This window comes from Salminus brasiliensis, chromosome 16 (genome assembly GCF_030463535.1).
Source record: "Salminus brasiliensis chromosome 16, fSalBra1.hap2, whole genome shotgun sequence".
NCBI lineage: Eukaryota > Metazoa > Chordata > Actinopteri > Characiformes > Bryconidae > Salminus > Salminus brasiliensis.
Genome location: NC_132893.1, coordinates 30,018,045 through 30,594,760, shown reverse-complemented (window position 1 = coordinate 30,594,760; position 576,716 = coordinate 30,018,045). Strand labels below are relative to the sequence as shown.

General features: G+C 42.4%; 21 protein-coding genes across 31 annotated transcripts in view; 11 read left to right on the top strand and 10 right to left on the bottom strand.

The window, feature by feature from the left end:
- Positions 1 to 3,138: 3,138 nt before the first annotated feature.
- On the bottom strand, positions 3,139 to 96,069 carry ptbp3 (polypyrimidine tract binding protein 3). 3 transcript variants are annotated; one of them, XM_072659340.1, is made up of 14 exons: positions 96,022 to 96,069; positions 55,278 to 55,353; positions 39,576 to 39,745; positions 34,261 to 34,407; positions 32,617 to 32,778; positions 31,591 to 31,701; positions 27,668 to 27,842; positions 20,520 to 20,597; positions 16,695 to 16,834; positions 15,424 to 15,457; positions 14,361 to 14,453; positions 13,779 to 13,995; positions 13,406 to 13,483; positions 3,139 to 12,252 (listed from the first exon to the last, which is right to left on the bottom strand). In XM_072659340.1, the coding sequence occupies exons 2-14, from the start codon at positions 55,300 to 55,302 to the stop codon at positions 12,120 to 12,122; spliced, it is 1,563 nt and encodes a 520-aa protein (XP_072515441.1). In that variant the 5' UTR covers positions 55,303 to 55,353; positions 96,022 to 96,069; the 3' UTR covers positions 3,139 to 12,119. The 3 variants fall into 3 exon arrangements, with proteins under 3 accessions (XP_072515441.1, XP_072515439.1, XP_072515440.1); XM_072659338.1 differs by lacking the exon at positions 96,022 to 96,069 and adding an exon at positions 95,711 to 95,937; XM_072659339.1 differs by lacking the exon at positions 96,022 to 96,069 and adding an exon at positions 68,873 to 69,185.
- Positions 96,070 to 100,687: 4,618 nt separating this feature from the next.
- Positions 100,688 to 108,969, top strand: LOC140536442 (hydroxysteroid dehydrogenase-like protein 2). Its single transcript, XM_072658240.1, has 11 exons — positions 100,688 to 100,936; positions 102,202 to 102,365; positions 103,580 to 103,678; positions 104,572 to 104,686; positions 105,609 to 105,712; positions 105,817 to 105,915; positions 106,032 to 106,226; positions 106,865 to 106,936; positions 107,037 to 107,183; positions 107,293 to 107,421; positions 108,342 to 108,969. Exons 1-11 carry the CDS (start codon positions 100,920 to 100,922, stop codon positions 108,455 to 108,457), a joined length of 1,257 nt encoding a protein of 418 aa, XP_072514341.1. The 5' UTR covers positions 100,688 to 100,919; the 3' UTR covers positions 108,458 to 108,969.
- Positions 108,970 to 111,249: 2,280 nt separating this feature from the next.
- LOC140536551 (hydroxysteroid dehydrogenase-like protein 2) lies at positions 111,250 to 119,041 on the top strand. Its single transcript, XM_072658427.1, has 11 exons — positions 111,250 to 111,404; positions 111,869 to 112,032; positions 113,205 to 113,303; positions 113,472 to 113,586; positions 115,059 to 115,162; positions 115,259 to 115,357; positions 115,472 to 115,663; positions 116,731 to 116,784; positions 116,964 to 117,110; positions 117,220 to 117,348; positions 118,507 to 119,041. Exons 1-11 carry the CDS (start codon positions 111,388 to 111,390, stop codon positions 118,617 to 118,619), a joined length of 1,233 nt encoding a protein of 410 aa, XP_072514528.1. The 5' UTR covers positions 111,250 to 111,387; the 3' UTR covers positions 118,620 to 119,041.
- An 827-nt stretch (positions 119,042 to 119,868) lies between these two features.
- Positions 119,869 to 136,104, top strand: LOC140536527 (uncharacterized). Of its 4 annotated transcripts, none has more exons than XM_072658388.1 (5): positions 119,869 to 119,948; positions 120,821 to 121,841; positions 130,598 to 130,777; positions 131,552 to 131,758; positions 131,945 to 136,104. In XM_072658388.1, the coding sequence occupies exons 2-5, from the start codon at positions 120,836 to 120,838 to the stop codon at positions 132,250 to 132,252; spliced, it is 1,701 nt and encodes a 566-aa protein (XP_072514489.1). In that variant the 5' UTR covers positions 119,869 to 119,948; positions 120,821 to 120,835; the 3' UTR covers positions 132,253 to 136,104. The 4 variants fall into 4 exon arrangements, with proteins under 4 accessions (XP_072514489.1, XP_072514492.1, XP_072514491.1 ...); XM_072658391.1 differs by lacking the exons at positions 130,598 to 130,777; positions 131,552 to 131,758; positions 131,945 to 136,104 and adding exons at positions 125,438 to 125,563; positions 126,300 to 126,617; positions 126,738 to 129,021; XM_072658390.1 differs by having other exon boundaries at positions 119,884 to 119,962.
- Positions 135,867 to 139,726, bottom strand: inip (ints3 and nabp interacting protein). The gene is made up of 4 exons (XM_072658392.1): positions 139,555 to 139,726; positions 137,982 to 138,078; positions 136,884 to 136,974; positions 135,867 to 136,143 (listed from the first exon to the last, which is right to left on the bottom strand). Exons 1-4 carry the CDS (start codon positions 139,577 to 139,579, stop codon positions 136,048 to 136,050), a joined length of 309 nt encoding a protein of 102 aa, XP_072514493.1. The 5' UTR covers positions 139,580 to 139,726; the 3' UTR covers positions 135,867 to 136,047.
- Positions 139,727 to 143,596: 3,870 nt separating this feature from the next.
- Positions 143,597 to 163,118, bottom strand: lin54 (lin-54 DREAM MuvB core complex component). 2 transcript variants are annotated; one of them, XM_072659324.1, is made up of 14 exons: positions 162,908 to 163,118; positions 157,596 to 158,312; positions 155,663 to 155,783; positions 155,374 to 155,510; positions 153,762 to 153,917; positions 153,141 to 153,351; positions 152,202 to 152,275; positions 151,503 to 151,691; positions 151,129 to 151,220; positions 150,239 to 150,310; positions 150,029 to 150,131; positions 149,750 to 149,887; positions 148,934 to 149,136; positions 143,597 to 148,052 (listed from the first exon to the last, which is right to left on the bottom strand). In XM_072659324.1, the coding sequence occupies exons 2-14, from the start codon at positions 158,289 to 158,291 to the stop codon at positions 147,854 to 147,856; spliced, it is 2,391 nt and encodes a 796-aa protein (XP_072515425.1). In that variant the 5' UTR covers positions 158,292 to 158,312; positions 162,908 to 163,118; the 3' UTR covers positions 143,597 to 147,853. The 2 variants fall into 2 exon arrangements, with proteins under 2 accessions (XP_072515425.1, XP_072515426.1); XM_072659325.1 differs by lacking the exon at positions 162,908 to 163,118 and adding an exon at positions 159,566 to 159,581.
- Positions 163,119 to 168,111: 4,993 nt separating this feature from the next.
- On the top strand, positions 168,112 to 174,455 carry cops4 (COP9 constitutive photomorphogenic homolog subunit 4 (Arabidopsis)). The gene is made up of 10 exons (XM_072658396.1): positions 168,112 to 168,240; positions 168,957 to 169,036; positions 169,307 to 169,458; positions 169,604 to 169,707; positions 171,011 to 171,164; positions 171,255 to 171,405; positions 171,938 to 172,108; positions 172,243 to 172,358; positions 172,758 to 172,842; positions 174,062 to 174,455. The coding sequence occupies exons 1-10, from the start codon at positions 168,167 to 168,169 to the stop codon at positions 174,193 to 174,195; spliced, it is 1,221 nt and encodes a 406-aa protein (XP_072514497.1). The 5' UTR covers positions 168,112 to 168,166; the 3' UTR covers positions 174,196 to 174,455.
- A 2,825-nt stretch (positions 174,456 to 177,280) lies between these two features.
- On the bottom strand, positions 177,281 to 179,302 carry plac8.2 (placenta associated 8, tandem duplicate 2). The gene is made up of 3 exons (XM_072659326.1): positions 179,218 to 179,302; positions 178,948 to 179,072; positions 177,281 to 177,385 (listed from the first exon to the last, which is right to left on the bottom strand). The coding sequence occupies exons 1-3, from the start codon at positions 179,300 to 179,302 to the stop codon at positions 177,281 to 177,283; spliced, it is 315 nt and encodes a 104-aa protein (XP_072515427.1).
- Positions 179,303 to 184,724: 5,422 nt separating this feature from the next.
- LOC140537311 (protein shisa-like-2B) lies at positions 184,725 to 188,738 on the top strand. The gene is made up of 3 exons (XM_072659673.1): positions 184,725 to 184,912; positions 186,385 to 186,539; positions 188,713 to 188,738. The coding sequence occupies exons 1-3, from the start codon at positions 184,725 to 184,727 to the stop codon at positions 188,736 to 188,738; spliced, it is 369 nt and encodes a 122-aa protein (XP_072515774.1).
- A 3,003-nt stretch (positions 188,739 to 191,741) lies between these two features.
- srek1ip1 (SREK1-interacting protein 1) lies at positions 191,742 to 199,548 on the bottom strand. The gene is made up of 5 exons (XM_072658907.1): positions 199,458 to 199,548; positions 196,035 to 196,082; positions 195,741 to 195,893; positions 194,213 to 194,288; positions 191,742 to 192,240 (listed from the first exon to the last, which is right to left on the bottom strand). Exons 1-5 carry the CDS (start codon positions 199,468 to 199,470, stop codon positions 192,051 to 192,053), a joined length of 480 nt encoding a protein of 159 aa, XP_072515008.1. The 5' UTR covers positions 199,471 to 199,548; the 3' UTR covers positions 191,742 to 192,050.
- A 1,109-nt stretch (positions 199,549 to 200,657) lies between these two features.
- cwc27 (CWC27 spliceosome associated cyclophilin) lies at positions 200,658 to 258,255 on the top strand. Its single transcript, XM_072658993.1, has 14 exons — positions 200,658 to 200,843; positions 201,317 to 201,413; positions 202,385 to 202,497; positions 202,613 to 202,756; positions 203,712 to 203,810; positions 203,904 to 204,004; positions 205,898 to 205,967; positions 206,296 to 206,375; positions 206,526 to 206,559; positions 207,167 to 207,336; positions 231,026 to 231,126; positions 244,706 to 244,815; positions 245,049 to 245,158; positions 257,793 to 258,255. The coding sequence occupies exons 1-14, from the start codon at positions 200,802 to 200,804 to the stop codon at positions 257,953 to 257,955; spliced, it is 1,434 nt and encodes a 477-aa protein (XP_072515094.1). The 5' UTR covers positions 200,658 to 200,801; the 3' UTR covers positions 257,956 to 258,255.
- A 20,922-nt stretch (positions 258,256 to 279,177) lies between these two features.
- Positions 279,178 to 351,694, bottom strand: adamts6 (ADAM metallopeptidase with thrombospondin type 1 motif, 6). The gene is made up of 25 exons (XM_072658828.1): positions 351,269 to 351,694; positions 348,963 to 349,370; positions 348,276 to 348,640; positions 343,374 to 343,551; positions 341,868 to 342,085; positions 341,653 to 341,736; positions 339,935 to 340,080; positions 334,272 to 334,315; positions 330,534 to 330,639; positions 327,878 to 328,024; positions 323,317 to 323,458; positions 317,817 to 317,924; positions 313,401 to 313,546; positions 309,619 to 309,682; positions 305,263 to 305,365; positions 303,086 to 303,219; positions 301,109 to 301,232; positions 299,036 to 299,116; positions 297,372 to 297,535; positions 295,852 to 295,990; positions 292,266 to 292,395; positions 289,834 to 290,038; positions 289,362 to 289,538; positions 285,268 to 285,424; positions 279,178 to 283,000 (listed from the first exon to the last, which is right to left on the bottom strand). The coding sequence occupies exons 2-25, from the start codon at positions 349,048 to 349,050 to the stop codon at positions 282,891 to 282,893; spliced, it is 3,360 nt and encodes a 1,119-aa protein (XP_072514929.1). The 5' UTR covers positions 349,051 to 349,370; positions 351,269 to 351,694; the 3' UTR covers positions 279,178 to 282,890.
- Positions 351,695 to 357,912: 6,218 nt separating this feature from the next.
- Positions 357,913 to 366,088, top strand: ppwd1 (peptidylprolyl isomerase domain and WD repeat containing 1). Its single transcript, XM_072658122.1, has 11 exons — positions 357,913 to 358,061; positions 360,127 to 360,229; positions 360,656 to 360,759; positions 361,601 to 361,721; positions 362,548 to 362,995; positions 363,198 to 363,388; positions 363,555 to 363,744; positions 364,149 to 364,330; positions 364,421 to 364,502; positions 364,787 to 364,969; positions 365,879 to 366,088. The coding sequence occupies exons 1-11, from the start codon at positions 357,938 to 357,940 to the stop codon at positions 366,020 to 366,022; spliced, it is 1,872 nt and encodes a 623-aa protein (XP_072514223.1). The 5' UTR covers positions 357,913 to 357,937; the 3' UTR covers positions 366,023 to 366,088.
- Positions 366,089 to 366,117: 29 nt separating this feature from the next.
- trim23 (tripartite motif containing 23) lies at positions 366,118 to 375,017 on the bottom strand. The gene is made up of 11 exons (XM_072658123.1): positions 374,919 to 375,017; positions 373,285 to 373,447; positions 372,967 to 373,088; positions 372,498 to 372,776; positions 371,643 to 371,825; positions 370,784 to 370,999; positions 370,450 to 370,584; positions 369,566 to 369,695; positions 369,370 to 369,480; positions 369,001 to 369,125; positions 366,118 to 368,030 (listed from the first exon to the last, which is right to left on the bottom strand). The coding sequence occupies exons 1-11, from the start codon at positions 375,006 to 375,008 to the stop codon at positions 367,851 to 367,853; spliced, it is 1,734 nt and encodes a 577-aa protein (XP_072514224.1). The 5' UTR covers positions 375,009 to 375,017; the 3' UTR covers positions 366,118 to 367,850.
- Positions 375,018 to 376,890: 1,873 nt separating this feature from the next.
- On the top strand, positions 376,891 to 392,450 carry trappc13 (trafficking protein particle complex subunit 13). Of its 2 annotated transcripts, XM_072658300.1 has the most exons (13): positions 376,891 to 376,976; positions 380,235 to 380,303; positions 381,534 to 381,633; positions 383,094 to 383,178; positions 384,609 to 384,736; positions 384,984 to 385,056; positions 386,332 to 386,376; positions 386,798 to 386,815; positions 388,757 to 388,890; positions 390,075 to 390,276; positions 390,363 to 390,463; positions 390,559 to 390,706; positions 391,771 to 392,450. In XM_072658300.1, exons 1-13 carry the CDS (start codon positions 376,892 to 376,894, stop codon positions 391,876 to 391,878), a joined length of 1,296 nt encoding a protein of 431 aa, XP_072514401.1. In that variant the 5' UTR covers position 376,891; the 3' UTR covers positions 391,879 to 392,450. The 2 variants fall into 2 exon arrangements, with proteins under 2 accessions (XP_072514401.1, XP_072514402.1); XM_072658301.1 differs by lacking the exon at positions 386,798 to 386,815.
- Positions 392,258 to 404,341, bottom strand: sgtb (small glutamine rich tetratricopeptide repeat co-chaperone beta). Its single transcript, XM_072658302.1, has 12 exons — positions 404,274 to 404,341; positions 402,796 to 402,910; positions 401,598 to 401,701; positions 400,743 to 400,818; positions 400,463 to 400,562; positions 400,190 to 400,294; positions 399,911 to 400,049; positions 399,092 to 399,154; positions 398,006 to 398,043; positions 396,560 to 396,643; positions 395,385 to 395,507; positions 392,258 to 394,394 (listed from the first exon to the last, which is right to left on the bottom strand). The coding sequence occupies exons 2-11, from the start codon at positions 402,893 to 402,895 to the stop codon at positions 395,396 to 395,398; spliced, it is 921 nt and encodes a 306-aa protein (XP_072514403.1). The 5' UTR covers positions 402,896 to 402,910; positions 404,274 to 404,341; the 3' UTR covers positions 392,258 to 394,394; positions 395,385 to 395,395.
- A 1,226-nt stretch (positions 404,342 to 405,567) lies between these two features.
- On the top strand, positions 405,568 to 419,749 carry nln (neurolysin (metallopeptidase M3 family)). Its single transcript, XM_072658760.1, has 13 exons — positions 405,568 to 405,623; positions 407,551 to 407,807; positions 410,511 to 410,659; positions 411,783 to 411,887; positions 412,682 to 412,784; positions 412,882 to 413,042; positions 414,167 to 414,302; positions 414,991 to 415,357; positions 416,270 to 416,471; positions 416,816 to 417,002; positions 417,381 to 417,509; positions 418,344 to 418,480; positions 419,420 to 419,749. Exons 1-13 carry the CDS (start codon positions 405,580 to 405,582, stop codon positions 419,570 to 419,572), a joined length of 2,130 nt encoding a protein of 709 aa, XP_072514861.1. The 5' UTR covers positions 405,568 to 405,579; the 3' UTR covers positions 419,573 to 419,749.
- A 3,023-nt stretch (positions 419,750 to 422,772) lies between these two features.
- Positions 422,773 to 534,122, top strand: erbin (erbb2 interacting protein). 4 transcript variants are annotated; one of them, XM_072658854.1, is made up of 27 exons: positions 422,773 to 423,191; positions 442,060 to 442,139; positions 478,108 to 478,381; positions 480,317 to 480,434; positions 484,229 to 484,307; positions 485,686 to 485,775; positions 488,193 to 488,249; positions 493,812 to 493,875; positions 494,810 to 494,884; positions 496,559 to 496,703; positions 498,652 to 498,724; positions 501,461 to 501,590; positions 503,117 to 503,232; positions 506,080 to 506,149; positions 510,319 to 510,418; positions 512,312 to 512,433; positions 515,949 to 516,107; positions 516,866 to 517,051; positions 517,369 to 517,486; positions 517,935 to 518,118; positions 518,782 to 520,240; positions 522,470 to 522,568; positions 524,597 to 524,653; positions 529,199 to 529,375; positions 529,535 to 529,627; positions 530,093 to 530,167; positions 530,270 to 534,122. In XM_072658854.1, exons 3-27 carry the CDS (start codon positions 478,193 to 478,195, stop codon positions 530,375 to 530,377), a joined length of 4,143 nt encoding a protein of 1,380 aa, XP_072514955.1. In that variant the 5' UTR covers positions 422,773 to 423,191; positions 442,060 to 442,139; positions 478,108 to 478,192; the 3' UTR covers positions 530,378 to 534,122. The 4 variants fall into 4 exon arrangements, with proteins under 4 accessions (XP_072514955.1, XP_072514954.1, XP_072514958.1 ...); XM_072658853.1 differs by having other exon boundaries at positions 422,773 to 423,384; XM_072658857.1 differs by lacking the exon at positions 522,470 to 522,568 and having other exon boundaries at positions 422,773 to 423,384.
- A 4,760-nt stretch (positions 534,123 to 538,882) lies between these two features.
- On the top strand, positions 538,883 to 547,025 carry zfand5b (zinc finger, AN1-type domain 5b). The gene is made up of 5 exons (XM_072658380.1): positions 538,883 to 539,027; positions 543,444 to 543,602; positions 543,796 to 543,996; positions 544,935 to 545,063; positions 545,190 to 547,025. Exons 2-5 carry the CDS (start codon positions 543,452 to 543,454, stop codon positions 545,336 to 545,338), a joined length of 630 nt encoding a protein of 209 aa, XP_072514481.1. The 5' UTR covers positions 538,883 to 539,027; positions 543,444 to 543,451; the 3' UTR covers positions 545,339 to 547,025.
- An 832-nt stretch (positions 547,026 to 547,857) lies between these two features.
- smc5 (structural maintenance of chromosomes 5) lies at positions 547,858 to 563,610 on the bottom strand. The gene is made up of 24 exons (XM_072659240.1): positions 563,351 to 563,610; positions 562,452 to 562,593; positions 560,421 to 560,473; positions 559,824 to 559,986; positions 559,474 to 559,608; positions 559,106 to 559,246; positions 558,780 to 558,941; positions 557,537 to 557,608; positions 556,596 to 556,851; positions 556,166 to 556,320; positions 555,972 to 556,085; positions 555,773 to 555,867; positions 554,879 to 555,011; positions 554,293 to 554,466; positions 553,342 to 553,511; positions 553,087 to 553,210; positions 552,862 to 552,984; positions 552,580 to 552,708; positions 552,365 to 552,460; positions 550,991 to 551,095; positions 550,784 to 550,903; positions 549,118 to 549,297; positions 548,314 to 548,409; positions 547,858 to 548,220 (listed from the first exon to the last, which is right to left on the bottom strand). Exons 1-24 carry the CDS (start codon positions 563,584 to 563,586, stop codon positions 548,089 to 548,091), a joined length of 3,306 nt encoding a protein of 1,101 aa, XP_072515341.1. The 5' UTR covers positions 563,587 to 563,610; the 3' UTR covers positions 547,858 to 548,088.
- Positions 563,611 to 564,890: 1,280 nt separating this feature from the next.
- The window catches only part of mamdc2b (MAM domain containing 2b), a 15,665-nt gene continuing 3,839 nt past the window's right edge, over positions 564,891 to 576,716 (bottom strand). Inside the window, exons 3-14 of the mRNA XM_072658336.1 lie at positions 575,972 to 576,228; positions 575,812 to 575,896; positions 573,435 to 573,548; positions 572,910 to 573,193; positions 570,932 to 571,025; positions 570,694 to 570,840; positions 569,200 to 569,465; positions 567,655 to 567,751; positions 566,768 to 566,920; positions 566,235 to 566,494; positions 566,048 to 566,132; positions 564,891 to 565,279 (exon numbers count right to left, since the gene is read on the bottom strand). Of these exons, the coding sequence (XP_072514437.1) occupies positions 565,236 to 565,279; positions 566,048 to 566,132; positions 566,235 to 566,494; positions 566,768 to 566,920; positions 567,655 to 567,751; positions 569,200 to 569,465; positions 570,694 to 570,840; positions 570,932 to 571,025; positions 572,910 to 573,193; positions 573,435 to 573,548; positions 575,812 to 575,896; positions 575,972 to 576,228 (1,886 nt within the window). The 3' untranslated portion in view covers positions 564,891 to 565,235. The remainder of the gene's footprint in view (positions 565,280 to 566,047; positions 566,133 to 566,234; positions 566,495 to 566,767; positions 566,921 to 567,654; positions 567,752 to 569,199; positions 569,466 to 570,693; positions 570,841 to 570,931; positions 571,026 to 572,909; positions 573,194 to 573,434; positions 573,549 to 575,811; positions 575,897 to 575,971; positions 576,229 to 576,716) is intronic.

Here is a 576,716-nt window from a genome sequence, read left to right as displayed (position 1 = left end):
CCAATAAAAACACCAAGATCAAGAAACAAATCAAGAAAGTCATTAAAGTGAAAACTAAAAGAACATCAAAGCCCTATTATTATTATAATTATAATAGACATAATTTAAACCACGCATTTTGCCCATGGTGATGGTTTTGCACTTTGCTACAGCTGACTGGTGTGCTCGCTTATTTATACATGCAGCAAACCCTGTCGTCACAGGACATCTGACGTCCCAGGCCAAGTTTATTTCAAACCAGGGGTGGTCATGATATTCTGATAGGATGTGTGACAGTGGGGGAAATCGCTAACTTCATGGGATGTTGTGAAGGTATAGCGAGAGTGGACTTCTTAAACACTGGGTGCCTCCCAACAGCATAATAGTGACTTTCCTCGGGCCACTGATGCCAGAGAGGAATGCCGACTCCGGCAAGTGTTATAAACTAATCAGCGCCGACTGGAGCAGCTAACATCTGTAATCTCAGAACCTCCGCCACAATACACTAATACACAGATTCCTCAGTCTACTGAGGAGACTCAGGCAGAGGGGAGTGATAACTGAAGTGTAATGTTGATGTATTTGTAGGGGTAGATGTTTGTAAGGAGGATGGTGAGTTCAAGCCACCCGGTATTAGAATCCCTTCTCGGTCATCAGCAACCTGCTATTATAAACAACAAACCTCCGAAAAGCTTCACACATCCAAGGCAACTAGATGTGGGTGGAATTCTGCACTTTCAGTGATTTACATTCAATTTAATTTAAACACCAGAGCCGAATATAGAACTGTATAGATGCAGTACTTAGGCTTTTGTATCTTTTACTGCACCTCTTTTACATGAGTATGTGTTTAGACTACTCTACCCACCTCTGTGTTGTTGGTTACGGGGTCAAACCCCAGAGTAAATGATGCTCAGAAACACTAACGATGTGAGCAGATCAGGGTGAGGGAACTGAGGCTCTGCTGTTGCTGATCAGGCCTGTGTGTGTGTTTGTAGCTCAGAAAGCCAGAGATGTGCTCAGCAGACTGGTGCACACAGCAGAAGCAGGCAGAGCGGCCGGGCAGAGAGTTAGAGCGGGGAGGCCAGTGTGAGCGCTGGAGAGCTGCAGTGCTGGACACTTCAGCACTCTCCCTGTTCGTGTCCCACATTAAAGCGATAATTTGGCCAAAAATCTAATTTTGTTCTCCTCTTATCCCCCAATGCAGTGGATCAGCGAGGACATGTCTGGTGTGAAAAGCTTCGCTCTGGAGCTACGAGCACAGAGTAATCACTACTAATAAATGCCTACAGTGTGGCATAAATGGGGCAGTGAGTGCTGGCCACTAAATACTCATCACCTTGTTTGTTCTAAGACCTCCCCCTGATTGTTATTGGTCCTAATCACCCTGCAATTAGTCCCAATTACCATGTCTTTTAGCCTGAAACCTCCCTCTGGCTGTGATTGGTCCTAAGCATTCCCCATGTCTGCTCTGAGACCTCCACCTGGCTGTGATTGGTCCTAAGCATTCTCCATGTCTGCTCTGAGACCTCCACCTGGCTGTGATTGGTCCTTAGCATTCCCCATGTCTGCTCTGAGACCTCCACCTGGCTGTGATTGGTCCTTAGCATTCCCCATGTCTGCTCTGAGACCTCCTAACTCACATGCTGTTTGTTTCGAGACCTCCCCCTGACTGTGACTGGTTCTAGTCCCCACCTTGTTTGTTCCGAGACCTCCCCCTGACTGTGACTGGTTCTAGTCCCCACCTTGTTTGTTCCGAGACCTCCCCCTGACTGTGATTGGCCCTATTCCCAACCTTGTTTGTTCTGAGACCTCCCCCTGACTGTAACTGGTTCTAGTCCCCACCTTGTTTGTTCCGACACCTCCCCCTGACTGTGATTGGTCTTAGTCCCCACCTTGTTTGTTCTGAGACATCCCCCTGACTGTGACTGGCCCTATTCCCAACCTGTTTGTTCTGAGACCCCCTTACTATGATTGGTCCTAAGCATCACCTTGTTTGTTCTAAGGCCTCATCCTGATTCAATTTGGCCTCAATTTGGTCCTAATCCCCCCTGACTGATTGGTCCCAATACCACATTGATTGTTCTGAGACCTCCCTCCTGACTGTGATTGGTCCTAATCATCACCTCATTTGTCCTGGGACCTTCCCCTTACTGTAACACCCATACAAATGTTCTGTGGTGGTCCTATCTTGTGTAGTTCTTGCCTCAGACCGCGGTGAGAAGTTTAGTAGTCATCTTAAATAGACGAGTACGAGGCCGCCTGAACATCACTGTACCGGTTTGTTTGTAAAGAACAGTGAGTCAAACAGTATCGGAAACTACATACGGACATCCATCAGACATCCCTGAACAACTCCGCGTGGTTTGAGGCAAGCGTGTGATGATTTAGGCTAATTGATGATAAGGCTACAAGCTGCAATCAATCGTTAGCTCCTTTAGCTTTGTAGCTTCAGAAAATACAAAATAAGCAAACTTTACACACCAAACACATCTTGGCTGATTGACTACATTTGATTTGAGGGACAAATTGTGCAAATTAGAATTTTTTAGATTTGCATCATCAGATATGAGAGAGCAGGGAAAGTGTTGACCAGTGCCGTGGCTCTCCAGGCCTGAGACTGGCCGGTTGCTGTGCGTTAGAGGCTATAGCAGTTAGAGAGAAGGCAGGAGGAAGACAAGGTTACAGTTAGAGCCTGGACTGCACACTCCAATACTGCTGATTAGCACTGCTCTCAGAACACACTGCATGGGTAAAGAGGACTTAGTTTAGGGTGTTTAGGGTGGTTATATTGACCCAGTCTGTTCCAGAATCAGCGGTGCAGTATTAGATGTGGTTCCAGGCCTAGAGCATCTGACACAAACCCAAAGGGAAAGAGATGAAGAGACAGAGGACTGAGGAAAGTACAGATGTCATGACATTTATTCAAGGCATGCTACAATTAAAGTTTGATTAGGAAAAAAGTCAGCAGAGACTCTGGCTTGATAATAATAATAATAATAATGATAATAATAATGATGATAATAATAGCTGTAATAATAACTCTACTAATGATTATGCATAATAGTAATAAGCAGTTTAGGAACAGAAAAAAGAAACGCTTCCTACAAAATACAAAACAAAACCAAAAAACTTCCAATCAACCATGCACTGCAAAACTTAGAAAATATGTTTCTTTAATAGTTATCTTCTATTTGCATTTTATTACATCAAACTCATAAACTGAATCCGCTCGTCTCTCTCCCAGTTTCCCCACAACGTCACATAAACGGCTTTACAAATGAAAGCTGGTACTGGTATGATATCAAAATACAGAAGACAAATTGTGGTTTTTTTTTCTGTTGATTTTCATAAATATAAAAACCAGTTCATTTATCGGTGTGTTTGTTTGTGATCTTGTTCCCCAAAACCTTTTTTTTTTTTCTTTCTTTTTTCTTTTTTTTTTGGCCAGGTTAAATAATTACAAAACAAAGGGAACACATTATTTACAGCACTTGTTTCCTTTTGGTAGTGGAACATTCATACAAGCTATAAATTAGGTATATCAAGGCGTGTGTCAAGCATTCTGAGGTCCATGCAGGCACTTCTGTATGTGCGCTGTGCCTGAGCTCCACCTCGATCAGCTCACTGAGTTTAGTCCCTCCCTTTATGCAAATTCAAAATTCAATTAGGTTATCGTAGCCCGGATCGTTTAGACGTGAAAAGAGAAAATAGAAAAGTCAAGATGGCTTAAATTTTTTGAAAAGTTCAGAAGTACACCTCAACTCCGAAGGCTTAAAGTAGGAGTGCAACGGAAGTTACTCTGTATGCGGTTTGTGTGCGTTTGGTCACGGCCCAGGTAGCCAATGGAAAGTTACGTCAGTTATGGTGGGTCTCTAATGAACTAACAAAGTGGGCGTAACATTAGTTACATCATGCTACAAACACACGTTCCATTGTTACGTGGTTACTTAGGTTACTTACGTTACTTGCGCTACATTACCACCAATACGTGACCTAGGAACTTTGTAAGTTATGTTACTTATGTAACTCATAGTACGATACAACGTAACCTGATCTTAGTGTTACATTAAGTACGTTATGCTGCTAACGTAGCTTACAGCGCACATTACCACCATGTAATGATTTGGATAAATCTGGATTAGCATTAAGCTTGTTACATAACATTACTAACGTAACTTGATCTAGGTTAGCATTACGCTTGTTACATTAGGTTACTATGGTAACATGATCTAGGTCAATATTCCATTAGTTACGTTACTAATGTAACTTACGCTATGTTACAATGTCACTTGAACAAAAAAGGCTTGTTACCAGCTTAACATAACCTAGGTCAGCATTACTTGAGTTACCTTAAGCTACTAATATAACTCACGTTGTCTTGGACTGTAACTTGATCTTGGTTAGCATTACGTCTGTTGTATTACATTAGTGATCTAGGCCTGTTACGTTAGTTGCACAAGTAATGTAACATACACTACATTGTAATGTTAAGATCAGGGTTACCGCTTCCACTGTTACATTATGCTACTAACGTAACTTGATTTAGGTTGCCATTATGTTAGTTACGTTAGTTTAACTCGATGTAGGTTAGCTAGACGTTAAGCAACCTGCTTAGTCAAATAAATCGTGTAATGCATAGAAATTCATCATGTTTGGAGAGAATCAAACTTGCTCATAACTGCCAGTCATCCTTACTGGCTTGTTTTCTATAACTGAGCGACAGATGACCTGATCTCACTCTATGCAGCATTACAGCAGATGACCTTACTTAATCTCCCACAGACTAAACCCGGATAACCAGCAGTTTTAATAAAATAGAAGAAAAACAAAGTCAGCCATTGCACCCGTACTTTAATAATTCATGAGTTTCGACTTCTCTGTTTTTAAAGCGATACAGTGATAATTTCAGCTAACAGCTAAGTAGAGCCCCACTAATCCAATCTTTTATGTCCAATTCCTTTGGTTTTGTTTAGAAGTGAATCGCTCTGTCTTGCACGTTTGATATAAAGCTTTCTTAACTGAATTTGTATAAAGACGAGATGAGATCTAATCTGGTTGTGATGCTTTCGAATGCGTTTTGCATTACAAACCTGGCTGCTTGAGCCGTCAATGAAAAATATACAGCGTAGCTTTCATGCAAGGTCATTCTTCAAACAGATCAATAAGGGCAGAGAACAAACATTCAATATCATAAGAGTAGCCGGTTAGTGGGGCAGATGATATGGCTTGACCTTCTGTTTTAGGGGAAACAAACCAATAACATAAGACACATTCGCTTCAGTGGAAACCAGACTTTGTAACAACAATGCAAAAAGAAAAAAAAACAACAACAAACAAACAAACAAACACAAAAGAAGAGAAAAGGTTGTCGTTCTGATATCTGAAATACATCCAGGAAGAAAAGTTACAAATAAGCTAGATGAAAGGCACATAAACTTTGGTCCTGCGTTATTTGTGAGTTTCTCAGTATAAAACCCTTAAAAAAAAAGAAAGAAAGAAAGAAACCTTGAAAGTAGACGTGTCAAACCATTTTGAGTGACAGGCTGATATCAACAGGAAATTGTCTTACGTCATGGCGGGACAATGTTGCCTGAGTCGAGACAGGATCGAGAAATGATTTAGTCGTGGAGAAAAAAAAAAACCATAATAAATGAAAGGACAGAATGAGAAAATCAACGAATCAGAGGCTCGAGATGCAGTCTGATGGTATGAAGGAACGTTATCAGGGTGAACTGCTTTAGTGCCGTGTGTTTATATGAAGTCTGGCTTTTTCTCCTGTTTGTAAAATGAAAAGCTTTAGAGCTAAAGCAGACAATGGTACCCGCACCCAGCCAGCGGAGGAGCGTGAGCGCGCCACTCCGCCACTTTAACAGCATTCAATACACACCGACACAGACATACACATACAGACACACACACACACACTCTCCAAATCACACCAGCACTAAAGTTTAGTGATCAGAACAGAGCTCTTTCTCACAGTCTCTCACTCACAGTCTCTCTCTCTCTCGCTCTTTCGCTGGTGGAGAACAGCTGGCTCTGCCGGTGCAGACAGACTGACAGACAGACAGACAGACTGACAACCACCCTTTAACCAGTTTTCACATCCTTATAAAACAAGAAACAAAGGAAATAAATCACTACAGAGCACAAAACAGGCCAAACCCGCTAAAATGAATCCAATATAAGATACAGTAAATAAGGTAAAACTCCAAAAACCACACAAACAGACAGACAGACAGACAGACAGACAGACAGACAGACAGACAGACAGACACACACACACACACACACACACACACACAAAGAGGGGAGGTCTCAGACAGCTATGCTCAGAAACAGCACTCCTGAAGGCAAACCTGAAAAGCTGCATGCCTGGATGCTGTGCTGTGGGTTTCGTCCCTTTACATCATCTCATTTTCACATCACTCTTCGAAATACAGCTGGAACAAAGGGTTCTGTGAGCGAGGTCACACAAGAACCAGTTCTGGGTCCATAACGAAGCATTTTTGTTAAAGAGATGAGAGTGTGAAGAACCTTTAAGTTACAGATGGAGAACTTTTACTAAAACGTCTTTAAACCTTTATAAATCTCGTTTTTCCAAAATCGGTTCTTCATGGAACCAAAAGAACCCTTGGTAGCACCTTCCTTTTTTTAGGGGTGTATCTGGACTCTGTAAGTGGATTTGGAATGGCTGGATTTGGGTTTAGTGGCTGATTAGTTAACCCTTAAAAGCCAGAATCTGCTAATACTGATAACATCACTGGGCAGCTCAACACGCTTGGAGGAGAACACTAGCGGCCGCACTGTTATGCCAGCTAACACAAAAGAACCCAATTCCAATGATCTGAGGCCAATTATCTCTCCTGGATTCCCAATTATGTATAGCTGGGGCATCACTGTGGACTGAATCAGTGTACTGTACCTTTGTATTAATTATACTTCATTATTTGCTGTACTTGTAAGTAAGAAAGAGGTAAGAGGTCCGCTTGCCCTGTGAGTTCGGTTGGGTCAAGTGTGAAGCTGGTTTCTAGCCTGGGAGCGGTCCAGATAACTGATCTCTGGTCCTCCTGAAACTGGTGGTCTGGGGTTTGTTCAAGCGGACTCTAGAGTGGACGGCTGCACATGTGGAAAACCATCCACTCTCGGCGCCATGACTCCAGAGAACGCTGTTCTTCACTGCGTGTTTGTTTCCAAGGAAAATAAGGAAAAAGTGATAAACTGACGGTTCGAATGGAATTCTAATGAGCACCTCTCCCAACCGAGCCTGAAAAGCCCCTTTATATGATCCTTTTTTTTAAGTGTTTACATTTAAATCAATTTTTAATCAATCAGTCAATTTAATAAGTGTAAATTAAACGTAAAGTCAGTGCAAAACAAATGAATATTGACATTTAAATTAAGTGCAGACAAACACACTAGCAATAGCTCTAGACTTCTCAGGGTTAAGCTGCAGGTTTTAGGAAATACAGACACCAGCAACCCAGACGAATTGCTGGAGAGTTGCTCATTAAACATAAAGAACACTTTTATATTAATGCGTGTTGCGCAGATGTTAAAGCTTTGTAATAACAGGCTTTAGTGTATTAGAAACTAATCTCACGGCTGGGCCAATCAGAGCTCATATAAAAGGGCAGCTTAATGCTACTCTAATCAAGTGACATGCTGCTAACCTTCCCAAGAGCAAATGGGAATGTTTTTATGAAATAAATATGTGAAAATAATCACCACTGAGTCACCTAATGGGCTTCTGCTCATCAGTACAATCATGCTGATATGAATCCGAATGCTGGAGTAACATTAAACCAGATCAATCAGCCGTAACTGCAGCAGATACGGGGCCGAGTGCGGAGTGAACTGAACAGGTCATTAAAAACAGGGGGGTTTGTTACCAGTGTCCACTCATCAACAACAGAAAGCTCTCTTACAGCGACCGGTAGGCGATTTCAGCCTCGTAAGATCTCACCATCTTCATTTCACAGCATTTCGTCATCTCAAGCCAGCAGTCCAAAGTATCCTCTATGACCTCCTCAGGCTAGAACTTTGTTCTGGAGACAGAATGAGAGTTTTAAAGACTCTTACCATCCCACAGCAGGCGAGAGACAGAGACCCACAGCACACACTGAGCTTTTCAGATCAGACCCTTCAGTTCTCCAACGTGCATTCAAAGCACCAAACATTAACTTAAGATTCGAATAAAGACCACACAGTACTGAGTCCCCACAAAAATGCACATCTAAAAAAACAACAATAAAAACCCTACGAGAAAATAACAGATCAAATTAAAATCAACCCTCTCACCAATCCCACAAAATAGTACTTAAGATATCTTAGGTAATATTTCTAAAACCTATTTGATTATAAACACATTATAAGGCACATAATAAGAAAAATTAAGTAAATACACAGTAAATATGATTTTTTTTTTTCACCATGATTTTTTTGAATGATTATAGTGGTACAAAAACCCGATGAGGTTTCAAATTTGTTTTTTTCTGTTTCTCTCCATAAAAAAGAACAAATTACCAAAAATAAGTAACTTCTTTTTTTCCAAAAATTCTTGACAATCCTTAAGATATATAGACCTGAATAGTTTTGCTTTATTTAAGACTGTAAACTTCAAAAAAATTATTTAAATTTTTTTTGAGAAGTGTTAGCGAAAAGTGGAATCGCTTCCGGTAAAATTAGCAGAAGGAAAAAGAGAAGAAAAAAATAAAGACACTGTCCCCTGCCTTGCACTTCTGTATCTTTTTTTTTTTTAATGTTTGTGTTGCTTCGTCTTGTTTGTTATTTTTTCTGAATACGGGACTCAAACAGGCACGACATTGAGTCAGGAACAGGAGCAGCGTCCTCTAGAGTTTTTCAGTGGGCCCACAACGACCCTCCTTGGAATGTTAAGGCTAGACCTTGGCAGCACGAGACAGCACCTTGCCTGTTTGCACAAAGTTACGCACTAGAGAGACAGAGTGGCAAAACTGCTGCTGAAGAGCTACAGAATCACCTGCTGCTTAACTCAATCCCTACCAGAGCTGGAGTACTCATAACCGGGGAGGTTCTGTCATTTAAGGAAATACTGATCAGATTTGTGATTTTAACCTGTTGTATAAATCTGCTGTGTATGCGGTTTTTATATAGTGTCAAAGCAATAACAAGGGGAGATTTTAATCCAGTATGAATTTTTGTGTGTGTGTAGTTTTTTACTATCTGAAAGCAATAATTGTGGAGTGATTTTAATCCAGTATGAATTTGCAGTGTGTATAGTTTTTATATAGTAAAGGAATAATGTGGGTTGATTGGAATCCAGTATGAATCTAGAGTTTGTTTTATTTGTACAATCTGAGAGCAGTAATTGTGGAAAATTTTAATCCAGTGTAAATCTGCTGTGTGTGTAGATTTTTACTGTCTGAAAGTAGTAAGTGTGGGGGGATTTTAATCCAGTATGCATTTTATTGTACAATTTGAGAGCAGTAACTGTGGATAACTTTAAATTCAGTATGAATTTGCAGTGTGTGCAGTTTTCTTTATAGTAAAGGAATAATGTGGGGTGATTTTAATCCAGTATGAATGTAGAGTGTGTTTTATTTGTACGATTTGAGAGCAGTAATTGTGAAAAAAATAAAGTATCCAGTGTAAATCTACTGTGTGTGTAGATTTTTACTGTCTGAAAGCAGTAATTGTGTGTGTGTGTGTGTGGGTAACTGTAACAGTAACTGTAATCCGGTATGAATCTGTAGTGTGTGGGTTTGTACAATTTGCAAACAAATAAATGTAGGGTGATTTTATCCAGTATGAATCTGCAGGGTGTGTAGTTTTACAGTGCTCTTTTGTGTAACAGGATATCACTTTGGGGAAATTACATAAATTTGTTATCCGCTGTGAATTGGCCTGTCGTCTCCCACAAATGACATTGCAGAACCTCCTCTGGAAGTACTAAGGCAGCTCAAATGGTTCTTTACTCACCCGATCCAGTTCAACATGATCTTCAAGAGCATAGGGATATCAGAAGTAGGTGGGCGTGTTAGATCAGGGTACGAACTGAAGTCTGCAGGCAGGCAGCTCTCTGGCAGCAGGATTAGGCACCCCTGTCCTAGAGTCCTGATGTTCTACAGATTTCAGCCACTTGAACAGCCCTGCGCGCGCGCGCACACACACACACACACACACACGTGCGCACACTCTCACACACACATAAAAACACACATACTGGATCTCGGAGCTAATGCTCGTCATCCCTAATGAAGCCGTGTCTCAATGTAATGCATCATAATTATGTTGCAGCACGTTTTCGACACAATGCGTAGCTGTAAAGACTTCAGCAAGGACAGCGCCTAGTGCTGCCCTGACACACCTTCTCTCTCTCTCTCTCTCTCTCTCTCTCTCTCCCAGTCTCTCTCAGTCTCTCTCCCTTGCTATTTTTCTTTTTTACATTTTTTGGTCTTGTTCAGAGGTGGAGGCATTTTGTGTGGGACAGCAAGGCAAAGTGAGAGAGTGGCTGCTGTACAGAGAGCCCTCACTGCTGCAGAATACCTTCAAGAAGACAAGAAGGGCAACCAGCCGAGGAGGGAGAGGAAATCATAGAAACCGAGTCAGTAGAACAGAATTTCCCCAAGGAGTTCCATCCTACTCAGTCTGGTTCTACGGAAGAGACCCGGCAAACTCGCTGCTAGAGGTCACTTGCCAACATGTCGGAAAAAAGAGAGAAGAAAAGAAACTTTAGGTTAAAAGGAAAAGCGTTTGGTTCTGAGAATCGAATCGGGCTAAACCGGGGAACCGAATGGAGCATTAATCAATTCCCAACCAGAAAGCATCGTCAAGGGGGGGGGCTACATCATTCACATTCGAAAATTCCACTGAAGAGGAGGCGGGGCCTCCTGACAGCTGGGCACTGCTGATTGGAGTGTTCCAGTAAGATTGACAACAGCTGGCCATGCTTTCCTGGAATGGTCGTGCAGGACTTTTTCTGTTTTTTTGTTTTTTTTATTCCTGTTTAGTAAAAACGGTTCTCTCCAATTCACTGGACCCGGCTCAGCCACTGACAGTCACGGCCAGCATCCCACGCAGTCAGACATGTCCGTGCGAATGCATTGAGACGGCGGTCCAGGTGAGGTGAGCCCATAACAGCCTTGAAAGAGAGAAAAACAAAAAAAAACAAAACAAAACAAAAAATTCCCCCCAACTTCACAGGCGAACATAAAGGCGAGCACACCATTCACCAGCTATTCACAGATCCATACTGTCCGGTCCAACAGTAAACACACACAAAAGGTCAAAAAGTGTTCCCCACGTTGCCTGTCTTCAGTTAAAATCGAACCCGAAGGTTGTTAAAGTCGAGCTGAACCAGCTGCGCGTTTGAGTCTGGAACGGGAGCCGCTCGTGTCGTCACTGCGTCCATCGCACCCATGGTTTTTGTTTTCACTGCTACTCAAAATGTTAGGGACAGCCCGTTGGTGAGGAATGTCGCTACAGGGTTTCAGACCCAGCAGCACCTTGTGATGGCAACAGAGACATTCAAAGAGGCGTGTCTGGATTGGGTGTTTTTTTTATACGTCAGCCAACAGAAATGGTTGATAGTGCCAGTGGTTGAATGCAACAAGGCAGCTGGGCTACTTGAGTGGTCCATCTCCAACCTTCCTTTAGGAAAGTCAGTCGGTGCAGCAAAGAGACCGTTCTCAGCACTTGCTCGAACTGGTCAGGAAATGTTCTTCCTGCACAAGTCTGCCGCGACAGGTTTGCCGCGATGCCAGTCCAAAGATGTCTGTGCTGTAATGGCTGTAAAGAAGAACAGAGGAACCAGCTTCCTTGCTATGGAAGCTCCCGCATCTCCAGCCCTGAATTCAGGACGAGTCTTAAAAAATAACAAAAACAAAAAACACCTTCGGTCTCTAGCTGAAGGTTTTACAGTAGTCTCTAGCTTCTTTTTTTTAGCCTAAAAATGTCTAAACCTACCCGATTATGATTCTTTTTTTTGTTGTTTTGTTTTTTTATTGTCTTTTAGGTTCATAGTTCATCGGTCAGGTGTCGTCACTCGTCAATAAACCAGGCGCCGGCAGCGTCTGGTCGCTGCAGGAACATCAGGAGCCTGCAGGAGCCTGTGCTCGGAGGGGGTGGGGTGGGGGATGTGGGAATGGGGAAGGTTGTTAGATGGTGGATTTGGAGAAGGACACTCGGAGATGGTGGTTCTCGCCCAGGTCGTGGTTGTGGAGGTCGATCAGCGCCTGAATGGCCTCCTCCACTGAGCCCAGCTGGATCAGTGCCATCTTACGGTCCTTCCTGTTAGCAGTGAGGAAACTGCATTATTATGTGCGGTCCCTTCTGGTCTGACTGAAGTACTGTTAGTTCAGACAGGGCTAGTTTAACATGGGGGGTAATGGGAATGCAATGCAGGGAAATATTCCTTCTTATTCAGTTTTTAGAATTTTGATGAGGCCCCTGAAGTCGTACGTACTTGTAGTATCTGCAGCCCAAATCAATCCCCTGCATCCGTCCTTCTACCTCAAATGCACCGCTAGTTTTATGCAGTAATGTCGACTGTAAATTCCCTAATTTACCTAATGACGCTGCTTTCACTTAAGCCAGTTAGTTAGATGGTTAGGTACTATAATGTACATTAAGTGCTGTTCGCTTGTGAGCAGCCAAACATATTAGGAATGGAGCTTTTCTTTATTGCTATAACAATACACTATATGGACAAAAGTATTGGGACACATGCGCATTCATCGTTTCTTCTGAAATTAAGGGCATTAAAAAAAGGGTTCATCCTGCTTTTGTTGGAGAAACTGTCTCTATTGCACAGAGAAGAAGGCTTTCTACTAAATTACTAATATTCTAAATTTAAGAGTATTGCTGTGAGGATTTGATTGTTGTCAGCGACAAGAGGGCTCGCGAGGTCAGAATGCTGGATGCAATGGTCAATTGTATAAGTTTACTACTGCCACCTACATATGCTGCAAGTGAACTACACTGCACACTGGAAGGAACTAGGAAGTAATAAAAGGTTTGGTTTTGTATCCTTGTTGTTTTGCAGTCTGTACTGTAAAGGCCATGGAAGCCCCTGCAGGTAGCGTGTACAGAAAGCTGCGTGTACATGGCTAAAAGGCCACACAAGGATGTGTGAAGCCAAGTGGAGCTACCTGAACTATTAAAATATCAGATATATACACACACCACTTTCAAGGTAAAGGTGTTCCCCATGCTGTAGAAGAGCCATTATTGGTTCCATAAAGAACCATGTTTGAAACTGAATCAGTTCCAAAAATGGTTCTCCTACGGTTCTCTTCTATGGTTCTTCTATCGTTTCGCTGCACCTTTACCTTTCAGAATGTGTGCACGGTATCTGGAAAACTTCCACTACCTGGCTAGACGTGAGTAACAGCTTGCAGAAAGAGTGGCCAGTAACAAACAGCTAGTGCAGAAGAGAACTTACTGGAAAAACTTAAATGCTTTGACTGTGTATCCCGCACTCGAGAACAGGTCCTTCAGCATGTCATCCGCGATGGAGGGCCTGGGCAAGAGGACAGAGAAAAACACCAAAAACCATTTGCTGAATGTAAACAGCTTAAGCACAACTGAAAGCAAACACTCTGAATAAGATGAGGATGTTTGGCAGGACTCTCTTATAAAGCAATGAGCCACGGGAGGCTGTGTAATGTTGGCACAACATGAAGCACAGTGCCTAAAACTTGCTTCCCAGTAACACACATAATATATATATACATACACACACACACAACATAAATAAATATACTGTATATTGTGCATAAAGACAATATGTGTGTGTGTGTGTGTGTGACACTTACGGGATGTTGGAGAGGTGCAGGGTGGCTGAGGGTGGGAATATGTTCTGGAAGTTTTTGGAGCCAGGTTTTTTGAAGCGGTGTAGTGGACTGCCGCTGAAATCCTTGGTCAACCCCTGATCCTCCTGACCCTCTCTGGGCAGCTGGACTGTCTGGTGCTTGGAGATGGTCACCCTGATCACCCTGCCGTGCAGCCGCTGACCATTCAGGTGGCTCATAGCTTAAATAAATACGAAACAAAAATAATTTATTTCTCCACAAAGAGCTGTAGCATATCTAAAACCTCCTGAACAGTAAAACTACAGGAGGAGGAAAAACCGTTTAACTTTCAGTGAAGGTCAAGTGTCCTGAACATTTTCTATAAAATAAAGAACAACTGCCAGATCTCAATCATGTTACAAATGGCAAGTTCTGGATGAGATACATAGTGCACTCGTTTTGTAAAGCTGCTGCTGCTGTGTGAGATGTTAACAGGCCGTCAGAGTCAGACAGCAGCTTCATTAGACACAGAAAACAGATCGATAGTGGAAGCTGATCAAAGGATCCAGCAAAAGCAGCACGTTCAGCTAAAAACATCCCACATACCGAGCTGGGCCTGCGTGGCATCTGCCATCTGTACCAAAGCATTCTCCTTCTTGTTGAACAGAATCTTAACTCTGTGGACATCCCCGTACACCCCTACAGAGAGAGAGAGAGAGAGAGAGAAAGAGAGACAGAGAGAGAGAGAGACAGAGAGAGGAATGAAAGAGTACAACAGGAGAGAAAGCGAGAGAGTGTGCACGAGAGAGCGAGCAAGAGAGGGAATACAGTGATAGAGAGCAAGAGAGAGAGAGGGAATACAGTGACATAGAAAGCGAGAGAGAGAGAGAGAGAGAGAGAGAGAGAGAGAGAGAGAGAGAGAGAGAGAGAGAGGGAATACAGTGATATACAAAGCGGGAGAGTGCGAGAGAGAGCAAGAGAGGTCGAGCAAGAGAGAGGGAATACAAAAAAATAATAATCATAATAATAATCACACACATTATGTATTGCTATATTTGTGAGGACTTTATCAGACTCTGATATCTGTCAAATAAAATAATTTATTCAGTTTAGGAGAATAAACTTCACAAGTCTGTACGTTCCTTAACTTGTGAGAACATTCAGGACACACACACAGACACACAGACACACAGACACAGACACAGACACAGACACACACACAGACACACACACACACACACACACACACACACACAAATTCATACAAAAAAACAAACAAAGGCACTTTTGTCTGCAGTGTTTCTCTGCGTTCACAGTGACTCAAACGACACAGAAAACAGCCTCTCTCAGTCTATCAGGAACATCATTCACACGAAGGTCTGGCTAGTTCAGCTGCTGACAGTTATTAAATCGTGAGGACAATAACAGGAGCACACAACTCTGTGTGTGTGTGTGTGTGTGTGTGTGTGTGTGTGTGTGTGCACACCAGTATGTAACTTTCATATGATGGAAGGTTCCATTCTGTATCTGTGAGTGATCTCCTGTACCGTGTTTGTGAGGAAATAGCCTCATCTCTCCTCCCTGTTCTGCCCTGCCTTGGCTCTGCTCGGCCTTCATAAAAACAACCTCCTGCAAATCTAATTTAGGAGAGTAATAAAAGAGCCCTTACCGAACAGGATGAACAGGCCATGCGGTGAGATACTCTGCATAGGGGAGAGAATTACACTTATTATCTGCTCCAGAGACGATGATTGAAGTTTAGAGAAGAGGAGTGAAGGGTTTGTTAGAGTATAAACACTGTGAGTGACCGCATGTAGTAGAATCGGCTGTTAGATAAACACATATACTGTACATGTACACAACACTGTACCTGGACAAGATTAATAAAAAGCAAAAATAAGAACATCCAGATATCACGGCCACCTTCAGCGCTCCACAAAAACGCATCCGCGTTCGCGTACCCGTCCTCAGCCTAGATCCGGTTTTAATTCTGTTGAGCCGAACCACCTTTAAAGTGGTGGCAAAATGTTAAATACTAAAGTTTAATGCTTTTGAGGTGGAGCTACAGTTGGGCTGTTTGCCATGATGCTTCATCCAAACACATAAAAATGGGGCTTTTGACCTGCACACCCCACCCATTTCCAATCTACACTTACAGGGAAATGTATTTTATTAATAATTATAATATATATATATATATATATATATATATAAAATTATTTTATTGTAGTTATACAACATAGAACAAACTGTTATACTATCTTTAATAAAAAAAAAAAAACATACACACAGTATAACACTGCTAATACATTTAGCATAGCCGTAAATTAAGCTAATTCCCCCCCTATGTCTTCATGAATGTACAAAACATCAGGAACACAAACTGAGGGTAAAGGTTACCCCCCCAAAAAAATCTAATTTGGGTGATGACAAATATAAATATTTAATATAAATATTTGATGTAACTAAAGGAACAAGGTGGTAGCAGAAGAACGTATTCACCAGTGCTGGCGAATGTGAGCGGTGGAACAATGGTAACACAGTGGTAATACTGCAGGTCACACGGCTGATCAAAACCCACTCAAAAATGCTAATGTGGCCGACAATGTTAAAGAGCCGGTGGGAGCCAGTTAGCATGGACTCACCTGCACTCTTAAAAATAAAGGTGCTACCAACGATTCTTGGAGCAAAGCTATAAAAGAAGCGCTTTTGGCTCCAAAAGGGGTCAAATTTCAGCTCATCAGCCACATTTGTCGTAACCCTTTATCATTTGAGGGGTAAAAATGAGCCTGTTTTGCAGTATTAGTTTTGTTTGCTTTTTTTTTTTTTTTTTTTTTTGGGGGGGGGGGGGGGGGGGGGAGAGAGAGACAAGAAAGGGATGTTATTTGGTTGGGGGTGTGTGTGTGTGGTCACAGGGAGGGTGAGGGGAGGGTCACTCACGTCAGGGTTGAGGTTGGAGACGAGGAGAACAGAGTGGAGGGCAGTGGGGGCCATGCCATGGATGGCCATCCGTCCAGCTACAGCCGAGGGGGGGATGGTGAGGGGTCCCAGAGCGCCAGGCATAGCCTGCATGGAGAGACCTGAGGCCACCGGGGACCAGAGGTGTGACAATGTGAGCGACAGGAAGGGGAAGGCTGCAGAAACAAACTTCTCCGTTTTTTAAGCAGTTTTGCAATTAAAGGTAAATTATAACATGCTGATTTAAAGACATTTATATGATACATGATATGAGGATTATTTTTGATGATTATAAATAAATACATAAAAATAGACAAAAATGCACCAAAAAAACTGTAGTAACATTTAAATGTAACAATATATATTTTTGTTATTGAACATATAAACTATTTATACCAGGTGGTAAATAATAAAATAAAATGAATAAAATATAATAACAAAAATACTGAGCTGATATTCAGTCAGCTACTTGTTACTACACGGTTTATGCAGTGACTATACACTGGTTGTTGTGGTTTACTGGTTCTCTCTCTGCAACTATCTTTATGCATCATATCATCTGATTTCCAGCCCAAATATGCCACTGGCCCATAATTTAGCCAATCCTGAGAGCTGGTCAGGTCATATGCTCCATGCAAGTTGCTGCAGTTCTGAGCAAGGTCACAAGGTGCTGCAGTTACTCAGTCAACCCCTAGATGGCAATATGGACCTCACTCTCTGCTTCAGAACCCCATTAAAGCCCAAGTTGACGTTTAAAGTGCTCAAAGTGGCACTACTTTTTTTTTTTTTTTTTGGGTGGGGGGGAGGGGGGAGGGGTTGTTGACTGTTGATTTGACAGACAACCAAGAAGGTTGATTCCAAGAAGCACAGAAGTACATTTCATCTTGAGAGACAGTTCAGGAACATTACAGAAGCAAGTAATGCCTGGAAAAGTTAATGTAGCATCCAGCCCTGCCCTCGATCTATCGTATCGACAGCTGTTTGATCGCACTGAATGACAATTGGCAATGGCCTCAAAAACACTGAACGGTCCTTATACCTAGAAATGTAGTGGTAAAACCTTTGATACAGAATTTTAATAACTGCAGTGCTTCTCTAATAACTTCATCTGAGATTAGAGAGAGTAGTTCTGCAGTTTGCCACTGTGCTCTATCCTATCCTAACAGATCAAAATCTTGGCCTTTTTTAAATATATGGGTTAGCCAGCTACGTGGACGTGTATTAAGGAGCCTGGGTTTGGGATGTCTGGAAGCCTGGAAGGCAGAGTCGATGTAGAGAAAATGGAGCCTCGTTTTGGGAGGAAAGATTAAGAGAGAGGATGAAAATTGTCCTCAAGAAGAGGAGAAATGTCTCTGTGGGCCGTTGGAGGATTTCCTACTCTCTATATATTCTTTTTTAAATATATGGGTTAGTCAGCTAAATGGAGGTGTATTAAGACTTGCCTGTGTGACCAAACATGTTTAAAAACATAGAAAAGCTATTTAATCCATTCAGATCTTACAGGAAATGTACCATCTGACTACTTCATGTGGTATTTTGTTGCGTGACAGGGTGGTGTTATGAATCACTAATGCTTTTGGCAAATAAGGAAAACAGGTGGTAGGCCAGATGTCACACAAGTGTCATATAGGAATAAGCAAACGTGTTAATCTGGTGATTGGACTGACTAAAATATGAGTCTGCTACTTGTTACTATGTGGTTTATGCAGTGACTTTTTTACTGGCACTCTTTAACTGCTCTAAATCAGGCTTTAAATATATACAGATATTTAGTATTCTAGTTTATGCAATTGACATTATGATGGTATGGTCACCCCATTTGTGATTTTGCAATGCTATCAAAAAACTGGGCTCCATTCTTAAATGTTCTGTCAAATCAGCAAATATGAGTTTCAGCTGCTGCTTTCAAATGCTGACTGTTGCATTTCAAACCCTGCGCAGGATCGGATACATGGGGGAAATGAGAGAGAGAGAGAGAGAGAGAAAGAGAGAAAGAGAGAGAGAAAGAGAGAGAGAAAGAGAGAGAGTAAGAGAGGGCTGGGAGGCAGAGCCCACGCCGTGAAAACGGAGCCTGGTTTTGGGAGGAAAGATTAAGAGAGGATGAAAAGGAAGAAGATGAGGAATGTCTCAGAGGACCTTTGGCGGATTTCCTACACTCTTCCACAGAGACGTGTCTCATAGAGAAATCATAACCCAACAGGCAGTGCTGCTCTGGAACAAGTGATGCATTGACCGAAAGTGGCCAAAGGTTTGTGGACACCTGCTCATCCAATGTTCCCTCCAAGATCAACAGTATTAAAAAGGAATCTTTAAACTGATGAAGAACCTTTATGTCAAATGAAGGTTCTTTAGATCTTCAAATGGTTCTTCACAGTCGCACACAGTCTCTTCAAAAGTGGTTCTTCTATTGCACTGCTCAAAGAACCCTTTGAAACTCCTTTATTTTTAACATCAAGGAATTATCAGGGAGGGCTCTCCAATAGATTTTGAATAGATTTGAAGATTTGACTGCATTTAACCACAACAGCATTGGGATGGTCTGGTACTGATTTTAGAATTCTGGACTCGAACACTAACACACAGTCCCAACACATCCCAGAGGTACTGGACGGAGCTCTATTACTCCAGACAATGCAGTTGCACTGCTTCACAGACCAAAGCTGGGGGCTTGTCTGGTACCTTTAGAGAAGTACTGCCAATAGAATAGGACTCTCTGAAACAGATCAAAATGAACCCATTGGCTCCATGCTGCCTAATGCCAGGCGTGGGCTAGAGGAGGTATAACCCCCCCTCCAAGCATTGAGCTGTGGAGCACTGGAGGAACTGTGTTCTCTGGAATGGGGAAGAGGTGGGGTGGTGATCATCCAACATCCTGAGCTCACTAATGCTCTTGTCGCTGAATGCAGTCAAATCCTCACAGCAATGCTGTTCCAAAATCCATCAGAAAACCTTCTTCCCTGGACAGTAGAGACAGTTACTGACTGAAACAATGTAAGTGAATTAAAGCTAACAGTGAACTGGTGTATTTTATTCATGTGGAAATTATGTAAATTATTTACTCTGCAAAAAATCCTGTCTTTTTAATTTAATGTCTGAATATCTAATAATTCTCATTTAAAGATGTTTGTAGTAATATTATAAGATTATTCAGGTTAATTCTAATTTATTTATTACATTTGTTTTAACATTATTTAATTTAATTAAGTGTAATTCAAGAAATAACAGATAATTCAGCTACTTGTCAAATATAATGCCGAAATTTCCGTAAGTAAATAAAATGTAACATTGATTTATTTATAATATTCTTAAAACTGAAAAAATAAATCTGATATTTAGCCCAGATGAGGATTTCACTTGTCAAAATATTCAGGTTGCAAGCTATTCAGGAGCAATCCCTGCAGCACTACACCAAAAGAACTACCACTGATATGTGCAGCCATATTGCTTGGTTACTAATCAATAGCCAAATCTATAGAGTTATTGATCTTATGCCTGTAATGGGGACCGTTGTTGTGAAAAGGGCAGTCAGTATTGGCTGACATGGACAATGCTATTTGGTTTAACTTGCGATGCCACATTTAACATGAAGGCATGTCATGTGAATGGCTCTGGACATTACCCATTAATATCTCCAATCATTAACCCTAAATAGAGGCGTGAGTCATGAGCCATAGCCTTCATTACCAGGCTCGTGCGTGCATATGTGAGGGAGAGAGGGAGAGCGAGAGAGAGATTATGTGTATGCCAGTTTGCATGTGTCTGTGTGAATGAGCGTGAGTGCATTTGTGAGTGTGCAAGCCACCTTACCTGCAGCCTGAGGGAAACCGACAGCAGGAGCGAAACCAGCCGCTCCAGCATATGGAGAAGAGATGATTCCAGGAGCGCCTGCACACACATCCACCCACCCACCCACACCCACACACACACACACACACACACACACACACAGTTACTAACAGCAATCAGATTTCCACCCAAGTGTACAAGAGGGTCAAGTATGGCTGTCAAAGTGACCACTTATCAAACTGGTCATTTGGCAGAAGCTAGGAGATAGGAACAGACAGGAGCCTCCTAAAGTGTTTTTGCTTTGTTTATTTGTTATTTAGGTTTAAGATAAAACTTAATAAAAACATTTTATTAATACTTTTACTCAATAGCATATCAGTGTGCAAAATCTCATATCTCCAAAAAAGTAAATGTCCAGTAGAAGCAAAAAACTTTCAGTGGAAGTCAATGTAAAAATATATTCATTTTGGAGCATTTCTATAGGTCCATTTATCATGGAAACCTTTGGAAACAATGTAAAGAACTGTACAGCCATATTCAAATGTCTAATGGAATATATACACATATAAACACACTATATGGACAAAAGTATTGGGACATTGGCTCAGTCATCGCTTTTTCCTAAATTGAGGGTATAAGAATTGATCCTGCTTTTGTTTGGAGTAAATGTCCCCACTGTCCAGGGAAGGTCACTAGATCTACTAGATTTTGGAGCATTGCTGTGAGGATTTGATAGCATTCAGCAACAAAAGTGTTAATGATGTCAAGATGTTAGGCTTGGACATTTACCACCCCACCTCTTCCCCATCTCCCAATTCCTCCCAAAAGTATTGGATGGAGCACGGTCATTGCAGAGAACACAGTTCTTGGCATTAGGCAGGCGTGTAGGGCACTGACAGTGCTTCTCTACAGGGGCTAGACAAGTTGTGTGTGTGTGTGAGGGCAGCTTAAAGCATTTATTAGAAGTGTTGTCCACAAACTTTTAGACATGCAGTGCGTACATATACACCCACAGCAACATATTCCACTAGTGTTCCCATCATTTTGCACAAAGACCGTATATGTACAGTCGCTCCAGCATATGTAAAATGATGGTAGTGGTATAAATAAATGTGGAGGGTGTGCGAGTATTCACGGGTGGTGTTGGTTTCACAAAATATTAATCTAACACTATTTATATAAAGATTTTGGAGGTTTCTGGACTGCCAGAGGGCCGAGCACTAACAGCGAAAGCAGTCTGACGACCCAAAGTTCTGCCCTCCACAGGAAATGAGAAAGCCTAGACCTAAATAAGCAAAGCTCCCGCTCACGCCAAACATATCAGGCATAGCAAAGAGCAGCAGATTTGGGGGAAGTGTGGAGCATCTCAGCAGGCATCTCAGCCAGCCTGATTACACAGCACACATACAGACACACACACATACTGCACCCACAATTACAGACCAACACTGGCATCCACTTCTTACGCCTAGTCACCGCTGCCAGTTTTACCAACTGCATTCAACACTGATGTTGACTTTTAACACTGAGGTACCCTTGCAGTTATTTTCTGAACAATAGGCTGAAGAGAAAATGACACCAGTGGTGGGCAGTATGGTCTACATATCACTTAGACACTTTCACAATCCATGCTACAAGCCTTGTTGATGCAGACACAGCTCACCAACAATGCCACATTCAAAACATGCTATCAAAGCCTACAACTACCACTACGGAGAACAATGACTGTTTTTATATTCAGTGTTTCATCACAGCCAATTAAACCAGACCAGATCATTCTCTACTGCAGTGGTCAACCAAACCCTGGTCCGGGAGGACCCTTCCCATTTCAGTACGCTACACAGACAGACTTATTGGGACGCCTGTGCATTAACTGTCTCTTCCTAAATCAAGGGTGTATATATATATATATATAAAGTTCATCCTTTATCCTTGTTGGAGTAACTCTGCAGTTCAGGGAAGACAGAGTGCACTGCTGTGAGGATTTGATTGCATTCAGCAACAGGAGCGCTGTCAGGCATTTAAATGATCATCACCTCACCTAATTCCTAAGTCATCCCAAACTTATTGGATGGAGCACCATCCATTATTCCAGAGAACACAGTTCTTCCACTGCTCCACATCTCCCTCTAACCCACGCCTAGACAAGCTGTGTCAGCAATAGGTGAAACTTAAAGTATCTGAAGGCCTTCATTAGAAGCGGGCGTCCACAAACATTCGGACACAGTGTATCTTCAACTCAGGTAAGGCTTGTTAATTAGCTGTTTAGCTGGACCAGGTGTGTTGGAGGGAGGGTAAACCCATGTGCAGGGGGGCTTCTTGTAGATGGATCGTCGTATCATCATCATTTTGGGTGGGAGAAAGGTAAACACCAAAATGTCCAGGGGGGCAGGGGGTCTTCCAGGACCAGGGTTGGTCAGGATATTGCAATCTCCCGACAATATCTTGTAGCTGGATCTTCATATTTTTTCAAGCCTGGGTTGGACCATGGAGTCCACCAGTCCCCAGGAACAGCTTATGCTGCAAGATCCCCCAAGGTCCCTAGAAGCCAGATGCCCCTGGGCACTGGCCTGGTCAGTAATCTATTCCTGAGCTGGTTCTTCTCATAAAACGCCCAAAATAGGACCAGCTTCAGTTTGGGTATTTGTTCATGGATTTGGTGGAGGATCCGTTGATTTGTTTTCTGCGCTGTCTCTCAAAGGTCTTGGCCAGCTCCAGCTTTCAAAAGCGTCAATAAGTTTTTCTTTCCTGCTTTTCTTATGGTCCAGCTTTCCCGCCCACACAGACCTACAGAGAGGACCAGAGCCCGGACTATTCTAATCTTCGGATCTGTGTTGCATGAAGATCTTTTCAAGCTCCTTCAGCCTTGCTCTCCTGAGTGGCAATCTGGGTTGTAGTTCCTGGCTGCTGGATTCCTTGTTCTTAAAAATAGATCCAAGCAGCCGAAAGGGTCACCATTAGGCTCATTTATTCTCCTGTTACACAATAGGAAACATTAATACGTCCATTTCAAACGATGTAACCGTCATTGCCCACATACTTCTATGTATCCTTCATGGGTAGACTTTCTGGTTTCTGGTTGCGATGAATGTACTGACAACAAAAAAGAGGAAGGCTCTATCCGTATCTGTATTTAACATTGAGCCTTAAGATATTTGATGATTTTAACCTTCGTTTTCTACAGATTTAGTGTTCTTTAAAGGGACCCTAGAATGTCAAACTGTATGTTAAATAATAAGCTCAGTACATGGATCTGACAAACCATGAACCTTAAACACTGCTGTTCCACCTTCAAAAGAAAATCTGGCATAATTATGACTGGAAGAGCTGGATAACAGGCCAATTTCAAAACCCCAAAATTGTTACATCACAGTCTTGACTCGTTATATTGAAACACCAAAATGTACATAAACCCCGCCCACGTCTTACAGCTCCAGTCAAATTACTTCATAAGCATGACTTCAGAAGTACATGGTGTTGTTGATACTGAAGGGCAGATAATCACCTCACCTAATCAGACTCTGCTAGTTATGGGAATATGGGCCGCTACACTAACCAGGCCTCGTGACCATGGCTTTGCCGGTGCCAGTGTGGAAGTAAAGAGGAGCTCAAAGTCAGCAGAGTAAAAGCCTTTGGTAGCAAACTGGGATCTGAGCTAGGCTAAAATTTAATGCTAGTCGACTCTAGCATGTGACATTTCTTCAGCGTCCGCTCCCTTGAAAAAATAAACAGGACTGCCTTAGCTGAACCCAACTGGGGCTAAACACACATCAAAACGGAAAGCACTGTTTTTTGGGTTTTATTTTTTTACTAGTAAGACTCGAGAAAGCCAAACCTGGGGAAGCAAGTGTGGGCTAGGTTAAAAAAGGCAAAGCTAACCAGGCTACAATCTCTTTAGCTTACTAACTGCACACGGCGCTGAGAGGACATAAGGAGAGGACAGCAGCGCTATCTGTAAGACTCTGGAATAATTGCAGTTACAGTGTTATAACTATGTTAAAATATGTGGGAACTGTGAGGCGTTGCTGGTGCTGTAAACCAGCCAATCAGAGAAATGTTTTTTTTTCCCCCCATGAAACTTTCATAAAAGGAAAATCTGTATTTCTGAGCCAATATAACAGGGTGGTAAACAGGCTTGTTAAACTGCATCAGAGCAATCTTTGCCTCAACCAAGGTCACACGCTTACTATTTCTACATTAAATAACAACAACAATACTCAAGAAACGCTGAGTATTGGTGTGGTTGGTGTGGCACAACAGATAAAACCACTAGTTGCCTGTGAACTATTACACCATGTGGGAGACCAGGGTTCGATTCCCAGTCTGTAGGGTTCGATTCCCAGACCGTATGCTGCGCCACACCAATAAGAGTCCCTGGGCAAGACTCCTAACACTACATTGGCCCACCTCTTGTAAGTCGCTCTGGATAAGAGCGTCAGCTAAATGCTGTAAATGTAAATGTAAAATGCTTTCTACGGCAACTTTAAGAGCTGGGAACATCACAATAACCTCATATTATGCCATAATTTATGATAAACTCATATCATCTGTCTCCCAGCCCTGAAACAAACCATACAGTTTGTATGGAAGAGCTGATCTTCTCACTGAACTAAAAAAATGACAACAAACAGCATTCTACAGTCTACTATGCAGAAATACATGCTAATCCTAGCTTTGCTGCATTAGGATATAGCGTTTACAGCACATCGTAGTGAACAACATGGTGGAGAACGCTGTGAAGAACGTGGTGGAGAACCCAGCGGCCGGACCAGGCTGGAGGAAATGGCGCCTATAATAAAAAACCACCATCTTAACACCTTTTACTGCGTTTGCTGGAGTCTGGCAGTCGGACGTCACACACAGCCGCCGACGCTCCTGACTGCACTGCACACAGGGCCGATTCGTCAGCCCAGATTTACAAGCCAACACACACTCAAACACACACACACACACACACAGCTTATCAGTAGCCGCAGTGCCTTTCCCTCTAGACAGCAGTCATGATTTACAGGGCCTTGGACAACAAGATGGGTGAATGGGCTGGCCGAGGCATCTACAATAAAACACACACACACACACACACACCAAAATGCACACACAATAAATCTAGGCCTTAGAAGCTGTTGTCCAGCACACTCACAACATACTGTGTTTGAATGTGTACATTTACGTGTGTTTGAGAAAGATAAGGCCCAGTCGCTGCTCTGTGATAGTATATGTGTATGTGTGTGTGTGTGTGTGGGTGGGGGTGTGTGTGAGTGTAACAAACTGATTACATTCAAATCAAAGACACTGACACACAGATTTGGCATTAAGAAGGAACATTTCTATCGCTGCCACATGGAGGTGGAACCCGAACGCTACTCTAATCTGGGGGTGGGCGACGCAAACTCAAACGAAGATCACTACATTTTTCGCTGCTTACAATTACTGATATCACCATAATCATCAACCATAACCATCAACAACACAACAGCAGATACTCAAGAACATAGAGCGGTGGAAGAATGGTGTTCTCTGTAACGATGGACGGTGAACATCCTGACCTCACTAACGCTCTTGTTGCTGAATACAATCAAATCCTCACATCATTGCTCCTCCAAAATCTAGCAGGAAGGCTTCTTCCAGTAGAGACAGTAGAGATAGTTACTCCAACAGAAGCAGATCAACTCTTATTAATACCCTTGATTTCAGAAGAAACAATAATTGAGCATTGAGAATGAGTGTCCCAATACTTTTGCCCAGATGGTGTATTTTTAAAAGATTTGATTTTCACTGGAACGACTTTGAGAGAAGTAATTTCACCTCATTCATGTCTTTTTAATCATGTCTTTTTAAGACTAAGGCCAGGACTTCTGTTATGAGGATGTTTTTAAGTAGTAATACATGTGGAGATGTCCTAACTTTTCCCTCGCTGCATTTTTATTAATTACTAACTAAATTAAATGCAATTAAAAAAGACATTTCTACAGTTTTATTGGTTTAGCTATATTTATAGGGGAGAGCACTAACGAGTGGGTGGGGTAATTGGCTATCTTAAATGGGAGGAAAATCCCAGCATGCTAGTATTCGCTTTAATTCCAGTATGAATCTAATACTGAAGCCTAAACTCAGACGCAAGGCTTTTAAAATAGCATTTTGTTCATGTTCAGATCTGCATTCTAATGATGAGAAACTGTGTGATTGTGGAGTGCTGTGAGCGCGTCCCCATGAAACAGTGGAAAAATAAATGTAACTTGTTAAACTGGCTGGAGGGGATTTCTTTTTTTTGCCAGTTCAGGGCCGGCATGACCTGTGCTCAGGAAAAGCGCAAGAATATTACAAAACCAGCCGTAGAACCGGCACTTCTGAGTGTCTGTAATAGAAAGGTCCTGGCATGGTCTCCCTCATGTATACATGCGAGAGAGGGCGCGATTGAGCGAAAGTGAGCGAGAGCGAGGAAGAGAAACAGAAAGTGAACGGGCAGGCAAGTGTGCTTGTTTGCTAATCATAGCAAATATAATCATACAGCACTGAAATATCCTGTGTCCACTCAACACAGGATGTGAACATGGCGTTCCAGCTGAACACTTCATATGTAATTATGTATCTGTGTGTTCGTGTACAAGAGTGGGAACGGGTTAGAGAACGTACATAGAGAAAGAAGGAGCCTGTGTGTTTATTATGTGTATTTTTATATAAGCCTATTTATTAAGGGTGAGTGAGTAACATTAACACCACAAACACTGATTATCTTCATCTTCAGTGGCATCAGTAAAGGGCTGGGATCTCCATATTCGGCAGCAAGTGAGCAGTCGGTTCCTGACGGCGATGTGGTAAAAGCAGGACAGATGGGCAAGCGTAAGAACCTGAGACACTGGCAAAGAGTCAGACTACGATGGCTAGAGGACTGGGTCGGAAAACCAAAAACATCAGCTTCTTGCCATAACTTGAAAACTAAAGTTGCTCTTAGTATCATTTTAAAATGTCTTGATAAACAGGCCAACAGAAATGGGCCAAAATTACCCAGAAAGCAATCTTGCCTCAATGACTTCCTCTACGAGTGTTTTTTGCTTCTCCCGTAAAGTTAGTGTTTCAGAAATAACTGGTTTTATTCAGTAGTGATGTGTGTGTGTGTGTGTGTGTGATGGCAAAATATCATGGTGCATGTGTATATGCACGTGTGTTACCGAATGCAGCAGTCATGCCTGGGTCCAGTGTGGGCTGGCCGTCTCCCGAGGGCAGGTCTAGCCGGGTGAAGTCTCGGCTCTTGTCGTTGTTGTATTTCACATTCAGGCTGGTCAGTTTGGAGAATTCGATACGCAGAGTACAGCAGGCATTGTAGATGTTCTGACCATCCAAAGTCTGATACAGAAAAGACACAAATCACAGGGGTCACTCTGACCTTCACGTTACAAAAGAAGAACACAACAACAGCAGAGGAGCCCTGTTTTCTGGCCATTAGTGCGGACAGCACCCGGTAACCACTGAAGTCCTCCTATAGCAGTACTAGAAGTTCTCAGCTGGGGCTGGGTAGGGTTTTTTTAAGGGAATTTGGGGCGATCAATTTTTGGGGGCGTTACCTTTATCCTGTAACCCTTCCCCTGTCACACTTCAAAGCCAAGTGTATCATATTTGATACATACACTCATCAGCCATAACATTAACATGCAAAAAACACTGATTATCTTCATCCACAGCGGCATCTGTCAGGGTGTTACAAGCAGGAAAAATGAGCAAGAACCAAATTGTGGGTCAGAACATCTCCAAAACATCAGGCAGGTCATGTGGGGTTTTTCTTTTTTGGTATATAGTAATTAGTATCTACCAAAAGTTGTTCAAGGGAGGAAAGCCTGAGTTATGGGTGTCCAAGGTTCATTGATGTGATTAATGCAGGATTTACAGGACTTGCTTGTAAGGATCTGCTGTTAATGTCTTGGTCCTGTGGAGTCCATTTCTCGGTTTGGCAGCACATGGGGGACGAACTTACTATAGGACTGCTACTAATGGTACTAATGTAATGGCTGATCTGCGTATTCGAGTTTTTAAGACCTCTGCAACATCGGTGTGTTTAATTAAACATGGAATTCACCTGAATAATGATGAAATGATTTAAATAAATGACTATTTATGATATAAATGAGACATGAATGAGTTTTCTGCCCCCGATGGATCATTTGTGCACTGCAGGCACCAGAAAAATACATACAAATTTATTTTGTTTTATTTTAAAGGCTAACATTTTCAGGCTGTATCAAACCTGCGACATAAAAGTCCTGTATTTCCTATATGTGTGTTATTTAATTATTTGACACACACACACACACACACACACACACAAAGTCACACATTCAAGGCTTCACATTTCCAACTACAACAGAAGTCATTATGGCAAGACAAACGACTTTCCCCGCTCAGTTTTTCCTCCTGATCCCCATTTAGGCGCGGCCTGCGTTGTGTACGGGAATGAAATATGACCCAATAATTACTGCCCACAGCGAGCCACTTCACTGCAAGATGGAAGAAACCCAGGCCCATATTTATCACAATGAACGCTGCCTCCTGCTCCGACCTGACGACCCCCCCTGGATGGCTTAATAGTGGGAGTGGGCTATGGATTGGCAGGGGTAGGGATGGGAGGGCACAACTTGCCACAAGGGGCCTGTTCATTAGAATAAACCCTGATGACAAACTGTTGAAAAACCTAATCCGGAGAGCGCAAACGGAGCGGCACTGGATTCACACGCGGCTAAGACCCAGAAAACAACAAAAAAAAAAGAGGGGAAGGAAATGAATCAGGTGGATTTTCTGTTTTGTAAGGAGAGGAGTGAAAGTTGCTCCTCCTCCTGCTGCTAGCTTTTTGTTTCCACCAAGACACGGAGAACACAGCGAGGGAGATTGTTTTTCTGTTCTCCTGTCTCTCCCCAGTAATTTAGGGAAGGAGGATTTGGGAGAGAGAGCCCCACCTCCTACTCCAACACTAACAAATGCTTCCTTTGTGAAGGGAGGCGATGCAACATGGCAGCAGCACAATAGATAACACCCGCGGACCAGGGGAGTAATTACTCGCTGGCTTTTTTTCCCTCTCGCAGCTTCAATGGCGTTCATTAGATATCCTCAGCAGTGACAAATTAATCACAGGGAGGGTGGAGGGGGGGGGAGGCTGGGTGCGTGATTTGTGCAGGCTGTTTTTTAAAGTCAGGAAAGGGGAAGAAACGGACATCGCCACTGACAAAATTTCCTCCCTGAAAAACAATGGCTCGCCCTACGAGCTCTGAGACGGAAGATAAGGGGCGCTCCGAAAGTGGCACCTCCGACAGGAGTGTTATGGAAGAGCGGGTGTTAATCAGGTCTGCAATGATTAACCAATAAAGCTGGTTTGCAGTCAATGACACCAATTACTTAAAAAATAAGCTGCTATTATCTAAATATGGACAAAAGTATTGGGACACCTGCTTATTTATTGGTCATTCCAAAATTGAGGGAATTAAAAATGAATTTGTTGGAGTAACTGTCTCTACTGTCCAGGGAAGAAGGCTTTCTACGAGATTTTCAAGCACTGATGTGAGGATTTGACTGCAATCAGCAAGAAGAGTGTGAGTGAGGTCAGGATGTTGGATGATCCCCACCCCAATTCCTAAAAGTATCAGTTAGAGCACCATCCAGAGAACACAGCTCAATGCTGGGGGGCTTTATAGACCTCTAGTCCACGCGGTTATTAGACATGGTGCCAACAGGTTCATGTTTATCTGCTCCAGAGAGTCCTAATCTATTGGCAGTACTTCTCTACAGGGACTAGAAGCTGTGAATGTGTGCATTTGCACATTTGTGTCAGCAGTGAATAAAAGTAGCTGAATGCATTTGTTAGAAAGGAGTATCCTCAAACATTTGGACTTAGCGTAATGTTCGTAAGATACTTCTGTACATTCTGACAGATTGCAATACACTACAGGAACTGGAGGGGGCGCTATGGCTTATACTGTTTTACGCAAATAATAGTAAACAAATTCACTATAATGGTTCATTAGACCTGAAAGCCATAGGATACATATATACTACAGCACAGCAATTTCCTCCCCATATGGAAACTTAATATATTATCAAATATATAAGTTTTTAAGTGTTATGTATTTATTTATTTTAAATATATTGAATAAAATATATTAATTGGCTAATTTCACATATGCAAAATAAAATTGTTATTCTTTATATACAAATATATTAACTCATTTATTAGCCTTTTTATACACTGCAAAAAATAGATACTTTAACATTTATATATTTTTTCTATACAGGTATACGGAGGCTGCATACACAGTCAGTCTAGAGGCTGCATTACCATCCATACAGCTGTACAACAGACACGTGCTAGCCAGCATGCTAACTGCTAAGTTAGCTCCTCAGGTGAGCGCAGCTGAACTTCACTGCACCCAAGGACCCCCCATCCCCCCAGGCACGGCAGTGTGCTTCCCTATACCGTCGCAAGTGTATCATTATCTAAGATAATTACTTTCACTTTCACTCACAGTTTTACTATTTCTGGTGGCTGTGTGTTAGCCAGCCTGCTAATTAGTGCGTTAGCTAGCTCTTCAGCTAAGCAAAGCTCCACATCAGCTCTACTCTTATTTTGCTACGACTGAATATCCAGCACGGTGCTCTCGCGCATGTGTGTGTAAGTCAAATTTCACAATGGTTGCGAACTGCAGACTCTAGACTTACGGCCTATGAACCATCACCCATGGTCACTCACACTCACACACACAAATATCGTCAACGCAATCAAAGTTCAGATCAGACAACAAAAAAAAGCAAAAAAAAAAAAAAAAACTCGCTTTTTTTAACGTCCTCTAACATGATGATAGCTGTACTGTCTGATGATGCTCTGATTAAAGGCAGGGTCCAGACAGACAGCAGTGGGGTATGGGCACAACTAAGGAATGACCACAACTGGATGCAGCACATCAACCCACAGATAGCCTCTAGCAAATGTCCAGATGTTTCCAGGTCAGCCATCTTCCCATCTTGACTTAACTACAGTACCACTATTATCAGTCAAATGCTACGTGACAAGAAAATAAGAGGAGGAGAATGTGACTCTAAACCCAGGACTGACCACTTTGGCGTGATGTGCGTTCATGGGATCTGCATATTGAAGCAAGGCCTGAAACTGGTTATTCTTGGTGAAGGTAATGATCTTCAGGACTGTTCCGAACTTGGAGAAGATCTGGAGTTGGGTGAAAGAGGGACAAAAGGTTCATGTAAGGTAAGTTTATGTATAAAGACACCGGTCCTCTGCATATAGGCATGGTTTATTTTCTGAGAGGGGGTCATATTTTTAAAACGGTTATATGGAATAACACAGCTGGACCAGGAGCAAGTCTAGAAATATGTTCAATATTTTTATAATATTCTTACAATAATCTGAAAATGAGGAATACTATTACATTACTGACTACATACATCATCACTGTCATGCAAAAACCTTGTATCTCTATTTTTGCCAGAATGTGAATCTGGCAGTTGTTCTTTACATTGTATCAGAATTTCATGATGAATGGATCAATAGATATGATCCAAAATTACCTGGAATAACATCTTTTTTTCTCTCTCTCTTTCTCACACACACACACACACACACACACACACACACACACACACAACGTACTAAATACTAAACTAAATATACACACATTGCATTGTGATTCTCTTAAGAATGATTCTACATTTTAATTTATACTTTTTATACAATTATTTACATAAATAAATAATTGTAAATATTATTTTACAGCATTTCAGCATTCTTTATGAAATTCTGAAGGTAAAGAACAACTGCCAGCTTACACATTATGGCAAATTTCTACTTGTAAAGACAAGCAAATATGAGGAAAAACATGAAAATGCCTAAATGTAGACTTTAACCATCCACTTATATCAAAATCAATTTATTTTAGAACTGCATCTTGCAGAAATTGAGACTGAACCATAATGTGTCCCAAAGTTAATTTTCATAATTTCCTCCTCAGTTCATAAACTCCTTCATAAATTCATGTCCCCACCCTCAGGGACAACCGATCCACAGCACATGGTAACAGACAATCTACTTCAGAAGAGGACGAGATTCTGGGAAACACAGTCCTACCTGGTGAAGCACTTCCAGAGAAACAGGGTAGAAGAGATTTTCCACAATAATGCGCAGTACAGGACTCTGCCCAGGCATCATGCTGCTGTCGCTGGCCGACGCCGAGTGCGTCATGTTCCCAGAATGCACTGCGTTCACAGCCTGCAGGGCTGCCTGTGTTCTCTGTGGGACATTTCACTACACTGTAATTTTTAGCAGATTTCCTGAAGCTTCACGTTCACTCTCTTTTTCTCACACACACAAACATTTCACACCACGCATTTTCCCTGAGGCACAACTGGTGCCGAGAGCAGCACTGCTTTAACAGTGTTGCCTGGAAAAATGAGGATGGCACAGGTATGAAAAAGTAAATACATCAATAAATGAGGATCTGTCAGGCCCAGGATCTGGCTATTTACTAAATCATGCATTACCTTCACGCCATCATCAGACTAATCATTGTTTTTAAGCGGGTAAGTGAGGGGAATCCAGTGTGAAGGTGCCGCAGGATGAATTCTTTGAGTATTTTAAGTTATTTCATATGTATAAATAGCAAGTTTGTAACTTTGTTTGGGACAAAAACGCTCGGATTTAGTTGTGCAAGCCTATTTACCACCCTGTTACTTTGGCTTCGAATGAAACATGCAGATTCTCCTTCTACAGAGGGCTTTAAAAAACCCTGATCTGCTCCTATAATATGCTTTTATTGGCTGATTTATGGCCCCGACGACGACTCACAGAACACCCTTATTACTGCGCAGGCTTAACACGGTTCCCAAAAGCACTGTAATTATTTCCGAGTCTTGGCGGATGGTGCTGCTGTCCCTTTCGTTGCGAGGTCTCAGAGCAATGCTATTGCTGTTTGCAAGCTGAGGAGATTGTACACAGCTTGCTTTTAATCTTGCTCTTACTTGCTTCCCCGGGTTTGACTTTCTCAGGTCTTACCCGTAAATAAATAAGCTCCCCTTCTGATGTGTGTTTAGCTATAGTTTGGTGTAGCGGAGGGAGTCCAGTTTTCGAGGGAGTGGACCTTGGAGAAAAAGCTAGCGTCAGATTTAGCCTAGCTTGGCTCCCAATTTGCTCTCCTAAGCTTTTGCCTCGTCACTTTCCGAGAACATTGGCAAAGGACATGCCACGGACATGAGATCTGGTTGTCGTAGCAACCCATATTGCCATAAGTAGCATGGAGGGTGATGAACTGCCCTCCAGCATCAACAACGGCATCGCATTTTACAGTTTCACCAGCTATGGCTAGGGCTTTCACTAGTGGGCGGGGTTTATGTTATGTTAAGTTAAGGGGTTCTGGAATTGACCCGTTTCCGAGGTTTACTGAGGTTCACGGTTTGTCACTTCCATGCAAAATACAGTTTTTCATTCTAGGGCACCTTTAAATGGTAATAGTGACAGCTACGCTCTCTACACTGGAGAAGAAAGCAGCCGCGAATCAGCAGCAGCAGGACAACACGCTCAGTCAACCGAAACCCATTGTTCATGGGTCACACATAGATTTATGCAAATGTAGTCAGCATCGTGTCGGCCAATCAGACTGCCTAATTGAAGAGGTTCGGTGTAACCATAGTTACTTGAAGATCTCGTTACCATGGAGGCCATCTGCAGAGGTTAAAGGTAAAGCCTGAGTATGCCTGCCTATGTGTCCTCACTCACCCCTTGGTTGGGCAGGTTGTCGGTCTTCAGCTCGCGGTGATTAGAATACTGGATGTAGACGGGCTGGTTGCGGACGTGGGGTGTGGCAGTGGTGTAGTAGTTTACCATGGTGATGGCTGCTTCTTCAGAAGCCATTTCTATGAAAGCCTGAAGCGAAGAGAGGAGACAAAAAAAGCCATCATCAGTATACGTTAAGGATCAAGACAGACCCCTCAGAGAAGCCGGAGACACGTCTCACAGTTCAGGATGAACGGACCAATAGAAACGCTCCAATGTCAGTTTACCTCAGGGGTGGGAAAATACTTCTCCAATGAAAGACTCAAATCAATCAAATCTAATCAAAGTTTTGTGTCAGATGCAAGATCAAACACAGTACAACTAGCAGTGGAATGCTTTGATGTCTGCTTATCAAAGCAAATCAAGATAAAACACAGGATGGATACAAATATGAGTGAAAATAAATTGAATTAAAAATATAAAATAAGATTAAACTAAACTTACACAAAATCTATAAACAGAAACATTTAAGACACATTTAAATACCAACTTTTGCATTATTATATTTATGACATTTTATTTCAGTGCCAAATATTTACAAACATTATATCATCACTGTCACATAAATTCTTCAATTTGTCAACTTAAAAAAAAAAAAGAAAAAGAAAAAAGAAAAGACAAAAAACGTCTTTCAATGGAAGAAAAAAGGTAAAAGTATTTTGGAGCATTTCTATTGGTCCATGAAGAACAATTACCAGATTCAGAAGTGTGTGTGTGACGATACCATAATTCAAAATTCAACCAATTTTTTGAATATATATTTTTATTGTTAACTTTCAACAGAACTCAGTGTTAAACGATTTTATTCTATTTCGAATAAACGAATTTCTATTTAGTAGTGTCTAAGATAAGGTGTGTTTTGGATCCTAGTCTATACAAACTAGCTAAGGGTATTTTCTTACTAAACAGTGAAGCACTTTTGTAAGTCGCTCTGGAGAAGAGTGTCTGCTAATCGTCTTCAATGTCCATTTATCATGAAATTCTGACATGATGGAGCAGTAAAGCACATCTGCCAGAGTCACATTATGTCAAAAAAAAGTGAAACATACAAGGTTTTTCAGTCACAGTGACAATAACAGATATATGCACTATATTGACAAAAGTATTGGGACATTCATTGCTCATTCATTGTTTCATTTAAAATGTAGGGTATGAAGAGAGTCTATCCTGCTTTAGTTGGAGTAACTGTCTCTAGTGTCCAGAGAAGGGTTTCTATTGGATTTTGCAGGGGCATTGTTTTGAGGATTTGATTGCATTCAGCGACAAGAGCATTAGTGAGGTCAGGATGTTGATCCTTCTTAACTTATCTTAAAAGTACTGGATGGAGCACCAACCATCATTCCAGAGAACACAGTTCAATGCTGGGGGGCTTCATACCCCTCTAGCTCACAGCTGGCATTAGGCATGGTGCCAATAGGTTTATGTTTATCTACTATCGGCAATACTTCTCAACATTAGAAGGGGTGCCCTTGTGCATACCAGTGCAGGCCTACAAGCTAATTACTAGTAATGTGTATCTGTAAAGCAGAAGTAAAAATCTAGATGGAGGCTCAAAACATTTGTTTGGCAATTTGAAACAGCCAGGTGGTCTTCACACTATGTCCACATTTCACTATGTCCACATATCCCTCCCAAACTTTTGAATGTGACAGCATACACTGAAGCGCATCTCTACAACAAACAACAGCGACACTAAACAGAGATAAATCTGTCTCCGCACCGAACCTGAAAGGTCAGAATTTCATCTCTGCAAATAAAAGAGCATCATCTGAACACAGCGAGGGGGGGTTTGGATTTGCCCATCACAGTAAAATCTCTCAGAACTCATCTCCACGCCCGCACAAAGGGGAATTATTCCAACTTGCTCAAGCAAGGTGTGAGAGAGTGATGGATGCAGAGGTCCACAATAAGCGGGCTCTTTTGAAGCCCAATCAAACCGTGGAGCATGACCAAATTTATGCATCAGCAGCAGCAATAAGGGAAAAACCTGTCCATCTTTTCAGGTCTAAATACGCCCGCTTCCATTTGAATATGAAGGGCCACTCCAGTTCTTGCCAGGCTTCTTATGAGGGTCTCTTTTTCTGAACACGCCTTGATGTGTTTCAAAGAATGCACACTTCACTCCCTTCCCTCTGGCATTGCTAATGAAGTGTAAATAGATGGTAGAACATTAAGCCCCCAAAAAGCTCATGTTTTCTCTGCTCTGCACTTTACTGTCTAATAATATATATATCTCCATCATACATATCTTCCATCTTCATCTCCAGAGCCCTTAGATAGTCTTTAGATATGCAAAATATGCAAAATAAATAAATAAATAAATAAATAAATAAATAAATAACAGCTTGTTGAGTTGAAGGAATCCCCCTCAGCCCCCTCAGACTGTAACTAACTGAACCACCGTCCTCAAAAACAGGGGAGCTAAAAGAGTAAAGACGCACTTATTTGGGAGCACCTTAAATGATCAGACTCCAACTCGGCTCATCGTGGACCTGCTCCAGGTGTCCTAATCATCTGTTTTTTCTTTTCTTTCTAAGTAATTTTAGAGCAGATTTAATCTTTCAAGGCACAAACAGCAAATCTGTGCACGACAACAAAAGGTTTGTACCACGGTCTGTGTGACTGAGGAGAGGCCTGCTGGACTGCTGCGGAAAGTGAGCATCCGGCACTCCAACTGCAGGCACATCTTACAGCAACTAGATCACCAACCAACACATCTTAAAGCAGCCGGCACCCAAACCGGCACATCTTACAGCAACTAGATCACCAACCAACACATCTTAAAGCAGCCGGCACCCAAACCGGCACATCTTACAGCAACTAGATCACCGACCAACACATCTTAAAGCAGCCGGCACCCAAACCGGCACATCTTACAGCAACTGGCACACCAACAAACATTTGAAAGCTTTTAACATACCAGCCAGTGCATATCTTAACAGATGTGTGCCACACAAAGCAGGCGGCACACCAACCGGCACATCTTAAAGCAGCCGGAACATCAACTGGCACATCTCACAGCAACTAGAAAACCAACCGGCACATCGAAAAGCAGCCGGCACACCAGCCAGCACATCTGAAAGCTTTTAACACACCAGCCAGTGCATATCTTAACAGATGTGTGCCAGACAAAGCAGGCAGCACACCAACTGGCACATCTTGCAGCAACTAGAACACCAACCAGCACATCTTAAAGCAGCTGGCACACCACCTGGCACATCAACTGGCACATCTTACAGCAACTAGAACACCAACCAGCACATCTTAAAGCAGCTGGCACACCACCTGGCACATCAACTGGCACATCTTACAGCAACTAGAACACCAACCAGCATATCTTAAAGCAGCTGGCACACCACCTGGCACATCAACTGGCACATCTTACAGCAACTAGAACACCAACCAGCACATCTTAAAGCAGCTGGCACACCAACTGGCACATCTTACAGCAAATAGAACACCAACCAGCACATCTTAAAGCAGCTGGCACACCACCTGGCACATCAACTGGCACATCTTACAGCAACTAGAACACCAACCAGCACATCTTAAAGCAGCTGGTACCCAAACGGGCACATCTTACAGCAACTAGCACACCACCTGGCACATCAACTGGCACATCTTACAGCAACTAGTACACCAACCAGCACATCTTAAAGCAGCTGGCACACCAACTGGTACATCTTACAGCAACTAAAACACCAACCAACACATCTTAAAGCAGCCGGTACCCAAACCGGCACGTCTTACAGCAACTAGCACACCACCTGGCACATCCTTAAGCAGCCGGCACACCAGCCAGCACATCTGAAAGCTTTCAACACACCAGCCAGTGCATATCTTAACATATGTGTGCCACACAAAGCAGGCGGCACCCCAACCGGCACATCTTACAGCAACTGGCACACCAACCGGCATTTCTAGTCCTTCTCGTCTTGTTTTAAGATGGAAACACTAGTCCTTTTATAAGGTGCAGCATTTACAGTCTAATTTAATTTAACATCATTTCAGGTGTTCAAAGCCTGTAAGATGCCATTTTGTCCCACAGTTGATAGTATTTAACTATATTCACAGATCATCTACAGTCTGTTCAAGTAAACATTTCTCAGATCTTCAGCTCATCCATAAAGTCTATTTAATCTAGAAAGCCGGCTACTGCACTAGGATGAACAGATGATGCTGGGATTTGTAGGGGTGCACCAACAAGAAGAAGAATAAAAAAAGGCATCTATAAAACCGAGAGAGGTCGGATTGGACATAAAGGAGAATCGACTGAGTGTATTTCATACTAATTGTGCATCTTTATCTCCTTGGCTCTTTTCTTTATGTTGTAGCTCCACTGTCTGAGGAGGATAGGAGGTAGAAGATAAGCTAACGTGTAAAGGTAGAGGAACAAATGACAACATGTCCTCAATCACTCACAGGTGTCAATTTCAATCAATATATCACTGGCTGGTGACTTGTTTAAATGCTAATACACTATTAAAACATCAGTGGAAACATCTACACCGCATTGGCATGTGTAGATCACATGCGCAGGTGTTGAGATCTTTCAGTCTACACAAAATTTCAACTCCTGTCCAGAATGTCCAGCTCCTTTTCAGCAGAGCTGTCCAGGCAGCTGGAACAAAATCCTGGGGAGGAATTTTTTACTGGCTAGTCCTGAATTCACCACCATAGCTTCGCCACCAACTGACCTTTCACTTGGGCCTGCCTTGATGAAATTCATTAGCTATGTTTACAGTCACACATTACCCCAAGTCTAAGAAACGGGACCAAATCACAGTGTTTACAAGACCTATATAAAAGGCTGGACCACTGATAACCTTGTTTACAGACTTCAGAACCATCTGATTATAATGTGAAACACCCCCTTCATCCCATCTTATAGTCCATACTGCTGGACTCCAATACTACCAATATCGGCCTGTATGGCGCTTTAACTGGGCTACGCTTAGGTTAACTAGGCCCTGAGTGGGACCAATTTCAAGGTGCAAGTAAATTAGTCAGCAGTCACTGACCACGGCCATCATTTCGCAGTACCATTCAATTACCTGCACTAACTGATCCCTCTGAGTGTAGTTAAAGAACTGATACACCACAGCATGGAGAACTGCAATCAATTTCCAGGTCTCAGGCTGGAGGATATAGAAGCAGGAAACTGGAAGGAAGCATCAACTGACTCCAGTCGATTCTAATTGAACCCTCCTTGATGAGATTCGCCAAGAGGAGACCCCCAACAGAACAAGAGCACATACCTGGTTTTTCCCTTTGAGCATCAACAAGTTGGTAACTTTTCCAAATGGGATTCCTAATGAGATGACCTCGGCCTCTGAGACCTCGATGGGAACTTTGCGCACGTGAAGGACGCGAGAGGGGCCGCAGGGGGATCGGTCTCCTTTGTACTTTTTACTCTCGTTGCCATTAGCTGCAAAAGAGAAAGAAAAACAGATAAGCTACGAACAGATTAAAACAGGAAAATGTCCAAATGTTTGTGGACACCTCTTCTAATGATTGCAGTTACAGATACTTTAAGTTGCACCCATTGCTGACACAGATCTGGAGAACCTATTGGCACCATACCTAATGCCAGGTGTGGGCTAGGGGGTATACCGCCCCCCAGCATTGAGCTGTGGAGCAGTGGAACAGTGTTCTGTGGAATGATGGACAGTGCTCCATCCAATACTTTTAAGAGGAGTTGAGGATGAGGTGGTGGGGTGATCATCAACATCCTGACCTTATTAATGCTCTTGTTGCTGAATGCAATAATATTCTCACAGAAATGCTAGACAGACAACCTTCTGACCCCTGGACAGTAGAGTTTTTTTTTTTTTAAAATACCCTTGATTTCAGAAGAAACAATGAGCAGGTGTCCCAATACTTTTGCCCATATTGTGTATTGTGTATGAACTTCCAAAAGGCCTATTTGGTCAGTGTAATTTGGAGTGTTTTGTCTTCAGTTCTACCAATGGAGTCCTAACAATTATTTCAAGGTTGAAATAAGCAAAAACTAAAATGACAAAAGAGGCTGAATTATGAATTTTAATATCATCAATGTCTCCCAAAAACTGTATCATCTTTTTTTGTTATCACTTTTCTAATAAATTTTATTCATGATGATGAATTAATTAAATAAATGAATTAAATGATTTTCCTCCATTTCCTCCCCCTTTTGGACCATCAATTACCCAACCCCCGTCACCAGTGAGGGCGGACTAGCAAGCGCCCCCTCAGACGTGTGCGCAGTCAAGCCGCTCAAGTTTTCCAAACTGCCGCTGATGCAACATTGCCGGGCAATCAACGCACCAGCCTGCAGATGCCAGTGACGGCCAGCACCACAACGAAGCGATGTGGGGAGATCGTGCCATCTACCCACCCTGGAGAGAGCCAGGCCGATTGTGCTCTCCCTGTTCTTCACTTTTTGACACCTGCCAGTGTTTATTTTACAGAATTGTATGATGAACAGACCAATAGAAAAGCTCCAAAATGACTTGGAGTAAAATCTTTTTACATTAACTTCCATTTAAAATATTTCAGATGGTGCTGATGTGACTTCTCTTCCAAGACTCTTGGAAGATCTGCCATCTCAATACTGTCTCAATCGGCTTAAGAGAAGATCTTACAGTGATTCGAACGTGTGACACTTCCACAGGATCAACCGTATTACATCAACACAGATGAAGTCAGAGCCAACAGCGCTAACGTAAATGATGCCACTTTCAAATCTATATATGTATAAAGCTAAAGAAAGACTCATGTAAACAGACAGAGGGAGGGGAAACACACCGGCACATGCCACACCCAGTGGGCAGCGTCCGCAATGCCCACCAAAACAATAAGACAAGCTTCTTACAGGATTATCAGGCTTATGTAGTCTGGCAGACTGCAAACGGTGCCCGCTGTGGGACGCTTGGCAAAGAACCATCTCTAGGGGCACATCACAGACCAGCGACAGGTTTTCTTCAGACAGAATGGCAGACAGACAGACAGACAGGCTGGCAGACACACACACACACACACACACACACACACTGAAGCAGTGCTTTCACTGTGTCTGCAGTCGGCATGTAGGGCAACACTGTTATTCCCAGGAGTTTAGTTCTTACATTCCTAGACTGCAATACCTGCCTGAATGTAAAGTGCAGGCGACGCACAGAAAGCCCTTCAACCCATTTAAGCATCCGAATGGTTCTTTGCATTCTCATGGTTGCATAAAGAACCCCTGAACTATTTTTTAAAGGCGTACTAACATAAGTAAAGATGAGCAATGCATGACGCCAGTATGTATATTCTAGCAGGGCTGCCTTTCTTTTCATCTGTTTCAGGGCTAGCGTTTGATACTGCGGATGCTCCACCACCCCCCCCGCCCATCGTTACGCCCTCCAGGTATTTTACAGTCCTGGGAGTTAACCGACAACAGCAACAAACAGTAAAGTTTAGAGATAATTAGGTCAAAACAGTACAAAAAAAACACTGCTTTCCTTCCTTCCTGAAAAGTTACAGCGTGGGTGTCCTGGGCAGGGGGATTTTCCTACAACAGCAGGAATATTTCTTTATTTATCTGGATTTCAGGAACAAACTGCTAAATAATGCCTTGGTAAATGACCTTAAATCTACTTAATATATTCATTTAACATTTCGTTGAACATACTGTTCAAACGTTCTATTAATATGATATTTAATATAATATATACACTGATCTGTCTTATTTCTACACTCACTGCCCATTATATCAGCTCCACTTCCCATACAGGAGCACTGTGTAGTTCTATAAGTCCAGACTGTGTCCATCTGTTTCTCTGCAGACTCTGTTATTACCCTCCTTTCACCCTGTTCTTCAATGCCCAGGACCCCACAGGACTGACCACCACAGAGCAGTTAGTATTTCGGTGGCGGGTCATTCTCAGCAGTGACACAGACAGTGTGTGTGTGTGTTGCACTGGTGGTGTGCTTCTGCTGGACTGAGGATAGCATCCTATCCTATGGGCATCGTCCTGCGACCAGTGCTAAAGGACCAGACGAGGACCTACACAAACTGTGCAGCAACATATGAGCTTCTGTTGTCTAACAGAGTCTGGAGTTTAGAACTACACAGTGCTCCTATAGGGGAAGTGGAGTGGACAGAACGGGCAGTGCTCATTTTAAACCAGGGGTGGTCATAATGTTCTGATATGACTGTGTATGATATAATTAGTCTAATAATGTAAGGAATTCTGTGAAGTGAGATTAATATTAGCTGTTGCAGATACTACGTTTCCCATAATCCCTTTGGAGCTAGAGGTCAGGTTGTGTGTGTGGGCGTGTGCTGAGTAACAGGGTAACACTCACAATGTCCCAGTCCGTGAGTAAGAGCGGGTGATATCACACACACACACAGACACACACACACACACACACACACACACACACACACACACACACACACACACACACTCCACAGTTAATCCCGTCAGCCGAGGAGTGGAGGCCAAGAGGAACAGCGGCACACAAAAGAAAGTGCTGCGGTCAGCAGGATGCCGCACCGCAGCGGCTCAGAGGGAGCGGACACGCATCACTCAGCACGGCTAACACTCTCTCCACTCCTCCTCTTTTCCTCCCTCTCCCACCTCTTCTCCTTTTCTCCTGCAGACCCGCATGCACTGAAACTCCAGACAGGCTCGGCCGGCTTCCTCCTTCTCGGGCTCGTAGTCGGCGGGGGTCAGTCATATGAGGCAGAGGGAAGTTCAGCAGCACGGCTTGATGCTTCTGCTTAGCAGCTTAGGGGCTAGAACGTCCAGAACATCCAGGACAGTCTGGAACTCTTCTTATCAACAACTCTTCACATAACGTACTACAGAACACCACCATGCATATTCCATATGTCCAAAAGTTTGTGGACACCCCTCCTAACGAATGCACTGAGCTACTTTAACTTGCACCCATGGCTGACACGGACAGACGCACACACACACACACACACACACACACACACACACACACACACACACACACACAGCTGGTCTAGTCCCTGTTGACAAATACTGCCAATTGAATAGGACTCTACACGCAGATAAACACGAACCTACTGGCACCGTGCTGCCTAATGCCAGGCACGGGCTAGAGGAGGCATTGAGCTGTGGAGCCGTGTAAGAACTGTGTTCTCGGGAGTGATGGATGGTTGGTGCTCCATCTAGTAGTTTTGGGAGGATTTGGGGAATTGGGGATGATGAGGTGGGGGTTGGTGATCATCCAACATCCAGACCTCACAAACGCTCTCGTCGCTAAACGCAATCAAATCCTCACAGCAATGCTCCTCCAAAATCTAGTAGAAAGTCTTCTTCCCTGGACAGTAGAGAGAGTTACTCCAACAAAAGCAGGATCCAATTTTTTTAATTCCCTTGACTGCAGGTGTCCCAATACTTTTGTCCATATAATGTATTAGATATGTGTACCTACCTGTTGCCTTCTGAATGTGGTATTAAACAGCCGACTGCGCTCTCTCAGACACCGAGTGCTGATGGCAAAGCTCGGGATTCACCACAGCGGCAGAACATTAGACTGTTGAGCCACTCGGAGCCTGAAGAATGCTTCCTTTTAGCTTGTTATGGAAAACCGTCAAATAGATTGATGCATGGTGATGTATGAATCTGAAGGTAGCGATTCAACTGCATAAATTCCAATCATTTTCATTAAGATCTTTCATTGCGGTTAGTGCACTCATTTCTATTTATTATTATTATTATTAGTAGTATTAATAATAATAAAATCACACCCAAAAATATGTCCCACTACGGTGCAAGTCTTTATTCAGACCAAGTCTATATTCTTATTTTAGTTATGATTGTAGTTTTCATGAATAAATATGAAGGTAAACACTGACAAAAATGTGGTGTGCAGTGTATCGCAGTCTGTGAGGTACAGTGAACTTTCTGTCTTTCGTCGCTGAGCTACAGACAGCAGTGAAACTGAGCTTCATGAAGCGGTGTGTGTGAAACGGGACACAACACGTAGTCCTCGTCTGTTACAAAGACTCACATCTGGAGTCTCTGAAAAGGTGCTTCAGGGGGACAGTGGGTGCCCGTCCGCTCAGGGGCTTTTGCATCAGACAAAAAGGAAAATTCTGCTAAAGAGATGCAAATCCACAGAAGAGCGAGACTCTGTCCTTCCATGACATCACAGCAGAGCCAACGATGGGGGCAGTGTGTTTTAGAAACACACATAAATGAGAGCAGGTGTGTTTTACAAGCCCCCCGGCCCCACACACACATACACACACACATATATACACACACACACACACACATACACACACACACACATTAGGGCTGTCACAATGGCAGACAAAGGAAACTAGCAAACTGAGCACAGAAAAAAAAGAAAGGCATTTTTACAGCTTAATTAATAAGTGATTTTCTTTATAAAATAAAGGAAAATCTCTTCAAATGTTAGGTAGTAATCACGAGCCTCACTGCTGAATCAACTTAGCTTGAGTTCCAACAGGTTGTTTGTTAATTCATAAGGGACCATCAAAATAAAGTGTGGCCATAATTCTCTTAAAGAGTGATGGGTTTAAAAGTTCTTCAGGGAAGCGAGGGCTGCTCTTTCTGGCGCTACTTATAAACGTTTTATTCAGCAGCTTTATTTCTAAATTCTACATTTTTAAATTAAAAGATGCATTTTTCAAACACAATACTGAAGGTATAAATAGTACTGGACTGCCACCATGTAGAGGTCTTGAACACTCACAATAAACTGTGTAACTAACGTTTTTTTTTTTTTTTTTTTTTTTTTTTTTTTGTGAACAACACCCATAACCAGACTACTGCTGTCCAGATAACCCTGCACTTCCTCAGAGGGCAATTAATGACAAAGTTGACAATGTCGACTAGACAGCTCATTCCGGTCTGATTCTGATCGTAGCGTCACACGACCTAAACACAACCAGCTTTACATAAAACATATAATAGGAGATTCTGGCTATGACGTCGAAAATATATACCATCATGCCTATTAAAGTAAAAATATAACGTTAAATGGCCAAGCTAAATATGACGTCAGAATGACCTGAAATGACACTGGCGAACAACCGCTGCAGGGACTTCGCATGGACATCTAAAGTACAATAAATAAATAAATAAATAAATAAAAAAGTTCCAAATTCAACCTAATTTTGATCGTACGCTGACGTCAGGATAACACGCCTTCTCATCTGACCTGTGTCCTCTTAGCCCCACCTCCTTATTTTTTGGTTTATTTTTATATTGTTATTTTTTCTTAAAAGAACCGAACCCACCAGGCACCAGGCGTCACTTTGGCGTCTGAAGGTCCTGAACGACTCAAATGACGTTACAGTTTAGGAAATGAATGAGTCACATGTCCTTCAAAACCAACACAGCCTCAAGCTCCAATGTCAGGCGGACGTTGAGTTTTGGTTACTTAACGTCATGACTTAAAACCAACGTTTTATGTTAGAATTTCACATTGTGTGGACACTGACTGTATGAAGTTTAGCGGACGTTGGGGATTTTGCGTTAGTGTGATGTTAGCGTGGGAAGTTCAGAAGATTTTGGTGACTTAACCTCACAAAACATCTACGCCTGCCGACGTCACTATTCAACGTCAAATTGATGTTGGCATTAGGTTCTGTTCTGACGTAGAATTTTGATCCCCTGATGTTACAACCTGCAATCAACCGTCTGTCGACACTGGTGGCCAGCTGGGAAGAGAAACAGTGCAAAATTATTTTGACTAAAAACGCAAAGAACTTTTTTCCCTTCTCCTATAAAGTCGCCATTCTGACAGTGACTATGCACACAAGCGCACAAATACAGACAGATACAGACATTCACACAGGTATGAACACACACACACACACACAAACACACTCAAATGTCAGGCTTAGAAACAGTAACAGTGAAAGCAAAGAAAAGCCATGTCCAAAAATACCCCCGGCCACAATCAGACTGCTAGTTTAAATTCCCTCTGCCTTTTCTTACTTCTTCTCTTCAAGGCCGGTCAAACTAATCAGGTCTGGATTTTTCCTTTGCAGCAAACGTCAACATTGCAAGGGTGGTGGTGGGGTGGTGGGGTGGTGGAGCAGATATTTTAACAACAAACAAGTGTATGCACCCATGAAGCTTCTTCTGCCTCCAGCACAGAAGAGATGATCATTAAAGCGGGGAGCTAACGAGAACGTTCCAGAATAACAAGGGGACGTAGGACGAGGCAGAAGCCTACCACATGCGGAGAGAAAACAGGCAGAGGAAAGAAACTAGACTCTTCTGCACAAAGAGCGAGAGCGCGAGAGAGCGCGAGAGAGCGCGAGAGACAGTGAAATGCGAAAGAGAGAGAGAGATTTTATTGGTTAAATACACACACAGCTCATGGCCTCTGCTGATTAATGGGTAGTATGAGGTTGATTGGTTTGCAGACAGACGCAGACAAACAAACACAGAAATAACCAAACAGAAAAAAGAGCTCAATGACAGGGCTTAAAAAAAAACAGACACACACACACACACACACACTACTGCATTTCATTTCAAATGTTATGCGAAGTGAGTCATTTTCCGTGACAGTCCGGACCCCTCGCTGCTCTCGGAGACAGCCGTCCTGACACACAGCAGCAGGCGGCCAGGGAACCGTCGACGACTGTCCCCCTTTTTTTTTTATCTGACGACCAACCATCCCTCCCGCCCTTTGCGACCCTGCGTTACCATGGCGACCATACACATGACCTATCAAGACATCTGGCTCCGGCACGGCAATTCGTCTCGTTTGTGCCGTTAACAAATGTTATTGTGTGCTTTAACGCGATTAGAGCGTCCATCCCTTTGGACTCAGATACACCACCGGCTTTACAGAGAGCTTTAAAAGCAAAGTTCAATCCAGAATGCACTAATGCTGCTAACTAAGCAAAACAATACTGAAAACCTACCCCTTTACACAAGCTTTGTGTTTACTGTCCATTCTAGGCTGCTGCTGTTGTAATCTGGTTTGCATACCACCGCTGTTCCTTACTATAGGTACTGATAACTGATACTACTGCTGTAGTCTCTTTACAGGACATCCACCAGGCTGTTTGTACTCCTAAACCCCTTCCATTTTCCCTCCTTCTCCCTCTCCCATGTCCTGAGCTGCCTTTTGCTGTCTGCTTAATGCTGGTGCGAATCTGCTTGTGAGTGCTGCTGCCTGCCTGCCTTCTGGACCAGTTTTCTGCCTTTCTGTTTGCGTCATAACCCTACCTTCTCCTTCCTGCTTCTCTCCAATGTATGAACATGCATATACACAGATGTAGATTCACTGACTGTAATAACCATGGTATCATGAGTCAATCATAAGTTTAACCCAGTATGAATCTACAGTGTGTGTAGTTTCTACAGTCTGACTGTAATAACTGTGGTGTGAGTTTAATCCAGTATGAATCTGCAGGGCGTGTCATTTAGCAGTCTGACTGTAGTAAACATGGTGCAAGTTTTTTTTATCCAGTATGAATTAAGAAATGAAACGGATTGACCACCAGCTAGCTTTACCGTATGTACTTGATCTATTCCTAGGCAGTGTACATTTCCACTAGAACAGCCCAGCAGCTCCTCAATTATGAGCATCCAGACCCGTCTTTAACAAACACAGAAGCATGTGAACTTGGACTACGCAAACAACACCACAAACGTTTATGGTCGCTCTGGGTTTACAGTGTGGCCTGGCAAATACTGTGGTTAGCTTTTAGCAACAGGCGCCCGGGCAGCGTTGCAGCAAGAGGAAGCTGTAAGAAAACAAGCCTGTTCCAAAGCCACTTCAGCCGGGACGGGAAAATAAAGACTAATGCTGAGGCTAAATTTACATTACAAGTAGAAATGGCATGTCTGCAGCGGCGGGTATCAGGGAGTTATCAGCAAAAAAAAGGAAGGAGGAAAATAAATAACCAATCCATTCAGTCCTGTAACAAATCTATCCTGAACTAGCACACACTCACACTGAGCTGGGTGTTTCTGAACACGACAGCCTACTTTTACATGCTCATGTTAAGTGAAATGCTTTATTTAAATTTATTCATTTTAATGAACTCTTTTAAAACTTTGTTGTTTCTACCAAGGAAATATCTGATCTGTCTGCCTTGACGGTTTATATTCACGTGTGCAAGTGTGGTGTATCTGACATCTGAAGCATCTGGCCCTGTTTACACCTGGCACTAACATCCAGACACCATGATCGGATCACGATCCAATCAAGATTCAGAATGTTTACACTTAGCCTTGTCTTGTGTAGCTTCTGATCTGATCTGACTTCCTTTTCAGAAATTATAAAAGAACTATTTCTATTATATTAAAATAACTGTAATAATTGGTGCCGTTTTTTTTATCCAGTAAGAATCGTTTAGTTTTTGTAGTCTAACTGTAATAATTGTGGTGTGATTTTAATCCAGTCTGCATTTGCAGGTTGTAGGTTTTACAGTCTGACAATAATAATAATCCTGGTGTGATTTAATCCAGTATGAATCTGCAGTGTGTTCAGTTTTTACAGTCTGACTGTTGTAATCATTGCACAATTTTACTCCGGTATGAATCAGCAGTGTGTGTGTTTTCCACAGTCTGACAATAATAATAATAGTTTTTATATAGTATGATTATAATAATTGTGGTCTGATTTTACTCCAGTATGAATCTGCAGTGTGTAGTTTTCATAGTCTAACAGTCATGGTGCGAGTTTAATCCAGTATGAATTTGCAGTTTGTAGGTTTTACAGTCTAACAATAATTCTGGTGTGATTTTATCCAGTATTAATCTGCGGTGTGCTTAGTTTTCACAGTCTGTCTGTTGTAATCAGGGTGTGATTTCAATACAGCATGGTTCCATGAGCAGGATTTTTACAGTCTGACTGTTGTGATCACTGCACGATCTTATTCCAGTATGAATCTGGTGTGTGTCCAGTGGCGTGATACTGACATGAACATCCAGGCTATGGCCTTTAATCCCAGCTAACAATAATAGTGTTGTGATTTTAATCCAGTATGAATCTGGTGTGTGTTTCGTTTTTACAGTCTGTCTGTTGTGATCGTTGTGCGATTTTAATCCAGTATGAATCTGGTGTGTGTTTCGTTTTTACAGTCTGACTGTTGTGATCTTTGTGCAATTTTAATCCAGTATGAATCTGGTGTGTGTTTCGTTTTTACAGTCTGACTGTTGTGATCTTTGTGCAATTTTAGTCCAGTATGAATCTGGTGTGCGTTTAGTTTTTACAGTCTGACTGTTGTGATCGTTGTGGGATTTTAATCCAGTATGAATCTGGTGTGTGTTTCGTTTTTACAGTCTGACTGTTGTGATCTTTGTGCAATTTTAGTCCAGTATGAATCTGGTGTGCGTTTAGTTTTTACAGTCTGACTGTTGTGATCGTTGTGCGATTTTAATCCAGTATGAATCTGGTGTGTGTTTCGTTTTTACAGTCTGACTGTTGTGATCGTTGTGCGAATTTAATCCAGTATGAATCTGGTGTGTGTCCAGTGGCGTGATACTGACTTGAACATCCAGGCTATGCCCTTTAATCCAAGCTATCTTGTGGACATATTCTTACACATGTTCTTTATGAATTAACGAGTCAAATCTCACACATTACATCACACCACCACTCCTGGCAAAACTCATGCTCATTTTAAGTAGTGTTTTTAAAAAGCTCTTCAGAACCAAACAGTTGTACTCCAAGTCTCGGAGGATCACCGAGCGACACTTGGCTGTAGCTGCAGTGCTGCTGGTTAGACCGTTGCTAGGACACTTGGGAATCCACGGCTTGCTGTCGACATGGCCTCAGTTTATTACAAGGCATCAGCAATCTTTATATCATTCATTCTTCAAACACCAGCCTTTCCTGAGAGAATTCCCTCTTCATACCGCCTGCTTTTATCACCAGCACACGGCCCAAAGTCAAACATGTCCAATCAGCCTTTAGCTCCCAATACAGCTGGGGTTTGCCCCCACCCCACCCCTCAGGATGAGGAGGTAGGGAGGAGGGGGTTGGCTGTCATCCTCGCTTGAGGAAGTTTAGAGCATGTCGGGTTTGACAGGGCAGAAAACATCTTGTACGGATCTGGAAGAGTGGTCCCTCCAGACTGAGCTGAAGTGTGTATGCGTGTGTGTGTGTGTGTGTGTGTGTGTGTGTGTGTGTGATCGCCAAGGTGGATCGACATCACAAAGTTGATGTGGCTGAGACCACACTGTGGCAGGCAACCAGTACTAAATATATATAAGAGGACATGAAGAGGCTTCTGATCCATGGAGGTAGTACAGGAGGACCTGGAGAGAGTCATTAGCATTGGTCTATGTTATACATCTATTCGCCTCAGTGGAATTTAATGGGGCAGTCCGGCCTAAAGCCGTAGTTTAATGTCTCTTTGCTTTTGTTCATCCATGTTCTCGAACCTCCCTCTTTTCAAAAAAGGGTTCTTCAAAAGGTTCTTGGAGAAAAGCAATGGTTATCCGGAACAGGACAACTCAAACCGATTTGTTTAAATGGTACTTTGTCTGGTTTATTTGATACAGAACTGATACACACGCTAAACGGACAAAAGTATTGGGACACCTGCTCATTCACTTCTGAAATTAAGGTTATTTATAAAAAAAAGAAAAGAAAAAAAGGTTTATCCGGTTGGATTATTATCCCCACTGTCCACGGAAGACTTTGAACAATTGCTGTGAGAATTTGATTGCGTTCAAAGACAAGAGCATTAATGAGTCACTAGATTGTAACTGTCCCTGTAGAGATGTGCTGCCAATAGAATAGGACCCTCCGGAGCAGATAAACATGAACCTATTTGCATCTTGCCTAATGCCAGGCATGGGCTTTAAGGGTATAAAGTAGTGGAACTGTGTTCTCTGGAATGATGGTGCTCTAAAGCGGTGTGTGGAGTTGGGAATAAGGTGAGGTGGTGATCATCCAACATCCTGCCCTCACTAACGCTTTTGTCGCTCCAAAATCTAGTAAAAAGTCTTAATTCCTAGACAGTAGAGACAGGCACTCAAACAAAAGCAGGACAATCTTCTTTTAATACCCTTGATTTTGGAAAAAAACTGTGAATGAGCAGGTGTCCCAATACTTTTGTCCATGTAGCGAATATTAAATATATATGTTCTATGGACATATAAGAGGTCTATTAGCTCCAATCTCGCCAAAACATGCGGTCATACACTTCCTTTCAACAGCCAGACCCTAAACCCCACCACATAAAAACGGCCCCACTTGCCTCGTATCTAACTGCAGCACGATCCGTGTGTCTAGACGAGCTGGCTGGATAAAAGGACGGACGCCTGCTATCAAAATTATTATCGCTACTGCTTCCACCTGCTAGAGCCAGCTATCAACCTCATATTGTCATCTTCAGAGACCATGACCTTAGCTTTTTTTTTTTTTTTTTGGGTGTGATGAACTAGCTTTGTCTGGCTCCTGTCTCAAGGTCGGCCCCGGCGAGGCCTTCTCAGCCTCCAGGCTCTGTAAATACGGGGGACTGTTTTAGCAATATTGCTAAGCGGCAGCAGCCGTGCAGTTATGTGAAGTCATTAGGCTGCTATATGGAGGAGAAGCCCATTCCATCGCCTACCCTGAACACTGATCTACAGGAACAGAGATTCATACTGGATGAAGAGACCCCGTCAGTAGTCAGAACGTGCTGTTTGTTTAATTACTAAAGTGATGCTTCAGCACAACCCCATCTGCTCAGCCGTGTCTGTATCCGTGCAGCAAAATATTAGTTTTCTGTTTGACGGGATAACGGCCGAGAGGGCCAAGACTGAATTAACTGTGGAGTCTAAATGAACACAAACAGATCAACTTCTAAATATAGAAATCGTCTGAGCGCTACGAACGGTCATCCACTGAGCTGCAGGCTAGGGGAAATAATAGAGACTGTGTTTCTGCTTCAAAAACATTACAGACTGTTGTTTACTGCTGTTACACTGAGACAAACACAGCCCAGAGAGAGAGAGAGAGAGAGAGAGAGAGAGCGAGAGAGAGAGAGAGAGAGAAGGGGGGGGGCTTGGTCCAGTCTATAAATCCGATCTTTGCATCCGCTCGCCCCGGGGAGCCGCTCAACCCCCACTTGAAATGGACACTGGGTTTAAAGCATGGCCTGGGGGGGCCGAGGGGCTGGTGAGTGTTAACCCAAGGTTACTATGGACTGATTGGTCAGACCAGCTCGTCTTCGAATGATAACAGGTTGGTCAGATACAAACCAGCATGAACTTCACCCTGAACTGAACTGCAGTGTTTCCTTTTCTAACACCAGTCAAACCCTTAATAATGAGAGAGAGACAGACAGACAGACACAGACAGAGAGAGAGAGAGAGAGAGAGAGAAACAAAGATAGAGAGAGAGAGATAGAGAGAGAGAGAGAGAGAGAGAGAGAGAGAAACAAAGATAGAGAGAGAGATAGAGAGAGAAACAAAGGTAGAGAAAGAGAAACAAAGGTAGAGAGAGAGAGAGACAGACAGACAGAGAGAGAAAAACAAAGGTAGAGAGAGAGTGAGAAAGAGAAACAAAGGTAGAGAGAGAGAGAGAGAGAGAAAGAGAAACAAAGGTAGAGAGAGAGAGAGAGAGAAAGAGAAACAAAGGTAGAGAGAGAGAGAGAAAGAGAAACAAAGGTAGAGAGAGAGAGACAGACAGACAGAGAGAGAAAAACAAAGGTCGAGAGAGAGAGAGAGACAGACAGACAGAGAGAGAAAAACAAAGGTAGAGAGAGAGAGAGAAACAAAGGTAGAGAAAGAGAAACAAAGGTAGAGAGAGAGTGAGAAAATGTAAGAGTGAGAGAGAACATTTCACACACAGGTTTAAACAGCCAAACTACCAAACACTTACAGAACTGGAAAAATTAGGGCGAATTCTGGGAGAGGGGCACACCGCCGCCCCCCTCGTCGCCCAGTATATTGCAGCATGCCACTGCCTGAGAGACAGTGGGTAACACCTCCCTCACTGTTCACTTTAACAGTCATTACTGCAGCTCTTCTTCTCTCAGTTTTTATTATCAGTACAGTTTTGTGTGTATAGATATTAGTATGTATATAAAGTATATGAACATATTTTATATATATATATATGTGTGTGTGTCCTTTTGTAAAAGGAGTCTTATTTTAATTACTGCTCTCTTTATTTAACACTGCTGTCACTTATTCTGTAATTATTGTTAATTTTATTGTTCTGTAATTTGGTTGTTATTATTGTAATGTGTAATGCTTTGGCAATATTGTGGTCATTACAGTCCTGCCAATAAAGCTTCTTTAAATCTAGCTAAAGAGAGAGAACGAGTGAGAGATATAAAGAGAGAGATAAAGAGAGAGAGAGAGAGTGTGTGTAAGTGTGAGTGAGTGTGAGAGAGAGAGCTCATTTCTGACACTCGAGCGCAGGCGTTGGGGTCAGCTCATCTTGCCCTCCATCTCAGCTTTCATTCAACTCTTCAAATAAGCAAACCCACCAGCCAGAGCAGCTCGTACACACACACACACACACACACACACACACACACACACACACACACACACACACACACACACACACACACACACACACACACACAGCCAATCCCACTACGGCTCACACACACTTCCACGCACATTTACAATGAACAGAACAGGCCAGAGCTTTTACACAGCAGCTTTCTTCAGAATTAACCCTGAACCCCGACACACTGAACATCGCCAGTGATCAGACCAGCAGAGAATAAAACACACACTTCTGTTCAGCTGTTTTCCTGCTTGAATGATCATCTGTGACTCAAAAATAAACCCAAATCTACACACTTCTACACGCTTCCAGCTTTCTCCGATCACTTTCGCGACATATCAAATAAACAGCTCTGAGAAATCTCTCATAAAGGGATTACATGGAAAAGGCCAGGCTTTTGAGTCGGGCCTAAAGGGGTTAAGCACACACTAGAGCTGTGCATGGCAAGGGGTAACATCTGGTACAGTATCCAGTGTCCAGTGCAGGACGCACCACTGTCCTTTACAGCTCTACCAACTCCTGGTGATTAGCTGACGACTGGAGGGGAGTGTTTTACAGCAAGGAGGACAGCAAACCTGGGCCATCACTACTAATAATAAGAGTAATTGTGTAATCTACCGATTTACTGATGACTTTAACCCGGTCTTCTTAAATCCGCCTTTAAAGGCACTTGCATATTAAATAATACCCATGTGTTTTATATCAAACTGTTCAGAACAGTCTCAGCTCTGTCTATAATGAGACCACATGTGAGCTCGAGCTCCATGTGAAGAGATAATCTGAACCTAAACCTGAAAAATTGAAGTCAGATTTTAGAAATTCTTTATTTTTTCGTGAAAATAACTCCTTACTCGTGTGGACGAATTGTCTTGGTGCGCAAAATGGGTTCACCAAAGTCTCATCTTCACAACAGCAGTTAAATTTATCAGTAAAATAGTTTATAAACGTCCACATGGAGAAAAATTTCCATTGGTCAGCTTCACACAAAACAGACAATCCGCCAATTACAGATAAGACGCGGCGAGAAGCAAAAGAAGAGTACGTCAACTCGACGAGTATGTCTTCACAGCCTCGTAACTCTAGATGTGAGTCACAGAAAACAAACGGGCAATAAGACTAACCCTCTGGAGTCCGTGAGTGCGCTGACGCATCAGCTGAGATGTTTCTCAATGTTCCTCTTAAAATCTCTGTGTTAATACAGCGCAGATATGCAGGTCCTGAATCTGTAGACTCCGCCCCTTTCCATTGCATCTTCTTGCCAGATTGACGTGACTCATACCAGGAGTTTAAAATATGCTCTACATTCATGCAAATAGAAAAACTAGTCATTTTTAATCCAGTTACCTGATTACGTTTTTAATCAAGTAACTGAGACTCCAGACTGCAGCTGGGGAACACACACCTACTGTATGTTTAAGCAAGCTAAAATAAAGCTAACCTGGTTTTCTCCCTTCGTGCGTGACGATGTGTCGAGTGGGGTGTGATTACACTGACAGTACCTGTGGATGGAGTAGAATTGCTCATGGTAGTACGGCCAGACGTGAACGCAGAAGCGGGAGGCTCTTCAGATGCCCACTGAAACAGAAAATGAAGAGAGTGACCGTTACTGTGCTGATCTCTCAAAGTTATTAAGTCCCTGCTCTGATAAAAAATGTGTGTTGTCAACATTTGGGCAATAAGACCGTTCTACTACCATCTAATTAATGCATTTAATAATTCAACAAGGTACCAGATCCAATGAATCTAATGAATCTAATTAAAGCCCCCCAGCATTGAGCTGTGCAGCAGTAAAACTGTGCTCTCTGAAGTGATGGCGCTCCATCTAATACTTTTGGGATGAGGTGGGGATGGGGTGGGGTAGTGATCATTAGGGATGCACAGATCTGATACTAGGATCGGATATCAGTCCCAATACTAAAAAAATTAGCTGGATCATTTTTACAGACACCGATTCTCACATCGCCGATATTCTAGGCATCATCTCTCAGCGAGTAATCCAGCTCGTCTGTCCTATAAGAAGAACCGGGGAGGGAGGAGCTGCTAGCTCCTCTTTAGTCTTACAGACTTGAGCCCAGACAACACTGAGAGGTCTGGACACAGAAGTCCAGCACAATTATTTATTTTAGTGACCAATAAAGAGAAATTGGGTTTTTTTGAAACTGTGTTTATTTGTTATAGTTAGAAATCTCTCCCATATGGTAAAAAATATTATTTATGAATTCAACAATGGTATCGGATCAAAATTTTGTATTGTCGAAATGCAAAATTCATGAATCAGTATCTGTATCAGAACAGAAAAGGATGGATCGGGGCGTCCCTAGTGATCATCCAACATCCTGACATCAGTATAGCTCTTGTCGCTGAATGCAATCAAATCCTCACAGCACAGGACAGTTACTCCAGCAAAAGCAGGATAAACTCTTTTTTATTCCCTTGATTTCAGAAGAAACTGAATGAATAAGCAGGTGTCCCAATACTTTTACTGATATGATGTATTTCTTCATATCATCACAGTCACACAAACACCTCCATGTCCAAAATGACAAAATATGAGACAGGAGAAGGGGAAAAACCACTTACATATTCAAGTCATCAAAAATAAATAATGGAGCATTTCTATTGGTCCATTCATGCTGACACTTTAACACAATGCCAGATCTAACTTCATAAGTCAAAAAGTGAAAAATGCCAAAGAGAGACGCATTTGTTGACACACAAATAAAGAAATAAACAAAAACCAGCTATTCCTGGAATATTCCCCAAACAATAAAGATACTCAACACCTTCAACACTGATCTGAGAGCATATTTCTTGTCATTTCCCGCACAGGTTAAAGAAACTCCGCCCTTAAAAGTGTTCATGCGGCTAAAAGAGGATGGCAGCTATGTGGAACTAAGTGAGGTTATGCAATAACTCCTACAAATTCTACCTTGTTTTTTCACGTGTCTACGACAAGTCTGCGCAACCCTCCACCACCCCGTCACCTCCCTTTCATTTAACCCCCTCCTCTCTCATCCCTGGCTCCACTTATCATGGGAGGCAGAAAGCAGAAGCCACCCGAACTCCAGGCCAAAGTCCTCCGAGCTCTTCCCCCTCTGAAGGCATGGTCCGAACTTTCACGTACTTTCGCGCAGCTACCTTGAAGACGTCCTGCAGCTCTAGCGTCTGTGTGTGTGTGTGTGTAATGATGTTCTCCACAAGCCGTTTCTACTCTCTAACCAGATGAAGAGCAAATGTAAAAGTAATTCAGCGTGAAATGCAATCACTCCTTTTCTGTTTACTGCACTGATGAAAGGTTTCACGCCGAAAATCAGCCAAACCGGAAAGGCCACGGACCATCAGAGCCTAAACAGGAGCAGGAGGCAAAACCAGTAATACCTCATGTATCGCATTAAGGAACAGTTTCGGGCGTTTCAGCGGCACGTTAATTCCTCGAGGAGAGCAGCTAACAAGCATGCAGATGCAGCCATTAGCAGCAGATCATTCAGAAGGTGTGCGCTACAAGATGGCTGGCACATGACGGCTGCACCCAGCGGACAGCGGAGGAGAAGGTTGCCGGTCCATGTGTTTCTTCCTCAAACAGGAGGAGGGAGTACCTTATCAGTCGATGACCTCCACTGCTCCTAATATTAGACGGGCTTCTTCTCCACAGAGCAGGAGGAAAAGCAGTGGGAGAGACGCTAATGGTAAAGGGAAATGGGTGACTGTGCCGGTAAATATTTGTTGTGTTCAGATAATGAGCGCAAGCGGAGAGGCTCTTCAGTGCATCTGGTGTGGAGAAGGCAGCTCAGCGAGGAGGGCAAACATTAATGGAACGATCCGATCTGAGTTTTTCAAGCTAATGTTTATCTGCTGCAACTGTTGCGTGCAATCAATTACCCCACACTGAAAGATCTGTAGTACTTCTGAAACAGTCCAAAGCAAATCGGACTTCAGATCAGATCAGAATTCTTTTTTTTTTAGATGGTCTAAGGTGGTCTTGATGGTTAAGGTGGTTAAAAAGCAAAAAGCATACATCCTACACTGGTAAACAAGCTGGTTATATAACCATGCTGATGGACCAGCGTGGTCATATTGGTCAACCAGGTTGGTCATGCTGGTCGACCAGAGCAAATCATATTGGTCAACCATGTTGGTCATTTTTGCCCTTCTGTGTGAATGAAGCCTAACAGAACTCAATGGGAAGACGCTTTAACATCTCAAATGGCCCAGAAGTCAGGCCCCAGTTCTGGCTCACATCTGGATGCAGGAACACAGCTGGCTACAGCTGGTCCAGTTTCATCCCAAAACAGAAACGCTGTACTAAGATACAACATGGTTGGTTGCAAGTGGGCCACAAGTAGTCCAGGGTCGGAATCCCACCACAAACCTTATTTGTGGCTGCTCTACAGCTGGGGCAGACCCAAATTTTTGCCATAACTAGGCCTTAACTGGGCCGTATTTTGCCCAGAATCCCCTTCTCTTCTGTACATTTACTAAGTCAAGCGAAATCGGCCAGAATTGTCTTTTTAAACATGTTCCTGTGCTTACAAAAGAATCTACTACCCCTGCGAAACATCCTTTTAACAGCAGCCGGGCTCCATGACACTGCCAATATGATAGTCAGAGAGAGCACAATCGGCCTCGCTCTCTCCTGATAGGTAGATGCCTCACTCTCTTCCTGCATTACTTCAGTGGGACGCTGGCCATCACGGGGGTCTGCTAGCCGATACCCGGAGGATGGATCCGTAGGTGGATCCATGGGTGTCTGCTTGTGTCGGTCCTCTCATTTTCGGGGTCATCAGCATTACATGTGATGGGGGAGAGGGCTAACGAGTGGGTTGGATAATTGGCTAAATAACCCAAAAATTTGAGAGAAAAACTGGGTAAACAAACAAAAAAGCAAAAAGAAAAGCAGTCTTCAGCATCACTGAAGCCCTTTGGCTTCTATTAAAAATGTGTTTGGAGTCAACTGCCTTTCTGTTCCTTCAAAGTGCAGGGAAACATGTCGAAACGACCGTCTGTGGTAATCATGTGGTATGAGTACCCCACATACGCTGCATACAGACACTAGACTGAACACCACTAGGAGTTTTCCTTTAGGCCAAACCTGTGTGTGTACGTCTACTCTCCAAACAGAAGCCTAATCAAACATTCAGTGCATTTACCACATAGAATGAATAGCAGCGGCTGCAGCATTTGCACATCTGAAGCAACGTCGCCTCTTCCAGCTATTGTTCAAGAACCTAAAGGCCTGAAACAATACAGCCAAACAGCCCCTATTTAAATATTTAAAGCTGAGCTATACTGAGAGAAGCTATTCAGGGTAATGATGGAAATTTTGGTAAGGCAAACCCATATGTAAATTATTCTCTTTGATAACATGAAGACCTTGCCATTTCAGTCGATCAACACAAAGAGGATCGATACATGAAAAAAAAGGGGGGGCAAGCAAACAAATCAACAAAGCCGCAAACCAATAATGCAAAGCGTAAACCGGGCGGCTGGGCCGCAGCCGTGAAGCTGTTTAGATCTCTGAAGGTTCGGCGCGAGGCACGGAGAGCACGCATGAATCACGGAAAGAGACAGCTGGTGCTCCTTATTAATGTCAGGCCGGCGTTATTACTATGCACGGTGGCGCTTAACGTCAGGCACATACGATAGGTGCAGCAACCAGGGCAGAAGGGTGGGGGTGTGAGGGGGCAGCGGGTAAGCCTTTTGCCTCATAACTATGGATTTCGCTTCACCAGGTGATGTTCAAAAGGAACTCTCTGTCTCTCCTAAAGGGACAAAAGACACCACACCCCAAGGTAGACCGTCCTGGATGCTTTCGTAGATTTTCAGGCTAATGTTGGCTAATGTTGATGCTAATAATGGTGTCCTGTGGTATCTGGCAGCCAGACATTAGCAGCAGGTCCTTTAAGTCCTGCAAGTTGTGAGGTGGGGCCTCCACGGACTGAATCAATATGATTAGTGTACATTTTGGAGATTTCAGGATGGAAATCTCCAAAATGCTCTCCATCTCCAGTTTGCTCCAGGGCTCCCCCTACAGTTGCAAAGTGTAAACTGTCACATCACGATTGTAAATGTAATGCACGACTGTACACATGCATTTGTGGACAAGCTGAGAGCTAATAGAGTAATATTACAGGATTTGACCCAAATATGACTCGAGTTACGCAGCGCTACGCAGCGCTACGCAGTGCTGGAGAGGGATGGCAATGACAGAGACGCCATTCTCTCTATTCCAGTCAGTGGAGCAATGCTGGTCATGATCCTGAAGCTGCTTCATAACGCGGCTTTAATGTGGTGCTGAGTCTACGTCCCACCCAACCCATCCTCCATCTCTTCTCCAACAGGCAAGAACAGAGAGCTTATCTTCTGCTCCTTTTTTTTTGGTGATATTCAAATCAGCCTGGGCAGCAAATGAATATGCAAAGGGCAAAAAAGAAAACAGGCCGTCGCAGATCGGATCTCTTTACCCTTTGCAGCTAAACCCTTTTCTGATGCCATTGACATTTCCTGCAGCTAGGCAGAAAGCGTACGGAGCGCAGAGATCCTGCTCTGACCCGTGCTGCTCCGAGGGTAATGAAAACGCACACACACACACACACACACACACACACAGTCAGCATGGTAACCACCGTATCTCTAAACACCCTCCCTGGGGGACAGACAGGGTCGCATGTTTAAGGCTACAGCAATTGTCCCCTCCTACAGTGGCATTAACGCTAACGGCAGTGGCGAGGCCGGTCATGCCCTTCTCCCTCTCCTCCATCCTCATTATCATTATCATTAAGCGTCTTTAATTAGTGAGCGAGAGACAGAGAGGCCGAGAGAAAGAGAGAGACTCAACAGACTCTACTCAAAAATACGCTGCATTAGTGATTAGTGATCAGGGGCATGGATTTTGACTAGAGACGTCCCAATCAAATTGTTTTGCCCCCTGATCCAATCAGAGTACCCTAGTACTGACTTTCAGTCGATACGAACACAATCTGATCTTTGCATTTTTATAAAGAATTAATAAATACATATAATAAATAAATATAACCATAAATAAACAATGTAGGTGAGACATGACTTTATTAAACACCAGTAAAATCACTGTATTTATAGTCAACAGTTTCTATAATCAGACATTCTAAACTTTTTAAATGACTGCTTTAAACTCTACAGTGCTTTTAACATCTTACAGTCCAGTCTGACTGACCTACCTGACCATTTAGCTCCCAGCTCCTTTACAACTCCGCAGTCAAATCACTCTGTGTGAGTGTGAATGTATATTAGTACTAGGGCTGGACAATATTACTATAATTTATTGTATCATGATTTTAAATTTGCAGATTTTGTTATCGTGATACATAATATGCTTTTCTAAGTGTAAAAAGGTTATTGTTAGTGCTTAATAAACACTGACCAGCAAATTTCATTATAAACAATGTAATTAGACTGGTTTAATTAGATGAAGAGCAGCAGATGTTGAATAAAAATCACTGTATTCAGTACAGGAGAGTCTCTGAATAGTAGTTTTTAAGAATCTGTCATATCGTGAAAACAATATTTGAATATCGTGAAACAGTACTTTTACCATATCGTCCAGCCCTAAGAGGTACACACTTTAACCTGATAGCCGCTGCTGTATGTCGATTAATCATGTCCAGCTGAATGAGCTATGATTAGCTTTTCTCGCAAATCAGGCAGGTCTTGCAGAGTGTTCCCTGCATGCCGTGGTCAGAACCTACCCAAAGTGCTCCAGGAAAGGTACTTTGATGAGATCCACGGAGGCCCCACCTCACAACTTACAGGACTTTAAAGGATCTGCTGCTGCAAACAACTGCTGGCGCCAGAAACCCCAGGATACCTTCAGAGGCCTTGTGGAGTCCATGCCAGGACGGGTCAGAGCTGTTCTGACAGAATCCTTCAGACAAAGCATGTTAGTCTTTATAGACGAGAAGGCTCAGCTTTCCAAGCCCATATAAACTGATTTTCCTGAAATATTGGACGCCAAGAGTAAAAAAAAAAAATAAAAACACTACAAAATGTATTGATTTCACTGATTGATCAGTAGTGACTGATGCTAACTGGCAACGCCATCACTGGGAGAGAATGACAGAGGTGAGGGTGTCACCCAGTTGCCAAGCAACGTATCCCCCAAAAGGGTGACTGATACTCCACCGGTAGAGTGATGGTGTCCCCCGCCCATCTCTGCCTTAATGGCGATGCACTGAGCCATGCTGGAGTTGGAAAAGATGAGGTGGTGGCCTTTACACAGCAATCACGTACATCCTTCACCTCAGGCTGGCCGAACATCAGGGGAAGCATCCATGCATCAGGCAGAACCTGGAGCTGGCTATTCAACTGTCTAATGTTCTGGAATGTCAGAATTGATTATGCTGTATTGATTACACCGATTAGCCATAACATTAACAACATAACATTAACATTACTGTGTGGATCCCCCTTGTGCCACCACAACAGATCTGACCATTTGAGGCATCGACTCCACACGACCTCTGAAGGTGTCCTGTGCTGTCTGGCACCAAGACGTTAGCAGCAGATCCTTTAAAGTCCAGTAAGTTGTGATATGGGGCCTCCATGGATCGCATCAGTGAGTCCATCAGCTGTGACCCTGTTGCCAGTTGAACAGCTGTCCTTTTTTGGAGCACTTAAGTAGGTAGGTACTGACCACTGCATACCGGACTAACACCTGCAACAAGACCTGCCTGATGTTTTGGAGATGTTCTGACTCAGTCGTCTAGACATCACGTGTTTCCATGGCGTTTGGATTCACAAAATACCATTGTTACCATTGTTGTCAACTGGTATTCACTAACAATGACAATCAATTATAAGTAATATGACCCCAGAGGACCGATCCGACAGACAGAGAGAGAGAGTAGCTCAGGAGAAAGTACCTCAGAGGATAATTCTCTCTCATGTAAAAGTGAAATTATGCCAAAAGGAATCAAACAGACAAGCTGCTACAACCTGTTGTTCTCCTGGTCTTGTCTGTAATTTTGCCCTCGTCTCGGTTAGTCTACATTCAGAGCCCTTACGACGTAATTCCATCACACAATAGAGCGCAGAACAAAAATGATCAAGGCTTTAAGTTCAGTTAATAGTAATAATATCATTTCATACTTTGACTGGAGGATGTTCTTTAATTAACACCAGCCGAGAAAATGAAATCAGGTTGTCAGAAATGCCGCAGCTAATAACATCAATCTGCACCGTTCATTAAACTCAAGGCCATATTGCCTGAGGGATTGAGCCTAGCAGTAACAGCAAATTGCTCCACACCCCAGGTGTGAAATACAGGGGGTGGCTCAGGCAGCTGAACGCCGGCTTTCCAACTGTAACTTTCCAACTCCATCACCTGTTCAACCCAATCATAATCCAAGATATGTGGCCAGGATGGCTAGCTAAGCAAACCGCTTACAAAATACTGGATGGAAATCAACGGGTTGAATGTTTTTACTGGTTTAAATAAGGATGTTCTGCTGCACATGCTAAAATAGATAACTGCTGTATAAACTATGCACAAGGCTCTTGTTCTTGTTCTTGTTGGATGCGCTGTGTTTTTTTTTTTTTGTTTTTTACAAATATCATTATATCGCAATTCACTTGTTCTGGAGTTCACTAGTTTCTGACACTAACAAAATAAAAGTCAATATGAAATGGCAGCTTTGCTAGATCCCATTAGTTAGAAATCACACTATTAACAAATAATTAGATTAAGATTAGAAATTAAATTAAGATTAATATTAATCATGAAAATGACTAACTAAATAAAAGGTCCAGAAGGTTAAATCAATATTAAAAAGCTGTGTGTTGGCAACATAGCACTACAATATGTATCACGATACAGGAGTTATCATTCAATATATTGTGATACTGTATGCCAAGCAATATATTAATTTAAAAAATAATAATAATTTTAGAAATTTTTAGAAAAAAAAATATATGAGTATTGACCACATTCATGAAGTTTGAAGGGGCGGGGGGGTGAACTCAGAAAGCTATAGGCTGGAGTACTGAGATACTGAGGGAAGGAAATGAGGTGGTGGTGGTGGGTGTGACCATTACCACAAAGATGATGAGAGGGGAAGGTTTATTTAGAGTTAGGGCATGGTCCATCTCCCAAAATTAAGTTATGTCATAACTCCATTTTATAAAAGCAATCAATCATCTGCATAAAATCGGAGTTGGACTTTTTATCCAATCAGAACAGCCGGATCTGGAAGTTGGGGTTTAAACACTACAACAAATGTGCCAGTCTGCCCCCAATCTTTCCATATAAACTATTCATTAATATCAATACTGAGTTTAAGAACTTGTACAGTACTAACAGACAGAATATCACAATACTTCGATATGTTGATTTTTTTATCGTTACCCTACCATTAAAGAGCAAAACCTGAGGATGACTGAGGATCATGGATAACTACAGCCTTCGCCCCAAGCCTGAAAGCTGCAAATACCCACATGAGCTGACCAGCACTGAAAAAACTATGGCCTGCCTGGAAAGGCACAAAATCGGTCAAGCCGACAGCTTTATAAAAAATAAAAATAAATAAAAAATCAATACATGGAGCCTGTAGCCATTCAGCTCCCTGGTTATTACTACTGCGTGTAGCTGGGTCAAATTGCCTGCTTACCACGGTATTGTCAGACCATAACATTTTTCCATCAGGCGAAATTGAAAAGTGAATTTGTGTGGCAGCATGTGCTCTTTGTCGGTTTCGGAAAGGGAAGAAGGGTCTGGATGCTGGCCAGGCAGAAGAGATCTTTTAGCCTTATCAGTCTCCTCGAGGGTCTCCTCATCTGAGAGAATATAAAACAAAACAAAGCCGGGCAGAGAGACGTTAATGCCCGGCCGCCGCCAGGTCGAAGTTTACGGGCGGAGGTGAAGGCCGCTCCTGCGGAGAGAGGAGAAGAGCAGAGCAACAAACCAAAAGCCTCCCTCCCCGCTTTAGATGTTACGCAACACGCAGAACAAAGCCTGGGCCTTCAGATGTTTTCGAACGCCTTGTTTTTGTTTGCTCTCGTCACTCATTCCAAAGTTATTGCATCCACAGATCAGGCAGCGTGCTGCGGCAGGTTCAGAAAGCACAACTTCTGAGATCTGCCTGAGCAAAGGCAGCACGGGGTGCTCCCAACATCGAAAGCAAATATCTGGACGTTTAGGGCGAAGCAGAAGATTGCGCAGGGTTGTTTTGAAGGAACGACATTATGGAGTCGTATTGTGTTGGTGACCCTCAGTCACAGTGTCCATCAACTGCCCATCAACTGTTATGAACCCTAGAAAGAAGCGGCCCTTTCATGCTGATCCAGGATGAGCAGTAATCAGCCAAACAACCCAGACCATGATGTAACAACTGGTTTTAGATCAGCAGAACTGGGAAATTCAACCCTAAATAATGTAGACTGAACAATACCATATTAGTTCATTAATTCAGTATGAATCACTCAGAATGGTCACTGAAAACATCATAGTAGATACTGAATCATTCATAATAGTTACTGAATAATTCATAGTGTTACTGAAAGATTGATCGTAGATACTGAATATTTCATAGTGGCTGCTGAATAATTCAGTGGCTCCTAAATAATTCATAGTGGTTACTGAATAATTGATCGCAGACATTGAATAATAATCTACAGAGGCTTCTAAATAATTCATAGTGGTTACTAAATAATTGATCGTAGACATTGAATAATTCACAGTGGCTCCTAAATAATTCACAGTGGCTACTAAATAATTGATCGTAGACATTGAATAATTCACAGTGGCTCCTAAATAATTCATAGTGGTTACTAAATAATTGATCATAGATACTGACTTATTCATAGTGGCTGCTGAATAAGTCACAGTGTTTAATGAATAATCTATAATAACTTGCCTGTAGTTCAAGCAATTAACTTTACTAGAGCAATAAAGGTCAAAGCAGTTTTAAAATAAAAGTCCCCCAAGAAGAAAAACAAATTAATAAAAACATTATTTCCAATGTATAATTATTATTAATTTCCCCTCACAAGCGTACAATTTAGCAATCGATTATTTACCACATCTGTCATTCGGCTTTGACCTAAGGATGTCTTTGTGTGTGTCTGTGTCTGTGTGTGTGTGTGTGTGTGTGTGTGTGTGTGTGTGTGTGTGGCGCGTGTGAACATGTGTTTATCGTTTATCCTGCAGTCAACTTTCTCTTTACTCAACGTCGGCCTCCAACATGGCTGGTATTGTTTTTCTCTTAATTAACCCTGGAATTCTTCCACAAAATGACAGTAAAAAGCAATAAACCATCTTCACAGATGAGGTCATTTGGGTGCGTTTTTACACAATTTGAACGAGAAAGTGAAAAGGAAGATTCACACCGCTCCCACGGCTTCGGCCTGGGCCCATCAGAATTGCAAATAAATATTCTAGCTCTGAGGTTAATCACTAAAAGACGAGAAGGTTTTAAGAAGAGAAAAATCAATGGACTGTTGAGGTTTGGGAGCTGAGAGTCAGGCGGATATTCTTCAGCTATCAGCAATCGCGTAGACAGCAATGCTCTACTCTGCCACCAGTTATAGAGGGTGTAGCATAAGCTGGGACTACTCCTGCTTTGCGTCGTTGGTAAGCAGAGAGAGATACTGGACTGACACACATTCAAACCAGACTGCAGATCAGCCAGTGTGCATAGGGACTTCCCTTCACTAACAGATGGAGTCAACAGAGCAACAAAGCACATAAAGAGCTTCGTTAGGCTGAGTAACCCCAGCAAGCTATGGTGTAATTACGGTGGTAAATGATTATCTGTGTGTGTGTATATATATATATATATACATACATATACATACACACACACACACACACACACACACATATAGACACACACATATATATGTATATACATATATACATACACACATCTAATCTATGCTCAATATCTGCTTCACTGCGTCTAATAAAACTACTTTAATTACCCTGTTAGAAACGAAACCTGAAACCTGCAGCTGATCAGTGTTTGAGCACTGACGATGTCCTCAATTTGCTAAGTATATTTTTTATCTAAATAACAAAATTGATCACGATACCATAAAATATACTCATATTTTCCAGCCCTATAGATATAGTTGTATAGATATGTACACATAGATTATACATGAGAAAAAGTGACACAAACTGAAAATAGAAAAATAGGTCCACATCATTACACACACACACACACACACACACACACACACACACACACACACACACACACACACACACACACACACAGAACTACGTGGCTCAGTTTAGCTTCAATAACTGGGTTCATATTTTAATAGTGTACACATCTGAATCAAGTGAATCCAATTCAGTGCCTTTTCTTCCAGTGCAAGACGGTTAAACTGATGGTTACACTGGTTTCTAGCATTTCTACGTCTCTGTATTTCAGAGGTTCAGATGTAAACAGAGTCATTCAGAGTGGGGGTTTGGTGAGAAACCTACTGACTGATGCCTTTACAGTAGTGCTGACAGAAACCAGCTCTCATGACTACAACACAGAGGCTCAAATAAATGTGCTTTCGTTTGCTTTATAACCCCTGCAAGTTTTATTGTATGTGAACAATAATACATATAATGGCCTTATTTGTTTTGTAGTCATGAGCCCTGGTTCCTCTGATCCGCACAGTACAGAAATCAGTCAGTAGGTTTCTCTATAATGAGCTGTTTCACACCAAACCCCCCTCTGAAAGACTCTGCTACACACACATACATACATACACCCACACACCTCCACACACACACCATTATATTAATATTAAACATATTTTGCTAACACGTTTGTTTAAAGTTGCCTGATACGATCACATGTTTGTGGTGTGGGTTTTTTGGGTGATTTTAAAGGGAAGCCCCATCAGCTTGCACACTTTCTGTATAATGAAGTGACTACGACGTAAACAAAGGCATTCAGAGCGGGTTTGGTGTGAGACGCTCCGTTCTAGGGAAACTTGCCCAGTCAGAATTGTTTACAGTGGTTTTAAATGGAACCAGACGTCTTAAGACGTTAATGCAGAACAGGAAGCCAATTAATATGGAATGATTATTAATACACAGCCTAAATCTAGTGTAAAACAGTGTCTCGGGTCTCTCGGGATTCAGGATGTGCAGTGGATAGCTAGACACCTTGAGACGTCTGGTTCTATTTACTAGCACCGTAAACAATTCTGACTGAACAAAGTGTTTTACAGCCAACCCACACTGAATGCCTTTGTTTACATCTCAGTTTATGAAATACAATATTTTTCTGAAAAATAACCACAACCACCACACCAAAAAAACAATGAACTTTTGCTAACATTTGCGAAAAAAAAAGATTAATTAAAATCTAAATAGATAAAATTTATCTAAAATACTTCATTATATAATATTATTTTATATAACATTATTTTATTATCTCTACAACTTACTGACTGATGTCTTGACAGTGCTAAAACTACTGTAACACCATGTCTCGGGTCTCTCAGGCTTCAGGCTGTATGTATAACCTCTTAATGTTGATAGCTAGACGCCTGAAGACGTCTGGTTCCATTCACCACCACTGTAAACAATTCTGACTGAGTAAATTTCTCTAGAACGGAGCATCTCACACCCAACCCATTCTGAATGCCTTTGTTTACATCTTAGTCACTTCATTATACAGAAACTTTAAAAGCTGGTGGGGTTTCCCTTTAACAGCACAAACCCACAGCACAAAATTTGACCATTTCAGTCAACTTCAGCGAAAAATTCAGAACAAGATCTGATGATCCAGTTCTAATTAAATTGCTGTTAGGTGCTCTAGCCGCTGTGACGAGTGTATCGCGGCACAGTTCATCACATTAGTGATGCCGTATGGTCAGACTGGCCACCCTGACCACAAGCGAACAAAGAAAAACAGGCAGAAAGACCACGCTGGCACTCTGCTGTGACTCCCCCGGTCAAGCCTTCAGCGCTGGCTTTCAGCAGCTCAAATGAAGCAGTGGGAGCGCAGGAGCAGCGCTGCCAGCTGTTCCACTCCTAACACGTCACAAACCGCCAACACGAGAGCGAGCAGAAACAAAGCCGGAGAGAGAGAGAGCAAACAGCACAGAGCCGTACCTGCAGCGTACCGGCAGCATGGCAGACACGTTCTCTGGGTCAGAACCAGTGACGGAACGGAGCGGACTGAGGAAGGGGAGAGAGAGAGAGAGAGAGAGAGAGAGAGAGAGAGAGAGAGAGAGGGACAGAGAGAGGGGTAGGAAGAGGATGAGAGTGAGAGTGAGAGAGGGCGAGAGCGTGAGAGTGAGAGAGAATGAAAAAGAGTGAGAGAGAAGGGGAGAGAGAGAAAAGCTTGTTCAGGACTGAGAGAGGAGTGAGAGAGAGAGCAAGAGAGGAGTGAAAGGAGCTGAGCCTACAGCAATGAGCGAGGGAGGGGAGAGAGGGAGCGCGAGAGGGAGGAGAGAGAGAAAGAGACAAGCGAACGGAAAGGGAGATAAGGGAGGGGTGGGCGTGTGTGTGTGTGTGTGTGTGTGTGTGTGTATACGCACATTAACACTGGTCTCAGTGTGATTGTAAAGCTGAATGCAGCTCAATGTGAACAAGGGGGGGGGAGAGAGAGAGAAAGAAAGAGAAAGAGGAGAGAGAGAGAGAGAGAGAGAGAGAGAGAGAAATGAGAAAGACAAATGAAAGAGAGAGATGGAGAGAGGGAGGGAGAGCGAGAGAGAGGAGAGAGGGAGAGAGGGAGAGAGAGAGAGAGAGGGAGAGAGAGAGAGTAAAGAAAAAGAGAGAAATGAGAAAGACAAATGAAAGAGAGAGAGATGGAGAGAGGGAGGGAGAGCGAGAGAGAGGAGAGAGGGAGAGAGAGAGAGAGAGAGAGAGGTGGGAGAGAGAGAGAGAGAGAGAGAGAGAGAGAGAGAGAGAGAGAGAGAGAGAGAGAGAGAGAGAGAGGGAGGGAGGGAGAGAGGTGGGAGACGAAGAAAGCATATAGATATAGATGGAGAAGAGGGGGCAGTGAGAGGTAAGGGGAGAGGAGTGAAGTGAGCAAGAGGAGAAAAGTAAGAAAGAGAGAAAAGAGAAAAGAGAGAAAAGGGCGAGAGAGAAAGAGTAAAGAAAAGAGAGAAAAGAGAGAGAAGGAAAGGCAGCAAAGATGAAGAAGACAGAAAGGAGGGTTGAGAGAGGGAGATACAGATGGAGGAGAGACAGAAAGAAAGACAGGACGAGAGACAGTAAGAGGAAAGAAGAGAGGCGTGGAGAGAGCGAGAGAGCGCGCGAGAGAGCGAGAGAAAGAGAGCGAGAGAAAGAGAGCGCAACAGGTTGATAAGCAATCTCCCTAGAAACAGAGGCGGTGTGGTGCACAGGGGAAACAGCTGTTCAGTAAGCTTGCGCTTACACACCAGCTGAGGTTGTGTGTGTGTGTGTGTGTGTGTGTGTGTGTGTGTGTGCGCCGGCTCTATTGTCTGTGATATCTATTATTGAGGCTGGTCCCCTTCATCAGTAACCGGATACGACTGGACAAACACAGCCAGCAGCTCCCTCCCTCCCTCCCTCCCATTACAGCAGCACTGCTGACAGTCAGGCTAATGCTAACGCTAACGCTAACACAAGGCGCCAGCAGGAAAGAAGAGATAAGAGACGGATGCTCCGCCGCTGTTCTGCAGTTCACAATCACTCAAACTAATCTGTTATTGATTTCTATAATAATCAGCCATAACATTAGTACCATCCGCCTTATACCGAGTAGATCTGAGCATTCGACGCATGGACTCCGCAAGACCTTTGGAGGTGTCCTGTGATATTTGGCACCAAGACATTAGCAGCAGATCCGGAGATGGACCGTCAGAAACTGGGATTAGCATTACAGAGAAATAGAAATAAGAAAATCCTGTGTATGGAGATTTCACTTTCAGGCTCTCACAGGTGGCACAGCTGTCTAAGCGCTGGCCTCATCACTCATGGACCAATAACGTAGTAACAGGTTACATTAGCGGCAGTTTGAGAAATGGCTGGCTTGTGGGGAAGTCTGGCCCATGTGATCCTTCATCCTCCAGGCACTGGTAGCAGTGTGTGATGGGGAAGTCTGAGCTAGTGGCAGATTCTGATCTACTGAACTACTTCACACGACACCGAACACACAGCACACCAGGTCCATGAGAAGCCTACAGGAACACAGACTCTACAGTCTCCACACACACACACACACACACACACACACACACACACACACACACACACACACACACACACACACTGCAGCAGCAATTAGATTAGGCCTGCCCTGCACTTTCCCTAGTGTAGAATTTCCCCCTTCCCTTTCTGTCCGTCCATCCGCCCACCCGTCTGTCCGTCCACCCTTCTCCCGCTCGCTTTCACTCTACCCATGCTGTCTCATCCGTCCTTTCTCATGGGTCTTATTCTAACCATTCCATTATTAACATATAATTTAATATAAATGTACATGTTTATTACAGTAAGCATCAATCTGAAGCTGCTGGAACATCAGAAATGATTGATAATGAATTCAAATTTACATATTGTAATTTATATTATTAATAAACCATGTTCTAAAAGCTTGAGTTGGGATGCATGTATTATTTACATACCACAGAACACACACACATTATTTGCCCATGTGGACACCCCTTCTAATGAATGCATTTAGCTACTTTAAGTTGCACCTATTGCTGACACAGATGTGCAAATGCACACACAGACAGAGCTTGTCCACTCTCTGTACTGCCAATAGAATAGGACTCTCTGGAGCAGATCAACATGAACCTACTGGCAGGTTTGGGCTAGAGAGTATAAAGCCCCTCAGCATTGAGCTGTGGAGCAGTGGAACGATGGTGCGTTAGTCAATACTTTTGAGATGAGTAGTAGATGAGGTGGGGTGGCGATCATCCAACATCCTGACCTCACTGACGCTGTTGTCACTAAAGACGATCAAATCCTCACAGCAATGCTCCAAAGACTAATAGGAAGCCTTCATGCCTGGACAGTAGAGACAGGTACTCCAACAAAAGCAGGGTCAACTCTTTTTATTACTCTTAATTTCAGAAGAAACCATGACTAAGCAGGTGTCCCATTACTTTTGTCCAGTCTCTCTTATTCGTGGCCTGTCTACAGCGTGTGAGAGATGACGTCACCCCGGACAGCCATGCTCCTCTCGTTCCTAAGTGCAAGTGGAAGAGTGTCACACTGCCTCAGCATGCAGGGCGGGCAAAAACACAGTTCTGCTGCCCACGAGGAGGAAGGAGGCCAAGGTTCCACATTTACCCCACTCTCATACACACACACCTAACCAGAAAGACAAACACCCAAAGCAAACAGCTCAACTGCCACAGATGCAGGCTTAGATGCCACTGTTTAAAGAATGGGAAGGAAGCTGAGGGACAGTTGGCGCTGATCAGGTCTTCCTTGTGTGGAGTGGTGAGTTTAGTCAGTTTATGGACGATTATCTGCTCCGCATCACACCTCAGATGTTGACAGAACACCACGATCCTCAAGCGCGAAGGCAGCCCTGCCGTTCAGACAAAACTTGGCAAGAACAGACAACACATGAGGAGAAAGCACTTAGTCAAGATACAAGGAGCACCATTGCCAACTCACAGCAACACTACAGAGCAACCATCGCGAGTTATGTTGAAGCTCCAGTGACTGGGACAGGGAGAGCCGCGTCTCCGTCACGGTCACTCCGGGCTGAAACGCTGGAGACCTCCCTCAAGAACTGCTGCGTAACCAGAGTCATATTAGTGTAAAACCCTGTAGTGTTACTCTACCGCCTCAGTCCACATGCTTCTCTACCTTCAGACGCTGCTTCTGGATCTCAGCTTGTCCAGAAATCAGCGTGTACAGCTGACCATGAGGGGGAGCGCAAAGAGTGATTTATATTTACAGCAGTGGAGTAAAAGTGCATTATACTCCCCAACTGTAGGTAGGTCTCAAAATATTGCTTTTAAGTGATTATTTTAGTCTAATTAAATTTGCTACAAAAAAGCTAGCCATTAGGGAATTTAGGGATGTCCCAATTATCCCAGGTTATTTTACCCCCGATCCAATCAGAGTCCCTTAATGCGTAGTATCAGCCGATACCGATCCGATCCTTGTGTTTGTATAAATAATCCAATCCGTAAAATCCTTTTATTTTTAGTATCAGTTTCTATAATCTAATTTATACTGTTTAATATATTATAATCCAGTCTGACTCTCCTCCCTGACCAATCAGCTCCCAGCTCCTTTACAACACTGCAGTCTGATCACTTCCTGTGTGTGTGTGTGTGTGTGGTGGTACACACTCTGGACTGATTTTAATGGTTGTTGGTTTTAACTGGTATGTAATAACTGGTTTATAGTGGGTGAATGTGCTGAGTGTGGGTCTCTATAGCATATGTGTGTGTACTAGCATTAGCATTAGCCTTCCCTTGGTTCTGAATGGGTTCTTCAGGGCTGGTTTATAAACCGAGAAAGGCGAGCGAGTGGTTCTCCGGTTCTCCCGCTGGTAAAACAGAGAATTTCAGTGAGAGTTTTATAAAGGGTCAGAAATTAGCTCCACACTGCAGAACCTCAACTCCTTTATTTACCTTCTGAGAACGTCCACACTGCTGTAGCCGGCCGGGCTGTAATGTTAAGGTTATGGTGCTCTGAACATCATGGTCAAAACAAAGACTCAGGACTGGAGCAGGATTTAAACAGCAGATACCTGATCCATTAAAATATGCCTGGTCCACTGGATCAGATCGGGACATCCCTAGTAAATCCATTATTCATTATATAGCATATTAAATAACAAAGCATACTCATAAAGGCTGTAAAATAAGGGGGTAGAAACATATCGATATATTGAATTATCATGATATTAAGTTTTGCAATACTGATTATTGATTCTTAAAAATTCAGTATTGATTTTTAATAAATAGTTTATATGTAAAGATTGATGGCAGACAGTGGTTCATTTAGTGTTAAGGGTTTAAATAGCAGTGAACAGATCCCACTGTTCTGATTGGATAAAAGACTTTCCTTTACCCAATTTTCCTTTTATGCAGATCATGGCCTGTTTTTTATACTATCCCTAAAAATTTGATGTATAAAAATATATATATATATATATATATCATAATATACCTTGCTTATAGTATCGCAATCCATTGAGTCGTAACTCCTGTATCGCGATGTGCATCTTATCACCAGGTTCTTGCCAAAACACAGCTCTACTGTGAATGTACACACGACAACACAAATCCAACATCCATCCAAATCACAATAAAACATCTCCTCCTCTTCTCACAAGCACAAAGCTCATATAGATCAATAGTCTACAACCTGCACTTTCTACACAGCCTCTCCGCTCTTCTCAGCCAGCTACGCCTGAGAAATTATCCAGCTCAAATTACACCCAGCTTTTGTTATGACCAGCGATAGCTGCAGCTTCTACAGGTTAAAGCAGCTCAGCTACACTAACGATGCTACATAAATCACATATACGCAAAACCACTCCACCCACGTAGTGCAAAAGTCCCGCAGCCGCACGGTCCCTGTCTGTAAATATTGTAAATATTAATGAAAGACAGCGCGGGAGGCCGCTCCTGACCTGCTGGAAGCCCCAGTGAGTAGCCGCCTGACAGAGGAGGAACAGGAACTGCTCGCTCATGTTACTGCGCTCCGCCTGAGAGCGGCCACAGCCGGGTGTCCGTTTCCCTTTTAATATTGTAGGAGAGTAATGAAGCCTGGGGAACTGAAACCCAGCTGACAGCCAGGCCAGGTAGGAGCGGCCATATGATCCACCACCAGCAGCCGGGCCTTTTACCCACGCTGCATTGTGCTGTACGGGGGGAGAAACGGAGAAGGCCACACAGCCACGGAGGGGCTTCACGCTGCTGTCAGTCAGTCAGGGCCTCCGTCCGGAATTACGTACTACTGTACTATAGTGCACACCAACTTCCTCTGAAATCAAGCGTTTACTCTTCACTGGAGATATATTCAGTTAACACTGCTGTGAGGGTTTGATTGTATTCGGCTATGTGAGCATTAGTGAGGTGTTGGTCTATTCATTATGACATTTTGACATAATGTAAAGAACATCATCTAGAAGTCAAAAATGTGCAAACACACACACACACACACACACACACACACACACACACACACACACACACACACTCATCTGGCCTGGTCTCAGTAAAGAAATAGAGCCAATAGAATAGAACTCTCTGGAGCAGATAAGCATGACCCTATCGGCACCATGCTGCCTAATGCCAGGCGTGGGCTAGAGGGATATAAAGCCCCCCAGTATTGAGCTGTAGAGCAGTGGAAAGATGATGAGTCATCCAGTACTTTTGGGATGAGGTGAGGTGGTGAATATCCAACATCCTGAGCTCACTCGCGGAATGCCATCAAATCCTCACAGCAAATCCTCCGTTCCAAAAATGTAGTAGAAAGCCTTTTTCCCTGGACAGTAGAGACAGTTACTCCAACAAAAGCAGAATCAACTCTTTTTAATAGCCTTGATTGTATAAGAAACAATGAATGAGCAGGTGTCCCAATACTTTTGGCCATGTAGTGTATTTACAATTTATGTAAGGTTAAAAAAAAATTTAAAAAAATAAAAACGGCACATCGATCTTAATGGGCACTGAACTGATCAGTAGAAAATGCTGTTTTGGATGCTATCCTATAATAACACACTCCTACACTGTGTGATATGACGTTAGCTGTGTGTGTGTGTGTTTGCGTGTCTTCCTGCGAGAGTGTTTGAGCAGGTTGAGCATGACCGCCCACTTTTGGATGCTCATCTTCAGTGAAGTGCTTCAGCTAAAACCAGCTCATATTAGATTATTAACACGACAACGGCATCCAATTAGCATCAGGTATTAATACTCAGTCAGTCATTATGGTCGTTAGACAAATATGCCACTGCTCCATATTAAAGATTCTTGATTCAGTCCTGGTCCTGGGTCTCCCAGATGGCACAGTTCAGCCGTTTCCCTTCTATTACAGACTTATTTCAGCTCTTCTGCTAATTACAAAGTCCTTCACTGGCTGAATGAGCTGCCTAAGAATAGTACATGTTGCGTTGTCCCAGCGTAGGAAGGCCCAGGACTGATGTAAGAGGAAAGACAGCATCCAAATCCAGGCAGGATCTCCAGTAGGCCTAGAGCTGGGCGATATGATACTCAAATCAGTATCACGATTAATTCAACACTTTACATCGATTATGATTAATGAACGATTATAAAAGCTGCTCGAGTTGCTCAGCTGGCTCGGTAGTTGAGGTCTCCTTCATGTTCAAGGGGGACAGTACACGGACACAAGCGGTGGGGAACGTACTAACAGATTTGGGTTTTTTTTTCCATTATTACTATTTCATTATTTAAAAAAAATCTAAATAATAAACATTGGTAAGATTACATCAATTAGAGGTTCTGAATGTCAGCCTTTGTTTTTAATTTTATTGGCTGGTGGGGTAAGTGAGACAAAAAGAGGGCACAGCAGTGAGGGAGCCAGGTCCATCCAGGCCACTGCATTGTTCTCATTCCTCACAGATGAGAAGCGAGGAGATGGGCGGGGAGGTTCTTTTGGGCCTAAATGCGGTAGTACAGTAGAACAATGGCCTTCACAGCCAGGCTCCTATCCCTGCTAGCCAAAACAAGGCCGGCCAGCGAACGAACCAGTGCCAGCAGAGCGCCAACACCACTCAGCAGTCAAAATAAGAGAGAAATACTCTCTGAGAACAACATGGCAGAAAGACACAGTCCACTCACAGTAGAAAGGTATTTAGAGGCCTACAGTTTGTGAGAGAGTGTGTGTGTTCATGTCGGCCTTGGTCTTGCATGTCAATGGACGTGACAGTCGGCGCTTCGTTGCCGCTTCTTCTACAGGAATCTCAAGCATTTGAGAGGTCAAAGCGTAGTGAGAAACCATAATAGATGGGGTACAATGGGCAATGGACCTATTCTATTGGCAATACTTCTCTACAGGGACTAGATGAGCTGTGTGTGTGTGTGCATTTGCACATCTGTGTCACCAATGGATTCATTAGAAGCGGTGTCCACAAACATTTGGACATGTAGTTTGGGAGCGGTTTGTCTTTCTGGCAATTTGTACTGCTAGTCAAAAGTCGGAGTCAGAGAGAGCACAACTGGCCTTGCTGTCTCTGGGGTGGGTTGATGGCACTTCCTCCCGACATCACCCCTAGCGTTATGCTGGTCAGCACAGACGTCTATTAGCCGTTGTATCGGAGCGAGGGGAGCCATGCTTTTCTTAAAGCATCCTGGCTACCTAGCGGTTCTGGCTACCCAGCATAACAGTGACGTCCCACGGGCCATTCATGCCAGAGGGGAACAGCGACTCCTCCAAGTCCATCACCTAATACACAACGTCCATGCCACAACGTCTTGCTACGGTCATCCGAAGCCAAGGGTGGTTATCAAACCATTAGGTAGGTGGTCAGAATATTCGGATAGGACTGTCAAATATTTGGGAAAGATCACGATACTGAATTGTATCAACACTGCCCAGCCTTACAGACTGAAACCGCAGCCATGAGCCGATGATATAAATCTCCCAAAGAAAGCAAGGCCATAAAATGAGCGCCTGTGTCATTACTACAGTTATAGCAGAGTCCAAACACTGTGGGAACTTGGCATCGATGGCCTATGAAGGGTAAAAGCAATAACAGGATTTTAGAGTCACATGATTGCGGCATTCTTCACAGAATTAAGGCAATGCAAAAGAAAAATGGGCCGAGGAGAGAAACGTCCCTTAGAAGCAGAATAAGGAAAATGCAGTGTTTGGCTTGTGGGGCCTTCAGACGTCTTCCAGACGGCAAGTGGCTTTTTTCAGTTCATCAGATACACTGTGCTACCGGTTCAATCTCCAGGCTACATCGTCTAAGTCAGTCTGCTTGTGTCAGCACAGTAACAACGACGCTGCGGTTTAAAGGACTCCCGGGTGACAGCAATAAACCATCTCACTTAATGGCACGGTTTCCAGGCAAATGCTGCAGAATGTGGTCATAAATGGAGGAAAATGGGATTTTCTTTCCTGTATCACAAAAGCAAAGAACCCAGACATTTTACCAGGCGGACACTTTAGAAGCAGCACTTGTGAGTGTTCATGAGTCAAAGACGGCTTCTCTGACCACATATAGAAGAGCCTAACCCATAACAGAGGGTCAAAATCAAGCATAGATATCGCTTTTCCACCAGAAATGAGCTGGACCTCAGCCAGAGCTGGCCACTGGGAACCCATAGCTCTTTATGAACTGGACCCCTACACCACTAGCCAGTACCATGTCCAATCTTTTTTTATACTAGGGCTGCCCCCTGAAATCATCAGTTAGAGACCAGTCAGTCGACTGAGATTCTGTAGGTCAAGCAGTCGAGAAGGTTTCTTTTAATAAAAACAGACTTACATTTTAATGAAGAATTATAAATAATGAAAAATGTCCAATGAAAACCATGTATCTCCAAAATGACAACTTTACTGTCCTGTTTAACTTTCTTAGTTAATTTAGTGTATTAAACTAAGTGTATTTTATTTACTAGGTTTTACTGTGTGTATACTCTCTCTCTCTCTCTCTCTCTATATATATATATATATATATATATATATATATATATATATATATATATATATATATATATATATATATATATATATATATATATATAAAATTTAAAAATATATAATTTAAATAATTTAAAATTTTATTTATTGACTTACATTAAAAACAAAATATATTTTTTTATTGACACATTAAAATGTTTTTTGTGTTACTGTAAAGATTCATGATTCAAGAGTTTGTCATGTGCACAGTAGAAACAAGCAGTTACACTGTACAATGAAATTCTTACTTTGCTGTTCCTCCATTTACCAACATAATCTTATAAATATCAATATAAAAAGACAAACAGAATAAGTAATAAACACATACAAATATTCCATTCTGGATGAATGGACCAATAGAAATGCTCTAAATGCTCTGTGTGTATGTGTATGTGTAATATATATATATATATATATATATATATATATATATATATATATATATATATATATACACACACATACACACACACACACACACACACACACACACACACATACACACACACTTATATGACATAAGTCAATGTACTCCAAGTAATTTTAGAGCATTTCTATTGGTCCATTCATCCAGAATTCTTCACACAATATACAGAGCAGATACAGGATTCAATTGATGGTGAAACCCAAAAACAGACAAAAATGGAGATACAGGTGTTTTATTGGACAGCAGCAAAATTCTAGTGGGTCTAAATATCAGACGTGCTTCCTAATAAATTTTCTACAGCTCGGCATGCAACGGCGGTTCACTGTTGTGGCAAGCTAAAGCGGAGGTGGAGGCGGTGGTAAGTTAGGCTACCAATGACGACGTGTCATAAAAGGTCTAAAGTATGGAGGCATTTGTGAAGGACAATCCAAACAACCTTAAATGTGAGCTCTGCCTGCAAGAATCCACTCATCATTCAACAGCACCGCACACGGCCAACCACTTGAAAACAAAGGTGCCATTGGCGGACATTCTCCCGTTATCTGGGCAGACTGAATGCAGGCAGTGAGCTTATGAGGCTAATTCAGGGCCCGTCACAACACATGCATCTGCCTCGTTATTTATACAGACCAGGTCAAAATTCAACCAAACAACGCAATGGATTCTGGGTATTCCACATCCGTTTAGTGTAGATTGTCTGTACACTATATATTACGGTGCATTGTGGAATAGTTACAGTGCACTGAAAATCGGACCCCCAAAAGAAGTGCAGTTTCGGCCACAGCTAGCGCTTCAGCGCAGTAACACACACCATCAATTTTTAATTCCACAAGCGGAGAAGAGGGCGTAACAGGAGAACCCGTTCGACTGTGGGCACATGATGCGTCCAGCTAGAAAGTGGTATCTCTCTGGGCTGAGCCAGGAGGGGTGTGTGTGGGGGTGTGTGTGGGGGTGGTGTGTGTGTCTGGTTTGGTCTTAAACTCCAGTCCCTGTAATTTCCACCAAGGCAACCAAATATATTCACCGCATACATGAACTCGAGCGCCAATCCAGGCCGACGCTGGGCCTTCTCCCCCTCCTGCCACCCAAAAACACTCGGGTGGGGCGTCGTTCTGATTGGGTTCTTCAGCTCGAGTGGGGAAAAAGCAGGCTATTCATTGCGTAACGTGGAACAGATGGGAGAGCGAGCAGTTATTTCTCAGTGCTGGCTGAGGGGTGGCCTTTAACTGCACCGACCGCTACAGCAGACACACTTCCGGCAGGGGGTCTCGGCCCATTCAGCTTCATAATAAAGGTGACAAAAAGGGTTGGCTGGAGCGATGCCATAGAACAACCACTTTTGGAAGCATGTGTGCGAGTGTGAAGAACCTTCATGCAATTTAAATAACCGTTAAGGAACCAGAACTTTGAGGGTATTTTGGGTCAGAAAATCAGAAGAATTTCAGAACCACTGGTTTCAGAGGCGATTTTCTTTCCGGTCGTAAAAATGTGAAGAACAAAGCCCCACATTTCAGACATTTACTGGGGAGAGTCTTTAAAACCTGCACCTGCACTAAATCCAGTAAAGCCTAATCCAGGAGTGTCCGGTTTCAGTCCTGGAGAGCCAGGGTCCAGCACAATTTGGCAGGGATGAGGGATGTCCCAGTCCAGGTTTTGACTCCAGATTCATGTGCTTTAATAATGGACATTAGCTGATTAGCATAGTCTCTTCCCATCTTTGATCATAACGAACACCAATTAGATTTAGGAAAGATACACTACATGTCCAAATGTTTGTGGACACCCCTTCTAATAAATGCATTCAGCTACTTTGAGCTGCACCTATTGCTCACACAAATGTGCAAACGCACACACAGATTGTCTAGGCCCTGTAGAAAAGTACTGCCAATAGAATATGACTATCTGGAGTAGATAAACATCATGCACCTATTGGCACCATGCCTAACGCCAGGCGTCAGGGGGCTATATAAAGGAATATAAAGCCTCCCAGCATTGAGCTGTGGAGCAGTGGAACTGTCCACCCATTAATTCTGGGATGAGGTGTGGTGATGATCATCCAGCATCCTGACCTCACTTATGTCCCGGATACTGGATGCAAACAAATCCTCAATAGGATGTCAGAATTTCTGAGGTTCAGGTCCAAGTTGACTCCAAAAGTCAGGAGAGCCTCACCAACCCAAAATCCATGACGGCCACAACGTACATCACAGTAGTAAAGCCAGTTGTATCATAACGTTTATCAGCACTTCGACGTGTTTCCATGGTGTTTTCGTGGTTTGCACCAACACAGTGCTAACAGTGCTAACCTGGGGACATATTTTGGTTGGATTCACCATAAAACACCAGTAAAAAATTGTCCGAAACCAAAAACTCTGAAGTCTTCTGTGAAAATATTTTGAAAGTGTATGATCATCATATTATTAATTATTATTATATTATTAATTTAACAATTAACCAAATTGGTCAACTCAGGTGTGATGTCATTCCAGTCCGACTTCCAAGGTAAATGGAGCACAACATTGATCTGACACCTCCTAATCAATTTATCAGTGATCATGAGCGTATATTAATAAGTCTGTGGTCAGCACTCCGGAAGTCACCTTTCACCTGCATGTGAAACCATGAATAAACTCACCAAGAGCGATCTGGGAAACTGCCTCACTTCCTACCTTCTATACCAAACTGGCAGAGCTATAAACAGCACATTACCTCACTTAAAAACACACACACACAACACACACAGTTCCGGTGTTAGTGTGCATGTGTATGGGGTGGGGATGGAGGTGGGGGTGAAGGTGAAGCGGGGGAGGTGGAACCGATGAATGACAGGAAGAAGGACGAAGCCAGACATCACCCCCCTGGCTGGAGAGTAAGAAGGCAGTCTACAAAATGGCAGCAGCTTGATAAAGAAGACAAAGACCTTCCTGGGTGTATCATGAGCATCATCAGGCCCTGAACAACCGCATGTCTCAAAATAATGAATAAATTGATGAGTATCCACCGATATCAGCTGGAGGGGATATTGGAGGAAAAAATGAATGAATCAGATCGTAGGACAAATGTAGCCTGAAACACACACACACACACACACACACACTTACAGAGAGCCTAGAGACAATAAACACACCAACATCCAGTGTGTAGTAGCTGCACAAACTGCATAACAACAAGTAGGTGACCAGCCCAATGCATTTACACTATACGGACAAAAGTATTGGGACACCTGCTCACACTCCCAAAGTCATCCCGGTCATACTGAATGGAGCACCTGCCACCATTCCAGAGAACACAGGTCCACTGCTCCACAGCTCAGTACCCCTCCAGCCCACGCCTGGCATTATGTATGGTGCCAGTGGTGAATGTGTTCATTAGAAGAGGTGTCCACAAACATTTGGACACGGTTTATTTTTAACAAATTACAATTAACATTATTTTTAACAATTACTCTTCCATTTTTCCCCCTCTCTTAGATTATGTATAGTTTTTTGGAGGTGTCATCACTGCATTGCTGGTGTGTTTAGGCCCTTCTAACCTGTTCACAAATGTCAGAAAAATCTAATCAGTTATATACAATCATATAGGATCACTTTCTGACATGGCAGCTGTTCCAGACACCGGCAGCTGTTCCAGACACCATCAAAATGTCATGATGAACGGGAAATGCTAATATAATGCCAATAAGAACGCTGACACTTTGGAGATTTTCCCCAAACAAGGTTCCTGAAACGTGATCAGGCCTTCGAGTTACATATTCCACATTCCTCCTGAGCTGCTCACCTGAGCGGACTCTGCAGAACGAGTCAGAAGAAGCATGTGGGACACCTGTTGTGTGCAGCTGTCCACCCACAGCGAGGACCAGAAAGCCCTCTCCTGAGCTTCTTTTTTTTTTTTTGTGTGTGTGTGTGTGTGTGTGTGTGTGTGGATCTGGCCCAGTAAACAGCGCGGCTTCTGCTGCACTGAGGAGAGCTTTCCGAGAACCCTTGTGAGAAAAGTCTCAGAAAATAACAAACAACATGTGAAGCAAGAGGCAGAAGAGAGGCAGAGAGTAAACCTCCCGTACCGCCCAAACCAACCTTCATTTCCCTTCAGTCAAACCTTGCACAAGCTCTGAAAATCAGCAGCTTTAGTCCACCAGCAAACCAAAGCAGAAGCAGCTCCGGCTTTGCTCAGTAGGCACGAAAACCGTACACTAAAGGAACCGTCGTGAAAACTTAAAAGTGGGACATAAGGAAAGTGAAAAAGGGAAATTCACCAGTCTCATTTTAGTTTAAATCCTCCCCAACCCAAAAAAATAATAAAAAATCCTTGGGAGAGCGATGGCGAGTTCCACAAACAGTTGAAAGAGATATTCAGGAAAGTGGAAAGAATGAGTCACTCGCTTGGAGAGACAAATTCCAGATACTCTCGCGCCCCTGTGCTCACCAGGAAGTGAAATGGTGGAAAACAAGGAAACAGTCGACAGTTTCCTCTGCCGTGCAGTGGAGAGCCGTGGGCACGCATCAGCACCATAACACAAACATCCCTTAATCAGCACAGCTGGAGAGCCTCGTTCCATGTAACCAGATTCAGCACATTTACCCCCACTGCCAGTAGATGTTCGGTTAGAGCCGGCCTCCACAACCTCCACAAGTGGCAGGAGTCACCGCAGGCTGGACGGGAACCAAAATCCCGGCCCTTTGACCCCTGAATTAGAGATTATAAATTAAATAAACATTGGCAGTCAACAAAAAGGATTGCTCAGAAGCGCCTACAGTGCTGTGCAAAAGCCTTGGATACAGTACCCGACGTTTAAAGCCCGGTAAACTACCGGGTCTCTTTCAGGGACATTTCCCCCTGAATTGTGCAGAGTTTACAAAAATGTCCATCACACGCTAAACGACAAGGGATCGTCCACTACACGACTTCAATCTGTTGCTGGACCGAACTGAACACGCCTCAAAACATGCGTGCCTTGCGTTGCCTAGGAGATGCAGATTCTTGCCGGCATTTGCACCGCTGACCTAAATCAAGAGAAACGGAGTGAGCATGGTCCGTACATACTGCAGAAGGAGCTGGAGGTGAGCAGCACGGCACATATTGAAGGCTACCCGACGTACAAGCAGATAAATTAATAAATAAATAAATAAATAAATAAATAAAAAGTCCACCTTAAATTCTGCCGCAGTATAGGATATGTCCTAGCACCAGAATCCAACTGCTGCATCATTTAAGGTGGAACGTAAAATGAAAATAAGAGGCTGCCTAAAAACTGCACTTCTTTTCATGCTCAGTTTTCATTGGCTACTGGCAGGACTAGATTGAGTCACCGACCAGTATACGCTATAGAATTACGCTCAGGTGCGGACTGCAGACATCCACACAGCTTTGCTACCTTTTGAATAATGCCCGTAAATCGCTCCTCTTCCACAGCAGTAAAAACAAAGGATCGGAACTCGTCCAGGCTCAAAGTAGCAGATCCTCGATTCAATGAGCTATTCCTGAATCCACAGCTCAAATCCCGAGTCATGCTGCTTCGCCATCAGTGGACGGAGTCAGAGAGAGCACAACCGGCTCTGGGGTGGGTAGCTGGATGGCGCTCTCACTCACGTTGGCCAGCACAGCATCTGCTAGCTGGTGCAGTGGAGATTGGGACCAGCATTTTTTGCTGTCTGGTTTAAAAAGAGGTGATGGAGCTGGCTTTCCGTATTGCAGTGGACAAGTCCTTACCCTCCTAGTGTCGGGAGCATTGCTAGTGCTAGGGGGAGCTACGAACGGGTGGGTTAACGGGTGGGTTCTTCCAAACTGGAAGAAAAAAGTAAATAAATAAATAAATAAATATAAATGCCTCAGTCTCACTGCTGACCCACTGGACCAGACCGGGACATCCCTCTGGAATGCTGGAAAACACTGTTAGTTGTCTGTTTTGTGTCTTTCTGTTTAACTGTTGGTGTCTAACAGTGCCCATTTTAAATAATCAGAGACAGGCAGAGTCACATACTCTACCCAGCACCACCAGGGAACTTGGTGGTGCCAAACTCTACGCTTATCTACACTTCCACTCCATTTGAGAGGAAATCCACCAAAATTCCTGGGAACAAAGCTGCAGATAGTTTGCTAGGATGTCAGGAGGTCTCGCCGAGCCATCCCCCTTGTTTGTATCGCTATCTGCAGCCACACAGGACTGCGGCGGAACATGAAAGGAATTCTACGGCCTTCTTAGAAACACAAACGCTGGCCGGCTCAAAGGCATGTGATCAAGCGGCGACAATTAGCGGAACGGCGGGGCGAAACACACGGGTGTTCGGACGTGGTGGAGTTTATAAGGGAAACGAGGAGTGCATGTTTGGGGAAGGCAGCCATGTGCTCCACATATGTGGGGCCAAAAAAACAAGCTGCCTTCTTCGCCGGCTTTGAAAATGTCACAAATCTGACGGACTGTGGACAAAAGTATTGGGACGCCTGCTTATTCATTCAGGGTATTTATATAAATACCTGTCTCTACTTTCCAGGGAAGGCTTTCTACTAGATTTTAGAGCACTGCTGTATGAATGGGACAGTTACAGAGGTCAGGATGTTAGATGATCACCACCCCACCTCATCTCCAACTGCCCAACTCATCCCAAAAATATCAAATGGAGCACCAAGCAGCATTCCAGAGAACACCGTTCCACATCTCAATCCTGGGGGCTTTATAACCCTCTAGCCCATGACAGGCATTAGGCAGTATGGTGCCAATAGCTTCCAGTTTATCTGCTCCAGAGAGTGCTATTCTATTGGCTACACTAGATCAGACAAGTTGTGTTGTGCATTCGCACATCTGTGTCCGAAATATGTGCAAGTAGCTGAAGTTGCATTCACTAGAAGGGGTGTCCACAAATATCTGGACATGTAGTGTATGTGACTCATGCAGAATGGCACTCCCAACCTTTTTTTTTTTTTCTTTTTTTTTTTAGGATATCTTTGCATGTCCTAACATTAGGAGAAGGAAATTGCACACTGTTCTCATGCAGCAATCTCCCGCAACACTTCCGCAAAAGGAGTTTCTGAAAGAGCACAACATGACCAGCAGCTGATGTCAAGGTTTCTTCCACTGGGTTTCAAACATGGGGAGAAAAGACATAAAACACAAAAGAGCTGGCAAATAAAACTGCAGGGAAAGGGGGGGGGCAGCAACTGGTGGATGCAGCTTCAAAGGAGCAAGCAACAATCAGAAGAGCTGCAGTGACCATGGGGCGTGAACAACAGCCTCCAGCAGAGCTGAAAGAAGTCAGCCTGAAGACATGCATGCAAACAAAGGCCGCAAACAAGCCCAAACCAAACATCCACTCCGCTTTCACATCGATTCACAGAAGCTTTATTACTGCATGTATACTAGGACTATGGGCAAGAACCTGCCGATACGATGCACACCACGATACAGGGGTTACGATTCAGTATACTGAGGTATACTGATACTGTAAACAATGCGATATTCCAATTTTTGTTTTTTATTGAATAATTTATGTCTAATTTTACCCATTTTTCTACACCAATTCCCAAATCCCCAAACAGCTAACAGACGCCTGTGCTGACCAACATCACACTAGGAGCCATCAACCCACCCCTGAGAGAGCAAGGCCAACTGAAGCACTGCTGTGAGGATTTGATTTGAGTGCTGGTGAGGTCAGTATTATTGGATGACCACCACCCCACCTCATCCCATCCCATCCCCAACTCATCCCAATAAAATTATTGGATCGAGCACCAACCATCATTCCAGGGAACACAGTTCCACTGGCATTAGGCAGCATGGTGCCAACAGGGTCATGTTTATCTGCTCCAGGGAGTCCTATTCTATTGGCAGTGCTTCTCTACAGGGACTAGACAAGCTGTGTGTGTGGATTTGCACATCTATATCAGCAATGGGTGCAACTTAAAGTAGCTGAATGCATTCATTACAAGTGGTGTCCACAAACATTTGGACATATTGTGTACATATTAGGCGGCACGTAAACCATGAAAAAGTGGGAAAGGACGAGGATCTGAGCCACTTCGGGGCCAAACTGTGAATTGAAGAGACTGGCTTCATATGAAGTGAAGTGCTCTTGCACTGCATCCTGTGTTGACCCGGCCATGCAGGGCAGCACCACCACGTGAGACCTCTCTCTCCTCTAGCCCAGGGCCTTAATAAAACTGAGGCTCGCACAGAGAAAAGTGCATTTCCTGTCTGTCTCGCGACCCGGCGCAGTGCACTCGTGCTCAACTCACCCCACTGGACTGTCTCTACGGCATTCTGCTGAAGCTCTCCAGGCCTCTTGCGCTAAACTCAGAACTTTGGTAGAACAAGCACATATACCTGCTCAATTAAAAGTGGCCTATGCTTTATTTAAACTCATTAGTAAATACGGACAAAAGTATTAGGACACTTACTTATTCATTGTTTCTTCTGAAATCAAGGGTGTGCATTAGTCGGACTGAGTGGCAAAACACTCTGCAACGCGGCTGCAGCAATTGTCTGCTAAAGCTAAAGGCAGCTGGACTCAACAGCGATCCAACCAAATTACCAAAGAAATAGTCCATGGATGGTCATGTGTAGCCAGAAACATCCAGCTAACTGAGGCTCAAATCAGACCGGTTTAGAGGATAAAGCCTCATATCTGAGAGCACAGAGTTGAGTGAATGGTCTTAGGAGTGTTTTCCACTGTTTTCAGGCTCATTTAATGGACTGGCTCATCCAGGTTTGCTTGCTTTCCCCTTTAATCTGACTTAGCATGTCACTAAATAAGCATTAGCTTCATTATCTTCTAAAGCTTTCGGCAGTCTGTAAAAGAAGAGCTCCAAATTCCTGCTCGATCTGTTTGTACAGTCAGTCGCACAACAGCTTTCCCACTTTAGCGGCATTCACTGCCCCTCGTTGAGTACAGTGGGCGTGCCACAGTAACTCTTGCCACCTGGGACATTGACAAGGGCACACCCTCTATTAATAAATAAATAAATAAGTGTATCCTGCTTTTGTTGGAGTAACTCTACAGTCTCTACAGTCCAGGGAAGAGGATTTCTATTAGATTTTGAAGGACCATTGTTGTGAGGATTTGATTGCGTTCAGCAACAAGAGTGTTAGTGAGGTTGGGATGTTGAATGAGGTATTTTTTACTTTTGTATTTTGACACATCTATGAGGGTCTCTAAGCTATATTATTTTTAAAAAGGGTTCTCCGAGAGCTCTTTAGAAAAGGCAATGGGAAGATGGGTCTCCCAAAAACCATGCAAGACCTGGTAGATCCTCAAAACAGCACCAATCAGATAACATTTTCAAATGGTTCTTTGCCTTGAAGACATTTTGGAAACACCTTTTGTAGAGGACTCTAGCTGCAAAAAGGGTTCCACTATCATTATGAGTCAGAGAACCCATTTTTAGTACCTCAGAGAACCATAGGAGTACGGCTGATCTTCATCTTTCAATGATGGGTGGAGGTGGACATGGCATAATCAAAAGTCAGTAGATGTTCTAAAGGAGACAAAGGTCCTTCCAATTAGATGAAAACTAGACTTTTGTCTTTTAAGCCATTTAATGAGCATGGTTTAAAAAGTCCAACCTAAGTCCACTTCGATTTAAAGCTTTAGATAATGGACCACCGTGGGCAGCCAGGCTGAGCTACAGATGACGACCAGCATCCAAAGCCAGAAAGAAAAGCTAGAAAGCTCCACAGGGTCACTCCTGAAAGAGAACATGGTGGATTCACGCTTGGTGCCCGAACTCTGCATCCTTATCTGACATTCCTTTCCATCTGGGAGGAAAGACACCAACATGTGTGGGAGCAAAGCTACAGATCGAATGCCAGGATGTCAGGAGGTCTTAAAGAGGCAGCTTCCTTTTGCATTATTACCTTTGGCCCCGCAGGACCGAAGCTGTGGAGGAATATGAAAGGAATTTCACGGTTCTACTCGTAACATTTAGAACATTTATCATCATCATATATCTAACTTCGTCAGAATGTTATTTGGATCCTGATAGGGATGTGCACAGGTACTGGGTAGATACCGCTTAGGTATCCAAGGTGCCAACATTCAAATACTGACTCACTGTTCTGATTTGTGCTGCGTTTTAGGTCAATAATTTAGTGATTCAGTGACTGTTTTGCTCTTGTATGTGAGTAGGTATTCTAAAAACGTAAAAAGGTCTATATTCTAAAAGTGTCTCCTCCATGGCATCATTCAAAATACCCTTTTAAGCACCGCTGGGCTTCAAAAGCTTCTTCTATGGCATCACTCAAAGCACTGGGTGCTTCACAAGCTTCAAAAGCTCCAAAGGTGCTTCATATGGTTCTTCTATGGCATCACTGAGGGAACCATTTGAAGCACCTTTTGTTTCAAATGTTATTTTATGGCATCATTTTAAAAACCATTTGAAGCTCCACTGTGCTTCAAAAGCTTCAAATGCTTTAAAAGTGGTTCTTTTTTTTCAATGGCATCTCATGGTTCTTCCTTGTGCTTCAAAAGCTTCAGATGTTTCAAATGTACTTCAAAGGTGCTTCATGTGGTTTTTCTATGGCATAATTTAAGGAACCATTTAAAGCACATTTATGCTTCAAAAGCTTCAAAGGTTTCAAGTCTTATTTTATGACCTCATTTAAAAAAACATTTGAAGCTCCTTGGTGCTTCACAAGCTTCAGATTCTCCAAAAAGGGTTTCATATGGTTCTTCTATGGCATCACACAGGAAACCAATTGAAGCATCTTTGTGCTTCAAAAGCTTCAAATGTTTCAAATGTTATTTTATGGCATCGTTTCAAGAACCATTTGAAGCTCCTGGGTGCTTCAAAAGCTTCAAGGGTGCTTCAATTGGTTCTTCTATGGCATCTAATGGTTCTCCCTTGTGCTTCAAAAGCTTGAGATGTTTTAAGGGTACTTCAAAGGGGTTTCATATGGTTCTTCAAAGAATCATTGGAAGTAACTTGGTGCTTCACAAGTTTCAAAACACCTTGGTTCTTCTATGGCATCACTTCACAAATCATTTGAAGCACCTTTGTTTTTAAGAGCGTTCTGCTGCTGTCAGCTTCTACCAACCAGCTTTTCGGTGTGATTTCTATAATTATGCGGCCTGGGCCATTTCCTTTACACCATGCCCCGAAAGCTGCCTTTGAAACAACAGCGATAAAATGACAATCTTTTTTTGGAACCTCATCCGTGTTGACTTGTACAACAGATACGTATCAAGGAAACATGGTCTGCATTAATAGTACAGTGAGCGCACCACAGAACCAGTCGTGTGCCAAGATTAGTACAACAGTGACTAAGGAGGACATTGTTGCTGCTGAAGCATGAAACTCTGTCATTTTCAAAACAGGTTATTCCACCAGATCAACACATAATTTCCTTCCAGTCGACGCTGTGTGTATTCCGACATGTTCACACATGGAAGAGACACTTCCGAACCAAAACAAGCTTCAAAAAGGCCACAATCTGCTTTACATGTCTTTGTGCAGTAGCAGCCTTGCATCTCATGCATAATGCCGAGGATACAAGTGTTTGAGCTTTTCGGTGAAAGGCTACATTTCCGCCTTTGGCTTGGCAGGAAGTGCAGCTCTGAAGCTCGATGATGTAATTCTCTGCGAGCTGAGCTGAGCTGAACTGTCGCTTATCCAAAGAGAAACTTCCCAAAGTCTACAAACCAGACGATTTGGGACACCCTACACTGCGTCGGGCAACAACCCCACCCCAACCACCTCAATTATCCGATACCCACATAAAGTGTCAAAATAACGGAAACCACACAATAGAAAAGCATCCCAGTGCCTCTCATTTCGTCCTCAAAGCATCGGAGTTAAATAGGATACACTGAACACAGAGCAGAGGCTGCCACATGATGAGCACAAGCCTGACTTCGCTCTGGCTGTTATTGGGTTACAGCACTTGATAATTGTGTGTGTGGGCAAGTCATTGTTAATTCATGCTACTCAGCCAGGCTGGGGCTGAATGGCTATGGAACGTCATACAGCAAACTTTTCCCTCCACTTGAGAGGTTGGGCTGCCCTTGATACAATGCAATCTTTCGACCAGAACCTTAAAACCACCTGCCTAATATTCTGCAGGCCGCCCTCATGTTGCCAATTCAGCTCTGACTCAACACGGCATGGCGTCCTGTGGTATCTGGAACCAAGACGTTAGCAGCAGATCCTTTAAGTCCTGTAAGTTGGGATGTGGGGCCTCCATGGATTACATCAATGAAGGTTGGCTTGCCTGAAGCACCTTTGGTAGGTGCTGACCACTGCACTCGTGATATTTTGGAGATGTTCTGATCCAGTCGTCTAACCATCACAGTTTGGTTCTTATCAGAGTACTTTCCTGCTTTGATCACCTAACCTTCAAGACCTCACTGTTCACTCGCTGCCTAAAATGTAGACCACACTTCTTGACAAGTCATTTAGAGGCAAGGTATTGAAGAATGGGCCAGTGTACAGGCCTTTAAAGGGTTCATTAAAAGTTCGCCAGTAGAACTTTGAGTAGTTTCACTTCCTGCCACGAAACAGACCCCAAAACACAACCCCCAATCTAACCCAGTCTCTGTACAACACCGGCCCTTGCCCTCACTGCCCACTTTAATCCAATGACATGCACCCAGTATGCCTTGTTGACAGTAGTTTCTATAAGAAGACTGCAAGAGAGAGACCCTACTAGTGTTTTGGCCTTCTTACTTATACCTAACTCACTCCCCTGCTATTCCATCTCCTCCCACCCAAACCTCACCCCATAGTCTGCATACCTGTGTTTTCCAGGGTCCTTATTAAAAGACAAGGTAGTACAAGTGTGACCAAGGTTTGTTTTGTAAGGCATGTAAGGCCGCCATAACAAATCTGACCGTTCAAGGCATGGACTCCTCAAGACCTCAGGAGGTGCTCTGTTTTGTCTGGTGCCAAGACGTTAGCAGCAGATCTTCCAAGTCCCATAAGTTGTGAGGTGGGGCCTCCATGGATCGCATCAATTGGCTTTAGGTGCCCATGATCCCGTCACCAGTTGTTTGTGTTTTTGGAACACTACTGGTAGGAACTGACCACTGCATATAGTTTGACCCTTTGACCCCCCCCAGAGTGTCTCAGATTCTTATGCTTCTTATTCTTACCTTCAAGAACTGACTGTTCACTTGCTGCCTAATATGTAAACCCCACACCTTAATAGATGCTGCTGTAGATCACTTCACTGGTACTAATGTTATGGCTGATCAGTCTCTCTCATTCATTCATATACACACACACACACACATTTATATATATACACACACTTCAATAGAATATCTGGTCTTCGGAAAGCACGATTGGGTGTTTTCTGGCCCTCCGACAGTATTCCTGAAGTTAACCTGTCACCTTGTTTGCGAGCGGAGGTCATGAGACCTGCTGAGGACAGGTTGGGCCAGTTTGTGAGTTGAGTGAGCACAGCTTCCCTCAGGTGCGCCTCGGCCGCAATTTCCATATAACCTAGCAGTCAAACATGGTGAGCGAGGGCAAGACTCTTGCTAGTGGTATTAACAGCGTCTTTTCATTTTTTATTCAGACAGCCTCTTAAGGAAACGCTGGAAAGTACACATTACATCCATTACACCAGATCTCATTAAACATGCAACAAGCAGCAATTTCACTTCTCGCTTGACCGTCACACATTACTGGCTCACTCTGGGTCACGAGGGTTACCACGCGGCTTATGAAGCCTTTTTCAGTGTCATTTTCGCCCTCCAAAAACAAAACAAGCACCAAAACAAATGGCACCTCCAACCACATGACCCATGATCTAGCGAAGGGTCTGTGGACACCCCTTCTAATGAACGCATTCAGCTGCTTTGGGCTGCAGTCATTGCTGCAAATGCACACATGCATTAAAATTGGAGCAGATAAACACTAACCTATTGGCACCCTGCCTAATGTCAGGTGTGGGCTAGAGGAGCATAAAGCCCCCCAGCATTGAGCTGTGGAGCAGTAGAACGTTTGAATGTTCTCTGGAATGATGGCTGGTGCTCCATCCAGTACTTTTGGGATGCGCTGTGGAGTTGGGGATGCATGAGGTGAGGTGGTGCTCATCCAACATCCTGACATCACTAACGCAGTCTGTCAGTCTGTCGCTAAATGCAATCAAATCCTCAGAGCAATGCTCCTCCAAAATCTAGCAGAAAGCATTTTTCCCTGGACAGTAGAGACTGCAATAAAAGCAGGATAAAGTCTTTTTTTAATTCCCTTGATTTCAAAAGAAACAATAAACAAATGAGCAGGTGTCCCAATACTTTTGTCCATAGTGTATGACTCTTCAGTCAGGCTACTACAGCTATGCCTACCTATAGCCAGTGGTCATATAAACATAACTATGCTAGTCTTTGTGTTCAGGTTGGAAGCAGTCGCCTGTTAAGTAAGCACATTCTTACACAGCTCAATGCTCATTAATGGGAGGCTGGCGTTGGAGATTTTTTTTGGCCTTGGAAATCCCCCCGAGAGTGAGAGAAAGCACAATAATCTGAAGCTTTCGATTCTGCCACTGCGGTGTTATGTAGTGGGTTAGGCTACTAACACCAGCTATAATAAGCTCTCTAAAAGAAAGGCCTTGTTTTTAACAGGTTACTTCCTAATATACACTAATCAGCCATAACATTAGCACCACTGAGAGGTGACGTGAATAACACTGGTTATCTACAGCAGCATCCGTCAAGGAGTGGGATCTTCATAGCAGGCAGCAAGTGAACAGCCAGCTTGACTGGTTCTGATCCATCATCAGGCGGGTCTTGGGAGTGTTCCTCATATGCGGTGGCCAGGACCTACCAAAAGTGTTCCAAGGCAGGACAACTGGTGAACCAGCAACAGGGTCACGGCCACTGATGGACTCACTGATGCGATCCATGGAGGCCCTACCTCCCAACCTCCAGGACTTAAGATTTCCGTCTTGTGGAATCCTTGCCTCGACAGTGCATGTAGTGTTAAACTATATGGACAAAAGTATTGGGACACATGCTCATTCGTTGTTTGTTATTAAAAAGAGCTTATCCTGATTTTTATTTTTTTTTGGGCATAACTTTCTCTACTGTCCAGGGAGAAAGGCTTTCAATTAGAATTCGAGGGAGCACTGCTGTGAGGATTTGATTGCAGTGACCAGCCCACTAGGGATGGTGCCAACAGGTTCATGTTTTCCTATACTATTGGCAGTACTTTGCTACAGGGACTCAACAAGCTGTGTGTGTGTGTGTGTGTGTGTGTGTGTGGATTTACACATCTGTGTCAGCAATAGGTGCAACTTAAAGTAGATGAATGCATTAATTAGAAAGGGTGTCCACAAATATTTGGACATACTGTGTATATTGCAGAGCAATTATATGCTTATTCTATTAGGGTCTCGTCTGAATTTCATCAGCTTCATCATCAGGGATCAGCTTTTGTCATTTCTCTGACTAAGGGGACAGGACCCGTCCAAACAGGGCTCTCGCTATACCCCACATCTGGCGTGAGCCCTTGTGAAAATCCTTGCCACGACAAGGATGTGGCGTTACACTATACGGACAAAAGTATTGGGACACGTGCTCTTTCAATGTTTGTTATTAAAAAGAGCTTATCCGATTCTTTTTCTTCTGTCCAGGGAGAAAGGCTTTCAATTAGAATTCGAGGGAGCACTGCTGTGAGGATTTGATTGCAGTGACCAGCCCACTAGGGATGGTGCCAACAGGTTCATGTTTTCCTATACTACTGGCAGTACTTTGCTACAGGGACTCAACAAGCTGTGTGTGTGGATTTGCACATCTGTGTCAGCAATAGGTGCAACTTAAAGTAGATGAATGCATTAATTAGAAAGGGTGTCCACAAATATTTGGACATATATGTATATATATATATAACAGAGTAATTATGTGCTTATTCTATTAGGGGGATGGATGGCAGGTTTTTTCCAAGGGGGGTCAACTTTTGGGGACAAGGGGACAGGACAGGGCTCCCGCCATACCCCACATCTTCCGTCTCCTAGGAGACTTCCATAAATCACCCAGCCAGGCTGGTTGCAATTAACCATGCAAATGCGGTGGACTGAAGGCAGTGTCCGCGGACGGGGTGAGGATTAGAGTATTGTGTAGATTAATTTAATTATGAAGATTAATAACCTGTTAGCATCGCCAGAAAGCACAAAAATTGCTTTAAAAAAATTAAATAAATAAATAAATAAAAACACTGGAGCGGCTGCGCCACAGAGCCGCCCCCCCCTCCCCGCCCACACCGCCCTGCTCTTCCCACGCACGCGGGCTGTAAACAATCAGCTCTAAAAATATGGAATCGTGAGCGCGCTCGCTAGCATTGTCCGATAAAACCTCCCCAAACGACGCTCTCTCACACACATCCGGACGAAAACGCGGGTGTTGTTCAATTGAAGGGAATTCTCTGTTCGCCACAGGCTCGCTTTTTCCCACAGAAACGCCCCTTAATGGTTTTAAAATGGCAGACCTTAGTATTAGCACTTAGCAGGGGAAATATTGCTGAGTGGCGCGCGCCGAGTAAACAATCATAACACACAAACAGCAGCAGCGTTCAAGTGTTAGCTGGCTTTTAACGAGCTGAATCGCTGGGAAATGCATCTTTTTCATACCCTAACACCTTATGCACGCTCAGGCTACTTCCTTAAACCCAACTTTAATGCTGAGAGAGCCTTTCCCCCCACACTAGACGTGTATTTCCTATGCAGAATTAGACAAATTACTAATAATGCAGCATTAAAACCTAGATGCATTGGTTTGCACGCTCACTTTTTGCTCATTTCACAACCTACCGACGTGTACCTACATATTCTCACATGCAAGTCCCTAAAAGAGTCCAGATCTAGCTACACACATCTGACACGTTTTAACTCCATGCAGGGCTCTCTCCTGCCCGACCATTGTGTGCAAACACATCCCAACAGAAAGGAATAGGTCCGAAGTCGCATGCAAGAAGAAGGGGGTAATGAAAATAGAATAGACACATACCCATCCATTGCACAGCAGAAACAGTGGCGAGGTAAAACACACTGTGAGCACAGGAAGGGTAAGGAAAATAAAGAAAAGGAGCTCGTGGGGGGGTGTTGTGGTGCTGCTAGTACAGCTTCGACTCCCCAACACAATTTCACTCGGCTAAGCAACAAAGGCACACTCTCTCTCTCACACACACACACACTCCCTCACTCTCATACACACTTCCTGCTCCTGACGTGAGCACAGAAAACACACACACACACACACACAGAGGCATGCACAGGCGCCTCTTTACAAAATGGCTTCCCTTTCATAAACTGACACACCTTTTTTGAAGAAGTGCAGGACGCTCACATGTGTCTGCTGGAGACAGAGCTGCTGGAGACAGAGCTGCTGGAGACACTGTGTGCTGTCTTTGTGTGGCTTTGGGTGTTCTATATTTTTAGACCAGGAGAAAGAAATGTCCCTTTAAAGCCCAAATGCAGTGAGATAACCTTTTATTTCACTACATAATAAACTTTATTCTCATAATAGCTGCATTTTTGCATTTTTGCATTTTCATATATGCCTCTTGGACATGCTCCTCTACAGCCATGTGCACAACTTAGGGCGACCCTGGTCAGATTTACCTCAATCCTCCACACAGAACACACGCCTGCGCATTGTAATACATGGTTACTGCTCATTTGCTTGATTTAATATTGTACAGAGGTGGCGTAGTGTAGTGGATAACAGCACTGTCCTCCCTGTAGGAGAATAGGGGGGCGTCCCAATTACATTTACAGCTACTGATTACTACTAATACTACTACTGCGCATTGTAATACATGGTTACTGCTCATTTGCTTGATTTAATATTGTACAGAGGTGGCGTAGTGTAGTGGATAACAGCACAGTCTTCCCTGTAGGAGAATAGGGGGGCGTCCCAATTACATTTACAGCTACTGATTACTACTACTGCACACTGTAATACACGGTTACTGTTCATTTGCTTGATTTAATATTGTACAGAGGTGGCGTAGTGTAGTGGATAACAGCACTGTCCTCCCTGTAGGAGAATAGGGGGGCGTCCCAATTACATTTACAGCTACTGATTACTACTACTACTACTAAGTAGTTCTTGAGTATGATGAAGGTCAGATAGATGGAAGTGTCAAAGTTATATCCTACAGATCTCCATGCTTATCTGGTAGGCACAACCTTCCGATGAGCTCTCGAATGCAGCATTAGTGTGTAGTACGCGATTGGGACGCAGCCTAGGGTGAGATTTCCCAGGCCGGGCAAGCACACCTTCCAAGACAAGACTCCTAACACCTATATAACCCCTTTATTTGACTGATTTGTGTGACCTGATTCAAAGGTAAGTAGAGCGTCAGACAAATGTTATAGACATTTAGTGTGTTTGATCTTTTTTTCCAATATTATGTCAAATCAGTGGAAAAACCAGCAGGAAATTTTGCTTTTACTTAGAAAACCAACAAAACAGGGTGCCAAAACTTTTGCCGGCAGAACTCTCCAAGGCTTTCAGGCCTGTATCATGTCCAACCCAACTTTCTCAAAATTTAATGAAACAAACCATTTAGACTTTATTGTTTTTGTGATGTCACAAAAACCAACCTATTAAATTACAGCACATCCATCCACTCCAGGTTTAGTGGTTTAGCTCCGCCCATTCCTATTCAAGTAATGAGGAGTGTTTCAGCCCAAAGTGTTGTTTAAATGACGCACAATAAAGGGCAGCCAATCAGAACAGAGCTCTTAAATATACATCAGTCTTAAAGACACAGTAACAAAAATATTGAAAATAATGATCATGTTAATTAATAATTAAACAGATTTCTGTTTTCAGAAATAAAACAAGTAGTACCAAAACTACAGTGGATAATTTGGTTACAAGAACTGAAGTGAGCTGTAATTACAATTTAACCAATTTATAACCAAAATTAATGTCATTTATTTTTATATATCTATAAGTGTTGTCTGAAGTTCTGCACAACGAATCAGCTACTGTATAAAACCCAGTAAAAACAGGTACACAGGTACCCAGTGCAGTGTGTACTCAAACAGGTACCCAGTAATGAGGGTAATCCAAAATCCTGTGGGTTTACTGGAGCAGCCTTTCCATCTCTTTCAGGCACAGCTGTTTTAGTAGATATAATAATAACTGGTTGACAGTATTCTTGCAGTGTCAGAGGATCTGGCAGAGATGTTATCTTCTCAGGTCCTGAAAACATGTGGAAACTTGTTGCACTAGTTGGACTGGATTTACTGCAGTCTTGTACACACAGGCAGTGTGTGCAGATCTACAGGAAAGTGCTCTGTCCCCCTCCAGGAGCAATCAAACACAGTTCATGTAGAAAAAAGAATTCTGGTAAATATGTGTTACTGCCTTCTAAAATCTGTGTGTGTATATATATATATATATATATATATATATATATATATATACACACACACACACACACAGATGTACAGGCACAAATACAGTAGAAAGTAGTGAGATCTTGTCAGTGAGCTAGTCTGAAGAACAGAGCTTGGTTCCTCCAGGTTTCTCCTGGAAGCCCCCCAGTCCAGCCAGCACAGTGTGGAGGATGTGTTCAACTCCATCAGCAGCAGCAGCTCACCTGATTTACCATCATTAAGCCCTGATTTACCACCAAACCAGGTGTTGATCTGAGAAGAACTCAGATAATACTAGACTCCATGAGGAGATGTTCTAATGATGAACACAGTCATGAAAAACCACCACCACTTTCTGTAGGACTGTTATTAGAATAAATATTAATATTACAGTGTGTGCAGAATTATTAGGCAAGTTGTATTTGAGAGGATTCCTTTTTATTATTGAACAACTATGTTCTCAATCATAGTTAAATATCAAAGCTTAATATTTTTGGAAGTTGGAGTGGGTTTTTTTAGATTTGGCTATTTTGGGAGGATATCAGTTTGTGCAGATAATTACTGTGCAGAATTATTAGGCAACTTAATAAAAACAAATGTATTCCCATCTCACTTGTTTATTTTCACCAGGTAAACCAAAACAAAACCAAAAACAAATCAGTGACCAATAGAGCCAACTTTCTTTACCATGACACTCAAAAGCCTTCCATCCAGAGATTCTGTCAGTTGCTTGATCTGTTTCTGATCAGCATTGCGTGCAGCAGACGCCACAGCCTCCCAGACACTGTTCAGAGAGGTGTCCTGTTTCCCTCCCTGTAGATCTCACATTTTATGAGGGACCACAGGTTCTCTATGGTGTTCAGATCAGGTGAACAAGGGGGCCATGTCATCATTTTTTCTTCTTTTAAAAAGGTAAAGGTGCACGTATTTTAGACCCTTACTGGCCAGCCACACTGTGGAGTATTTGGATGCATGTGATGGAGCACTGTCCTGCATGAAAATCATGGTTTTCTTGAACGATACCGACTTCCAGAAACTGGCAGTACGTCTGGGAGTTGAGCTTCACTCCATCCTCAACCCGAAAAGGTCCCACAAGTTCATCTTTGATGATACCAGCCCATACCAGTACCCCACCTCCACCTTGCTGGCGTCTGAGTCGGAGTGGAGCTCTCTGCCCTTTACTGATCCAGCCTCGGGCCCATCCATCTGGCCCATCAGGAGTCATTCGCATTTCATCAGTCCATAAAACCTTAGAAATATCAGTCTTAAGATATTTCTTGGCCCAGTCTGACGTTTTATCTTACGTTTCTTGTTTAAAGGTGGTCGTTTTTCAGCCTTCCTTACCTTGGCCATGTCCCTCAGTATCGCACACCTTGTGCTTTTTGATACTCCAGTAACGTTGCAGCTCTGAAATATGGCAAAACTGGTGGCAAATGGCATCTTGGCAGCTTCACGCCTGATTTTCCTCAATTCATGGGCAGTTATTTTGCCCCTTCCCCCCCCCCAACACATTTCTTGCAACCCTGTTGGCTATTTGCCATGAAACGCTTGATTGTTCGGTGATCATGCTTCAAAAGTTTGGCAATTTCAAGACTGCTGCATCCCTCTGCAAGACATCTCACAATTTTTGACTTTTCAGAGTCCGTCAAATCTCTCTTCTGACCCATTTTACCAAAGGAAAGGAAAGGAAGTTGCCTAATAATTAAGCACACCTTATATAGGGTGTTGATGTCATTAGACCACACCCCTTCTCATTACAGAGATGCACATCACCTGATTTACTTGATTGGTAGTTGGCTTTCAAGCCTACAGAGCTTGGAGTAGGACAACATGTATAAAAAGGATGATGTGATCAAAATACTCATTTGCCAAATAATTCTGAAGTATAAATTGAAGTATAACCAGATAATACCCTGTATTGCATCGTTCATTATGAGCTTCTCGCACTTTCAGCTTTCTGAAAGAAAAGGTATTCAATTTAATGCTGATTATATTACATGATGGGTTCTAAAATTCAACAAGCAAGCCCACAAAGCAGACAGGCCATATGTGAGACTCTGAACACAGTCATGTCTTCTTCATTTTAATCAGGAATACTCCATATTATATTAATATTCCATATATATATAAATATTCCAATAAAAACACTGATAATGCTGTTACCTTTTTTTTTTTTTAAGAAAGTGTCTTAAAGAACAGAAATGCTTGGTTGTGATTATGTGGAAACTGTGGGAACTGAGCAATATTGCTTGTGAGTTAATGAAGAGTGGTCAGAATGAACACTACTGGGGCTCTAGGCTTTAGGTAACTGGTCAGTGGTTGTAGTCGATCAACCCCTTTACTGTAATATTGCCCCTGTACAGGAGAGGGCGACAGAGAGGCATCGCCCAAAATAGGCGTTTAAGTGAGGGAGTCACTTGCTGACTTATTTATTTATTTACAAAAATATTATTAGAATGCATGAATATAATGAATATAATATTTTATGATATATTATTATGATATATTATTATTATTATTATTATATAATAATAATAATAACAATAATAACCGTGACTTTTATCTTAGTAATGGTGCACAGGAAGTGCTCTCGAGGGTGCGCTCTTGCTAGTAAATATCTTTAACGAGGATAAAGGGCGAATCACTCCTACCCTTACACACACTCACACACACTCACACACACTCTCTCTCTCTCTCACACACACACACACACACACACACACACACACACACGTTACTGAGCTGTACCTCTCTAGAGCTGTACTGTAACACCGTCTCTTTCACCGGAAGCTCGGCTGAAGTGCCACTTGCTGCTACAGGGCAGAATGCTGCAGAACACGGGGTGAGTGTGTTTTTATGGAGAAAAGCTGAAATATCTCTGTGTTTTTTAACCTATTATTCATCCTGTGCTGTGGAAAGTGCAGCAAACCCTCAGTCTGTAAGTTAAAAAAGCCTAAATGAAGTTAAACAGCCTTCAGTGCTGTGAACGCATCTCCTGAAGCTCTGCAGGCTGTTCCTGACCATCGGTCATTGATGCTGGTCGCTGGAAAACTCCTTAAAACCCAGCAAGACATTTCCCTCCTTATTAAACCCAAACTCTCTCATTAAACCTACTAGAACTTCATAATGTGAAGGAATGACATCCTGACCCTGTGCTTTTATTATGCCATGACCTTTCCCCTATATTGGGGGGCGAAGACTTCTGTGTCAGTCATAGAGGGTCACACTATCCCAGCTGCTCGTTTTAAAGGGCCAGGTCATATTATGCACCATGCATTAGAGTGAGTTTATGTACCAAACCAGCCTCAAGTCATTCTGTCATTTATCACAGCCAACTAACAACAGGCTCATAACTGTGCTTATATAATGGATGTACTGACAAAAGACAAAAGTATTGGGACACCTGCTCATTCAATGTTTCTTCTGACATCAAGGCTATTAAAATAGTTTCTCCTGCTTTTGTTGGAGTAACTGTCTCTACCGCCAGGGAAGAAGGCTTTCTGCTAGATTCTGGAGCATTGCTGTACGGATTTGATTGCATTTAGCAACAAGAGGGTTTAGTGAGGTCAGGATGCTGGATGAGCACCACCCCACCTCATCCCCACCTCATCCCCACCTCATCCCCAACTCCTCAACCCATCCGAAAAGTTTCGGAGAACACAGTTCTTCCACTGCTCCGCAGCTCAATGCTGGGGGGGCTTTATACCCCTCGACTAGCCCATGTCTGCAGCAATGGCAGCAATGGGTCAATGGGTTCATGTTCATCTGCTCCTGCAGAGAGTCCTATTCTATTGGCAGTACTTCTCTACAGAGACTGGCCAAGCTGTGTGTCAGCAATGGGTGCAACTCAAAATAGCTGAATGCATTCATTACAAGGGGTGTCCACAAATATTTGGATGTAGTGTGTATGTAAACATATCTATCTGATTTGAGCCTCATTCATAAGCGATCCAGGCTGGAATTCAGAAATAGGCTGTTTGATGCAGCTTGTGGACGGTTGTGATTTTATCAGTGAATTTAGAAAGTGAGGAATGATGTGGCCTCATTAAGTGTGAATGTATTTTAACAAAGTTTTGAGCTTTTATTTTCCTCATGTCTTTACCACAGAAAGCTGGCCGGACGCACTCTGTTCATCACAGGTGCAAGTAGAGGAATCGGCAAGGCCATCGCTCTCAAAGCTGCCCGGGACGGTGCCAATGTGGTCATAGCGGCCAAAACTGCAGAGGCCCACCCCAAGCTGCCGGGCACCATCTACACAGCTGCTGAAGAGAGTAAGACTCAGGGCAGTGTTGTGATGTGAGAACGTACATATCTATAGTAGTATGCTGCGATATTGACACTTTAATGCTATGTAGGGCTCTTTACTCACGGTACAGAGGACTGTAGAGGTATCTCCAGTGTGTGTAATCTGCTGGCCGAGACAGGTGGTTTTAAAAAGCAGTCTAAAAATCAGAAATATCTGTAATAGAACAGTATTTACATTTATTCATGAGTCGAAATCTAAAATCATGGTATCCGCACGAGATGCTGTAGTTTTATGACTTATGTAATTCACTATATAGAGAGTATGGAGTGTTTTTAAATAGCTCAGTTTTCAGTGACCAGAACTAGCATTTGTTTTGAGTGGGCCGGATGACAAAACACTGGAATACATAGTACATAAAAAAATCTGGAGTACATAGTAGGTAGTGTATTTTCTGTCTGATTTAATATTTACAGTTCTGTTAAGCTGAATGTACAGTGTGTACCAGACCGTCTAATAAAAGGCAGACCTGAGTTTCACAGGTTAGCAGCATGATTACAGAATTACAGAATACCAATATGATGATTTGGGGACGAGGTGGGATGGAGATCATCCAACATCCTGACCTCACTAATGCTTGTGTTGCTGAATGCAATCAAATCCTCACAGCAATGCTTAAAAATCTAGTAGAAAGCCTTCTTCCTTGGACAGTAGAGACAATCACTCCAACAAAAGCAGGATCAACTCTTTTTCATTGCCTTGATTTCAAAAGAAACAATAAAAAAAAATCAACAGGTGTCTAAATACTTTTGTCCATATAGTGTATGTTGACTATTCATTATAATATTTGAAAGTAAGACACTCCTGTGCTGATGAGTACTAAACACAAGAGTACACAAAAAAACCCAGTGTCATAAGAGCTGTATTGGGTGAATGTATACATACTGTCTGCTGTTCTGCTGATGAGCACCACCATAGCATGTCTAGTTGTGCCGGCTTTGATGGTCTTGGAGCTTCTGCCAGAGGGAAGTGGTTGGAAGAGGTGATGTCCAGGCCAGGAAGGGTCAGCTGTAATCTTGCCTGCGTCCTGCCGTTATCTATGACCTGAAGCACTAGCAGAACGACACCTGATGTTCCTCCGCTGTCCTGATAATATCAAACCGTGCTTCATGTAAGTGCAGGATTGTGTGAATTACTGGGTTTGGAGGATGTGTCTGGAGCTGTTCTTTGTCTGTCTGGCAGTTGAAGCAGCAGGCGGGAAGGCCTTGCCGTGTATCGTGGACATCCGTGATGAGAAGCAGATCAGCGATGCGGTGGAAAGTGCAGTAAAAAAATTTGGAGGTGAGTCCGAGACATAAAACAGATCAGGTCTGACTCGGAGCCTGTTTACACCTGGCATTAGTGTGCAGTTTTATATCCGGATAGTATCTGGACCTGCGTCGATTAGGTTGTGTTTACGCTTGTCCCTAAAATGTGTCCCCAGTGTGGCGATACGATTTTACCTTCTAATTGACACATGCTTAATACCAGATCTGTCAGAAAAGACAAAGGACTGTGATCCTGCCAGCATTTGCTGATAAAAACACACACACACACACACACACACAGCCAGACAGAGTAAAGCGTTTCAGTCTGACTTATACTTTAATAGCTAGCATTGATTAATGCTCCACAACAAGCTCCACATGTGCCACCAATGTGAGACGCACCACCTTATATGGTACTGTATAACAGCACAACGCTGATTCTGAAGTGGTCGAGCGAGCATCACCCTAAACACTCTCTCTCATAGTTGAGCTGAATGTAATGCTAGGATGCTTTTGGAAAACTGGGACCAGATTCTGTTTACACTTGTATTGAATATGGACGAGATCCATTATTGACCGCCTGTGGACAAGTGGTCCGATGTAAATTTTTTTTAGGTGTAAACAGGCTCAGTGAGACTGAGCTGAATGGTGTATGGTTTGTCCATCATTATTTGCAATAATTAATTAATAATTGATTTTCAAAACCAATAACAATATCAAATATTCTAAAACATCTAAAGAGACTCATTTACTGGATCAAGCAGTTCATGCATATCTCAGTTTGGTCAGAATGATGCAGGCTGATCTTTAGCCTCATATTAAGGTGTTTGTAATGTATTGTAGCTTATAGCAGTGGTGTGTTTGTGTTATGCAGCTCTGTGAGGTGTGGAAGAAAGTGTAACCGTCAGCTTGTGTTTATCACCACAGGAATCGACATTTTGGTCAACAATGCCAGTGCAATCAGCTTAACTGGGACTCTGGAAACACCCATGAAGAAAGTGGATCTTATGCTGGGAATCAATCTCAGAGGAACATATTTGACGTGAGTATGGCTGTCATGTCTTACCTACTTGTCACTGTCCTGCAAAACCCGTATCTTTTATTTTTACTTTCACTTTATGACATAATGTGAATTCGGCAGTTGTTATTTTATATTGTGTTGAAATTTTATGATGAATGGATGAATAGAAATGCTCCAAAATGACTAAGTAAAATATTTCTACATTCTGACTTTTCCTTCTCCTGCAAAGTTGCTCTTTTGGAGATGTTTTTCTATGGTGAGATTTCTAACCAACACTTGTTGCTAATTTTGAAAGTGTTGCTTAAACATTGAATGGAAAAGACTGAAATGAGGACATTTCCCAAGACTGTGTTTATGTTTATTGTTTTAATTTATCTAATTACACTGTAATGCATTTCTGCTGTATGCAATGTCCGTCATGCTAAAAAAAAAGTACAGCACTAAATTGACTTGATTGAAATTTTTACATAAATAACATTTGTTATATTGTCGCAGTTATGGCCAATCGTAATTGAAATAGCGTAGTTATGGCCAATCATAATTTTAATAGTGTAGTTGTGGCCAATCTCAAGTAAAAAATAGCGTAGTTGTGGCCAATCATAAGTAAAATAAATAAATAAATAGTGTAGTTGTGGCCAGTCGTAATTAAAATAGTGCAGCCTATACCCTGAAATAAGTCTGATGCATATGAGATAAACATAGCATTCACTCCTCTGTAAATGCAGTTCATTGACGGAGTTGCAAAAACAAGGGATATAAATATGTATTATGATTGTTTTGGTAGAGAAATCTGAAACCTCAGGGGGAAACTTACTCAAAACAAATAGAATGCTCTTTAAAATCTTTACTGCTGTATGAGTAACACTTAAATCTCCAACTACTGTAAAGAAACCTTAGGTCATATTTTTGTCTGTACTAATCCTATCATATTCTCATCGATTAGGTCTAAATTGTGTATTCCACACCTCTTGAAGAGTCAGAATCCTCACATTCTCAACCTCAGCCCACCCCTGAACCTTAACCCCATCTGGTTTAAGAACCACACAGGTAAGCATGCAGAGGCCTGAGTGTATTTGAAACTTAAGCGTTATTGTAAATGGTTTATAATTAGAGTCTGGGCTTTTTCTCACACACATGCTAACTGTGTACAGCATACACCATGGCAAAATATGGCATGTCCATGTGCGTCCTTGGAATGGCTGAGGAATTCAGGGGCTCCATTGCTGTTAATGCCTTATGGCCCAGGACAGGTGAGTTCTACTGCATACCATTACCACTGTGTTCTCCTGCATACTCTATGACTCCGTGACAGTGATGACACCTCGACTGCTTGCTAGCATTGATATTTTTTCCTGTGTTGTAAAAGCTGTTCAGACGGCTGCTATGGACATGCTGGGAGGAGCTGGGATAGCGAAACAGTGCAGAAAAGCAGAAATTATGGCTGACGCTGCCTACGCCATCCTCAGTAAACCTGTCAGCTATACAGGACAGTTTGCCATTGATGACGAGATCCTCAGCGAGGAGGGCATTGCAGATTTTGATGTCTATGCAGTCGCACCAGGTAAGATTATGATTATTTCATGATTGATCACTGACCCCAGATGTAGTTGGTCTACCAAGACATGTTTGATATCTAATGTGTCCGTCTTTAGTCCAGGATGGGAGATACTAGGCTAATGTTGCTAACAAACACTAGACTCGACTGTCACCAACCTCAACTCTATAAATACAGAAATGTCTCAGTGTATATATATATATACACATATATCTTTCAGATATCTTCCAGAATTTGTTTAATATAACAATTCATAAATTCAGTATACAAGATATAAGATATAAGATATGGTATGATCTCAGATTAGATTTTTCCCATTTAGTACATTTTTATAAGTGTCTGGAAAATCTGCTTTATGTTACTTAGCATATAATTATGATTTTGACCAAAGTGAGATTGGTGACAGTCTAAGTCCAGGGTTTGGTAGCAACTTTATTCTAGAATTTCCAAAGAAGCACACATCAGAACACATAAGATATCCAATTTATCACAGCTGATTGACATCTGGGGTAAATGAGGAATCATGTTAATGATGAACTGTTCCAGTAACCTTTCCTCTATATATTGTTGTAATTTAGTAAGGCACAGTGTCTCATCATGATGATGTCAAGCACATGTTCATCAGTGTGGTCTATTTTACTTAGGTCACCCATTGCTTCCTGACTTCTTCTTGGATGCAGAGCCAGATAAACTTCAAAGGTTTATGGAGGATCATGGTGAGTATTGTTATTACATTGACAGTTTATTATTCTCACAGGTTAATATTTTGAGGTATTATTAGATTAACTACTTTTATATGGCTTCTGTTTGGTCCAGGTGCCAGTCCTGCTTTTAAAGGTGGGAAAACCAGCACGGATGCAGCTCCCAGTGGACCCATTGCTGACACATTCAATTTGGTCAGGAGAATTCTCAGCCCAGATCTGGTCAAAACCACGCAGGGAGTTTACCAGTTTGACCTGTCCGGTGTGTCCTTGTGGTATCTTAACTAGCCTTGTTTGGTTCTCTACTCTACGACCATGTAGACTTTGAATAAAGCAGCAAAGTGAGGCTTTGTTTTGCGTGTGTTTTGCAGGGGAGCACGCTGGAGTTTGGTACGTTGACCTGAAGAACGGTGCCGGCAGCGCAGGCATCGGAGAGCCATCAACCAAAGCCGATGTGGTAATGAGCCTGGACAGTGACGACTTTGTCAAGATGTTTGCAGGTGAGAGAAATAAATTTATCTATAGTTTTCTTTCATATAAAAATGCACAATATTCCAAAATACAGTGGGGCCCAGAAAAACCTGCAGGTCATTGTTCAGTTATTAAACGTCTGATTTAGTAGTTACTCAGTAACTGTTATGAAGCTATTTTTCAGGGTCAGTGTGGACATGAAGCTTAAACTTCACAGAGACCCAGTCAAATCACACACTCCCACTTTGTACAGTGTTCTGAACTGCAGTCGTCCAAGTTAAAGAAGTGAACAAATCTTTTACAGAAAGTGTAAATTAATAAATAAATAAATGATAAAATGGAAAATTAATAAATACATTTAAATTCTGTAGAAAAATACCATTGTTACGATTGCTTCAGCAGAACATGTCATTTTACCATGGGCGTTCAAACGTTTGCATACAACTGGACCAGTAGGAAGCTCCCCAGTAGAACTATCATTAGGAGATTGTCAGTTTGATCCCCCGGTGATGCCACATCCATTCATGGCAGGGAGTCCATAGCTGTCCAGTGATGTTGGAACAGCATCAGTACAAAATGTAGTGGGTAGCTGACTTCATGTGACTAGCCTTCACCTTCCCAGCACTGGTAGGCATTGTGTGATTGGTGCGTTTAAATAGTGGGTGGCTATTCTATATTTCTTCAAAACAGCCTTTGTTGCACCTTTATTAGTAAGGCCGGACATTTGGACATTCTTCTCTGACGTGAGTCTGAGTCTTACGATTGTGATTTATTTGTGCTGTCGAGTTTTAAAGTTACTCTAAATCTGTAGAATCACCAAAGAAAAGGAGAAAAATAGGGCTGAGATTCCTGCCAGAAGCAGGTACTTGGTCAGAGGAAGTGTGAACTGGCTGTAGGGTCACTTACATTGACACACGGCACTGATTTGTTGTTTGCTGACTGTCTGCAGGAAGCTTAAAACCAACCATGGCCTTCATGTCCGGCAAGCTGAAGATCAAGGGGGACATGTCCCTGGCTTTAAAAATGGAGAAGATGATGGCCATGATGAACAAGTCCAAGCTATAACCTGAACCATACTGTGTTCTGCATTAATTAGTGCACACCATTTCACAGTGTCTTTTTATTAAACCATGAAGCTCATTCCAATGCAGATCTCATGTTTATCACTACAGTATATACAAGAAAGGATATTCCACTGGTCGCTGATGGGCAGATGTTGTGAAAGCCATTTACTGATGAACTGATGACTTGATTAGACACACTGAGTGCATTATTTTAACCTTTTATTTGTTGGTGCATCATTATGATCCAGATTAGTTTTCATGAAGTTTGTGGTCAACAAGTTTAATATACATGTATTTCATTAAGTTAGACAAACACAACAGCTGTTTGACCTGAACTCATCCGACCTTACCATTTATATTTTCATCAAGGGCTTTTTTCAAAATCTGCTGTTCAGTAGTGAGAATTGCACTTCTTATCCGGTGCATCTGATGTTTTCCTTCTCTTTTAATTGATCATAATTGTTCAGATTTGCCTTAAAGTTATAATAAACATATTTTTGGAACATGATTAAATTCAGACTGGATCGTGCTCTTTTGCAATGTGTATTTTTTAGCATTTGCCAAACCAAACTTTGGCCTGGCTTACATTTACGTTGAAATTTAAGGCATTTAGCAGATGCCCTTCTCCAGAGCGACTTACAAAAGTGCTTCACTGTTTACTCTGAAAATCCCTTAGCTAGTTTGCAAAGCCTAGGATCCAACACATACCTCTAAGCTTAGATACGGCTAAATACAAAAGCCAGTATGGAGACCACAATACACTACATGCACTACGCCCAAGTATTCTTAGAAGAGCTGGGTCTTCAGTCTGCTTTCATAGACAGTGAGCGACTCTGCCGTACGGACACCCAGGGGAAGTTCCACTGCTGGGAGGCTGAAGACCAGTGACTTGAGTCACATGAAGATATCCACCTCGTCTTTTCAGACTGCCACTAATGCAAAATCGTTGGACATCTGAACATGTCTGGAGGAGCATGTTAACTTCCAGTGCTGTTATGGGAGCCAACAGCTGCCTGTTATGGTTAACATCATGCTGAGTGTTGGGGAAAGAGAGGGAATTGGCCCTTGAAGAAAACAAGGCCTCCGATGGCTGTGGCATTACTGGGGATTGCACCAGCAATCGCCCCATGACAGGGCCATGACGCCAGGAGCTCCCACCATTTCCATACCTGATCTCTTTTTTTAATGTTATTTTTTCTATGCGTCCAGTAAACACTTTCAGTAATCACGCTCGGCATCACCTTGTCCTCATACAGTGGTTCCAGTTTCTCTGCTGGCTTTAAATGCAGTGATTTGACTTGGAATAACGCATTGATCAATCAGCTGTTTAGTTGTTATTCACTCGGGTAAAGTAGTTGCCAGAATACAATTGCAGCTGCTAATGGTGGTCTCTCCGGGCAGGCGTGTGATGTACTGACCTTTGCCAGTACAATTCAACAGCAGTAATCTGTGATTATGAAATTCAAAACCATCTATTCATAATGCCTCTGCTGAATGGGTTACATGGGAACAGAATGGATGACCTGAACCTGATGCAGAAATCAGAGGCAGAAATAGCCACAACACAAGCCTTCAACATCAGTAGCGTGCATTTACTTCAACACAGTACAAAACAAGTGCAGAATTAGTGCAGAGTGAGTTCAGGGTTTTAATGGTTGCAGTGGGACAATATGTGTGTGTCTGTTTAGGTAAAAAACATATCACCTGCACACCATGCAGGAGGCCTATTAGTTTATTTATTATCTAGTTTATTATTAGAGAAGTTTATTCCAGTAGGCCTCTGATCTGTAGCATTTAAAAATTCCAACATCATACTTTAAAAAAATATTAAAATTATATACAATTTATATATTTCTGCATTTTTAAACAGAATATTTACAGAAAGTTACATAAGACTTAAGTTCTAAAGAGAAATCCGACAGTAGCACCACCACTAATATTGAGTAAGTCCCCTTTGCCACCATAACAGATCTGACCATTCAAAGCATGGACTCCACAAGACCTCTGAAGGCGTCCTGTGGTATCTGGCACCAAGAAATTAGCTGCAGATCCTTTAATTCCTGTAAGTTGTGAGGTAGGGCCTGCATGGATCGCTTCAGTGAGCCTTAGGCCCAGTGACCCTGTCGTCAGTTCACAGGTGGTTTCTTTCTTGATCCACTATGGTAGGTTCTGACCACTGTTAAAGCACAAAGGAGACCACGATACACAATATTTGGCAGGTGGTAGTAATGTTATGGCTGATCGGAGTGATCCTTGTCGATTAAAGGAAAGCTTGGATGCGACGTCTAACCGATCTGCAGGTTGTTTAAAAAGGCCGGGGTCAGCCCACCTGAGGGTTGGAGTGCAGGCGCTTTTTCCAGGCTGTGGACACTTGTGGGCTGTGGATACTTTCCCACATCCAGACTGACCACCATGCACCAGGAGTCCAGACAGGACAGCATGAGACTCCTTTCACCTCCTGTTCCAACACTTCTTCAGTGAGGAAGACCTTGTGTGCAGTACTTCTTTAGGGAAATGCTTGTATTTGTAATTGATGTGATCCATGTACAGGAGAGGGCGACATCACCTGCTGATATTTATTTATTTATTTATTTACGAAGCAATATTTTTAGAATTTAGTGGGAATGAATGAATGAATGAATGAATGAATGAATGAATAAATAAATAAATAAATAAATAACCTTTTATCTTGTAAAAGTAATGGTGCACAGGAAGTGCTCTCGAGGGTGCCCTCTTGCTAGTAAATATCTTTAACGAGGCTAAAGGGCGAATCACTCCTACCCTTACACACACTCACACACACTCTCTCTCACACACACACACTCACACACACACACACGTTACTGAGCTGTACCTCTCTAGAGCTGTACTGTAACACCGTCTCTTTCACCGGAAGCTCGGCTGAAGTGCCACTTGCTGCTACAGGGCAGAATGCTGCAGAACACGGGGTGAGTGTGTTTTTATGGAGAAAAGCTGAAATATCTCTGTGTTTATTAACCTATTATTCATCCTGTGCTGTGGAAAGTGCAGCAAACCCTCAGTCTGTAAGTTAAAAAAGCCTAAATGAAGTTAAACAGCCTTCAGTGCTGTGAACGCATCTCCTGAAGCTCTGCAGGCTGTTCCTGACCATCGGTCATTGATGCTGGTCGCTGGAAAACTCCCTAAAACCCAGCAAGACATTTCCCCCCTTATTAAACCCAAACTCTCTCATTAAACCTACTAGAACTTCATAATGTGAAGGAATGACACCCTGACCCTGTGCTTTTATTATGCCATGACCTTTCCCCTATATTGGGGGGCGAAGACTTCTGTGTCAGTCATAGAGGGTCACACTATCCCAGCTGCTCGTTTTAAAGGGCCAGGTCATATTATGCACCATGCATTAGAGTGTTTCCTCATGTCTTTACCACAGAAAGCTGGCCGGACGCACTCTGTTCATCACAGGTGCAAGTAGAGGAATCGGCAAGGCCATCGCTCTCAAAGCTGCCCGGGACGGTGCCAATGTGGTCATAGCGGCCAAAACTGCAGAGGCCCACCCCAAGCTGCCGGGCACCATCTACACAGCTGCTGAAGAGAGTAAGACTCAGGGCAGTGTTGTGATGTGAGAACGTACATATCTATAGTAGTATGCTGCGATATTGACACTTTAATGCTATGTAGGGCTCTTTACTCACGGTACAGAGGACTGTAGAGGTATCTCCAGTGTGTGTAATCTGCTGGGTGAGACAGGTGGTTTTAAAAAGCAGTCTAAAAAACAGAAAGCTATTAGCCTGTCAGCACACATCTGGATATTTTTAAAAACTGAGATTTCACTCTCTTCCTTCAAACAGAGAGAAACACACTTGAGCATACCAAGTGACCCATACACCACAAATAAGGACGTTTCATCCCAAATTATGTAGTTCACTGTATAGGGAGTAGGGAGTGTTTTCAAAAAGCTCTGTTTTCAGTGACCAAGTGTGGACGGGAGGCCGAAACAGGCCAGATTCTGATGTGGACAGGGCCTAATTACACTTTTACATAGTGTGTTTTCTGTCTGATTAAAAATGTACAGTACTAATTAAGATTCACTGGGGGAAATAAACCAAAAACAAACCACTCCAATTGAAGTTCCTCTCTTAAAATTGTGATTCAGACTGTCTAATAAAAGGCGGACCTGAGTTTCACCGTTTGGAAGCATAATTACAGAATTACAGAATACCAATATTCTGGGGATGAGGTGGGGTAGTGATCATCTGACATCTTGACCTCACTAATGTGTAACTTGTGTTAAATGCAATCAAATCCACACAGCAATGCTTCTACAGAATTTAATAGAAAGCCTCTTTTCCTGGATAGTAGAGACAGATACCCCAACAATAGCAGGAGAAACTCTTTCTTTTTAATATTCTTGATTTCAGAAGAAACAATGAATGAGCAGGTGTCCCAATACTTTTGCCCATATAGTGTATGAATATAAACACACTGTCTGCTGTTCTGCTGATGAGCACCACCATAGCATGTCTAGTTGTGCCGGCTTTGATGGTCTTGGAGCTTCTACCAGAGGGAAGTGGTTGGAAGAGGTGATGTCCAGGCCAGGAAGGGTCAGCTGTAATCTTGCCTGCGCCCTGCAGTTATCTATGACCTGAAGCACTAGCAGAACGACACTCGATGTCAAACCGTGCTTCATGTAGAGCAGCAAGTGCAGGATTGTGTGAGTTACTGGGTTTGGAGGATGTGTCTGGAGCTGTTCTTTGTCTGTCTGGCAGTTGAAGCAGCAGGCGGGAAGGCCTTGCCGTGTATCGTGGACGTGCGTGATGAGAAGCAGATCAGCGATGCGGTGGAAAGTGGGGTAAGGAAATTCGGAGGTGAGTCAGAGCATGTCGCAGTTTGGTCAGAATGATGCAGGCTGATCTTTAGCCTCATATTAAGGTGTTTGTAATGTATTGTAGCTTACAGCAGTGGTGTGTTTGTGTTCTGCAGCTCTGTGAGGTGTGGAAGAAAGTGTAACCGTCAGCTTGTGTTTATCACCACAGGAATCGACATTTTGGTCAACAATGCCAGTGCAATCAGCCTAACTGGGACTCTGGAAACACCCATGAAGAAAGTGGATCTTATGCTGGGAATCAATCTCAGAGGAACATATTTGACGTGAGTATGGCTGTCATGTCTGATCTACTTGTCACTGTCCTGCAAAAAACATATCTTATATTTTTGCTGTTTTTCACTTTTTTTTTTACATAATTCAGCAGTTGTTCTTTTATATTGCGTTAAAATATAAGGATGAATGGACCAATGGAAATGCTGAAAGTTAAGAGGGTTTTCTCCTTTTTATGTAAAGTTGCTCTTTTGGAGATGTTTTTATGGTGAGATTTCCAACCAACACTTTTTTTTTTAAAGTGTTTCTAAAAAAATACTGAATGGAGAAGTTCAGTTTCCTAAAGGATTTACTTTTGGATATGTTGCTACTTCAGCAGCAGGTCTTTTTTTTTTTTTTTTTTTTTTTTTAATGCATTGTTTTGGCCCAGATGAAATTGATGAGTGTCTACATCCAGTGTTTGTTAGCTGTTGTAGCCTAGCCTTTTTTCTAGTGTATATTTTTTAGGGAGGCACCCTAAAAAAAACTTTTAGGGATGCACCCCTTAAATACTTGAGAGATTGCTAAAATCCATAATATTGATTGAAAAATTATATATTATCCCAAATAAGTTTGAAAGAACAGGTACACGCCTCTATGTGAAAAGGTACTAAACTTTAGTATGTGGCCTTTAAACAACCTTAAACTCAGCTTTTGGTTTCAGAACCAAAAAAAAGCCCACTTGTAAAAGTTTGATTAAATGTCTGTTTAATGATAACTTCATGTCTGGCTTTTGCTGGTTGTTTAAACAAAGTATGCAAACAAAAATGAACTATGTAAAAACTAAAAATAATGTAGGGTGTCCGTAAGCTTTATGCTATTGGTGATCTCTATTGCCAATGCTGATACTGTGTGTAGGTGCCAGTATTACATTTCAGGGTATAGACTCTTTAAGCAGAACACAATTTTATGTCAACACCATTTTAATTACAATTGGCCTTACTGCACTATTTTAATTACAGTTGGCCAACACAATCTCTTTTAAATAGATTCATGTCTTATATTGTTAATATATTTATTGTATTTGGGGTATCTGTCTAATTACACTCTTAATGCGTTTCTGCTGTATGCAATGCCCATCATGCTAAAAACGTACAGCATTGAATTGACTTGATTGAAATTCTTACATGAATAACATGTTTTATTTTTGCAGTTATGGCTAATCGTAATTAAAATAGTATAGTTATGGCCAATTGTAATTAATATTGTGCAGCCTAAACCCTGAAACAAGTTTGATGCAGTATTGCAAAAACACTGACTTGCAAAAACAAACGATATAAATATGAATTAAGATTGTTTTGGCGCAGAAATATGAAACCTTGGGGGAAACTTACACAAAATGAATACAATGGAGGCTCTTTAATATCTTTACTGCTATATGAGGAATGCCTAAACTCACCTCCAGCTACTGTAAAGAAACCTTAGGTTATATTTATGTATTACATTTTACAGCATGTACTAATCCTATCGTTTTCTCATCGATTAGGTCTAAATTGTGTATTCCACACCTCTGGAAGAGTCCGAATCCTCACATTCTCAACCTCGGTCCACCCCTGAACCTTAACCCCATCTGGTTTAAGAACAATGTAGGTAAGCATGCAGAGGCCTGAGTGTATTTGAAACTATTGTAAATGGTTTATAATTAGAGTCTGGGCTTTTTCTCACACACATGCTAACTGTGTACAGCATACACTATGGCAAAATACGGCATGTCCATGTGCGTCCTTGGAATGGCTGAGGAATTCAGGGGCTCCGTTGCTGTTAATGCCTTATGGCCCAGGACAGGTGAGTTCTACTGCATACCATTACCACTGTGTTCGCCTGCATACTCTATGACTCCGTGACAGTGATGACACCTCGACTGCTTGCTAGCATTGATATTTTTTTTCTGTGTTAAAGTTATTCACACAGCTTTGGAAATGGTGGGAAGTTCTGAACTAGCGAAACAGTGCAGGAAGGTAGACATTGTAGCTGATGCTGCCTACGCCATTTTCGGTAAACCTGTCAGCTATACAGGACAGTTTGTCATTGATGACGAGATCCTCAGCGAGGAGGGCATTTCAGATTTTGATGGCTATGCAGTTGAACCAGGTAAGATTATTTTTAGTGAAACATCTAATTAACATGATTGATCACTGACCGCAGATGTAGTTGATCTACCAAGACATGTTTGATATCTAATGTGTCCGTCTTTAGTCCAGGATGGGAGATACTAGGCTAATGTTGCTAACAAACACTAGACTCGACTGTCACAAACCTCAACTCTATAAATACAGAATATGGTCTTTTAGATCTTCATTGATGTGGTTGACAGCATGGCATGTCTTACTTTCAGCTATAGAAACAAACTTTCCCATATATGAGCACTGCTTGCTCTGTTACTTTCCTATCACCCTATTCACCAATACTCAGGATCCCACTGGACTGACCACCACAGAGCAGGTAGTATTTGGGTGTATTCTCAGAACTACAGTGACACCCACTGACATGGTGGTGGTGAGTGTGTTAGCAGTGTGTGTTGCACTGGTGGTACGAGTGGATCAGACACAGCAGTGCTGCTGGAGTGCTCAAACACGGTGTCTGTCCACTCACTGTCCACTGTATTAGACACTCCTACCTGGTTGGTCCACCTTGTAGATGAGACAGAAGCTCAGTATCTGTTGCTGCACAGTTTGTGATGATCATCCTCTGGTCATTCATCAATGCTCACAGGACGCTGTCGGCTGGATATTTCTGGTTGGTCGACTGTGACACTGTGCTGTGTCTGATCCACTGCAGTGCTGAGAATGACCCACCACCCAAATACTACCTGCTCTGTGGTGGTCAGTCCTCTGGGGTCCTGACCATTGAAGAACTAACAGAGTATGCAGAAAAACAGATAGACCACTATATGTTACTTATCATATAGTTATGATTTTGACCTAAATAAGACTGGTGACTGTCTAAGTCCAGTGTTTGTTAGCAATGTTAGCCTGTCCTCTAGATACTTTTAGTTTAGTTTGGTTTAGTTTGGAGGCTAAATCATTAAAATCATTAAAAACTTTTTTTTAATTATGGAAGTATAATGCATTTAATACATAAAATTCATTCATTAATGCATATTGAAACACAGTATGTGATTACACTTATAAGGTACATCAGTGTGATTTGTTTTTTAGGTCATTCATTGCTTCCTGACTTCTTCTTGGATGCAAAGTCAGATGAACTTCACGGTGAGTACTGGTATTACAGTAAATTATGGTTGCACTAGTAGTTATTCTTATATTAATGAACTGCACACTGTAAACATTATCTTTATGAAGTGAATCTCTGTAAATCACAGGTTTATCATTTGAGATATGTGGTTAACTACTTAAATTAACTACTTTTGTATGGCTTCTGTTTGGTTCAGGTGCCGGTCCTGCTTCCAAAACTGGGAAAGCCAGCACAGATGTAGCTCCCAGGGGAACCATTGCTGAGACCTTTAACGTGATCAAGGGAATTCTCAGCCCAGATCTGGTCAAAACCATGCAGGGAGTTTACCAGTTTGACCTGTCCGGTGTGTCCTTGTGGTATCTTAACTAATCTTGTTTGGTTCTCTACTCTACGACCATGTAGACTTTGAATAAAGCAGCAAAGTGAGGCTTTGTTTTGTGTGTGTTTTGCAGGGGAGCACGCTGGAGTTTGGTACATTGACCTGAAGAACGGTGCCGGCAGCGCAGGCACCGGAGAGCCATCGACCAAAGCCGATGTGGTAATGAGCCTGGACAGTGACGACTTTGTCAAGATGTTTGCAGGTGAGAGATATCAATTGAGAGAGAGTGTGTGTATGTGTGTATGTGTGTATGTGTGTATGTGTGTGTGTGTGTGTGTGTGTGTATAATACAGTGGCACCCAGAAAAACCTGCAGGCCATTGTTCAGTTATTAAACGTCTGATTTAGTAGTTACTCAGTAACTGTTATGAAGCTATTTTTCAGGGTCAGTGTGGACATGAAGCTTAAACTTCATAGAGACCCAGTCCAATCACACACTCCCACTTTGTACAGTGTTCTAAACTACAGTCGTCCAAGTGTTGTTGATTTTCTAAGTGAAAGAAGTGAACAAATCCTCTATAAAGAGTGCACCTCTGCACTAGTACTGTTTAGTGTCTTATTTGAACACCAAAAATAGTTTGGGCAAATTTGATATATATTGATATTGGTATATTAATAAATAAATTGATATTCTGCAGAAAAACAAAGTTTTAAGATTGCTCCAACAAAACTTGTAATTTAACCACGGGCATTCAAACCTACATACAACTGTACAAGTAGAAAGGCCCCAGTAGAACTATCATTAGGAGATCGTCAGTTCAATCCCCTGGTGATGCCACAGCCATTCATGGCTGCTAGTCCACATCTGTTCAGTGACACTGGGCCTGCATTAGTACAAAAAATAGTAAAATTATTAATATAAATTATATATATTTTTTCTGCTCTAAAACTGTATAATTACAAAAGAAAATGAGAAAAATAGGGTTGGTATTCCTGCCAGAAGCAGTTACTTGGTCAAAGGAAGTGTGAACTGGATGCAAGGTCCCCTACCTCGACACACGACACTGATTTGTTGTAAATTCAACATGTATCTGGAATGAATTGCTGCTTAGCCACAATTGCAAATTAGTCACAATCACACAAAACACCTTGCATCTCAATAAATGCTCCAAACTTCCCTGTAATTAAGTCATTTTACATTGAATTCCATTGAAAGATGTTTTTTGGAGATATATTTTTTAAAGCCTGGACCAAAGAGAATGAGCAACATTAGCATTATTTAACTGCACTGTTTCTTTAGGGTGTTCATTTGGGGTAAATGCATGACGGAGGCAAATTATGTAATGGGGAAAATAATCACAATGTAATCGCCTAGTAACTGGATAAAAAGTGGACTGAGCGCTAATGTTGACTGTCTGCAGGAAGCCTAAAACCAATGAATGCCTTCATGTCTGGCAAGCTGAAGATCAAGGGGGACATGGCCTTGGCCATCAAAATGGAGAAGATGATGGCCATGATGAGAAAGTCCAAGTAGAACGATTCTGTCTTCTGCAATAATTAGTGCACACCTTTTCACAGTGTCTCTAACAAACTGTCTCAAAGCCATTTACTGATGAACTGAAGACCTGATTACACACACTAAGTGCATTATTTTAACCTTTCATTTGTTCATCTGCTCATCATTGTGATCCAGTGTAGATTTCCTGAAGTACGCCGTCCACAAGCTCAATATACATGTATTTCATTAAGTCAAACAAACAAAACAACAGCTGTTGATCTGAACTCACTAAACTCGAGACATCCGACCTTATCAGTTAAATTTCACTGGAGCAAAAGAAAGGAATGCTGTTGTCCATCAAGGGCGTTTTTCTAAGTCTGCTGTTACAGAGTGAGAATTGCACTTCTTGTCTGGTGCATCTCATATTTATATTTATATATTTGTTCAGATTTGCCTTAATGTTGTAATAAACATATTTTTTGAAACATTCTCGCGTCCAGACTGGATCCTGCTCATTTGCAGTGTGTATTTATTTATTTTTTTATTTGTATTTGCCAAACCAAACTATGGCCTGGCTTCTTTCTTTCTTTCCTCCTCATCCAACATTTCTTACAACATTTAAGGTTGTTTAATAATAGGGATTTTTTTCCTCCCTCTTCTTCTTCTTCTTCTTTCAACGCTGATGTATAAATTTGATTGCATTCCACCACAAAAGCCATCTCTCTTGTTCCACGACCCGAAGCTGAGGGGTGTTGTACCCCTCTAGCCAACACTTGGCACTGGGAATGGTGACCTTTTGACCTACATGCCTTTGTCCCATTCTATTCTCCGTGCTTTTCTATGGTGGTGACACCTAGGTCAGCATAATCGTCGTCTGAATATTTTCGGATATGTTATGTATGTATCTAGTCCTAGATCTCCTCACAGGTTCTCCTCACTGGCATGTTATCAGAGCTGGAGAGTATTTGACCCTTTGGCCCTCTTAATCCTGCTATTAGTTATAGTCCCCTGTCTATTAGCTGCAGTTTTCTGACCCAGGGCAGATAAGACTGCTGTTCATTGCTTTCAGGCTCACTTTAATATGATAAAACTATACAATAAACACTGGTAAATGTGAAGGTTTAGCTGTATAAGGGAATAGATTCCCTCTAAATGGATATGCTTGGCTCTGCTGAAAAGCCTCCAGCCTTCATAGTGACACGTAAGAGGACATGACGTCCAGTAAAGCCGTGCTTTCTAAAAGTCCCCTCATAAAGAAAGAGAATCCATTTTATTTTGGAAATAAACTGCTGTCCTTTTCAAGAACACCAGCAACTGGCAACTGGGTGGTGTTTAATACTGAAGGAACCCGTACAAACACCCTATGTAAGCTCTTATCGGTGCGGATTCTCCTGGGCGAAGGTATCCTAGCTAGCTAACAGTGCTGGCATCTCCGGCTACGGCTCTTTGTTGTGTTATGGGGCTAGCTGGCTAGCTGGCTAGCTGGCTAGCTAACGGTTGGAGATAGCTGGCTACACAGCTAGCCTTATTTTCTGCACACAACCCAGCTACTATATTATATATGTAGATATTTCTCTAATGTACTGTTTGTGAGGTATCTGGGTTCATGCTGTCCGGTCAAACAGACAGCTAATCTTAGCTAGCTAACTAGCTGGCTAGCTATCTAAGCTAAGCTATGCACCCCCCAGGCTGGCGATAAAGGTCCGCTTTCGCTTTCTTGTCGGTTCCTCATTACATGCTTTGCTATGTGATAAGCCAGACGTGTGATTTTGGCTTTTCGATGTCTTAATATTTTACCAGAGTCGCCAAAGAGTCGTGTAATTCTTGTTAGCTTCAGTTAGCAGTCTGAATAGACAGCATGGAGGTGCTAGCAAGCTAGCTAGCTAATTGAAAACAATGCACATGAGCTGATGGCATCAACTTGTTGAAGGCTGTGTTGATGTCGACCTGGACCTGGACCTGGTCCTGGACCTGGACCTGGACCTGGACCTGGTCTTGGACCTGGACCTGGACCTGGACCTGGTCCTGGTCCTGGCCAGGTCAGGTCACCTCTGGCTGTCATCATCATCATCATCAGATGAGATCATTAGATGATGATGATCATGTTTGTTCAAAAGCATCGTGAAAATATATTGATTTATTGATTATTTGATTGCTTCAAATTGTAGTATCCTATCTTGAAGATCTGCCTCGTCTTTCATAGTAAGGATTTTAAACCTGTCTCTGCATCTTCTCAGGAGGCGACGCTTAACATGGACGACTGTCTGCACACCTCCACGGACAGCCTATCGAAACTAGTAAAGTGGGCCCACAGCCATGGGACTATCTGCACACTCATCCCAAGTCTGAAGCACCTGCTTACGGAAGGCGCCCACGGCAGTCTGACCGCGCTCTGGGGTTGCAGTGCTGGCCATGCGTACCACTGGCCCTTGATGAGCTCCTGCAAAACAGCCCACAAGGAGCGGATGTGTTTCCAGAGCAGCAGCCGAGGCATCAGCTCGGACACTCTCATACAGGGTGCCTCAGCCATGCAGAGCGGTCCGTCGGAAAGGTTTCTGGGCAGCGGGGCCAAGAACAAAGGTGGCGATTCCAACCAGACCCGAGACTCTTGTGACTTCTCCAACTGCAGTGAGCCGTCAGAAATGGACGACAACGCGGAGGAGTACAACAACCACCTGTTTGACATTGTCTGCGAGTCGTCTGCCACAGACGAAGAGGGAGACTCCGAGCCAAGAGCTGCTCAAAGGAAAAGAGTTACGAAAGGGCCACAGGACTGTGGAGACCCTGAGGCAAAGAAGATCAAGCAAGAGAGGGCTGAAGACTATTACACTGTGGCTAACTCCCAAATTCCAGGTGGCTCGGAGGGTCCTCATCCGAGTGCTGGGTTGTCCCAGTTACCCAGGCCCAATTCTCAGACTAGACCCTCTTCCAGATCATCGGCCCATCAAAGGCCGTCCTCTATTGACGGGGATTCAGTAGGTGTGTCCTTGTCGCCGTTGAATAACTCCTCGCCGTCTGTGTCCAAACCCATGCGCACCCCTGGAAGCAGTTCCCACAGCAAAACGCACATGAACTCAACACCAGTGGCCAGTCACAGTGCAGCAGCCTCAAACCGACCCGGAAAGAGTGACCTGATCGAAAGCCTTCCCAACGGAGACTTTGACGTGGCTTTTGGAGATGCATCAGTCACAGTTAACCCTGAGATGGACATTCTAGCAGAACAGGCTCTCGGTGCAGATGCTAAAGGGGAAGGCACAGGTAAAGTCTTTTTATTTTTAGTATTATTTTATTAATGTATTTCCTTTTCAAAACAGGTTTACAAACTGCATTCACAGGTACATTTAAAAGGGGGGAAGGGTGTTTGCAATTTTCAGTGTCCAGGGTCATAGTACTGGTTCTAAGACTGACTCTCCTTATTGTTTTGTTCACATTTCTACACTAATTCACACAGTTCACGTTCACAACTGATTGTAACTGTTTTATAAATGTCAACTAAAGGTGACACAGTAACACTTTTTCTTTTGTTGCTCTTCGAAATATCGAAATATTACATATTTGACTGATAGATATTGATTAAATTAAATTATAAAAAAAAATAAAACTTTATTCCCCTCAATTTATCTCCCAATTTTAGTAATTTCCGGTACCAACCAGAGATGGACTGGTCAGTGTTTTTGAGGCCGATACTGATCACCAATTGTCATTACAACTGAGGGCAGGGCTAGATACCACATTAATCTTTCCAGGCAAACTTAGTAACGCATCACCATGCAGGGCTTCTGTATTGTTCAGTCGATTGTCTCTCAAGATGAAATACACGTTGCTTTTTGAAATCAACCACATTTAAAACGCTGTCGAACTCCGAGCACCAGCAGCAAGAGCTGTGATTTCCCCAGTAGATATGCACTGTGGAGCGCTGTGTCAGTAGTGGTGTTTTCTAGCTCTGCTGATACTGTACTGGGCTGAGTGATGTCCTCTCACAAGATGTAAAACACAGCTCATATGATGTAATAATTTCTCAGGATCGGCTAAATTACGCATTACCAATACATAGCTGATTGATCCCTCCATCTCTAGTTCCCACCCAATAGTTAAGGCTCCCCATATCACACAATGCAACCACTGCTGGGAGGCTGAAGTCACATGAAGGTAGCCACCTCGTCTTTTCAGACTGCCACTAATGCAAAATCGTTGGACATCTGAACATGTCTGGAGGAGCATGTTAACTTCCAGTGCTGTTATGGGAGCCAACAGCTGCCTGTCATGGTTAACATCATGCTGAGTGTTGGGGAAAGAGAGGGAATTGGCCCTTGAAGAAAACAAGGCCTCCGATGGCTGTGGCATTACTGGGGATTGCACCAGCGATCGCCCCATGACAGGGCCATGACGCCAGGAGCTCCCACCATTTCCATGCCTGATCTCTTTTTTTAATGTTATTTTTTCTATGCGTCCAGTAAACACTTTCAGTAATCACGCTCGGCATCACCTTGTCCTCATACAGCGGTTCCAGTTTCTCTGCTGGCTTTAAATGCAGTGATTTGACTTGGAATAACGCATTGATCAATCAGCTGTTTAGTTGTTATTCACTCGGGTAAAGTAGTTGCCAGAATACAGTTGCAGCTGCTAATGGTGGTCTCTCCGGGCAGGCGTGTGATGTACTGACCTTTGCCAGTACAATTCAACAGCAGTAATCTGTGATTATGAAATTCAAAACCATCTATTCATAATGCCTCTGCTGAATGGGTTACATGGGAACAGAATGGATGACCTGAACCTGATGCAGAAATCAGAGGCAGAAATAGCCACAATACAAGCCTTCAACATCAGTAGCGTGCATTTACTTCAACACAGTACAAAACAAGTGCAGAATTAGTGCAGAGTGAGTTCAGAGTTTTAATAGTTGCAGTGGGACAATATGTGTGTGTCTGTTTAGGTAAAAAACATATCACCTGCACACCATGCAGGAGGCCTATTAGTTTATTTATTATCTAGTTTATTATTAAAGGAGTTTTGGGTTTTGTAAAGTTTATTTCAGTAGGCCTCTGATATGTAGCATTTAAAAGTTCTAACATGAATGTTTTTTAAATATATATTTCAATATATATTTTTGCATTCATAAACAGAATATTTACAGAAAGTTACATAAGACTTAAGTTCTTAAGAGAAATCCGACAGAAGATACACCAATCAGCCATAACACTAGCACCACCACTAATATTGAGTAAGTCCCCTTTGCCACCATAACAGATCTGACCATTCAAGGCATGGACTCCACAAGACCTCTAAAGGCGTCCTGTGGTAGCACTAGATCCTTTAACTCCTGTAAGTTGTGATGTGGGGCCTCCATGGATCACATCAGTGAGATTTAGGTGCTGGCGCCTAACTCTGACTCTGTCGCCAGTTTAAAGGTAGTTTCATTTTTGATCCACTTTGGTAGGTACTGACCACAGCATACAAGGAAAAAACCTACAAGACCCATCAAAGGGGCTCAGATTCTTACAACGGCTCAAAGGTGACCTACATGAATGATATTAATGTTATGGCCGATCGGTGTACTTTCACAGTGAACTTTAAGTAAGTAGAGTGATGCTTATCGTTTACACGAAAGCTTGAATACGAAGCTTAATCGATCTGCGGGTCGCTTAAAAAGGCCGGACTCAGTTCCTACTCCTCGTTCCTACTCTGACATAAAGGACTAACCTTTTCTCAAGATGAGCTGTGGATATTTGAAATTTCTGTCAAGATGAAACATGGACGATGCCCATTATAACACCCAGTGAAAATAACACAAGGTGAGTGTATTTTAGACCGTTTCTGTTTGTACCTAGAGACAATCTCACCATTTATGTAATACATATAATGAAATATGGTTGTGAAGTGTGGTTGGTGTGGCGCAACAGATAACACCACCACCTACCATTGCGTTACAACAACACCATGTGGGAGACCAGGGTTCGATTCCCGGTCTGGGTGACTATGCTGCGCTACACCAATAAGAGTCCTTGGGCAAGACTCCTAACACTACATTGGCCCTCCTCTGTAATACCAGTAACCTTGTCAGTCGCTCTGGATAAGAGCGTCTGCTAAATGCCGTAAATGTAAATGTAATGTAAATATTTGATTTGCATGGGAGAAATCTAATCTAAATAAATGCAGAATATTCAGTAGATTTCCGATGTACCATGTGGATAAAATATCTTTTGATCATATTTACAGGTGGCCTTGAAAAGAAGATGGAAAAAACGTTGTGAATGCCTTCCATGGTTAGTTATTTGTGCAAGAATTTTGTTACATCTTCACTGTATTCTCATCTTGCTGTTAACGTTGAAGTATTTTATCATTAGCTAACATGGAACATCATAATTTTGTATTTCAGGTGCATGTCCTTGAATGAGGCAAATGAATTTGGAGGACTTTGCATAATTGCAAATAAAACAATTCCAATTTCTTTGTTGAAAATGCTTTTTTTGTTTTGTTTTTAACTCTGTCGACCGCCCGACGTTGTAAATGCACCATTTCTGTTTGCGATTTGTAGCGGTCCTCTACTAATTTCCGTTGGTCAGAAACTGTAAATGTAAATTAAAACAGGGCTGAAGAAACTGTCTTTTCTGTCATTTTAACTGCCTGATGTCTACTTTTTTCACTCGTAATTTATGATGCTAAAACATATTCAGTAAGTAACTACTAAGGTTATGTAGCTCTGAGAGTGAGGAACTGAAGTGTGGGCTCTTGCAGTTAAAGGGTGTTACGTTGAGAAGTTGTGCTGTTTTAATATTAAAGTTAATTTCTATAATTCTCTCAGCTCTTACAGTGAAGCAAATCTGTGTTAAACTTGCTCACTGGGTGTGTTACAGACTGCCTTGCGCCATCCACTCTGAATTCAGAGGAACACTTCTGGCCTTCTGCATCAGAGTTTTCACCGAGTGCTGAGCGGCAGACTGAAGACAGAAAAGAGCTTGAGGATTTCATCACAACTATTGGTGAGATTTGCACCCGTCACTGACAAAGAAACCCAGTTCTGTACTTGACCGGTTTGTCTTCATTAGACTGTAAGCCGAATGGCAAATCAAGAGTTCAGATAGTAGCAAGAGTTTATTTAATATTTTTTGGTATATTGACATGTTGCAGATGCCATTTTAATGTCATTTTCTGTCAGTTTTGACAGATTGTTGATTTGCTGATTGATGACATTTATTTTTTTAATTATTATTAGTTTTCAAAATTGACATTTCGCCTATGCAAAATGGCAATGTAAATATTGATTCATTTTTTGTCAGTAGATTGTTGATTTAAACTTTGAAAAACATGGCAGTGTTATTAATTAAGTTTGCTTAAAAGTTTGCTAATAATACATTGATTTAAATTTTGACAAATATTGTCATTACAATTAATTACAGTTCATTTAAAATTCTGATAGATTTTGACAATAATACATTGTTCATTCAAATATTTTCAGACTTTACCCATTACAGTGTTAATTAAAATTTTTGACAAATCTTGCTGATGTTAATTTAAATTGACCAAGACTAGTTTTGTCAAATTACAATGATGTCATTTAAAATTTTGACAAATTTGGCTAATATTAAATTGTTGCTTTACATTTTGAAATCTTTTGTCCATGACAATCTTGTCAGTTTAAATTTGGACCAATTTTTGCTAACACCAGTGATTTATATTTTAACAGATATTAAGAAATTTGACTTTTTCTGCTTGCAGATCCTATAACGTTACAAAACCTGCAGGCAGTCATTTCCCGGGTCCTCGTGATTCATGAGAGAACTCGAGTCCCTGAGGTCAGCCCCCCGAGGGTTGGAGTGCAGGAGCTTTTTCCAGGCTGTGGACTCTACCTTCCCACGTCCAGACTGACCACCATGCACCAGGAGTCCAGACAGGACAGCATGAGACTCTTTCACCTCCTGTTCGAACACTTCTTCAGTGAGGAAGACCTTATTGGGGCTGTAGCTTTTGGAAAGAGGGGCAAAGTGCCAGACGGGAAAAAAATCTTAGATCGAAGAACTGTTGATGGAATAATTGGTGAGTGATTTATTACAGTATAAATATTCATTTAACCCATTGCTGCCATCCATGGCATAAATGAGTTTGGTTTGATCTCTGGAACATTTTGAAGTGAAAATGGATTTCATTTTTTTACAGCTTACGTCCTACATTGCTCGAGTTTGGATGGATGGACAGCTGTGGAACCAGCCAAGCTGAAGAAAGCCTGTATCAACAAGTGCAGATTAAGAATTGGTCAAAGGAAAAAGCTAGCACAAGAGTCATATCTTTTCCACAGTCCACAGAAGTCGGGGCCTTCCTATATGTGAAACTATCTGGAGATTCTCCTCCCAGTTCACTCACATCTCTCCATTGTATTCGTGTGATCAGTGTTATTACTGTTCATGTTTTGTAAATGCACAGGGACCAAAAAGAGTACTTACTTTATTTTTACTAGTCGCTAGACTAGCCTAGGTCCTCATTTGCTGCCTTTTAAAGATGCAGTCTGAAAGATTTTTGAAGACATTTAGGTAACACTGAGAAAAAACTGAGAAGACAAATATCTGACATCAAAAACCCTCAATTTTCAAGTGGTCTTTTCAGAACTCCCACCATTACCAGGTCACAGTTACAGAAATTAAGAATTGCAAATGTAGAACACACAAGCTTTTTCTGTTGCAGAAATATAGCAGAGCAACACCTTACAATGTCCCTGCTGTATCTAGTCACCAGTGGTCCTTTTCTATTGATGATGAAAAGGCTGCAGGTACACTTGTATGGTAGGTGTTAATGATAAAATGGCCAATTAACATAGGCTGAAGGTAATTCTGTGGAGATCAGTAATCTCTTTCTAAGTAGGTTTGGATTCAGCGAGTCATAATTAGGGCTGGGTGACATCAAATATTTAACATTTATTGTTCTTTTCTATTATGTTTGGAGATACAAAATGAGGAAGCAGTGTGAACTTTGAGTTTTAACAGACCTTGATTATTTCAATACAATTTTTAGTGCATTTTTGATTGTGCATTTTGATTGAACATTTGTGGACACGTTAGTTTCCATTCAGGGTTTCCATATCTCTTTCCATTTAGTAATATAAATTAAAACTAAATAGTAATAACTTTTATTTAGAACTGATTTGGCCAAATTCTGGTTCCTCTAATTGAAAAATCTCATTTTAAGCTATTCTGGAGTGAGTGTATGATCACTGAGATGATCATTTTTGCCTGTTACAAGGTTGTCAATCTAAATTGTGACAAATTTTATTCAAATTCTTGATTTAAAATTTCACAAATGTTGCTAATTACAATGTTGTCAATTCAAAATTTGACAAATTTTATATATGATAAATTGTAGATTTTAGTAAAAATTAGTAAGAACTGTTTAAGAACTGAAAAATGCTGGTTCCTTTGATTGAAAAATCACATTTAGAAGCCATTTTGGAGATAATATATAATCATTGATATGTACAGCAGTGTGCAAAACAGTCTTAGTCTTCTGAGAAGCTGGTTGGGTTTCTGGACAGTGGGTGTTTATTTGTTAAAAAAATGACACTAACAATAGAATAAATGCAAATAATCAAAATGATTAGATTTGGAGGGTGTTGGCTTGACCATTTCCAGACCTTTCCTAAAGAAATTCCAGAATGTACCTAGACCATTCAATATCTAACATCCTTTATAGTATCCTTGGTTAAATTAAATCAAATGAGCTGCTGGCAGAACTAAACAAATCCATACAGACTTGTGCACTGTGCTGTTTATCACTGATCAAAACCAGGCAGAAAACGTTTGAGATTATTCTATTTGTAACCAAAGCACCCAGCCTTAAGTTTGCATTTTGTTTTTGGCACTATACAAAAACAGAGGAGCTTGTATCTGTACGTGTCCATATCACTGTCCATCCTGCAGCATCCTGACACTGTCTGAGATGGATTGATGGACCTTGGAGTTTTTCCTTTTTTTTTAATTTTTTTGTTTATTTATTGCTGTGTTATTTATTTCTGCTTTAGATAAACCTCTTTAGAGACTTTTAAAGCTTTTTAATGGTTTAGATGCATTGTGTGAACTCTACTCCAGTGTTGCATTGCATAGCCAGGTCAGGTCATAGGTTGTCAGCTGCATCAGTTACACATTTTTAGCTGTACATAAGTGTGTATATATATCATTTGCTCCGAGAAATGTGAGGTTGAGCAGCTGTAGACTCAACGGGACATTGGTAAGTGCGTCTGAAAAGACTGAATACTCAAGACTGTGTTATACTAATAGACCAGTATTGCAGAATATGTGAAAAAACTACTTCACTTTTAGCCCATGTATGAAAAAGAGTGAACTTCCTCCATATCGCAATCTCTCTTCGATCTGGATGTGTAAATAATTGGTTTTTATGAGTGGTCTAATGTTATTTTCTAACAAGGATTGTAATAAAAATATTATAGAACATGTGTGCATTGTTTGTAATGATTTTATTTTTTTATTTTAATTTTTATTTAATTGTTTGGTTTCATTTGTCCTTAAAGAGGCACTCTGGCCAAAATGAACAATTTACCCATCACTTTGTCTGATGTAAATAAGCGTGCTCTTCTGCTACAGTGGTCTTGCTGTATTCTCTACAGCAAAATGATTCAGTTCATGGATTAGGAAAACCCCTTCTGATTATGCAATTTGAAGGTGGGAAGAAACTGGAGCTTTGGCATGGATTTTTATGGGTTTGTGCAGCTACTTCCCACTTGTGAAGTCTGAATTATGAACATGTCATGTTGAAGTGCTTTGTCCTCGAAGTGACATGAAAAATGGGGGCTAATGTAACGTTAATAACTTGCACTGTGTTCGCAGAGTATCTAATTTGCTATGTAAATAGCTCTGTTCTACAGCAAGGTAAACACAGTCAGGTTATAGGTTAAAATAATAAGCACAAGAATACAGAGTTATGTACCATCCAGTACTGATTCTGTCTTGAAAGGTTGAAACTCAGGAACTCTGGCATCCCACTAGAAATGACCATTTGAGGGGGTGTTCCTGTGCAACTTCCAAAGGCTGGGACTCTTACCCTTTACCATATCTTCAATATCATGTAAAGGCAGAATAACGTCTGTATTTATTGGCCTCTATGTCAGTGTAATGCATGCTGGGTATTGTAGTTAAGGTTAATAATGTGGTAAACATAAAAAAAATTATACAAAAGTGTGAATTTGGTTAAAAATGATGCTGAGGGATTCAATGTTGCGCTGTGGAATATTAGATTCGATAAATAATTCATGTATATTACTTTTAAATGAATTTTAATAAATTGTTTAACGTGTTCTTTCTAGATCACATTAAGTTGCTGTTTGTAAACAGATTAAGGGCATTTTAAGATTTTATTTATGTGAACAGGATTCAGTAAGATGTTCTCCAATGTTCAGTGATTAATTATTAATAACTGTTGGTGTTTGTGACAAATGTTTGCTTTTTCTTTCATATTTTAATGGCAAAAGGCAACGGTGTATGTCCAAAAGTATTCAGACACATCACATACTTTGTGCACCCATTACTGACGCTGCTTATATATATATATATATAAAATCTCCATAGAAAAACATTGCCTATAGTGTGCTCTAGGGCAGCCACCCATAAGCTTAAGGTCACCCTGCCCACTGCTCCCATGGCTGAATGGATCCAAATCCACACAGTAATGTAAAACATCAAGTGTGAAGACTTTTCAGAACAGTAGAGCCTATTACTGCAACAATCTCCCAGTGAACTCTTGATTTTAGAAGAAACACTGAAACACTGTGTCCACAAACTTTTAGACGTATAGTGTAGGTAATCAGGTAATCATTGTGATTCTGTGAATTGATGCTTTTAATTACATGAATTTCTTGAGACTCGGTTTTACAACAAATCACATATTTCAGTTATGCTTAATTACATGTAATCATAATTGAACATCTTAAATGCTGGGTAGTGTTTGGTCCTTTCCATTTAGTTTTTCTTGTTAAATCAATAATTTTTCTCTGTTCTTACCTTTTTCTTATCCAGTGCCTCCGGCTTTATATGAGATAGAGAAGCTGAAGGCTCTTCTCCAGGCTGAGAGGACTAAAAGTATGATGTTGGGCGAAACCATCAGCAGCCTTAAACAGGACAAAGAGCTGCTGCAGCAGGAACTCACCAAAAAGGCAGAGCTCATCTGCGAATTCCTCCAAGACCAGCTCCGGCCAGGTAAGCACCTGGACCCCTATGTTGCACCCAAACATGCCAATATACATACAAATAGCTAATGATGCACCAGTCATTAAGACTGTTCATTTAGAAAGTTCTTCAAAAATAAACCCTGTGAATTCCAGATTTCCACCTGCGACTACATCAGTTTAGCGTGAACAATTACAAATTACACCTCATAGGGAATAGAACTACTGAATAATTATTAGGACCTGATAAATAATTTATTGTAGTTACTAAATAAATCATAGTAATTCAAAATCAGAAATACTTTATTAATTCCAGGAAGGAAATTGCAGAAATTACTGAATACTTTGTAGTAGTTAAATAAATCATAGTAATTACTGGATACTTTATAGTAGTTACTAAATAATGCATAGTAGTTACTGAATGCTTTATAGTAGTTACTGAATAATTATTAGGACCTACTAAAGTAGTTACTAAATAATTAATAGTAATTATGAATATGTTATAGTAGTTACTGAATAAGTAATAGTAAATACTAAATAATACTTAATAGCTACTGAAATAAATCTTATTAGCTACTTAATACTAGTTAAGTATTTAGTAACTAGTAATAATAGTTACTAAATAATTCATAGTTGTAACTGAATACTTTATAGTAGTTACTGAATAATTATTAGTAGATACTGAATGTAGCAGTTACTGAATAATTCAGTAAATCAATCAGCCTGCAGTTTTTAATGGGTTAAAGAAAAAGATGAAGTCTGTGCTTGAGGAATGGTAACCATTGCTGTTTTGTGTGTCTGGCAGAAAAGAGACGAGTTCATCCTTCTAGTCAAATGGAAGCAGGGACCTCCCATCAGCTGATTGGTTCTTTCCCAGAAGAGACTGCTCCCTTTGAGCCCCCAGCTCTCTTTGACTCCTTTGAAGAGGTGGAGTTACATCCATTAGAACGACAGCGGACCATCAAGGTTTCTTCCAAGAGAAGCAGGGATGGAGAGAACACTCGAGTCAGAAGTAAGTGATGGGTTCAGTCGGAGTAGTGATGGCACCAGTAATGTTGAGATCGCAGTTAGTTAAATTCATAATTTAAAAGGTATATTTCACATAAGTCACATTTAATCATTGTATTTACTTTTAATACTGCTATTGTTTATTTATTACCACCACATCTTTTTATTGACCACATCTCCTTCTCCGCAGTGAAAAACGTTGTTGGGGTGATCGCACGATACATGACAGCTCTGCAGGAATTCCGCCGAAGCGTCTCCATGAAAGTAGCCTTTGACCGGGTCGGAGTGGACCGCAACACCATCTCCAGGACGGCGGCCATCGCAGAGCTCAGCCTGGCCGCTCCAGAAGTCTTCCACGCTTTGCCACCATGGGACGAGAAAGAAGAGACGCTGGCCCACTATGCGGTCAGGTGCAAGCAGGCCATGGACGACAGCATCAAGGCCAAGATCAAAGCCATGAAAGCAAAGGGGGAGCTTCTACCTATCGTCAGTAAATGAAGCCCAGTTATGAACTTCTGTGTAGCTTCATCGTATGTGAGACATTTTATAATACTTAATATGAAAAGTATGAAAGCTTAATGTAGCACACGGTACTAAAACAAGGACCTCGGATGTTTTTTTCGTAGCCTTGCTGGTCTTAAACACTACCTACTGTCAAAAGAACAAAACCTATAAGCGTTCATCTCTCCATTCAAACCCATTAACACTCATACACTCCTAATGTGCCATGTTTTACCTTGCATTTTTCGGCACTGCCAGCAATTCTGTGGTATTTCAGACCACATTTGTGACAGAATCAGAACAGATTCACGCTTCTACTAATTACTGGTTCAATACTGACAACAAAGCCTGTGGTAATCAGGCCTCACAGAATCACTTCAAGCAACTGCACTAAAGGTTTGCTGTTGACTAAACGTAGCCAACACTCGAACTACACAGATGGCCATAGAGGACATGAGGATGAACTCAATGATGGCTGTGTATAAATGGCTCATTAGGGCTTGTGGCAGGTTGTGTTTCTGTAGCTGACAAAGACAACCACAATCACCATTAGTGTTGGACATCAATCAGCCATCAATGCAGTGAGCACATACATACACACTAGTGAGCAAACACACACAGTGAGACAGCGGGCACATGTGCTCTTAGTGGTGGGCAGCCTTCATGCTGGTGCCAGGCAAGCAGTAAAGGTTCCTGGCCTTGCTCAAGGGCCCAACAGTGGCAGCTCGACAAGCCTATGCCTAATGTACCGGGTTTATTTAAAAACATCATGAACAGCTGGCTCGCATCACCACCAACTAACCAACTTCTTGTTGCTTGTTTTTTTTTTTACTTAAAGCAACACCATGTAGCATTTCAACCTTAAAACAGCAGCTACAAAATCATTGTGAGGCTCCACTGACCTGTACCAGGGACAATAGCATCACTGTCGTTGCTATTCTGGGCTAACTGCACCCTGTAAGCGGGCAGGATGACTACGCTCATGACCTATAGTCATATTGGTGTAAAATCCAGTAATATTACTATACTGCCTCAATCCGCATGCTTCTGTTACTTTCAGTGATGGTTCTGTATCTCTCAGCTCGTCCCGAAAAACGTGTCTTTTATTGGTTGCTCAAAGCGCAATCGTGTTCAGCCTTGCAAGGCTTTCTCTAGTGGGCTGGGTGTATGTAAATTTGGGGGGCGTAAATAAATGTAAAAAATAAAGTCAAGACTGTGAGGTAACAGTTTAGAGGTTTTGGAATTGGCCTGTTTTCCAGCTCTGTTGTGGTTAGGATAGATTTTCTTTTATTTGAAGAGACAGCAGTGCTTGAGGTTCACGGTTTGTCACTTCTACATACTGCACTTTCATTATTTAACGTTGCCAATATAATTACAGTTCTGTTCCATTCTAGGGCTGCTTCAATGCTTATTATGGCTTATTGATTAAACAACGACCTAGAAAACTCTTTCTAAACTTCAAAAGTTCAGATTTTTCTAAAAAATTAAGCTGTTAATCTGTTTGCTCATGATGGGTTTTAATGGAGAGAACATTACTAATGCTAATGTTATCTTTGCTGTTTTGCCAGTCGTCAGTAAGATTTAGTACATTATGCTACATTAAGCTTTTGTCGTGTTGAGTCCCTTTATGTGTTGCCCTTTCCTCTCAAATGACTTCCCTTACTTTTTCCAGGACACTTTAACACGTTTCTCCTGTTTCCTTTGCCTTAGTGGGTCATTTTCAGATGAGAAGCTTTAGGTGGTTGAAGAAAACAAACAAAAAAAAACACTACAGATGTGGTTCACTGTCCCGGTGTCCAGCTTGGTTGGTTGTTAACTGTATGAATCTCCACACTACAGTATATGAAGTTCTCATTTTATGTGTCTTGTATTAACTTGACTACGACTGCTATGACCAGTATTGACCTCAGTGTCAGACACTCTTCTTCGATTAACAGAAGCACTTTTATCGGTCCGTCTTTTGTTTTTTGTTTTGTTTGAATAATGCATGCTCACTTGTCACAAATGGCAAACTCTGTGGCCATGGCACCTCACCTTCCCCCCACCATCTAACCTTCAAAGTAGTTTCACATAGTATTATCACAAGGTGATGATTATCACCTCCACACACATCATAGCTGGTGGTTTTACTGGCTGCCAAAAATAAACGAAACTTCTTGCGTGTGCTTCCAGTCAAAATACTTTCATTATTTGAATGTTGGAGAAATGAAATACTGCCTAAGTAATTACAGAATTTTATCAGTTATACAAACATTTTAGAAGATCTGTGAACAGTGCGGGGCAAGAATGAAGCAGACTCAGGTTTTCTTTCACGTTCCAGCAGGCTTAAGGCCAGCATATCATTTTTTGCATAATAAACAACACTGTTCTCCCTTCCAAAATAGACCAGCCGTCATTTTCCAAGTGCAGTCCATTACTGTAGAATGAGGAGCAACTCTAAGGATGTACGAATTCTGTAAGGGAGGCCTTACAGAGACTTTGGGCAGCTTCAGCTTTAGACCAAAAGGCCAGATTTGCCTGTGAACTGACCAATACGAGATAATAGGAGATAGCTACCCATCGATCTATGTTTTCTGTTAAAATTCTGTGAGCCAAATCTCTGGACGTTCTAAGGAAGTACATTGTGGACTGCATAGAGGCCACAAACAACGACCAGGTCACATCCCCAGCGACCTCCATTTCTCCTGCTTCTATGCGTGCAGCCCATGCACATAGACTTTGTGTGTCACAAATCCAATCCGATCGCTTACAAATAACAGTGCGGACAGTCATCTCACCAGACCTGATTTGACAAACAAATCTGATTTGCCTGCAGTCTGAACGTAGCCTAAGTGAACCAAATCCTATCAGACTTGCTTCACCTTAACCCCTCAAACAGCCTAGAACTAGAGCTGGGCAATATGACAACATTTTATCATATTGTGATCAATTTTGTTATCATGGTACACAATATACGTTTCTGAGTGTATCGTGGATATCGTCAGTTTCAGTGTAATCAGTCTTAATTGAATGGAATGCAGCATATTTTGAGCAAAAATCACAGTACTCAGTCTGGGTATTTGGATAGCATTTTTTTTATTTTATGCTGTTGTTTTTGCAATAAATATTGTAAAAAATGCCTTTAAATATCGTGAATACATTTAGTATTCACTTCAATTTGAGTCATTTCAGCCTGGTAATGTAAATGTAGATCTTTGAGATCCAGACTCTGATGGGACAGGGGTATGAAAAAAAGAGAAACACTTCTGCAGGATCCAGATTAAACTTCCAAACTGTTCTGGAGCTCTTCTTTTTGTGTCTGATGATAATACAGGAATGGTAATACAGGAATGTGCTCCACTTCAGGGGGTGTGGTATGATGTGTATAATGTAAAGTTTGTGATTGTATGGCTGGACATGGCTGGAGGTGAGAGCTACAGGTGTGGACAGTTGCTGTTCTTATAAGAGGCAGGTGAGCCCAGAGTCAACCAGAAAACAGACTAAAGACAAAGTAACAAAGAAAATAAGCTCAACACGAAGGCCCCAAAAGGTATGAATTAGGTGTAACTCAAGATTTGCTTGGTATGTTCTCCTGAAGCTCTCAAACCTCCACTTTAAGAAAAGTCCCAAAATAAGAATTAAAAAGTGTTTTATTTTATGTGAAATACAAAAAAAGTCATTGTACAATCAATATATACCACAGTCTGTTGAGCAACATGGATTTAGTGGAGGATGTTATTTGCTGTTAAAGCCTTAGAGTCTTTACTAGAGAAGACAAAAGGTCCACGTAAAGCATGGCATTTCATTTCTTCATCACTCTGGATCAAGCCTAGGCAGGACGGGAAGAATGAGGTTTCCAAAGGAGGAATCCTGAGTGATGAAGAAGCCTGACGAGTGTGCATGTGCGTGCTGAAACAAAACACAGAAAACAGGTTGAATCTTCTGAAAATACAAGGACCATGACTGAAATGGATCCCTACTCCCTCTTTAGATTTGCACAATATAGGAAAGTTCACCAAGTGGCGGTGGAAACCAACGAATTCCGACACTCCCTCAACATCTACATGCATTGGGGCCGGACACATAAACACGCGTGATTGGCTGAGCTGTGTTTAAATCTTCATACACACACAATCTTGAATTAAAGTCAGTAAAGCATTGAGCTGTCCATGGTATAATCTCTGACTGTTGTGTTGCTGAGCAACCTATACCAACTGTTAATGAACTACATGGGAAGATATCTGCAATTCATGGCATCCAGTGGCTTCTAACCATCACTTGCTTATATGAGTAAATGTTGTCGGCTCAGTTTTGATCTACAGTCTGTTGCTTGGTAACAAAGAGACTTGCAATGCATTTTGGTCCACATTTGGGTCATGTAGTGACCTATGCCGGTTATTAGAAATTACCAGTGCATTAAGGGAGATTGTAGTGCCCTCAAAATCACAATCCGATTCCACTTTACAAGACTCAGGAGCGCCATCAGACACTCAGTACTGCCCCCAAATGTAAAGAGGGTCCCATTTCAGTTACAGCCGAGGCATTCGGTTTGTGTGCAAATCCCCAATGACCAATGCAGTATCACTGGGACATCCTCAGTGGCACACCACCTAACACTCCATTCACACCATCAGTCACAAAATGCTGACCTGTAAAGCTGCTTTCTGCTGGGCAGCAATGTGCTGTTGCTCTGCATGGTCCCGGAAATCTTTGTTCACTGCCGGTCTTGAGAGTGGGATACTGTGGGGCAGAAAGGAAACGAAAGAATTCTAAATGCAAATCAGACTGATCAGATTTTACATTTTCACTGGTCTGCAACTGCTGAGCATAATTCTTTAACGTTAAAAAATTTATTCAATTATTAAATTCAGTTGTAGTCAAAATAGACAACAAAATAACAGATCCAAATTCAATTATAGAAAATATGAATATGAATATGAATGCCAATTAGCCCACCCGTTTGTAGCTCTCCCTATCACTAGCAAAGCTTTAGACACTAGCAGGGGTAGGACCCAACACGTCTCCTCCGATACATACATTTGATACCAGCCACCACCTTATTTCGAACTGTTGCCGATGCGGCACCCCCAGGCAGGGGGTGACATGCTCGACGAAAAGCGCTGGATCCCCAGTCCTCCACACCAGCTAACAGATGCCTGTGCTGGCCAACATCGCTTAAGCATAATGAGGGGAGAGAGAGCTCCATCTACCCACCCTGAGACAATTGTGCTCTCTTCCGGCCGCTGATGGCAAAGTGGCATTTAGATGGCTCGGGATTCAAAATCGTGACTCTCGGGCAATAGTGATGTTGCATTAGTCCACTGAGCCATTCGGAAGTATGTAAATGAATGGTAATCAAAAATGGGTAATCATAAGGGCTCATCATTATGTGTTGGTGTGGCGCAACAGATAACACCACTACCTGCCAGTGAGCTATCACACCATGCGGGAGACTGGGGTTCGAATCCCAGTCTGACTATGCTGGGCTACACCAATAAGAGTCCTTGGGCAAGACTCCTAACATTACATTGGCCAGCCTCTGTAATACGAGTAACCTTGTAAGAGTGTCAGCTAAATGCCATAACCTTAGTTTACTCTGGTCCTGGAGGGTCACAGCACGGTGCTGCCTTAGTGTACAGTATCAGTGTTGGTGTTTAGGGTATATTGCAGTACAGTGCTGTGCACACCTGTGGCACGTCAGGTTCAGATCTGCTTAGCCAATGTAAAGTGTGTTGGAGTTGCTGTACCTCGCTCCTGGGTTGTTCATAGACTGGCTCTGTATCAGGCGTCTCTTCTCCTTGTCCAGTTCAGCTAGAATGGCCACCCTGTTTTTATTCTGAAATCCTGTCAGAAGAATATGATGGACAAGATGCATTTTTACTTAAAAAAAAAAGGGTAGTTGTTGATATATTTAAATGGACTTTACTAATAAAGACTTGATTATAGATGCAAGAAAATGAGATTCTGTGTAAATCAATGGTAACATGACTAGTCAGAACTGAGATACTGAGACAGACTTTATGGTCATTCATGTTTACACTGTGCAGTGCGCATAGGAACGAAATCTCATTGCATTGGTTTGAGGTAGTTATGGAAATCAACAGCAGTAGTAATGTAGTGTAAAGTGTAGTAAAATATAAATATATGCTATAAAATAAGTATACACATCTCAACTAGAGCTGGGTGATATGCAAACATTTTATATCATGATATTTAAAAGACATTTTTTATGGTATACGATATTTATCACATTTCGTCATGTAGACAAAATGCACCAACAGTGTACAATTTTTAAAAACTGCTATCCAAATACTCCGTACTGCAATTTATCTCAAAATAAGACTGATTACACTCTTTGTAATCAGCTCTCTAAGCACTGACATTTACATTACATTTACATGTACGGCATTTAGCAGACGCTCTTATCCAGAGCGACTTACAAGGTTACTCGTATTACAGAGGAGGGCCAATGTAGTGTTAGGAGTCTTGCCCAAGGACTCTTATTGGTGTAGCGCAGCATAGTCACCCAGACTGGGAATCGAACCCTGGTCTCCCACATGGTGTTGTTGTAACTCAGTGGCAGGTGGTGGTGTTATCTGTTGCGCCATACCAAACGACTGACAATATCCATGATACACTATTAAGCATATTGTGAACCCTGATAGCAAATTTATCACAATATGATAACACAGTCATATTGCCAAGCTGCAATATCAACAATAATTGATGATAATAATAATAAGAATAACAAAATAATAATAAGAATAATGCACCTTTACCTTTATAATTTACAGTATTTTGCACTGGAGGTCCTAGGTATGGAGTGATCAACATCTAACACTCAAATATTTCATAGTTAAGATCTAAAATTACAATTTACACTAGTAAAAACTGCATTACAGAGCTTTTAGGCTAAATTGAGAGCCTCTCTCTCTCTCTTTATACCATAATTATAGCATAATTTGGAAGCAGGGCAGTTTTTGCAGTAGTGAGACTGACCATATCGTCAGTATCAGTATCGACCGACAATATCGTCAGTATCAGTATCGACCGATGCTCGAGACGGTAGCATCGGTATCGTGGCACCTACAGCTTATCAGGGCAGGATGCACTGCTGTAAATACAGGCTTAACTATAACATATATATAAAAAACAGACTCCGCGTGAACACCACGACGGTCTACATTAATGAAGGAGCTTAATCCTCTACAGTACAGTCCTGTTTCGTCTGAAATGGTTTGATAAAGTGAAGAAACAGCTGCTCGCAGCCTCCCAGCCCTGCTAACCAGCTCCATACTGAACTGCCGTCTCTACCGTTACCTTGTCCGGGCGGGTTTGAAGCCATCGCTGCGAGCTTCAGCCTGCAGGTAGGAGCTGGAAAAGCACTAATAACTAAACTGCAGATAATAAACGAGTGTGTTTATATCAGAAACATGCTTTACTGGAAACTCGGCGAGTTTGTGTTAGTCTTCCTCTACGGCTTCCTCTCCCACTGCTGCCACACTGCCCTCTACAGCACAGGGAGACCATAGCAAGCCTGTAGCGCTTCTGGTCATAGGTGCTAAAGCTGGCTGCTGGTGGTGGTGCTGGGGGGGGGGGGGGGGGGGGGGAGTACTTTACAAATGCATCCAGTTACAGATTATTATATGATCACCTGTTAATTGTATTGGAACCTAATCTAAATGACTGCTTGTCTTTTAAAGCCATTAATTCACTGTATAAAGTAAAGGTAAATAAGGTAAATTGGTTTGAGGTAGTTATTGAAATCAACAGCAGTAGTAATGCAGTACAAAGTGTGGTAAAATATAAATATATGCATTAAAATAAGTATACACATCTCAACTAGAGCTGGGTGATATGGAAACATTTTATATCATAGGTATACGATATTTATCACATTTCGTCATGTAGACAAAATGCACCAACAGTGTACAATTTTGAAAAACTGCTATCCAAATACTCCGTACTGCAATTTTATCTCAAAATAAGACTGATTACACTCTTTGTAATCAGTTCACTGTATAAAGTAAAGGTAAATAAGGTAAAGGTGTCTGTGAATGCACACAGGCCTGGAGCAGCGGGCAGCCAACTCCAGTGGCTGGGGAGCAGAAAGGGTAAAGGGCCTTGATCAAGGCCCAAAGCCTGGGTATTGAACCCACAACTGAACCCCTGTTATCACTATCCCAGCGCTCTAACCACTGAGCCACCACTGCCCCTTAGCATAGAAGCAATGTAACAAAAAGTCATGTAACAAAAACTAAAAAGTTCAAGCTCCTAAACTCTGAAGTCTGAAGCCTGTCAGATACTTTAAAGGCCGTGTGACATGCCCTGACCTTTTCTAAAAAGTCCACCTACCTAGAAACATTGCACCTCATTCTCTAGGATCTTCCTAATAGTTTTCTTAGATTTGCTCCCTTGTTTTCCCTTCGTCTCCCAGTTTGTCACTGCTAATTAACCCTCCTTTTCATAGCTCCCCTAACACTAGCAATGCTCCAGACACTAGGAGGCTGCTAACTTGGAGCATCTCCAGCCACCACCTCCACTGCAGCACTGCTGGGCAGCTGACACGCTCGAGGAAAGTGCTGGGTCCCCAGCTCCCCAGATGGCTCGGGATTCGAACACATGACCCCAGTGCCGTAGTGTAGTGCATTAGACTGCTGAGCCAGTCTGAGCCCCCAGGAGGAATGTTATGGTCGCAGAATAGTTCGCAGCTCTGGTGGATCTCATTGTAATCGCAAGCTGAACAAATCCCTGGCAGAATCTTAAATAGGTGGGCCAGTTGGTGGGCCAACTGATCTTAAAAATGGGACCTATGCTCATATTCAGTAAAGCGGTCAGTAATTGAGTTTCTGTTTAAACATATGAATAAGAGAAGAGCTAAGGGTCATTCCTATTGGATCCTCAACTTTGAGCTTACGGTATCTGTCTAGGACTACTTAACAGCTGTAGAAGTGATCTTTTCATCGTTGCGGCCAAATCTCAACTAGATCAGGCCACAGGACTTGACTTCCCAACATATCAGGCTTGTTTAGATGGTCCTTTGAAAACCTCTGAAGCAGAGTCATCTGTGAAGGTCATGTTAGTGCAGGTGTCGCTGCACAGTAGAAGAGTGCACCACCACCCCAGAATCTGCTAACTCTTCCTGAAGGGGTTTTGATTTTCCTAGCAATGAAAGCAATCCTACAAGCACTTCTCTCAGAAGGTTTTCTCGGTCCTCCAAACTTCAACTCAACCTCAATCATTCCTGTTAACTCTCAAGTCTTTAATTACAGTAGAAACTGAGGACGTTCTAGAAACTCTAGGTCATCAGAGAACTACCTACTGTCAGAAGACATAGTCCCCGTATTCCTGAACACAGGCTTGGGCTGCTAGTGTAACCTTGCCATTTGTATCATTCTCCAGTGAACTATATGGATGTTGTAGGACAGTTGGTGTTTGTTTAAGGCACTTTTCGGGACAGGGTGTCTTTCTCATTGGGCTTGTTGAGTTTCACACTACAACACCTTAGTGTATCAAATTGTACATGTAGTTATGTGGATGTTTATAGACACTGGACAATTGCAAGTGTTTCCTCAGTTTTCTCAATTAGTGCCTGGCTTCTCATGAGCCTGTCATAGTATACATTCCTAATCCGTCCCTCACATGTGCTCTTTCCAAAATGTACAACCCTAACCTTCACAAAAACTAGAGATACCTAATCTGATCTCATCAGCAAAGGGCTGGTGTAACTGCAGGTGTTCATTCCAGCCACGCAGGAGCTCACCCTCATGCCTGAATGCTGAGACCAACTGATTAAAGCAGTGGAAGCTGTTGTGCTTCTGCTTGATTGGAGTAAAACACCTGCAGCCTCACCAGCTCTAAAGCTCAAACCCATCCTTCCAAAAATATTTCCCAACGGAGAGCGAGGAGTTTCTGTGAAAAAGCCAACGTCAAAACAGGTAGATTATACAGACAGATAAGGTGAGATGTTGGTAGAAGGGAAGAAAAGCATGCTCTGATGGTGCATGCTCTCGTTTGGTGGAATACCACAGAGCAGTGTGCCGAATTAGAGTTCACCTGGAAGCAGACCATGGCCTGCTGTTTATGGTGGACCATAGTTCAGTTGTTTAGTGCACATCGGAGTGTAGGTGGAGCGTTCACACCTGTAATAAGACTGATTAGCATTAAAACGCTTTAATGATGCACCAAACAGGAGGGAAGTCTAAGGCTATAATTCACACAGCAAGTCAAAGTGGTCCAAATCGGATCTTTTCAATCTTATGTGATACAGATGTGTTCTGTGTGGGGGTGTGAGCGGCGAAAAACACACCGAATCTGATACCGTCTGATCCGATTTGAGACACTTTCATACGTAGTATTGAAATCCAATATCCAGCGGCGAGATGGAGAGGTAACAGAAATCAAATATTTGGGGGTTTGAGGTCTTGGTTCTTAAAAGGCACATATTACAAAGAAATGGCTGAACCCAGCCTGAGGAGGGCGCTGCTACAGCAGCAAAGAAATAACAATAAAAAGCTTAAAAGCAAAGTTTAACGAAACCAAGAACACAAACCAGAGAAGTGATCATGACTGAACAACGAGTCCTTTATAAAGTGAGCTTAAAGACTTTCTTGGTGATCAGCCCAGCCCCTTCTGTGATGCTGGTGGAGATGAAACCGAAAACGTTACGTAAAGCATTGTTCTTTCACGGATGGGCGTCGGTTTAGGAGTATGAACTGTTCAGACGACTCTCATATTAAAGAGATCAGTCTAAAAACCACACACACACAATCAGATGTGGTGAGAAAACTGGATTGGGGGCACTTTAACTGCTGTGTAAAGGAAGCCTACCTACAGCCTCCTTTGGTGTGGACCACCATTAAGAAGCAAACTGACCCAGGGTTTACTTGAAAGTGGTTTAGTAGTTTAGTAGAGTACGGCTGGAGTTTTCACACCTGTAATAATAAAACCAAGTGGTTGGTGTGGTGCAACAGATAATACCACTACCTGCTAGTGAGCCACCTCACTACGTGGGAGACTGGGGTTCGATTCCCAGTCTGGGTGACTTTGCTGTGCTACACCAATAAGAGTCCTTGGGCAAGACTCCTAACACTATATTGGCCCACCTTTGTAATATGAGTAACCTTGTAAGTCGCTCTGGATAAGAGCGTCAGCTAAATGCCGTAAATGTAAATGTAAAACTGGATTAGATTAAAAATGCTTGAATGATGCACCAAACAAGCCAAGAATAAAAGCACCAAATAGTCCAAGTATTTCCATACACCTAGATCTCAGAATCTAGCCCTGGGTAGAGGGGGAAAGAAAATAAATAAATAACACAATAAATGTAAAAAGGCCCAGCCACAGCTTGATTGACTGCTCGCTCAACTCTTAAAGCACGGTATGAATTTAATTGGTTTGTAGTGTGTACACAATACACTGAATATAAATCTAACTTTCCAAAATACTTTTAGGAATTTTAATTCTGAGCGATACTTGGTGTTATCATATTAAGGAGATTTAAAAAGGAGATAAATTAAATAATTAGACAGGGAAAAAAAGGTTTACAACAATGACAGCATGTGGGGGAGAAAACAAAATATATACTGTATAAAAAAAACACAAAACCAAAAAACCCAAAACACTTGATTTGATGTGTAAAGAAATACAGCCAATGATTTTGCCAACACATACAGTAAAGAAAAACAAATAAACAAACAGTAGAGCTGATTAAGATTTTTCTTACAAATCTGTAAATAATAATAATAATAGCATATATTAGTTAAGGTTGTCTAATTTGTGGAAAACGAGGTTTGGTATCGCAATTTTACAAAGGAGCACTACAGATCTTTTCATTTACATTTATACATTTCTATAAGGTTACATGGTCAGATCACTCGGAAACCAGGTGAGAAATCTCCTGAAGAATCTATCCTCCCCATCAAGAAGCCAAATCTAAAATCATGTGTGCAACGTTAGTCTGTAAAACCACAAATATGTCCAAGAGGTTTTGACTGTGGGATCTGTCCGCAGCTCTGTGAACAAAAGCTAACCTCCACAATCCACAAAACAAAAGACAAAGACTACCCCTAAATGCAAGCGCAGGATGGCACAGGTGATGTTCTGTGGAAATTTCGATTTACAGAAGCTCACAGTGATTTAAATCAGAAGGATATTTGACCAGAACAAGGTCCTCCATGAGTCAGTACACTAGCATCTGGCAATGAGCTGCAGATGATCTGCAAGGTGGTGATCACTACGGTCTTATAATGAACCTATAAAGGAGTAAAGCAGGTTGAAAGTAAAAAGTTGCTGTTAAAAAGTGGACATACAGTTTGGACTAGGGGCAAATCACTTCAACAACACAGGCCATCGCCATCATCCCAGCAAACGAACAGCTGGTCTGACTGGTTATACTATCGAAGCACACTACAGAATATAAGCAAACCCTGAGCACTGAGGTGGCAATTAAGGCAGACCAGAATACACCAATTACACAATTCTTACATCCCTCATTATTAGGGAGAACCCAGACAGACTGTTTTGTGTTTCTGGACATTCAGGGACATTGTAGTAAGTGGGATGTGTCAAACTTCCTAACAAATTTTACATAGAACCAGAACTGAATGTTGAGTGGTGATCTAGGACCGATTCTAGTCAGTAAGATCCTTCTGCATCCCTAGACATCAGAACCATATTGGTACCAGCGCTTCATCAGCAGCACTGAACAAATGTTCAGATTTGACAGATTTATTGAACTACTGCACCAAAATGTCTCACTATTTACTCTATATGTCCAAACGTTTGTGGACACTGTTTCTAATGAGGTTCTTCAGCTACATTAAGTTGCTTAACCACTGCTGACAGATGTGCAAATGCACATGCACAGCTTGTCCACTCTCTGTAGAGTAGTGCTGCCAGTAAAACAGGACTCTCTGGAGCAGATAAACATAAAGATACTGGCACCATGCCTAATGCAATGTGTGTCTTAGAGGGGTATAAAGCCCCCCAGCATTGAGCTGTGTTCTCTGGATTGATGGTGGCTACTTTGGGGGCGAGTTGAGGATGCGCTAAAGTGGAGATCAAACATCTTGACCTCACTAACGCTATATGAATGCAGTCAAATCCTCATAGAAATGCTTCAAAATCTAGTAGAAAGCCTTCGGAGACAGTTACTCCAGCAAAAGCAGGGTAAACTCTTCTAAGACCCTTGATTTCAGATGGAATACAATATCAGTCCAAATACGTCTGTCCATCTATGTGATGTTGATCCAGGTAGATAAAGTCCAAACTTTTAGTCCAAACATTATAGGTAGATATTTTTTGTTTATATGTCAGTATTAGCAGATATGTACATGAAAAATCAGATCAGACCACAACTCCCATTTCGGGGCATCCTAGCAAGTAAAATCTGATCCCAAATCAGCATTCCTACTCTGAGAAAGCTCTACGGATACGGGCCTTGACAGTTCCATTATTGCCCCAAAATGGGGAAAGTTTTACAATTAGGTAGGTCATGCTTAGTCACGAATTATACACGTTCAATATGATCAACCTTTTCCATTCTGGTCCCAGTTGGACCAGCAAGACCAATACAGTTTTAAAAGGGTTTAAATTCCTCACCAATCTGAAGCACCCAAATCACTTTAGTTAAAATTAGACTTCATTAAAAACGATGGGCCCACATTCTTAAAGCTCTTCAGAACAGGAGAACCAAAACAACAACAAAAAAAAAAAATAATAAAAAAAAACCCACATCATCAGCACCCGACTCTGAGAAGATCTGGGAACAGACACTTGGTACATCCATTTGAAGAAACCACAGTGAACAAGAATTTAACCTGTGACTTGTAAAGGCACTCTGGAACGGAACACGTACTACAAGGAAGTGGTTTTAAGATACTTCACAGGGTACGAGTTTATTCTCATTGTCAAACCACTAAGCCCTCACACTTCTTCTTCATCTAAAGCTTCATTTGATGACCAGTTGAAGCTTTGCACACCAATGTACTGACCACCTGTGCCAACTGAATCATGACCAACCAATTCGAACATGTCCAGGTACGCATAATTTCTGTCCCCATCCGTTTCTCCTTACAGAATTTGTTTTGGTATATCAAACTGCAACAGAAATAAAACGTTGTGACCAAACAAGAAAGACCCTGAAATCCCCATACAGTCGCGTTCAGCATATTTGCATATTTAAATAAGTGGGCTTTGAGAAAAATCACTAAAACTGGCCAGAAAAAAAAGAAAAGAAAGCCTAAAGACTCAGCAAGCCTTTCAAAACGGATCCAGATTTGCATCTCTTCACACAGTGGAGATTTTAAACAGTCGACTCACATCCCTATTGGTTCACATGTATATTGCATGAATATGAATGACTGCGTGAAGATGTGGGTCAAACTTTCACCAGTTTATTTTTTGGCCTTGAGTGTGTCTGTGTGCTCCTAATCTCTGTAATCTCTACAGCGCTGGTCCTCAGGTCACCAGACCTGAGCCTCCATGCACCGTGCAGTGTAGATGATTTCTCCTTTCACTTCAACTCATCAGCTAATGCCCAAGCCCTGCAGGACTTTAAACAGGCAAGAGCCGGCCTAATAGTATGTAAACCCACTAGTGCAAGGGGTTTGGGACAGAATTGGAAGCAAAAAGCACCATTTTCTGACATTAGAGAAGAGAAACAGAATAAATCAGGTTACCGAAACTTATGGAATTGTGAAATAATGGCGTGACCTTCCTTCACATCAACAGGAACCTGTTGATGCAACCAAATAAGAAACTACTGTGCGAATCTGGGACTCTGACACAGTGAGCTTCTTTGGGGAGTTTCTGCAGACCAGGGAAAAAAAGCAAAAAAATATTGAGAACACATATTGAGGCTACAGTATAGGCTACTTACTGTATACAAATCATGATTATTGATCTGAGGTTATTGGCGGTAAATAAGACAGAAAACTGACAGGACAAATGGAGAGAAAAAAAAAGAAAGAAAAAAAATAATAAAAAAACACAACACAGAGTGATCGGTATGAATGAAATTCCCATTAAAAGAGTAGGAAAAATGCCATGATTGCAGGTTTAAAAAAAAAAGGAAAAAAGAATGAAAGTTTGCATTGGGACAAGAAAAGAAACTAAAAAAAAAACAAAACCTTAAAAATCTCCAAATAAGCGAACTGTGCAAGCCCAAACACAAAGGCTACTGTGATGCAGGCGAGGCTGATGGCCAGCCCCTATGCAGTCCTCTCCTCCTCTCCACTGTACAGTGTATAGCTCGTCTTGCCTAGAACGTCCCTTCCCCACAACCCAGAGGCATCCTTTGGGAAGCACCGGAATTCGCAGAGTCCTTCTCTGCATCCAGCATAGCCCACATAATCCCTGCATCCATTGATCCCTATGTAGAATCAACCAAGAAGCCCCTCGAAGTCTTCAGCGGACCTACTGCCTTTTATGCAAGTCAAGAAGCATGAAATACATCCAGGAAACTCTTGCAGCTGGTGAGGAGCATGAGGAGTTCGGCCAAGCTCTGATCTGGGACCAGCCACCTTAGGACTAAACAATAGCTGAAGCCTTGGCTTGGCCCAGCTCAGCGTAACCCAGGTCCCTGTGGTGCAGTCTAGCCATATCTGGTGGGTCAGTCCTAGCAGTTGATGGAGCAGTCTGTCTTTGCTTTGCTGGCAAAGCTGATGATTCTGCGGAGGCAGCGGCCAAACTCCTCCAGGATGAGCCTCTCGGCCAGAGCCTGCGACTGGTTTGTCAGCTCAGCTTTTTCAGCCTGCTCCAGCAGGCAGTCACATGTCGCCTCTGCTACTTCCTTTGTTACGAAAGTGTACGGCAACCTGTGTGAGACACAGAAGACAGGTAAGGAACATCTTATCAAGGCGAGGGATGGCACCTGTTTATTCACTGTTCTTCTGAATTCAAAAATTATTATTTATTATTATTATTATTTTTATTTTTTTTTTAAATAAAGTTTTCCGAAAGTACTGGATGGAGCACCGACCATCATTCCAGAGAACACAGTTGCACTGATCCACAGGTCTAAGTCCACCTCTAGGTCAAACCTGGCCCAAACCTTTATTCTATTGGCAATACTTCTCTACAATGACTAGCTAAGCTGGGGGTGTGCATTTGCACGTCTGTGTCAGCACCTTAAAGTAGCTGAATGCATTATTTAAAAGGGGTGTCCACAAACATTTGGACATTGTGCATGTTGGTCTCAATTCATAATTTTCAATACAGCAAGTGGTTAAAATGTCCCATGTAAATGAATATTTCAGCCCCCACCCCCACCTAACCTCTACGTGCAGCCTCAGCAGCACACTGACAAATTGATGATGCATTTTTCTCTAATTAATATAAGAAAGGCCAGAAAACCTGTTGACAAATTCACTAACAATGAATGTTTTCGGTTCTTTTTCATGCACAGAGAAATTAAAAAGAAATTCTCTGTGGTATAAAACTATATAATACATATTCTGACAGATAGCTGAAGTATTTCTTTAATATAAAAGACTAATGTCCCAAATAAACTGGCAAAAGCGGTTCTGCTTTGGTGCTCATGTTTTAATTTGCAAATATTTTACTGGAATATTAGTGACAATTAAGCTTTGCCATGTTTTTTTCTTTTAATATAAACATCAGCACGTCTGAATCAAGATTAAGGTAAGGATTCTCAACCCAGCAAAGTGGAGTGTGAAACCAAAAAGGCAGGCCTTACTTCCCGCCTCCGCTGGTGACGGCTGGTGTAGTTCTGGTGAGCAGGTCTGATATCTGAGAGGACAGCTTAGTCTTCGCTGCAGTCTGTTGCTGCACTCGCACCTCTGCGGCATCAGCCAAATGCATCAGAGTCTTCCTCTCTGGACTCTCCTCAAAGTTCTTACAGCCCACACACTTACAGATTGACGAGCACATGATCTTTGCCTAAAAACAGAAGATTCTTTTAAAATATTCATATTAAACAAATATAACCCATATATTATTGTGATATATAAAAAAAATTAATTCACCCCAATTCCCTCCCAGTCGACTAGAACTCCCTTATCAAACACCACCACAAGTGCTGGGAAGGTGAAGGCTAGCATGTGCTTACTCTGAGTCACATGAAGCAAACCTACCACTTCTTTTTAAACTGCCTCTAAAGCAACGTCACTAGACAGCTGAACAAGCCAGGAGGAGAACACTAACTGCCGGATCGGTTACATCACCTAACAGACGGACGCCCACACTGGCTAAAATTACACTGAGTGAAAGGAGGGAGTGGCGGAGGGCCATCCTACCCACCCAGGGAGAGCAAGGTCAATTGTGCTCTCTGGGACTCCTGGCCACAAATGGCATCACCAGGGATTGAACCAACAATCTGCAGATGATGACACCAACACTTAAGACAGCTGTCCCACTCGGGAGTGAACAGTTGTCTGTGTAAGGCCTTAATAACAGAGAATTTATCTGTTTGATAATTTATCTATGAAACAAACAAACAAACAAAACAACACACAAAACCACACCAATGACCGGGTCCGAAGAGCCAGCTCACCTCATAGCACTCGCAATAGTTCTTCAGACAGCCAGACTTCTTGCAGTTGCAGCCTTTGCTGTGCCTTCTGTCTGATTCTCCCTCTTTTCCTTTGCCAATCTTGGGTTTGAAGGCCACTGGGTTTCTGTCCAAACAAGCCTACGGCACAAAAATCAACATCTCATGGATGGCCAGAATCCTGTTCAGTTTTCTTTTTCTAAATTGTTCAAATGAACTACAAGAGACAGAAAGGAAGTGTAATAAAAATAGGAACTCGTATGAACTACTGATCCTTGGTACCTTAATTGCTTTAAGCCGCTCACTCTCATGGTCAAGGTTGTTGAAGCAATTTACACAGTTGCAGTTATTACAAAACTCCCCATTGGCAAAGCAGTCACAATACCTGCAAGTAGACACATCTTTTATTCATCGTTTAAAACCGCAGATAAAGTCTGCTATGCACATGTTCTGGAAACGGATATTGATGAACAGAAGTAAAGCCACACTTACAGCTTCAAGCACTGTGACTTGGTGCAGTTGCAAGGCTTTCGTGGTCTTGAGGTTGTATCTGATGCTGATAAACTGCAATAAGACCAAAAAAATATTAATTTAACAAAGTAAAGAACTGAATCAAACAAATGGTGAGTTTACATACACAGATGAGACAAAGCATTATGACCATTCAAAGATCAAGAGCAAGGTCAGGGGTACAAGTTAGAAATTGTGAATTTCCCCACTGCGGGACTAATAAAGGACTCTCTTATCTTATCTTAGAGTGAGTTAGAGAAGGTCCAAATCGTTAGAGCAAGACGACTAGGTTGGAGCACCTCAGAAATGGCAAGGCTTGTGCGGTGGTCAGCCGTGGTGAGTACCAACTGACCACAAATCACAACAAATCAGCAGCAGGGTGTTGGCTGTCAAGGCTGAATGACGCACAATGACAATGACTGCTATTTAGTCTGACTGAACAGACCGAAGGGGGAAATGTGTCATGACACACTGTGCATTGCAATCTGCTACATATGGGGCTGTGTATCCGCTGGACTTTCTGGCAATGGAAGAATGTTGTCAGCTCCATCTCACAACATACAGGACTTTTAAAGAATATGCAAATAATGTCTTCGTGCCAGATACCACAGGACACTTTCGGAGGTCTTGTAGAGTGAGCCGTTTCGGTGTCACATTAGAATTTATAATGGTCATAATGTTTTGGCTCGTCAGTGCTTCTTAAACGAGGCAGATGCTCTGATCAGATTAATACAATTAGTCAATAATCCAGAGAGAAAGGCCAGTTTTCAAAAACGAGAGGATTACGGTGTTGGACTGCTGAAGCATGCTGTTGCATTTATTAATTACATCATAGTGCAAAAAGCAGACTCCGTGCATGATGGTTCATTTACCCGTTGAGAGGAAGCCTGGCTTGGGTCTGAATGGAGGCAGGGGCGGAAAAACCAGAGCTGCTGGCCAAAGTCACAAATGCAGACTGTGGAAGCTACAGGAGCAAGCAGAGACAATTAGATGCACACACTGGGTCCACAATTCTATTCACGCAAGCTCTGAGAGTACTTTATGCACCCACCAACAGGCAAGTGATTCTGTCCACAGCACACTGTTACATCGAATATACGATAAGAAATTCCACCATATAAGGTTTCTGTGTCAGTATGAAAATCTAAAGTCTTCAGGAATGGCCTTCACATCATCTCATGTGCCATTTTCCAGCTAACTGAGAAACTGCAACCCAGACACATCCAGGTTGCGCATACAAACACACCTGTGTGACATATTGGGCCGGCAGCACAGCATAGCCCATGTTTCCAGCACCAGGGGCAGGAGCGAGCACAGTGCCAGGGGGCAGGTTGGTGAGGTTGGGCTGGATTTGAGGCAGTGGGGTGGCTGGCATGATGAGTCGCTGCTGTGCCTGGCTGGTGGTCACCACCTGGGCTGTTGGCTTTGGTACCACCTGAGAAGGCAATGAAGAACAATGCAGAAGTAAGGCTGAACGGCATCTCTGAGAATACAAAATCAACCCCACACCACAACTGGTCTTCTGCTCATGGCTGAAAACTCCCACAATTAAAAGCAGCACCAAATAAAAGCTGTATAAGGGAATTGAAACTGAAACTGTCTTTTTCTGAGTTCAGTAGATACTCTGTGCCACATGTTAACTTCCACATCCAAGCAGATTAAAGAGCTAAACGCAATTTTTTGAATGACTAAACTTTAATATTAGTCAAAGCCATAAACAGTAGGCCCTGATAGGCTAAATGAAGATGAGGTTCCTCAGACAGAGTGAAACAATATACCGATACATACAATATACACACAGCTCTCCATATACGGTGGGATTTTGGTGCAGTCAGTCAACAGCACCACAAAACAGTGCTGGATCCCGTTTTCTTACATGCAAATGCTTCACATAATTGGCACTGACAATCTCTTTGTTAAGGATGAGAAGGGAGTGTGCAGTTACCTGTTTGACAGTCTGTGCTGGGACAATGGGAACAGACATCCTCACCGCAGTGGTGTTCATCATCATGGGTTTACCTGCAAAAAGAGAAAGGCAATCAAATATTACAATCTCTATCTCTCAAACACACTTTCGACAAGTGCAAACTCTCTAAAGCAAGATTTCTTCAGAGTGGAATCTGATTGGAACCCGCAGGAGCCATTATCCACAATCAGATCCACACTATTCAATTTTAAAGTAACATGATCACGTCACCAGATGTTCAAGATGAACTCAAGACTTGTTACTCCTAAGCCAGAATGTGTGCCCCTCATTACAAGCTGTGAACATCCCACTCTTACCAATGAGCAATGAGGTGGGTTTGGAGAGAACCTCTTTTTCTTTCTTTTATTAAACTATTTTGTCAAATCTCTTTCTCCCGATTTGGTACGGCCAAACCCGCCCATACATAGCCCTCCCCATGTTCCAGAGAGCAGGAGGATAAGGACTTAACATGTCTCCTCCAATACATGCAAAGCCAGCCACCACCACTTTTCAAACTGCAGCCAACACGCTCGGAGGAAAGCTTTGGGTCCCCACCTCCAATGCACCAGCTAACAGACGCCTGTGCTTGCCAACATCGCTCAAGCGTGATGGGGAGGGGAGAGTGTGCCGTTCTCAGACTTTCAAAATCACTACTTTTCACTTTCTGAACTGAAGTCACTTTTTTTTAACCTTTAAACCTATGGATATCTGATCTTTTGAACAATACTGAGAAATGGATGCAATATAAAAAGCATATATACAACTAAAGACATGCTTGTTAATTATAATTTGCAAAATGTAATTAATGAAATGAAAGATTTATGACAAAAAAAAAAGAAAAGAACACACACTACATATTGGACATCATGTTCAAACGGACACTGTACAAATACAAGCATGTGTGTTGAAGCCCAGTACCTGGCTGGATGGCAGGGTTGGTGTTCGTGCTGGGACTGGCCGTCTGTGGGGTATTTCCCCCCGTTGTAGCTGTGACCAGACGCACGTAGTGGAAACGGCTGCCTGGCACCTGTATCTGCTGCACGTTGGGAGGCGTAGCCAGGGGGATGATTGTTTTAAACTGAGGTGTGCCAACTCCACCTACTGTCACCGTCTGCACTGGCTTAACTGTCTGAGAGTACAGCAGAGGTAAAACCTGTTACTTCATTTAGACTCCACATACATTCAAACTTCAGCAAAATACAACGAGTGCTCAGTAACACCATGCATGCATCTGCAACTGCAACTTCTCAATAGTACAACTTTTGATCAAATGATTAAGACTTGGTCTGCTTTGATCGCTACACATATAGAAAAAAAGGCTGGCAATATCATTTTCCCTAAATGTTTCAATGTCTATTCAATACTCTCACAGCATCAGCCACTTTAGGCACCCGAAGGAAGGCCTTGAAAAAGGAGGTGAGCTGAAAGGTTGACAGAGCTGAAGGCTGACATGATAAAATATTAACACTGTATCCAAAGCCTGAGGAGAGACTTGTGCTTGGTAAGTGCCTTGAAAGATAGTGATAGTGAGTGAGGCACCTGGGCAGTGGATTGGCTAGTTCCTGCTTTAACTGGTGAGGTTGTGGAAGTCTGCTGCACAGTGAGGATCTGTTGGCCCAGAGCCACATTCAGGGGCAGCGCCACAGATTTCTGAGGAGAGTTAGGAGGCTGGCTGGCCACTGAAACCACAGTCAGCTATATGTTGGTCAGAAAAAAAGAGACACAAGATTATTTCATTAAAAGACCAAGTGGATTCCAAAAAACAGCGATTCCCCTACCCTCAGTCCTACACATTTCAGTGTGTCTAACACTATCTTCAGCTCAGAAAGGGCTTGTCACATAGCTGTTTTCATGACCTACTTTCTTTATTGTCCTAGCTCTCTGATAAAAGAACAATGGTTAATTATACACAGTAATTAAAAGTGGATTTCACATTATTCACAATATCGTATTGTGAAATTTTGTTAGCGTGATAAACAATATGCTTTTCTACGCATATTGAGGACATTGTTCGTGCTTAAAAAAAAAAACAACAACAACAACACTGATCAACTGCATGTTTCATTACTAACAGTGTAATTAGACTGGTTTTATTAGATGAAGTTCAGTGGATGTTTCATTTAAAAAGAAACTACTGTGTTCAGTACAGGAGAGTATCTAGATTGTAGTTTATACAAATCTGTTGCTACTGATGTTTTTTTCTGTGATTACATGTCTAGTGATAATATTGTGAAAAATGTCTTTTAATATCATGATATAGTACCTTTACCATAATCGCCCAACCCTCATTTCACACATCTGTATAATTCAATTGTAAAAGAAAGGATATGATTTGATTTCAAATGGCCATAGAGAAACTAGTCTAGAGAAACTAGTCTAGAGAAACTAGTGGTAGGAATTAGACACCTGAAATTCTTCATGTCTGTAAAAGCTACAACACATAAACCCTATTATACAACATGGCAAAGCATATGCTGCCTGATGCCAAGAACATTTTATCACAAATAGAGCTGGGCAATATGACAATATTTAATCGTTTCGTGATAAATGTTTGTTATTGTGATAAAATTATGCTTTTCTAAACATATGGAGGAGACTGTTAGTGCTTAATAAACACTGATCAGCTGCACGTTTTGTCAGAAACAGTGTAATTAGACTGGTTTAATTAGATGAAGTGCAGCAGATGATGTATGGGAGAGTATCTGAAAATCACTTTTTAAGAATCTGTTGCTACTGATGTATTTAGTCTGTGATTACATGTATCGTGAAAAATGTCTTTAAATATCTTGATATAATATTTTTACCCTATTGCGCAGCCCTACTTACAAAAGTTATGTTTTTTTTGGCTTAAAATTATAAATACCCATAAATACTCTTAATCTATCCGGTAAGACTTGAGAATAATTGCAGTGTGTTTGTTACACTGTTAAAACCGTGCTATAATATGTGGGTTCTGCAAGCAGTCACCGGTGCTCTAAGGCACCTAAGGTAAAATTACAGGGTGGTAAGTAGGTTTGTTAAGTTATATTTTTTTGCCCCAAACAAAAAAAAATATCCTAAAATACTGAATACATACATTCTTTGGATAATTGATCATTTTCTTAAACAAACAAACAAAAAGCTTCATTCAGGTGCTCTCCAATAAACGCACCTTGCTGGGAGATTTGAGGGGGGATATGGCCACTTTGCTGCTGCTGCTGGAGATGTTCTGTGGCGTTGTGCTGACAGCTTCCCCAACAGCAATGCTCCGCGGAGGGGTCACTGGTGTGCCTTGTGAAAGGACCCTCCCTGATGAAAAAAAATACAAAAATATTTCACACTACAAACTTTAATAAGATGAGAATAATAAGAATAATTGTCAGTCTTTACATACTTCTTCTAACTAACAAGGTGCATTATATCACTGCAGATCACTGCATAAAGAAAAACAGGAAAATCACCTGTGACCATGGGAGCCTGCACGGCGGTTTGACCCGTCAGGGCCTTGCTGTTCAAGGCTTTTGTGATGATCAGCTTAGTTATCATGGGCCCTGCTGTGGAGACTGGTGTTTTCTTTGTTATCTGTCAAAAGATGGACATCAAATAAAAGCTTAAAACAATACACATGCACAATTCTGATGACTGAAGCGCTTAAAAAAAACATCAACAAGTGGCATAACATAAAACGTGGCTCGGTTCGGATCAGTTTTGAGTCATGCATCAGATCAGGAAAAAGCTGACTTTTCTGCATCCAGATTGGGTGAATTATCACCGTAAAAAGTAACAGTTGCAGTAAAACACTTATGTTTCCACACTGTTATGGTTAAACTTGGGGAACAGTTCACGCATGCCCCGAACCGTGGGGCGATAGACTACCATCAACTACTACGAATGTCTTCGTCTAAATGAGAGTAAATGAGATGACTACATTGCAGACGGCAAGATTAAACACTCCTGCTTTGAAAATACACAGTAATTCATAAATTGAACATCCTAATTGGTCCACTGTTGCCTGACTGGCCATCATGACATATTAATGTAATGTTCAAACAGGGAGTTTTCAAATCCCTAGAGCCAAATTATTAGGCCCGAATAATAGACTACATTTTTCAACCTTCGTGACGCTGTTTGCTTATTGCAATGCTTTATGTTTCTGGATAGATACTGATCTAACTTTGGAAAAAAAGTGACTGAGCCTTAAACAAATGGTCCTATCTTTTTTTCACTCTCCTAATCCTGCATAACCTGTTGATCAAGGGGGGAAGCTCCTCATATATTTACATAAATAACAGACATTGTGACGCCAGGTACCAGGCCATAATTCTCAAGCTAACTAGAAATCCAAAATAGTGTCCAATGACTAATTTGGTGCTAAGAGCTCCTGTCCATATAGAACAACACTGTAAACTAGGCAATATGATAAAGTGAGTGTAAATAGCCCTGTTTTACTAAATTTAGTAGTGAGGGTTGTATGAAATGTTGAATAATACAAATATTTGTACTTCATTTTTGCATATGATCAAACTTCAGAAAAATATTGTTTCACACAGTGTGTCTCGAGAAGTATTGAGATATTACATTCCCCCCCCCCCCCCATATCGGGCAGACCTCTGGTCAACCTTTCTGATGCTCACCTTAATACGAACTATTAAGATAAAATCTAAAACTCAATGCTTTTTTAATCAGAAAACCAGAAAAATGTTAGTCCTACATACAAACAAATGATTAGAGAATTAATAAGAGCTGCACAACATTATTTTTTTTCAGCAATACATATTAAATATAAAATAAATAGATCACCAGATTAAAGTAAAGTGACTGATATCAGGCAGATATCACCCACTTCTGGTAGATAGGTCTTTAAAAATGAGAGCAGGGTGAATTTTTCTTTTGCATCAAGCAACAAAACGTCATCCCGTTTAATTCAATGTGCCGTACAGGACACTGCAGGTGCTCTTATGTGACTATTGGGCATACACACACTGCGATGCTGAAACTATATATTGTGCAGCCCTGGTTTTAATGATGTACAATGGAAGAAACCCCTCTGTAATGGACTGGGGGTAAATGTCTTGTGCCCAAAGATTCGGGATAGGCTCCAGACCAATTGTGACACTGACTAAACAAACTAGGTTTGACGGAATAAACCCCAGTCAATCAAATCATTAAAAAATAACCATGTAATTTTCAATAACCATGCATGATGTTTAAACAGTTACATAGGAAGTAAATGGCCTACAGATACAGGATCAGATCCGATATCATGACAGGGCTTTTATATATATATATATATATATATATATATATATATATATATATATATATATATATATATATATATATATATATATATATATATTAATGCTGACCCATCCCTAGTGCATGCATACACACCTGAACAGCTTTGAGCTGCTGGGCCTGCAATGGTGTAGAGGACCCCAGAAGCTGGCTGGCCGAGCTCACGGCCTGAACTCCGATGACAGGCTTCGCCCCTGCAGTCACCACTTTAAACTGCGTCGGCTGAGCCTTGCCGTCCCCTGTGCCCTGAGATGTGGCTGGCTTGCTCCACGTGTGAGGCAAAGCCAGCACGAGGGGCTGCCCAGTTTTACTGAGACCAGTGACCAAGAGTTTCTGGCCTTCCTGCTTGAGGACAGCGGTGGCTGGAGGCTTGCCATCTGCAGCCACTTTGTTAAGAATCAGCTGGTGGTTGGCCGGGAGCGTTAAAGGGGCAGAGAGCTTGGGAAGGCCCTGGCCCACCACAGGACTGGACTGGGTGGTGGAGGTGGTGACTGGCTTAAGGCCAGAAGAGGAGGTCACGAGAAGCTGCGTCCCAGAGCTGATGCTGCACAAAGTGGAGTCTGTGGTGGTGGATGTGGTCAGAGCTTGCGTCTTCTGTGTCGGCATGGCAGCAGGACACAAGCTGATGATTTCAGGCACCTCTGTTTCCATAGGAACCTGAGCTGGCTCAGGCTCTGACTGGGTGGATGGTGCAGGAGGTTCACTGGGGGGGTCCTCCTCCATGGCAATGGCCTCAGTGTCCATGATCTCATCAGGGAGGAGACTGTTCATATCTGGCGACACCACGTCCATCCTCTCACAAGCACTCAGTCACTGAAACAAAGACACACATTATTAAGATCAGCGAGGAGAACGCTAGTCACACAAGTGTTACAGGGTACATCATCAGTTGGGTCCTCGACATCGCACCAAACGTAGGCCGCATTGCTAGGCTGTGAACGAAGGGTCCTTCACATAGAAACAGCGTTCTATGACGTAGTGGCCAAGAAATGCAGTCCAGCCAACATGCTCATGCATGGCTCACATGGGTGAAACAGAGGCTAGGCAGGTTCCAGGTGGGCATGGGCTCTGAGTGAGTTTGTACATGTGCTTTTATTGGGACCCCGTTGTTCTCCCCATCATTACAGCTCACTTTAATCTCATATGAATCCCATCCAGGCCCTGTATGCAGTGTACAACCCAGATGGGGCCAATGTTTAACCCCTTCTGGTCCCATCATTGACCATGGTGGGCATCCATATGTGGGACAAACGTGGAACAAAGCTTTAATATAAATATAAATATATAAAAGTTACTACATGAGACACTGTTTTAAGAAGGTTTTTGTCCTAAAAGCCTAATTAAAAAAATAAATAAATAAAATTTACTACATTAAATTAACCCCTTATTTCTATTTAGACTTTTTACCACTATACTACATTTATAAGTATCACATAAAAATCACGCAGGTTGACAGGTGTTCTTGGATGTCTAACAAAATGGCTAAAATCGGACCACCCCCCCACCCCCCGACCTCAACAAACAAATAAGGCAGAAATGTTAAAAAATTGGTGGAATTCCCCTTTGAACAAAAGCCTCAATTTAAAATGCTAATGTGGCTAAAAACAAACAGATGCTAACTTGGCTCATCATGGTAGGTTATCAGAAATGGTGCCTGGGCCTTCCTTCCTTTCACAGCTATAAATAGTTGCATGTTCAAATAAAGAATACTTTCAAGCTGCTTAAACCCAGAAACCATTGTAATTATAATAACGGACATTTAATTAATAATTATAATTTCTCGTTATGTTGATCAGAAGTCGCAGATGTTCCTTAATTTGACGTGAAGCCTTGGATATTAACAAAAATTATCAGTAATGCTAGCACCAATAATTTCATCACAAGAGGTACATTTGTAAATAAATGTCCATAAAGGTTGGTAATAGTATCAATACAAGTATTGGAAAGACATGAGATGTTTTGAGACAATAAATATATAAAAATAATGAAACAGCTGAACGTAAACATTACAAAACGTCTCTCTTTCCTAAGATTATCTGTGATGTGTAAGTGATGTGTAAATATACCAGTGATATTCCAGTTTAATGATGAGGCCTAGACTCTAAAACAGAAAAATGCATGTGTTAATTTCATAAAGTAAATTCATATCCGATCTACAAGATGAGTCAACAGCGTGAAGTGAACAGCTAGTAAGTACATGAAGACTGGATTAACAGGAGCCTTACATTAACAAATACATTAACTGTTTTAGGCCAAAAATTAACATTAAAAACACTACATTCTCTCTTTAGTGGTTAAATAATAGCCTACATCAGTGACACGTAAAAAAAAAAAAAGATACAGTAAATAACTGATAGATTTCTGTCTAATAATGCAGTCTAGTGTAGTTGCTCAAAAACAGCAGGATGCATGTTAAATCCATAAAGTAATTTAGAAATATACCAACAATAAAAAACAAGAAAACGCAGGCAATAACTGTGTAAACAGCATTAGTGTAAAAGTAAAGATATTTAAGTTACATAGAGAAATATCAGCGGCCTTATTTAGAGCGAAAAGCTAGTTAGTACATAAAGACTAAAGGCTGGGGAGCCAACTGTCCTGGACCACAACATTTTTAGGCCAAAAGTGAACATTAAAAACACTAGATTTACTCCTTAGTGCTTAAATAACAGCTTATATCAGTGATATGACAATAATACAGTTAATAACAGATTTCTGTCTGTCTAATAAGCCAGTGTCAACAACAGCAGGATGCATATTAAACCCATACATATATTTATACATTTAGGAACAATTAATTCACCTAAATATTTAATTAAAAGGGAGAAAACGCAGACAATAACTGTGTAAACAGTATTAGTGTAAAAAAAAACATAATATTTTGAAGTTATGAAGAGAAAGTCAGAAATATCAGCGGCCTTATTCGAAGCAGCAAGTGAAAAGCTAGTTAGTACATAAAGACTAAAGGCTGGGGAGCCAACTGTCCTGGACCACAACATTTTTAGGCCAAAAATGAACATTAAAAACACTAGATTTACTCCTTAGTGCTTAAATAACAGCTTATATCAGTTATATGACAATAATACAGTTAATAACTGAGATTTCTGTCTGTCTAATAAGCCAGTCTAATGTGGTCACTCAACAACAGCAGGATGCATATGAAATCCATAAATACATTTAGGAACAATTAATTCGCCTAAATATTTAATTAAAAAGAGAGAAAACGCAGACAATAACTGTGTAAGCAGCATTAGTGTAAAAGTAAAGATATTTAAGTTAAATAGAGAAATATCAGCGGCCTTATTTAGAGCGAAAAGCTAGTTAGTACATAAAGACTAAAGGCTGAGGAGCCAACTGTCCTGGACCACAACATTTTTAGGCCAAAAATGAAGATTAAAAACACTAAATTTACTCCTTAGTTCTTAAATAACAGCTTATATCAGTGATATGACAATAATACAGTTAATAACAGATTTCTGTCTGTCTAATAAGCCAGTGTCAACAACAGGAGGATGCATATTAAACCCATACATATATTTATACATTTAGGAACAATTAATTCGACTAAATATTTAATTAAAAAGAGAGAAAACGCAGACAATAACTGTGTAAGCAGCATTAGTGTAAAAGTAAAGATATTTAAGTTAAATAGAGAAATATCAGCGGCCTTATTTAGAGCGAAAAGCTAGTTAGTACATAAAGACTAAAGGCTGAGGAGCCAACTGTCCTGGACCACAACATTTTTAGGCCAAAAATGAAGATTAAAAACACTAAATTTACTCCTTAGTTCTTAAATAACAGCTTATATCAGTGATATGACAATAATACAGTTAATAACAGATTTCTGTCTGTCTAATAAGCCAGTGTCAACAACAGGAGGATGCATATTAAACCCATACATATATTTATACATTTAGGAACAATTAATTCGACTAAATATTTAATTAAAAAGAGAGAAAACGCAGACAATAACTGTGTAAACAGCATTAGTGTAAAAGTAAAGATATTTAAGTTAAATAGAGAAATATCAGCGGCCTTATTTAGAGCGAAAAGCTAGTTAGTACATAAAGACTAAAGGCTGAGGAGCCAACTGTCCTGGGCCACAACATTTTTAGGCCAAAAATGAACATTAAAAACACTAAATTTACTCCTTAGTTCTTAAATAACAGCTTATATCAGTGATATGACAATAATACAGTTAATAACTGAGATTTCTCTCTGTCTAATAAGCCAGTGTCAACAACAGGAGGATGCATATTAAACCCATACATATATTTATACATTTAGGAACAATTAATTCACCTAAATATTTAATTAAAAAGAGAGAAAACACAGACAATAACTGTGTAAACAGTATTAGTGTAAAAAAACATAATATTTTGAAGTTATGAAGAGAAAGTCAGAAATATCAGCGGCCTTATTCGAAGCAGCAAGTGAAAAGCTAGTTAGTACATAAAGACTAAAGGCTGAAGAGCCAACTGTCCTGGACCACAACATTTTTAGGCCAAAAATGAACATTAAAAACACTAGATTTTTTATTTAGTGCTTAAATAACAGCTTATATCAGTTATATGACAATAATACAGTTAATAACTGAGATTTCTCTCTGTCTAATAAGCCAGTCTAATGTGGTCACTCAACAACAGCAGGATGCATATGAAATCCATAAATACATTTAGGAACAATTAATTCGCCTAAATATTTAATTAAAAAGAGAGAAAACACAGACAATAACTGTGTAAGCAGCATTAGTGTAAAAAAAACATAATATTTTGAAGTTATGAAGAGAAAGTCAGAAAGAACAGCGGCCTTATTCGAAGCAGCAAGTGAAAAGCTAGTTAGTACATAAAGACTAAAGGCTGGGGAGCCTAAACTAGCTCACACTAACTGTACTTTCACCTCAAATGAGCAAATATATAAAGATTTAAGCCAGAAAGCGAGCCGTGGTGCGAGGAGCGGTTGGGCGGTTGGCGCGCTATTCGAACAGACCGTGTTTTCGACCGCTTGGCTTAGCTTAGCAAGCGAGCTAGCTGGGCATGAACCCGGCTGTGAGGAGGAGGGGGCGAGCTGTCATGGCTAATATTCGTGCGGATAGCAGGGCTAGAGGTCCCGAAACACTGACAGCTTTGGTCAAGCCCTGAAACCCGAGATCACACCTATCTATATAGCTGATAACTACACAAGCCTCAGACTCCTCAGCCATGATGATGGTGGTGTTGATGAGGTTGATGAGGTTGATGAGGTTGCGGGCTTTGTTGTTTAGGGCTGTTTGGGCTTAGAAATATGGATCTGGGAAGAGGTATAGATATATAGTAAAGTAAAGTGCTAGATAGATAGATGGCTAAATAAATAAAAGGTGCTGTGAGGCCTCTTTTAACATCCCAGAGAAATAACACTCGTTGTCCTACCTCTGTGTGATGGTCAGAGAGGCGAGCCGAGCCGAGCCGAGCCGAGCCAGCTTAGGGGCTTTTCACCAGCGTTGGTCGATTTTTATCAACCATTGCTTTGCAGTTTGTAAATGAACCTGGGTCGCAATGACAGATCGATCCAGGCTGGAAAGAGTGAGGTGTGGCGATGAGGAGTCCTGCGGGAAGCGGGCAGCCGAGCTGCGTTTCTATTTCAGGCCCGGGTTGGATTTCGAAAGATCCGCCATTTTCAACTCGTCATCGGTTCATTTTCAGACACGAGAAAAACAACAGCGGAGAGGGGGTTTACTGGGTCTGCCGGCTTTGGCAGGCGCTAAAAGGCAGATGCAAACGTGCAAAAAAAAATTATTTACCGTCTATAAGCATATAAGCATGCATAACCATCGTTTCCCTCATTATTTAATAAACTGCACCAGGTCTCTTTCGCACGGGGCACCAACAGGAACTTCCACGCGCACTGCAACACCGCCTGGGTTTGTATACAACCACCCTCCAGCCCAAATTCAGACATTAATAATTTATTTTAACTAATTTTAACCTTATCCTCGCAGTCTTTCAGTTGTTCAATTGCACATATAAAAAAAAATAATAATAATAATAAATATTTAACTATATCTGCGCGCAATGGATGCCCGATTAGCCAACTTATTAATGTAACCGTAATAAATCCTGAGCAGACAATTAGCTAGTTACACAAATAAAAAGAAAACATAAGCAAAGCGACCATACCACAGACATCAATTAGTAATAATAATAATAAATGCACTAGTGCTATATAAAAATGTGTAAACTGGCGATGTTTTGTACAATAGCCTACTTTATTGAGCTCATAAATGCAATGAAAAAAATATATAGCTACTCAAAATATATCTACTTATAATATCTAGCTAGATAATCACTAGAAAGGCTGCTGTCATTGCTGTCAACTTTACTTGTCGATTAAATAAGACAAACGTTGTTAGCTAGATATAGCTATACACTCTTATAGATAAGCTCCTAAATTAAACTGAGGTGCCATACAGTCTTTTCAGCTACTTTTATTTTGGGTGTTGTGGAGCAAACCCCCATAGAAACAGAAAGTCCGCCCTGCTGAGTCGAGCAGGGAATATATCAGCTGTTAGCTCGGCGGCTAAACCCCGCTATCGGCCAGAGGCTAACCGGCTAACCGGCTAACGCAAGCAGCTAAGATCATCCTGCCCGCAGCGACCAGCACCGAGCAGCACCGAGCAGCACCGAGCAGCGGGACCAGCACCGAGCAGCGCAGGGTTTCTTACGTTTCTGTCACGGCGGCTTCCCTGGGAATGTGGACGCTTGTCGCTGCGTTCGTGCACGTCCGGGTCCAGTTGGGTCCCGCACCGTTTTTCGCTTCGCTACGTTTCCCGAAACAGATCCGATTGTTTAAAATACCGCGCCGAGCGCCATTTCACCTCTAACATCCCATAATGAGGCTCCGCCTCCATGGGAACCCGCGTGTTACGTATACGCGGAACGCCCGCGCGCACGGGTTGTCCGCTTTTAGCGTCTTATCTTGAACCCTACACCCTACACCCTACACCCTACAGCCTGCACACTAGACCCTACACCCTACACCCTACAGCCTGCACACTAGACCCTACACCCTGCAGCCTGCACACTAGACCCTACACCCTACAGCCTGCACACTAGACCCTACACCCTACACCCTACAGCCTGCACACTAGACCCTACAGCCTGCACACTAGACCCTACACCCTACAGCCTACACCCTACAGCCTGCACACTACAGCCTGCACACTACAGCCTGCACACTACAGACTGTACACTGCAAACTAGTCAACAACCTAGGCAGTACACACTACACACTAGACCCTACACCCTACAGCCTGCACACTACAGACTGTACACTGCAAACTAGTCAACAACCTAGGCAGTACACACTACACACTAGACCCTACACCCTACAGCCTGCACACTACAGACTGTACACTGCAAACTAGTCAACAACCTAGGCAGTACACACTACACACTAGACCCTACACCCTACAGCCTGCACACTACAGACTACAGACTGTACACTGCAAACTAGACAACAACCTACACTTTATACACTACAGCCTATGCACTATACACTACACCCTACACCCTACAGCCTGCACACTACAGCCTGCACACTACAGACTACAGACTGTACACTGCAAACTAGACAACAACCTACACTTTATACACTACAGCCTATGCACTACACACTACACCCTAGACCCTAAACACTACACCCTACAGCCTGCACACTACAGACTACAAACTGTACACTGCAAACTAGACAACAACCTGCACTTTATACACTACAGCCTATGCACTACACACTACACACTAGACCCAAAACACTACACACTATACCCTACATACTACAACCGATAACCTACATGCTATACACCGCCCCCTATACCCTACAACCTATACACTGCAAACTAGTCAACAACCTACACTTTATACACTACAGCCTAGGCAGTACACACTACACACTAGACTACCCTACACACACCCTACACATTACATCCTAAACCCTGTACTCTACACACTATACACTACATCCTAAACCCTATACTCCACACCTTACACACTAAATCCTAAACCCTATACTCTACACCCTACACACTACATCCTAAACCCTATACACTACACCCTACAAACTACAATCTAAACCCTATACACTACACCCTACACACTACATTCTAAACCCTATACTCCACACCCTACACACTACATCCAAAACCCTATACACTACACCCTACACCCTACATCCAAAACCCTATACACCACACCCTACACACTACATCCTAAACCTTATACTCCACACCCTACAAACTACAGTCTAAACCCTATACACTACACCCTACACACTACAGCCTAAACCCTATACTCCACACCCTACACACTACATCCTAAACCCTATACACTACACCCTACACACTACAGCCTAAACCCTATACTCTACACTCTACACACTACATCCTAAACCCTATATACTACACCCTACACACTACAGCCTAAACCCTATACTCTATACCTTACACACTACATCCTAAACCCTATATACTACACCCTACACACTACATCCTAAACCTTATACTCTACACCCTACACACTACATCCTAAACCCTATACTCCATACCTTACACACTAAATCCTAAACCCTATACTCTACACTCTACAAACTACATCCTAAACCCTATATACTACACCCTACACACTACATCCTAAACCCTATACCCCACACCCTACACACTACATCCTAAACCCTATACTCCACACCCTACACACTACATCCTAAACCCTATACTCCATACCTTACACACTAAATCCTAAACCCTATACTCTACAAACTACATCCTAAACCCTATACACTACACCCTACATCCTAAACCCTATACTCCACACCCTACACACTACATCCTAAACCCTATACTCCATACCTTACACACTAAATCCTAAACCCTATACTCCACACCCTACACACTACATCCTAAACCCTATACACTACACCCTACATCCTAAACCCTATACTCCACACCCTACACACTACATCCTAAACCCTATACACTACACCCTACACACTACATCCTAAACCCTATACTCTACACCCTACATCCTAAACCCTATACTCTACACCCTACACACTACATCCTAAACCCTATACTCCACACCCTACACACTACATCCTAAACCTTATACTCTACACCCTACACACTACAGCCTAAACCCTATACACCACACCCTACACATTACATCCTAAACCCTATACTCCACACTCTACAAACTACATCCTAAACCCTATATACTACACCCTACACACTACATCCTAAACCCTATACTCCACACCCTACACACTACATCCTAAACCCTATATCCATACCTTACACAGTAAATCCTAAACCCTATACTCTACAAACTACATCCTAAACCCTATACACTACACCCTACATCCTAAACCCTATACTCCACACCCTACACACTACATCCTAAACCCTATACTCCATACCTTACACACTAAATCCTAAACCCTATACTCTACAAACTACATCCTAAACCCTATACACTACACCCTACATCCTAAACCCTATACACTACACCCTACACCCTACATCCAAAACCCTATACACCACACCCTACACACTACATCCTAAACCCTATACACTACACCCTACACACTACATCCTAAACCCTATACTCCACACCCTACACCCTACATCCAAAACCCTATACACTACACCCTACACACTACATCCTAAACCCTATACTCCACACCCTACACACTACATCCTAAACCCTATACTCCACACCCTACACACTACATCCAAAACCCTATACTCCATACCTTACACACTAAATCCTAAACCCTATACTCTACAAACTACATCCTAAACCCTATACTCCACACCCTACATCCTAAACCCTATACTCCACACCCTACACCCTACATCCAAAACCCTATACTCCACACCCTACACCCTACATCCAAAACCCTATACACTACACCCTACACACTACATCCTAAACCCTATACTCCACACCCTACACCCTACATCCAAAACCCTATACACTACACCCTACACACTACATCCTAAACCCTATACTCCATACCTTACACACTAAATCCTAAACCCTATACTCTACAAACTACATCCTAAACCCTATACACTACATCCTACATCCTAAACCCTATACACTACACCCTACACACTACATCCTAAACCCTATACTCCACACCCTACACCCTACATCCAAAACCCTATACTCCACACCCTACACCCTACATCCAAAACCCTATACACTACACCCTACACCCTACATCCTAAACCCTATACACAATATTATGGCCATTTCAGACTTCTCTATACCATCCCACAGCAGATGCAGTTCTTTAAATGTATGTAAGTATGTAAGTATGTAGATCAGGGGAGCTTTCTGAGTCTTTAATCTCACAGTGAAAAGTATGTGTTTATTTTGGTCCCCATTAAAGCCACAAAGAGAGGTTGGTAAATGGCAACGTAGCTAATCAATTCAAACCACACGATGGGGGCATTTTAAGGGGTGAATGAAATAGGCCTACATGAAAACATGCAAGATAGGGGTCTTTAATGTACCACCAGGGCTTGGAGGACTGGCCAGTGATGGGTTTTACCCCGTGCAGTAAGCTGGGAGACTCTACTGCCCTCCGGACTGTCAGTAGTCTGCGCTGCTGCTTGTTGTGAATTGGGGAAAATGGCGTCCGGTGTTCGGCAGGAGCTGGCCCAGCTCATGAACTCCAGTGGATCTCACAAAGACCTCGCTGGAAAGTACGCATTTCTACAGCTGCTTTTGTTTATTATCCCCCAACCTATTATTCCAGTCGACCCGCTTTGTTGGGGAGGGTTTCATTTCATCGAGACAGGGACGCAGAAAGTGCGGCTACAAGCTACTTAGCTAATGTTGCTAGCTACCTAGCTATAATGCTAATGCTAGCTACCTATATGCAGTTACGCTGCTTTTCCAGAGAACTCACACTTTACTAGCTATAATAACCACTGAAATTATAGCTGGAGTGTTTAATAACTGTTATACCAGTGTGCTCTTTATATTTACACTATATCTGCACTTCATTGACGTTAGGCGAGTCTGCATGGTAGCCAGCTAGCTAGCTTCGTTGATGCTAATGTTGGCTAACGTGCAGCAGTGCTGTCTAAGTGTGTAGCTGGCAGTCGTGCTCTGCAGAAATCAGGTACTTTTCTGCAGCTGACAAAGCTTTACTGAGGTTTAACAGTGGCTTACTGACTTATTTAGCTAATAATCGACGTGGTTTGTGTGTCTACTACTGTATGAGACAGTGTGTGGGCTATTAGTGCTGCATGCAGTGCAGCAAGGAGGGCTGCAGTGAGTGTAAATAAACACATGGCAGATATGCTGGCAGATATGCTGTCAGATTATCAGCTGGTTTTGGCCAAATTTGGTATTTACTGTATGTAAAATACTACAGACGTCTTTGACCGTGTTCTCTAACTGTGCATGGTTCTAGATATCGTCAGATTCTGGAGAAGGCTATACAGTTTACAGATGCAGAACAGCTGGAGGCACTGAAAGCATTTGTTGAAGCCAGTAAGTTCTCATCATCAATACATCACATCACATTAGAGTATTTCATCACTGTCGCACAAAAATCTTGTATCTCCAAAATGGTAAAAAGAAAGTAAAGTAAATGCAAAAGGATTTCTATTCATCATAAAACTGTGAGCTGCCAGATTGAAAGTATGAATTTTATGATTTTTGCAGGACAGTGATGATATGTAAGCTGTTTAAGTGTCTATGGTGTATAAAGTTTATATATTGTTGTCTGTAAGACGTTTCTGTGGCTTTCTTCCTCTGCAGTGGTCAATGAAAATGTCAGTCTAGTGATATCCAGGCAGCTACTGACCGACTTTTGCACACACCTTCCAAGTTTACCCGACAGCACAGCTAAAGCTGTCTACCACTTCACCCTGGAGAAGATTCAACCAAGAGTCATCTCCTTTGAAGAGCAGGTGCGTTCGGGTTAAAAAGCTCCTTAGTACCGTACACACACTTTCCTCATGTTGTTTTCCCTAGTAAGTAATTCATGCCTTGTTTAGTGAGAGTGCTACAGACAGAGTGAGTATATACTTTAAAATTAAATGTATATCCTTGCAGGTGGCCTCAATAAGACAGCATCTAGCCACTATATATGAGAAGGAAGAGGACTGGAGAAACGCTGCCCAGGTTTTAGTGGGTATACCACTGGAGACAGGACAGAAGTAAGTCAGTCTGCTTTGAACTAGCTATTTATTTATTTATTTATTTATTTATGTATTATTTAATTTTTTTCTTTACCTTAAGGTTCACTTGACCTGCTTGTGACTTGAAAGACAGAGAACAGTTCTAGTTAGTTTTTTGCATGAGCTTTTTCAAACCTGTTTCGAGAGATTGAAGCGAATAAAATAGCTTATTCGGAAAAGGGTTCGAGCTTGCGAAACGTCCGAAATGTCGCAGCACAGTGACATCTGGTGGCCAATTAGTGGTTAAAACGACAGTCTCCGTCTTATAATAATAATAAGCAAATAACAATAAAGAAATGGTCTGATTCCATAGAAACTACTTACATGCAGAAGCATTACATTCTTGCACCTCTGTTAAAACGTGAGGGTGTAGCAGTGTTGCTATTAGTCATGTTGACCACAGTCTCAGTTCTGAGAAGATTTCAGAGATTTTATCGAGATCTAAATTTGTAAGACTCTCATTTAGAAACATTTTGTGTCTAAATATTATGAACACTTGAGCACTTCCTTAGGTGCATACTGAATTGAGAGGGGGGGGGGGGGGGCGTTTGACATTTTTGTTTAGATACAGACTTTTTACAGACAGATTAATGTGTCAACGAGAAGGTTAAGAAGCTGCTAATCTGGGCAGTAAGTGTTTATTTCCTCAGTGAAACACTACATTTACATTTACATTTACGGCATTTAGCAGACGCTCTTATCCAGAGCGACTTACAAAGTGCTTTGCTATTTACCCAAGAAAACCTCAGCTAGTTAGAATAGACTAATACAAAAGATACCTCCAAGCTTAGACATTACTAAACACAATACAATAAATACTAATACTAAATACTAATACTACCACTGTGTTCATTAAAACAACTCCAAGCTCTCCTTATGGAGTCTAGTCTAGTTCTGCTCAGATCAACATCTGGTTTGGTGGTAAATCAGGGCTTAATGATGGTAAATCAGGTAAGCTGATGCTGCTGATGCTGCTGATGCTGCTGATGCTGATGGAGTTGGACACATTCACGCTGTGCTGGCTGGACTGGGGGGCATCCAGGAGAAACCTGGAACTGAGCTCTGTTCTTCAGCTAGCTCACAAGATCTCACCTACTTTCTACAGAATGAGAAGATCTTGCTCCTTTTTACTGGATTAATGCTGACCTTTATCTCGTCTTACTGGTTTTAAATAATGTGATTAGGTGCTTAAAACACCTGATTGGCTGCCCTGTAAAAGCAGCCCAGGCTGAAATACTCAGTAGGTAGAAATATAAAACTCTCCTGTGTGGTTGTTTTTCAGACAGTACAATGTCGACTACAAGTTAGACACTTATCTGAAGATTGCCCGCCTTTATCTGGAGGATGACGATCCTGTTCAGGCTGAGGCCTACATCAACCGCGCGTCTTTACTCCAGAATGAGTCAACCAATGAACAGCTGCAGATCCACTACAAGGTGCAGAAGAGGACTGGAGTTTTATTATGGCCCGTCATTGTCGCTAGATGCTCTAGAAAAGATTTCATTGTGCATTCTGTATCTTTACAGGTTTGCTACGCTAGAGTGCTGGACTATCGAAGGAAGTTTATTGAAGCTGCCCAGCGCTACAATGAGCTTTCGTACAAATCCATCGTCCATGAGAGCGAACGTCTGGAGGCCTTGAAACATGCTCTCCACTGCACTATTCTGGCCTCTGCAGGTATGTAGGTGTTCATTCATCATTCATTTCGAAATCAAGGATATTTAAATATAGTTTGTCCTGCTTTTGCTGAAGTACCTGAGGATTTGATTGTATTTAGCGACAGAAGCGTTAATGGGGTCAGGCTGTTGGATGATCACCACCCCAACTCCTAAAGCTGGGACTTTATATCCCTCTAGCCCACACTTTGCATTAGGCATGGTGCCATAGGTTCATGTTTATCTGCTCCAGAGAGTCCTATTCTATTGGCAGTACTTCTCTACAAGGACTAGACAGGCTGTGTGTGTTCACATCTGTGTCAGCAATGGGTATAACTTAAAGCAGCTGAATGCATTCATTAGAAGGGGTGTCCACAAACATTTGGACATATATAAAGCGTGGTCTATTCGTCTTTTGATACAATGTAAAGAACAACTGCCAGCTTATTATCATGATATGACAATGAACAGTGTATTAAAATTTGAAGTATTCAGAGTCATCCTTTTGAATTCATACTAAAACTAAGCCCATGCCAACTGTGATGGGTCCTTAGGGCAGCAGCGCTCCCGTATGCTGGCCACACTGTTTAAGGATGAACGATGCCAGCAGCTGGCTGCCTACGGCATCCTAGAGAAGATGTACTTGGATCGAATTATCCGGGGGAACCAGCTGCAGGAATTTGCGGCAATGCTGATGCCCCACCAGAAGGCCACCACAGCAGATGGTAAGTCTTGTCTTCATGTCTCGATTCCAGACAGTCAATGAGTTTTGTAAAGGCCAGTACCGTTTCTTTTGCAGTGTCACTGTTGAGTTAAGGCAAGTGGAATAAATTTGAGTACTTTTGTATCTTTTCTTCAGGGTCAAGTATCTTGGATCGAGCAGTTATTGAACACAACCTTCTCTCCGCTAGCAAGCTGTACAATAACATAACATTTGAAGAATTAGGAGCGCTTTTAGAGATCCCACCTGCAAAGGTAAGAAACAGCATTTTTAAGCATTAAGCCCAATTAAAGTGGGAACTGTGAGAATTATCTTATCTCTATATATCTATATTGCATATTATATTGCATCTTATCTCTATATATCTATATCTATATTTACATCATAGCTCTAGTAGGGAGTCAGAGTGGTCAGGGCACTTTCTCACTTTTGATATTTTAAAAGTGCTGAGACTTTTCATATCAGCATTTTTTATATATTAATATGCCTTGCTTAGTATTCAGATGTTCCTTAATAACTTAATTAACAGGCTCCAAATGAAACTCTGACTTTTAAAATATATTCTTGAGGAGAGGTCTTCAGCCTTGATTTAAGCTTGGAGTTATAAGCCATCCCTGTCTACATTATTTGTTTGTTTGTTTGTTTCTTTGCAGGCAGAAAAGATTGCCTCCCAGATGATAACAGAGGGTCGTATGAATGGCTTCATTGACCAAATAGATGGCATTGTCCACTTTGAGAGTAAGTTGGGTCTTCTGCAACGTACATCACTTGTATCAGAGCCAGTGAAATGCAGGGGAGGTACTGTACCATCAAAAATCGTGGGACAGTTTCTTTTGTTTAAAAAAAAAAAAAACCCTAAGACTAAAGCTGGGTTTACAATTTCTTTTTTGTTTCCTGATTTCTTACTGTATTACAAATAATATTATATTCTGTATAGTAGATCATAGTGTGCAGCACCCATTGAAGCATCACTATAGAGCAGTGCTTTTAAAAAAGCGCCCAGTTCCTTTACAACTCTGCAGTCCAGTCACTTAGTGTGTGTGCGCATTAGTCAAGTCAAGTCAAGTCAAATTTATTTGTATAGCGCTTTTTACAACTGTTGTCGTCACAAAGCAGCTTTACATAATTAGTACTTAGCATTAGCCTCCTCCTCGGTTATGAATGCCTGGATTGACCCCCGATCCCGAGTCATTGGATCGGATCGGGACATCGCCATCTAAAAATCAACGTTTCATTATTTTTCAGGACAAATCAGCAGTTCGCTGCTATAACTCATGGTTTTGTATGTGTATATGTTCCCATGAGTCTTCCTGTGACTTGAGCTGAGTTTGGCAGTGATCTCAGCTTTGTATTATGTGATAAAAATAGTAATCGTGGAATCTAAGAGGCCTTTAGCTGAAATGTGCATTTATTGGTTCTGCTGCTGCGGTTGACTGGACAGACAAAAAAAGTTTGTGCAGGTTTTGTTCAAAATATGTTTTTGAAATGGACCTTCAGTTTATTTTCAGAGTATTTTGGCCTCTCCTTATTCATAGAGATAGTAACTTGAATGACTAGAAATGACTTCCAGGCAGCGTTGCAAAGATGGTTGCAGAGTGAATAGACTTACCTATATCTATGTGCCTTTGCTGAAATTGAGATTGTGATTAGTTCTGCTGCTGGGTTTGACCAGCCCATAGCTGAAGTGCAAATTTTGGTTGGTTTTGCCACTGAGGACAACGATTTTGATTGGTTTTCACTTGCCCTATAGCTTTAATTGGCTCTACCAATGAGTTTGACCAGTTTGCACCCATTTAAAGTGGTGTGGCACTGACCCGATACCTTGAAAGTGGTGGGTCAAATGCTGGATCGCCCCCATAGTTCTGGCCAACACGATAAAGGGTTTAAAAAAGCTCTTATTGCTATGAAAGTGTTACACGTCTTAAAGAAGTCCTTCTCTTTTTCCCCCCCTTTTTAGCACGAGAGCCACTCCCCACCTGGGACAAACAGATCCAGTCACTCTGCTTCCAGGTCAACAACCTTCTGGAGAAAATTAGTCAGGCAGCACCAGAGTGGACAGCGCAAGCTATGGAGGCCCAGATGTCCCAATAAACCTTTCTGCCATGCCATTGCACCACCTCTAGATCAAAAATTGCAGAGACACTTTCCAAAGACTCCTTCTCAAAAGGCCAGCTGTGAGCAGGCCGCCTGAGTACTCTGTTAAGATGTTGCTTTGTAAGCAGTTGGATCAGCTGCAGCACGTGCGTGACGACATATTCACAGTGACTGTTTTAGGTTTTGAGGCACACGTCATATTAACATGGACGTAGTATGTGAAGATGTCTTAATAAACCTTTGTGTAAATCTACAAACCTCAAGCGTACCTACTTTGTAAACATATAGATACTTACAATAGGCATACAATTGCTGAGTCTCAATGGAAAAGGACACTGCTGACCAGCACAGCAGTGGTAGTAGCATGTTGGTGTGTATCTCGGTGTCTCTGTTGGGTGGAAAACTGGACAGTAAGTGGCTCTGTGGTTAGGAACTGACCATCGATGAAGGGCTAGAGGACAAATTGGGCAGTTATAAGGATCTATAGTATAGGATCTGTGGATGGAGATCTATAGTATCTGACTGTTCACCAGAAAGGTGTATCTACTGTTTGGGGGGTGTCTAATTGACTGGTGAACAGAGACCGGGTTTAAAAAAAAACAAACATGCACAGCGCTGTGCCTGGTACACTTGATCTAGCATGATACACATTACCATAGATGTTCATGTCAGGTTCAACATCCAAATAGACATCGTGCAACATTGGGTGGGTTTCAGTAAGTAACTGTCTGCATGCACATGTATAGTACATAGATATCCATGTACAGCTTGTCTAGTCCCAGTAGACAAGTACTGTCAAAAGAATAGGACTCTCTGGAGCAGATAAGCATAAACCTGCTGGCATGTAATGATGGTTGGTGCTCCATCCAATACTTTTGGGTTGAGTTGGGTTCATAGCAATGCTCCAAAATCAAGTAGAAAGCTTTTCCTGGACACAGTTAATCCAACCATAGTAGGATGAAAGTAGTATTTTTGGAAGAAACAATAAATGAGCAGGTGTCCCAATACTTTTGTCTATATAGTGGAACTGACAATGCAGTGTATACGCACACATGAAGTACGTAGGCTGCTGTTTTACACATGTCTGCGAGGACCACAATGCTAAAGGATGTCCCGTTTCACATGCTGTGAGTGCCTGTATTGCAGTCCTCAGCTAAGAGCCCAGCATTACTGAATGGCTCAGCTGTTTGAGATTGTATTGCGCTTGTGTAGCTAAGCAAATTAGCCCATTTAGTCTGTCCTGAAAACACACTTTTAAACAGCCCTTTTTGTCTACGCTCATGCATTGATGACAGCACCTTCGTGTGGCCTTGGAGGACTGCAGGGTTTTGGAGGCCATCTGGACCAGGGCTGAAGCCTGGAACTCCCCATGCCTCACCCCTCCCTCCCCATCTATCTTCCTGAATATTTCCATGTCTCTCTTCTGTTTCCTGTGACCGCGTTATCTGTCAGGCGTCTGGTCTTCAAGTCTAAAGCTGAAGCTGCCCAGAATCCACCCCACATTCCCAGAATTCCCTCCCCTTTTACAACCCTGTAATAAACAGCTCACACTACAGCTGTAGACTGAAGGCGTGGTGATTACACTGTGATCATCTGAGCAGTAAGAACCTGATATGTTATGGCACAAGTGTTTACGTGACAAAAGTAGTAGTTCACTGTGATATCGTATAACGGTTTAAGAGGAGATAGCACGTTAATCATTCACTGTGCGGTACGTGTGTATAAAGTGTGTTTATGAAGAACATTGGAAACTATACAGGGCTCTTAATTAACACAGCTGAGCTGAGCCCTGTGTTTGTAATAATAAGGAATTATGATTAATGACAGATTTATAGCTGTATGGGTACATCTGGACTTAATAGCACACGGGCGATGGATGGGAATACATCAAGGAAGGCCTCAAAGGATCCTAATGCACCTTCCATGGGCTCAGTTGTCTAATGTGCTTCCACTCTGGCCTGAAGGTCATGAGTTCAAATCCCGAGCTGAGTCGCTTTGCCATCAGCAGCCAGAATCTGAGAGAGCACAATATACACCCTTGCTTTCTCTCGGTGAGTAGATGGCGCTCTCTCCTCTCATCACTATTAAGGGATGTTGGCCGGCACATGCATAGCTAGCACCTAGCTAGTGCGGTGGAGCTGGGGACCCGGTACTTTCCTCCGAGCGTGTCGGCTTTTTATATATATATATATAAAAAAACAGGACCTTCCAATATAGTATGTGCCAAAATTTTGTCTAATTCTCAATTAAATATTTAATACTTTGACCAGTTAAGTGGATAATTACAGTATTTTCAATAATGTCTTGCTTCCATCATTTTTCATTTTTTAAACAGTTCAGTGTTTAAACCTTGCGTTGTATATAAAATAAAATAAAAACATTAATGTAAAAAATAATTCTTAACATTTAAATAGTTTAATTACAGTCTGTGGTCACCTCTGGTCAAGTGAAGTCACATCTACAGAAACACACTTTTACACACCATAAAACATGATTACTGTTTATTTGACATTATAAGGAAAAAATATGAAATATGGTGTGTGTAAAAGTAATGGCACATTAAATGCCTTTTGCTTAAATATTTTCCAATATATTATTGAATTTGGAAAAATACATTAAAAATAAAATTAATTCTGTTGTTTAAACTGTAGAGGAGTTCTTTACTTATTGTCATTTAGAACATCAACAAAATGTGTCAATTTTTCAAGGATACCCAAAAGTTAGCAAGATACATTTTTACATTTTGACATAATGTGAATTTTGGAGATACAAGGTTTTGGACTGAAAGTGTATACATAATAAAGACGCTGTATTGTCTCAGTAAACAGTCATTATAGTCACTCACAGTCACACAGATGCACATAAAAACACTGTGGGTGAAGGGTCTGTTTTATTGAGGTTCATGTTGAGCAGATTTTGTACACGGTACAGTTCCATTAGCCAAGTGCCAAAACAGTGTCAGGGACTTCCTTCAGGGGCAGGAGGGACTCTGCTGGTTGAGCTGAGGTGAAAACACTCGCTGAACCAGTGTCATGTGAGTGTGAGGGTGTGTTTTACTGTGTGTGCTGTCGTGTTGTCCATCTCAGAAAATCCCCTGCTGCTTCCTCCTGTCAATGTCTCTCTTTATCTGACAGGTAGAGCAGGGCAGGCAGAACTGGCTGACACAGAAGTCGTTGCACATGGATCCCTGCAGATCAGAGCAAACAGTAGAGGGCGCTACTCACTCACTTGTGCATTATTTCATACACACATCTGCTCACACACATCTGCTACCACCACCAAGTGCACAGAGTTCAGTACATTTACTCTAATCTAAGCCCTAAACCCTGAGGGCCCAGGTTTCAAGTCCTCACTCTATAACTGCACCACTGCTATATGAGTCTTATAGAAGTTACTGAATCATTTAAAGAAATGACTAAATCTTTACTGAATTACTAAAGTACTAAAGTATTTACTGAATTATTTATAGTAGTAACTTAATCGTTCATATTTATTTCTGAATATAAAAGATGCTGAATCATTTATAGTAGTTTCTAAATACTTTTCAGTAATTACAGAATTGTTTTAGCAGTTACTGAATCATTTGCAGTAGTTACTGAATTAATTACAGTAGTTACTGAATCATTCATAATAATTACTTAATAATTTTTAGTAGTTAATCATTTATTTATAACAATTAGCAAATCATTTACATAGGTACTGAATCATTTATAGCAGTTACTAATATATTTATATTCATTCCTGAATCATTTATATAGTTACTGAATCATTTATAGTAGTGACTAAATCAATTATAGTAGTTACTAAATAATTTATAGTAGTAACTTAATCATTCATATCTATGACTGAATCATATAATAAATGATGAATAATTTATAGTAATTGCTGAACAATTCATAGTAATTACTGAGTCATTTATATAGTTCCTGAATCATTTGTAGTAGTAGCTGAATCATTGATAGTAGTTACTTATTTATTTAAATTAATTCCTGAATCATTTATAGTAATTACTGAATCATTGATAGTAATGACTAAATATTTAATATATTTACTAAATCATTTATAGTAATTACTGAATCATTGATAGTAATTACTGAATCATTTATAGTAGTTACTAATTTATTGAAATTAATTCCTGAATCATTTATATAGTTACTGAATCTTTTATATATTTACTAAATTATTTATAGTAATTACGGAATCATTTATAGTAATTATTGAATCTTTTATATATTTACTGAATTATTTATAGTAATTACTGAATCAATTCTAGTAGTTATTAATAGTAGTATATTAGTATATTAATAATTTATATTAGTAACTTAATCATTCATATTTATGAACTGAATCATATAATAAGTGATGAATGCTTTTTAGTAGGCGCTGAACAATTCATAGTAATTACTGAATCATTTACAGTGGTTAGGGTCATTTTTAGTAGTTACTAATTCATTAATTTTAATTACTTAATAATTTATATTAGTTACATAATAAATAATGAATTACTGAATCATGTATAATAGTTACTGATTCATTTATATAAATGATTATAACATTTATAGTAGTTTACTAATTCACTGAATCACTACTTATACTTCCTCAATGACAATAAAGTTGAATCTAATGTAATATAATGTAAGTAATTGTAATAATCTTTAAAATAAATCACACTAATCCTGTGTATTGTCAGAGCATCAACAATCTCTAAGAGCATGTTTAGTGTCATCAGTGTGTGTTCTGCTGACTGACCTGAATGTTGTATTTGGTTCGGTACACGCTGCGCATTGGCATGCCTAGACCACACAGGCAGCATTCTCCCATGTCACTGGCAATGGTACAGCCCAGGCAAGGCAGACAGAAGCATCCATACATGCCTGGAAAGGAAAAACACAGTAAATGTTAAATCCACCAACATTCAAACATTTCATCTGCATTTACAGAGGTAAGCTCTTACACATCTGCCTCACTCCACCAGGGGAAATCAGAGAGGCAGAATTGTGAGGTGTAGCTGAGGCTTACATGTGCAGCAGTCGTCACAGCATTCAAACATCCCAGTCTGAAAATCTGTGCGTGCGAATGGTCCAGGCTGGGTCGTTACCTCCATAATCGTCTGTGCATTAAACACATACAGAATGGGTGATTTTCAACACACACACATATGTCTATATATAGTCATATACATACATATATATGTATATGTATGTGTGTGTGTATATATATATATATATATATATATATATATATATATATATATATATATATATATATATATATACACATGAAAGTAATATCACACATTTATATATGTATACATGATGTAATATATGACGTTTATATATATATATATATATATATATATATATATATATATATATATATATATATATATACCATTGGCTTGTTCTTTCTCAGTCACAATAACTAAACTAATCATTATTCATAAACTAATCATTATACATATAATGTAATGTAATATGTAATAATAATGTGTATATATATATATATATGTACATTTTTCATACTTTACATACATTTGAATTGACTATATAAACAATGAATAATTACTAACATTAAAAACATTAGTAATGCATAAAGGACCTTATTAAGCAATGGCTACAACATACCATTATAAATGGAAAATAATAATAACAATAATATTGATATTCTAATAAACAATGAATAATTACTAACATTAATAACATTGAAAACACTAATAATGCATAAAGGACCTTATTAAGTAATAGCTATAACAAACCATTGTAAACAGCTTACAAACACACCATTACAAATGGAAAATAATACAATAATATTAATATTCTGAGAAAACAGATTGAAGAGTGAGATTCTTACCTGCTTGTAGATTCTCCTCCTTCAAGTATCCACTGCAGTGTCCACATGTCCACTAACAGCGTGAGAGGTCTTTATATGAGAACTCACCGGCTGTAATCTTTACAACTTAGTTACCCCAAACAGACAAAAGTCCACTACCTGGAGAGTCGACCGCTTCAGGAGGCTTGCAACACCGCCCAGTTCTACCAGTTATAACCCCACCCAAGCCGAATTGCTATTTTATGGTTAGATCTAAGGGCATGATTTATAGCTCTGCATGTGACATGTGTTACAATGATTATAAACATATTTTCCTTCTTTCATCAGATTACACCTTTAATGTGCAATTTAACCACTGATTCAGTCTCATGCTCTGCTTACTGCCGTAATCTTAAAACGTCAACGTGACTGAAATGTTCTTCTGCTCAGTTCTGATACGGTCTCTTCTGTCCTCATGTCGTTACACTGTCAGACAGACAGACATGCTCAAACACTGTACTGACATAAATGACGGTACTAGATAGTCTAGTAACTCCTCCTCTGGCCTCACATAAAGGCCTTAAGGTGCTGCTTTTTATACACACATTGGTTTCACTGCCAGGTCAAGAGTGGGTTTACAACGGCTTAGGAACTGACCACTGATGATTGACTAGACGATGGCAAACACAAACTGAGCATCAAGAGATGAGCTACGGTCTCTAACACCTGTAAGAAGAGCTATAAGGGACTGTTTTTTGTGTGGACATCATTATCAGTGTCATTGTCAGTATCAGTCATCGTCACTGCTCTACTGGAAATCATAACTGGTCTAAATTGCCCCTGTGGTGTAAGAATGACCAGTGATAACTGGGGGGGACAGTGGCCTACAACAGACGGTAACTATAAACCTATAAGGCAGGTAGGCCTCACAGATGCAATGCCACAGTTACGTAATACTGTGGTAGTGTACGTGCATCTAAGCAATTCATTTTGATTCATTTTGATTGCCAATATATGATGTAATTTAAATGTACCAGCATTTATATTCCAGGCCCTGGAAGGCCACAGACATTCACAGTTTATTGCTTCTCTGTTCTGATACCTCCACACAGCAAAATGCCCAGAGCTGAACGGACAACCACAGTGTCACATTCACTGGACCCCTTTATTCTCAGCTTAAAACGTTCCCATTAATGAGGAAGAAAATACCACAGAGCTTGTTCTGAGGGGTCTAAAGTGATGACATGTAATATACTCACACCTTGGTTTGACTCCTAACAGGATCTATTAAAACACTTTTGATTACGTGTAATTTATACCAGTAGCCCCAATGTAAGAAAAAAGATTTTAAAAATGCAAAGTGATAAAATTCACGATATTTAATAATTCGATTTATTTAAAAACAAATCTTACAAAAGAATTTATAAACTGGCAAGATTAAAGAAAATATAAACTAATAAGACATTTTAAAAATTAATATGGGTCAATTCATAAAAAAAATCATCACAAAAAAGTACCACTTGCTTTAAATATAGACCTTTTTTATTTAAGCTAAAACAGGGTTGGTTATTGTTGGTTTTATACACTAAATTGAAGTCTTATGTTTTCCAAATCGGCTTAATCGAACAACAAACAAACTAAAATCTGAATATCCATGGTCGGTGGATTGGATTGAGACAGGTCCAAGTCTGAACTTGTGAACTTGGTAGTACTGACTTGACAAGTTTGACTCACGAGTCCACAGGAACACAAGTACTGACAAGAACGCAGATTGAAAATCAGCCATATTTGAATAGATCCAGAATCAGCAATGTTAATCCCGGTCCAAAAAATACAGACCATAATATCTGATCCTTTATAAAACTATCACTGAAACGCTCTGGTTTACCGGTTGGAGAACTGCTCGCCTTGCTCTGTTTTTAACCCAGCACTGAAGAGCCCATTCAGAACCGAGTGGACCGAGTTAATGTTAATACACACTCATACACTATAGAAACCCAAATCACACTCAGCACATTCACCCACTGTACACCAGATATTACACACCAGAAGACCAACAACCACAGATACAGTCCACATGCTGAGTACCACATGTACCACAAAGGTTGAAGGACACCTTAACTGGGGAACCTGAGTATCAGAATTACTGTACTTTCAAGTCAAGTCAAGTCAGATTTATTTGTATAGCTTTTTAACTGTTGTCGTCACAAAGCAGCTTTACATAATTAGTAATTAGTAAAAGACAGAAAAAATAAGAAATAACATAAGACATGAAGGATCAGCCAACGGCAACAGTGGCAAGGAGAACCTCCCTCAAAGCTGGAGGAAGAAAAACTGGGAGGAACCAAGACTCACAAGGGGGACCCGACCCGTCCTCCTCTGATCAGAACTATTAATAAATTATTGATAAAAGTTACCAAACCATCGATACTGTTGAACTGCTCTGATCATAATCATAATATATTAATCATGGTGTAGATAGTTAATAGTGGTGATATTAATAGTGGCAGATAGTTACGAGTCCACTTAGGTTTTAACATGGTCATTAGACAGGTAGCAGTGGTAGGAGGGTGTGCTGCTGGTCTGGTATGGGTGGTGGTGGGTGGGGGGCCTGATGGTCGGACTCGTAGGTGGCAGCTGGTCTGACGCAGGTAGAGGGGACTTCAGCGGGCAATCTTCCAGCAGGTCAGGCTGGGTGACCATTTAAACTAATTAAGTATGGGAAGTATATATATATATATATATATATATATAATGTGGTCACCCAACAAACATGCAAACTTCAAAAGACCCTCAGATGGGGTCAAAATTTACTAACTTTACTAATTTCCAATCACTCAGTGTGATCATACATAACATTTTAGAATGACTGTATTTCCAAGTTTAATGTTGTGCCCCCAAATAGCACTCAGCGAACGACTCGTATAGGTCATTTTCTGTTAAACAGTAAAACACTGCTGTGCGGTTAGCCATTACTATGCAACCATGGCACTAATGGTCAGCAGACAAACCACGCGCCCCCACACCCAGCCTGGCCCATCCTACTCTTATCTCACTACGACAAAAAAAATGGTACCTGAAAAATAAAGTACCTGGCAGGTCAGGTCATGCCAGACAATGTCCTGCATGTAATGTCTTGAAACTAGAAATGTTGAGTTGTTTTAAATAAGCCTGTGGGCAACTGCAATAATGCATTTTACTGTGAGTTGTGAAAGCGGTAAAAGTTATTATACCATAAAGCCTTAATCTGAACCTTGATAAGACCATGAACACACCTTAAAAAGACCTCATAAAAACATTCATTCTGGCCCCCATGCTGACGTCTTTTAAATGTCAGGCAAAAATGTTAAAAGTTTGTCAGTTGGACAGGTCTTTGCTCACTGGGCTGGTACTGATGTTAGTTCTGGATCACAAATAAAACTACAACTCACCTGGTTGTAACCTGCACACATAAATGTGGTTAATCCCTTAACACTCCAGGGGCCCTATTTTAGCAACCTTTAGGCAAGCCATCAACGGTGCACTGTGTAGCTTGATTTAGGGGTGTTTATGTTTTTGCTATCATAGCGACGGAAAAAAGTACACCTTGTGCGGCTCGAAACGGCCAAAAGGCATGAAACATGTACCAATAAACCAATCAGCTTGCCACTTGCCATTACCTTTAAGAGCCAGGTGCGGTCTGACTTTGGCGGATTGCTATTTCAGTGGCGCACCACGCACGGCCTGGGAAGGTGTGCTGAAGCGGTGGAGCGCCTCACCTCCAGAGTAATGTTCTTTTATTTCGTTCCTGTTTATTATTGATGTAGAGGTTTGGTATGGGGTTGTGCACTGCTGAGTGTCCATGTGTGAGTAACAAGTGGGGGTGTGCATGCGCTGGGCTGCACGCGTCTGTGCTGACAATTAACTGCCAAGATAGCAACGATCGTCTGACTGTTGACGTCTGCCAAGGTTGTTTTCAGTCCGTGGAAATCCTGTGTTCTCCATTTCCAAGACAGCGATACGCCAGAAATTTACGAGACCACCACACCCATCGGCGTAGATATATTTACATGCTCCGTTGTTATTTGAACAATGCAGTCGGAAGGCATGAAAATAGTTGGCGGTGTGCAAGATAGCAACGAGCATCGCAAGAACATACCAATAATAACCATAACCAATAATAATGCACCAAGCAAGAACAGACCCTTTGCTGTTAAACTAGCTGGATTTTTCAGCAAGGATTGGACCACTCCAGCGTATTGTCTAGTTACCTGCTTGTACAACCTGCACCATTAATTATGAACTAATATATTTATGGGCGGAAAATGGACAGAGAATTAATAGCATTAATAGGCCTAAAGAGTCTGACTGGACATGCATGGCCCTCTTTATCCCCCCCATAATAGGGTCTTGCTGTGTCTACGTAAAACATGAGCACTAAGTGATTCTGAAGTGTGCTCTTGTCCACAGACTGTTGCTATTTGTTGATTGTACTGAAATAACGCACACATGCCCCAATCCCGAGGACGCTATCTGCACAACCGTATTACCCCGCTATAAGGTCATCCTTCAAATCAGAAAGTGCACTTAGCACTGACAGCACAGCACTCAGCCCTTTAGAAGAAGAAAAAAACACAGGGTGGCATCAGAAAAGAAAGAAAATTCAAGCACAGACCAGAGAGAGGGACAATTCTCATTTACTGCTTCATCCATACACACTGCTCCACACGCCAGCTGCAATGGCTGATGTCCACACATGTGAGGGCTATTTTAAAGAGGGGGCCGGTTTTGTGGAGAGCTTCATGTGCCCCCAAGATCCAGAGAGCCCGGAACTGGAGTACTGCTGCGGCTTTGAGGATATGAAGTACTGCTGCAGTGAGCCTGGAAACTACTACCCGTACAAACACGCCTACATGTGGACCCTGAGGTAAGAAGGTGAATATTTTATACAGCAGGATCAGCTTAGTTAGCCAGATAATCCAGGAGGAGAACACTTAAAGGTTCTTTGGGACAAAGCAATTGCCAAAACCACTTTGGATTCTTTAAAGGGTCCATATCCTTCCACATTGTCCTGGTATTTTTTGTACTTCCATGGGTTTTTAGTGCCAAAAGCAGTTTACATGGCCGTTTTCTAGCCTTTCTAAAGTACTTAAAATTAAAACAGGCTGTTTTTCTTACTGTAGCTTCATGTCTAACATACAGGCATGTGAAATCAATAGGACAGCCCACATTTAGTCTGGTTTGCTCTTGATTGTCTGAAAGTGGGGGTAACAAGATCTCAGAACTATTAGAAATCAGCAGCTCCACTGTCCGCTAAATCAATTGAAAGTGAAACAACTGACAACATGGCCAGGTCAGGCCGTCCCAGCAAGTTCAGCCCAAACAGCAGACCACAAGATGCTTAAAGAAGTCTCCAACAAGCCTAAAATGTCGTCACTGGATCTAGGGGTAGCTCTCGTCACAGTTGATGTCAAAGGATAGCATCTACCATCAGAAATAGACCAGACACGTTTAATTTTCGTAGAAGTCAAGTCAGATTTATTTGTATAGCTTTTTACAAATGTTGTCATCACAAAGCAGCTTTACATAATTAGTAATTAATAATTAATAAAAGACAGAGACAAAAAGAAGAAATAAAAATATGAAATAACGTAAGACATGAAGGATCAAAGACCCCCAGTGAGCAGCCAACGGCGACAGTGGCAAGGAGAAACTCCCTCAGAGCTGGAGGAAGAAACCTTGGGAGGAACCAAGACTCACAAGGGGGACCCGACCCGTCCTCCTCTGGTCAGAACTATTTAAACATTAATGATAAAAATGACCAAAGCAGGTATAACAGATAGTTAATAGTGGTGATATTAATAGTGGCAGATGGTTAAGAGTCCATTTAGGTTTGAACATGGTCATTAAACAGGTAGCAGTGGTAGGAGGGTGTGCTGACGGTCTGGTATGGGTGGTGGTGGGTGGGGGGTCTGATGGTCGGATTGGTAGGTGGCAGCTGGTCTGACACAGGTAGAGGGGACCTCAGCGGGCAATCTTCCAGCAGGTCGGGCTGCGTGGCCATTTTACTCGGAAGGTGCGCAAGGAGGTCAAAATGAAGACCTGGTCTTTGTCTAGGTGTTCTCTGGTGAACTATGATGGGCAACTATGATGGCTAGATGATTGGGTCAGAGCATCTCCAAAACATCAAGCAGGTCTTGTGGGCTGTTCCCGGTATGTAGTGGTCAGTACCTGCCAAAAATGCTCCATGGACAAGGACAAGCATGAACCAGTGACAGGGTCTTGGGCCTCCAAGGCTCACCGATGTGAAGGCTCGCAGGACTTAAAGGATCTACTGTTAACATCTTGGTTCCAGTGCTCTACTTACTCTCTCTCACCCTCTCTTTTCTCTCTCTGCAGTGCTGGACTGCTGGTAGGACTCAGTATAGCTGCTCTGGTTCTGCTGGCGTTCCTCACCAGTGTGCTGGTGCTCTGCATCCTGTTTCTCCGCACCAAACCCCAGCAGGCCGACACAGGGCTCAAAATGCGCAGCCATACCAGCAGCCATGAAGCAGGTACTCGTTTAAAGAACCACAACATTGCACAGCAGCACTGATTAGGATACAGTACTGTACTTTTCTGGATGATAGAATAGTGAGGCATCTGAAAGGTGCAAATGTCAAAATCAGAACTTAAATATTAATAAAACATGGATTTGCTGGTCCTTGACTGTAGTTTTAATAATTCTTCTGAAAATCGTTACACCATTTAGCACAGGGAAGCCCAAGCCTGCAGCCATGAGCATGTTTGATTTGGCCCAACAGAAAGTTACACTAACCCCACCCTGACATGTTTTATGATGTATACCTATATATCCTGTGTGGGGCACCACTGGGACAAAACAGACAAAAATGGACTCTATGGAACCTGGAATATACAGTTATGGGAAATGTTTGGTTGCTGTTGTTGAAGTAAATGGTAGCACCAGTATTAATGGTGTTAATGGTTGTTTTGGGTTTCCTTGTGTATTCCTTGTCTTATATTTTATATGTCTTATAATTATGATCTATATTACAAATACTTTCACATGGTGTTTAACTTAGTAAATTATATTTTCTTTTAAATTTGCATTTTTAAAAATGATTTTAGTAACAAAATATTACATACAAACAAAAACTTCAAGTGTAACATCTTGAACAACTCTTGAAACGTACCTACTTAGTGTATTTGTGTATCGCCTAATTTTGGCTGTTTGGCTCAAAACAAACATTGCACTTTTAAATTAGAATAGATAAAAATGCGTTTTTCACTTTTTAAAATATTTTAAATCTGACCAGGGTCAAAAAGTCACATTAAATGGATCAACAGAAATGCTCCAGAATGACTCACAATCAATCAAATGTTGTTGTCACAAAGCAGATTTACACAATCGGTAATTAGTAAAAGACAGAAAAAAAAGAAAAAATAATAACATGAAGGATCAAAGACCCCCAGTGAGCAGCCAGCGGCAACAGTGGCCAGGAAAAACTTCCTCAGAGCTGGAGGAAGAAACCTTGGGAGGAACCAAGATTCACAAGGGGGACCCGACCCGTCCTCCTCTGATCAGAACTATTTAAACATTAATGATAAAAATGACCAAACCTATACTGTTGAATTGCTCATGTGTGCAACATTTCAATAATAATAATATAATAATCATGGTGCAGAATAACTTAATATAGTCGTGGCAGTGATGGTCAGAGTAATGAGAGTAATGATAGTTAAGAGTTCTGTAAAGTTTCCGTTTTGGAAATAAGAGTTTTGCGTGACTTTGATGATGTGTGTTCAAACGCCTCATAGTATTGATGTAATATATCATCACTGTCAACCTTCAGTCATCATTTTGCCACTTTTCACATTTTTGGACATAATGTGCATCTGACAGTTCCTCTTTATCATTTTTCATTGTGTAAACATTTCATGGACCAAAATTAATTAGAGGGGTGTCCTGATACTTTGGCTCAAATGTCACATAGGGTGAACTTTCCATTTAAATCCACTAATTAAAGGTGTGTCCAAATACTTTTGCTTTATAACAGTTCACTAAAGATGTCCAGATACTTCGGCTCAAAAAAAACCGTCTTGCTTTCATGCTAAAGCCTTGTATCTCCATTTCTCCATGTCATTTTTCCATTTTTTGACATAATGTGAATCTGGCCGTTGTTCTTTATATTGTGGCAGAATTTCCTGATGAATGGACCAATAGAAAAGATCCAAAATTACATATAGTACAACCCATGGAAAGGGTTTTTTCTTCTCCTGTGATGTTGACATTCTGGAGATACGAGGTGTTCATCTGTTCAATGATGACCTACAGGTACAAGGGATGAACTGCACTGCACCAATGTACTGTAACAGAAATAGCAGCAATAAGGAGAAAACACTAATCAGCCACTGAAAAGCATTAGCTGCACTTGGCTTCTACTCGATAAGCACCTGTTTGAGTAAGTGTGGCTTACTTAATTCTAAACTAGCCCTTTACGGATTAGATAACACACACACGGTTCCACACCCTGGTCTTCATACACCCCCACTGACACACAATCAGCTTTTCCACCTGAGCTATAAACAGCATCATCACACATCATCACGCCTACACTTCTGGACTCTGTGCCTAACCCAAGTTATTCACTATGTGAACATAGACAGAAATGTGCTCTGCATCACCTGAACGGCAGCTGAATTTTCCTTTCTCCTATAAACCCTCAGATCCCAGAGAGGCTTCAATGAAATGAGGGAGCAGAAGAGGCTTACAGCTGGAAGCCAAAGCAACACACACAAATATAGTAAATGTAAGCACTCCGATCTGACCCTCGTCTCGAGCTGCTGATTCTGAAGGCCGAAGTACAGCTCAGTTCCAGGAAGATGACGGATGTATCCTGGTGGAAAGACATATCTGCATCTTCGGACTTTCAACCCTTTTTTATTTGTGGTTCTTATTTGCAGTTTTTTTGTGTTTTTACATTTTTAAATTTAAGATTTTAAATTATTATAAATAATAATTTATTTTTTTATCATTAATTATTATTTTTATATTATTATTATTATTATTATTATTTATTATTATTAATAATAGTTATTAAAATTATTATTTTTTTAATCAATTATTATTAATATGCCATTTTTTAAAATAGTTTTTGTGAGTTTTGGTGAATTTACTTCTTTAAAAAAGGGTGCTTCAAAGGGGGTCTTTAAGCAATGCCATAAAAGAACCACTTACGGTTATAGTTTTTCATCCCATTACATCAAAACTTCTTACAACATACAGTAGAGGCATCCGTACAATCCACCCCCCCCACAACATTCCCACCCCCCTCAACATTCCCACCCCCCTCCACCCAGAAAATAAACAAATACATAAAGGGTCTCACAGAGCAGGTCTAACAGAGACAGGGAAGCACAGCTACCCAAATATGATAATAATAATAATAATAATAATAATAATAATAAATGTAATATTTTCTCTGGGGGGACACAGGAAGACACTTTTCTTTTATCCACATTGATTTTACACATACACATTGTTTTTATAAAGTAAAGGTTCTTCACATGCACACATCTCTATTATAAAAATGGCTCCTTATGAAACATGCGTGGTTCTTTCATTGCAATATCTAAAGATCCCTCTACAGCACCTTTATTTTGTTGCTGAGTTTGCTGCTGTCTGTGTGCCTCTCTGAAGTAGTTGAAAAATGTGACATGTATTTAATCCATATTTATTTATTAAGAGTTTAATAATGTGTGGACAAAAGTATTGGGACAGCTGCTCATTGATTGTTTCTTTTAAAATCAAGGGTATTAAAAAGAGTTGATCCTTTTGTTGGAGTAACTGTCTCTACTGTCCAGGGAAGAAGACTTTCTACAAGAGTCTGGAGCAAAATTGCTGTGAGGATTTTACTGCATTCAGTAAAGCCATTCATGTTTGTGAGGTCAGGATGTTGGGTGATCACCACCCCAACTCATCCCCAACTCCCAAACACATCCCAACAGTATTGGATGGAGAACCACCATCATTCCAGACAGTACAGTTCTACTGCTCCACAGCTCAGTGTGTGTGTTGGGGGGGCTTTACACCCCTTTAGTATAAATCCACCCTGACAATGATAATTTTAGGATAATTTGTTTGACTGACTGGTTTGTCCAGAGGTCTCCATATCAGATATAACACAGATAAACTGCCTGGCCAAAAAAAGGTCACCACCTGGATTGAACTAAGTAAATAGATAAGAGCCTCCCATTGGGGGGATGCAGATGGGTAGATTTTCATTTGTTATTTCAGTTGTTTCATAGGGTCATATTATTGGCTTGCATCAAGCAGAGACAAAAACAAAGGACATTATTGAAACTACTAACATGGGGTTAAGATGTTTATTAGGGATGTGTTTATTAGTAAAAATAAGAGCATTTCCACATGCACAATGTGAAGAGATTGAGAAAAACACTAGTCAGTGAGGCTAACCCGCATCAATTTGCTAGGGAGCATAGATTAGAGATTAGACTCTGGAGCAGTGGAAGAAGGTCATGTGGTCTGATGAGAGCCTGTTCCAGAGCGAGGGGTGCATCAGGGTAAGAAGAGAGGTGGCTAAAGTGATGCATCCATCATGCCTACAGTACACCCCTGTGGGGGCAGTGCTTTGATATTGGGGTTGCTGCAGTTGGTCAGGTCTAGGTTATGTGCCCAAAGAGTGAGGTCAGCTGACTACCTGAATATACTGAACGACCAGGTTATTCCTGCAAACCCACCCCCTCCCCACTCATGTAGTGTCAAAAGTAAGTCTAGAAAAATAAAATAGAAAATAAACAAATACATAAAGGGTCTCACAGAGCAGGTCTAACAGAGACAGGGAAGCACAGCTATCCAAAGATAAGAAAATAATACTAATACTAATAAAACTAATAATAGTAATGAGAATTTGAGAATTTCCCCACTGCGGGACTAATAAAGGATTATCTTATCTTATCTTATCTAATAATACTTAAACAGTCCTGAATTTGAGGTACATTTTCCACAGTGTTTCTCAAACATTATTTTTTAATTAAATAGTATTTTCTCTGGGGGGACACAGGAAGACACGTCTTTAATCAACATTGAAAATAGTGTGATTTTTTCTTCCCTGATGGCGCAGACGATGTGACAATGCCAGGATTCATCGGGTCAAAATGAGAAAGGGTGGTTCAGGGAGCACGAGACATCGTTTTTACACATGAATTGTGAAACACCACTGAGTCCAGATCTGAACCCCATTGAAAATGTTTGGGATGTGCTGGAGAAGACTTTGCACAGTGGTCCAAATCTTCCATCATTAATACAAGATCATTAATACAAGTCAGAAATAAATGCTGTGACATTGCAGCCATCACCACCACCACTGTGAACAACTCTGACTCAACTCCAGATCTGAACCCCATTGAAAATCTTTGGGATGTGCTGGAGAAGACTTTGCACAGTGTGCCTAAATCTCCCATCATCAATACAAGATTTTAGAGAGAAATGAAAGCAACCCTGGACAGAAATAAACGCTGACACTGCAGAAGCTTGTGGAAGGAAAAAAGCTACAATAAACTAAATATTACAGTAATTTTGTATGCAGCGTTGGTGGTAGTGAATAAGTGGAAGAGTTTATATGCATTAAAGTGTGGCTCTATTCACCACCACTGTGAACTAACCCTAACCCCTCTGAATGGCTTTGTTTAAATGGTAAAGGTTTAATAACCACAAAAATACAATTTCACACACATTCTATAAAAGTAACAGCCATGTGTTTTTTTTATTTATTTAATTTCTGTACAAAATCAAAACAGCATGAAAAATATGGTGAGAAAGGATTAAGATTACTTCCCAACCAGCACAGAACTCTACTACCTACTAGAACACAGCTACCAAGGTTCAGGAGAAAGATTTATGGCTTAAACATTAAAGCCTCAGGTTTTTGGATTCATTAGATCGTAATGTTTTATGAGTAACAATCCTCTGCAAACATCCGTCGTGTTCCTAAGAGACGCTGGTCCTTCGTAAGCAGACATCCAAATAACCCAACCTTCCCTCTTCAGTCTGTGTCTGAGGTTTTACTGGAGCTGTCGGATGAGGAAGTCTGCGTGTGTTTCTTCTTGGGCTTTTTCATCCGTCGTTTCTCTTTCTCCTTCTTTTCCTTTTTGCCTTTCTTCTTTTGGCTCTTGTGCTTTTTCTTTTTCTTGCCCTCTTCCTCCCCCTCTTCATCATCACTAGACGAATAAGACCTGAATTGAAGTGAATGAAACAGAACTATAACCATGAGAGGGAAAAAATATCCAAAAACAAAAACATTTATATAGTTTGTAGTTTATATCTTTATTTTTCTCTTTTTTCAATTTCCTGATGAATGGACCAATAGAAATGCTCCAATATGACCTGGCATAAAAGCTTTCAACATTGACGTCCATTGAAAGATGAGAAGGTTTTTACCTTCTCCTGCAAAGCTGACATTTTGGAGCTGCAAGGCATGACAGCGATGATGGAAATATACTAAATGTCCAAATGTTTGTGGACACCCCTTCTAATGAATGCATTCAGCTCCTTTAAGTGGCACCCATTGCTGACACAAATGTGCAAATGCACACAGCTCGTCTAGCCCCTGTAGAGAAGTACTGCCAATAGACTAGGACTCTCTGGGGAAGATAAACAGCATGAATCTATTGGCACCATGCTGCCTAATGCCAGGTGTGGGCTAGCAGAGGGGTATAAAGCCCCCAATATTGAGCAGTGGAACTCTGTCCAGTGTTCTCTGGAATGATGGCTGGTGCTCCATTCAATACTTTGGAGATGTCCAACATCCTGACCTCACTAACTCTTGCTGCTGAATGCAATTAAATCCTCACAGCAGTGCTCCTCCAAAATCTAGTACAACTCCTTCTGCTCTGGACAGTAGTGACAGTTACTCCAACAAAAGCAGGATCGACTCTTTTTAATGCTCTTGATTTCAGAAGAACCATTGAATGAGAAGGTGTCCCAATACTTTTGTCTACACATTGTTAAATGCATAATAAATAAATAAATAAATGGCACATATATTTCACCACTAGTCCTAATATCACTTCTTTGTGAACAAACAGTTGTATAGCTAAAACACTTGAGGTCAGCTCAAGGTCGACTTCAGAGAGGCACCCCGACTGGCCACTTAAGATAATAGGTTATCCATTTTGACCATTAACAGTTAAGCTCTGCCTCATGCAGGGCTCTGCTTCCAACGTCAACAACATCCTAAACAACTTAGCAGGTACAGACAGTGCTTGTGGAGAGTTCAACAAGAGGACAAATCTGTAGAGTTACACTTATTCATTCCATCCTTGATACAATCTACACCATCACAAATTAGCCAAATATTAGCCAAATGCTACAAACTATTTAACCCACACAGCAACTCACGCTAGCGGTTTCACACTTTTTTGGAAATGTTAATTTAAATAGCTGGATTTTTAACAATGCTCTAGGCCAAAACCAAGTGTAAAACACTACGTCTCAGACGTAGACTTCAGACATAATCACGTGTGGATAAAACCCATGTAATCATTTAAAAATATATATATAAATAAATAAAGTAAAAAAAAAAATTGAAAATAAAATCAAGAAGTTGAGTTGAGGCCCAGGTCATCTTTTTTGAATGCCTGAGTCCATTCACTATTAGGGCTGCAAATTGGCAAGAACCTGGCAACACGATACACATCATGATACAGGGGTTAGGGTTCAGTATATTGTGATACTGTAAGCAAAATGATGCAATTTTTACAGGAATTTAACAGTATAAAAGCACACCACCATCTGCATAAATCTGAGTCAAAATTAAGTAAATAAGTAAAAGAAAGCCAAACCAGAACAGTGGGATCTCCAGACAGTACAACACTGCCATCTAGTGGCTGGTGTCTAAACACTACTGTCTGCCAACAATCTTTACATGTAAACTATTAATTAGAATCAATGCTGTGTTTGAGAATCGATACTGCAAAACATAATATTATATCACAATACTTCAATATATTGATCTTTTCCTACACCCCTATTCACTACCACTGACCAATTTCCATTTACAGAACAACTGATCAAGTCTCATTTTCCTCTGTTGCATATTAGTAATGCCTTCCAGCTGTAGAGCATACTGTAACAGTTATGCCATTCTCAGTAATAATAAAAAAAGAAAGCTCTTATTTGTTCATAAAGTCATTTCCAATGCTGTACCTCTTTTTTGCTTTTCGGTGGGACCGTTCTTTACTTCTCTTTCTGCGTTTCTCCTTTTTTGAGTCCTCTTGGGAACCTGCAGAGGGAGCACAAATCAAACTCTGATTAATCTCAGCATCCAAACCTATACAAACGAGACGTCCCAGCAGCACTGAACAGAAAGCGTTGATCTTGATGCAAGTACTGACTTTTGCATTTAATAGCATCTAAGCTTAAAGGGATCTATTGGATCCTAGTCTATACAAACTAGCTAAGAGTATTTTTTGAGTAAACAGTGAAGCACTTTTGAGAAGAGCGTCTGCTAAATACCTTAAATGTAAACGTAAATGTAACATGTATTTTTCATGCACAGCACAGCAACATCCCTAAGGTTTCTAATAGCAGGGTGACAGTGCTGAGAGTCTTGGTACATACTAACTGTGTTAACAGGACATATAACTTAACATGTACAAGTAGGCTGAAACGTAGAACAATGCACAATTATTTCAGTTGGAGAATTACATTGTTAAGCCAACATTTCATACTGCAATGGGGAATAAAGTACTATTGTAAAAATGACTGAATTTTGTAATATTAAAAATGACTGACCTCAAAATAAACATTTCTGCCCCTGAAATTAATCAATACATTTTCTGCTATATGTATCGTCCAAAACATCAACTTTACAGAAGGACCTTCTTAACTTAATACACTAAAGTATATGTGTAGACATAAGTGTTGGGACACGCATCTTAATTACTGAATTCAGGTGTTTGAATCAATCCCAGTATAAAATCCAGCCCCAAGCCATGCAGAGTGTCTTTCCACACATTAGTGAAAGAACTGAAGGTTCTGAAGAGCTCACTGAACTCCAGCGTGGTTCTGTATGTAATAGGAGACACCGCTGCACCAACAACAAGTCAGCTGCTGAAATTTCCTCCCTCCTAGATCTTCCTCCATCAGCTGTGAGTGGTGTTATTGGATAGTGGAAGCGTTTAGGAGGAACCACAGAGAGCAGCTCAGCCACCAAGTGTCTGTCAGACCATGTAAAATTACAGAGCGGGGTGGTCAGGACCGAGTGCTGAGCTCAGAGCAGAGTGCGGAAAAGCTTCCAACTGACTCAGTAACTGCAGCAGAGCTCCAGACCTGCTGCTGTTAGAGCTGCAAAAGGGGGACCGACTCCATATTAATGCCTATGGGGTTAGAATGGTATGTCATAAAAGCTCTTGTTGGTGTAACGGGTAGGTGTCCCAATACTTTTTTTTTTTTTTTTTACATGTAGTATAGTATAGTGTGTGTAATATATATATATATATATATATACATATATATATATATATATATATATATATATATATATATAAAACCTATGTAACTGACTATAATTTATAATGGTCAATGCTAATCTGTAATCTAGATATTTTAATTTACACAATGTCTAAACTACATTTTACATCAAATAACTACTTTGAAGTTATTTGAAGTTTGAAGTACAGACTGTCAGCTTTCTCACAAGTATTTCAAACTAAACATTCAATGATACACAAACCTTTAGAGTGGCTCCCAAAGATCTTCTCCTTGCTGACAGCTTCCTGCTCTTCTTCTTCACTCTCTTCACTGCTCGTACTGCTCACATCCAAAACAATATCCTTCCTGGGGTCCACCCGCACAAAATTACGACACTCAAACGTCAGGTGACCCGCTGGAGAAGAAAGAAAATAACTGTTTACTTTTTTACTGTTGACTGTTAACTTGCTAAAAATCAGGAATTTCACTGACATTGCTGATGCAGAACTTTGTAAGTTTGTAAATTTGATGGACATGGAGCACATCCCATACTTACGATAGCCACATCTTTTGCATCCAGCTCGAATATTGTCCTTATTTACACCTGTTGAAAGACAATGATTCGAAGTGTGAGTATAAAAACATGACGCATCATGTCAGTGCAATATAAAAGTACCATCTGTAACTCACACTGAGATCAGTTTCCAGCTCAAAGCAGCCGACTGCAACTTTCCCATCACACCCCAGCCTATAGCAACAGCTCTCATGATAAACACAATAAAACTAACACTCCACTACCAATATAAAATGCAGATAGCAAGACGGTAGGCCTCAGGTCTTTAAATCTGAACCCTGTCTGGATTTTGTTCTTGCTGAAAGTTAAGAGAACATCAAATCCAGGACTGGAAACGGGATACAGCTGTTTGCCTGCCTGCCTTCTGGACCAGTTTCTACTGCATTGTGAATTCTTCTGTGTTTGCTGTGACTCTTCTGACCCCTTTACTTTTTCAGTTTAATCAAAAGCCAATTAAAAGTAAATCAATTTAGTATCTTTAGAGTCTTAAAGATATACTACGGAAAGCAGTCTCAGATTCTGAGAAGTTGAAGATGGTCAGTGTAAACGACTATTGTAGCGTAAAAGGCCACACAAACAGTAAGGAAGCTCAGGGAAAAAACACAGCACAAAAAAGTAAGACCTGGGAAAACACAATCCTGCTTGGTCATGCCAGCTCAAAAAGGACAAGACCGGCATGGCCCAACAAGACCAACAAGACCAGCATGACCCAGCATGACCCAACAAGACCAGCATGACCCAACAAGACCAGCATGACCCAGCATGACCCAACAAGACCAGCATGGCCCAACAAGACCCAGCAGGGCCCAGCAGGGCCCAGCATGACCCAGCAGGGCCCAGCATGACCCAACAAGACCCAGCATGACCAGCATGACCAGCATGACCAACAAGACCCAACAAGACCAGCATGACCCAACTCAACATACACTATGCTAGCCAACCAGCTATCTTATCAGTCTGGGGGTGTTTTCACCTGGATGACCAGCTTCTAAACCACCCTGACCACCAGAAACCAGCATCACCTGGCCTTTATTTCAGCAGGTAACACCAGAAACCAGCATCACCCGACCTTTATTTCAGCAGGTAACACCAGAAACCAGCATCACCCGACCTTTATTTCAGCAGGTAACACCAGAAACCAGCATCACCCGACCTTTATTTCAGCAGGTAACACCAGAAACCAGCATCACCCGGCCTTTATTTCAGCAGGTAACACCAGAAACCAGCATCACCTGGCCTTTATTTCAGCAGGTAACACCAGAAACCAGCATCACCCGACCTTTATTTCAGCAGGTAACACCAGAAACCAGCATCACCCGGCCTTTATTTCAGCAGGTAACACCAGAAACCAGCATCACCCGACCTTTATTTCAGCAGGTAACACCAGAAACCAGCATCACCCGACCTTTATTTCAGCAGGTAACACCAGAAACCAGCATCACCCGACCTTTATTTCAGCAGGTAACACCAGAAACCAGCATCACCCGACCTTTATTTCAGCAGGTAACACCAGAAACCAGCATCACCCGACCTTTATTTCAGCAGGTAACACCAGAAACCAGCATCACCCGACCTTTATTTCAGCAGGTAACACCAGAAACCAGCATCACCTGACCTTTATGTCAGCAGGTAACACCAGAAACCAGCATCACCCGACCTTTATGTCAGCAGGTAACACCAGAAACCAGCATCACCTGACCTTTATTTCAGCAGGTAACACCAGAAACCAGCATCACCTGACCTTTATTTCAGCAGGTAACACCAGAAACCAGCATCACCTGGCCTTTATGTCAGCAGGTAACACCAGAAACCAGCATCACCTGACCTTTATGTCAGCAGGTAACACCAGAAACCAGCATCACCTGGCCTTTATTTCAGCAGGTAACACCAGAAACCAGCATCACCTGGCCTTTATGTCAGCAGGTAACACCAGAAACCAGCATCACCTGACCTTTATGTCAGCAGGTAACACCAGAAACCAGCATCACCTGGCCTTTATGTCAGCAGGTAACACCAGAAACCAGCATCACCCGACCTTTATGTCAGCAGGTAACACCAGAAACCAGCATCACCTGACCTTTATGTCAGCAGGTAACACCAGAAACCAGCATCACCTGACCTTTATTTCAGCAGGTAACACCAGAAACCAGCATCACCTGGCCTTTATGTCAGCAGGTAACACCAGAAACCAGCATCACCTGACCTTTATTTCAGCAGGTAACACCAGAAACCAGCATCACCTGACCTTTATTTCAGCAGGTAACACCAGAAACCAGCATCACCTGACCTTTATGTCAGCAGGTAACACCAGAAACCAGCATCACCTGACCTTTATGTCAGCAGGTAACACCAGAAACCAGCATCACCTGACCTTTATGTCAGCAGGTAACACCAGAAACCAGCATCACCTGACCTTTATGTCAGCAGGTAACACCAGAAACCAGCATCACCTGGCCTTTATGTCAGCAGGTAACACCAGAAACCAGCGTCACCTGACCTTTATGTCAGCAGGTAACACCAGAAACCAGCATCACCTGACCTTTATTTCAGCAGGTAACACCAGAAACCAGCGTCACCTGACCTTTATGTCAGCAGGTAACACCAGAAACCAGCATCACCTGACCTTTATGTCAGCAGGTAACACCAGAAACCAGCATCACCTGACCTTTATTTCAGCAGGTAACACCAGAAACCAGCATCACCTGACCTTTATTTCAGCAGGTAACACCAGAAACCAGCGTCACCTGACCTTTATGTCAGCAGGTAACACCAGAAACCAGCGTCACCTGACCTTTATGTCAGCAGGTAACACCAGAAACCAGCATCACCTGACCTTTATTTCAGCAGGTAACACCAGAAACCAGCATCACCTGACCTTTATGTCAGCAGGTAACACCAGAAACCAGCATCACCTGACCTTTATGTCAGCAGGTAACACCAGAAACCAGCATCACCTGACCTTTATTTCAGCAGGTAACACCAGAAACCAGCATCACCCGACCTTTATTTCAGCAGGTAACACCAGAAACCAGCATCACCTGACCTTTATGTCAGCAGGTAACACCAGAAACCAGCGTCACCTGACCTTTATGTCAGCAGGTAACACCAGAAACCAGCATCACCTGACCTTTATGTCAGCAGGTAACACCGCAGGCCTGCTGTACTGTGGGAGTCACACACTGGGTTCTGGTGAAATGAAGGTTCTCCTCAGGGTGGAACTCTGCTCTGTGAGATTTTAGGAGTATAAATAATCAATATGGCTGAACATCATCAGCCTTGGTTAGCGAGCTGCAGACGTCTGAGAGACGTGTGTGGGCTACAGCAGAGACTCTAGCGAACCTCAGTGTTCACGAAGAATGTTAGCTAGCACTAGATAAGTGGGTTCTGTAGGTTCTAGCTACATACCTGGTAGAGCCATTTTCCGAAATCACAGAGTTGTTGATGGAAGAAAGCAGCTCGAGCCTGCAGCAACACACCGGAGAGGGCCTCTCCTTCGTCTTCTTCCGCGAAGATATGGCGAGCGTTACCGCCACCTACTGGAGGGCAGAGCGGTTACATGACATGGACAAAAGTATTGGGACACCTGCTCATTCATCGTTTCTTCAGAAATCATGGGCATTAAAAAAGAGTTGATCCTGCTTTTGTTGGAGTAACTGTCTCTACTGTAAAGGGGAAGCTTTATGGACCATTTTTTATCATCTATTAACTCTGAATTTAACTGAACCAAACTGGGTTTAACTGAAACACAGTACTGCTACATAACATGCGAAACATTTGCACCATGGTTATTTGCACAGCTGTACAGATGTTAACTTTCTGGAAATGTTTATATCCTCTATAACCTTTTGTACATAATAGTTATGCATATAGCTATCTATCTATCTATCTATACATACATATATATATATATATATATATATATATATATATATATATACACACACATATATATATATGTTTACTCAGGCTACATATATATATATATATATATATATATATATATATATATATATATATATATATATATATGTAGTATTCATACTTGTATGAGTACTTTATTACTTCTCTACTTGTCTCAGTGTAATACTTGTATGTGTAACATACTTGAAATAAAGAGATCCTGATTCTGCTGTGAGGACCAGTACAAAAGCTTTGGTAAGGTCAGGATATTGGATGATCACCACCCCACCATCCCAAAAGTATTAGATGAAGCACCACCCTTTATTCCAAAAAACACCGCTCTTCCACTGCCCCACAGCTCAATGCTGGGGGGCTTTATACCCCTCTAGCCCACACCTGGCATTAGGCAGCATGGTGCCAGTTGGGTGATGTTTATCTGCTCCAGAGCTTTTTGGATTTATATTGCACCAGTTTAACCAGCTTGCATACCAGCATGTTTCCACGTGGATAACCAACTTCCCAATCACCCAAACAACATCAAAACTCAGCTTAGACCACCTAAAACCAGCAGGGTCCTGCAGGACCTGTGTGGACTATTAAGTTATGCAGGGTGAAATAACAGCTATGCCCTATGCAGTGCAGCCTCTGGACTGTAGGTGGCAGCATAACGACGAGCAGCGTCCACCTCGCAGTGAAGCTGCGGTAGAAGAAGAAGTCTAAGCTGGCGGCGGTGGAGAGGACTTGTTAGAGTGATATTTTATTTAGATGCGAGTTTTTGAACCGTTTACTGTCCTTTTCTTGTCAGTACGGTAATTCTGAGGAAAACGGCGAGCTAAAACTGCTTGAAACATGAGCAACATTTACATCCAGGAGCCGCCAACAGATGGCAAGGTGCGTAGCCAGAGAGCTAGCTAGCTAAATGCAGTCTCATTACACTGGCTTTTGTTCGTAAGATGTAAACAAATGAAGAATATGCCGAATAAACATTGATCTTTTCAAAAGCCTTGGTCTTCGTGTATGCTTCTGACCGACTGTCACATTAAACCTAGCTAGCTTTGCTGCAAAAGTCGCTGCTAGCAAATCCAGGTCCGGAAAGCCGGAATCCACCCCGGGATTTTCTTCCAACTGCCTGACTGGCGCTGCAATGGCTGAGCGGCAGCGGAGCTGTTCACGCAGTTGGAACAAAAACCTGGGGTGGATTCCGACTTTCCGGACCTGGATTTACTGCTTTTTGCTTAACTTTGCTGTAGCTGGCAAAACATCATCATTTAGGTTAAAACACGTAGCTGAGCTACAATCTGTTGTGGCCTAAAAGCAGCTAGAGGTGTTTAAACTGATGTACTCCCTCTTTATTCTCCTTAAAGGTTTTAATTAAGACCTCTGCAGGCGATATTGATGTGGAGCTGTGGTCCAAAGAAGCTCCCAAAGCCTGCAGAAACTTCGTCCAGCTGTGCATGGAAGGTAAACAGCTGCACAACTAGCTACTGCTTTTATCTTCGTGTAATAAAACATGTCCTTAATAGTAGATGTTTTCATTTGAGCTTGATGGACTATCAGCATGAGCCACTGTGGGGCATGCTGGGTTACGAGTTTGGTCAGGCTGGTCATGCTGGTCATGCTGGTCAGCCGACAGAGCCATGATACTCATGTGCTTTTGAGTATTTTGGAGATCTGTAAGTGTGACCAACCTGAACAAGGTAATCGGTCCACCAGTATGACCACCATGGCTATCTTGACTATCTTGCTGCCTGACCATCATGACCAGCCCGACCACACTGGTCTACCAGTATGACCAGCTTAACCCAAACTGGCCAACCAGCTTTGCTTAATACTTTGCTTAATGCAGTGAGGATTTGCTTGCACTCTGCCCAACCCGATCTAGCTCAATACCAGCTTTTGCTGGTTGTTGATTTCAGATGACATAAGCTGTTCTTTGATGGTCAGGCTGGTTTAAAAAGTTGGTAATCCAGTTGGAAACAGACCCTGTGCTGGTAAGCCAGCTGGTCAGGGTGGTTACACAGCTTGAGCTGGACAGGCTGTTCAAGTCAAGTAGGGAGGTCAGGTACTGACTTTTCATGATTAGTGCTGTATGTCAAATGCCACTCACAAAAGCACTGGAAGGAGCTCCATCACTCTGGAGAACACAGTTCCACTGGGTTTATAGCCCTCTTGCCAGTTCTTGACATTGGGCATGGTGACCTTAGGCTAATGTCTGGTTGCTCCACAGCTTCCTATTCTACTGGCAGTGCTTTTCTATGAGGATTAAACAAGCTCAGAATACGCGCTTGTATGCATGTCAGCAACGACTACACCTTAATGTAGCCAAACCCACTAATTAAAGGGGTTGTCTGCAAACATTTGGATATGTTGTGTAACAATAACTATGTCAATATCTTGTCTGTTTGTGTTACTGTTGCTTACTTTGTTGGCAGGTTACTACAATGGTACAATATTCCATCGAGTGGTACCAGAATTCATCATCCAGGGGGGTGATCCCACGGGGACTGGAGCTGGAGGGGAGTCCATCTTTGGTCGTCCTTTCAAGGTGAGACGGTTTGCCTGAATTGCTTCACAAATTGAGTGTATGAAATCGAAGGAATGAACGGCTGGTGCTGAGCTGCCGGCTTTCGTATGGCTTATGTTTGGTTTTCATGTTTCAGGACGAGTTTCACTCCAGATTACGGTTCAACCGGAGAGGTTTGGTGGCCATGGCAAACGCAGGGCCACATGATAATGGGAGCCAGTTCTTCTTCACGCTGGGGCGGGCCGATGAGCTCAATAAAAAGCACACCATTTTTGGAAAGGTGATTTATTTATTTATTTTTTGTTTGTTTATTTATTTTTTTGCACTTAAAAGTTTCTCTGACATTCATTTTCATCGTGAGAAAGGGTGGACAATGTGACAAAAATGTCCTGATATTTTGATTTGTTTTTTTGAAGTTTGTGAACAAGTTGGAACAGACAATGCACTGAAAAATGGCACATTTGGGGTAAAAAGCTGTGAAAACTATGAAGTGCCAATGTGGGAATAATCGCTAGTGTTGATATGTGTAAATTTTTGTGTACATATCTGTTAATGCTGAAGCGCTGTACAAAAAAGTACAAAAATTAATTATTTAAGAGGAAACTGCAAGATACAAACTTATGTCTGATGATAATACATTCATAAAGTAAGATAATGGCATAATGTAAACACATACAATCACCTACTTGTTATTAGGAAGTGTGTACAGTTACTTGTTGCTCATTACAGGCTCTCTATTGACCAAATAAAAATGTTTAGATAACTTTCAATGCAAGTCAATATGAAAAGATTGAAAAGTAGCAGGATTAAATTTTGCTATCGTGGTACAAAAAATGGCGTTATGGGCGTATCCTAAAGAGCACTGATTAGTGTAATCAGTCTTATTTAATTCAATGGAGTGAAGCATATTTTTTTTTGCAGCAAAATATTAAATCATATCTTATATTGGAAAAAATATATAATTATCATGATTTTAATGTTTCATATCGCCCAACTTTTCTCTTTGCCCGTTCATTATGCGGGTTAGTCTCAATTGACTAAAACAGCTGCCAGATTTACTTTGTTAAAATAGAAAATTAGTGTAATATACAAGGTTTTTACTTGACAGTGGCAATATGTAACACCTGCAGGTTCTAGAAATACTGACATTACCCACGATACACTGAGGAAAAACTGACTCACGATAAGATGAGCTCGACTCGACTCTAGAACACTTGCTCTGCTCTTGGTTCCAGGTCACAGGCGACACAGTGTACAACATGTTAAGGTTAGCGGAGGTGGAGTGTGATGGTAACGAGCGGCCACTGAACCCACACAAAATCCGGGCTACAGAGGTATGGCCAGTTCTTCTAAAAGATTATGATTATGATTGAACTGTTGACTTTTTGTATTGCTGCCGCTATAAGCGTCTGATTTGTCTTTCACAGGTTTTACATTCTCCCTTTGATGACATTGAGCCCCGTGAAATAAAAGTCAAGAAAGAGAAATCCAAAGAGGACTCGAAGAAGTCTCAGTCTAAGGCCACAAAGTAAGACGGTGCTGTATTAGGTACTGCGGATGTTGTATTTTATGATGAATTGCATCATTACTAGTGTCAGAAATGAATTAGAAAAGGATTTATTAAGGTGCAAGTTCTCCCACTTAAAAAGATGAGGCCTGTAATTGACATCATAGGTAGACCTCAACTATGAGAGACAAAATTAGAAAACAAATCTGAAAATCACACTGTCTGATTCTTAAAGAATTTATATGCAAATAATGGTGGAAAATAAGTATTTGGTCACCTACAAACAAGCAAGATTTCTGGCTGTCACAGACCTGTAACTTCTTTAAGAGGCTTCTCTGTCCTCCACTCATTACCTGTATTAATGGCACCTGTTTGAACTTGTTAACAGTATAAAAGACACCTGCCCACAACCTTAAACAGTCACACTCCAAACTCCAATATTGTGAAGACCAAAGAGCTGTCGAAGGACACCAGAAACAAAACTGTAGACCTGCACCAGGCTGGGAAGACTGAATCTGCAATAGGCAAGCAGCTTGGTGTGAAGAAACATATCCGGGCGTGTCTGAAGTTTGCTAGAGAGCATTTGGATGTTCCGGAAGAGTATTGGGAGAATGTCTTATGGTCAGATGAAACCAAAGTAGAACTGTTGTGTTTGGAGGAGAGTGAATGCTGAGTTGCATCCAAAGAACACCATACCAACTGTGAAGCATGGGTGTGGCAACATCATGCTTTGGGGCTGTTTCTCTGCAAAGGGACTAGGACGACTGGTCTGTGTACATGAAAGAATGAATAGGGCCATGTATTGTGAGATTTTGAGTGCAAACCTCCTTCCATCAGCAAGGGCATTGAAGATGAAACGTGGCTGGGTCTTTCAGCATGACAATGATCCCAAGCACGCTGCCAGGGCAACAAAGGAGTGTCTTCGTAAGAAGCATTTCAAGGTCCTGGAGTGGCCTAGCCAGTCTCCAGATCTCAACCCCATAGAAAACCTTGGAGGGAGTTAAAAGTCTGTGTTGCCCGCCGAAAGCCCCAAAACATCACTGCTCTAGAGGAGATCTGCATGGAGGAATGGGCCAACATACCAGCAACAGTGTGTGCCAACCTTGTGAAGAATTACAGAAAACGTTTGACCTCTGTCATTGCCAACAAAGGATATATAACAAAGTATTGAGATGAACTTTTGTTATTGACCAAATACTTATTTTCCACCATTATTTGCAAATAAATTCTTTAAAAATCAGACAATGTGATTTTCAGATTTTTTTTTCTGATTTTGTCTCTATTAGGTCTACCTATTAGGACAGTTACAGGCCTCTCTCATCTTTTTAAGTGGGAGAACCTGCACAATTGGTGACTAAATACTTTTTTTCCACCACTGTAACCCTGAATTAGACTTTTCTAAATGATTTATTCTCTATGCCTTAAGCTTTAGTTATTATTAGTATATTAGTGCATAATTGGAGGTCTGATATGTGGTTAATATGACCAATATTAATGCATTATTGGTTGTATACAGTAACACGTTACCACCCTGTTATTATTTAGTGCTGTTTAGGCTTTGCCTAGAACCCACAAATATTAAAATGCTGCCCTTGCACACTAAAAAATTTACATTTAGGTAATTGTTTAATTTGCATAACAGGGTGGTAGCAGTGTGTATTTTGCCAAATTACAACTTATGATGGATCTTTGCATAACAGACCTAGTTATGTCCTAGTAAAGATCATAACACAGAAAATTAGAGGTTAACAAAAGCTTTGTGTGTTCCTTAAAATAGTGTTGCTTATTTATTTATTTAATTATTTTACGGAAGTAAAAAATACTGTTTCTGAAAGGCAGTGAGGTCCCTGTATTTGATGCTTGTCAAATTTGCCGGCGTGGCTCAACAGTAGTATTCTTTTTCTTTCTAATCAGAAATTTCAGCTTGCTCTCATTTGGCGAGGAGGCAGAAGAGGAGGAGGAAATGGTCAATCAAGTTAGCCAGGTAGTCTTTAAAAAGTTTAATACTAATATTGTATTATATATATATATATATATCACTGAAATATACAGTATGTCACAGTCAAGCAGCTTTAGTAACAAATGTTTTGTACACACACATATATATATATATATATATATATATATATATATATATATATATATATATATATGTGTATGTGTGTGTGTGTGTGTGTGTGTACAAAACATTTGTTACTAAAGCTGCTTGACTGTGACATACTGTATTTTTAAGGCAGTTTAATTCAGTGATCCAGTTTTTGCAAAATGAAATGAGTATTACATCAGTGACTCTGTGTCCATCTCTCTCCCAGACAATGAAAGGGAAAAGCAAAAGCAGTCATGACCTGCTAAAGGACGATCCAAAGTTAAGCTCAGTACCGGTTGTTGACAGGTAATCAAACTTCAGCCTCTGAAATAAGTTCATTTCTAATTGATTTGGTAGAGGGTGGTTTAGAGAATAGATCATTTTGTAGTGCTTTTGCTTTGAGGATGGAAAGTTGATGAGTGTCTGTGAATTTGGAACTGTTCTACTTTGTTGCAGAAAGAGAAGTCATGGTGCAGGAGATTTTTCTGAGGTTTGTATTATTAATTTGTCTTAAATTCCTTTTCTATGCAAATATTGTTTACCACAATATCTGCCTTTTCCTTGTAATTTGACATTCATTTTTGTTGCTTTGTTTTTTGCTAAAAAAATGCGAGAGAAGAGAGGCTTTATACCCCTCTAGCCCATGCCTGGCATTAGGCAGCATGGTGCCATGATGGAGGTTCATCATGTCGATCTGCTCCACATAGTCCTATTCTATTGGCAGTACTTCTCCACAGGGACTTGACAAGCTGTGTATGTGCGAGTGTGCTGTGTCAGCAAGGAGTACAGCTTGAAGTACCTGAATGAATTCAGTAAAAGGGGTGTCCACAAACATTTGGACATGTAGTGTATTTTGAATTTACTTAAATTACACATTTTATTAAATTTCTAAATGAACAAAAATGTGTTTTTAATTTTTCATCTTAAATTCAGTAAATAAGCAGTGATGCTTTAGAACGTGAAGAAGTGTGTTCGCTGTAGAGGATGTGAACTTATTGGGACCATGGGGGTCCCAAACCTTTGCACACGACTGTATGAGAATCTTGAGTCACATCTCTCTCTGTTTTGCTGTACCTCTTGGCTGTCATCCTGTTTAGGGAGATGAAGAAACAGAGGACAGAGATGACAATGACGACGATGATGATGAGGATGCTGATTTGAGGAGGAAGGAAATGAGAGACCGCATCTCAAACAAACTGAAGAAAGGAAAAGTGGAGGAGGAGAAAGCTGAGGTTAGCGAGGAGAGAGGAAAGAAGATCAGTCGTAGGTAAGTCTCGCACTCTCTCTCTCGCATTTCTCCATACTCACTTGACCACAGTTGGAAAAACCTATGAAGAATGTTACAATATCTTGTTGGAGGACTAACATGACCAGTGACCAGCAGGTGGCAGTGTTGTAATGAGCAGTAAACTGTATACTCCAACACTGTTAATTGACTTAAATTTTTTTGTTGTCCTGTGTTTGCCCTAAAACTATAGGCCTTGTGAGGCACTGTTAGGTTAATAATATCACTGTATGTGTTGTTTAACGGGTTTACCAGAAGGAGGCGGTGTTGTCCTTTTGTAGCTCTTCATTTACATTGACCATCTGATGACATCATTAATTACCCAATCGTCTTACAGATGCTTTAGATGTCAGAAAAGCCAGTCATTGCTGTTTGTGCTAGCCCGGTTGTCACCCTGCTCACATTTTCTCTATACATAGGTTTTGTAATGAGCAGGTGATGTGTGGGACCCCTACAGGGTTATTAGGCCTGAAAATTTCTTTTTATTTTTTAATGGTGTCTCTCAGACAGAGCTGTGATGAAGTTCCATATTCTGGTCATATCGCTACATACACTATGTCCAAATGTTTGTGGACACCCCTTTTACTAAATGCATTTAGCTGTTTTATTTTTAAGTTGCACCCATTGCTGATGGATGTGCAAATGCATAGACACACAGCTTTTCTAGTTACTCTAGAGAAGTATTGGCAATAGAATAGGACTCTCTGAACCAGATAAACATGACTCTGTTGGCACCATGCTGCCTAATGCCAGGCGAGGGCTAGAGGGGTATAAAGCCCCCTGCATTGAGCTGTGGAACTGTGTTCTCTAGAATGATTGATGGTGCTCCATCCGATGCTTTTAGTTGGGGATGAGGTGGGGTGGTGATCATCAAACATCCTGACCTCACTAATGCTCTTGTAGCTGAATGCAATCAAATCCTTAATGCAATGCTCCTCCAAAATGTAGTAGAAAGCCTTCCTTTTACAAGATAGTTACTCCAACAAGCTCAATGATTGAGCAGGTGTCCCAATACTTGTAGTATATTTCACTTAAATTAACAGAATGATTATAGTTGTTAAAATGCCAAAAGCCAAAAGTTAATTAAGTTAAAAATATTTACGTGTGCTGATTCATGCGAGTTTGCTGATTCACTCAAACACCCATGGAAACTTACGTAGCATGCCTTTGATTACTAAGATGCTGATGTCAGTATTACAAAGGCCAGTCTTATGATTATGATTAACAAACGCAATAATCTGAAGCCTTTGTCTGTTTCTTCTTACTTCTGTTTAGGATTTGGCCTTATTAGGGCAACCTGGTCCTGGGATATGAGAATCCTCTACCCCATTTAACCCCCCAGGGATGCAGTATGTCAAAAAAAAACTCCACATTCATTCCATTCCCAATGACAGGTTCAGCTAAATAAATCACTTCAAGCAGCTGAGCTCTGTTAGGGCCTGTTTACAGTGAAAGGCTTTATGCCTCTGGTCAGTGCACGCTCTATAGGGACTGGATTAATGATGGTATTTGCCATAGATCAAAGATCACCCATTGCTTTGTCTCGCTCAGAGGTGTTAATGAGGACTAACGACACTTTAAAGTCCAGCTGAACAGCAGCCCGGCTGCTTCTGATGTGTACGCCAGGGCCTTGCTCTGCTCTGCTCTGCTCTGCTCTGGGCTGGGCCGGGCCGAGCCGGGCCGGGCCAGGCCAGGTCCTGCAAGGTAAAAGAGAAATACTGGCACCAAACTCAAATCAGTCTGCCATTGAGAGGGGCAAACAGCACCCCGCTGCCAAGCTGGCAGCTCCTGCACTACTGCTGTGAAGCTGGAGTGCGTAATTTTGTCTTTTCGCAGAAAGTAATTATGAATAGGCTTTTGTAAATTTTTTTTTAAATGCTGTCGGGCATTACAGTGTGTTCTTACACACCGTCTATTTTCGACTTTGTTAAATGGCCAAATATTGGTTGTACTCAATCAGAAAGGGAAGGAGTGTGACTGATGGTTTTGGGTTTTTTCTTGCACCACAGAGCTGTGTGTCCAAACATGACAGAGTGCCTAAACCTAAAACAAGCCGAAATCATACCTGTTGGGTTGCTTTTAATGAGTAATGGCTCAAGTAATAATATTCTGTGTCGAGTAAGAGTGTGTACATTGACGTTTACATTTTGGCATTTAGCTGATGCTCTTATCCAGAGCGACTTACAAAAGTGCTTTGATATTTACCTCAGCTAGTTTGAATAGACTAAAAACTTAAGTTAAAAAAAGTTTAGACTCTACTAAACACAAGTCAATAAGAAGACCACTCTCCTATTCGCCCAAGTACTCTCAGAAGAGGAGGGTCTTCAGTCTGCGTTTGAAGACAGCGAGTGACTCTGCTGTTTGGACACCCAGAGGAAGCTCGTTCCACCACTTTGGTGCCAGGACAGAAAAAAGTCTGGACGCTTGTCTTCCATGGATTTTGAGGGATGGCGGGTCGAGCTGAGCCGTACTTGAAGCTGGAAGGGATCTTGGTGTGGATCGGCTTTTGACCGTTGCCATCAAGTACGGAGTGGCTGGCTGGTCCATTCTGGGCTTTGTAGGCCAGCGTCAGGGTTTTGAATCTGATGCGGGAAGCAGCTACAGGAAGCCAGTGAAGAGAACGCAGCAGTGGAGTAACATGCCTGAATTTAGGAACGTTGAAGACGACCCGTGCTGCTGCATCTATATTACAGAGGTGGGCCAATGCAATGTGTTGGGAGACTTGCCCATGGTCTCATACTGGTGTAGCGCAGCACATTAATCCAGACTGGGAATCCAACCCCGGTCTCCCACATGGTGTAATAGCTCACTGGCAGGTAGTGGGTAGTTTTCTGTTGCGCCACACCAACAACAGGGGAACACATGCTGCTCCTGCATGGAGCCATCCAAACAACAATTAGGCAAAAAGGCATTTTGCTGTTGAGATTTTTATCTGGTAGAGAAAGTGTTCAGAGTGATGCTCGCTCGACCATTTGATTCAGCTCTGGTAGATCACAGTAGGCTCTACAGCTCCAATCTGGAATGACATTAAATGTAGTGCTTGTTTTCGACTTTCTGCAGCAGTGACCGCTCTGACCTGTCTGAAGGCGTCCTGTGGTGTCTGGCACCGAGATGTTAGCAGCAGGTCCTTTAAGCCACATCCCCCGTGGATCGCGTCAATATTAGTTCACCGGTTGTCCTTTCCTGGAGCACTTTTGGTAGGTGCTGATCACTGCGTACCAGGAACACCCCACAGGACCTGCCTGATGGGAGACGTTCAGACCTGGTCGTCACAATTCTTGTCAAAATGTCTCAGATTCTTATGCTTGATTCTTAAGCATTTTTCCTGCTTCCAACACCAACATCACCTTCATTTGCTGCCTAATACATAGATCCCACCTTGATAGGTGCCACTGGAACCAGATAATCAGTATTACTCAAGCCATTATTCAAGTTTTAATGTTATGGCTGATCTGTGATTTTTTTTTATTTTTTATTTTATATTTATTTATTTTTTGATAACACCATATTTATGGTAATAGATTTATATTCAAATGAGTAAACAGTGGCCTGTTGTTACCAAATGATAATAGCATATGTCCATTAGAGGTCAGTTTTTACATCTCACTGACACTTTCCTGGACATTGGGCTGTTCCTGTGAATTTAAAGGGTCAGAATTACGCCAGTCTGAGCCTCATGTGGACAGCAAATCAAATAGCAACCATTACGCTAGGAGCTCCAAAATCACACGCTGTACCTTCACATGTGGACAAATCCCCTCCTCTGGGAAGCATCGTTGCGAATCCGCCGATCAGCTGTTGTCTGTCTGGATAATTTTGTAATCATAATAAACTCGTTCTTTGACTTGTTTTGCGTAATGAAGTAACGAGCAGACCCTCAGTGCCCTGCTGTTTTGATTGACAGCAGGCAAAATGCAGTCAGACTGTAGTATATTAAACACAAGCGTAGTGTTTGGCTACAAGTACTGTAACCCAACACAGTGGTTTGTCTTGGCTGGGAATCAAAGGCTTGGCTGGTAGGTACAGTGTTGGTGTGGGACAAAGGGGGAATTGTTGCTGCGGAGCGAGCCGCTTCCCACTGAAGCTTTCAGGAGCTTTTAGGTGCGGCATGCGTGCTTTGGTGGCCAGTCACCTGGAGAGGAAGCGCGGGCTGCGGGGAGGATCTAACGGAGGCTGGAGGAGATGGTCTGTGTGGCCTAGGATGGATTTACTGCTCCATGACTGTTGTTTTTTGTTCTCAGGCTGTCTCTGTCCTGCTCAGCTTCTCTCGTGAGGAAGTTCCCTTCATTGAACACCAATGTATGCAGTCATATGACAACACAGTTCTTTTTTCAGGGTCTAGAAGCTGACAGATTTAAAGATGACTGTGTTGAATAATATGTAAAACAGATCTTCCTGCTTTTGGTGGGTTTGATTTCAGATTTCAGATTATTCTGTAAAAAAATGCAAGTCCAGCAGAAGCTACTGTATGATAACTAAAGTCAAGCCAGGATTGGTGTCGGGCAGCACTGGAATAACCACCTAGATTGAGAAGTATAGCTAGATTTGTGTAAAAGTTGTCAATGATTATTGAGCCACAGTTAAAGTTCTGTCTCATGGCATGGCGGGCACAGGTGCCGCTGGAACCAGAAAATTATTTGGGAGGAGGAACATGCCTGAAGCCTTCCTCCCAAAATACCATCTCTATTTTATATTCAATTTTTTGTCAAAAAATGTTGAACTGCCAATTAACCCACTAGGAGGCTAAGGACTTTCAGACTACCACCAATGCGGCAATCACCAGGTAGCCTGCACGCTCAGAGGAAACCGGCAAGTCCCTAGCTAAAAGACGGCTGTGCTGGACATCACCACTTTAAGAATGATTGGGGAGAGTGCAGGGCCGCTGTGCTCTCTCTGACTCCGGCTGCTGATGGCAAAGCAGTTCACAAGTCTGACAAAGTCTTTGCAACCCTCCACCACCCGGCCTACTCCCTTTTAACTCCATCATCTCTCAGGTGGAACTGGCTTCCTGAACCACCTGAACTCTAGTCCAAAGTTCTCTCTCCTCTCTTCAGTCTCTTCCCAAGTCATCATATGCTGATGGCATGGTCGGACCATGGGAAAAGGAATGTGCTTCAAGGTGTAAGTTTGAAAATTTGGACACAATTCTGCTTGTAATTCTGATCCATTGGGGATGAAAACGGTCCGCGTTCTTTCTGATGTGTTATGAAGTTGATCGTAGCACTGAGCTAGAAGGCCGATTCTGGAGGGAGGAAAAAGTTGAAAGGTTTTCTGTACACTGCCCAACTTTGAAGTCTGGAAATGTGGCATGAGGAGTCCTTAAATTACATTTTTATGGCCCGCTCGCATGTTGATCACATTTAGCTTAATTGCGAGCATTACCGAAAAGAGGTAAACACTTAATAACCGTTTAATGTCGTTGTCAGTATCACTCTGTTGAAGGAGTCAGGGGTCTTTTTTTGTGGGGAATTAATGAAAAAACAACATGTTAGAGGGAGTCCCGGAGCAGTGTATGTGGTAGCCGCCACTTTTGTTAAACCCGACGGGGCATGACTGAGGAAGCAAAATGCTTCCATATGGGTTTGGGACATGGCGTTTACTGCTTTTGCCAGCAGGCCGTGCGCTCTTCATAATTCCTTATGCTTTACATGTGGGATTTACCGACAGTATGACCGGAGAAACGACAGTGTTTTAGATTATATAGTCGGGTTTGGTTCTTGCATCATGTCTGCGTGCTCCGAAGGTAAATTTGATCAACAAACAAATCTGTGCAGACTGTAGTCTGTTGCAGGCAGTCTGAGTCACCACTGTTCTGCTGACCTTTAAGAGGAACTTTATGAGCACAAAACAAAGATGGTATAAAGGTCACAGGAATCCGTTTCACGTATACTTTATGTCCAAAAGTTTGCACACATGCTCATCCAGCGTTTCTTCTGAAATTAAGGCTATTAATTGGGTGTTTATTCCTCCTTTGCTGCCGTTATTTTACACTAGATGCTGGAACATCTGCTGTAAATAAAAAATGTTAATTGCAGCCCTGAGAGCATCAGCGAGTTTAGGTACTGATGTTGAACAACTGGATCACAATTTGCACCACTACAACTAATGCCGAAGGTCCTTCATGGGAAGTTTCACTGCTCCACAGTCCAATACTGATGGCTTTATACTGCTTAGTCCATCTCCGCAGGACAATAGACAGATTTGCACTGTTCAGTATTCTACATGGATTAGCATGGATTGCAACTGTAGTATTTGGCATGCCTGCTTCAGGGTCCATGAGTTAATGCTGCATCATTTAAAATGTGTTGGACGTGTAGATATATTATATGTCCAAATCTTTGTGGACACCCCTTCTAATGCACACATTCTGGCAGACACCGGTGTAACTGTCTCTACTGTCCAGGAAAGGCTTTCTACTAGATTTTGGAGACTTGCTGTGAGGTTTTGATTGCGTTCAGTGAGAAGAGCATTAGTGAGGTCAGGTTGTTGGATAATCACCCACCTCCTCATCCCCAACTCACTCACTCATCCCAAAAGTATTGGATTAAGCACCATCCATCATTCCAGAAAATATAGTTCCACTGCTCTACAGCTCAATGCTGGGGGTTTTATACTCAAGCCCACGCTTGACATTCACTCTCTAGGCTCCAGAGAGTCCTATTGTATTGTCAGTACTTCTCTACAGGGAGTAGACTGGATGGGTGCGGGCATTTGCACATCTGTGTCAGCAGTGCTTTTATTTGAAGGGGTGTCCACAAACATTTGGACACGTCTGATTTGCATGTTTAGAATGAGACTCATACAGCATTAATGGTCCATCATGGACCCTGAAGCCAGCCTGGTGAATCCTGTACTATTCTTTGCATGGTTATGGTCCATGGTCCATGGTCCATGGTTTGGACCAGTAGACCCAGGTTAGGCCTGAAATTAAATTCTACGGAAAATTAGATCTTCGGGGGCAGGCATGGACACCCTTGCTTTCCAGTCTGCCTGAATCAACTGCAATGGTATACAGAGACTTATTCTCTGTATACACCCTTTTGGAACCATTTAGAGGGCCAGATTCACAGATCACATGTTCCTTATTGCTGTCTTAATTAATGCTATAGTTCTCGTGTCATTGTGACCACCAAGAAGACTTGCACCAAAGACCTGGACTTAGGGTGAACTGGTTTCAATAAGCTTGGTAATCTCAAGAAGACCTCTTTCTTTGTAAGCCTCCCTTTAGTTCACAATGCTAGTCTGCCCTGCTTTTTTCTTTATTCACCCCCCCCCCCCCTTTTTTTTTTTTCAAGTGAAATTCCTGCAGCTTCTGGACAATGAAAACGTCTCCCTAGTGGCAACCCAAACACCCAATTACTCTCCTCAAGTCGCCTTCCTCTGGACCCGGTGTCACAGCTGCTAATTGGCTGCACCTGTCACTTGTCATCTGTCATAATCCGGTGCTTCCCTGACCTCTCAGGGAAAGGTGGCCTGGATCAAGAAAGCACTGCCCCCCTCCTTTTTTGTCTTAGTGTGTATATGGAAGACCACAAGAGTCTAGTAATCCAGTTCTTGGCAGCTGTGCTGTGTGTGTTTTGGACCTGCCAGGTTTACGGATCTCTGGCCGGCTGTAGCATGTCTGCCCTGTATGGGGCATGCTCGGGAAACGGCTCCAGGTTGCGGCGTGTCGGACTCTTTAGCGTTCGGCAGAGCAGAGCTAAGGCGCTGTTGGTCGTCTCTTAATCCAGCCTCTGTGAAAATTGTATGCTGTAGATTTGTCCAGCATATTAATTACTTTGCAAATCGTTCATAAAATCGATGTTATCATTTGTTGTCCTTTATATTGTTTATATTTCCAGGCCCTGAGTAAATAAGAATGACAGCAACAGGGAACACTGCTAAATCGTGTAGCAAGGCATATCATGTAGGTCCCCCTGGTGCCCCCAAAACAGCTCTGACGTGTAAAGGCATGGACTGCACAAGATATAGCCACTGTAGCTCTACAGTGCTCTTCTGTGGAATTGCACCAGATGGGAATAAGCTTTGGGTGCCCATGACCCTATCACTGGTTCCTCGGTCAGCCTTCCTTGGAGCACCTTTGGTAGGTACTGGCCACTGCACAACAGGAACAACCCAGAAGATGGGCCTGATGTTTTGGACATGCTCTGGTCCAGTCGTCTAGCTCTCACAGTTGGGTTCTTGTCAAAGTGGCTCAGATTCTTATTCTTGACCATTTTCCTGCTTCCAGCACATCGCCTTCAAGAACTGACAGTTTACTTGCTGCCTGATTTGCACCGTTCAGTGTTCTCCATGGATTAGCATAGATGAGCAGTGCTGTGGATTTGCAACTATAGGATTTGGCATGCCTGCTTCAGGGCCCATGAGTTAATGCTGTATCAGTCTCATTTAAAATGTGTTGGACGTGTAGATATATTATATGTCCAAATCTTTGTGGACACCCCTTCTAATGTACACATTCTGGCAGACACCGGTTCATTTATGCTGATTTTGTTGGTGTATTTGTCTCTACTGTCCAGGGAAGGCTTTCTACTAGATTTTGGAGACTTGCTGTGAGGTTTTGATTGTGTTTAGCGAGAAGAGCATTAGTGAGGTCAGGATGTTGGATAATCACCACACCTCCTCATCCCCAACTCACTCACAGGAACAACCTAGAAGATGGGCCTGATGTTTTGGACATGCTCTGGTCAAGTCGTCTAGCTCTCACAGTTTGGTTCTTGTCAAAGTGGCTCAGATTCTTATTCTTGACCATTTTCCTGCTTCCAGCACATCGCCTTCAAGAACTGACTGTTTACTTGCTGCCTGATGGGCAAATCCTAACCCTGGACAGCCACTGTAACCAGACAATCAGTGTTATTCACTTCAGTGGTATTAATCTGATATTGCTTGATCATGAATTTAACTTTGCATAGAGGCTGTTATTGTGCGTGTGAGTTAAAGCTAAAGCATGTGTAGTGCATAATCCTCTTTATTAGCTAATATGAAAATAGGCTGTGGGGGTAAAGAGATGTTTAGCTGTGGAGGACCAAGAGATGGCTTTGTTTTAATTGTTATAAAAAATGTCTTCGTTCTACACTGGAAAGAAGTTGGTGCCTAAAAAATTGATTTGGCTCTGAACTTTTTTTGGTTTAAGAGCTAATGGCTTTGAAGGCCATTTTTTAGTCTGGAGCCATGGATAATTGTTAGGTTATAGTGTACTCTAAGAAGAAAGATCACACAATGATGGATTTCCAAACAAACCCTTGTTCTATTCCGTTCTTATAGGAGTTGAGTATGGTCTGGATTTATTTTGCCATTAAATCACATTTACCATGCTCACTTATGAATTGATGGATGTGGAAAAATATGCCACCTGGTCAAAGCAGCAGTGTAAAGTTTCAAAAGCAGCACCATGGCTGGCCCACGACTAGCTTTTTCACTAAAGGTGGGATTACAGAGCATGAAATGGCTTACCTGATTTACCTGGAAAATATAGTACCTTAGCAGAAATAACGAGGCATGATCTGTTACTGGACTGAAATAAAGACTCCAGTGCTTTAATTACAGGATAAGTTGCTGCACTTTATCGAGGTTCAGATCTGTATATTTGAGTCGCTATGCTCAAAAGTACAATCCTCGTTTGGTTCTGTTTTTCCAGGAGTATACTTTGAAGACCTCCTTTGTTTTATTGGTGAATGGACTCAGACTGTGCAGTAATATGTGGGGCTGCCTATGGCTTATTCACATTTTGCCTTTTTAGAGAGACTATCAATTAGGTTCAGTTAATTTGCACCATCATCTACTGTTTTATCATGTGGGGTGCCTCAAGGCTCAATTTTGGGCCGTATTCTTTCTTTTTTTTCTTTTTTTATCCCTCTGTGTAATCAGGAACTTTTGGGTGTATATGTCCAAAATATCCAGAAACACTTTCTAATTAGTAAACTCTTCATTGCTCATGCTCATTCATTGACACAGGCGACCACTTATGCACATGTGTATAACTTATATAACATGATCTCCATAGAGAAGCACCGATAGTAGAAAGCAGCTCTTATGCTTGTTTATAAGAAAACTCAGCCTAAAATCTCCATGCCCGTGCAATATTTGGGCTAGAGTAGGGTACAACTGTCTCTGATATTAGTATCTCTTTTACTCTCTTATACAAATTGAACAGTGGTCTTCTTTGTCTCCTCACTTTGGGATTGTTGAAGAAACCAGATTTGCGCTGTGTTGTCTTTGGTTGGCCGAGAACGCTTATGCAAGCCTTACAGTTACATGTCCACGTGGCTTCTCTGCATAGTTAAGTTGACGTAAGGCTTCCAATCTTCTGCATCAGTAGATCAAGCTTTAGCAGTATATGGCTGAAATGCTTTGTTTATGTAATATATACTCTTAACAATTCAATATTAAAATCCAAGGGATTCCTGTGAATATACTCTTTCTTGTCTTTTACTGGTTCAAGAGTTTTAGACTTCGCAAGATTTATATGAACGGTACTGCATGCATTAATTGCTTACACTCTTAAAAAATAAAGACGCTGCAAACGGTTCCTCAGGCAGTGCCATAGATCACTTTTTGTGAGGGTAAGGAACCTTTTAAAGGCTGTTAACAAATGTAAAAATTTTTTTAAATAATACGTCTCAATTACAAACATGGTTCCCTATGCCAGTGGTTCTCAACCCTGGTCCTTTTAGTGTTTACTCTGCTCCCAACAGCCCTGATCCAGATAATCTACTAAGATCGATCTGAGTTGAAGATGGTATGGAGTATAAAATGTGCAGGGCAGGGGTCCACAAGGGCCAGAGTCGGGATCTGGATTGTATCCTGATTAAGATGCTAGCCACATGCATTTACACTTGTAGTCAAATGTGTCTTTGGTTAGTCAGACTGAAATCCGATTGCTGTGTGGGATGGAACATGCAGATGCTCTCGTTGTGCAGCAAGTATATGACTGGTGATTCGGTTGAACTTAGACTTCACTGCTGTAACGTGGCTATGAGTTAAATGCGGGTCAGACCTGTATGACAGACAGGGGTATGTGGATTAAATGCATCTTGGGTGTGTTTACACTTGCAGTTTTTATGTGCTTTGGCCTTTCCAGATATAATCCTGATACTCAAGACGCATGAAGTAACCGGGTGTAAACTAGGGTTGGGTACCAAAGGCTGAACTTTTAAGGGTAGCTAGCAAATTTGGTATACTAGGTGTGTGCCAGTTCTGGGGATGCATCCTTAAAATGCTGGATTTGGTGTTTGCATCACAGCACTGCTGTTCCTGCCTGTACCCAGTTTGGATGTCACTGATTGTAATGTGTATATATAATATGTTTTATATATGTGTGTATATATAATGATAACAATTGACAACAAATTTCAGCAAAAGTGTGTTTATTGACATCCTCACTGGCACGCAATAAATCTCTGGATATGTTGGCTGGTGAAGATTCCACCGGTCAGATCCTCCGTTACTGTGGAAAAGAAGGAAACATTACTCGGCTGCGTATGAAGGAGCCTTTGAAATGGGACAGAATAGTCACGCCACTGTGACACAATCTGCCTTTCAATACGGCCTCCGAAAGTTGCAGCCCCTGAATTGGGACTGACTGATTCAAATCCGTCCTGCGGTCTTGTTTACTGTGATTCCAGAACCAAATTTAGCGCTGCCTAAACTATATTTGCTGCTACGACTTCAAAGCCAATTTTCAGTCTTGTGTTCTTGTCTGTACTTGTGTTCCTGTGGACTTGTGGAACATCATCAGTTGCAGCCCAAGTACTGCTCCATTCAAAAGTTCATATCTAGCCAAGTACTGTCCAAATACCCGGTTGCGTTCTTGTCCCGGCCGTGTGTGGAGGATGCATCAGGATGTGACATGTGTGGACTCATATCTCAGAATGCATTACACACCATGCTGCTGTACCAATTGCAGAATTACCATATAGCATCCCTCAATCATCTGAAGATTGTTCTTGCGAGTAGAACTTGCCAAGTCAGTACTACCAAGTTCACAAGTCCGGACTTGCCATACTTTGTATTGAGAATCCCCTCCAGACTTTGGGCACGATCACACATGCGAGTCCTCACACATAACGGTGTGCTCACGCTCTGCCCTGGTGACAGATTGGAGGTTGTGGGGGTGGTTTGTGGTTTGTGTGGTGTGTAGAGTGTTTTAAATAAATAGTAAAATGTTGAAATTGAGACATTTGTTACAGCTGAGGGATATTTTTAATACTTTTAATTTTGTAGATAGAACAAAGTACCGGCTGTATGATACCAGTATCGGTACCCAACCCTGGTGTGAACGGGGTCTAGTTGTATTGAAGGCCTTTAGATGAAGCTCATATTGCTTGCTCAGTTGACCCATGGTTCCAAGTAGTGCTTGCTTTGAGCTTGTGCTCAGGCCTCCCTGCCATGCTATTAATTCCAAGATGATGACTTCACCAAGACAAATGATTTCATTTTGTTTATGGAGGGCGCTTAGATAACGGAGCAGCTCAGTGTTTCAACATTTGTAGCGCAGTTTCATCGCTCCACTGACTTTTATCTGATAAATTTTTACTCATTACTCTGCTTTCCAGGATGGATATCCCAGGGGACCAATACGGTACTGCTCTTGCCCACAAATCTTTATCATGGAACTTTGCATTATTCAATTATTCAGTCTCCTGTCTATCAGTGGTTGTAGACTGCGCTTGTGGGTCGTGGGGGGAAACCTGGAAAACTAATATTCTTAACTATCCTCCTTGAAACGTGATATCATGTTATTATATACACGCTCTGCTTTTGCAATCCATTTCGGGACCTTGACGAAGTGTCCCCTCTGTCTGCTATGCTGTAATTATATTACGACAATAAAACTTTTAACCTTGTGTAAAGGCTAGAAAGTCATTCATTGCGAGGGACGGCAGAAAGGAGGCCGACTGTCCACAGCGGCAAAATGTGATGAGCTGATCTGTTTAAGGGCCACGGGGACATGGGAAGGACAGACGTGAAATGACCTCATCAAGGAGAACGAAGTAAAAAGTAAGCGACCGAGCAAGAGCGGCAGAAAAGGCGAGAGGGGAATCTTCGGACTGCTGCACCGGTCCGCGCCGGCTGAGCGAGAGTTAAACCGCTCACGTCCTGATTCATGAGAGAGATTGGTCGGCGGCCAGTCACTTTGTGTGCTTTCTTTATGAAAAGTAAATCATCCAGAGCTCCCTGGGTTTCGCTTATTTGAATTGTCTGAATGAGCGACAATCGTTGGCAGGCCCAGAGAGCTGCGAGTGACGAAAAGCTTTTCCTCTGCTAAGAGGATTCTAAATGTATACGTCGGGCCCCATCCAGCACCTCATGACTATATCCAAAGACGACCCCCCACCCCCACCCCACCCTTCAACACCACCATCACCATCTCACCTCCTCCCTTTCTGCCTGCTATCCCTGCTGGCAGCTGGAGAGCCGTGTTGAATGGCAGTCATTGTAGCGCTGGAAGGGGCTGTGTGTGCCCCTTTGGCTGAGGGAAGCTCAAGACAGTGGGCACAGTCTGGCTCCTCTTCAAAGCTTTTGCTCATTAATGACCCCTCAAAGCCTCATCTCTCCCTCAGCACAAGGACACTTTATTCTCACTGCTGGTTTCTTTCCTTCTGCTAACAAATACTTCACTTTCTCTCTCACGTTTTCACTGTTACTTGGATTGCCGCCCTGTCCTCTCCACTCTCTCTCCCGGTCCCTTCCAGTCCAGTAAGCTCACAGTTGTGCTATTTCTGAACCGTCCGCCACATCTGAACTCAGAGGTTGTCGTCATTAGTATTAGTGTAAATGTTCTTCCACTTCTTGGTTCTTTTCACCAGTTACACTTGCCTGCAGATCTTTTGTTTACAGCGGGTACAGTTTCAAATTTTTGCTAGGTCGAGAACTTTTCTCAGAGTCAAGTTCAGAGAATTTTGTTGGCTACAGCTGTATTCAGACAGAATTGAGTCTGGCTGCACTTAGATTGAGGCAGATCTTTTGGCTACAGTTGGATTCAGACAAAATTTTGTTGGCCTACAGTTGGGTTCAGGTAAAATGTTTGTTACGTTGGGACAGATCTTTTGAGTTTTGGGCTACAGTCTGGTTCAGGCTGAATTTAGTCTGGCTTCAGTCAGATTGAGGCAAATTTCTTTGTCTACAGTCGGGTTCAGACAGAATTGAGTCTGGCTGCACTCGGATTGAGGCAAATTTTTTGGCTACAGTCGGTTTCAGGTGGATATTTGTCAGACTACAGTAAAGCTCAGGTGGAATTTTTGTCATGCTACAGATGGAAATTTGTCGGACTACTGTCTGGTTCAGGTAGAATATTTGTTAGGTTGAGCCAGATCTTTTGAGATCAGGTAATTGAGGTAGATTGAGAATTCAGATGGAATTTTGTTAGGCTATAGTCAGGTTGAGACAGATTTTGGTCTGGTTACAGTTGGGTTTAGGTCAAATTTTTGTTACGTTGAGACAGATCTTTTGAGTTTTGTTGGGCTACAGTCGGGTTCAGACTGAATTTAGTCTGGCTTCCCTCAGATTGAGGGTCATTTCTTTGTCTACAATCGAGTTCAGACTGAATTTTGTCAGCCCACAGTCAGGTTCAGACAGATTTGTTGGCTAACAGTCATGTCAAGGTGGAATTTTGTCGGCCTACAGTTGGGTTCAGGTAAAATGTTTGTTACGTTGGGACAGATCTTTTGAGTTTTGGGCTACAGTCTGGTTCAGACTAAATTTAGTCTGGCTTCACTCGGATTGAGGCAAATGTTTTGGCTACAGTTGGATTCAGACAAAATTTTGTTGGCCTACAATCGGGTTCAGATAGAATTTTGTCTGGCTTCACTCGGATTGAGGCTAATTCTTTGGCTACAGTTGGATTTAGGCAAAATGTTGCCGACCTACAGTCGGTTTCAGATGGATATTTGTCAGCCTATAGTCACATCAAGGTGGAATTTTTGTCAGACTACAGTAAAGCTCAGGTGGAATTTTTGTCATGCTACAGATGGAAATTTGTCGGACCACTGTCGGGTTCAGGTAGAATATTTGTTAGGTTGAGCCAGATCTTTTGAGATCAGATAATTGAGTTGGATTGAGAATTCAGATGGAATTTTGTTAGGTTACAGTTGGGTTCAGGTGGGATTTTGTTGGCCTACAGTTTATTGTTTAACACCCATATAAGCCAACTTTAGTCACAGCCTATAAAGAAATCAAAGGTTACTGACACTTTTGACATGTTCTATTTTAACAGTGTAAATAAAGGGATCTAGGGATGCTATGCTAAATTCACACTGTGTTTATTGTTATAGCGCTTTGTCGAAGAATGCCTTGCACCAGCCAGCCCTGGTAATGGTCTTCTGCAACTTGCTTTCTGGGAAGTACCTTTCTTGAAGACGGAGTGGCAGTTATCACCTGACACTCTTGACTGCACTTTTGATTTTGCAGCTTTGAGACTTTGGTGGGACTGATGAGCACATTTTTGTTGATTAAACTGATTTCTGGAATTTGCAACCTTTACTATTCCTATGTAAAGGCGAACCAGTTCTGACTCCTGCACTCACGACGGGGTGGGGAGATTGACTTCATCTGAGGAACAAAAGGATACTTCATGAAGGGATGATCATGTCTGTGGAGAAGTATGCCAAACGCCAAGGACAGAATTAGCAGATGTTCTCCTGTGCTTCCACCTCCCTCACTGGCCGTTCTTGCTTATATTGGCATCGAAGTCTGGGTACCCATTGTTTTGTCGTTGCCAAGGATATACCTGTCTTGTTTTGTGAATGGTAACGTGTCAGAGCAAGCAAAATTATCACTTCGTTTGAGGTGCTTCCCCAGAGAACACATCCATACACACCTCTGCAAGCATACGGTCACTTCCTCTTGGGTGTTATATTTATCTTCTTGGCTTAGTCCCTTTTTCATTGTTCTGACACAGGAGTCATCACAACTATATCTGAGGTGTGTAATGAAGGATTTGTTGTTGATCCCCTTACATCATGGCTATAAAACAGAATAGGCAATGTTTTTCACGGTGCACACAAATACTAAAGGTGAGATGAATGGCTGCACTGAAAGATGGTGGCAGAAGTATACTGTAGGTGTAAATTCAGCCTTGGCAGTAAGTTTACTGCTTGTGTGACAGACTGTTGGTAATAGGTCAGCCTGACTTGCATGTTTTAGCTCGCCTTTTAAGTCGGTCTCAGTTCGAGAATCAGTTCTGTAGATCTCTGTTTGGAAAGGGTTTGGCAAAACTGTAGGGCACCTGACCCAGCAGAGCGGACCTGACCTGCTCGCCGTCTCCGTCACCTCCACACTCCCTCTCCAAACAAACGTGTCTAGGGCAGGAAATGAAATTGTCAGCTTGAAACAAGATGGAAGACTCGGCCATCAGGCATTTCCAGAGGTTTTAGCAGTGGCATGGCTACAGTTAAGCCGGACCCATTTGTCCTTCACGGCCGGTCTTCACATCAGGGTGTGTTTGGGGACACCATCATTTTTAATACTCTGGGCTTGGATCGCGTTCAAACTTCAGGTCTTTCCTAGCCCATCTCCCACCTCAGATTTTGGCTTGTATTTAACTCTGGTTTAGTTAAAGTGGGGTTTTATGGGGGTTCCTAAATTATTTTCTCTCAAATTTAGTAATTTCTAGTACTCACCCTCAAGAACTCCTCCGTTACATGATGCTACCAGTGCTGGGAGGGTGAGGGCTATGACCAGCTATACCCTCTGGAAATCCTGGCCATGGGTGCCTGCAGCATCACCAGTGATCGAAACTCCAGTGTCCTAATGAAGAATTTTGTTGGGTTCAGATGGAATTTCATCGGGCCTCAGCCGAATTTAGACAGAATGTTGCCGGTCTACAGTTGGGTTCAGACGGAATTGCGCTGGTCTACAGTTGGGTTCAGACGGAATTGCGCTGGTCTACAGTTGGGTTCAGACGGAATTGCGCTGGTCTACAGTTGGGTTCAGACGGAATTTTTCCGGACTACAGTTGGGTTCAGACGGGATTGCGCTGGTCTACAGTTGGGTTCAGACGGAATTTTTCCGGACTACAGTTGGGTTCAGACGGGATTGCGCTGGACTACAGTTGGGTTCAGACGGAATTGCGCTGGTCTGCAGTTGGGTTCAGACGGGATTGCGCTGGACTACAGTTGGGTTCAGACGGAATTGCGCTGGACTACAGTTGGGTTCAGACGGAATTGCGCTGGTCTACAGTTGGGTTCAGACGGAATTGCGCTGGTCTACAGTTGGGTTCAGACGGAATTTTTCCGGACTACAGTTGGGTTCAGACGGAATTTTTCCGGACAACAGTTGGGTTCAGACAGAATTGCGCTGGTCTACAGTTGGATTCAGACAGAATTTTTCCGGACTACAGTTGGGTTCAGACGGGATTGCGCTGGTCTACAGTTGGGTTCAGACGGAATTTTTCCGGACTACAGTTGGGTTCAGACGGGATTGCGCTGGTCTACAGTTGGGTTCAGACGGAATTTTTCCGGACTACAGTTGGGTTCAGACGGGATTGCGCTGGACTACAGTTGGGTTCAGACGGGATTGCGCTGGACTACAGTTGGGTTCAGACGGAATTGCGCTGGTCTGCAGTTGGGTTCAGACGGGATTGCGCTGGACTACAGTTGGGTTCAGACGGAATTGCGCTGGACTACAGTTGGGTTCAGACGGAATTGCGCTGGACTACAGTTGGGTTCAGACGGAATTGCGCTGGTCTACAGTTGGGTTCAGACGGAATTTTTCCGGACTACAGTTGGGTTCAGACGGAATTTTTCCGGACAACAGTTGGGTTCAGACAGAATTGCGCTGGTCTACAGTTGGATTCAGACAGAATTTTTCCGGACTACAGTTGGGTTCAGACGGGATTGCGCTGGACTACAGTTGGGTTCAGACGGAATTGCGCTGGACTACAGTTGGGTTCAGACGGAATTGCGCTGGACTACAGTTGGGTTCAGACGGAATTGCGCTGGACTACAGTTGGGTTCAGACGGAATTGCGCTGGTCTACAGTTGGGTTCAGACGGAATTGCGCTGGACTACAGTTGGGTTCAGACGGAATTGCGCTGGACTACAGTTGGGTTCAGACGGAATTTTTCCGGACTACAGTTGGGTTCAGACGGAATTCCGCCATGCACAATCTGCACAGGTTCTGTACTGCACAGGCTGCAGTACAGACTGCTAAGAATTGGCTAAAAACTGAATTTAGTCAGAATACACTACTTCATCAGAGTTCAGAGGAAATTATTTTATTCTATTCTATTTAGATAAAAAAAATTTGATTCATCAGGCGGATTCAGTCCGAATTTTGTCAGACTACTGTTGAGACTGATTTTTTTAAGGCTATAGTTCAAGTTCAGACTTGTTCAGGATTTTGTCGGCCTGTGCTCAGGTTTGGATTTGGATCTTGGAAGTGGGCGAGTCGGCTCTTCCTCAGAACATTCTTGCTGGTGTTCTCTGCTTGGATTCAAAGTTCCCGGCTTGTTTAAAGCTTTAACCTACAGTTCTGTCTCAGGATATGAGGGAGAGGAGTTGTCCATAGGGTTTAGGGATGCATGCGGGAGGACAGACGCACGGTGGCCTTCTCTGGACTGTGATGCTGCTCCTCCTCACCACTTTAGCAGTGGGGAGGCCGACCGCTACAGACAGGAGATGAAGTCACTCAGTAATTACCTTTTACTGAGGGCCTCTGAAGGTCGCCCTGTTAAGCGCCCGTTGCCCCGATGCCTCACTTTTTCCCCCCTGAGGCTGTTCGAAGCTGGAGACTGGGCGGTCAGGGTCCAGCAAACTTCAGGAGAAGAAATATCAAAGGGCTGCGGGAGAGTGTGTGTGCATGTGTGCATGTGTCGGCTCAGAAGAAGCAGATGTGACGAACAAAGGCGGCCATTGTTACAGCGCTGGGTTTGCCTCACGTGTTTCTGGGCTGGGGGCCCACGCTCAGCGGCTTACCTGTGCTCTGTGGCCATGTTTCAGCCTGGCACCAAAGCGGAGCTGTCAGTTCCTATGAAAACATTATTATTTCCCAATACAAGATACCTGCTCTGCAGCTGGCAGTGCTTTCAATCATCTTAACCCTTAACAGGCTCTTCGACTGAATGCTCAATTTAGATTACATAATTAATTACATTTAATTACATAATTATTAAGTTGTGTATCGAGCATTTACACATGTACACTGTATTTCATGTTACATTATTGCAATACTTTTATTATTGCCAGGACTTTTAAGCTCTTAAACACTTCCAGATTGTCCTTTCCAATTCCAACAAGCTCACTATGTGAAATTCTGGAATTTGATGAATAATAATAATAATAATAATAATAATAAGAAGAAGAAGAAGAAGAAGAACAACAACAATTATTATTATTATTATTATTATTATTAGAGGTTATTAGAGATTGTAATTGTACACAAAGGTTGCAGATGGGTTCAGCCTAGCATGGCAACTTGCTAACTTGCTAATGGCTTACATATTAAGGCAGGAGTTCCCAAGCTTGTTCATAACAACACCCACCTGTGTCCACTTTTACTCAGTGCATTTTTTTTAAACCGTTTTTCTGGAATTTGGAAGGCCAGTTCCCAATCCAGTCATCATCAGCCTCTTTTTGAACTGCCGCTGATCCAGCATCGCTAAGTAGCCGGCATGCTCAGTGAAAAGCGCTGTTCCCCAGCTTCTAAATACAACAGCTAACAGAGGCCGGTGTTGACCGGCTATGATGTGATGTGGGGAGGATGTGCCATCAACCCATCCCTCAGAAAGCAAGGCCAGTTGTGCTCTCTTTGACCCTGGCTGCTGATGGCAAGCAGCATGACCCGGGGTTCGAATCAGCGATCCTGGGATCATAGTGGCAGCACCTAACAATCCATTTTTCAGGGAAAATAATAATGACTCATTTGTTCTGTATTCAGATCAGTTCAGCTCTAATTTTCAGTGTGAACTGATGAAACGGTAAAGCGAGCATCACATTAAACACTAAGATTAACTTAGTACTGTGAAGCTGTGGCGAAACTAAGATTTCCCATGCCAGCAACTGCATGTCCCTTCGGCCCTCTCCTGTGTGACACTTCATGCACTCCTCTCGCATGTGACTGTGCTTACAGGACAGTGTGATGAACTGGTTTTCGAGTGAAACTCATTAAATGCATCTCATTTCTCTCATTAAATCTCATCTCATTTGTCTTGTAAACACTATTTGGACAAAAGTATTGGGACACCTGCTCATTCATTGTTTTTTTCTGAAATTAAAGGCATTTAAAAAATGAGTTTATCCTGTGTTTGTTGGTGTCACTGTCTGTACTGTCCAGGGAAGGGTCTGTACTAGATGTAGGGCGAGCGTTGCTGTAAGGATTTGATTGCATTCAGTGAGCGTTAGTGAGGTCAGTATATTGGATGATCACCACTCCATCTCATCCCCAACCCCTCAGCTCATCCCCAACCCCTCAGCTCATCCCACAAGTATTGGATAGAGCACTGACCATCATTCCAAAGAAAAATACAGTTCCACAGCTCAGTGCTGGGGGGCTTTGTACCCCTCTAGCCCATGTCTGGCATTCACTCTCTAGACTCCAAAAAGTCCTATTCCATTGGGAGTGCTTCTCTAGAGGGACATTTGCACATCTGTGTCAGCAATGGGTGCAGCTAAAAGTAGCTGAATACATTCTTTAGAAGGGGTGTCCACAAACATTTGGACATATAGTGGACCTGTAGGCTATGTGTAGCGTGTATTCTCCGAACGACTAGCTAAACTTAAAAGTAAAAGAGTTAAAGGGGAATCGGGGCTGTTGGCACTGTATGCCCGCTTCCTCCAGCGTCCCTGCAGCCTTAGACTCGGCACTGGTCCAGCGAGGACCTCACACCCAGGAAGTGTGTATCTGCCTCCGCCTGCTCTTATCAGCTGTTTAGTGGTTTCGTCTGGGAAGCTGCCAGTCACATCTGCCTGGCTTCTTTCATCTGGTGCCATGAGAAGACAAGCAGCTCTTTGAACACAATGAAAGTAGTGAGCTGTCATAGTTTCTTTTGGTTTTATTACCCTAAGTGCAAAGCAGCTGAAAGCGAGTTTGATTAAGTGTTATTTGTTATTATAGTCCATATATCACCATTGTAACAATATTGTTATTGTGTCAGGACAGATAGTGGTGGTGGACTGGGGATCTGCTGAATGCTCACCTGTGAGCCTTGTAGACTCGTATGCTTCTCTAATTTATATTCTGTTGTGTATCTGTACGTATCAGAAGTCCACTGCTGTTATATCAGTACCTTTTACTCCTTACTTACTGTAGGCTTACACTCTGTCAGATTTGTCAGCTAATTTGACTTAAACTTGCAGAGCTCATTAGACATTTACACTGATCAGCCATAACATTAATACCACCTGCCTAATACTGAGTATAAGGCACACAAGACTCCACAAGACCTCTGCAGGTATCCTGTGGCACCAAGACGTTAACAGCCGATCCTGTAACAGTCCTGTATGTTTTGAGGTGGGGCCTCCAGGAACCGCATCAATGAGCATTAGGTGTCCATGACCCATGTTGCCCATTCACCGGCTGTTCTTTCTGGGCCTCTTTTGGTAGGTGCTATCCACTGCACCCTGGGAACACCCTATAAGACCTGCAAGTTCTGATGTTTCAGAGATGCTCTGACTCAGTCGTTGCTCACATGCTTGTTGGATTTTTCCTCTTTTGCTTCTTTGCAGAAGGCTTTTACTCCTGAGCTGTTCTCGGCTCATCCTGCTACACAGCTTGTTGATGATTTTTCCACAAATGCTCTGTGGTGTTTAGTACATGTATCGTGATAAATATTGTGTATCGCAAAAAAAAAAAAGTCTTTAAATATCGTGATCTAGTGTTTTTACCATATCGGCCAGCCAGCCTAGTTGCAGTATCTTAAACGGTCTCTTCAGGCAGTACATGGTGGATTTGGAGGTATGTTTTGGATTGATATCCTATTGCAGAAGACTTCCTCTATTCAACATGGTCACAGATGCTTTTCCATTTGCATCCTGGATTTGCTGGTATTTTAAGAAAGTCATTCTTTTCTTCACCAGTGCAACACAACTCTGAGGTATGAAGGGTCCGCCCCCATGCTTCACAGTTGGCAGGGTATATTTTTTCATGAAATGCACTTCCTGTTTGCACAGTTTTCCAGAACTCATCCGGCTTTTCTACAGGTTTTGTAGCTCGGTGCTTTCTTATGACTCAATAAGATTTTGTGCTAGCAATGATGCACAGTGGACTGGTGCACCACACTTTTGGCTCAGCTGAACTTTTCATGCAGGTTCTTGGTAGTCATGTCAGGGTTCGATTTGCCTGTCTTGCCAACATATGAACGGTTCTACCAGAAGACTCCAGAGGTGCCGTACGAGAGGAAAAACCTTTAATAAGTATTATCAGTCGGATGGGAACAATGTCTTTGGGGTAGGCCGCATCGCTGGCCCAGATCTTGTAATTCTTGCTGTACAAGAGCTAATCCTTTGGGCAACTGGGTGGGACCAAACTGGTGGCAGTGGAGAGAGGACTGAGGGAAAATATGCAACGTCAGCAAATAGACGTGTAAGTCAAGGTCTTTTAAAGACAGGTGGCGGCTGGTGATTGGTTGAGGTCTTCTAGTAGAACTTTCACAGCTCTTCTTTTCACAGATCTTGTCTTCTCTTCTTAATTTCTATGTTTTCGGACTCTTTTGCTCTTCTTCTGCATCCTTTTGTTTTTTTCTTCGCTCTTTTTTCGGCTCTGTTCTTCTACTTCTTGTTTTGTTTATCTAGTCTCTCCAAACTTCTCCCTTCAGCTCTCCCCTACTTTCTTCTTTTGTCTCCCTCTCTCCACCTCTTGTCTCAGTTGCCAGATCCACCATCACTTTGGGAAGAACCAGTGCTTTGTTGCTCAGAAAGATATGAGGCGTTCTCGGCTGGGGTTTTATGGGTTAGCCGTGCGCCGGCTTAGCCGCAGCATCCCTTCTAGCGGTGCCAGAACCCCAGCCTGCCTGGAAGCCACGCTGAACACTCACTCTAATAAGGCGCCACTCGATTTATTAGACCAAATCATACTTTTAATGTACATATTTGCTTCTGACACGTGTGGGGAGCCTCTGCCTGAGGTGATTGTTCAGTTTTATGCACGTTTTATGTGAACACGCAATAAGCGTGTTAATTGCCGTACGCGAGGCTTAGCCGTCTGGAACGTCGCTGAGTTCAGCTGTGGAGATGTTGGCATACCGTCTTCGACTCTGCTGACTTTCTGATTCACAGCTAAACTGTTTTGAGATGAATAAAACCTACTACTCACCATCGGTGCCACATTCCTTTCCTTTGTGTGCTCTTTTACCATCTATGGGCAAACGCAGTGAAATGAGTAAAGATTTGCTCAGTTGCTCTGCACCTCTTAATATCCCACTTCCAGACAGTGTGCACAAAGGGGGTCTGAGTGCAGTTCTGTTATGCTCTTATTGCTCTGGGTAGTTTTGTCTACTGTCCTTTTCCCTCCTCATGGTAAAAGTCATTTCACAGGAGGTAATTTATTTGTCGACCCTTGTCCAAACATTTTAGTCGGCCGTCTTTCACACAATATCCTTTGTTCCATATATCAGGAAGGTGACTTGCCCGGATATGTCAAGGGCTTGTTTTTTGTTTTGGGAATTTTGCAAGGATCACTGGACATCATTGCACAATTTGATGCTTTACTAACCATCTGCTTTATCTCTCGTTCACAGTGACGAACTCCGAAAAGAGGCACGCCAGTTGAAGAAAGAGTTACTCGCAATCAAGCAGCGAAAAGAAGAGAGCGTGAAACCGGATGAGGTCGACAGTGCTGGTATGCGTCACTCTGCAATATCTTCAGTGATTTATACCCTCTTTAACCCTTTTGCAAGTGTAGTCCCACCATTGGGATTTGCCACGACTGGTCCCTGGCCAGCACCGTCCCACCCGTGCGGTTTGAAGGTTCACTGTAAACATTCAGCTTCAAACGTGGTGCAGCGGTCAACTTAAAGTTTAGACTATCTGTCTGTTAAGAGTGAACAGCATATCCTTAGAACAGTGCCTAAACATGGCATCAGCTGTAATCTGTGTAAACGGACACATATAGTCCTATCATATCATAATGTGTTTTTTGAAAACATGGTCAAAATACACTTGTATACACCTTCCACCACCCCGTCACATAACCTCTTTGTAACATTTTTGCTTTTTAATGATGATTTGAGCTGAAGTTATTCACCAGCTTCTTACTGGAATTGTCCATTCCACCCTAAAGGGCCATCAGTCAAGATTTAAGAAATGCAACCTGTAGTGGTTAGGAGGCGATGAACACAACACTGGAGTGATTTTTTTTTTCTGTAGATCTGCATTTCATTCCCAGCCATCATCACAAACAGGTGGAGCAATGAGGCGCTGAGGGGATGCATGGTGGAGAAATGGGGCATTATGGTGATGCAGGGGGGAGTAATGGGGCGTTGAGGGGATGCGTGGTGGAGCAATGAGGCGTTGAGGGCATGCGGGGTGGAGAAATGGGGCGTTGAGGGGAAGAGCGGTGGAGTAATGGGTCATTGAGGGGATGCGGGGTGGAGCAATGAGGTACTGAGGGGATGCGTGGTGGAGAAATGGGGCATTATGGGGATGCAGGGGGGAGTAATGGGGCGTTGAGGGGATGCGTGGTGGAGCAATGAGGCGCTGAGGGGATGCATGGTGGAGAAATGGGGCGCTGAGGGGAGGATGCGTGGTGGAGAAATGGGGCGTTATGGGGAAGCGGGGTGGAGTAATAGGGCGTTGAAAGGATGTGGGGTGGAGCAGTGGGCCATTGAGGGGATGCGAAATGGAGCAATGGGGCGTTGCGGAGTGGAGCAATGGGGCATTATGGGGATGCGGGGTGGAGTAATAGGGCATTGAGGGCATGCGGGGTGGAGAAATGGGGCGTTGAGGGGAAGAGCAGTGGAGTAATGGGTCGTTGAGGGGATGCGTGGTGGAGAAATGGGGCGTTATGGTGATGCAGGGGGGAGTAATGGGGCGTTGAGGGGATGCGGGGTGGAGTAATGGGGCGTTGAGGGGATGCATGGTGGAGTAATGGGTCATTGAGGGGATGCGGGGTGGAGCAATGGGGTGCTGAGGGGATGCGTGGTGGAGAAATGGGGCATTATGGGGATGCAGGGGGGAGTAATGGGGCGTTGAGGGGATGCGTGGTGGAGTAATGGGGCGTTGAGGGGATGCGGGGTGGAGTAATGGGGCGTTGAGGGGATGCGGGGTGGAGCAATGGGGCGTTGAGGGGATGCGGGGTGGAGCAATGGGGCGTTATGGGGATGCGGGGTGGAGTAATGGGGCGTTGAGGGGATGCGGGGTGGAGCAATGGGGCGTTGAGGGGATGCGGGGTGGAGTAATGGAGCGTTATGGGGATGCGGGGTGGAGTAATGGGGCGTTGAGGGGATGCGGGGTGGAGTAATGGGGCGTTGAGGGAATGCGGGGTGGAGCAATGGGGCGTTGAGGGGATGCGGGGTGGAGCAATGGGGCGTTGAGGGGATGCGGGGTGGAGCAATGGGGCGTTGAGGGGATGCGGGGTGGAGCAATGGGGCGTTATGGGGATGCGGGGTGGAGCAATATTTATATCAGTCAGTTGCTGTGAAAACGAGGTAAAGCTGCGTCACCTCTTTATTCAAACAGGTTAAAACCGATTCCACAGGATTGCTGATCTGCAGTTCTTGGCCTCTGATTCCCACCACTGTTCTGTAGATGACGTACAGCTGAGTTGCTGCACTGCGATCACTCACTGGTGCGCTTGTACTTTAAGAACTCGCTCTGGGCAGACTGTTACAGACAGCCAGAACTCAGTTGCGAAAGGGTTCAGATTTACAGCAGACAGTTAATATGGTAGACATGAGTAACAAACCAGTGGATCACTGTTTTTCTGCTCCAGTCTCTGTGTTTTTGGGTCAGAAATAGCCAAAATTGCTTGAGTGTGTTTGAAGCTCAGCCAGACTAAATGTGGCATTCTAACTATGTCTACTGTGACCAGGCATTTTTCTTCTCCACATTATCTCTTGCTTCATAGAGTTCAGGCTCTGGTGTTTGTCAGTGCACCAAGTGATGATGAAACATAGTTTTGGTCAGTCGCTTCAACCACATAAACAGAGACAGTTGAAGTCAGATATTCTCCCTTGCAACCAAACAAACCCATTTATCAAATCTGTGGTTCTCCGAGTGCTTTAAAAATAATCACAAATTTCCCATGTGTGATTTCCTACAGCTGTACGCTCCAGACTGGCTGCCCAACGCAGTCTACCGAGTGTGAAGTGAAGCAGACCTGTATGAGGACTGTGCAGTACTGGGTACAGAAGCAGTGCAGTGTGATGGTGCAGAGTCACTTTAGGAGAGCCGAGGAGAGCTTTTGCGTTTACATATTTGTCCTTACTTGAACTGTTTTGGCAGACGCATGATATGAAATACTACAGTGACCGCTCCCCATTTGGACTGGGTCTGCGCTGGGGGGTGTAACTACGCACATATTTCCAGATTAATGTGCTAATGTTTTTTTGATTCTGAGGTCAAGATTTGATTTTGATATTTTATGTATTGATGTTTCTGCAGAGCTCTAATTATATACCATACAGATTAGTTTGGCTTACGTAAGTAAACGTTCCCGATGCCTGCCAAGCCTGTGTGCAAAATACGGTCCAAAAATCACATCCCCTACAATTTTTAATAAGCGATTTCATTTGAGCACATACAAGGTCACTTGTGTTGCAGAATCCGCTATCCCCTCCACGCACTCTTTTGTCTAGAAATAAAAAAAAAAAATGTAATAGAAATTAAAGGAAGGAATATAGAAAATGTCCATTGATATTTAAATCTACCTCTGGTGGGATATGTTTTGAACCAGGAGTTATGTAACATTATCACACTGGGTGGTCCAGCAGACCAGGCGCTTTGATCAGAGGATCCCTGCTTCGAATCCCGGTCATGCTGCTAGCTTACCTTGCTCTCTTCAGGGTCGGTAGATGACGGTAGCTCTCCTGCCCCATTGCGACGCTGCGGTGCTGGCCGTCACTGGCGGCTGCAGGCTGGTGCGTTATTATTTACTGTAATAATGAATTTTTAATGTAAAAATTTGCGGCTACATTTGCAGCAACATGTTCATAACGATATGACTATAATTATTTGCATAAAGGTGCCAGAAGTGACCCATCTCTGAGTTTGCTCGTCTTCTGAATTTGAGTATTATAAGTCTGCACACTGCTACTGAACTATGGAACTTCGGTGGAGCTGCACAGGATTTCTCTAAAGAACTGCTGAGTGACGCTGCATATCCCCAGTAATAAAGAGTGATTTGTATTCGCTGCAGTGAATTAAAACAGTATACCCCACAACTGTAGGGGGTGCTCATGAGCAATCACCAGTTATTTCGTAATGCTGCTTTAATTTCCAAAAAGCCTGATTATCTCTGAGAGGTTGCACCTCAATAAGAAACATTTAGAGGTGCTTCGCCGCTGTCTCTGATTTTGACTCTTTTTTTAAAATGTATTTATTTAAATAGTTTTATTTTCGGGAGAGTGTTTTTTCTTTCTTTCTTTCCTTCTTAATTTCTTCTTCTTCTTCAATGCTGTATTGAAATCGTGGCAGTCTCAGTCATCATTAGGCCCGAGATATGCTTTTATTCCCAGATAACCTTTTCGTCTACTTCAAAAGTGTAAATGAACTGGTTCTAATAACACTGTTCCTAAAAGAGCTTAACAACCTTCCGCTGTATTTGCGTTAGTAACACTGTGCAGTGTTGGCCTTTCTCACCAGTACATTAGATTTCAATAAAGCCCAGTAGATTACATCAACATAAAAAAGCCCCAGTGAGGCATGCCTTCCACCGAAGCACTGTACAGTCCCCCCCCCCCCCCCCTGCTTAGTGAGGAGGTTATTCAGTGAACCTTAATGTGTGTCTCGGCCAGTTCAGCTGAGGGCAAGAGACTCTTTGAAGGTTGCTCTCATTACACGAACGTGTGGGATGGGGGAAGTTTTGCTCGCAGGGCCGCGGCACTCTGATCTGTCAGTGGACGCCACGGGGAGGCTGGTGATCCGCTGTAACGATAGGGTACTGGAGTGTGTGTGTGTGTGTGTGTGTGTGTGTGTGTGTTTGTCAGGTGAAAAGGACAGCTTAATTTCACTGCAATGGGTGAGAGAGAGACTGAGGAACAATGAGACCAATAATTAAAGGCTGATTGAGTGCGAGAGAGAGAGAGAGAGAGAGAGAGAGAGAAAGAGAGAGAGGTACTCTTACAATCCGGTTAAAGCAGACGAGCTCAGGTCTTTATCTGTTGCTCCTGGGCTGAAAGGCGGACCTGGGAACGCTGCGCTTCTGCCTCAACTTTCTTTGAGGATTAGTGCAGGCCGAAGCTTTGCATAGCTTGACCTTTGGCCTTTTTTAAGCTTTGTGTGGCGGCCCTGTTGTATATCACTGTCTCCACATTTCACATTTTGTGAGGTGCGTCACCCTGACCCTCTGCAATCTTACACACACACACACACACACACGCACTTATTTATCCTTTTTAAAGCTAAAGCTCAGCCTGGAATATGCCAGGTCCAGGCAGAGCTTCAGATGGTGAGGGAATTAGCTCAGATAGCATTGAGTTGATATGTCAGTGTGTACTTTCAGATATTTTTACACTTTATGGGACGAGATCTTGTGATGAATCGAGATCTTGTGATGAATCCATAATTGTAGTGTTGTTCCTTGTTTTAGGAAGCCCCCCCCCAAAACAGTGTCTCTAAGAATGTGTTTACACCCGGCATTAAGAGTGTGTTCAGGGGTCTGTTTAGATTTCACTTGTCTGCATTAAAGCCAGGTGAAGATGCACTGGGATCATGTTACGATCGAATCGCTCAGATGACATTTTACAAGTGTAAATATCGTTGTTGGGAAACCGAGTTCATATGAGTAATAATTCTGTGGAATAGAAGTGCAACAACAAGTTTGGTGAAAAAAGAGTAACCATAGTTTCTTAATCGTGTGTTACTGCATTAACGCTGACCGCACTTGTCTTAATAATAATTTAAAAAGAGGTAACTGTGTAGACACTGGACAGATGAATAAATTTAATAATAAGAGAAAAGTGTTCAGTTTTTGTAGTTCTCCCATAAAGTCATCAGGCAGACTCCTCCAAAGTACAGTAACAGAGTACAGTTACTCTAGTGTATTCCACACAGCCAACTGCCAGTGTTGAATCAGCGCTATGCTCCGCCCCCATGTTGTCCTGCAAATCTGCCACAAGCATTTCTTTTCTTCACTTTTACTCCATCCATTTCTTAACCTCACCCATTTATTCCGACACTGCAGTTTCTTTTCAACACTCGACCGGACCCTTACGCCAACATGCTGTTGACATTCTTCTAATTCCTGTGGGAAAAGTGGCGCTTTTTAACATTCAGAAGATCTTTAGGAGAAATAAATCAAATGGAAGCGTCTCGACCACGTCATGTTGACTGAGGCTACGATGTGTTTAGAGTCCTATCGTTCAGGGATGAAGGATGAAACGGACCCCCGTCCAATCCTCCGGTCACCACCGAAAGATCCGATTTATATATTTATTTCATTATTGAGGAGAATGAAATTACAGCAGGAGGAATTTGCGTCCGGCGTGTGCTCGTGTTTTGGTTGGACGCCGTCCCCTCCCCTGCCGCCGGACCAGAAGAGGTCACGGGCCGCTTGGAATAGGCATGTTCACCGTGTGCTTGGCAACCTCTGAGAAAATACCAGGGCTAAAACCAAGAGTGTGGGGTGTAAGGGGGGTGGGACTGCTGCTGCTGCTGTTGCTGCTGCTGCTTCAAGAAGAATTTCAATTCAGTCTGTGATATCTTTGCTTATCGAGCGATCTGAAACACAGGGCGGAAAAGGCATCGACTGGGAATGATAAAGCAAAACAGTGAGAAAGAGGCGCTGTTTTGAATGTGCCGTTTTTTTATGGTTATTAGCTCACATTGGTGGTTCTCTTCTGGCATATCCATCACTCTTACATTTTCAACAAAGGAAGAGGACTGGAAGCCCAGACTGTTTTCCATCCAACCACAATCATTTTATTTGAAAGCGACTGGAATAGCTCGGAGCTTCCAGCTCTCGCTTCACTCTAAAAGCGAAAGTTGGCCTCCTCCACAAGCCTATCTCGTCCCTCCCCCTGATCTCAGTGTTTGGTTTTCGAGCCCAGCTTGAAGTCGGCTCTTTCCGCTGCTTGTGTGTACACGGCGTGCGAGTCCAGCTTTGTGTTAGGTCACAAAAGCAAACAGATTCTTGCTCCATACGCTATTAATGGTAACCCGCTTCTTTGGCAACAGTTGCCTTGTTTTAGGAAGAAGCCAATTGTCTCCGCAGTCCTATGTTTACCGTCCCGGCTAAAAGAGACATTTGTACCCTTTTTCTATTTTCTATTTTTTTTTCTCTTTTTTTTCTCGAGTTATTATTTTCGACAGACATCTCTTCAATTTTCAGGACATAAATTATAGTATGTTCGTCTGGTCTGGTTTTCTCTTTCTTGGCATGGCTGTCATGTGTAAGAGCCAAAAATAAGAGACATGCTAAAAATGCTATCCGTTTTTACCCACCCTAAATGATGTGGCAACATTCTTTTTACCACTCAGAGTTATTTATATGGGTTATGCCTCTGTGCATGGGGTGTTTTATTTCAATGGCGCCTTGTCAGTCAAAGCCGTTGATGTGGAAGAAAAATTGTGAAAGACTAATCTTTGAAAAGCATTTGTAAGTGATGCTTTATAAAAAAAAAAAAGAAAAGAAAAGGAAGAAAAAAAAAATCAAGGCAGTTCAGCATATCTGAAGTGTTTGTGTGGGTTCACAGGATTTGTATGCCACTGAGGATTAGCATCTCAATGAAGAGCCTTTTTCCAAAGGGCCTGAAATCAAACTCTTTGCAGTGTGCCAAACCACCATATCTGCTTTTATTTCCTGAAATGATGCTATTATACTTGTCCTGTTATGTCAGTTTTGCGCCCAGCGCTGCGGTTGTTCACCAATACTTGCTATTTTAAATAATATTTATTATTATTATTGTATTGCTATTTTCCTCCATTAATCCAAAACCATTTTGGGATTCAGTATTTGAGGTACTCGGAGTGGCTCAGCGGTCTAATGCGCTACCACGATGGCCTGGGGGTCGCAAGTTCGATTTTGCCATCAGCAGCCGAAGTCCGAGAGAGCACAATGTGCCGTGCTCTCTTCGGGTGGGTAGACAACGATCTCTCCCCTCGTCTTCTTTAAAGCAATGTTGGATGGCACAGTCATCTGTTAGCTGGTGCAATGGAGCTGGGGACCAGATGCTTTCCTCTGAGCGCTTAGGCTGCCTGCCGCTTAGGCTGAAAAGATGGTGGTGACTGGCTTCACATGTATTAGAGAAGACACATGTTGAATTCTTGCCCTCCTTTAGTGGGGAGGCCAACCTCATCCCCAACTCCCCAATACATACCAAAAGTATTGGATGCAGCACCAACCATCATTCCAGAGAACACTTCCACTGCTCCACAGCTCAATGCTGGAGGCTTTATATCCCTCTAGCCCACACCTGGCATTAGGCAGCATGGTGCCATCAGGTTCATGTTTATCTGCTCCAGACAGTCCTATTCTATTTACAGTACTTCTCTACAGGGTGTAGAGTGCATTTGCACATCAGTGTCATCAATAGGTGCAATGTAAAGTAGCTGAATGCATTCTTTAGAAGGGGCGTCCACAAACTAAAACATTTTTATCTCTTTAAAATGAGTATTTAATGTATTTAATTTAATTTATCTAATTTAAGCCTACTCCTTCAAGTTGGGCGTTTACCTTAATCATAGATGACAGCTGGGACTCAGCTCTCATCTATTCTCTTCAAACAGTAGTAATGGCTCAGGCCAACAGGTGTCAACCTCCAGCAGTGGATCTGAGAAGCATTCAGTGCTGGTGCTGATCGATGGGAAGCAGTTAATGCAGCTTTTGATGCTTCAGGGCTCTTTGAAATCTTGCCCTCTTTTTAGAGTCTTTCAGGGAAAAAAAAATGCAGCGATGATTGGCAAGTGGGAAAAAAATAATCCTCCTTCCAAACGATGAGGCGTTTGTCATCCACAACAACCCCCCCGGTTGCCACAACATGAGGTGGTGATTTGTAGCTTTCTCGGGAGCAAGTGACAGGAGAAGGGAGGAATGTTGTTAGAATGGCCGTCAAACTCAAAGATAGTACTTAGCGACAACAGCTGGAGCAGCGGAGGCGAGCTTTTCCTGCAGTATCCTGGGGGCGTCGTCACTCAGCGGCCTGCGAGTCCTGGACACATCGCTTTTTCGCTCCCATAAATCACAGAGAAAAGCCGTTGCACCAGTGTCAAACTTCCTCACAAAAGTGCCCCTCTCGCTCCGCTTAACCCTGTGAGGCTGATCGCAATCACTGCTCAGGAGTTTAGGACCTTTAAAGACTGAACGCCTTGTTAAATAAATAATTGCGCGGTTTCCTGGAGTCTAATGACAGCCATTCAGCCAAGTAACAGCCAAATAACCTGTTTGACTCTTGACTTTTGTTACTTAGTTAAGTTCCATTTAAGTGAAGTCAAGGCTGTTCATTGCAGAATCTGGTAGTACTAGGAAGTACTCTGGCATATGATGCTGTGTGTGTGTGTGTGTGTGTGTGTGTGTATATATAGGTGTGATATATATATATATATATATATATATATATATATATATATATATATATATATATATATATTTTTTTTTTTTTTTTTTTTTTTTTTTTTTTTTTTTTTTGAAAACTGCAAAATACATATAAATTTGATGTTCAGACCCTCACAAAATATAAAAACTGGAAAAAAATAAATAAATGTGTGTGTGTTTTCAAGTTTGTCATCTGACATTTATGCATTGAAATGCTTGTGGTGAGGCTCAGGTTTATGCTCTACAGGAGGACAAACTGTATACATACTAAACATATTAAAAATAGTTATATAAAAAAGTATATTAAATAAATACAAAATAAACACAAAATACTGAATATACAAAGACAGAAGGGATTTGGAGAAATTCATTGATATGTACATTTATGAGACAGGTATGTCTGAGAGTGGAGCTAAATATAAATATGTATGTTTATGTCTTCCTGTTGTATAAAGTGTGTGTGTGTGTGTGTGTGTGTGTGTGTATGTATATATATATATATATATATATATATATATATATATAAATTGAATACTGTAAAAATTATAATAATAATAATACTGAAAAATACATATAAATTTGATGTTCAGACCCTCACAAAATTAAAAAACTGGGGGGGGAAACAATATATATATATTGTTTTTTAATTTTGTGAGGGTCTGAACATCAAATTTATATGTATTTTGTAGTTTTCCATTTTTTTTACAGTATTCAAACCCTTTGTTATGAAACTAAATTTACCTCTGGGAGGCCTTTCATTTCATCATCTTCGAGATAAACTTGATTGGGCATGATGAACCAGAACCAGAACTCTTCCTAGAGCTTTGAAGCATGGTGGTGGCTGCGTTATGCTGTGGGGTGTTTTTCAGCAGGGAGGCAGGGCTGGGTTGGAAAAAAAAAGCTGAATGGAGCAAAATACAGAGATGTTCTTAATGAAAACCTGATCCAGAGCGCTCGTGACCTCAGAATGGGCAAACAAGACACTGACCCTAAGCACACAGCCAAGACAACATAGGAGAGGGTTAGAGACAACTCTGTGAATGTCCTTGAGAGGCCCAGCCAGAGCCCTGACCTGAACCCAACCTATGAATTTCTCATTCAGTAGAAAGTAGGTGAGATCTTGTGAGCTAGTCTGAAGAACACAGCTTGGTTCCAGGTTTCTCCTGGACGCCCCCCAGTCCAGCCAGCACAGCGTGGATGTGCTCAACACCATCAGCAGCAGCAGCGGCTCACCTGACCACCTTAATTACCATCATTAGGCACTGATTTACCACCAAACCAGGTGTTGATCTGAGCAGAACTCTACATAATGCTAGATTCCATGAGGAGAACTTTGGAGATGTTCTAATGAACACAGTGATGAAAAAAAACACGACTTTCTATAGGAATGAATTTGATAAAACGCTAAAATTTAGTGTCTGGGTGCTGGGACAGATGAAAGGTCCCAACGCTGCGCCATAGCCGGGGAGATCCACTGCTCACCCGTACCCTGCCCCGCCACAGGAGAGGCGATGGACACCCGGGACTCAAGCTTGTATCTATACTTGGGCTGGTAACTCGTTTCCAGATATCGGAACCTCAATAAACCCTTAAGATCGGTGAAATCACAACCGTAACTCCGTAACTAAGTAAAAAGCTAACAAAACACAGCATATCGGTCGCTGCCACGGCAACGTAAGCAAATTCTGTTTGCCAGTGATTGAGGGCTGTCAGTCATGCATGTTTATTAGTGTTTTAAGACCACGCCCAGGCCGTTCTCGGAGAGGCCTGATGAGTACGTTCTGCCGATTTTGAGGCTTGTATTATCAGATTTCTGCTTTGAGTTTTAAACACAAGTTCCCAGGGGCTTTTTTGGGGGAAAAGAAGGGTTCTTTAAAAACAATGTTCCTTGTGTAAGCTCAGTTCAGCTTGTTCGGCAGCAGTTCTATAGTTTGTTTAGTTCAGCCACCGTTTGATTGTAGTGTACTGGCGGCTTTACTGTGTAGGCGCTGCCGCAGTGCTCTTCGTTACCATTGCTGATGCTCTTTAGTTAGCACTTTCTCTAAACACTCCTTAAATAGATCACACAAACAGACGGCGATCTCATCGCGAGACGTCGTCTTTCAAAATCTGGCCCAAAGCCGCGATAAACATGCTAGGTGCACGGCTTTCTATAGATTTAAAAGGCAGTGCAGTTTTCAGTCCGTATGGATGTGTTTTAGAAGTCTTCAGCTCATTACTTTTTCTGCTGTCTGTCTATTTTTCTATTAGCTCAGGCCTCAGACTAAACATTTTCAAACACAGCCAACTCCAGCCAGTGGCTTTCAGACTAACACATTCTCTCAATGTTCTCTCTCTCTCTCTCTTTCGCTCTCTCTCTCTTTATGTCTGAGTCTGTCTCGCTCGCTCTCTGCATTGCTGAAAAACAAATTTCCAGCATCTCCTCAGTGTGGTTTTCAGCGTGACATAAATACGAAGAACAAACAAATGTTCCATTTGAGGGAAGTAAGGGGTGGGGGTGGCAGAGCTAGAGCGAAATAAATCAGCCATGCCTGGAGGCTTCAGTGCGTGATGTAGTTTGTTTTGTTCCACCTTGAACGCTTTTGGCTTTGGCTTGGTTCTGTCAAAGTCTCCGTGACCTGGGCGTCCAGGTGAGGCCATTTGGTGCAGGTTAGATGAGAAGCGTAGTGGAAAAAACAGGCAGAAGAGAGAATACTGGGCACGCTCTGTCCAGCCAGTTTGTGACATCAGTGCCAGGGCCGTCTGCATTTGGAGGTTTTTGCACCAGTGCATTAATGCTTCCAGACAGCGGTGTCAACAGAGCTGCCCCGCCATTCCCGACTCTTCCAATTCCAAAAACGAAGCATGTGTAGAATGCACGGTGTTTACATTTCGGGCCCTGTTTTTAAACGCTAAGGTCAGTGCTTCTGGGAGCGAATCTGAGAAGATTTGATATATAAGCATCACCACCTTGATACATACCGAGACTTCTAGAGAGAGGCCCAAGATGGAACCAGAGCTCAAGGACTTGCTGAGTTTGTTATGGCTGCCACTTCTCAGCACTTAATAGAATTAGTTCACTCTGGCCTTGAGTTAAATATTAAAAAATAAATAAATAAAAAAGGAGACCGTGCAGAGGTTGCATCATTTTGGGTCTGATAAAACAGCCTGCTTCTCATTTGTAGCCTCCTAAAATACTGCATCCTGTCAGGCCATGCTTCGTCCCTCACGGCCTGAGCCAGGTTTTATTTGTCTGCAGTGGTTCTGACAGTAACTTGGTCATTTGTTCCGTCTGTTTTCCACTCTCTCTGATCTGGTTTTGATATGTCCCGCCGTAGGATGCTTCTGATATTCCTTAACAGCGCCAATCAGCAGTCTGCTTCTTTTCGTCCAATCCCCAAAGCTGTGCGAGTTGCTTTTCCATTTAAGACCTTCTGCCCAGAGGTATCGTTTCCAAGAGCTCGTGTTTAGCTTCAAGGCTACACCGAAGAATCCGGCACAGGGTTTTTTGGGGGTTTTTTCCCTCGTGTTTTCAAGAAGAGCTTTACATTATTTTGGAAGTCAGCAAGCATTTTCAAGGCACTCCTGAGCCAGTTCTTCTGCAGACCCACAGCCTGCATTCTAGCTGATTTCACTTAGTCAGTAGGCCTGTGCCATTGTATCGCTCCTCATTACAGCAACACTGGCTTTTGTGGAAGTGTACATTCTGCAAATGAGCCAATCGCTAAATGTTCCATTGTGTGCTGTTGGCTTTCTGACCAATTACAGATGTTTGGTCAGTGTGGGGATGAATCAGAGCCTTTACATAATCTATCATAAATATTGTGGGCCAGTCTTTATCCACGTCCAATACATCGATTATGGGAATTGTGGCTAATGCTGATGTCCAATGTTTTTGTACATATCTGCTGATGCATGAACCTTAGAAATTCAAATGTTTGTGGACACCCCTTCTAATGAATGTTTTCAGCTACCCTAAGTTACACCCATTGCTGACTGTAAAGTTCTTCCAATAGAATAAGACTGGAGCAGATCAGCATGAACCTGTTGGCACCATGACTTATGCCAGGTATGGGCTAGAGGGAGCACCCAGTATGGAGCAGTGTAGCTGACGTGAAATTTTGGTGCTCCTGTCAGATAGATGTAGTGAGCAAGTGTCCAGGCTAAGCTTTACATTTGCAGGAAGTCATTTGGGCTTGGACGCATACATTTTGTCTCTAGCACTGATGAGGGTCTCCGGGCCTAACGTTTTGGCAGTGACAAAGAGGTTATTCTTGGACTAAAGCAGCCCACTGGAGCGGTCTTCTTCATTAAAGTATATTGTAACAGACTTTTAATGTATTTCATTGCAATGTTCTTATGATGGCAGTATATCAAGCTGTGGAATGTTTTTGCTGTATTTGCATTGGAATTCTTTGTTATGGTCAGTTTGGTAAAGAGTTCAGGTTCATGGTCCATGGATTCATGCTGTTGGCACCAAATTCAGACCCCACCATCTGTAAACGTCAGCATTAATCAAGGTTCATTAGACCTGGTTCTGTAACTCCGGTCTTGAACTGTCCGGTGTTGATGAGCTTTTGTCCACTGCAGCCTCAGCTTTTTCTTCTTGGCTGATGGGAATAAGACTTGACGCTTTGGTAGCTCATCTGCCTCATGGTTGGACATATTGTTGAGCATTCCTGGAGGGTTTTCTACTCATCAAAGTTGTACAAAGTTTCTTAATGTCTAATGTTTTGCTTTTGTGTTAAAGGTGAGAAAAAGCCAGCCAATGAGGCTGTGGCCGAGTACATGGAGGGCAAGAAGAAGTATGAAGAAATGAGGAAGCAGAAACTGAAGAAAGGCTCCAATCGTGAGGCACAGGTCAGTCATTTAAAACGTATTTGTTCATTTTATAGTAGACTGATGCACTAGCCTCAGACTGTTCTAGCACTATTGTCCCCAGTTACCTTCTTACTACAGTGGAAACAGCATCTCTGACACTGTTCTGGTCCACTGTTTTCTATAAACGTGGACCAGAAATCCTGTGCCTGTTAAAGCGCTGATGCCTAAACTGTGTGACCAACCATGTGATCTCCATCTCTTCTGTTTTGAAGACACTCGCTCTTCTGGACCGCTTTAAATCCAAGCTGTCGTCGGCCATCTCTGAGGCCCCCGAGACCCCTGAAGACATGGAGGAACTGGGAGAAGATGATGATAAAGGATGGTGAGCAACTTCTATTTGACTTTCATTTGTTTGCTTATTTCGTCCAGGGATTGTGTTGTTAAGACTGAAGCTTAGTTTCCAGGAGAGGCCTGTTAACACAGTGCTCACACAGTCCAAATGTGCAGCCCGACTACAAAGCTCATCCACAGTCATCCAGAGTTAACCCTTAAGAGTAGAGTTCAAACTTTTATTAAAGTAACCTGCTTTATTGTTGTCATCATACTTCTACACTTGTACAGTACAATGAAATTCGGTGCCCCTGAAGCAAGAGAAACGATTAAAGTCCTTGCTCAAATGCCCAGCAGTTGCAGCTTACCTGCGACCAATAAGTGATCCCAGTGCTCCAACTACTGAGCACTATCCCCAGGGCTCAAGTGGCTCAGCAGTCTAATGCACTGCCGCTATTCGCCGCTGGGAGTCGCAAGTTTGAATCCCTACCCATGCCATTTTGCTATCAGCGGCCAGAGTCCGAAAAAAGCACAATTGGCCATGCTCTCTTCTGGTGGGTAAATGTCACTCTCTCCTCTGATCACTCCTAAGTGGTGTTGGCTGGCACAGGCACCTGTTCGTTGTTGCGGTGAGGCTGGGGACCCAACACTTTCCTCAGAGTGTTGGTGGCAGTTCGGAAAGAGGTGGCTGGCTTCAAATGTATTGGAGGAGACATGTTAAGTCTCTCCTAGTGTCAGGAGCATGGCTAGTGCTAGGGGGAGCTACAAATGGGTGGGTTAATTTGCCGTGACAAATTGGGAGAAAAAGGGAAAAATGAAATTTGAAAAAAAGTTTTTGATAAAAATGGGAATCAAATCCAGGCCACACCGGTAAAAGCACAGTATGTAGTATGTAATTGTATAATTGTTATTTATGTATGTAATTATTCATTTAATTATTTAGTAATTGAATATGTATTTTATGATTATGCATCAACTAGGGCTATGTATAGGCAGGAATGTGGCGATGATGCGTATCACAATACAGGGGTTACAGTTCAGTATATTGTGATGCTGTAAGTAAGACAGTTAATCATGATTTTTAAACCAAATAAAAAAAACTGTCAGTATAAAGAATATCATCATGGGCAAAAAATCTATAAGAGTTAAAGAACTTTGTATCCAGTCAGAGCCGTGGGATCTGAAGCCAGAGTACTACACTGCTATCTAGCGGCCTGGGTTTAAGCACAGCACTAAATGAGCCACTGTCTCGATCTTTGCCACCTATCTTTGCATATAAACTATTAATAAAACATGTATACTGAGTTTTTAAGAATCAGTAAATTATTACAAAACATAATATTGGAATATAATACTTTGATATAGTGATATTTTCTAATGTCTTTGAGTCATCACTGACAAACTGTGACCACTAACGGTTCAATTTCCAAAACACAGAGGCCATACAGTGGCCCTACAGTACATTTCACACTATTGAAATGTAACGGATTCATGAATTTGCAATTGTCTGTGATAAAAATGTATATTCAATAATTCATGCCTCATGGATTTCTGCTGCTACACGGCTACTGTTCCACGCGAGGTTGTAATATCTATTTATTTGGACTAGCATGGTGAAATGCTCTCATTTCAACTCGATCCACACCGGGCCCAGCTGCATGTCTTAAGCTTGCCTATTCCTACCCCCCCTCTCTCTCCGTTTCTGTCTCTCTCACTCATTCTCTCTCTCGCTCTCTCTCCCTCTCTCTCCCTCTCTCTCCCTCTCTCTCCCTCTCTCTCCCTCTCTCTCCCTCTCTCTCTCTCTTTCTCTCTCTTTCTCTCTCTTTCTCTCGCCAAGTAGCTGGTTTGGCTCCAGGCAGCACTGACACCATTTAAACAGTATGTGCTGTTTGTTTTTGCTGTGCACTTGTGGAGAAGTCGTTCTCTCAGCTGACTTAACTGAGTAAATAGGCGGGCAGCAGACCGAGGGTCCAGATGGAGCGCGTCACACCCAGAGTGGCCCGGTCCGAGTGTCTGCAGTAGTATGTGTGCGTGTGTGTCTGTGTGAACCTGATGCTGCCTACTCTCGCTCGCTCGCTCTCACTCATTTATTGTCTTTCTCTCTTAGTGTCTCTCCTTCTCTCTTTCAGGCTCTCTTTCTGTAGGGCCCTCGCTCTCTCTCTCTCCCTCTCCCTCTCCCTCTCCCTCTCTCTCACTCATTTTTGTCCCGTAGTCTCTCTCGCTTTCAGTTGCTTGCTGTCCCTGCTTCTGTAGGAATGTTGCTAACTTTCTCTCTCCTTATGCCTCTCTGTCTCTCTCACTCCTTATGCCTCTCTGTCTCTCTCACTCCCTATATCTGTCTCTCTCTCACTCCTTATGCCTCTCTGTCTCTCTCACTCCTTATGCCTCTCTGTCTCTCTCTCTGTCTCTCACTCCTTATGCCTCTCTGTCTCTCTCACTCCCTATATCTGTCTCTCTCTCACTCCTTATGCCTCTCTGTCTCTCTCTCTGTCTCTCACTCCTTATGCCTCTCTGTCTCTCTCACTCCCTATATCTGTCTCTCTCTCACTCCTTATGCCTCTCTGTCGCTCTCTCTCACTCCTTATGCCTCTCTGTCTCTCTCTCTCACTCCTTATGCCTCTTTGTCTCTCTCACTCCCTATATCGGTCTCTCTCTCACTCCTTATGCCTCTCTGTCTCTCTCACTCCCTATATCGGTCTCTCTCTCACTCCTTATGCCTCTCTGTCTCTCTCACTCCCTATATCTGTCTCTCTCTCACTCCTTATGCCTCTCTGTCTCTCTCACACTCCTTATGCCTCTCTGTCTCTCTCTCACTCCTTATGCCTCTTTGTCTCTCTCACTCCCTATATCGGTCTCTCTCTCACTCCTTATGCCTCTCTGTCTCTCTCACTCCCTATATCGGTCTCTCTCTCACTCCTTATGCCTCTCTGTCTCTCTCACTCCCTATATCTGTCTCTCTCTCACTCCTTATGCCTCTCTGTCTCTCTCACTCCCTATATCTGTGAGTCTCGCTCACTAATTGTGTTTCTCTCTCCCAATATCTCTCTCACTCAGCCTCTCTCACTCAGCCTCTGTCTCTCTGCCCGTCTTGTTCATCTCTCTCATTCATGTCTTTTTCTCTCTCTCTCTCTCTCTCTCTCTCTCGCACTCCCTATATTTCTCTTCCTCTGTCTTTCTCTTATTTTCTGGTCTCCCTTTCTCTCTCTCTCTCTCTCTCTCTCTCTCTCTCTCTCTCTCTCTCTCTCTCTCACACTCACGCACACACACACACACACACACACACACACACACACACATTTCATGTCTGTCAGTCTCTCTGTGCATGCGTTCAACCACCCCTTCCATTTTTTTTTTCGCTCTCTCTCCCCCTCTCTCAACCCCCCCCCCTCTCTTTAACAGACACGTGCTGGTTTGACTGGCGCAGTGCTAATGAACTTCCACACTGTTTGTTTTCATAGTATCACCTACTCCTGTGGCTGCTGCGCGTCCTGTCTGACTGTGTGTGTGTGTGTGTGTGTATGTGTATGTTGAGCGGCAGAGAGCAGCCGTCTCTCTCTACTCTCTCCTGCATACCTTCCCGTCCCTCCGCCTGCTACTACACAGGACGACAAAGACAAAAATGAAATAATTACTGTGTCAGAGCAGCAAGAGGACAGTAAATCACATCCACACACACACACTCTCTCTCATACACACACACTCATACACACGCTGAGCAAATATTGAGTCTGCTGGGTCTCATTTCACACTTGGTTAAATATTAAGACTAAATACTGCATATGTTTTGCTGTTCTAGAGCCGCTCTGATGCGAGGGGATAGAGTTTCAGCGAAAGGAGGTGGGAAGGGAAAAGTAGCTAAATGCTGAAGTAGAAACAAAGCTAAACAACATGTACTGAACTGCTCCTGCACAGTAGACTGAAGCTGATGCACTGCGTCCAAATGTTTGTGGACACCCCTTCTAATGAATGCATTCAGCTACTTAAAGTTACACCCATTGCTGACACAGATGCAAGCACACACACACACACAGCTTGTCTAGTATCTGTAGAGAAGTACTGCCAATAGAATAGGACTTTCTGGAGCAGATAAACATGAACCTATTGGCACCATGCTGCCTAATGCCAGGCGTGGGCTAGTGGGGTATAAAGCCCCCCAGCATTGAGCTGAAATGATGGTTGGTGCTCCATCCAGTACTTTTGGGATGAGTTGGGGAGTTGGAAAGGATAAGGTAGGTTGGTGATCATCCAACATCCTGACCTCACTAACACAATCAAATTCTCACAGTAGTGCTTCAGAAACTAGTAGAATGCCTTCTTCCCAGCAGAGACAGTTACTCCAGTCATCATCTCAGGCCTTTGCTATCTTAAATTAGGACTATGGACAGTTTTACGTATAAAGAACAGAAAACTGTTCTCTTCCAAGCACTTAGATAAGTTAGCTAGCAGGCTAAACACCCCAGCACAGGCCGTATTCTAGCTGAATGAGGCTCAAATCACACGGTTTAGAGGATTAAGCCTATCTGAGAGCGCAAAGTCAAGTGAATGGTCTAAGGAGTGCTTTTTGACTTCAGTTGTTTTCAGGCTGTCTGAGTACACCGGTTCATCCAGGTTTGCTTGTCTTTCATTCAAACTTGTGTTTTTTTGTTTTTTCACCACCTGTTTTCAGCATTGAGCACCCTATGCAGCTTCATGTCTCTGTATGCAGAGCTTTTAGAAGGCAGCAGGTTATAGAAAGGTTTGCGCGCACACACACACACACAGTGTGTCTACAGTATCAAAGGCATTTTTTTAATTTGATTAACTCCTCAGCTGTCTCACAAACAGCCGTTTCCGAGAGTCGCCGGTTTATTTCCAAAGCCGCGCTGAGCCCAGTGCCTCTCTCAGAACCCTCCTGGTATTTCCAGAAGATTACGGGAAGCAGGCTGGCAAATCATTCCTGCGTTGTCAGTCGCAGTTAAAACATATAGCTTTCGTGGTTGGACTGGCTTGCTTTTCTGAGTCCTGCCTAACTATATGGCCAATCCATAGATACAGTCCATTGAACGTCCTGGCTATCTTCTAAACCAGTGGAAGTATTTGAAGTAGCTTTGCGGCTTAGAGTTTGGATTGAAGTCCATTTATGTGCGTAGTGCAATGGCTTCTGGGCTGTTTGGAAGAAGTCTGCTTTTGTCATTTCTCCTTAAAGAGAAACAAACAGAGGCCACTTTATGTTTTCCTTGTTTTCCTTGTTTTTAATGTGTTTATATGTTTTTAATGGAAGCTAACATTTTAATTTACTCGGATAAGTCTCATTTGAACTCTTTCAAGACTGTTTTATCTCAGTAGTGGCAACACCTTGAATTGCCGTTAAACACTGAATGAATTGCCACAATGAATCAACCCAGAGTGTAAATGCTTGATTGTTCCTGTAAAAGTCCTCTTAAAGCAACACTATGCAATATCTACCTTAAAATAACAGCTTCAAAATCGTTGTGATGCTCCAATGACCTGTGATGGGGAGAGTGAAATATTATACTCTTAACACGAGATGAATAATATACAGTACTTATACAATCAACTTTCACATTTCAGCTACAAATCAGAATTCCAGCCTCTGCGCTCATTGCATTCACTTTTGGCCAAATTGTCAGAAATGTGAAGTAAAGAGGTTAAATACACTATATGTCCATGTTAGTTGATACCTCTTCTAATAAATGCATTCAGCTACTTTAAGTAGCTCTCATTGCTGACACAGATGTGCAAATGCACACGCACTGTAGATAGGAGACTATTCTGTAGAATAGGACTCTGGAGCCGATAACCATGAACCTGATGGCACCAGGTGTGGGCTATAAATCCCCCAGCATTGAGCTGTGGAGCAGTGGAACTGTGTTCTCTGGAAGGATGGGTGGTGCTCCATTCAATACTTTTGTTGGGATGAGCTGGGGAGTTTGGGATGAGGTGGTGTGGTGATCATCCAACATCCTGACCTCACAAACACTCTTGTTGCTAAATGCAATCAGAGCAAGCAATGCTCCAGAACCTAATGGAAACTAAGGGTTTCAGAAGAGACTATTGATAAGGTGTCCCAATAATTTTGTCCTTTTAGTTTATTATTAAAAATGTTTTTTTTTTTTTTACTTGGAACAACAGTAGGATGTTTTAAGGTTTCTATAAAGAACCATCTAAAAGAGTTTTTCTATCGTAGAGGAGAACCATTTAACCAGTCAATGGACTGTAAGTGTCCCGATGGTTGGTTTGGGTTTATGTAGAACTAAAAACACCCTGAACCCCTATTTAAGAGTTTAGGACTGTACAATATTTTGTATATTGAGAATTGGCATTATGTTGATAATGATCAAGATCACTGAATATCTTTATTTGTATATTTTATTGTAAGCTGAGAGCTCCCCAACTGGTCTCCATCCTTCCAGACGGGATTTGTGTGTGTTGATAATTAAGGCATTCAGGGATCAAATAATAGAGCCGGATTTAGTCGTCCATCGCCATCCTTCCCCAGCGTCTACAGTGCAAACCACAGCAGGGAAATGAACCTTGACACTATGAGCGTTTGCCTCACATTCTCCTTGGCATCAAAGAACCTCAAACCTCGGCCTAAAATATACCCACTCTGGCTCTCAAACCAGCACCATGTGTGTGTGCAAGAGAGAGAGAGTCTGGAAGAGAGCGAGAGAGAGAAAAAAACCCCTCAGTGTCTGAGTGCACTTTTTAGAATAACAAAACCTGTGCTTTCTATCACTTACTTCATCCTGGAGGTAGACCGGCGGCGCAGTCTCAAGGCCCCCAGTCTCAGGGGTGGTGGTGGTGGTGGACCCCCTCACCAGGGAGACAGTTTTGAGGGCTCGGGGGGATAGTGGAGACGGGGGCCCCCCTGGAGCAGAGCAGGGGAGAAAAAACAGCAAGAGGGAAGTCTGTACCACTCTCTGAACGCCTGGTGCACCCCATGAACGGAACATGGGTTACAACAGGTCAGACACTGGAAGTCAAGTCTGGGCCAGAAGTGTAAACTATTCCATCTGTGTCTGTATCTACAAACCGCCCCCCACCCCACACCCCCCCTCCCTTTCACCCAGGAGTCGAGGCCCCCTCCTGCCTCTCTCGTCTTTCTTTTTCTTTTTGCGAAAGCACAAGGCAAATAAATCCAGGAAAAAGGCTTCCGAAGGTCTGTGCATCATGCCTCTCCGATAAGCACCCCCCTCCTTTAAAAAAAAAAAAAAAAAACATACGAAGAATGGGATTCCTGCACAGGCCATAACTCCAGGCGAGGAGGCTGGCGGGCTGTCATCACTGAGACTGCTAGACAAATTATCAGAGCCGTCCGCCTCGCGCCACAGGAGTCCTTCTGGGCCTTCCAGATAATAGCCATGACATTCTAGATGAGCTGACACAGATCCTATACGTTTCAAATGGATGCGAAAGCATTGCACATGCATATATATATATATATATATATATATATATATATATATATATATATATATATATATATTAAAATTGATGATCTTAGTGAATCAGCAGTTTAGACTGTCCTGCCACTCTCACTTACAGTGAGAAACGAGGCCTGATGGGCACAGCCTTTTATATGCATTTTTTACCACATGGTGTTTTTATATGCAGTCCTGTGCAAAAGTCCCAGGCAGTCGTAAAAATTACTGATCTCAGTTTATCTCAGCAGTAGATGTGTTTGCCTGTAAAACGCAGAATAACTGAACTCCAGCCACTGTATGATCTGCTCAGTTCCACCGGCAGCTCACCTGATTGACTTTACTGAAGCACTGATTAGATAAGCAAGCACTCTAAGCAAAAATACTTCTGTTTATTTCTGAAAGGGTTTTTTTGACAATAGTGGAACACTATTCACTGTTAATAATAACGGTGCTGTATAATAAAGGGTTCTTTGAGCGATTGCATAGAAGAACCATCTTTGTAACTGAATGTAAAGGGTCTTCATCTTTATTACAGACATAGAACCATAGAACCAAGAGTTGATACATCCAGAGCCTAGTTTACCTAGTCCCTCATTATTCTATGGTATTGCTCAATAAAAAAAAATATATATATATAAAATATAAAAATATAAAAAATATATATTTTTATTTTTAAAAGAACTAGTTTCTTTTTTTAAAGAACTATTAAAACTTTTTTTTTATTGAAGCTTAATAGAGAGGAAGATGTATGGTTCTGTACACTCATAAAAGTAATGCTTCAAAGGGTTCTTTGAGCTTTTGGTTCCATAAAGTAGGATTGTTTATCTCTGTTACAAACATGGTTCTTTATGAAACCAAATGTGGTTCTTCTATATATCAATAAGATTAATGGAGCCATTTTTAAAGTGTCAACAAAGAACCATCTATAAGAGATTTTCTATCACAGAACTTTTCAACTAGCAAAAGGGCCATTCAAGCATCCAGATGTCTTTCGGAGTTGTCAGAGTTCTATGTATAACTGAAGAAGAACCTCTTTTCTAAGAGTGTAGGACTGCTCAATATGTTGTTTATTGTTATTGTTATGATGGTGATGATGATGGTCAATATCACTGAACACTAAGCAATCCGTACATGTGTTGATTGTAAGCCTTGAGCATCCTAGCTGTAACTGCAGCCACTGTACGGAGTTGTTCAGTTCCACCAGCAGCTCACCTGATTTACTTTAATGGAGGACTGATTAGATAGACTAGGTGTTGGATGGAAACTGGGGATACTGGCCTACCTCCAGGAGAGCTTTGGAAATGGTTATGCTAAAAGATTTGCAGATGCTTCTTTGAGTGATGCCATGTTAAGAACCTTTAAATTGGTAAAGACTATTAAAAAGGGGTTCAGGGGTTCTTTAGTACTATGTAGAACCATGAAATGCTTCTTCGGTTGGTTAAATGGTTCTTTTCTTTGCTGCAAGAACGTATATAGATTGTTCTAGATAGTTTTTTCATAGACTCGTATAGTTGGTTCTTTATTGAAACTTAAATGGTTCTGTATAATAAAGGTGCTGCAAATTGTTTTTGAGCAATGTTGTAGAAGAACCGCTTTTGTTCCCATAAAGAACCATGTTTGTAATAGAGTTGTGTAAGTGAAGGCTTCCTAGTTTCTCTTCATCCCATAGTTAGTCCTTTTGAATCTGAACGAACAATACAAATGGTTCTATGAGAAAAGGTTCGATACACTCTTATAGATGTATGAAAGAACCACTTTTGGTTCCATTAAGTAAAAAAAAAAACTTTTTGGTCCTATAAACTCTCTGATTGCTTAATTCCAGTGCATTACGTAATTACTAATCTAAAAGTGACAGCTATAATAAGTACATAGGCAAAGCATGCATGCGCTCCAAATGACCAACAGCCCTCAGACACCCTCACTGTGTGCAAAAGGCTTGCACATATTTGCAGACACACTAATGTATGTTTTTTTTTTTTTTTGGCTGATTCCAGAGGGTTCTGTGATTGCTCAAAAAGAACTATATGTTGGATTACTCACCAATGAGAGACAGGCTCCTAAACCTGCTTCGGTTCTCAGCCCCCTTCACGTGTTTTTCTTAAGTCAGACAACCGGACCCAATTTAAAAATCCTCCAGCAGCTGCTTCGGTTACCTCTGACACACTTCTGTGCAACCACCAAGACCAAAGCAGCACCATAGTATATGAATGCTCAAAAGTGTTATGAATTGCATGGTTGGAGCTACTTTGACTGAAACATAACGTCACATCTGGTGCCTGCAGACCTGCAGACATCTTTTCTGTGTTACCTGGTGTAGACTTGCATTCTTTAAAGGAGCTCATCATCAGAATGGCTGTAGCAAGTAGCAAGATACTGCAGTTTCACTGGAGGGGGATTATAATGGCAGCTGCAGTTGAATGTGAAACTTTGAGCACCCTTGGCCAAATTATATAGTAGAAAGTGTCTGTAGCTAATCAGACATACAATAATGATGCTTTTCAGCAAACCCTAATGTGCAGTTGCTCGGTCTTTCATAACATACAACCACTAATTAACATCAGCAATGCTCCGATCCCCCCCCCATCTGGTCTGTTCACACCAAGTACGAAAAAATGGGTGCACTATTTAACATAAGCACTTTGTAAACTGGTAGAAACTCCATAGGTGTTGTCTCGCACCGATGCCATTTTTCTAACTGACGCCGATGCAACATCATGCCCGCACCGCATACCCGGCTCCAACACACCAACCCACAGACGCCAGTGACGGCCAGCACCACAGCGAAGCGATGTGGAGAGAGAGCAAGACTCTCTCTGTGTGCTCTCTCGGGGCCTCAGCTGCCGATGGCTAGCAGCATGACCGGGATTCGAACCAGCGATCATCTGATCATAGTGACAGCGCCTTAGTCCGCTGGACCACTCGGGGCCCCAAAACTCCATAGGTCTTAAATTTCTATTCTTTCTCTGCTCCCTGTCCGCCTCTGCCCTCTTTAATTTCCCTCCTCCACACAAGTGCTCATTAGCGAGGGAAGCTACAGTTTGTGGTTCTTTGTGGGCATAAACAAATTTTACAAAACAGCTACTTAAAGTGTCTGTAAACTGCTCACCATCATTCTCTCTGCTCCACCATATATTTCCTTTAACCTCCATATTTATATAGTCAGCGTGTTGCTGATCATCATATATGCTTTTAAGGTTCTGCTAGGAACAAGATGGGCTCCACTGCCGACGTCTTGATGCTCATTTGTTTGGTCTGCAACCATGACCATGGACCTCTGATTGGTCAGCATGGTTTCAACCCATTTGTAAAACTCCGAAAATAGAGCAGGCTCTCACTGAAAATGTCCGCAGCATCACAGTCTGTCAGTTTCGGACTTGTGTGAAAGACCAAAATACGGGTGTTCATTTTTAAAACTTGACATGAATGTAATGTTTTTTTTAATCACAAACTCTGGTGCTGCGTTATCCGGACAGTTGTCGCGGTTTCTGGGCCTTTTCCAAAATGTCATATGTTGCACACACACAGCTGTGGGTGACCGAAGGTCTCAAAGTCTGGTGTCCTTTGATTTCTGAGAAACAAACTGTGACACATTCAGTCACATTCAAAGCATCCCACAGACAAGACAGCATTCAGTGACTTAAGAGCAGAGAAATGAAGCCTTTCCATGGCGGCATCCTTGGCTTTGAGACGCAGCTTCAGAGAGGACCTTCATTTTCAGAATGGTAGGAATATTTGACAGATGTGTCTGCAGAGAGCCACTGACACACTGGCTCGACTCCACTGCACTTACCTTCACTTGTCTGCTTTGCCTGGTATTTGTTTTTTTTTTTGTTTGTGTGTGAGACCATGCCTGGACTGTGTCTTGTTTTGGCTTTTGCATTATGGGTAAATTATCTATAGGAAGCATTTTTCATGTGTTTTTCTCAACACGAGTCCGTATGAAGCACCAGTGGCCTCTTTGTGGTGCTTGGTTGGAAGAATGTAAATCTCTGCATTTTTTTTTTCCAGTGGCTCTGTATTGTCCTCCTGGCCGTGGAATGCCAGACCTGTGAATAAGAGAGGGTTATCTGGGAAATGAAAGACAGATGAGCATCTGTTGTCTGACTGAGGCTCCAGTCGGGGTCACCCTACTGCCTCCGTCCTGCAGAAGGAAACAGCAAAAACTCCTTTTAGCCAACCAAAGCAGTGCTTTCCTGGACTGCGGCTGCATGGGCAGTATAGGCTGTATGCTCAAAAACATACCTGTATAATTTAGAAATCCAATATTCCGGGATTTGAGGTTGGAGATGACTTGAATAGTGACTTGTTGCTTTTTTACTGGCTGAGTCATGTTGAGTACATTTCTGATGTGCGTTTACTTCATTTCTTTGAAGAGATGCTTTTGAAGAACCTCTTTTAGTTTCAGAAACGGCCTTTAAGTAGGGATGTCGCAGTGCTATTTTGAGCATCAGCCGATATCGACATTTCTGATATTTCATCTTTAAACACTACTAAGCTTTAATGGTGTAGAATTTATGAACAGTTTAGTGCAAATGCACACACAGCTTGTCTAGAGTCTGTAGAGAGGTACTGCCAATAGATTAGGACTCTCTGGAGCAGATAAATATGAACCTGTTGGCCCCATGTCTAATGTCAGACCTCGGCTAGAGGGGTATAAAGCCCCCAGCATTGAGTTGTGAAGCAGTAGAACGGTGTTCTCTGGAATGATGGTGCTCCAGACAATACTTTAAAGATGAGTTGTGGATGATGGGGTGGTGATCATCCAACATTATGATCTCACTAGCACTTTTGTTGCTGAATACAATCAAATTCTCCCAGCAATGCTCCAAATTCTAGTAGAAGGCCTTCCCTGGACAGTCAAAAAGCAGGACAGACCTAGGATGATACCTATGATTTTGGAAGAACCATTGAATGGGCAGGTTTCTGTACAGTGTACATCTAGGTTAAGGAACCTTTATTAATAGGAATGCCCCAACTTAGTCCACTGTTTGAGGAATGGCAAATAGAGGGATAATGAATGTACATTAGTCCTGCATGAAAATCTAAGCAAATTTGAATGGACTAAACACTCGTGTTTACCTGTACTCTGCATAAATGAACCAGCTGGTATTTATGGAGATTTTTTACATGAAGTTCTGCTCTAAACCATTCCAGACGAAAATCCTTGTACTGATAACTCAAAGCCTGGTGATTTAGCGGGCTGGGTGCAGCATGTTGCTGTTCTTTTGAACTGGGCTCTGTTTCCTCGTTTTGATTTAGGATGGCCCATGTACTGCAGTTTGATGAGCAAACCAGAAAGGTGAAGGATGCCAACATGCAGGACGAAGACACGTTTGAGATCTATGACCCACGCAACCCCGTCAACAAGCGCAGACGAGAGGAAAGCAAGAAGCTGCTGAAGGAGAAGAAGGCCAAGAGGTGAGGCCGAAGCTAGAGCTTTGTTCCTCTGTCTCAGTGACTGTCTCTCGCCAGTGATCATCTCCTGCTGCCTTAACCTGGCTCTCCGTCTCTTTGGGATGAACTGCGACTCTGGATCTTGCTTAGCATCAAGGACACGTCTTTGGGTAAGAAATGACTAATGTGAAGTGTTTCAAACAGGAGGGCCTGTGAACAGCCTTTCTTAAGACATGTTGTACAGGAGAGTCCTCTCTAAGTGAGAATCTAAGTCAGTCGCACCAATAAAGGTTAATAATGCTGTTAATAAATGACACTTTTTTAATGACTGCATCTCTGTTGAGGTTGTATCATTTTGTGAAGTCTGTACCATGGTAAAATCAATGCTTCTAAAATGTAAAACAAGACCAAAAACAAAGGAGAACACAGCTTGCCCTCGCACTCTAAAAGGAGGGTCAGACATCCTGATTAACTGGGTATGAACATGCATGTAGGAATCGGAAGAACTTTTAATAAGTATCCCTTTGTAAACTGTGTCTTTAGCACTCTCTTTCAGTTCTGTTAATGACAGGCCTCATGGTAAATATCACTGCTGTCCAATGAAAAATATGTCTCCATTTTTGTCAGTTTTTACTTTTCTCCATCCTTTAAACCCTGTAGCTGCTCTGTACACTTTGTAAATAATTCTGAATGAATGGACCAATAAAAATGCTCTACAATTAACTGGAATAAGATCTTTTTACGTTGACTTCCCTTGAAAAGTTCTGAAGCTTTTTTCCTTTCTCCTGTAAAGTTGCTGTTTTGGAGATACAAGGTTTTACATTGGACAGCAATGATATGGTAACTTGGTCTCCTCAGACGTGGTAGTATGCCATACACCTGCATATCGTCACTGTCAATTTCCAATATGGTGAACTTTACAGGCGATGCAATATACCTACTAAACTTTAAGTCATTTTGGAGCATTTCTATTGGTCTATTCATCTTGAATTTTTTACACAACTACCAGATTAAATTTGTAAACAATTTTGTTCCTGACAGTGATTTCATGCTAAGGTTTTTACAACACAATCAGCCCATAGTTGGACTTTCTGTTGGGATTTAGAATGTTTTAATGTTTAATAATTTTTCTTTATCAAATGTGAATAAGCTAAAATAATGACTGTTCATTAGCCAGATTAGGAGGTGTGTAACATGAGTGATCATTCTGCAGTAGGTTGTTGATTGGGGTCTGGTTGGCAAACTGAGTTCAAACAATCATTCAATCATGCTACACTGACTGTAATGGGGAGAATGGCGTCTGTCAGTGCCACTCCAGGCCAGAACACTTGTAATACATTATGGAGCTGCATGAGACCTTTCTCCAGAACTGTGTAACACTGCGTCATATTAGTGTAAAATCCTGTGATATTACTCTGCTGCCTCAGTCCACATGCTTCTTTACTGTCACTCCATCAGCGTGTCAACAGATCAATGACGGGGTGCTCAAAGTGCAGTTTATATTTAGAACAGTGGCGCAAAACTGAATTACCCTCCATGACTGTAGGGGGAGCCCTGGAGCAAATAATACCAATTGTCACATAATGCTGCTTTAATTAAAGAGAAGGTGGACTGCTCTGGACTGTTGGTTTAAAAAAATATAGAAGACGACTTCCAGGCCTCTGACTTTGTTCAGGGGGCAAAGCTGAGAGAGCCTAGTGAGCCTCCTGATGTGTGACCAGGAGCACATAAAAATATATACACTACCTGGAAGACGACATCGGATTGTCTTATTGGTGAGACCAGATTGTAAAAGTTTAACCTTCAGAAACAAATGCTCATAATATGAAAAGGACCCACATGAAAGCACCCATATCAAGACTGTAGTAGAATTTCTCCCAAAAGGCTTCAGTCCTGTGCTTGGAGAGTGCATTAGGCCTGTAGGATGAGGCCCATCTGAGGCTCATTGACGGTCTGAGCCCATGAATTCCTTGAGCCATGGTGAGGTTTTGAGGAAGAGGGGGAGGCTGGTGCTGCTGTAGAGTTTCACACAACTCGATAAAACAGCCGTGCTGCATAAAAAAGCCCTCTAAGATCTCCTCTGCAGAAACTGCAAAAGCAACGGGTATTAAAGCTGGATCCACTCCCTCGCCATCTGCCTCGAACCTGGAAAATGAAACAGTATGAGTCTCAAAGTTCAGCTTGACTGGCGTCGAGCGGCCAAAATGATGTAAGGCACACGTCTGTGGTGAAATCGGACAGATACAGAGTTCGCGGCAACTGCTGCAACTGTACACCCATGGGCTTTCTGCTGTCTGGATTGGGTGCAGTTTAAATGACCCTGTGCTTCTTCTGGAAGAGGAAGGAAGGAAAAAAGCCCTTCAGTGGGCCCAAACAGTGGCAAGATTATTAAGCATCCCCATCGTTTTCGATCGGCCTCTGACTTTGTTCAGGGGGGCAAGGCCGAGAGAGCCTAGTGAGCCTCCCGATGGTGCCGGCCGAATGTGGTTTAGACTAAATGATCTACCACGAGTATGTGTGACCAGGAGCACGGCTTGGCCAGCACGCAGCCTTTTACTGCTCCCCTGGGATCACGCTTAAATTTTCATATGGAACAGGAAGGAGAGTTAATGTTACACTATGAGAGCCGCACAGCCAGAGCTGCTGCAAATTCAAACCAGGTGAGATGCGCCGAAGCCAGTTCGGCTACTGGCGTCCTCTGCTTAGTCCATTCCACTGAAGTCACAAGGGGGCCATTTGCAAACCATGGGGGTTCTTCGGCTTTCAGCATGTTATAACTGCGTTTACGTATCTGGGGTAGTTACTTAAACGGAATATGTGTACATTGACTTGACTGTGTTGATGATGAATGGCGTGGGAGTTACAGATGGGATCGTTCGGACTTGTTCTACATGACTCCTGGCCTGCTCACCTTGAGGGAGATGTCCTGGATGATGACATAATGAGCTTCTAATGTTAGCTCATACTACCACTGCCACCTATTCCTAACAGAAAGAGCTGCTGTTTTTTCTGGCAGGGTTTGCTGCTAGGGTCGTTTCTCATGCTGGCTGTTAATAATAATACGGATCCTGATGAAATGGATGCCGATGATACACAAGTCAAAAGTGGTCGTTGTGTTCTTTTCCACAAATTGTGATTGGCTGTTAGGATTACAAGGACTCAGGCGAGCATCAGAATGGAGTGAGCTCCATATAATGGTAATGATGCAAAGTGAACTTCTGCAGCATGCCAGGAGACTGTATAATAGTCGTTTGCTACAGCACACTTGAGCCAGGTAATCAGGGGCTGCAGAACCTGGCTTGGGTTTACGTGAAACTGGAGCAGAACGCGTACCAAACTGATTGGAAGTCCTTGAGGACTGCACTGAGAAGCTCTGAGCTCCAGTGTCTGGTTTGTACGCAGAATTCATGCAGCTGGCTGCCTCTTTTATATTCATTTTAAGCACTGGTTTACAGTTTGCTAAGTACCAGAAAGGACTATTGAAGGCAAAAGATCTCCTGCAGCTCACGATTCTGAGCAGCGATCAATGAAAGCCAGTGGGGCACTCTGGCGCAGTGCTGGGCTGCTCCGACGGTTTGTGTGAATTTTTACACTTTAATAGCTTTGGGACTGAAAAGGCCCAAATTAGATTTTAAAAGTGCAGCAGACGGACCACACGCACACTTTTGACTTTTCGACTTTGCTGTGGCGAGAAACATGAATCGTAGCGCTCCAATCGCAGCGAAGTCTGAGGTGGGAGCAGACAAGACAATGTCACTCCTGTTCAGCAACACCCTGCTAACACTTAACATTCTTACTGACCAGCCAAGGCAGGAAATACCCACGGTTACCGCTGGTCACATGACCAGCAGGAGATGAAATGGACCAGTAATGGCATTATCTCGCTCTCTGACCACTATCTTCTCCAGTCCTCGTGAATGAAGACTAAAAATAACCGTCTTAATCCTTCCACAAAGTCCCCTGAGGCTCTAGCTTCTTTGGCCTGTTTGACGTGATTCATTCTGGAAAGTGCACACCCAGACCATTATACAGTATAGCCACCAAAAATATCAAGAGTCAAAGATGTTACACAGGCCAAAAAAAAAAAGAGTTGCTTTTGAACATATCAGTGGTTTGCTCCCACTTGACAGTGTTTAGTCACCTCACTGAGAGCACACCCTGTGTTTCGGGTCCTCCCTTTCGTGTGGCTTGTCCAGGACTATATTTTTTTCCACGCAGTTCTGCTTAAGTGGAGCTTAACTTCTAAAGCCGCAGCCCATTGAAATCCTGGCCACGTCACAAGGGTAACTCAGCAGTGTTCTGTTTAAAGTCACACTGGCTTGTATTTTTGCATCTCGCATTTTAAATTAAATGTCATGTTACTGACTAAATATCGGCGGTGGAAGAGCTCATTTAGTCCGTTCATGCTTGTCTGGACTAACCTGGTAAGAGTTGATCTGGAATGATGAGGCTGGCACCAGAAAAAGAGGGGAAAGGGGGTTTCCACACCATGTAGGGAGGAAAAACATACACTCTTAAAAGACTCCTAAAAATAAAGGTGCCAGGCTCTGAGTGACCCAGGGGACTAAGGTTCTGCCACTGTGACCCGAGGAACGTTGTTTCAAATCCTGGGTCATGCTGCCTGCCATCAGCAGCTGGAGCCCGAGAGAAAACAGTTGGCCTTGCTGTCTCCGGGGGGTGGATGTTTCTCTCTCTTTCTCTCCCAACATCACTCCCTCCAGCTGATGCATCAGAGCTGGGTACCCGGTGCTTTCATTGGCGTTGCTTTGGTGGCAGTTGGAAAAGGGGTGATGGCTGGTTGCTCATGGGTCGGAAGAGGCATATGTCAGTCCTCACCCTCTTAGTATCAAAGCATATTAAATTGGGGAGGAAGATTGAGTAAATAATAATACAACAAAGGTGACAAAAGGGTCCTTAAAGCATTGCCCTAGAAGAATCCTGATTGTAAATGAGGGTTGTACCCTTTTTAAAGTTTAAAGCAAAGCACTGCTTGATGACCCCTGGACAGTCTAGTAGGGATCCCAGTGGAATGCTTTGGGGGAAAAATATGGATTTTATTCTTCATACTCCCAAGTCTCCTTTTTAAACATGGTCCTGTTTTAATCTAAGGTTTCATGTCTTTGTGGCATTTAAACAACTGTTAATTGAATATTCCATTAATTCTATAATGCTCATTTACAAGATGGGCCAGGGATCTTCTTCAGATAAATACTCAACATTTGAGTTATCTTGAGTTCACCAGTTGCTCTTTTTTCTTGGAACACCGGGCAGCTTTTGATGGGTTCAGACCATTGCATTCCAGGAACACCCCACAGGACCTGTCTGATGTTTTGGAGATGTTCTGACATAGTCATGTAGCCATCACAGTTTGGCTCTTGTCTAAATACTGAAATAAACTAAATAAACACTATGGGCCAGTTTCCCAGACATGGATTAGGCCTAGTCCTGGACTACACAGCATTTGTAATGGGGGATTTCTATTGAAAGGACTGACTGGTCCCTGACTAGGCTCAATCCCTGTCTGGAAAACCGACTTTATGACGAACAAAGAAACAAACAAGGACCTGTCCTCGAACGTTTGAGCTAAAACACTGTAAAGAGACTTTATATACACTGATCACAGATCAAGTGAAAACCATTTGATCATCTTCATCTACAGTGGCATTTCTCAAGAGGTTTATCTACATATTAGACAGCAAGTGAACAGTAAGTTCTTGAAGGTAGATGATGTAAAAGGCAGGAAAAATGGACAAGCATATGAATCTGAGACACTTTAACCAAACTGACGGCTAGACTGCTGGGTCAGAACATCTCCAAAACACCAGGCACGTCTTATGGGGTGTTCCTGGTATGCAGTGGACAGTGCCTACCCAAAGTGGCCTAAGAAAAGACAACCAGTGGACTGGTGTCCGGGGTATGGGCAACTAAAGCTCATTAATGCAATCCATGGAAGCCCCACCTCCCAACTTGCAGGACTTGGGATCTGCTCTGGGATTAAAGGATCTGCTGCTAACGTCTTGGTGGCAGAAACCACAGGACGCGTACAGAAGGCTTGTGGAGTCCATGCCTTGAATGGTGGGATCTGTTGTGGAAGCACAGATGAACCTACTTAATATTAAGCATGTGGTATTAATGTTATGGCTAATCAGGGTCTTTCTTTCTCCTTTTTTCACACCTTGGTGTGAATCTTCGTGATGGAGGACTACCCAAAAATGCATTGCCTATGACTATGATCCCTTTAATTCTAGAAGAGTCCCACGAAAAAACAAAAGCCATTTTCATACTCTAGTAACCCCTCTCCACAGAGAACCCTCATTAGACACTTGATACCCCCTCTGGCAGCCCTGTCTGCACTGAACCTACTCTGAATACATCTTCTTTACTGTGATATTTTGATGCTGAGCTATATTGTTCCACCCCTAATGAGAGCCTCAACTCAGCGGCAGTTCTCTCCTGGTTCTAAAGCGGCGGGAAGGTGATGTGTGTGTGTGTGTGTGTGTGTGTGTGTGTGTGTGTGTGTGTGCGCGCAAAAGAAGAGGCAGCTGTTGGAGGACATGTTGAGTGAGGCACGTGGCTGACCTCCAACCTTGCGCCATGAAAAAGCTCACTCGTCAGACAGCTCCCCACACGTGTGATGCTCAACACAGACGGGTTGCCATGGTTCCTTTCTCCGTCCGAGCCTGTTGATATGAAAAAAGAATTAAGAGAGAAAGAGAGAGAGCGAGACAGCACGCACACACACACACACACACACACACACACACACACACACACACACACACACATACAGCCGGCCTTCTCATCGCTCTGAGGTGGAGTTTGAAAGATCCACTTGCGCAAAGTCGAGGAGCAAGATGAACAAACGCAGTCAATCACCTTCTGCTGACAGTAATTATTTCACAGACCCGTCCACGCTCTCCTGCCTCTCGTCCAAGCTCCAACTGGGAGTCTAATAACAATCATGTTGAGGGCCCTCTTAATCATGTGCTGCTTGATAGAACCGAGGCGTTTCTGCGTCTGCTGGACGAATTCATCACTCAGTCATAAGAGGTGCTTTACGTAAAGGTCTCTACGTAAAGGACTACAGAATGCTGTTGTATTGTTCAGCAGCCTGACCTTGGCAAATCCCCTTTGTGTGCTGGTTCTGCACTCTGCATCAGGTTGGAATTGAATTATCTGCAGGCTTTGCCAGCAAAACCCAGTGATCTCAGAGTCGATGTGACCTGCACAGTCACGATTCTGAGCGCTGTAGCTCTGCACCAAAGGCATGGCTTCTCTATTAGGCCCGAATATGAACCAATTATTGGAACTAAGACTCCAAAGAAGGAACTCCCTAAGAGTAAGGGGAAGAACTACTGAGAGGAGCCTGGGCTCAAAAAGACATTCATGAAGAAGAATGAGTGAAAGGAATCAAGGCTCAAAAGGAAAAAGTACTTAAGAACATGGAATTCAATTCCCTAAGAGCACGAGGAAGAACTCTTAATGTTTAAAAAGATAAACTCTTTAGGAGTTCCATCAGGAAGGATCAGTGAGAGGAACCAATGCTCAGAGAGACTCCCTGTGAGTTTAATGAGGAAGAATCTGTAACAAGACAAGAAAATGCCCTTCAGAGCTCTGAGGAAAAAAGTCTCCAAGAGTTTAATGATGAAAAACCACTGCGAGGAACAGCGACGCTAAAAGAGAAACTCCCTGTGAGTTTAATAAGGAAGAATCAGCGAGAGGAACCAAACCTCAAATTGGAACATACTAGCCTCTGGGTTGCAGTGGACACAGGTAGGAGAAGCAGAATTGGGGTAATCTCTACAAGTGAGATTACATGGAGGCATTTTCTCTGGTCAGAAGATGCGAGATCTTTGCTTACTGTGCTCTCAGTTTGTAAACTCACAGCTAGACCCAGGACCCAGGGCAGCTGATGTACTGTTGGAGCAATTTCCAACAGGGCTTCAAAAAAGGATCACGAGACGGTGGACTCCAAAGCTGGGCTTTAGTAAGTGTAACCTGTATAAATGTCCATGAATGGAAGCTTGGTTGAGATTTATTCCTCCTCCAGTCTTTATATGTTTTGTAAACATGCTTCATGCATTCCTGTGGAGGCTCAGCCTCTCTCTCTCTCTCTCTGACCGTTTATGGGGGCAGATGTTGCTCTTTCTTTGCATTCTCCAGAGTATAGCCTTGAGGGCCTGTGCCAGTTGTCCAAATCAAAGATGGCTGCCACAGCAACATCCTGTTGGCACCTCATTAGGGATGTGCTGCTGGAGGGGAAACTGTCAGGAGCCAAAGAGCTGCCAACACGAGGAGCACGGAGGGAAGAGGGAATATGATCCTGCACAATAATACCGGTTCGAAGGGGGGTATTGGACCATTAAGAAAAACACATTCATTTCTCCTTCCCTTGCCAGAGTTTTGGATTCACGCTAGACTGCTCATGAAAACCTTGGTACCAGAGGAATTGGACGAGACTGATGTGGAATGAATAGCATTTCCCCAAATTTTTAAAGCATTGAAAGGAACCAGTCAAAACAATAAATTAAGCCCAAGTCTACAACCAAGACCAAGGTTAAACTCTAAAAAGGAAACCTCAAAAATATTTTACCTCGGACCGGGCGAACCTCTTGCATTAAATTACACTCTGGATGGTTGTTATCTAACCTTGCAGTTGGAGACTGGAATAATATTTCCATTTAAGGCTTGCCTGAATGTATTCCATACTATGGGAGACACATCAGGAAAAGCGCTGTCAGAGAAAATATGTACGTTTGTAAGTACAGCGCAAGCCTGCGTGTCACTCTCAACGAGTGCTTAATTAATCACGAGCTCTGCTGAATGTGTATGTGTCAGATTCTCTTAAGATACTACTCACCACTGACTCACAGTCATAATAACACTCAAATAAACCATATGAGCGCTCCGTCAATAATTAATCACCAGCATTACTAGCGAACCTCAGACTCTGGTTTGACCTCCTGACCATCAAAATATTTTCGTGGGCTGATACATTCACTTGCAGTGTGATGGCAGTGAAAAAGAGCTGCTCAGATGTACGTGTTCCTCACTGATGTTCGGCAAACGGTTCGGATGTGTTTGTTAAGCCCTGTCTCCTCTTTTTTTTTCTCTTTGGTGGAAAACCACAAAAAAATGACTTAATCTGCCAACAAGACGATGCAAGATGCCCCACGGCTCACAGAGAGATGGAGTGGATTGAAGAGTGAGATGTTAAGATGATGTCATGGACCATACAGTCACCACACTTGAACACCATTGAAAGCTTGTTGGACTGTGCTGGGAAATGTGCGGAGAAGAAAAATCTGATAACTTTGAAAACTTGAGAAAATGCTTTCCGTCAGTGCTGAGCTAAATGTCCTCACAAAAAGACTATGATGTAGTTTGCAAACTTTGTTAAAGTTGTAAAGCTCTAAGACAGAGGTCACTGATGGGCCGACCACAGTCCAGGAACGGACGTAGATGCTATCCTCTCTGGACCTGGACCTATGACTGATCAACTATTAAGAACTGTTTAATTTTGACGGAGTGTTTATTTTAACGGCGTAACTTTTTTAGGAAACTCATTGTAAGTATTGGACATGACGCAACTCTGCCAATCAGAGTGCTGCAACTCGAGTGGGTGTGTGCAGTCAGAGAAGAAAACAAGTCAGAGGAAAGTTCATTTACATGGCGGCTCTAAAAAGAGAGAATTGGAGCAAAAACTGAGCTTTTAATAAAGAACGGACAGACTCGTACAGGTCTTCCCACAGCAGTTCCAGACCTGTGTGTCTCATATGTTCTGAGACTGTGGCGATTATTAAAAGCAGTAATGTCGAGCAGAACTACAAGACTTAATTATTATTTTACATAATGTGCACATTTGTTTCAATAGTATTCTGTTAAGTTTGAAATTTGACTCAGAATGAGAATAGAACATTTATTTAGAGCATTTGATTTGACTTTAACGATTGTTAAAATCTGCTGAATTATACTGTACTGTAATTTGAGTGGACAGTCAGTTGTTGATTACATAAATGTTAAGATAGTTACTAGACTGCTTCAGAATAAGGAATACAGCATTGAATCATGATGCAAGTTACACTTTATGGTGTTCCTGACCTTGGCTTGACAGAATATTCTGGGCCATACTGAGTTTGAATTAAATACCCCTGGTCTAAAGTCTCCAGCAGCAAATCTCTGTCCACACTACAACTTGATAACCTCCTAAAATGTTTGTGTAAGCATGCCAGCCCAGCAGAAGGCACTTACACCTTACAAAGTTTGTTGTCCAGTTCTTCAGAAAGCAGCATAACGGCCAAAACAGACCTAAATAAGCTCGACTCTGTAGCTCGTTTTTTAAGAATAACAAAGATTTTCTCACTGTGGTTCGAACAGCAGTTCTCCAGAACTCCAGAAGTAGCTAGTTGCTGTGCTAACTTCCAGACACAATTCTTTTTTCACACTACCGGATATAGAGTCGCCGACTCTAAATCTAGATATTTTTTAGGGACTTGCAAGGCATTGGAGATCACTCTGTGGGCTCTTGGATTGCATCTTTCAGTAGTCCACAAATAATGGCCAAGCAAGTCATGAGCAAATGCTGATTTGCCCACCAGAGGCTTTTGATAGTGACTTCAAAATCAGGGTGTGAATATGGCATTAGCAAGTTGAGAATGAGCACACAGAGTGGGGATTAGTGAGGCACTGGCAGGGTAGAAAGTAGCCAATCAGAGGCTTTTCTGCTTCAGGCATAAACACAGTGAGCCTTAGGACGCAGACGCATACAGACGCAGCAGAGCTGAATGTTCAACCTCTAGGAGGCGCAGTTTGGACCGGCGACATTTTTATTTATTGTCATAAAATGTCATGTAAATACAAAGATGTATGTAAATGACCTCTGTCCAGGCTAGTCTAGACAGCTAGTCTACGCTGAAACAATCAGCGTGTCCCAATCGCATACAACACACTAACACTATAAGGTACATAGACTATATACACATTAGTGGTGGTTTGGCAGGTTAGTAGACAAAATATTAATGTATTACCTGTTTTGTACTAACATGAAGTGATAAAGCATTGCTATGCCAACATGCTTCACCATTGCCGCTGCACTTGCATTGCTATCCACCATTTTTCCCATTTCGCATTGCATTGTGGGATAATCGTCCATCGTAACGACACTCAAAACACAACGATTTCTCAGTATGTATCTTGGATGTTTGAGTATCCTCAGCTTTGACTCTGTCTGTATTAAATACTTTATACTTAGAAACTAGTCAGAATTAGTCATTAGTACACAATTGGGACGCAGCCACAGTCAATACAAGAAACTGTAGATGAGGGTGTGTATGTGAGGTGGTCGTCAGGGTCAGTGGAGGACATTACATTAGATCTGTCTTTTTTTGACAGTCTGTGTATTAGCATATTGCACAAGCAGTTTAGAGCTGTGCTACATACAGACAGCTGGAGGGACGTCCACGTCTGCTTCTGATTTTTGTCCTCTCTCAAGAAAAATGTCTCTCCGCTGCCTCAGAGGAAATGTTTAAAGAAGATTCAAATTAATTAGCATTTTGTTTCCTGACAGTTTCATCCAGGCTTTTGTGCAGCAGATAGAGGGTGTTGAGTGGATGGCTGAGTGTTTTCAGGGGGACAGCCGGCCTGGACGGTCAACCAGAAACCTGCAGCTGATTTGTAGGCTACTGGATGATGGGTTTTGGTGTGTCGAGAGGCAGACAGAGACGTTCCTGAGTGGATGTCTGCTGTTGAAGGAGCTCAGGAAGCCGCAGAGACAGGGAGCCTTAAATCAGCTAATATAGTATTTTATCATGGCGATAGTTGAAAGGTGGTGACAGGATTTTTGTGCTTTCGTGGCGAATAAAGCGCTCGGCCGAGTGATAAATTGCTACATGAGCAGACTGGGGTTTTTTTTCCACTCAGATGTTCCTGAATAAGAACATTTTCTGATATATGTTTAGAAAAACATCAGCCATGACTAAGAGAGAGTCCTAAGCCCAGTATGTTAATCACTTGAGAATCTACTAGACATCTTGACCCGACCAAAGAGAATTGATCAGCTATTTTGGGTTCATCATTTTTACTGCATGTGGTTTAAATGCTCCTTGCTCTTGATGGTGTTCTTCAGCTTCTTAATGGTCCATATCTCACATTCTTCTCGTATTTAATTTTTGCTCCTTGGAGACCTCCTATTATAACTGTCTGGATTTATAAGTATGGTCATCATTCATTTTACATGACCATTTTATGTCCCATAGAATTAATCAAGCTTTTTTTTATTTTGGGTGTATTTAAGACTGATATACACTATATGGACAAAAGTATTGGGACACACCTCTTAGTCATTACATTTAGGTGTTTCATTCTGTCCCATTGCCACAGGTGCATAAAATTAAGCCCCTTGCCATGCTGTCTCCCTTCAAGGACTTCAGTGTACAACTGTTCATTTAGGCCCTGTTTACACCTGTTTTTTCCATACGTCTTGAAGATGCTGTTATTGGATGTGTATTATGCCTTCAGTTGAAGGACAAAAGACTGTTGATTAGGAAAGAAGCTGCTCCTTGTCTGTAAGCTCATGTTCCTCCAGAAAGTTTTGTTCTTGATCAGTTAGGTAAACAACCAACAGGCTGTTTCTGTCAGCCTGCGGCCTGCTTAAGTTTTCCACAGTCCGGGAGCCCCGCACAGTTTAGTACTTGCTCATCGCAGGCTGGGTAATTAGCTCACTGCTGTATTGGAGTAGAGAAAGCTCTGAATGGGGCAGTGCTGAGAAGTTTCACCGCTTTTCCGTCTTCATTGGTTCAGTAGCGTGGGAGGTGTATCCATTAAGCCTCTGTTCCTCTGTTTTGTGAACTAAATACTGGTATAGCATAAGCAGGTCCTCACTGAAGAGACTAAGAGGTAAGCATCTCAGAGATTCTGGTATTGTTATATTGATCTGAAAAACTGATCTGATTTCAGGCTTCAATGAAACATCCTGTTCTTTTCTCTTTTATTATGCACTCGGGGGGCGGTGGGGTGAGGAGGGGGGGAGCACAAGAGATAAAGGAAGAACAGACAATGTCAATCAGTGATGGGTTTGCCAGAATCTGTACCTGCCAATGTGATTTAGTTCCTGTCCATTTTATTCCCATATTTACACCCACATGACAGTCCAACCATTCCAACCTCCACCCCTGGAATAGTTCAGCTTAAATGTTTTCCAATCTAAGGGAGAAACTCGGGCTCGTTGCATCTTTGCCTCAGTTAAAAGTGTGGCATTTAATCAATATGTCCATCTTCTCAGATCCATATCTCATTCTCCATGAGCTTCATGGGTCCCCAGTGATTTACTGGTGCTCCCGCTTTTGGTACATATTGAACCTCAGCAGAGAACAAATGTAGCTTTTATCATAATAGAGCTTGACATTATTAGCCCTTGATGCCTTTTTATGCTTGGGTATCGAGAGCATGTCTTGCATGCTAAGGATGATGTAGGTCATTATGATTCATTCTTGATGGAGACTAGAGAGGTGCTGGCCAAGATGCAGCTGTCCACCCCCCCCAGTCTGACCTTGCTTGCTGTGCCAGCTTGGCGGGCCTACAAGAGAAGTTAGCTCGAAGGACTGCTCCGTAAGTGATTGACTATTGATTTGCTGTGCGCTTAATTCATTTATCTTCAGGCCATCTGAATGACAGAAGAGGATTTGATGGGAACAGCATAACCCCAGAGTGGCATACAGTTACTGTGGACTGTGGTCAGAGTCACAGTGGGACCAGAGCCTACCTGTAGTTATTGGGCACAGTGCAGGAATATCCCCTGGATTTTGCACCAGTCTATTGCAGGGGACCGCGCACACCCATTTATTCAAACCTAGGAGCAATTTAGCATAGCTAATCCACCCACCATGTGTTTTGGGAGGTGAGAGGAAACCCACATGGACAACACACCAAACTCTGTATAGGCAGTGACCAGAGCAAGGGTCGAACCCACAACCCCAGGCCCCAGGAACTGTGCCTGTACTTCCTACACCACTGCTTTCATCTAGATATGGATATATGGATGGTGTGATACACTCATCAGCCATAACATTAGCACCACTGACCGGTGATTATCTTGAAAAACCTTGATTATCTTCATCTACAGTGGCATCTAATAAGGGATGGGATCTATATTAGGCAGCAAGTGAACAGTCAGTTCTTGAAGGTGATAAAGGTGTTGAGCAAGAATACAAAGCAGAGAGACTTTGACATGGGTCAAATTGTGACCCCTAGATCACTAGGTCAGATCATCTCCAAAACATCATGCAGGTCTTGTGAGGTGTTCCCGGAATGCAGTGGGTCAGTACCTACCAAAAGTGGTCCAAGAAAGGACAACCACGCAAAGTCTCACTGATGTGACCCATAAAGGATCTGCTGCTGAAGTCTTGGTGCCAGGAAAGCGTTCGAGTCTTGTGGAGTCCATGGCTTGAATTGTCAGAACTGTTCTGGTGGCACAAGGGGGACCTACTCCGTATTAGGCAGGTCAGTTAATGATATTGCTGATTGGTGTATATAATCCGCAGGCTGTACAGTCATCACAGTCTCTCATTGCTCTACTTCAGGCCCATGTGAGGCCTTCCCCATATCTCCAATCTCTCCAGTCATCTGATAAGGACATCAAGCTAGAAACAGCCAGAACCAGAATGTATGCATGCAGGTTAGACGGCCAGAACGCTGCTGTCACAACACAATGTACAGCAATGCCCAAACCACACACCCTTCAAAAAGTGCAGCGAGTGGCTCAATTGGAGCCTGCACAAAAATCTAAATGATGAACACAAGGCTGCAAAGCTCCTAGGGCTGGTGCATGGTCTGGTCTCTGGTGTGTCATTTCAACATCTGTTTCATACTGAGTAAAACAAAGAACAATGCTTAGAAGACCACACTTGTTAGAGCCAGCAGCAGCATTACCAGCTGTCAGATGATGGTAGAATCCTGGTGCTGGCCTTTTTGTTTTGCTTCCATGCTGGGCCACCAACCGAAAACCAAGCTATAGTTTCTGGCCTAATGTAACCTGGGGGCTCATATGTCGGAGTCCGAGTTCTTCTGCGCTCCACTCAGCAACCAAAACTGCAACTGAACATAGCTTAAGATCTGCTGTTCAACCCCAAAGTCTTCAAATAAGCATTTAAACTAGAGACCAGCCAACTCCAGCAAGTACTTTAGTAGTTTAGCAGTAAGCCAGCTAGGGCTGGACCACAGTCTATCAGACTCGTTTATTATGAGCTTAATCAGAAGAGCCGATCATAGCTTGGCAATCCAGCAAAATCACCAAAGTTCACTGAACGTGTCCACTGTTCACTTCCCAACCAATCAAACCCGCATTCTCTTGACGTCGAAGGCATGACGTTCCATTACATACACGAAGTGTTCAAATGTTTGTGGACACCACTTCTAACGAATGCATTTAGCTACTTCAAGTTGTACCCATTGCTGACACAGATGTGAGCAGATAAACATGAACCTATTGGCACCATGCTGCGTAATGCCAGGCGTGGGCTAGAGGGGTATAAAGCCCCCAGCATTGAGCTGTGGAGCAGTGGAAGAACTGTGAAATGCTCCAAAATCTGTATTTTTATTTTAATACCTTTGATTTCAGAAGAAACAATGAATCAGCAGGTGTCCCAATACTGTTGTCCATACAGTAGAACATTTACACAGCAATACGGGCGTCTTTTCACGTCCGTGTCTGTTTGGCACTGTCTAGTGTAATTCATACAGTGCAGTGGTGTCCTGTGTGCTTAGAGAACAGTGATAGCGAGCTTTCCAGGCACAGAAAACCTTAACAAGCCAACACCACTTACGCATATCGGACATGGCTTTGATAAGAGAGGGATGGGAACCACAGCTGTGCCACAGTGAAGAGAGTCTTCAAGTTTAAATCAAACCGTTACGGAAACTGAGACCAACGTTTGTTAATTAGTTCTGCCAAACTGCTGGACATTATTCCAAATTGATGTGGGTCCCGAGGCCAGACATCAATCAAGGGACTCAAGGAGGACTGCTCATCAAAGAGTTTGGTTAGCTCCTTAAATCCCGACTTGCGCACACAAGCACAGGAGAACACACACAGTGTGCTTCAGAGAATCCTGGTTGGAGACATGCCACCGTTTTCCAGATAAGATGCAGGAGCCTGGTTTTGATCTCTAGCACTGAAAGTCCAGGGCTGCAGTGGCCTGCTCCTCTGAAATGATACAGGGTCAGATAGCCGGTAAAGAATGCCATCTGCGACGTCTGCAGAAAGGCAAGCCATAGCCCTGCACTCCGTGGATCCTCGGGCACTAGTAAAACAAGAAGAGGGGTCTGCTTAACACTCTGGACAGCCTCAAATTGCGATATCTAGAGGTGTGAGGATTAACTGTAATGACATACATCTCTTCACCAGAGGACCAACGCGCCACCCGAGTATTCCAATCATAGCTCTGTGATATTCCCAGCCGTTGCCGTTGAGTGCTCTTTAAGTATTTCGCCAGGGCTTGGTTTGAACAAAGGCAAGCTCAGCAGGCTTGGTTTGAGCCAGCAATTCAGATGGTGTTGCTGGAGACAGGACACCCACGCAGAAGGCATGACAGGGAGGAATGTTGGCCTAAGGTCAGAGGGTTAGGCCACCAGCACCTATCTGCTCAGCTTGCTCTGTAGGTTCTTTTAGATTCAACTCTCAGGCATGTCCTCCTAGCCCAAACCCATAGTCCCATAGTGCACCACTCGAAATGTCCATGATAGGACCTTACCCTGCCATTACAGCCTCAGAGCTAAAGCTACTACATTTGCCGTTCATTTGAACTCAAAAGTAGTAAGACAAAAGTATTGGGACACTTTGGGTGTTTCATTCTGTCCCATTGCCACAGGTGTCTAAAATCAAGCACCTAGTCTGCCTTTCCACACATTAGTGAAAGAACTGGAGGTTCTGAAGAGCTCGCTGAACTTCAGCGTGGTTCTGTATGTAATAGGATTCACCACTGCAGCAACAACAAGTCAGCTGGTGAAATTTCTTATCTCCTAAATCTTCCACCATCAGCTGTGAGCGTTATTATTGAAAAGTGGAAGCTCTTAAGAACCACAGACCACGTAAGGTTACACAGCGGGGGTCTGGGCCGAGTGCTGAGCTCAGAGCATAGTGCAGAAAAGTCTCTGCTGACTTAATAACTGCAGAGCTCCACATCTGCTGTAAGCGCTGCTCCATATTAATGCCTATGGCTATAAATGTTCATTAAGGTGTAATGTGTAGGTGTCCCAATACTTTTGGCCATATAGTGTAATCTGCAGCTGCCTGGAATTTTTCAAATGTCAAACCAATAACAGCCTGTATGGTAGTCTCCTCAGCTGAGAGGATAATGCAGATAGTGAACGCACAAGCATAGCCAGACAAGAGAGATACAGGCCAGGCAAAGAAGCGCTCACCAGATTTCAAACTTCACAACCTAGACCTCAAAACACCATCAGGCAGCTGGGTTCTGACTTTGCCACACTGCTGACTGTCAGGATAGGAACCCACTGTTCCTCTAGTCTAATCCGCAACACCTGGCAGTATGGTCTTTTACAGCAGGAAAGAGAGAGCATGCACTGTCTACATTTAAAGAAGATGAGGCTGAGTGCTGTCTTCAACTTCAGGAACCTTTGTGTTCATACCATGGTCTCTCAACAGCACGGCCCTGTGAAGAAAGCACAACAGTGTCTCTACTGTTGTGTTGGGACACTGAAAAGAATCCACTTACCGAACATCTTCTACTGAACTTTAAACCCTACAACCATTAAACCAATACAAACATTTGAGGCATGGACTCCACAAGATCTCTAAAGTTGTCCTGGGGTATCTGGAACCAAGACACTACCAGCAGATCCTTTAAGTCCTGTAAGTTGCGGGGTGGAACCTCCAGGGATCACATTAATGAGCCTCAGGAGCCTGTGACTCAGTCGCCGGATCACATTGCCCTTGTCTTAAACCGATCTTGGTAGGACCTGATCACTGCATACCAGAAACACCCAACCCAAAAGACCCTCCTGGTGTTTTGGAGATATGCTGACCCAGTCGTCTAGTCTTCACAGTTTGGTCCTTGATCCAAGTGGACCTTGGTCAAAGTGTCTCAGATTCTTATGCTTTCAACACATCACTTATCTTGCTGCCTAATTTGTAGATCCCACTACTTGGCAGATGCCACTCTAGATAATCAATGTTTTTCCACTTCACCTGACAGTGGTGCTAATGTCAAGGCTGGTGAGTGTATCACACCATCCATATATCCATATCTAGATGAAAGCAGTGGTGTAGGAAGTACAGGCACAGTTCCTGGGGCCTGGGGTTGTGGGTTCGACCCTTGCTCTGGTCACTGCCTATACAGAGTTTGGTGTGTTGTCCATGTGGGTTTCCTCTCACCTCCCAAAACACATGGTGGGTGGATTAGCTATGCTAAATTGCTCCTAGGTTTGAATAAATGGGTGTGCGCTGTCCCCTGCAATAGACTGGTGCAATATCCAGGGGGTATTCCTGCACTGTGCCCAATAACTACAAGAAGAAGCTGGAACTGTTCTGGGAACTAGGCATCAGCATGAGCTCAGTATAACACAGCTAAGGTCAATATGAGCTGTTGTGCTTGTAGACACAGTCCACAGTATACTAATGTTATGGCTGATTGTTAGACCTTCAAGGAACCCTGGGTGTCCTGACAATTAAAGACTATTGCGTACTTTCTGGTTCTGGAGGTCTGGTGTCCAGCAGGGTTTGGTGATTTTCTTGGTCAAACATGCATGACTCAACTCATCTGTTTATTGTCAGATTTAGCAAGTGCGTCTGCAGCAGTACTGGACGTGCTACAGCAAGTAGAAAAATATATACACCCCCCACAGCAACACTGTACCAAGAGTTTTGTTTATTTTCTTTTTCATTTTTCTGTGGGACAATTTTCCTCTCTTCAGTAAGTTCTCCCTGACTGTAGTAGGGCTGGAACTGGCAGTTATGTCTATGATCAGCCAGTTGACTGAAAATAGCAGGTACAGGTCAGCAGCTTCAGGTAATGTTCATATCAACCACCAGAACGCAGAGATAATGTGATCATTGTTGGTGTGAGATGGGCTGGCTTGAGTATCTCCTGGGATTTTCAGCCCAGTGAGTGGCAGTTCTGCAGACCACGGCTGTGTGTGAAACTGAAGGTAGCTCGCTGACTTGATGCCTTGCTGTCCACGCTATCTCAGAAGGCAGTGTAGTGATGAAGGTCTCTGTAACCGAATCACCGCAACAGGCAACAAACCATCCTGATATTATAATATATCCACAGCTTACTGCTAGATATGAGCGTTTAGCTGAGTTGTCATTATCCATTAGCATTTTTACCAGGAAATAGCAAATGGAAGGCTGGATTACTAAACTGGGTGCCTTCCTGGCTCTGAGTTGACAGCATTTCTTATGTTTCAGACAGCCTAAACTGCCTTGCTGGTGACAGAGGGTCAACCCAGATGGTCAGACTGTGACAGAAAGTCCACAGTAAGTCAAATAACCAACCATGAAATGGATGGGCCACAACAGCAGAAGACCACACTGGGTTCAGCTTCTGTCTGCCAAGAGTCCATGGACCCAAACTGCCTTGTGCCGACAGTCCAGGCTGGTGGAGGTGGTGTAATGGTATGGGGGAATGTTTTTTGGCACAGTCACATTGGGCCTCTTAATTCCCAGGGCCACAAACTGGACAGTTAAAGACTGTAGAAAAGTTGCCTGGTCAGATGAATCTCAATTTTGGCTGAGGTTTACAGATGGTTGGGTCAGAATCTGGTGCCATCAGCCTGTCCAGACTGGTGGAGGTGGTGTAATGGTGTGGAGGATGCTTTTTGGCTCACTTTGGGCCCATCAATACCAATCACTCACCAATCTTCACTGTAGTACCACTGCCTATTTGAGGATCGTCGCTGACCTTGTGCATCCCTTCCTACCATCACGTTTTTAGGTTGCTGCTCGCTCCGTTTTCAGTAAGTGTGCTCTTTGTTCATTGTCTACGTCTGAGATAAACATCTTTTCGAGTACAAAACACAAGCTTAATCTCGCCACAGGCGAGCCTTTGATCACTACTGCCCCATGAGATACCATCCATATACCAGCACGCAGCCCGAAACCTCGCTACCACTATGGACATGTTCCTTCTGATGTTAGTGGAGACACCATCATACCGTCGCTGTGCGTGTGGAACAAGCTGAAGGCGGTTTACAAAAGTAAGCTGAGGACAGCAAATCTGCTGACATCTGTTTACACAAGCATAGCATGAATAGCTTTAGCATGACTTCACAAAACACAGGAAGGCTTACCCCAGCACACTGTACACATTACATAGCCTCGTTATTTCTTCTCACATCAGAGTGGATCCCTATAGTTTACAGAGAGATAAAGCGTGGAGTTGGTTCGGGCCGAGTACTTGGAGTGCCTCAGCTATCTTGCTTGGTCTTTATTGTGGCTGTGCTCGAAGCTGACATGTAAACAGAGGAATTGTAGCTGACAGTTGGAGCCCAGCTGCTGAGGCATTGTGAACCCTCTCACCTTCTTCTTTCTGTTTCACTCCATCTTTCACTCCTCTCTGTCTTTCTCACCCTATTCTGTTCCATTTTTCACTCTCTTTCACTCCTCTCTGTCTCTGTTTCGCTTCTCTTTCCCTCCACTATTTTCATAGTCTGAGACAGAGGACAGAGGCTAGGCCAGACGCTCAGGTATTCTAAACCGGTATCTTTAGACAAAACGGGTCTCGAACAGCATGACCGTAACCCAGAGCTCCTCATCAGAATTTCTGCTCCGCTAACCTGAGCCAAGTGGGGTAGATTGTGTTTATTTTGAATAAATTACCCTGGAGTTGGAACAAAAGCTTTGTTTGAGGCTGGAGAGCATTCAGCTTTTGAGAGGCCTCCTAATCGTGCTCTTGCTCACGTAAACATTATTCGCTTTTGCCTGACGTCAGAAACAAATGTTTGAGTTGACTTTACAAGGAAACGTCTCCCTGTTTACCATTTATGACATTCATGTACATTTATGTACGGATTTGTTACAGCTAGAGGTTCAGAGTAGTTTTAGAGTCTGTGCCTCTAAGAATTACGATTGAATGGCCCTTTGTCTTTCTCTGTGGTTAAAAAAAAAGAAAGAAAAAGTGTTCAGGTACTGTATCATCATTAGGTGCCATGGTCTCCTTGCCAAGTAAGCCATTTGAGTGAAACTGCAGCCAAAGCTTTCAGGGAAAGAACATCCTCAGTAACACTGACCCTTTAAATTCTCTTTATTCAGGATCCATTACATACTGTAGGATTCACCAATAATAGTGTACAAGCCAAAGGATTGAGACTGTTAAGGTTACTGTGGGAGTTTTTTTCTCTTTTTCATTTCTTACCATCCGAAACCATTAACTAATTATTTTTCTTTTCATTTTCTCTGGCCCTCTTTTGGACAATACATAACAATGCCATACCAGCACATGCGCACACGCATTCACGCAATCTTAAGGACACCAATTATCTGGACATACTTTGAAAGAAATGGTTGATCTGGTAGTACATTAAGACCCATGGAAGTTCATGAGTTCCTGTTCTTCTCTAGACTTGCTGATGAGAATAATTTCACTGCTTAGTTTTTTTAACCCCCCATTAGGCTACATTTCAGTTTGCATGCCTTAAAACATATGTACGACAAGTGACACATGGAAATAAATTAGCATATAATTTACAATTGGAAAAAAAAAATTAGTAACAGTGTACCAACATTAATACTGAATATAAAATATAACTAATCGGCAAAAAATGCAAAAACGCAAAAACAAAAACAACGCTCACTTCTATAGGTACAGGTTAAGCAATGCGACATTCAAAGACAAGTTCACAGCGATGAGTACCACTTTCATTGTGTGTCCTGTTCGAGAATCTTCCGTAGCCTCCTTGTCCCAAAGCCTGTAAACTTGTACTTCAAGCCTCAGGATTTCGATGCCCGGCACGTTTTGGGCCTTACAGTTCGGCTGTTTATAGAGTTCTCTGCCGTTTAAGTCCCAGTTCAAAGAGTTTATAACCCAAAAAAACAGAAAAGAACATAACTGATTAACATTGTATAGGTGGCTACAACAGAGTAGCAGCAGCAAAAAGTAGCACGTTTGATCAGAAATGATTTGAGACAGCTGTGATCTGGAACGATTAATCCCGATACTCCTCTGAGCTTCTTCACAATACGTCCGTCCTCAGCCTACGTCTCAAATGTTGAATGAGGTCTCATGTTTGGGCAGCTGAAACCTTCCAGGTGTGACGTTCTTCCCTTTGCTTAGGCTTGGTTGTGGTTGACGGAACACTGCTGTGTACAGAGAATTGGCTGAATGCTTATGGAAGCTGCATTATCAGCTCAACCTAGTGTGAGGTAAACCAACAAACCACATTCACTGAAAGGAAAAAAGGGAAGTACAAAAGAGTGTCCTTTTTATTTCCTGTTGTGTGCTAGCATGTGCTAGCATGACAGCCCACCGGAGCAGTGAAACAAAATTCCCGCTCCAGAAGGTGAGCAGCAGAAGGAGGGCAGTGGAACAGTCCTCCACTGGAGGAAGAAAAGCACCATTGAGCTTTGAGGGCTGTGCGGAGTGTGTTTACAGAGAGGGCTGGGAAAGTAGGGGGGTGGAGGGACTTGGGGCGGGGGGATGACTCTGGAGGTAGTCGGTGGCAGACCGGATGTGTGTTTGCTCTGGTGTCTCGTCCAGACGCTGGCCCTTCGCTTAACTCCTGCCAGGGATGAATGGGAGACGTAGCACTGGAGTTCCATGACTGATCAGTCCACATACTGACCCAATCCTCTGGTATGGGGGGGTGGGTGTTGAGGGTATGGGGGTCAGCGCTGTTGTTTCTGAATGTTTGATGGTTGCTTCCTACAAAATGGATTTGGGGTTTGTAGAATGTGTTGCCTTGTCATAGAACAACACAAAAATGCCTGACCCAGATCAGACCCAGAGCATTTAAACAACAAAAAACAAAAAAAAACAAACAAAAAAAAACTACACAGTACGATGGAATAACAGTGAATAGTATAATGTTTTAACATTCACAAAAAGAATAGCTCTACTAAACCACAAATGGATATCCTTTGTTTGAGTTAGTCAAGTTGGAAGTCGTGGCTGGCCCAACAGGCCCTCCTTTGCTGTTCTAATGTGATTTTCAGGCCTTGTTCAAGTGTCACAAACAATGGTGGAATTCTTTGGCCTGTGGTCATGTGACTCGGCTAAGCAAAACAGGTGGCTTACGCTGCTGGAACATCTGGAATCTCCAGCTCACACTGATTTCCCCTGCTCAAGACACAACGTTTAAACTAGCACCAAGAGCACCTAGCTGAGCACCGAGCAGCCTTTGCATCTTACTGGTTTTACTACCCCTGCCATATGTTGAGTTATGTGGTTGATTTAGCAGGGAAACGTCTATCATTCCAATTCATCAGTTGATGGAAACCACTAAGAAGTGTTATATTGGACCAATGTAGAGTTAATAATGCAGGAATCTGCATGTAAATGGGGCCTCCCATTTATTGATCGAATGTTGGGCTGTACTACAGGAGGTGGACAGAATAACAAACACCACATGGGGGAAAAAAAGGACTTGGAAGTAATGAAATCACAATTGTGAAGGCACATGTGAATCGTATTAGGTTAAATCGAATGCCATTTAGAAGAATGTGTTGGCTGTAAGAGGTCTGACAATCAGGACAGTGATACGAGCTTTCAAAGTAACACGAAGCAACTAACTGAGTTCCAAAGAGGCCAGTGCACAATGATGCATAAACTGGGTTGTGGAGAACAAAACTTGGAGGCCTGCTCAAATGTAAAAACTGCTATAGTCTGAAGTGTCATCTTTCACTCTTTCTCCTACATCTGGACGTGTTTATGTTTGGAGAATGCCAAAGGATGCTTGCAAACCACAATGTCTGTCTAACTATTAAAGATGCCGGAGGATTTGTAATGCTACGGGAAGCCTTGCAGGAGTCATTAGGTCTGCTGATTGCTCTGCATAGTTGTATAAAGGAGAAAGAATATGAGGCCATTTTACAGGACCAGGTGCACCTTATAGTGCCCCCAAACACAGTGCTAAACAAGTTCAAGGTGGGAGGTTCATGCATATTATGTACCGGGTTCTTCACCCCTCAAAGAACTTGGAGATTTTCCTTCTTGGAGAAGGAGCCAGCATTTCTTCTATGGCAATGTTTTGAGACTGACTGAGGCTTTTCTGAAGACAAAGGCTGATCCCTTTTTGTTTTTAGGGCCTCATTGTTTGGTGTTTCTGATATTTTGTCCACTCGCTGTATCTGCAGACGTTAAAGCCTAGAATGTACAAGGATTAATAATTTACTTTAATGGGTAAAATGAAATCATTTGGGCAGAACGTGGGGATTTGTTTCTACACTACTGCAGTGGAGCCCAGCTGCAAGTGTGTGTGTGTGTGTGTGTGTGTGTGTGTGTGTGTGTGTGTGTGTGTGTGTGTGTGTGAGAGACTTTTCCCAGCTTTCTGGTTGGGATATTATGAACCTATTCTCAGCTGTGCCACCTCTGCAAAGGATGTGTCCAGCACTTTGGATTGCAAAACAGATAGACATCAATAACAATAACAACAATAATAATAACAACAATTATTATTATTATAATAAAATAACAATAATGATCATATTCTTAAGTTCCAACTTCACAGAAGTGAAAATAAAGCAAAATGTGTGTCAGCATGTTGCTGACCAGTGGTATGGGTTCCACAGGTCTAAAAAAAGCAGGAGTGTGTATGTGTGTGTCACAGAGAGAGAAAGAGAGTAAGAGAGAGAGAGAAAGGGAGGGGGAGAGGCAGCCATTCTTTGCCCCCATGCTGCTCTTCTTGCCCACAACCGCTTTTCTTTGTATCCGTTCAAGCACGCTTCCCTTTCCTCTGCGTCGCTCTCGCACTCCTCTTTTCTCCCTCGCTCTCTCGTTCTCTCTCTCCGTAGGATCAGTGTCCTTGGCAAGTCTTGCAGCACATCTGTCTGAAGTAGGCACGGCTGCAGAACTTGAACTTCAGCACCAGTGGGCAATATGCCACCTTGTTTACATCTTTGCACTCTAAGGGGAGGAAAGAAGAAAGAGGAGGAGGGAGGGAAAAATATGAGTGAAGGGATAAATAAAGTGGTCAAAACAAGTATGCCATGGGGAATGGAAAGGTGACCCCGACTGTAGAGGAGAGCCTGTGTGGATGGCACAGTGACACAAGCATGACTTTGATACAGAATCCAGAGGCTGCAGGGTTTGTCTCTTACCCTGTGACCTGCACTCTATATTTTCCAGATTATACAGCACTATTTATATTATTATTTATTATTATTTCATATTATATAAGTTATTGTATAATTTTACAGATCATTCATTTATATATATATATATATATATATATATATATATATATATATATATATATATATATATATATATATATACACACACACACACACACACACACACACGCTTGGTCTTTTAAAGTAACGGTTTGGCCAAAAATCAAATGTACAATTTTCCTTCTTACCCCAAATGTAGTCGGTCAGCCAAGGCATTTTTGGGTCACTGGAGCTATGAGCTTGACTCTAACTGCATGCCTAAATGATCACACACTTTTTGATCACACACAGTTGTTAAGCGTCCAAATAAGCTTGTGTGGTTTCTGAGCACTCTATACGACATACTGCACAAAAGTGAGCTGAACAGCCTACAGCTGAAGATGCCTACAGCATAGGCTGTCTATAGCAGATTGATATTGCCAGTCTGCAGATTATGCCTTATATTTCAGGGGTGTTGGAATCCAGACAGTAATCACTGCATGGGCAGTGGTCCATTTTTCATTCACCGGTACTGAAGATTCTCTGCAAAGACTCTGAATCCTCTTCATTTCAAATGCTATCCTACAGCTCAGACAGTAATTACCGGCTCCGATAAATCTTACCTGCCTGTCCCCTTGTGATCTTATAGAGTTTGTTTTACCATTTGACTCAAGCCAACTTTCATTCTTCTGTCTCTCACAGGGCTGATAGGATCTTTGTACATTAGAGCAAGTATTACTTCGAACAAAAGTTCAATCTAGGTGCTTTTGTATAACGGACCACAGGTGTTAAATGCTGGGAGGAAAAAAAAGCAGGCTCTTTTTTTTCTAAGGCTGTTCTGTTTTTAGGAAGCTAAGCACACTATTTGAAATGATTTCTCTCAGCAATAAGCGAGTTTTTACTGTAGAAACAACTCTAGATCCCATTAGAACAAATAAAGGTAAACATAAATGTTTAAAACAGTAAAGATAAACAAGAATTTCTCATTTGGAAATTAGTAGTAGAGATCTTGTGAGCTAATCTTTTGAAAAAATTGGGTTTCTCCTGGACGCCCCCAGCCAGCACAGCGTGGATGTGTTCAATTCCATCAGCATCTCACCAGATTTACCATCATTAAGCCCTGACGTACCAAACCAGGTGTTGGAGGAGCACTCTAAATAATACTAGACTCCCATGAGGAGAACTTTGGAGATGTTTTAATGAACACAGTGCTGGAAAATCACGACTGTTTCTAATTCTATAAAACCAAAAGTCAACACAAGCCTTTTTGATAAGACTTTTGTATTTATTAAAGCCTAATTCCAGACACAAGCAACGCTGAACACCTACTAGACCACCATTATATAAAGCACAGTGCTCTGATTCCTCCCTCAAAGGAGGACTCGAGCACAGGGCCTGCAGATAAGCCTCTCAGAGTAATCACACCATCTTTACAGACAGAGACAGAGGGAGAGAGACAGAGAGAGCAAGCGAGGGAGAGGGGAGAGGGACCCCAGCCTGATTCGCAGCCCAGGCAGGCTGCCATCTGTGCAGCCAAGCACCAAGGGCCCTAACTGCCTTATCACGATGAGAGTGTCTTCCCTTATTAGGCTCCTTAAATAGCTCGGGGAGAGCAGAGGAAAAGCAGACATTCCGTCACTGCTGTCCGTTAAGGCACAATTAAGTGCAAGATAATTCCATTAGGATCCATTTGGACGGCTTGTGTAATGCTGTTTCCCCAATGCAGGAAATCTTAATACCGATCCATCATAGGGAAGTATAGCTGTGGTCAGAGGCTCCAGAATGGCCTTAACGGAGGGTATAGGGTTTCACAGTCAATTTTCTCAACAGGGCTATGTGATTATTTAGGAAAAATACTAAGGATTGAGAAAGACATCCTAGCACTGATATGCAGATGGAGGAGACGGGAATTATCTACAGTGTAACCCTCAATGCTGTAATCAATGAAAAACAGAAACTGTGAAATCTTCATTAAGCATTCTGTGCTACTATCTCTGATGTGATTGGCAGAGGACTCACCGTCACCGTTGGAGATGGGGGTAGCATCACACTTGCTCTCACACTGCTGCATAGTGCTGAGACGCAGCGACTCAGGACATTCGTTGGAGGACTGCCCTGTGTATGACAGACATTGCACTGTCCGAATCTGCTGTCCCAGCCCACACTGTGCCGAACACTGGAGATACACACACACACACACACACACACACACAAAATGTCAGAACATCATACGTCATGCAAACACCAATCAGCCATTACATTAAAAAGGTTAAAAAAAAGGTTAAGTTAATAACACTAAATATAACCTTACAATGGCATCTGTAAAAGGGTGGGCTCTACATGGTCTATGTAGACAGAAGTATTGGGACACCTGGCCATTTATTGTTTCTTCTGAAATTAAGGGTAAAAAAAAGTGTATCCTACCTTTTTGGACCAACTCTCCCTACATTAAGCACCAATGCATTCATTAGAAGGGGTGTTCAGAAACATTATTATGTGTGATTAGGACAGTATATTAGGCAGCAAGTGAACAGTCAGTTCTTAAAGGTGATGTGTTGGAAACAGGAAACATGGACAAGAGTCGACTCTATCTGCAGGACTTTTGATGACTAGACGACAAACATCAGGCAAGTCTTGTTGGGTGTTCCTAGTATGCAGTGGTCAGTACCTACCAAAACTGCTCCATGAACAACTACCTGTGCTTACAGGTGACAGGGTCGTAGGCACCGGTAATAAGGCTCATCAATGTAAACCATGGGGGCCTAACCTTAAAAACTTACCAGTCCAATTACAGGGTGGTTAAAAACAGTAGTTTATACAATAAAAAACACCCATATAACCTAGAGCAAATCTGATAGGGGAAAATTCAAACCCAGGCAGTGAGCAAAGCTGGTAGAAACATAACTCCAACAGACTTGAAGCTCTTATGTCAAAAAAAGGCAGACCTAAAGGAGATGAATGCTTATGCAAGCAAATTGTTCTTATTTAATTTTTGACAATTTTTACTTTGGGGCAAATTGTTTTGCAGCAACAATACTGTTTGGAATATTCTGTATAAGGCACTGTAACTGTGTTGTTTTAATGAAAATGAACTATTTTGTTGATCCCGACTATAGTCTATTAGCTCTGTTTTTCTTTGATCTTCTTACCAAGTGTACAAACACATACAATTAGCCTCTAGTCCGCCTAGTCCACAGTTTACAACCCTCAGTTCAGTAAAACAGCTGGCTGTATGTGAGTGTGATTAGGCTTTACTGGATTTCTGTATTTGTGCACTATGAGTTAATAGCTTGCCTGGAGTCAGTGCAGGGGTTAGCGTGAGTCTGCGCTTTCCTCGCATCCCTGTTTAGTACCTGCACATGTCCATTTCTGTTCTGTCACGCTAAAAAGCTGAGCCAATTACAGGTGGGTAAAGACTGCCCTCCCCCCTCTTTGAACTGGTCCTTTATTTATCCTGTTACCCTACAGTAATCTGGCCTTGTAAATGTGTCCTCAAAAGCTTGACAAACTGTCCAGGCAAAAGTTGGACTATATAGTTCTAATATGCAGGCTCATCACTGGTCTGGTAATCGGGCCATGTGCCCTAGGTCAATCTCTAGAGAATTGCAGGCTTGGAACTATAGGCCACAACTACACACGGCTACTGGTGGAATGTCATTGTAATAGTTTAATTGGATCTTGGATTACTGTCAGCTGTTGTGTATTAGAGACACGACGTTGGGGGGAGACTGTCTGAAGTTAAAGACTTTCGGTTTTCCACGAGTCTCCTCACACTGTGATCCAATGGAAAAACGAGCCGTTGCTTAGCTACCCAATACAATACACAATTTACCTCATTACTCACTCATTCGGTCGGTAAGGTAATACGTGCACTTTTAGAAATGCTGACGTTCAGCGATTGGCTTGAAAAGGCATGTGTGTGTGTCAAAGAGAGCAAGGCATGATGGGAGATCAGCTGTCTGCACTGGAGGACTCTATCTGCAGGACTTTCCAGCAGCCTGAGCCTCACACATTTCATCCCTTCCAAATTAACAGGACGTTATTAGAGCTGTGCCTCCTGACAGATGGCATACGTCAGTGGCTGTCTTAAGTGGGATTTGAACCGGTGACCTTTTGGCCCACAGGTCTCCACAACAAGCTTCCCTTTCTGAGAGTCTAAACTGTTGGTAGTAATTAGAGGCAGATGTACCGATACTATGTGTCCTAATGTTTGTGGACACTCCTTCTAATGACACACAAAATCCTTGTAGAGAAGTATTGCAAATAAACCTGGACTGGAGCGGATAAACATGGACCTATTGGCACCATGTCTAATGCCATGTGTGGGCTACAGGGTATTAAGCCCCCCCCCAGCATTGAGCTGTGGAGCAGTAGTACTGTGTTCTCTGGAATGATGGTGAGTTAGGGTGGTGATCATCCAAAATCCTGACCTCACTAATGTTCTTGATGTTCTAAAAATCTTGTAGAAAGCCTTCTTCCCTGAACAGTAGAGACAGTTACTTTAACAAAAGCAGGATGAACTCTTTTTTTATACATATGATACCGGGTGAAACTATGAGCGAGCAGGTGTCCCAATACTTTTGTCCACATAATGTATTTCCTAATGTTGCTTTATGCCAAAAGTGGAGTTTAGACATTAAACGTTTGCATCAAATGTGTTTTGTAATTTGTTGGCTGCTTTACTGCACTATTCCAACAGACTACAAATTACTACACTACTTTCAGAAGCAAAATAACATGTACTTCCATGACTGTCAAGCAATAAAAACAACAAAATTCTCATATTTCACTGGAGTTTAACCATTTTGATTTATAAAAATTATAAAAGAAATAGTAATATTTTTATTGTAAATCTGCTTAAATCCAGCAGATTTACACATTTGCTGGAATCATTTAACTCAAAGTCAAAAAAAGATGTTTTTTATCCTGTCATTATTCCTCTCTCCCTTCCTCAAATAAAAGTTTTATGTTTCAGTTTTAAAAAAGGGGGGACTGTCGTTTTTGGTTTGCAGTACTGAAATTCTCTTGACCAAAACCCCATCCCTGCTTTGCTGACTGCACAGTTTTGGAACGTGTCCTGTGCTGCATAGGGAAGCAGTCACAGGACTAATCTAAGCGCATTATCTTTTGTCTCCTTTTCAAAACATGTTCTTGGCATTGACAGAGATGCCTTGTCTACAGTGGAGATAAACTTCAAACAACATAGACGATATTTTTACCACTTCCACACTTTTGGCCTGTTTGGCTCTCTTTCACTCACAGACACGCGCGTCACTGGCTCCCTAGAGCCCCCAGTTTATCATCTGAGTGTAAATTCTTCTGACTGTTGACTAAAACACATGCTCTTTTACACACCATGTGGAAACAGCCCATACTCTGTCTGTGTCCTCTAGAATGATGCACTGACACCGATGCCTCGTCTAGATACGCTGAACTGTTCTTTTAGATCATTATATGTGTTCCACCCTAAGCTTGAACGTTTATATATCGCTAAATCACATCAGCCAGCATATCGCTGTATGTTTATGCTTATTCTTTTTGTGTCTTTTTGTGCATTTCTGCTGTAACCTTAACATATTTCCACTATCCAATCAGCTTCCAAGTCTCTAACGTGCAGCTGTACCAAAGGATGCTCTGCATACTTGGCATATACACTGTATGTCCAAAATGTTTGTGGACACCCCTTCTAATGAAAGCATTTGGCTCCTTGATATTGCACCTATTGCTAACACATATGTCCAAATGAACACACATAGAAGTATGACCAATAGGAAAGGAGTCTCTGGAGCAGATACACATGAACCTATTGGCACCATGCCTAATGTCAGGCGTGGGCTTGAGCAGTATGAAGCCCTCCAGCATTAAGCTGTGGTGCAGTGAAACTGTGCACTCTGTAATGACCCCAGTGTCCCAATTATTTTGTCCATATAGTATACTTAATCTAAGACTGAGGTCTGACACTGTTTAGTCCAAAATGCTCTGTGATAATGCAGCCAAGCGTAGTAGGCTGATGGCGCACAACCCATCTTAGATTGGATCTGAGCTGGACCACTGCTATGAGGAAAGCAATGTACATTAGTAGTCTTTTTATGAAAGCATGCAGGTGTACCTACCTGTCCCCACTCTCCAGGGACCCAGCGTGGGGGTGGACAGCGGACTGAATTGCAGCGGATTCGCACTAGGGGTTTGTTATGGTCTGAACAGAGGGATTGTGGAAAGGTCTTGGACAGGTCACTACTCTTGCACAAAACATTGCGGTGTTTGAAGCCGGGGCCGCACTTTGGGGTACACTGGAGAAACACAAGGAGAAGAAAGGCATGTTTTATTAAACAACACTTTATAGGATTGCAAAAGTGTGTATTAAAAAAGACTTGAATGCAGGGAAAAACTGAATTTACACACAGAAAAGTTTCCCAAATGTGCACTACTGTTAGTCATCTAATGACTGGATCGTAATCTCTATTGTCTAATGACAATCTTTAAGCTGTGAAATAAGACGGAATTCCACCCAGGTCCCATAACCCTCCAAATGACCATGGTGCAGTTTGTTATCACACAATAATGATATTTAATGTTTCCTCTCACTTCTGACCAATCCAGGGTCACCCACTGAGGAGGGCAGGACTGATTGTTGCAGGATTCACGTTCGATGGGTCGATGGGTCAGGCAGTGACTATCCTCGAGGTTCTCCTCCTCTGCTGGGCCGATTTTACGGATGCAGAGAACGGTGCGTGTTCGCATGCCTCCATCGCACGTTTTACTGCATTCCAACCAGTCGCCGATAAACCATCTGGAAAACCAAAAAAACACTGTTATTTGCTGTTCATTTTCTACCAAATTCTCTGAAATCTTTAACTAATTAGCTTAGGTAATTGTGTTTTGGGCGTATTTAGTCCCAAGCCTTTTAATATAACACTTTAAAAAACATTTGTCTGGAAAAAAAGAGAATGGCTCCAAAGTACACAATATGTCCAAATGTTTGTAGACAGCCCCTCCAAAAAATGCATACAGCTACTTTAAGTTGCACCCATTGCTGAAACAGATGTGCAAATGCACACAAATAGAAAGCTTGTCTAGGCCCTGTAGAGATGTACTGCCAATATAATAGGACTCTCTGGAGCAGATGAACCTATTGGCACTATGTCTAATGCCAGGTGTGGGTTAGAGGGGTAAAAAGACCCCCAGCACTGAGCTATGGAGCAGTGGAACTGTGTCTGGAATGACGGTGTTCCATCCAGTCCAATACTGGGATGAGTTGGGGAGTTGGGGTGGGGTGGGGTGTTAATCATCAACTTTCTGACCTTCCTAATTATCAGGTCACTGAATGCAATCAAATTCTCACAGCAATGCTCCAAAATCAAGTAGAAAGCATTCTTCTCTGGACAGTAGAAACATTTTTAATACCCTTGATTTCAGAAGAAACAACGAGCAAGTGTCCTTATACTTTTGTCCACAGAGTGTATATCAGATGAATCATAAATAACAATCACATCAGCTCTAAAGAAAATTTGAAAATTATCTCCAAGAACTCTAAGCTTTGTGGAGAGTCAAAAAATGTTTTTTTAGCATCAAGTGAAGCTGGAAGTTGGCCTTAGATTGGCGTTAGTAGTGATGCCCATCTGCTAGTTCAGGTTGACTTATACTTCCACTGGCAGTAAGGTAGAGCTGAGATGCCAAAAACACTTCATCCAGGCTTTTTTTTGGTCTGATTTAAACTTCACACACCTGACTGAACTCTGTTTGACTACTCGCCCCATTGAAAACGAGAGGCTAAATGTTTTTGGCCCCTGCCACACATGCATTTTCCACGCATGTATGGATATTGTCCCTCGAGGGTTCATAAACTTGACTGGCCAATACAATAAAACGCAGGTGGTCACTCACCCCCCTCCCTTTCCAACACTGGGGTTTTTGGCCGGAATATACTTTCAAAATAGTTCACACATGAAGAAATAAATCATGCTGCTTGGTTTTAAACATTTTCGGCAAAGCAGGTGAAGTGTGAATGGTTCTGAACTCAGCCATAAAGCTAAATCAAATGTCACAGATGGTAATATTTAAATAAATACTGTTTGAAAATAAATATGTTGTTTTTATTTCCAAACATGCTGGCAGAGCCATTTAAGCAGGTTCATTTCACTGTTATGCTGAGAAACTATGCTATAACTGAGAAACTGACAGGATGATTGTAACTAGTCATGGGCTAAAATTGCTCAAAGGACATGAGCTACTAAGAAGTCCAGCAAATACATACATTGTCCAAATGTTTGTGGACACCCTGTATAACAATTGCATTCAGCTACTTTTAAGTATAAATTTAGTGAGCTTGTCTAGGCCCTGTGGCGAAGTACTGCCGGTAGAATAGGACTCTCTGGAGCAGATGAACATGAACCTACTGGCACAATGCCTAATGCCAGGTGTGGGCTAGAGGGGTATAAAGCCCCCCAGCATGGAGCTGTGGAGCATTTCATTTCATTTCATTTACGGCATTTAGCAGACGCTTTTATCCAGAGCGACTTACAAAGTGCTTTGCTATTTACCCAAGAAAGAAACCTTAGCTAGTTAGAATAGACTAATAATTCAAAGATACCTCTAAGCGAGGTCAAGATGTTTGATTATTGCCAGTAGTGAAACTGTGTTCTCTGGAATGATGGTGCTTTGTCCAATACAAATACATTTGGGGTAGCTGGGGGAGACAGAGGAGTGGTGATAATCAAACATCTTGACCTCACTCTTGACCAACACTCATGTGTCTGAAAGCAATCAAAATCTAGTAGAAAGCCTTTCCTGGACAATAGAGGCAAGTACTCCAACTAAAGCAGGATATATTCTTTTTTAATACCCTTGATCTGAAGAAACGACAAATGAACAGGTGTCTCAACACTTTTTTTTATCCACATAGTGTATGTTTTGTTGCATAACAAGCTGACGATGAGCTACATGATGCACAAAATGCTACAAAGAACCTCTCCTAAAGTCAGTAGCTTCTCTGGTAGACATACTGCTATTGTACTTACTCAGGTGGGCAAGGTTCTGTGTTGCAAGGCCTTTGATTCTCAGGTGGTTTGCTGTCAAGGTCGCAGTAGCTGTTCTGGACCACCGAGTTGTCGTCTAGCCTCTTGCAAACCACCTCCTGCTTCTGAGAACCTGCAAACAGACAGTGAAACATCACTTCATTTCTCTCACTCCGTGTCCTGCCCTTGGAGGCCTGCTGCTGACACTTCAGCAGCTGGCGTGTAAAACGGCGTGTGGTCAGCGTGGGGGTGTGTACGGTAAAACAAGCTCTCTCCGGCTCCTCCAGAGGGCCACTCGCTGACAGAGCGCTCTGTGCAGGGGGAAGGATGGGTGCTGGATAATGTTCCCCTCAGCGGTATTTCTAGGTGTGTAAATGCCTCGGTTTTAAGTGAGTGTCTTGGTGAATGACTTTTACAGAGAAGCCCTTCTTTTCTTTGGCTCTTGATTGCGAAAAGTGGGAGTTAGAACAGAGCGGGTATGAGCCAGCTCCGCAGTGTGTGTACTCAGCACCAGAAGCCGTCAGAGCTGCGGCCACACAGGGCCCCTGCAGGAACTAGAAGACTAGAGTTAACCCAGTCTCATGCCAAGCCGGGCCAGCTGGTGAGGCCACCTTTTGAGGCCAGCTTTTGAGGCTCAGCTACACCTCCACCAGTACAGCCATCTTAAAACGTAGGTGCATTTCTCTCAACCTTAAGGGAGAACAATAGCTTATTTTTTTTTGTGTCAAGCTGCTTAAATACAATGCGAGGGCTCGGTAGATTGTGTGGCCTCTTCACACAGAAATATGCCATTTTTTGTCCTCCACAAAATGTTCTTTGATTGACAGTTATAGTACAAGTCTATAATCCAAGTCAATTAGAGTTGCCTTCTTCCTCTGTGTGTGGTGAGAGCAGCCAGTCAGAAAGCTGTACAGTTAAACTGAATCCAGGCCTCAAAGGAGAACTCTTGATAGTTGGAGCTGATAGTTTGAGACTGCCCACTGTGTACCCCAGACCCCAAGCCATAATGCAATAAAAAGATTCTTTCTGACATCAATTTGTGGTTTAGGACTATTATGAATATTATACTAAATAAGCCTTTAAATAAACCCTTTGTCAGACTTACACCGATGAAATCTGATGGTGGTGTGAAAAGAGCGAAGCAAAGAAAAGCCAAGCATCTGGAGCAGTGAAAATCCGACGTAATTCCTAATAAGAATATTCCAGAACTTTATGGCTTTAAACATCAAGAAAGTCAGCGGGACTTACATCCTTACTCCGAAGCCTGCCAGGAGAAGGGTTTCATCGCCGCCAATAAGGAACATTAACAACAAAACATTTTGTAAATGACATAAGTGTTGCTCTGGGGTATTTTCATATTAGCTGAAATGTGTGCACATGAACAGGGCGGCAAATGAGGTCGGCTTTATGGCATGCTTCATGCTGCCCATGGTGGCGAAACCCCCCACAGCAGACCATTCTGCGATGTTTGCATTTTTGCCTGAATATCGCAAGAATTGCAAATGTTTTCAGTGGCCGCAGCTTCAGAAAAAAGCGAGGAGGAAAACTATTTGTTGTTGTAAGAAAGCCATTTGATTTTGGCCAGGCGAAGCAGTCTGGTCATATTTGAGGTGAGGGCTCACATTAATGTGTGGTTCTGGCATTCGGATCTGGAAATCGGAGGCAGGCCTTTGCTCGCAGCACAATTTGTACAATAGCAGTGCAAGCAAAGCACCACAGAAGAAAGTCATCCACCATCCGTATCATTGTGTGTCCAACAATGTACGCAGCATGCCGTATCATATGTGTCAGAGTGAGATGGCTGAGGGATAGGTGTTTCTTTTGTTATCAGGCTCAGATTTCTTGCATTGTTGAACAGGTCTCAAGCTCTGCTGGAGCTGGATTAGTTTAACCTGGCAGGACACTTGATTTAGGTGATTACTGACAAGATTTGTGATTTGTAACCAATACGAATCTGCAGTGTGTGCACATTTTACAGTTTGAGTAACAGCTGCAGAGTGAATGTGTAATTGTCTAACCAATATCCAAGCAAGTTATGATACTGATACAAAATTATGTATACAATGAGTGAAGTGAGACTACATCTACCTGGAGTATCATTATAAAGATATATTTATTTATAGACCGATTAGAAAACAGTACAATTAATAAAATGCAGGTATTCTAGTGCAGTAACCCAAATATCTGTGCAATATTTATTTGAAATATTAATAATTTAAAAGTTTTTTTTAAGTTTTCTTTTTGTTGTTGCATAATCTGAATCTGGTAGTTTTTCACATTGTGTCAAAATGTCATAATGAATGGACCAATAGAAATGCTCAAAATAATTTGGGATAAAATTGTTTTATATTGACTTCTATTTAAAGATTTGGTCTATTTAAAGATTTTTGCTGGACAGCCCGAAATATATATTTACAATTATATTTACATTATACAATTATCTGCCAATATTCAAAGGATCACATCATCAATGTACTTCGCTGGCTGTAGCTTTTCAATATAAGCTATTTGATTGTTATTTGATTTGATAACATGGGGATGTTACAAAGATTAATTATCCACAGATCATTTATTACATTACAGAACAGTGGTGACGTTACAGAAACCTTTCTACAATTCAGCTGAAATGTCTGACTTGTGCAGATGGTGCTCCAGTAGTGGTGGGCGATATGACCTTAAATTAATATCACAATTATTTGAACCTTTTACTTCAATTATAATTAATAAAAGATTATAGCCACCTTATCTGCCACACCCACTTTAAAGAGTTTACTTCTTCTACTTTTGTGTTAGAATTTCCGGTCATTTCGTATCAAAGGGTTTATGGTTGCATTGTATTTAAAGTGAATGCAGAGCTATTTAGAGCAGAGCTGACTAGGTTTCCAACACAACAGATCAATTTAGCTAAGTTTAAAACGTCCACCCAAGTGTCCATACATCTGCTCTTACCATTTTGTGGTAAACTTAATAACCAAGCCATTTCTCTGGGTAAGGATGTTCTGGCGTGGGTTTCCCCTCCACAAAATGGAAAGAGAAGGCATACAGACGTTTGGGTGGACGTTCTAAATGTAGGGCCTTCACCAATAGATGCAGGTCCTCTTCTTTGGAAGCCGATGAATAGTTATATGGAGCCCCACAGCACTACAATCTTTTTGTGTTTTTTTGTAACAAAATTTGCCTTTTCTTCCAATTATTGTGACGTCCTCTAACGTAGCACATTGTACTACTCACTGTATGTTTATTATCTCTGTGGTTGTACTCTATTTCAACAGATTCGCTGTCTGACTGGAAGTTCTACACACACTAAACACAGATGGCCCCCCACTGCTTGCTGGAAAATAACGTGAATAAGCTGCTCGAGTTGCTGAGTTGTCTCCATGTTTCAGTTCTCGTTAATCTTGTTTCTAATGCAGTAGTATGCTTTTAGGGGACAGTACTGTGTGAACACACACAGAGGGTAACGTACTAACAGAATTAATAAACATCTAAATAATCGAAATAAGTAGACGTTCTGAATGTTGGTTGCGATTATTTTCGCGATTATTTGCTCATCCCTATGCTCCAGTGTTATTGCTTGTAAATGGCTTACCTCCAGCGCAGGTGGCGGAGCACTCGGACCACGGCAGGTGGTGCCAGGAGAAGCCCACCTCATTATCACCGCTACCAGTGCGCTGTATTGGCACGTTGAACTTGTAGTGGATGCCCTGGTTATGCTCTTGTAGTAGCACCTGGAGACAGACAGTAGAGAAGCTCTGTGTAACTGGCAGCTCTGAATGTGCTGCTACATTTGTAAGTAAACAAAGGAGAATGGTTTATAATAGCGTTCAGTAGAAATGCTATCCAAACCAGACAGAATTGTTTCAAAATGTTTATTTTGTGAATGTGTGTGTGCTAGTTATTCAAAGAAGAGCCATGCTAATGAATCCAGACCACAGAGGAAAGGCTTGTGGTGGACTGACCACTTGTATGTTTTGTAGTTGTGCTGGTATTTCCAGCACGTTTGTCCAGGCAAAAAATCTGAAGGAGCAGGACTTTTCAGCATGAAAAGCATGCACACACACACACACACACACACACACACACACACACACACACTTTGAATCATGCTCATGAGTGTTCACATTTGGCCAGACAGGGTTTTCTGTGCACACATATATAGCTGTTAACTTAAAACCACCAGACAGAGTTCAAGTGAGGTTTGTGCACAGATGTGGACTTTATTTAGAGTGAGCCAGACAATTTCAAACAGAGTGCATTCAAAACACCCTGCTCCTCCCTTGGCATCCGCGTGTTTGTGCGCGTTTCTGGATGTACATAGTTTGCGAAATCCTCTGGCAAATTGGGTCCTAAACTGTGATTAAACACCCCCCCCACACACACAGCCGCCCCTTTGAGTTCAGCTCTAACAAACAGCCTATATATTTAGTAAAAGCCCTCCAAAATCTCAAAACTCAATGTAAAATGAATTAATTGTCAGATTCAAATTATGTCAAAAGGCAAAAGCAAGTTTTTTGATTGAGAGCGACTGCCTAATGTCAAATTTTTGTGGACACCCCTTCTAATGAATGCTTCTAAATTCCACCCATTGCACACACAGCTTGTCTAGTCCCTTTAGAGAAGTACTGCCAACAGAATAGGTCTCTCTGGAGCAGATAAACATGAACCTGCTGGCAACATGCCTAATGCCAGACATGGCCTACAGGGGTATAAAACTGAGCTGTGGGACTGTGTTCTCCGAGTTAATAGGTGGTGCACCATCCAGTACTTTTGGAATAAGTTGGAGAGTTGGGGATGAGGTGGGGTGGTGATCATACAACATCCTGACCTCACTAACGCTCTTGTTACTGAATGCTGTCAAATCCTCACAGCAATGCTCCAAAATGTGTATAAAGCCTTCCCTGGACAGTAGGGACAGTTATTCCAACAAAGGCAGGATGAACTTTTTTAAAATACTCTTGATTTCAGAAGAATGAATGAATGAGTTGGTGTCCCGATACTTTTTTTTTTGTCCATATAGTGTGTATTTAAAACTGATTGCATGACATACATTTTTTTTTAATTAAGCATGAGTCAGCAGTTCACAGGATTAAACACAATTCATCCACATACCATAACAACCAGGTTTTCAGTGGTGGCTCCTTGTGCTTCCAGAGACTCGGGTTCATCTGCAGCTCTCTTGTAGTGAAACGCTGTCCCTGCGATGTCAAACTTGCGAGGCCAGTCAATGGTCCATGCACCGTTGATGTAGTAGTCATCGCCCTCAGATTTCAAAGCTGTGGAGAGTGGAGAAAACACTGTGTTCAGTTTGGACAGTCCTAAAGTGAAAATATGAATCTGTATTTTTAAAAATATGTTGTGGCTAAAATTCAACTTGTAGCTAAAGTGTGTGCATTCAGGTCTTTCCAGGGCACAGGTGTGTTCACACTTATGCCAGATATGGTCATTAATGTGAACTGTCAAAGCAGAAGCTGTAATCTTAATGAGCAATGTTTGTATGTGTACAGGCCGGTAATGTGCACTTAACAAGACACACAGAGAGAGAATGATTATAGGTTAACAGTCTGACAAGAGCAAGCTGCTGCTTGGCAACAGCTGCCACGGCGAGTGTTGTGGGTGTGATGTCATTGGCATCATTCATCACCATGAAGCGCGATACCCTGCCAACGGGCTTCACGCTGTCCTTGAGTAGCTTTCACTTGCCTGTTCGGCCCAATAAACTATCTTATTCGAAAGCGAGAAAGAACGAAAGAAAGACGAGGAAGAGAGGAAAAAACACGTTCAGGTGAAAGTCTGGAACGAACCCCGTGAATACCATTCCAGCACGGTCGTCAAAGCAAAGGTCCCGTCTCCAGGAACAACACACATCTCCAAATATTCACTTTTCTCCTGATTGGGAAGGAGCCAAATTGCGGACGAGTGATTCAGACGTCCTCTCTGTGCGGCCAGTCTGAAGTTTCGAGGATGAAGTAGGACTAGCTTTGGTACCTGCTGGTCATTCTATTTTAGTGTCAGTGGTTTCATGACGTAGCAGCCGAAGCAAACATTTGGGCCTCATGCAGGTTTGGTACTTGGTAATAATCAATTTGACAAGTATCACTGCTTACCCAAGACTTTTGTATCTTTTGTAGTCTTTCAATTTATGCTGAGGGTTTTTCACATTCTTTTATGCAAAAAGCTTCTAGTTATGTGGGATTCATAAGATGTCTTGCTCTTTTGAGGTCTGTCCACAGATTTTCAATGATGTTTAGGTCGAGGGACTGAGGTCTCAGCTTGCACATTTTTGCAGGCCATAGCCCAAACAAGCTGATTAAGATCTGAGACATAGGTGAAAGTTATCTGAGAGCTCAGATAACAACAAATATGTCTTGGAGTGCTGCATGTTATATTACACAAAATTGTACATTAACATTAATACACTAATCTTGATTCTCAGAAGACAGCATCTTGTCTTAGCATCAGAAGTGCATCAATATGATGGGACGACTAACCATAACATGCTGTCACACATGTTTGTGTTCCAAGCAACCTAATTGGAACCTCCTTGTTTGATTGTTTTAATTTGTGACGTGACTGTGAACTGTGAATTCAGGTTGTGGCCAAGAGAAAAAGTAAGCAATAATTGGAAGGCTGTGAATGCAGGAGGGAAGGTGGCTGTCACAGAGATTCTTACTCTTGTGAAATGGAAGCAATAGTGTTGTGTGTATGTGTGTGCACTAAACCACTTCACAGCCTTGGCTTTCTGATGACCAACTTGTGGAGTGTGAAGCACTCACCGATATAGTTCTTAGACATGGCCACCTCCTTGATCTCAATGTGGACTGAACCTCTGGGGATCTGGACCACCTCCATGTAGCCTAGCAAAGAGGAAAAAAGCTCAGACTGTGAGAAGAGTTTAATTGCCTGAAACATAAAACTTAAAAAATTGTTGTCATAAAGACTCAACATCAGTCAGAAGTCATGCTGTCATAGGAAATGACATCCAACAAATAAAGATGAATGTATTGGCTATTTTAGACACCCCACTGGGCTCTTCCCTTAGGTTTTCCAAGTGCAAGCAAAGGTCTTGCATTCAGCTACAATGAGATGTCCAGTGACTATTTGTTTATTGAAACTGGACTGAAAGGTGAAATGCAGATAGGAATGAAATTAGTCATTTAGAGCGTGCTCACAGAAGGCCTGCAATAACTAAGAAACAGCAAATCCATAACAAGAGAAGGATCTACGCCCAGAGAACCCCTCATTCCCTCTCAAAGATTTCAGATGATTTACTAGCTATACCTTAAAAGGAGAAAATGGTCTCCCTCTATAGAGACAGTCCTTGGACTCCAACCCACAACACGCATGCGATATTAGAAGTTTTACTCATTCCCTCAGTGGATGATGCAATTAATACTCGTATATTGTGTTACCACTTCTATTTTGACAACTTGTTTCTTGACCCAAAAACATAAGCTTTATCACTGGGTGACAACACAAAAAAAAAATCCCACAGCATTTCCATGAAAAATGTAGCGTTTGGCAGCGGTGCTCATCTGGACCTGTGACAACAGCCCGATGCCAAAAAAACAGTCCGTTCCCCGCTCACTCGCACAGCACTCTCTTCAGCAGGGACGTCTCTTGCGGAAAGCGATTAAAAACTTGTCGCGTTTGGCAGGCGTGTGGAAGGCTTGGTCTGATGGGGTTCTGGGGAGCTCTCTCTTTCTCTTTCACTCGCTCGCTCTCGCTGTGTCTTTTTCTCTCCGGTTCTGCTTACTGCTTCATTCCACATCCTTGCTCGGCAGAGGCTTTCACGCATGGCCGGTTTCTGCACGCTGTATTTTACACACTTAATAGCCTTATAGGGGCCGCCTCAAACGGGCCGCCACAGCCACGAGCCCGAGCTGTAGACGCGCAGGCCAAAGCACCACACTGTTATAACTCACCGCTTGGAAATGGTTATGACATCACAGCATGTGCTTCAAGAGAAGAGTTAGTCTTGGCTTAGCTGCGTCGTTTGGCTAGGGAGCCGGTTCTTTTGCTGTTGTGATGGGTTCCTGTTAGAGTTGTGAATCTCGGACGTCACGATTCAATTTGATTATGATTCATTAGGAAACGTGTCTTAAATTTCATCATGATTCATTTAGATTCCTTGGGTGTGCGATTCCATCTCCTTCCCCCAATTTTCTCCCAACTTTAGTCAAAAAATGGTGCAACCAGAGCTGCAAGGTTGAAGGCCAGCATGTGCTTTCTGCGCATCCCATAAAGCTTGTTTTTTTCTATTTGCCCCTGATACAACGTTACTGGAAAGCTGGACATGTCTGGAGGAGAGCACTATCACTTCGGGTACATCAGCAAACATAATTCCACTATTTACCATACACTGAATAGACAAATATTACTGGTGGAAGTAACAGCAGTGTGATATCAACAATATAAACAACACACTAAGCACTAACCCAAGAACTACTTAAAGCAGCATTATGCAGGAATTGCCAGCTCTTGCTCCTGGACTCCTCCTATAGTCTGCAAGTGTAATTTGTGCACTGAGCCACCACTAAAGGACACGGTTTACACATGCATTCCTAGACAAGGCTTAGACATACAGAACCGTCACTGAAAGTGGGAGAAGCATGTGGACTGAGGTTGTAAAGTAATATTGCAGAATGTTACACAAATCGAGTTACACAGTTCTGGCGAGTGTTCTCCTGCCCAAAGTGACCAAGTGTGGCATGAGACGCCATTCTCCCTATTACGGTCAGTGCAGCATCAACATGATTTTAAAGCTGCAGAAAGCTACATTACGTTGCTTTGTAGTTTTTTACTTCCATATCATGCAGATTGTGAGGTTAGGGTTAGGGAGCACTGACCTCCTCTGGGCAGCGAGTTATTGAACAAGCCTTCAGTAGCTTCACACGTGCTGCCATCTCCTCCACAAACACGACATCTGTCTTCCTTGGCATCCGATCCAAGGATGTTGTCGCAGCCCACATGCTGAAATGACACACACACATACATACACACATCATAAGAGCGGCTTTAATGCTAGACAAATACACAAGTGTTCTGAGGAATGGCACACTGGGTAAAATGCCAATTATTCTGCAGTGATTTGTGCTTTAGCTTAATTGTCTGGCTAGTTTTATACTGTTAAATCCTCTTAATTATACTGTTATTGATAGTTGTTGAGTATTCAAGGCCAGGAACAAACACCATAAAAACCAATGTTAAGGATAAAACAGAACAAGGAGGCTCACACAGACCGCAGAACAAAAGAAAAAGACCATCCGGAAGGCCTCCAGTACGACTCTATGGAGACGGTGTTCCTGAGATTTATTCATTTTGTATGGACAATAACTTATGAACATAACGTGACACAATGGGAAGCTCCAGTGTGAGTAGTAACATGTGTCTGCCTCTCTTGTCTGAGCTGAAACTCTTGCTCTTTTGAATTCTCCCACTGTAACTCTGGCTTTTTTCTCTGGCTTTGCGAGGCTCATTAAGGTGCTGTTCCAGAGATCTACACACTTTTACATGCAATGCAGCACGCCTCCATTCCCTGTAAAAAAACAACAGTTTGTGTGTGCGTCTTCCAAACGTGTATGTAGAGTCGCCACAAATAGGCTTCACCATCGTATTCCATTCTTCCTGTCGACTCATTCTTAATGTTTTCCTAATGTGCACAAAGCTCCACACCACAGCCAATTCATTTATTAAACAAATAATATTGTAACTGAATTGTGTATCCTATTAAATTTGGCATGTCTGGCTAACAAAACGTCCAAAAATACAATTAGATCCAGAAGTGTTTTGCTCTGATAAGAACCTCACAGCCTTTTGTTCCACAAAATTCAACTCTTTTTTTTAAGGTTTCATTGTTCTGTAGGTTTGCAGGCTGTCAGTCAGAAAATGTTAGTATCTGGTAAACAGAGATAATGTACTTTACCAGTACAGTGCCCACACTGCGCCCTCAAAAAGAGTCTGAAGTAAGAGACTTAGAGACCACATGGAGTGAAGACTGGGCAACTGCCATGCTGTAGTTTGACTAGTGGTTCCCAATTGTATCCATAAAGGGCTGGTGTGGGTCCAAGCTTTTGTTACTACCACTTCAGGCAGCTGGCAGGCCAAGCGATTCAGAATCATATATCAGCAACTTTGACTTTAATAAGCTGAACTAAGTGTTAGTGATTGAATGATTGATTGATGGTGTTCACTGGTTGTCCATTGAATACAATGTTGAAAATGTTATGAGTTCAAAATGTGTATTTATTTGCTATTGAGATAAGGTTGCCAGTTCCACACTCTGGGAAACTTGCAGTCAAAGTCTTAAAACAATCGTTTATAAATTTATACAGTCAGTTTATAATAACAATATGTCATGAAGAATCAGAAACCATGTGTTTTGTGGTAAAAGCATCCACATTGTTGCTGGCATGCAAAAACCTTGTATCACCAAAGTTTTTCACTTTTAGATATAATGTGTATTAGGCAGCTGTTATTTACATTGTGGCAAGATTCCACGACAGCCATGGACCAACTGAAATGCTCCAAAATTAATTAAATATTTCTTGACCTTCTATTGAAAGTTAAGAAGGTCTATCCTCCTCTTGTAAAAGTTGCTCTTTTGAAGATATGCGACTTTAGTGTGACGATATGTTAATTAGCTACATTAGCCTTGTAGTTCCAGTGCATAACTAAAGCAGCTTAAATAACTTCAGACACCAAGCTTATCCTGGCTGCTCTTGTGCATTTGTTGGTACTGAAAAAAACTGTATATTTGACATCTTGCCAAACTATTCCTTTAATCAGATTCATTTCAAGTTGTGTTCAGGGAAAGAGCTTCTCACCTTACACTCTCCGTTGATGCAGATATCTAGAGAGTCAGCCTGGCAGCGCGTGCCGTCGATGACAGCAGGAGAGCGCTCCGTGTAAAAGTTGTATCCCTCGGCCAGGCAGTTCAGAGCACAGGGCTTCACGCCACCTGCAAAACAAGCCGAGTGTGCTGTGAAGCCTCTGATGTCACCCTCCTTAAAAGACTTCTTTTTTTATCAGCTCAAGTATAGGTCCCAGGACTCTCAGTTCACATGTAACACAACCTGTTCATGCCACAGTGTCTCTATGGCCCACTGCTCTTGAAGCCATGTTACATAGGAACAGCTCATTCATTTACTAGCTTTATTGGTATTTGGATTGGTCAGGACTGCATAAACTGTTGTCTTTTACGATCGTCACAATTTGGACACGCCAGAGGCCGAGCTTGTCCCCCTTTGCCTTGGTCGAGTCGGGTCGGAGCCCCGTGTACTGCAAGAGAGGCATTACTCATAGCAAGAACCGAACATTCAGCCTGACATCATAATTGCGCCGACACGAGGAGAGATTAACCAAGCTGCCAACAAACAGACAGAGGTTATCTCTCTCTCGCTCTCTCAACGAGGACATTTGTGATCCAAATGGTTTCTCAGAGCCAAACAATTGGTAATTGCCATGATTACTACAGGGCAGGACAATAAGCAGATGATTGAGGCGTTGAACTTCCCTTCATAACCAGTCTGACTCGGTTTTCAGTCTTGGCAAGATTTTCTTTGTTTACTGGCCCCTCGCCCTCTCGCTGTAAATAAGAAATCTTTCTTTTTTTCTGTGAGGTTTAACCATTAGAAACTAAAGTCAACATGCTAACAACACCATGGTTTGACTGTATATTTAATTCTACTGAACGCAAAAAAAAAAACAAAAAAAAAAACATTTTCCCATTTGAAAGCAGCATTATTTTAGTAGTTTTTCTAATACCAGCAGATAGAAAACACATCATTAATACATTATAAGGACAAAAATATTGGGACACCTTATTCATGGTTTCTTCTGAAATCAAGGGTATTAAAAAGTTTATCCTGCTTTTGTTGGAGTAACTGTCTCTACTGTCCAGGCAAGAAGGCTAATAGATTTTGCAGTATTGCTCTGATGACTTAAATGAATTGAGCATCAAGAACATTAGTGAAGTCAGGTTCTTGGATGATCATCACCCCTCTACATCCCTAACTCACCATCCAAAAGCACTGGATGGAGCACCAACCATCATTCCAGAGAACACAGTTCCACAGCTCCACAGCTTAATGCCAGGGACTTTATACCCCTCTAGCCCACGCCTGGCATTAGGCATTAGTCATGGAGCCAACAGGTTCATGTTTATCTACTCTAGGGTATCCTATTCTATTGGTAAGACTCCTCTAAAGGTACTAGACAAACTGTGTGTGCGTGGATTTGTACATCTGTGTCTGCAATAGATGCAACTTAAAGTACCTACATTTCAAGGGGTGTCCACAAACATTTGGACATATAGTGTATTTTTGTCATGTTATCACCATTTTGAACACAAAAATAAAATGGTAAGAAGTTGGAAGTGCCGACCTAAAATGGTCAATACGGAATTGAAATAAAATGTATTAAATACCATGTAATTAATTATGCAATTACTTTTCAATAATACTGGAAAATGACCAAAAGGGTCAGGTTAGTTTAAGGGAGGGGTTAGTATTTGGTTGAAAACTGATTAAGAGCCTTGAGTAGAGCCTGTCTATGCTGTGGGCTATGGCCATGATGACAGTGGTGGCAAACTGTTCCAATATGCTACCACTGCACTCAATGAGTGCTGAAGGCAACCAGGGACACACACACACACACATTCAGAGGGCCTTCAAAGACATGGCGCTCAGGAATCCCAGGAATTTTCAGACCATCAAAGAGACTTCCACATTGTTGGTGTTAGCAGGGTACACAGAGCTGGCTGATATGTATACTGTCACTGGAGCGCTGACTCTGGGAAGGCTTCATGGGAGAGTGTGGTCTGTTAGTGACCACCACACTGCACATTTGCTCTGTGTGTATATGTGTGTGTCCACATGCCCTAAGCCCTACCAATGCTATGGCAGGAGATTTGAAGAGTTTCCCAGCCATGTCATCCACAGCCACAACCCACAGCACTGTCCTGCTTTCTTTGCCTGTTGTTCTTTGCATGCTTGTAACATACCTCCAGTGTAAGGCTTCCAGTTGTAGTACTTCCCACGGAAAGGCATGCTGTCAAAGTCGGCACACTGCTTCTCCCGAAAGTCACGTGACCCTGCTGGACAGGCCTGCAGGCGGACAAAGAAGTAATATGTCAGTTAATCATTTAATCAACCTAGAACTGATTATATGGCCCAGCTGTAATTCAGATGGCCTCTGGATCTCAAGATACACTATATGTCCAAATGTTGGGGGACACCTATTCTAATGATTGCATTCAGCTACTGTATGTTGCACCCATTGCTTACACATGGGCAAATGCACACACACAGCTTGTCTAATCTCTGTAGAGAAGTATTACCAATAGAACAGGACTCTGAAGTTTATCTGAAGCAGATAAACGTGAACCTATTGGCACCAATGCATGCTGGCATGGGCTAGAGGCTATAAAGCCCCCCAGCATTAAGCTGTGGAGCAGTGGAACTGTATTCTCTGGAGTGGTGATGCTCCATTCGATCCATCTGACTTTTGGGATGGGTTTGGGATGAGGTGAGGTAGAGCTCTTGTCACTGAATACAATCAAATCCTCACAGCAATGCTCAAAGAAGTAGAAAATCTTCCCTGGACAGCGGAGACAGCTATTCCAATAAAGCAGGATAAATCATTTTTAATACTCTTGATTTCAGAAGAACAATGAATAAGCAGGTGTCCCAATACTTTTGTCCATATAGTGCATCTGCATTACATGTTAAAGGGGAAGTATTTACTTGTTAAAAAGGGAACTATTTATGCCAAGACCCCATGACTTGTGCTTATGCAGGTAAGGAAGAAGATTTCTCTAGGCTGATTAATGCTGATGAGGCTAAAGCTAAGAAGACAATAGATGGCACCAAAGAGATTCAGTTCAGCCTGAGCCCTGGTTTTCTGCACTGAATCACACATACAGGGTTTCTGACTATCTGACAAGAAAACAAGTTCAATGTAACCAATACATGTCATTTCTAAAGCAAAGAAATATGGAATATTAAATATAAAACTACTCCTCACTGGTCTATATTAATTGAAAGTTCCTGGACTCCACAATTACGACCTGAATAGCCCTGTATGTAGCTTTTGATGCCCCAGTCCCGATTGCTGACAGTCACCTTCCATAGTGCCTCCACTATCACCCCATGGTCATGATGTCAGTGGCCAGATCACAGAAATCGAATGCACTCAGCAGAGGGAGAGGGAAGGGAGCGCGATAGCCAGGGAGGAGGGGGCAGGAGAGATTAGCTCATTGTTGTGAGAAGCAGAACAAGCTGACTTTTGCTCTGGGCCGAACAATAGCCACGGGGGGCCACATCCTCCATGACTTAAGTCATAATAAATTCAGGCACTGGACAGAAACACCCCAAAACAGCCCCCGAGTCCAGTCTAAAGAGGAGCGGCCTTCGCCCTAGTGCTATTTCCTCAGAGATCTTCAATTGGATTCCAGAGGGTCATGAGGCTAATCATGTCAAGGCCTTGTGTTGCTAGCATTGTTTTTCACTGCCCTGCGTCATGCCTGAGCCTGCTGTCTGCAGTCTGGGGCTGTTCTAGACCCGACCTAATGTCACAGGCAAATCCTAGGCCATGCATGATCCGTTTGTTTTGGACGCAGGGCCTATGGGAGGATGAAATAGTGATTTGGGGCATGGTGTTTGTTTTCCAGATTAAACATTCACTGCTTGCTCTGAGCTGTTATTTTTAAGATTTGTGGTAGAATAGCCCCGAGGCCCCCTAACGGCCTCAATTTTCACCTTAAGAAAAACAGGCCACCTTGAAATAGATGGGGAGGGGAAATGCACATTTCCAGACTCACAAATATTTGCTCTCTCTACTTCATATTTTAACCATTAAAAAAAGACTTGAGTCTATGGATCACACAGTTAAAGCTGAGTGATGCTAAATATAACACAAAAGGATTTTCTGAGGCATGGTCTATGCTTTATGCCTCAAATAACAGACAGTAACAAAATCAATCAATGTACATTTCAAAACCCAAGACAATACGCACTTCAGTTGATTAAGGGCCCTGAAGCACTAGATCTTCTCCTTTCATAAATTCAAAAAGCACTCGCAGCCTTCCTATTCATCTGTATCTGAACTCTGCAAGTCTGACAACTCTCGGGTGATGCAGCAAAGCCCATCTGGCAATGAATAACTTTAATAACTGGGGTAGAAACAGGCCACAGATAGAGAGAGCAACCATGTGCGCATGTAAAACAAACCCCCTTATTTAGACAGCACAATGCTATCAGCAAGCTTGCATTAAAACACCAGCTGCAGCAGTGGCTGTATCCCTTCTGCTCTGGGTCCATCTCCTCCTGTTCATACCAATTTTTAACATTCTCTCACTACCAAAACCCAATGTAAACTGCACCGAAACTGATCTCAGATCAGAGCTGAAAAACACAATTTAACACCAAGTGCCATGCGTTTTTTTTTTTGTCAAAACACTGAAATCGCGGGAAGACGCTGGTGAAGGTAGAAGAGATGGATTCCTCGAGTAGCAACAGCAGCAGCAGTGGTGACGGTCATTTTACTTGCTGCACCTAAACATCACACAAACTGGGTTCACCCCATTCACCCCAAGACAACAACATGGAGAGTTCACCACCTCATTTAAGAATTTAAGCTGTATAACCAACTATTCAGGGGGTATTTCCATACGTCAATGGGGGAGTTTGAGGCTCTGCTTCTGCGTGTTGCCTCTGTCATTAAAAAGGAGCGAACGAACTACAGGGAACCTATCGACCCGGAACAGCGTATAGCTGTTTAAGGTTCTTTGTTGACATGAACAGACCAGGATGCAGCTAGACCAACTTAAAGGAAGTCTCTATAAATTCCCAAAATTCGTCAACTACGCTTCGCCACTGATTTTCTTTAACCACTTAACAAAGCAAGGCTTATTACACAGTAAGTAACTACAGGGACTTCTGTACAAACAGGTTGGGCTATTCTTTGGTAATAGAAGTTAGGCTTTTAAGGGGTTAACCTCTTCATTTCCGTAATCAGCAACTTGCTTGTCCGGCAAGCTTTTGTGTTCTGGTAGAAGCAGGGTGATCTGTTCTGTCCATATCTTCATGCTCATTTGTTTGGTGTTCAACAATGACAATGGAGTTCCGATTGGTCAGTCTGATTTTTAATGCATCCGATAATGCAAAAAATCAAGCAAGCCCCATATGACGCACACTGACGCAGCGTTACAGTCCATCAGTTTCGGACACCATTTCTGTATGTGTTCGTTTTTAAAACATGCATTTTTCCGTCAGTGTGAAAGGGCCTTCAGTGTTGGAGTCAGGTTAAGTAAAGTCCTCAGCATTAAACAGAGTTTCCATCACTAAAGTCATGAAAATGTGATTTAACACTTTTTCAGTACATCTAAACCTACACTGATCAGCCATATCATTAGCACTGGGACCCCTTGCGCTATAACAACAGATGTGATCATTTGAGGCATGGACTCTTAAGACCTCTGAATGTGTCCTGTGGTTTGTTCAGATGCAACATTGTGAACTTAAGCTGTGCTGCCATGTTCTGTTTTAAAAAGAAGAGGCTTTCTCCTGACAACCTTCCAAATAAGCCATACTTGTTCAACATGCTAACCGAGGCCTGTAGAGTCTGAGATGTAGCTCTTGGGTTCTTGGGCTCTCTACTTCTTTGAGCTTTGCACAGTGACCTTGGTTTGAAGTGGCTGTGACGTCCAGCCCTGGGAAGATTTTGAATGTCTTCCACTTGTGAATAATCTTCCTCACTGTACAACGATGGACTACACATTGTTTGGAATGTGCCCTTATGACCCTTCCCAGATTGAGGGGCAGTAACAGTTGCTTCTCTAAGGTCACTGCAGATGTCCTTTCTTCTTGGCACTGTCATAACACACACCTGAATGCTCCAAAAATGCACTTTTTGATGATCAATTAATCAAGGGCATTTGATTAGCAGGACCTGACTGCTACTTCCCCTCTTAATTCCTATGAAAGCTGTAAGGGTCTACTTTATTTTTCACACACTGTCTCTGCATTTTGGCCTAGTTTTCGTTGAATCAATAATGACATGGTGGAATCTGAGGTTGTAGTTACCTCATTTTAAGACCTTCTAAGAACCAGATGTTTTTAATTATGTCCAGACAGGTAAAGCCATAGAATCCAAAAAGGGGGTAATTTGTTTTCCACATGATTGTATGTTTGAATATGTAAAAAAAAAAAACAGTTTTTAATTGGGTGTCCTAATTTTTTCAAATTACTATATTTGTGTTTAGCTTGTTCAAATATAAACCTTTTACCAAAGACATTTGAGGAAACGCTTCCCTTTATATGAAGCAGCAAAAGAGAGACAGCAGAGAGAAGCAACTCACATCAGTGTTGCACGACCTGTAGCGCTTCCTCTCCCCAAGACAGTACTTCCCTCCACCAGACGGCCTGGAAAAAATCAGAACGAAACAGACTCATCAGGATCAGCAATCTCTTGACTTTGTCAGCACCCCTCAGCCTGCTGAAGGCCATGGAATTAAAAAAAATTAAACACACACACACACAATACCAACACACACAAGTTCCAGTCAACACCAGTGACCATCTGCAATGCATTTGCATGGGCTTAGTGGGCCAAACACACTAGTCACTTCAGTATCAACATGGCATACGCACACACACGCACACAAACTTACTCACACACCCCCAGGAAGCACCTAAAAGGCTCTGGGCAGCATGAGGGGGGAGGCTAGTAATCATTCAACTCAGTCCCCACCAGCTGGGTTTGAGATAACATCTGAGTGGAGATGGATGAGTGCGGGGATGCTCCTCCAGGGAGGGGAAGGTGGCACAAATGAAAGCCTTCCGCAGGCTACCCTCCTGGGGGAAGGAGCGGGGTCAGGCTTGGGTGCTGGAGACTTTTATTACTGTCGAAAAGCAGGTTATCAGATCCCACAGATTCAGCCATCTGTTATCTGTGGGGTTAAGTTGCCCTTTCACGCCACCTCAGCATCAACAAACACCTCCCCAACCTCTGACCTTAACCCATCGCTCCTTAACCCCAAGCCTATGGGTTGCCGAGTTTTCCCCTCTGCAGCGCACCTAATGATTTAACTCATAAAGTGGTTAACCATTAAATCATGGGTCAAATTAGTGTGGAGAAGCGTCAGATGCTGAGGACCATGTAGAACTAGGACTAACAAACAGCCTTGTCTCATTATCCTAAATGTAAGGACATGCTTGGCACTGGAGCTATGAGAATTTTAAACTAACAAGTAATGGATAACCTTACAGTCACTTAATTAGCACTGTGCAAACTGCATTGCTAAGTAATCTCAAACAGACTAGCTTATGTGGATTCAGATACTGTGTTTGGAGTGATTCACTCATTAACTCATGCAGTATTCACAGCTATGACTGAACTGGGTGTCTATTTATATTTTAGAGAGCACTATTGAGTAGCTCAGCCATTTTGCTCTGAGATTTCTAATCATTAAGTGGCATTCAAGTGAGATTTTGAGAATACTACACACACTACATGAGCTGAATGTGGATCAAAACACATTGTAAGTCTCTCTGTTACTAAGCAAAAGTCACAGCAGAACAAAAAGGAGCACAATGGAGTCCGCTCATTTAAGCAAGTACTAGTTAAGAGCCACTGGATGCCATCAATGTCACAAACTTCCCCATGCACTTCATTAACAGTTGGTTTAGGTTGCTCAGCAACTTAAAAGTCAAATTTTATTCCATGGACAGCTTTTACTGACTTTAATTCAAAATTTAAACGCATGTTGATGATTAATCTCAATGGTCACTCCTTATGTAGTGCAAAACTAACAAAGAAACAGGGATCCATTTCCGGTCACAGCCACTATATAGTGTTTGCTATATAGTGATCTGGCTGGAAGATTTATTGTTAAGACAGCACTGCAGAATGGCTAATACACTATACACTGATCAGTTATAACATTAGCACCCATTGTGCTGCCACGACAGATCTGACAAATCGAGGCATGGACTTTACAAAACCTCTGAAAGTTTCCGAGGTATCTGGCACCAAGACATTGGCAGCTGATCCTTTAAGTCTTGTTGGATGTTGGATGGATCGTATCAGTAAGCTTTAGGTGCTCACGACCCTGTCGCTGGTTTACTTGTTGTTCTGTCCTGGACGACTTTTGGACTACTGTATACTGAAAAAACACCCCATAAGACCTGCCTGATGTTTTGGAGATGTTCTGATCCCGTCGTCTAGTCGTCAGAATTTGGTTCTAGTCTAGTTCTGTCTGTCTTTCCTGCTTCTAACACATCACCTTCAAGAACTGACTTGCTGCCTAATATGTAGATTCCCCCCTTGACAGATGCCATTGTAGAGGAAGATAATCAATGTTATTCACCCCACTTGTCAGTGGTGTTAATGTTATGGCCAAAAAAGATGGTCCAAAGAGTTTTTGGTGCCAAATACAGACCACTAAAAACTTGTTCATGAATCATCTTCTCACTGGTATAAGGCTCTGCTTCAGTACCATACATGAGCATTTAGAGAAGTGCTCTGTTCCGCAAGCAAGTTTCCAGTTACTGTTGTTTGACAGGGAATCCCAAATGGTTCAGCGTGTGTTCAGGTTGCCGTGACCAGCAGGGCAGCGTGTACCGCTGTGAGCTTCTATATCTTGCCAGTCCAGCAGAAAAACTCTGGACTGACCCACAAGCCAACACTGACTGGACTGATTTCAGGTGTTCTCTCTTTTTTCCTTTCTCTTCTCCATCTCTTTTCTCTCCCCCCACCCCATTCTCCTGTTCTCTCTCTCTCTCTTTCTCTCTCTCTCTTCCCTCTTTTGGACAGAAGCCTGACTGTGCTCTTTCTAAAGACCCACTCCTTAATGAATGCTTTCCAGGCCAGCTCTGCTCTAAGTCTCTGGTTTCCTCTCCCCACGCCTTTCAGGTACCCAGCCCGATCACCTTACACAGGTGTTACAGATTACGCGGGCCACACTCCCCACCACAGTCTGTCGGGAGAGTGTGAGGACAGACATTTCCGCAAGCACGTGGAACGAAACCCAAAACTCTGTCTGCAGCCGGCCCAGTTCCGAGCTCCTGTGGCCACAACAGAAAAGGTTGGAGAAGGAAAGGAAAAAAAATCGGGAAAAGCCTTGTTTCACGACCAAGAAACATTCAACACAACAGGAACAGCAGTGTAATCATTTTTTGTCCAGAAGGACAAATCAAACTGTAGAAGAGAACAATAGAAGGCTGGCTGCAATCCGCTCCCAGAACCTGAAATCAGATTTTTTTTTAACACTCTGCACTATAAGCAGATGATGAGAACCTAATTGAGAGATTGTACAGTACTGGGCATATGTTTTAGGTACCTAAGCACAAATTTAAAAGGGGTTTATCTCAGCAATAAGAGAGTTTTTAGTAGGTGAGATCTTGTGAGCAAGTCTGAAGAACAGAGCTTGGATCCTCCAGGTTTCTCCTGGAAGCCCCCCAGTCCAGCCAGCACAGCGTGGATGTGTTCAATTCCATCATCATCAGCAGCAGCAGCACCAGCAGATCACCTGATTTACCATCATTAAGCCCTGATTTACCAAACCAGGTGTTAATGGAGTACTATAAATAATACTAGACTCCATGAGGAGAGCTTTGAAGATACTTTAACGAACAACAGTGATGGAAAAGCGTGCCTTTCTGTAGGAATGTCATAGTGTTTATTCTAATATCAGTGTTTTACTGAGGAAATAAACAGCTACTGCCCAGATAAGAAGCTTTTTCATTCGAATTTTTACATGGTACTAAAACTTTTGCACAGTACTGCAGATTGCTTATTCCAGTCAGTATCGGGACTTTGCACTTTGTGTTTTTTAAGTAGCAGAGGAAATATTTACTAACAAAGACTTACATGTCATGAAGTTCTAACTGGGAATACTGTGTTGCTTTAAAAAAAATCCTTAAAGTTTCACCTTTCTTTTGCCATTTCTGGCATTGTGTAAATGATTCAATAATCATGCAATTAATTATATAATTTTGTAATTTTAGAGCAAAAGGACAATAAAAGCATTGACCAGGTTTACAGATTAAACAGTCAGCATAGTCTCAGAGTCCATTTTGTGACTTGTGTGGGCTGAGCTATAGTACGGGGGGCCTCGTCAGGCTTACTTTGCCTACTTACGCTGGGCTGTCACAGTGGCGCATTGATGAGGATACTCCGCCGCCACACGTCCGGCTGCACTCGCCCCAAATGGACCAGGGACCCCAACCACCATCCACGCTCTGCGGCCACGTCCCAAATGTCACACACTCGCCCTGGTAGCACCACTTATACACAAACACATAAAAAGACATAGTGTTAGTGAATTAATCCGTTTAAAGGACAGAATGGAGAGTGAATGTAGGGGTGGGTCATATGGTAAAAATATATTATTTTTTTAAATAGACATTTTCACGATACACAATATTTATCACAATACATGTGATTGCAGATAAAATGCACTAGTAGCCACAGATTCTTAAAAAAATACTTTTTTAATATTCTCACATACTGAGTACAGTACTTCCATCCAATTCAATCTGACTGATTTTACTGTTTGTAATGAAAAGTGTAGTTGATCAGTGATCTTTAAGCACTGACAATATCCTCAATATGCTAGGGAAAGCATACTGTTTATCACAATAACAACAATTATATGATACAATATTGCAACATTTCCCATCCCTACATGAATGTAAATAGCATGGAAAACATTACATTATTCACTGCAGTCTTAAATAAACCTTGCAACCTTTTTTTTTTTTACATTTTTACATCATTTGAAAAGGCCAATGGAGACACATGAATGGTCCAAAATTACATGTAATATAAACTGATTATATTAATTAATTTTGTTCCATTATTATGCGATTGATCCGCAGAATAAAACCAAACTCAAACCCCACATTTGTGCTAAATCACTCTGTAAAGCTGTGTTTCTCTGCGTAACCACGACGCATCCACCAAGTGTCCCTAATCCAAACCCACATTGTTAAAAGAATACAGCTCCTTGGCACCCGGAACCTGCTCTCTGTAAAAGTTCTAGACTGAATGGAATCTTCTTTCTCCAAACAAGCCTGCATAATCCAGCCTTTGTCTGCAGAACCATCAGGCCTGCGAGCGGAGACAGTGGAGACGGTTTGTCCTCACTGCACAACTGTGTCAGTAGGTTAAGTTCTCTCTTTATCTATCTATCTATCTCTCTCTTTGCCTGGTCCTCCCTCCCTCTCTCTGTCTCTCTCTCTCTCTCTCTCTCTCTCACCACCAACAGGGAAGTACTTGGCAAGGAGCAAAGCTGTGTCCTCAGTTGCTATCACCTGAAATGAGGGTAATGTGCTAAGACACAGCATAAACAAGATTACCAACGAGAAGAGAGCGCTGGAAGACATATAAGAGAGGGTGAAACAATGGGAGAGAGAAAGTGAGACAGACGGACAGAGAAAGCCAGAAATAACCCATTTAAGAATGTCTTATCTGGAAAGGTCTGACATAGCTTCAGCAGCCCCTATCGGTCTTCCACGCAAGACCTAGTGATGCTCACTGTCTTTACACAGAGATGATCTGCTCAGACAAAACATGAGGACAGGAATTTGGTATAGTCTTTCATCATGGATGGATTAGACCAGGGATTTGCAGTTCTGTGAAAGCAAAGATCTACTCGGAACTACTAGTGCATGAAAATAACTGGCAAATAATGCATAAACTAAACTGAAGTGACCCATTTACACCTGGTCACTTCATGTGACTAGTATCTGGATTGTATCCTGAACAGATTTTAGCTACATGTGTTTACACTTGATAGTCAAATGCATCGCCGGTTAGTCAGACTGCAATCCGATTGCTGTGTGGGACAGAATATGCAAATTCGCTCATTGTGCAGCAATTATTACTGGTGTTTTAGTAATAATTATTACTGGGTTTTACTGGCAGGGGTTTTGGTTTTGAATGAGTCTTGGAGAGAGGCGGCTGCGTTTACACTGCTATAACATGTGGCTGAAATGCGTCTCAGACCACCTCCTGAAGTGGTTTGAGTGTTTGTGTCTGGTTTGAAAGCGTATTGGTTGCGTTTACACCTGCATTTTTTTTATGTGGCTTTACCTTGTCCAGATATAATCCTGATACTCAAGACACATGAAGTGACCAGGTTTGGGCCACTTTCATATGTGGTACTGAAATCCGGTACATGTTTGATACGCAGCAATGTGACTCAGTCTGAACAGCCAGATCGGAATTCATGCAACCTTTACCACAATACAACTCGACATTCCTCATTAATGTGTGACGAGGAGAAGAGAAAGGATCGAAAGCGGAAAACAGAAGAAAACAGATCATGTGAAGCACTGCTCTTCTGTGCATGTGTGTCAGTTTAGGAGTGTGAACTGTTCGGACGGATGTTGGATATGTCATGTTAACAATAATTGGTCAGATCATCAAATTTGAGCCACTTTACCTGCTGTGTGAACAAACCTAGGAGCATGAAACACTGACCTCATAACAATTCGATTTGATTATGAATCTTTAGGAACTGATTCAATGCATCATAAAAAAATCAGCATTCACCACATTGAATTTAAATACATTTGAAATGATCAACTATTTACACAAAATGTAGACAATAAACAAATCCACTGGCAATCCATGTCAAAATCTGTTGACCAAATAAATAAATACACATTTTTTATATTTTTACTATAGATGAATCAATTTGATTAATCAATCTCACAACGGATGCAGCTCAATCACCACATTCAGACTGACAACGGATGCATCTTTACAACTCATTTGGTTAATTTTCATTCTTGGTCTCATTCTTAGAAATAAACCCTATTACAAATACTAAAAATAAAAGTGCTTCAAATGGTTTCAGTAAAAGTTTTACTTTTGGGTAAATAAATAAGTGTTGGTAATAGAGATGTGTGAGGGTGAACACTCACACATCTCTATTACAAACAATTCTTTATGAAACCAAAAGTGATCTTTTACTAAAACCATTTGTAGCACCTTTATTTTTTAGAGTGTAGTCGACAAGGAGCAAGACTAGAGTGGATAAATACTTGGTGGTGAACTCTCACAACTCTCAGAAAGCACGTGTGGTACCTTCTCTCACCCACCCCGCCACAATCCATGCTGTTCCAAGCCCCAGCTACGTTACACGCTGGGTGAGAAATGGCTGACATTCATATTCCTTTGATGCCAGGCTGGCCAGGGGCAGACATAAGTATGCCACTCGCTGAAAAAAACACAGCGGCTCAACCTGGGGCCCGCTGGTTGTCCAGGACGACGCACACGGGCTTGGCAGTGAATGGCTCCAGTGAGCTAACGGTAACGAAGGACGACAGCCTGTGGTCCTCTCTCATTCTTCCCCTTTAGCCATCGTACGAGCGGCGACAATGGCGGCCGTAATCTTTGTTAAAACTGTCTCCCTAACCTGGCCCGGCAGCAGCGTGAACTGGTGACCCAAACGCTGCGTGCATGAGCGAGCGCGGGGAATGGCTCTTCTTATTCCCAGATCTGGTACAATGAGCAGGGGGCTGAATAATCACAGCTGGCCCCGAGCACCACACCCCATGCCTTTCTCTCCCCTAATCTGGCAGGGGGCTCTTTCCCACTGGCCGGGATGCCTACCTGGCATTTCAAAACATTCCCACTAGACCAACTCAGAGTAACTGGGAGTGGGGGAGGCGTTTGTGAGCGTTTGCGCATTTGTGTATGAGCAGGTCCCAAGAATAGCCAATAATTAAAGAACCATTTGTTGCAGAATGGTAGCACTAATACACACTGTATGGACAAAAGTATTGGGACACCTGCTCATTCATTGGTACTCCAGAAAAATCAAGGGTGTTATAAAAACATTTATCCTGCTTTTGTTGAAGGAATATTCTCTACTGTCCAGGAGATGCCTTCTGCTAGATTTTGAAGCATTGCTGTGAGGATTTGATTGCATTCAGCAACAATAATGTTAGTGAAGTCAGGATTTTGGATGATCACCACCCCACCTCATCCTCAAAGTATCTTAATCATCTCATCTATAATTACCAGATGTACTAGCTATGTTTGGTCAGAAAGAAAAACGTCTGGTGTGGTTCCCCAGCGAGAAGTTGGGCACCTCTGCTGTTTGAAAGAACTGCTTTAGAATGGATACCCATATGAGAGAGTTACGTTACTTAAGGTAACTTATATATTTATATTTATGGCATTTAGCAGACGCTCTTATCCAGAGCGACTTACAGGGTTACTCGTATTACAGAGGAGGGCCAATGTAGTGTTAGGAGTCTTGTCCAAGGACTCTTATTGGTGTAGCACAGGATAGTCACCCAGACCGGGAATCGAACCCTGGTCTCCCACATGGTGTTGTTGTAACGCAATGGTAGGTGGTGGTGTTATCTGTTGCGCCACACCAACCACAATTATATATATATAGTGTTTAGTCTGAGGTCTACCAACTGTTTACCTGTAAACTGGACTGTTTAGTATAGTATAAGTCAGACATCAGCTAATACTCCAGCATTTCAAGTCAACACTAGTGATTGATTTGTGTGGATATAGAAGATGACTTACCCCTTTCTCAATGCTGCCAGTCTGGCAGAGTGTTCCCTCTGCGGCTGGGATACTATTGGTGACACAGCGGTTACTTTTGCTAAGGCACCAGAGCTCTCTACACACTTCCTAGGAAAGAAGGCAAAAGCAAGTTGGTCAGAATATGTCAACTCATGCCAGAGAGGAAAAAAGTTCATGCCAAATCATGCCAAAATGGAGTTCGAGCACCATTTCTGTGCTAGCATATGTGCTTCTTCAAAAAAGACATGGTCTGTGGTCTAAACAGTGCAACTGTAGACTAAATTCCAGAATTTGGGCCACAGAGAAACAAAGACGATATCTCCTCCACCAGTGAAAACACTGAGGAACCGCTAGCCTCACTGAACGAGTGCTAGACATAACAAAAACTCTTTATCTTCTTAGCATTTGTAAACAAGTCACCTCACTTTCAGCCTTGTTTTCTTTCTAAGTCTTAAAATCTACCGCCGAACCGTGTGCCATGGTCTGAGGGGAGGAGCTCGGATCTCGTAGAGCTTTACGAAGGAATAAAGACTTAAATGTGGACATACGTTACAAGGCCAGCTCTGCACAACTTCTTATAACGAGCGCTTGGCCCTTTTTAAAGCCCAGACTTCAAAGGATTTACAGGACAACTGTGTATGAAAGAGGAGCGGCCCTCATGAAAAAGACTTACGGGACGAAGCACAAGCTCTGACCTCTACTCAGTAAATGTGAGTCAGCGGCACAAGCCGCCCAGCCCATCCAGATGAAATAAAGCAGCAAACTGCCTCTCTCTAGTTATGGCCGCCGCATCTCTGCGCCTGCTTTCAATAAGGCTTCCTGCTGGCCTGCGCTGTACCCCTGGAACCGGAGGTCACAGGCCTGGGCAGGACAGCCATGGCCAGGGCACTGGTGGATTTAAGAGTGGATTTAAGAGCAGAGTGGGGTCATGATGTAGCAGGGCTGCCTCTACTGCATGCTATGTGGCAAAAGCTCGTAGACTCCATCAATACTCATAAAGAGAGGTGGAAAATCAGGTCTGAAAGTAAATGTCCAGCTCTGGACTTTCCTTTTCTTTCCCTTCCAAATGCTTGTGCACTTCTGCTGAAGCTGGTTAAAGCTAATTACAGGTACCATGCATTTGGAACAAAGTCCTAGGGAGGCTCTTTATTTCCTGAACCTGATTTGTCTACCTCTGCTCCCAAGATACATACACTATCTGTCCAAATGCATGAGAAGGTGTCCCAATACTTTCTACTTTATTTTAGTAGTCATAAATGTGTCTTGGTTTTCAGTACTGGAGGTAAAAACACACCTACTAAGCCTGGAGGAACTAACTCAAGCCATCCAGGACTGGTATTGATGATCCTTCCTCTATACAAGAACATAACTTCAAGGTACATTGATGGAAAGCGCTCACTTCAGAGTAACAGTAACAGAGTCACAATACTTCTAATAATGATTTGGCCACTTATTTAATGTTTCTTTTTTCAAATTTTCTGTGGTGAATTTGATCCTTTTTTCATTTAAATGTTTATTTGACAAGACATGCAATTAACACTGACTCTGTCTGCTCCAGAATGTCTTTAAAAATGGGAACATAACTTTTCTCCACTTCACAAGGAACTGTCGGTCAATGTCGGTCAAGGTTTCTCAATGAAACTGCAGCTCACAAGCTAAACAAATCTACGCCAGCTTATGTTACCCTTTAATTAAACTTGCTAATTAAAGGAACAGTACAAAAGCATGACGTCTACTTTCAGCCTAGAGACCTCAATGGTTGGACCTAACAGAAAAGGTCTCAATGACCACTGCACCATTTGTCTGGCTTCCTAAATCAGCTCATTATGTCAATGGCTGCAAAACCGCTGCCTGTTCCACTTAGCACAACAAGACGGAGGTGAGGTTCTGTTCTATTTCGGGGTCTGGGAGACAGATAGATTGAGCTGGTCCCACCCTCGCCAAATCAGAACGACTAAGGAGTGCGACTGCACTCGGCAGAACTCTCTTGCGAGCTGTCACTGCTCATTGCTGTGCTCCCACTAAGCCAGGCGTCTCTTGCTACAGCAAAACCACAGCATCCGTCTCAACTGCACACACTGCTGGTCATTAGCGTACACCAGTATGAGCGCTGTTAAGTATCTCTGCAGTTAGGACTGTCTTCCAAAGGTCAATTAGCTTGATTTTTTTTTTTTTTTGGAAAAATACGTGCATTACTCCATAATGGCATTTCCAAACCAAATCCTGGTCCATCGCTGTGGTCGCAATTCTCCGAAGGCTCGTGTTAAACAGATGGCTGGCTCAAAAAAGATGAGATTGTCAGAATCCACTAACACTACATGCTGTAATAAAGCTGAGCCAGGGGAATGCTGCGCCTTTTTTTTTTTTTCAAATGACTGTCTTTCATTCTGATCTATACCACAGTTATGAGCTTAAGAGAAAAATTACAGGGTTCTCTTTTTGGCATACGAGCATCCGCTGTCAGATATTTCTCTCAATGAAACTAAATAACTCGGTAATCTCTTGTAATTTAATTCTTTTTCTGGTGCAGAATGGATAGTCACATAGCCATACTAGGCCATGCACTCTCCCTTATTATTCATTAATTCTCTTGGCTTCGTTCAGCCTCTCCCTTTTTTTGTGGGTTTGTTGCTCCCCCCCCCCCCGCCCGCCCCCCTCCATGTCAGTTTATTTGCTCAAGTTCGTTATTCTTTGGAGAAAATCATTATCATTTCAAGAAGGATGAGGATTAAGTTGGCAAAGTCAGAAACCCCAATTTGGCGCTCTCTGAAAGACATGAGAAGATGTGTGCACAGAACATCAAACGGCTCTCGGCTAAGCCTGTCCCAGGTGCTAATAAAGCAATTATCCTTTATTATGACAAAGTCCATACTGTCGTTTGATCTCCCTTGGGGGAATGTCAACACGGCAATCTCTGCTCTAATCCCAGAGGGAAGAGAAAATAATCTGAGTCACTGGATATGAGACCACCGCTCCCTGTTCTCACACACAGGGCTTGTTTCAGTAGAAGCATGGCTACGTCACCACCCAGAGCAAGCTTTCAGATGGAATAGACGTCGTTAAAGGGGTCTAAACTAGAGCTGTATGAAGAAACCAAATTAATAACCCAAATAAATTACTAAACGGATATACATCACATGTCCAAATGTTTGTGGACACGCCTCCTAATGAATGCATTCAGCTATTTAAAGTTAAGTTGCACCAATTGCTGACACAGATATGCAAATGCACACACATACACAGAGCTTGTCTAGTCCCTGTAGAGAAGTACTGCCAATAGAAAAGGACTCTCTGGAGCAGATGAACAGGAACCCATTGGCACTAGCATATAGTCTTTGTTTGTAAGACAATGAGCGAGCTACACCAGTGAACTGCGAACACCTCACATTTTAGAGTAAGGGCAAACACGCTTATCCCCTTAAACAACCTAAATCCCTCCAGCGGGCCAAAAGTGTTACTACAAACTTCTACTACCAAAGAATTGCCCCACCAGCTTGTACAGACGTCCCTGTAGGTCCTGAGTAACACACCTTAGTGTGTAATTAACCTTTCTGCATTAAGGGAAAGTATACAATAGGCACATATCAATAATTAGACTTAATTAGATAATTAGACTACAATAAAACATGCATTTTCAAGCATTTAGAGCAAACCCCAGCTATCAGACAGACACAATCTTGCTCATGGTAAAATTATAACAGATCCAGATGTCTGGGATCTGGACTATTCCAAGATCAGCTTCATGTAACATCTGTTCTGGAGAGGACTTGACCACTTGAACCTGTACTGATATTTCTTAATGAACATGATGTATTTTTTATAAGAGCCTCCATCCCTTTCATTTGACAAGCTTTTTTTTGTTTGTTATGAGTCAAACACTGAGTTGCTAGACTCCCAAACAGGTTTTTCACTCATTGCTCAGGAGGAGAGCATCAGAACAGAGTTCTTCCGCTGCAGACCCTCCTGCAGAACAGATCACGCTCCTTTGGCCAGTCTCTTCTGGGTCAGTGGTAAAAATAATAGCTTGACCTCCGGCACTGCGTCTCCTCCGAGCTCTTTAACCATCCGCCTGGTTCTCCCGAGTCCAAACCACGTTCTGAATCAGCCATTGTTATAAAAATCCTTCTTCAAAAAACACACATATGTATATACACTGTACCTACACACCAGGCTCCACAGCTAAAGGTAGAGCAAAAAGAGAAACACTAATATGTGAGGTCTGAAATGACTCCGTCCTTGTGGTACTCATGTATGGTTTCCTCATGTGTGATAATAAAAGGGGCATTGTGTTGAAACCCTATGGTGAGATTCGGATTCAGGTTTGATCAGGCAACCAAATATTTTACTGTGAAATACCATACATTTTTGTGGTTAGACAGAAGTCATGTGTCTTTTGGCTACATATGCTAGTGCTGACTATTGTTGCAGTGCACCGTTTTCACAGTTACTTAAGACAGGGTTTTGTAATCCATTAATTAAAAAATAAAGTTATTCTTCAAGTTCTGGGATGGAAGACCAACACACTAAACATCTCTATGGCCACATTCACTCAGCAGGTAAAAGTGGCCCAACTCTGATCTTTTTGGTCATTTGTGACAGTTTCAGTTCCGATTTGAGCCACTTTCATATGTGTGTCCGATACCTGGCAATGTGACACAGTCTGAGAAGAGGGGAAAATGGACAACAGAAGTGAGGGAGGTTTTCAGTGGTGGGTTTGCAAGGTAACAGACCTCATAAATATTTAGGTTTCTGTTCTAGCTATATAAGAAGGCACATATCGCAACTGCTCCGTGTTCCACAGCAGGGGCCACAGGAGGGCGCTGTCAACGGAAAATAAAAAGCATAATAACAAAGTTTAAAGAAACCAAGGGCGCAAACCAAAGAAGTGTCCGTGGCTGAATAACGAGCTTTTTTTTAAAGCCCGAACTTCATGTGAAGCACAAACTGTTCAGACGAATGTTGAATATAGGTCAGTTAAAAAATATAGTGTGAACAGCCTAAAAAAACCTTTGGATTTGGACCACTTTACCTGCTGTGTGAACCTAGCCTAAGACACTTTAAACTGCCTAAGACAATTCCCAGATCCCACTGTTCAGATTTTGAACTTTTCTTTTAGGGAGAGTTTATGCACGTGATGGTGTTATTTATACTATGACAGTTCTTCCTTAAATTTAATCCATGATGATCGCAACATATTATCTTGCTTACAGTATCACAGTATATCTCCATATACTGCATCGTAACCCCTGTATCGTAATATGCATTATATCGCCAGATTCTTGCTGACACACAGCCCTATTTAACTACAGGGACGAAAAATACACTATGTCCAGCAGTATCCCTGCAGAAGTGTCACAGCATGACGACAAACATTTCCTACACAGCTAGCACAGTCACAGCTTTACCTAAGTGCATGCAGACTGCATTTGAGGAATACAGTCACTCCATACAAGGACTACATTCCCAGAGCATGAGTGAGTGTGCATTGCATCCTTCTTACCCCATATTTGCACTGTCTGGAGGAGGCGCCGTACTGGAAACGACACTGCTCGTCCGCGTCGTACACCTGCCCCGGAGCCACTGTGGGGTACAGGAAGTCTCGTTTCAGAGGCTCATTGTCCAGACACGTTCCCCGACCTGAGCTGTCAAAAAAAAAAAAAAAGCAAACCTACAATGGCTCTGGCTCTACAGTGCGTGTCCCTCTTCCATTCACTTAAGGAAGGAACATTCATTTTAGCTGTCTTTAGCTGATGGGAGGATTTATTTATTTCATTTATTGACTTTCCCCCCTCTGTGCTGGATACAGTGAACCCCCTGAACCCTAGGCTTATTATTATTTATTAATCTTAACCCTTATTACTGAATAACTACTGTAAATTATTTAGTAACTACGAAAGCCTTGTAGCTACGGGAGTGAGGAACCCAAGCAGAACCATGCTGTTTTGCTGTAAAGGCTTAGCAAGCTAAAGACACATAAATAGGCCTATAGCATGTATAGTGACAGTGCGTGAGAAAGGACAGGGAAGAAGAATGACAGACAGTGTCCTAAAAACACAGAGATTTGGACTTATATGGTGCTCTTGGCCTCCTATGGAATCCTTTGAAGCACCAGTAAAGTGAGAAAAAGGGAGTGAAAGAGAGGAGGTAAAAAAAAAGAGAGAGAGAAAAATGCTGACAAGACCAGGGGTCATGTGGCCAGAGTAAAATCCATGTTTAGTCTGTTTTAGTCAGATAGAAATATGGACACTCTCAAGAAACCCTCTAAAAAAGGGCGGGGGCACTGCTGTGTCTGCTGCTCAGACCCAGAGACACAGCACAAAAATAAAGCTTTGAGGAAGAGAAGGCCAGAAGGCAGACAGGGCATGTTTTGCTGGGCTCTATTTATTCTGGGTTCAGATCTCAAGCTTTTCTGTTCTTCTCATCATTCCCCTGCCTGACTTGTGTCAGAAAGATGCCTACTTCATGCAACAGGACCGTCCGTCCATAGCAACAATTATACGTCCAAAGCCAAATATCATAAAGACCAGGCCCATATTTAGTTAGACGTTTCTCAGAGTAAAAGCACAGATCTATCAGGTCTGATCTATCAGTTCACAAGGCTCCAAGTGATCCAGTAGACTAAGGCGCTGCCACCATGATCTAAGGATCGCTGATTCGAATCCCAGGTCATGCTGCTTGCCATCGGCAGCCAGAGTCAGAGAGAGCACAACTAGCTTTGTTCACTCAGGGGTGGGTTGATGGCACTTCCTCCCCACATCCCTCCTCCTGGCATCTGTTAGCTGTTGTATCAGAGCAGAGGAGCTGCGATTTCATCCTAGCCCACTGGCTACCTATCAATGCTGCATCAGTGGCCGTTAAAATAGGGCAGGGGCTGGCTTTACAGGCAGGGGCTGGAGTTCACATCAACAGGGACTTGGTCATTTGTCTTCCAAATTGGGTAGAAAATGGGGTACTAGAAATAAATTATAAAAACAAAAAGCAAAGTTTGATAAATGTATGGCCATAACCACTTTGCACCCTGAAACAATAACGGGCTTTCCAACAATACTAAAACTAACATTTCATAGCAGATCAGGTGGACAATGGTCTGGTCACCACCCTGATGCCCTTTTCTGCTCATTTATGAACAAACTGAACAGACATTACCTCTGCAGTAATGCACACATCACATTGACAATGTGAGAAAAATCCCATGGGTGACTGAAGCAAGGAAATCCAAGAAGCCAAATATGACAGCAAAAAACAACAACACAGCCCCAGGGATCTGGTTTCTGTTCAGCATGCTAGAGGAAGCATTAGCTGAAACAGGGATCTCTAGCTTCCCACCAGAATATTGGAAGTCTAATCTAATTGAAAACTAAACCAAATACATCAGAAAGGAAAGAAACACACAAGTGTTTGCCCAGAGGGAGAACGACCAATGCCGTATTCAGTTACATCCCTTCAATTTTCCTTTTTTTTCTTTGTTGTTTGGTGGAATAATCCTTTTCTTTGGCTTCCACAAGATCCCCTCTGCTGAGAGAAAGACAAACCTGGCCCGGTCCCCTTGGAGTCTTAATGTACCAACACAGACCTCTCTGTTTATTGCTTTAGAGAAAGACAAAATAGTCATTTTAAAAATAGAAATGATTATTTGACATGTCAACAAATCTTCCTCCAAGTGTGGCATGGCCAAATTCATTACAGCCAGTGGCTCGCTGTGTGATACAAAGAGGGCTTGAGCTATAAGTGTCTACTGTACAGACAGAAAACATGTGATTATGTACTGTAGGAAGACGTCCAGTACTGGTCATTCCAATAACAATGTCCATCTGTACATTTGTAAACTACACTTTATGTCTAAAGGTTTGTGGACACCCCTTGTAAGGAATGCATTCTGCAGCTATTGCTGACACAAATGTGCAAATGCACACACACAGCTTGTCTAGTGTCTGTAGAGAGTACTGCCAATAGAATAGGACTATCTGGAGCAGATTATTATGAACTAATGCCTAATGTCAGACGTGTGCTAGAGGGGTTCTCTCTTCCAATATTTTTAGAACTAGAAAATCCACTCCACTCCACTAACTCTTAATCAAATCCTGACAGCAATGCTCCAAAATCTAGTAGAAAGCCTTCTTCCCTGGACAGTAGAGCAGATGTTCCAATACGTTTGTCCATGTAGTGTACAACTGAATTGTATGTGTTAATAATGTATTTCACAAAAGCTACTCTCTCTTAAGCAAGCTGCACACACTGCTTGAGCAAATCCACTGAATTTAGGCCAGCTCCACAAGCAAAGCTGTTTACTTGGCAAGGAGGAACAGCAACACATCCCAAATCTGATAGACGGGACTGAGAGAGAGCGAGTAGGGAGAGATGTTCAGATCGTGGATGAGTATTATCTTAACAATGTAAGAGCTGTAAATTAAGATTATACAACTGCAAAATGTACTGCCAGAGAGTTGATCTTGTGCAAGATTATCAGTGGAAATTCATTAGCAGCTCTTTCGGCTCAACAAGTTAAAAAAAAAAGAGGCTAATATTTTAGAAAGCTTACAGTCATGCTCTAAGACAGTCACAGATAATACTGTGTTTAAATATACAACAACAAACAGCTCCCAAAACCAACGGAAAAGCTGGCCTTTTGTGTTTATGTGGGAAGCTGGCACATGGAGCTTTGGTTTTTTTATGCCTCCGATGGAAGGGAAGCTAACTCTCTTCCATGAGGTCATTCACCAGCAAACCCTGTCTGACAACCATAACAACCACCTTTTTTTCCTGTCTACACCCTTGCATCATGCACAGCGGATGGCTTAAAATGTAGGATAGCACTTCCAATAGCCCACGCCAAAAGAAACTTTAGAAAAAAAGAAACTTATGCATCTGCACGTAGGACAGAGAGACAGGCGATACTGATATGTTTGCAGGAAGGCCTTTCTGAATATGTATCTTCCAGTAAAGTCTGTACACGAGGAGGTGAATCCCCCTTGTGTGAACCAAAGACTTAATCGAGTTAGTGCTGCTCTAGATGTCTGACTGAGGCCTCTGTTGCCTGAGTCAGTCTTACTGGAGAAGGATAGCGGAGGTATGTGAACAAACCTTAGATTAGCAGCATGAAAAAGCTAAAGTAGGCCTTTTTCAAGGTCACTGGATTCAGTTCAGCAGACAGTCAATTCACAACACTCACATCACCCACTATAGATGTCTGTGAGCAGTGGATCTCCTTAATGTTGACTGATGGTGTTTTTTAATGTCACACAATCGCCCAACCCATTGTTAGAAGCACATAATGAGAATCTTTATGTGCCCAAAGAATTCTGAAGAGTGATAACAGTAAATGTATAAAATAGAAGGCTTTTAGCATTTTACTTAAAACAGTGCATTTAACATCTGTTACTTCAGTTTGGCAATTTTTTAATACACTATATGAACAAAATATTGGGACACCTGCTCAAAAAAGCTATACAAATAGCTTATCCTAACTCTGTAGGAGTAAATGTCTCCGCTGTCCAGGGAAGGCTTTCTAATACATTTTGGAGCCTTGCTGAGGCGATTTGATTGCATTCAGCAACAAGATGGGTTGGGATGTTGGATGATCACCACCCCAGCACATCCTCAACTCCTCAACTCATCCCCAAATGTATTGGATGGAGCACCAACCATCATTCTAGAGAATACAGTTCCACTGCTCCACAGCTCAATGCTGGGGGCTTTATACCCCTTTAGCACACATCTGGCATTAGGCATGATGTCAATAGGTTCATGTTTTCTATTTTATTGGAAATACTTCTCTACAGGGACTAGACAAGATATGTGTCTGCTTTTGCACATCTGTGTCAGCCATGGGTGTTACTTAAAGTAGTTACTTAGAGTGAGTTCAATGGGAGAGGTGTCCACAAACATTTGGACACATAGTGTATGTCTGTGTTAAAAACACTGAAAAACTACATGTCCCCAAACTTTTAGCAGGCAGTGCGTACCAGTGATTGCCCCCTGCTCTCGGTGTGTCCTGCTAACACCTCACAGTTTACAAGTTCCCTGCAGATAATGAGAACGAGGGAGGAGGTTGTTGAACTTACTCCAGGAAGCTGGTGATGTAGTCTTTGCTGCAGGTGGACCAGGAGAAGGGGTTGGTATTGGCCGTAATGTGCGCCGCCATCAGTTTGGCCGTTTCATGGCCTTTGGTCCCGCAGGCGTTCCCAATTCCGTCGTGATTCATTCCGAAGCTGTGAGACAGGGAAACGCACAAGGGGGCGAGGTCATAAGCCGGGCCCACTCACACCAATCAAATCTCCCCTCCCCCTTCAACCTTAAAGTGACAACAAGCTTGGGCAGCTCTGGACGGCCGTGAAATGTTTCAGTGGCAACAGACGACGTCTCCCTTGGCTAAGTTGTAAAGAAAGGGCTTTTTCTGACTGTGAAACAGCTGTATGCATAGGCCAGCGGGGTCAAAGGCCAGGAGCTGTCTGGAGCTCTGAAGGAACGAGAAAGTCCTAATCACTACCCTGATGCCTGCCTGTCAATCAATAATTACATGTTTGAACAAGGCTCAATCCGGGAGCCACAGACGAGAGGGGAAAGGTGACCAGCACCGTAATGGCTGTAGCCCGGCCTGCTGGGGCCTGCTGCACAAACCCCCTCTACCTGCTCAACGCTCAGCTGTAGTAAAGGCTGCTGAAGCATTCAGCAGCATTCCAAGTCGGCAACGCCGCAAATACATCATTTTAGCGATGCTTTCTTTCTTCCTTTTACATATCTGTCTGGATATTGTATAAAAAAATAAGATCAACTTACACCAGGAGCGTTTTACTTTTTCTCCCCCCCCACCCCTATTTTTTACCAGGATCTGTCCAAAAGCACAAATCAGGTCTAATGCATATAGCAAACCCGACCACATCACACAATTCCTCTGTGTTTTTCTAAGGCTCACGTTTATGACATTTTACTCTACTCTGGATTTAAATCAGCACAGGAGAAGCCTTGGTACTGTGTTTTTTTTTTCCTTGAAAAAGCTGGGAGTATTTTTACAACTGCCCCCACAACAGAAGCAGACACGAAACATAATAGAGGAAATTGCCATCTCTGTGAACTCTGCCGAGCCCCTACATAGACCGATAGATCACTGTTATTTTTCCAAGCATTCAGCAGGGGACCAATGAAGGGGGCACGTTTTTGCAGAACGACATTTGCATACAGCGAAATGTGCGCTCGGGCTAACTGAGCTTGGCCTAGTCCCTCGGCAGCAAATTACTATATCTTTAGCATCAGTTAGCTCTCAAGGGAAGGCACAATTTAGAGAGTTTAGTGACCACCATGAAACATATTAAAAAAAGACCCCACGAGTGGTGAAAGCAGCCTGAGTAGACTAATGAGGAGTTTGTGAGCCCCAGGGGCTCTAATACAACCTTGACCAAATCATTAAAAACAACATTCACCACGAAGACAAATGACTGTAAAGAATCCTAAGACTGCTGAGTCCTATTTACAATGCTCAGCAGGAGGGCCTATATTAAAAAGTGTAATACAGAATGTCAAATACAGTGAGGGAGACTAGAATTTATACGCTGTTGTTGATCACAGAGTGACATAGAGCGCTGTGTTTCAAAGTAAAATGCTAAGAATGTGGCTTATTTGTGGGGTCAAGTGTTGAGTTTTCCAAACACCAAGTTTTGGTGACGACATCTCAAACTGTGAAGAAGCTAATAAGCATCGTAAGCTTAAACCAGTAAGGCTCGTGCAGACTGCATAGCTACATAACAGTCAAATAGACAATGTTATATAATTTATGACAAAACTGTATGTTGCATACTGTTGGGCGGTATGACGGTTCATTCAATTTGTCCTATGGTCTACATTTCTTACATACTGTAATACCGCTATGCAACAAAAAGCGCAGAATGAAATTTAGAGCTGTGTAATTTAAATGCTTCAAAACAGCTCAAATGCTTAGCACTGTGTTGCTAGCTACAGTGGACTAGCACACACACACCCGTGTTTCCCCGGGTAGTTTTCACGTTAGAAGTTCTATATGTACTTTGGGAGACATCGTCAGCCAGCAGAGTCTGTGAGACACTTCAGCCACAACCACATAGTACACTAACAGGGATTTATCTAACAACTCTAGCACTCTCTGCTGACATGTCCCTCTCTATCTCTCATAAACTCTTCATAAACTTTCTAAAGATGCGTTTTAAAGAGACTGTAGTCATTACAAGTTTACCTGAGTGTTGTTTAGTTCATTTATTTGTTTTGCACAATATAAATATTGTAGAATTAAACTTGTTGTTAAATATGTGTAAGCCACTGTTAACCCCTGAAGACAGACTTTAAGAAGGAGTCAATTTTCAAAATGTCATATACTGGGATTCTGATTTCTAATTGCAATTATTTAATGTAAACTGATTCCTTTATATATATATTTATTTTGGACCAAGCAATCCCTATAGAACTCAAAGCAATCTTTACATCCAGGTTGAAGTTATATGGTTGTTTTATAGTCTATGTACTCTTGAAAACAGAATAAGCTATAAACCTCCCTAAAATATCTAAATATACCTAATTATATGAATAAATAAAAATATGCTGATATACCATGAAAATTCTTTAAAAAATACTGTAATACACATTGTGGGTCATATTGCCCAGGCCTAATGTCAAAAAACTAAACCAGCAGTAGTAAACTCTGCACTCTGGTCGTGGACGTCTGTGGCTGAAGGGATCGCAGAGGTCACTCACTTGTGTCCGATCTCATGTGCGATGGTGAAAGCAGAGCCCAGTCCTATGTCTTCGTTAATGCTGCAGCTCCTTTCTGGTTCACACATTCCAGCTACAGACGCCAGGCCTGGCCACACACACACAGACGCACACACACACGCACACAGACAAACACGTGTGGGGTCAGGTCAAGGTGTAGAACTCCAGAATCATAAAAGTAAGATTTTTCACATTGACCTAGTCAGTGTGGAGGGAAGAGCTGGCAAACGTTTTTACTCAGAACCCCATTTCTGGAGCCACCAGAGGGAGATCAGCATTGTCGACTAGACGTTCACTTTGCTTTTCTTTTTTTTTCTCTCTAACTGAAGTCGGAGCTGGAAAATGTCTAGACAAGGGGTTAGATTTATACATTCTACTTCTGGTAACAAGGGACCACCTAGCAATGCAAGCCAGAGTTGGAAATTTAAGAAAACATTCCCCCTTTTGCCCCCCAAATATATAGATGTTTTCACCATTGCAAAACTGCCAAGAGACAGACGCAAACCGTTTTAACTTAACGTTGTTTTTTGCAAATGGATTTTATGGGAATCATTTATGTGAGGAGTCCAGGAGAAGAGAAGTAATGAGCAAGTGAAAATCTACAGCTGACAGTGCGCTCGTCTGCGAGGATTACTCATGAACTAATGTGCTGAAAGGCCTTGCTTTGCTGAAACTTTACTTTTCTTCGTATTCTTTGCTATAAATAAACTGTTTTTAATCTGGGAGGAATTAAGACAACAATAAATCTCTCTACTGCTTTTGTTCTCTGCTTGTAATACGCTACACTGGCATGCCACACTTTACTGAGCCCACAATGGGAGAGTGGGACAAGAAGAATGAGAAAATAAGGAAAACACACTTCATGTCCAAATGTTTGTGGACACCCCTTCTAATGAATGCATTCATCTACTTTACTTTGCACCCATTGCTGACAAAGAGGGGCAAATTCACAGACACAGTGTTGCCAAAAAATTAGGATTCTCTGGAGCAGACAACATTAACCTATTGGCTAATGCCTAATGACAGGTGTGGGCTAGGGGGCTATAAAGCCCCCAGCATTTAGCTGTAGAGCGGTGAAAGAACTGTGTTCTCTGGAATGATGGATGGTTGATTATTCCAATACTTTTGGAATGGGTTGGGTGAGTTGGGGATGAGGTGGGGTGGTGATCATCCAACATCCTGACCTCACTAAGGCTCTTGTCACTGAATGCAATCAAATCCTTACAGCAATGCTTCTCCTAGTCTAGTAGTCCTAGTCCTGGTAGTAGTAGTCCTAGTAGTAAAATTGAGTAAAAAAGTCTTCTTCTCTAGGCAGTAGAGATAGCAGGATAAATTCTTTTTTAATAGCCTTGGTTTTGGAAGAAACAATGAATGAGCAGATGTCCCAATACTTTTGTCCATATAGTGTAAGTATGACAGAGAAAGAGAGAAAGTGTTTAAGTACATGACTGAAGAGAGAGCGACAGTGAGTGGGGGATGTGTGACAGAGAGAGAGAGAGAGAGTGTGTGTCTGTGTAAGACTGGGTAAGAGAGATAGGGCTGTGATTAGTTCAGCTCAGCAGCAGTGAAGGGGGAGCTTTTTCAAAATCCAGGTGTTTCTGTCTCTCCTCCCCTCAGCTCCTTTAGAGTGGACAGCATTGCTTTCCAGATTACATCTACAGGTGTGTGTGTCTGGGGGGGGTTGGAAGGAAAAGCAAGTTCTTAAGCTAGGGCCCTGCACAAAGCGGGCTTGGCGGCTGGAACCTAGATCAAATATGTGCTTGCTTGTTTATTTTGCAAACTAAAGGCCCCCCAACCCCCCTATTTTATCCTGTGTATGTGAGTCCTTTTAATTTAGCATCGCCAGCTCAACACCACGACCTGAAAAGGTCAAAGAGTGACCAGCTCAGTGCTGAAAAGGCCATGAGAGATACTGGGCATGAGAGTACGGAACGGAGAGGGGTGTGTTCATTCATCACCCATGACTCCAACTTCTGGCCTCTTTATCCTCTTCTTAGATTGAGCCAGACAATGGCAGGCTCACAAATCAAATGGTACTGAGACCCTAGCTCGAGGCATGAGGGGAAATTGGAGATGTTGAGTAGTGAAAGAAACTTGGGAGGCTTTCTGGTTGACCTGAAAGCGCTGTTGGTGTTGCATCTGACACTGCTTTTTAACACAACAGGTAGCTAGCACAAAAGGTCCCAGCTCCTCATGCTGTAAGGAAGACTTTCCGTTTGAGTTTTGACACCAGTCACTAGTTCACTAGTAATTAAGGTCTTGTCAGTCTTGGTTCCTCAGTGTTGGGAGTTTTTTTCATTTGAGGAATATTAACCTGTGTTTATGCCAGTGGAAATTTGAAATACACTATGCATGTACACACTCTATATTGACAAAAGTATTGGGACACCTGATCGTTTGTTTTTTCCTCCAAAATCTAGGGTATTAAAAAATTGTTGATCCTGCTTTTGTTGGAGCAACTGTCTCTGCTGTCCAAGAAAGAAGGCTTTCTACAAGAATTTGGAACATTGCTGTGAGGATCTGATTGTATCCCCCCCAACTCATTATCCCAACTCCCCAACTCATCTTAAAAGTATTGGATGGAACAACACCCATCATTCCAGAAGACACAGTTCCACTGCTGCACAGCTCAATGCTGGGGGCTTTATACCCCTCTAGCCCACACCTGACATTAGGCAGCATGGTGCCAATAGGTTCAGGTTTTTTGCTCCAGAGAGTCCTATTCTATTGGCAATACTTCTCTACAAGGACTAGACAAGCTGTGTGTGTGTGCATTTGCACATCTGTGTCAGTGCTTCCACAACATTTGGACATATTTTAGGTGTATATTGAATGTAACTGAATTGTTGGTGGGGCTATTTTCTTCTAAGTGGAGTGTTGTAGAGGTATTATCTCCCCTCTGCCATTACCCAGTGACCCCCAGAGGCCAACAGGCTGACCTGGGACGCTGATCCCTCCAGTCCCTGCGGGTGGTGTGGTAGAGAGGGGGGCAGGAGGTGCATGAGGAGAAAGGGGAAGGGCTGTGGGAGAGGGAGGGTGCAGTGAGGAAGCCAAGCAGATGCCAGGGCAATTAAAGGCACTGGGGGAATGTGACGAATGCGGTCAATCTGTCAAAGCGCCCTGCAGTCACCACATTACTCCCAAGATATACTGTTGTGCCTGGAGGGGCCTAGAAGAGATAAGATGGGGATCTGACACTCCCCTGCGGTTCATTTACGTAAAAAAAAAAAAAAAACCTGCAGATTGCTCACCCTCTCTTCCCCTCTCTTTCCTTCTACCTCGCTCCGACTTCCTCCCTTATTCATTCTGTTTCTCTTGCTTTCTCTTTTACTTTCTAGCTCTCCTTCCCTCTTTTTTTCGCTCCCCTCCTTGTCTTTCTGCAAACCCATGGGAGGGGTAAACACCTCCGGCTCGAAGCAGACAGAAGGGGGAATATTTTGAGGCGAAACAGGAGACAGAAGTGTGTGTAGAAAGAGGCAGGCTGAGTGCCATGTTTGGGCCAAAACTTGGCCAAGCCAGCGAGCTGCTACACAGAAGAGACTCTGCAAGCCCTTTCCTAATCACTTTACAAGAGTGTTTCATTTGTACAGTGTGCAAAAGCACAGCTCTTTCATACACCAATAGGCAATACTGCATTTGGAATTTCACTCAGCAATATCTGGATCAATACAGCACGTAACAATGAACTGGTCAGAGTCAGAAAAGGTTTAAGAGACTTACCAAGTGTACCGCAGGGCTTGTTTTTGTAGGTGCAGATGTCGTACCTGTAGAGAAGACAAACGTCTCTCAGACAAGCCATCTTTATTAAGATTACATCACATTCAACTTCCTTTTATTTTCCTCATAAGGGAGCAAATCTGATCTGTTACATTTAGACTATTTTAACAGAAATCTAAGTGCATTTAAGTACCTATTTTAATAGGGTTCTTACAGTAGAAACTCCAGACCTCATTAGAACAGATGCAGGTAAACATGAATACAGTAAAAAAAAAGGAACAAGACTTTTTAAATAATACTAATACTCCTATGAGGATGTTTTCTCCCATGTATTCATTGTAATACTAGTGTTTTACTGAGGAAATAAACACCTACTGCACAGTAGGGTTGGGTGGTATCCACTTTTTCATACCATTATGAACCATTATATTACCAATTTAAAACAAGCCAGCCTTTGCTTAACTAGCTCGGATACAGCTCCACTGAGTACCAGACAGCCCAGTGCAGCTGCTGCTGACTAACTGCTGAGCTACCGACACAAGTGTTTAGAAAGCAAAGTTGAGCAACTGGTGTTGGGAGTGACAGAAAGCTGAAAAGAGACTCTGCTGTGTTTGAAATAAGTGAGCTAGCTAGCTAAAGACCACAGCACAGGCCATGTTCCAGCTAACTGAGGCTCAAATCACACGCGTTTAGAGAATAAAGCCTCATATCATCGCCTCATGTTGCTTTCAGAGCGTGACCAATCACCAATCAGTGAGCACCCACAGCACCCCTCTCTTTAACGCACGTGGGGGAACGAGCTTTGGCCATGCACTAGACAGACGCAGGACAAAAATTTGACATGTCATAACTGAAATACCGTCAACATTTCTAAATACTGCGGATACTGCATCACTGTTATACAGCCAGAGCCTACTGCCCAGATAAGCAGCTTTTACATTCAAAATATGAACTGAAATATGAAAAAACATGTTTCCCCATAAGCAGCAAACTGTATAGTAGCAATAACCTTATCAAATCCTTATCGTCCAGTTGATGGATAGCACACAAAACCTAGGCAAGGCATTCAAACATTATTCCACTGATTTCATCAGCATTTGTCAGCATCCACTATATCTTACTGGCTCTTTGGACCTCATGCTTGGGGCCACTTTTTATTTTGTTATACAAACCAGTCAGCTTTTTTCAACTGGACCTGTCATCGGTTTGGCAGGCGGCAGGGCCGTACAAAAGTATGCCAAATATTTTTTCATTCCCCAAACGGGGCATTTAACACCTCCTAAGAAGCGCCTCGGCCTGTTGCAGTTGCTGAGACCAGCCAAAGGCACACAGCCAGGCTTTGTTTGACATTGTCTGCGATGCGGAGTAAAGACACAGGGACTGATCTGGAACGGATTAAAGAATCCAAGACTCTCTGTGCTCTGTGTTTCATAACGAGGAGTCAGGAGCACGCTGTAGGTGTTATGGACATATTCAATCAGAGGGACATCTCATCTGCAGTGTCCCTGGCTGTATCACAGATAATCTGAGGATCCGAATCCAAGCACAGTGTTTAACATAGGGAAGCTGTGGAACAAAAGTAGCTGAACCTGTAAAATCACACTATAATACAACCAAGAATCACTGTCTTCTCTGAGAAGGCAATACAGGAGGTTATAGTTTTATGATCGATGGTGCAAATTAACAAAATTGAGTGACTAAATCAACACAGGATCTTAGACCAGGCACTTGTAGTACATTTAGTGAGACTGTCAAAACAATGTAACTACTAGTAGAGATATGCATGAAATGATTGGCCTGTGCTTTTGCCTAAACCAGACACAACATAGCCAAGAATGCAAAGCCTAATCCTCAAACCTCGCATATGTGGTCTAGCTTCCTGCCAAGCTGTCTAAATAATGTATATACTGTACTGATAATCCGATAAAAAAGAAACAGCAGGCACAGACACACTAAGAAATGAAAGACAAGGACTCTGCCTTAAAAACACACACATTTATTTTTAATGGCAATGTGCGATCCAATCATATCAGGGCTTTTAATGTATTAGAAAACCAAGGACAGTGGAAATTGAATTTCAGGCTTTCTCTCTCAGTCTCTCTCTCTATCTATCCCTCTCTCTCCTCCTCATGGAAGGCATCCAAAAGCCTGAGGTACAGTCTCAGGGACGACTATAGAGAAGTCTGCCTCATTTGGACATCTATTTATTTTTATTCAGTTCCTTTAATTTCCCCTCTGCTCTCGCTGTGGTTCACGTTCCAAACAAAGGCACTGCATCCCTCCTGCCATTCTACAGCCATACTAAATTGACCAGACATGACCAGAGGGGTCAGACCAAGACTCTGTTTCAGGATGTTGTGACAGAACACCCTGCCTCATACAACCTATTGCATTGCATTACAAGTGGATCAGACACAGCAGTGCTGCTGGAGTGTTTAAACACTGTGTCTGTCCACTCACTGTGCACTCTATTAGACACTCCTACCTAGTTGGTCCATCTTCTTAGTTCCATAAAGTCAGAGACAGAAGCTCTGATTTGTTGCTGCACAGTTTGTGTTGGTCATCCTCTAGTTTTTCATCTGTGGTCACAGGACGCTGCCCACAGGACGCTGTTGGCTGGATATTTCTGGCTGGTGGACTATTCTTGTTGGTGGTGGACTAGGTCCTGTGGGGTCCTGACCATTGAAGAACAGGGTGAAATGAGGCTAACAGAGTGTGCAGAGAAACAGATGGACTACAGTCTGGAATTTCAGAACTCCTATATGGGAAGTGGAGCTGATAGAATGGACAGTGAGTGTAGATGTATGTGTGAAGAACAGTACAATAAAGTTTTATTCACACTCACAGCTTCTTTAGAAAAATGCTTCATTAAGGAACTAACAGCAGTTCTTCTTTATTATCACCCAAACAACCTTTTGTAGAACCTTTTTGGAGAACTTTTTCTATCCCCAAAATGGCAACTTTACAAGAGAAGGGCCTGTCAAAAGCCTTCTTAACTTTCAATAAAAGCCAATGAAAAAATATTTTATTTTGATTCATTTCTATTGGTCCATTCATCATATAATTTGTCACAATGTAAAGAACAACTGCCAGATGTCCAAAAAGTGAAAAACATCAAGACCCAGATTCCCAGAAAATTCAAAATGCCAGAGGTTCCTAACCCAGATCATGAGGACTCACAGTTCAGGTGTTTAGAAACAAAAAGAACCCAACACACACTTGCTGGTGGATCTCAAGGAGTCTACTGCAGCTCCCTTTCTTTCCCAATTGTTTGCCAGTGGGCTTTAAGCCAAAGACTGGGTCAAAATACTACTATAATTAGGCCTATCACCTTAATGTGTTTGAGGAATCCATGTATAAATGCTTTTCAACACATAGACATGTACAAATAATTACGATTAGTTATGGTCTACTCACAAGAGACAATCTACGGCATGCCAGAGCGTTCACTCAACAAAGCTGTCTTGACACGAAAGACCTTTCTGAACTGAACCAGCCTTCTTACAAAGTTTCATTGCTTATAAAAGAAATAGCCCCATATAAACGTCTCTAAGCTAAGTGTTGCTAAAACAAGCATTTGTTAGAAATCACAGATGCGGCGGAGGTATCTTCCTCCTGAAGGATTTCACAATGGTCTTACCAGACACGATGGTTAATCAGTGCTTCCTGGGCCCTGCGTCAGCACTGAACAAAAAAAAACACATATAGCATCTCCAGACTGAACCTTCCTCTAATTCATGAGATTATTCTTGGCCTAAGCTTGTCCACTATCTTACGTGAACCTTAGCTCGTTTGTTTGAGTGCAGCCTCAAGCAAGCGGAACATATTTCATCCACTGCAATAGCTGCTAATCCAAAGAATACATGTCTGTGGGGCTGTAAAAGTCGATAACAGAAAAAAAGTGTGTGTTGAGTATCCACAGCACTCCAGAACTGGAAGCTGGAGAACAGTACTTCAGAAATTTTACAAAGCGATGAATAAGACAGGAGACCATATCTGCAATATTTTCTATATTCTAGTCTATTCACCTTTATGCTGTGAATTCTCTTTATTGAAATGGTGAGCATTAAAGCCCAAGACTCAGCCCTCACTAATCCTTCAGCAAAGAAGAACTAGTATTTGTCTGCCAGCATAGAAACCACTCTGCCAGAAATTAGAAACACAACAGCCAGTTGTTTACAACGTAGCTAATTTTGGCAAATGTGTATCTGTTTTGAAGTAAATCTTCAGTAGTCTGGCTTCAGACATGGAGTATGTCTCTTATTCTTAGGCTGCAGAGGTGTTTAAACTTTCTGATTGTTTTGAGGAACTCAAAAAAGCCAAAACTACCTATCTAGAAGAAGTTGTGGGATCATGAACAGAAACGACCATAAGGAGGCGAGTCTCAATTATCACTGGACTGTAGGCATGTGTCAGTCCTCACCTTCCCAATGTTGGATGCATTACAAGTGATACGGGAAGCATACAAAAGAGTGGGTTGGGTTATTGGCAAACCAAGAGAAATATATTTATGTGTAATATTAGTCTGTGTTCACTGTGAAATCTGAAGAATTCAACCCAAGCCAAAAACACACCTAGGTTCCAGGTTCAAGAAGAAAAGTAAACCTAGGGGGAAAAAGTCTGCAGAAGTCAGTAAAGGCGTTTTACGTGGTGTCAGTCAAAAAAATGACAATCTATAAATGAACCAAGCTCCAGGTTTATGTTTCAGTTGCTAGGGTTCTGCGGCCAAAACAGCTAACAGCAAGGATAAAGGCAATTCCAGGTGATGACAGTGTTTTGCAACAACATGGTTACCACCCATAAATTGCAGAATGACTGGTACGCCTGAAGCCGATCATTTACGCATCCTCAGCACTTTTAAGGCCTATAGGCACCTGTCTGGTGGTCAGATACTATTGGATAAGTGACTAACCTCATGCAGGTCAACTGTGCATGCAGTGTAATTATCTGATATTATCAGCTTGATGAAGTAATGACAATGTTAAATGATTGCTCGAGTGTTCAGTGGAAGACACAATGTATCATTCTGGACAGCTGAACTGTTAGCTTCCAAGAAGCATCCTGTTCAGCTTCTACTCTCAGCTTCTACTCTCAGTAATCATGGGGAATAACTCACTCCAGTTTGGCTTAAAGAGGAGCTGAGATTACATGGAAAATCACAATGCATCAGCATTGACTTAGTCTAGACAAAAAGTGGTAGCAGACGTTCAAATTCTGGTTCTGGTTCGTATTCAATTTCATTTAATTCAAAACCTCCTTCAGATCAAGATGAAGGAACCAAGACCCTAAAGGGGAACCAAATCTCCTCTGCACAATTTGAGGTGGCACAATTTTCAGGATGCGCTGTATGTCGTGGAAAGATTAATCAGTGGACAGATTTGATGAATCAGTAGAACTAGAGCTGAGTGTTACGTCACAGGTGGTACCGTACATGCGAAAGGGCTAAAGGTTCCTCACACTCGAATCTCTACTATAAACATGGTTCTTCATTGAACCGAAATTGGTTACTCTATGGCATCGCTCAAAAAACTATTTCTACAGTTGCCTGCCAAGTCCTGGCAGCCATCATTCTCAATCAGATACCACTCTACTCAATCCAAAATTGAGATTTTCTGTCACCACCAGACCTGGCACGATTCAAGGTGTCTGGTACAGAGTCTACTCACCTTGTGATGAGAACAGCATTGTCGTGGTGAGCTATGCCATTTTCCGGGATACTGTTTCCATCTCCCTGATGAGAAAGGAGGGATTTCTGCCACTTGCAGAAACTATCCAGGGACTTGTCTGCATGGTGGTTAATCTCCAAGTTGGGCTGTAACACAGAACGCTCATTTATCCTGCCTAGTTAGACACCAGTATGTTCAACATTATTTTAAATAATTCCTAAAACATATGCAAAGCTAGGTTACGCATATCCATATTCTTCCCATCTGATCAAAAAAGAATCTGATAAAATGTTGTTATTTTACATGATATGAATAATAATGTAGGAGGTTGGCTGCTGTGACATCCTCTTAGAGGTAGTCTGATATTTCCCCTGTGTTTGGTCCCTCAGAAAGAAAGAACACTAGACGGACATGCCGGTACTCTCATCATATACATATACACACACACATATATGTATATGTATATATATATACACACACACATATGTACATGTAAAAATCCTTTACAAAGTTGCCCTGGGGAACAAAGTCTAGGCCTATCTGTTTGAACTGCTTTCATCTTTAGTGGCAGTGGCCATATGGTAGGATGCTTCTGTCTGTCTCATCCAGACCAATCGTATAAAACACAGTAGTCGACAGTAAGAAATGTCCCAGTGTTTCTTAAAATAGGCCCTGGTCAGCCCGCTTTGATGATGCTACAACCGACCCAGACAGGATCATTGAGCAAAATATGCTCAAACGTATAGGGCACTATAAAGAGAATTAAAGGTCCCCGAAAATTACCATGTTGACTTTGTAATTACCAGTTAAAAGCCAGACGTTACTGTGTTATTACTGCTGCAAAATCATATACATGAGTCATGTGACAGTGGTAATAAGACAGATACACAATATTCTAATATGTGGATGGACTTTCTGGGATAACAAAAAAAAAACACAAATGCCTTGCAAAGTTGCAGTGGTATGCAAAGGTTTGGGCACCCCTGATCAAAATGTCTGCTACTGTAAATAGCTGAGTGACTAAAAGCTATTCAAAATTTGTTTTGTACCCACACCATGTACAATTTTTGGTACCACGTAAAAAAAAAAGTCAGTGTTAGGCATATGGCTTATTCACAGTCATTGTCAGGAAAGACCAGATTATGCAAATTTCAGTGGTTTGTAAATACTCTGCAAACCTTGTCTCAGCAATCAGCAGCTATGGGCTCATCTAAGCAGATGCCTAGTGCTCTGATAATGCAATAAATGATGCCCACAAAGCAGGAGAAGGCTATAGGAAGATAGCACAGTGTTTTCAGGTGTTAAAGAATTTACGAAAGTTAACAGGAACTGTGGAGGTCAAGTTGAGAGAAGACCCAAGCAAATTCCAAGAGAACTGCTCAGAGGATTGCTAGAAAGACAGTTCCTGAAATCCTTGTATGACAGCAAAAGACCTTCAGGAAGATTTAGGAGACTCTGGAGAGGTGCTGCACGGTTCTACTTGAACAGGGGTGCCCAAATAGTTGCATGCCACTGTATTATTACTGTCCTGTAAGTTTTAAAAGAGTAGAGGTCGACAACATTCTGCTTCCAAAGTCTTCCAAACAGCACTGCATTTCTAAACATAATTTCTAAGGCTAACACCATGAAACAATGAGTGTTCAGACATTTCAACAAGAATTTGCATTATAATAAGTTGTTATAGGTGCTTAGCCAGAGTGTTAATACTGTAAACTTACCTGGTCTTCTGTTAGAACAATCAGTCTGGTTACAATAATGTTCACAACGTTTCCTAGACTGGCATCACGGTAAAGTTTGGCAACCTGACCTCCAGAAAAGAAGAAAAGACACAAAGTCAGACAAATGATGTCAACATGTCACCCCTTTCAGATTATGTGGCGGTGTAATGATGCCAAAAATCATGCGTGCATTAGAAAAGCAGGATCAAACTTACAATATTCATGACAGACAGGATGTAGTGCTCGATGTCCTTTCGGCCGTGGTAGCCCACCATCATTTTGTCAGCCACCACCAGAGTTTCTACAAAACGCTCAGAGCTGACAGAGCGCCGCTGCCGGTGTGCATTGCTGGAGCTGCCATTATTTCGCAGAGGAGACGAGGACAATGGGACAGGACTGGTTTGCGTAAATGGTGGCTGGCTTAATGTGAGGTCTGTAAATAAAAAAATAAAACAATATTATGCATAATATCATTATCTAGTTATGGTTTTAGCCACCCAATAAATCATATAAGCAGGTCTATACATTAACTATACAGCTCTGACTGAGACATTCAGGAGTAAGCATTCACTATATGTCCAAATGTTTGTGGATACCCCATCTAATGAATGATTTCAGCTACTTTAAGTTGTACTCATTGTTGATACAGATGTGCAAATGTGCACACACACCTAGCTTGTCATTCCCTGTAGAGAAGTGCTGCCAATAGAATAGGACTCTCTGAAGCAGATAAACATCAACCTATTGCCACCAAATGCAAATAGGCATGGTGCTGTGTTCTCTGGAATGATGGTATTGGTGCTCCATCTAATACTTCTGAGATGAGTTGGGGATGAGGTAGGGTGGTGATCATCCAACATCCTGATCTCACTATCACTCTTGTCGCTGAATGCATTCAAATGTTCACAAAAATGCTCTTCAAAATGTATGAATGAGAGTCCCAATACTTTTGACCATATAGTGTATTTAAATGGCACACTTAATTACTTGCATATTTGTAAGATACCTGCACAGTAATCTCTTGACACCAGGGCTACTACGGGGTTATTACTACAAATGACTTGCTACTATGAAACTAATGTGTACGTTATGTAGTCAGGACAGTGAGGAAGTGTGGACCTACATACAGGCCTCTTAAAATGGTAAAAATGGTCCATAGAATTAATTTTGAGTTTACATAGCGCTTGTCAGATAGATATCACACTGGCTTTCATGTCTGCTGGCACACACTGAGGGCCTTTGAACCTCTGCACTGCTGCAGCATGAGCATTTATGACCCAGATGCTGGAGGAAAAGCCATTAGATAATGCCTGTTCGGGCTTGCTGGCTTCCTCATGATGACAGCCTTCACAGTGACCTACAGCACTGTAGCCTAAATACCTCAACCTCTATGAGATGGAAGACTTCTCACACAAGGGTAGATCACAAAAAGAGTGAGGGATTTTTTGGGGGAATCACATCCAACTGGTCATTAATACCTCTCAGAGTAGACCCTCTACAATGAGAAAGAAGGAGGAGAAAGAAAGAGCTGTGAGAGGGGTTCAGGTTTAGCAGAGCTAAGCGCCTGCTTGCCTGCTTGTGACAGGTCTGGAGGTGCATGCGTTGCTCTGCTGGCAACATCCAGTCCAACCTGAGCCACACGCCACCGCTTCCTCTGCTGCTATCTATAGCTGTTCCTTTACGTCAGCCACACAGCAGCCAGATGGAGAAGGCTCACCAACCTGAGACACCACAGCTGAACTCCTCGCTGTGCTGCTGTGGCGAAGGGATGGAGGACTTTTTATAAATAACATGCGGCTGCCCCTCTCCTGTGAGCCGGAAATCACTGGAGTTTCTGGAGGTTATGTCTTTTAACGGCTCAATTAAATACTGCTCTTCTTCAGTGGAGATGACGCCATGCTGGAGGAGAAACGACACAGAAAAAACAAAGAAGAATATTGAAGGTTAATTTGTTTGAAAACTTGGGAAGTTAGTTTTAATGACATTGCTGACATTCAGGATTGAAGATTGACAAGATAACACATTCTAATGACATGTTACTATTATCACTAACCAAAGTCTAGACAAGGAATTCAAACTCAAATCCTGGAGCATTGCAAGGCTTAGTATTACCCCTCACATTGCACACCAACTCGGTAATTAACTGATGAGCTAAATCTGGTATGTTGAAGCAGGTAAAACGCTAAACTGTGCATTACTGCAACTGTCCAGGTCTGGAGTTGAAGGACTCTGGTCTAGACTGTACGTGGTTTAAATACATGGTACAAGCAGATAACTACCGTACACCCTCTGACTCAGGTTGAGGCATATGTAATTCTCTTTGCGTTGCACTCGAATGCAAAAAAACACCACTCAATCCATATCAATAAGATAAATCACACTAAAACCACCAATTACATAAAGAACAACACCATAATTACTGGGACGCAAACCAAAGTACACAATCCTGTGCCCTTGAAAAGCCTCACCGCAACATAAATTGTACAAGTACTCCAGAGATGTGTTTATAAAAAACACTGGCACGTTCCCCAAGTCTGTAAAAGCCACAATGAAACCAATTAAACTTCTTTGCAAAGAAATAATAAACTGGGGCACATGCAAAACAAAGTGCCCTCAACGCAGCAAGTTTTCTGGTGTGCAATGCACCGCAAGAAAAGTGCTGAGGCATTCGGGGGACTGAAGGACTGTTTTCCATTTTTGGTTCCCATAAAATGACTGAGACAGAGAAGACCTGTGCAATATCAGTTTATGAAGTATGCTGAGCCAGTGCTTTTGGCTGCAAAATAACAATAATATTACTATGTTTCTTTAACATTACTGCAACTGGAGCAGCCTGTATTTTGAATGATGGAGATTCAGGGGGATGAAAATAATCCTCAGAGAAAAATCTGCCACTTGGTGACTGTGGATAACATGGACGCTGTGGTTCTGTTCCCTTCCGTTCTATAGAAATTAAGCCTAAACTGTCCACCATGCTATCAAATTTGCAACCAGAGTCTGAGCAGTAGAGACCAGAAGCGGAGGCAGATTCGCATACTCATTCGGTAGACCCGTCCCCTTCTCCCAGACCAAGCGTGTCTCAGACCGCCTTCATTGAGCTCCATTAAGCAGATTTTTCCCCTGGATTTTGTCCGGTAAGTGTAACTTATGTAAGTTCCACTACAACTTAGCTACTCAGTGTAATGAACAAAAAGGGTTGCTCTCTTCCAACCAAGGCTGTCAATCACTTTACTCCTAAGTGTAACCCTGTCTACTTAAAGGTTTAAAAACAAGCTTTCTGTATTAGCACAGGGAGAATTAACTGTGGAATTAGAAGTAGACCTTGGATATGGATAGACAGCTTAAAGGAGAAAAACAAGATGGAAAATGGGCTGTTTTGTCACTGAAACTGACACACTGGTTGCCTCACTTTTGAGAGACATTGCGCTGTCCATGTTCTCTACAGTCACTGGTCCATTCCAACCTACAACCTGAAACCTCTCGTGCATGCATTAGCAACATGTTGTAAATGGTTAACGGTTTGGAGCATCACTTTACAGCCTTGAGTTCATTGTGCCTGTCAGACCGTGCTAACCTTGTTATGTGCTTTGTTAGCCTTTGTTATACATTACATGAATGCAGCTGTAAAGCTAAATAGAGATGGTCACAACGAAAATAAAAGAGGCTATACAGGCTATAGCGCCACCCTCTGTTTGAGAATTCAGATTTGTTGATTGCTAAACAAGTAAAGCAATATTCTTCAGGTCTCAAGAGAAATCATTTGCACCCTCCACTGCAAAATTATCAATCAAGGTCAATACTGTCATTGAGTGAAAAGTGAAGGTGGAAGTATAGTGCAGTATGTGCCATCACAGAGCGCTCCTGAAACTACAGGTTTCCTTAGTGCTCCTCTACGAGCGCAGACACAGTGGCTGCAGGAAATCCCTCCAGGCCAGTGCGGCCTCTCTAAATTCCCACAGATTTATGAGAATGCGCCTCTGATACCAGGGAGGAATCCAATATGGAGTCCTGTCCTCCCACGTGTCCGCCCTGTCAGAGAGGTAAGTGGGCAGGAGCAGCTCCTTTGGGAATTTTCCGCCCTCACTCACTCTCCTAGAGAGGCAGAAAACTGTGCCTCATGATGACATGCGTGTAGGAAAATCGTAATGCAGAGGGGCACTGGTGTCAAAGACTACTCAAATCCATTGCCCTGTGCATCTAGTAAGAACCGTATCTGGGTCTGCTATTGACATTACAGACAATTACTATGTACAATAACTAGGTGCCCTATTTTTGATGGTGGACACGATGGTGCAGAATGTCACTGAGTCCGTTTACACCTGGTCACCTCATGCATCTTGAGTATCAGGATTATTTCTGGATTAGGCCAAACCATATAAAAACTGCAGGTGTAAACACACCCACAACGCATTTAATCCACAATGAAATCCCATCACTCCCCCACTTCAGGAGGTGGTCTGAGACAAATTTGAGCCACGTTATAGCAGTGTAAATGCAGCCGCCTCTCTCCATGACACATTTCACAACCAAAGCCCCTCCCAGTACAACCCAAACACCAGTAATAATTTCCCCGCAATCTGCATATTCAATCCCACACAGCGGATTTCACCGACTAACCGAAAACGTATTTGGCTTCCAAGTGTAAACGCATGTGGCTAAAATCTTATCAGGATACAATCCAGATACTAGTCACATGAAGGGACCAGGTGTAAACGGGGTCATTGTAAGATTTGCTACGAACATTTTAAGTAGAAGCACTAAAGACTTCCAGTACTAATCAAATTAGTCATTTAAAAAATCTTCCTTCTCATGATCTACAGTAATGAGCAGATGTTTTAAGGCACCTGAACCATGTCTCTCAGCAATTTGAGTGTTTTTGATTGCAAAAACTCCAGATCACTTCAGAACAGATGCAGATAAACATTAATCCAGTAAAAAGGAGCAAGAGCTTCTCATTCTGAGGAAAGTAGTGAGATCTTGTGAGCTAGTTTAAAGACCAGAGCTCGGTTCCAGGTTTCTCCTGGACGCCCCCCAGTCCAGCCAGCACAGCGTGGAGGATGTGTTCAATTCCATCATCATCATCAGCAGCAGCAGCAGCTCACCTGATTTACCATCGTTAAGCCCTGATTTACCACCAAACCAGGTGTTGATATGAGGAGAACTCTAAATAATACTAGACTCCATGAAGAGAGTTTTGGAGAGTGATGGAAAACAACAACTTTCTGTAGGAATGTTATTAGTATTTATTCTAATATTAGTGTTTTACTGAGGGGTTAACCACTTGCCCACTGCATACATTTTTCAGTTTACTTCTCACAGGTGCCTAAAACTTTTGCACAGTATTGTAACTTAATAAGCGTTTCACATCAAACCCAAAACTAACACTTTGTTAAGTTAATCAAGTCATTTCTCAGATTTTAAGTCCATTCCGCTGTTCTTCATCTTCATTATATCAATTACAATCAAAATAATTAGAATTTGAAAAAAGTGTTTGCAAACTACTGGTTATTGTTATTCATCAGGAAATTCCTGACACACCCACAAAACCCTTTTTAATTTCATGCATGAGCATACCCTGCCCTTAATAACCTCACAGCCTGAAAAGCACAGACTGCCCTAACAGTGCCATAGGGGCTGGGACCATCTCCTGATGGAGCCTTCGCCTGATGAAACACAGTGGGAGATAGAAATCAGCTGGCAGCTGTGAATGGACCTGCAGGTGCAGAACGGATCCAAGCCTGATGCGGAGACATGCAGCTAAGCTAATATTTTGCTGTCACTCACCAATCATTTTAACACAAAGCAGGAGCAGTGGTGTGCACACTGGCTGGAGCTCAGATAAGATGTCTGGGAGGAACACAAACGAAAGGCGTTTAGGCCTTTCTCTGTTCTACTACCATTAAGTATCTCATTAGTATCCTGCCCAGCACTTTTGTTCACTATTCTAAACATTTCATATTTTTCTCAAGCACTTTTAAGCATTTTTATCATTAATCCAGATGGTCTGGTTTGGTCCTGGATGTTCTGGATGTCCTGGACTGCACTGGAGTAGAGTCAGACTACTGGGCAAATCAGTGTGATAGAAGATAAAGATGCTTGAAATTTGAACACAAAATAATTACGTAATAAACATTTTAAAAGGCCTAAAATCATAGTAATTTGTGCAGCTTTTGAGAATCCATTGTTTTAAAACGTAATGAAGAACAGCTGCCAGATTCACATTATGTTGAAAAGTCCAAAAGCAGCAAAAATAGAGATTCTGCAGTTTTTTGCAGGACAGCAACTATATGTACGCCATAAAAATGGCGGATATTCCATACAGCCAGAGCTTCTTGCCCAGCACTACTTCCTTCCTTAAACTCCTTATTGATTGTCTAAGTATTCCTACTGTTTCCTACTGCTTTAACAATCGTTTCCCACTGTCTACATGAAGTCCTTCATGAAGATCAACTCCAAGACGGTACTGGAAATTTGCCCAATAAACAAAACACTTATTCAATGGGTCTCTTTTCTTAGTGAAGCACATCCAAAGCATCAGAGCTTAAACCTAGCTGCCAAACGTGATGTTTTTACCTACCCAAAAGCAACCAAAACACGAGGAATTGCCAGTTTTCTCTACTCACCAAGCCTCTGCAGTTACTCAGTGCCACTCCTGTAGTGCTGTAGTGATCCAGTAGGTATCCAACATAATGGCAATCATCCACCGTGGAGTGCCGCCACTCCTGCCCGTCCTTGCCCCAGTACTCTACAGTGAAATGTTTCGAAACCAGGTTGGGGTTGAGCGTCAGGTTCAGGTGAAAGTGCTTGCCATAAGCTGAGAGGCGGTAAAAGAGCCTGGTTTCCGCGGGCTCCGGTCCAGCGTGGTCCAGGCCTCGTCTCCGTCGGCCGGGCCGGTGCTGTTTCACAGTGTAACTCATGAACTCGCCCTTCTCGTTCAGCCGAACGGGCACCGTGAGCTGGTAGTCCTCCAAGTGGGACAGGAACTCCTCTGTTATTTTAAAGGGGAGAGGACAAACGTAAACAACTGTACATGTATAAACAAGCAGAGCTTTCCCTTTATGATGATCTCTGATGTTCTAGGGTCATAAATATCTGCTTATCTGTTTAATTCTATGCCGATAAGATCTCATGGATTGGTATGATGATAGCGTTCCGTAAGCCTATACGTCTGAAAGCTAAAAGCTTATTGTTCAATCATCAAACATTAGATATTTATTCATTATTAGACATTATTTGTTACTGAAAGTAATGAAATTTGAAGCATGAGCCCACATCCAGCTGAACAGTGTGGCTTTTCCAAGCAGCCTTACCTTGAGAACTGTACGAAAGGCTCTGAGGATCAGCAGCGGCCAAGAGCAGGCTCAATATCCAAGTCAGCGTCTTCCACAAAATTTCCATAATTTAGAGAAGATCTGACATGGGATGGGGGAGGGGGTGGGGGAGCTACACGAGGATTAAAACACTTCAGTCAATCCAGCCTTGTACCATAACACGTCCATGACGAAGAGCATCCTTGATATCGGTGATTTTCAAGCCCGTGAGTCATCCAGGGTTCAAAAGTCTTCGGAAAGTCTGCGCCTCCAGACTTGACTTGCATCTGCATCCGAACTTGTGTCAGCCATGAGCGGTGCAAGAATCCATACGAGCAAATTACTTCAAGTAATTCCAAAGCAGCAGATCTATACCGGGGGGCTGTCTTGCACTATCCATTTGGGGGCCTGGAAACGGATCAGAAGATATTGGCACATGGGGAAAAAGAAGCCTGCACCATTGAGAAAAATCACACCAGCTTTGATCTCCCACAACCATTTCAAAGTAGACTACTTCAGGGTTGCCTCCAGCACATCTAACAGCAACACCTGGAGTGAAGACCACTGGAGTGATACCACTCCACCGCTTCATGATCGCACAGGAGCTAACAGTGAGCTCATATGTGATGAGTGGGATGTCAGATGTGGCTTCAGGTGATCATCTCCACACCTGCGATACGACAAGTTCAAACCACATGGCTAAACACCAACCCATCCCACCCCGCCCCAGTGTATGCGAGGAACTTTCGGCATTTGGTCGACCTCGTACACGAAGCAGACCCAACCACACTCACCCTCTGATCGCCAAAGTGTATATGTGTGTGTATATGTATATGTGTGTGTGTGTGTGTGTGTCCTTTGAAAGCAAAGCAAGCTATGTGATGCATTTTCTGCAATATCAGCTAAAGTAGACCTTAACCTCACACGAAAAGGGCTGGTAACTCACCAGATGAGCAGCAATGATGATGGGTCGAAATGCCAGCCAGCCAGCCAGCCAGCCAACCAACCAGCCAACCAACCAGCCAACCAACCAGCCAGCAGGAGAGAAGAAGGTCTGAGCTTAACCCAAGCTACTCTGTCAAAGTCATGAAGCCTGCGTGAACGTTAAGGCTGCAGAGCTAGCTCCCTTTCACCGCCTCTGAAAGAAATGAACCACAACCCCAGACGGCAGAGTTGAGTAGTTGAGTCTGGCTGGGTGTCTGAAACGTGTCTGACCCAGACAGCTGGCAACCGGCCCAAGTGCATTACACCGGCCCCTTAAATACTCCCAAAAACTCAGGAGAAACTCCCAACCCCGGCATAACGTTACTGCGCGCTTTGCGTCCCTACACTACATGGACAAAAGTATTGGGACACCTGCTCATCAGCTGTTTATCAGTCTATTAAACTCCGCCTCTCCTGCTTCTCCGCAGGGGAGGCTTTCCACTGGCCGAGACCCAGCACTAGCGAGGATTTGATTGCATCCAGCGACTGACCAACTTGGTGAGCGCTGGTGAGGTCAGGACCCCACCTCACCCCCTCCAAACTCCTGTACCCGTCCCCCAAAAAAAGTAGCTAGCCTGCTCTTATTCTATTGGCGATAACACTTCTCATCTGCAACGACTGGACATGAATGAGTTCAATGGAAGCGGTGTCCACAAACATTTGGACATACAGCGCCAGCTTAGCGAACCTCAGACTTCACCTCAGAAATGAACAAAAACGTAAACAAATTACAACAAAATGCGGTTTAAACGCTTTTAATCTTTACCAGAAATATATTTATCGTGTGTTATATTCATGTTTTGTCGTAAAACGAGCCAAAACGTCCACAAATCAATAAAAGCGACCAATTTCACTGGAACAGCCTTCTGGTCGCGCGAGCAGCGACCACTTGCTCCATTAAGCCCTATCACTGATAGTAGGTGCTAGCTAAGTACGTCAACGTACTAGATAGCAGACCTGGGTCACTTCTAACTGGGACACTTCGAGGTGCCCAACTAGCTTAACTAACCTGGATATGAGTGCCTTGCCATGTAGGCTAAGTTGTGCATTGCATTGTTGTGGTTTTTGCTCGTGCATTTCCATTAAGCAACATGCACGAGCTGATGTTAAGTAAATGCACTAGCTATCTTAGACAACACATTTGCACATGCACTACAAACCGTTAGCACGATGACTAACGTTAGAAACCTAGACGAAGTCATCTTGTCATGCAGGTTAGCAAATGCAAGTGTTGCATTGTTGATTAGGCGAGCAATAAAGAGCAATGCTGCACACCATGCATTGCATTCCTGCACGAGAGAGTGTAAGAAAGCAGTAGTTACCGTCTTCATCTCCATTGACTGTAGAGGATGCAGACAATGGGTTTGAGTTCAGTGCAATCTTCTTCTGCAGTCCTCCCTTCTTTGACTTTCATGCCGACAAGACGAGAATAAAGCTAGCTAGTCGTCCCGGTGCAGGAAGAGAAGCAGATCGCGGGTGCACGGGGTGCACCGACTTGGCCCCCCAAAAAAGTCAAGCTCCATTAATGATCCATGAAGTTCACCTCCCAGACTGTGGAACAAAGTTGCTTCATTAGCACGTGTGCAGCTGTGTTGTTCACTTTGTTGTTGTTGTTGTTGTTGTTGTTTAGGTGTTTTCCAGGCTGTTGTGTGTTGTCTGTTTGCTTGTGTTGTTTGTTAGCTCGTGGCTGCTGCAGGCTCGTGGTAACAGCAGCGAGATGAAGCTACAGGGGAGCTGAAGGCAGGCCGGTGCAGCTGCCCGCCGGTCTCTCCGCTCCGCTTTAAGCACGAGCCGCGCAGCGCCGGGAGGTTCGCCGTGACGTCAGCGCAGCTGTGCAGAGCGCATGTTCCGCTGCAGCGGCGCTGTGCGGCGCTCGGGGGCGCTGTGCTAATGAGGGGGAGCTGGGGAGAGGGGCACTGTTAATTAGCTTCAGCTGAAAAACTCCTGGTTTTTCGCCCTGTTGACGATTTAACTCGTTTCTGGTCGTTTCTGAAACGGTAAATGTAGTTTAATCCAGGGATTCTCAGATAAGCAAATCACTATTGATAACTATTGGGCTAAATGAGTAAATCTGCAAATCTGCATTGCTGTAGTAAAACTATTGTGGTAACCTGGAACTACTGATTTTATTGGACCATTTTGGAATAAAACAACAGAAAATCATTATCTGATCATTAATGGAAGCAATAAGAAACGCAAATTAATCAAATTCAGATGCTATCAGATGTTTTTCCAAGGTGTATCTATACAAAGATGCCAACGTCTTACTAAATGGCACTGCTACATAATACCTAGACCTTTCATGACCACTGTAAACTTTTTTACAATTTACACGTTAATAAAGACTAACTATACAATTTGTTTTTTAATAAACTGTGAAATACTTTACATTTATTTAATGTAACATGCATTTTATTTAAGTATTTTGTGTTTTAAAGTAATAACTGTTTGAATATTTAATGAAAGTTTGTAGTTATTTTATTGTTTTAACATAAAAAACTAATGAATGCTGTCTAAATATCACTGACCCATTGATAATTATTAATGTGTTATCAAGCAGCTGCTAAAGGCACTGTAGGTGATTAGTAAGTAGTAAGTGCTGCTAAGTGGTTGCTAAGGTATCCATGGTGATGGCTAAGTTGCTAATACATGATTACTATGATGTCTCAAGTGATGCAAGGTGTTACAAAGTGGTTGTTAATATGTTGCTAGATGGATACTATGGTATCCCAGGTGGTTGCTATAGTGTTGGTACAAGGTTGTGAATACATTTGCTAGGGAGTTACTATGTTGCTCTGATGTTGCTTGGTGGTTGCTAGGCGATAGCTATTATGGGTTTGCCCGGTATTTGCTTATGGTAAGTGTTACTAGATAGTTGCTATTATAACACCTGAGCCTTTTATGACAACGGAAATATATATTTTATGTCATTGTGCACTTCAGCAAGTGGTAATAAGCCAGCAGTTGTTTATGGGTTTAAATCAGTTGTGTTAAAATGATTATGCAGGTGTGAAGCAGCCCTTATGACTGCAGGCCTTCAGTAGACAGTTTGATCGCTGTGGACCAATCAGAAACACCAGCTCTGTGTCATTTTCCTTGCCATTTAGTTGTTGGACTAGTTATTTGCTTATTTTTTGTATTTGTGTGTTTTTGTTTACTTGTTTATACATGTTTTTGTTTATTTGTTTGTTTGTAAATACTTTTATTTGTTTATTTATTTATTTGCACATTTATTCATGTGTTTGTTTATTTATCTATTAAGTGAGGTGACGTATTTTGGCTTGATGTACTGTTACAAAGTGCATACAGATGAGACAGTAAACATAAAAGTAAGCATTAAACATTTACACACCTCTGGCTGCTAATGACCTGTTTTGTAACATGGGACATGTTCTGAGATTCTGAAGGATGAGTCGGGCTGCTGACCCTGCATACCCTGACCCTGATACTTTGCATTGACCAACTTTCGAATATTTCTAAATATTTCGAATGTGTTTTTTTTTTTTTGCTAATAAATCAAAACCACATTCTTTATCTTCATCTTCTTCTCTTATTTTACTCATCCTGTTTAAGCCTCATTAAAATCTCAACAGGCTCTGCAGCATCTTAAAAAACCTTCATATTCCTCACACACAGCTGCACCACTGGATAGTTAGTAACGTAGCAGCGACATCTAGTGGTAAGTTAGTTATAATGCATTTTGCAGCCTTATACAATTATTTAATAATACAGTTATTGAACACATTTATTCACACTGAGTTAACAGCCAAAAAAGGTAGTTAGACAGCTAGTTAGCCAGCTAATAAGCAAAATGTGGTTCTATCTAAAGCTTGGTCTGGATCTGCTGTAAAACATTTCACAGCTGGAGCTCTCTTAACTGGTTAGTAAACATAAATGTAGTGTGGTCAGAAAATAATGATCCCAATAGAGTCTTGCTAATTAGCAGACTACTGGAACTACACGGGATGATTAGTCAAGTCAAGTCAAGTGGGTTTTATTGTCATTTCAGCTTCATACAGAGTACACAGTGAAACGAAACAACGTTCCTCCAGGACCATGGTGCAACATAGACAGTGCATACAAAACACAAGTGCAACACAAACAAGTGCGGACAGACAACACAACACAGTACAGACAGAGAATAATAAATAATTGGCGGTAGTGTGCAAATTCTGCAGTGTGTAATAAATATTGAGTCCAGTGAGGTAGTAAGGTTATTAGTGCAAAATGCTTTGTGCAAAAAAATGCTTTCCATTTTATCTGGGGTAAATGGTTGGAGAGAGAGAGAGAGAGAGAGGGAGCATGTAGCAGAAAAGACATCAGTTCAGAAGTTGAGTGGAGTTGAGAAGTCTGATGGCTTGGGGGAAGAAGCTGTTGCAGAGTCTGGTCATGTTGGACCGGATGCTGCGGACTGCAGAACAGTCTGTGTGAACGGGGGGGTGGAGTCATCCACAATGCTGGTTGCTTTGTGGATGCAGCGGGCAGTGTAAATGTCCATGACGGAGTGGAGAGAGACTCCGATGATCCTCTCAGCTGTCCTCACAATGCGTTGGAGGGTCTTGTGGTCAGAGGCTGTGCAGGTCCCAAAGCAGGCAGTGATGCAGCTGCTTAGGATGCTCTCTATGGTCCCTCTATAGAAGAGGGTGAGGATGGGTGGAGGGAGACGGGCCTTTCTTAGCTTCCGGAGGAAGGAATGTAGTACAGGGCATGTCAGCTCAACTAGAAACCAGAAAGTTTTGTCCACAGGTGTCACGATGGCCCCTCATATGGATGCCAGTAATGGGACCAGGAGGGGTTCAAAGTGGGTTCCATAGGTTCCTACAGTTTTGCTTAGCTGTAGATGAGCCCAGTACATTTTGACTAACCATGTTGCAGACTTTTGCTTAGCTGTATCTGAGCCCAGTACAATTTGACACCTGGGTGAATCTCTAAAGGTCCAAAAAGAGGGGCTGAGGGTAAAACACAGTGCCCCAGCAGACTGAACGACTTACTACTTCACAATCCGTGTTTGGTTTTGAGAGATACCAACTCCAAAACTAAGCCTATAGGTGTAGAAGCCAAACAGGCCTGCATATTGCTGATCAGTTATTTATCTCAGTGTGTTACTGAGCTCTACTAAAGCCTGAGTAGACTGATAAATCACTGTGCTGATCAGTTATTAATCTCAGTGTTACTGAGCTCTACTAAAGCCTGAGTAGACTGATAAATCACTGTGCTGATCAGTTATTTATCTCAGTGTGTTAGTGAACTCTGCTAAAGCCTGAGTAGACTGATAAATCACTGAGCTGATCAGTTATTTATCTCAGTGTTACTGAGCTCTACTAAAGCCTGAGTAGACTGATAAATCACTGAGCTGATCAGTTATTAATCTCAGTGTTACTGAGCTCTACTAAAGCCTGAGTAGACTGATAAATCACTGTGCTGATCAGTTATTAATCTCAGTGTTACTGAGCTCTACTAAAGCCTGAGTAGACTGATAAATCACTGTGCTGATCAGTTATTTATCTCAGTGTTACTGAGCTCTACTAAAGCCTGAGTAGACTGATAAATCACTGTGCTGATCAGTTATTTATCTCAGTGTTACTGAGCTCTACTAAAGCCTGAGTAGACTGATAAATCACTGTGCTGATCAGTTATTTATCTCAGTGTTACTGAGCTCTACTAAAGCCTGAGTAGACTGATAAATCACTGTGCTGATCAGTTATTTATCTCAGTGTTACTGAGCTCTACTAAAGCCTGAGTAGACTGATAAATCACTGTGCTGATCAGTTATTTATCTCAGTGTTACTGAGCTCTACTAAAGCCTGAGTAGACTGATAAATCACTGAGCTGATCAGTTATTTATCTCAGTGTTACTGAGCTCTACTAAAGCCTGAGTAGACTGATAAATCACTGTGCTGATCAGTTATTTATCTCAGTGTGTTATTGAGCTCTACTAAAGCCTGAGTAGACTGATAAATCACTGTGCTGATCAGTTATTTATCTCAGTGTTACTGAGCTCTACTAAAGCCTGAGTAGACTGATAAATCACTGTGCTGATCAGTTATTTATCTCAGTGTGTTACTGAGCTCTACTAAAGCCTGAGTAGACTGATAAATCACTGTGCTGATCAGTTATTTATCTCAGTGTTACTGAGCTCTACTAAAGCCTGAGTAGACTGATAAATCACTGTGCTGATCAGTTATTTATCTCAGTGTAACTGAGCTCTACTAAAGCCTGAGTAGACTGATAAATCACTGTGCTGATCAGTTATTGATCTCAGTGTTACTGAGCTCTACTAAAGCCTGAGTGGACTGATAAATCACTGTGCTGATCAGTTATTTATCTCAGTGTGTTATTGAGCTCTACTAAAGCCTGAGTAGACTGATAAATCACTGAGCTGATCAGTTATTAATCTCAGTGTTACTGAGCTCTACTAAAGCCTGAGTAGACTGATAAATCACTGTGCTGATCAGTTATTTATCTCAGTGTTACTGAGCTCTACTAAAGCCTGAGTAGACTGATAAATCACTGTGCTGATCAGTTATTTATCTCAGTGTTACTGAGCTCTACTAAAGCCTGAGTAGACTGATAAATCACTGTGCTGATCAGTTATTTATCTCAGTGTGTTACTGAGCTCTACTAAAGCCTGAGTAGACTGATAAATCACTGTGCTGATCAGTTATTTATCTCAGTGTTACTGAGCTCTACTAAAGCCTGAGTAGACTGATAAATCACTGTGCTGATCAGTTATTAATCTCAGTGTTACTGAGCTCTACTAAAGCCTGAGTAGACTGATAAATCACTGTGCTGATCAGTTATTTATCTCAGTGTAACTGAGCTCTACTAAAGCCTGAGTAGACTGATAAATCACTGAGCTGATCAGTTATTTATCTCAGTGTTACTGAGCTCTACTAAAGCCTGAGTAGACTGATAAATCACTGTGCTGATCAGTTATTTATCTCAGTGTGTTACTGAGCTCTACTAAAGCCTGAGTGGACTGATTAATCACTGTGCTGATTAGTTATTTATCTCAGTGTTACTGAGCTCTACTAAAGCCTGAGTAGACTGATAAATCACTGTGCTGATCAGGTAATTATCTCAGTGTTACTGAGCTCTACTAAAGCCTGAGTAGACTGATAAATCACTGTGCTGATCAGGTAATTATCTCAGTGTGTTATTGAGCTCTACTAAAGCCTGAGTAGACTGATAAATCACTGTGCTGATCAGTTATTTATCTCAGTGTTACTGAGCTCTACTAAAGCCTGAGTGGACTGATAAATCACTGTGCTGATCAGTTATTGATCTCAGTGTGTTATTGAGCTCTACTAAAGCCTGAGTAGACTGATAAATCACTGTGCTGATCAGTTATTTATCTCAGTGTTACTGAGCTCTACTAAAGCCTGAGTAGACTGATAAATCACTGTGCTGATCAGTTATTTATCTCAGTGTTACTGAGCTCTACTAAAGCCTGAGTGGACTGATAAATCACTGTGCTGATCAGTTATTAATCTCAGTGTGTTACTGAGCTCTACTAAAGCCTGAGTAGACTGATAAATCACTGTGCTGATCAGTTATTGATCTCAGTGTTACTGAGCTCTACTAAAGCCTGAGTGGACTGATAAATCACTGTGCTGATCAGTTATTGATCTCAGTGTGTTATTGAGCTCTACTAAAGCCTGAGTAGACTGATAAATCACTGTGCTGATCAGTTATTTATCTCAGTGTTACTGAGCTCTACTAAAGCCTGAGTAGACTGATAAATCACTGTGCTGATCAGTTATTGATCAGTGTTACATTATTATTATTACTGCACATTATTATTAAGCTCTGCTAAAATCTTAGCTACAAATAAATCTAAGATTGAACAACTTCCTCACTGGTAAAGAGAGTTTTAGTGGGATGCTCCCAGCTCGGGTTGTTTGAGCTCCGCATCGACAGGGGGCGCTGTGGCGGCAGCCGAGCAGACCCTAGTCTGTGAGAACGCCGCCGAGGAAAGCTGTATTTGAAACATGGCTGCGGACGCGGGGCAGGAAAGTTCAGAAAACAAACGCAAATTAGACGAAGACGAGGATGGGGAGGACGGGTGGGTCGGTCCAATGCCCACTGAGGCTGTTCAGACAAAGAAGAGAAAGGGTGAGTTTATGTACCTAGCCGGGACAGTTCGGTTGGGGTGGATCTGCTTTCGCTCCCGTTCCACCTTAAAAGCTGCGGTGGAAGCGGTGCGGCGCCGCGCAGCCCTGTGTGCGTCTGCTGCCGCATTTAAGGTGGACCGCGAAGATAGAGTAGAGCAGCCTGGGTCTGAGAGACACACAGCGGTTGTCTGTCTTAACTTAAAAATATTCGGACATAGGTATCGTATGTAATATGCATAAACTATTAAACACTTATCATTTATATTATGGGTATAATATAAATGATAAGTGTTTAATAGTTTATGCATATTACATACGATACCTATGTCCGAATATTTTTGGACATCTCTTCTAATAAATGCATATGGCTACTCCAAGTTGCACCCATTGCTGACCCAGCTACACACACAGCTGGTCTAGTCCCTGTAGAGAAGTACTGCCAATAGAATAGGACTCTCTGGAGCAGATAAACATGAACCTATTGGCACCATGCTGCCTAATACCAAGTGTGGGCTAGAGGGGTATAAAACCCCCCAAAATGGAGGTGGAGGTGGGGGGGGCGTCTTTATCCAACATCTGATCTCATAAATCCTCACAGCAATTCTACAAAATCTAGTAGCAAGCCGCTTTCCCTGGACAGTAGAGACAGTTACTCCAACAGAAGCCTGAGTAGACTGATAAATCACTGTGTGATCAGTTATTAATCTCAGTGTTACTGAGCTCTACTAAAGCCTGAGTAGACTGATAAATCACTGTGCTGATCAGTTATTAATCTCAGTGTTACTGAGCTCTACTAAAGCCTGAGTAGACTGATAAATCACTGTGCTGATCAGTTATTTATCTCAGTGTTACTGAGCTCTACTAAAGCCTGAGTAGACTGATAAATCACTGTGCTGATCAGTTATTTATCTCAGTGTTACTGAGCTCTACTAAAGCCTGAGTAGACTGATAAATCACTGTGCTGATCAGTTATTTATCTCAGTGTTACTGAGCTCTACTAAAGCCTGAGTAGACTGATAAATCACTGTGCTGATCAGTTATTTATCTCAGTGTTACTGAGCTCTACTAAAGCCTGAGTAGACTGATAAATCACTGTGCTGATCAGTTATTTATCTCAGTGTTACTGAACTCTACTAAAGCCTGAGTAGACTGATAAATCACTGTGCTGATCAGTTATTTATCTCAGTGTTACTGAGCTCTACTAAAGCCTGAGTAGACTGATAAATCACTGTGCTGATCAGTTATTTATCTCAGTGTTACTGAGCTCTACTAAAGCCTGAGTAGACTGATAAATCACTGTGCTGATCAGTTATTAATCTCAGTGTTACTGAGCTCTACTAAAGCCTGAGTAGACTGATAAATCACTGTGCTGATCAGTTATTTATCTCAGTGTTACTGAGCTCTACTAAAGCCTGAGTAGACTGATAAATCACTGTGCTGATCAGTTATTTATCTCAGTGTTACTGAGCTCTACTAAAGCCTGAGTAGACTGATAAATCACTGTGCTGATCAGTTATTTATCTCAGTGTTACTGAGCTCTACTAAAGCCTGAGTAGACTGATAAATCACTGTGCTGATCAGTTATTGATCTCAGTGTTACTGAACTCTACTAAAGCCTGAGTAGACTGATAAATCACTGTGCTGATCAGTTATTGATCTCAGTGTTACTGAACTCTACTAAAGCCTGAGTAGACTGATAAATCACTGTGCTGATCAGTTATTTATCTCAGTGTGTTAGTGAACTCTGCTAAAGCCTGAGTAGACTGATAAATCACTGTGCTGATCAGTTATTGATCTCAGTGTTACTGAACTCTACTAAAGCCTGAGTAGACTGATAAATCACTGTGCTGATCAGTTATTTATCTCAGTGTGTTAGTGAACTCTGCTAAAGCCTGAGTAGACTGATAAATCACTGTGCTGAGCAGACAGATAAATGTGATAAACCCATACATTAAAAAACAACATTGTATTAAATTATCTGAGAAACACTGATTATATATTTTTAAAATCAATTTCATAAACTTGTATAATTACCCAGAGCCCTGTTTTTTTTTTTTTATCCGCAGTTCTTGAGTATGAAAGAGTGTATCTGGACAACTTGCCGTCCGCAGCCATGTATGAACGGAGCTACATGCACAGAGACATTATCTCCCATATTGTGTGTACCAAGTAAGTTGCCTTCAACAAGTTTACGTTTTGGGCCATGAATTACTGTCTGTTTATCTGTCTTCTGATTTGCTCTGATTTGTTTAGATTGCCTTACCTTTATTTAGTGTCACTTTGCTCAGAGTGGAGCTCACTACAGTCTAGTCTTCAAACCTGGGCTTTATTTACAGATTAATGTACTTTAACACCAAATTCAACTCTGAAATGTATGAAGCTGGTTGTCTTAAGTTTGTTGCTAGGTAGTGGTTTTTAATCCAGGTTCTGGAGCCCTTCTGATCACATTTTAAAGTCCACTCCGATTGTGATTCTGGCCTGGGTCTAGTGATGCTGCATTGGCTTAGACACTACTAGCTGCTTTCTTAGAACATGCATTGCTGTGGCTCTTCATGAGTGCAGTACTAACGTAATGTGTTTTCTCTTTGTCCACAGAACAGACTTTGTTATTACGGCAAGTCAAGATGGCCATGTGAAGTTCTGGAAGAAGAAAGAGGATGAGGGAATAGAGTTTGTCAAGCATTTTCGGAGCCACCTAAGTGTGTTGCTTTTGCAATCAGTTGATCTGTTAATTGGTCTAGTGTTTATTACTGTTTAAGTTAGGGATGCACCGATCCGATTTTAGGATTGAATATTATTCAATATAATGATATTAACAAAATTAGCTGGATCAGGTATCGGATAATTAGGCCGATCCATGGAACCGGTCCTTCACTTTCATTTGTTGGTGTGAGACTGATAAATAAATTACAAATGTAAATTTAGTACAAGATGAATATGTATTAATTTGTTATATAAAGTAATTTAAGTAAGTGGTTTAAGAAAATCCTGATGTCTTTAGTCTCTCCCACAGGATGAGAGATACGTTTTAATAATTCAGCAATGGTATTAGACTGGTATCGGGTATCGACCGATATGCAAATTGTATGTATGAGTATCAAAACTGAAAAAGCCGGATCGGTGCATCCCTAGTTTAAGTGCTCCTTCAAACGTTTAAATGCTCACCACTGGTTCAGTATTGGGCTGACTGATGGTGTAATGATATGGCTATCCTTCTTGTAGTCTGAGCTTGTTGAGCCTGCCTTAGTTCCTTAAAAACATTAATACATTTGGTGGATATTTTGAGGTAGACCTCAATGTGTAAACCAAAGTGTAAAGTTTTTCAGTCAGTAATAACGCACGTGCCAACAGCTTTTTCACCCTCACAAATGTCCACTGTCCATGTTGTACAAGTGGCCACCTGCAGAAGTGGGGATGTAAACAAGACTATGTAGAATAGCCCTTTATACAGCTGCTGTAAACATCTTAGTTCAGTCCAGTTTCTATTATGTGCCTGTAAATATAGTAATTGACCGTGCCAATGTCTGTCTTTGTCTGCAGGTGTGATTGAGTGCATTTCGGTCAGTGCAGAGGGAGCTCTACTCTGCACTGTTGGTGATGATCAGGCTATGAAGGTTTTTGACGTTGTGAATTTCGACATGATCAACATGCTCAAACTTGGGTAAGAGACCACCTTTTGTAGCAGAGCAAACACATAGAAATGTAGAACCCTGTCAACTGTCATCTTGGGAATTGCAATTAGTTAACAGCACTTAGTAACTGCTTACTAACAGCATACCAGCTGCATAGCAACCACCTGGGACACATGTCAACTGCTTAGTAACACCATTGTAACCACTGTGATCAGCGTTGCAACCACCTAAAAACTGCATAGTAACCACCTGGGACACCAGGTGTAGCACCTACAGAACACTGGCCTGAGATACCATAGTGAGCCAGATCAGGAGTTACTATGATCAGCATAGCATCATCCTATTGATTGCCTGGCAGCATCATAGCAACCACTTGGAACTGTATAGCAACCACCTGATACACAATAGCAGCTCCCTAGAAACAGCATAGCAACCGCAGAGTACCCACTTGGGATCCTATAGGAACTGCTCAGCAACATCATGGTAACAGCTGTGATCAGCATAGCATCCACCTTGGGTGGACTGCATAGTAACCACCTTGGGACACCATAGCAGGAATATAGCTACCAGCAACACCCTAGCGGCCACCTGGGACACAATAGCAGCTGCTTAGCAACAGCATAGTAACCACCTGGCTCACCAAAGCAACAATATAGCAATCAACTGCTTGGAAACACATGAATCTCCACAATCATGCGTTTTCTTCAGGAAAAACATTTTTCCAGTTGAATTAAATCTAGTAATTAAATAGAAGGCAAACCAGCAGCCACTTCAACCCTTAGTGGAAAAGCTTGCATGCCCTAAACTTTGCATGCTTTACAGGGAATGTTCAAACATGCGGTTTCTGTCTGTCAGGTTCCACCCGGGTCAGTGCGAATGGATCTATAATCCAGGTGACGCCATCTCGACCGTGGCCTGTTCTGAGAAGTCTACTGGAAAGATCTTTGTCTACGATGGACGCGGAGACAACAAGCCGCTGCACACTTTTGAGAAGATGCACACCTCTCCGCTCTCGCAGATCCGCCTCAATCCCAGATATCGGGTCATCGTCTCGGCGGACAGAGCCGGCATGCTGGAGTACTGGACTGGCCTCCCGAGTGAATTTAAGTTCCCCAGGCAGGTGGACTGGGAGTATAAGACGGACACAGACTTGTATGAGTTTGCGAAATGTAAAACGTATCCCACCTGCCTGGCGTTTTCTTATGACGGCAAAAAGATGGCAACTATGGCAACTGACCGCAAAGTGAGGATATTCCGCTTCCTCACGGGGAAGCTGATGAGAGTATTCGATGAATCCCTAACGGTATGTTACTTTCTACTGATTTACAAAATTGCTTTGTTGATCCCATAGGGAAATTTTGACAATTCATAGAACTGAATCCATAGAATAATGCAGTAGAATTTGACTTGTTTTAAGTGACAGTTTCTACTCTCTTAAAAATAAAGATGCTGTATAGGATTCTTCTCTTATTTGGGTGTATTTATTATTTCTTGTACATGTACAGATGTTCACAGAGCTTCAGCAGATGAGGCAGCAGCTGCCAGACATGGAGTTTGGTCGTAGGATGGCTGTGGAGAGAGAGCTGGAGAAGGTGGATGGGATCCGCCTGACCAACATCATCTTTGATGAGACGGGCCACTTTGTGCTTTACGGAACCATGTTGGGCATCAAGGTCATCAACGTGGAGACGAACAGGTATGTCATGTTTTGAGGACGTACAGTACATGTTGTTGTTGTACGTTATTTGACTTGGCTTGAGTCATGTGTGTTTAAAGCAACATTATGTAGCATTTTTACCTTAAAATTGCAGCTTTAAAATCATTGTGGTGCTCCAATCATCATGTTCTCCATCTCTGCTCAGGTGCGTTCGCATCTTGGGAAAGCAAGAGAACATCCGTGTGGTGCAGTTGAGTCTTTTCCAGGGGGTGGCAAAATCCCTGAAAGCAGCTCCCACCATAGAGATGAAAGCCTCTGATAACCCTGCTTTACAGAGTACCAGTGCTGACCCCACCATCTTCTGCACAGCCTTTAAGAAAAACCGCTTCTACATGGTGAGAATTCATATAAATTGGTTGTGGAAAATATTGCTGACCAGGAGAAGAATGTAACACTTGGTGTAGCAGGGTGGGTGTGGGTTCTTGATTGTTGAAAGCAGTTCAGCTACATGATAAATGATGTATGTCTCATTTTGGTGGTATATTTGGTGGAATTTGATTGCCCCTCCTAAAGGAACACAGGTACTTAACTAGGGTATGGGTAGTTCTGGATTCAGATTAGTGCCCATAGTACACCGTACCACACTGCACAGTAGAATAGTTGAAAATTTTCAGACAGTTCATCTAGGATCACCTAACTGCTCTTGATTTTGGCATTCAGTCTTTTAAGGAAAACAATTTTTTTTTTTATTAATAAATCAAATATATATATTTTTTTCTTCAATCCCTCCCCCCAACAGTTTACAAAGAGGGAACCAGAGGACACCAAAAGTGCTGATTCTGACAGGGATATCTTCAATGAGAAGCCATCCAAGGAGGAGGTTATGGCTGCCACTCAGGCAGAAGGGCCAAAGAGGGTCTCCGACAGTGCCATCATCCACACCACAATGGGAGACCTTCACATAAAGCTTTTTCCTGTGGAGTGTGTATTTCATCTATTATTCTATTCGTTAAAGTTGTCTTTAGCAGAACCCCTCAGTCATTTATTTTGATGTCATGGTTGGCTTTGTAGGTGCCCGAAAACGGTGGAAAACTTCTGTGTCCACAGCCGGAACGGTTACTACAATGGCCACATATTCCATCGTGTCATCAAGGTATACTCACTTTTTACTTATCCCAGGGTTCTCTGGGGTACTGCGGCTCTAGTTTGAGAACCACAGCAGCATTTATGTACCTATTGTGTACATTCTAATGTACCCAGGATACAACTGGATAGCTAATGGTTGTGTCCTGGTATTATTTATTTATTTATTTATTTATTTATTATAGAATGATTTATATGTTTACTCTTGTTTAGTTGTAGAAGGCTTTGGCTTAAGCCAGTTTCACTGTTTGGAAAAAATGTAAGACTAATAATCTGGTATGCTTGTCTGCACAGGGTTTCATGATTCAGACAGGAGACCCCACAGGGACAGGCATGGGAGGAGAGAGCATCTGGGGTGGAGAGTTTGAGGATGAGTTTCATGCTACTCTGAGGCATGATCGCCCATACACGCTAAGCATGGCCAACGCAGGCCCAGGAACCAACGGCTCGCAGTTCTTCATCACTGTGGTTCCCACTGTAAGGCTTGCTTTATTTATTGTCTTTCTTCTCTGGAGCGTTTGTTTGTGGTGAGAACGTGATCTGACCTCAGTCTGACCCGACTATTGGGTGTACTCTTCACGTTTGAGCTAATGGATAATTACTACTGCTATATACAGATGCCATCTCTGCCGTTGCTCCATGTTAAACTGCAGATATCTGCACTAGTCCAGAACGCAGGACCATCTTCCTGTATTTACCTTCGTGCTCCCACCCCAGACAGGTCTGACCAGTAAGCAGAGAGAACATTCTCACATGGTTTGCTTGGACTTTCCCTGTTAACTTGTTAACTGATTTGGACCAGAGTAAGCCAACTGTAGATGTAAAAACACCCTCAGAAATGAGTGAGATCCCTAACGACTCGTCCAGCAGTCAAATAAGTACTGAAGCTTTACTCAAGGTAATGAGTCACCGTATGTCACTGTACTGAACTGTCCCTCATTAGCTTTAATCCCAAATGCTGCTGCATATCCATTTGTTACAATTTGGGATATAAGGAGGTTGTAAAGAAATAGTGGCGTGTGTATGTATATTAGAGGGAATTATTTATATAAATTACTGAAATTTTATATGTAAAGCCTACCAGCAGTGTCGGTCATGGAAGAAGTGTTAATGACTTAAGTTTCCCTTAAAGCAAAATACTCCCAATGACCAGTATGAATCATGTATGAATATGCAGGATATGTTTAAGACTTGGTGAAGTCTATCAAAAAGTAGGTCATGTAAAAAGTATTTGCCCTCCCCCATTTACCACCAAGTAATTACTACAGTCTGGACCTCTCTTTCCACATTCCCTTTGAGTGTTACACCTCTCATCTTATACATCCTCATCCTGACCAAACATGCTTAATGTACAAACGTCTTAACCTGTCCTAATCTTTCCCATAGCCATGGCTGGACAACAAGCACACAGTATTTGGAAGAACTACCAAAGGCATGGAGGTGGTCCAGAGGATCTCCAACGTCAAGGTCAATCCCAAGACTGACAAGCCATACGAAGACTTGAGCATCATAAACATCACCATCAAGTAGATTTCACACCCATCTGAACTGTGCAGTTATCATTTTGTATAATAAAGAGACTTTTTTTCTCTCCAATCGTTATCGTATTCATCAGCTTGACAGGGGCCGTTTGTTTGCTTTATTGTTATTTTTTTATAGCATTACAATTGTTTATTTTTTTATTACAAAAAACATTGTCAAGTTCACAACAAAGGTGTAAGTGTGCACTGTGCTTGTTGACGAGGTTTCAAAATCAAGAAGGAAATCTGTCACAAACTATGGTTCCTCTTAAAGAATGAGGGGAAAGGCTTCACACATGCTCTTTTAACCTACAGCCAGTAAAACATTACATAGCAATGAGAAAAACATGGTTTCAACCAAAGGATGGTTTGTCAAAACAGCTAGCTTAGAGGGTGAAAGTGTTGAGGGTGGCAGTGCCTGTTTCAGTATTGCCACAGCTAAACAGATGAAGTTGAAGATGAAGTACACATGTCTAAATAGAAAAAAAGTACACGTTTGTTAGGATCAAGGATATTAAGATTTAAAGAATTGACCACTGTTCTCAGGTCAGGCATGGAGCAGACTGATAAATGTGTGACTTGGCTTCACTAGGAGCTTTTTAGAAATAAGCAGCAGGTGGACTTTACCTATGAAAAGCTTATTTTTTCTGCTCCATGTGAGGGAAGGTTAATGAAAAACATGGTATGGGTTTCCCTCAGCATAGTGCTTAAGCTAAAAAAACAAAAACAAAAAAAACATCTAAACCATAAACTGCTTTTAAAAAAACAACCCATAAATAACCAGTAACAATGCTTCATCTCATGTAACAAACATTTCTGCTATTCTGTACCTGGTGAATTCACACTTGCACCAATTTTTTTAAGACCACAAACTGCAATAAATAAATATCACACTATTCTTTCCAAGCAAAATTCAAATATCATATAAAAAAAGAACAACTAAATAGAAACAGTTGGATACAGAAGTAAGGGGCCATTACTTTAATGCTGGCCACTAGCAAAGCGGTCACCACTTTTACAACTGGTGATCATATTGTTCCTCCAGTAGACAATAACATCTACAGGCACTTCACATTTGTTAAATAATGAATCTTTAGAAGCATACTTTTGTTCTGTCTCACTAAACCTTAGTGTTGCCTTGGTAAAAATACCTAAACGACTTTGTCCCAGCCACATCTGGCCAGGTGGTAACAGATGCCATGAGACTGTCTCGACTATTTGATCTGCTTTGTGGTCACTTTTCATATTGTCTTCTTAGAAAAGGCTCTGAATGTTATTTCCTCACCATATATACACTCTCAAATTGCCAAGAAGAGCATGGTCTTCCTAACCTAATGTAAAAAAAAAAAAAGAAAATCACTGCAGACCAAACAATGGCCTAGGGTTAGTTCAATAGTTTGAAGGAATTCTTAAAACCAGCCCCAATTATAAACACACCAAGCCACAAGAGCACTAAGCTTCAATACTAATTATGCGCAGACCGACAGTATGATGGAGGATTACGATAAGTTGTAGGGTGAGTAATAGAAGTGAACGGGTCCCAGGACCCTTTTAAGTGAGTCTATTCAAGGGATAGCAAAACTAACACAGCTAACAACAAATGAAAGTGCAGTTAGCATGAGACCATATGTTAGGTTGGGCACGTTAACTTTACAGGTATAGCTTCCCCCCCCAAAAAATGCTAACATTGCCAATAATGTGAGAAAGCTTGGAGAGGTGTTGTCCCAATGAGGTCATGCTAACTGGTCTCCCCTAGCTTTCATTCAGTGGTAGCCATGCTGCCGTATTTTAGTCACACTATCCCTTTTAAGGAAGGGAGGGAAAGGGAAGCACTCCCATTAGGCCACATCTAGGACCCCAGCAGCCACCAGCTGTCGTGAGAGCCAGTCCAGGCCCTCGTGGAGGCCCATGCCACTACGTGCATCACAGCCCTGAATGTGCCAGCTTCGGCCACAGCACAGCTTGTGTAGGCTCAACAGCTCAGTCATCTCCTCCACCGAGACAGCTCCAGGGACATCCTGCAAAAAAGGGGACACCATGCATGACATATTAGCCATATTATCTGTACATATTAGCCTGTCTACTGAATTTAACCATGATCTACTTTCAGCCTAACTTTAAATCACAGGCTTCAAATCCAAGGATAATCAAATCAGAAAATGTTTGATCTTGACCGACACAAATACTCTTCTAGATTAGTGGTTCCCAACCCTTGACCTGGAGGATCAAGGAATTCACTGAAATACTCTAAAACAGGGGTGCCTAATGATCTACCTATCTAATGATCTAATGGTCCTAGTGATCTACCATCCTGAAAAGCTCTAACTCCAACGAATCCACAATGATCTAGGTAGTGAAGGCCTTCAGAGGAGCACCAGAGGTGTTGCAGCTGAACTCTCCAGGGTAGAAGATCTCGAGTACCAGGACTGAGCACACCTGATCTAAACAGGTAATCAGGGATCTTTGCAAGGAGAAACCTAAAATTATAGCAGGATTATATAACATATATAACAATGCAAGGTTTCAAAACCACACTTTAATGGTTTCCCTGCTTCAGTGTACCAGACTCAACTCAAAACTGGCTGATGGCCTTCTGAGTAGGAATAGGCATCGGAATTCTATCCTCTTATGGTATAGAGATTTTATAGACCAAATTCTCTCACTATAAAAGTATCAAAAATGGCTGTCATTTAATCAAATTTCAATAGCAAAATATTCACTTATACAAACATCCCTGAGTCAATGAGAATGCTTGTTCCAAAATCTAGACTAGGTCTCCAATCTGCTATGGACTGGTACTTTACAGTCATTCCTAAACCTAAATTCTCACTTTAGGTTTGTAATTTAAAAGGATGTATTTAAAATAAAGTGTTGCTTCGAAATCAGCATTAAAAACAAGGCATCTTTAATGTTTTGTCGACTGGGAACAACAACCAGCCCTACTGCTGTGCCTTAAGTGACAAAAACAAGATAACACCCCCGTCTGACCTGTTTGTTGGCAAAGATAAGCAGGAGAGCGTCTCGCAGCTCTTTCTCAGTCAGGAGCTTGGCCAGCTCACTGTGGGCCTCCATCAGCCTATCCCTGTGACAGCTGTCAATTACAAAAACCACCGCTGCAGAGCACAAGAGAAAGCAAAGAGTAAGATAAGAGATAGTCCTTTATTAGTCCCGCAGTGGGGAAATTCCCAAAAATGAACTCAAAAAAATTAACTCAAAGTGAACAAATAAAAAAATAAAACACATACCAAAAACCAGGACATCAAAAGTGAAATGAAACTGCTCCAGACAAATAATGAATTTCATGACAAATGTTCATGCTGTCAGAGGTTGTGCTGGACTGAGCAGCAGATTGCCTACCTTGTGTGTTCAGATAATAGTGCTTCCAAAGGGGTCGGAGTTTATGCTTGCCACCCACATCCCAGATGGTGAATTTTAGATTTTTGTATTCAACAGTTTCTACATTAAAACCTGAAATTTACAAGAACAAATATATTACATATATAATTAAACTAGTTAATATCTATTTTATCTGCCTTTATCTGAATGGTGTTACCTATAGTTGGTATGGGCTGCATGAATTCGTCCTGTTTCAGTTTGAAGAGAATAGTCGTTTTACCAGCGCCATCCAAACCCAGCGTCACGACCCGGATCTCCATCTTGGGGCCAATATGCACACGGTTGTCCTGAAACATAATTCAATATCCAATACATTCAACAATTCTGGTCTCTGAAAGCATGGATCAAAGAATGTGTCAAACTGTTTTGTACACTATATGGACAAAAGTACTGGGACACATATTCCTTCTGAAATCAACAGTATTAAAAAATAAAATGCTGCTTACTGCAATGAGTAACTGTCTCTACTGTCCAGGGAAGGCTTTCTACTAAATTTTGGAGCATTGCTGTGATGATTTGATGGCATTCAGCAACCTCATTCCAAAAGTATTGGTTGGAGCACCACTGCTCCTTCAGCTCAATGCTAGGGGCTATATGGCAATATGTAGGGGCCAATAGGTTCATGTTACATCTTACAAACCAGATGTTTGTGGTGAGATGCAAGCATCTGATTGCATTCAGTGACAAAAGTGATAGTGAAGTCAGGATGTTGACTGATCAACACCCCACCTCATTCGAACTCAGTAGTATTAGATGCAGCACCAATACCATCCTTCCAGAGAACACAGCACCAAGCATAATGCATATGTTGATGTTCATCTGCTCCAGAGAGTCCTAATCTAGTGGCAATTCTTTTCTACAGGGAATAGATAAGCTGTGTGTGTGTGTGTGTGTGTGTGTGTGTTGTGAACGGGTGCAACTTCAAGTAGCTGAATGCATTCATGAGAAGGGTGTCCACAAACATTTGGACATATAGTGTATCTTCTCTGAATGCCTAATCCATGCAGAAATATGACAGAAGCAGCTGGGGTTACCATTTACCTTAGTGAACGTGACAGGGATGCCTGCGTCCAGCTGAACGTGGTCAGCCATCTCTGTGAACTGCTGCTGCTGCTTCTGCAGAGTCTCCAGTAGTCTGTTTATCTCTTGCTTTGCCAAAACAACCCTGCAGTCATCCTGTTTCAAGACCAATTGCATTTATCACCCTAAAAATCTACTGCACCACCACCCACAATGGTTCCTGCACATTGATTACAATTGTTCAGCACTACAGTTTAACAGCTTAAACAACAGTGTTCTTAAAAAGGTTTCCTCTTAGTTCTCAAACACACATGATCCAACAACTGCACAGTTCTGTATGCTGTTTTGGCTGTACCTGCTGCAGAGTCTTCTCACAGTGCAGGCAGGCTGTGGACACCTGAGACAACAGGATGGTCATGTCCTCCTGCTGCTGCCGGAGCCAGATCAGCCTCTCCCTTACGTGGGCGTCTACCACGCTGAGCGCCATCTCCTCCTGACGGCACAGTGTCTCATGCAGGTCAGCAAAATACGCCCGCACACACGATCGAGCATTCTCCGCAGTCCCCGGAACCTGAGGACAACATGGACTTGTTTAGATGTGGCAGCACTGAAGCCACTCGCTGACCATACACATTATATATACACTATACGAATTTGGTACTGCCAATTGACCCACCCGTTCAGAACTCCCCCTAGCACTAGCAATTCCCCCGATACTGGGAGGGTAAGGACTAAACATGTCACCTCCAATACATGCAAAGCCAGTCACCCAGTGTGGCATTGCCAAGTGCACTATCCATTGCCTGTGCCAGCCAGGGAGAGTTGATCAACAGGGCTGTAGATTATCATATAAATGACTGAGAATTATGTATTTTATATCAAAAGTAGGCTGATAAAATAGATAATTACTATATATATATATGAATGAATCATGTAATAACTTTGGGCTGGTGTGACTGCAGGTCATCATTCCAGCAGCAGCATGTGATCGAGCTATCTGATTAAATGAGTGGAGTCTGTGGTCTGTTTTTGGCTTGTCTGGAATAAAAACCAGCAGCTACACCAGCCTTCTGCAGAAAAGATTAGACACATTATCCTGGTTGTTTTCCAATCTGTATTTCATATAAAATCACCAAAATAACTAATAAGAGAATCCTCTGTAGAGTATATTATTAATCACACTCACAGCAGTGTGCCAAAGAATTTGTACTTACATGTTCTGTGTGGGCCATGCCTACACCATCTTCCACAATCTGTTCACCTCCCTCAATCTGCTGCACGATGCCCACGAGCTTCCTGGAGTATTCAGACACTTCCTCAGTGAAGGTGCGAATACAGTGAGCCATGTCCAAAATGGAAGCACGGATTTGGTTCGCCTCAGCTTCCAGAACTGCGTGCTGGGAAGGAAAGAAGGAATTCGATAATTATGAGATGCAAAGTTTTCTTATCATACCAAATTTAACAGGAAATAATTTAATTTTAGAAAAACAAAAACATTTTTCTTCATTAGTGTCTGACATACAAAGGCTTTGAGAAATGGGTGTGACCTTAGGTGACCTTTCAGGTTAAAATGAGTGCTATAAAAAAGGATGAAATTATAAGTCACTACTTTTCGACTATTTATACTAGATATATACATCTATCAGCCATAACATTAATACCAGACCTCTGAAAGTGTCCTGTGGTACCTCCATGTGCATCAATGAAACAATGGTGCCCATGATTCGGGCACACGTTCACCGGTTGTCCTGTCTTTCCCCACTTTTGGTAGGTACTGACCACTGCATACCGGGAAACACGGCACAAGACCTGCCAGATGTTCTGGAGATTTTCTGATAGTCGTCTAAGCCATCACAATCTGGTTCTTGCCAAACTGGCTCAGATTCTAACATTGCTTTCTAACTGCTTTCAGCACATTACCTTTAAGAACTAACTGTGCAATTGTTATCCTATGGCTGATCAGTGTAAATTTCTCACACTGTCCATTGCGGATATTAAGCTAGAGTGGCAAGCATGATGTTAGCCCGGGCTAAACTGGGTGTGTACAATTATCACATTGGACTCAGTACCTTATGTCCTTGATGCTTGCCATACTCCTTGCAGACGCAGCACATGAGTGGGCCTGGCTGGCAGCCCTCCTCCAGGCAGACAAACTCGATGGCATGCACCTGGTGCTGGAGGCACAAGGTCTTCTCGTGAGGTTTGTCTGCCAGCGGAACCCGGCGGTGCTTGGCCAGTGTGCGGGTGGAGTGGGTGAGCTGGGAACACTCAGCGCATAAATGGGTGGCACACACGGTGCAGTACATCGAAGCAGTGTGGCTTTCGTCCTCATCACAGCGGATGATGCACTGCAGGACAACAAGAGGAAGCAAAATATGTTAATCTGAAAATGCTAAAGCAGTTAGCTCATACACTGTAAATTCATGGGGTGGGCGGAGCTAAATTGCTGCAGGCTGAATATGTGATATATGTAAATGCGGTGGTTTTCACATGCAGAAGTTGTTTTATATTTATACTGGTTAGAAACATAGTCCCAACCTCTCCCATCTCTCGCAGTGCATCCTCTGACATCCCTGATTGATTTGAGGCGCCGTTCTGCAGCCGTTCAAGAAGTTCGAGCAGTGCAAAGTTCTTCTTCAGACCCCAGACACCAGAGTCCCCTGAGAGCAATTTTAACAAACTTTCCAGAGTTACTACAGATAAAAATAATTTTATATAGTTTTATAGCCAAAACTAAACCCTTCTTTTTAAACTATTCTTTTCTGCAAGTCATACAGTCAGTGCTACCAGCTGCCTAAAAGCAAAGTAAAAAAGAGAACATGGTATACAGGGAGCACAGGATCAGTCTTTCCTCACCCAGTTCAGTGGCCTGCCTGTCAAAGGGACACCGTACAGCTCTGCCATGGAGAGGCAGGCGGGTCAAACAGTCATGGCAAACAGTGTGACCGCACAGCAGTAGCCGAGGCACCTTGTCCCCTTGCAGTGAAAAGACGTCCTCACACACTCCACACTCCAACACCTGAAGAGCAGCAAGATTTCATATGTAAAACAACCGTCACTCAGCTGGAGATGAGATTTTATTTTAAAAGTTTCTAAAAATAGAAATAAGTCAAATCAGCTTATCTAGATGTCGCTTTTCTATTTTTGTATTGTTTATAGTTTTGTAAGACATCATTTAAAATATTTGATTGACCGAGTCAAATGTATCTGTGAAGTGCATAAACTCTGAAAGATCAAGACCTTAAACCACTAAAATTTCAAAAATGGAATTGACCTCAGAATCAAACATCGTACCACGCCTGAATCTATGGAGCTCTTAAAGGATCAAGGTAGAAACATTATATTTAAAGACCTAAAACATCCATTCTAAACTGATATTTCTTTTCAAATTTCAATACCACACTGTTTACATCAGACTGATCAGACTTTTAATTCAGTTTTTAATAACATTATCTTATAAAGTGACAACTGCAAAAAAGCAGCAAGAGTCCTAATGAATCATATTAAAATTCAGTTTATTCTAATAGGCTGAATTTTGAATTAACAAAATCACACCAAACCTCAAACCTGAACCCTGTCTTTTAATGCCAAAAGTGTTTCAATAAAATGATTAAGGTCTGAAATGGATGTTTTTAAAAAAGGGACTATTCACCATTTACTGTTTACATCTGATCAGATTCTTAATTCAGTTTTTAATAACATTATTCTTATAAAGTGACAACTGCAAAAAAATAGCAAGAGTCCTAATGAATCATATTAAAATCCATTAAAATTTATTCTAATAGGCTGAATTTTGAATTAACAAAATCACACCAAACCTCAAACCTGAACCCTGTCTTTTAATGCCTTTTAATGCCACTTAATAAAAGTGTTTCAATAAAATGATTAAGGTCTGAAATGGATGTTTTTTAAAAAGGGACTATTTACCCTTTACTGTTTACATCTGATCAGATTCTTAATTCAGTTTTTTTTTATATCACCATTTCATCAAGTGACAACTGCAAAAATGCATCCAGGCAGTGTTTTTTGTATGTGGAAAATTAGCAGTGTTAAGAAAATCGCCACATTAAAAGCACATTTTAATAAAGACTGATTATTTGGACACTCGCTCCTCTTTCAGGGGGACCGAGTGTTTGCTCGCGGCTCGCGGCTCCTAACCCACACAGCTAGCTAACGTTAGCGGGCATTATGCGTGTAGGACTCGTTGCACCCTTCAAATTCCAGACTTTTTCAGACTCCATCCTTTTCAGTAAAACTAAATAACACTTGTGACCCTCCACACTGCCCCGTTCCTTATAAACCCAGCGGCCCAAACACCATGTCGTGATGATACTGCTGGGTTTAGCCTAGCGCGCGCGCTAATCTACAGGCGAAACACTGCGACGCCCCGCAGCAGCAGCAGCAGCAGCATCCGACTGAAAGGAGCCACGAAGGCAGAAACACTCCCAAATCACCCCCCCTGAGTTCATACTCAACGTAACCCGTTATACCTTCACTGTATTGCCTGCAGTGCCCCTTCCATGTCGGACACAAGGCTCCATTGGTGCTGCGGCTCCTTGCTTATTTACAGCGGCGGCCATCCTCGGACGCAACCACCGATCGCAAAATCGGGGTGGACGAGTCAGAGGAGCAAATAACCCCAAAAACCTAATTCTGAACGAAGGAGATTTGTCTCTATGATGCTACATTTTTATAAATATATATTTGTTTACTGTAATATATTTATATAACGAATATTGTTACGTTTGAATTTGTATGTAAAACTGGTGCCATAAACACGTACCCCCCCCATACGAGCAATGGTCGAATCCATCAGCTGTTTCCATCGGTTTTAGCTGAAGCTTAAAATGCACACTGTTATTCTGATTATTCAAATATATGCACCATGTTTTACCAACTTTCTATATATTTAATATAATATACAATAATAATATGATTGTTTTTAGAGCATACTAACTCTGATTTTGATCATCTTAATAAATAAATAAATACATAAATAAAAGAGGCTTCAGGAAATCCAGTCCACATCCATGAATTTAGGATGCTGCTGGTCACATCTTATATTTAGACAATTTCTATGATACTTAGACAGTATCTGCCATAGAAAGAAGTGATAAAGAAGGAATAAAGTAATAGTCATGTCAAAAATAAATACCACAACCCCTGACATTAATGCTGAACCAGACAACAGATACTTTTTACCAGTACAAGTCATTTCCCCACAGTTTTGAACCTCAATGACAGGCGGGCCAGTTTAATCCTGCATAGCCATGGCAGAGTTCGCCCCCCTTTGCTGCAAGTGCAGCATCTGCTTATCTGGGAAGGCTTTGCACTAGATGTTGGAACACTGCAGTAACAAAATGATTGCACACAGCCAGAAGAGCAATTGTGAGGTCAGGCACTGATGTTGAATGATTAGAGCTGGAGCACAAATTCTACTTTAACTCATCCTAAAGCTATTGGATGTGCAATGCAGCTCTACAGCCCAATGCTGGGGGATTTATAGCCCTTGGGGCCTAGTGACCTTAGGGTCATGTCCAGCTGCTCCAGAGCATCCCATTCTACTGGAAAAACATTTCTGCTGTGGTTATCTATGGTTGCAAGGCAGCACAGTAATAAAATACAATACTAAGGGTGGTGCAGTATAAAAAAGGAGTAGTCCAGACATAGCAAAAAAAAAAAAATTACGATAGATGATACCATCAACTATAGATGCATATATCTCCTGTATTACAACGAGGCATTAACTATTAACTTATATAAAATATTAAATACTAACTAATAAATAAATAGCACTGCAACATATAGATAAATATCTCACTTATTATAATGAATCAAGATCATATGATTCAATTCATATGGCTCATTTAAGATTCAATGTGATGGACGCAGATGGAATCTGGCCTCCGCCTTTAACCCCCCTCACACACACTTTCATCAACTATAGATGCATATATCTCCTGTATTACAACGAGGCATTAACTATTAACTTATATAAAATATTAAATACTAACTAATAAATAAATAGCACTGCAACATATAGATAAATATCTCACTTTTTTCAAATTATAATGAATCAAGATCATATGATTCAATTCATATGGCTCATTTAAGATTCAGTGTGATGGACGCAGATGGAATCTGGCCTCCTCACACACTGTTGATCAAGCACACACAGCAGAGAGGGTACAGGGCCTTGCTCAAGGGCCCAACAGTGGGCATCGAACCCCCAGTAATCGAACCCATGTCATCATGTAATGTGTAAATGTGTATTTCTTTCTTTATATATTTATTTTTGTTTAAATCTCAGATATGTAGATGATCAATCTACTATTTAAATTGTATATTATATTATATTATATTATATTTTGTAAATAACAAAGCAAAGCAAATGCATTGAAGCCTCCTCTACGGCTTTTAGTGAAAACGCGTTTTGTCCCTCCCTGCTCTCCATCCTCAGCTGATGCAGGCGAAAGGTCAGTCGGGTTTACCATCAGCCAAGATGGATGTGAATCAGGCTAAACAGGAGCATCTTTTGGCTCTGAAAGGTACAGATTCAGCGCTCAGTCTGCTTCATGAACACTTCAGCTGCATGTTAACATTTAGCCTATGCCGCTGTTTTTACCTGCACGGTGAATTCAGACGGTGTTAGTGGGGAAATCGCTGTCACCGCTGCTTGTTATTCGAACTCTCCGTTCCACCTTAAATGGTGCAGTAGTGACATTCTAGCGCCTGCGGCGCTAGAATGTCACTACTGCACCATTTAAGGTGGAACGGAGAGTTCGAATAACAAGCAGCTGCAACTTGGGAATGTCAGCTCCAAGATCGCTTTTAGCCACAAATGTCGATTAACACGGTGTAAGAAAAGCACTTAGGACAATTCTACGACTATTTAAATGTATATTAGTTCTAAAATAATGAAATTTAGCTATTATGGCTTTACTAAAGCCTGTTTTTTCTGCAGGGCTGGGCGAATCGATACCACAATATCGATACTTTTTAATATGTTATAATTTTGACAATCAACTCCAGGCGTTTTTTCTACAAAGCAAACTAATCAGACTATCTTTTTATGAAAATGAATGCTGGTAAAAAAAAAAAAAAAAAAAAAAAAAAAAAAATATATATATATATATATATATATATATATATATATATATATATATATATATATATATATATATATATGACTTGCAAATGTATAGTACTCAGGCTCAGCGGTTCGAGCGCCGGGATATCAATAACAGGGTTGTGGGTTCGATTCCCGGGCTCGGCAAGCTGCCACTGTTGGGCCCTTGAGCAAGGCCCTTTACCCTCTCTGCTCCCCGGGTGCTGGAGTTGGCTGCCCACCGCTCTGGGTGTGTGTGTGTGTACTCACTGCCCCTAACACATGTGTGTGTGTGTGTGAGAGTGTGTGTTCACTACCAGATGGGTTAAATGTGGAGGACACATTTCGCTGTACAGTGACAAATACATGCACCTTTACCTTAACAAGAAATCTTCAGTAATATAGCAATATCGACCGATATTTAGACCTGGTATTGCTTGCCGTTGGATATTCGTGGCCTAGTCGGTCACACAATCCTGTGTAGCGTTGGGTAATTTTACCATTCATATATTATAGTATTATTGAGCATTACAGGGACGTAACTGCAATCTGTATACATACCGTCAGCTAAACGTCCAGCTCTACTGGAGTTCAGTAAAGTCGTAGCTACTCCTCTGTCCGATGCTGATCATTTTTTACTAGGGATGCACCGATCCGACTTTTTCAGTTCCGATACCGATACAGATTCATAAACTTTGCATATCGGTCGATACCCGATACCGATCCGATACCATTGTTGAATTAATAAACCGAATACCTCACCATGTGGGAGAGACTTAAGGCATCAGGATTGACGAACGCATTACTTTACTAACTTTGTAAAACAAGCAGACTTATCCAGAGCGACTTACAAGGTTCTCGTATTACAGAGGAGGGCCAATGTAGTGTTAGGAGTCTTGCCCAAGGACTCTATTGGTGTAGCACAGCACAGTCACCCAGACTGGGATGTGAACCCCAGTCTCCCACGTGGTGTGGTAGCTCACTGGCAGGTAGTGGTGTTACCTGTTGCGCCACACCAACCAAATATAACAAATTAACATAGATATAAATGTACTAAATTGCTGTTTATTTGTCACTAAAATAAGCAATTGTGAAGGACACAGCATTTAAATTCAAAATAAAAAAGGAGTCATATTCGTAAAATATATAAAAAGTAAATATTTAGCGTAAACAGTAATTCAAAGTAAAATCTAGCAGCTGAACCTGAGAATAAATAAGTAACTTGGTCAAATATAAACAAGCAAACATTTAGTGCAGTCTCACACCAACAAATTAAAGTGAAAGGATTGGTTCCATGGATCGGCCTAATTATCCGATACCCGATCCAGCTAATTTTGTTAATATTGGGACCGATATCCGATCCTAGTATTGGATCGATGCATCTTGATTTTTTACAGGGGTTATCTGCTGATTCCGATATTATTCCATGGTGCATCCCTACAGTTTCATTGCACTGTTTTGATCATCCTTTCTTTTGATTTGCAATACTGTATTGAAATCGTGATCTTAGATGTGACATTAGACCCAGATGGGCATCCACATCTCCTAGTTTTAGCTCTAAGCACTTAAGCCAGACCCGGCTCTCCACTACCCTGCTGCTCGCTGTCCTGCTTTAGGGCCTTGCATTGATTCATCCTCTCCTCTGTTTATCTGCATAGACGTCAACATCTCGCTCACATTTTCATCTTGTATGGCTTTGATGGCACATTTGCCATTTTTCTCTAAATTCAGTTTTGTTTTATCGTTGTTTTTATTCCTGTTTTGCTTATTGTTATTATCCGGGGTCAACATGAGAAGGATGGCTTTCTCTTTTGAGTCTTGGTTCCGCTCAAGGTTTCTTCCTCTTAATCCGAGGGAGTTTTCCCTTGCCACTGTCGCCACTAGCTTGCTCAAAAGAGGCTCGGAACCGGATGCAGCCCAGATGCAGCACAGTTTGCTAAATGTTAAATATAGTCATTTGTAATTTGATAGTATGTATTTTGATATTCCACCGCTGGCTCTTTTTTTATTCATTACAACTTAGCAGAAGTCAAAAAAACTATTGTAAGATTTTGTACATTGTGAAAGAACCTCAGTGTAAGAACTGGAATTTATTAGACTCTTTTGGATCATTTTGGCTTAAAATAAAGATAACACTTTCAACAGTACAAGTAAAAAAAAAAAAGGATCAACATATTTGGTGTCTTTTAAAGGTTGCAAGTATGAGGGCTTCTTTTGTTTTGAGTGTGTCAGGACAAGTGTGTAATTACTGTAGGTTCAGGATTCATGTCTGTTGTGTTGTGGAAAATGTGGTATGGTAGTCTAAATCTGCGGTTAGAGCGCCGGGATATCGATAACAGGGTTGTGGGTTCGATTCCGGGGCTCGGCAAGCTGCCACTGTTGGGCCCTTGAGCAAGGCCCTTTACCCTCTGTGCTCCCCGGGCGCTGGAGTTGGCTGCCCACCGCTCTGGGTGTGTGTGTGTACTCACTGCCCCTAACACATGTGTGTGTGAGTGTGTGTTCACTACCAGATGGGTTAAATGCGGAGGACACATTTCGCTGTACAGTGACAAATACGTGCACCTTTACCTTTACCTTTACCTTTAAATGGCTAATTGTGTGTTTCTACAGCCCAGACTCTTTTTTTTAGATTTTACAAATTTACAGTTTGCATCTGTATATTTTGCTAACATATTAAAATGTACAATTTGTTTTCTAGTGATGCGGCTGACCAAACCCACACTGTTCACTAATATGCCTGTGACCTGTGAGGACCGAGACCTTCCAGGTAAGAAAGAACAACTGCATTGTCATTGGCATCATACTAATACACTTAGAGTACAGTATAGCACAATGAAATTCTTTCCCTCGCATAACCCAGCTTAGAAAGCCATGCTGATGTGCTCCTGGAACAGAGAGGTTTAGAAGACTGACTCAGGGGCATAACTGCGGCAGTTGAGCACACCTAGGTATCAAAACCTGTAATCCTGTAATCAGTACTCCAGTGCTCTAACCATCGAGCCTCCACTGCTCTATTAGTATACTGTAGTTGTCAACTCTAGTTTATATTGGTGACCCTTTTTCTGTGTAATATATAAATATAATATAATACATATCATATGAGACAGGCAGAGAGAATCTACACCTTCATAATGTCTATAATAATTACAGTAATAAAAATTAACGCTTGTATTTTGGAAAGCAATGATAAAGACAAGCAGTTGGCCCTACAATCTCTATACGAGATTGAGTGATTTCATTACAACCGCTAGGAGGTGTGACATATTTATCTTTTATATTTGACACCACACTTAACTACTTTTATTGCCTGTTAGCGAAATTGGAATGAAACCTCTGGTATGACTGTAGCCCAGAATATAACCTGCAGACCCAACAAGAATTTATAATGTTTGTTTTCTCTCTTGCCACAGTCCAGCACCTCTGAAACACAATATTCAGCCATTAACGGCACTGTTCCAGAGCCATATGTCATCGCGACACTTCTTCGTAGACCCTCTATTTATATGAGGGGGCAAAATGAGAGTGGGGCATATTCCACTATAAATCAAGATGAACCAGGAGAACATGATAGTGGAAAGATAAAGTAAATGGAGTGGGTTTGAAGCCAGCCTTGTCTCATGCTATGCCTGCTACTGTTTTCTTTAATTTAGTAATTGCAGACTTCGGCTAAATGTATACTGTAACTTATATAGGTCGTAAATTGTCCAGACCTTGCCTTTGACATCATATCAAATGACTTTGCCATACTATACAGTTTAACTGTGTCAGCCTGTCACTCACTGGGCAAAGCTCTGCAATGTTGGCCGCTGATCAGACCTGAAATTCTCTGAATGTAGAGAGCCATATCTTTTTCCTCTACCATAAATCAGTTTAAGGTTCTGGCCTACTTAAGTCACTATTCAGAATCATTAATCAGATAAAGGTTTGGCCCCTGTTGTAAGTGTATTCCTTTGACTCAGACCAGATCTTATTTACCCTAACCTCCGTTTATCTCCAGGTGACCTGTTCAGTCGTCTCATGAGGGAAGATCCATCTACTATTAAAGGGGCAGAGACCTTGATGCTTGGGGAGATGCTCACGCTGCCACAGAATTTTGGGTAAAAGATTTCTGTGCATATTGATTTAGAAATAATATTAAGATTAAATTGATTGGTGGTTGTTTACCAGTCAGACAACAGTACCATTACTGCTTCTGCAGTTCTGCCCTTGGCATTAAAGCCTTTGTTTGTACACTTGCAATCAAAATGATTCAACCCTCATTGCAAACTTTCAGCTGTTATTTATTATTTCAGCTGTTGCAATAAACCAATCAAACAAGACCAATTTGAATAACCCGGCACAACTAATAGAACAGTGCTTTCTCCAAATTCAACACAGAGTATCACTTTAATGATGACTGCAGTCTCACAATTATTTGAGACTTTTGCTGTTATGACCTGCTGCAAACATGATGTATAGCCATACACCAGCTTCTGGCAGCAGTCCTAAGGAATCTTAGCCCATTCTTCATGGGCGCTGTCCTCCAATTGACGAATATTCTTAGGTTTGCTGCTGCAACCACCTTCTTCAAATCCCACCAAAGGTTTTTAATGGGGTTCAAGTTTGTAAATGTAGCATTTTTGGGTTGAATAATTTAAAGTGCAACTGTATTATACTCATATTTTGGTCTTTGGATTAAACCTACTTTAATTTGTGTACAACAGACTAAAATGAATCAAAATAATATTACTAAAAGTAGACCAAATCAATCAGATTTATGACAAACATAAAAAAAAAATATTTTACTTTTATTAAATTTACGTTTTGATGTTATTGCTGGTAATTTGTGCAGAAAATCAAGGGAAATGTAGTTAGTGAAACCACAACATCTCAGTCTCTTGAATTAAAAAAGAAAAAAATGTAAACAGTAGCATAGATTCATATTTTTTTATTATACTGTATATTAAAATCATCACAAGCAATTATACAGCATGCTATTATAAAAATAATGAAGTCACATAACTAATCTTGGGAAGGACATAAGTGCACTACACTGCTCTAGTAAGGTGAATTATAAGATTTCTTATGAAAAATACGAGATAACTCCAATTTCAGTCAGCAATAATGTTTTTAATTATGAGAATTGTCTGCATTAACATGCCTGTAGTAACTGCATAATGTTGAAGTGCTGTCAGTCTGAATGTGTTCAGACAGTGTACAGATCTTATTTCGCACAATTCCTCATAATCAACTTTAATAATTCATAATTAAATTAGATCAAATTAAGTTAATCAGTTAGATGTCATTTATGAGATCTCATTTTGATTAAACAGCAGCGTTCTCCAGAAGAGCGTCATGGGGAGATTTGTCCACCAATTGATTTGGGGTCGTTTGTTTTGTGTCAGACCTATGGAGGGTGTTCTGTAAAATTTTTTCCCACTTTTAGTCTAGCCTGGGCTTCGCCTGTGTCTGGTAACCTAGCCCCTTTAAGTCTGTCCTTGTATTCTGAAGCTGTTCTTGCCCACAGCGTCTATTTCAGCTTCTCTCAGTATGTGCACTCTCTCTTTCTCCTGCACAGAAATATTTTTCTTGGCGAGACCTTCTCGAGTTATATCAGCGTGCACAATGACAGCAGCCAAGTGGTCAAAGACATCCTAGTAAAGGTAAGAACAAAGGCAATACACAGCAGGGCTGCATGATGTGGACAAGACTTTAGTATTCTGATTATATTGCTACATAGTTTGATTGCAATTGGCCTCAATATACTGGCTATTAGCCATGTACTGGAAGATTGGGAGGCATTATTTTGACCCAAATATAATTAATTGGATTAAATTACCAACTTGGTTCTTTAAAGTTTCCACAGAAACACTTTGGAACTGGGGATTAGTCTGGATGCTAACAGAACCGTGGTCTTTTTTTTTTTAACATATTTAAACATCTGGACATTTAATCTTCATTTTAACAGTATTAAGTGATGGAGGTAACATAACTAAATAAACACATACAACTGAAGAAATTATAATTACAAAATTGAAAAAATAAATAAAAATATTTAAGAAGAAAAGTGAAGGATAGAAACAGAACAGAAAGTGAGGACAAAGTTAGGACACTCCCACATTTATTACTACTTAAATGCCTAAAAAGGGCAGTGCATCAGCTGTAGACACAGTAGTTGAGCACAAGAACATCATACCAACTGTAAATCATGAAGGTGGAAATGTCATACTTTGGGGCAGTTGTGTTGCAGCAGGGCCTGGCAAGCTCTCCATAATCGAGTCCACTATGAATTCTTTATTGTATTAGAGGGTGCTTGGGGACAGTATGAGAATATCTGTCCAAAAGGTGGACCATGCAACATGACAATGACCAAAAACATTTCAATAAATGAACTAAAGTTGGCTTAACGGAAATAAATGGAACGTCTGAGCCTGGATCTTAACCCCTTAAATGGCCTGTGGCCCCTTAGTCTGCCAAAAGTGTTATTACAAACTTCTGTTACCAAAGAATAGCCCCACCAGTTTGTATAGAAGACCCCGTAGTTACTGAATATAAGTGTGTAATACGCCCCGCGGTGTTAATTCTTTTGAGATGCTGTGGGTAATTTACATGCAAGAAAACCCTTAAGCGTCACACAGCTGAAAGAATTCTGCATGGAGGAGTGGGAAAAAGCTTCTCCCCGTTCAATGTCAGAGATTGGTAGAACGTTTTAGGACATGTGTAATTGGGGTTATTTCAGCCAATGGGGAATTATCAGCTAGTAGGGAATAGGTTGTCCCAACATTTTACTCAGTAGGAATTGAATCCTTACAAACATTGTTCAATGATCAATTTCTTTTTGCTGTTTTTGCAAAGGTAATGCAATTACATTACATTAACAGTATCTATAGATATAGTTCCCATATTTCCAAGGGAAGAGCTAAATATTTTTAAATAAATTTTTCTTGCACATTGTAGCCTTTTGTAAAATCAGCAGTACAAATGTTAAAATCACAATAACAGTTTTACAATATATATTTTGGGCAGCCTTGAGCAAAGTACTGAAACACATTTACATGCTCATAACTGGCCAACTGTGCTTTACTGTGGGCAGGCTGACCTGCAGACCAGCTCTCAGAGGTTAAACCTGTCTGCGTCAAACTCTGCCGTCTCAGAGCTCAAACCCGAGTGCTGCATCGATGATGTCATCCACCATGAAGTCAAGGAGATCGGAACCCACATGTAAGACAAGTTGTAACACTGTAATAGATAGTAATAAAACATTGTAATTAATGCTGGAAATGCTTAAGTAATAAAGCTAGCAGGAAACGCAGATCGTAATCCTGCCACAATTTTGGAACCCATACTGAAAAGCACCTGCTGCTCTTGGTGGATTGGTGTTGAAGCCTTAAACGCCTACAGATGTTACTGTTACTTTGCTATACAATTACATAGGCATGTCATTTTCACTGAGTGTTTTATCTTCCAGTCTGGTTTGTGCGGTCAGCTACACCACTCAGTCAGGGGACAAACTGTACTTTAGGAAGTTTTTCAAATTTCAGGTATGTACAGCTCGTTCTTTCTGTAACCCCTTAAACAGCCTAACCCACCAGTGGGCCCCACAGTTTGTACAGAGGTAGCACCTTAGTGTGTAATAAGACTTTCTGCATTAGGTGGTCAACTGGATTGTGTTTAATAGAGAAATATGACACAGGGTATTACAATGGCATATACAGTGAGGAAAATAAGTATTTGAACACCCTGCGACTTTGCAAGTTCTCCTACTTAGAAATCATGGAGGTGTCTGATATTTTCATCTTGGGTACACGTCCACTGTGAAAAATTCCGGAAATCACAATGTATGATTTTTTAATAATTTATTTGTGTGTTACTGCTGCAAATAAGTATTTGAACACCTGTGAAAATCAATGTTAATATTTGGTATAGTAACCTTTGTTTGCAATTACAGAGGTCAAACTGCTTGGCAATTGTCCCGTAGCCCTTTCCAGCCTTGTGGAGGTCTACAATTTTGTCTCTGGTGTCTTTGGACAGCTCTTTGGTCTTAGCCATGTTAGTAGTTGGAGTCTTACTGATTGTGTGGGATGGACAGGTGTCTGTATGCAGCTAACGACCTCAAACAGGTGCTTCTAATTTAGAATAATAAGTGGAGTGGAGGTGGACTTTTTAGAGGCGGACTAACAGGTCTTTGAGGGCCAGAATCTTTGCTGATTGGCAGGTGTTCAAATACTTATTTGCAGCAGTAACACACAAATAATTATTTAAAAATCATCCATTGTGATTTCTGATTTTTTTTAAGATTATGTCTCTCACAGTGGACATGTACCAAAGAAAAATTTCAGACCCCTCCATGATTTTTAAGTGGGAGAACTTGCAAAGTCGCAGGGTGTTCAAATACTTATTTTCCTCACTGTATATCTGCCTCATACCCAGCGACCATTGTGCCGTCCATCATATTGCACTGCAGAAAATAAGACTGTAGATGTAGAGGTCAGTCCACAGCTCTCACTCTTAAACAATGTCGCAGGGTGTTGTCAGAGCGGGCGGTAATTAACACCAGTGCTTCACATTTTAGAAGACGAGTGATCTCTCTGACTGCTTTACAAAACCAAAGAAAGAGTTGGGGATTAGATCAGACACACTTTGCAAGGCTGCAGTTACCAACAGAATGACTAAATAGAGTGAGAGCTGAATTGATTGTTTCAGTGGTGGACGTTCTTTGGGGTGTAAACCTCATAATATATCACTTCTGTATGGATTCTAAAGAGCGAGAATCAGACATCAGCTCATCTTTCAGTTTGAATTCTATTTTAAACCAGGTTCTGAAGCCTCTGGATGTGAAGACCAAATTCTACAATGCCGAGGTAAGCTTGTGTTTATGTCTCATCTATATCTATCCAGTATCTAGATTGTAAATACCCATACACAACAACCCTGTCCTAATTGCTTTTAGTAGCACTTCTGCACCTGTCCACATATTTTTCATTTTCTGTTCTTTTGACACACCATTTAACCTGCATTTATGCTCCAATTACAGTCCCTAAATGTATTTGCAGAAGAGCTGTGCTTGTAGAATATCCATCTTATTTTATCATCCATTATATTTTGCTTTGTAATGGTCGTGGTTCTGTTTCATTACTCCTATCCTTGCACATGTAGCAGTTTTTGGGTTTAGTTCAGCAGTATTGTTACCATGCTTGGAGAAGAACACATTTTGACATTTGCATTTTTCTTAAGCATGTAACCCTCACATTTCTAATGTTTGTGTTTTATTTTCTCCATTAGAGTGACCTCAGTTCTGTGGTAATTTCTTTCCTTTCTCATTGCACAGTTCCTTTTTTTGCAGCCTAATTAATTTCCTTTTCCCTCTCTGTGGAGCCAATAAAACAAGCAAAGGGAAAACAACAAAAGTCCTAATGTCCAGAATGTGAAGTGAACATCAGTCGAGACAGTTTCTTGAAATGGCTCTTTTGTTGTTTTCCCTTTTTCACCTCTCAGTGCTTCTGCTCTCTTGCTATCTCATCTTATAAATGCAATCGTGTGGCTACGGAACTAAATCAGCTCGACATGGGGAAACCACTAAACCTGACTGGGTGTGCAGCTAAATCAGCTACAGTGGGTTTGCTATCAAATCAGTGCAGCAGTATAAATTGCTTAATGTTGGTTGATTGGGGAATGTCGTCAGACTAAATCAACAGTACATATTTACACATTATAGATGAGTGCAGATGTTTTGATAGATGTCAATCAAAAATATGTTGTTTTTTTTGGGGGGGGGCAAATTTCTGCATAAATATATGGTTAATATGTAAATTAAGTCACTTAGATGGGTTTGATGTGAAACACTCTATTCTAAAGAAATGTTCACAGTGGACCAGATGCTTCCTGATGCCTGAAACATTGGTGTCTGATAGTTTTGAGAGATCTGGTCTTTTTGAATCCATTTAAAGTATTATAGTGAAATTAAAGTGATGTTGGTTGGTGAGGGTTAGGATCAGGGTATTAGGTTGAGGTTAAAGGGCCAGGGTTAGTATTAGGGTTTTGGTTGAGGTTAAGGTTAGGATTAGGGTTTATCTTGAGGTTAAGGGGCTAGGGTAAGGGTTAGAATTAGGTTTTGGGTTGAGGGTAAGGTTTGGGTTAGGGCCAGGATAAGTGTTGGGAATAGTCCCAGGGTTAGGGTTAAGAAGTAAGATATTACATCTACTTGATGAAACAGATTGACTGTAAATCTACTGAGTGTCAGAAATGCATCAGAACATCTGTAAGATTTTGTATTCAGATGCTTAATTGCTGTTACTGATACTCTGTTGAGAGTTTTTTTTTAATTATCTATAAAGGACCACTCCAAATAAGGTTACCATTTTCATTGCTTTTCGTAAAAATAATATATTTTGACTGGAAATTTAGGACTTTATTGGTTTACAGTAAAACAACTGGCTGCAGAATCTGTGGAAATGTCATTTGGAATTCAGAGGAAAGGGGGCATTTTGCAAAGTACTGTATTTTTGTGTTTGGAAAAGATGCTGTTTCACATCAAAACACACTGAATACTTTGTTTACATCTTAAACCAGAATGTACAATTAAAAAAAATAATAATAATAATATAAAATAAGCAGCACAGTATATATTAACACAGATAAAGTACAGCATTGTTGACTGGGATTTTTACCATTGAAGGTTTTATTCAATTAATTATTTTCTCCCTTCCTTTCTGGTTGATTGTGCTTGGCCTGAAATTGTGCTTTATGCTGAACCAATAACAACAGTTCTCTCAAAGGTCTGATTTTTCTCAGTTCATCTCCAGACTTCAAATTGCAGGCATGAACTAACCTCAGCTGGTAATGCCTGTCCAGTGCAGTTCATACTAATCCATCTCTCTGACATTAACAGGGCTTCAGCTGCTTTATTCTGGCCTGGAACTTGATTTTGAAATCGTCTGATATTCATAACGAAGACTTTATTGCATTTCTTGTAATGCACATTTCAGCCTCCAGCATCATACGGATGCTGTGTTCAGGCTGGGTTTTGGCTTTCATATAAATTGATACCCATCGTTCTCTGAGAGGCTTTAATTTCACACTGTGGATTTTTTACATAACCCACCAGAACATGGTGCCCCAAAGCACAACGATGAAACTGTCTGACATTCAAAATCAACGAGAGGCCAAATGAAGTAGCTATGATTAGTCTCCCTGCGTTGCACAATAGTCCAGACCAGCTAAGATGACTTTTACCTCCTGCAGACAGATGAGGTTTTCTTGGAGGCGCAGATCCAGAACATCACCACGTCTCCAATGTTCATGGAGAAAGTGTCTCTGGAACCTTCCATGATGTACAACGTTACCGAACTCAACACAGTGACTTCAGGAAAGGAGAAGTAAAGGCTTTATTGTCTTTTACTGTGAGAATTACTGCAATTATTGAGAAATCTAGAAACACTTGGCAGCAGTTTTTTGCCTCCATATTGGTTTTAATTATGTTATTATGGTATACTGATATAGTTATGTCATTTACATTCTAGTAACTGCCTGGGATACCATAGCAAATATCTAGCAACACCTATTGGGTTGGAGGTGTATATTGTCTAGAACGTTGTTTCTCAACCCTGGTCCTGGGGCCACCCTGAACACACACCCTGCAACTCTGAAAGGCTTGGTAATGAGCCGATTAGTTGAATTAGGTGTGTTTGGGGCAGGGAAGGCACTAAATGTGGAGAGCAGAGTGCCTCCAGGACTAGGGTTGAGAAACACTGCTCCATCCATTATTTTGGGATGAGTTGGGGAGTTTGGGATGAGGTGGGTGGTGATCATCCAACATCCTGACCTCACTATTGCTCTTGTTGGTGATCGCAATCAAATCCTCAGATCCTCACAGCAGGTATCCTCAATATAGTAGAAACCCTTATTCCCTCTTTTTTCACCCTTGATTACAAAAGAAACAATAAACTAGCAGGTGTCCAAAAACATTTGTCCATGTAGTGTAAAAACCACCTTAGATACTATAGCAACTATCTTGCAACTACTTACTTAGCAACAGCCTAGCAACCACTATGCAACATTATAGCAAACAGGTAGCTATATGATAGCAGTTACCTTGCAATCACTTAGCAACACCTTCGCATACTACTTGCAACATCACTTTGAATACTATAGCAACCCATGGCAACCACCTTGAATACAATAGCAACTGCCAAACAACCACCTAGCAAGACCCTAGCAACCACTAAGCAATTGCATAGCGTTCGTTTAACAACATCATTGCAATTACATGGAATACTATAGCGGCCACCTTGCAACACCACGGCAACCACCTAGAAAAAACAGCCTCACCCTTTTGACCAGGCAACAGGCTTAAGCTGCACACATCATTGTTACATTGTCCATCTTTTCCCTGTTTCTGATACTGTAACACTCATATGTAAATGACCTCTGCTCTGATTGGCTACCCTGTATTGTACCTCATTCCGGGGCTTATCTGCTGAAGGCTGAATATAGACTGTGTGGATTAATTTGACTCTTAACACTTGCTTTCTTTTCATTAACTCGTTTTGCTTGCTAATAGCGGTGAATCGACCTTTGGGAAGATGTCGTACCTGCAGCCGATGGACACACGGCAGTACCTGTACTGCCTGAAGCCCAAGCCAGAGTTTGCGGAGAAGGCTGGGGTCATTAAAGGGGTGACAGTAATAGGCAAACTGGACATTGTGTGGAAGACCAACCTAGGGGAGAGAGGCCGGCTACAGACGAGCCAGCTGCAGAGAATGGTACATCCTGCTGGAGGACCTGCTTTTACAGTTGGACCTAAAAACCTACTGACTTACTTATGAAGCTATTTCCCTTCTTACCGCAGGCTCCTGGTTACGGGGACGTGCGGCTCTCGCTCGAGTTCATTCCAGACACAGTGAACCTCGAGGAACCTTTTGACATCACCTGTAAAATCACTAACTGCAGGTATGGCCAATCGATTTACCCTTGGTGGATCTCATAGTTGTGACGCTGGTGTTAAGCATGAACATGAGTAAACCAGCTGCATGTCCGTTTCCCAGCGAGCGAACCATGGACTTGGTGCTGGAGATGTGCAACACCAGGTCCGTGCACTGGTGTGGTGTGTCCGGAAGACAGCTAGGCAAACTGAGCCCCAGTGCCTCACTCTCCATCCCCCTCAAACTCCTGTCCTCCGTCCAGGGCCTACAGGTAACAACCAGCTTCAGCCATATGTTTAACTGTGTTCGCAGCTTCTTCAGCCAATATTTTCTTGCTAGTAGACATCAGTCAGCTACACTATATGGACAAAAGTATTGGGACACCTGCTTATTCATTGTCTTTTCTGAAATCAAGGTGATTTTTAAAGAAATTTGGTAAAGTTTTGTGAGGATTTGATTGCATTCAGGATATTGGATGAACACCATCCCATCTTATCCCAGAAGTATTTCAGAGAACACAGTTCCACTGTTCCACAGCTCAATGCTGGAGGCTTTATGCCCCTCTAACCCACGCCTGGCATTAGATATCATGGTGCCAATAGGTTCATGTTGATCTGCTCCAGAGAGTTCTGTTCTATTGGCAGTACTTCTCTACAGGAACTAGACAAGCTGTGTGCGCATCTTTGCACATCTGTGCCTGCAATGGGTTCAACTTCAGGTGACCCAATACATTCATTAGAAGGGGTGTCCACAAACATTTGGACATATGGTTTAGTTCCACGATTGTCGGAAGTCAAATTTCAGTTCCTTATTCCATCCATTTGATTATTCCTAAATTGTTCCTCATAGCAATGCTCCGAAATCTAGTAGGCGGCCTTTGCTGGACATTAGAGACAGGATAAACTCTTCTTTTATTATTATTATATTAATAATAATATAATCATCATTATCATTTTTAATACCCTTGATTTTAGAAGAAACAATTAATGAGCAGTAGTCCCAATACGTTTGTCCATATAGTGTAGCTCCTGTACAAAAGTAAGCAAATGTCTGACACCAAACCTGTCTGTCTGTCAGTCTGTCTGTCTTTCCATTCTATTTTTGCTGTTTGTAATTTTTTGACTGAGTGTGAATCTGGCAGTTGTTATTTACATTGTGTCAGACGTTCATGATGAATGGACCAATAGTACATTGACTTTCATTGAAAGTTAATAAGGTTTTGGGAAGATTTTTGTCAGACAGTGACCATATATGTAGCCCCTCTACCTGTTTACTGCACATGGTGTATACGTGTTTGTTTTATGCAGATGCTGATCTGTTCTCCTTTCATTTCAGAGTATATCTGGCCTGAGGCTCACCGATACGTTCCTAAAAAGAACGTACGAGTACGACGACATCGCGCAGGTGTGTGTGGTGTGCCCCTACCTGAGCCCAGAAAGCTGAAGCTTCTCCCCTCCTGCACTTTAACGCTATTCTTATGCTATTATATCTGAAAGGACCAAGCTCTGTGCTCCATCTTACCACTTTTTACACTATGAAGTGATCATGTTTTAGAATGTTATTTTAAAGCCCTTCATTTTAAGTGTCTTCATTCACATGTGAATAAACGAGCTAACTTACAACGACAGGCTTGTATAAGTAACCCAACACCCTGACACACACACTTCCATATCAGCTAATACAGAAGGCTTAACAGAGGGAAGGAGGTTCATATTCTGTAATATATATACAAATATGCAAGAGAAGCACTCCTTCCATGGTCACTCAGATCATGCTGAATTAAGCATTTTTTAGTCATCAGCGATTTCAAGACACATTTATTTGTTTGTTTGTTTTTGTTCTTTTATTTTTCCAGACAAACATTAAAGCGCTTAGTGTTTACACGCAGTTTCTCTTAAGCTTAAATTACACATCTGACTACAAATATCAGATCATGGAGCATGCAGAAAAAATTAGGCTGAGAGACTAATGCTCATTCCTGCCACATTATTTGTTCCCTCATTGTGAAATAAATAAACGGTGGAATTCCAGTGAAGCTAAAGTCACATATATGAACAGGTTTCTCTTAAATCATTCACAAAATGTTTCATTTGTTCCTAAAATGAACATAAAGTGCAGTAAAACGGATCACTTAATATGTTAAAATTCCTCGTATACCAAGGACTAAGACCATGACCCAAAGATAAACGATCGATAGGCACGAAATCAATAATGAATCATTGAATGTTAAAATGGAATTGACACACGCTCGACCCTGATGTGTCGCCGCCAGGCGTAGCCGTGAAAAGAGCAGAGGACTGGCACATAAACCTACGCACGAATATAGAGAAGCACGAAAGATCACCAGCCTGCTGTGTTGGATGGTGGTTCTCTCTGAGTACAGTTAGTTAAAGGATGGTTTATCTCCTTGCACACACCACCAGCTACGAACTCTCACGCTTGAGGAACCTTTCACACTGCTTCACTTTCCACAGTGTTTTAAAGGGCCCATATTCTCACTTCCTGTGTGTTTGTGGAATGTACCATAAAATGTGGCATTTACAAAGGTTATGGCACGTTAAAGCAGCATTATGTGAGAACTGGTGTTTTTTGCTCCTGTGCTCCCCCTACAGTTGAGGAGTGTAATTCACTTTTACACCACTGCAGTAAATACAATCATGCAGGGACAGCTGTATAGGTGCATTTGTTGACAAGCTGAGAGATACAGAACTGGTATCTGAGGGTAAAGAAGCATGTGGACTGAGGCGGTAGAATAAAATTACAGGATTTTTGACTAATATTTGTCTAATTACCAGCGAAACATGGTTCAGGAGAGAGGTTTTGTGCTGCTCCACCACAGTTCCATAGTGCAGTAGCAGCGTTCTGGCCTGGGAATGATTGAGATAGGGAGAGGGGTGTCTCTGTCATTGCTACTCTGGGCTGGAACGCTGCTACTGCACTATGAAACTTTAGTGGAGCTGCACGAGACTTCTTGCCAGATCTGCGTAACCCCATATTTGTGTCATATTTGTGTAGAACCCTGTAATATTACTCTACCACCTCAGTCCACATGCTTCTTTACCTTCAGATGCCAGCTGTCCATGAGGGCGGTGCGACACAGCAAGTCTTTATATTCTACCAATCTGGCTTCGTACAGACCTGGGAAAGAATACATTTCATCTACCATCTGCCTGTGCCCACCCATCCTCGTTTCTATTGGTTGACGTCAGAATCAGGGTGTCTTTCTCAGCATTTAGGCACGTTTGTAGTCCAACAGAGCTGAATGCAGCACCCTAACTGAAGTGCACTGGGGGACTGCGCTCCTGATGCCACATCAGACTGTAGTATGTAGGCACCCCCAGCTTGTCCAGAAATGCATGTGTAAAGCATGTCCTTAAAACTGGTATTACACTTCCTGACGATAGGGGGAGCCTAGGAGCAAGAAATATCAACCCTCCATAATGCTGCTTTAACGTGGATAGGTGGCTATATGTAAATGTTTTCATGGTTGTGAAATCACAAACATGACAACTCACAAAACGGGCTTCATTTCCATACGTGGACGGCGGAGTGAAGAGCATGTTTTGAAAATATATCTGTGTTTAAATACAAATTAAATGCAAGGAACTGTTGGGTGTTTTTTATGATATGGACCCTTTAAATGATCTGAACATCTCCCACATTATTCCACCAAATTCCTAAAATACTGCTTAGATCCTTCCAACATTGGAACGCCATAAACAGCAGGGCAGTGGTGGGGGAAGTGGTGTAGTGTGAAAGGAGCTTCAGACTTGTTTCCTCTGCCTCCCTCCCGGACGGAAGCCCCAGTCCCTGTAAAGTGCCTTGGCCCCATTTTCCCTCTCCTCACTCCAGCTCTGCCAGTGCTCAGATTTGAAAGAATGGGTGTAGAGATTGCATTCACGACTTTCTTTCTCCGCTTCCTCCACCCGCCTCGCCTCGGTTCTTCCTCTCATGTGGTCCTGCAAGGAGAAATACAGGACAAATGAAAAGGGCATCAAAAGACTCCTAAACCAGTCACTGTCACTACACTGCACTACACAGCAACAGTGTGCACAGCCAAGAATCTCATTCAGCCTCCCGCATTTACACCACGTTTTCAACGCTGGAGTGACATAATGAGCAAAGACATGCTTGTTGTTTAAAATGTGCCTCTGTAGATTTGCACTGGAGCTACATGGCTAATGCCAGTAGATACAGTACGGTGCTTAAGGGTTTTGGGCACCTGAGCACATTATTTAAAAGGGCTTCTCTCAGCATTAAGAGAGTTGTACTGTAAAACCTCCAGATCTTATTAGAACAGATGCAGGTGAACATAAATCCAGTAAAAAGGAGCAAGAGCTTCTCATTTTGAAGAAAGTAGTGAGATCTTGTGAGCTAGTCTGAAGAACAGAGCTCGGTTCCTCCAGGTCTCTCCTGGACGCCCCCTCCAGTCCAGCCAGCACAGCGTGGAGGATGTGTTCAACTCCATCAGCAGCAGCAGCAGCAGCAGCAGCTCACCTGATTTACCATCAATAAGCCCTGATTTACCACCAAACCAGGTGTTGATATGAGGAGAACTCTAAATAATACTAGACTGAGAACACATGAGGAGAGCTTTGGGGATGTTCTAATGAACACAGTACTACGTTATTAGACTAATATTCTAATATTTATTCTAATATTAGTGTTTGACTGAGGTTATATATACATATACATGCTGATTAGCTTTTTCTATTCAAATTATCCATAGGTGACTGAAGGCAGGTGACTTGGCACAGTGCCATAATGTCTAGACTTGCTTATGTGGTTTCTGACACTGTATGGTGCAGTGTTATCTATAAACATGGACAGAACTACAGACATAAGCAAGACTATTAGACATTAGAGTTTCTATTAATATTAAGAGTTTCAGAAGTGTCTGTACTGTGTGTGTGTGTGTGTGTGTGTGTGTGTGCTGAGCTGGGCCAGACCTGTGGAATGATCAGGAATGCTCCTCAGCACTGCCGCTGAAAGAGCGGCTCCGGATGTGGTTCCTCAGCTGCTCAATCAGTTCTGGGTTCTGCTGCTGGATCTGCTGGGCAAACTGCTGACCCCTGAGGCAGACAGATAGAGAGAGAGAGATGGGCGTATACCTCCCAGGAATACCAGTCTCATTTGAGAAAGCTTACAGGAACAGTTCAGCATAAAACCAAACCTGCACAACTTTCCTCCTATCCCAAATACAACCGATCAGCCAAGACACTGGAGCTAAACGATAAGGACAAAAGTATTGGGACACCTGCTTCTTTATTGTTTCTTCTGAAACCATCTTTTGTTGGAGTAACTGTCTCTACTGTCCAGGGAATGAAGGCTTTCTACGAGAGTTTGGAGCACTGCTGTGAGGAGTTGATTGCATTTAGCAAAAAGGATGAAATACAGAACTGAAATTTGACTCATAATAGTGGGACTACACCATATGCCCACATGTTTGTGGACACCCCTTCTAATGAATATATTGCCATTTAAAGTTGCACCCATTGCTGACACAGATGTGCAAATGCAGACAAACACATGACTTGTCTAGTTCCTGTAGATAATGCCCTGTAAAATACTGCCAATAGAATAGGACTCCCTGGAGCAGATTAACATAAACCTATTGGTACCATGCAGTGCAACTGTGTTCTCTGGAATGAAGGATGGTGCTCCATCAGTACTTTTGGGATGAAATGGCAAGTTGGGGATGAGGTGGGGTGGTGGTCCTCCAACATCCTGACCTCACTAATGCTCTTGTCGCTGAATGCAATCAAATCCTCACAGCAGTGCTACTCCAAAATCTAGTAGAAAGCCTTCTTCCCTGGACAGCAGCGACAGTTACTCCAACAAAATCAGGATAAACTCTTTTTAAAAGCCTTGATTTCAGAAGAAACAATAAAAAAGCAGGTGTCCCAATACTTCTGTCCATTTAGTATGTTTGTTCTTATGTTAACATTAGGCTACATGCGGCTACTGTTTTTATTACGCAACCTACTTCAGTTTGTTTCTGTGAGCTACAAGTGGTTTGGGGAGACTACATTAATAAGGACTGGGTGTGGGAAACACTGCGTTACTGTAACCATATGTACAGCTTTTAGTGCTGTAGTACAGACATGGCAATGTAGGTGCTTACGCTTCAATGAGGCTGGATATATCCGACAGGCCTCCAACCCCTGCTGCTGGCCCTCCAACGGCGTTTGACATCATTCCTGACATTCTGCCAGAGAGAGCATGACAGGAGGAAAACACATTGCAGAATTCCCAGGTTGCTTTACATCTATGACTGCCGGTAAGCAGACCCTGAGGCATCTGAGCGATGGTAGTTGAGCAATACAATTTAATGCTGACGAAGTAATGTCTACTATTTCTAAAACTACAGTCAGGTCCATAAGTATTTGGACAGCAAGACAATTATTGTAGTTTTGCGTCTGTATACTACCTATACTACCTACTTTGAAATAAGGCAATCTTTCAGCGTTAATTCGAGGGGTTTACCAACAACGTTAAGTTAAACGTTTAGGAATTATAGCCAATTTCTACAGTCTGTTCATTTGCAGAAGCTCAAAAGTAATTGGACTGCTTGGAGTTGGCATGGTGGCACTGCAGGTAGTGCTTGTGTCTCACAGCTCCAGGGGCCTGGGCCAGTGGGTTCAATCTTCACTCTGGTCACTGTCGGTGAGGAGTCTGGTGTGTTCTCTCCGGGTTGGCGTGGGTTTCCTCCCGCCTCCCAAAAACACACATGGTAGGTGAACTTTGCTACACTAAACTGGCCCTGGGTGGTTGTGTGGGGTACCTTGTGATGGACTGGCGACCTGTCCAGGGGGTATTCCGGCCTTGCGTCCAATAATGCCGGTTAAGCTGCCGTGACCCTGGCCAGAAAGAAGCGCATAAGAAGATGGATGGATGGAATACTTGCAACCTGCCTGAAGTCTGGAACCCTTGGACATCACCAAACGCTGAGTATCATCTGCTGAGGTGCTTGGCCAGGCCTTCAGATGCTGCTTGTTTGCTCAGCTGGGTTGAGATCAGGTGACTGAGTCCTCCATTTAGGAATAGTACATTTCTTGGCTTTTGAAGGTCTCAAGTTACTTCAGGATTCATCCTGTTACTTTTAGTGGCAGTCTGCAGCCGGAGCCTGAGAGAGCACAACTGGTAGGTGAGGCTCACTCCCCTTATCATTCCCAGCATGATGCTGGCCTGCACAGGCGTCTATTAGATGATGTATCAGAGCTGGGGACCAGGTGCTTTCCCCCGAGCGTGTTGGCTGTCCAGTGCTGATGCATTAGTGATGAAGCATATGCTAGTATTCACCCTCCCAGTGCTGGGAGGTTTGCAAGTGATGGGGGTGAATCTTAAACAGTGGATTGGGCAATTGTGGATAAAATTAAGTAAAAAAAACAATTTAATCACATCATAATTGCTTCATTCTGAATCCATTGAAGCTGTGTACTGAAAAAATATGCACCTGTCCAAATACTTATGGATCTGACTATATGTGTAACATAATCCGTATTCTAGATGAGTTAAAAAATAGATTATTAAACATTAATAAGCAAAGACGTCAGCATGCTGCACTTACAGTTGCTGCACCTGCTGGTTTTGCATCACGCTGGCCGCCTGTGGAGGAAGAAGGAAAGTATTTGAGGTATTTGAGGTAACTCCACTGTAGACTGTAGATATTTTATTGTGTCCCATGTCTTGTATCATGAAACAACATCTTTGGCTTGAACTAGTTCGAGTCTAGTTATATGCCAAAAGGTCAGCTTTGACTTGGCAGTTCATCTACCAGCATTCTACTGGGTACAATCACCCCATAGATCATTCTTTCAGTAGTCTGGTCACAACTGGACACAGCCTTCCAGTTACATAACACCGCTCTCTATTTATGATGCAACAATGCTGTTTATTCAGACCCAACAACAGCTGTGACTTTCTCCAACCACGCTGAGGATTCCAGAGCTGCCCATTCAAAGACAATGTGCTCCTCGTTATTAAATGCCCGAATTATAATAACAATAATTATAAAACAATAATTACAATATTAACCCTCACTGATACTGTATGTCACTAATCCTGCTGCAGAAGAAAATTGAGGTTCAGTGGGTGAGACAATGCTCCCAGCTTCAGATAGCTGGGTTATTTTAATAATTACACAAATATACATTAAATGGACAAAAGTATTGGGACACTAGCTCTTTCATAGTTTCTTCCAAAATCAAGGCTGTTAAAAAGAGTTGATCCTTCTTTTGTTGGAGTAACTGTCTCTACTGTCCAGGGAAGAAGGGTTTCTACAAGATCTACTTAGAGCATTGATGTTCAAGAGTGTTAGTGAGGTCAGAATGTTGGATGATCACCACACCACCTCATTCCCAACTCCCCAGCTCATCCCAAAGGTGTTAGATGGAGCACCAACTATCATTTCAGAGAACACATTTCTTACACTGCTCCACAACTCAATGCTGGGGGGCTTTACACCCCTCTACCTCATGGCTGGCATTAGGCATAATGGCAATAACTTCATATTTTAAGAGCTTAAGAGTCTACTTTCTTCTGGCAGTACTTCTTTATAGGGACTAGACAAGCTGTGTCAGCACTGGGTGCAACTAAAAGTAGCTGAACGCATTCATTAGAAGGGGTGTCCACAAACACAGCCTACCATTCTTACCATGCTAATGAAGGCTGGATTGTTGATGAGGCTAGCCATGTCAAAACCCAGTCCTGCGGCTGTCTGTGGACACAAATTACAAACAATAAACATAAAATGAATGAACTATATGTAATCTTTAATGGCTGTTATGACCCTGTGTGTCTCCTCTTGGCTGCTAGTGGAATAGATATGGCTACAAGGTGGGAGGTGCAGTGATTAGGGGATGCACCTGGGGTAAATGGGGACATGCCGGTTTCTAAGAGACTTGAGACGTAGCAGTGGTGTTCTCGCTCAGATCCAGGTTAGACTCCCAGGAGAGATGGTAGATGTTGGCTCTCAAGGTATAGTTTGGATTGTTTAATATTGACCATCTGGCCACCTTAATTTTAATCTCTGCAGGAGATACTGTGTTTTGTCACTTATTTCATATGGTCTCAGTTGCAGAGCCCGAAGACCCTAGATGGCCTCGGATCAAGAGTGATGATCCATATCCACCAAAGACAACTGACTCTTAACTCGCTTTTGATAGCCATCAATAAAGTTAATTGTATCTATATCTATTCATGGGGGGTTTTCCCTTTTATATGTTGCAGCCTTCTACAGGCCGGCTGTAACATGGCCAATAGCCGATTTGAAGTAAAAAAAAAAATAAAATAAAAAATAAATAACCAACAAAAAACAAAACCGATAACTTAGCAAAAAGGATAACTTGATGCTAATATTATTGTTTAGCTTTTTATCATATATAAAATATATTTTTAATGTTTTATCATAAAAAATGATCTTATTTTCTGAATTATCTTGGATACATTCAGGATTAGAGACTGTTCTACTCACAGGACTCGATGCTTCCTTCTTTTTCTGCTCAGCGACCTTCAAGTTGGATTTGTAGGTGTCGTTTTCAGGATCTAGTACCAGTGCCTTCTTAAAGTAAGAGATGGCCTCTGGATACTTGCTCATGGACGTCAGGGCCAGTCTTCAAACCCAAAAAGAATCCGTTGGTGCATGGCATATTAAATAAAGCACTATTACTACAAGTCTATATTCTAGTCGCTGTATGCTGTGCACTCTTTAACTACATAATAAATCTATACTAATATAATTACAGCTGCTCACCCCATTCTTCCGTAGGCCTTGCTGTATGTCGGATCGATAGCTATCGCCCGCTCGCAGTCTCCAGTAGCTTCTGTGTAATTTCCCAGTTTACTGTGTGCTGCAGCCCTAAGAACAAAGAAAAAACCCAGCATTTTGTAGAGAAATTTAAATCAATATTAATGAAACATCATCTAAACCTTTCTCTAGCTCTGATATTTTTCTTTGAGACAAAGTCTAATCCTAAGTATTCCAGATTCTGGCCATGAAGCTCTGGTTTCTGTGAGTTTCTCCCACCTGTTGCAGTAGTACACAGCATTTCTTTGGTCCAGATGGATGGCTTTTGTATAGCACTCCACAGCGCAGCTGTAATTCTCCTCCTTCATGTGATTGTTCCCTGATGATCAATGAAATGTACGAAGGAAATCTGTTTATTGTACCTGCTTAACTTATGCAGTACTGGCCACACATGTTTGCATCGTGATTTACATTCCTACATTACACACCTATCTAGAACACCAGAACCTGACTACTCACTGAGTTCTCGCATTCAGAAAATAAAGTGAGCACCACGTACCTTCATTCTTCAGCTGCTCAGCCCTCTCTATGTCCTCCGGAGAGGGAGACGTCTCTTGTGATGCCACAATATCATTCTGTAGATTCAGATATGAGAATATGCACATGTGATCATACAATGTGAGCTTTACAACTGTGATATATACAATGTAAACAGTCATATCAGAATATTATGACCACCCCTGGTTTGGAATGAACTTGGCCCTAATCTAGGTAGATATAATCCTAATGTGTATCTGTATCCACAGGTATGTACACAACAAATATCACATATCAGCATCTGCCCACAAATCCCATATATACGTACACCCCTACTAATACACACACTCTCCTCCCCTCCATGTCCATTCTCTGACCACTTTATGAGCTCCGCCTGCCTTACAGCTCCTCTACTGAGGTGTACAATTACAAACTGTAGCCCATCCGTTGCTGTACAAATGATCAGACCCCCTCTACCCCATTCATTATTGGTCAGCATCTGGCTTGGGGACAGCAGACCAGGTATTATCTGGGTGGTGGAGTGGACTGTTTTCAGCACAGCAGATCCAATGGTATGGTAGGTTTTTACATACATCAGTGGCACTGCTAAGATGTATCCATGCAAGATCAGCTCTGTGGCCAGTCACTAACCACTAATGGAGGACTAGAGGATGGCTAACACAATCTGTGCATTGACAGATGGGCTACAGCCTCTGTATACTGTACACCAGCAAAGTGTAAATACAAGGTACAAGGTAGGTAGGTGTTTCTCCTAAACTGGCCACTGAGTGAGTATGAGCATGTGATGTAGTTTTGAGTAAATGTGGTGTTAAGCGTTTATGCTAATTATATGTAGGATGAGATATGTGTCGTTTACCTTAAGAAGGGAGTTCAGAAAGATCTCTCTGAGGGGCTGTGGAGCTGCAAGGTGACAGTCACTCGAGCTGATCTTAAAGGTGGTCTCCAGACATTGTATTGCAACTATTACAGGAAGACAAGAAACACCTGTGAGGTCTTCTTCTGGACACACAGCACTTAGGCACCAAAGTAAATTGTTAATCTCAGCAGTAAGTGAGTCTGTGCATGCAAAAACACCATATACAGTTCTGTAAATACACTCATGAACATGAATAGGGCCGAATGATTGACAATGTTCTACTTCAATAGAAAAAAAAACTTTGCAGGGTTTTCTGAAATTGACACAGGGTTAATATTTTACACAGAGGGTCAAACAAAGGGTCAAACACCCACTTATGTGATTATTTCATTGCTGCTGACAGTTCCAAAAAGTAGTTTAACCTGCCAAGGTCTCCTAACTTCCTGTAAGTGATCATAAACCACTGACTAATGCTGGTACCTGGCACTGTGCTCTCATACAAAAGGGATTTGGGTGCGTCCCAGTTGCGTTTTAAGAACCATCAAGCCACAGGCCTACCATGGACTGGAAGCTGCTGGAACACCAGTATCCTTGTCTAGAGTCAATCGGGTTTTACATCAATTTGGACTGAGAAGTTGCCTTCCAAAAAAAGAAGCCCCTGCTCTAAAGAAATAAACAGGAAAAAGAAATAGAATTCCTCTCTGGAGGAAATGTTTACGGTCAGATGAGACAAAGATGTTTGGAGGAGTGAAGATGAGGCATCCAACCCCAAGAACACTGTGTACCAACTGTTAAGCATGGTGGGGGTAGCATCATGGTATGGGGATGTTCTGAAACCTGTACACTGCATACAGAAGATGTATATTTTTGTAAAAATGACGTCTGACTGCAACTGGACTATTAGAACAAATAATAATGAACATTAACATAGACCTGAACCTGGAAGCACTCCTGATTCAACTTAATGAAGCACTGATTAGTCAAACCAGGTGTTGGGTTGGATCTGAAGAGACGAGATGATGTTAGATCTGTCTTCTTACTCTGACAAATCTGATAAATATGAGACTGGAGACTCAAAGCTCCAGTTTACAGGGTTCAGATCCAAGGTCACAAAGGCTCAAAGGCTCAGGGTCTTCAGGCTCAATAGTAGCTGCCACTTTTTTTGACCTGCAATGTTTAAAACATGAGTCTGGCCTACCTTCGAGGCTTTCCTGTTCATCTGAATTTAGTGAGCCGCGGTGTGTCTGGTCTCTGAGGAACTGCACTATGGAATACGCCAGCCGCTTTTCCACTGCCATTTTGTCTGTGAAGAACTGAAAGCAAAAGGTTTTCAGACGAGATGAGACTCCAATGAAGACGACTTTTCATTAAACAGCCGAGTCTTGCAATTTTGATCAGAATCAGTCTGGAGCACATATTTATTTCTCCTTGGACACATTTGAGAGGCTTTGCGAACCAGAAACTGCCATAGTTTGTGGAACCTGAATTAAGGGGGTCATTTTTCCAGAAAAAGGTGAACGTTTGTTAACGATTCTCCTGCTTAAGGCCAGTTATAAGACAACTATGTCCTCCATAGGGCAATTCTTCTCTGATACATGCAAAGCCAGCCACCTCCACTGCCATTGCCACTGCTCTTCTCAAGCCGCAGGTCTCTAGCACCACTGCATCATCTAACAGACGCCTGTGCCGGCCAGCATTGCTACCCACCCGGAGAGGGCACAGAGAGTTGTGCTCTCCTGGACTCTGGCTGCTGATGGCAAAGCGGCATGGCTTAAAGAGAGTCTGACAGTTGACTGATTAGTGTCTGATGAATGTAGGCTCATACCGACCACAAATTACCCGGATTGCTCCGACATGAAATTATCCTGTTACCCCAGAACTATTCTCAGTACTACCCTGTGACCCCTGCTTGTCTTGTCTGGCTCTCCATGGCCTTATTTATATCCCAGGTTATATCTTAGGTTCCACATAAGCATGCTAAACAAGCATGCTATAGTTATCCCAAAGTTTCCAAATAGGCCTCCGGTCATAACTCTGGCCCACAATGCATACGTGCACAAACTGCATGCTGCCCAATGCATAACTGCATGCATAATGCAGCAAGCAGTTGCAGTTAATTACATAACAGCTAAATGAATCACAGGCTTCATGTCTCTAAAGCAGAGCAATGGCCAGAATAGCACGTATTATTACAATGATATGAAGACCCCCCACCCCAACCCCCACCCCACCCCACCCCCCCCACCCCCCCATGCCAAATCACCTAATACTGTATTTCTACGTCCTCTGGATAACAAAAGCTACACATATGATGCAGTTATGTGATGTAATGCTAACTGGGCAATAGGGGTTTTGTCCACTGCCCCATGCCACTGCACATCCAGGCCATAATAAACAGCGCACTACACATTCAGATATTCCTGAATATACACACACACACATACACACACACACACACACACACACACACACACACAGCAGATCACGCTTATAGTGCAAACACGCGCACTGGCTTCTGAACAGCCCTGTCCGTCTTTGCTAAAGGCGTCTGAGAAGCGACCGGCCCACGGCGGTCAACACCCCCCCCCCTCTCCCCCGCTGACCCATTTGAGGGTCCCTGATTTAAGATGGCTAGTAATTGCTGTGTTGTTGGTGGTGCTGCACCCGCCCTCCTACCTGCACAAATCGCCAGCAGAGCGAAACCCACCACAGCGTCACAACAGTCCAAGCTAGAGCGAATCTCGTCAGTGCGCCTGCGCGAAAGAGGGACGATTCAAGCTTGATTCTGTTCACTGCGTTCGATCCGATTCACTGATTCACCGATCCATTGATTCACAAGTCTGCGTTGTTGTGATCCCATGAATGAATTCGGTTCAGCGAGTGAATCTGATGTCGAGTCAAATCACTGTTCTTGTCACAACACTCTTTAACACAGGTGTTATCCAGTAAAACACACAATACATACAATCATATAAATATAAGGAGAAAATAAGGATCCAAAAATAACATAGAATAAAAAGAAAAACATAAAAAATAAAAATACCATATATACAGAGGCAATAAAATAACTATTATATATATACAATATTATAATAAAGTATATCATGTTAAAAAATAAATTAAATATAAAATAAAATCAAATATAAAGAACATGCAGACATCATAAACATAGTTATACATAAACAGACATAGGACTAACCAAATACATGTATGTATATGCACCAAATGCACACAAATATAAAATATAGCAATTTGAACGTGTGCAAGGTAAGCAGAATATATACTCATTGACGTACACTGTACATACACCAGTCCCCGGATCCAAATGTACTAGCTTGTAATACATCATTTATGAAATATAGAGATGCTCATGCATACTGGTTTTACTCTGCTCTACTCTACAGTGCTGCTATTTAGTTTTTGCTATGTAATTTAGTTAGTTTATAGACAAATGCTGCCCACAAAAACGGGGTAAACCTTTAGGACCCTATTTAAATGACACCATCAGGCTCAGCTAACGTTTGCAGCTGACCACACTGACAAATCAAAAGCCGTCTGGAGGAAAGTTTTATGGTTAGAGGAGTAAAGCTGTTCTATCCCGAGAACACTGTACCAACTGTTGAGGGAGGTTGTTTAGCTGCCAGTGGAGCTGTTACACTGCACAAAGCGAATGGAATAATACAGTTTAAAGAAACCACTGATTATTGCCATGACATATGTCATATGTACATGTTGAGTTTATGCGATGACCTAAAGCCTAAAAAAAAGAAGTTTATATTTATGTTATAATTATTATATATTTTATATTATATATTTTATATATATATTAGAATGTGTATAAATGATATAATTGTGAACCACGTTGTTTGAGCTTTATTATATAAGACTTAAAGACAGTTAGTAGACGCTTAACTTGATTCATTTGATATGGTCGATTCATTGGAAAGAACCGGTTCAAAAGAATGATTCATTCACGAGTGCAATGTCTTCCGTCAGCATGGTTGTGGTCCGAGCCGGTTTTTGCAGGTATCGTAAACTATGGTTTCGTACCGGGTTGTCAGATACTACTTCTTACAGTTTGGTGGTTTTGATGGTTTAACACATCTGATTCAACTCCGAGGACTCGTTCATTAGCTGGTTAGCCTAGGAAGCAGCAAAACACTGAACCGTGCAGCGTTCAAGAACCGCGTAGTCCTGTTTCTGTGCACCTGATCAATACCTGGAGAATCAGGTGTGTCTGAGCAGGGAAACAGGACACTGCTGTATAGATAAACTGCACACAGGAGGCTGGGAACACTTACAGCTTCTCTTCTCGGTGGTATGCAGTAAAATCCCAAGCTCTATTGTCCAGTTATTAGTTATTCAACAGAGCTCTCTCTCTAAAGCTGAGTACTAACACATGCCACCTTACCTGTGCACGATGGCAACACAATCCTAAGCCATCAGGAGGCAGAAAATGCAAAGATCCCTCAATCAAAATGAACAGCGTAGTTCTTTGACTGGTACCTATAGCTGAAAGCGTCAACATATTGATGAGTTATTGAGTTATTAACTAATTCACTTATTATTACACTGTATTTTCCCCTTATAAACCACAAAGCCCTTCTGACCTAAGGCCAAAAGCATAGGCAAATAGTATAACATGCAGAATTATCCGAGCCTTTTCCATCCCAAGCTAAACTACCTGATAAGCGTGCCAAAACAGTCCTCCAGCATGTTAAAGCTGCCCTAAATGAAAAACTGTTCATCTTGGACTATCATGTAAGTGATGTGAACCTCAGACACTCCAGCATAACCAAAACAGAGCTGTAAAACTAACCAATTAAAAAACCCCAAAACTCTAAAACTCAAGCAACAGCTTCTTTGGGAGAATATCAAAGCAACGCAAAGCAAAAGGCTAAAAGCCAACGCTTAACTAACCCGGGTCAGACAGAAAGGCTGACCAGAACAGGCGCTGCTGCGGGTATCTATGTGGGGAAGCTGACATACTGCGTCGCAAGGGACTGTATTGCCAGCCAGAGCAGCTAAAGGGCTACAAGTTAACGCTGGGCCGGGCAGAGTAGGGAGAAGGGCAGTAGGGTCATTCAAGTACAAACTCTTCAGCCAGCTAACCACTCACTGTGCCGAGAGGACCCAGAAAGACCAGCAACACTGTCCAATAAGACCCTGGGAAATAAAATCACTGTTAAGACCAAATAACAGGGTGGTAAATAGGCTTGTTAAACTGTATATGAGCCTTATTGGCACAACATACAAAATATTTATGCATCAAATATCAAAGAACAATGAAAATACTCAATAGTTGCCTTCTTGGGTATCTTTAAGTGTGATTGGCTTTTATGGCCATGCCCTCAGGTCGGCCCGGGTGTCTGAATCAGAAGCTGTGAATGAGAGGCCAGGCGGATCGGAAGCTGTGAATAAGAAGCCAAACTCGGGCCTCTGAAATGAACTCTCGATAATCTAATAGCCATGTGTGGGTCGTTGTAGGTTTTGGAAGGAGGTATCAGGTTCCCATCGCCATGCTTTCAGGGTAACAGAGAAGGTGACCGGGCTTCGTACATGTGCAGCTGCAAGGAGCTCGGCTTTCCGCCCTCAGGAGTTTACTATCTGTTTGTCTTAGGGTTAAAAATATCAGAAGCCGTTTCTTCAGTCATCTGACGACTGGATTCAACAGGTTTGGTTCTTGCCTACTTAGAGCCAGGGCTGATGACGGGGTGGCACTTTCTTTTCCATCACCGCAGTGTGTGTGTGTGTGTGTGTGTGTGTGTGTGTGGAGCTGTAATCAGTTGCAGTGTAATGGTGTTTGAATGCGTTCAGACAGTCTCAGGGTCAAGGTGGACTTGGATTGTTAGACTAATAAACTCAGACGTCTGTGGTTTTGATGACCTCATTAGAAGAAGAACATTTTGACATTACCTGCACTTGTTTCTGTTTTTTTCCTCCACTTCCAAAGAGTTTTCCGCTGCACCCCGAGGCTCAGGATGACCCTTTTGAACGGACTGGACGTTTCATCCAGGAACTGTTCGAACTCTGCTGACAACAGGAGCGACCTGAGATGGGATCTGAGCCCAGAGCAGATCAAACACAGGACGGAGAGGCTTATCCAGCGGATAAAGCAAGCCTACGACTCTGTTGGGTCTGTGGACATTGGGACAGTGTGTGTTGACAACACACTGCAAGTCCTGGCAGATGCTAAACTGGATTACGCCGGTGAGTCGATGCATTGACAATCACTGTATGGTAGGGCTGCACAATTTGGCCAAACTAGACTATTATTGCAATTGCATTGCTACATGTTGTGATAGTGATGCACCCTGCGAATATTCTGAAAACGTAATGTACCAGCGAGCTTATTTTGACCTTATTTTGTACGTTTGTTGGATTACATGAACACCTGGATTCATTTGAACACCTACAGTAATACTCAGCTACAGTGGGGCTTAGTTACCTTACATGAGCAACACCAGAGGGACATGATTACTCTTTACACTGGTGAAAATGTAGTATTACAATTCTAACAAGCTTCACTTTACTGGGTTTAAATGACTTACACTTTTAGTTTAAAATTCAGCGAATGTTTCCTCACAGTTTGGAAGCTCTCCGGTCTGTTTGACAAACAAAGTGTCTCGGACCATGAAGGGCCACTAAGGGGACGATTGTGTCAGCAGTAGGGCTGTGATAATAATCGTATTCCCACAATACTGCTGTGATATGTGATGTCTACTGCAGTGATGAGCTTATTATCACTGCAGTTATTATTTACTTTTTATTTTGTTGTTTATATCATTTATTATTTATACATTATTTATTTATAAAATGGATAGTTTTGACTCTAAGATCTGGTTGACACTGATTGGTGATGTCACGCTCTGAAAACAGGCGGAGAAAAACTTGCTGAGTTAGACTTGGATGAACCAGTCTGTAAGATGTGCCTAACCTGCTGCACTTTTTGTTTCTAAACTGTTTTTTTTTCACTGCTCTGAAATATGAATTTTAAACACCAGTTAAAAGCTGTTTGGTCGAGCTTAGCAAGATTATGCTTCTCTACTTGTGGCAATTAAATTTTTTTTAAATGTGCAATTACTCAACCAGTATATGCTGTTCTTTCAAGATTATTATATCTTATTTGGAAACAGATATAAAAAAGTACAACATATAAAAAGTGGAACACTATAAATATCAGGATTTATAGCCATCTATCGAGTATTATAGTCACGGTATTGTTATTGGTACTTGGTATCGAAAATGAAAAAGTGATATCATTATCTGAAAGGAAAAAGTGATATCGGTATCGAAAAGGAAAAAGTAATATCGGTATCAAAAAGGTGATATCGGTATCAAAAAGGTGATATCGGTATCGAAAAGGAAAAAGCGATATCGGTATTGGAAAGGAAAAGGGGATATATCAGTATCTAAAAGGAAAAAGTGATATCGGTATCTGAAAGGAAAAAATAATATCGGTATCGAAATAGGAAAAAGTGATATCGGTATCTAAAAGGTGATATCGGTATCGGAAAGGAAAAGGTGATACCGGTATCAAAAAAGTGATAGCGGTATCTGAAAGGAAAAAATAATATCTGTATCGAAAAAGGAAAAAGTGATATCGGTATCGAAAAAGGAAAAAGTGATATCGGTATCGAAAAAGTGATATCGGTATCTGAAAGGAAAAAATAATATCGGTATCGAAAAAGGAAAAAGTGATATCGGTATCGAAAAGGTGATATCGGTATCGGAAAGGAAAAGGTGATACCGGTATCGAAAAAGTGATAGCGGTATCTGAAAGGAAAAAATAATATCTGTATCGAAAAAGGAAAAGGTGATATCGGTATCGGAAAGGAAAAAGTGATATCGGTATTGGAAAGGAAAAAGTGATATCGGTATTGGAAAGGAAAAGGTGATATCATTATCTAAAAGGAAAAAGTGATATCGGTATCGAAAAGGGAAAAGTGATATAATTGTCAGACTGGCAGTTTAACATTTATTGAATGGTTAATTTGATAGTGGGCAGTGTGTTCAGTTAGTCTGTGACCCGATTTGATTGATTATCAGTGTTAATATAATGCAGGGGGAGATGGTGCAGAAGCCATGTAAACGCAGGACCACCAGCGCTACTTACGCTACTCCTGGACCCTGCAGTACCAACACTCAACATGGCGTCTGTTCATAGATAAGGTGCCACCTTTCCACAAAATGGGTCAATCAGCTTGCTGGCAATGCTGCGAGTAAAGGAACCCCCCCCTTCATGTGGAGATCTCAGCAGACGTAGTAGCCAGAACGTCCTGAAAAATCATTTTTTTGAACCAAAAGCAACAAACTATTCATCAGATTTTAATCAGTGATTTCAAATATGATTTGAGATGAGTATTTTGGTCTCTCCCCATTCAGAGAGATAGAAGCTTGGTTCCATATAACTGGAAATAACTGCCCAGAGGTGTTGCAAAGATGGCCTATAAAGACTTGCCTATAAGGACATTGGTAACACTGTATCCCACAGTATAGACTGAGACGGTATGAAAAAGGTGGATACTACCCAACCCTATTCAGCAGTACCATTTGGTAGGAATGGGATGGTGTAATGGCTCGCTTAATTGATTTTAATATTGTTCAGATGTTCTGAAAATGTTTAAAATGCGCAAATACACAATAAATCAATTTCACTGCAGATATTTGCTAATTCTAAACCTTTTTATTTAGCAGCTCATACTTCTTTATACTACCAAACAATGATCCCCAATAAATATAAAGTCCCGTTGTCCTGCCATGAGCTATGTAGCAGTGGGCCTTTTTAAAAAAGATGCTAATGGTATGATTTTATTGGAATTATTACGCTTTGAATGGTATCATTTTTATTGGGTTTTGCACCCAGTATTACTCTCTCTTTTTTGATTGTTATTGTGAATGCTGTGTCTGCAGGTTCGCGGCATGTGCTGGATTTCCCTCAGTACGTGTCCCCCTGCAAAGAGGTGCGATCTGCAAGCACTGAGGCTGACAAGCGCCTGTCTGAGTTCGATGTGGAGATGAGCATGAGAGCAGACGTGTTCCAGAGGCTTGTAGCCCTGCAGGTAGAGTAAGATGTGCTGTCTGTCCAGGGTATTTACTGCCCTGTTAATTGCCTTGTTATGACGATCCAACTGTGTCACTGGGGTACGCTTGCGTTTAACATGGGAATGAGTAAGAGGGCAGATGTGTTCCAGAGTCTCATAACCCCACAGGTAAAGCCAGATTACCTATATTCTATACAGCCCTTATGGGGTTTTAGAAAGTGGGTAGCAAAGCTCTGTTTCTGGGCATAGTTATGAGTTTCACCTTTGAAAGATTTGCAATTTAACCAGTGTACACTGATCAGCCATAACATTAAAACCACTGACAGGTGAAGTAAATAACTTTGGTTATCTGGTTCTAATGGCAGCTGTCAAGGGGTTGGATTTGCATATTAGGCAGCAAGTGAACAGGAAAAATGGGCCAGTGTAGAAATCTAAGACACTTTGACAAAGATCAGACTGTGATGGCTAGACGACCTGACGATCAGTGGTCAGTACATACCACAAATGCTCCAAGGAAGAATAACTGGTGAGCCAGTGACTGGGCCATAGACATATGATGCTCATTAATGCACAACTTGCAGGACATAAAGTATCTGCTGCAAACATCTTGGTGTGTAGTGCACAGACTCTGGTTGCAAATTTGACATTGATTTCTGAAGAACAGAAGGGAAGTGGAGCCACGGCGTCCAGGTTTTCCACAGTCATTGATTTTAGCAGTTTATAAGATATAATATCCAACAGAACCCCTTAACCTTGGCAAAAGCTCTGTAACACACAATGTCATGCTCTGCTATATGAACAAAGTATGGTGTGCGTGTGGATTATGAGATGCCTTCTGCTCCCCCCTCTGCTTTGATATGAGACCGCGCTGTCTCGTGGGTATTTACTGCCCTTTTAATTGAGTTCTCATAAACAGTCCAACAAATGTCACTGGGGTTTGTAAGGGTTGGAAATGTTTCCACTCTCAGAGAAACATCTGACCTCAGTAACTCCAGCTCGGGGTACATAGTTGGCCTGCTGACAAAAACTAAGCTCTATTCTCCGAAGAGGACATGGGTGTACAGTGTTAGGCTAACAGTTTGGGTGCACAGTTTGTCATAAGAACAGCCTAAAGCAGTAAATTCACCCTTTGTTTTCCTAGGAAAGACAACCCAAGGGTTTGATGCCGGAGTCGAAAAGATTAATGGAGAGATTGATCAAGCTGGGGAGACGGAACGGCCTGCATCTGTCTGCTCAAGTACAAGAAGTGAGTTCTCTTATTTTAACTGCTAACATTATGATTCCCATGTTATTGATATATTACAATAATATTTTAAAATTGCTAAAATATTGCCCTCCGTTATTACCTGCTTAGCTCCACTAATCCACTAATGTATGGAGGCAGACAGCAGCTCTATTAAAAGTATATATCAAGACACTTATGTTCACACTTATGTTAAGTGTGAACATAGACAGCTGCTCCACTCAGAAGCCCTAAAGCTAAGTGTTGGCTCTATCAACTTCACATCGATACCCGGTAATGCCACAGCCATCCATGGGTGGGAAACCCATAACCCTCCAGCCCCAAGCCACCTTTAGGCCACGGCTGCACCTTTGAATATTCACTATATGGACAGAAGTATTGGGACAGCTGCTCATGTCCCAATACTTCTGTCCAAATCAAGGGCATTGTTGGAACCTTTGTTGGCGTAACTGTCTCTACTGTCCAGGGAGGGTTTCTACTAGATTTTGGAGCACTGCTGAGAGGATTTCACTGCATCCAGTGACAACAGTGTTAGGATGGCCAACTCCCCAACTCATCCCAAAAGTGTTGGATGGTGCACCAACCATCATTCCAGAAAACACAGTTCTTTCACTGCTCCACAGCTCAATGCTGGGGGCCTTCATACCCCTTTAGCCCATGCCTGGCATGTATATCTGCTCCAGGGTTCTATTGGCAGTGCTTCTCTGCAGGGACTAGACAAGCTGTGTGTGCTTTAGTAGCTTTTGATGATTATTTATTGCATTCATTGTTGTATTAATTGTTTTATCATCTTGCAGGAGATCAAAGAACTATCCAAGCGAATTAGTGACCTTTCCATTGATTTCAACCAAAACATTAATGAAGAAAATACTGTTCTGATATTCTCTCCAGAGGAGTTAGGTAAGAGTCCTTATAGAGCTTTATAGAGTCCTTTCAGTAAATACAGCACATGCTATCAAAAAGTATCATCTGTACTTCTTCCTCATTTGCCCTGAAGATGGTCTTGCAGAGAGCTATATAAATGGTCTGGAGAGGACAGAGAACGAGTACTACAAGGTTACCCTGGCATACCCCCACTATTTCCCTCTGATGAAGAGATGTCATGTTCCAGAGACCAGAAGAAAGATGGAGATGGCCTTTCACAGCAGATGTAAGGAGGTATGTGGTGCGGATGAAGCTGCATGTGTTTTCTTGGTACATATGGTAGTCATCTGTTTGCTCATGACCAAACATTACAGGTGCTATAAAGGGTTCTTTGAGCGATGCCATAGAACAACTACTTTCGGTTACATAACGAACCTCTTTTATAAAGGAGATGATGAGTGAGTTGGTAAGGTATATCCAAAGGTTCTTCACACTTATTATAGAGCCAAATATAGGTTATTCTATGGCATCTATGGTTCTTCTGTAGCATACTGCAACGAACCAGCATTTTTCAGATTTCAGATTTTTAGCCATTTTCTCACCAATTTAGATCACCAATTACCCAACCTGTACACCCCCCCCCCCCCCCATCACATGCAACGCCCCAACACTAATGAGGGCAAGACCAACAAACCCCCTCCGACACGTGCGCAGCCAGCCACACCTCTTTTCAAACTGTCGCCGATGCGACGTCACCAGGCAACCAACACGCCTGAAGGGAAGCTCTGATGCACCGGCTAGCAGACGCCAGTGATGTGTGCTAGCCGAGCAGTGCACTAGTGTGACGTGGGGGACCCTCAGAGAGAGCAAGGCCAGTTGCACTGTCCCGGGGCCCCCGGCTGCCAATGGCTAGCAGTGTGATCGGGATTTGAACCAGCGACCCTCTGATTACAGTGACAGAGCCTTAGTCAGCTGGACCACCCGGTGCCCCATGGCTTCTAAACTTGACAAGCAGATGTCCGAAAAGATTTTGAGGTAGCCTGTTCAGTTTGCTGCGTTTGTGTCAGTAGGGGGCGCTCTATATTCTACTTAGTGTTTTGTCAGCATCCATAAGTCAAAGCAAGCTAAAACTTTACACAATGCATCTTTGATAGGGATTATAATGGGGAAAATCTGGACATCATCAGCCAGTCAGCTTTCAGCAGGTACTTGATAGACTTGACATTGTCCATTCATCATGAAACCCGAATGGTATGTCTATACTGGGATTTGAAGAGCCTGTGAAGTTTCAAAAGACTTCACAAACATCGCAAACAACTGACAACCAGGTCCTTCTCCAGTTAACTGTGCAGTAAGTGATGCTGGGGAACGTTTGGTATAGAAGATGCAACAAAAGCTGTCCTTTCTTTGGTTTGCAGGTGAACACAGGAATACTCGAACAGCTGATTGAGCTGCGGGCAAAGGTGGCTAAGCTTCTTGGCTTTACAAACCATGCTAACTATGTGCTGGAGATGAACATGGCCAAGAACACCAAGAACGTGGCTCGGTTCCTAGGTGATGTTCTTGTCCATCTATTATCTATCAACCCTTTTGTACACACTGCCTGGGATCAGTTCCCGAAATTCCCCATTCCCAGATTCCCAAAGAACAGATGCAGCTAAAGTTTTTTCTTTTTAGATAACATACATACATATGTGGACAAAAGTATTGGGACACCTGCTCATTCATTTTCTTTCAAAATTAGATCAAGGGTAGTATTATCTTGTGTTGGAGTAACTGTCTCTACTGTCCAGGGAGGGCTTTCTACTAGACTTTGGTAAATTGCTGTGAGGATTTGATTGCATTTGCCAACAAGAGTGTTAATTAGGTCAGGATGTTGGATGATCACCACCCCACCTCATCCCCATCGTTCCAAAGAACACAATTCCACTGCCCCACAGCTCAATGCTGGGGTGCCTATACCCCTCTAGCCCACGCGTATCATTAGGCACGGTGTCAATGGGTTCATATCGGTCTGCTCTAGATAGTTCTATTCGATGGTCAGTCCTTCTCTACAGACACTAGACAAGCTGTCTGTCTGAGCAGTGGATGGAGCTTAAATTAGCTAAATGCATTTATTAGAATGGGTGTCCACAAACATTTGGACATATAGTGTATGTTATAGAGTAAACGGCTAACACAAAACTACACAGCACCCTAAAGCGCCCTAAATGTCCCAGGCATTTATCTTTGTGTCTGACAGATGAGTTCCATGAGAAGCTGAAGCCAGTGGGTGTTAAGGAGAGGCAGTACCTGCTGTCCCTCAAACAGGCCGAGTGTCACAGGCGAGGGCTGGACTTCGATGGCCAGCTGCATGCGTGGGACATGCCATATTACATGAACCAGGTGGAGCAGGTGAAGTTTGCAGTGAATAAGGACAAGCTCCTGGAGTACTTCCCGTTGGAGGTGGTGACACAGGGTCTGCTGGGAATCTACCAGGACCTGCTTGGGCTCCGCTTTAGGCAGGTCCAGAATCCACATGTGTGGCACGAGAGTGTAAAGCTCTACACTGCCCACGACTCAACAACGGGGGAGGAAATAGGACAGTTTTATCTGGACTTACATCCCAGGTAGAGGATTGGTGGAATTATGAAGGTTTTTGACGGGTAGAGGTAAACAATATGACCAGAAATCAGTACATTTTATTTGTAGAGTCATCAAATTATTACAATTATTGACCCTAATTAATTATTCGTTAATTAGTTCATCATGACTAAATGATTTTCTCTTATATTCAAAAATTGTTGTGCATTTAAAAAACAGTCCATTTCGTTATGAGTTTTATATACACTGATTTGCCATAACATTAGTACCAGTGAAGTGAACAGCACTGTGCATCTGTACATATTTCCATGTACAGCGGCATCTGTCAAGGGGTGGGATCTACATATTAGGCAGCAAGTGAACTGAAGTCAGTTCTTTAAGGTGATGAAGCTGTTAAAAGCAGGAAAAATGAATAAGCATAAGAACTTTCACTTTGTCACTTTGACAAGAACCAAACTGACAGCTAGACGACTGGGTCAGAACATCTCTAAAGCATCAGACAGGTCTTGTGAGGTGTTCCCGGTATGCAGTGGTCAGTACCTACCAAAGGTGCTCCAAGAAAGGACAACCTAGATACAACAGAATGCCTTCAGAGGTCTTGTGGAGTCTTTCACTCAAATGGTCAGATCTGTTGTGGCAACACCTACTCAATATTAGGTGTTAATGTTATGGCTGATCACTGTATAAGCTACATTACAAATATGATTAATAATTTAGTAACGTTATTTTTGCATCCGCATGAAACTTGAGACCAAAGGAGACACAGTATTCAACTTTTGTCACCGAGTTTTTTTATTTAATAATAAAAAATTACATAATCAGTATGGAAAAATGTTGGAATTATGGAGGTATTATGGTTGTTTTATAGCCCTGGTGTAGCAGCCTGGGCAACCCATTAAAGTAGCTAGATTCACCTACACTCTTTATTTCATTTTCAGGGAAGGAAAATATGGCCATGCTGCGTGCTTTGGACTCCAGCCAGGCTGTCTTGGGCCTGATGGGTCACGTAGGGTCCCAGTGGCGGCCATGGTGGCCAACTTTACCAAACCAACACGCAACTGGCCCTCTCTACTTCAGCACCATGAAGTGGAGACCTTCTTCCACGAGTTCGGCCACGTCATGCACGAATTGTGCTCCAAGGTGCGTTCCATTAGTATAATGTGCAGCAGTTTGCTCTGACCAATGGGAAGCAGTCTGCTCGTCTTGTTATATTAACACTGATCAGCTGGAAGTAACTGCCAAAAAACAATACACATACTGTACTGCATTTATTATCCATGTATTGTGCAACTGCTACAGCTTTTTTTGTTAGTTCCTAGTTTTAATTGAGATATATATATATATATATATATATATATGCTGACATATGCTGTACGGACAAAAGTATTGGGACACCTGCTTAACCTGTTGCCTAAATCCTCGCTCTTTCTCCAGTCATTGTGGAAGCTTTGACTCTTCTCATGCTCTGTATGGTGTCTACCCAGACTCGCTATGCAGAGTTCAGCGGCACACTGGTGGAGACCGATTTCGTGGAGGTGCCGTCTCAGATGCTGGAGAATTGGGTGTGGGAGAAAGAGCCGCTCAAGAGGATGTCCCAACACTACAAGGATAGCAGCCCTATCCCAGAAGACCTGCTGAATAAACTCATCGCCTCCAGAGTGGCCAACACTGGTCAGCTTTCACCATCCGCATTTACATTTCAGCTGTAGGCAGAGTTAGCCATTCCTATCCTGGAAGGCTGTCGGTCAGATCGGTTTGGTTATTTTCTCATTTTCCTTCTCAACCACAATTGACTCAGGTTGAGCAGGAAAATCACCAAGCTATGATAGATCCTGGTTCTCCAGGACTAGAATTAAAGACCCGGGGTGTGGAGCTACTTGTTTTTGTAGTCATGCATTGGTTAGTAATGGAACACTCTTTTATTGACAGCCAGACTTCATACAGATTGTCTGGAGAATTTGAAAGAATAAGATTTTTATGCTGGTTGACTCTGCGTACTAAACGTGCCTGTATGATGTGAGGATCATTTTTTTCCTATTACCTCGACAGGTCTGATGAACCTCAGGCAAATCGTGCTCAGTAAAGTGGACCAAGTGCTCCACACAAAGGCCTCTGCTGACACTGCGGCTGAGTTTGCCAAGCATTGCAAGGAAATCCTGGGCATCCCAGCCACGGCAGGTAATAAGCTAGTAGGGGAAATTGGGGAAGAAGCTGTCTTTTAGAAAAATGACCATTTACTGTAAGGCATAGTCCTTTGTTAGACCCTATTTTACAATTGACTACTATATACATATAATATGTATATACTACTATATACATATATAATATACTATATAATATACAGTCTTTTTTTAAGCTGTTATATGCAGACAGTTATACTTGTTGGACCCACTGTAATCAGCAAATGGGAAGTTATCCATATATATATATATATACATACAATTCTACATGGATATGGTCAGTTTAGTAATGGGAAAATGTGGGATGTCATATCCTGTTGTTAGTGTTGGTGACAGGGCAGTGCTAAGTGTATGCTGTTTCAGCATCGTCATCGCAACGTGTGCATGCGCAATAGTCACACTGCAGGATGTGCAATGTCACATTAGGCAAATTAAATCATACACCTTGTGCTGTTAAGGATTAAGAACACAACCGTGTCAGGACCTGGGTATCAAACCCAATAATAACCCAGTTACAACTTGCTTTATAATATAAGGAATTATAAGGAAAATTGCCACTGTTCTCCTGTTAAATAACATACCTACAAGACACAGCTTATATCTGCCCAGTATCATTTATTTCAGTCTAATCTTGGATACACAGCTGAAGTTATTAATATGGTGAAATGTTGGATCATTGACTTCTGGATAATTCTGGTGGACATTTCTGTATTAATATCGCAGAACAATAAGTATCGCGGTGTCCGATCCCCTCCCCCCCCCCCGATATCAGGCAGCCCTAATTGTATGTGAGTTACTCAGCATTGGCTTTGTTTTTGTTTTTTTTAAACAGGGACAAACATGACGGCTAGTTTTAGTCATCTGGCCGGAGGATATGATGGTCAGTACTACAGCTACCTTTGGAGTGAAGTCTACTCTATGGACATCTTCTTCAGCCGCTTTAGGAAGGAAGGAATCATGAACTCTAAGGTGTCCCTCTTGTTCCGCTACTTCAATTAACATTGTTAATTGTTAATCAATTAACGGCTTAATGCATGATCAGTCACAAAGCTGATTACAGATGAATTTCCGACAGATTACCCGTTTCTTTCCATGGAAACTTTAGCTCCAAAATGTCAACTTTCCATGGAAATTTTGGGAACTTTGAGAATTTATTGGACTTAATAGAAAATATTGGAAAAAGGAAAAATGTAAAGGAACCATATCATACACTATCATCAATGTATCTTTTTTTGTCAACAGCAGACATGAAGGCATAACAATACAAATACATTTTCCACAGGAATAAACAGATATCTAATTATTTTAGCCATGATTATGCTTCAGTATATATTTTTTTGCCAACTACATGCAAGTTGCTCACCTTTAGCTTAGAATATTCCCATTTTATTCCCATTAGTTCCAGTTAATTCCCATAATTACCCATTAATTTCCATGGAAAATTTTCCAACTGACATTAAACACTGTCTCTATGCATAAAAAAATAAGAAATTAATTAAATTCATTTATGAATTTATAGAATTCAGAGGCCTAGGTGTAACACTGGTTAGCTCTTTGTTACTTACATGATATTTATATGCTGCAATTATTATTACAGACAATACAATTGTGATTGATAATATAAGAGAGAATTCTGAACTCATCATAAAGACTCAACTCTGAGTCATCATAAAGCACTTGATTAGAAAAATAATGACTTGGTGCAAACATTGTCAGAATGAATTTTTAGATATCTGTCTGAAATTAGCAGACATGATGTTGCTATGGAAACATGAAAGGCATGTTCTGGTTGTTTTATGTCTCATTAGGTTGTGCCCAATAAAACAATCCTGGTTTTAAGCATTGTTGTAATTGAGTAAATACAGTTAGTAATGAACCTTGTATGAGAGTTGTTTGTTTTGCCTGCAGGTGGGTAAAGAGTACAGGAGGGCGATTCTGGAGGCTGGAGGCTCAGTGGATGGGATGGAGATGCTGAAAACATTTTTGGGTCGTGAGCCGTGTCAGGATGCCTTTTTTCAGTGTAAAGGACTGGCCCGGATAGAAAATGGACATAACTGTTGACTTCGCTACCTATTGCAGTATGAAAGGAAATGTGCTGTAATTTTTTTTTATTATTATAAATATACCACAATCTGATGCTATTTAAACTGTGCTCATATTTATACAGCTGATTTATTTGGAAGATGATCAACATCATTTACACATTTAACATGTGTTGTTCCAGTACATCCTAATTTTGGACAGTTTAAAAATGGATTGTATACCAAAACAGATCTGTACTGATTGTGAAATGTCATTTATTGTAACATTAATAAAATCACTTGATCATGTCACTTGGTAATACAGTCCAAGTAATACATGTTTTTCAGTGGAAGGCTTAGTTGTGACACTGTGTTAAAACTAACCCCGTCGGGTGACGGCTGTACTGTAGCCTGGCTAGCGGTCACATGCTTATTAACAGTGCCCTATAACAGCCACCAAGACAGTGGAATCAGTTCAGTTCAGTCAGGAGCCAAAACAGTAAATAAAACATATATAAAACATTAATAAGTGATTATAAAACAATTTAAACTACCAAAATCAGATAAATACTATATATAAATAGACTAAATTCAAATAGACATAATAATAATAATAATAATAATAATAAAAAGATAAACAGCTAATAATAACAACAAAAATAACAGCAACATAATAATAGTGTATAATAAAAAACTATTGACCAAATATTTGTGGATAAATATACTAATAAATGCATTTTAAAGCTAGTAGTGAATTCTGTAACACACAACTCATTCATAAAGACGCATACAATTTTGAGAATAACAAGTACAGGAAAATATTTAATATAGTCTTTTATTGAGTGAGTTGTTTCTAAATGTTCATTATGCAAGTATGATCCCTATAGATGGTGGCTGATGATGTAAGTCTCTAAAATCTAAAATAATAATTGATAATTGAGATTAAAATATGGATGTAACCATGTTCATCTAAAAGGGGTAGTAAGGATGGCAGTTTCACAAGAGGGATTATTTATATGGCCTCTTTTGCATAGCTTCTCTAACTGAGTTCTGAGACCCTACCAGACCCTTGAAAGTTACACTCACACTTCAGGTCTACCTGAGAATATTTTTTTTAAATTAATTTTAATAACAGTGTTAGTCATGCTTCATTGTTCGGTCACTAGATGGAGACGTATCACTAAAATCTCTGTAACTTATGAATTAAACTCATAAGTTTAATTCATAATTAAAAGAAGAGGAGACTTCAGAGGTGAGGAGAGGTGACTTCACCTGCAGGACCCACCAGTCCTGAACCATTCCCAGTCTTTTGTATTCAGTGTGAAATTGCATGAACACTTCAGTCACTGGGTTTAAAAAAAAATAAAGACTAAAATGTGCCAGATATAACTGACATGCAGGACCGCTTATCCACTGGTGCAAAATAACTTAATAATCCACTTTCTGTAAAATAAACCTAAAGAAATACCATCTTACCACGGTTGCTCCAAAACGGACTACAAAATCTGTCGCAGGAATGACGTCACCGGCACAACTCACTGAGCAACGCCGGCACTGGTCTATGGGGTTTGTAGTTTTATTGTATTTCCTTTCACATATATACTATATGGCTCAGCAACGTTTTCTACTTTTATATTATTGTACTTATGCGGTGGCGAGATGTGATTGTTACATAAAATATCTGTCTTTAAGTAACTTTTAATCGGATTGAAGTAACTTTTAATCAGTCACGTCTGCCGTTGTGTGTATTTTTGTAGTCAGTGTCATCCCTAGAAACTCCAGGTCTAAACATTACAGTTCTGTGGTAAACAACATTTTGTTAATTCAATAATTGATAGCAGTGATTTTTGAAAACAAATGAATGAATGACTGTAGGCTGGAACTCCCCACTTTTGTCGTTGGCCATGGTGGCAGAATAAACAGGTTGTTGTTTTTCTGTAAACACAAGTGCTTACACTGCAGCTGAAATCCAGGAGTACTCAGTCATGTACCCAAAACCTGAAGAAAACCCCCTATACATTGTACTGGGTCACACCCACATCTGTTCACTACACTACACAGGGTGGGTAGTTAACACCACTGTTACTGTGGCAACACTTACCCAGCTGTGTGCTCCTGACATTTGCATAATTGACCAATATTGCTGTAAATCATTCAATCACAACCTTTAACGCCATTAATAGTTTTTCTTTCCTTTTCTAAATTCCTATTTTCACCAAATTTCCCCCAATTTGGACTACCAGTTACCCAACCCATATGCAATCTTCCCCCATTAGACACCAGACATCAATAAAGGCAGACTAGAACACGCCCCCTTTGAAGTTCATCTTTCATCTACCCACCCTGGAGAAAGCCAGGCCAGTTGTGCTCTCTCTGGGTCTCGGCTGCTGATGGCTAGCAGCATGACCGGGATTCGAACCAGCGATCCTCTGTCCTCACGGTGACAGCTCCTTAGTCCACTGGACCAATAAATAGTTTTTCTATGGAGAAATGAATACTATTTTTGAAAACTGCACCCTGCGGTTAGTATTATGGAACACAACAGTGGCATGATCCGGGTCCCAAACCCAGTGATAACCCCCCATCTAACACATGACGAACCAGCAACATGATCTGTTCATACTTTTTGTCCAGTTTGTGACTTACCACTAACACTACTTGGCGGTAGATCCAGTACCGTTGTTCTCTAATTATTCTATTCTATTATTTTTACCACACTGTCCAAGGGTTAATATTAATTACTACTTCCCATGTAGTTCATAGTCGGTGCTGGCTGATATTTTGTAGAATATAAAAAGTAAATATAACATAAATATTATATAATAATAATAATAATTAAAAATAATATATTTTTTTTATAAAACAATACATGTTGACATGTTCTCACTTGGGGAAAAAAAGGTGCACGTATTTATATATATATGTACTACAATGTATTTTTTTTTTTACACTTTCTGTACATTATTATGATATGTAATTAAAATTATTTAGTAAAATTATCAGCAGCTACATTAAAAAAAAAACGCCGTTCATTTTTCCCATAGAGAGAAGCAGGTTCCAGCCGGAGCTCCTTATATGGGCATGGCTCCGACCGCGGGATGACGCCACGCGCCCCGCGCTCCACGGGCATTGAGCGCGCTCTGAGCGCAGCCAGCAGGTGGCGCAGGTTTTCACTCTCACCGCTCGGTGTCGAGCTGCAGCTCGTGCTTGTGTCCATCGAGCTGCAGCCCTGCTCTCTGCTGCATCGCCTGTACGGAGTATTCGCAGTGATCTCCCGTGTCTGTGTCAACTCGCTGCTTTTAGGGTGTGCAGCCACTTCTCCTTCACTGCTGGACATTTTTTACACTTTAAAAGGAAGCAGAGGAGAGGATGTGAGTCTTGGCTACATCTGGGTGCGGCGCTCTTTTATGAGTGGTGGTTTAAAAAAAAAAGGATTTGTGCTTTCCTGGTACGAGTGGACTGTTTTTCTACGCCTCTCTGCTGTTGTTGCACCGCCGTGGACGTGGTTTCTGCCTGCTCTCTGGAGCTCTACGAGGCGCGCGACCCTCCTCGTCTCCTCCTGTTGTAATAACACGCTGCTTTGGAAAGCTCAGGCCACCCCGGGGACTGTTTCCGTGCTTGTGTTTGGGAGGAAAACTTCAGCAACTTTCTTCTGAGAGGTGCGTTCTAGCTAACGGAGTAAGCTAGCTAACGTGCTTTAGCCTGCCTGCTAGCTACATAGATAGATAGCTAGCTCCGGTGGGAAAGCGAGAGCAGCCCCGCGATGCCTTTGTGTGAGCAGCTCATGTGGATTTAAACGCCTCGTTTCTCTTGTAAATGAACGAGGAGGGTTTTGGAAAAGTGCTGAACAAGGTAAGAACGAGTTACGCGGCAGGATTTCACTTTGTCCTTCAGCAGCTGGCTCTCTGCTTCCTCGTTAGCCAAATCGCGACGCGGTTGAAGTTGGCTCGGTCGAATTCTCCGGTCCACCTTAAATGCTGCAGCGGTTACAGCCGGGTTGCTGCTCGCGCTCCCGCCCGCAACCGCTGCAGGATTTAAGGTGGACCGGAGAGTTCCAATGTGCAGCTCCAGCTCCGCCAGAAATTGAGGTTCTGGTTTTAAAACCCGATTTTATCCTGGTTAAACGTGGCCGGTTTAACCAGCATGTCCGCGTTGGGTGTGTAAACAACGTGTACGAGGTGTAAACACCAACCCGGACCTGCTCGTCCCCGTGCTTTGTGTCTGAACAGGTGAGATGTGTAATGGGTTTTTTTTTTACACACAGCTGTTTACTGCTGTCATCCGTTCCGGTGTCCTCACCGAGGACCTGCTGGGTCGAGAAAAGCTCGGGTTGTAGGCACATGTGAATTATTCGCGTTTATTTTTCTTCCTGGATGTGTTGTTGTTGTGAGCTGCTTGCTGCGTGTTAGCTAAAGTGATACTAGGAGGTTAAACCGGTTTAATCTCCCCCTTTCAATGTGGTGTTGTGTAAAAATCAGGTCGTTTAAACTGGATCCTGGAATTCGAATCGGTTCCTATATTGTGTTTTATGATATTCTCGAATTCGGATTCGGTTCTCGAGAAATACTCCGGTTCTACTGCGTCGAATTCTGCACTAATGTGTTTAATCTGGATATTTGAATTCGAATTCAAAACTGCTGTCTCTCACTGAATTCGAATCTGTGGTCTGGAAGTCTCCAGTAGATTCGATTGCCTTAGGTTCTGCTCAAATGTCCTATAAGGCATAATTGTAGGGTGTTTGTTTTTATTATTTATTTATTTTTTTGTTCAAAACTATTGTGAATTATTGAATTCGAATTAGTTCCATTCTGTTGAATTATATTGGGGTTTATTCTGTTTTGTTATGGATATTCTAGCAGTGAATGAGAGAGTAGCTCAGTCTGAGTTGATGGAATGATGTTGCGTTGGGTTCTGGACTGATGCCGGATGTTTTTTTGGACTTTGGACTATTGTGGTGTATAATTTTTATATTTGTGTATTCATATCCCATAATTCCCCCCATTTTTATTGTTTTTAGAGTTTTATTCTCTCCTATTGTATACATTTTAGCAGAGAATATTGCCGCTGTCCAATGAAAAACATGCATCCCAAAAATGTGACTTTACAGGAGAAGGCAAAAATGTCTGTAAATTTGAATGGAAGTCAATGGAAAATAAGAGGTTATTGCAAGTAATTTAGAGCATTTCTATTGGTTGATACATTCAGCATTATTTACAGTGTACAGAGTGGCTACAGGATTCAAACCATGAAGAAAACCAAAGTATAGTTTTCATAGGACAACATTTTGAATGAATAGTTTTGAGATCATTAGTTATAATATTTATTTCTTCTTAAGTTTGACCCCTTTATTAAATCTTTACTTCCTTTCCAACACAGCTCCCCCCCCCCCGCATCCCTCAGCTCCTCTATACCAACAGATCAGGTTCCTTTCCCCACTGTGCTTTTGGTTTTCCTCTGCACTGACTAATAAGATTAGCATCTCTGCCTCATTCTGAGCTTTGATTGTATGGCAGAGAGACGCCGGCTGAACTCTGGACACCACACCGTATCCGCGAGCTTTGGGCCAGCGGGCATGGCTCCCTGTTCAGACCCCCACTGGAGCAAACAAATGGATGGATAATGAAATCACAGCACTATGGCATGTATTAATAATGCAGAGACGGGCAGCAGTGTGCAGTCTATACATTGGCAGTGTTAGTAATGGCACAAGGGACAGTCCAATGTGACCATTGGCTCAGGGGATAGTTTCAGCAGGTGATGAATTGAGCTAATGGGATAAGGCAGGTTCAAGGGGATTATTGCCACTAGGTACGCTCATCCTCACTATGGCTAATCCCTACTTTCTGCATCCTCTGCAAGCCACCAAAGACATTATAGCCATGTAAACTCGATGGCGTGTCCCAGACAGGCCCTTTTGTGTGGCGCTGTGCAGCTCACCTGCTGCCCGGTTCTTTAACATAATGGATTTTCCCAGTGTCCACTTCTGCTTTTCAGTGTCGGTTGCGATCTCTTAAAGAGATTGGGCTGTCATCCTGTTATAGCCGGCACTGCCTTGTATAGCCAGACGGCGCTGGCTGAAACCATTTACTCGTCCGTGATAAGGATGTTAGCCTGTAGGCATTGAACAAAACGGCATTGTGTTGTAGATTGTGTAGCAGGGCTGTGTGCTGTGGCCATTGTTTTTGTATTTGCATTGTGCTGCAAGATGTATTATCCACATGCCTGAGATTTACCTAGCTGGATGAAACTGAGGTGAATGTGAGGGCGTAACCCATTCAGTGTATTGACGACAGCTTTCCTCTGAGGAGCCTCAAATCGCTCAGTTTTGTGAAAATCACAGTGATCAAACTTAAATATCTGGGTGTTTTAGTATTGATTTAAAGTACTGTATTTCTACAAGGATGTTTATCTGTTGCTAATGTCCTATATTTCTGTCTCCTGACTGTATATGACATGTAGAGTATAGAATTAGATCACAGTACTATAGAATCAAGACCATGTCTAACCGAAATAGATCCCTATTTACGATTTAGGACACTACTGAGTACTTCGGCCCATTCATAATCGTCCAGTGGAATTTGAATGTGATTTTAAGGCACCTAAATGTCCCACAATTCACTGGGGATTTCTAGAGAACATCAGAGCTGAACATTGCATGAGCTGAATGTCTACCAGAAAGCATTTTGCGTGTCTAAGCAGCAGACAGTGGAACTATAATAAGATAAGATAATCCTTTATTATCCCACAGTGGGGAAATTCTCAGTGTCACAACAGAAAAGGGATAGCAAGACACTCAGATGCAAAAACATAGATAAATTACCATTATATATACAATATAAATAATAATAAATATATATATTATAAAGAATAATAATAGTACTGTAATTCAATGTAATGTGGGCAATAATTTCCATATTTATTATCAGTTACTACCACTCTGCCACTTTACTAAATTCGTATAATTTATATATAATTTCATTTCAAGTTTTTCTCAATTTTTTTTCCTCTCTTTGTTTTTACTTTATTTTAATTATTTTATAGAGTGTTTATTTATAGTGTTTATTCTTACATGAATAGTTGCAGCTGTAACAACTGTAATTTCCCTCCTGGGATCAATACAGTATTTATATATATATATATATATATATATATATATATATATATATATATATATATAGATTCTGATTCTGAAATTGGCAGATGATGTAGGTGTTAGAAGCAGGAAAAATGGGCAAGCACAAGAATCTGAGACACTGAGACAAGAACTAATCTGTGATGGCTAGGTGTCTGGTTCAGAACATCTCCAGAACATCAGGCAGGTCTTGTTAGATGTTCTTGGTATACCCAAGTTCGACGGACAGATTATTAAAATCCCAATCCGATTGATCATCTGCAGGATGTGCTGGGCAAACCAGTCGAATTATGGATGCCACACATCACCACTTAAGATTAGAGGTAAGATTGCTATCTTGCAGGACTTAAAGGACCTGCTGCTAACGCTGTGGGGCCAGATACCACAGGACACCTTCAGAGGTCTTGTGCAGTCCATGCCTTGATGGGTCACAAGGGGGTCCAGACGTTGAGCCCATATGTTTGAACCTTTTTGTGTAGCTTCATTACATTGAGAATTTGATACTTTCAGCTTAACACATGTTCTGCTCTACAAACACAATGTGTCACTATATGTCCAAATGTTTGTGGACACCCCTTTTAATGAATGCATTCAGCCGCTTTAAGTTGCGCCCATTGCTGACACAGCTGTGCAAATGCACACACACAACTTGTACACAGTTTTATACAAATGGCCTCTGTGGAACAGCTAGACAAGAACCTATCATCACCATTCTGCCTAATGCCAGGGGTGGGCTAGAGGGGTATAAAGCCCTGCAGCCCTCCAGCATTGAGCTGTGGAACAGTGGAACCGCGTTCCCTTGAATGATGGTTGTTGCTTCATCCAATACTTTGAGAATGGGGTGGGGACTTGAGAATGGGGTAGGGTGGTTATCATCTTCTGAAAACAGCGACGTAGCAAGTTGATTTGGAAGAAGTTGGAAGAAGCAGTGAATGAGCAGGTGTCCCAGAACTTTTATCCAGATGTGTAATGTTTGTATCATAAAGAATTCACCTGTGTTTAAATCTGCCCTGATTGATTCATGTCTATTACCCTCATGTTAATTGGCACTTGGATAAGTTCTAATGATTAAGGTAAGCTGTGTGTGCCACAGGCTCTTGGTTCACTACCATCAATCAGTCACACACAGTAATGTGATTTTTTTTTTTTTACTGCACTATGAGTGTAATACTTCAGCCTAACTGTGACAGCTCTCGATTCACTTACTGTAACCTGCTTTAGTTTGATCAGCAAATGAATAATTATCACTCGGGAGCTTTACTGTGTGTGGTTCTATATAATCTGTAACAGACTCTTTGGCTTTTAATATTTGGAGTCCTTTTTTGCCCTGATAAGAAGCACATACCTGATACTGGACTGAATACCAGCTTGAGATGATCAAATGATTGTGATTTATTATAAGCACCCCTGTGAGAAATGGTTAAAGATGACTGAAGATGTCGCACAGCTCCAGGGGCCTGGGGTTGTGGGTTCAGTCCTGGCTCCAGAGTTTAATGTGTTCTCCCTGTGTTTGCACGGGTTTCCTTCAGGTGTTCTGTTCTCCTCCCACCTCCCAAAAATAAACACAGTAGGTGAGTTGACCATGCTAAATTGCCCCTGCCCCTGTGAGTGAATGGTTTTGTGTGTTTGTTTGGGGGGGGGGGATCCTGCGATGGAATGGCACCCTGTCCAGAGGGTATTCCTGCCTTTCGGCCAGTGATTCCAAGTAGGCTCCGGACTCTGGAATCACTGGGACCCTGACTGGGAAGTCAAACCGAGTGTAAATCTAATTTTAATGAGTTGTTTTTTAGTACCTGCTCTAAAACCAAATTAGTCAAAATTTTGCCAAGAGAAATCCCAGTCATATGAGGATGGGTGCGGGCGCAGCATAAACCCCGCCAATTTCCCTACCCACTTTATTGTGATAGCCTGTATCCAGATGCCTAGGTTTGATCATTGACGGCGGTTTCCGCAAATGTCTGTAAAAGTGAGGGGCCTTTTACATTTCAACGTTTGAACGTTCATTTGTATTTTACTCTGCGTTCAAATTGGAGATGGCATATCATCAGTGGATGTGGGTCTGGACATCAATGGGGATTTGAGTAGGTTGTTTTTTTGTGTAGTTTGAACTTGATGGTCTACTTGTAAATGCTTTTAATCCTCATTAAAGAGCTTCCAGCTTGTTTGCAGGCAATATTAGTTTGGGATTGCCCAATAAATCGTCAGACATACGGATCACTTAAAAATAAAGGTGCTATAGAAGGTTCTTTGAGTGATTCCTTAGAAGAACCTTTCTTGGTTTTTAATAAACGTGATCGAGATGTGAGTGTGAAGGTCCTTTTTAAAAGTCTAAAGAGCCGTCACTTGATATATAAAGGTTTTTTACAAACATTACAGCTGGAGCCAAAATTGGTTCTTCCACGGCATCGCTTAAGGAACCTTGTGTGGCACCTTTAAAAGTGTGTGTGTGTGTGTGTGTGTGTGTGTGTGTGTGGCTCTACCTCAGAGACACATGCTGTGTCTAAAACTGCAGCCTAACGTGACAGAAGATTACACCGGCGTGAAGGTGCATCTTCCTTTCTACGTCTCAGGTTTCTTCTGCATTTCCTCTGCAGGCCTTAACGAGAGCCGGCCAGCTTGCTTTCAGATGACTGATTAGCTGATTAAGTCCCATTACTGATTGTTACTTATTCTTTTTTTCCATTGCTTTCCCCTGAAAGTCCAGTACTGATGTTGAATGTATGAAATGTTGACGTTGGCTGTATCTCCATCCGATCAAAGCCTTCCTTCAGAGGCTATGATTAGCCTACCACCTGTGTGTCATGTTTCACAGCTCTTTTCCGTTTTCTCAGAGGAAATTCAGCCCAGTGATGTGGGTGTGCTGAAAGTCCTGGTTTAAAATGGAGCTCTTGAAGTTAACATGTCTTAACAGTTTGGTCATGCAGTGGTCAGTTTTGAGATTCTGAGAGATTTTGAGATTTTCTTTTAGACAGCTGCACTTTCTTTGCGTCTGATTTCTCCCAAATTTATGGAAAATTAGTATCCAAATAAAACCTGCAGTACTGCAACCGCTGTCATCACAGGTATCGCTGTGAAGCTCTCTGTCTCCTGTACAATGCTATCAGATCCAGATATGGTCATATCCTTCGCATCAGCAACCAGAGGAACCTAATAAAAAAGAAGATTTAAGCCTAAGCATAATGTCTTATTGGCTGCTGTTGATCTCTTTTAAAGGCCTTATTTTTAAAATGAGTTTTACTCTGAGCCAGATAGCCTCACATACATTTACCCCTCTCTATATTCTAAAGGTTTCTACCAAGAGGATTGTTCATATATGGTTCATAGCCTCAGTTATGTAACACTTTCTGCCTGTAAACATGGCAAAAATGGGGGTTTACTGGCCGTTGGCAGTGTTTTCTAAGTTATGAAATGATAAAACGAGAGATTCAAAATTTTCTCTGTGAAAACCTTTGACCTTGTTTACACCTGGTCACTTCATCCATCTTGAGTATCAGGATTATATCTGGATAAGGTCAAGACATGCAAAAGTGCAAGTGTAAACACACCCAGATACAAATCCCATCACTCAAACCACTTCAGGAGGGGCTCTGAGATGCATTTGAGCCACATTATGGCGTATAGTGTAAACACCTACATCTCTCCAAGACTCATCCCACAACCGAAAAACAGTGGATTTCTCATCAGCAGGGGCTGCCGAAGTTGTTACCTATCCCCAAGTTTGAGGAAACGCATGACTGCATGTAAAATTGCACATTAGCACAGCACAGGATATTTAAAAGTTGGTGCATTATTCATGAATTAATGCCTCGTTTGCATATTTAGCCATAAAAAATAATAAAGTGTAATATAAATGTAAGTATTTCACCTGGGGAAGTTTTATGGTGATCTCTATTGGTTAAAATATGTTGCCTATTGTCACCTGTAGTTTCCTGGCTTAAGCAGATACTTTTACTTTGTGATCGTGCTTTAGGAGGGCTGTGCTTGAGTTTTTAGTAGAGAATGTAGTGAGAGGAGGTGGAGGAGATGGAGATGGGGAGGAGGAGGTAGGGTGGGGCGGTGCCAATGGAGTCGCAGAGGGTGCATTTGGACAGAGCAGGCCCTGAGATGCACTCATCGATAAAACGAAAGTTTTATTGAAGGATATGTCTGGAGGTGCTGCTGGTTGTTGAGGTTATAGCTCCCTAATGTAAGTCTGACTTTCATCTTCGCTTTCAATCTTTCAGTCTTTCATCTGTCGTTTTCTGGTTTGCTGTCTGGCTTACGTCTGGCCTTCCCCGAGCACCTTTCAGCAAAACCTGTGTGTGTTTTGTAAGATGACCGACGCTTGTATGAACAGACGCGGCGCTTTCTTTGGACCGTATGGCATTGGGAATTGCAGTCTAGCAGCTTTTTAAATATTCTGTACGTCCAAAGTAATTGTGAACTGAATACTTTAATTATGACGGTGCAAATTAAATGACTTCATCACCCCAGTTAACACTTCATTAAACCTGTTCACACTTTCTGATTCGCTGCGGCTGAAGTCAGTGTAGTCAGTTTTTCATATTTTTACACCATTGTTGCAGTATGCATCTAGTTTTTCTTCAATGTACATTTTGTGGAGCAGTTTTCAGTTTTATTCAGAGTATTTAAGTATGTTAAGTTGAGCACCAAAGTTTGCAAATAACCTGCACCAATAAACACCCCACTCCAGCACATTCATGTGATGTGGCATACTCCCCTTACTACAGCAGTAGTTATGTTAGTATGTTCGATAGCTAATTACCCAACCCAGTCATTAGTTCTCCCCCCTTTTTTCTCACCGGGCATCCAACATGCTCTGAGAAAAGTGCTGGGTACCCAGCTCGGATGCACCGCCCAGCTGACGCCCATGCCGGCCAGCATTACAATAAATTTATTTAGAGAGAGCAAGGTCAGTTGTGCTCTCTCAGGCTCCAGCTGCTGATGGCAGGCAGTATGACCCGGTATTCAAACTAGAGATCTTCGTTTAGCTCCAGAGAACGTCCAAAATTGCTCGGACCACTCGGAGCCCTGTCTTGTTAGTATATTATACATTTTATTTTTATTAAAATATCACAAATATTGAGTCCTACTTGCACTCATCCTCAATACTGCAGTGACCCAGACATAGTCGTGGTTGTGTGTGTTGTGTTGGTGCAAGTTATGGATGAGACACAGCAGGGCTGCTGGTGTGTTTAAACACCCAGCGTCACTACTGGACTGAGAAGAGTCCACCAACCAGATAATATACAGCCAACAGCATGCTGTGGGCACTGATGAAGGACTAGAGGATGACCAACACAAACTGTGCAGCAACAGATGCAGAGCTTCTGTCTCTGACTTTACATCTATAAGCTGGACCAACTAGGTAGGAGCGTCTAATAGAGGGGACAGTGAGTGGACAGACACCGTGTTTAAACACTCCAGCAGCACTGCTGTCTCTGATACCACCAGCTCAGCACACACACTACTAACACCATGTGAGTCAGTGTCACTGCAGTGCTGCGAATGACCCCTCACTCAATAACTACCTGCTCTGTGGTGGTCAGTCCTGCGGGGTCCTGGGCATTGAAGAACAGGGTGAAAGGAGGGTAATAACAGAGTCTGCAGAGAAACAGATGGACACAGTCTGAGGTTAGAACTACACAGTGCTCCTATAGGGGAAGTGGAGCTATAAGAAAGAACAGTAAGTGGTGGTTTTAATGTTATGGCTGATCAGTGTGTAGCCCCATTATTCTGTGATCTGTCAGTCATCAGCTCTCGTCTGGATGTTCTCTGCGGTACTAAACGATTGACGTTACAGATTTAATCACCTCAGATGTCAGAAAAGTAGGACTAACAATGGAAAATGAAGCTCTGTAGTTAAGGCTGTTCTCTCACTGTGCCGTGGAGATTTATTACATTTTCCATGTAACCTCGCTTCTGCTCCACAATAGACCTCCGGTAAGGAAATATTCTTCGGCTTCATTACACCAGGGCTCTGCCTGTGTGTGTGTGTGTGTGTGTGTGTGTGTGTGTGTGTGTGTGGGGGGGGGGGGGGGGTGGTTGTGTAAGAACTATGGAATGTTTCCATTAAAACTGAGAATGGTACCTCATTGCTAAATGCTCTTGCATGTTCACCAACTACAAAGCTCCTTACAGCCGTGACGTTCCTGTGCTCCTTTACTAATCATGTGAAAAATTCATTGTGAAATTTGGAATTTCTGTGAGGTTTTCTGATTTCTAAACCGGGTCCCTTTTCCTCCCAATTTTCTGCTGCCAATTAACCCACCGGTTCATAACTGCCTCTAGCACTGGCAATGCTCCCGACGCTACACTGCTCAAAGTATAAGATCCTTGGGGAACTTTTGGAGGTTCTGTGGAGGAACCTCTTAAGGTGTTTTTCTTTAGAAAACCTTTTCTTGATGGTTCCTCCACAGGTTCAGACTGAAGAACCTCCAAAAGTTTCTCAAGGATCTTCTCATTTTAACAGTGTAGAAGGGTAAGGACTTAACATGTGTGCTTTGGGTTATGTAGAGCAAGCCACCGCCTCTTTTTCAATTGCCAGGTACAACATGCTCTGAGGAAATCGTCAGGCCCTTAGCTCCTTCACAACAGCTAACAGACAGCTGTGCTGGCTAATGTCACTTAAGAGCAGTGAGGAGAGAGTGCCATCTACCCATCTGGAGAGGTCATGGTTAATTGTGCTTTCTCGGACTCTGGAAGCTGATGGCAATGCTGCTCGGGATTCAGACTCGCGGCCACCGGGTCGGAGTGGAAGCCTATTAGACCGCTGAGCCACTGGGAACGCCTAAAGTGGGTCACGTTTAAACATGCCGCATTAGTAACACTTTAACTCTGAATGACCTCGGAATTGATTTTCAGGATTTCTGATTGGTCGTCCAGCCTAATATTTTGAGTATCGTGTGTCATGTTAATGAAGTCTGACGTTTTGACCTTGTTGGATCTCCTCCTCTTCATGATCACTGTGTGGAGATCATATTCCTGTAATCACGTTCATCTCCCATTCCTGGAGAACGTCCATGTTCTCAGAGGCGTCAGTACCGAATGTGGGGGTGGGAAATAAAAACAACACATGATTGTTCACTTGTGCTCTCCTGCATGTGTCCAAATGTTTGTGGACACCCCTTCTGCTGAATGCATTCAGCTACTTCAAGTTGCACCGTTTGCTGAGACAGATGAGCAAATGTGCATACACAGCTTGTCTAGGCCCTGTAGAGAATTGTGTACTGCCAATAAAATAGGACCAGCAGATAAACATGAAGCTATTGTCACCATGCCTAATGCCTGGTGTGGGCTTAAGGACTTTCAAGCCCCACCCTGGGCAATAATGATAGTTTGAGCAGGTGTCCCAATAGTTTTGTCCATATAATGTATATGGAGAACTTCTAGAACACTTAGCAGCTACTAGTTATAGGGAGGGTGTAAAGAACAACCACCGCACAGTAATAAGAAGGTGAAACCCTGCCAAAACACCTGAGTTATGGTGTTTTTTATGCGGTTAATGTGTTTTTTAAGGTATTTTCTGTTTTCACTTGCTGCTTCAGACTGTTTTTCACGCTTCCTTGTCGCAGAGACGTGAGAATGTAAACTAACATGACTAACCTACTCAGTCCTTGCACGTCTGCCGCAAATTGGATCGCTTGTGGGGACTGCCGCTGTCTGCCTAAACAGAAGAAAATCCTCTTCTCCCTGCTGATTGTCAGCTCGGAGCTGTCATTCTGGAGCTTGCGCTGTCATTCCCGAACACTCGGACCCTTTCCCATCATCCCTCCTGCGCTCCAGGCTGCACTTCAAAAGCAGATGACTGACATTAAGCCCTTTTCAACACAATGACTACTGAAGAAATGGTTTTAGGCCCTGTTGACCTGAGTGGATTGGGTGGCGTTGTGTTAAAAAGTAAGGGTAAACACTATTAGACTGGTAAAGGCTCAAAAAGACGCCGGAACTGGAGCATCGTTCTACGAGTTGGACAGTTTCCTGTCTCCTAGGTGTTGCAATCGACAGTTATGTCAGATTGAGAGAGGAAGGTGTGTTTGAATAAGTGGGACCGCATTCTTTGTTTTATTGTGGACGTGTTTCCTTGTGGCGTTGAGTCGGTGTTCAGCACTGAGCTTCAAGAAGATGCTCGTCTCAGCACATAACAAATGGGCACGGCTCAAACAGATGGTGGAGAACCAAAACATGAGCTTTTGCTTCTGTCCTGGCGGCTCTAGTTTCGGTGCTGTTGGTGTATCAGTGTTTGGAAGTTCGTCAGAGGTGATAAGGGTGAGCTGTCCAGGTGTGTCTGGCGCTAATGACTTTAGGCTGGGTGTGTTAGACAGTTGTCCTGGTGCCTGGAATGTTGATAAACTGCTTCATTACAGTGCATTTCTATTGACGTTCTGAAGGCTCAGCAATGCACCTGCTAAATCCAGTCCATCAACAATAAACAAACAAGCAAATGAAGGCCATCAGAACAAGCTTATGAAGGCAGTTTCTGAAGGATTAAAAACATATGGAATACAGAAGAAATTGAAGATACTGAAGTACCTGTGAAGAGTTTGTCCTGCTCTGACATGCCCTCATTAAAGCAGCGCTATGGAGAATTGGCATTTCTTCCTCCTGGGCTTCCCCTACTGTCGGAAAGTGTAAATCAAGCTTTGAGTAGCCACTGAAGGACGCGTTTTTCTGGACGAGCTGAGAGAAACAGAACCTTCACCTAAAGTGAAAGAAGCATGTGGACTCTGGTGATAAGTTCGGGTATGTCCTGATATGATCCAGGCATATTTTAAATCCAGTTCCGAGTCTTTGTTTTTCCACTGTGTTCAGAGCGCCATCTGGTGTTCTCAGGGCACAATTAACAGACATTATAGCCCAGCAGTGCAGATGTTCTCAGGAGGTAAATAAAAGAGTCTGCAGTGTGGAGCTGTTTTACAGTGGAACCTGAAAACAGAACATAATATCTGAATCTTTTGAAAATGATCACAGAAACTGCCTGTTTTACCAGCGGGAGAACCGCTTGCCTTTTTTTTAAATGTTATTTTATTTTCTAAATACATATTGTTTTAAACCAGCACTGAAAAACATACACAAGTAAAGAAACCTGAATCACCGCACAGCAGATCAGTCCAGAGTGTGGAACACTACACGCTACGAAATGGCACATACTGGCCGCAGACGTCTCTTTGCAAGGCACTGGGTTTGTAGATGGTGAAGTTTTGAACTCCAGAGGTGTTCAGCTGGCTGTTTACTCTGTGCCACAGTTCTTCAGTCTGTACCGAGAGCTGTCCTTATGTCCTTTTGCATAACAGTTGACACTTGAACACGTCCAGCAAATCTGTGCCTTCAGATTTACCCGGCTGGTACAGCTGGCTGTGTGACCCACTTAACAGCTGAACATCTGTCTGTCTACCTCTCTCACTTTCTCTCTCTCTTGCTCTCTCGCTCTCTCTTGCTCGTGCCCCCTCTGTCTCTCTCTGATCTTTCTCTCTCTCTGCTCTCGCGCGCTCTCTCACATCCACATGGCTAAATCCTGCTTATCATCAGTTGCCTTCAGTGAGACAAAACGCAAGCAAATCCATGTTGATGCAACTGCATCAGTCTGTGAAAGGGATGCACTGGATATTGGAATTTGATGGTATTGGTGGATAATGCTTAAGGTTTCTGGAATCAGGCAGATGTTTATATATGCAGGAGGGGTTTCCACACCTGAGTTTCTGAACCACTATTGTTCTGTTTACACTTGAACCAGTTAGTTTTGGTTTCACGTTATAGTTCAGCCACTTAATGCAGTAAAGAACAGATTATATGCCTACCTATGTCCCGTCATAATGCCCTGCGTGTGCTGTGTATGCCTGTACTTGATATTGATTGGTTTGTAGAAAGACATGCGTCTCCGTTGACATGTTGTCAATTAAACGGGTCTCATTTCCTGAGGAAACATGAAGGAACAGCTTGATCTGGTTCTCCTAAACTGCTGATATTACTTCATTATTACCAGCAGGTCCAACTTTAAGCTCAGAACTTGAGACTAGTTCCAGCTGACCAAATGAACGAGCTCGTCCTGCATGGTGATCTGTCATTGCCGGTTGATGGAATCGCCCCCAGTCATTTTACTTCTCTGATTTGTTTTTTTTTTCTATTGTTTTAATGGGTCAGTTTGAACCCATCACCATTTTTGGTGGGACCAGATTTTGATGCTTTGGTCCAGACTGTGGTCCAAGGCTCCTTTTACACTTGCTATTTTGGTCCGGACCTTAACTGCCTGAAAGACTGGACCAAACAAGATAGGTGTGAAAGCGCCCCCTTAGATTCCATCTGAAATTTGATGTATTTATTGATCTCACAGAAAGCAAAAACTGTGGTTTTAGTTCCAATTTTTAGATTTAAGAAATGCATGGGTAGATGCACCATATGGATAAAAGTACTTGGACACCTGCTCATTCATTGTTTCTTCTGTAGTCGAGGGTATCCTGCGTTTGTTGGAGTAACTGTCTCTACTGTCCAGGGAAGGCCTTCTATTAGATTTTCAGGCATTACTGTGAGGATTTGATTGCATTACCACCCCGCTTCAATCCCCTCGACCCCCTAACTCTTTATAAAGTATGGAGCACCAACCATCATTCCAGAGAGCACAGTTCCACTGCTCCACAGCTCAATGTTGGGGCCTTTATACCCCTCTAGCCCACGTCTGGGCATTAGGCATGGTGCTAATGGTGTGTGAATTGGTATCTCTGTGTCAGCAATGGGTGCAACTTAAAGTATTTGAGTGCATTTATTAGAAGGGGAGTCCACAAATATTTGGACATTGTAGTGTGTGTAGATGGGGGGGGAAAAAACTGGAGATTGACCTCAGTCCCTAATTCTCCATGCTTAATGAGAAACCACAGATGATCTATTTTTGAGATGACTTAATATACTGTATGATGTCACTGACAAAACCAAACCAAAGATGATCATAGTCCTTTCATGAACAAGCAGGTTTGTGGTTTTCTGATGTACAGCATGACCAGAAAATGTAATACAGGGATTTCCCTCACATAGGCTGTGCTTTGGTGGTGTGGCAAGATGGATAGACACTGGGGCTCGGCGATATGGTCAGAATTATAGTATTGAGATATTCATAGACAGTTTCATGATATTCTGTCCTACAGTCAAAATTCACCTGTAGTTACAGATTTTGAAAGCTGCTGTCCAAATACTCATGTATACTTAGTACAGTGGCCTTTATTAAATAAAAAATGCATTAATTAATTATTATTATGACATTTTCTACTCTCCTATGGTTAAAACAGGACTATTCACACTCCGTCATGAAACTTGCAGTTGGTCAGTGTTCTTCAAATATTGTATAGTGTATAATGATAACAAAATGGATCATGGTATGATAAACGATTGTCATTGCCCATCCACAATGGAGTATAATTGGACACATTCTCATAAAATGAAAAATTAATACATTTAGACATCTCCAGGTTGGCTGCTTCAGGAACTCGTATGTACTCCTACTCGTTCTCGTATTTTTGCACACAGTCAGCCCTCATTGGACTTCAGATACTATTAGAAAGGAAGGGTGCTGTGTTTAAAAACTGCATGTTGGGAATATATCTGCAGATGTTATTTAAGTCTATCCCACGTCTCCATTTTTTCAGCTCTTTTTGCCAGTGGTTTTGGTGGTTTTGTACGCTGGCCTAGTTGCAGGCAGACTGTCATTACAGAACCGGGCAGACCAAGTTTTTCCCGTCCATCAAACACTTGAGTTTAATACCCCCCTCCTCCCCGACAGAGTTTTTACACTTCTAAATAAGATCCTTTGGTGGGCTGAAGTGTGATCTTCTGAAGCCAGAAGGCTCAGATCAGAAAAGCATCAGGATCCAGGCAAAAGGTCAGACCATCCGTTTTCTTATGTATACTCTCGCCAGACACTTTACTAGGAGTGCTGTGCTAATACTGGGAGGACCTCCATTTGCTCATCAGTTCTTTATGGCATGGATTCCACGCGATGTTGGAAACATTGCTTGGAGATTCTTGTCCATGTTAGCAGGTCACACAATTCCAGCAGATGTTTCAGGACCGCTGTAATGCTGCAAACCTCCCGCTCTGCCACTTCCCAAAGGTGTTTTATTGGCTTCAGATCCAGACTGGGAACGCCACTTCATGGAACCAGTTTGAGATGACTGGCTTTGTGACCTGGTGCAGCATCATGCTGATAGTAGTAGCCATTAGACGATGGGTAGTTGTGGTCAATAGGAGATGTACAGGATCAGCAACAATAATCTGTGTAATTGAAGATGTGATTGGTAGTAAGGGGCCGAAAGTGTACCAAGAAAACATTCCCCATACCATTATACCATCTCCACCGTCCTGGACTGTTGACACAAGGCTGGTTGGGTCCATAGATTAATGCTTTTGACCCAGACTCTAACTCCAGGTTCATCAGACCAGGCTGTGTTTCTCCAGTCTTCATCTGCCTAATGTCGGTGAGTCTCTGCTCGCTGCAGCCTCAGCTTTCTGTCCTTGGCTGACAGCAGTGGAACCAGCCATGGTCTTGTGCTGTTGTAGCCCATCTGTGCCGCCACAGTTGGACAGAGTGGTGTACTGAGTTACTGTAGCCTTTCTGTCAGCTCCATCCAGTCTGACCAAGGTGTTTCCATCTACAGATCTGCCGCTGACTGGATGTATTTTCTGTATTGCACCATTCTGAGTTACTCGAGAGACTCCAGGGAGATCAGCAGTTCTAGGAATACTCAGACCAGCTCTTCTGGCCCAATCATGCCACATGTTGACTGAGTCCTACCAAATAAACAATCTGTTAATAAAGATCACCTTGAATTGTGTTTGGGTTGCTCTACAGGTCCTCCCTAGCTCACCTGTACAGTGCCTTCATTTTAAGTCCAGCTTGTTTTGAATAGAACTTCCTCCTCTTCTATATCCGGGTCTGATCACGGAAAATGGCGTGAGAGGATCAGCAGTAGATGCGGGTCAGATACACTCGCTACACTTGGCTCATTTTCACTTCCCTGAAGACTAAAGGAGCAGAAGTGTGTGTGTGTGTGTGTGTGTGTGTGTGTGTGTGTGTGTGTGTGTGTGTGTGTGTGTGTGTGTGTGTGTGTGTGTGTGTGTGTGTGTGAGCACAGACAGTAAATCTTTAACACATGAGAGGCGGATAAAATGGCCCGGGAGGAATTGGAGCAGAAGTAAGTGACTGTGTGATGTCGGCCAATGGCAGTAAGGCTTTCTAACTTTGTGCTGAGGGTCCCCACCCCCTCCTCCTCTTCCTGCTTCGTTCCAGCTCCACTTCTTAAAGCCTGCCCTCGCTAGCCCGCAGCTCACGGGGCTCGTATGTCAGAGTGTGTTGGCTCGGCCAGGAGACAGGGCAGACGAGGCCAAGCTCTGATGTGATTTTTCTGGCTGTGGAAAATGAACTTGACGCGACCTGTGACCTGGGCCTATCGACGGTGTACATAAAAGCACAAGCAGAGCTCATAATTTAGGCCTTATTTCCTGGATCTTGTTGGAAGATCTTAGTAAGGTTGTAGGGTCTTCAGAAAATAGGGCATTGCTGGTTTACTTCACCATAAAGGAAGGAAGTGTGCTCATAAATACCATTACGTTATTCCACAGTATGGATTTTTTTTTTTTTTTTTTATGCTGTTTTGTTGTCATCCAGGGCTTCACAGTTAGAATCAGCCAAAATTGAACTGACCATTTTTTGCTCTAAATAAGAAATCAGAGTAATTTAGATTTTGGCAGATCTGAGGTGCAGCTGCCTCTCATATTCAGCATAGTTCTCTGGTTGTTGGTTTTTTTTTTTTAACTGGTCACTTCGTATGTCTTGAGTATCAGGCTTATATCTGAATCCGGTCAAACGAAAAATATTAAAATAAAAAATAATAATAAAATAAAAACTGCAAGCGTGAACACACCCAAGACACGTTTACAAGTCCCATCACTCAAACCACTTCAGGAGGAGGTCTGAGACGCATTTGAGCCACGTTATAGCAGTGTAAACTCCGCCGTCTCTCCAAGACCAATTCCACAACCGAAACTCCTCCCAGTACAACCCAAACACCAGCAAGGAGCAAATTTGCATATTCTGTCCCACACACCAATCAGATTTCGGTCTGACTAAGCAGAGACACATTTGACTACAGACTGTAAACGCATGTGGCTAAACTCTTATCAGCATGCCGTCCAGATATTAGTCACAGGAAGTGAGCAGGTGTTTACAGGGTCCAAAGGCGGTAGAGAAGGTTTTGAAAGTTGCTGTTTGATGTATAGATTGGATGTGACTTTTTGGTTGGGGTGAAAAATGCTCAGATGGTATTGAAAAGACCTATTTACCACCCTGTTATGTTACTTTAGAATAAAACACATTGCTTTCTGAATGTTGTCTCCTTCAAAGAGAAAGTACTGGAAATGTGTGAGTGTATGTTTAACCCACACAGCTGTTAGGCTAACAAAACTTGGGCCTAAAATAGCTATGTAAAGGGGTTCCGGTTTATCTCTTGGTTCTTGTTTGGTTGTAGGGACTTGCAAAAATGTGGGCACCACAGTGTTGCTATGTGAATATTCAGGTTTTTTGTTTAAACAAAATATTATATGCATGATGGGTAAATTAAGGATAGAAAAGATGGATTTCACTTATTTTTCCATTAGTCTTGTGCATAAGTTTGGTTACCCCAGATCAGATTGGTCAGATTACATATTTTGTTGATTTTATAACTATAAAGTCATTGGAATGCATTTGGAAATAAGGAAATAAGGAAAGTCAGGGTTAGCTGAAATATATATTTTATTATAAAATGTATACATATGTTTATTTATTTATTTACGGCTGTAGTAGTATTTATTTTCGGTGGATTGTGTGTGTGTCGAGTTATTGCCCTGATAGTAAAAAAATATTGCTATGAATTTCAGTTCACATCGCCCACCTCCAGTCGCTGTTTCCCGTGTCTTTCATGTAATGTGTAATAATGTGCACGTTTTGGCTTAAATTACTGTAATTAATTGAGTGGAGGTTAGGCATGCACTAGAAGAAGACACACTTAAAAGATATGATTAATATGACGTCTATAAAATGGAAAAATAATGACATTGTAATTAGTCTGCCCAAGGATTATGATTATACTGTAAACCTTTTAGCCGTCCTCCCACCAGCCGAAATGTTACACACAGTTTCACCCTAGTCACTGGAGTGTTTTTAATGTAATGGAGTGTGCTTTACTTGAGTAATTACGTAGTTCAGCTGGACAGTCCAGATTCTTTGCTTTCTGTCTGGTTTTGTTCAAGATTGATGTTTTGTAAGAGTATCCTCCTTATCTTTGCAGCCGATCAGGTGCAGTCTGAGCGCTGGAATGTGATACGGTGGAGTCTTGTTAAGTTTGTTGCCTTTTTTTTTCCTTCTCTTGCAGATTAACACCTGTGGTGCTTTTCCTTGGATGTTCCTCCGGCCACGAAGTGGGATCCTGAAACCTGGGTCATAAATGACAAGGTAACAGTTGTGTCCTTCAGTGTGTTCAGTGTCCAGCTTTGTTACTAACTTGGCGTTTATAAACTCCATGACCGTCAGCTCAAATGTAGCTCATGGTGATCTTGTTTTATGGTTATTTCATGATTGAATTTGGTGTTCGATGAAACTTTACTGGAGGCCGGGACATGTATATATTATATAACCCATAAGGGGGTGATCTGCCTTAACCCACTGAGCTCTGGGTTCGTTAGGTTCAGTGTTATGAATTCTAAAGCTGAAGCTACAGTGACTGGTTTGGTAAACGTTTAAACATATTGGAGTCCCACAAGGTTCAATCTTGGGGCCTATGAATGATGTTTAGACTAATATAGGTATGAAGGTTGAATGAATGAAGTGTGGGCCTATGTACAGGGTTTAAGGAGTTAATTAATCTCTGGCAGAGCTGAAGCAGGACTCGTGCTGAACGCTGGCCCTCTTTTCCATGGAGTGCTGCAACAAACGGAGCCTGGTGCCAAGAATAGCAGACTTGGTTCTTGTCTAGTGCTCTTGCAGAAAGCGCTCTACTATCCAAGCTTGAGTGGTCTTGACCATAAGTACATGGTCTGCAGAGCCTACATACCATGGATTTCTTGTCTTTGTTCATTGTATGGCTCGTTTGGGTGACTTTACGGACGCTTTATAGATGCCTTTTATGAGGCCTGACAGCTTGCCGATGTCCAGTTTACAGAGGGAGAAGCCAAAGGGTCTGATCATCCTCAGTGGATGATCACCAGAGTGAATATTTATTGATCTGTGTGTGCTGTGATCAATCGGCTGTTTTGGGATAATGGGAATCCTATGGGGAGGAAGAAATTACAGTTCAGTAGCCTGCACTGTTTAATAAAGATTCATTGAAGGCAGTGCTCCTGAAGGATCCATCCACAAAAGGTTTCCATTGTAGCCAATATGAAGAAGCCTTAAAGCATCCTTACGCATTTAATCATGCTCCCCCGAGATAAAGTTACGGGATGTGCATTTTCCTCATTCACGTTTTTTATATATTTATTTATATATTTTCCACATATATTTTTCTCCCTGTCCATCTTGAACCATGAACCTGTTAATGGGTGGAGCTAAACTCCTGTAGGCTATATAGGCTGATATACCCTGATCACTCATTACATTGGCACAGCCTTCCTAATATTGAGTAGGTCGCCATTGTGCCGCCACAACAGATCTGACTCCACAGGACCTGGCACCAAGACATGAGCAGGAGATCATGAATGTTTTGGGGTGGAGCCTCCATGGATCGCATCAATGAGCATTGGGTACCCATGACCCTGTCACTAGTTCACCAGTTGTCCTTTCTAGAACCATTTTTGGTAGGCATTGACCACTGCATACTATAAATACCTCACAAGACTCGCCTGATGTTTTGAAGATGTTCTGCCCAGTCGTCTAGCCGTCAGCATTGAGCTCTTGTCCGAGTGGCTCAAATGCTTATGCGACAGATGCCACCTGAGATGAAGAAAATATATATTTTTTACACTACTGTCAGTGGTGCTAATGTTATGGCTGATTGATGTATTTAAATGTTATGTTTTTATGACCTCACAAAAACCAGGAATTCAGAACGTGCTGTTTTAGCAGCTTAGCTTCCATATGTGGACTCCCTGAGCTGGGGCCTTGTACTTAAAGGAGCAAATGGAATAGCTGTGGTATGGAGTCTTTAAGGATAGCGTTGCTGGAAACCTCCTCCTTAACCACACTGACTGACTGACTTCATAGGAATATGGAAATGTTCGCTGCTCTGCTCTGTTCTCCTCAGAGTGCTCAAATCCGACAGCGAGGCTTGGGTTTCCAGCACAAGGGCGTCTCTTCTTTAAACTGGCAGGCGTCCAGCCGGGCCCCACTAAACCTTGATTAACCCGTTGAAGAATTCCAGACGCTAGCCTGGCTCGCTCGCACTCCTCCGGCTTTCCTTCCTGCGAGGTTTGTCCGTGTAGACTGCATTTTTAGCACACAGGGGCAGCAGGCAAGGTAGACATGAGGAAAAATCAGGTCCTGGATATAGAAGCAGCCGCGTCCCCGGAGTGCCATCAGTGTGAGTCATAACTCAGCAGTCTGATGGAGGCCATGAGACGTAACTGAGTGCAGATGTAGCCAAGCATGAAGAAGGCCTCCATCAGAGCAATCGTGCCTGGGCCCGGTGGTTCAAGAGCCACTTTAACCTCTGGTCTCGTCTGCGTCCGTTATCGTCTCCAGCTTGCGCTTCCGACATCGAAAATATGAGATTCCTCTGACGGCAGTTGGCATCATAATTTCTTGTATCAGAGTTTTTTTGGGAAGATAGTCGAGTGGTGCGTTTAAAGGGGTATTAGGGGATAAAATATCATATTGTGGTTATATTGCTGTATATTACGACGGCAGTATGGCTTCTGCAGACCCAACCCCCTGATGTGGCATGATTGGGTATTAGCATGCCTTAATTTCTGCATTTCCTGAAGTTGATGTGTTGGAAGCAGGAAAAATGGAAAGTGTAAGAATCTGGCCAAACTGTAATGGCTAAACGACTGGGTCAGAACATCTCCAGAACATCAGCCAGGTCTTGTGGGGTGTTCCTGGTATGCGGTTTTCTACCAGAAGCGCTCCAAGAATAACAACCGGTGACCCGACGACAGGGTCATGGGCTCCCAAGGCTAATTGATGCCATTCATGGGGGATCTGCTGCTAATGTTTTGGTGCCAAATACTAAAAGTCACCTTAAAAGGTCTTGTGGGGCCCCAAAACATGACCAGTCAGAGCTGTTCTGGTGGCACAAGAGGTTTTAATGTTATGGTTGGTCAGTGTACTTTGACTATGTGTTTAGGATATATAGTATATAAAGTGAACACAAACACATGCTGATTTTCTAGCACCCAAACCTGAAGCGTTCCCATGTGTCCTTTCCACTGGACCATCACAAAGAGGAATAAAGAACATCTGTGACTAAAAGGTAAAGTGAGTTAAATTAACAAGGGTTTAGTCCAAGTATTTTCCACCATTTCTTTGGTCCATTCATTGAGGCCGGTCCTCCTTCGCACTCCTGACAGCAGTTATGTGCTACTTTTTAGTTGTGTATATAGCTTTAAAAGGAAGCTCTTCTATCTGCTTGCTGAGATCTGTTGCCGTTTGTCGTGTGTGATGTGATTTGCCATGCTGTAAGAATTCACTTCAGTCTGCCTGCTGTTGATTTAGACTCTTTGAGGTCAGTTGGTCAGTAAATTTGGACAGAAACTGAACTTTTGTTGGTTCAATCATTTCTGTGGTTAATGGCTTAAGTAGGTCAGGACTTTATGGTATTCCCTTTTTAAATTTAGCTGAAAAAGTGGTTAATGTAATTCTGTATAATAAACTTGCAAGACAGCGTTTCTATACGATTGTGGGAAAGCGGAATACTCTGATGCTCCAAGAACAGCCTGTTCAACTTCCTGGTGCTTAAAATAGACCATGGTTTGTGTGTGTGTGTGTGTGTGGGCTTGGTATTTTTATAGTGTTTATCAGTGCACTTTAAGTATTTAATGGTTTGAATAGGGATGTCCCGGTCAAGTTATTTTGCCCACAATCCAATCCCAGTCTCTTAATGCTAATGATGAGCCGATACCGATCCAATCTTTCTGTTTATATAAATAAATGATAAGAGATCAGATGAACTGCTGATTAATATCAGTTCAGTAAACTCCCTTTATTTTTAGTGTCTGTTTCTGTGATGAAACATTCTGGACTGACTGATTTAGTTTAGCCGAGACGTTTCTTAAAATGACTGTTTTATAATTTTTAACATCTTATAATCCAGTCTGACTCTCCTTCCTGACCAATCAGCTCCCAGCTCCTTTACAACACTGCAGTCTGGTCGCTGCATCTTTCACACTTGACCAAATGTACTGAACTGGTGTGTGTTTCCGGGTCCTGAAACTAACGCTGTAGTGAAAATGGTCTCAATGACATTGCGATGACGAGTGGCAATCATAGGGGTCCAAACACTATGATGGGATCATGGAGCCAACAGGGCACAAATGATGGCCAGTGGTTTGTTGACAATACTGATTTATAGATTTGGAGTTTTAGAAGGAGGTCTTTGATCATTACCTGAGTGTGTATACTCAATGTAGGGTTTTTTTTTTCAGAATTGATGGATAATTGATTGGTTTCTACTAGGAAAGTTGCTGTCAGATTCGAGTTCAAGAAACTGGTTTCTGAACTTTCCACCTTTCATTGCTCTGCAGCTTTAAATCTTTGTCTGATATTGTTTTTTGTATTTATATAATGATAACGTATCATCTGATTTTTTTTTTATCTTTATAGATTTTGCTGTATTGCCCACTTCCCCACAGAGGGTTTAAGAAGTGAATTGGCCAGTCCTGTTCAGTCCGGGCTTCGCTAACATTGTCATTAGTGCTTTTGTGACTTTGCAGAGCTGCCAGGCCTGAACCACGTTACATAAACACTCAGCCTTCTTGTTTGCTGGGACTTTGGATCTGCATTGCATTGGAGCTGTTAAGCGTTTTGGCACCAGCTCTGCTCTCCACATGGGCACTTAGCAACATGGCCTTACCTGGAATGTAGTGGTGCTTCTTGGACCGAGGAGCAAACCACAGTCTTTCTGACGTGAATGGTGAGGGTTCATGAATGGCCCGATGTCCAGCGGGCACCCAGTCCGGTGGGACAGTTGTTTGTGGCAGTTGCTCGAACTAAACACTGTACAAGTGCGATACGCTATATGCTGTATTGCCTGACTCTCTCCTGGCAGACATGCTTTACTTTTTTGTCCTGCATTTGCTGTGGCTCCTTGTCCAGGCTCCAACTGCGAGCCTTCATGGTTTTAATCCAGACAGATGGCAGACTTTTAAATGGGCCATGTGCAGTCAGCGGGTTCAGCAGAGTGAGGGACTCCCTCCCTGCTTCAGACTGGCCTTCCTTTGGCAAAGGCAGCATCTTCAGGGCTGGAGTGAGGTGAGAGAAACATGCTATATCTGTGGTGTAGTTGGCAGCAGGAATAGACCTTTAGAATAACCATTTTTCACAGTATTGATTGATCAGTCTCAAAAAGAATATCTTCTGTGTTATGTAAAGGCACGTTTTTGACCTGCTCTGACTGGTTGGAAAGTGTACCGCATGATGTCCACCAGTTGTTGAGAAGATGGGGTTGGAGTAATATAGGGCTGGAGTAATGGGGGGGCCTTGAGGAGATGGGGTTAGAGTAATGGGGGGGACCTTGAGGAGACGGGGTTAGAGTAATGGGGGGGGCCTTGAGGAGATGGGGTTAGAGTAATGGGGGGGGCCTTGAGGAGATGGGGTTAGAGTAATGGGGGGGGCCTTGAGGAGATGGGGTTAGAGTAATGGGGGGGGCCTTGAGGAGATGGGGCTGGACTAATGTGGGCCTTGAGGAGATGGGGCTGGACTAATGGGGGCCTTGAGGAGAAGGGGCTGGAGTAATGGGGGCCTTGAGGAGATGGGGCTGGACTAATGGGGGCCTTGAGGAGAAGGGGCTGGAGTAATGGGGGCCTTGAGGAGAAGGGGCTGGAGTAATGGGGGCCTTGAGGAGATGGGGCTGGAGTAATATGGGGCTGGACTAATGGGTGCCTTGAGGAGATGGGGCTGGAGTAATGGGGGCCTTGAGGAGATGGGGCTAGAGTAATGGGGGCCTTGAGGAGATGGGGCTGGAGTAATGGGGGCCTTGTGAAGATGGGGCTGTAGTAATGAGTAATTGGGGGCCTTGAGGAGGAGAGGCTGGAGTAATGGGGGCCTAGTGATGATGGGGCTGGAGTAATGGGGATCTTGAGGAGATGGGGCTGGAGTAATGAGTAATGGGGGGTCTTGAGGAGATGGGGCTGGAGTAATGGGGATCTTGAGGAGATGGGGCTGGAGTAATGGGGGTCTTTAGGAGATGGGGCTGGAGTAATGATTAATGGGGGTCTTGAGGAGATGGGGCTGGAGTAATGAGTAATGGGGGTCTTGAGGAGATGGGACTGGAGTAATAGGGTCTTGACTATGTTCCACAGTTTTGAATAAGTTAGAAAAGGGAGGGAAAATCGACTAACGCTCCTCTAAAGCTGCTGGGATTGGGGGAAATGTAGGCCAGAATTGGCAGTATTAAAAACTTGCTCTCCTGCTTATTTGAAAACTGCTGGACTGAAAACATTGCTTTGAATCAGGGCGACTCTGTTGCGTCACACTATTGCATGTAAATGAGCCGTGTTGCACCACGCACTGGCGTTGTGTTGATGTAATACATTGTGTTCATGTTCAGCCAGTTGACGCATTTGAATCCTGTCAGTTCACACACCAGTTTGTTCAGTATGTGGCAATACTGAAAGCGTCCTGTCAGGAACCCGATTGCTGCTCTGGGAAATAAAGCTCTGTGAATACCAAGGAACCGCCGCTCGAATCAGCCGGGAGAGACGTACTGTATGTTCCGTTTGCCTCAGGCTGAGCCGTGATGTTTTCTTGGCTTGAGCTGCAGGAGTTTCAGGTTTGGAATGCTGGGGGGTGGAGGGGTGGGCTAGCGAGGGAGAGCGATTGAAAGAGAGAGGAAGACAGTGAGAGAGAAAGAGAGAGCGCGAGAGGGTCTTCTTTTTATTGCTTTGGATGGAGTGGGAGCTCATGATGGCTACCTCCTCTGCTTCATTCCTACTCATGTGTGGGTGGCTGAGGCTTTCAGTCTCTTAAAGACACAGAGCACATATACTATAGAGCTTCCCCACTCCTGAAGTTTGCCATCACATTTGGGGGATTTCCAAAGGTGCAACCATTTCCATCAGGACTTTACCCAGTGAGGTTTAACAGAGTTACTATGGTAACGTCACTAGATTATAAGACAGTGTTGTGTATTTATTTATTTATTAATTTATTTATTTATTAATGCTAACTATTGCAGGGCACCAGATTACCCACACATGAGCATATCTGGATTCCTATTTTGTAGGACCTGGATCTCCGTTTAGTTTTTTCTTCTTTTTTTTTTTTACTTTTTAACATAATTTGAATCTTCCACTTCGCTGTCGAATGGCATGATGAATATTCAGAGGGTTTTTACCCTCTCTTGGAGATGCAGCGTTTTTACGAGAGCAGCAGTGTATGTAACTGTTCTTAAAACTTGCCTGTTGAGCTGTGCTGGGCGAATGTGCTCGGGGGAAGAGGACGTGGGTCACCATCTGCAGCAGACAGATTTCATGTTTCAAGACCTCCTTAGACCATGGCGTCAGGCTTCAGATGTCCTAGAAAACAACTAGAAGTGAAGGGGAAAACGCTGTGAAGTGTGGGAATGTGGGGTGGGGTGGGTTTCACGTTGTACACCCACGCTCAAATGAGTGGGCTTTTTCCTGAAAGCACTTAGAATTTCTTACGACTTTGATGATTTTATTTTGTGGTTTGTTGGACGAAAGGAACTGGAAAAGTCCTACTGGAGAACTTTTAATGGTCTGAACTAATGCGGTGTATGATTAAAGTACCCTGAGTTTCATATATTAAATATGGACAATTTCAATTGTTTAGCTGAACCTTCAAATCAAGAATCGCAAAATGTGTTGAAAAAGTGTATTTCTGCACCCCTGACTAAAACCACACTGTGGCAACCTGGTTTAACAGGTGTGTGTGTGTGTGTGTGTGTGTGTGTGTGCTGGCCTTCTGTCCTGGAGCTGCACACCCCCTCCAAAAGGGTTTGTGTTGAAGAAGCAGTTGGAGGTCATAGTAAATTACTGGCAACTATTTGCGTGTGTGTGATTCACTGTGGCTTTCTTGATGTTTCTAACCCAGCGTTTGGAAGGTCCTGCCCCTGAATCATCTCTGACCGCTGTGGTAAAAAGAAATGGAATTGAATTGAAAGAAAAAAGATGTGGGACGAACTTCAGCGGTTTTTTCTCGCATGTTTAATGTTTTTGGGTTTCAGTGTGGGATCAGTGATATGGATAGAATACCATCATTTCATTTTATGTTGCTGGATACCATCATTAGAGCAGACCAGTTGGAGTGGTGGTGCACAGTTCTACTGTGCAGCATTGCATACACCAAAAGTTCTTAGGCGAACTTGGCCTCGGTCCACACCTTTTTTTTTTATTTTTTTTTTTTAAACCTCCCATCCATGAAAATGCACTTTTTGGTCACTGAAAACTGAGCTTTTCAAAAACGCTACATGCAAATAACACTAGATTTTTAGATTTGCACATATTAATACATGTAAATACTGCTCTGTTACAAATATATAGCTTTAGAATCTGTAATTTTGTAAATTGCTTAATACACTACATAGGAAGCAGTGTGTGTGATGTCTGCATCCCATTGTGGGTTAACCTTTCTGGTTTCAGTATGGATCATTGATGTGGACAAAATGTGGATCGTCACTGAGGGCTTTGAGTGGCCCAGCGCTCTAACGTGCTACCACAGTGGCCTGATGTCACAAGTTCGATCCACACCACTTTGCCATCAGTGGCCGGAGTCAGAGTGAGCATGCTTGGCCGTGCTCTCTTTTGGGTGGGTAGATGGCGCTATCTCCCACGATCATCACACTTAATACATCTCCTCCAACATCACTTGGGTCCTTACCTTCCTGGTGTTGAGAGCGTTGCTAGTGCTAGGAGGGCTGTGGCAGTAGGCAGAACCAAATTGGGAGAAAAAGGGAAAATGTGACACAGATTTATTCAAAAGAAAATCCATTACTCCGTTATGTTTCTACATGCTACCATTACGACAGACCAGTTGAACTGGGTGGTCATTAATGTGATGCGTTTAAAGCTTGGCTTGGACGCCCACATAAAGACTCATCTGGAGTGGGTTTTTTTATTTTTTATTTTTGGATTACAATAATAATCATTTACTGGCAGCCTTTATTAAGTGGCAGATGTCAGCATTAACATTTGATTCATTGTGCTGCCTGAAATGCAGGGTCTGTGATATCAGCAATGTTTCTTTTCCCTTGAGAACAAACCTCGGGAAAATGGCAAAGAATAGTCTCGCTGTTGGGAAAACCCCTATAGCTGAGAAGATTAAATGTGGCTTGCTTTTCCCGTTCGGTAAACTGCAATACTTATTGAAACAGCTACAGATGAAATCACTGGTGGTAGCTGAGCATTGCTGGATGTTGCAGTGGGATCCCTCGGGCTGATGGCTGTATGAAAGGCCATAAATTACAGGCTGCTCCTGGCATTCAGAGCCGTGTTGTGGCTTCAGCCTCTCTCTCTCTCGCTCTCGCGTCCCTTTTTCCAATGGCAGGTTAGTCGGCGTTGTTGAATATTAACCAGACAGCTGCTCTGATGGACTGCTCAGTGCTCAGGCTCAGTGTGTGTGGAAAAACAAAAATGTTCTACCACATCCCAAAGGTCTGGGAAGCTGGGAAGGCCACTGAAGAACCCCGAACCTGTTGTCATGTTGTCAGCATTTGCTTTGTGACATGGTGCATTATCATCCTGGAAGAAATCACTGAAAGATAGGCCATCATAGTTAGTATTGGTGAGAAATGGCCATTCTGGGAAAATGGACTTGGACATGGAAGAGTCACGAAACCTCCTGAGAAGCCAGATGAGTTTTAGAAACAAGTGCTGTGGATTGATGAAGTCAAAGTATAGAAGTGTTTGGCCACGGTCTGTGAAGAAAACCTCTCATGAAAAGAACACTTTGCCAACTGTGAAGCTTTGTAGTGGATCTAATTATGCTTTGGGGTTGTGTGGCTTCCAGTGACTTTAGCATTACTGCACAGCAAATCCTGGATGCAGATGTCAGGATGGGAAAAGGATGGCTTCTTCAACAGGATGGTGATCCAAAATACTGCTCAAAGTCCATCTTGGATTACCTGGAAGCTTTTGGAATGGCCCTAATAGCCAAAAAATAAATAAATAAATAAATAAAAAGGCAAAAAAATCAATTAGCCAAGAGTGGCCAAACCTCTTCATACGACTGTGTATAGATGGTCTGACCTGCTGCTGAATGGACTGTGCGCAGTCCTGTTTAATATTTGCTGATTTTACAAACTGCTGCTAACGATCCTTCTCCGCCGATAAGACGTCGGCCGTTAATCTCTGGCGTTAAGTGGTTAAATCTGAGCATTTCAGTTCTAGGCTCACTTTTGTTTCTTTATTCAGTTTTCTTTACTGTAAAAGCCATAAGTTATTTCTTCATGCATTTGTTGTGTTTAGCTTTCCGGTGTCACCCGTTCCTGTTCCCGGGTTCCCCTTTTAAATCTTGTTCCTCTAAGTGTTTCTTCTTTGTGACCACGGCCATTACTTGTCTTGATGCACTTGGGTTGATATATGATTTACACGTTTACATTTCAGACTGATATTTGTTGTGTTTTAGGGTTGTCGAAACTCCTCGACATGATGGGAGTGGCTACTTGACTTACACACTGGCCCTTTATAGCAGAAATGAAATTTTAGTTAATTTTGTTAATTTTAATTTAATTTTAAAAAAAAGTTAGCAACCGAAATTGTCGCACCACTGAAGTCTCGTGGCTTGTTTTTTTGGATTTGACTGAGGTTTGCCACAGACGCAAAGAACCTGAGGTGTTTGTACGATGCACAACAAAACTTTATGCTTTCTTGAGCGCCTCCATCGTCAAGCAAAAAAGATGAATAACGGCAAAGGATTTGACCACATGTTGATTCTCATGGGGATTAATAAAACGTTTATGGCCAATTTACAGACGGTAAAAGGCACTGAAATCGTTACTCACACTGTACATTCGGATGGGACTAAAATCACATGGTGAAACTCTGGGAATAATTACCTTACCATGTGAATGTAATCCTGTCTGATCGGGCTTAAGTCTGGTTGATCTACAGCTAATGGTGTGCTAAAACCTGAATCAATAGTAAAAGTGGTCAAAAGCTACAAGCTACTCCGAAATAGCATCTTTATTACTGTGCTTAATTCTTTACGTCCACATATTTCAGGCCTACTCTGAATTGTGTGAAAATAAAATCCTAATAAAGTCCTCTACTACCCAGCATTCATCACAAGCCGTCACAATTTACATCAGGCCATTAAGCTGCTGTTGGTATTTAGGCGGCCTGTCATGTTCCACTTGATTTAAAGGTGATGAACGAGGCCGGACGCTTTATTTATTTGTGGATTTTAGGCCTGTGTTTTACACTTGTTTGGAAGCACAATCCTGCTTTATCTCTGGAGTACCGCTCACTGTATCTACACTAATGCATGTTTCATGACTGTAGTAGCAGGTGAGCACCGGTACCGGCTTGTTGAAGGAATTCAACACCCGTTTCATAATGCATGTTCTCCAGCGGCTGGGAAGGAAAATCTACACTCTTGATCAGGTCACAGTTGGGGACACGAAACAGGAGTTTTTCCTTTCTAGAACTAAAACAAGCTTGGTGTGAACCGCAAGTGGAGCCGGCTGGGCTGTGGTGTCTGGGCTCTATTTTTCAGTCAGTCTGAGATTCAGTTTTCTGTCACTTTAAAGGGCCGGGATCCGTAACATACACATTTAAACATGTCCACTGATTCAGTTTAACCCACCCATTCAAACTGGAATACTGTTTGACAAAAGTATATGGACTCCTGTCCGTTCATTGTTTCTTCCATCGTCAATTCAAGGGTATTAACTACAGAGTTTATCCTACTTTTGTTGAGGTAACTGTCTGTACTGTCCAAGGAAGGCTTTCTACTATACTCTAGTAGAGAATTGCTGGAAAGGTTTGATTGCATTTAGCAACAAGCGTGTGTTAGTAAGATCAGGGTGTTGCATTAACAACCTGCCAGCTCATCCTGAACATATTGGATAAGCACCATTCATCATTCCAGAGAACACAGCTCCACTGCTCCACAGCTCAATGCTGGGGGGCTTTATACCCCTCTAGTGCCAATAGGTGCATGCTGTCTGCTCCACAATTTCTCTGCATGGGCTAGACAAGCTGTGTGCGACTTAAAGTAGCCGAATGCATTTCAGTAGAGTGGGGTGTCCACAAACATATGGACATATTGTGTATTTTTTAGCCTCATTCCCTCCATATTATCTTAAAGTAGCTATTGTGCCCAATGCAGTGCAGTTCTGCATAGCAGAGTTGACCAAAGTTCGAATCCCAGCTCAGTCTGCTTGCCGTCAGCAGCTGGAGTCTGAGAGCACAGTCGGCCTTGCACTCTCAGGGGTGGGTTGATGGCACTTCCTCCCTGCCTGTGGTCAGCACAGGCATCTGTTAGCTGTATCTGTGCTTGGGAGCGGCTCAAAAAGAGGCCGAAATGGCTGGCTTTGCATGTGTTGGAGGAGACGTGTGCCTGTCTTCCTCCTCCTAGTGTTGGGGGCATGGGGGGAGTTTACGTGAGCAGTGATTGGGTAATTGGTCTTCCAAATTGGGTAAAAAATGGGGTAAAACTAGCAATATTTTTTTCCGGCATCCTTAAGGATATTCCGAATCCAGTCCAGCCGCATCCGTGTTTACACTGCCACGTGTTTATCTGATCTGATCTGATCTTTTTTTCAACACAAGCAAATTACCTCTTAAGATATCGCACTTAAACACACACAGTAGGATTAAGCAGCAGATGCACCATTAGCTTTGTTAAATATCCTGTATTGACCGTGCCAGCTACCCGCCAGCAGTCAAAACAAGCCAGGCGCTTTGTCGGACACTCGCAGTGTTTACAGTCGCTGGCACTTTGTGTTGGAAAAAGGGGGCAGCGGTGCGCTCGGCCGCTCGGTGCAGGGCAGGTTCTCTGCTGGATCCAGACGGAGATGAAAGGAGTCCTGAGCTGTGCTGTGGAAGTGTTTACGGAGCTCGGAGGCCGGAGACGTTCCCCAGCGGCCGCGAGCCGCCGCTTCTGCTTTTCCTCTGGCTGATCTTCACATGCCACAGCGACGCTTTCTCTGCCGTCTGGCCTTTGACTTGCATTAGCGGCAGTGTTGGTTATTGTCTTGGTCGGTGTGTTGAGAGGAAGAGGCAGAGGACGGCTCTCACGGTCGCCCTTCACACACAGGACTGTCCGGTTTCTGTAGAATTTGTGTAGGTCCGACTTCCAGCACTGCAAGACCACTCAGCTTTTCATCTTTCCTGATTTCTGTCTGTCTTTTTCTGTCTGTCTGCTGTTCTCTTTCTTACTTTTATATATTTGTTGTTTGTTTTTTCTTTTTTCTGTTTCATTTTTCATTTTTGTTTATTTGTATCTTTTTTCTTTTTTTATTTCTTGTCATTTCTTTTTTCTACTCTGCATCTTTTTCTTCTCTCACTCTTTCATCTGTTCGTTCTCTTTTCTTTTTTGTTCCTCATTCTTTTGTTGTTTTTCTTTCTTGCATTCTCTCGCTCTCGCCCGTTCTCCCTCTCTCCTGCTCTCCCTCTCAGAGGGGCCTCTCACTTCCTCCAGTACAGTTCGCCCTTTGCTCAGCGGGAGCTTCCTGGGCGCGCTATCAGTGTGAGAGTGGAGTCATTGCTGCCCTGATAAACACTCCATCAGCAGACACACACAGCACGTCTAACTCATCACAGAGACCATACACACTGCAGCTCTGCCTCAGCCCAGTCTCTACAGCGTTGTCCTCAGCCCCAGCTCGCTTATGTTCGTTTGCATTGCTTGAGGAGGGGAGGGGGGGGTAACCAGCTAACCAGTTTGTTCAGAGCTGTTTCTTGGGTAGATCTACTGTGGATGAAGACACTTGGACCAGACTTGATCAGGAAATGTCAGATCCGTTGTTTCATTTTGTGGTCCTGCTGTGTGGTTATAGCTGTAGTGAATATTAGATAGGCCCATTTAACTCTCATGCATTTAAGGTCAGTCTGTGAGCTGCACTTAACAACTATTTCTGTGGTCAGGAGGAGGAGGGGTTTAGCCAGTACTTGTTTTTTAATATTTCTTTTATCTGTAATAAAGGGGTTTCCACCAGTCTGAAGAACCCTTCCTGGGCAAAGAGCCATGTTAAGCATTCAGAAGGGTCTGTAAATGGTCATAGTTCTGTATGGATTCACTGCTTTTACTGAAGAACACTGGAAGAACCTTCTTTTAAAGCATAGGGAGAAATTATGACCATGAGGCTTTGCATTTTAGGGATGTCCTGATCCAATCCAGTGAATCAGGATTGGGGCCGATGTAGTGAATTAGGGGCCGTGTTTTAATGGATCAGGTATCTGCTATTTTAATTCGAATCCAGTTCAAGAGTCTTTGTTTTGACCACGGTGTTCGGAGCGCCATCGGTTCTCCTCAAGATGCCATAAATGGTCATTATTGCCCAGCATGCCACATACAACCCCAAGCCATTGGAGCTGGGTTTAATCCTTGTTCTGGTCTCAGCCTATAAGGAGTTTGACGGGTGCTCCGATTTGCTCCCACCTCCTAAAAACACATGGTAGGTGAATTGACTATGCTATTGGCCCTTATTTTTAATGGGGGTCTGTGGTTCCAGCGATGGACTGGTGTTGCTGTCCAGGAGGTATCTTGCTTTGTGCCCAGTGATTCCGGCTGGTTTCTGGACCCACCACAACCCTGATCAGGAAGAAAGTCCTGTTTATTAAATTTGTTGGTCTTCCAGAGCATTCCAGTTCAGGCCAGGCCAGGCCACATTTTCACTGTGTTTCTGCTCTTGAGCAGCTAATCGAGCACCGTAGATCACTCTGGTTCCTGAGAGCTGGATTAGTAACATCTGGCTCTAGGTAATGTGTCTGTGTTCCCTCAGGATATCTTGTATCTTACACCTTGCATTAATCACGCAGCGTAAGGCCTATCCCTCAGTTTGTTTGGGAACCGGGCCACAACGTACCATCCTCGCGATCAGATTCTGAAGTAGTGCTTAACTGTGTGTGTGTGTGTGTGTGTGTGTGTGTGTGTGTGTGTGTGTGTGTGTGTTGTACATTGGCTCTCCGGCATTTTAAGGGCAGGCTGGAGATGGTAATGAGGCACAATAGCTGTACTAATGAGCCTATTTAAATAGAAATGGAGATTAATGATGGCCGCCATCATTATCTCTGCTGTATTAAAACACCAAGCCGAAACTTTCTTTCCATGCAAATCTGGAACTTCAGTCATTAGCGCCTCGTTTATGAACAACGCATCGTCAGCTTTCCTCTCATTTATCTAAATGACTTCCATGTTTCAGTGCTTGTATACACTACTGGTCAAAAGTTTTCAAACACCCCCAAAGTGTTGCATGATCCAAACAAGCCTGCTTTTCTTGATTTGTCATCTTAGCAATGACTTTCCTTCTGCCACCTCACCCTGTCGAGCCTGCAGCTCCAAGTCTCCTCCTCACAGCTGAAACAGAGTCTTGGTCCAGTGTTAAGCTGCACAATCGCAGTGTGCACATGCGCAGTAGTGACCTTAGTAGTGACCTGCAGGACGTGCAATGTTGGATGCAATGTCAAACAATACTTTTCTGTGACTTCTGCACCATTTAAGGTGGAATGGAAAAAGTCCTGCATTTTTGGGATGCGCTGTATGTTGTGGGAAGACTGATTAGTAGGCAGACTTAAAGAATCAGTATGATTAAAGCTGAATGTTCAGCTTCCACAGGTAGTCCCACAGTGGGGAAATTCTTGGTGTCACAGCAGAAATGAATAGCAAGACACTCCGTTACAAAAATGTAAATAAATTACACTATATACACAATATAAATAATAGAATAGAATGGTGTGTGGGTGTGTGGGTGTGTGGGTAGTCCGTCTTTTTGTGTGTGTTGTGTTTAAACCCCTGCCGCGAGATAGCAGTGTCTTACTCGGTCCTCAGATTCCACTGCTCTGATTGGATAAAAAGTCAGTCTTTTTTTTTCTGCATATGATGGGGTGTGTGGTGTGTTTATTTATTTATATATATTTTTCTTTTCAGCCTTTTTTTTTTCCTTCCAATTTGGTGCTGCCAGATGACCCACCTGTTCGTAGCTTCCCTAGCACTAGCAATGCTCCCGGAGGGTAGGGAGGGTAAGGACTTAACACATGTCTCCACCAAAGAGTGATGAGGGGAGAGAGCCATCTGTCCACCTGGAGAGAGCACGGCCAATTGTGCTCTCTCTGACTCTGGCTGCTGATGACAAAGCGGCATGGCTCTGGATTTTACCTCACTTTGAATTGTTTTTTAAAATGATATAATTATATCGTCTTGCTGACAGTATCGTAGTATATTGTAAAATATTGAATCGTAACCGCTGTATCAGATCACCATTTTGTTTGCCAATTCACAGCCTTAATCTAAATGTGCAGTGTAGTGGAAACACAGCGGCAGAGGGTGCAGTAACAGCCTGTTCCAACACTGCGTTTTTCCAGAGTAAGGGTTTCTAAGCTGTATATTGTTTGCATCAGATTTTAAAGCTTAAGTTACTTCTGTTACCACAGACCAGCGGTAATTTGTTAGCCAGTGACCTGTTCCCTAAAAAGCCCCTCCCCCTTTTACAAAAAAAAAAGAAAGTTATAGAGTTTAGTTTTACTTTAATAGCCCTGACAATTTACTGCGTACCTTCTACCATTTCAGGCTCTTCACTGGGCTTGAGCTTAAATATCAAAATAAAAAAAGACTATTTGGGGGTGTTCTCAAACTTTTGACAGGCAGTGTACATTTCTGAAACGTCTCATTGTGTGTTGGCTGTTGCTTGTGTCTCCTCTCATACTCAACACGCGAGAAGAACATCGTCTTCTGATCTGCGGATCAGTCTGTGTCTATTTATAGGCATCGTCTTGTACCGCGTTCAGGGGCTTTTTCCATCAAGCATGGCGGGTCTTCTGATCCGAGGTGGCTGCTTCTTGCCGTTCTGACTGTAAGTGTGATGCGTTTGCTGGTTTGCAGGAAGACAGCTGTGGTTCGAGTGTGTACATGAAGACATAGGGCTGACCTGAAAGTGTCTGACCTGCTTTTAGAGTCAAAGGAAGTCAAATAATCTCACACCTTTTTTCCCCCCTCATGTTTGCTCTCACACTCCTAATATCTCTCACTCTCCTGCTCTCTCTATCTATCCTTCAGACTTCTTTCTTTCTCTCTTCACAGACAACAGAACAAAGATGTGATGAAGACTTTGCCGCCGCTGCTTATGAATTAAGTTGCTACTCAGGATGAGCATTAGCGTGTCAATTAGCATTGAATTGTCTAGTTTCATTACAGCTACTCAACAACAACCGCCAGAGGCATGGGCTCAAGGCTGCGGTCAAGATATGAAAAGCATGGTAGTGGCAGGTGTAAACAGGCTCAACATGTGATTACCTAACATTTGTATGACCGTGCAAGCTGCAACTATGTTTTTATATATAGATGGATGAACATAGAGGGATGGAGAGATGGATATGAATGGATGGATATAGCGTGGTAGATGGGTATGGATTAATGGATGTAATGGGAGGGATGAATGGATATTATGGGAGGGATGGATGGATGGATATAGCGGGATAGATGGGTATGGATTGATGGATATAATGGGAGGGATGAATGGATATTATGGGAGGGATGGATGGATGGATGGTTGGATATAATGGGAGGGATGGATGGATATCGTGAGGTAGATGGGTGTGGATTGATGGATATAATGGGAGGGATGAATGGATATTACGGGAGGGATGGATGGATGGATGGTTGGATATAATGGGAGGGATGGATGGATATCGTGAGGTAGATGGGTGTGGATTGATGGATATTATGGGAGGGATGGATGGATGGATGGTTGGATATAATGGGAGGGGTGGATGGATGGATATCGTGAGGTAGATGGGTGTGGATTGATGGATATAATGGGAGGGATGAATGGATATTATGGGAGGGATGGATGGATGGTTGGATATAATGGGAGGGATGGATGGATATCGTGAGGTAGATGGGTGTGGATTGATGGATATAATGGGAGGTATGAATGGATATAATGGGAGGGATGAATGGATATTATTGGAGGGATGGATGGATGGATGGTTGGATATAATGGGAGGGATGGATGGATATCGTGAGGTAGATGGGTGTGGATTGATGGATATAATGGGAGGGATGAATGGATATTATGGGAGGGATGGATGGATGGATGGATGGTTGGATATAATGGGAGGGATGGATGGATATCGTGAGGTAGATGGGTGTGGATTGATGGATATAATGGGAGGGATGGATATAGCGGGTAGATGGGTATATGGATTGATGGATGAGTATAATGGGAGGGATGGATTTATGGATATAGTGGAAGGGTTGGATGGATGGATATAGTGAACTACAGGAAACATGAACTTCCGCACTCCAAACCACAGCAGTGCAGAGGTCATGTCACTCCCCCACCATCCACTCTCGCTTCAGTCTAATCCCTCTGTCTCTTGTAGCCACACACACACACACACACACACACACACACACACACACACACACACAGACACACACACAGCTCAATTTCACCCTTTAATCCAGGCTGAGTAGATTAAAGACATACTCACAAACACCTACACACACATGCACTCAGTCTCACTATCAGCCTTATCCTGAAACGATGGATCAAAGCCATGCACACACACACACACACACACACACACACACACACACACACACACACACACACACACACACTCTCTCTCTCTTACTTTTTCTTACTCACATGCAGTCATATTTTATGACGCAACACTATGTCCCGACCTTGCACTTGATAGCAGGGTTGTCCTATCCTGGCCGTACCCTACAAAGTTCAGAACAGTGCGGTGTGTTCTGTGAGATGGGAGGTGATATCTGAGAGCGGGTGTGGAGCTGGGAACTCTCCTCTAACTCCATTTATATGTGCATGTTTTTGTACACGTTGAGGACCGAAACCAGAAGAAAAGGACAGGATGATCCTGACGCTTTAATTGATGGAGGCCAATGTTTTCAAAAATGCAAGAACCTACAGGAAGGTGGTGCACCTTTCCATTGTGCAGCATTGCTGGTGCTCTGATTACTCTCTTCCCTCCAGTCCATGATCACAGGCTCTGCTGGATCAGTGGTATCTTGATGTCTTCAGTCTTCCCCTTCCTCTCTCCTTCAATGAGGAGGATTGAGTGTGTTTCAACAAAGTCGGTTTCAAGACACAAATCCCTCTGCTGCCGTTTTGAATGAAGCCCAAAGGCGTTTGTTTTTCTGTCTTCTGCCCCCCCCACCCCCCAACTCCCTCCCCACATATTCAGCCTAATCTCATATTTAATTAAGCTCTCAGCAGCTAATGCTGGGCTTTTAAAACCAACTGCTATTTCTGGCTGCGGAACTTGCGGTCTCTCTCTCTTGCTCTTGCGCTCTCTTTCTCGTTCTCTCTCTCTCTCTCTCTCTCTCTCTGCTCGGGTTCTGATTCTAATCGAGGGAGAGGGGAGCAGGGCTGGAGTGAGAGCACATCTAAATACAGCAGCTCACTCATAATTGATAAGGCCACATGGTACTCGCGAAATAAGGGTCAAATATCTGCGCCAGAATGCTAGCGTAGGACTGCTAATGAGCTTATGCCGGCTTTTCTCTGCAGAACCTGCAAGCTAGACATGAATTTTTACTGCATTACGTGATATTCTACACGAGGATCGGCACTTTGAAGTCCTTCTGAGCGAGGTCACATTCAGGAGTCACTTCCAAATAAAGTCTTGACTTTTGACAGAGTTGGGAGGTTCTTTTTTTGTAGGCCAGTGAGCACCGGTGAGCTCTCTTGGAGACCCACCACCCACCTACAGTGTTTTTCCAGCGTCTGTCAGCCATACCTGCTCCAGCTGATCAGTGTTATTTAGATGTATGTTTAAAAAGCTGCATGTCCAAATGTTTGCATACGGCCTTTACTATCAATTGCATTCCTCTACTTTGTTTTAAGAGCAGAGATAAACATGAACATGGACAAAAGTATTGGGACACCTTCTCATTCATTGATTCCTCTAAAAATCAAGGATATTAGAGAGGTGATGCTGCTTTTGTAGGAGTAACAGTAACTGTCTCTACTGTTTACTAGTTTTCTACTAGATTTTGGAGGTGCATTGCTTTAAAGATTTGATTGCATTCAGCAACAAGAGCGTTGGTGAGGTCAGGATGTTTGATGATCACCGCCCCAGCTCATCCCGAAAATATTGGATGCAGCCCCATCTATCATTCCAGAGAACACAGTTCCACTGCTCCACAGCTCAATACTGGGGGTCTTTATACCCATCTAACATACGCCTGGCCTAACCGTTTCAGTGCGTTTCCCGTGGTCTCTGGTCAGTCTGACCAGACACTGTGTAATGATTTTTGTGGCCTTGGTCATATTGAAGATGTGAGACCTGTAATTGTCATTTTCGCTGCTTTTATGACGATGCTTCTTGTTTAACGATAATTTTAAAAGCCTTTTAAAAGTGGCAGGGGTCAGCCATTTTCACATATGAGCTACGTAAAATGTCCCGGAAAGGTCACACATGTAGTATACGGCCAGAGAGCATGTCTTAAAGAGGCATATGAGTGTTCTACAGTTCTGTTGGTGACTAAAGAGTCAAAGAGGGTTCATTTCACTTTCACTTTGCCCTTTCCCCCTCCTCGAGTCCCGGCCCCCCTTCCCATACGAAAACTCTGGGCATGGGCCTGGGGTCACGGCTCCGAAAAGGTTGAGAACTGCTGCTACCGTAGGCCGGCGATGGCTCAAAATATCACTCCAACATGTCTGACATGCAGTGTAATATTTTCTGTTATGTGTAGAAGTGCGGCTGTCTTCGGTTTCAGTCGTGTTGCCTCTCCGTGTCCTCTTCGTGAATCCAGCGCCGGCGCATGTGGTAATTGAAACTCTGTTTGACATTTCAGCAGCAGAGACACGGTTAGGTGTGCTCAAATCTCATCTTTCCAAAGCTTTGGCCAACACTTCGGCCGTCGCACGCTGGTCAGTTTGCAGGGGGAGGGCCTCAAGCAGTCTGCAAGCAGTCAGTCCCAGAGCCAGCACACGCTCATGTGGCTGCGCTGTGGACGGTTTTGGAAAGGCTTGACGTGGTGGTCCCAGGTGACACGTGTGAGGCCTGGCAGGGACGTTGGCTCATATTGGTCCAGCTGGGCATATAAATGTCTCGGTGATGTTTTACGCAGTTGTATTCAGAGCCGAAGCAAACGCATGATTAGCCTTAACTGTTAACGTTTTACTGTTGTGAAACCCTGCAATTGCCCTAAATACATAACCTATTCAACAGTACTAGCCACTCCAGTACTGGAGGACCTGCAGTATTGCTCCCTCAAGCAGGTTAATCCCAGTTAAGCACTGGCTGAGAGGGGGCTTTCACACCTGGCTTGTTTGGTCCAGACCTTCAGACTTTTCAGGTTCAGCTCAGGCCCAAAATAGCAGGTGTGAAAGGACCAAAATATGGTCCAACTGAAAAGTTAGTCTCGGTCCGGGTCAGACTAAACCGTGGTTGGGTTACAATTACAGGAGGTTGAGGCTGGCTGTTGTCCATAGGTATCCATACCTACATGCTTTGTTGGCTGCTGTTCTCTATCTGAGGCAGTATGCCTGCACGGCCGCCATGTTGGAGGGGTCAAGATCCACTTGTAAACAAATAAACGTATACAAGATGATTAGTTCCTAATTACCCAACCAATTTCCCCCCAAAATTATAATTATGAGGAGTCCTGGAGAGGAGAATTGGCCGTGCCTTCACCAGGTGGGAAGATGGCACTCGGTAACCTCATCACTTTTAAAGCGATGTTGATCCGGCGCTTATCGAATTTTCCCAACTTTAAGAGGAGGAATTTCGGGGGCTCAAACATAAACCATATAAAACATAAGCATGAACGTGAACCTTGGTTCGGTCCCTGGTCCGGACTTTCAGGTGTGAAAACGCCCAGGCATTCAGCTGCTGTCCTAAATATGACTCCAGGTTGGAGTTTTGAGCTTTAGTCTGGGGGGAAAACTGCCCCTGGTAGTTTCAGTGTAATGTGATATGAGGTCACCATTGCCTGTGTTGTGCAGAACCCCCGGTCAAACCTTCAGCTAAAAACATGATGCTGGTGAGTTCAGCGCTAGATGAGACTGCAGTCATCAGTGTTTTTCCATCTCCTGTACTTGTGCTGAGGGCTCGTGTTTTTGCTGTAAACATAATACGCCCTGTTCGTCACTGACCTCGAATGTGAACCCGTCAAATTGGCTGGCTTGAAAAGTTGGTCACTTCTTAAGGTAGGCCTATCGCAGAGCCCTAGGTAAAGCCCTAGGGTCTCATTACAGTCCCATTAACCCTATAAACATTATGGGGTGATCTGTGTTCCATATTTATTATACACCGGTCATCAGCCATAACATTACAACCACTTCGCTCAGTGTTGTGCAAAACTGCCCTGTGGCGTGGACTCCACAAGACCTCTGAAGGTGTCCTGTGGCATGTGCCACCAAGATCAGTTGGCATCAGTGTGTAAGTTATGAGGTGGGGCTTCCATGGATTGCATTAATAAGCCCTGTCCTGGTCCACCAGTTGCTCTTTCTTTGGTAGGTGCTGACTACTGCACACTGGGAACGCCCTACAAGACTTCCCTGTTGCCACTGGAACCAGGTAGTTAATGTTAATCACCTATTAATTATGGCCGATAACTGACGACCATATCTCAGTTATTGGTATAGCATGGTGCCCAGATGGGGAATTGAACCCTGCTCTGTCACATAGAGTGTTATACATGCTAGTGGTGCTCTCTGAGAAGATCCAGGTGCTTGCTTTGTCTCATTTGTGTTGCAGCACAAATCAGGACTGCCTAGATCTGCTATCTGAGGACTGGTTTGAGCTCCAGGACACCGTCCCGTACTCTATACCAGTGTCCTGTAGATGCACAGCTTCTCATAGTGTTTTTATTGACCATATCAGAGCCAGGTATCATGATATTACACTGCAGTCTGTCACCTCATGCTTTTCTGAGTATAGCTGTATGTCAGTAGTACTTGCTGTTGGTCTTCTCCTCCTCACTGTATGAATCCGAGCTCTCAGTGGGTCAAGGATGGGATGAAGCCTCTGCTGTGTGTGTGTGTGTGTGTGTGCGCAGATCAGATTACTCGCCCTCATTTTTTGGATTGGATTCGTTTGGACAATGCTGAGCTTTGTCCTCCTTATTCCCTTAGGACCACTGAGCTTTGAAGCCAACGCTGAGAACCAAAACCAAGGGGTGAGAAAACCGGAGCAGCAGGTTCCTCAGCCCTCTATACCGATACCAACAGCTCTGCTGTTTATATCCGTATCCTCACCTGCAGCAATCCACACGTCCCCACAGCGTTAGTGCTCACCGTAAAGAGCTACTGCGTGCATCTCCGGTGTCTCCAGCCCTGCTTCTCAAATTCCAAATGAGGTTAAAACGCCCATATGTTTGTTATTGGTAACCATTACTAGCACTTGTTTGGTTTGTGCACAAAAAAAACAGACGTCATGAAGTTTAAGACAGCAGGATTTTTTTCCAACCTGGTTTCACCTCTTAAACTGTTTAATTGCATTTAATCTATGCAAATGATTATGCAAATCTATCTATGCAAATGACCTCAGCTTTAATGGGCATCTTTGATTCGTAAGTCTTATCGATGACACTTTTTTTACAGGTCAGGGGAGTTGTGGCACCTTAGACACCATGGACAAATGTTTGTGGACACAACTCTGTTAGCCAAACATGTTTGATCAGCTTTTGGGCTAAAATTTTGGCACCTTACAGTTTGGACAAAAGTTTGTGGACACTGCTCTTTTAGTCGAATGTACAAGATAAGCATTTGGGCTAAAGTTTTGGCACGGCACATTTTAGCCAGACGTTTGTGGACACAGCTCTATTGGTGAGACGTATTGGATGCAACCATCTTTTGGACAACATTTTTAGCACCCCTATCACTGCTGAGGGGCAGTCACACACACTTTCTGCAGAAGACACACTGAAGCTGTAAGGTGTGCTTCAGCTCCGACTGATTTTTGAGCAGGGTTCAGTACAAGACGGCCAATCAGAAGAGAGCTCATTTACATATATCAGTCTGCCTGTTTATAGGCAGGTTGGAAAAAATGTAGGATATGAAAGCAGAGCTTCAAACTGGTCTGAATTGGGAAGGTGTGATGTGTGAGCTGCAGCTCTCTGACTGTTAGACGCTCACTGTGTGTGTGTGTGTGTGTGTGTGTGTGTGTGTGTGTGTGTGTGTGTGTGTGTGTGTGTCTCTCTCTCTCTCTCTCTCTCTCTCTCTCTCTCTCTCTCTCTCTCTCTCTCTCTCTCCTTCTCTCGCTCTCTCTGTGAATTATTAAGGGAGGCCTCAGCGCATGCTGAGCCGCCCGGAAATGAAGGAGCTCCTCTTATCAGTGAGGAGGAAGACGGAGTAAACCGTACCCACACACATGCACAACCTGCTGCTCACACCACTACACTCGCTCCCCCTCTCGCCACTGGACACACAAACACAGACTCGAAGGGACCGACACCTGACCTGCGGTGTCTGATACAGCCGGACATGTGTGTGAGCTGCCTGACACTTAGCCCGATAAGAGCAGAGTGTTCATTCTGATCCGTGTTCATTACCTCGGCCTTCTGCAGTCCACTTTACTGTAGGAACATATGTTCCAGTATGTATTACAATACATATACCAGAAACCACAAACATAACCGGACAAGACTTGAGCTCCATCAGTCCAACGCACATCGTTCCAGAAGTCCTGGACTTTAGTCTGGCCATCATGGTGTTTTTGGGGTTTTCTGCTTGCACACCTTTCTCCCTTGAGAATTATACCTATGTGGTCTCTTTCTGATGGTAGACGCTGACCTTCAACTGTGTTGATGTCAAAGCTGCTCGCATCAGATTCAAAACCCTGATGCTGGCCTACAAAGCCAGGAGCGGACCAGCCCCTTCATACTGGATGGCAGTGGTCAAACGCTGATCCGCACCAAGAGCCCTTTGAGCTTCAAGTACGGCTCAGCTCGACTCGCCGTCCCTCAAAATCCACGGTAGACAAGCGTCCAGACTTTTTTCTGTCCTGCACCGAAGTAGTGGAACGGGCTTCCCCTGGGTGTCCGAACAGCAGAGTCACTCCCTGTCTTCAAACGCAGACTGAAGACCCTCCTCTTCAGAGAATACTTGGACAACCAGTAGAGTACTATGGTCTCCTTACTGACTTGTGTGTGGTAGAGTCTAACTTCAAACTAGCTGAGTTTTTTCTTGGGTAAATAGCAAAGCACTTTTGTAAGTCGCTCTGCATATGAGCGTCTGCTAAAAGCCTTAAATGTAAATGGAACTGTGGCCAGAGCTAACTGTAGGTCCCCTGATAATATTTTAGGGTCGTCAGAGACTTCTTTAGACATCTTGTGATCTCAGCTTGTAAATGTAGGAGCGGACGGTGAAACGGCTGATTTGGGAATGTTCTTGGATCTTTTTTAACCCCCTTTCAGACTCCTCTGCATCTACAGCATTCTTTCTGAAGACCTCCGAGAGCTATTTGGGTCTGGCCATGGTGATGTCCCTCACTTCAGCAATTAAGAGCAAACCTGGCATTAACATGCGTCACACCAGCCTGTACATCATTTCCGTTTCACTTCCTGCAAACACCAGTTTCTCATCAACACTGTCCCGATCCGGGAGGCCGCTAACAGTTTAGAGGAACGGTGGGAGTTCTACAATGTGGTGGAACAGTAGATGGCTCTCTCATATCTCATACAGAATCTCTGTATTTGTAAATATGTTCATCTTTTACTGCTCAGCTCTGCAGCCTGTGTGCAGCAGGCCTGTGTATTTCCTCAGCTCCTGACAGATTGACCTGCATATGTTTGACTGCAGTCGGTTATTACCCCTGCAGCTCTGTAAACCCGTGCAGTCGGCTCCGCATTATCGCTCGGAGTCGTTTGCCGCTCTGTGCAAAGCTGCTTCTGAAGCTTCTGTCCCTAAGCTGGAGTCACATCTTCTGTTATTTTCAGCTCCCCCCCCCCTCAGCCTGCATGTTCTCTGCCTTACTCCTGATCTCCTCTTCTATTTTTGATATTTCCCCCCTCGTCTAAGCTTGGCCTCATTCTCCAGTTTCCACATCTTCGCCTGCATTCCTCCAGCAGCCTGCGTGGATCAAGCGGCTCCACTCCGGAGTCTTTTAATGCTAATCCCACTCTGCCATGCTAACCCAGCCACCACCCCACCACCACCACACCACCGCCTCCTATAAATAACAGCAGCGCCTACGGAAGCGGCCGCTGCGTTTCAGACGCTTCTCCTGAGTGTCCTGACAGCACTGGGCCTGCTGTGATGATGCTGTCATTCTGAAGGACCAGAGATCTGAGAAAACACCCCTAGTGCACACACACACACTCACACACCCACACACTTGCTCGCTTGCTTGCTCACTCACTCAGTCCTCTCTAAAAATGTTAGAGCATGTGAACAGGATCTTTAACTGCTGTTCCTGAAAGGTGTGTACATTTCTGACTCTTAAGAGATTCAGTGCAGCGCTTCATTTGATTTAGAGTCATTTGGGGAAATGATTCAGTGAATCATGAGTTCTTTGAAGAATGATTCAACAGATTGTTAAATATCTAATTGCATTTGTTTGATTCCTGTGATTCTTTGGGGAAACGATTCAGTGCCCCATAAAAATCCACATTTCACCACAAATCGATTTGATTCAGTAACTCTTTCGTAACCTTTCAGAGCATTATAAAATCTTTAGACTTTAGATTTCACCACTAGTTGATTATTTAATGATTCTTTAGGAAATGATTCAGTACATCAATAAATCTAAGATTCTTGCACAATTCTTTAATTCTTTAGATTTTGGGGTCCCAGGTGGTCAAGCGGACTACAGCATGGTCACTATAATCAGAGGATTGCTGGTTCGAATCCCACTCATGATGCTAGCCATCGGCAGCCGAGGCTCTGTGAGAGCACAGTGTTTTTCAAGGCTTTCTCTCACTCTCATGCACTCTCCTTATCTCGCCCAGACTCCATTCTGTCTCGCTTTCTTGCTTTCTCACTTTCTCTCTTTCTCATCCTCTCGCTCTTGCAATCTATCTCTCTATCACAGTCTCTTGCTCTTACTCTGACTCTCGCTTGCTTTTACAATCTCTCACTATCTCGCCTTTTCTCTCTCTCTCTCTCTCTCGCTCTCTCTCTCTCTCGCTCTCTCTCTCTCTGTATTTTACTGTAATCTATTACATTTTCACTTTAAGGTGAACGCTCTGGTCTTTCAGAGGGTCTCTGAGGTGTTGGAGGATGTGAAAAGGTGACTACTGTTGACCGAATTGCACTCTGAGCATCGCTTCCTGTTCCGAGAGATGGGCGCAGGGGAGGGGTGAGGGAGTTCTGGGGCAGAGTTGAGCAGAGCGGTGCTTAAAGAGTGAGTGTTGTCTAATTGGTTCTCAGCGCTGGTGTGCTGAGCTGTGTGAAATGGGTCAGTGAGCTCCCAGCGGGCAGCCCAGAGCCCTGGAGGGTCCGGCAGCTTTCGCCTTGATCTTCATCACCAGGAGCGCTGATGCAACCCGGCCTGACTCGGAACACAGCGGCAAAACAGAAACCCCAGATCCCTCCCAGACTCCTCCAGACACCTGAATCGTAACCCCTGTATCGTGATGCCCTGTCATATCGCCAGGTTCTTTCCAATACACAGCCCTACACTTTCTGTTTGATCCAGCGCGTGTGTGTCACCCAGAAGGGGGGTGTGTTTAATGATCCGGGAAAACCACCGCTCTATATAGAGCCAGTTTGCATGTGGAGGACTTTGCTGTGTTTCTATTTCCTGCTGTAGCTTCCTGCTCCTTGGTGAAGCTGTGTGGGATCGGCTCTGAGCCCTGAGGGCTGGGTTTGATGGGAGCGTTAGCGGGATTTATGACTGCGCCTCCGATGGCAGAGGAATGCAGTGGCACGGTGACGGGCGCTCTGGGATCTTTCTTCATAACTGGAATTGTGTTTACCAGCTTATCAGTTCAGCTGGGGGTTGTTCCCTCACTTCCCTTCAGTGGACTCAGACAGACAGGGGTGTAAACAGTCGGAACGTTGTGTGTTGCACAGCTTAAGGGGCCTGGGGTGTGGGTTCGATCCTTGATCCAGTCACAGTTCGGCCGGTTTACAGTCCAGCATGGGTTTTTTCCTGATGCTTCGGTTCCTGCCACCTCCCAAAAATACACACACGGTGGGTGAATTGGCCATTGTTAATTGTGCCTAGGCGTGAATGTGTGAGTGAATGGGTGTGAGTGGTATACTGGGATGGACTGGTCCCTGTCCAGGAGTGTTTCTGCCCTGCACCTGGTGATTTCCAGCTCCGGATCCATGGCGAGCCTGACCTAGACGGCCGGGTCAGAGCATCTCCAAAATGGCCGGGAGGTCTTGTGGGGGGTTCCTGGTATGGAAACGTAATCATAAGAAAGACACTTGACACATGGGAACTCGAGGCTCATTTATACGATCCATGGAGGCCCCACCTCACAACTTCCAGGACTTCTGCTGAAGGATCTGCTGCTAATGTCTTGGTCCCAGATATCACAGGACGCGTTCAGAGGCCTGAACAGGGCAGAGCTGTTTGAGTGGCAGGTGGTTTTAATGTTTTGGTTTTCAAAGTAGTTATTGAGATGTTTAAGATTTACATTACTGCTGTGTGTGTGTGTGTGTGTGTGTGTGTGTGTGTGTGTGTGTGTGTGTGTGTGTGTGTGTGTGTTGGTATTTTTGCCAGTCCAGTGAGCAGCAGACTCACACAGCCAGCCCCTTTGCCTTGTTGCAGTCGCGACCGTGCACTTACTGCCAGGCCATCCATCACCATGGCAACGGCATTGACCCAAGGGTGCTGCCGGCCGTCTGTGAGAAGAGTTTTCCGGATGCAGAGAGGAACACAACTCTCTTTCTCACACACACGCGCACACACACACATAGCATTATTCTCCGACAGTACCAGTGTGTGTGTGTGTGTGTGTGTGTGTGTGTGTGTGTGTGTGTGTGTGTGTGTGTGTGTGTGTGTGTGTGTGTGAGAGAGCATGGCATTCTCACAGTCTTAACTCCAACACTCACACATACACACTCTCTCTCTCTTTGTCTGCCAGTCTATCTCTCTCTCTCTTGCTTTTGCTCTCTCTCTGTATAAATGATACACTCATATGAAGTGAATAGTGTGTGTGTGTGTGTCTTTATGAAACCATGATAGCTGATCACATGATCCTGAGTGAGGCTACAGGATGAGGTTTTTTGTGTGTGTGTGTGTGTGTGTGTGTGTGTGTGTGTGTGTGTGTGTGTGTGTGTGTGTGTGTGTGTGTGTCTCTCTCTCTCTCTCTCTCAGTGCAGAGAGTTTCCATGTGGTGCAGATCAGTATTTGCCTGTTGGGCTTCATAACAGCCACGGCCGCTGGTGTCACACCAGTTCAGATGAAGAGCAGTGCAGGAAGTTCAGGGAGCCGGATTTTTCCTGTAAATGATTCCCTAGAACTGTGGAGGGAAGCGTCTGTGTGGAAATTCAGCTCAGGCTTCAGTAAGCTCACACGCTGCTGATTCTCATGTACTGATTAATCACCAGGGCCTGACCCATACCAGAGAGTACCAGAGACCGACACCAGTGCTGATTTTAAATACTACTAATAATAGTAATAATAAGAATTGTTTTAATACTATTTAGTTTTTATTTAAAATCAATATTGGTTTAAAATGTATGATGATTATTAGATTATATAATATTATTAGTAGTATTTTAGAATATGAGCATCATAAAAAATAATAATTATTATTCTATGTGAAATATAAGTCTATGTGAATGTATATAAATAATAACTTATAAAATAATTTGATATATTGATATAATGACTTTAATGAATTCAATATAATGACTTTAGTAAATAAATAACTAAACAAATAATAGTTTTATTCTATATAATGTTAAAGTAAAACATTAAGCTTTATATAGAACCTTCAGCTCAGAGTAAAACAGTAAAGTAAAACTAATTATTCAAAATCCAACAAATAAAAGCAATAATAAAATCACTAAATTAATAGTTCATTATAAAAATATTAAAGATTATAATTTTATAAAGCGGATTGTAGTATGGTTGGTTTGTTTGTTTGTTTGTTTGATTTTGTGTGGTGTTTTTTTTTTTTTTGTTTGTTTGAGTTTTTTTTTTTAATATAAATAAGGACCCTCTTGACTCGTCCTCTAAGACCCTGTTTACACTGGGTCACTTTGTATGACTAGTATCTGGATTGGATCTTGAGTCAAATATGTCTCTGGTTAGTCAGACTGAAATCAGATTGCTGTTAGACAGAGTATGCATGTTCACTTGTTGGGGGTTTTGGTTGTTGAAGGTTATCTGTCTAATATAGAGTAGGTCCACCTTATGCCACCACAACAGATCTGAGGTTCTACTAGACCTCTGTAGGTGTCCTGTGTTATCTGGCAGCACCAATACGTTAGCAGCAGATCCTATAAGTGCTGTAAGTTGTGTGGTGGGACCGCCATGGATCTCATCAGTGAGCTGTAGGTACACCTAACCCTGCCACTGTTCACAGGTGGTGCTTTCCTGAGTCCCTTTTGGTAGGTGTCCCACTGCGTCCCAGGAACACCTCACAAGACCTGCCTGATGTTTTGGAGATGTTCGGTCATCTACTCGCCCCAATTCGGTTCTTGTCTAGGTGGCACCTGCTAATGTTATGGCTGATCAGCGCAGATCTTTCTAGGACCATGCATAAAGAACCAACTCTCTGCACACTGTAGATGGCTGGAAGTCGCTCACGGAAGCGTTGAAGGAGTAGTACACAGTCCAGACTGTGATGTAGTCCAGGACTAGGCTTAATCCCTTTGCTGGAGACCTTGGACAGCCCTTAGACATCCATTACTTCTTGGTTACGTCTGGACTGGTAGCTCCAGTGCAGGTGTCAGGCAGGTCTTGGCCGATGCACTATGTGTGGTGTATGAAACTGGGTAAGATCATCCATCACTTTAAGCTTAGCGGCCTTCTCTGTATCAGCTGGCCTTGAGAGAAGGCCCACCAGTTTCCCTGAGCTCTGTGTGAGTGTGTGTGTCGTGGCTGATATGCTGTGGCTCTGTTCCGACTCTTCATCATGAGTCTCAGTGAAGCAGCGTTGGTGCTGTGCATAGACTGGTACTGTATGTACAGCAAATACCTACATTTACGAGCATTCATCTGCTGAACACTGAGGGTCTTTATTCAGGAGCATAACCAGAGCGCACACACTGTCAGAAAAAATAACTGTCCTCTGATAGCCTTCTCACTCACACACACACACACAGATGAGAGGACTGGCCTGTGAGGGGGAGAAAAGGTCACATTCTCCATCCTTCATCCACAAGGATCTCATTGATGGAGTCTGATTGTGGCGTGCTGCAGTAAAGAGACCGTGGCTGTCCCCGTTCTTACTGTCCCTCTAACGACCATCCTCACCCTGTGGTGCAACAGACCACGGATTATCCCTGACCCATACTGGTCCTCCCCTCCGCGGTTCAGGACGTACAGAACCAGAACTGTGTGCAGTGCAGTTTTCTTGCTGCTGTTACCAGTTACAGTAGTGATTCTCTCTGTCTGGACGTGTGTGAGAGGGGAGAGCGGGGTTGTATTAGTGTGAGGAGCGTGTGTCTTGGATGGACACTGGCTGAGTGTGAAAAGGAGAAATCTGCCAGCAAGTCAACCTCAGAACCACCGACTCTGCTATTAACCTTAACTGTGAAGAAAAAAACCCAAAGAGAGAGAGAGAGAGAGAGGGACAGTTAACCGTGAGTTAAACACAACCGAACAAAAGTTTCAAAATCAAAACAGTAATACATAAGTCAAAGTACGTCACCAATACTGTCAAACAGACAAAAAATAAGTGATCAATATAAACGAACAAAGTGTCAAAATAAAAGTGATTAAAATAAACAAAATGTATAAAAATTAAAGTGATAATAAAAGGGACATAAGGAAACATGCACATTCTGTTCATTTGTGTTAAGCATTTTTATTTTGACAGATTCAGTTTGCATCACTTAAATTTTTACACGTTTAGTTTGTTTGTATTAATCTTTATTTTAACACATTCTGTTCATTTGAATTAATTACTTTTATTTTTAGAGCATTTTTAATTGCATTAGTGACTTATTTTGACACGTTATGTTCGTTTGTATGGATCGCTTATTTTTGGTCTGTTTGATTGTATTAGTGGCTTTTTGACAGTTTTGTTCGTTTATTAAGCACTTTTATTTTGAAAGATTCTGCTTGTAGCAAACAATTTCATTTTTACACGTTTTGTTTGTATTAATCACTTATTTTGACAATGTTTGTATTAGTGGCTTTTAGTTTTACACATTCTGTTTGTATTGCGCGCTTTTATTTTGACAGATTCTTTGACACTAATACAGTCGAACAGACTGTCAAAATAAAAGTGATTAATTTATATATAGAAATGATATAAAAAAAGAAAGGGATTGATACAAACAGACGAAATAAGTCACTAATAAATAGACTGTCAAAATAAGTGATTAATACAAACACAGTAGTAGAGCTGGGCAATTAATCAAAAGCAACATTCAGACATTCCCTTTCTCTCATTATTTTTTTTTTTAAACTATATTAAATACAATTTAAGAAATGTATTAAATTAACATGTATCCCGTCATGCAGTCTTTGTAAATCATATAGGAATTAATAAAAAAAAGAGTTCTTAATGATGAAGGTCATTAATGATCAGTTAAAGGTAAAGGTAAAGGTGCATGTATTTGTCACTGTACAGCGAAATGTGTCCTCCGCATTTAACCCATCTGGTAGTGAACACACACTCACACACACACATGTGTTAGGGGCAGTGAGTACACACACACACACCTAGAGCGGTGGGCAGCCAACTCCAGCGCCCGGGGAGCAGAGAGGGTAAAGGGCCTTGCTCAAGGGCCCAACAGTGGCAGCTTGCCGAGCCCGGGAATCGAACCCACAACCCTGTTATTGATATCCCGGCGCTCTAACCGCTGAGCAGTTCCTCCCTTATTAAAAACTAGAGTCATGGCCAGGAAATGCTGGCTGTCTGCAGCTGTTTTGTCCTGCTAGTTTTGATTGAGTGTTACTCAGGTTAGCATTCTTGGCCTTGTGGCCTTTCTCTTGGTGGACAGCACAGCAGGAGAAAGCCGTCAGTGAGGAGCTGATTCAGAAATCTGTCTGCCAACGCTTCTGTCATTTTCTGTCACTCCGTATTGGTTAGTCAGGCATGACTAAACCCTGGACGCTCCAGCAGCCCCCTCAACACTCGCCGACCTCGCTCAGGCCTGGCCGCAGTTTGGTGGCACGTCAGGAAGAGCTGTGATTTCACCTTACCTTCTCCTTTCTCTCTCAAAGCCACGCTGATTCTGAAAACCACTTCATTTACATCAGCTTAGTGGTATGTGCTGCTCATTAGGACCGTTGATTTCCCATTCCTGAAGAGCTGAGGTCAGTTGTGTATGAGGCGGAGAGAGTGGTCGGTGATGATGCAAACGGCAGTGTTTTGCAGCCACTGTTTACATGCTGAGGTCAGCAACATACCTCCAACCCGCTCCTTCCCTGCTTTTCCATAAATACAGCGGTCTGATCTTCTCTGCTGGTTCTGCTGGAAGCCAGCTGTTCTTGTTCATGTTTTTAAAACATGACCTGCAGTCACAAAATATTCTTTGTTTGAATGTTTTTGCCCCCCTAAACATTGCCACCCTCGTCGTACCACCCTGATCCAGTCATTTCTTCCAGAGAGTTCTGCTGAAGAACGCAGTGAGGCCTGCACCTCACTCTCTCTCCAGGGTGATTTAGGCTAATGTTTAGACTGTAGGGATGACCGAATACACAGTCCCACGTTTTCTTTTGCAGCTCTGATAGCCATATGGAAAATCTTGAGAATTGGCCAATAATAATGCAGTAATTTTAAAATTAAAAATTATTATTATATAATTATTGCGTTATCACATGACCACCTCCACGGGTGTTTGCCAGTCTGATTATTATCCAAATCCAGTGTTTTCTGCTGACATCAGCCTGCTGTGGTTACAGTTCCATGTCAGATAGTGTACGACGGGGTCAGAAGTGCATTGGATGTTTTATTGTCGAATATTTATTTACATTACATTATTTTAAAGGTGCCATAGATTGTTTTTATTGAGTATTACATTTTTGAACATCTAGTTGAATGTGTGCAGATCACCATCATAAAAGCATTTCATCCAAATGTGAGGAGATGGAAAGCTAAAAAGGCAAAAAACTAACGCTTAGCCACCCGGAGAACACGGAAGAGCTGACAGGAGGAAGCCAAGGAATCACACTGCAGGGAGCTTTTCTCTGCTCCCCCCTGAGCTGCCATAAAAGGAAAATCAGCATATTTCATTCAGAGGTAAAATAACAGGGTGGTAAACTGGCTTGGAAAACCACATCTCAGCATTTTTACACCCCAACCAATGTCACATGCTATTTATACAGTACTGTGTGTGTGAATACATACACTGCCAGGCAAGCCTGCTTTTCCTATTTTGCCATTTTAATGCTGCTCCACCCGTCCAACCTGCAGCTCCAAGTCTTCTCCTCACAGTTGAAACTGAGACTTGGTCCAGCTTTCCCCGACCTCTTCAGTTTTCAAAGGAAGTTATTCTCTGAAGGAAATATATGCAAGGTTAACAGTTAGTGAGTACTGTTAGAAGCCCTGGCTGTTTACTGCTTACCTTTTGTACCATTGTACCATATATATATATATATTTTAAAACACAATGCTATTTGTTATTTGCTGCTGTTGTGACCTTTTTTTGTGACATTTTTATTGTACATAATCAAAATGGTACTACAAGCGATTCTGTGCAATTTTAGGGTAGATTTGTTTCATTTCTCCTATATCCAATATCATTTTCTGCTGGTATTAGCCCAACACTGAGGTTAAGAGGTCTCCAGTTTAATTCTGGGTGGCCCCTCAAGAAACCTGGAGTGGTGCAATAGGTAATGCCACTACCTGCCAATAAGCGAATGCACCATGTAGGAGACTGGGGTTCAGTTTGATTCGAGCTTAGCAGTGGAGTGATTTTTTAAAAATTATTATTAAATATTGCTATTCCTTAAAGAGTGCACTATATAAAGGATGCTCATTTAAAAACAGTCCAGCCTGGCTGAAACACTTTGTATAACAGTATAAATGGACTAGTCTGTATATTTAAGCAGGATATTTAAAATGGGCAATTTTTTGGGGGGGTAACTCTTTGCCCTTTAAGTATTGCAGTGTTTTATTTCCTGCCGCTCTGCCCCCTCGCTGTAGCATTTCTTGCTGTATTAAGCGGTTTGCTCTGCCTTATTGGTCTCGCCTTTTGCCAAGCCAGTAGCTCCTGCAGCTGCCCTGGTAAACAGTTGATAATGGTGATTAGCTTCGGCCCTTATGCATCATCCCGAGCTGCGTTAGCCACGGTCCCCATCTCAGCAGTCATCTAAATGCAGATTGGAGTGCTCTCTGCCATCCTTCACACGGCCGGACGCCAAGCGCAGGCGGAAGGCTGAAGGCTGATGGCTGGATCTATGATGTCTCTGGTGGTGGGGGGCCGTCTTTATTCACATAAGTGTGCTGACAGCACTTGTGACTGGCCCGCACCGATGCTTTTTACATTGGTGAACCTTGAACAGATGAATACTCCCACTGATCTGATGGCGAAGGCTTATGTCACGTGTGTGTGTCACTCTTTGTAATATGATCTGTAATCAGGATGAAGGACTTTCTGTGTGCAGGCTGGATCATCATGGAGCTTTTGTAGGTGGAGGGAATAGTAATAAGTTTAAGTCTCCTCCGTTTGATAAATGCTTTATTATTATACTGCGCTGAATTGGAACATTTCAGTCCTTCAGTCCAGATTGTTCAATTCCATGTTCTGCCATTTTTGTCTCTGAAAAGGTACTGTTCTTCCACTGCTCCACAGCTCAATGCTCAATACCCCTCTAACCCACACCTGGCATTAGGCACTGTGACCTGAGGTTCATGCTTATCTGCTCCAGAGAGTCCTGTTCCATTGGTGATACTTCTCCACAGGGACTAGACAAAGTTGTGTTCTTGTGCATTTGCACGTCTGTGTCAGCAATGGGTGCAACCTGAATTAGAAGGGGTGTCCACAAACATTTGGACATATATCTTAGTTGTCACAAAAAACATTATAGAAACATAAACATTGGTTTGGATCTGTTTATTGACTTCTCTTTGTCTTCTCTCTTTTCTTTTGCAGTGTTTGAGGTGCTGCAGGGGTGTGTGTGTGTGTGTGTGTGTGGGTGCATGTGTGTGGGTGTATATGAGTGTGTGTGTGTGTGAGGATGAGCTCTAAGCGGAGTCTGTTTGTGCGGCTGGTGCCATGCCGGTGTCTGCGGGGGGAGGAGGAGACGGTCACGTCGCTGGACTACTCCCACTGCAGCCTGGAGCAGGTGCCCAAAGAGATCTTTGGCTTCGAGAAGACGCTGGAGGAGCTCTACCTGGACGCCAACCAGATCGAGGAACTACCTAAAGTATGTGCGGCGAGGCTTAGGGCTGGGTGACTGGATGCGTATTGCAATGTGTAACAGTTAAAAAACCACTTTAGCCACAGAGGGTTAGGAAGGGCCACATGTGCACTGTAGCTTCTTCTGTAGATTCCTGTTTCACAAGTGAACCCCTCTTTGTTTGCATAAGATTATTAATAAGCCTTCGTGTTCCAGCGTTTTGTATTCCAATAATAAAATAATGGAAATGATAGCAATAAGAGAGGAGTTCAGAAATGCACAGTGTGCCTCCAGAGTTGCTCCCACAGTCAACAAGAGAATAGTCCGAGAAGCAGCACAGGATGCACCAGCTCTTCTGCAGGTTGTGATACTCATCATTTTCGTGCCAGTCAGGCTGGTCTCGCACATGTTACTGTTCGTGCTCTTATGGTGATCATAATAATACTGAAACTGCACCAAAATTGCAGCATGCAGTATTTTCAGCATGGCAGCACTGAAGGTTCACTGCGGTTCTCTTAACAGAGCGTTCAGTGTAGACTATCTTTAATACATGCACACGCTGTACAAAGGGTACTTACTATATGGGGGCCTTCACATGTCCCTTTTTTGATCCGAGGTACCCCAGACCATGGTCTGGGCCAAAACGAGACCGTCTCAATCCAGATGAAACTGGTTTGTTTGCTTTTCGGACGGTTCATATTTTCTTTACCAATTACAGAAAGTGCACCACCGAAAGACATTGATTATCTACATCTACTGTGACATCTGTCAAGGTGTTGGATCTACATATTAGGCAGCAAGTGAAGAGGAAAAATGGTCAGACATTGACCAGAACCGAACTGTGATGGCTCGATGACTGGGTCAGAACATGCCCAAAACATCAGGCTGGCCTTGTGGGCCTGTACCAGGGATGCACAGATCTGATATTGGGATCGGATATTGGTCCTGTTATTAACTAAATTAGCTGGATCGGGTATCGGATAATTAGGCCGATCCATGGAACCGATCCTTTCAATGTAATTTGTTGGTGTGAGACTGCACTAAATGTGCAAATAAATAAATGACAAATAGCATTTATTACATTTATATTTGTGTTAATTTGTTATATTATATAAAGGAATGTTTAAGTCAATCCTGATTCCTCAAGTCTCTCCCACATGGTGAGGTATTCGGTGTATTAATTCAGCAATGGTATCGGACCGGTATCGGGTATCGACCGATATGCTAAGTTTATGTATCTGTATCTGAACTGAAAAAGCCGGATCGATGCATCCCTAGTCTGTACCTACCAAAATTGTTCCAAGAAAGGGCTGCCTGTGATCTAGTGACTGGGTCATGGGCCCCTAAGGCTCATTGCTGCAATCCATTGAGACCAACCTCTCAACGCACATGACCTAGGACATGATCTGCATCTGCTGCTAATGTCTTACCTGTGAAGGGGTCCCGTGATATCTGTCTTGTGGAGTCCATGCCTTGACAGGTCTGATCTGTTGTGGCGGCACAAGGGGGACCTATTTAGTATTAGGCAGGTGCTAATGTTATGGCTGATAGGTGTATATACCCTCTATTATAACATTCATTATGAATGTTAAGGCTCAGAGTGGCTCAGTAGTCTAATGCACTGCCACAGTGGCCGGCATCGCTCTTGAGATGTTGGCCGGCACAGGCGTCTGTTATCTGATGTGACCGAGCTGGGGACCCGGTGATTTTGGTCCAAGTGTGTCAACATGTCTACATGTGATTTACTAGAAATCCAATACGTGTTAAGCTCTTACCCTCCTTGTGTCGGGAGCATTGCTAGTGCTAGGGAGCTAAAAATAAATAAATATATAAATAAAATATTATATTTGAATTTTCTACATATTACAGGGTTGGGCTCGTTGTGAATGACTGTCAGTCTGAACTAACGAACTTTCCTGCCTTCTTTCTTTTTCTCTCTCTTTCTGTTTTTCACACATCCAGCAACTGTTTAACTGCCAGTTACTGCACCGGCTGAGTCTGCCAGATAACGACCTCACCGTACTGCCGCCAGCCATCGCTAACCTCATCAATCTCAGGGAGCTCGACATCAGCAAGAACAGTAAGTTAAAAAAAAAAAAAAAAGAATGCTAAGAAAAGAAAATGCCCATTTCACCCCTCTGTCTTTCTTTCATTATGATCAGGGTTTAGACACTATGTCCAAATGTTTGTGGACACCCCTTCTAATAAGTACCTAGCGTGGGCTAGAAGGGTATAAAGCCCAGCCCCCCCCCAGAATTGAGCTGTAGAACTGTGTTCTCTTGAATGATGGATGGTGCTCCATCCAATATTTTTGGCAAGAGTACTTTTAGGGAGTTGGGGATGAGGTGGGGTGGTGATCATCCAGCACCCTGACCTCACTAAAGCTCTTGTTGCTGAATGCAGTCAAATTCTCACAGCAATGGTCTGCTCCAAAATCTAGTCGAAAGCCTTCTTTTCTAAACAGGTGAGACAGTTAATCCAACAAAAGCAGGATCAACTCTTAGTTTAAAACGTGGTTTCAAGAGAAACGGTGAATGAGCAGGTGTCCCAATACTTTTGTCCATGTAGTGTATTTTGAATCATGAGTGATTCTGTGCGTTATTCCATGTTTATGGCGAACAGGGAGTCATACAACAAGCACATAATGACCTCTGTTAGAGGTTACTGAACACCTCCATGCGGTTTGCCAGGGTAAGCAGGCAGTTTTCAGGATGCTGGTATGTGATGTGTTTCTGATGTCTGCAGCTACAGTGGTGCGCTTTGCATCAGCAGACAGCTGAGAGTAGTATGACCTGCACTAGAACTGGTGACATGCAAAACCTGACAGTAGTTCCTCATTTCCTCCATGACAACTGCAGGTTAAATGCATGCAAGCACGCGCTAACACACACGCTCGAACACGCACGCACACACACACACACACACACACACACACAGGCGCTCTATTCAGCAGTTTTCTGTGCACTGAGAGCTGTAGCCTTCTGAACGCGATCTGGAGTAGTGTGTGCTGAACAGGCCCGAGCCTGCACTGAGCGCTCCTCTCAGTCCCCACCGTTCTACACCCTCACTTTCAGCCTGTCGCCTCAGCCCAGTCCTAAACCCAGCGCTCCCCACCTTCCCCTACTGATGTAGTGCTGCGCTGAGAGAGAGGATCGGGACCAGGGGAGGACATTCAGGACCTGACGGCCTTCAGTCACAGCGCTCTCACACACAACAGTGACAAAGACAAGTTTCAAACCTCCCTCTCGCCCTCTCTCTGTCTCTCCTTTTCTTTCTGATGTCTCTCTCTTTCTCTGTCTCTCTCTGGCACTCTCTTTCTTGCTCTCTCTCTCTCTCTGTCTTGTCTTTTCTGTCTCTCTCTCTGTCTCTCTCTGTCTTGTCTTTTCTGTCTCTCTCTCTGTCTTGTCTTTTCTGTCTCTCTCTCTGTCTTGTCTTTTTTCTGTCTTTTCTGTCTCTCTCTCTGTCTTGTCTTTTTTCTGTCTCTCTCTCTGTCTCTCTCTGTCTTGTCTTTTTTCTGTCTCTCTCTCTGTCTCTCTCTGTCTTGTCTTTTTTCTGTCTCTCTCTCTGTCTCTCTCTGTCTTGTCTTTTCTGTCTCTCTCTCTTGTCTTGTCTTTTCTGTCTCTCTCTCTTGTCTTGTCTTTTCTGTCTCTCTCTCTCTGTCTTGTCTTTTCTGTGTCGCTCTTGTCTTGTCTTTTCTGTCTCTCGTCTTGTCTTTTCTGTCTCTCGTCTTGTCTTTTTTCTGTCTCTCTCTCTGTCTCTCTCTTGTCTTGTCTTTTCTGTCTCTTGTCTTGTCTTTTCTGTCTCTTGTCTTGTCTTTTCTGTCTCTCTCTCTTGTCTTGTCTTTTCTGTCTCTCGTCTTGTCTTGTCTTTTCTGTGTCGCTCTCTCTGTCTTGTCTTTTCTGTCTCTCGTCTTGTCTTTTTTCTGTCTCTCTCTCTGTCTCTCTCTTGTCTTGTCTTTTCTCTCTCTTGTCTTGTCTTTTCTGTCTCTTGTCTTGTCTTTTCTGTCTCTCGTCTTGTCTTTTTTCTGTCTCTCTCTCTTGTCTTGTCTTTTCTGTCTCTCGTCTTGTCTTGTCTTTTCTGTGTCGCTCTCTCTGTCTTGTCTTTTCTGTCTCTCGTCTTGTCTTTTTTCTGTCTCTCTCTCTGTCTCTCTCTTGTCTTGTCTTTTCTGTCTCTTGTCTTGTCTTTTCTGTCTCTCTCTCTTGTCTTGTCTTTTCTGTCTCTCGTCTTGTCTTGTCTTTTCTGTCTCTCTCTCTTGTCTTGTCTTGTCTTTTCTGTCTCTCGTCTTGTCTTTTTTCCGTCTCTCTCTCTTGTCTTGTCTTGTCTTTTCTGTCTCTCTCTCTCTCTTGTCTTGTCTGTCTCTCTCTCTCTCTCTCTCTCTCTCTCTCTCTCTCTCTGTCTTGTCTTTTCTGTCTCTTGTAAATTTTCTCTCTCTGTCTCTCTTGCGCTCTTTGTCTTGCTCTCTCTCGCACTCTATAGGTCTCTGTGTCTGTCTCTTGCTCACTCGCTCACTCTCTCATCCGTCACTGAGTGCCCCTTTTTAAGTGGCAGGAAGTCAAAACAGAAAGAGCTGTAAAGTAAACTGGTCTGAAGCTCCTCAGGGTCAGGATGTGCTCTCTGACGACGGCTCGCAGCTGCTCAGTCAGCACTGATGCGTGTGTGTGTGTCTAAGTCTGCTCGCATTTGGGTATCACATACTTACCTGTGGTTACTTGTTGCATGCGATTTTGTTTTTTTTTTTGTGTGTGTGTGTGTGTGTGTCTAAAGGATGTTACCATGGCATTAATTTTAGAGTGAAAGAGCTGCGGTTGCTGAAAGAGGAAATGTGCAGTGTTCACTCGCGCACCTTCATCACAGACTAGCTGAAGAGCACTTTAGCTTTCTGTGTACTGCTGGAGAACACAAGACTGACTGCACCCCCTTCTTATTCCACATCCCTGCTGCTTAGAGGAGCACCAGTTGCTAAAGCAGGTGTTCAGATCAACAGACTTGCACAGTGCATGTATAAGCATTGTCCAATGCTAAGCTAAGCAGCCACACATGAGCCTAAGGTCACCATGCCCGATGCCAAATGTGGGCTAGAGGGGAATGAAGCCCCTCAGCATTAGACAGGGAACTAAGTGAGGCTCTCTGGACTAATGGAGCTCCATCCAGTACCTTTGAGATGAGTTATTTTTGTCAGAACTTCACCCAACCCAATCACCCAACATCAGTATGTGACCTCACTAATGCTCTTGTGGTTGAATGCAATCAGATCTGTCTGTCAGAGTTGAGGGGGTGGGGAGAACACATCGTTATTAATACTGGAGTTGTGAAAAGAATTGATTCTGCTTTTGTGGAGTAACTGTGGAGTAATTTAGCAGCAGAACATTGCTATAAAGATTTGATTGCATTCAGCAACAAAACCATTAGAGAGAGGTCAGGATGTTGGATGATCACCTCCCCAACTCATCCCAAAAGTATTGGATGGAGAACCACCCATCAGTCCAGTCCAGTCAAGTCAAGTCAGAACACAGTTCTTCCACTGCTCCACAGCTCAATGCTGGGGGGCTTTATACCCCTCTAGCCCACACCTGGCATTAGGCTGCATGGTGCCAATAGGTTTATGTTTACCTGCTTCAGAGAGTCCTACTCTATAGGGAGTACTTTTCTACAGGATTAGACAAGCTGTCTGTCTGTGTGTGTCTGTCTGTGTGTGTGTGCGTGCACATTTGCACATCTGTGTCAGCAATGAGTGCAACTTCAATTAGGCTGATTTTATTCATTAGAAGGTATCCACAAACATTTGGACATATAGTGCAAAGCCATCTACACTCAAAGAAGACCCCTGCTGTGACTGACGTGACTCAAGTGTGTTGTCTTTCTGACTCTTTCCAGGCATTCAGGAGTTTCCAGAGAACATTAAGAACTGCAAAGTCCTGGCCATCGTTGAGGCGAGTGTGAACCCCATTTCCAAGTAAGTGTCTTTCTCCTTCTTCGCAGCACAAGAGCTTTAGAGCACTGTAATGCTCAGTATTAAGTTCCAGATTATGCCTATGCCTATAAATCTAGATTGAACAAATAGCTTTTGAAAGCACAGAAAACAGCATTTTACCATTTAAAGTCGAATGCAGTCCAACACTAATGCTGAATTTACTCCGGCACGTCAACACTGCAGCATATCCTAGTCGTTTCAATGTGAAGTGTTGGTTTCCATCAGATGCAGATGCCATGTGGTGCATGAAGCATGATGGGTCTGGCATGTCGTGGCCAGGGAATGTGGTGTGTGTGTTGGAGGAGGCATGTCAGTCCTCACCAGGGTTGCAAAGGGGTGGAAAATTTCCAGTAAATTACCAGTATCTTTCCATTGGAACTTTAGCTCAGGGACTTTGGAAATAGTCCAAAATGTAAACTTTCCAAATGTTGGGAATGTATTGGAATTAATAGGAAATATTGGATACTTTAAAGGAACTATAATATCCAACATCATTGATGTTCTGGTTTTTTTTTTTTTTTTTTTTTGCTTTTTGTCAACAGCAGACATGCAGTCGTAACAATACAAATAATAGTTAGGACAGTTAATTGCAAGCAGAACTTTATTAAATGTTTAATTCTTGAACGATCAAAACTTTTATAAAACAAAACAATCAAAAGAACACAACTGTGAATGTCAGGTTTTAAGAAATTATCTGGACATATGCTGGACATGTGATGGAGGAATGAAGAGTGCATGCAGGGGGTGTGGTCTTCTCAATAGCCCTTCAGTGTGTAACGTGCCATGTGCTTGGGATTGAGGAGCAGCTTTGCTATTCAACAGTTTTGGCATCAGATCTAATTATTTTAGCCATGATTATGCTTCAGTATATTTTTTTACCAACTATATGTAGGTTTCTCACCTTTAGCTGCGAATATTCTCATTTTAGTCCCATTCATTCCCCTTATTTCCCATAATTACTTTTTAATTCCCATTAATTCACATGGTAAATTTCCCAACTTTGAAATTTACTGGGATTTTGCTGCTCTAGTCTTCATAGGGTCACCTGGAGCTCCCAACTTCTTTTTATTATAAATTGTAGTTTTAATTGTTTCTTATCCACACACTCCATCACCAGTAGAGACTCTTTGGAGATGGAAAGAAAGACATATTGTCGTCAGAAGCCCGGATTCCCTGTGTTAGTGTTGTGCGATGAGTGCCATGTGAATAGCCCAGAACAATCAGTACTTAAAACATGCTGCTTTGGAGGCTTTAGTGAAGTGGCTGCTTTCATTTGTCTGAATCACAAAACTGTAAGCATGCCTGATGATGATGATGATGATATGCTGTGGTTTTTTTTGTTTATTTTTCTCTCTTTCAGACTCCCAGAAGGTTTCACACAGCTCCTCAGTTTGACCCAGCTCTACCTGAATGACGCCTTCCTCGAGTTCCTGCCAGCCAGCTTTGGCAGGTCAGGCATTATACATTATACATCACATATAAGTAGATAGGCACACTATGTGCCCAAATGATTGTCGACACTCCTTCTAGTGATTGCATTCACTACTACTTTAATAAAGTTGCACCTGCTGCTGACACAGATGTGCAAATGCACTCACAGAGCTTGTTTAATCCCTGTAGAAAAGTATGGCTAATACAGTAGGTTTCACTGGAGCAGATAAACATGAACCTAATGACACCTTGCCTAATGCCAGATGTGGGCTAGAGGGGTATAAAGCCCTCTGGTGTGAATCAAATTCTTACAGCCATGCTCCAAAGTCTAGTAGAAAGCCTTCCCTGGTCAGTAAAGACAGTTACTCCAACAAAAGCAGGTGTCTTGGTGTCCCAATACTTTTTTTTTTTTTTTTTTTTTGCCGTATAGTGTACATAGTATAGGATATACACAGAAGACTACCTTGTCCGGGTGCAACCAAAAACAGCTCACGCTGCAAGACCTCTGAAGGTGTTCTGTGGTATCTGGCACCAGGATGTTAGCATTAGATCCTGTAAGGTGGATCTGCTGAGAATCTCTGAACCAGCGCATTCCACAGGAAATCCGGCCATTAAGTTGTGTAAAGAGAACCCAGCACTCCTCAGACCAGTCCTTCCATTGCTTCAAGGCCCAGTCCAGATGCTTGGGTTCCCATTGTAGACCCTTTTGATGGTGGACAGGGGTTAGCATGGACACTCTGAAGGGTGGAATGCATTATGTGTTGTGACACATTCTTCCTGTAACCATCATTAAACATTTCTAAGCCTTGTGCCACAATAGACCCTCTGTTGATTTTGGGTGCAAAGTGCCCGGTCACCAGTTCATGGTTTGTTCCTTCTTAATCCACTTCTGAAAGTTGTCCACTGCAGCTGACTGGGAGCACCCAACATGCCTTGCTGTTACCCAGTCGTCTGGCCCTAACAGTTTAGCCCTGGTCAGTGTTGCTCAAGTTATGACACCTGACCGAATTTCCTGCTCAGTTACTGTCAGACAACAGATATCCCAGACCTTTACATCCACTACCAAAACCGAACCCCAATCCCTGCCCTGAACCTTCTAAATCCTATCCTGGAATTTCAGTTTGAGGGCCTTTTTTGGCCCAGCAGGTTCTCAGGTTCTCAATTTTAACTGCAAACACAGGCCGGCTGCTTCCACACTTGCTCACGATTTCCATTTTCAGAGACCGTTAAGTTGCTCATAGCAGCCGCATTTGAAGCCTACTGAGTCGGTTGTTGGTGCAGATATTCCTCACACAACATCAGTCTTCTTTCTCCAGAGTTTCTCTCTCCGCCACCAGCCTGTTGAGAAGCTGAATTCCACAAGCTGTTAAGCTAAGACCTGCTGGTGCATCTTGAGTGTTTTTAATGATATAAGCGCACATTCCTGAGCACTTATCATATCTGCAGCAGCAGGAAGTTCTCAGTTCTGCAGAAGCTCAGGCCATTTGGTGACAGGTCAAACATCGGTTGACTTATTGCATATAAACACACTAACATACACGGATGTACGTATAGGCACGACCACAGTTGGGCCCCTGAGCAAGGCTCCTAACCCTTTCTGCCGGGGTTAGTTTTGACATGATTTTTAATTCTTAGTTTGTTGACTAAAATCTATATTAGTTGTATTTATATTTTAAGATTTTAATTATTTTAGTTGACAACGAAAAAACATTGTAGTCGATATATCTTGTAGTATTACTAATTTTAGTCCTGCATTTGTATGGTTTAGTATTTGAATAGTTTACTTTATTTCTTGCTAGCTTTCCTAAACAGTAGCTTCAGAATTGTTACATTTATAAACGAGTGAACATCCAAACTTCTGATGGGCTCTGAACGGCTCAGCGTGTCTTTGGCCCAGGGGTCACGGGTTCGAATCCCGCGCCATGCCATTTTGCCATCAGTGGCCCAGAGAGTATAGCTGATCAGGACGTTTGTGAGCGAGAGACGGGGCAAAACAGGAACATCCAGGATGCAGAGTGGTACAGCTGGTTTGAAAAGTTAATATGTGCTGATCACTGGACTGATAGATAAACGCATTCGAAATGATGATCATCATCAGTTTGATGGTCTTTCTTATTAAGTTAGTTTGTATTTAAGTGCCAGTAATAGTTCTGTTTTTCACATATTACTTTTTATTTATTTACTACTTTTCTTTAGTCTCGTTTGTGTCGTGAAAAATGGGTCAACAATGAATATTTGATCATTTTTCATCAGAGTTTTCGTTAACAAAATTAAAACTGGTCCAGATGTGCTGTAGCATGGCTGACCCTGCACTTTGACCCTGGCTTTCTAAGCTGAGAAATGCGAAGTGAAAAGTATTTTTTGCACTGTACAGATATATAAATAAAATGACAAGATCGGTGCTTAATTTTGTCCTCTTTCTGCTTCTGTTCACAGGCTCACCAAACTGCAAATCCTGGAGCTCCGGGAGAACCAGTTAAAGATGCTGCCAAAGTGAGTCCAGTACTGAAGCTAATGTGATATAATGAAAATAATTAGGAGGAAGAGACGCTCTTATTGCCTCTAATTGAGATGTGGTGAGAGAGCCTCATAGAGAAATCGCAGTGACAGGAACTTGGAGCCCACTGCGCTCTTTTTCCTCCCTCTTTTGAACCATGTAACTCTCTAAAGGAACAGTCCAGCGTTTGGCTCAAAAATATTACTTATTTGGGGTCATGTTTCTAGAGTAATAACCACAAATACCGCCTCCTGTAATAATCCAAGACCAGTACTGCTTCCAGTTGTAGGTGCAAAGTGGTCTTATGCAACCACAAGCATGAAAACAGGTCAGCGGTAGGAAAAATGTTCCTTTAACCTCTCCTCTCTTCCTCCCTCTCCTCCAGCATCCGCTCTCTCCTCCCCCCCCATTCTTCTCTTTCTCTACAGAATGACATTGCATTCTCAGGCCGTACTCAAGGTGTACACATTTACTTGCTGGGATGGGTTTTATAATCCTGTTACTGCTTCCTCATGTAAAAGCGGCTGTGTGTGTGTGTGTGTGTGTGAGTGAGTGAGTGAACGTGCAAGGTGTTGGGAGCTCCAGGTGGCTCAAAGCTGCGGGACCCTGCTTTGGTTTGTGGTTCTGAGAGAGCTGTTTTCCACAGTCTACATCCTTAACTGATACAGCGTCTGTTTTGTTTAGTTTTCCCCCCTTATTATTATTATTAATAATATCAATAAAAAGATTTGTTCTACCACCTTAAAGTCAGGACAGAGAAAGGTCTAAATTATGGGTGGATAAATCCGGTCCTGGAGGTTCAGTTCCCATTGCTGACTCCATGTCTAGATTCTAGAGACCGACCCCTGGTCTTCAGTTTGGCTGTCTCTACCGTCCAGAGAAGGCTTTCTACTAGATTTTGGAGCATTGCAGTGAGGATTTGATTGCGTTCGGCGACAAGAGGTCAAGATGTTGGATAATGATCACTTAAACTCATCCCCAACTTCCCAACTTATACCAAAAGTATTGGATGGAGCACCAACCATCATTTCCGAGAGCACAGTTCCACTGCTCCACAGCTCAGTGCTGGGGTGGGGGCTGTATAACCCTCTACCCTGCGCCTAGCATTAGACATTGTGGTGCCAGTAGGTTCATGTTAATCTGCTCCAGAGAGTCCTATTCTATTGGCAGTACTTCTTTACAGCGACTAGACAATCTGTGTGTGCTCATTTGCAGCCTCTCAGCGAATTAGCCCTGATCAGTCTCAGATGTTCACTCTAATCATCGCAACGTTGTAAAGTCTTCACTGTGGCTCTTACTCAGCCTCCTGGGTTCTCCGACGTGGCTCGTCTCGTGAGGTCCCGTGTGAGGTCTACTGGTCATGCTGCATGCTTTAAGGGTTGCTCAGCAGTGCCTGCAGTGCCTGAGTCATTGGGCGGCAGGGCCAGCTAACTGGGACTCAGTAAACCCGCATTTACCCAGTGTGTGCCGCTGACACATGAATGAATCTCACATGGCTCCAAAGGTCACGTCAAGAATGTGACCGAGCTTGCTACCACCAAGAAACAGAGGTGTGTGTGTGTGTGTGTGTGTGTGTGTATGTGCAGGCATGCATGACTGCAAGCGTGAATCCGGTTATGCTGTATTTTGTAACTGATACAGAAGTCTCTGTGGATGTAGTGACTCATCATAAAGCAGGGGCTGACAGGTGCAGGCGTCGGTCAGGTGACCTGCGAGGATGTTAAATTAAAAGGAAAATCCACTTGTTTTTTAAATTGCCTGCATCATTCAGACATTCAGGTGTGAACAAACTCATACATTCAGAGTGGTTTATTGTATTATTGTGCCGTGCCCACTCAGAAGGGTTCACAGTGGTGGCGTCCAAAGCAGTTTATGCCTTGAAAAGCTACGTCACTGAAAGAGTTATGAATCTGCTGCCTGGTGCCCAAACTGTGTTTACTTTTCATTTGAAGAGTTTATTGTCATGTAAACAGCAGAAACAAACACTTACACTGTACAGTGAAATTCTTACTTTGCAGTTCCTCCATTTACTCACAACCTCGTAAATATCACTACAGTACACTAAAGTTAAGTAAAAGAAAAACAGCAAGTATAGAAAGCTATAGGAAAGTAATATTTATTTTACACGTACAGTTAAATTAAATAATTAATAGCGTTGGTTGCCGGAGGAACACACAAAGACGTCTGCCACGGTGGGCATATATATTCATATACATTCTAGGTAGCCACGGCTCCCCAACTCCGATACAGCAGCTAACAGACGCCTGTGTTGACCTACATTACATTAGGAGTGATGTCGGGGGGGTGGGGTGGGGGGGGGGGGGTGGAGTGCCAGCAACCCTCCCCGTAGAGAGCAAGGCCAGTTGTGCTCTTTCTGACTGCAACTGCTGATGGCAAACAGCATGACAGAGATATGATGATATCAAATCAGATATGATGTCAGGAGCATAGAAACCTTGCTCTCTCTATTATGAAGTGACACATGTGGGTGTTTCCGATAGCTCACATCAGCGGTCTAATGCACTACCACTATGGCCAAAGGGTCTTGGATTAATTCTTTGCTGATGTTTTGCCATCAGTGCCCGGAGTCTGAGAGAGCACAATTTTTCTCCCGCCTCATCACTCTTAAAGCAATGCTGGCAGGCACAGGTACATGTTAGCTGTTGTGGCGGAGCTGTGAACCTGGTGCTTTCCTTAGAGTGTGTTGTCGAAAAGAGGCGTTAGCTGGCTTTGCATGTATCAGAGGACACCGGTGTTAAATCCGTAAGCTCCTAATGTTGGGAGTACTGCTAGTGCAAGGGGAAGTTACGAACGGGTGGGTTGATCGGCAGTATAATAATAGAAATTAAAGAAATTAATTTCAACTAATGAATTATATAAATTATAAATAAAATGAGCATAAATAATGCATACAAATAAGCTTATTTTAACCAGCTGTGTTAGGTTTTGTATCTCTTAACAATCACTGATAGCTGTACTGATCTACACTGCCTGAACAGTGTTAAGGTCGAGTGGTTCTTCATATTTATTTAGTTGGAAACTTAAACATTGGCATTTTTACATTTGAGCCCCAGCGTTCCTTACCAGAGTGAAAGTCTGCCTGCTATTGTTTTTAACTGGAGTTCAAGGCTTGCTTATGTGTTTAATTAGTTGGTGATGTTCTGATTGGTGTAGCCTGTAATTCAGTGCAGTCTTCTCTATTTGTTTACTCTTATTAGCGATGACCGCAGATTAGACTGATTGTACGAAGGCAACGTTTAAATAAAGGCAAAGCAATGAGGGGAAATTCTCTCGTGACACATGAATGCAAACTAAAAAACACAGATTTGCATAAAATCAGCAGTTATTTTAATCTTTTGCTATATTTTGCTTTTGCTATTTGCTATAATTTGCTATTTTTTGTTATCGGCCCCCTCCAAAACTGCTGACTGCATGAATCGTCTTTGATTGTGATGATTGAGAACTGTTGTCTGAATTAGACAGTACTGTTCTCATAAAGACAATACGCAATAATTACACACTTTAGCCACTTTAGAAGTGCCCCATTAAAATGGAGTGTAGTGGAGGTTTCTGTAATGAGCAGCTCATGGACACTGATTTGATAGAACCTCCAGCAAAACAGCTCCTTCTTATTCCAGGGACTTCTAGTGCGAATCTCACCTTGGAGAAAATGCATTTTCTGGGCTGCATTGCGCTGTGTTCTCACACCACTGCTGTGTTCCACTGCAGGAGACTGCCTCAGGATTATCTGGTCGATATTGAAGCTCAGTGTTTCCATCTGTTCTGTGAGACAAATGAAGAGCAGATAGACCTCAGCTGCTGGTGTAGTAAATGTCCTTATTCAATGTCTTAACATCCTTTATGTCCCCCTAGAGTCCACTTTCCCTGCATACGTGTTTGATTTGTGGGTTTGATGAGTGAGGAGAGAATGGATTGCTATTGTAGCTATAAGGATTGTAAATGGGCGATATGGCACAAATGAAATCTCATTGTTGACGTTCTGAGATTAGATAACTGCACCAAATCCAGTTAAACAAAATTGTCAACAAAATCAGTGGTTAAATGCTGCTGATATTCCTGATATGCTCTGAAAATAATTCCATAACATCATTTATCACAATAATGATAATACACGTACCAAGAACTTCATTAGAAACACTATACTAATACTAGACCTATACTAATGATTTGACATCAGCAGCAATTAGACTTTGCTTTCTCAGGGGTGGGTTGATTGCACGTCCTCCCGACATCATTCCTAATGTAATGGTCAGCACAGACGTCCGCCTCCCTTTGCTCTCCGAACAGCCTCAATTCTTCATGGCATGTATTCCACAAGATGTTGGAACCATTCCTTTGAGATTCTGGTCCAAATTGACTTGATTACATCACTCCCAGGAGGATTTCTCAGGACCCTCTGATGCATGCTACCACATTTCAATGGTGGAATCCAATTTCTATTGGATTGAGAACTGGTCACTGGAAAGGCCACTTAACAACCCTAAACTCTCTAAATGTTTATGGACATGTTCATGAAACCAGTTTAAGATGGCTGTTGCTTTGTGCCATACTGCATTAACAGCATCATCTTCATGCTGGAAGTAGCCGCGGCTAGGTTGTGATCATGAAGGGATGCCTGTGGTCAGCAACAGTACACTAATGGACTACGGAGCTCAAGCCAGAAGTGACTGGCATTAACGTGTGCCAAAAAATTACTCCATACACCATTACCCCGCCTCCACCAGCCTGGACGTTTGACACTAGCCAGGTTGAGTCCTTGGATTCATGCTGCTGATGCCAAATTCTGACCCGGCTGTCTGAGAGCCTCAGCAGAAATCAAGCTTCATCAAACCAGGCCAAGTTTCTCCAGTCTTGAGCTGCCCAGTTTTGGTGAGATTTTATCGGCTGCAGCCTCAGCTTTCTGTTCTTGGCTGACAGAAGCGGACGTGACGTGGTCGTCTGCTGCTGTTGTGCCTCATTGGCCTTCAGGGTGGGCGATGTGTTGTGTTGTACGCTCCAACCAGTCTGGTCATTCTCTGTTGACCTAAACAAGGTGTTTCTGTCTGCAGAACTGCTGCTCGCTTGTGTGTCTAATAAACATCTTGTGAGTGTAGATCACTGTACTCCACTCCTAGTTCTGTATAGTACAGTATTTGGTGCAGTATGGCGCCCCCATTTTTATTAAGCTTCTTTAAAAGCCCTGATACAGGATGTTTTCCATCATGGAGAAGAGCCACTAAAGACCTAGCAAGGAGCTGTTTAAGCATCAGCATACATCTTTGAGCGGTCATGCTTCTATATGTAGCCATTGCCTTCAGTAAAGTGTGGAGTGTGGAATAGCTGGGGTTGATTAGTCCTCAGGGTTACATGCCTTGGTGTCATTAACACACACACAAGCAAGAGGGGGCTGATTTGAGTGATTAATGGATTATTTTCTCTAGAATGTCACAAGTCTGAATAAAGGGACTTGGCTCAGTGTTTCAGCTGTTTCATAAACACTGGGATTGATATGAGGAACCTAATGCTGAACTTTGTGTGTGTGTGTGTTGTTTTCTCAGAAGCATGCATAAGCTGACGCAGCTGGAACGTCTGGACCTGGGGAGTAACGAGTTCACTGAAGTGGTCAGTGTCCCTCACCTCATCCATCTATCACTTATCTATCACACACACACACACACACACACACACACTTTCACACAGACTCACTGATAGTCAGACCTGATTATTGTGAAGTGTGTGAGTTAATGTGATGAGGACTGTAACACGTGTTTTAATTGACTGACAGTGAGAGTCGTTTGATCGCCTTTCTCTCCGCCTCTTTCCTCTTCATTTCTTTCCCTCTCTTCCCCACTCTCTATTCCCTATTATTCTCATTCTCCCTCTTTTTTCCCTTCTGTTCATTAATTTTCCTCATTTCTTTCCCTCTTTCCTTCTTTTTCCATATTTTCTTCCCTCTCTCCCTTCTTTCCATCCTATCTTCTTGTCCACCGTCTTTTCCTCCTTTCTTTTTCCTGCTCTTCCCGTTTCCTCCCATCTTCTCCCTCTTTCTTTTCCTTTCTTTTCTTTTCTTTCTCTATTTTCTTCTTTCACCCTTTTTCTCCTCTTTTCCGTTTTCTTCTCTTCACCCTCTTTTCCTCATTTTAATCTCTTCTTCCATATTCCCTTCTTTCCCTCCTTTCTTTCTTCTATCTTTTCTGTTCTTTTCCTTGTTTCCTTCTTCCCTCTCCCTCTTTTTTCCTTTCTTGCCCCCTCACCTCCTAGCGTCTCCCTTTTTCTCTTTCCCTCATTTCTTTTCCATTTTTTCCTCTCTCTATTTCTCTCTTTCCTGCTCATGTCCTTTCGTTCCCTCTTTCTTTTCCCATTTCTCCTTTTTCTCCTTCTTCTTTCCCACCTCCCTCGTTTCTTTCTTTCTTGTCTGTTCTTCCTCAACTCTTTTCTTATGTCTTCATTCCACCACTCCTTTCTTTCCTTCCTTTTTTCTCTCTTTTTCCTTCTGTTGTCTTTTATTTATCTATCCCTCTTTCACCTGTTATGTCTGTTTTCTTTTTCTTTCTAGCCTGAGGTTTTGGAGCAGCTTACAGGAATAAAAGAGCTGTGGATGGATGGAAACAAGCTCACAATTTTACCGGGGGTAAGAGATCCTTTCACTTTCATCTCCTCCCCTCATCTCTGCTGCATCGCCCCACCCCTCCATTCTTCTCCAGGTGTAGCCGTTATTGTACCTGTAGGGCCGACCGCAGCGTCTTTGTCATTTTGCCACATGAGTCAGGGTGGAACACTGGGTTATTAGAGACTAAACGCACCCAAACCTCAAATAAGATCAGTTCATTCAAAGGCACTTAGTGATCAAATGGTAGATTAAAATGCCAGTGGTGAGCAGGGGGAGGGGAAGTCTGCATCCAACCATCCTATTTGAGCGAGCTTTCTCCCTAAATTGCCAGCTTGTTTTAAATGGGTCGTAATTAAGGCATTAGCTCGCTGCTGCTAGCGCTTAGCCAAACTGACAGTAATTACAGTCTGGCCGGTCGGATTAGGATTAGCACGTTGTGGAATGTCCTCGAGAGGAGGGGGGTTAAAAAATAACAATAATTGCAACCGGTTGCTTCAAACTGACCCTCTCCAAATCGGAAGGTACATTATATCACCTTCGCCCCTCAGACCCCACTGCCCACCCTGCCTGAGAAAGGCTAGCAGAGAATGAGCACAAAATGTCTGCGCCCTCTGCACCGCGACACCGCGGCCCCTGTACTCCTGCTTTTGTGGAATTCAATTTCCCCCTCGTTATTAGCGCTTTTGATTAAGCTTCTTAACGGAGCACCCAGGAGAGCAGCTCACACAGGCCGAGATTAATCAGAGGAAAGGATGGTGTGTCACCCAGAGACACACACACTCACACACACACACTCTCTCACACGAGTGATGATTACGACTCTGGAAGATGGGGGGTGTAATTGGTCAGGACCCCTGTGTCTGCTGTGGGAGCATCAGAGTCGTGCTTCATTTGAAATACAAGCTGGAGATCTTCGTGATGTCTTCTACAGTAGACTGCAAACTGCGTCTGAAGATGGTGGCTCAGCCTCATTAAATTAATTTTATTTTATTTTATTTTAAAAGTAAGAAAGTAAAAAGACCCCCTCTTTCTGGACTTCATAACATTTTCTACTTTTATAAGAACATAATTAAAATACAAGCTTATTGTCTATATTCTAGTACTGGGTAAAGCCAGGCGCACACTGCATGTCGTAGCCGACCAAATATTAGGATCGAGCCGAATTTTTGCCCGATGCTTGACATCAGGTAACCCCACCTGCTCGTCAGATGATGCTTCTAAGTGCATCTGCCTCTGAATTTGGCAGTCTGTTGTCCCGCCTCCTCAGCTGAAATGATTATTCTAATTGGTGCTGACCTTTGACAGTTCGTCCCGCCTCTTCAGCTCGAAAGGAGATTCTTTTAGGTGTTCTCTGTTGTCCCACCCCCTGCTTTATTTATTTTTACCTCTAAATTTGATTTTGTTGCCCACCCCATTCCTGAATCCTGGTGATACAACACATTGCTGGCCAAGAGTACAAGAGAGCTGAATTGGACTTCGGTGGTTATGATTACATCCCCTTTCCCATCCCTCATTGCAATTCCAGCCAATGGAAGGACAGTTTTTTGTACCATAGCTTGGTGCCTCCTAATTTACAGCAAGAATTGAAATGATCAGAGTACAGTAAGAGAGCTTCTTCATCTGTCAGGCCTGTAATGTGAGCATAGCCTCTGTGTTGGTCATGCACTGTGAGTGGTTTGTGTTCTTGTTTTGCAGATGATCGGGATGCTAAAACAGCTGACCTATCTGGACGTGTCTAAGAACAACATGGAGCTGGTGGATGAGCAGATTAGTGGCTGTGAGAACCTGCAGGACCTGCTTCTGTCCAACAATGCCCTCGCCCAGCTACCCACCTCTATAGGTACAGCACGCAAGCCCCAAATATGCACCACACATCCACATTCTAAACATTCACATTTAGACACACCAAAAAGTACAAATTACTGTTGTACTGTTGGATTTCTTATGTTACATCTAACCTTAAATTGACTTAACTGAGCATGTAGAAATTTGCAGTACTGTGCAAAAATCCATTTTATAGATTGAACCATTTAATCAAAACACATAAATAACAGAAGTGTTTCTTAAAGTCTGTCCTTTCACACTAGAACGTCAAAACTGCCCCAAAAATGTTCATTCGAGCATGCCAGCTCACCAGGGGACCTCAATGTTTGATTTCAAGTTTCACAAGAAGCAAGCATAGCGGCAATTTACCTCCTGGTATACATAAAGTAACAGTTGGTATAGCCCTACCATTTTCTTTACAGGACACAAAAATAGAAGAATCACAAAATGCACTTTTTACCTTTTTATCTATATTTAATTTTCCAGAAATAAAACAGAAAAATGAGCTGATCAACATTACACGGATCTGTACACAGTGGCCTGTTTACCCTGATCGTATTTCAAATGTCACAGTGGTGCAGAGCTCAATGCAAATGCTGTTGCTGTGGCTGTTTAGAATGAATTATTCCTTATTCAGCCGCCCGAACAGCTCCCTTATCTTCAAATCTTCTGTTACACTGTTATAAATAATCACCCCCCCCACCCCCCACCCCCCTAACACACACACACACACACACACACACACACACACACACACACACACACACACACACACACAAAATTTGGAATAACAAAAAAGAGGCCTCTTCCAAGCCAGCGCTCCACTGATGGTGTGTGTGTTTGTATTGTGATGGTCTTTTCTCTGTTGGTCAGCACTGAAAAGCAGTGCGAGCAGTAATAGGAACACATCATTACCAACTGAATGAATCAGCCATGTGCTCATTAATGAGGGAGCGTGCTGAAGTGGACTCCCATTTTCAGCTCCCCAGCGTAATCCCAACCATGGCCCCAGGTCCGCTTTTTAAAAGTGTTTTTTTACAACAGTATCAGACCCCCTCGGCCCCGGCGCTCAGATGAATGAACTGAACTCTTCTCACATACTGAGGGAAAACGAGAGGAAAATGCTGTTAATGTAGGATCACAGATGCGTCTGGCCTTGGCCAATCACGCACCTTAGAAGTTGCACGTCCAAGAGCCTTAAGCAGCCGCTCACACACATCAGCTTCTGCAGATGAATCCCACAACCCGATTCATTAATGGATGGTGATATTGTGCTGTTTCTGCTGTATTAAATGAATTGGAGAAGCCTGTTGAGAGAACCTGTGCGAAGAAATGATCAATATTCACATCGATGGCAGATCCTCACTGACAAATAAACTCCATCTCTCTCTGTCTCTCACGCTCTTGCTCTCTCCCTCTGCCTGTAACTCTTCTTTCTCTCCCTCTCCCCGTTCCTCTTTCTGGCTGTCTCTCGCCTTCTGTCAATTTTTCTACTACTACTCTGACTCAGTTTGTCTCGCTCTCTCTTTGTATCCCTCTAGTTTTCTTCATTTTTTCTTGCTCTCTCACTCGTTTTGTCTTTTTTTTCCTCTTCTTTCATTCTGTTTCCCATTCTCTCTCTCTTATTGTCTCATTTGCTGTCTCACAATTTAATTAGATGCAATTAAAATGTTGTTTCTCTCTCCCTCTCTCATTTCTTGCATTCGCTTTGCTCGCTCTCTTGCTCCCTCCCTCACTTACTCACTTGCTAACTCTCTCACTCTCTCTCACACTCTCATTTCTAATTTTTTTGGGGTTGACTGTTTTTCTTTTATCAAAGTACTCATAACATCTTTAGCCTTGAGGAAAGGTGGTGTGTTAATGAAAGCTTTGCAGCTGTTAAAGACAGGCATGTTAAATATTAATGTGTGTGTGTGATGATAATGATGATGATGATGATAAATAAAAATAATCTCTCTCTGCAGGCTCTCTGAAGAAGCTGACTGCTCTGAAGGTGGATGAGAATCAGCTGGTGTGTCTGCCAGACTCTATAGGCGGGTAAGTGAACTACTATCTGAGGAGTTGGTGTAGAGTATGTCAAGTCCTGCTCAGTCCCCAGACCTCTGCTCGGTTCAACACTTGGCCTGCTTCGTTTCAGCCCCACACAGCTGTGTGTACAAAGCCCAAAATTACACTGCTGTTTACTTGACAGTACAAATTACCCTGCTCCTAATTCCTAAATTGCACTGTTTTTTAGTCCCTAAATTACTGCTCACTCCCAAATTACTAGACAATTAGGTTTCTCACGTCTTTACAGATTTCTCCATCGTGCAGCTCTGTTCATCATTCTGAATACAGTCATACCATGAATTATTTAAAGCCTATAAAGCCGTAGAGTACGGTCATTACATTAGAATCATTTTACACATGAAATACGGCCTGTATTACAGTGGGGTAACGCAGCTTACATCTTAGTAACAGTAATAATGTTCATCATCATCATCATCATCATCATCGCCTTTTGTAACTCTGCTCTATTAGTGCACGGCTCTAAACCTCGGCCTTTCAGTGTGACTGGGGCAGGTTAGGCTGTTGTATTGCAGCAGTGTGTCAGAGGGGTGAGGTGGGCCATAAGCCTCAGCCGGACGGACAGACGGAAGAAACAGCAGGCAATACAACAAGCCTGTGAAAGTGCTTGTCCATATGGGCTCACAGAGAAGGATTACCAGAGAGTGTTTGTGAGTGAGAGAGCGCGAGAGTTGGAGAGAATCGAAGTATTCCACCTCAAAAATTAGTTCCAAAATAGCTGGGTCCCCCCCTTACTCTTACTCTAACTGTTTCCAAACATGCCAATTAGCCCTTATGCTAGGTTGGCTTTTCCTTCTCTGGGATTAAGAAAATCTGTTTGGCCGGATTACGAGTACACGACTGCTAGGATTCCGCATAAATCCGGGCCCAGGATTGTTAAGCATACTGATTAATACGTGTTTAATCTTCTATTTTATTTGTTTGCGTCGCCGTGTCCTCTGCACTGGACTGACATCTGACGCTTTGATGGCTCAGCTTCGTTTGGCCGTGTCAAATCACCAAGAATAAACTCCAATCCTCTTTAGACTGGTTTGTAATGATGTGGGTTAGTAGTCACATGTATGTGCGCTGTACTAATACTGGGTAGAGCCTCCCTTTGCACTCAAAACAGCCTCAGTTCTTCATGGAATGGATTCCAGGAGACGTTAGATGGTTCCTTTGAGATTCTGGTCCCTGTTGACATGATCGCCTCAGAAGTTATTTGTGAAAGTTATTAGTTATTCTCTCACGAAACCACATTCCCAAGATGTTCTATTGGACTCAGAGCTAGTGCTGATTCAGATGGTCGTTGGAAAATGGTAAACTGGCCTCCCACCCTGCTTTATTTTGGACCAAATAATTGACACTTGGTTCATGTGAATCGAAATCTAAAGAAAGCTTCATCTGAAACATGTGGTTTGGTGAAGACACAGTGAATTTACATTGGGTGCTTTATTAGGCTCCTTATATTCCTAATAATAGCCTTAAAAGAGCCAGAATGCCTCAACTGTGCACATAAATCGGGGTGTTATTGTATTTTTAGCCTTTTTCCCAGGGTGAAATTACTATAAAGAGGATACTCTACTATTCCAGGCCTTCCAAACCCACATCCCTTGACCCTCTGCTTCCATCTCCCAACAGTAACAGCCCGCTGTTGATCTTTTCTTGTGGTGTTATACAATTAAATAGGCCAGGAAAAGACTTTCCTGAAGAAGGATGGCCTCCAGCGCAGCACAGTTTAAGCAAATGACTGACAATTTGTGTGTTTTCATGCTAACGATGACAGATTTTGGCCTCTCGGTGGAGATGGATGGCAGAAGCCGCCTTGCCAGATGTTTTATGGTGTATCTCGGAGTGCTGCCGTGTTTAATTACAGATTATTCATACGTTATGTTCGCAGCTCTTTTATAGTCGTGCTGTGATGTTGAATTCCAGTCAAAAAGGGCTACTGGCTGAATTCCAGACACTCTTTGTCTCTCGTGGTCTCTGTCTGTCGCTCTGTCTCATGTGTTTTTGTGGCTCGTATTTAGAGTTGGAAAAACACCCTGCGCGTATTCAGACTATGCGCTCGCATATTTTGCAGCCAAGCTCGATGCGGATAATGGGAACCAGATTGAGGAAAAATCTGTTGCTCCGAGCTGCCCGTGTCGAGAGGCCTTTTGCTCACTTATCCAAGTAGTGTGTCTGTAAACGGGCCAGTGCTGGTAATGCGGTTCGTACAGTGAGATGTGCTGGGGGGGCTTTTGTGTGCTGTACTGAGGGTCTTGTGGTTGTTGGTTTTTCTCTGCGTGTGAGGTCATGTAGGTTTGAAGCTCAGAGGAGGAACAGAATACACTTTTCTCTCATCCTTCTCTCTCACCTTTTTCTTTCCTCTCTTGGCCCCCTCGGCTCTTTCTATGCAGCCCCTCTCATTTTCTCTCTGTCACTTTCCCCACACCTCTCTCTCTTCCTATGTTTCTCTCTCTCTCACTGACTCTCTCTCCCAATCTTTCTCACCCCATCTCTCTTTCTCTCTGTTTCTGTCTCTCCCATATCTCTCTCTCTCTCTCTCTCTCTCTCTCTTTTCTCTCTCTCCCCCCCCCCCATCGTTCTGCCTCCCATCTCTCTCTGTATTAAATGAATTAGAGATGCCTGTTGAGTAAACCTGGGTGAAGCAATGATCAATATCTGTATCAGTGCCAGCTCCTCACTGGAGAATTTACTGTCTCCCTCCCTCTCTCTGTATAGGCTGTCTGCTCTGGACGAGCTCGACTGCAGCTTCAACGAAATCGAGTCTCTGCCCGCTGCCATCGGTCAGTGCGTGAACTTGCGCACTTTTGCAGCTGACCACAACTTCCTCACCCAGCTGCCTCCGGAGGTTGGTACTGTAGCAACGCAGCAGCAGCTTATATCCTATCCCAGCTTATATCGTAGGTCCAGCCCATGTTTTCTCTAACCCTTCAAAACTTTCGAATTGATCCGTCCATAAGGATAAAAAATATTTTTTAATTGTATTTGTTGTATTTGTTGTAATTTCAGTGGCCAGTAGTAATATTATGTAGATTATGTTAAATGTTAATCCATATTAAAGGAGCACAAATTAAAAGTTTTATTACGATCTTATTTTTGTTCAGTAAAGCCTAAATTTGACATTTCTAGATGATTTAGTCCCTGGGCGTCAAGCTTTACTCATAATAAGCATAATTAGTGCGTAATTACAGGTCTGTTATTCAGCATTAATTATCATGTTATTAGGGTGTGATTGACTTAGATTCATGTCAGTTCTAGTCTGGTTTATTGCCTTTTTTGCTCTAGAGTTTAATATTCCATACTAATAGTTTCTACTCATCACTAATTAGAGACTACTAAAGTATTTAATAAGACCATTTGCATCACAAATCCAGTATCTGGTTATGGTATTTTGGTTGAAAATCGCTTCACACAAGAGTTAAGTTTCAGTGTTTGCTTGGTAAAAATGGTTAATAATAATGTCTGCCCTTGAACATAGAAAACAAGGCCTTAACAAATCCCTAATTTGTATCTCTTAACCCTTAAAACCCTTTAAATGTGTATTATATTTAATGAAGACTTGTGTGACCACTGTGAGAATGAACTTATTCATCCAGAAATCATTATAAAATTATATGAAAATATAAATTATATATATATGTATATATAAAAAGCAGAAAGTAAATTGTAAATAAATAAGAATCAAATCAGATTCTATGTTCTGTATATTTTAGTTTATTAATAAAAACTGCAATAAAGGCTGTGAGAAATAAATTCTGGATTTTATCTGATACATTTATAAAATAATAATAATTAATAAAATAAGTCATATGCAAAGTCCATATTAATTTATTTAAAATGTCATGGTCAAGCACTCCAGTTTAAGAGATTTTTTTTTGTCTGGCAGCTTGTTGCTGGTTCTGGCTTTAAAGGAGTAAATTGTTACCATACAAATAAGATCACTGTACACACACTATCAGAACTGTGCCTTTCTTTCTTTTTTTTTCTTTTTTATTAGGCTAAATTTGTACATGAGGGGTTAATAAAAGAGCCAGGTGCATGCTGGGACCTGTCATATGAAGTGCAGTTAGGATGTTAAGGTTTTAATAGCAGTCACTGTAGAACAGATCAGCTATAATAGAGCTGCTGCTGCCGTGTGTTTGCCATATGTGGCGTATCTGCTGCTGTTAGCACATGCCTCAGTGATGCGCTGTCGTCTCTGACTCCTGCTGATGCCTCTTCTGTCCCCCTTCCTGACCATGTGTGTTTGAAGTGATATCACTCACATCGATCCCGTTTTCTGATCTAAGATGTCTGATTGACACTTCGGGGGGTTAACATGGTTGCAGTGCCTTTGCCTCTGGTACAGTGTGTGTATGTGTGTGTGTTGGACAGATGGGCTGCTGGAAGAATGCCACTGTGCTGTTCCTGCACTCCAACAAGCTGGAGTTTCTGCCGGAGGAGATGGGGGACATGCAGAAACTCAAGGTCGTCAATCTCAGCGACAACAAGTGAGTCTTCTCAAACACACACACGCCACACACACTCACCCACACACACACAGCCCTTCAAAGCAATCGCTTGTGTCTCCTGAGAAACTGTCCTTGATGCTTTAAAGATGCTTTAGCAAGTCCTTTATATAACATCCTAAATGTCATAACACAACTCACTGTGAGAACACAGCTCGCTGAACTTGATTGGATATTGGAATTTGCTCCGTTTCTATTGGCCCATACGTCTTGCGCTGTATGTACAAGTTAGCAGTACTGTAAAAACCTTTGCCTCCTTCCTGGTTACTTTTGTTTTAGCATATTTGTCACAGCTAAATATTTAAGGCCATCCAACTCATTTAAATATATTGTCAATGTCATTCAAAATCCTTGTATCTCAAAGTGTCTGACAGTGTCTCAGATTTATTGTATAAAGATTTTATTTATTTAATTTTTTTTCCTTTGATTGGGATTTGGCTCTCTTGACAGTTTATATTCATAAAAGTAAATTACCTGTATCTGTCTGTAGTGTGAACAAATATATGTGTGTGTATATATATGTGTGTGTGTGTGTGTGTGTAATATACATATATAATATACATACAATAAATAAATCATGAATAAATAAGGAAATAAAATTAGATTCTCTAACATTTTAAATTGGTTCTATATTTTATTTGAGTTTGTTTAATAATAAAAAAACAGCTATGAGAAATTCTGGATTTATTAATCAGTTATATAAAAATGCAAATTGTCAACTTTTTTTATTTATTTAATTTTTTTTAATTTTTTAGATGTCACACACCAGTTTAAGAGAATTAGATCGTTCCTGACAGTGTTTTGCTGGTTCTAGCTTTAAAGGGTTAAATTGTTACCATACAAATTATATAAAAGATCACTGTACACCAGTTAAATTTTACATGTTCACACCACCCTGAAGCAATCAGATCTGTGTCACATTAAGGCCAAAAAAAAAACATTTTAAAAGTTTAAAATAAATCAGTTTTAAAAAATGTAATTGGGAATGTGGTTCAGTTTCACCAGCCACACCCAGGCATGATTACAGCCAGACCTGTTGAATCTGAATATCACTTAAATAGAAGCTGTCTGGCAGGGGGAAGCAGAGATCGTAAGTTAGGTCGTAAGTGTTGTCTGTTTCTCAAATGCAAATAAGCAGCAGGATAAGCTCAACAGACACACTTCTGTGTTTAGGGTGGTAGTAACTTCAGGCTCCTGCAGATGGTGCTGCACATGGATAATCAGTCTATAAATACTTGTGGGTGTGTGATGGGATTCATAGATTGAGTGCAGTGAGGGTCTCGAAGCATATGTTAAATTGTATAATTAGTAATTGTAATTGTATTTGGGCATGGCCAAAGACCGCAGTGTGAAGCAAGTAGCTGAATCTGCAGGTGGGTGGAAGCGTACGGTCATATAGGTCTACCAGCAGTGGCAGAAATCCCAGTCTAAGAAATTCTCTTCAGAATTATCGGCAAAAGACGAAACTGATTGACTGGTGTTTCCCGGCGTCAGCGCAGATCCTTTAACACAAATTTCTGAAAGAACACTCTGCAAGGAAACTACAGAGCATCAACATATGGAGCAGAGTGGCGTGCAAGAGGCCTTTGCTCACTTCTGCACAAGAATGACGAATGAGAATTTTCTGTAGGCTGGGATTTCTGCCACTGCTGGTAGACCCGTATGACCGTACGCTTCCATAGACCTGCAGATTCAGCTGCTTCCTTCACACTATGGCTTTTGGCACATCCAAATGCATTAACCTCCAACGTGCCAATCATTTTCCACACATCCAACGAGATCCTCACTGCACTGTACCACCTCTTCTCAATCTATGAATCCAGTCACACACCCCGTAGGTATTTATAGCCCAATAATCCCGAGCCTGACGTTACTCCTGCCGTAAACACGCAAGGTGACTAATTTTTGTGTGGGTAGCTTTAAACATTAAAAGTAAAACAGTCTACTTAGAAATTAGGATCGTACCTTAGCACGTAACCTTTAAACAGGTTAATAATATGACCAGTGAGTGATCCTGTGCCGTTGTCAGAGCTATATTGGTGGGCTTTCTGCTGAAATCAATGGAGTCTTAATATAGACTCCATGATGCATCTGTACACTCTTGGGAGTGGGGGCTAAGATTTGTTGTGGCTTCACATATAATGCATGCTAGCATCCATATAATGCTGTTTTTCAAGCCTTGTTAAACCTGATCCTCTGAGGTATGGGTTTTGAATTGAAGCGTATCCCATGGCTGAGCTATATTTGGCCCACCTTCAGGCATTTCATTGAAACGCTGGCTGTTTCTTCTGTTGGACAATAGCAGATACTGAACAGCTGTTCTTCATTTGCTTCGTTCCAGATCGCTAAAACTCACGGATCTGTGCATGCATTTGGTTGACTGTAGAGCCGAATGCATTTCTCCAACCCTGATGCGTTTTTAGATGTGTGTTTTGTAGAGCCGGCTTCCTTGTGTCCGCCGATAACGAAATTAAACCTAATGAAAGTCCACTCGGCGGTTTTACAGGAGCACTTTCCAATGCAGTGTTTTTTAAGTTAGTAAAGCTGAGCAGACCTTGTGATTCAGGGGAGAAATTGGGACGTTATTCATAGTAACAGTGGGCTGCCAGCCGCGTTTGATTTGGCCATGACTCAGCAGACAATGCAATTTAGTGGCAAAGCCAGATTCCAGCTGAGAGGAAAAGACCTTACCTGAGCTCTCCGCTCATTTTTCATTCCAACAGAGAGGGGGAGAGAGAGAACGAGAGTCACAGTTGTATTAAATTACTTTGCTTGTGTTATTGAAGCGTTTCCGTTGTTCTTAATGCCTCTCGTTTTTCTTTTGGTAAGGCTGAAGAACCTTCCCTACAGTTTCACCAAGCTGAATCAGATGACTGCTATGTGGCTGTCTGAAAATCAGGTAAGCAGTACCTTAAATCTTAGAAGTTAACAGTGTCTTATCAGCCATATCATTAGCACCACTGACAGGTAAAGTGAAAAGCATCGACTGTCTTCATCTACAGCGGCATCTGGCAAGGGGTGGGATCTACATATTGGGCAGCAAGTGAACAGTCAGTTCTTGAAGGTGGTGAAGATGTTAAAGGCAGGACAAATGGGCAAGTGTGTGTTGTGATGGCTGGACAACTGGATCAGAACATCTGCAAAAAACAGGCACTGATGTGGGGGTGATCCTGATATGCAGTGGTCAGTACCTACCTACAAAAAGTGGCGGAAAGGATAACTGGTGAAAAATATGACCAAGGACACCAGAGGCATCAGAGGTCTTGCAGAGTCCATGCCTCGATTGGTCAGATCTAGTGTGGTGGCACGAGGGGGACCTACTCTGTATTAGGCAGCCGGTACTAATGTTAGGACTGATGTGTGTGTTTAAGTAAAATAATGTAATTAACACAAATCAATTACACAGATAAATAAAGTACAACCTCTCCATAAAACAACCCCCATAGGCCTCCCCTCTGTACTTCACTCACAGGGGTTTAGAGAAGGCCAGAATCTGCAGATTTAAGATTTGAGTCTCGAGACCAAAACAGTCAGTCAGAGAAGTATGCAAGTGCTTGGCCATTTATGTTGCTGATACAGATGTGCAAATGCACACATACACACACAGCTTGTCTAGTCCCTGTAGAGACTAGACAAGTACTGCCAATAGAATAGGACTGTCTGGAGCAGATAAACATGAAGATGTTGGCACCATGCTGCCTAATGCCAGGCGTGGGCTAGAGCGGTATAAAGCCCCCAGCATTGAGCTGTGGAGCAGTGGAAGAACTGTGTTCTCTGGAATGATGGTTGGTGCTCCATCCAGTACTCTTGGAATGAGTGAGAATGAGGTGAGGTGGTGATCATCCAACATCCTGACCTTACTAACGCTCTTGTCGCTAATTGCAATCATATCCTCAGAGCAGTGCTCTCCAAAATCTAGTAGAAATCCTTCTTTAGAGAGTAGAGACAGTTACTTTTAGAGACCGTAGAGACAGGTTGTCTTTGTGTTTAGAAAAACTAAATGTAAAACTAAACTTGTGTCTAAACCACGTGTTTCTGCATTTCTGAAATGCAGCCTAAAAGAGTAAGGGTTAAAATAAGGTACCCGCAAATTGCTGAGTGGTGCTGAGAGACACTGAACAGTGATGGAAGTTGTAGTCAGGGTCAAATGTCAGCACGTTCAATAAAAACATTGGTGTCGAGTTTTTGCACGCCATCACGTCCGGTGCGCAGTAGCCCCAAGGGTTAAACGACTCGCAACAGTCGCACCGTAATCTCTCATCACAGTGATGCGTGTTGTAACACCTTGCAGTTTGCGTTAGCCTAAACTGTCAGCCTCGCACGCAGTCATCTGTCAGCTGTAGAGAAAGTAATAGAAAGGGCAGGCAGCGTGTGGGCGGTAATCGAGAGCTGGGCTGCCATTTATCTTCAGAGTAGTTTTGTGAAAGTCGCTTTCGTCCTTTTAAAACGGCTCCTTTCGCGTCTCGCCTCCGTTACGTCATCTTTACCCTGTGCTGTCATTTACACCAGTGCTGGGCAAGAGCCAAGTCCTCTCACTCTACGTTTTCCCTCATCATTCGGTATTGGTGATTATTTGAGATGAACTCATCTGTGTGTATATGTGTTGTAAAGCACACTAATGTGTCCAAATGTTTGTGGACAACCCTTTCTAGAGTATGCATTCAGCTACTTCATGTTGCACAGATGTGCAAATATATATACACACACACACACAGTGACAGCTTGTCTAATCCATGTAGAGATGTATTGCCAATAGAATAGGACTCTCTGGAGCAGATTAAAAATTAACCTTACACATGCCCAATGCCAGGCGTGAGACAGAGAGGTATAAAGCCCCTGAGCATTGAGCTGTGGAGCAGTGAAGTGTGTTTTTAATGGAATGATGGATGGTGCTCCATCCAATACTTTTACTCTGATGAGGTGGGGTGGTGATCATCCAGCGTTCTAACATCACTAGCGCTTCTGTAGCCGAATGCAATTAAATCCTTTTTCACAGTAATGCTCCAAAATCTAATAGAAAGCCCTTTTCTCTGGACAGTAGAGACAGATTCTCCAACAAAAGCAGGAGACTACTACTACCTTTTCTTTAATGAGCAGGTGTCCCAATACTTTTGTCAATCATGTGGTGTAGCTTGAGATTGGTTTCTGTTTTACATTTCCTGGGCACCCCCTCAGTGCTGATTGTGTGTGTGTGTGTGTGTGTGTGTGTGTGTGTGTGTGTGTGTGTGTGTGTGGTAATTGAATGTTTGAGTAATCACTGCAAGTGACCATACAGCCTCTGACTAATGATTAGAGGATATAACGATTCCCCTTTACTCCCACACACACACACACACACACACACACACACACACACTTTTACTTCACCGTCAGCCAGACTCTCTGTCTCTCTTGCACACATACATACACACACTCCCACACTCCACATACTCATCTTCTCTTAGTCTCTCTCTCTCTCCCCCTCTCTCTCTCCCTCACACACACTCTTCTGTGCTCTCTCTCCCTCACACACACTCCCACACAGTCTCACACACAGGGGAGCACTGATTTAGGCTGAAAGAGCTGCCATATGTTGTTGCTTCTGCCGTAGCTGTACTCTCTGCTGTTGTCGGTGGTGTTGTGGTCAGAACTCACACTTGTACAACAGCTAAACTGACCCCTCTGAGATCAGAGCGGACGCTGTGCTCTAAAGCAGTACAAACACGCTTCCTGTCTGTCTGTCATGTGGCTGAGCAACAAACCGACCTGGGGGACTCTTCAGACAGGTTTTAAAATGTGGCTGGTTGGTTTTCTCTGGGGGGGAAAAAAAAAACTTCACACTTCTCTGGAAGTGTGCTTCGGTTTATAGAGTGTGGTTTCCTATGGAAACTAAGGATGGGCATTCTGACTAATTTTGATATTGAAGTACCTGGGGAAGTGGTGTCACCAGGATGCACTGTGGGAAAGGAGACAAGCCGGTGGAGCGAGTGTGATGCTCTCTGCTGGAAAACTCTAGGTCCAGGGGTTCTTGTGGTGCTCAGTTTGACACCACCTATCTAAACACAATTGCAGCAGTGGCCTCTTTCAGCAGGATTATGTACTCTGTAAAAGTGCCAGTTTGGGGTTTGAGGGACATGACGAAGAGCTCAAGGTGTTGCCCTGGCCTACAAATTCCTCAGATCACAGTGGGGTGAACTGGAACAAAATGTTTGATCCATGGCAGCTCCACTTCGCAATTTCCAGGATGTAGAGTATCTGCTGCTAACCCCTTTGTTCCAGATCCTTCGGGACACCTTTAGAGGTCTTTCAGAGTACATGCCTCGGTGGGTTGGAGCTTTGTTGGTGCTGTGCAGTGGACCAACATTATGGAAATGATGTTCTGTGATGGCAGTGGCCTCTTTCAGTAGAATGAATGGTTTGAGAAACATCTTCAAGAGCTCAAGGTGTTGCCCTGGCCTCTAAATCCTCTAGATCTAGAAGTTTAATCCATCGTAGCTTTCAGTTTTCACTGCTAACACCTTGTTTCCAGAGACTTCACAGAACCTTTAGAGGTCGTGTAAAGTCCATGCCTCGGTGGGTTGGAGCCGTTATTGTGCCAAGTGGTGGACCAACAGCGTTATGGCAGGGCCTTGATGTTTTGGCTCGATTCTCCAGAGCAGCATCATCAACTTCCTATAAAGTCAGGGCATTTCTGGCCTGAAAATGGACTTTAACAAGTACACACTCACACAGGCACACTGGGGCACATGAGTCATTCAGATGATGGTAACCTCAGTGACCTAACTGTGATTAGCTGTTTATTAGTGCTGGTGGGTGTTAATGTTTAACTGAGCCATTAAAGGAATCATTACTGCATAATCTTCCACTGTAATGAAGAAATGTGTTCAGGGAGAGTTTTGGAAGAGCTTTCCTGTATGCGCCATCTTCCGGGTTGTCTCAGAACATGACCTCACTCTCAAATTATAATACACCAGTCCTTAAAGCCTCTCCATCATTATTTAGATCATATGTACCACTGCCTTTTCAAATGTGATCCATCAGTGTAATGACTTTGTAAGATAATGACTCCAATGCTGTGTTTCCCTGCAGTCCAAGCCTCTCATCCCCCTGCAGAAGGAGGAGGATCCAGAGACACGTAAAACGGTTCTCACCAACTACATGTTCCCACAGCAGAGCCGAGCTGAAGAATGTAAGTACTCCATCTAGAGCTGGCCATCATTCAGATGTTTTCAGTTCTGATGCCTTGACATTGAGACAGATTCCTAAACGTAATCTAAAAAATAAAAGCAAAGACATTTTAGACCCTTTTGTACACTTCTAGAGGCTGAGAATCAGGTCTTTTTGTCCATTTTACCTTTTGAACTGGTTTATTATTCTGTTTTTAATCATAATGCAGAAACGTCTAGGATTTATTTGCTAAGTTTAGAATTTTGTGGAGTCCCACAGGGTTCAGTGTTAGGGTCTATGAAACTGCTGTTAATTGTAAGTGCGCAGAACTGAGGGGTAGGCCTGTGTACAGGGTTTAAGGAGCTAAAAATCTTCAGCCTCAGGTCCTCTGGCATCATTTCCACTCTCCGCTCTCTGTCCTGGAGTGCTTCTTCACTTCAATTGTTGCCATGCAACTATGAACTCGTGCAATTACGGCAAATCAGATTTTTAAACATCAGAAGCGTGATGCTAACCGCTCTGGCTTTGTTCGTTTCAGGGAGTCTTTTGAACAGGGCTGCACTTTAAATGTGACTATGTGAGCCTCATGAAGTGCACCCATGCCAGATTAAAGCCCCGTGGGTTTGAGATCATAGCAGAATACCCTTAATGGAAAGTTGTGAAGAAAGTAGGTGAGGCTGTCTGTAATGGTGATGCACAATGTTAGCTGGATCTTTTTATATATTTATATGAATTCAAACAAAAGCTGAAAGCATCAATCATACAATATAGTCCACAGCTGTGGTAACATACAGGTACTGGACATCCATAAACGACCACATCATAATTATCTGAAAACTATTATAAATAATCAGGTGGATGTTTGGAATCGTGTGTCAGTGGTTTAATGCCACTATGGCCCGCGGGTCATCGCTCATCAGTTTCACCACAATTCTGACGAAAATTTACCTGTAGACTGGAATTTTTGCCACTGCTGGTAGACCTGCATGACCGTCTGCTTTTTTGCACCTGCAGATTCAGCTACTTCCTTCACACAATAACACTATGGCCTAAATGCAATCAGAAAAACACACACTGCACTGTACCACCTTTTCTCAATCTATAAATCTTGTCCCGTTGATCTTTATTGTGCAGGGCTATCAGCAGGAGCCTGAAGCTACTGCCCCGTTAATCACGCAAGGTGGCTAATTTTTTGTCCAGGGAGGTGTGTGTGTGGGGGGGTGGGTGTGGGTGTGTGTGTATCAGACTATAGCAGAAAGCAATTAAGCAGTGCTAAAGGTGCTCCCTGCACTTACTCAGGTGTTTAAGTATTACTGCAATAATCACAGGGAAGGGTCGGCTAGCGTGAGGACAATACCCCTGTCTGCAGCTGCAGATCGCTCCTGTGCAGGTTACCTGCTGCTCATTCGCTGCCCAGCCTCAGAAGCCGCCTCTTCTGTTTTCCTCAGTGAAGACACAAACCCTTCATTGTTGCTGGAAGCGTCGCTGAGCGGCAAATCACAAAAGAGAGCCGTGCTGAATTCCACAGGGAGGGGAGATTATAAAAGTCTTAACCCGTCGCCTAGCAACTTGATCTAAAACTCTTCAGAAAAGCAAACGTCATTGACATTGAAAGTGGCCGGACCAGGGGAGCCGAGCCATTTCTGAGGCCGGGGCGTTTAGTCCTTATGCCCCGCCTGAGACTGAAGACAGAGTGCAGAAGACAGAAGTGCTGTGTCGTAGTTCTGCTGAGGCCAAGCCTGTGATCATTTAGTCAGAACAGGAATGAATCACTCTGAGCGTGCTGAAGATTTCCACGTGGCCTGATGATGGTTCTTATATTTACACCAATAATTAATGAAATAATTAAGGAACATTTAAATGTAATTGAGCTAGCCTAGTGCTTTGATACACTCTCTATTTCTCCCTCTCTCAGATGTTCCTAATTCAGACAGTGAGAGCTTTAACCCGACTCTGTGGGAGGAGCAAAGGAAGCAGAGGGCGCAGGTGGCGTTCGAGTGTGACGAGGACAAGGATGAGAGAGAGACTCCACCACGGGTCAGTCCTCCCGCTCCACTGGCCTTTACCTCACGACCTTTTTGTCTTCTTCATCCCTCTAGTCTGTTTAAACCCAGAACACACTGACCCAACCGACACCAACGCAGCCGGGTGTTTGGCTAGCGTATAATTGAACCTCAATCCCCCCCCCCCCCATACTCCTTGTTCTAGACTGTTCTCCATTCACTTCTGTTCATACTGTTCTTTTACATTCTCCCCATTCATGGTCTCTCTTTCACACTGTTTTCATAATGTTTATCACCTTCAGAGTGTTCTAGAATGCTCTCCCCTATTCAGTGTTCTAGAATGCTTCTCTCCACTTACACTGTTCTAGAATGCTCCTCGCAATTCACACTGTTCTAGAATGCTCCTCGCAATTCACACTGTTCTAGAATGCTCCTCGCAATTCACACTGTTCTAGAATGCTTCTTTCCACTTACACTGTTCTAGAATGCTCTCCCCTATTCCCAGTGTTCTAGAATGCTTCTCTCCACTTACACTGTTCTAGAATGCTCCTCGCAATTCACACTGTTCTAGAATGCTTCTCTCCACTTACACTGTTCTAGAATGCTCTCCCCCATTCCCACTGTTCTAGAATGCTCCTCGCCATTTACACTGTTCTAGAATGCTTCCCGCCATTTACACTGTTCTAGAATGCTTCCCGCCATTTACACTGTTCTAGAATGCTTCCCACCATTTACACTGTTCTAGAATGCTCCTCGCCATTTACACTGTTCTAGAATGCTTCCCGCCGTTTACACTGTTCTAGAATGCTTCCCGCCGTTTACACTGTTCTAGAATGCTCCTCGCCATTTACACTGTTCTAGAATGCTCCCCCCATTCACAGTGTTCTAGAATGCTCCTGAATGAAGTCCTATATATAGAATGTAGTTCTATAACATTCTGTCCCATTCACGTTGTTCTAGACACATTATCTTCTTATTCATACTTTCAGAATGTTCTACTCCTGTTCACACTGTTCTAGTATGTTCTAGAATGGTTCTGTCAGTATTCTGATGTTGGGGAGGCAGTGCTGATTGCTCAGTTTCCTCTGAATGCGTAGTTCCGAACGTCTTCCTGAACTGTTCCTCTATTGCTTCTGTCCTCCTCCTTCATATCCCCCCACGCTCCCGGAGTCTGAACTTTTCCCTTCGTGCACATGTTGAAACACATGCACTAAAGCACACAGTCACCCTCCTCCTATCCCGAGGGCAAACGTCTCGGAAGTGCTGAGCTAGCCACCAGGGTCTAATGAAGACGCTGCTTGAGGAACAGCATGCTCAGGTTTAATGTGAAATTAGTGTGAAGCGCAGTGTTTGCGGAGGACACTCTGTGTGCACAAGTTCCTACAGGTAACCCCGTGGTTCGGCAGTGGCTGCAGGTGTGTTTCGGATGAATTCCGAGCATCGTGCTCGGCGTGGTTCCAGTGTGTATTGTTTCAGAGAGAAAGCTTCACCCGATTTGCCCCTGAATGTTCCAGGGAAGCGTGCCAGCATGTGTTCTGGTGAAGCTCTTAAAGTAGGTCAGATGGCTTCTGTCTGAAGTGCAAACAGTGTTTGTGTATGATCCAGCTTCCTCCCCGGCGTGTATCTGGCCACATTCACTCAGACTTGCTGCATAATTTGTTAGACCCCAAATTTAAAGGTGATTGGATGATTGATCCCAGATCACTGACCCCTGCTGCAGTCGTTCTGCCAAGACATGTTTGATATCTGACGTGTGCCTCTTGGAATGGGAGGTGCTAGGCTAATGATGCTAACAGACTTTAGACTTGGACGGTCATCAATCTCATTTTGGTAAATACAGGCGCATTAATTAATTATTAATGAAATCAATTCATGAATAAAATAATTAATTTAAAAAGCTACATAAACAAATAAAGATTACATAAAACTGCATGGACTGATATTAGTTCAAAAGTTTACGCTAATTAATTTTCCTTTGTGAAAAATCTGGATTGAGAGACATTTTTGGCCATATATTTAGAGAGTAGATTGGTGACAGTCTAATCCTAGTTTTTGTTAGCAACATTACCTTAGCATCTCCCATTCTAAACTAAAGAAGCACATGTATGTCAGGTACCACATGCCTTGGCTGATCTGGGGTCAGTGATTAATCATGTTCATTAGATTTTTTCACTGAACTTTAACTTTAAATAGCCTAATCACGACGACAAAGCTAAATGAGTGTTTCTGCGAACAGTTCATACTGGATCTATTGGAGCAGATGTGGGAAAACCAATGGGAAAATCCCAGTATGTGTGAATGTTGTGAAACCGATCCATCATTCTTTAACCTTCTGAAGGTTCCAGTTTAACTGGAGGTTGATTTGGAGGACTTCACTGCTCTTTTATAGCGGTATTGCCACCAGAGCCAGATGTCTCTCCTTCTCACCCCCTCTCTTCTCCATCTGTCTACCTTTCCTTTTCTTTTTTTCCCTCCATTTTTGCTTCTATAATATGCACACACACACACACACACACTCACACTGCCTGAGTGTTCCACCCTGCCTGAAACAACCTCTCCTGGTGATTCAGTCTGGCTGTCTTCCCTGATACTAGTAACACATGCAGTCCTTTAAGTTGTCCCTGTCTGATGGAGCATCGCTGTCACCCTATCTGAGTGTCCATGTCATCAGTCTGGCCTGTGTAGAGTGCCATTAGCCTCCTGGGACTGATTTAAAATGCCCTGAAATGGTCTTTCCTAAAGGGAACGGCTTCATAGTTCGCCTATGATGCATTAACTTACGCAGAGTGGGCAGTTTATCAGTTGCACCTACAACATTGGAGCACTGTTTAGGTGCAGAATTGCTGAGCGGCCCGTTTTGTTACTGGTAGACGTGTGAAGATATTCAGTAATAAGATGTACAGGGACACACTGGTTATTGTGGTCACTGTTTCAGTTTCACCAGATACATACTCACATTAAGATATACATTAGATATACATATATTGTGGTTGGTGTAGTGCAACAGATAACACCACAAGCTGCTAGTGAGCTACCACACCATGTGGGAGCCCGGGGTTCGATTCCTGGTCTGGGTGCCTGTGCTGCGCTACACCAATAGGGCCAGGGGTTCTTGGGCCAGACTCCTAACACTACATTGTCCCTCCTCTGTAATACGAGTAAACCTTGAGATAAGAGGATAAGAGCGTCAGCTAAATGCCATAAATGTAAATGTACGTTATAGGCGTTTCTTAATATTTTCACATGTTGTGTGAATCTGGCAGTTGTTCTTTACATTGTGTCAAAATGTTATGACGAATGGACCAATAGAAATGCTCCAAAATGACTTGGAATGAAAATCCAAGTGCATGTAAAAATGAATGTAGTTAGGTACGTTGGATTGCAGAGAGCGTGAAATCCGCCTATTCTAGCGTTCTATATTAGCGCACCGGATTGTAGCTCTGTGTGACATTTTGCCCTAAAATGGCAACATAAACAAAACGGATGTAAATAGAGAGCAGTTCTCATGGTGCATGGAGATTGACTGTCCTCTTATCTAAAAATGTCCAGGAAGGGAATCTGAAGCGCTACCCCACACCGTACCCTGACGAGCTGAAGAACATGGTGAAGACGGCGCAGTCAGTGGCCCACCGGCTCAAGGAGGATGAGTCAGGAGACGAGTCGGCCAGCGAGAGGAACCACATCGGAGTGCAGAGCGTAGGAGTCAAGGTGAGCTCTACAGGACCATGAATCATGTGCTCTAATGCAAAGCACAGTTGCCTCATTGATTGTACTGCAGTGGTTTTGGGGGTTGCCGTGTTGCATCTGGGGGCCAGCATGCTGCTGCCTCACTGCCTCACTCTCTTAGCATTAGTTCACAAGTCTTCATGATCAGCTAGACACTATATGGCCAAATGTTTGTGGACTTTCCTTGTAATGAATGCATTCTGCTATCTTAAGTTGCACCCATTGCTGTGCTTACACAGATATGGAAATGCACGCGCACACACAGGTTGTGTAATCCCTGTAGAGAAGTATTGCCAGTAGAATAGGACTCTCTAATGCTACTTGAGTCACTCGCTCGAGTTTAGCAGGCTGGAAATCCCCCACAAGCGGGTGATTTTGGTGCTTTGCATCAATGCCACGGTCATTGTTTACTGTGCATGTTACAGTTTTACACTGACGGCTTCAGTAAACAAAGCTTCTAACAGTCAGGGGGAGTCCAGGAACTAGGCTGGGAACCATTGACATAGTTCAGTCCATTACTGCTGTGTATATAAAAGCACTGTTTATATAGCATACTGATATTAATTGCTAATGTCCTGCATGCTGTTTTGGGGAAAGTGGAAAAATGCTACCACAAGTAAGCAGAAATGCGTTTGAAATGAGGTCAGATTCCCTGGGTGGTGTTTAGATCTGTCATCAGAGTGTTATTTGTGCATTTCTTGGATGAATCACACTGTTGGCTCTTGCATTGGCTTCACCAGGTGATCGAAACTCCTTGTGCCAATGGCAAAGCGCTCGAGCTGGAGTCCAAAGCCACAGCGAACAGCATCCAGAACTCCACTCCACCTGAGCCAAGAGACGTTCCAGATTACCATGATGCTGAGAGAGTCCCTCTGAAGAGCTCAGATGGCACACGAGCCACCGTCAACCATGAGGATACACTTGAGGTGACCTGCCCACTTTTGCCCACGTCAGACGTTCAGTGATGAATTTATTCAGATTAATACGCGTCATGTGTCGCGACACAGCAACAAAAATGGGGTCAGTGAGTGACATTTTTAAATGAAGACTGCTCAACTGCAAGAGGAAGATGGGTGTTCTGGGGTTAATTTCTGGACAGCACAGTGCAAAATAAGGTTGGGAGGTCCAGCAGTGAATGATTCTTCCAGACACGCTGTCTCTATGAGTCTGTCTGTGTTTGGGTGTAAATGTGAAATGTGTGTGTATGTGCTGTATCTGATGTTAAATTGCCTTGCTGCCCCAGGACTCAGAAGAGCTGTCGTCTGAGGAAGAGGAGATGAAGATTGCGGAAATGAGACCTCCTCTTATTGAGATCTCCATAAACCAGCCCAAAGTGGTGGCCCTCAGCAAGGACAAAAAAGGTACCGTCATTCTGACAAATTGCAATACACAACAGAAAATGTAGGGGGCGACATGGCTACTGTTTGATAAATAATTTCTTACTTAAGCATTTTTTATTTTATTTTTTATTTTTTTTAAAAACATATGTACTCAAATGTCCGGCAAATGTTTTTCATACATGAGGCAGATTTCACGTTCTCACTGCAGGAAGTATTCCGAATGATATAGACAAGGGTGGCACTTGTGTAGCGTGTGTCGGAGGCACAGCAGGAAAATTGCTGTGTTTTGTTCACAGCACATCGAAGATGGCAACAGGGCTACCAACTCATCCGTAATGATGTCATCAACACGCCCACTGTGAATGAATGAATGAATGAATGTTGATGGTTAAATCAGTTGCTAAATGCCAGACACAGACAGAATAATCATGTAATTGTGGGATTTCTTGTTTTATCTTTCTTCGTCCAGATGACAATAAAGATGCTGATTCTCTGCTGGATGAGACGGTGGCCAACAGTAACCAAAACAACAGTAACTGCTCTTCTCCATCTCGCATGTCTGACTCCGTGTCCTTGACTACAGACAGCAGCCAGGACAACTCCTTGTGCACTCCAGAGAGAGAGGCTAAGATGCCGCTTGTTCCCAAGAACAGGTGCCTGCCTTGATTTCTTGTTTTCTTTATTAGGAGGCATGTGCCTCACAAAATATAGGCTTGGTGGATTTTCAGCACTATAGTTATATATTATATATAGAGCATTAGAGTAGACTTACTTTATAGAACAAGGACTGATGAGATATATGAGATACATAATTTAGCATAAAGTAGGCATGTGTTGCATTAAGGAGCTTACCCTAGGATTATGTAGTGATATTACTGCCTGAATGGGATACTGAATTGTAAATCGAATATCCACTGCCACTGCATCATGCCTAATGCCAGGAGTGGGCTAGAGGGGTAAAAAGCTCCCAGCATGGAACTGTGGAGCAGTGGAACTGTGTTCTCTGGAATGATGGATGGTGGTCTATCTAATACCTTTGGGATAAGTTGGGAATGTTGGAGTAGTGATTATCCAACATCCTGACCTTATGAATTCTTATATCGCTGAATACAATCAAATCCTCACAGCAATGCTCCTCCAAAATCTAATAGAAAGCTTTTTTTCCCTGGACAGTAGAGACAGTCACTCCAACAAAAGCAGGAGAAACTCTATTTTAATACCCTTGATGTGTGTGTGTGTGTGTACTGGCCACTCAGATATTGTCTTATACCGTGATAATTTATCAGTATACTAAGACTGTTTCTTATATTTTCTAGACAAGAGGATGAGAACCTGAACCAGCTAAAGGAGACCGTGCCACTGCTGCAAAACTGCAATGGCTCCGAGACGTCCCTGCAGACCGCCCTGAAGGCCCAGCGCAGCTATGAGAGCAAAGCTGGCAGGATGGCTGACTATGACCTGTCTATGGAGGAGCGCCTGGCGTTCATCGAGAAGGGAATTAACAACGGTATGACCGACCAGTACAGCAAGTGGGATCAGATCAACATGAATGTGTCCAAACTTCCGCCGGACAACATGGTGGTTTATGATGACCTGGAGAAGACCAAGGGTAGCCTGGGAGAGCCTGGCTTCAGCAGCAACAACAATACCACTGCTCCATCTTTGGAGAACCTGGAGAATGGGAACCAGAACGGGAAAGCGCAGCCTGGGGAGCATTTTAACGGCCGGATTGAGGAAGCTCCAGTCAGACATGAAGTTGTCAGGACGGCCTCAGCTGGAGTCACAGCATCCAGCGATATGTCGCTATCGCGCAGCACGGAAGAAATTTCACCGGAGAAAAGGAGGCTTCCTGTCATGAAGTCTCAAAGCATCAGCAACATGGAGGCCGGCGGAATGAAGCTGTACTCTATAGAGGGGGAGAGCCCTCCCTATGAGGCGGTAGCAGCAGCAGCAGCCAGGGCCTCTGGCGCCCAGGGTCAGAGCATTGTCCGGTCCAAGTCAGCCTCTCTGCTGAATGACCAGCAACTGCAGGTTTATCCTGGTTCCTCAGCCTCATCTTCTGACCTCCTGTCCAGCTCTAAACCTCCAACCAGCATGGCTCGCTATCCCGCCGGTCCTCCCCCCCAGTATAACGTCCAGTACACCAGCAGCACTGTGCCTAAGGACAACCTTTGGGGCCAGCGCACCCCCGTCCCACCAGACCAGGCCTACCTCCCTCCACAGCATTCACTCGCCAACACCAACTATTCAAATCGCAACAATGCCCCACCCTACCCCCACCAGCCCCAGACTCGCGGCCCACCAAAGGCCCCTGACATGTGGGCCAAAGAGCGCACTTTGCCCCCTGGAAGCCAGCGAGGCACCCTGCAGCGGCAGAGCAGCACCTCTTCCAACGCTTCCATGGTAATGCCAGACCCTCGGCGCATGCCGGGGCCTGAGGGTGACTACCTAACGTACAGGGACATCCACACTATGGGCCGCGGGCCACCGCACATGAGCCTCCAGAGGCCCCTGTCGGCTCGCACGTACAGCATGGATGAACCTGGAGCACCCCGGCCGCAGAGTGCACGCCCCCCAGCCCACGAGTTGCCCGAAAGGACCATGTCAGTGAGTGACTTCAACTACCAGCATGGCAGCCCCACCAAGAGGCCCAACATGAGAGTGAAGTCAGAGCATTCTCTCCTGGACGGACCGCCTGGAGGAGGTGGCAGGGTGCCGGCCGACTGGAGAGACCAGGTGATGAGGCACATCGAAGCCAAGAAGATGGAGAAGATGGTGAGTGATTTACAACTCTACTTGCTGGTTCTTACCGTTATGTCCCAGAAAATCACACGCAGAAAACAGGATCAGAAAAAGAGAACTGAGCTCTTTCTGTAGTCTAACACCATGTATACAACAGAACAGTAGATATTCAGTGGTTTTCAATTCTTCCAATGAATGTTTTAAAATTCATTCTTGAGAAAAGTCCAAACCAAAAGATCAAGTTCATGTTTTATAACCGCAGAATTGTTTGCAGCTCTTCTCTCATAATTACAAATCCATTGTCGTTGTAAATTGAACGAACCTAAAATAAGAAAACAGTGGCGAAAGTCAAAAGCTCCCACCATTGGTTTAATGTGCTACCACTATGGCCCGGGGCTCACGAGGTCAAATCCCGAGCCATGGCACTTTGCCATCAGCAGCCGGAGTCAGCACACAATTGTCTATGCTTTCTCCGGGTGGGTAGATGACACTTTCTCCCCTTATCACTCTTAAAACGATGTTGGCTGGTGCAGTGAAGCTGGGGACCCCATCGCTTTGCTCAGAGTGTGCCGGCTGCCCTGTGATGGTGTATCTGCAGCAGGTCAAAAAGAGGTGGTGGACCAAGTGTCCCCCAGCCTTTACCATCAGTTACAGCCGTTGGTCCGGGGGCTAAACTCCCTTAATTGAAGTGTAGATGTAGCCAAACGTTACCAAAAATACATCGTCCTAAACATTACCGTGTGTAGGTTAAAATGGCCCACACCGATGTTCCATCCTCCGTCAGGACCTTCAACTGTTACTATTCATTAAAGCTGTCACCATGGCAACTTTTTCATTTTCTTAATTACATCAGTTCTGCTATGAGGCATGGAATGACATTTTTTTTCGACACCAAATAAACGTAGAAATGGAGCATAAAGCCGCATTCACGAGGACCTTTCTGTGTCTGTCAACGGTGCCAGTATCTCTTGCCTTTGATTTCAATAAAAGCAGTGTACAGGCACACACACACACACACCCCAACACACACAGTGTGCAGTGCAAGAGAAGGATTTAATGAATTGATTTACATATCCATTGGAATGTACTCTGATGTAACCATGTGTTGGCCAAGCTGAGACTTTTCACGTTTATGCTGACCAAGATGTAGGAGAAATATTTAGAAGCTGCTGCAAGACATTTCACGGTGAATACAGTGAAGGTTATCAGCAACCTTTTATTTTTATTTTTTTTTGGGGGGGGGGGGTTGTGCTCATGAACATTTAATGTCATCAGTTCACGTCTACAATGAACTAGCAGTATGTTCTGTCGGTATGGATCAGAATGTTCAGAAGTTGGCTCTATCAGGTAAATCTCAAGCTCAGTCCCCGGTGGTGCCACAGCTCTAACCTGGAGCCTCAGTTCTGAATCTCTCAGTTCATAGGTTGGCCCTCACTCTCCCTCTGTGATGCTAGCCAGTGCAGCTGTCTGCTAGATGTCAAGGGAATTGTCCGTTAGCATTCTCCTCAAAGCATGTTCACCTTTCCAGTGAGGTTGCAGTAATGGCATATGTAAACATACAGCGATGTTTCTCAGAGAGAGGACGCCCTAGCCCTTATTCTCCCGCCACGTTTAACATTGCACGCTCTAAAAGCCTAGTTGTGCATTTCTTGAATTCTGAACATATGAACTGTAACACTTCGAGTGGATGTGTACAGCTGTCCATAAGGGGGCGCTCAAAGTGTGATTTGTATTTACAGCAGTGGAGTAGAAGTGAATTACACTCCCCAACTGTAGGGGGAGCCCGGGAGCAAAAAAAACAATTCCTGCCCAGTGCCATTTTAACCCAGATCCAAAGTCCCACTTGATGGTCCACAGTTTTGCTCTGTCTTTGCTCTCTGGGGACACCTGTAGCAAGTATTCAGTGCCTTTCTTGGCTTGGCTTTGGTGTGTTGAGAGCTTGGATTGAGCAGAAATGTGAACAGTCGAAGTACTGCCAGGAGACCCTTTCGGTATATTACAGGGGGTCTGTTTTTGCTTGGTCTCATACTGAATGGACTGATATTAATGCATTAACTGAGTGTTGATAAGTGCATGCCTGTGTTTTCGACTGTTCTGCATGTCTGTGTGTTTTCTTATTAACACACCTAAGCTTACACTAACACCTTGTCTCCTGCATGTTTTCAGCAGACCACACTTGTAATGCATGTTTACTGAAGTGTCCATTGAATGCATGTGTGTATCATCTGTGTTTGTGTATGTGTGTGTGATGTCTTTGCTCAGACTGCCCTGTCTCGGTCTTTGGCCACGCTGTATGGCAGCCAGGGCTCTCTGGCCTTTAGCACTCTAGATGGACGACAGTTTGGAGCCCACGGGCCCAGCGTGAGTATAGCACCAGTGAGACCAAACGCCTCCACTTCCCCTTCCCCAGCCCAGCTCAGTCCAGTACATCCTACCCCGTCCCACCCCTGAGCCTTTCTGCGTGTGTCCGAGTGTCACTCCCAGCCTGGCACGCATGCTCTCAAAGGGCACATCCATCTTCCTTTGACTGATCAATAATTCAAACTGATTTGCTTCTAAATTCTGCACATGGTTATAAATATGCATATCAGCACTGTCGAGCAAAAAGTTTGTATCTCCCTTTTTTCAGTTTTTCACTTTTTCACATCACATGACTCTGAAAGTTGGTCTTCACATTGTGTCAGAATTTGGTGATGATGAATGGACCAATAGAAATGCTCCAAGATGACTTGGAGTAAAGTGTTTTTATATTGGGTTCAATTGAGAGTTAAGAAGATTTATTCCTTCTCCTGTAAAGTTACAGTTTTGGAGATACAAGGTTTATGTGTGACAACAACAATATGTAAATTTGCCACTAATGGCTGAAGTGTAGTATTGTCTGGATTGTATATTACACATATTTAATATTTTGAAAGTAAAACAAAAAGCATACAGCTAAATTGTACTCAGTTGTACACTGCTGCAGGCAGGATTGTAAGCTGATTAGTAATTATTAGTAATAATTAGTAAATTATTAGTAATTTTATTAGTATTAGTTTTATTATTTGACATGTATATTAAGTAGGAAGACAAAAGATAGACTGGATCAAAGAAAGGATCAATCATAGAAATTATATTATTGAATTATTACACCGTGTGGGCAAAAGTATTGATACACCTGCTGATTCAGTTTCTTTAAAAAAGTTTTGATGAGGATTAACTTCCTCTACTGTCCAGAGAAGAAGGCTTGCTACTAGATTTTGGAGGAGCATTGCCGTGAGGATTAGTGAGGTCAAGATCTTTGATGATCACCCCCAACGTGGCCCAGAAGTATTGAATGGATCAACAGTCCCACTGTTCCACAGCTCAATTCTGGGGGGCTTTAGACTCCTCTAACCCACGCCTGCCACTAGGCTGCATGGTGCCCATAGGTTTGTGTTTATCTGCTCCAGAGAGTCCTATTCTATTGGCAGTACTTCTCTACAGGGACTAGACAAGCTGTGTGTGTGTTCATGTGCACATCTGTCAGCAGTGGGTGCAGCTTAAAGTAGATGAATGCATTTATTAGAAGGGGTGTCCACAAACATCTGGACATGTAGTGTATGTGTGGAAATGATTTGAAAGCCTCAGATGAAGAGTTGTTTAGAGAGGTCTTTTATGGAGGGGAAAGGTGAACACTTCTGCTAATATCCAGAATATTTACTGGAATTCTTGATTTCCTCAGTGATGGCTCTTCTTGAGCATCGTCTTTAATGACTTACCCACGCAGACTGACCCTTTGTCTTAACCCTAGTCCTGCTAGTCACCAGCTCTTCAGCACTTCAGTCTCCTCCCGCTCCTCTCTTCCTTTCTTCTGCTCTCTCACTGTTAGCTTTTTAGGAACTATCCTCAGTCTGTTCTGCTTCTGTGCTGATTAAATTTCATGTAATTAAAGCTATTAGAAGCCGCTTAAATGAGGAGTAAGTGCGTATAGCGTGCAGTGTTTTATATGATGGTATATGGGTCCATCTTCTGGGTGAGCGTCCCAACGAGATCTTTTCCTAACCCAGTGATGTTGCGGCCCTGTTGTAATAGAAAATGCTCCCCTTTGCTTCTTTTACTTTGCTTACCCAACACGATTCAGACCTTTCTGTCTTTGAGCTTCCATTCAATCTTGTTCCGAAAATGAAATGCTGTTTTTTTTGCTTGCTTTTTAAATCACGTAGGTTAAACTCTTCACTGGTTGGTGGTTTATAGTGCTTTTTAAGCAGCGTGGTTTTATAGCACTTTGCTTCTTCACTTAGAAGCATCTGCTTTATGGCTATTTATGCTCAGATCAAGTGTGTAGCTGTGTGTGTGTGTGTGTGTGTGTGTGTGTGAGAGAGAATGGTTGGAGTCGTAGTCTTATGTACTGTTATTGTGTGGTTGCAGGACGAGGTCTTCAGCCCTTATGGACAGCAGGGTTATCCCATTGAGACCCACAGAAAAGTAAGTGCACTTTTAAATTAATTAATTAATGAAATGTTACCTGTTATTTAGAAGAACTCTGAGAGGTTACATACTGTCTGTGTAACTTCTCACTATCTCGCCAACCTGATCACCCCTACTATTCACTGTCAAGGACGGTAAATAGAAATAGGGCTGCTTGTCTTGGCTAGCATGGTGTCTGTGAAGGACTAGGCATTATTATTGTTGTCATGAATAGTACTCTTTCTTTATGTGACATCCATACGTGAATCACAGCCATTAAAGGGAACAGTGAAGCACTTGCTGGGGGCTTTTCCTTTCATAATTGCCAGAAAAATAAATTCTATTTTTTAATAAACCTGGAGAAAAAGCATTATCGGTTGATATTTGTGAAAAATGTAGTTACAAATATTCAGTTAAAGGTAATTGTTACTGTCTATGCCGAGTTAAAAGGTGCCTGACTAGTACCGGTACAGTGGGTTTTAGGTCCAGCTATGAGCGGTGTTCACAGGGCTAGATTTTTTTGGGTGTTCCTTTTAACACTTTAAACCTTTTGGCCCGAGGACCCATATAAGACAACTGATACCACACTGGGACCGAAGCGGAAACAACTGCTACAGTTTTTGTAGGGAGAGCGCTGTTCCACTGGATACTCCCACATTAACAGTGCATGGCTGATCAACAGGAGAGAGAAGGGTTCTAGTCTCAGCGGTGGAGAAATATTGATTGTGTATATAGACAATAGACAGTAGACAGTAGAGGTTGGCAGAGAGGGAGTTTGAGTCGCTGAACATGAAGAACGAGTGACTAAACTACAGGAATAGTTTGTTATGGTGCTGTATTATTATTCTTTTTTTATTTTTTATATTGATGTCTGTGGAAAGTGAAAGTGACTGGTGAACTCACCAGGACCACAGAGCTCCGATTGGTCCCCCTGGCAAATAGCACATCTGGACAGCACAGAAAATTCAACCAGCTCAGATAAAACAGTTTCAGTTTCAGACTGAATATGAAGGACTGCGATAATGTGTGTGTGTGTGTGTGTGTGTGTGTGTGTGTGTGTGTGTGTGTGTGTGTGTGTGTGTGTGTTTTGTATAAACATGTTTTCATTGTTAATAAGCCTAAACTCAATACAGAGTTTAGGCAAACGTACTGACATGCATTTTCATCCTGTGGCGACCTAGCTCAGGCTTGGGTCATGACCCCTAGTTTAAGAAACAGATTTTTCTATATATTTGCTGATATCATGTGCAAAAGTTTAGATACTGCACAAAGTCAGTTAGTAACACCACCTTTTATTAGAAACCTCAGGAATATTTGCCTGTAGATATCCAGGGGTCATCTTGCCACTCAGCTCTATATATATATATATCTCATGATCTCATGATGCCAGTGCACTATATCTAGCAAACAGATCTTTCTGCCCAGCTCTCTGAACACTGATAGAGAGATGGATGGAGATATTGACCCTGAGATGCTCCAGCAGTGATTAATTAGCTCTAATTAATGAGCAGCATTAAAAAAAAAAAAGGAGAGAGAGAGATTAGTGCTGAGTTGTTCTCTCCTGAGAGCATCCTGAGCCTCCTCAGGGCCTGCACTTCTGAGCTGCTCTCCTGCTGACAGGAATAGCAGGCTTCTCTGCTGATTGAAAAGAAAAACAAGGTTAGATGATAAATATTTTATGCAGTTTTTTTTCTGGGTTTTTTTGTTGTTTGTTTGTTTTGGAGCTGTTCTAACTCCTAGTGGAGGAAAACTTCTGCCGAAATGAATCCCTTTATTAATCCCTAAGGAAATGAGACATTTTAGTGGGATGCAATGGGTATTTAAAGTGATCTGTGTCTGCAGCACATGCTAGTAATGCTGTTTTCTTCTGAATGTGACGCGGCTTAGATTCTGTGCTGGAATTTGTGACGTCTGTGCTGCATCTCCATGCGTGGAGTGTTTTACCAGAGTCCCTTCTGCCCTCTGGTGTCAGGCAGTGCAACTGCATTGCCCCCAGTTAATCTGGATCACTGTAGCTGTAGAGTCTTCATCCATTGCACAACTTTACATTACATTATGTTGCATTATTTTCTCTACTCTAACGCACCTGTTACAGCTCATCCACAGTTAGATAACTGGTTTAGGCTGTGATAGGCTGTTTAAGGGGGGGTGATTGTGGATCGTGTTTTATGAATCATTCAAAACCAGCCAACTGTACCTCTCATCCCGTCAGATGCCATTGTAGTTCGTTTTTCATTAGTGCAGGACAACTTTGCTAAAAGCAATGTAGCTCCACTTTGTGTACACTATATGTCCAAATTTTTGTGGACACCCCTTTTAACGATTGCATTCGCTACTTTGAGTTAAACCCATTGCTCACACAGCTGTGCAAATGCACACGCATAGCTGATCTAGTTCCTGTTGAAAAGTATTGCCAATAGAAAAGGACTCCCTGTAAAGGACCCCCCCCCCCCAGCATTGGGAACTGTATTTCCTGGAATGTCCAAAATTGTTCTTGCTCCAGAATAATCAGTCTTCCCTGGACAATAGAGATTGATTGATTTCAGATGAATGAATGAGCAGGTGTCACAATACTTTTGTCCATATAATGTATATCTGTTTTATAGAAGATTCAGCACCAGGGGACTCACTCACAATGACTTTCCTGCTTACAATACAAGCCCAATAATAATTGCTGAAAAAAGGGTTAGATGCATGACCATCTGCGAGGAAAGTACCTCCAAGTCCAAGTCCTGTATCCACCCTCATTTGACTTACTAAAAGGCAAATCAAGCTCTATTGATTTGCTCTTTAAGGAATTAAAAGAGGTTTCTGCTCACTCAGACTGAAAGAATGCTCCAGCTGATCATAAAACTCTTGATCTTTCACTGTGATCTGTCCACATTATGGGAGATGGCCAGTAAAACCAAAGCCACAATCTAATAGATGTTAGAGTGTTATCATGGATTCTCCCGGCTGCCAGAGGCGTCTGCTAATATTGCGACTGTGGAGAGATGATGACTCAGAGGATTCAACAGCAGGCCCACTTCAACCCATAGCCTGTAAATCTTTATCTGTAAAAAGCCTCAGTCGGCCTCTGTGGGCCTGCCCCAAGCCAAGGAGTGTAGTGCTCAGAAAGAGCCTAAATGTGGCTTGTTATGGTTTTATGATCAATTGTGGTCATTTTAAAGTGATGATTCTTATCAGTCCGTTGATTTATTCTTGTTTGGTTTTATATTTATGTTTATATCGCCAGTCACTACAGGCAAATGCCTCATCCCATCATTTCATCAAGTTGTCATACATCTGACCATCTATTATCTTGTTCCGTATACAAAACCCAGTGAACCCACAACCAGGACGCTTTACAAATACGGTTTGATGTTGACTGTTGGCTTCAGCATGTTCAGACAAATACCTCTTAAGTTACATAATCACCAGTGTGAATTTGAGGGTGGGTAATCTTCAAAAGCCTTCCTCAAGGGGAGAAAACAGGCATATTACACCCTAATAATATTTGGACTGGCTTGAGAACATAATGCTGGTGGAAAGAGCTTTAATCAAGTGTGGAATTCAGAGGCGAACCCAAATATACCACGAGAAAATTATACCAGTGCCTGCCCCAACCCACAGCTCCAGTTTCAGTATCCACCTTGACTGCAGATCATGATCATGGCTATAGTCCATTAAAATTTTGGTTAAGCTCAACATAATTCTGCCTGACCCCAACAGTAGACAATAAAATTCTGCCTGACCCCAACAGTAGACAATAAAATTCTGCCTGACCCCAACAGTAGACCATAAAATTCTGTCTGAACCTGACTGTAGACCATAAAATTCTGTCTGAACCTGACTGTAGACCATAAAATTCTGTCTGATCCTAATCGTAGACTGTAAAATTCTGTCTGATCCTAACAGTAGACCGTAAAATTCTGTCTGAACCTGACCGTAGACCGTAAAATTCTGCCTGATCCTAACCGTAAACCGTAAAATTCTTCTTGACCCTAACTGTAGACCGTAAAATTCTTCTTGACCCTGACTGTAGACCGTAAAATTCTGCCTGAACCTGACTGTAGACCGTAAAATTCTGCATGATCCTAACTGTAGACTGTAAAATTCTTCCTGAACCTGACTGTAAACTATAAATTTCTTCCTGACCCTAACTGTAGACCGTAAAATTCTGCCTGAACCTGACTGTAGACCGTAAAATTCTGCCTGATCCTAATCGTAGACGGTAAAATTCTGCCTGATCCTAACAGTAGACTGTAAAATTCTGTCTGAACCTGACTGTAGGACTGTAAAATTCTGCCTGAACCTAACCGTAGACTGTAAAATTCTGCCTGATCCTAACCGTAGACTGTAAAATTCTACCTGAACCCGACTGTAGACCATAACATTCTGCCTGATCCTAACTATAGACTACAAAAGTCTGCCTGAACCAGACTGTAGCCTGAAAAGTTGACAAGTGTTTGAGAAGTTGTGTCCCAACCCGAGATGAATGGTCAGGTCTGATTCAAACGGTCATTTAAAGCTCCAGCTCTGGTCCAGCTCTTGATGGCTTCTGTCTGTCTGTCTTGTCTTTAGGTGCCTTTGATGAACGGTCAGATGTGTCCTCCTCCGGTCCGACCCCAGATGAGCTGTTCCCAGGCACAGATGGCCCGTCATCCGTCCAGAGAGCAGCTCATAGACTACTTGATGCTCAAAGTGTCCCAACAGCCTCCGGGACCACCACGCCACCCTCATGAGTCTTTGCCACAGGAGGTAAGCACCAGATAGCTGCTGTTCCAGTCGCAGAACAGACAAATAAGAGCTATGATGAGCAGTGATGTGGGTGTAGGACAGTGTGATCTGAAGATCATTAAAAGATGCAACAGATGGGGTTGTGGTTGTGAAGCTGATGTGACTGTGTGATGTGTTCAGATGCATGTGAAGATTGAGAAGAATCCTGAGCTGGGCTTCAGCATATCAGGAGGAGTGGGAGGACGGGGGAATCCTTTCCGCCCTGATGATAATGTGAGTGTCTCTCACTTTCATTTTTAAATGAATGACCCTGCTGCTGTTCTTCATCTACACCAGTGCTGACTCTGGGCCAATCCGATTTTTTTATTTCTGTAAATATTACCGCTCCACAACTTGGATGAAACAGGCCGTTAATAAACACTGTTTAACAGCAGTAAAATCACTGTATTTAAGGGACTATTTAAGGTAGAATGGAGAGTTAAAATTAGGAGCCAACTTTAGCTTTTGCTAACTGGTAACCTCAGCTCACTTATCAGCTCAAATAAAGCTCTGTTTTATTTTGCTTTAAAAGCTGATACCTGATTCAATCAAATTCCTGGATCAGCATAGATCTCGATCTACTGGGTGTCCCTACTTAAGACACTATTTTGTTTTGGCTTCTGTACAGTTACAATATTACATTTCTAATAAATCAATTCTCAGTATTGTTAATAGTGTTTACGTTTCCTGTTTCATTAGGGCATATTTGTGACAAGAGTTCAGCCGGAAGGACCTGCTTCAAAGCTTCTCCAGCCTGGAGATAAAATCATCCAGGTACGTCTGAAACACTTTGACACCTACTAGAACATGTTTTTACTACAAATGTGATCTGCCTGCGATGTTCTAAACGTTATCCTATCTCCATCCTCTTTGCAGGCGAATGGATATAACTTTGTGAATATCGATCATGGAAACGCTGTGTCCCTCCTGAAGAACTTCCCCAGCACCGTGGACCTGATCATCATCAGAGATTTGGCAGCATAGGAATTCCATTGGAAGACACAACCGTCTGAATGTTCACTCCATTATTTTCGGACATGGAGGAGCTGGATTGATGTATAGGTGATTGGAACTGCTGGAAGGAAGGAAGGAAAGAAGGACCTCAGCTTTGGTGAAAACAGGGCAAAACCACTTGTGGCAAGTGGACAGAAGACAATGTCTGGGAGCGTGCGTGTGTGTGTCTGTGTGTTTGAAGTAACTACAACAAAGGAGCCTTCACTGTGGGATAGCCTGTTGGTTTAGTCCAACATGGACAAGAAAACTGTGCTTTTTGTAGAAACTTTTTTTTTAATCAATCTCCATAGAGTTAGTTCACCATAGTAGAAGATTAACTGTAGCTGACCATTAGGGGGCAGGGCTCCCTGTCTGCTGACATCAGTATGCCTTTCATTTTTATTTTTTAATCATGTTTTACTTCCTTCCTTCATTTTTCTTATTTAAGAGATTTTAAAAACCACTCCTCTGACCTGTGAGATTTTTTGTTTTTAAACTGGAGGTCAATGCTACGTGCTTAATGTGGATTTTCGAATGTAGAACTGGCGTGCGCTTAGGCCTGGGTGGTGGATTCAGTGTCTCACACACAGCCACTGGGTTCCTGGTAGTTGCTGCTTGACACTTTAGTCTTTTCAACTTCACAGGAACCTTTCCTTAGCTCAGCCTCTTCTATTTGCACCCTTAGCTTGATTTAGAACCACCTCCCCCCAACACCATCACCACCCCTTCCCAAACTCATTCCCCCACAGCGACAGTGAACCCACTGCCTGATCCTTTAGAGAAACCTCCACCTGAGACATTATTAACCGAGGCGCTGTGTCTGCTAGGACGTGCTGAAGGGCCCTCTGTATGTCTGACATGGACTGGAACGTGGTGGAGAACTTCCATGAAGGTTTCGGAAGAGTTGAGGCTGCAGGGCCTACAGTTGGCCTTTTGTATTTTGGACTGGACACAGGTGGACACACGAGACAGTGTGGACCGATAAGTTAACCAAAGCTTGTGAGGAGACTTGTAGCCGGGTGGTAGGGTACTGCTGGGATGGACAAAGGCCTTTTTCTGGGGCAGGCTCGGCCAAAAGGTGGCCTGCATTTTCCTGTGCCGGAGCAGCTCGGGCCAGTTTCAGCAACTGTCGTCTTGTTGCTGTTTTGGAGGGTTCCTCTGCCCCAGAGCGAGGAACCTGATCCTAGGACAGCACTCTGGAGCTATTTTAGTGGACGCTGGCCCTAAACCTAAAGGGCTTCCTGTAGAACCACCCTCGAAACTGACCTTTGGAAAGGGTTTCTCACCTGGAATTGACACACGGTTTGCCTTTCTATAAGCATCACCTTCCCAAGCATCGTGCAGAGCTCTTCTCTCTTTTATTTTCTTTTACAGTTTTAATGATGAACAGTTTTTCGCTTCATGGGGAGTTCTGACACAGGCATCACAGGATGGAGAAGAAAAGAAGGACTTGTCAAGTGCCAACAGACCCTGAGCTGTCTGGAATTGAAGGGGGGGGTTGTCACCTTTTTTTTTTTTTTTTTCTTTTTCTTTTTTGGATCCACAGCAATACTCACTGATCCACACAACGTGTGCAGTGCTTACGATGGGACATGTTTGAGAGAGCAATAGCAAGAAGTTCTATTCTTATTTTTCAGAGAGTTGTCAGATTGCATTGTTTCTTTTTTTTTTTTTTAAGAGTTGAAAAAAAAACTGAAAAAAGAAGAATCCCTTTTAGTACTCCTTGATTGTGATAGAGCATTTTATATTGTAAATCTTTTAGAAGAGAAACCATAGGAAATGGCATTTTGAGTATTTTACATAGATGTTCTTTAATGCATATGTTAAAGCTGAATGCCCTGCACTCACTGCCCCCCACCCCAATGCGATTGCATCGCCGGCTCCACAAACGGCCTGCTGAGTTGACATTATTAACTGTCTCCCATGTTGAGTGGATTCAAATGCTTAACCTTCTTCACTGGCAGAATGATTCGCTGGGCTGCAAAGACTCAAACAGTCAATAGTTGCAGTATCTTTGGTAACATTAGACATTAAACTCTGCAGCTCCAGCTGAAAGGCTTTTCAAAGGCCTTTTTGTACACAGGCCTGTATGTACACTCACACACACGGGGGGGAAAAAAAAGAATGACCAACTGTTTGATTGTTGTACTGTGTGAATTACTTGCATGGAATCACTCCCTAGATGATGATGATGATGATGATGATTATTATAATTATTGCTGTTATTATTTTTATTTTTACATTTTCTGGCTGTAATCTTCATTGTTGTAGGCGTCTACATGAACTTTAAGTTATCAGATTCACCTATACTGATACACGTGACGAGCCCATCAGTGTACTGAAATTTTATATTCATAGAAGGAAGCACTGATGTTTTTTTGTTGTATAAGAGAACCTGTACTAAAACTGAAATTAAATTAAATTGATTAGTCTAACGATTTTAATTAGAATCACACTGTCCTTTTTTTTGCACACAATTGAAAAAAAAATGGCACTGACACCAAAATATTACATAACAAAAACTCAAAAACTGATCCTAAGGCCGTTTTCACACCTGTACTTTTTTAGTCCTGTTAATTTGGACTCTTGGTGCGACTCGTTCAGGCAGGTTGTTTGAACACCATAAAAAACGACAGACTAAAAGGACTGCAGCGAGACCCTTGAGAATGTGATCTGACCTTGAGCCGACCCAACTTTCTTTAACTCAAGTTTGAGCTAAACTGCTTCTATAGCCAGTTTAACCTGGGATATACTGCCCAGAGAAATGACTACAGCTGCGAACAGATGGCACTTCTGAAGTTGCTCCATATTGAACTGCACAGAAATCTGCACTAGTCCAGAACACCCGGGCTGGACAGGTCTGACCAATAAGCAGAGAGTTTCATGTTTTGGTGCCTGTGTGAAAACAACGCGAACCAAGGGGAAATCGCTCCAGCTCAGAAACTCCTTAACTGATTCGGACCAGAGCGACCAACTGTAGGTGTAAAAACGAGCCTAGTAAGGTAAATTAGGCCGTTAACACTGCGTAGTGTTTACCCACCCTAGCTTTATTACTACTTTCAGACAGAGCCCCTGGCCTCAATCTGAACAACTAATTCTCACACAATGAATACTTCAGAGTAGAGTCTGGATTTGTTTTTTTTTACTCAGCGTTTGAAGAGATGATTGATTTTGTTGGCACGATGTGTATAGATAGATGTATTTAGCACTGTGTTTTCTTATTCTGTCCTGAATCAGTCGAATGAAGACCCTTTGATTGTCACACCTTTTATTATTATCAGTAAAGGAATTCTGACGAAAAGTACAGACAATCGAATCGGGGGTTGAAACGTAAAGCTGATTGTTTTTGCCATATCAAAGAAAAGAGCAACTGGTCGTCGTCTATTTCTTCTTTTTTTGGGGGGGGGTTCTTGGTTTCTTTTATTCTCCCACGTTTGTCTATTTATTTAGCAAACCTTTCTTCAACTTTCTGCAGATTGCTAATCAGCATGTACATACTTTTTAAACCCGGTTTGAGTTAGCCACAGCGTTAGTGACCTTAGTTTATACCAACCAGCAATAAATAGCATCACAGCGACCCTTTTTAATGTAAAGCTATGTGAAAGGTTTCTCTGAAAGCAGCTACAAACGAGATGATTGGTATGCATTTATTCTACATTCCAGATTTTTTGTATATAATTTTAGCTTCCATGGTATCCTGTGGAAAAATCAGAAATAAACGAATGGTCTTTCAGAAGCTGGTCTGCGTCTTATTTGTGTTGGGAATTTCTGGGAAGTTTTCCTTTCGCATTTGTGCTTGAAGACTAGTAAAGGGTGTTTTGCTGCGTACAGTAGCTGGTATCTACTGGAATTTACAGAGGTGATAAGGGTCACCCCAGGCTGGGAAGTTGCCAGGGTGAATTCCGTCCCCTTCAGATGTATTGTAGTCTTGCTGAGGACAAGCCATGTGACCACCGGGGGTCATTTGTGGTTAGCCGAAAGCACAGACCTGAAAATATGGACCAGGTTTTGGAAGGTCAGGACAATGACCACATGTCCACAGACATGCATCTGGCCCCATGCTTGTTTGTGACCCCTGCTTGGGTCGTTGTCACATTAATCACACTGCAGAAAACACTATGTGTGAGAGCAGGTCAAGGCACACTATATGAACAAAAGTATTGGGACACCTGCTTATTCTTTTGTTCTTCTAATGGCAAGGATGTTCGAGTGTATCGACATTTAGTTAATGAAGGCTTTCTACTACATTTTGGAGCATTGCTGTGAGGATTTGATTGCATTCAGCAATGAAATTACAAGATGTTGGAACAATCACCTCCCCATCCATCATTCCAGAGAACACTGTCCCACTGCTCCACAGCTCAGTGCTGAAGGGCTTTAAACCCCTCTAGCCCACACCTGGCATTAGGCAGCATGGTGTCTCTAGCTATGGTCGTATTCTATTGGCCGTACTTCTCCACCGCGACTAGACCAGCTGTGTGTGCATTTGCACATCTGTGTCAGCAATCGGTGTAGCTTAAAGTAACTAACGCACTCCTTAGAAGGGGTGTCCACAAACTTCTGACACATAGTGTGTAATAACATTTAACAGAGTTTCGGTAGGCGGGTCTTTGTTTCTAATTGTATTGAGCCATACAACTCACCCCATTCTGCCTAATCCCCAACTACTGTTACCAGGAACAGCCAGTATCTCTCGATCAGCCCCTGAGAGTGAACGGACTGATGAAAGGAAGGAAGGTGGACGTTAACACACAGACAACCTTAGCTCACTGTAATTGCTGTAATTGCTTCAGAACAGATGAATGGACTGTGTGAAGTGCTCGGCTCCTCAGTTCCTCCACACACGTTGTGCCTTCTGAACTTTAATGAACCTTTCTGAGCTTCCACCCAAGGTCAGAGTTTGTGTGCAGTATTGGGCCGAGGGAAAAGTGGCTAGACGTGTGCCCACTGGTGGAAACAGACAGTCAGCTTGTTCTCTCTAATGTATTGAGAAACTGTCTGTGGTTTCTAGGTCCACATAGCCACTGCATAGCCCCCCCCCCCACACACACACACGCACACTCCTTTTACACAGAGAGCCGTGTTGAGTACTAGAAAACATTCTGCTCAGGTGTTTTCTAGTAATCCATTTGGTAAGAGGCCCCGTGCTGTTTGTGATTGAAGGCTACGTTGCTAGGCTGGGCATAAAGCAGGAGCAGGCTGGCAGAGTGGCTAGCTGGCAGAGTGGCTCACTGGCAGAGTGGCTCGCTCACATGAGGTGTGTGGACAGTCTGTCTCATATCAAGTTCTTCCCCTATATTTAACTCTGAGGGAAGTGGATCACGGAGGCTTCAAAACAACCTCATTCAGCCAGTTGTCATTGTAAAATGAAAGGGCACTAAAATGACAGCAGATCACTATTTACATCAGTTTTGTTTGTTTGTGAAGATTAATAATAACAAATAAATAAATTTTTTACCCAATTTTCCTCCACAATTTTAGATGAGCCAGTTACCCAACCCGCTAGTTAGTACTCTCCCCTATCACATGTAATGCTCCCGACACTGGGAGGGTGAGTACGGACACATGCCTCCTCCAATACGCCTATACACAGCATCACGCTGCAACGATGAGGGGATGGAGCAAGGCCAATTGTGCTCTCTCTGGCTCCGGATGGTGCTGACAGGCAGCGTGACCCAGGAGCACCTTAGTGGCAGCACCTTAGTTTGCTGGACCATTTGGAGCCACTATAGTGTTTTAACTATTTCGCCCCATTTTAACACCGTGCTTAAAGCTGTGCTTTTTTATGAAAATAAGAAATGATATGTCTGAATTATTATCATAACATAACATCATAAGTCAAAAAGATCACATAAAGGTACCACAGTTATTAAGAAGAAGCCCCCAGGAGTGTTAATCAGTTATTGGGTTAACAGTTCTAGCTTTTAACGTTAGTATAAGTTGATTAAATTTGGGTTAAGCAGCATTGAAATGGACGTTAATGAGGAGAATATAATAATAATACACTCAACATAACAGTGTAGTGACTGATGCCCTACAGTGCTACAACATTTAGGCCTTAAACTAGGCCTTCACAAAGCTAATGGACTTTACAGGCCATGTATCCAAATCTAGCACAATATAACTCAGTACAGAACATAGAACCTGGTGCAAAACAACAAGAGTAACACTAATAAATAAGTGTATAAGTAGACGCCAAGCTGACTGAGTCCACAGAGTGAATGTAGGTAATACACACAGAGCTGTTAATACACATACAGTCCAGTCAGTTAGTGTAGTTTCATCAGAATTAACTACAGAACTTCTACACGTGACCGTCATTTCTAACACAAGTACAGTGAAGTAGTATTGGACAGTTCTACAGTGACTTTAAACACAAACAAATCCCATCACAGTGTAACGTAGGCAGTCCTGGACATGCTGGACTGGTCAAAGTGCAAGTTTCAGTACACTGGCAAAGTGGGAGTCGGCTGGGCTGCATGTATTGAACAGACAACATTGTGAAAGTCTGAACGGGAAACGGGAAGAGGCTCCCAGACTCAGACAAACTCAGTCAGTTTCAGCAGTTTGAGGACGTGGCCATTTCACAGTTACTGTGGAGGAAGGTGGACTGCACTGGTGAACTGATTTTCTGTTTATAAAAAGTTCAGTGTAGGTGGATTTTGTGCTGGGGATTCATGATCAAACCATATTAGATAAAATACAATTACATGTCTGATAACGTCATTTGCACATTTTAATTCACAATCGAATTCATTTCGAGCTCATTTTCTTAGCTAAAAAAAAGAAATATGATATGAATAGTGCGGTTTACTTGATTTTGTATTTTAGATTTGTGCTCAGGCAAAATCAGAAGTTGTCCTGACCTAAAGAAATGTAAACAATCACAATGAGACATTAATCAGACCTGCTATCAGACCTGCTGACTGCTCAGCAGCTCATAAACTCTGAAAGAGGACTGTTAAGATTTACATCACTGTGAATGTATAGGGCCTTGATCAACGCAGGCTGGAGCTGGTTGAGTAAATGGTTTCCCTGAAAGGGCACTGGCTGTTCCAGGGTCAAGTGACCTTGTGGTGGCATTTGAAGAGGCCTCTGGGGTGGGCCTGCAGTTCACTGAGAAACCAAAGAACTGGACTGAAAACAAACAAAACCAAACAAGCTCTGATGGCGATGCTTAAAGCCTGTAGTTTGAGTGACTTCTCAAGCCTGTAGAGTTTAACTTGCACTGGTTTCTAATGTCATGATCAATGTGTCAGAAACTAGGAGGTACTTAAGCAATTGTGGCTCCTGAAAGTATCAGTCAGCTGGCAAATGGGTTTAAATGTTTTTGAGCATCACTTCTTGAATTATTTACATTTTACTGGATAAATAAAATAAACTGAAGTGAATGAACTGAAGTTAGAAAATACTATTATAGTCCAGTGATTATTTTGGAATAGTAATACTGTAGTATGGTCAGCATAGTTTTGGTAGGTGGATCTATTTGGAGTTATGGAATTCAATTTTAGGCCCAGGTTTTTTAGTTTGGTAACTATACAACTGACCTTGCTCGACCTTTTGTCGTCAGGAACCGAGGTTTTGTCTTATTCAGCCAACAAGAGTGAGTGTAATGATGAAAGGAGGATTTCTTTACTGTCTGGTAAAATACTAGTTTAAAAACTAGAGGTAAAAAACTTTTTTCTGTCTATTAATAAAGTGATTTGACATTTTCTATTTTAAATCAAATCAAATCAAATTTTATTTGTCACATACATAGTAATGACACAGTATAACTTGCAGTGAAATGCTTTTTTGACAGTCTTTCAAAGCTATTCAATAAAGATCTAAATTTAAACTAAACCTTAACTTAATAAAATATAGTGCAAAAGTGCAAAATTTTTTTTAAATAAATAAAATAAAAGTTACATTTAAGTTAAATTTAAGTTAAAAAATAAAATATGGAAATATAAGAAGCAAAAAAATACAGATATATATATACAGACACGCACTATTCCATCTGTATTTTTTTTTTTGCTTTTTTTATGTGACAAATAAAATTTGATTTGATTTTATTTAAAATAGAAAATGTCAAATCACTTTATTTATTATATATATATATATATATATATATATATATATATATATATATATATATATATACATATTTATCTGTATGTGAGTGTATGTGTGAGTTAAAAAGAAAGTAGTCGAGTAGATAGTTGTGTATTGTAGTGAGTGAGGGTCCAGTTTGTGTATGTAGATAATGTTCTACTTTAATGTTCTACTTTAAAGTTCTACTTTCTGTAAGAAGGAGGTGCTTAATCACTGTTAGTTTTACTTTTGCTGTATTAAATATTAATACAGGAGGAAAAAAAGGGGAAAACAAGCTGAAGTTGTTTTCGTACAGTAAGCTTGACCCCGCCCCTAAACTGCCCGACAACCAATCAAAGCGCAAACACCCGTGATGCACAAGCCCCGCCCCTCTCCCTAAAGAAAGCAACAAACAGGCAGCGACGGAAAACAGACGGGCTGAAGCGGAGCGAGGAAAACCGAGCGGCCGCAGGAAGGAGAAGAAAGGAGGTCAATCGGGGATTTCTAGATTTCATTCACACGGAGACGACTTTCTCTACGAGTACAGCAACGTTGTTTTAAAATAACGGTGAGTAAAGCCTAACATTAAGACCATTATTTGCGTATTTCATTCACAGAGGCGCCGTGACTGCCTATGGCTTGGCTAGCTAGCTAGCTAACGTTAGCTGGATTAGTTGGTCGGTTGGAGCAACTAAGAGCATCTCGACTCTAATAAAGCTGCTTTAATACCTTCAAACAGTTAAAAACGTCGCTGTGGATGTCTCCATAAGCACTCTGGCCAAATCCGGCCGTGTAGCTGAATTAAAATAAGCTGTAAAGCTCCCCAGTTCCTCATTGAGTTGAGTTGGATGGCGAGATAAACCATATATGGTAAGCTAGCTAAGCTAATGCGGGTCGTATTGCTGGCAATGGCACTAGCTAGCTAATGTAGCTGAATAGTCATGTGTTTATTTATTTATTTAATATAGCTAAGATACACTGAGCCTTTTGTAGACTTTTCTTTATTATAGATTTTATCTGGCTTTAGAATAGTAGAATAGCTGGTGTTACTACCGCTGCCTGTTTGGGAACTGCTTTAATAACCTTTAATAGCTACATTCAGTTCATTCATTTGGCTATTTAGCCATGTGTAATGTTGAAAACCATAGTAAATATAATAAACAGGTCATACAGAAATGATGAAAGATGACTTTGTTAAACCACGCAGGCAGACGGTGTTGGCCTGCCCTGCTAGCTAACGTTACTTGGAGAGAAATGGGAGCGACAAACTACTTCACGACGTCGTTTATGAGGTTAAAAATATGAAAGGTTTATATGTTTAGAGTTTAGTCTGTGTGCGTGTTTAGATATTTTTTCCGGACGCGATAAGATTGTCAAGAAAACAGACAGGAAAACAGGAAAGTGTGGAACAAAGAAAGGACAAAAGCAGCCTCTGTTTAGCCTGTAGGTGTTCTGTCGAGTTGTGCTACCCATCGATATGTGTTACTTAGCGGCACTGCGCATGCGCGTAGCCACTATTATTTTATGTTTTCGTGTATTTGGTCATGATAATTCGGTTTTCCCGGTGTGCATTATACTAATCTCATCTTCTTGCTATTACTGCGATTGTTATAAACGTGTTTAAGGCGAATTAAATATTTCTTATCACCGTATTTACCTTCATCATAATACGGTGATTTAGGTTATTAAAATGTCCTGCCTGTATCTGTACCGGGAGCGTTTTCTGATGTGATGCAGAATATACACCTGCTGTTTCATTTAGGCAGCTTTACCTATAAATAAACGCTATGGTAGCACGCTTTGACGGGGCAGCACAAATCGACAGAACACCGGACAGATGGCGAGCACTCAGCTGCCCATCAGCACTTTCTTCCGCACGGAAAACGACCCTAAGGATACGTGTGTTCAGTCCCCTTGTTGTTTTTGGGTGTGTGGACGTGTTTAGCATGTGTTTTATCTGTCCTCAGTGATCACACACCAGCCCCAAGCCCCGTTAGCGGCTGTGTTTGCTAGCCTTGCTGGAGTTAGCATGACTCAGTGGATTTAAAGCCTGGCCGAGGCCTCCTGTTTCTAGTCCACCTTGGCTTGCTGATGTAGTGCAGCACAAATGCTGGGACAAATTTCGACAAATCTGCTGTAGCTCCATCACAGATATCATCTGCACGTTTCAGTCTGTGAGATTATTGTCCAAGATGAGCGTTAAACCCACACACAGGCTGTTTTTTTGGTCAAATGTTTTGCAGGCCTCTGAGTTCTGACTAATTTACCCACTGCCTTCATTAATCACATGTTGCTTTTTAGGCCAGGCCTAGCCAAGTTTGCCACTTTTATGGGTTATATGTTGGAAATAACACTTAAAAGCAGGTGTGGGTTCCTTTAAACCCCTCTCAGAATGCTCATAAGGGTGTAATTACACACACACACACACACACACACACACAGTCCTGACAGCTGTTGATCTTCAGTTTGATTTGTGTTAGTCTTTAATACAAGTCTCATTGTTTGAACTACCACATGTATTTCTCTCTATAGCAAACACCACATTTCCTGTGTCAAACTAGGGTTCAATTCCTAGGCTGGGCATGCTACACCAATAAGAGTCCTTGGGGTAAGACCCCAGACCTTGTATGAAAGCCCACAGTTTGTCATGCTCATAACTACACCACTAATATCATAATTAACACAATTAACAGTTTCATAGGCCCTAAAGTAGAACCCTGTGGGACTCCATTTCACAAAATCTGCTAAACCAAATGGTTCGCAATTTTTTTGGCATTAAGTTTAATAACTGAGTAATAAACCTGGGCTTCCAGAGGGTTAACGCTACACCCACCTCACTAGTAATGTCTAGTAATGTAAGTCACCTTGGCTCAGCTGAAAATGTAAATATGCTTACGAAAAAAGAGGCCGAATACCCTCAGCTCCTAGTACTTTATATAAGAATATATAAGAATAAATAACATTTTTATGACCAAAATCAAACCACTGGGGTTGCTGGGAGTTTCCCTTACAGTGCTCTGTCCCAAACAAGACAAATAACCCCTTCTAGGAGAGCAAGGGGCGTCTGGGAGGGACTGTTAAATTGCCATAGGATGTTACAAATATCTAAGTTTCTTCTTTTAATTATTTTAAAGCTATACTGGTGTAATTACACCCTTATTACTGTCAGCAAAGGTTGTTTTGTTGAGTTCTAACATTTTACCTCGGTAGGACATTGTGTTTGCACAGCCTGTTTACAATAAGGCAGGCCAGTGCTTGAACACACCGGGCCCCTCCGACATGCGACGGGGACGTTTCCATTTTTGGCTCAGTCCAAATAAACAGCAGCGGGTGTCCCACACCGTGCTAAGGAGCGGGGAGGAGGGGCTTCATACACACACACTCTCTCTCTCACACACACACACACACACATACCACTCACATACAAAAACACACACACCGGACTCCTGTGATGTAATCGAGTCACGATAAAGCAGCCAGGGCTATAAATAGCAGCAGCCAGGACCCGGTGCTGTTGGCGAGGTTGTGTGAGGATCAGCTTGTCACATTGCGCCCTTGTGACAGGCGAAAGCTAATAGGCCTCCTCCATGTGAGTGTGCTGCAGCGAGGAGCTCTGCAGTCAGCAGGCTTACACGTGATGGAGCTTTCCTCCTCCAGCTGGCCTTTCTGGGGAAAACCTGTGACGCTGCTTTCAAGAAAACGCGTTGGTGGAAGGCTGTTTTTTTTCTTCTTTTCTTTTTTGGGGTTGCGTATGCTTGCGTGTTGCGTCTTGATCCTCGGTGGCTTCCGCCCCCGTTGCAACACCCCTTGCTAAAGATGCTGTTTTTGTTCTTTTTAAAGTACGAGTATTATAAAGTGCTGGTTTGCAAAGAGCTCCACAGAGACGTCTGGATTGCCAGTCGTGCCGTGGTCTGATTGGTGGTCTTTTATCAGTGATGATCTGTGTGTATCTGGCCTGGCTGAACAGAATGTTCCCAACCCAGTAGCCAACTGTTCTCACCTCTTTGTATCCTTGGTGGCGAGATGGTCTGTGTTAAAACACTGAAAGGAGTTCTGGGCCCTTGCTGATGGCTATCATTGTTGGAAAGCTGTTTGTCGGTTGTCTTAAGTAGCTGGTAAAACATCTTCTGACTGGTCTAAGGTGTTGACAGTTTGTAGGGATGCTCAGTGATCTCTGAATCGTGTCAGTATGAGCAGATGGTAGCTTTGAAAGATTATTGCTGTCTGTTTTTGACTGATACTCAATATTTAATTGCTTAGGATTAACAGTGTTTAGGTGACACTTGGCTGCTTTTTAGTCATTTTGCTGCATTTATAATCCTACAGAACTAAATTCTTTGAAATGCTTGCCTATTTAGGACACTTCTTTTTTTTTTTTTAGGATTTATGAATGTAAAATGTTGGATGTTGGGCCTCCAATTCCCATACCAGTGTATCTCTAGATGTTGTGTGGTCATATCCTGGACAACCATCTAACATGACATTTTTATCATTTTTTTAATTTTTTAGTTTTTTGTTAAATAAATCTGTCAAAAAGAGCAAATTCCTCACTTTTATTGATGTTTTAATAATCAGTCATTAGGTTTGTCAGTTTCTGTTGTGTGTGTGTGATGATTTTGGGCTCATTCTTGAAAGTTCAAGAATTTCTTGCCGTCAGATGTTATCCGTTTGTGTGTGTGACCTGTGTGGTCTGAATGAGGTGATGTGGTGCCAAGCTCATGGCAGATCGAAAGCCAGGAAGACAGATTACACGTCTGACTCTTTTAGGTTGGGAATAATCCTGTCTCTGTTCTGACCTGTGCTAGTTACCTAACCAGCGTGGGTATTTGTGGTAAAATCCCACAAACGTCTCTACAGTCATGTGGTCCCGCGTGTTGAGCTGCATTTCTGAAACTTAATTTTTGTGTTTTTTTGTTGTTAATTTGGCAAAATCTGTGGTGTTTTGTTTCGTTTTTTAAGCCCCTATCATGTGGTTTGTCTGCAGATTTCGAAATGGCCCAGGAGACCAACCAAAGCCCCGTGCCCATGCTGTGCACCACCGGCTGCGGCTTCTATGGCAACCCTAGGACCAATGGCATGTGCTCGGTTTGTTATAAGGAGCACCTAACGAGACAGAACAATGGAGGTCCTTTGAACTCTATGGGTGAGAAGTGTTTGTTCATCTCCTGTTTCTCCGGTTTTGTTTCGGTTTGCCAAAGAACAGCTCGTCCAGTGACGGGCTTCCTATTTGCATAAAGTGATTCATCTCACTGTGGCTATCGCTTCAGATGGCTGCTGTGGTGTTTATTCAGTGATGAGCCGGATGGTCTTTTAACTGGAATTCCTTTGCTTTTCAGGTTCTAGCAGCGTAACCAGTAGTCCTACCTCAGAGGCCTCGGCGATCCAGATCATTGAGGCCAGCCTAAACACTGCTGCTAGCGAAGCTGAGTCATCGAGCGGGGCCGCTGCAGCACTTCCTGTTACGCAGCAGATGACGGAGATGAGCATTTCCTGTGAAGAGGAAGCTCCGTCACCCAAAGTAGAAGTTCCTGAACCTGGTTAGTATTTTGTATGGGATACGTCATTCAAGGAGGTAAACCATGCTGCAGGCTTCGGATCAGTTCATTGCCATAATGCTTACTACTGGCAATGCTACTATACTACTACTTCTTACATGCCCAGGAAAATTGGGAAAACCTGGAATTCAAAGACTGTTTTCATGTTATGAATAAACCTTAATAACTTGCTAAAAATTCTTTAAAATATTGGTGTGATTCTAGCTGAATTGAGCTGTTTATGCCACAGAGATGCAGCCTCCCAGAATTTGACTACTAATGTCCTATTTATGTTCATATTTATTCACAAGAACCGTGAATAACAAACACCAGCAACGTCTTACAGTGTTTAACATTCGAAATGGATACACAAGTCACTACTCGGTATACAAATATGTTGAGGGATTTGCATCTTATGAAAAATGATTGCCATGCAGTACTTGCCATTGAATATTACATCCAGAAACCATAGGTGTAAAACCAACTGATATTGAGAGAATCACATAAAATCACAAGTCATGGAAAATGTCCTGGAAAATGATTTCATAAAAAGAATGGGAACCCTGTCCTGTTATCTTCATTATTATTAAGGTAATATTTAAGCCAGTTATCACAGACCAGTTTACAACCAGCAGAATCACAACAGCGCACATCGTTGTTGATGTTCCTTCTTTAGAAATATTGATGCAACTCAACAATAACTCAACAAGATGACGAGAAGCTGCTTTGATTGATTGCACTGGACTACTGTAATGCTCCGTATCCTGTCAGAACTGTGCTTTCAGACAGTTAACCAAACTGAGAGGGAGCTCCTCACTCCTCTTTCTGTGTCCTATAGAATTGAAGGCCTTCTACTGCATGGTCTAGCACCCTCTTACATCACTGATTCTCAGCCTGGTCTTTTCTGACCAATAGTATATTTTTGTGTTTTGTCTCCTCAGTTGTGACCCAGCCAACAGCGTCTGTTTCCTCAGCTAATACAGCAGTTAGTGAGCAGGCTAAAGCTCCAGAAGCCCCCAAACCTAAGAAAAACCGATGCTTCATGTGCCGTAAGAAAGTTGGCCTTACAGGTGAGCCACATTTGCTTGGATCCTTTTATTCATAGTTTAACATAATTAAGTGGAGAGCAGATGGCAGGATATTTATCATCACACGCTTACATGTCTTTTTTTTTCCCTCCTCTCTCTTTCCTCCAGGATTCGACTGCCGCTGTGGAAACTTGTTCTGTGGAATTCATCGATACTCCGATAAGCACAATTGCCCCTATGACTACAAAGCCGAGGCCGCAGCCAAGATTCGCAAAGAGAATCCTGTAGTGGTCGCTGACAAGATCCAGAGAATATAGATCCTCTTGCTTTTTCTGTCTGTGACCCATGACCCTGAAATCTGGGTGAGATCATACAAAAAGGACTCGCACGTCACCTGCGATTTAAAGGACTAGGTTTTTTGTTTGTTTGTTTGTTTATTTTTTTTAATTTACGTTGTTGGGGAGGAATCTTGGTTGTTCAGCCAATGCATGAGTGATTGATTTTTTTTATTTTATTTTCTTTTCTTTCAACTTTGTTCCTTATTTCCTGTCTGGTGTATGAGCTTCGATTTAAGAGAGGAAAAAAAGAATTGTTAAACATTGGGTTGCAGACCCAGAGAACGTACATCTTGTGTCTGGTTCTAGGTATCTTTAGGTGGGAGACTGCATTTGAGCTGATCGTTGTGTTGAACAGGCTGACCGTCTTTGTGATTGTCAAACGTTTACGTTGTGATTGTGTCTCTCGGTCCATCATGTCATGCAGCGGCGGCAGAGGATGGACGCATTGTAGCCTATGGGACTTCAAACGACTGTTATTGCCCTGAGTTGAGCGCCCTCAGCGCAACAGTGCATGGCTGGCTCATGTAGCAACAAGAAAAACACACAAAAACATCACAGAAAATGGACGCTCTTCTTTTCCTGTAGGTTGAAGACTTCATCTTTTAAAGTGAGTCACAGCATGGCTCTCAACTCCCTTACAGATAGCCTTTACAAGATCAGCTTGGTTTCTTTGCTTCCAGCCTCAGCTTGTGTCCATTAGCAAGCAGATTTTTGGAGTGAGGCTGTTGGTTTTTGTTTTATTCTCCCCCCTCAACCCCCTTTTCCACTGCTTAAGTGTCATACAAGGAGAAAAACATCATACAGCTTATAAATCCATGGACTCGTCTAACACTTCTATCTTGATTGGTAAAAGCAGCCAGATCATTTTGAGCTGATTATTTCCACATGTTTTTTGGAGCACAGAGGAATTAAATGTTAAGTAGTCATTGGGTTTTCAGCAACACTGCCCTTCAGACGCCAGAACAGGCCTGAGGGCTTCAACTTTGGTATTTAAGGAACCTATAATACTATTAGAAAAGACAGTAACTCTGGTCTAAAGGTGGCACCATTTCCAGGATGCAGGCTTCAAATAGGGCTGTGGGCTGTTTTGGTTGAAGAGGGGATTTTAAAAGGGTGTATTGCATGGCTAGTGAAATAACTACTAAGTACATTAGAGTTTTTTGAAGTTGGCGACATGCTGATAGTCCTTTTTTTAATCAATAATCCACTTCTGTAATGAATGTTGCTTTTTTTTGGTTTGTGATTTGATGATTTGTGTGTGTGTGTGTAATGTGGAATGAGTGTCACATGCTATGTTTATACACAGGTGATGAAAGTTGTATGGTGTTTCTAATTGAGCCACTGTTGTGTGGAGGGGTTGGCTGAGTTGTGTGTGTCTGTGTGAATACCTGAGTAGTCTAATCATTGGATGCCTCCTTATAGACTTTTCCTCAGTCCTTCATTTTCCGCTCTGGCTGCAAATTGCCGTTACCATTCTGTAGGGGTTCTTTTTGTTTTTATTTTCCAGTTTACACAGTACAATGACCTGTCTTTATTTTTGAGTTTTAGTTATGCAAGTTTGTACAAACCATCTTTATATTTATTATATGTATTGCGCATATAATCTCGTTACCCAACATTACTGCGAAATTGTATCATGTAAATAAAATTATGTACAGAGATATAATTAAGATGCTTTACTGTCATATTTAGTGTGTTATGTGGTACAGCTTGTCCATTTTGTGAATGGTGAAGTGACTCATGCTGTGATTCTCCTGTTCTACTGGATTCAGATCCGGTGGCTGGGAAGGCTACAAAAAAACACTCAGTTCATGAAACCAGTTTGAGGTGACTTTCTTTGTGACCTGGTGCATAATCATGCAGTAGGCATTAGAAGACTGGTCAGTTGTGGTCAGCAACAATACTCAAATAGGCTGTGGCCCTTACAAAGATAACTGACTGGGCCTATTAATAGTACCAAAGTATGGCAAGAAAACATTCTCCACACTATTACACCACCTCCAACAGCCTGGACTATTCACACAAAGCAAGTTCTCAACCAACTACTTGTGTTGGTTGAGAAATTGAGATTCATCAGACCAGGCTACATTTTGTGAGCTTGTGCAGACTGCAAACCATGTGTTGTAGTTTATCCTTAAGGTTGCACATGCTGTGCACTCTGTAAATCCGTCAAGAACAGAAAAACTGGCAGTTGGCCAAGCCTGGGTATTGAACCCTCAACCCTATTATCAACAGTCTAACCACTGAGCCACCAGGCCCCCAAAAGTGAGACACCATTCATTTGTCCAACTTGTTTAAGAACTGGAACTTGCTAATAACGAACCAATTTGTTATTTTATGGTTATTTTAATGACTAAAATAGACGGACTGGTCCCTGTTTAGAAAAATCAGGACAGCAACTAACTGACTGTTCCACCAGGTAGCAGTAGAACCAGTAACACCAAATTGATCATACACGTTGTGCAGTGCACAACAAATGAAACCAGAATAGCAGTTAGTCATTTTTCTTATCAAACATTAACTTTATTCACAGCCAAATCTGTCTTACTTCAACTCCTTAACAATTTATAAATGTGCAAACAAGTACTGTCAATTATAAATAAACAACTAATAGCCCCTTCGACTAAGGGAAGGGAACAACAGGCACTTGGTGTAGTATCGAGGTGTAACACAGTAATAGTAACAGAGTTTTTTTGCTATTGGTTGAAGTGTTACGGCGAATAATGGATTTACTGGTTGGTCCTCCGTTTGACTCGCCTGAGAAAAGCCTTGTCGTTCCACTTATTTGGCGGGAGCATATGGGGGCCATTGTGGACACACAGGACGGTCATTTCATCCGCGTATGTCAAATTCTGTAGAAGCTGTACATATAAAGAGAGAGGGGCATCGTAGATGCACTGTTAGAGACGCGCATCACATGTATACAATAGGCTCAAAACTGTTGGCTGACCCACCTTAGGTGTGATGAAGAAATACTGTGAGGTGTTTCCACCGCAGGCAGTCTTCACTACAATGTCAAAAACTCTCCTCTCGTTCACCGGGTCCATACCCTTATATTACCAAACAAACCCAAACAACAGGAGGAACAAGCCAGTGTTAATGTTTCCTGGTAGGGAGACAGCTTAAAAGGTCTGATTTGCAGTCAGGAAGAGGGCGAGGAATGAGGGAGATAAACAGCAGTGTTTTAGTACATACACTACATGGACAAAACTACTGGGACACCTACACATTACACCTACAGGAGCTTTTATGACATCCCTTTCTAAATCCATTAATATGGAGAGCAGGTTTGGAGCTCTGCAGTTATTGAGACAGCAGAGACTTTCCTGCACTTTGCTCTGAGCTCAGCACTCGGCCCAGACTCTGCTCTGTAACTTTACATGGTCTGTATGGTCGGTTCCACTTATCAATAATACCACTCACAGCTGATGGTGGAAGATCTAGGAGGCTCCTATTACATACAGAACCACGCTGGAATTCAGTGAGCTCATTAGAACAACCCATTCTTTCACTAGTGTGAGTAAGGGCAGACTGCATGGTTAGGTGCTTGGGTTTATACACCTGTGGTAATAAGACTGCATGAAACCCCTGTAATCAATGATTAAGAGGTCTGTCCCAATACTTTTGTCCATATCATATACTGGTCAGAATTCAATGAGCACACATCAGACATCCTGCCCTGTGATGTCCCATTTTGGTGCAATTAAGAATAGGGCTTAACTTCCACGCTACTGAAAATAAGGGCAAACCTAACATACCTGGTTGATCTCATCGACGACTCTGAAGGGGCAGCGGTTGAGTTCTTGCAGGGCCATGAGGTACAGCATGGTGGAAACACTGCGCTCTCCGCCGCTCTGATGGTGCGGGGTCAGCTCGTGCAACTGAGTGCTGCTGCGGAACTTTACCCGGATTCGGATCCCATACTTATCATACTCCTCCTGACGTACAATAAAAAAAAAAGTTAATCTCAAAACAGCCTCAGTTCTTCATGACATGGATTCTGCAAGATGTTGGACGGGCTGATTAGATAATGCCATGTTGTGGATTTAGGGACCAGACACCTACTCCTAGCATGTCAACTGCCTGGCGAAGCTGCACTGGCAGTAGTTTAAAAAAAGCCGGAGTCTGGCTTCAGATGTATCGGGAACTTTGCTAATGCTAGGGGGAGTTATGAACAGGTGGGTTAAATGGCTATACCAAATTGGGAGAAATTTGGGGCAAATTTTTAGACAGACAGTACCACCTTTTCAGCCATAGCATGGCATGCTGATTTTCTAAAGCTGATAATTGTGTGTTCATTTTTATTCTTTTGTGTTTTACTGCTTTGCATATGAATTATTTTCACATGATAAAACATTAGAGATTTCATGTAAATCAAATGGAAATGTAGGACTAGTCCAAATGGCTTCAGAGATCTGTAGATTTTATATTACTGTCGCTGAGAGCATTTCAGGCTAAACCAGCAAGCCATACAGTCACAACACATAATGAAACAACAAAAACTAACTTCATTAATTCCAAAGTCTAACCCAAGCTTGCACCCAATGCAGCTCTTTTATCACTTCACTCATTTCTTCTCCCATAACTTAATCAGTAGCTGTGTAGTTGATCAGCCAAGACATGTTTGGTGTCTTAAACTGGCTTTGTTTGTTTTGCACTGGAGCTACGAGGACAAAGTAACGGTAATGGTTATAGGTTATAGTTAGCAACTGGCATCATGTAAAGTCAGTGCCTAAATTATTACCTGCTTCAAACCATGTTGAGTTATGTAATCTCTACTACACTTGCTTATGTGGTTTTCAACACTGTATGACATACTGGTGTCTAGAAAAGGGACAGAGATACATTACATAGATAAAAACAGCAGAAGCATTCTTTAAGACTGATTACTCTCTGTAATTTAGCTTCTTTTTATAGCTGTTAAGCTACATTTACAGTAAAGGAAATGTAAGCAAATACTGCTTTTTAAACTGAACTTAATTAAATTAAGTTTAATTTAATTAAATCTAATTTTCATCCAATTTTCAATTTAATACACTTTAAATCTTTTGACCATTCTTATAATTACTTCCTATTTCAATACAGAAAAAAAAAAATAAATAAAAAAAAGAATTCAGTATTGTTAAATTATGGGTCAAATAATGATTGCACACAGGCAATACTGTAATCTTCTGTGTAGGCCCAACAACTAGGACACTAGAAGGTGGATGTGCACAGCTGGGGTTTGTTTATTTAAGAAAAGACCCGTTTGGCATCATTAACATGCGAGTAGGAGCCACAGAGACTGAACTCTACTCTTCTATTAGGACATGATATCAGACAGTAGCTTCAGGATGAGTCACTGACCTCTAGTGCTCTGTGTGTGTGCATGCGCGCAAGTGTGTTTAGAAAACTAAGACAAATACAAAACACCCTGTAACTCACCTCATTTTCTGAATGCAGGTCAACTTCCCCAGCACAGTTCATGGACCGGAAGAAATCACTGAACTTTTCATTAATCTGCTCCACCAACAACTTCAAGGGATTCAGCCAGCGTTCCTTAGCCTGTTACAGACACACGTACACACTACAATGCTACCCTGTGTCGTTCTACACAGCATGAAGGTTTGATAGCGAGTCCAGGTTCCATACCTCTGAGATGTTCTGCCTGTATTCATTCAGAGCCTTTGTCTTTTCTTCCAGCTCCTTCTCCATGTTCTTTATTTCCTTCTCTCGCTTGTTGTATTCCTCCACCACCTGCCATTAAAGCGTTACAACATTAAACACTGATTAATAAACAAGCACACACACACCTACTGTCACTTCTCTTCATCTACCTCACAACCTCAAATAGGTCAGTAATGTAATTCTATCTATATCTACCCATCTAGCTTTCCACACTATATGGACAAAAGTATTGGAACACCTGCTCATTCATGGTTCCCTCAGAAACCAGGGGTATTAGAAAAGTGTTTATCCTGCTTCTGTTGGAGTAACTGTCTCTACTGTTGAGGGAAGGTTTTCTACAAGATTTTGGAGCATTGCTCAGGGCGTGATCACATTCAGTGACAAGAGCATTAAAATGTCAGAATGCTGGATGATCACCACCGCACTTCACATCAGAACTATTGGATGGACCACCATCATTCCATGGCTCCACAGTTCAATGCTGGGGGTTTTATACCTCTAGTTCACGCCTAGCTTTAAGCAGCATGATGTTAATAGTTTATATATAGTTTACATGTTTATCTGCTCCAGAGAGTCCTATTCTATTTGCAATATTTCTGTACAGACCACTGTGTGTGTGTGTGTGTGTGTGTGTGTGTGTGAATGTGTATATTATATATATATATATAAATATAAAATACACATTCACACACACACACAGTGGTCTGTACAGAAATATTGCAAATAGAATAGGACTCTCTGGAGCAGATAAACATGTAAACTATGTATGTGTGTGTGTGTGTCAGCAAATGCTATTACACGGACATCCATTTAAAGTTACATGGGTTTTTCTTCTCCTGTAACGGAGATACAACGTATTTGTGTGATTGTTTAAATCTAATGTTTGTAATTAATTTATTTTCTGCTTTGCATTTCAAAAGCAGAGATCAGATATTGACAAAAATGCTGTACAGGATTTCTCATTTAATAAGTGTAAATACTACAAAAATTAACAAAACAGAATGTCTGGGGTGTAATACTTCAATTTCATTATTTTTTAAAAGTTACTGAATATAAAACCAAAACATATTTAAATAACAGTAATAGGCTAAAGCAGCGAACATTACTTTGGATAGGTGCTGATATTCTGACATACTTAACAAGAGTACAGATAGAGAAAATGTAACCTGGCTGCTTCTACAGATTTTTGGTTTAGCTTTAGTAAAACTCATAATGAGCTTGAATCATTGAATCAGGTAAAGCAGTGCAAAGCACACAAACACTAGACTAGGCAGCTGTGTTCAGTATAGCGCAGTGCTGTATGTAAGTGATGCAAGTGGCCGCATGTTTGAGTCTTACTGCTTCGTTAAGGCCAGTGAAGCACTCTGCTCTGGCTCGCTCTTCGTTCAACATGGCGTCAATCTCATCCAAAGTGTCCGGCAGCTCGCTAAAAGCCTGCAGGCATAAGAAAAAAAAAAATAATGAGTATATTTCATTGATATTTATCTGATGAACTAATGGTTAAAACTAAAGAAAATTAAGTTTCTGTGAGGAGGCAGCTGTGTGGTTCTGACCGTGCGCAGAATCTCTGGTACTACAGTTTCTCCTGGGTTCATGTTGCAAATTTCACTGGCTCTCCTCATCAAGCTCTTACACGTCCCCAAAAGACTCGTCTTCCTCTGATCCAGTGAAGTAAACTCTTGCTGTAGCAGACGAGGGGAAAAAGATACACACAGACAAACAAAAAAATATTAAAAATAATAATAATGAAACAAATAAAAAAAAACATTAAAAACATCAAATCGTGAGAACTGAGTAGCCAAGCATGCGTTTAACCTCACTGTACATTTTCTAACCTCTGCTCTCCTGAGTTCCGCTGACCCCTCCCGGAGATCGGACTCCAGTTTAGTCTTCTCTGCGGTCAGACCTGCTGACTCAAGTGCCAGGTAAACTTTCTCCTTGCTCAGCTTGGCTCTTAACTACACACAGACGGACAGACAGACAGGCAGAGTACAAAACAGGAATAAGTTCAATTGGCAGGGGAATTGTGGGCCAGTGTCTTTGTGTAACTGTATACAAACCTTCATGGAATTCAAGATCTCCTCTACTATGGCCACCTTCTGGTCATTGACATATGAGATTTTGGACTTAGCCTCCTCCTCGGCTTCCTGAAGGTTAATGCCGCTCTGCTCCATCTGCCTCAGGCTGCAAAAGGGACAAAAAAAAAAAAAAAAAAAAAAAAAAAAAAAAAAAGTTAAGTTTAAAAAAAATGTTGCTGTATTTTTGTCCTCACAGCACACACAGCGGAGAGGAAATTGTGTGTGCGTAATTGGTACCTGTCCTGCTTTGTGCTGATTTTCTGCTCCAGCTGTCTCTTCTTGCCTTTCAACTCTGAGAGATGCTTCTTCTCAGTGCGGAGCTCATTGTCTCTGCGATCCAGTTTGACCTGCTGCTCCTGAATGGCGTTCATGCGAGCATCGATATCCTGAACCCTTTGCTGAACTGCCTGTAGAGGTCAGAGGCTGCTCTCAACATCAAGGCTCACTAAATCCTTATGCTTACACATTGTATTTGGGGCCTAAATGTGGTTTCTTTGACCAACAGTAAAAAACTGCAGTGCTATGGTCATCTGTGAAAAACAAATATGGTCTACATGATAAAATCAGCTGATATTAAGGTTTTATGGATTTTTACTAATATAGCTGGAAATTGTACCAATAAAAAAGTGACAAGCAAGATGACTTTTTGCTGTTAATTATGGCTTCTAAGTCCTCTTAGTTTCAGAATCAACAGTCAGTAAAGCACTGCTTAAATAAACTGTTGCAATTTGCTTCATTTTAAAAACATTCATTTGATCAATTATAATTTTACTTACTTTTTTTCCAATATAAGATATAATATACATATATATTTTCCTTTAATTTTCTTTAAATCTGTTATCAATAACTGAGCTTTTCCATACATGTCCTGACATAACAATAAAAACCTCTTTAATAATTTAATACATTAATTAATGAGTCATTTATAACAAATGACAGAAGACCAGTGGTTCCCAGGAGGACTCTTTCCTGTACCATTTAGTGTTTACCCTGCTTGCAACACACTTGATCCAGCTATTCACCCCATTACCAAACCCTTCCTAAAGTTGTGAGTTGTGTTAATGCACAATAAGGGCAAGGTCTTCCTCTATATTCTTCACATGTACTTGAGATTTAGGGGAAAGAAAAAAAAGAATATCCCTAAATATGATATGATTGGACTGCGGGTGTGAAACGGCTGTCACTCACAGTCAGCTGTTCTTGTAGTTGCCGTCTCTCCTCAGCATCAATGGCCATGCTGAGGAACTGAGAGGGGCGCAGGGCGGAGTTACTGGAGATGGTCTTGTTGGAGTAAGCAGACCTCTTCACTGTGTATTTCTCCTCAGCAGTGTAGATCATTCTCAGCTGGGATTCTTTTATCACCTGGGATAAAGAGAGAGAGAGGTAAACACTACAGTGAAGCTCAGCAGTAACAATTTTTAATTTTAAATATACACTTTCCAAAGATCCTGCCTGTGAAGTTTCACCATCCTAAACTGGGCCAGTGTACTAAAGGTTTATGTTTACATTCTGAAAGCTTTCAAACTGCATCGGTCCACCAAAATCCACACCTCTGCACACTTCTTCCAGGGTTTTATATAATACATTGTCGCTGTTCAATTTCACCCCACTTATTTTAAAGCATTTCTATTGGTCACATTAAAACAAAAAGTAAAATATGGCAGAATTGTATATACAAGGTTTTTTACATGGTAGAGACAGTATATGAAATTAATAACTGTTGAGGTCTGTCTTAGAAAATATGTCCCACTTGGAAATAAAAAGAAGAACAAACCGTCTCGATCATGCTCTTGGTCTGCTCTGTGCCCACAGGAACTTCATTGACTCTGTACTGATGACACAGGTAACTCATGACCTCATCAGGAGCATCAAACAGTTCTCGGAGGTAGGAGAAAAACCCGAAGCGCCTGCGGGAAACAATACACATTGTAAAACAGGAGGAGTTCAGCAATTACAAACCAGATCCGTCTAGATTGTATTAGTGGCACACACATTCTTCAGTGCCACACCTGGTTAAACTAGTCAGCAGACAGATTCCTCAAATGGGTGAAGCTGGGTGTCACTCTCCCCCAAATACAACAAAACACTATATGGACAAAAGTATGGGGTCACCTTCTGATTCACTGTTTCATGGTCAAGATGTTGGATGATCCCCACCCTCTCTCATCCCAAACTCCTCACCTCATCCCAAAAGTATTGAATGGAGCACCAGAGTTCCACTGCTCCACAGCTCAATGCTGAGGGGGGCTTTATACCCCTCTTGAGGCTAGAGGGGTATAAAGCCCATACCTGGCAGTAAGCATGGTGCCAATATATTCATGTTTATCTGCTTCGACAATAGGTGCAATTTAAAAGTAGCTGAATGCATTAATTAGAAGAGGTGCCCACAAACATTTGGACATATAGTGTATTCACTATATATAGCCAGTTGACAGATTTCTCTTTAATGTCTCTTTTAACAAACAGCATTGCAGAAAGGTGCAGCTGGATCTTTAACAATGGCACATTAAAAAGGTTCTCCAATGTGCTTTTAATAGTTTCCAAAGCATTATTAAAAAATAATTTTACTATCTGTGGTCCCCAGATAGTATTTTGTCAATTGTATGCAGCCATATTACAGGACATTGCCCATTAACAACATATAAAAGACTGAGTAAAAGCCTCCAACCTGAGAGAGTCAAGGGGTCGTGATGGTGGCCTATTAGCACAGGACTCCATAGGTGCAATAACACTGTTAACTCTTAGCCTTTGGTTATCTCGAACCTGCAAAAGACAGGTAAACAGTGATGTTTTAAAAAGATCACTATACACAGATAAATTCATAAACATGGTGTGGTAAAATGGGTGTCAATGAGACTCTGTGGCACCTCAGTCATAAATTTCTCCATATCGCGCTGCTTCTGGAAGACAAAGGCTCTCAAGTCGTTGACAGGAACATGGCTCTCAATGTATTTCGCATGTTGTGAATCTCGTACATTGATCTGGAGACAAACAAAAAAACAAATTTAAACAAGTGTACCCTAACATACACCCCTGAGGTACACCTAAGCAAAGCACTCACCACCAGCATCATGGGCTCGTAGACATTTCCCTCAAAAAGATGGCGGTTCTTTCTCAGCCATTGTAAAGCAACGTGCGTGTCCCGGAAACGGTTGCGTAGCAGCTCCTCCTTCCTGTTCATCATGTCCTCTAGACTCCTCAGACGAATCTGTAGACCTTTGAGTCAATCAAAAAGGAAAAGTATAAATCAAAGATATTTAAAGATAAAGTGAAGTAAAAAGACTGAATGCTTTGGGGCAATGGATATGAAAGCCTCAATATTTGTGAAGATATGTTTGACTAGAAATATTGATTGACTAAATATTCATTCACAAACTGATACACTCACATCCTCTGCCCCCCATCCAATCATCTTACCACATCAAAAGAGGAATCCTAAGTTCCTACAACACTACAACACACTTCTTGGTAAAATATTCAATAAATCATACGTCTCTGCTCTCCAAATGCCTCGTCTTTATCCCTGCGCAGGTCCTGCCGCTCGCCATCCAGCCTGGCTTTCTCTTCCAGGATGTGTCTAAGGTCAGCGTTGACTGCTTCAATCTTGGGGGTGACATCTTCTTGGCTTCCCATGTTGTCCAGCTCCCTCTGCAGGTCCTGGATCATTCGCCGTGTGTTACCGATTCGCTTCTGCCGGTCTGCCTCCTCTGTCTGCTTTAGACTGAGAGCCTGCTTAATGTCGTCAATCTGAGGATCAAATGAAAGCAGTTTTAGCACATTTAGAAATGCATAAAAAATGCTATGATGATGAATTTGCAGACCTACAGTCTATATTGGGTCTTGATCAGAATACATAGAAACAGGAAAAGCCTTTCACACTGGCCACATGCGGCACTTCTAGCATTCTGGCAGTCTCTAAGCACATACACAGTACAAAAGGCAGTATTCTTGATAAATGTAAAATCTAGGCCAATAAACATACAAACAAACTACAGGTGTATGTATTGGAGCTCAAAGCAAGTATTTATTGATAAGCTGTCTGCTGCCTGATATTGCAAATAAAACAGCTAGCTAACCAAATCAACACAAGATAGCAACAAGGTCTGTTAAGAGCTAATAAAAAAGCAGCCATGCTTACAATTATTAGTTTATTTAAGCAAAAACAGACAACAAAGACATTTGCAGCCCCTGCAAGACAGACAGAAACTCCTGCCTCGCAACACATGTGTCGTGTCCGGTGTGAAATAAGCATTCAGGGGTTCAAGCATACCACACTTCTAGTGTGAAATGGGCTTCAGTGTTTTACTGTTTGGCAGGATACATATTATTTTTACTGCATGACAGTTACAGTATGGCACTTTATGCCACACATACAACATCACTTAATACTCTCATTACAGAGTTATATGCTAAAGCCAAAACAGCCTTTTACCTCCTTGTGTTTCCGATCCAGCTGGTCTTGCTTCTGTTTACATTTCTGTGAAGCCTCTCTGATTTTAGCGGTCTGCAAACACAACAGTGAGGGGGACAACATGAAGTTCAATTGCGTCAACAGACAGGCCTGTCACAAATCTCACAAATGATTTTATTATCTATTACTATTACTTATTGTCCCAGAAATAACTGCAATAAACGATATTACTGTCATTATACTGTCACTATTTTAATACGTTTGGCGTAATGTTTGGCTTCTGTTTTACTGAAATAATAATTTAAATAGCGATTAACTTTTATATAATAATAGTTTAGGACGTGTGCTGTTTCTAAAATTCATGCTGACTGTCAAAAGGTTGTACTGTATTTAAGTGCTGTTTTTATTAAATGAAGAGGGGGGGGGACGGACAACATAAGAGATGCACTGATTGCCCTAAATGCCCCCGATCCTAATTTCTGATTTTGTATTTAAACACATGACCAATTTTCCATTTCTAGCTATTCTAGATTAAGCAGATATTTGAAGCTTGTAAAAGACTGCATGTTAGATCTAAAGTGTGGAGATCTAAAATGTGGAAGCATAAATAATAGTGTTTAAACGGCTTCCACTCTTGTTCCAGTCTTGATTTCCACTCCATGAAGTTTAAAAATGTTCCAATCCTAGATGAAAAACTCATCATGTGACATTTTTAACAAGATAACCAATAAAACAAAAGTTGAACTGAACTTGTCTAATGAACTTGTTGATGCCCAATGAAGATTTATAAGATTTATGCAGCAAGCACTCTTCTTCAGTCACAGCCATGGTGCGTATGTGGCTGTGTTTGTGCCGCTGGTGCCCTTGTGTGGTGCACAAGTGTAAATGTGACCGGCAGAGAATCGGTTTTGTGAGAATAATTGGATGATCACTGGTTATGACTAATCCCGCTAAAAACAATCGATTCCGTTCCCCGGCCAATCGCTCTATTGCTAAAAACCACCCATTAGTCTTGTGTAACACGCATTCCCTTGTCGTAGTTTGGTCTGTGTGTAGGGAGTCACAATTATCGATGCACTGGTCACTGCACTGCAATAATGGTGAGGTTCATTCTAATGTAAATAAACACAACAGGCACAATGGAGGTCAGTAAAATGATCATGCACATATTTTGTACAAAGAGCTGATAACGGAAATATTGTGACAGGCCCAACAACATAATTATTACTCAGCAGTGATTTGTCAGAATGAACCCCTTTCAAACCTTCTCCTTCATCTGATTCTCAATAGGCTGTAGCTTGCTCTCCATAGTCTGGATCTTCTTTAGCAGGGGTGCCTGAGTTTCCTTTAGTGACTTTGCAGTCTTCTTCATTTCTTCTCTTTGCTTCTTAACTTCTTCCAGTTCTTTACGAGTCGTCTCATACTCCTGAACCAAGAAACCGAGAAAGGAGGAGTCATGATCCATAACAAGGCAAACATTAGCAACCGTTACATGGAGGAGAGTCAAGTAGACACCTCACCAAGCCTAGGACAAGCATTATGGATAACAAAACAAAGCAAGAAATCATAAGCACAGAGACAGACACTGACCACCCAAGGCTTCTTTTTCTCCAACATCTGGATCATATCCAGGTGTCTCCTTTTCATGTGGTACCGTTCCACATCCACCTTATTGCGCTCGTTCCTCTGCTTGGCTTTCTCCAGAAAGTTGGCCTTCTCCTTGCACAAATTCTGTTGAGCACAATACAGAAAATAAACCTCAGCACAGTCTGCCCCAACTGAAACAATCAGTCCATAAGCAAAGTATTTAATGTCTTTGGCTCTGAAACATCTCAAAGGCATAAAGTCCAGACAACAGAACGTATAAAAAAAGAATGGCCTACTCTAAAAGTTCCTTTCCCCTTTACTGACAAGTTAATTTGGATAAAACCTTGTGAAATCAAAGAATGCAATTGTACCTCCAGGTCTCTCTCTTTGGTGCGACAGGTCTTGAGCTCACAGTGAAAATTGTACATCTCTGGTGGCCCAACAGATTTCTCAGTGGCCTCAAGAAGCTCAATCTTACTCATTTTAGCAAATTCACCAACCTTCTCCTGTTGAGTAGAAGAGAACATTGTAATTAATGGTATTTAAGAAGTTGTACATTGCAATTGTGTTCTCTTAACACTCTACCTGATCTAAACACTCAATCTAACTGATCTAAGCTCCAGGGAAACATGTTAAACACTATGAATCAGTACTAAATAAACAATGCACTGATTCACTATTAAATGTTCATGCATGCAGCCACATTTACACAAATACTCACCTGAGGCAGAAACTGACAAAGATTTCCAACCTGAATCTGCAGCTCCTTTACTGCTTCTTCTACAGCCTTCTGACTTGAGTGTTTACCATTCATCATCCACACACTCTGATTATTTTCTACATGGATCTCCCTGTTGATCACCAGGTTTCCTTCTGTCCTGTACCTGAATAAACAGTGGGTGAAGCATGATCTATGAACTTTAGAGAAGCTGCAGAAAATATACCACTATATGGAACTAGGGATGCACCCATAAGGGAACATTGGAACATGTGCTGATGTCTGATTTTTAATTTTTTTTTTATGTACATATACATGCCAAAGCCAACTTTTCATTGGCGTCAGAGACAATTGTAAAATGTAGTTTTCAGGTTATGAATGCAGTTAACAAGTAATATAGACTTGAACCACTATCAGTGTAGTCAAGCCTCACTCAAACAAACAATCTGATTTTCCAGAGCATAATAAATCGGTCATTAAATGATGGTATAAAACGTTGATCAAATCTAAGCATTTGCCCGCTGCTTTTTGAAAGCAATGCAGAAACCATTATGATTCCAATATCATCGTCTATCTCGAATTCAAATAATAAATACTTACAGTTCAATTTCCACAAAGCCTTTACTGCATCCTCTCTTAACATACAGGCTGACCTAGAAAACAAACATAAAACATTTAGAATTAAAGCTCAGCTAAAGCTCAACCAACAACATTAAATAAAAAGCGTCAGTCCTGAAGATGCCTACATTTATCAGAGGAAGTGGGCAGCGGGATGTGCAAGCATCCTTAACCAAACTACTTTTGGCTTTTTAGCTTGGACTCCATAAATGCAGGGCTTATTTGCGGTATTTAGGCTTACAACCCTAAAACACATTAACTATTGAGAATGATGCATGCAACTCATGCAGATTTCTCCTTTACAACATCTGGAGAATTTAACCCTTCCTCTCTAGAGAGGCCACCCAGATGCTTGTTCAGTCTCTCATCACTTCAAAACATGATTACTGCAACTCTCTTCTGGCTGGTCTCCCTTTGTGCACCATCAGGCTCCAGCAACTAATCCAAAATGCAGTGGCACGGGTCGTCTTCAACGTTCCTAAATTCAGCCATGTAACTCCACTGCTGTGTTCTCTTCACTGGCTTCCTGTAGCCGCTGCCTGAATCAGGTCCAGTACCCTGATGCTGGCCTGCAAAGCCAAGAATGGACTAGCCCCTCCGTATGTGATGGCAATGGTCAAAAGTCAATCAGTACCAAGTATAGCCCGGCTTAATCGGTCACCCTTTAAGATCCACAGAAGACAAACATCCAGGCTTTTTTCTGTCCTGGCACCGAAGCGGTGGAATGACCTTCCCCTGGGTGTCTGAACTGCAGAGTTGCTTGCTCTCTTCATCGAGTACTTGGGCAAAGTGTAGCGTCGAGTATTATGGTCTCCTCATTGACTTGTGTTTAGTAGCGTCTAAGCTTAGAGGGATCTTTAAATTCTAGTCTACTCAAACTAGCGGAGGGTTTTCTTGAGTAAACAGTGAAGCACTTTTGTGAGTCGCTCTGGAAAAGAGCATCTGCTAAATGCCTTAAATGTAAACTGAATCAAAATCAACAGTGCAATCAAACCTGATGATGTCATATAATTAAATAATCATGCCAAGAGAAATGATGGCATGTTAAAGGGGCTTACCTTCGTCAAACCAGCCGCCACCTACCGGTCCAACCAGCAGGCCCCCCACCCACCACCACCCATAGCAGACCAGCGGCTCACCCACCTACCACTGCTACCTGCATAGTGACCATGTTAAAACCATGTTTAACTATCTGTTATACCTGCTTTGGTCATTTTTATCATTAATGTTTAAATAGCTCTGATCAGAGAAGGATGGGTCAGGTCCCCCTTGTGAGTCTTGGTTCCTCCCAAGGTTTCTTCCTCCAGCTCTGAGGGAGTTTTTCCTTGCCACTGTCGCCGTTGGCTGCTCACTGGGGGTCTTTGATTCATCATGTCTTGGTCACTTCAACAGATCTACTCCAGCAGGGTGAGGAAGCGGGCTGGCAAGATTACATCTGACCCCTCACATCCTGGACACCTCCTCTTCCAGACACTCCCCTCTGGTAGAAGACTGCGGTCCATCAAAACCAGCACAACACGTCATGCTAACAGCTTCTTCCCCAGAGCTGTAGCGCTCCTCAACCACAGTGGACACCTCCCACTGTAAACCTCAAAACATACAACTGAACTGTACAACCAAACCGGACTGAACAGCTATTTTGCACTCTGCCTATTTGCACACCTGTACAGATGTTCTCTTTCTGTAAATATATTTTCAGCTCTTTGTTACCTTTAGTACTTTTTACTTTTTTAATTTACCCCCTACCCTATTTATTGTTTAGTGTCTTTTTCCTTTAGTTTAATACTGTAAATAATCTGTTCTGTGTTTTTGTTACTTGTCATACGTGTTGCTCTCACCAAGACAAATTCCTTGTATGTGTAACATACTTGGTGAAATAAAGAGATTCTGATTCATCATGTCTTACGTTATTTCTTCTTTGTCTCTGTCTTTTATTAATCACTATTTATGTAAAGCTGCTTTGTGACGATGACAGTTGTAAACAGCTATACAAATAAATCTGACTTGACTTACCTTATCCCCTCTGCCTAGAATGGCAGTCTTCCCTGCCAGCCCAAGACAAATGGCACAGACTATGCTCGACTTGCCAGTGCCATTGGCTCCCACTATCATGTTCAGGTTAGCTCCAGGATAAACCTCTGAGTGGTCATAAGTGCTGGAAGAGAGGTAGGGAGTAGAGAGGTAGGGAGTGGGGAGGGAGGTAGGGAGTAGGGAGGGAGGTAGGGAGTAGGGAGGGAGGGAGGGAGGGAGTAGGGAGGGAGGGAGGGAGGGAGTAGGGAGGGAGGGAGTAGGGAGGTAGGGAGGGAGGGAGGGAGTAGGGAGGTAGGGAGTGAGTAGGGAGGGAGGGAGTGAGTAGGGAGGGAGGGAGTGAGTAGGGAGGGAGGGAGGGAGGGAGTAGGGAGGGAGGTAGGGAGGGAGGTAGGGAGTAGGGAGAGAGGTAGGGAGTAGGGAGAGAGGTAGGGAGTAGGGAGGGAGGTAGGGAGTAGGGAGGGAGGGAGGGAGGAGGGAGGGAGGTAGGGAGTAGGGAGGTAGGGAGTGAGTAGGGAGGGAGGGAGTGAGTAGGGAGGGAGGGAGTGAGTAGGGAGGGAGGGAGTGAGTAGGGAGGGAGGGAGGGAGGGAGTAGGGAGGGAGGTAGGGAGTAGGGAGGGAGTAGGGAGGGAGGTAGGGAGTGAGTAGGGAGAGAGGTAGGGAGTAGGGAGGGAGGGCACAAAAACGTCAACAAGGGAGGGAGGGCACAAAGCATGACACCCACTAGCTAGGCACCTCACACATGTCTAGGTAGGTTATTAGTGAGGTAGCTAAGTACTGTCTGTCTTAGACTAATAATAAAGAAAATGCCACTTATCTAACAGCTTCCACACGCTGAACTAGAAGGACTGCTGTACAACAGGCTTAGCCTGCTAGCAACTTACAGGAAGTTTTGCATGGTGATGCGGCGAATGGATCCTTCCACGAAACGGCCCCCACGACCATCTTCGTGAGCAAAGGTGCCATTTTGCGAGGAGCAGGGCAGCACGGTCTGACTGTTTGAGACTTGAGAGTTTGTTAAGATGTGACTTATTCGTTTTCTTTTGCCCTGTAGCGCCATTCTCCAGCACCTCTCTGCTTTCGTTTCGCGCCGCTGTTGCTGCTCATAGCCGCGTGTCATTGGCCACCGTCAGTCACGTGGTCGGCGCGTCCCTGTTTTCAGGTCAAGGATAAATATAATATTTAACGTTTTTAAAATATTATGAATATTTTTAAAATACAGTTTGATATATATTTTGTGTGTTTGGTGTATTTAATGCAATAAAAATGACCAATTTAAATAATTCAGCAAAAAAAAAAAAAAAAATGACCTCCAACCGATATCCAACAATAGACAATGTCCAGAATTAGCGAGAAAGTTAAACGCTAATTAAGTGAGTAAAATGAGAGAGTAAAATGTCCTTGGTTTCAATCTTGTGGAGAGATTAAAAACAAAAAAAAAAGGTATTGTAATTTCATGACTTTGTCACCTCGGACTACTTTACTGCTGCGCATTATCCCAAATGTTATTTGTAGTAATGCGTCTCCAACATTTCACCTATTTCACAGGCGGAGGAACACAGGTGACAGAAGCAGCTAGTACGGCAAGATTACAGCCGTTGCCTTTATGCTAAAAACTAAGGTGAAAATGTTAAAATAAGCTAAAAATAAACCCAAAATAAAACTAAGAGCGTGTAGTTGATCAACACCATTATAATCCCCAAATTTGATGCTGTTACCTTGCTATACGAGCACATCACACAAACACACTTCTGTAAAAACAAAAAAAGTTGACCGTTATAGTGGTCTGAGTTTAGGCTAAGTCGGTTTAGCAGTTAAGTTAACGACTGCTTCAAGCCTATTTCACCATAAAAATAAATAAATAAATAAATAAAATGTTTATGTAACACAGCAGGAGGCTTAATTACACCATTCATCCACTAGATGGCAGTAGAGGCGTTTGTGCGCACAACAGCTTTCATCCACACGCCCATCAGTTCATAAGTTCATACCTAAATACTTTATTAAAAATAAGTTATTTATTACATTATGAACTACATCCATGCATCTTCTTATTCTGTCCGTCCTGGGTAGAGTTGCTTTGGGTCCAGAGCCTTTCTGGAATCACTGGGCGCAAGGCAGGGATACCCCCTGGACAGGGCACCAGTCCATCACCAGATACCACACACACACACACACACACATTCACTCAAATACTCACACCTAGGGGCAATTTAGCATGGCCAGGTCACCTACCTATTTCTGGGAGGAAACTGGAGCACCCAGAGGAAACCCACACAGAAACCAGAGTGAGGATCAAACCCACACACCCATGGCCCCCTGAAGCTGTATGGCACACACACTACCTGCTGTGCCACCGTGTTATGCTCTAAAATACAATAAACACTAAAATAAGGTAAAAAGTAATGAAAGTTAATAAAATAATTCAAACAAGTGTTTTTTCACTTTATTAACATTCTCCAAAACCTCCAAAATCTACTCCTTTGTTCAGTGATATGCATAAACCAGAACAACTGCAAACTGCAAAGTTTGATTAAGCAAGTGAGCTGATAACATTGTCATGATGCTGTCATACAGAAACAAGCATGTCCTCCTAAAGTCTCCTAGTCCTAATAGCAAACCTCATTTTAAGGCAGTCATGTAGTAATAAAAAAAAGAGTCAGCGGTGACTGATACCCACTCAAAAAACCCTGCTCCCCTTTCCCTTCAAAATCTCTCCATAGGGTCCGTTTATCATCTGTACTCTGGTGTTTAGAGTCATCTAGTCTGTTACTCAATGCTGTTAAGATCTCCAGAAGTTGGCCGGTCAGAATCTGCGGGAGTGAAAGAGTCAGAGTTCAGTTTCTTCATGATGCTTTGATGGATGTTTTAAAAGGGCCCCTAAAATGTCCTTTAGTATTTATCTTGGCAGAGTTGAATAATGAGAGTTTGGTATATGAAGGTGACAATCCGTGAACCTTAAACACAAGGCTCTGTTTAAAAAGAAAAACCTGTGTAAGGAAAACAGGCCCTGTTAAACGGGCCAACGGATGTAACCGTCTACACTCATTATATTTACGCCCCCAAAATGTCCATACTCAAATACAACAGCTACTTCAGGAGAACATGGCGGCGGGGTGGAACATCCTTAAAGCGAATGTTAGGCTGACCAGAGAAGGATAAATGGCTCACTGGAGGCTAAAAGCTAATGCTAGGCTGACCTAAAAAGGAAGAACGGCTCACCTGGGGCTAAAAGATACCCCAGCTGTCCGGCTACTGTTAGCTAGCTCAACGGATGCAACGACAATAGTCAGTAAGAATCAGGAACAATGACTAAAAATGTGTGTGTGTGTGTGTGTGTGTGTGTGTATATATATATATATATATGCGTTTCATTCTGAGGTAAAGTTACAGGGTGGTAAGTCGGCTTGTAAAGCATCAAATATTTCGTACCTCTACTAAAGTCGCATATTGATTTTACTTAACTTAAAAAACTCAATAATACTCAATTCTCAATAAACAATAATAATAGCACCTAAAGTAATTTAAGTAGATTAATGCATTGATTATGAGTATGATTAGTTGCTGTGTCCAGGAAATACCTTTGCAGGGTCCCTTTTGAAATACGATGTCATCAATCGCAATATCACTTCTTACTGATGGACCTCGGACGGCTTCAATAACAATCTAAACCAAGTGAGGAAAGATAAATGATGATAAATGATTGCATGTAAATTAGGTCTCGTTAAGGACCTAGAGGTCTGGTTGTGGGTAATGGAGTTCACTTACTTGATGTGAATGATCATGCTGGTAGCTCACTGATGCTCTAACCCAGGAGATGCCCTGTTCGCCGGTGTGCATCCAGAGCAACTTGTCATCTTCCTTAAGTTCTGAGCGCAGCAGAACACTGAGCTGTCCTGTGCCAGAACCGTACATATGGTAAAAGAACTGCAGGCACTGTAGTCCTTTAGAACCACGGAGAAGGCTGGAGACCAGACGGGCTCTCTGGCCTGCCAGCATCAGGGAGGCCTCGATGTGCAAATAGTGACCTAGTGGAAAAAAAGCACTATTTACCAAACCAGGTGTGGGATGATAACACTAAATAATACTAGACTCATGAGGAGAGCTTTGGAGATGTTTTAATGAACACAGTGATGGAAAACCAGACCTTGTTATTAGTATTTATTCTAATATTACTGTTTTACTAGGCTAATGAGCACTTACTGCCCAGATGAGGAGCTTTTCTAGTCTAATTTGTACAAGTATCTAAACCTTACGCAGTACTGTAAATGTATTATTCTGGTCAAACAAGGGGAACATACCAACTCCAGTTGTGTGATCTCCTATAGGTCCTGTATAGGAAGTTGGGGTCGGGCCTCTAGCCAGAACCCAATCCGCGTCATCACCATGTTTGTCCTGCGTGTATCCACACATCCCAGTCTCAAAGTTACAATGAGAAGGAAGAACCAGAGGTCCTGTAATGTTCAAGATCAGGGTGGTAAACAACTACAGTAGTATGTGTATTGGTGTGTTGTGTGATATACAGTACTGTGGTCACATGAGTCTACATGAGAAGATCAGATAGAGGATAAGCCACTTGCAGAATAAGGGAGAAGACTGCTGGAAAAAAAAAGTTACAGTTACAGATACCTAAAAAATGGGACCCCTAGCAACCGTGCAAGACCTAGTAGACCACTCTCACTAATCTCCAGTTCAGATAAACAGCACTTAAAGCTGTCATTTCTGAGAGGAGACACTCCAACTACATATTTGCATCAGATCTGAAGACATCTGCAGGTTTTTCTATCCATCCTCCCACTGTGGATCTGAAAGGATGTGGAGCATAAGCAAACTTTTTGATTAAATAAAACTGCAGAAGCTGCTGCTGTTCTCAGAACTGACTGATTACTCCAGATTCCAGACCTCAACATTATTGAATGTGTTTGAGTGGGCTCTGACTTTTGCACGGTACTGCATACTGTATGTCTAATCAAAGGCTTTTTAACCACTAGGTGAATTGTAAAGCCCCTTAGCTTACCACATTTTCTGGAATCCCTCAGGGTTCTATTTTAGGACCTATGAAACTTAAATTACAAAAGTAATTACAAATTACAAAAGTAATAAGAATGTGGGCTTTCATATAGAGTTTACAGGGTTGAATAGGCTAAGCACTTTAGCTCATATTATGTGTGTTAAGGGGCTACTTTACCTAATTGAAGCTCACAATCCCCAAGACTGACAGTGATGTCGTCAAGACCAACGGAGCCACAAGTCCAGAAGCTTTTGCACGTACTGACGAACACCACCTTTGAAGAGAATAAGAGAGAGTGCAGCGCATCATTAGATGAATTTGTATGTAACTGGAACCATGATGAACCTGTAGTTGTCCTATTTTCTCATGGTCTTCATGGCATTCACTCTGATTCTGAAACCTATGAAACATACGAACCTAATGTAAAGCTGGGTAATGTGGAGAGGAGTCAGTGTTGCCCTGTCTTTAAATATCTAGAGGGCAGCATATCTGTTTAATCAGATTCAGAATAAAACAGCATGAGTTTCACAGAATTTTACACTGTTAAAATGAAACCAGGACATGGATTTAAGTGTGTGAGATTCAAATCATTTAAAATTGAACTGCAGTTTTTTAGGCTGACTGAACCTTTTTACTTGATTAATCAAAACAAGAGTATGAATCCAATTGAAAATTATATATATATATAATGTCCTGAATACATGAAAACACACCCAGGACTGACTCTGGGCTAGTTTTGGGGAGGGGCTCATTATTACTGGTTTACTGTCACACAGTTACTTTTCTGTGCATATTTATGCTAAATGGTATTACCTATGTCTATTGACCTATCAATAAGATGAGATAAGATGCTTTTATTGTCATTGCACAGTGTACAATGAAATTGAGGAGCAATCCAATGGAGCTTGCACTTTCAATAAATAAAAAAAAATATATATATAAAAATATATAAGTATAAACAAAAAGTATAAAAATTATTTATTTATTGCTTATTCATTCCATTTATTGCTTGTCCTTGGATACAAACACAATCACGCAAGCAGTGAAGAACAGCGCTTTCTGAAGTCATGACATTTCACTATGCAGGAACACCTGCGAACAACGAGCTTTTCTCAGAGAAGAAGGTTTTTAGCCATGCAGGTGATAGTCTAAGCAGTGTGGAAAGTTCAGTGGAAAACTGAACCAATCACGCAACCTGGAAATAGATAGCTTTCACACTTGCAACAGACCTCACCAGAGTCCACTTGAAGCGAACCCCAGAACCCCAAAACTTTCACCCCAGGGTCCGGAGAGGGGGCATTTCCTACATTTTCCTTGTACTTTATATTTTTTCTTGAGGTTCAACGTTTTATATGATTCCAAAAAAAAAAAAAAAGATCTTAATCATGAGCTGAATCAATCCTGAGAACTGCAGTATGAATGGGCGGAGCTAAACTGTGTTGAATAGGCGTATGAGATATGTAATATATACATAATAAGGGTGGATTGCTGGAGCCAGTGGATATTATTGCTCAGCTGGCAGCAGTGTGGACGTTCTCAGAAGGTAAATAAAGGAGTTGAGAGTCTGCAGTGTGGAGCTGTTTTACAGTAGAACATAAAAACAGACCATAATATCTGACCCTTATAAAAGTCTCACTGAAGCGCTCTGTTTAACCAGCGGGAGAACCGTACAGCCATGCAGACTGTGTTAAAATCCCTTTATGCCAAATCTTAGCTCTTTACCTGGGTAGTCTTTTGACTCTGGATAGAGAGTTCAGCTTGTATCCAAACGTCCCTGGTCTTCTCACTCTGGGCCCATATTTCATCCCGTTTAGCTCCAGCTGCATCGTACAGATGCACAGCCAAGGCTTGGCCTGTTTTGCTGAACCCCCTGAGAGAGTAGAAGAACCTCAGGCAGTACTTCTGGTTCCCTGGAAGCCGAGGTCCATAGAGTCGGCTGACATAGCCAGACTGCAATGTGAATTCTGAATTTGCCAACAAGAATGACCCTGTTTGGACAGAGACAGCAGTATTCTCACTCTGAATTCTAAGGCTCAGATCTCCTGAGCTTCACACCACGGCTTCTTCTTTGCTGTTGCTGTTAAAGTCATTGAGATTAATGTCTTAAAAAAACTCAGCGGACAACTTCAGCTCTTTTCATGTGTTCTTTGTAACAGTGCTGCGTAATTTCCCCCCCAATTGTTGATAGTCAGTGTGATATGAAATTCCATTATAAGCGTGAAATACATTACCCATACAACAGCAGAGCAATGTTGTTGGAACATAGGACTGGAAACCCAACCTTTGCTGTCCTGCACTGGGATTGAACGCTGCTCTTCCATGTAGAGAGTGGGTAACTTAACCACCCTGCTTATCAGCCCATCAGCATATCTATCCTCAACTACTAGCCGGATGATTATGTGTGTACAATGTGTGGGACAGTCATGGCTACTGTCACACCAAACCTTAAGGACATTTATTAGGCCTATATAGAAACCGCTGTGTATCCTGCAGCCATATAGCAGCAATCATATAGCCATATAAAGCTATATATTTCCAGCAGCCATATAGCAGCAGCTGTGAAATAATTCACTGTTAGTATTTCATTATTTTTATTTTGCACCATGTTTAATGGTGTTTTTTTTATTTTTATTTTGCAGCATTGGCTGCTACACGTTAGTCAATTATAGAACAAAATGAATATACACTTATTTAAATAGTATTAAAGTTTGGGTTTTACATGACGTTAATGTCACGTCTTACTCTGTGTGATCATTGGCGGGTTGCAAGCAGAAAGCTATTACTGCCTGATTCATGTAAATGCATGTTTTCCCCATTACACAAGTCCTTGGAAGTGCATGAAAATGCATTGATCACGTTGATTACTAACAAAATCTGATTTTCTTTCATAATCATATTACAAAGTAAAAGTAAAAACTTTTCTCTATAAGCCATATTACTCCATCTCCATCATTCAGTACTTACACTGTCGTAAAAAGCCAGTGCTGTGAACATGTCCTGAAGAGTGGACTAATAGAAGAGGTCCGTCTTCTTACATTAGTAACGGGGCAGAGGAGAATCTTTTCTGCCTCTTATAAAGTTGCAAGTTTGAAGGTATGTAAGATTATTTTTCAACTACAGTCATATACAGTATATTCCATCATCTCTAACAGTGAAGCCAAGCAGATCCACTGTGATCAGACTCAGGTTCACAAGCACTCAGAGCCATTACAGCACCTGTTCCTGTAGTGTGATCTCCTGCTCGGTAGATGTTGGGCCGGACCGACACTCTCTTCCACATCGCACCGCCTGCTGGACTCTGAGTGTACTGGCACAAGCCCAGCTCAAAGTCACAGTTTGCCACCTTGGGGTCGAATGTGGGTTCTGTGAAATATGTTGAATAAGGGGTTTAAACAGAATTTTAGAACATCAGGTTTATAAAGGGCTTTTTTAGAAGCTCCCAGGAGTACAGCACCTGTTCCTGCACTGCAGAACTCAGGAGAAAAGGAAATATCGTCCAAAAGCACGCGGCCTCCTTTCGGACTGTTGAAGGACACTTCAAATACCACCTAGAAACATGCACACACACACCCATACACACACACACATACACACACCCATACAGAAACATGCAGCATGAAAAAATAATTATATGCCGTAAAAATACTCAGCCTGCAAACACGCTCACAGATGGACGTCATGTGTCTCAGTCCTGCGCTGCTGTAGACGGGCAGAGAAAAGGACTATTTTGAATGCAGATTCTTCCCAGTCTGTTTTCTCTCAGATCAGGATTGTTTTCAGATGACATGTTCACATTTTTATTTTATCCTTTTGCTTTATTGCTTTCTTCTCCTTTCTATCCCATTCCTTTCCTGTTGTTTTCCTTTCTCCAGAACCCTTCATCATTCCTGTCACCACTTTTTTTTTGTTTTCTAATGGAAAAGAAATCTGCAACCATAAACTGCACCAGATACGCATAACTGCCTTCGAGGCTAAGCATTTCTGTGGTAACTATAAAGATTTTGTTTAACTAGCGTTCCAAAACACAAACTCAAGGACTTGCCTGAAAACTCTACCCCTCAAAAAAACACCAACACTACGTTAAGATTGCTAATAATGAGTGAAAGCAAGCAGGAGCTGTGCCCTGATTATGCTCTTCATTTCTAGACATGTCAGCATTTGCGGCTGAAATGTCTTAAAGCAGCTCAGTGGGGATGTTTTGAGATCTCCATACAGAGTGACTCGCAGCAGCCCGACAGCTAGGTCTCCCGCTGTCATGTCACCATAGTAAGCTGGCAGAGTAATAACTAGCATGTGCTTCTCCTGAGTCATCTTTTCAAAATGCTGCTAACGTAGCGTCCCTGGACAGCTCACCACATTTTCAAGACATTATTAGATTATATATAGTATATTCTGCATTGAAAAGCACCTGGGATACCATAGCAACCACTTAGCAACACCATAGCATCCACCTTGTAACTACTTACAAACACCACAGCAACCACCTAGCAACACCATAGCAACTACTTGGGGTACCACGGCGACCACCTAGACAACCCCATAGCAATCACTTAACATCACAATAGCAGCCATCTAGCAACCACATGGGATACCATAGCAACCACATAGCTGGCAGAGTAATAACTAGCATGTGCTTCTCCTGAGTCAAAATGCTTCAAAATGCTGCCAATGCAGCATCACTGGACAGCTCAACACACTTTCAGGAGACGATTAGATTATACATAGTATATTAATTATGGTTCTGCATTGCAAAGCACCTAGGATAACATAGCAACCACCTAGCAACACCATAGCATCCCATTTGTAACCACTTACAAACACCACAGAAACCACCTGGGATACCACAATGACCACCAAGCAACACCAGAGCAACCATCTAGCAACCACTTAGCAAAACAATAGCACCCATATTGGACACCATATCAAACATCTAGCAACCACATAGCAACACCATAGCAGCCACCTGGGATGCCATATGAACCACTAAGCAACATCCTTAGCAACCACCTGGGATACCACAGCAACCAGCTAGCAACACCATGAAAACCACCTGGAACACCATAGCAACCACATAGCAACAGCCTAGCAACAACCTGAAAGTGAAATCCACTTTAGCTACACAACCTTTCTTCTCCATGTTTCAGGAAGTGCATTTTTTAGGTGCATTATGTCAGCTGACAGACACCCGTGTTGGCAGGTATCATGCCAAATTATTAGGCAAAATATCAGCAATATCAACTTTTTTTGCTCAAGTGATCCTTTAAAACAAACCTGCAGAAAACATCAGATCTGTGTCACTTTAACCTGATCATTTATAGGAGATATATGCTTTCTTGGAAACCCCCAGGCACAGATGTCTGTGGCACCCCCAGGGATGAAACTTCCAATCTCCCAATGATAGATCCTAAACTGTCCCAGAACGTCTGCCTTACCTCTACAGGATAGGGGGCTCTCAGAGCCACTTGTACAGGAATCCAGACCTGAGTCTCTGTCCCCCAGTCCACCTGGTTGTTCTCAGGCTTGTCTGTTCTCCACAGCTCCTGGTACTGTCCAGCCCGGTCCCTGCTGTAGACCGAGAACAGATGACCCTCCACTTGGTCCTGCTTGTACTGAAAGCTCAAACAACCTGACATAGGAACCATCGTCATGGGTGACACCAGCTTGGCCACTTCTTGGAGAGTCTTGGTATGAACTGAATCCACGTACATGTAATTGCCTGGGGACAAAAGCAAGACCTTCATAGTCAATATGGGATTTTTCAGGCTGATCTGGCGTGACTAGTAGCATGTACTGTGTTCCTTTTGGCCTACATGAATACACCAGGAATGTCAAAATCACTAGGGTTAAATTAACACCCTCTCAAAGACCAGAGTAGCTACTATAATGTCTGGTGGTCTAGTGGTCAGTTAGAAAGGAGGTTTAAACACTGATAATGGTCATTTTAGGAGGTTACACACCTGGCTCAGCACTGGGGCTGGGGCTATTTGGAACTCCTCTCCCCACGTACCAGTTCACATTGCTGTTCCACTGGTTAGTGTAGCCACATAGATGAGACTCTTCGAAATCACACTCTTGGACAAAACAACAGAAAATAGGGATTATTTGAACATATTGATGAGATTTAGATGGAATGAGCAGCTTTAGTCCTAGACTGGTTTAGGACCTGTTGTCTTTGGATGAGCACTAATGCACACAAGGTTTTAACTAGGTTTAAATTGTAGCAGAGGAACCTGATGTTTTTAATGCTGTACCACCAGAGGCACTTGATCCACAACAACAACAACAACATTGCAGGCCCACAGCCACTAAAATGAGTGGTATGTGGGTTTGCCATGACCTTCATTAGAAAGCAGACCTAATCCACAGGAGCCTGTGGTGAGGGTTCACCACGGATTCGCTGACTTTCTGTTTGCCTGGCTTGTGAGTGCTGCTTAACTCCAGCAGAAACGTAATTTTGCAATGTTCAACAGGGCCATCGTATCCTCGTTTTGTATGGGATGGCCCAGAGAAGGCTTAGGGAAGGCTTAATGAAACTAAGGAAACTAAAAATAGATGTCTAGAAGCTTTTTAATAAAATGCTTTTTTCATTATTCATTAAATGTTGGCTGGAAACAAAACAGTCAAAATATTAATGAGATGGAGGCTCTGCATGGTCCATCAGACTGGTTTGAATCCCGGGTCATAGCCTTGCTCTCAGGCCTGGCTCTCTTAGGAGTGAGTTGATGGCGCTTCCTCCCCACATCACTCCTTCTGTGATGTTGGCAACGTCACAGAACATCAGCAAGACTAAGTCTAACCAGGTTTCAGTCATTTGTTAGAAAGGATCATTTCTACATGAAATAAACACTCCTCAGACTCTCTGCTGCAGCATCTGAACATTCAGGAGATCATCAAGAGACTTCTACTGAATTCAGCTGTTCTTCACTTTATTTGGAGAGTCTCGACATCCTCAACCAGTTCTAGATCTGCTGCTGACACCAGTCTAAAACTGGATCTTAACTGGATTAGGTAAGGATTAGTGCCAGGATGAGGGTTTGGGTTAGGTTTTGGACTGATGTTGGTGTTAGGATTAGGACCATTACAAAGGGGTTAGAGTTAGGTTTTGGGTTAAGGTTAAGGTTAGGATTAGGGCCAGGATGATGGTTTGGGTTAGGTTTTGGGTTGAGTTAGGATCAGGGCCAGGATGTGGTTTATGATTAGGTTTTGGGTTGGGGTTAAAGGTAGGATTAGGACCAGAATGTGGTTTATTATTAGTTGAGTTGAGTTTAAGATTAGGAGTAGGGCCAGGATCAGGGTTAGGATTAGGTTTGGGATTAAGGTTAAGGTTAGAATTAGGGCCGGGATGAGGGTTAAAATTAGGTTTTGGATTGATGTTAAGGTTAGGTTTAGGGGCAGGATAGGATTTAGGATTAGGTCTTGGGTTGAGGTTAAGGTTGGGATTAAGGCCAGGACAAAGATTAGGATTAGGTTTTGAGTTGAGACTAAGGTTAGTATTAGGGCCAGGATAAGATTTAGGATAAGTTCTCGGGTTGAGGTTAAGGTTAGGATTAGGGAATGGATGAGGGTTAGGATTAGGTTTTGAGTTGAGGTTAGGATTAGGGCCAGGATGAAGATTAGGATTAGGTTTTGAGTTGAAGTTAAGGTTAGGATTAGGGCCAGGATAAGATTTAGGATAAGTTCTCAGGTTGAGGTTAAGGTTTGAATTAGGGTCAGGATGAGGGTTAGGATTAGGTTTTGAGTTGGGGTTAAGGTTAGTATTAGGGCCAGGATAAGATTTAGGATAAGTTCTCGGGTTGAGGTTAAGGTTAGGATTAGGGTATGGATGAGGGTTAGGATTAGGTTTTGAGTTGAGGTTAAGGTTAGGATTAGGGTCAGGATGAGGGTTAGGATTAAGTTTTGAGTTGAGGTTAAGAGAAGGTAAGAGAAGTTTGTAATAACCCTTTCGGACCACTGGCGGGACATAGGCTTTTTAAGGGGTTAATCATGTACATAGGACCACTCCAAACACTCCAAAGTGTGACCTAAATTGCTACAGCTCTGCTAGCAGTAATGGCGTTATTGTAGAGATGTGTTTTTTTCTCAGGTTTTTTGACAGTTATGGTTTGAACTAAAGGCTGAAGTCTAATAGTCATGGTCCACCACTGCTTCCTTGTGCCCTTGTTTTGGCATAACCACATTCATGTAACCAGGAAAACACATGATCCAGCTTTTCCATTGGACGGCTCCAAGCAAAAGCAATTACTGTAAGCAGGTAAAGAGTCAGAACACGCAATGAAGTAAATGCAGTACTGGCTGTTAACTCCAAAAACCCCAACTTGTATGTGGGTCACTAACCTATGCAGTATTTATCTGAAATGTTGACCTCGAAGATGGACACACTGCTGCCTTTACCTGATCCAGGTCTGCCCTCAATGACAATCTACAAAAAAGATAAATTTAATAATTTCAGTGCACACAGAAGTCCCAGTGCAGCTCCCATTCATTCATCTCTCACCTTGTATGGTTCGGTGGAGTTCTGGAGGTCTATGCTCGCCATGAGCCAGCTGTCCGAGGGGCTGTGGGCAGACCACAGCATGTGGTCAAAACTCTCTCCCTCTAAACGTCTCTGAAGCTGCAGTGAGGCGCTGCCTGTCAGCTGATAGACCAGCCGGAGGCAGTTCCAGTCCTGTTGCTCCACCTCTGGACCCACCAGAACTGCTTTCTCCTTTTCCTGCCCACCCTGGGGGCTCACATCCACCGTGATAAAGTGCCCTCGGGACAGCAAAAAGAGCTTTTTGTCAGCAGGAGTGCAACAAAACTATATGGCCTGTGGAGGGCACTCATATTTAAATCATATATATTTGATATATCCTGGTCTTAGATACAGTTGCATGCAAAAATTTGGGCACCCTTGGTCAAAATGTCAAGGAAGTCAAGGAAGACCAGATTTCTAAAAGAAGAAGACCTGAAAGTTAAAGATCACACATTTCCTTTACAGTTTCATAGTACCAAAACATGCATGATCAGTACTAATCAGTATCCCTTTGGTGAGCATCACTGTTAGGAATCTTTCAGAGCTTGTTTGGAGGATTTTCACCCATTCTCCCTTGCAGAAGCCTTCTAGTTCTGGTGTGGGCTGGTGTCGCTGCACAGTAGAATAGCGCACCACCTCTCCAGAATCTGCTAAATCTTCCTGAGTGTCTTTTTGTAGGCAAGCAGAGGGAGCCCTTCCCAGCCAACATGTTCATTTAGGGCTCACA

Coding starts and splice junctions, on each gene's coding strand:
- inip (XM_072658392.1), bottom strand. CDS start 139,579: ATGGCTTCAAACCCGCCCGGACAAG. Junction 138,079..139,554: donor TTCAAACCCGCCCGGACAAG/GTAACGGTAGAG, acceptor TTCTTCTGACAG/GATTTCAGAATAAAAACAGG. Junction 136,144..136,883: donor AGCAGAAAGCAGCTTTACAG/GTCAGCATTTTG, acceptor GTTTTGTTTCAG/CACGCACATGCACACTCGTC.
- cops4 (XM_072658396.1), top strand. CDS start 168,167: ATGGCGTCCGGTGTTCGGCAGGAGCTGGCCCAGCTCATGAACTCCAGT. Junction 168,241..168,956: donor CACAAAGACCTCGCTGGAAA/GTACGCATTTCT, acceptor GCATGGTTCTAG/ATATCGTCAGATTCTGGAGA. Junction 172,843..174,061: donor TGGCATTGTCCACTTTGAGA/GTAAGTTGGGTC, acceptor CCCCCTTTTTAG/CACGAGAGCCACTCCCCACC.
- trim23 (XM_072658123.1), bottom strand. CDS start 375,008: ATGGCCGCCGCTGTAAATAAGCAAGGAGCCGCAGCACCAATGGAGCCT. Junction 373,448..374,918: donor CTGCAGGCAATACAGTGAAG/GTATAACGGGTT, acceptor GCTGCTCTTCAG/GTGTTGGAGTGTGGAGTGTG. Junction 371,000..371,642: donor GCATGGCCCACACAGAACAT/GTAAGTACAAAT, acceptor TGTTGTCCTCAG/GTTCCGGGGACTGCGGAGAA.
- LOC140536527 (XM_072658388.1), top strand. CDS start 120,836: ATGGACGACTGTCTGCACACCTCCACGGACAGCCTATCGAAACTAGTA. Junction 121,842..130,597: donor TGCTAAAGGGGAAGGCACAG/GTAAAGTCTTTT, acceptor TTTCTTATCCAG/TGCCTCCGGCTTTATATGAG. Junction 130,778..131,551: donor CCAAGACCAGCTCCGGCCAG/GTAAGCACCTGG, acceptor TGTGTCTGGCAG/AAAAGAGACGAGTTCATCCT.
- nln (XM_072658760.1), top strand. CDS start 405,580: ATGTCTTCCGTCAGCATGGTTGTGGTCCGAGCCGGTTTTTGCAG. Junction 413,043..414,166: donor TTCACAGCAGATGTAAGGAG/GTATGTGGTGCG, acceptor TTTGGTTTGCAG/GTGAACACAGGAATACTCGA. Junction 415,358..416,269: donor TATCTGGACTTACATCCCAG/GTAGAGGATTGG, acceptor TTTCATTTTCAG/GGAAGGAAAATATGGCCATG.
- smc5 (XM_072659240.1), bottom strand. CDS start 563,586: ATGACACGCGGCTATGAGCAGCAACAGCGGCGCGAAACGAAAGCAGAG. Junction 558,942..559,105: donor AGAAAAAGAAGCCTTGGGTG/GTCAGTGTCTGT, acceptor TTCTTGGTTCAG/GAGTATGAGACGACTCGTAA. Junction 555,012..555,772: donor CGACCCCTTGACTCTCTCAG/GTTGGAGGCTTT, acceptor TGTTTCCCGCAG/GCGCTTCGGGTTTTTCTCCT.
- trappc13 (XM_072658300.1), top strand. CDS start 376,892: ATGCAGGCGAAAGGTCAGTCGGGTTTACCATCAGCCAAGATGGATGTG. Junction 376,977..380,234: donor GCATCTTTTGGCTCTGAAAG/GTACAGATTCAG, acceptor TTTGTTTTCTAG/TGATGCGGCTGACCAAACCC. Junction 385,057..386,331: donor GGAAGTTTTTCAAATTTCAG/GTATGTACAGCT, acceptor ATTTTAAACCAG/GTTCTGAAGCCTCTGGATGT.
- lin54 (XM_072659324.1), bottom strand. CDS start 158,291: ATGGACGTGGTGTCGCCAGATATGAACAGTCTCCTCCCTGATGAGATC. Junction 155,784..157,595: donor AGCAGCTCAAAGCTGTTCAG/GTGTGTATGCAT, acceptor ATCTTTTGACAG/ATAACAAAGAAAACACCAGT. Junction 148,053..148,933: donor GTCACCAGCGGAGGCGGGAA/GTAAGGCCTGCC, acceptor TGTCTCACACAG/GTTGCCGTACACTTTCGTAA.
- LOC140536551 (XM_072658427.1), top strand. Junction 113,587..115,058: donor CTCAGAGGAACATATTTGAC/GTGAGTATGGCT, acceptor CTCATCGATTAG/GTCTAAATTGTGTATTCCAC. Junction 117,111..117,219: donor TTACCAGTTTGACCTGTCCG/GTGTGTCCTTGT, acceptor TGTGTTTTGCAG/GGGAGCACGCTGGAGTTTGG.
- adamts6 (XM_072658828.1), bottom strand. CDS start 349,050: ATGGAAATTTTGTGGAAGACGCTGACTTGGATATTGAGCCTGCTCTTG. Junction 328,025..330,533: donor GCACATGAGATCGGACACAA/GTGAGTGACCTC, acceptor CCTGTCTCACAG/CTTCGGAATGAATCACGACG. Junction 290,039..292,265: donor ACAGAACCTTGCCCACCTGA/GTAAGTACAATA, acceptor TTGGTTTTCCAG/ATGGTTTATCGGCGACTGGT.
- sgtb (XM_072658302.1), bottom strand. CDS start 402,895: ATGGCAGTGGAAAAGCGGCTGGCGTATTCCATAGTGCAGTTCCTCAGA. Junction 401,702..402,795: donor TGAACAGGAAAGCCTCGAAG/GTAGGCCAGACT, acceptor TTCCTGTAATAG/TTGCAATACAATGTCTGGAG. Junction 396,644..398,005: donor AACCAGCAGGTGCAGCAACT/GTAAGTGCAGCA, acceptor TCTCTCTGGCAG/AATGTCAGGAATGATGTCAA.
- LOC140536442 (XM_072658240.1), top strand. Junction 103,679..104,571: donor TGCAGTAAAAAAATTTGGAG/GTGAGTCCGAGA, acceptor TTATCACCACAG/GAATCGACATTTTGGTCAAC. Junction 105,713..105,816: donor CTGGTTTAAGAACCACACAG/GTAAGCATGCAG, acceptor AACTGTGTACAG/CATACACCATGGCAAAATAT.
- zfand5b (XM_072658380.1), top strand. CDS start 543,452: ATGGCCCAGGAGACCAACCAAAGCCCCGTGCCCATGCTGTGCACCACC. Junction 543,997..544,934: donor AGTAGAAGTTCCTGAACCTG/GTTAGTATTTTG, acceptor TTGTCTCCTCAG/TTGTGACCCAGCCAACAGCG. Junction 545,064..545,189: donor TAAGAAAGTTGGCCTTACAG/GTGAGCCACATT, acceptor TCTTTCCTCCAG/GATTCGACTGCCGCTGTGGA.
- cwc27 (XM_072658993.1), top strand. CDS start 200,802: ATGAGCAACATTTACATCCAGGAGCCGCCAACAGATGGCAAG. Junction 200,844..201,316: donor AGCCGCCAACAGATGGCAAG/GTGCGTAGCCAG, acceptor TTCTCCTTAAAG/GTTTTAATTAAGACCTCTGC. Junction 245,159..257,792: donor GAAGATGATGATAAAGGATG/GTGAGCAACTTC, acceptor GTTTTGATTTAG/GATGGCCCATGTACTGCAGT.
- LOC140537311 (XM_072659673.1), top strand. CDS start 184,725: ATGGCTGATGTCCACACATGTGAGGGCTATTTTAAAGAGGGGGCCGGT. Junction 184,913..186,384: donor GCCTACATGTGGACCCTGAG/GTAAGAAGGTGA, acceptor CTCTCTCTGCAG/TGCTGGACTGCTGGTAGGAC. Junction 186,540..188,712: donor TACCAGCAGCCATGAAGCAG/GTACTCGTTTAA, acceptor ATAAACCCTCAG/ATCCCAGAGAGGCTTCAATG.
- plac8.2 (XM_072659326.1), bottom strand. CDS start 179,302: ATGGAGGTAACGACCCAGCCTGGACCATTCGCACGCACAGATTTTCAG. Junction 179,073..179,217: donor CTGTGACGACTGCTGCACAT/GTAAGCCTCAGC, acceptor TTTCCTTTCCAG/GCATGTATGGATGCTTCTGT. Junction 177,386..178,947: donor GAACCAAATACAACATTCAG/GTCAGTCAGCAG, acceptor TCTGATCTGCAG/GGATCCATGTGCAACGACTT.
- ptbp3 (XM_072659340.1), bottom strand. CDS start 55,302: ATGAGCAATTCTACTCCATCCACAG. Junction 32,779..34,260: donor ACAACCTGCCCAACCAAGGG/GTGAGTGAGGAC, acceptor AATGTCCCACAG/AGAACACAGGCAGCCCTGCA. Junction 14,454..15,423: donor TGGCCTGTTCATCCTGTTCG/GTAAGGGCTCTT, acceptor CTCTCTCTGTAG/GGGTGTACGGGGATGTCCAC.
- erbin (XM_072658854.1), top strand. CDS start 478,193: ATGAGCTCTAAGCGGAGTCTGTTTGTGCGGCTGGTGCCATGCCGGTGT. Junction 506,150..510,318: donor TGTGGCTGTCTGAAAATCAG/GTAAGCAGTACC, acceptor GTTTCCCTGCAG/TCCAAGCCTCTCATCCCCCT. Junction 516,108..516,865: donor TGCAGAGCGTAGGAGTCAAG/GTGAGCTCTACA, acceptor TGGCTTCACCAG/GTGATCGAAACTCCTTGTGC.
- ppwd1 (XM_072658122.1), top strand. CDS start 357,938: ATGGCTGCGGACGCGGGGCAGGAAAGTTCAGAAAACAAACGCAAATTA. Junction 358,062..360,126: donor TCAGACAAAGAAGAGAAAGG/GTGAGTTTATGT, acceptor TTTTATCCGCAG/TTCTTGAGTATGAAAGAGTG. Junction 361,722..362,547: donor ATCAACATGCTCAAACTTGG/GTAAGAGACCAC, acceptor TCTGTCTGTCAG/GTTCCACCCGGGTCAGTGCG.
- srek1ip1 (XM_072658907.1), bottom strand. Junction 195,894..196,034: donor ATGCAAAAGATGTGGCTATC/GTAAGTATGGGA, acceptor TTTCTTCTCCAG/CGGGTCACCTGACGTTTGAG. Junction 192,241..194,212: donor CACCGAAAAGCAAAAAAGAG/GTACAGCATTGG, acceptor ACTTCAATTCAG/GTCTTATTCGTCTAGTGATG.